At 33.8% G+C, this 576,716-nt stretch overlaps 44 protein-coding genes and 1 long non-coding RNA gene across 78 annotated transcripts; 19 read left to right on the top strand and 26 right to left on the bottom strand.

The window, feature by feature from the left end:
* Window positions 1-4,153: 4,153 nt before the first annotated feature.
* LOC103569292 (transcription factor Sox-2) lies at window positions 4,154-8,389 on the bottom strand. Of its 2 annotated transcripts, none has more exons than XM_008546519.2 (2): window positions 6,268-8,389; window positions 4,154-4,724 (listed from the first exon to the last, which is right to left on the bottom strand). In XM_008546519.2, exons 1-2 carry the CDS (start codon window positions 7,590-7,592, stop codon window positions 4,661-4,663), a joined length of 1,389 nt encoding a protein of 462 aa, XP_008544741.1. In that variant the 5' UTR covers window positions 7,593-8,389; the 3' UTR covers window positions 4,154-4,660. The 2 variants fall into 2 exon arrangements, with proteins under 2 accessions (XP_008544741.1, XP_014297123.1); XM_014441637.2 differs by having other exon boundaries at window positions 4,632-5,832.
* Window positions 8,390-99,550: 91,161 nt separating this feature from the next.
* LOC103569293 (uncharacterized) lies at window positions 99,551-100,856 on the top strand. Its single transcript, XM_008546520.3, has 2 exons — window positions 99,551-100,535; window positions 100,629-100,856. Exons 1-2 carry the CDS (start codon window positions 99,867-99,869, stop codon window positions 100,689-100,691), a joined length of 732 nt encoding a protein of 243 aa, XP_008544742.1. The 5' UTR covers window positions 99,551-99,866; the 3' UTR covers window positions 100,692-100,856.
* Window positions 100,857-127,358: 26,502 nt separating this feature from the next.
* LOC103569290 (tetratricopeptide repeat protein 14 homolog) lies at window positions 127,359-136,723 on the bottom strand. Of its 11 annotated transcripts, none has more exons than XR_008403707.1 (15): window positions 136,518-136,723; window positions 135,797-136,433; window positions 135,567-135,691; window positions 135,414-135,490; window positions 135,211-135,333; window positions 134,803-135,017; window positions 132,730-132,870; window positions 132,405-132,596; window positions 131,622-132,336; window positions 131,232-131,539; window positions 130,804-130,982; window positions 129,155-130,611; window positions 128,274-129,005; window positions 127,780-128,133; window positions 127,359-127,720 (listed from the first exon to the last, which is right to left on the bottom strand). XR_008403707.1 is itself a non-coding variant. In XM_008546518.3 (13 exons), the coding sequence occupies exons 2-13, from the start codon at window positions 135,955-135,957 to the stop codon at window positions 128,853-128,855; spliced, it is 3,846 nt and encodes a 1,281-aa protein (XP_008544740.1). In that variant the 5' UTR covers window positions 135,958-135,991; window positions 136,518-136,723; the 3' UTR covers window positions 128,157-128,852. The 11 variants fall into 11 exon arrangements, 1 of the variants encoding a protein (XP_008544740.1); XR_008403704.1 differs by having other exon boundaries at window positions 135,797-135,991; XR_008403705.1 differs by having other exon boundaries at window positions 127,780-128,068; window positions 135,797-135,991.
* A 504-nt stretch (window positions 136,724-137,227) lies between these two features.
* On the top strand, window positions 137,228-139,776 carry LOC103569288 (proline-, glutamic acid- and leucine-rich protein 1). The gene is made up of 7 exons (XM_008546516.2): window positions 137,228-137,547; window positions 137,619-138,011; window positions 138,071-138,411; window positions 138,590-138,769; window positions 138,853-139,111; window positions 139,183-139,383; window positions 139,455-139,776. Exons 1-7 carry the CDS (start codon window positions 137,437-137,439, stop codon window positions 139,752-139,754), a joined length of 1,785 nt encoding a protein of 594 aa, XP_008544738.1. The 5' UTR covers window positions 137,228-137,436; the 3' UTR covers window positions 139,755-139,776.
* A 397-nt stretch (window positions 139,777-140,173) lies between these two features.
* LOC103569287 (mannose-P-dolichol utilization defect 1 protein homolog) lies at window positions 140,174-141,633 on the bottom strand. The gene is made up of 5 exons (XM_008546515.3): window positions 141,397-141,633; window positions 141,218-141,283; window positions 141,012-141,144; window positions 140,725-140,929; window positions 140,174-140,621 (listed from the first exon to the last, which is right to left on the bottom strand). The coding sequence occupies exons 1-5, from the start codon at window positions 141,479-141,481 to the stop codon at window positions 140,367-140,369; spliced, it is 744 nt and encodes a 247-aa protein (XP_008544737.1). The 5' UTR covers window positions 141,482-141,633; the 3' UTR covers window positions 140,174-140,366.
* Window positions 141,634-141,733: 100 nt separating this feature from the next.
* LOC103569286 (splicing factor 3B subunit 6) lies at window positions 141,734-142,692 on the top strand. Its single transcript, XM_008546514.3, has 3 exons — window positions 141,734-141,899; window positions 142,011-142,129; window positions 142,215-142,692. The coding sequence occupies exons 1-3, from the start codon at window positions 141,867-141,869 to the stop codon at window positions 142,438-142,440; spliced, it is 378 nt and encodes a 125-aa protein (XP_008544736.1). The 5' UTR covers window positions 141,734-141,866; the 3' UTR covers window positions 142,441-142,692.
* Window positions 142,693-143,121: 429 nt separating this feature from the next.
* LOC103569285 (solute carrier organic anion transporter family member 74D) lies at window positions 143,122-170,481 on the top strand. Its single transcript, XM_008546513.3, has 11 exons — window positions 143,122-144,128; window positions 144,289-144,325; window positions 160,663-161,042; window positions 161,195-161,565; window positions 161,813-162,042; window positions 162,183-162,323; window positions 162,401-162,523; window positions 164,478-164,989; window positions 165,057-165,318; window positions 165,433-165,561; window positions 165,810-170,481. Exons 3-11 carry the CDS (start codon window positions 160,719-160,721, stop codon window positions 165,977-165,979), a joined length of 2,262 nt encoding a protein of 753 aa, XP_008544735.1. The 5' UTR covers window positions 143,122-144,128; window positions 144,289-144,325; window positions 160,663-160,718; the 3' UTR covers window positions 165,980-170,481.
* A 22,530-nt stretch (window positions 170,482-193,011) lies between these two features.
* On the bottom strand, window positions 193,012-194,461 carry LOC106693540 (calaxin). Its single transcript, XM_014441582.2, has 3 exons — window positions 194,162-194,461; window positions 193,832-194,085; window positions 193,012-193,297 (listed from the first exon to the last, which is right to left on the bottom strand). Exons 1-3 carry the CDS (start codon window positions 194,450-194,452, stop codon window positions 193,075-193,077), a joined length of 768 nt encoding a protein of 255 aa, XP_014297068.2. The 5' UTR covers window positions 194,453-194,461; the 3' UTR covers window positions 193,012-193,074.
* A 1,625-nt stretch (window positions 194,462-196,086) lies between these two features.
* Window positions 196,087-196,649, bottom strand: LOC103569284 (paired box pox-meso protein-like). The gene is made up of 3 exons (XM_008546512.1): window positions 196,520-196,649; window positions 196,214-196,451; window positions 196,087-196,140 (listed from the first exon to the last, which is right to left on the bottom strand). Exons 1-3 carry the CDS (start codon window positions 196,596-196,598, stop codon window positions 196,110-196,112), a joined length of 348 nt encoding a protein of 115 aa, XP_008544734.1. The 5' UTR covers window positions 196,599-196,649; the 3' UTR covers window positions 196,087-196,109.
* Window positions 196,650-197,214: 565 nt separating this feature from the next.
* Window positions 197,215-198,534, bottom strand: LOC103569379 (general transcription factor IIF subunit 1-like). Its single transcript, XM_014441578.1, has 4 exons — window positions 198,404-198,534; window positions 197,945-198,324; window positions 197,459-197,856; window positions 197,215-197,388 (listed from the first exon to the last, which is right to left on the bottom strand). Exons 1-4 carry the CDS (start codon window positions 198,483-198,485, stop codon window positions 197,355-197,357), a joined length of 894 nt encoding a protein of 297 aa, XP_014297064.1. The 5' UTR covers window positions 198,486-198,534; the 3' UTR covers window positions 197,215-197,354.
* A 2,862-nt stretch (window positions 198,535-201,396) lies between these two features.
* On the bottom strand, window positions 201,397-202,647 carry LOC103569283 (uncharacterized). The gene is made up of 4 exons (XM_008546510.3): window positions 202,405-202,647; window positions 201,936-202,067; window positions 201,641-201,863; window positions 201,397-201,574 (listed from the first exon to the last, which is right to left on the bottom strand). The coding sequence occupies exons 2-4, from the start codon at window positions 202,018-202,020 to the stop codon at window positions 201,538-201,540; spliced, it is 345 nt and encodes a 114-aa protein (XP_008544732.1). The 5' UTR covers window positions 202,021-202,067; window positions 202,405-202,647; the 3' UTR covers window positions 201,397-201,537.
* A 758-nt stretch (window positions 202,648-203,405) lies between these two features.
* On the bottom strand, window positions 203,406-205,638 carry LOC103569282 (uncharacterized). The gene is made up of 4 exons (XM_008546509.2): window positions 205,497-205,638; window positions 205,312-205,429; window positions 204,899-205,093; window positions 203,406-203,610 (listed from the first exon to the last, which is right to left on the bottom strand). The coding sequence occupies exons 1-4, from the start codon at window positions 205,606-205,608 to the stop codon at window positions 203,598-203,600; spliced, it is 438 nt and encodes a 145-aa protein (XP_008544731.1). The 5' UTR covers window positions 205,609-205,638; the 3' UTR covers window positions 203,406-203,597.
* A 934-nt stretch (window positions 205,639-206,572) lies between these two features.
* LOC103569281 (uncharacterized protein DDB_G0283357) lies at window positions 206,573-212,198 on the bottom strand. The gene is made up of 4 exons (XM_053738972.1): window positions 212,069-212,198; window positions 211,410-211,994; window positions 209,696-211,336; window positions 206,573-209,367 (listed from the first exon to the last, which is right to left on the bottom strand). The coding sequence occupies exons 1-4, from the start codon at window positions 212,130-212,132 to the stop codon at window positions 207,197-207,199; spliced, it is 4,461 nt and encodes a 1,486-aa protein (XP_053594947.1). The 5' UTR covers window positions 212,133-212,198; the 3' UTR covers window positions 206,573-207,196.
* A 1,781-nt stretch (window positions 212,199-213,979) lies between these two features.
* LOC103569279 (glutaminase kidney isoform, mitochondrial) lies at window positions 213,980-220,702 on the bottom strand. 3 transcript variants are annotated; one of them, XM_053739482.1, is made up of 10 exons: window positions 220,391-220,701; window positions 219,063-219,160; window positions 218,713-218,748; window positions 218,137-218,236; window positions 217,727-217,869; window positions 217,190-217,563; window positions 216,664-217,121; window positions 216,303-216,589; window positions 215,748-215,888; window positions 213,980-215,669 (listed from the first exon to the last, which is right to left on the bottom strand). In XM_053739482.1, exons 1-10 carry the CDS (start codon window positions 220,481-220,483, stop codon window positions 215,441-215,443), a joined length of 1,959 nt encoding a protein of 652 aa, XP_053595457.1. In that variant the 5' UTR covers window positions 220,484-220,701; the 3' UTR covers window positions 213,980-215,440. The 3 variants fall into 3 exon arrangements, with proteins under 3 accessions (XP_053595457.1, XP_053595458.1, XP_014297081.2); XM_053739483.1 differs by lacking the exon at window positions 218,713-218,748 and having other exon boundaries at window positions 220,391-220,702; XM_014441595.2 differs by lacking the exons at window positions 218,713-218,748; window positions 219,063-219,160; window positions 220,391-220,701 and adding an exon at window positions 218,468-218,706.
* A 357-nt stretch (window positions 220,703-221,059) lies between these two features.
* LOC103569277 (uncharacterized protein DDB_G0289357) lies at window positions 221,060-228,508 on the bottom strand. 2 transcript variants are annotated; one of them, XM_008546503.3, is made up of 8 exons: window positions 228,381-228,508; window positions 227,563-228,308; window positions 226,699-226,836; window positions 225,511-225,591; window positions 225,180-225,371; window positions 224,999-225,059; window positions 223,403-224,149; window positions 221,060-222,411 (listed from the first exon to the last, which is right to left on the bottom strand). In XM_008546503.3, the coding sequence occupies exons 2-8, from the start codon at window positions 227,614-227,616 to the stop codon at window positions 221,633-221,635; spliced, it is 2,052 nt and encodes a 683-aa protein (XP_008544725.1). In that variant the 5' UTR covers window positions 227,617-228,308; window positions 228,381-228,508; the 3' UTR covers window positions 221,060-221,632. The 2 variants fall into 2 exon arrangements, with proteins under 2 accessions (XP_008544725.1, XP_014297079.1); XM_014441593.2 differs by lacking the exon at window positions 223,403-224,149 and having other exon boundaries at window positions 221,068-222,411; window positions 228,381-228,504.
* Window positions 228,509-228,639: 131 nt separating this feature from the next.
* LOC128667812 (uncharacterized) lies at window positions 228,640-230,227 on the top strand. 2 transcript variants are annotated; one of them, XR_008403770.1, is made up of 4 exons: window positions 228,640-228,793; window positions 228,938-229,235; window positions 229,571-230,075; window positions 230,145-230,227. It is a non-coding gene; the product is annotated as an uncharacterized LOC128667812 (long non-coding RNA). The 2 variants fall into 2 exon arrangements; XR_008403769.1 differs by having other exon boundaries at window positions 228,938-230,075.
* Window positions 230,228-230,610: 383 nt separating this feature from the next.
* Window positions 230,611-241,550, bottom strand: LOC103569274 (retinol dehydrogenase 10-B). Of its 3 annotated transcripts, none has more exons than XM_008546499.3 (7): window positions 241,506-241,550; window positions 233,558-233,757; window positions 231,573-231,938; window positions 231,382-231,496; window positions 231,217-231,301; window positions 231,007-231,117; window positions 230,611-230,916 (listed from the first exon to the last, which is right to left on the bottom strand). In XM_008546499.3, exons 2-7 carry the CDS (start codon window positions 233,741-233,743, stop codon window positions 230,847-230,849), a joined length of 933 nt encoding a protein of 310 aa, XP_008544721.1. In that variant the 5' UTR covers window positions 233,744-233,757; window positions 241,506-241,550; the 3' UTR covers window positions 230,611-230,846. The 3 variants fall into 3 exon arrangements, with proteins under 3 accessions (XP_008544721.1, XP_008544719.1, XP_008544720.1); XM_008546497.2 differs by lacking the exon at window positions 241,506-241,550 and adding an exon at window positions 235,952-236,340; XM_008546498.3 differs by lacking the exon at window positions 241,506-241,550 and adding an exon at window positions 234,057-234,208.
* Window positions 240,614-247,595, top strand: LOC103569275 (ATP-binding cassette sub-family A member 2). Its single transcript, XM_008546501.2, has 21 exons — window positions 240,614-240,697; window positions 240,981-241,056; window positions 241,113-241,213; window positions 241,268-241,432; window positions 241,541-241,754; window positions 241,889-242,062; window positions 242,121-242,419; window positions 242,492-242,645; window positions 242,704-242,867; window positions 243,230-243,843; window positions 243,925-244,138; window positions 244,212-244,288; window positions 244,348-244,546; window positions 244,612-244,803; window positions 244,870-245,152; window positions 245,558-245,683; window positions 245,762-245,974; window positions 246,043-246,404; window positions 246,477-246,768; window positions 246,833-247,260; window positions 247,350-247,595. The coding sequence occupies exons 1-21, from the start codon at window positions 240,632-240,634 to the stop codon at window positions 247,593-247,595; spliced, it is 4,659 nt and encodes a 1,552-aa protein (XP_008544723.1). The 5' UTR covers window positions 240,614-240,631.
* A 70-nt stretch (window positions 247,596-247,665) lies between these two features.
* Window positions 247,666-249,264, top strand: LOC103569276 (rRNA-processing protein UTP23 homolog). The gene is made up of 3 exons (XM_008546502.3): window positions 247,666-247,865; window positions 247,942-248,165; window positions 248,411-249,264. The coding sequence occupies exons 1-3, from the start codon at window positions 247,746-247,748 to the stop codon at window positions 248,823-248,825; spliced, it is 759 nt and encodes a 252-aa protein (XP_008544724.1). The 5' UTR covers window positions 247,666-247,745; the 3' UTR covers window positions 248,826-249,264.
* Window positions 249,265-249,367: 103 nt separating this feature from the next.
* LOC103569272 (enhancer of mRNA-decapping protein 4) lies at window positions 249,368-253,177 on the bottom strand. Of its 3 annotated transcripts, none has more exons than XM_008546496.3 (3): window positions 253,119-253,177; window positions 252,760-252,827; window positions 249,368-252,691 (listed from the first exon to the last, which is right to left on the bottom strand). In XM_008546496.3, the coding sequence occupies exons 2-3, from the start codon at window positions 252,804-252,806 to the stop codon at window positions 249,583-249,585; spliced, it is 3,156 nt and encodes a 1,051-aa protein (XP_008544718.1). In that variant the 5' UTR covers window positions 252,807-252,827; window positions 253,119-253,177; the 3' UTR covers window positions 249,368-249,582. The 3 variants fall into 3 exon arrangements, with proteins under 3 accessions (XP_008544718.1, XP_008544716.1, XP_008544717.1); XM_008546494.3 differs by having other exon boundaries at window positions 252,958-253,167; XM_008546495.3 differs by having other exon boundaries at window positions 252,760-252,824; window positions 252,958-253,167.
* A 1,040-nt stretch (window positions 253,178-254,217) lies between these two features.
* Window positions 254,218-256,175, top strand: LOC103569271 (FUN14 domain-containing protein 2). The gene is made up of 4 exons (XM_008546492.3): window positions 254,218-254,307; window positions 254,413-254,702; window positions 254,887-255,082; window positions 255,812-256,175. Exons 2-4 carry the CDS (start codon window positions 254,530-254,532, stop codon window positions 256,007-256,009), a joined length of 567 nt encoding a protein of 188 aa, XP_008544714.1. The 5' UTR covers window positions 254,218-254,307; window positions 254,413-254,529; the 3' UTR covers window positions 256,010-256,175.
* A 145-nt stretch (window positions 256,176-256,320) lies between these two features.
* On the bottom strand, window positions 256,321-259,334 carry LOC103569269 (integrator complex subunit 9). 2 transcript variants are annotated; one of them, XM_008546490.2, is made up of 6 exons: window positions 259,246-259,334; window positions 258,832-258,862; window positions 258,110-258,754; window positions 257,160-258,038; window positions 256,660-257,079; window positions 256,321-256,525 (listed from the first exon to the last, which is right to left on the bottom strand). In XM_008546490.2, the coding sequence occupies exons 2-6, from the start codon at window positions 258,838-258,840 to the stop codon at window positions 256,406-256,408; spliced, it is 2,073 nt and encodes a 690-aa protein (XP_008544712.1). In that variant the 5' UTR covers window positions 258,841-258,862; window positions 259,246-259,334; the 3' UTR covers window positions 256,321-256,405. The 2 variants fall into 2 exon arrangements, with proteins under 2 accessions (XP_008544712.1, XP_053594964.1); XM_053738989.1 differs by lacking the exon at window positions 259,246-259,334 and adding an exon at window positions 258,953-259,041.
* Window positions 259,237-260,638, top strand: LOC103569270 (metallo-beta-lactamase domain-containing protein 1). Its single transcript, XM_008546491.2, has 3 exons — window positions 259,237-259,393; window positions 259,458-259,628; window positions 260,191-260,638. The coding sequence occupies exons 1-3, from the start codon at window positions 259,237-259,239 to the stop codon at window positions 260,541-260,543; spliced, it is 681 nt and encodes a 226-aa protein (XP_008544713.1). The 3' UTR covers window positions 260,544-260,638.
* Window positions 260,639-260,725: 87 nt separating this feature from the next.
* LOC103569268 (sodium/hydrogen exchanger 7) lies at window positions 260,726-266,877 on the bottom strand. Of its 3 annotated transcripts, XM_008546489.3 has the most exons (11): window positions 265,990-266,869; window positions 265,497-265,735; window positions 265,351-265,428; window positions 265,204-265,280; window positions 264,624-264,833; window positions 263,828-264,547; window positions 263,682-263,751; window positions 263,241-263,315; window positions 262,787-263,044; window positions 262,563-262,682; window positions 260,726-260,923 (listed from the first exon to the last, which is right to left on the bottom strand). In XM_008546489.3, exons 1-11 carry the CDS (start codon window positions 266,234-266,236, stop codon window positions 260,879-260,881), a joined length of 2,139 nt encoding a protein of 712 aa, XP_008544711.1. In that variant the 5' UTR covers window positions 266,237-266,869; the 3' UTR covers window positions 260,726-260,878. The 3 variants fall into 3 exon arrangements, with proteins under 3 accessions (XP_008544711.1, XP_008544708.1, XP_008544710.1); XM_008546486.3 differs by lacking the exon at window positions 260,726-260,923 and having other exon boundaries at window positions 260,937-262,682; window positions 265,990-266,877; XM_008546488.3 differs by lacking the exons at window positions 260,726-260,923; window positions 263,241-263,315 and having other exon boundaries at window positions 260,937-262,682; window positions 265,990-266,870.
* A 348-nt stretch (window positions 266,878-267,225) lies between these two features.
* On the bottom strand, window positions 267,226-269,685 carry LOC103569267 (regulator of nonsense transcripts 3A). The gene is made up of 5 exons (XM_008546485.3): window positions 269,311-269,685; window positions 268,810-269,224; window positions 268,579-268,733; window positions 267,655-268,506; window positions 267,226-267,570 (listed from the first exon to the last, which is right to left on the bottom strand). Exons 1-5 carry the CDS (start codon window positions 269,461-269,463, stop codon window positions 267,361-267,363), a joined length of 1,785 nt encoding a protein of 594 aa, XP_008544707.1. The 5' UTR covers window positions 269,464-269,685; the 3' UTR covers window positions 267,226-267,360.
* Window positions 269,686-269,899: 214 nt separating this feature from the next.
* On the bottom strand, window positions 269,900-272,220 carry LOC103569266 (transmembrane protein 43 homolog). The gene is made up of 4 exons (XM_008546484.2): window positions 272,071-272,220; window positions 271,184-271,372; window positions 270,381-271,120; window positions 269,900-270,322 (listed from the first exon to the last, which is right to left on the bottom strand). The coding sequence occupies exons 1-4, from the start codon at window positions 272,083-272,085 to the stop codon at window positions 270,049-270,051; spliced, it is 1,218 nt and encodes a 405-aa protein (XP_008544706.1). The 5' UTR covers window positions 272,086-272,220; the 3' UTR covers window positions 269,900-270,048.
* Window positions 272,221-272,301: 81 nt separating this feature from the next.
* Window positions 272,302-282,571, top strand: LOC103569265 (ribosomal oxygenase 1). 2 transcript variants are annotated; one of them, XM_008546482.3, is made up of 4 exons: window positions 272,302-272,408; window positions 272,558-274,252; window positions 274,326-274,393; window positions 282,207-282,571. In XM_008546482.3, the coding sequence occupies exons 2-4, from the start codon at window positions 272,558-272,560 to the stop codon at window positions 282,289-282,291; spliced, it is 1,848 nt and encodes a 615-aa protein (XP_008544704.1). In that variant the 5' UTR covers window positions 272,302-272,408; the 3' UTR covers window positions 282,292-282,571. The 2 variants fall into 2 exon arrangements, with proteins under 2 accessions (XP_008544704.1, XP_008544705.1); XM_008546483.3 differs by lacking the exon at window positions 282,207-282,571 and adding an exon at window positions 276,833-276,851.
* Window positions 282,572-285,194: 2,623 nt separating this feature from the next.
* LOC103569264 (homeobox protein unc-42) lies at window positions 285,195-292,860 on the top strand. Its single transcript, XM_008546481.1, has 6 exons — window positions 285,195-285,497; window positions 287,042-287,169; window positions 287,429-287,536; window positions 291,445-291,627; window positions 292,193-292,292; window positions 292,754-292,860. The coding sequence occupies exons 1-6, from the start codon at window positions 285,278-285,280 to the stop codon at window positions 292,858-292,860; spliced, it is 846 nt and encodes a 281-aa protein (XP_008544703.1). The 5' UTR covers window positions 285,195-285,277.
* A 2,804-nt stretch (window positions 292,861-295,664) lies between these two features.
* LOC103569263 (breast cancer metastasis-suppressor 1-like protein) lies at window positions 295,665-296,919 on the bottom strand. 2 transcript variants are annotated; one of them, XM_008546480.3, is made up of 3 exons: window positions 296,771-296,919; window positions 296,378-296,628; window positions 295,665-296,281 (listed from the first exon to the last, which is right to left on the bottom strand). In XM_008546480.3, exons 2-3 carry the CDS (start codon window positions 296,593-296,595, stop codon window positions 295,807-295,809), a joined length of 693 nt encoding a protein of 230 aa, XP_008544702.1. In that variant the 5' UTR covers window positions 296,596-296,628; window positions 296,771-296,919; the 3' UTR covers window positions 295,665-295,806. The 2 variants fall into 2 exon arrangements, with proteins under 2 accessions (XP_008544702.1, XP_053595178.1); XM_053739203.1 differs by having other exon boundaries at window positions 296,378-296,619.
* An 846-nt stretch (window positions 296,920-297,765) lies between these two features.
* On the top strand, window positions 297,766-310,664 carry LOC103569262 (adenylyl cyclase-associated protein 1). Of its 2 annotated transcripts, XM_008546477.3 has the most exons (9): window positions 300,004-301,795; window positions 301,939-302,199; window positions 303,402-303,807; window positions 303,897-304,181; window positions 304,251-304,507; window positions 304,763-304,944; window positions 305,023-305,229; window positions 309,324-309,467; window positions 309,817-310,664. In XM_008546477.3, exons 1-9 carry the CDS (start codon window positions 300,019-300,021, stop codon window positions 309,898-309,900), a joined length of 3,603 nt encoding a protein of 1,200 aa, XP_008544699.2. In that variant the 5' UTR covers window positions 300,004-300,018; the 3' UTR covers window positions 309,901-310,664. The 2 variants fall into 2 exon arrangements, with proteins under 2 accessions (XP_008544700.1, XP_008544699.2); XM_008546478.2 differs by lacking the exons at window positions 300,004-301,795; window positions 301,939-302,199 and adding an exon at window positions 297,766-297,859 and having other exon boundaries at window positions 309,817-310,660.
* Window positions 310,665-310,805: 141 nt separating this feature from the next.
* Window positions 310,806-325,655, bottom strand: LOC103569261 (uncharacterized). Its single transcript, XM_008546476.2, has 10 exons — window positions 324,769-325,655; window positions 317,216-317,384; window positions 317,117-317,140; window positions 316,925-317,040; window positions 316,487-316,724; window positions 313,117-316,393; window positions 312,600-312,800; window positions 312,326-312,460; window positions 311,955-312,232; window positions 310,806-311,879 (listed from the first exon to the last, which is right to left on the bottom strand). Exons 1-10 carry the CDS (start codon window positions 324,850-324,852, stop codon window positions 311,437-311,439), a joined length of 4,965 nt encoding a protein of 1,654 aa, XP_008544698.1. The 5' UTR covers window positions 324,853-325,655; the 3' UTR covers window positions 310,806-311,436.
* Window positions 325,656-330,429: 4,774 nt separating this feature from the next.
* Window positions 330,430-331,774, bottom strand: LOC103569378 (uncharacterized). Its single transcript, XM_008546662.1, has 3 exons — window positions 331,731-331,774; window positions 330,995-331,193; window positions 330,430-330,621 (listed from the first exon to the last, which is right to left on the bottom strand). The coding sequence occupies exons 1-3, from the start codon at window positions 331,772-331,774 to the stop codon at window positions 330,430-330,432; spliced, it is 435 nt and encodes a 144-aa protein (XP_008544884.1).
* Window positions 331,775-332,004: 230 nt separating this feature from the next.
* On the bottom strand, window positions 332,005-334,616 carry LOC103569377 (uncharacterized). The gene is made up of 5 exons (XM_008546660.1): window positions 334,399-334,616; window positions 334,028-334,300; window positions 333,883-333,952; window positions 332,720-333,207; window positions 332,005-332,161 (listed from the first exon to the last, which is right to left on the bottom strand). Exons 1-5 carry the CDS (start codon window positions 334,614-334,616, stop codon window positions 332,005-332,007), a joined length of 1,206 nt encoding a protein of 401 aa, XP_008544882.1.
* A 314-nt stretch (window positions 334,617-334,930) lies between these two features.
* Window positions 334,931-341,224, bottom strand: LOC103569260 (uncharacterized). Its single transcript, XM_008546475.3, has 10 exons — window positions 340,478-341,224; window positions 340,198-340,352; window positions 339,528-339,899; window positions 338,576-338,797; window positions 338,146-338,497; window positions 337,503-337,683; window positions 337,208-337,371; window positions 336,550-336,753; window positions 336,237-336,404; window positions 334,931-335,992 (listed from the first exon to the last, which is right to left on the bottom strand). The coding sequence occupies exons 1-10, from the start codon at window positions 340,572-340,574 to the stop codon at window positions 335,427-335,429; spliced, it is 2,481 nt and encodes an 826-aa protein (XP_008544697.1). The 5' UTR covers window positions 340,575-341,224; the 3' UTR covers window positions 334,931-335,426.
* A 545-nt stretch (window positions 341,225-341,769) lies between these two features.
* Window positions 341,770-345,017, bottom strand: LOC103569259 (nucleoside diphosphate kinase 7). Its single transcript, XM_008546474.3, has 9 exons — window positions 344,665-345,017; window positions 344,416-344,582; window positions 343,451-343,600; window positions 343,159-343,363; window positions 342,730-342,850; window positions 342,545-342,669; window positions 342,188-342,301; window positions 341,999-342,106; window positions 341,770-341,915 (listed from the first exon to the last, which is right to left on the bottom strand). Exons 1-9 carry the CDS (start codon window positions 344,776-344,778, stop codon window positions 341,883-341,885), a joined length of 1,137 nt encoding a protein of 378 aa, XP_008544696.1. The 5' UTR covers window positions 344,779-345,017; the 3' UTR covers window positions 341,770-341,882.
* A 1,043-nt stretch (window positions 345,018-346,060) lies between these two features.
* Window positions 346,061-349,546, top strand: LOC103569258 (dynein assembly factor with WDR repeat domains 1). Its single transcript, XM_014441583.1, has 8 exons — window positions 346,061-346,100; window positions 346,212-346,284; window positions 346,361-346,564; window positions 347,908-348,030; window positions 348,130-348,314; window positions 348,767-348,896; window positions 348,971-349,269; window positions 349,350-349,546. The coding sequence occupies exons 1-8, from the start codon at window positions 346,061-346,063 to the stop codon at window positions 349,544-349,546; spliced, it is 1,251 nt and encodes a 416-aa protein (XP_014297069.1).
* A 4,357-nt stretch (window positions 349,547-353,903) lies between these two features.
* LOC103569257 (purine nucleoside phosphorylase) lies at window positions 353,904-361,174 on the top strand. 2 transcript variants are annotated; one of them, XM_008546471.3, is made up of 6 exons: window positions 353,904-354,426; window positions 357,145-357,239; window positions 357,393-357,601; window positions 357,745-357,920; window positions 358,721-358,911; window positions 359,386-361,174. In XM_008546471.3, exons 1-6 carry the CDS (start codon window positions 354,329-354,331, stop codon window positions 359,601-359,603), a joined length of 987 nt encoding a protein of 328 aa, XP_008544693.1. In that variant the 5' UTR covers window positions 353,904-354,328; the 3' UTR covers window positions 359,604-361,174. The 2 variants fall into 2 exon arrangements, with proteins under 2 accessions (XP_008544693.1, XP_008544694.1); XM_008546472.3 differs by having other exon boundaries at window positions 353,915-354,426; window positions 357,423-357,601.
* Window positions 361,175-364,201: 3,027 nt separating this feature from the next.
* On the top strand, window positions 364,202-496,005 carry LOC103569256 (beta-1-syntrophin). The gene is made up of 8 exons (XM_008546469.1): window positions 364,202-364,277; window positions 371,958-372,585; window positions 457,645-457,833; window positions 480,130-480,338; window positions 487,554-487,771; window positions 494,339-494,562; window positions 494,985-495,196; window positions 495,913-496,005. Exons 1-8 carry the CDS (start codon window positions 364,254-364,256, stop codon window positions 496,003-496,005), a joined length of 1,797 nt encoding a protein of 598 aa, XP_008544691.1. The 5' UTR covers window positions 364,202-364,253.
* An 8,459-nt stretch (window positions 496,006-504,464) lies between these two features.
* On the bottom strand, window positions 504,465-519,123 carry LOC103569255 (unconventional myosin-IXb). Of its 3 annotated transcripts, none has more exons than XM_008546467.1 (17): window positions 518,328-519,123; window positions 511,687-512,109; window positions 510,867-511,135; window positions 509,124-509,295; window positions 508,380-508,552; window positions 508,153-508,312; window positions 507,958-508,074; window positions 507,606-507,841; window positions 507,289-507,478; window positions 506,931-507,208; window positions 506,588-506,777; window positions 506,342-506,513; window positions 505,834-506,057; window positions 505,406-505,668; window positions 505,017-505,268; window positions 504,840-504,939; window positions 504,465-504,767 (listed from the first exon to the last, which is right to left on the bottom strand). In XM_008546467.1, the coding sequence occupies exons 1-17, from the start codon at window positions 518,416-518,418 to the stop codon at window positions 504,610-504,612; spliced, it is 3,468 nt and encodes a 1,155-aa protein (XP_008544689.1). In that variant the 5' UTR covers window positions 518,419-519,123; the 3' UTR covers window positions 504,465-504,609. The 3 variants fall into 3 exon arrangements, with proteins under 3 accessions (XP_008544689.1, XP_053594983.1, XP_008544690.1); XM_053739008.1 differs by having other exon boundaries at window positions 504,465-504,764; XM_008546468.3 differs by having other exon boundaries at window positions 505,834-506,045.
* Window positions 519,124-542,636: 23,513 nt separating this feature from the next.
* On the top strand, window positions 542,637-545,010 carry LOC103569253 (epidermal retinol dehydrogenase 2). The gene is made up of 7 exons (XM_008546465.2): window positions 542,637-542,744; window positions 542,950-543,120; window positions 543,476-543,652; window positions 544,041-544,190; window positions 544,252-544,508; window positions 544,571-544,696; window positions 544,843-545,010. Exons 2-7 carry the CDS (start codon window positions 542,977-542,979, stop codon window positions 544,907-544,909), a joined length of 921 nt encoding a protein of 306 aa, XP_008544687.1. The 5' UTR covers window positions 542,637-542,744; window positions 542,950-542,976; the 3' UTR covers window positions 544,910-545,010.
* On the bottom strand, window positions 544,896-548,773 carry LOC103569252 (symplekin). The gene is made up of 3 exons (XM_008546463.3): window positions 548,534-548,773; window positions 548,255-548,451; window positions 544,896-548,180 (listed from the first exon to the last, which is right to left on the bottom strand). Exons 1-3 carry the CDS (start codon window positions 548,585-548,587, stop codon window positions 545,084-545,086), a joined length of 3,348 nt encoding a protein of 1,115 aa, XP_008544685.1. The 5' UTR covers window positions 548,588-548,773; the 3' UTR covers window positions 544,896-545,083.
* A 1,298-nt stretch (window positions 548,774-550,071) lies between these two features.
* Window positions 550,072-552,440, top strand: LOC103569251 (uncharacterized protein C18orf19 homolog A). Of its 3 annotated transcripts, XM_008546460.3 has the most exons (6): window positions 550,072-550,462; window positions 550,526-550,856; window positions 550,922-551,067; window positions 551,872-551,942; window positions 552,042-552,064; window positions 552,221-552,440. In XM_008546460.3, the coding sequence occupies exons 1-6, from the start codon at window positions 550,333-550,335 to the stop codon at window positions 552,324-552,326; spliced, it is 807 nt and encodes a 268-aa protein (XP_008544682.1). In that variant the 5' UTR covers window positions 550,072-550,332; the 3' UTR covers window positions 552,327-552,440. The 3 variants fall into 3 exon arrangements, with proteins under 3 accessions (XP_008544682.1, XP_008544683.1, XP_053595351.1); XM_008546461.3 differs by lacking the exon at window positions 552,042-552,064; XM_053739376.1 differs by lacking the exon at window positions 552,042-552,064 and having other exon boundaries at window positions 551,872-551,994; window positions 552,221-552,309.
* An 89-nt stretch (window positions 552,441-552,529) lies between these two features.
* Window positions 552,530-556,504, bottom strand: LOC103569250 (Wilms tumor protein 1-interacting protein homolog). Its single transcript, XM_008546459.2, has 5 exons — window positions 555,270-556,504; window positions 553,825-555,207; window positions 553,699-553,761; window positions 553,451-553,633; window positions 552,530-553,376 (listed from the first exon to the last, which is right to left on the bottom strand). Exons 1-5 carry the CDS (start codon window positions 555,957-555,959, stop codon window positions 553,155-553,157), a joined length of 2,541 nt encoding a protein of 846 aa, XP_008544681.1. The 5' UTR covers window positions 555,960-556,504; the 3' UTR covers window positions 552,530-553,154.
* A 1,298-nt stretch (window positions 556,505-557,802) lies between these two features.
* Window positions 557,803-561,576, top strand: LOC103569249 (uncharacterized). Of its 2 annotated transcripts, XM_008546458.3 has the most exons (6): window positions 557,803-557,982; window positions 558,078-558,767; window positions 558,826-559,653; window positions 559,724-559,847; window positions 561,203-561,259; window positions 561,322-561,576. In XM_008546458.3, the coding sequence occupies exons 2-6, from the start codon at window positions 558,093-558,095 to the stop codon at window positions 561,456-561,458; spliced, it is 1,821 nt and encodes a 606-aa protein (XP_008544680.1). In that variant the 5' UTR covers window positions 557,803-557,982; window positions 558,078-558,092; the 3' UTR covers window positions 561,459-561,576. The 2 variants fall into 2 exon arrangements, with proteins under 2 accessions (XP_008544680.1, XP_008544678.1); XM_008546456.2 differs by lacking the exon at window positions 557,803-557,982 and having other exon boundaries at window positions 558,004-558,767.
* Window positions 561,577-564,038: 2,462 nt separating this feature from the next.
* Window positions 564,039-576,333, top strand: LOC103569248 (putative mediator of RNA polymerase II transcription subunit 24). Of its 3 annotated transcripts, none has more exons than XM_008546453.2 (6): window positions 564,039-564,524; window positions 564,828-565,095; window positions 573,862-574,118; window positions 574,336-574,399; window positions 574,492-574,740; window positions 574,960-576,333. In XM_008546453.2, the coding sequence occupies exons 2-6, from the start codon at window positions 564,889-564,891 to the stop codon at window positions 575,473-575,475; spliced, it is 1,293 nt and encodes a 430-aa protein (XP_008544675.1). In that variant the 5' UTR covers window positions 564,039-564,524; window positions 564,828-564,888; the 3' UTR covers window positions 575,476-576,333. The 3 variants fall into 3 exon arrangements, with proteins under 3 accessions (XP_008544675.1, XP_008544676.1, XP_008544677.1); XM_008546454.2 differs by having other exon boundaries at window positions 564,039-564,534; XM_008546455.2 differs by lacking the exon at window positions 564,039-564,524 and adding an exon at window positions 564,533-564,568.
* Window positions 576,334-576,716: the final 383 nt, after the last annotated feature.

Raw genomic sequence — 576,716 nt, 5'->3', positions numbered from 1 at the left:
AAACGAAAAAATTAAATGAGTTAACTTTTGAAGAGTTTGGTTTAATAAGAAGTAAATTTGATAATTAATGCGAGGCAGGTGTGTTAATTAGCTTACATTTGAATATTTATTTTTTAAAGAAAGTTATGAAATACGATATAAAGAGAAAACATGTTTATGAAATATCAACCAATAATGTTATGGTAAAAATTAATCAAGATCATGAACTATACGCCCATAATTTCTAGGAAAATTTCCCGAAACCATGGGATCGATTACTGCAATTATGGTAATAATTACCATATGGAAAAATTTTCCATTATAAATTCCCAATAAGTTTTCTTGAAAAGTGAGTCCTGATTTTTTTGTACGGTTAAAAATTTTTTTTTCAGTAGTATACATTTTCTAAAACGTAATCAATAATTTTCCTGCATGTCCTCACATAAACGCTTTTTTAAAAAACATTATAAATGGAAACACATTAACGCCCTCGTATTTCGCTCTTGCTTTCTATATCCACATTTAAATCCTCATCTGACCGTATTATATATATTATATACTTAAACCTCAGTTTTATTTTAATCACAGTGACTAGTTTCTCAAAAGTTTCTAATCGTCTTCATTTATTTTCAAGGAGAACATTAAAGTAACTCACACACTGACACCCACCTACACCTAACACACTCACACATCCTAATGAAATAACGAGGTACACAAACGGTAAGTCTGCTCAGCAATAGCCATCAGTAAATAAAAAAATTTATGCAACCAGTTGAATACATAGTTATCAATGATAAGCTCTATCACACAATGCGACCAATGAAAATTTTCTGCTGGTAATTTGCATAATAGAAAAACGAATATATGTGACAGAGGTGACGAAAAATAATAATAACAACAATAATAAATAAATATTAAATTAATAAATAACCAACGGTGGGAAAAATAAATTTTATGAGGGGTAAAAACAATGAGGAGATTGAGTCGCGGTTAATCGCGCAAAACGGGGGTTAACAATACGGCACTTAACGCCGGTAATGGCGCATCGAATGCCGCTGCAATCCAGTAAATCAATCCTCTATATATATTATATATATGTATGTACAACTATGGGTTAACAAAGTGAACACGTAACAAGTGGGCAAAACAGCGAGTTTAAATTTAAATGCCAAGTATGTACAAGTAGCAGATACACACGAGTAATAAATGCAAATAAATAAAAAAAAAATATATTTTCATACTTGTTAAAGTTAACCAAAAATTTTGGTTAACGCATGTGAGGAACAAACCGCGTCCGTGTGGTATAGACACAAGATAAAGAAGGTGGATGGGATTCACACCTTGAAATTGTGTATATGGTGTCTAAATATAGATGGGACCGTAATGATTCATAGGAATATTTCTCGCCCAGCTACCCGGTTTGTTCGGTGTATGTATAGTACATATGTATGATACATGTGGATGGGTGTATACATACATGTGGTACGCACAGAAACCAGGATCGTATCAGGTATAGCGAGAACGTATATAACGACCTACTCGGGCTACCTGTCGAATGACTAGCCTTTCGAGTTTGAAACCATGTAAATGTGCCCCATACTTCCACGCATTTATAACGACTTATTTTTATTATTTATTTTATTAACCAAAAAATCCCTGGCTGAGCTGAGCTCTTTTTTATTTTTCCTTATATATATATATATACATATATATGTGTTATTGATAAATAATGTAATAAATATACTAAAGTCTTAATTCTGCTTAGATAAATCCCCGATTTATTAAACGATTCGTGAAAAAACAATTATAATTTAAAGAATTAAAATTTAAAAAACGGATAAGTGGAATGGACGGCAGAAATGCAATTATACATCAGTGGATATGGATATTTAGCGTGTGTGCTGATAATAACTTACAATCAGAGTAAAAAAAGTCGGGTATAATGAGGCTAAATCCGAAATCCTCAGAGATAAATTGAAAATAATTTATCAAGTGAATTATTAGAGAAATAAAATCGCGGAGGCGACTGGGCAGATACTGGGTCTTTATTTGGGACCCCTAGTCTGTGCTGGTATGGTCGCTATACATATATGTGTGGATGTTATTATTGTCTACGCAAAAGTCTGCAGCGTGGCCATGTGCTAGCCGATCATTCTATTTTGAGAATATATATGAGAGCTGGCCGGTCCACTCGGTTTAGTTTGAGGATTATCATACTGAGGACTGAGTCCTTTTGCTCTTATTTTGGTGGGTAAAATCTCGCGCAAACTCCAGCATTCCTGGGTGGGGCACCAGAATAACCCAGCAGCTCCAACCACTAAATCATTTCTCTCTTCTTTCTCTGTCTGCTCATTGGTTATACTGAGTTTTGACAAAGCTGCTGGGTATTGCGAGTACCGGGAGCGAGAGTGAGAGAAATAGATATTTATATATATATATATATATATATATATATATATATATATGTATATATGTGTGTGCATGTATGTACACATACTTGAGTAGAAGTGGGTGTCTGGTTAGTTGCCACCATTGGGCATAACAAACTCTCTAGAGATCCTGCACTCTTCTACTCTCTCTCTTTCAGCAATATCCCTGCATGACACGCGGTTTATTGCTAATGTTGACTATATATCTAACTTTTACTTGCCATTAATATATGCCGGTGGTAAAAACTCTTTGACCAGTGTCATCATATCCTACACTGTTAATTTAAAGTTATTTATTTTACATTGTCTCTTTTCTTAATAACTCTATCTTATTTTCTATGGATTTTAAATATTTTATCTGAGAGCGATAGTTACATGCGCGGAAAAATCCTTTTCAGATAGATATTATGTATTGCAATGAGAGTTTATTACACGGCTGAGTTTTTAAAAAATTACTGGTGACTTGAGTATGCAATAGTTTAACTGAAAAATTTATTTATAGAATGGAGATTTTTTGAAATTATTTATTGCATGAGTCGATTTTTCTGTTGAAATATTATACATTTTATGGTTTAGGCAGGAAGTAATTATTGGAAAAATATTTAAGTAGACGTAAATATGCAAATGATAAATTTAGACAGTATAAATAAGATTTTTTTGTAATTTTCGGCGGAATTTGATATTTTCATGAAAATTAAAAAATTATTTTCAAACATGTAATTTGCAAAAAAATGTTTTTACAAAAAATTTAAACTGTCAAAATTTTAAATTATGATACTGAAGTTACCTGACGCCTGACAATTTTTGAATTTTTTTAAACATGATAAGTTATAGAAAAAAAAAATATGAAAAAATGCACTTGTAGCTTTTTCAATTTTTTACATGCGCAAATTTTTTTCTTTTCTTTATAATTGATTTGTTGAAAAAAAAATCCGAAAATTATTTACTGGATCATATTAAATTAATTATTCTGAAGTTATCAGACAATTAAGAATTTTTAATTTTTTTTTCGACAATTAGAATTTAAAAAAAAAAAAACTAAAAATATGCACATGTTAAAAATTCAAAAATTTACAGGTGCAATTTTTTTAGATATTTTTTTTTTGTAATTTATCAGTTTGTTAAGGATTCAAAAATCATTAGACATCGGCCAAATTCAGTATCATAGTAAATTGTCATTTAGAAAAAAAAAATTTGATTTCCAATTTTACTGACCCTCGTTTATATAATTTAAAATTGAGACAAAAAATTTACTGTCAAAAAAAAATTTTTTTCAGTTTTCCGGAAGAAAAAAAAAAAATGTGTATCAAATAAATAAAAATTGACTGAGAATTTTTGTTAAATAAATATATAATTACCTGAGTCCTTGTGTATATGTTGGTTAATAATAATAATAATAATAATAATTATAATAATAATAATAATAATAATAATAATAATAATAATAATAATAATAATAATAATAATAATAAATAATAATAATAATAATAAATAATAATAATAATAAATAATAAGGATTGTGATAACCACAGGAAGTGTAAATATGAGATATGAGTGTAGGGTATAATTAAATTGAAAACACAATATTATTTTGTTTCAAGACTTATATATTCGAATCTGTTCAGTCCAATTATTTAACATGTTTAAAAAAAACATTTATATTTCATATACACAAAATTTATTCCGTGTCTCGTAATAATTTTAAATATCTTATAATTCGTTAATTATAAGGCCTTAATTTTCGATACTTACAGAAAATTTAATAACTTTATAATTCTTTTTTATTTTTTAAAAATAATAATAATAGACGTTCAATAACTTTTAAATATTTATTTCCTTAATTGCCAACAAATAATAATTTAAAACATATATATCAGAAAGCCAGAGTGATATTAATTTTTATAATTTATAAAACAATTTTTTAAATTTAAATTTTAAAATATAGTTGAGATAAATGATTTTCATTATCTGCGAAATTATCATCGTAAACTTTATTTCAAATCATTATTTTTATACGGTAATAATTTCATAAAACGAATTACATATAGAGGCCTTATGAAATCACAGTCATGGATTTATATAGTAGAGTTAAAATACAAAGTTATGTTAAAATTTAAATTTAAATTAATATTAATATAAAATAATAATAATAATAATAATTATCTATATAATAATAGCAATAAAAATAAAAATAATAATATTGATAATGTGATTAAAAAAATATAATAACACTTTAATTAAAATGATGATAATTAGTATGAGTGGGGGAAACCAAAACTGGAATTATTTAAGATGTAGAATCTACTGCTGTTATAACTGTAACATAATATGTAAATAATGATATTGAAAAATAAAATCATATTAGTTATCATAATAATAGTGTTCATAATTATTTAAGTATATATATATATATGTTATATATATAATCGGTAAATAATAGTTAATCATACCACCTTTTTCCCATTTAGTGTAAATATTTACGTCATTTTTCCACCGAAAATCTAATTAGTCTGCCCAAGTGTTTTACTCTACACATATATATTCGTATGTATATATGTGTATAACTCGTGCTCAATCTCAAATTATTCAAAAGTTTCCTGTAGTGTTGTACAGAAAACTTAAAATATAAAAAGCTATTGCAATAATTTAGATTACGAATGCAAACACTTGCGCAAAACATTTTAATTTACCCTGACTTATATTTTTAGATATTGATAATATTGTTATCTGTCAGCTCAAATATTATTCCAATGAATTTATTCGGCAGATGGAAGTAGACTCGAATTATTCAACTTCCTAATTAGATCATTAGATCATACTAAATGCTTTATATATCTTATAATAATATCTATCACTCTCTTTCTCTCTCGCTCTTACCCTTTTTTAGATGTCGGCATTTATATTAATACATATATATATATATATATATATATATATATATATATATATATATTTATATATATATATATATATATATAACAAAATTATATGTCTGTATATAATTTTACTGTTTATTATTAGAGCAAGATAAAGGTATTTCTCTATACTATGTACAATTAAATCTTATAGAGACATTAATATATATCAATACATCTATAAATAGTATTTACAGTGATATTTTTATCATTTAATCTTATTATCGTGCAGCCCACGATTTTATGTATCGTTATCGTAATAATATTCTAAATAATTGTTATTATTAGAATTATAAATATATGTATATATATATGGATGTACATATACATGTAAATATATATATATATATATATATATATATATATATTAGCCTATAAACAATACGGCGATATTTTTAATAATATTGTTTCCCCGATAGTTGGTCACGCATAGCGCGCTTTGATTTCGTTTCTATCACAGAGTATGAAGGAAAACGTCGTTTTCGGCCTACACGTTTATGCTTCTCCATCTGTATTATTATTAAAAAATTTATTCGTTAATTTTAATTTGATAGTCATTATCATCATCATCATTATCTAGTGCCGATAAATATCTTTCGAGGCAGCAATTTTATTACAATTTAAATATTTTATTTTCGAATGTCTCTATAAACTATTTTAGCAAGTTGCTGAAATTTAAGTCAAAATAAATACAAATAAAAAAAAATTTAATCAATTAATTACTGACGAATCGGAGCACCAGAGCGCGATAAAAATGATAAAAAATCTAATTGAGTATGAGATGGTTGACTTTAATTTCTGAGAGGTAAACATGTATTTGGAATGTAGTGTTATATATTTATGCATATATATATATTGGTAGATATATATATAAATATATGTGTGCCTCTTATATACATTTATTTATATTTATCGAATGATGTTGATAGTGGATGAAAGCTTACATGTGGTGGTGGTTGAGTGACACTGGCATGCCTGGATGATGTTGAACCAGGGGATCGGGTGATGGTCCAGGTCCGGGAGAGAAGACGACGCCGGAGTTGTGCTGAGGGATCCCCTGCTCGCCGTTTTGGGGCAGATACATGTTGATCATCTGCCTGATGTCGCCCTGGGGCTGTTGACTCGGCTGCTGGCCCATGTACTCTCTCTTAACGTTGGAGGCCGACGAGGACGAGCTGACGATCGGCGTTGGAGTGTGGATTCCGCCACTCGCGGGACTCGTGGGCTCGGACTTGATACTACTGCCGCTGGGACTGTGGCTGGACATCTGGGAGCCCGGTTGGGCTGAGTGATAAGGTGAGGGTGAACCAGCAGGTATTGTGCCGGCTCCGTAGCTGCCGTATCCGTTGACGTAGCTGTTGAGCGGGCTCGAGTTTCCGCCACCCATGTGTCCCATGTCGTAGCGCGGGTATCCAGTCAAGTGTCCGCCGTACCCAGCGTGCTGTTGATAAGCGGCCGTCGGATCGTGCATCATGTACCCGTTGGTTACGTATCCGCCTGGCATTTGGTAGATATCACGAGGTAACTGGGTCTGCTGAGGTACGTTAGGCGGATTAACTTGTCTCTGATCAACACCAAGCATGCTGCCAACCGGGACACCACCACCAAGCGGGAACTTGTCCTTCTTCAGAAGGGTCTTTGTCTTCCTCCGTGGTCGGTATTTGTAATCCGGGTGCTCCTTCATATGCACGGCTCTCAATCTCTTGGCTTCGTCGATGAATGGTCGCTTGTCAGCCTCACTTAGCATCTTCCACTCGGCTCCCAATCGTTTTGATATTTCAGAGTTGTGCATTTTTGGGTTCTCCTGAGCCATCTTGCGCCGCTGACCGCGGGACCACACCATGAAAGCGTTCATCGGTCGCTTCACACGGTCAACATTGTTGTTTTTACTGTTGCTGTTGTTGTTATTCGTGGACTGATGTTGCGACTGCTGGGTGTTAGGTTGGGCTGATTGCTGCTGGGACTGCTGATGCGAGTGCTGCTGAGCAAGCGAGTGCATCGTCTGCTGCTGTTGCTGTTGTTGAATAGCTTGCATTGACGCAAAATGCTGCTGCTGATGATGATGGTGGTGCTGCAAACTCAGGGCACTTAGTCCACTGGAATTGGGAGGACTACCAGAGGAGAGGGCCGGGCTATGAACTATAGACCCGAGGGCACCATAAGGTGACACGCTGGTGTGATGGCTCATCGGTGATACTCCTTGGTGTGGATGCGGCGGCATTTGGCCGTGCAGGCTGCCGCCTTTCAAATCCGCGTCCATGGTCAACATATCCTCTTCTCTGTGTCCGTACAGTTTGCCGGATTTTTATTATTAACACACGTGTTACAAACGAATCCCGATAAAATAACTTATGCCTTCACTAAAAGGCCTCTATTCTTTATGACTATATTCAAAAATATAGTTCCTGATATTCAACACACAACAACCGTTAACTCATAAAGTATATTTTAAAAAAGTGTTATAATTATCAAAGTTAATAATTGATATCAGCAAAAACACATGTCTTCAGTACCGTCAACACGAGATCACGATCACGACTTGGTCACTTATGTACACTCCGGGTGTGTAACCGATAGACACTGTTCCCGCGAACATGACACTCGACTCTATTAATTTAAATATAATTGCAGTTTTATTGGCGTGTATTGATAATGATTGTCAATGCACTAAAGTTTTACAATTATCAAGAGTATTGATACCACGTTCACTTAAATTTTAAAACAACGACGTGTATCAGTATCTCCACAACAGTTTTAATAGATCACCGCACTTAAAAATTATCATTCACTTCTAAAAATAAAAAAACTTTTTGCAAAATTATACTGCGTTCCGCTATTCCTTGTAGCTTTTGAACAAGAACCAAAAGTAAATGTTTATTTACTTGACACGAGTACTACTGATATCTATTTATTTATGTTAAGATATACCACGCGCACGTTTCTGTCAAGCAAAAGCAACAAGCGAAAAGAAACCTCTGCTCGCCTCGGAAGAACGGAACCGTCTGAATGTTGGTTCGTTCTGTCTTTGGGATCTATTCTGGTGGTTGTGCCGGGAGTTAACTTCCTGTCGGGTTGCTGTCTCTCTTACTCTTACGGACACTCGGGATATCTCTCTCAGTCAGCAATCGAGCCGACTGTGCCCGAAGAATCCCTACCATGGATATTTTCCTCTCCCCACCCGGCTGTTGAGTAACCATACCCAAGAGCGCGGCGACTGGGTTCAAGCCTACTGCTGGGAATCGATTGGCACGCACGCCTGCCATCATTTCTCTCGGCCAATGGTCGGGCTGATGCTGCGAAATAGGCGGCGCTTGCTGTGCATGACGTAGTAGTCCACAGCCGCGACGTCTAGCGGCGTGATTGTCGTTTCTCCATTTTCCTGCACCCCCTTTTCGCTCTCTCGCTCTCTCCCGCGGAGAACTGCCCCAAGCTCTACACTGCTCCCTCAACTCCACGCTCTGTACTAGATTCGTTCAAAACTCTACCGAGGTTGCGATCATGACCCGGGAATATGACAACTAACTAAAAAACGGATGCTTTATTCCATTGATATTTTAAGAGTACAGAATATGTGCTAGATCTCATGATATTAATCATTTACTTTAATAGGGTCAATCGAAATTAGGTAAGCCTCAGAAGATTTTATTTTATGATATCCTCTGGCGAATTTAATTATCAATATTTTGGAAATAATGAATGATTATCCGGATTTGAATATATATGATTTCAATTTAATAGATATCACATCAAAGGGTCTAGTATCGGATTAATTTAACAGTTTATATTAGAGTAATCATTTGAATTCATTTTTAGATGGCGGAAAAATTTAATATTTTTAAAAAAAATTATTTTGGATGAATTAAAAAAAATTTTCCAAGAATGGCAATTTAAATTTATAATTATCGTAATGATTATTTTTTTGTGGCATAATTATTTTCAGAAATTAGAATTTTCGAAATTAGGCACTTTTTAAGTAAATATTTGTCAATAATTTAAAAAAAAAAAAATTTGCTGAAAAATGGGACTTTAAATTTTATTTAAATTTCTAGTTATCGTAATAATTTTTAATGGTGCATTTTTTTGCAAATATTTCAATATTTTAAAATTAGGTTTTTCCAAAGTAAATTATCATAAATAATTGCTTATTGGAAATTATTTCACGTAAATATTTTGTAAACGTAATGTGCTTTTGCAAATACGACCCCATTACATCTAAACTGAAACTTAAATTACTTCTAATCCCCATAACGGTAGAAAATTATAAAACTCATTATATATGCTTTAAATACTTGAATTGACATTAGGACGATGATATTTTCGTTCGTACAGATAAAATTTTCCCAAATTGATGGGATTAAAACCCCAGGGGTTTAAGTAATGACGAAAATAGTAAATTTTATTTTAGGGGATCGAAAATCCTCAAAAATCCTGGAAGGACACTTGTCATATAATTTACAATCCAGGGGTCGCTTGGGGTCACAGGTATAAGACAAAATATTTCTACTTCTGCCTACGTCTAAGGATGTTACCGTGCCAGGTAATACCCTTCAAAAATACTTGGAAAAACTATGCAGCTGTTTAACGATTCATTGCATGTATATGTATATATTTACATATACATATATATTACTAAATAAATTAGTTTAGTGTTGGCATATTTTAAGTTCGAGCTTAAGCTTAAGAGCAAATACTCAAACATGCGGGCGTACCGAGATTATCTTAGATTTACCATCTCAAGTAGCATCGTATATATTTGTATATCTATGTATACACGTTTGTAGAAGCCGTAATTACAGGACTAAATATTTTTTCCATATTTTATTATACTCTGGAATAACCCAAATTGGAAAATTACCTAGAGCATTTTATTTGCATATACGTACTTATGCACAAATCATATGATGCTTTATTCGCGCACGCGCATGCCATTGAACCTGCGTGAGAAGCGTAGCCATCGTTTTATTGTATGCATAGTACACATACTTTTTGTCCCGTTATTATTGTTGTATATAAAAAGAAGAGTAGGTTTTTAAGAAAAATATGTTTGGTACAATATATGTATATATATATAATATAGAATATTATGTGCAAATGATGCATGCAAAAATGACATAATACTGACTGATGCAGGTTTGAAATGAAATTAATAAATTGAGCATTATAAAGATTAAAAAATGCATGACATTCCAAAAATGCATCGTAATGATAAATATGAAAATCATTAAAATGAGATATATATCTGATAAATTTATTTTTCAAGCTGTTTCTGTTGTTTTATCTGATTTTTAAAGATTTATACACAGAAAAAAAATTTGTTGAGTTTCGAAATCTTATTTTTCTGTTTATATATAAAGTCTTGTGAGGCAAGTGTGCGCAAACCCATTTATTTTGAACAAATGCATGGGTTTGCGCATACTTGCCCCCATTACCCTATAAATGTAATATAAATTTCTATATATCATATATTTAATGACTAAGACTTTTGATCGTAAAATTTTCCTTACGCATATATAAATTAGGTCTGTATATAATATTAGGACCTGTTGCCTATTTTGCCGCAGATATTATTATTTTAATGTACAGATAATCAGACAATATGTAAGTTTAGGTACATTAGCCATCTGGGGTACAAAGCTCACAAGTGACTTTGTCAATTGTGACGCTAATAAAAGACAAGGGAGCATACAAGGGATAATAAAGACTGAGTAATTCAAAATTCAATTTGTACGATGATACGTGGATAAGTTATGGTGGTGAGCAATTCGTGGAGGGCAGAATGGGTCATTACAGCCACACTGTCTGCATTAGAGATTTTATTTTTCTATATATTCTTAAATTATTTTCTTCTAAATGAAAATCAAAAATTTAACCTGGGATTTTGTAGAAAACTGAAGTTGGAAAAAAAATTTTCATTGACTTTTTTTTTTTTTAGTGTGGACGAGAGTAGACCTTTCACAGAAAAAAATGATTATCACGACTTATAGATAAATTTATTTGTTACTGCCGGTAAATGAAAGCCAGTTTACTTTAATGCCATTTGGAAGGATTTAGTCGAAGTTTATCTCCGATTGTCATTTCTTGTAACAAAATATTCAGTTATTCATATATAAATATTAGAATTACTTTGATCAAAGTAAATATCAATCGGCTTAAAATAATTTTTTCGACGGGTATGAAAAATTTCACTAAATAAATAAATAATTATTTGAGCAAAATTTCAAAATTACGCGTATTCTAATTTTGCAAAGTGACATGGTCCACTTTGCTCTGGAATTTTCATTTTCCATTCGAATATAATTTTAAAAAAAATTCCAGTGACCCATTTTACCCCCCCCCCCCCACGGCCACTGTAAGTGTGAATAGTACTGACTTCAAAATATTTTATTATTATTTTTTGTACTCATGAGACCAAAAGTGACAAAATTGAAATTTTCATTTGTATCTTTCCGAAAAAAATTTGAAAAAAAAAATCTAGGTTGTATACAAACAGAATCCGTTGTTCTGACGCAGTTTTATACACAGTAGGATAGATCACAGAGATCAGTAAATTATTTCCAGGGGTTCAGTTTTCATTCATCTCGTGTTTCTTGGCAAGATATTGGAATGTCGTAAATCCCGGAACAGTGATTTTTTTATTTTTCCAAGAGCGGTCTCAGCAAACGGTGTAGGTACCAGTTTAAGGTAATTCAAAGAATGAGAGGTTAGAACGGATGAGAAACTGTGACGGGGGCGGGGAGCCAGTTGTTGGGGTTGCTGGTGTGAGGTACATGCACTGGGGAACAGCGTCTTTATGTCTACGAAAAAAACTTGCATACCTATGGACTCTACTCGTGCATGTCCACGGGTCAGCGCAGGTAATACACGACTAGGCGATCTCGTTTACGATCTCTGAATAATCGGGCAGCGGTCGCCTTTTTTGACCGGCTCTGGTACTAAATTAAAAGAAGAACTACCAGCTACAAAGAATGGAGTAGGTAGCGATAAAGACCATCAAAAAGAAGGTACGATCGTTAAAAAAAAATATATAGATGCTGAGAACAAGCTTCTGGTACACGTACACGAGACTTGGTGTCGAATTTCCGGGCTAGTTTTCGCCCTTTTTCTTCTCTCTCTATATATAATTCTAGGGCTATGTTTTTTATTTCATCTCTTCTTTTCTCGAGTGCTGACGATGTCTGTCTTTCATGTTACGAATTCTCGGGACATTCGATAGTTGAAAAATAAAAAAAAAAAAAAATAAATAAACTAAAGGATGCATCGGCCTCAAAATACAACTCGTTAAGGAGAGTATTCAAGTGATTTTCAATCAGAACAATATGAGCATTTATTTTCGGATAGTTTTTTTTATCACTGACTAGTATCAAGGTATCTGTGGGAATTTTAATTTCTTTTTTAAAAAATAAATGACAAGAAAAAAAAATAGAGAGATTAGATGACACATAAATAATAATTATTAAAAAACGTGATGAGTGTATTAATAAAAATAAATGAGTAGTAAATTAGATTAGTTGGACAATATGATTAACTTTTTAGACATGAGGGCTATTGAACACGAGCTCTGAGGACGGTCAATTATTCAGTAGCATTCAATAGCTTGCCAAGTCATATCGGGTAAAAAAGTCGTAAACAAAACCGGGTAAAAAAAAACCTACATATACATATATATATAAATATATATATGTATGCGTAAAAGCTTATGGTTGATATGAGTAGTCTGCTTGGCATCGGCGTACGTGTCGCCTCCTACGCCGATGGAGCTCTTTGAGGCGGCATCTCGTCGCGATATCATGTTCTCCAGGGACAGATGTTCTCGATGCTGGCATCAGAGCTGCCGAGAGAAGACAGAGACCGAGAGTAGAAGAAAAAGATCGCGTAGGAATGACTGACAGCTCAATGCACCGGGACTACTATACGGTGGTACGATCGCGTCTCCTTTCTTCCTCCTCCTTCTCCTCCCCCTCTACATCCACTCACCCTCGCGCGTTATGTCGACTACTCATACACGTACGGTAATACTTTTATATCCTACTGCACACCGGTCACATAAAAAAAAACTAGGCCAAATAATAAATTATTAATCTCAATAATTATTTCACTACCTCTGATTTTATTCGTTACGAAATCGTTACTTAAAAGTTTAAGATGCATACATATACATATATATATAAGTATATAAGTATAAGGATACAATGAAAAGAGCAGGATGTATTGGAAATAGACATGGGAACGCGAGCGATCTCTTATTCGGGATGGAGAGTCTTAACGCGGGAGGACATCACTGTGTGAGTGAATATAGAGAGGGAGGATTCACGACAGCGATAGCGATGTCATGGCGGCCACCGGAAATAGCCGGCACTATCGGCCGTCCCGCCGGAAGGACTGCCGTCACCGCAGAAAGAGTTCCAATCTTCTATTCAGAGTCTCCTCTGTCCCCGCTCTCGCCACCACCGTCGACTTGTCCTCCGTTACCGCGGCGGCCTTACAACCTTTAACGTTCTCTACCTCTAGATACACACACACACTCACATGTGTCAGCCATATACATACATTACAACCCACCTCTCTTCCGCTCTCATGACGATACAACGTCCGAGAAGAATAGATATATGTGTGTTGGAAAAAAGTAACGTCAAAGTATTGAGAGCAGGAAGTGAAAACACCGTAATTTTTTTTTTTTTTTTGCAGTTTTTTTTTAAACCAAACTACGAATCTTTGAATATAAAAAATATTTTTCTTTATCTTTTCTTAGTTGTTTTTTTTTTTTTTTTTTTTTTTTTTTTTGGTGACGTGATCTATTGATAAGCAAAGAAATTTTTTTTGTCACCGTCACTTAGTCGACTGTATTTAAAAGTGGGTAATGATGGGTTCGAGGGACCGCAATGAGATTCGTCAGAGTTTTTTTATATTTAACTCGATAGTATTGCGTTCAGTATGAGGAGATTATGCGCGACGAGCGATACATCATTGAACGTCAACGAGTGTCCCCGGCGCTTATAATCTACTCGCATCCATCAACCTCGCGCGCACATATATACATATAAATATATACACTGGCAACGTTGTGGTGATGACGCTGAAAAAGAGAGAGAGAGAGAGAGAGAAATTATCGGACGTACGAAGGAATCATGATCGATGTTCCGTCCTCCTGGAAAAGTCCCATACACAAACGCTTTCTTATTCGCGCACAACACTGGCGATTAGTCTCGCGCAGAACCCGTAGTCGCGGTCTCAAGTCGTTAAATTTATAATGAACGTGTTATAGCATATCCACCGTAAAAATATGACGATAGATTTTTTAGCATAAATTACTGTATGTTATTTCACTTATGAAACGCAAAATTAATTCTCATATGTGATTTTGTCTTTCATGAAAATTAAATTCCATTATTCATTACTGTTATGAGCATTCATGGGCGAGTAGCTATTTATTAATCCATTCACGTACAGCTACATATCATACACCCATTAATTTAAATAAAAATAAAATTATTAACCGGAAATAAAAATTTAAAAATTATTTTTCAAATTTTCATGTTCAGTAATTAAAGGCTGATTTTTGATATATATTAAGCAAAAGTATCTGTAATTTTTTAGACTAGTGGACGGTGTTGTTGACCGCGAGCTTCATGTCGTGATTGTAGAGAGAGCAGGAGCAGCTTTTCCGTGCGACGATAAAGGACTCAATGAAAATTTAAGCCATCGTGATTGCGCGGTCGTCGGGTGAATGGCGTCGAGAGCAGTCTTCTGTCATCATCGCCCCAATGAATTTCCTTCTCTGCTCATATTATACTCTTTTCTTCTCCATCTTCCTTTCTTCCCCTTTATAGCCGTGCATCGTAATGATCCTTGAATTTAGAACGAGTTTAAACAGGGCGAAAGACGGTACTTAATTTTCGTGTGCCTCGTAGTATGTACCAAAACACTTTTTCACATCCATGAAACATACACTTCACTTTTTTACCATGGGAGGAAAAGAGAGAGAGGGAGTTTGAAGAAACTTTAAACTCTTGCATTTTAATAATCCGGGGGTAATTTTCAGCGCAATAAAAGTTTAAAAATTAAATACACATTTAATATCATTTGAAAGTGTTATGTTACGCGTCGATTGTTTCGCACATTTCCCCGCGGGTAATTCACCATTCTTTGCCATCATCGTAGCATGGATAGATGACGTTCCCCAGGGGTTATAAAACGGCAATTTAATTTATACAGTTGATAAACGTTACGTGATATAAGCTCGAGTATATACATGCATAAAATATCAATCACAAATCTACAAGTCAATGGTATCGATATCAGCTGGGGTGGGGTAAAATTCCCAGCCCTAAATTTTTTTTCCATCAGATACAAATTTCGATTTTTTTTCTAAATTTCATGATTTTTTGTTGATTAGTATACGTTTGTATTTAAGTGGGGTAAAATGGCCACTCATAAATTTTGTAAAATTTTTTTTTCAACTAAAAAGGTTGGGAGTTAATTTTTTAGTGATAAAATATAAATTTTCGACAAACGTAAAAGAGTTTTTGAAAAAAATTAAATTCGAAAAAAAAAAAAAAAAATATTGTGATCAGTCGAAACACAAAAATCGTTTGTCAAAAGTTCTTTACGAGCTCGTAAAACATGTTTATGTAATTCGTAAATATTAATGAGAATAAAAATATTGAGGCACTGGTTGGCTCATCTTTGTGCTCGATATCTTCGTGAATTTATACGACGATCAGAGGTAAAATAAAATGCAGGTTGAGAACCGTCACATTGAGTAGTCCGGCTGGCTCGCGGGTTGTTCCAAGTTTCCAAGTGCGAAGGGGGTTTTCAACAGAGGGGAGAACTAGTAGCATTCATCGGGATGCAGATGGCTTCTCCAACCCTCGCAATAACTCACCCTCTCACTCTCGCTCCCGGTCGAATGATGCTGTTGATGATGCTGTGTCCTGCGAGTATGCTCTCTATACCCTATTGCGGCACACGTGTACGGTTCGCGAGACCCGCACATATCGACCAATCACGTTTCACCAGCCTCACAATGTGTGTTGTGTCCCGATGAATGTATATAGGTGACATGGACGATTCAGTTACGCATACCTGAATTACCGCAAACCAGTCTACTACCATTATAAATATATATCACCCAATGTTTTTACGATACACGTATACGACCTATCAATAATTTTCACTCCATTAATATTTTTTATTTCACGAATTATAAATAATAAATTATTAATATCCCAATAAATAGCTCACATTATTATTATTTATATTTTAAATATGCGCCATTAACAATTCGCTGATTATAAACTCAGTAAATGCGGAGCAAATGACTCTATTTTTATTTTATATACCTTTGGAGAAAAATTCGCTCCAGAGGGAAGTTTAGTTTAATATTAAAGCTCCGAATCAAAGTGAATTCGGACTGAAATAAAATCCAGACCACTCTGAATTCACTCCCGATTTCTGACAGTACATCAAAGCCATTATAAATGCCCTTATAATAACATTATAACAGCCAGGGTGTGAATATATATATATATATATATATATATATATATATGTATATATAAAAACCACCCAATTCAGATCTACGACGTCAGAAGAAAAGGAAACGTGTCCTTTGCGTACTTTACCTGTCATCTGATGACGATTGTGACAGGGGTAGATATAATCGTTTGCTCTCCTTTTTATATATGGTTTTGATTCACACGCTCATCAATTTTTTTTTACATTCCAAATGTTCCCTTGTATTTATATATATATATGTATATATATATATATATATGTGTGTGTAGAACATGTAACGTCTGTAGATATCTGGCAAACCCCTGACATGATCCAATAGTTTGCCAGTACCGAGTCATATATATATAATACAAATTTCTTTACCACTTAACAAACCTGACTTTAGGATTTTTCAACCAGTGATGCATCCGTTTTTGAAAATATATACAAGGGGACACAGGATGTGGAGTCGTTCTTTAACATTATTTTGTCACAATGCCATTGTGATGGAGAGAAACGTTTTACTTAAGTTATTGAGAAACAGGTGAAGCAGCCGCCATAAATACGTACGCTATTATCCAATTGTTTCGACATATCCTACAGCCTACTACACGTGTGCTCGCATCACTTACTCACCAATAGAAACATTATTTAACATGCAAAACAACCAGGAATTACGTTACGTCTTCACTACAAAAAAAACGTCTCCGTTACATAAAATTTTTAAACAAACAAATATGACCTAATTTCGAATTTTTGTATTAATAAATTTTTAGTCATATTTTGATACACCCATACTTGTATATATAAATATATGCATGAATATTAGGGTATGAATTTTTTACATATATCCAGGTATATATTTTCTATTTAAATGGTAATTATTTGAAAAGGTCGATACCGTAAAATACCCAGATCGATTACACACTACAGTTAAGAATGGGAATAATGTTATTTATACAATATGTACATGTATATATCTATAAAATATGTAACGGTTGGAGTTTGAGGAGTAAGAAATGGAGTCACTTTTCATTATGCACAAAGTTTTGGGTTTTGGAGTATGATCATTTATGCAGAAGGAACGTGAAAATGGGCATCGCATACATTAATATCGCATCTGTATATTTCCGCGCTAGCTGGCTCTGCTCTATACACTGTGCTCTATATCTAGCAGCGTTCCACTCGGGAAATATGGCTGCGTTCACTCGCATGGGTGAAACGTTATGTAGAACAAGTAATAAAATAATTTTAACGACCTACTTGAATTATGTGCGGTACAAATAATAATATCTGTGCACGCATCCCCGCAATAAATATCATCTGGATTTCGTACCGCATCTACTATATATGTATATATATATGACTATGTCTGTATTTCCCTGCATGCTACCGGTCCCCTGTCTTTTTGCAAGCAGTAGTACCCAAAAAGATTTAATTCCAATGGGCTGGACGAAAAAACGAGCTGACCCAGTGGCTCTCACTTTAAACTACAAAACTATTTTATAAATTATTGCCCATGCATGGGAAAAATTCCACCATATGATTAGGGGATGAAAAAATATCCGAGAAAAAAAGTTAAAAAAATAGTGGGTATATTTAGTATCTGGTATCGATATATAATAGGAGCCATCGTCATTGTAATCGCTCAATAAAGACTTTGTCCATGGCCTCCACGAAAGGGGATTGAAATCGCCTGTACTCTCAATCGCTTGCGCCAGGGGCCACCCTCTTTACTTTCGCTCATTATACCCGTGCCAAGAGAGATCGAGAAGTCGTCAAAGACCGAATAGTATCACCTGTTGGCAATGTTTCTACATAATACTTTCACAGAATAGTCTGTACTTTGTACTAAGCTACTGTGCACTAAACACTATTATATATATTAGGTATACACTCTTTTTCTTTCAATAAGTCATTTATTGTGCTACGCTTTTACTGAGCCTGGTTCTATTTGGCTCTTCTTGTCCTGGTCACCGCAATGTAAAGGGCTCCGGACAATGGACCTGAGTAGTTAAATAGTTGAACAAATAAACAAATTATGGCTACAAAAGTACATAAGATATGTTTTGAGAATTGTCAAGTCGATTTCAAATGAATTTATCGAGTCGAGTGTTGAGCGGGAAAGTGAAATGTATTTTTGAATGGCGAGGGTAGAATTTAAAATTAATATGTTGTTCGCGGAAAAATACCTGAGAGCGAAAGGAGGCGGAGCGTGATCTTGAGCAGAGTGAAGAGTGTGTTATGTAGGTTTGACAAGTGGAGTATTTCTCATTGAGCTGAGCTGAGAGAAGAGAAATAAGCTGAAAGGAGAGAAGTAAAGTGGGTGGTGCGAATATAAATGGATACCTCCAGTTTATCGGTAATCTGGTTCGAAAGTTGTCCCTCTCTCTTGCTCATATCACCCAAAGCTCGGCTTGAATGGCCGCCGAGGAATTTCATTCATGTCAATTCCGCGCTGCAGGCTACCGATTCTCTGCTCGGGTCCTTCTTGCACCTACACCGTCTTCTCGGGCAACCTAACAGGACCTAGGCAGCCTTTTTTTATTATTTATTTTTTCTTTTCACTGGAAGGACACACGCACCGACGATCTAGATCGAGATGAGGGTGTAATGTTTGAGAAAAATGACCCAGAGCTCCTGGAACGATCATGGGAACTAATCTACAGCCTGCCCATCGTCAAAACCGGCTTCTATACTTATTTATTTACATTCACGCATTCCCGGAAACAAATAGGTGACAAGATTTTCACTAGATTAGATTAGATTTAAATATATTTATTATTTACCCGCCATCGGGAACTTTTATCGGAAACCGAGACTTGATTTGTGTAAAAAAATATTCATTTATTTTTCCCGGAATTAAAAATAAAAAAATAAGTCGATAAATTGGTCTTGAAGTTTGGAAATAAATTTTCAAACAGGTTCACTCATCTCCGTTTTCTAGAGAAGAATTGAAAGTACATAAGCTGAGGTTTCAACCAGATGTATTACAATAAGTATAAAGCCTACACTTGTTTCTGTATTTGAATGAGAATGTGCGATGCGCAAGGAAGGACAAAGTGTATATTGAAAATAGCATTGAACTTTGAGAGGAGAAACAACACCTGAAGACCTCAGTGTATACCTGGTGAATCGTCAAAATGATTTATATCTTCGACAGGTGGATAGAACCATGGTGTTTCAAATTTCACGACGGTCGGTCTTTGTTGTTGAGGATTTTGCGATTCGCTAAGCCAATGGTTGGATCTTCGAGGCCGGAGAATAGTCTTGTCTGTCTCTGTCTGTGTCCTTAAGATTTTTCACAAACCTCGGGTTCTCTCGACTGGGTATATATGCTGGTACAGGGCAGAGGATAAAACCCCGGTACACTGCAGGAGTAAATACCCGCGGGCTACTGGCGAGTACACCGACCGAGAGCTCCAGGGCCTAGAAATATCGTGTGGCCATGGACCGAGCTTAATAGGCTTTGCTCTCACTACTCTCGACTCGTCTCTCCACGGTATACCTCATTATTTATCTCTATATATTTATATTTATGTCATATATATATATTTGTTTCTCTGCTAGTCAAATTTTCACAACACTTTCTATTATATTCTGTTGAAAAAATTTCAAAAATAAATTTGAATTAAAATTTTTAAAAATCAGCGATGGTAGATAAAAAAAAATAGAATATGTAAAATTTATATTACATTAAAAATAAATGTTACATTTAATTTGTTGATAAATTTTCAGCCGGCATCTTTTGTACGATGGCAGCAACAACTCAGGTAATTTATAATCGCCTTTAATGTTCAGAGAAATCTCTGGTTCCAAACACCTGGCGTTTCTGTGACGTTGGGTCTCGGGGGTTATCCTACCTGGATCCAAATCCCGGGCCCACACTAACGGCGAGCGATCCAGACAGCGGTGCGCCTCTTGCTGTTCTACGCTCACACATTCACACACGTGGGATACGAGGAATATTTTATTTTACTTTCTTTTATTGTATCATCGTTTCGCTTCTCTTGAATTACACGCAATAATATATATAATATGATCGGCCGCAACGTATGGGTGCACGAGATCAATATCGGAACAAAATCATCCGCCAATTTAACGTCGAATATCTCGAGCACTCAGTCGGTAAAAGAGTGAAATAGACCCGCGTAAGGGCAGAAACTGAACGCGTGTACAAAGGAATGGTTGGGCCGGGCAAATATTTAATTACCCGTCAAACTCTGTAGTTATTGTCATGATAAAAAATATACCAAAATCCTCAACCACGTGATCTACAAATATTTATTGAGGATTAGTCTCTGCCACTGAGTTATTTGTATTCTACGTGATATTTGTCTGCGCTTTCTTCTGCTCGTTTTCACTCTTTTCAAGGATAATTGTTTCAGGGATCCCAGTTTCTCTTTTAAAGTTTCAACTAACAGAAGGCCTTTCAAACCCTTCTTTTTAATTCTGTTGTAAAACAACTTTCAAAAAATATTAATCAAAAATTATATTTTAAAAATATTTTTATATTCCAGAAAAATATAATAAAAGACTAAAAATATATCAATAACAATTTATGATCATGAAGTTATCAGACAATTAAAAATTTTCAAATTTTTTTTTAACACCATAGTTTAAAAAAAATAAAAAAAATAAAACTATGCACAGTAGAAAATTTGAAAAACTATAAGTGCAATTTTTTGAAAAATTTTTTTTTTATAATTTATCGTTTTTAAAAAAATTCAAAAATTATTAGACGCTGGCTAATTTCAGAATCATAAAAATATCTACTAATCGCCGATTGATTTTCTTTTAATTATAAGTTTCAAAAGCTATACAACTGTCCAACTTCAAAACCCAGTAAAGGACAAATTTCCCAAAATCTATATTTGGAATTTTTAGTTCCAGTGGAGTCGCGTGTAAAAATATTTTTAAAAAAATTTTTTTGATGCCAAAAAAGAGAAAGAGATCAAAAAATTAATAATAATCACAATGTATAAAATAAATATACTCTATAATATATATGTGACATGTACTATATATTTTATCTTTATATGAAATAATCCCGAAAAATTGCTATTCAAAATAATATGTCCGATAACTTTTCCAGAAGTTACTTCATGCGCTATAATTATTATAATTAATTTTTCTATCGTACTCAAAAATATACAAAAGAGGAGCTGCGTGAAATATAAGCTAGTTAATATACTTGAATTAAAAAAAAAATATAATTGTGGATTCTATAGAAATTTATTCTATAATTCCCTTATTATACTCAAGCGCAGGTTCCAGCCTCAAATAATTCTAAAAAGTTTTCACCTGTCAAAATTTTCTAATGACTAAAAATTTGTTTGACCTGACTAACAAAGTACCTATTACATATTATTATATGACTATAACACAATAAAGAGACTTTATAAAGTGTGAAAATGGCACTGATGACAATAACCCAGTCGATCATCATCTTATTCCTACATCCTCTACAATAAAAAGTCATTCTATTGCATGAAGATTTTTTTGTCATATTATATGTATTATATTTATTCAAGTCTTATTTCTTTGATTTCTGTTCATTGAGTCTCATATATATTTATTTATATACATTCCGGTGAGTATCCTCACCTCGGCATTAGGCATTAGGCATTATTATATAACACAGAGATCATTGTGTGCCGTAGGTCCAATAGAATTTGCGATCAAAGGACTTTTGGGTGTACTGAGGTTTTGCTTTTTAAAAACAGGGGGTCACGCGCGAACACTGGAGCGCTCAAGTCTACAGTCTACGGTTTGCGACATCAGAGGACGCGGCAATGGTTCTGCTCATAATACCACCTTGCGTCGCGTGGAATAATACTTTCTATGGACTTTCAATTGGCCGGTCGCAGGAGGCATTAACCGTGCAAATCGGCTCTACTGGTACTACTCAATGCACGACAACAAACGCAACAGGTGAAGTACATTGTCCCCTGACATTGTGCTCAAACTTTACAATACATCTACTATTCTATTCTATATCTATATCTATATCTATACATGTATAAAGTATCAGTTTTAGTGTAGTATATTTTCACCAACAGACAATGTACATCTATCTCTTTGTCCGTCATACAAATACACGGCGTAGCGCGGTATAGAAAAAGTAATTGATAAAATCAGAACAGAAAAATTATACACTATCAACACTTTAACAGCCGGTGAATAACATGATCATCAAAATACGTTTAGCGCAACAGGTGAAAAATAAAAAATAAACAGAATGATTGCACGGATCCGTGGGCCAGATAGGGAACCACCAGAAATCAAGATAAAATAATATGTCTGGTATTTCTACCGGGGTTTCAGAGAGCCTTGAAATGAAAATAAATAAACTAAGGAAATATATAAAAATAAAATAAAGTATGTGTTAAGAGCGAGCGTGTGGTGTGAATGCGGGTGAAAAGGTCGCGGGGAGACACACACCTGCGCCCATTTCATCACGTCTTCTTGGCGTTCATCAATCCTGGTCCCCCGTCAGCGCTGATTAACGCCCCATTAATTATGTCAAACGGACCAATTATGCCCGGCAAACCCATTAATAAACTTCTCGTCCGACACACCATCGGAATTCAAGTAATCTCTCAACCGGATTCTCGACCTCACCGGACTGTTAAAAATCACCGACCAGGCGTTGGTGGTATTATAGCACAGATCACTTATATATATATGTATGTATATGTGTATATATATTTAAAACCCAGCATTTAAAATTTAAAATAAAAAATAAAAAATAAAAAATACTTTTCACTTAATTATACAACTCGACTATTTTTTATCCGAATAAACTATAGCGTGACTTAAAGTCTGGGAATATCATTTTTTATAATTATAATATAACAGAAAGATGTGTCCATCAACTGAACTCTTGGTCTGATGTTTGGTTTACGGTTTACTTTTTTTTTTTTTTTTTTTTTTTTTTTAATCCTATTCTCTTATTTTTTATTTTCCTATTCACTATTTTTCGAGGGCAATAAAAAATAATTTTAAGACTACATAAATATATATATATTTGTTTGTGCAGACATTTGAGAGCCTATACGTCACATCGATTGTGCCTCAATACATAATGGCGCTGAATACTTGGAAAACCAGCAGAGTAGGATATATTCTTAAATCTAAACTCAGGGCTCGAGGCGCAGATCCGATCTGTCGAAACGATTTACCACCGAAATTCTCTTGCTCTCTGCAATAGCAAAGAACTTAAAAAAAGAAAAGAAAAAAAGAAAGGTACTGGAGTTATAAATAGAAGTATATATATATGTGGAAAAGTATATGGAGAAGAAGCATTGAGGTGTATAGTAAGTAGAGATTTCCGGAGGCTGGATCGTCAGGAGATGGATCCCTCTAGTCACCGCGGGGGTGTCTTATTCTTACCTGGCGATGTGTCCACCGGGTGGGTAGACCCTTAGGGATAGGATACTCTTGGAAAAATCTCGGATGAACCGGTAAGGTACGAAAAATGTACGTTGCTGGGTCGACTACGCCGGATGAATGGAGGGTGGATCCGCGAGAGCGGCGGATTCTTTTGTGTTTATTCTTTTGGGTCGCCTGGCTGGCTCTCGATGCACACTGATGGTACTTTTGCTTCTACTTCTTTCTCAGCTGCATGGAGCACACACTCACACACATACATATGTACACATATATGTGTATAAATATTACAGCTACATAATTTGGGACTTGACACAGCATCGCTGCGTATTTAGGCTTTGACGGATCTCTCTGCTCATCTGGTTCTTTCAGGGCCAATGCTCTCGGCTCTGCCACGGGTTACTTTATTATTTATGCCCCTGCATAGTTTAATTATCATATTGTCTTACAATCTCATTCACGAGGAACAAGAATGAGCGCATAAAATTTTCGTTTTTTTTTTTTAAATGGACTCTACATTAAATATTTATCTACAAGAGTAGATTCTGAGATCATGAATCGCCGTAAGCGAGTAATTTTACCCGCGAGTGACAATTACCGGGTAACACGGGAATGAGGAGTAAGAAGATGGCGAGGAAGCGAGGGGAGATGAGCTCGAGGGTGTCGAGGATTCTAGGAAGTAACCCGTCGGGGACAGAAGAGGAGCTACGGCATCAGCAGAAGCCAAAGCAAACGACGACAGGCAACGTGTCAGTGGCATCCTCACTCGATTGGCCCGTTGAACTGAATAGGAGGCTAATGAACGCCGGTGTTCCTCTGCATCGTGTAGTCAGCTCTGATGCTGCCAGCCACACCGCAACCGACCACCATCATCATCAGCTACCTCATCGTAAGCCACATAGCTCAACTCTTTCGCATATACATATATACCTCCTCATACATATACATATATATACATATATATATTTCTAGCTCTTATATTCATCAAAATATCTGTATATACATGGACCCTCTCTAAACTATTTTAAACATTACTCTCTGTCAGCTTTACTACTCGCTTTTCGGTCTATATGTCGACTTAGTTTGGCGTCTTTGTTGGGTTTAAAAAAAAAAATAAAATGGAATATAAAATAAATGATCCAAGACTCGGGTCTCAGTACGAGGAATAATCCATTAGGAAAATTCAACTCACTGGACACCTCTCTACTCGTCTGTCGTAACTGGAACTATGATTTTATACTTTTGACATAATAAATTAAATTTAATAACATAGTAAATGTGTCATTACTCATATTTATATATGTATATAGGATTTTTTATGCAGGCTATATTTTTGAGAAGCATTATGAGACGGTATTTTAAAGTAGGTTCCATTTTCTCGGAGGATGATTCTAAATATTAACCGAGAAAAATAAGAGAGTAAGGTAAAGTGTAGGTGGGTAGGCGAGCAGGGGAAGGGCGCAGTCCAGGCGAAACACGATAACGATAACAATGGCGGTGAACGGACATCCGGTAAAGTCTCGCCTAGCCGTTCCTGTACCCGCTCGCTCTCTATCTTCGTTCTTTTCCTGGCCCTCATCTGCCTCGCTCCCTCTCGGGCTTTTTCCGCACCTCTACAGCCGTATCAAAACATGTATATCTATATGCAAGTATATTCACGCTCAAGTTATAGATATCTGCACTTTAGCGTGTCTAAAAATAGTCTGGAATATATCAGCAGCTTCTCAGCAAACTTTACGTCAGCTAAAATATTATAAAGTTTTTTGTCTAGATCATTCATTATCTTGATCCAGCGACGAGTGTATACAGCATATACAGTATATATATATTCAGCAGACTTTTAATTTCACTATCTACCCCAAAAGTCGCGTGCCTGTGTGTTACCCTCTGCTACTCAACGGGCTGGTGGATCGACTTGGGGATGAGAACACGATTTGGCATTAGATAGGCACGCTACTCGGTAAGATCAGGGAAAACTGCTGGCGAAGGGAGACAAGTGTTGAGTTGAGAATGTGCTAAACCCGACGTCGCCATCGCTCTCCCTGGCTGCTGATATCCCGGTCTATAGACTCGATCTCCTGCGTCCGATTTCCAAGCCCGTCCGCCTACTTTCTCACTCTTCGAGCTGTCACTCAAAATACCTCCGAAGGGAGCTGCCTACAAGCTGAGTACAAGGGTGGCCACCCTTCGCGAGTTCGGTAATTGAATTTCACGAGCTGGTTACCCGAACCAACCAACCAACCGATGCCTGGGACACCCTTCTACCTCTACCTCTATATACATAACTATTATCATATATATACAACTGCTGATGCTGGAGCTGATGGGAGCCCTACACTCTTTATTCCTCTCTTTGATATGCGCGCAAGATTGACATTAATTTATTTTATAAATTCTACCCAATTTTTCCTTATCGCTTTTCTCAAATAATTACAAATTTTTTAATTGATACCTCGACAACATCTTCATTAAAAATCTATCAGTCAATCAGCGAAATCCAAGCCGCATTATCATTTTTTATCATCGGATGCAACATAGATTACATTGACGGCTATTGAAAATTCCAGCAGTCGGAGTAGAAAAGCTCAGATGTGGAAATAATTTTTCAGAACGTTGACTTTTCGCGGTTTTTTAACGTTCATAAATATTTACCAGCGGCAGTGTATGAGGAGCACGGAGGATTGAAGGAGAGTGTGGGTGGTTATAGCATTCTCTTGGATTTAATGAACCGCACTGATTTTTCACAGGGTGTATACTAGGGAGAGTTCACTCGGAGAGCTGTTTGTACATCCATCTTCCGGCGTGGCATCCCCCGAGATGCTTCGCAGTTTAGCTCTCGTCCTCTTTCATTATATTTTATTCTCCACAGTTCCAGTACACAGTACAGCAGCATCACCAACTCCAGCTCCAGCTCCAGCTCTCATTCTATCCGCTAAAATATTGGGGTATGGTATCTACCTCGAGTTGGATTTTCCTACAGCAAATTTCCTACAATCTTTTTTAATGATGTACAAACCGAGTATCACCAACATCATATTTAATTCAAATCTCTAACCATCCGCGGTAATAGTCACAGAATATACAGCCTGCGTTTATCATACACGCAGCTGAATGACACTTGAGATCGACAAATGAACAACATCATCATCATCACATACATACATATTTATATAGATATATATATTTACATGTATATGTAGATGTAGATGGGAGATGTATGTGCATAAATTTAGGCAATATCGTGAGGCCTGTGTCTCATGACCGATGGTACTTGAGAGGCTCATCGAGTGAGTAGCCTCTAGTAGTCTACTCCGAATATAACAGCGAAGCTCTTATTTGCCGGGTCGCCAATCCAAATGAATTGGATAATTTCATCAGCTCGTTGCTGGCCCTTTGTTGCCTCCTGGGAACTCTCAATGGACCGGTAGACCATCATCTCATGTGGACCCTGGCTTCTTCATCTTTTTCTCTTCTCTCCTCTTCTCTTCTCTTCGCTATTCTCTGATCTCTCGTGTTCTCATCACTGATATATGCCCAAGATACGTCAGAAGCTCGTCGGCATCTCCTCTCTACACGATGTACAGCCTTCTATACTGATACTGTAAGATGACCATGTAGCCTTGGGCAGCTGAATGATACTTGCACACTCTGAGCATGACGTCAACTCGAAATTATTTTTTTAAAAGTCTTCTATTGTTGTTAAGCTGCTCCCAACCATTTGGGAGTGGAAAATTTTTATCACCTCGGAAATAATTCTGCATCTTATCTCCGTGAGAGCAATACAGAGCCGGATGTTGATAAAAATTCGCGTAAGCATTGAAACACTGGGTATTGTGTTTACGCGGGAACAAAAAGATTTTTGAATATTTTTGTTTTTTTAGTTTAGAGATTTTTTAATGAAAATATTTTTATTTCCATGATTGATAAAAAGTTGCGAAGAAAGAGAGTAGGTAAGGAGAAGTGAAGACTGAAGTGTAGGTTTACTACAGCCGAGGTATGAGTATTTATATAGACATGTACTACATTGAATGTTGGCCTCGCGGCCATGCTGTCTTCCGACGGACGTCTGTAAGATGGGTCGGATGACGACGCTGGGGGAGGCGGGAGGAGGTGGACGAAAACGGTACAGTGAGAGTAGAGAACGAAAGAGGGGAATGATTAATTACGAGGGAGTGACGAGAGAAGAGTAGGAAGGAGCTCTGAATGGTGCCCGGGTGCCCAGCAAGAGTGTGAGGGTGGGAGTGATGCTGCAAGACGTAAACGGCTAAAGGGGAAAAACATAAAGCATCGGACCGTTTCAAGTAAGATTGCTGGTGCTGCTGTTGCTGTTAAGCCCGAGATGAGCGCGATGGGTTGAGAATGTGGAACTCACCTTGGAACCGGGCTGATGAACCTCCACGAGAGTTTAACCACGCTGAGAATCATGCTCCTGACATTTAGCTGCCGTAAGCTTTTATCATTTTTTTTTCTCAACGTTTTCCGCTATCGCATTGTCGAGCGTCTTACTTCTACGCTGCATTTTTTCTCCAATATTCTTCCTCAGCGTCTTTATCCTCCTTAAAGCCTGACTCGTTTTTAAATTTTTAATTAGCCTGATGGACTCTTGGGGTCGGATAATAGTCTATACAGTTATAGCACAACTATTTTAGCTTCTTCTACGACCTACAATTCTTTGAAAGTTATTTATAAAAATAAAAATAAACCAGCATGCTGGATGCATCGTTGAAATGACTCTCAGCAAAATTTAAAGATTTATTTCTGTTAAAGCGAATAGTGAAACTCATGCTGTAGGATCAAAAAGTCTTTTGAGGATGAAGGAATCAGCGAGAACCAAAGAAAATAAAATAATAAGACCAGGACGTAGGTAAAGCAGAGCAGAAGTGTATTATTTCCAAGCATCACAGCAGGACGTATTATCAAGTTGGCTAACCGGTAATGTGTTTCTGATTGCCGGCACGACTATATTTCCCTGCAGTGGTTCCCATCTCTCATAATCCTGATTATATTTAACGATAAACTTTATGACCCAGACCGCAGACCAACACATCGACGTCCACAATCGACAGCCTCACAACAACTTTAATATGAGAACCTTTCTGATATATATACTCGGCGTCCATACATATATACCGGATTGGTCATCAGCGATGCAGAGGACAAGATGTGAGAGATGATGAATAAAGTGCTTAATCATCTCAGCTATCCCGCCTCATCGAGTGTCTCGAGATATTGCCGCGAATATCATCACGAATCGCTTGATCGATAGTGATTCGACCGCATCAACTTTCCGAACCGCACTCTTCTCATTACATATTATTATTATAATTTATAATTCATTATTTAAATTTAATAAACATCAAAAAATTAATTCACAGCCAATCCCTGTCTGGTCATACCGTAATCACGAGATACAACCATCTAAATCTGGCTGCTAAAAGAATTACATATCTGCCATAGGATCTAACTACCAGTGACTAGGGACACGTGTTCGCAAATGATAATACCCGATAATCGACTGGGGTGTTCCTGTCCCATGTCCTGTACAATCTAACACGCGTCCTTTTTTATCTTTGATTTTATGAATTTAAAAAATTCATCAGCTGAATGCAGAGATAACTCTCCCAGTGTCAATGTCAACTGCCAATCAACTCTTTCCTACAATGAGGGAGTTTCGCTCTGCTGAATTGAATTTTCGTCAGTCGTAACGATGCTAATTTGGGCCTGGGTGATATTGCCTGATTACAAATTGTCATCATTCTGAGGACAACATAAACTTTAAACTAATGGCTTTAACTAAACATTGTTCTTGGTCTTGGTCTTGTGCATTAGTTTTATGGTATGCAGGTAGACTTTATTAACAAATTCCTAAGGTAACTATAGAGTAAGGAATGAATAGTGAAACCTTTGATGTGTGTACGGATGAATGCTTCGCTTTATGTGGACATCAAACTTGTTACTCGACACTTATTAACACGCATTTATATATAGATGTCTGTATAATATATACATTATACTTTTTCTTTTTGTTATTACGATATTTGTTGCAGTATTATACAAAGTTGACCTTTCAGTCGAAATATTTGTTGCCAGACTGATATAAGTCTGACGGTTTAGATTGCGTGTGCAGTGACATTGTTATTGACAGTAAGATAGATAAAGTAGATATACACGTACCTCGAACTGATATTCTGGACAGTTAGAAAACGCTCTCTTTAGAACTTGACCGACTAGAGTGTCCGCAAGAGTGGGAGCTGGTGATCTGTAACACAAAAATTTATTCCGCGCTTAGTAAAAGTAAATTTGAATTTTTCGAAGTCGAGAGCAATTTCGTAATATATATTTATAATAATTCTACAGCAGTCTGTTAAAATATCAATCTCGGTTCCTTTCTTTGCAGAGGGTCCACGGGGACGAGAGCGGAAGGAAAGGGTGGAAAAAAAATAGTCCAGCCCTTGTCGTGTTCCTCCATTCCCGTCTGGGCAAGGTCATCAAAGATGCAGCAGCAATCAGCGACGCTAGTCAACACCGAGTACCAGGGCTATATTCGTCCCCGTGCCGCCAACACCCCAGGGACTGGATCCGTCTGCTCTTATTGGAATTCTTTGAATCCTTCAATCGGCTGACGATCATACAGACATTGCACGGCTGTTATATATTCTCTTGTATACAGTCATCTTGTCTTTAACGTAAAAGATTAATACAGCATTACTTTTGCAAGAGAAATAAATTTCGTCGATCATCGCAGGTCTTTTCGTTGGCTAATTGAAGTAGTGGGGGATGATGAACCAATTGCCTCACAATTGGCATTCGCGCCTCGCGACATCTAGAGGCCTTGAACTGTACTGAGTTCAAATCTCGGCAAAATTTATTTGAAACATTGCCGATAATTCTGGAGACCAATCAGGTCAGTCAGAACTAATTAAACTAATATCAAAAGAGTATTGATTTATTAGCGGGTAATAAATCATGATAGAGAAATTAGGAAATCAAAAAAAATAATTGGCCTATTTGTGATGGAGTGATAAATAATAGTAGTTATTAAAAAGGCATTGAGGTAATTTATATCAGGATGGACATATGGTGTATGGTGTTGGTGTTTAGAAGTTGATCAACATCAGAGAATAGATGAGAAGCTTATGTACGACGGGGGGTGGTGTCGCACGAACACAGAGAGCTTTCTCTCTGTAAAATATTTTTTTGTTGAGGACAAAGCTGCCTCAAAGGAGCTTTTTGCCAGTGGGGCGTTAAAAGTGTGAGTGAAGAGATCAAAGTGTCTCATTGAAATAGGCCACGGTATTGAAGCCTCCGCGGGGGGTTAAGACGAAAAATGTAATATATATTTCATAAAGAGATGAACGTTATTGGCTATAATTAGCACGCTATATATAAATGTATATAAGCTTTTATAATAAAAAAAAAATAATAATAGTATAGAGTAGTGTGGGAGTAGACGGGGGGAAGAGCTCTGTTAATACAGATACTGAAAATGAAAATCGGCTATCGGAAAATTAAATGGTATAATGCAGCGACCGGTCGGAATGGTGACGTCCATAGAAGGTGATTACTCTAGAGTGTCAATGTATTACTGCACTGGAGCGCATAATACGATATTGATGATTTTGACGAGAGGGAGAGAGAAGTTTGTGAGTTTAGTAAGAGATAAACGATAAACATTTTGTGAGAGTATGAAGCCGCTCGGCGGGGGAGAGACGTCAGTAGATCTGGATGCAACCAGGGTGGAAGCCGGATCACCGTTGACACAAAGCACCCGTAATCCGTTTATCTTCGCTCCGGGCACTCCGCGTCCACGTGTTCCACCGCGACGCGCAAAACTACTCTGAATACCCGGTCCTGGCAGATTCGAGGATTGCAGGGAGACCGCGCCTTGTCAACATCACCGGGTGTTCAAGACGTTCTCACTTATTGTTGTTATTATCACCACCACCAGTACTGTTATTATTGTTATTACATCCCTTCTCTGGTTGCTCTAGTAGTCGCCGCCGACTACAGTCAGACACACACTCACTCTCTAATCCTAATACTTTTTTTACGTCATTCAAAGCTGACTCCCGGCTCTAAATCTGTTTACGTTCAAGATAATTTGCATTTTCACTTTGATCATCATTGAGAAAAAAATTTTTTTTACGGTCATTTAAATTTTTGAAATAAATGAAAATTTATGAGGTCGCCTTAAAATTTTCTTTGACGGTTTTTTTTACTTTCCAAGTGACAAGTGAATGTATCAACAAGAATTTCAGTCAACTTTACATACTTATATATATATATAGATGTATAAAAAGACAGAGTGACATATCGGTCGCGGCAGAATGTTGTTTAGTGTCATTCACGCATACAACATTATATTGTCCGAAGAGCGCACGGGACTGGCATTTGAAAAGTAACCTCCCGAGTCCCGAATATTATCCACTAGCTCTTTCTCAGTCTCACGCGACGTCTCAAGCCGCGTAGCTGAGTCTTCGTTGAAAGACGTTCGAGGCTTAACAAAGGCCTCCCTGATATATTACGCTTATTAATGCCTCTCGCCTGGCTTTCTCTCTTTTTAAAATGCCTCTCATTCACTCGCGCTTTCTTGTCCGCCTCTCACGGTGCCCCCACCCTCTCCTCATCCTCCCCCTTCTTCTCCCCGCGAAACTCCATCGCCATCAACTACACTGAGCTGTACAACTCTTACCATCGACTCTTACTCGGCCGCCCAGAGAAATATTAGTTATGTCAATGCTAAAGAACCGTGTAAAGGGTATAAAGAGAGGGAACATTAAAATACTGAGCGGATATCAGGGTCGAAAATATTCTCAAACTAAAAGGAGTGAAAATAAAAATAAAAAATGGTCTTATACACGTACATTAGTCGCTTAAGAGGCGAGAGGTTTACAAATGAGCGCCAACAAATTTAACCCACTCAACTTGGGTGTACACACTCTTATATTTATTATTATTATTATTAAGTACACGAAATTTGTTTGCACTCCTGTTTATATATTTTCGGCACAAAGTCTTCTTTATTTCATTATTCCATTTAAATATATAATTGGCGGCTTATTGAATATCCATTGTCCTGTTCACTGCATATATAAATATATATGCCCATATTTATTTGTTTGTTAATTAACAATAGTTAATTAATAATTTTTCTCCAGCCTGTTTGAGTGATCAATTAATGGAAAATTAATAATGGAATTGTATTGAAATTGGGGCTGACTAAAGTCTACAGTCTACTATGTTCTTAGAAAATTTCACTTTTCCAAGCCCGCGCATGCATTTTCTGAAAATTATTTTTATTTCTTTGTCTGTGATCAACTTCGCGGAGGGATAATCGAATTTATTGTGCTCTCATACAATAATCCGATTTATATACCGGGAAACATGGGGTAAAATGAGACATAATTTTAGAAAAAAAATTATTTCCGGTATCTTGTCAAAAATAGGGCACGCTGACCACTTTAGACAGGATACGAAATAAAATTAGCCAATGAGAAAAATAAAATATTTGATTAAGAAATTTTTGGAAAAAAAAAAAAAAGGAAAATTGCATAAAATTTAATTAAGTAGATAGTGAATAATAATAAACAGAATTTCTCAGTCTAATTGAGTTAAATTTTCTCAGATCTCTTTTCTCCCTAAAGAGGATCAGCCGAAAGCAAAGTAGGTATGGTTAATGAGCAACAGACACTGAAGAGAAACTAAGGAGCTTTAAACTCTCTCTTTCCTCCTAGTTACTGAGCATGACCGATTAATTTATCTGTTTGACTTTCACGCACACAGACCCACTCCTTACCGAGTTCCCAAGTGTGCAGTAATGATGTTAAAAAATAATTGTAAGCCCGTTCATTGTCCATGAGTAGCCTCGGTCGTGAGTAAAGGAGGTAAACTAGTAAAAGACCTCGAGGTATGCGGTGAGTAAAGGGACACGAAAAGAAGGTATGAAAAAGAGGTGATGGGGTCAGCAGCCACAACTGAGGTGAGTTATACATACAAGAGTGTGTGTGCAGGTGTATGTGTGTGTACGAAACACGAAAGATTGGCTCTCAGTGGCTAACCAATCGGCTGCAAGGTTCTTTGTCTTGCCAGATTGGTTGAGGCATTGTTTTAAGGGAGGCACGACGCATGCGCAGCTGCGTACGTGGGAGGAACATCTATAGCAAGACTGCCCACGAGACTATCGTTCCTTAGTCTTATTTTTTACTTTTGCTTCTTCTTCATCCTCTTACTTGTTCCTTCTTCTTCTTCTTCTTCTACTCCTATATCTTCTGCTCTTTCCTTTCATTCTTATTCTTCTTTCATTACAAGTCTTTTTTTAAATCCATTTTTTCAAAAGTTGTTTTGCTCAAGAATTTCAGAGACATTTTTTAACGACTCAAGTATTTTTTATACAACTGAAATATAGATAGTGCTCGAGTACATCAAGAATACCGCTTTCAATTGATTCATTTTATCCACTCGTAATTTTATGAACCAATAATTCAAGAGCTCCAATCTCAGAATAGTTTTATATATTCCGATATTTTATTTTACTTCAATACCATCCACACACATACATATATATATTTGGATGGGTTATTCCCCTTCAGCCATCATTGACAGTTCCCTGCTCATCTTCTCGGTCGAAAATGGCCGCGCCGGAAACGAGATGACGCGTGACCCCAGACGGATGCATTAGACGCACTTCCGGCGGTGCGACGCGCGCCCGGCGCTCGACTCTCGTTCGTCCGTGAAACTCGCTCGGCCATCCCACCCATTACGAGTCATCGAGTGTAATCGCGATAATAGCGCGATCGCGTCCACTCACTCGTTTCAAGCCCAAAAAAATTCCCATTACTCCACACACATCTTCCTCTCTCTCTATCAATCCAACTGCACATTCAAAAAGCCCACCAGTTTCCAGATAAGTGTTTTTTAACTCTGACCTCCACTTCACTTTCGATATTTAAATTTAATTTTATATTTTTACCCGCATCCATAAATAATGCGAACCGACTAGAGCAGATAGAAAGTGTCTCTTCAGGATTCTTGTGGCCGGATGGTATTATACATTATCACCAGCTTAATACTATATATATATAGCTCATATATATAGCGATAGATATACACATACATTGAGACGAAACAATACGCGTCTCTTGAGCTTCTCTGTGAAACGAGACGTGGGGACACTGATGCATCGATACCGGAAACGCCTGGCACATGCTCTCGTGGTACTGCTGCCTGAGCGATACAAAAAAAATGTCAAGGAAAAGGGAGAGAAACACGAGTTTGTGGACGAGTTGGATGTACACGTGCATGCTATATATATATATATATATATATATATATATATGAGAGTAAACGATAGTATAAAATATCGGCGTCTCTTTTGCTCATTCCGCTGCGGCGCACACTAGAAACTTTATCGTGCCAATATACGTCAGTATGTGCGTTGTCGTCTCGTCATACTTTCTATATCATCACTTCCATGCCGGCGGTGAGACATCAAATAACGTCTGTACAAACGCTTTCATCATGTAACACACATGTAACCACGTTAACATAATAAAAAATATTTCATATTTAATATTTAATGTCTGACCTACTCTCGCAGTTTTATCTTTCATTAAAATGCCGAGCAAAAAATCATACACAGTATTAGCGAGCAATCGACGGCTCCTATTTATCTTGTATATATGTATATATATGTAGCATTGTTCTAAATGTGATAAGTGATAACCAAATAAATCGATCGGGAGAGAAATGTTGGGCAAGATTGGTAAATAAAATAGTAACACGGTAGTGGTAGTTGGAGATTGTCCTTTTGTCTCGAGCAGAATTGGGTGTAGAAACGTGAGCAGATAAAGATTCAGAGACCGAGAGGAGAAATAAGAGAGGCGGCGTATCCGGCTAAAGTGGATCGTGCCTGGCATAACTAGATCGCGTCAAGATACTCAAAGCATAAATAGAGTAGTAGAAGTAGTAGTTGGAGCAGATATATATGTATAGTAATATGTATTTTAGTTTTGCAGGTTGTTGGTTTCCTTGGGTCAGAAAGTCCGTTCTTGGGAGCTGCCATGTATATATATATATGTATGTGTTAGGACGGACGAGGGCGAGTACGAGGTGCCGGCATCACGGCAGAATCAGTTGCGTTTCATGGCATCAAGAGAGAAACGCTTGTAGAATGTAAAGTGATCAATATTCATGGACTGCCTGGTTTTTGGGGGTTAAAACGCCAAGTTGAGAGTATATAGACCGACGACTATGACTATGACTGCTATTGCTGCTGAGCAGACATCGAGGGGGTGAATTTATGCGAATTCTTGCTTCCGCCACTGGCCCGCCAGTCCCCTTTTTACCTCCAGCTGTCTCGAGCTCTACTCCCTGGTTTTTGGTCCGATTAAAAAGCCCGAAAGCTACTCCGATTTCTCACTGAATTTAAAACCTTACTTATTTTTTATTCAGCCTAATTCTTGCAATCGCGTGTCTCATACTCACTCCCGCGAACTATAAACCCGTATTTAATTTTACTTAAAAAAATCTCCATTTAAAGTAAAATAGTAAAAAATATTTTTTTTAGTAAATAAACTTTTTTAAGCGAATAAAAAATAAATAAAAAAATTTGAATGCATGCAAGTATTAAGTGTCGCAGGATCAACGACGAAGCAGAGCAGAAAAAAAGGTTTGAAAAAAAAAAAAAACTCAAGAGAGAATACTCTCCGAGGTGTTTAATAAAGATAATGCCCGAGATAGAGTGTTCCAGCAGAAGCACCAGCAGTGCGAGGGGTGAAGGATGAGGGTAAAGAGAGTAAGGAGAGAATTTGTGAGGTTGAGACTTGGCTCATTCAACTGCGCGCTCGTTCGTGAGTTGTTCCTCGTGAATGCTCTCAATGCTTTTCTCTGCACTTTTCCCCTTTTTTTTCTTCCCTCATCCTTCAACTCTTCTTCCTCCTCTCCCTTTTCCTCCTCATCTGCAGCCTCCACCTCATTCACCTCTACCTTAACACTTTTGCACATCATTTGCATAAGCTGCAGTTATCACTGGTAAAACTCTTAAATGAGCAGATCGCAGAGTCTGATTATTATTTTTTTTTACTTTTTTCTATCAACTTACTAACTGCACTAACTCATTTTACTATATCACTCCATATCATCCCACAGCAATAGATAAATATATATTTATATATCCTATCGCTTAATATCAAATTTTAATTCTCCATTTATCGGAAAAAAGCGCGAGCGAGATGAATGGAAATAATAAACGTAACAATAATAATACAAACTAGTAGCTTTTCAGAGTATCACAAAGGGCTTTAGGGGGTTGGAAAGAGGCACAGCCATCTCGGAAGCTCACATACATCCACACTCACACTCTTAGTCGATGGAAGCACAGTAGAAACGGCAGAAGCGGACGGGCAGGACGGGAGGCTCATCAACTAATGGCCCGCACTGGAACCAAACTACCTTCTGTATCATACTTGTGCTATACCTATCAGCTTGACTACCATGCCTCGATATTACGGCTGCAGCAGCAGCTCCAGCTCCAGCATCAGCTATTCCGCATCAGCTACATCCAACATTATACTCTAGTCTACTCTCTACTCCGGCACTCGGTTCACTCTCTTACTCTTACTGTTTACAGCTTTCTCGTGAGAGAGCGGGTGCAACGGCAAGTAGACTCTCTTATCCTTCTTTACTCTTTGCTCGCCCAAACCCTTTATATACAAACGCGTATTCCAACCGCTCACGAGCTCGTTTATACACAGTAGCAGCTTGTATTCTTTACTTTTTTTCACTCTTCGCTTGCACCATTACTCGTGAGGACAAAGTCGGAATTTTAAATGTACACTAATCTCAAATTAACCAATTTTTCTTTACTATTTATTTTCATGTACTTGGAGAGGCTCAGGCGGATGAGGTCGTTGAGAGAGAAATTAATTTTTTGACTCGTTGTTATTCAAAATTTTTATAAATATAAAAAAGCTGCTGGTAATTAACCAGGTTTGGGCCATTACTAACCGACAATACTTGGTCGATCGGCGGCAGTCGGACATCGGCCAACCGTCCGATCAGCCAACATTCCAAAAATACGCAGGATAGCTTCCTAGGACATCGAAACGCAGACATCTAATGAAAACTCGATTTTCGAAAATTGGGGTGAAAACAATAACTTCCCAAAATTTTTTAAAATCATCGATTTTCTGAACGAGAATTTAAAAAAATTTTTTTTTATATTTTTGAAATAATCAATAAATTAATCAATTTATTAATGTAATTAATTAGAGCAACAACTCAAGATGTGAACAATAGAGAAGTGGATAGTTTACTGCTCATCGTCATAAGTCTTGCAATAGTATATGTATATACCATATATGTATAGCCGTCGGCACTATTGTTTTGAAGGAAACGCTGAATCTGAGAGCCACAAACACACACCAAGATATATATATATATATATATATATATATATATATATATATATATGTGTATGCGTTATTATATCTCTGGTAGAATATTCGTCGGTTCCGCGTCCCCCTCAGCTATATCCATCGCCGTTTTCCTCCCTCAACTCGGTAGCATCCCTTAATTACTGCCGCGTGCAAATTGGAAGGAAAAATTAATCGCAGAAATGACTTAGTAGTCGGTATGGACGAGCGGGGGCTGGGGCGTGTGTCGGCGCAGAGGAAGCTCCGAGGGTAGACTATATATATGTATATATAAGAGGGCAAGGGCAAAGGAGGAAGCTGCGCACTCGGGGCTCGCACAAAGGGGATGAAAGGAAGTCCGGGGCAATTAGAATGATGCCCTTTGCTCGGCCTTATATAATGCTACTCGCTCATTCGCTCACTCGCTTTTTTAGCCCCAACTACTTCGTCACACTCCCCCTGGCCACCCCATCGCCCTCTTCTTCGCTATAAATATATATTTGAGTCGCTGAAATTTACTTAATAAATTTATGGCCAATCTTCACACCCACCGACTCCTCAGTCTAATACTGAGACAAAAATTTTAAAAATATATAAAAAGTAAAATTTTTTATTACTGTCAATGTCTAATAAAATACTTAAGCTATGACTTTCAACACCCCGAGTGTCCAAAAAAAAAAAAAAAAAAAACTCATATATATTTAGTCCTCGAAGGCGTTATATTTATATATGTGTACACGAAGCTCATAGGGGTTAATATATAAGACACAAGAGGAAGCATATCATATCGCACTGGGTGTAGGGAGCTGCCATCAGCAGGGTGATGCTGCAGTGCTGCTAATCCGGCGCATAGTTTATACGTCATTAAACCACGGCCAGGGGCTGCTCGTTGGTTGTACGCACGTCCACAAGGAATTCGTAGCCGTCATGGTTATATTGCTCACGTCTACGCGAACACAACAACTACCACAACTAGCAGAGGAAGAATCACCAGAGGAGCCCAACCACCCCATGGACGTCATGTCGAATCATCTTCGGACGATATGACAGCCTGGGGTGTCTCGTTCCCTGCTGTCCGGAGTCCGAATCCGAGGGTCCCTAAAATCGAGATTAAATGCTATGAGATCTCCCTCTAAATAAGCCAACGATAATTAATATCTCTAATAATAATCACACATTATTCTCAGTCTCCTTTATTTATTTGTTTTATTATTTTTTTATTAACTCGAGTTCACCAAAATCTCAAACTAATTTAGTGGGTGAGTGATGGTGACGGGAATGATGACAATTGTGATTGTAGTCGAGTGTGGGAATGTGATGAGCGAGACTTAGACGCACCCGTTTACGAAATCTCGCGGCTGTTAACCAACAAAACGAATAATTAAACCAACAATGAGTATCAAAGTATGATATGTGTGATGTGTGTGTGTGTCTGTCTGAGGATAAAAAATAAAAACGGAGCATAATAGTGTTTCCTGGCGTCTTGTTCGCTCGACAACAAAGTCAAGTGGGGTACAATGAGACACGCCAGCGAGTATTATATATTGAATGGCATGAACGTATATATAGACGGTATATAAGAGACGTGTCTTGTCTGTGCTCACGAGGACAGAGGAGGAGAGTAGACGTTGGCTCGCACGGAATCCGTGGCCAACAATGCAATGACCTGGAGTCTCTGTCACCGATATATATTGAATTACGCGCGAGCCAAACCCTCAGGGCATGTCCTCGTCAATCATTCGCTCACTCGCTCTCTCTCTTTCTCTCTCTTTTGCTCAATCCATCCAAACTATTACCGAGTTATTAATGATGATTTGTCGGTACCTTTAGTGGTTTTACTATTTTTTAGATTATTTTATAAGCATAACTCCAGTGTCACGTCATACCCGCGACGTATTTACGTGGAGACGGTGAGTGATGAGGATGATTAACATTAAGTACTGATGCCACGAAAGACGCATATAAATGATGGTAGTATTAGGCAAATAGTGGAGTCGACTTTGAGACAAGTGGCCGAGTCCGATTTCGATTCTGATCCCGATCCCGATCCGAGACCCGAGAAATCCTGATAAATGAACCAACCCATCCGCTGCTGTATTGTGGGCTCGGAATAATCGATTAAAGGGTGTGAGGGTCCATGAGAGCTCGAAGCCAGTGACCATCAAGAGAAAAGAGTGAGAAGGAAAATAAATGTAGACAGTCAACCAACAAAAGAATAAAAAAAAGACTCGGAGAGAGTTGACATCCGAGAATGGACTTGCCGACGTTTTATTTCCAAAAACGCATATTCCCCACTTCCGGACTATCATTCATGGATCCTGGCTTTTTTTATTCTTGTTCTCGATCGTTCTCTTCCTCGTCCTCGGTCTTGTAGTTCTTGCTCGCAATATATACTGATCTGTCAGTGTATAGAATATAATATAAGGGCCGGTGTATATAATATGAGCCAGTTGGGATGTAATCAATAAGACATTGGTGACGCGACAGTTATGGCTGATACAGGGGAGCCAGAAGACAGCTACCCGAGTGATACTGGTGCTCTCTGATGCGGGAACCGCCAACACCATGCCCAGTCCCATGAATATCTTTCGATAGATTGCACATACATTCGACCCCAGCGGCGATCTGCGAGGGCTGAGGGCTGAGGGTGAAAAAACCCCAGCATGCGCTATGCCTCCATCGCGGTTTAATAAATTCATCTTTATTTATTATTTATTTATATATTTATTTAGCTGTCAAAATAATAATTTAAAACTCCGTCTCTCTGTAAATTAAATTATTCATTTTTCCAATAATGAACGATGAATATTTAATTTACAAAATTAATAATGCATCGACTAAATTTATGCATTATTCATATCGAGCTGCTCCGATCGAGTGAGTCCTGGGTATTTTTATATTTTTAAATAATATTTTAAGTGGGTATACATTATGTGGGAAATATTAAATTAGATTAAGTGTGAAATGGAAAGGACACCTCTGTATGTCGCGGCAGCTTAAATAGTTCGGTCTCGTCGAGTCTCGATGCTTAAAAATTAAACTTGCTGTGGCCGTCACAGTTTGAATTATTCTCGGTGCCCCAGCGACCGTGCGCCGGATCATTTTCCGAAATGATTAGCATTTTTTTAGGCTTCTTCGAAACAAGTGGGATAGGAAAGGTGAGCGGTGACACACACACCAAGTTTTCGAATGACGTTTCACCTCACGCACCATCTCGCTTCTCTATACTTGTCATCCTATTTATGTATGTAGAGGTAGAGGTTTCTGTGTGGGTATATATGTGTACAAGACACACAATGATGCCCCTTATTTATTTAAATACCCCGAGAGCGTCTCGAGTTCCTTTCATGGCAAGATTTATGCACGCCACGCCGTTAATTGTCGAGCTATTATCCAGCTAATAGTATTCCACGACGTGTACACATCGTCATTCTATATGCATCGTGACAAAAATATCATTTCTCATTTAACTTTTTTTTATTTAAGTATTTTTGTCTTTATCCTTGACTCTTTTTAACAAAATAATAATAAGAGTTGTCATTAAAAATAAAAATAAAAATTACTAGACAAAAAAATAATTAAAAAAAAAAAAAAAAAAAAAAAAAAGGAATGGCCTTTAAATAAAATCAAAGTTCCAGCTCTTGCGTTCTTTCCCAGGAATTTTACTGGCTACATCGATTTCCTCGTGATATCACCAGGACTGCAAACGAGTTGATGAGAGTGAAAATGTGTGGGCATCGAACCGCGGAACAGCTACTGGGTAGTGTAGCAGGGGTCACTGCTATCGTACTTTTCATTCCCGTTTTTTATGCCGTGTCCAGAATCTCCCGGCGACGATGCCGTGCAAGAGGTGTGCAGGGTGATAGTGATATAATGGCATTACTGGAATATAGCCAACGTAAAACTACCAAGCAACATAATAACCAGGTACTCTAGCTACTGGACTACTGGCACTGCGATAGACTAGATCAGAAACGGACAGACAGACGAACCGTGGAGAACCGAATGACAAACGAATATGACGGTGTGACCATAACACAGCTCTTGCGACCCCCCAAATGGATAAATTATTGATACGACAAATTAACGATCCAACACATTCCCGCGTTAGCCAACCGTGGGCCAGATCGCGGATTAAATATGCGACGTATTTATTTCAGCTGCATGGCGGGAATTTGAATTTAAACTTTACTTTAACATTTAATAATTTCTTTTTATTTTTTTTTTCTGCGACTCGGCTTTTTATATTTTTTTAATTCACCCGACATAAAATATTCACCAGCGACTGGATAAGGTGTTAATATTCAGTGATTAGCATTTCAGCATTAAAAAAGGTGGCTCGAGGCATCACTTGGCTGGATTTTTCCTCGAGCTTCATCTTTCCCAGGGTGATGATGAGGGCCAGCGACTGATGGTCGCCTTTTATGCGTTCGCGGACCGTTGGGAAAAACCCATTTAAAAGTTTGATTAAGAAAGCGACCGGCATTATTCTCATGCTAATTATGCGGCCTCGGTCCGCTTTAAATTACGTCAAAATATGGATTCCAGAGAATGAACTCCGCTCGATGAACGCCGTTTTCCATCAGGTGTTTGGCTTATTTATTTTATTTTTTTACCTTTTACGTTTTAAATTTTCCACATTCATCGTCTTATACCTAACACCGGCTCACAAATTCTTTCCTCTTTAATTTCTTTTTGTCCAACACAAAACCTATGTAAGTTAATATTTATGTTTGTATTATAATTTTGAATAATCAGGTGTATTCATACCATAATTACCATCTCTTGACTTTTATTGAACAAAAAAAAACTCGTAATCTCTTTTTCTCAAAAGAAAAAAAATAAATTTATCATAAAAGCTGACTTTTTGTTTATTTAATACCCAAAACATAATTTTCGTTTCGCGTGGATTCACTTCATCTCTTACCCTCGTGAGCAAGGGGGTGAATATTTTTTCTTCTGTCCTCCACTCACCGAAATTCTCGAGGGTGTGTAGAATCATATGCACCACTTGGCCATACCGCCATCCACATTTCCTGTTCAGCTCGTGTACCGAGTCAAACGCACCGGAAACAGCTCTCGCCTTTTCTTCTTCACGGTCACACCCATCCCGCGATTTTTTGAGAAACCCAAAACTCACATCACACATACACTCTTCTATGTTTCGTGTGTGCTCAAATATTTCTCTGCTACACTCCTTCGTGGGCAAGGGTGTGCGCTCTTAATAGCCGAGAACACATATCGTAAAAGTACGCAATGGCTCGACATTAGGAGGGGAAATCCCGTCTATCTGTCATCGCCCCAACGCAAAAACGTTAAAAAAATATATGAAAAAATTACTGAGACATAAAACAGATGAGAATGTGTGTCATCAGTTCGAATTCATTTTTATCAACAAAATTTGAGTACCCGAATTTTATTTACATTTAATTATTTTCGAAAATCCTGTAAACGTCTGCTAAAAAAATTAGCCCAAAAAGTTTTTGATTTTTATACTAGCCGGCAAAAAAAAAATCTAATTTTCAATGGAAAATTTTCATTTACCAGAAACTAAAATTTTTCCGCCGACTATGCACTGAAAAAATTATGATACTGAAGTTGGCGTCTAATAATTTTGGGTTCTTAAAAAAACGATAAATTAACAAAAAAAAAAAATATTTCAAAAATTGCACCGATAGCTTTTTTAATTTTCTACATGTGCATATTTTTAGTTTTTTTGTTTTATAAATTAAATTGTTGAAAACTTAATCAGAAAATTATTAACTGTCTGCTTATTTATGATACTGAAGTCAGCAGACAATTTAAAATTTTTGAATTTTTTTTTCACCTAATCAGAGACAAAAAAAAAAAACTAAAAATATGCACTTGTAGAGAATTTAAAAAGCTACAAGTGCAATTTTTTGAAATATTTTTATTTTAATTATTCATCATTTTTTTTTAAATTCAAAAACTATTAGACGTCTAACTATTCACTTGAGAAAATAAAATAAAAGAATTTTTAATTTCCATGGCAATATAAAAATTTTTCAAGTAAAAAATTAAAGTGTTAATAAGAAATTTTAACCAAAGACTGAGTAATTTTTAGAATCACATGAGAAATTTTCCTCAAGAAAAAAAAGAGATCTCTATATTTTTTGACCTCTTCTCGACTAGTTATTCCTGCTCACTATCAAAGTGATAAAATATTTGTCAGCATATACAAAACGACAAGGTCAAGGGCATAAATTCCCACGAGCATATGCTCCAAGTCGCGTGTCCACAAATGTAATTCTAAATTTCCCAATGAAGACTCGACAATTCTCACGCAGGGTCGCTTCTGCCCCCTCGCTGCACCGACACCCCTGAGCTCAATTAATTGCTTTACTCTCAGTATAATACAATTTAGTCGAATGATGTGTACACATAGACATGGATATTGATATAGATTGTCCTAGCTCTATCGCGCATTCACGGGTCGTTTACGTAACGATCGATTAATACCGAGTATCATGATCATAGCTGATGAGTACTGATGATCTTGCTCTGTTGATGGGTCCCAAGTCTTTTCATGAATGAGGTGATCCCACGGCAAGACAATGGACTCGATATACATATACAGATAGATATATATTTATATACAATATACAATAATGATAATAACGTGTATTTAGGATTAGGGGGAGTTGAATAACGAACGTAAGCTCATGAGTTGTTGTACGGGAATGCGGGAAGATTGTACGTACTTTGTGTTACAATCACGTTTGCTCATTGCTTAAGCTTATTGCCGGGTTTTAACATTGAAAATGCATTTTATTGTGCTTACTTCGCTTTGAATACAATGTGGAAACAAAAAATAGTATTAAAGTCAGTTAAACGACCCAATGGCTATTGTTACACATGTATTGTAATCTAATATGTAACATAATCTATATATATGTGTATATATTATGGTGCAGACATGTCACTTGAAATGATTATATATTGGTATAGCAGCAGTGGAAGCTGGATCCGGATCGATTGTTCACGACTCTCTTCTCTCGTTAACCCAAAGCTTGTTCGCCGATTAATCGACGTAATCGGTGGGGTTGTCCATTGTCGAGGACGTGGTTTCAATTGGATTACTTCTATTCCTTAGGACGCACGGCAGTCGTGTGTTTTCTATATCGTTTTCTCAGGGCTTGAGAAAAATGGCTTTGAACTTCACGGCGGGGACCACTCGATGATTCTCGACGAGATCCTCGAGGACTTTATTTTTCATCCCTCTGTGTTTTTTTTTTTTTATTTTTGAATCTCTGGAAAAGAATATGAGCTAGAATATCTCTTGCAGTATAACGCAGACTAGTCGCGATCAGCAGAATAAGGGTGAGGGTGAGAGTAAGGGTCTTATCCCTGTCTTTCCTTTTCGGGATAAAAAGAATAAAAGACAAGAATATTTTTAAAATTCGATCTGGACTTTCTGCGGGTTAAATTTTATCTCGGGTCTTCAAGATACGAAAAAATATTTCAATCTAACAATAGACGGTTACAATTTTCCATGCTCTGTTTAAAACCTGGCTATTTTTTTACCTGCTTAAATTCTCATAAATTACAATAAAACTTTATATAAATCTTGAATAAAAAAAATATGGCTCGTAAATGGGAAGATTAATTATTTTACAGCAGTTTAGATAATAAAGGCGGGCTTAACTACGGATTTAAAATTAATTCCGCGATTTAGGAATCAATATTGCGAGAGTATTAAAAAAATATACGTGTTGGATGAAGAGGGAATATATGAGAAGGCAAGTAACGAAGCGAGACACAGACAGAGAAGCTTGGGCAGTGCGTATCGATCTGGCAGCGTTATGTGCGTGCCGGAGGTTGGGGTCCTGGCATGGACCAATCGGAGGGCAACTCCTCTTATCCTCTCCGCTACTCTCCTCTTGGCTCACCCTCGTTCATCCGTGTACTCTCTTCACCCTCCTCACTCTATTCACAAGCTCTATATATATGTACACCTATACCTATACCTTTACCTAGTACAACACTGAGTATATATATATGTATATGTATATGTATATATAGTTAGGTTTTGGTACGTATGTAGGTGCAGAGACTCCCTCTCATTCTCCTCTCTGCCTCTCCTCGTATCTTCGGCTTCCACTTTACGTGCTCTCTTGCTCCTTTTCTCTGTCTCTCTCATTACTCTCATCACCACATGCTCCGTAGTGATTTAGGTATGTACATTGTACATAGATTCTCTTTGAAGTTACACTATATATAGTTGCCTGTCTACCTGCAGGCTGATTACGACGGCTGATAACGCAATGCAAGTGCCAGACCGTCATGGTCCGAGCGGTGCAATGGCGGATATATTGCGTACTGTATATTCTATGCGCACTGATAGGAAAACTCTTTCTGTTATTTCAAAGCAATTTTGAAATTTTATTTGATTACTACTGTTGCAAAAAAATATGAATATTTGTATAAAGATGAATTTCAAAACATTAAAAAAAAAATTAGAATAATGACTTTCGTTAAAAAAAAGTAATTTTTGTCGGCAAAACAAATTTTACTTTTTTTTTTTTTTCAATTTGGGATTTTTAAATTTGCTTTGAAAATATAATCCCATTGGTCTATATAATAGTAACAAGTATACAATATCGATAGTGTCCTAGTCTGGTGATCGCGCATATTTTGGCTCCGGTAAAAAAAAAAAAAGAATCCAATTACAAATAGTTTAATTGCGGTGGTGGTTTTTTTATTTTATATTTTTATCTCCGTCACAGACAATTTTTTTGATTGAACGCAGATGGCTGGATACGGATGAAGAGATTTTTAAATTTAAAGAGATCGTATTTGCAATAGTATTTGCAAATGTTTTGTGGGGCTCGATCGGACGCGAGCCGGAAACTCGTACCAACGATTAACGAGGAAATTCGATGAAATCGTAAATTCGTCAGTTCGTACCAACCGCTATATACCCGCCAGAGGGATAAAAGAGACACACGGTGAGTGTACATACGTATGTATGCACATAGCTGATGCGATTTCTGCATGTGGAAATGTGTATATAGATGCAGATGCACACAAACATATCACTTGGGAGCACGTTGAAACTTGATTGCTATTATCCCTGACGCATGTGCGCGAACGTCCGTCGGACATTGCTCTGTACTCATCATCAGAGAGAGAAACTAGAGTGAGAGGGAGAGAGTGAGAGAGAGGTGTAGAGAAACCAACTGGACACACTGGCCAGCAATAAAATTCCCTAAACGATCTAAATAATAGATGGGGTTGAGTTTCCACCGTTTTTCAGTTATTTTACATCCAAATCGAGTGAGACATAATTTAAGATTAATTTATTGCCATTGCTCAATTACGCGAAATATTGTCTGACAAATAATAAAAAAAAAAGTCTGACAAAAGCTTTAAAAAATAGTCAATTTTTATTTTATTTGCAGTTTATCAAAAATACCCTGGATTTATTCTCATATTTTTTTTATTTTAAATTTATTTTAAATTTCCCGCTAAAAGAATTGAAAATTTTCAAAACAAATTAAATTACTGACTACAGTTCAATTTTCGAAAATCGAATTTTGGAAAAACTTGTTTGTATTAAATGCCTGGGCGCAAAGACTGAAAAATTTTGGGGTTGGCCAGAAATTTTTTAATTTTTTGTTCAGTAGATAATTAAATTTCTGTAGATAAAATGATTGATTATGCATACATATATATATATATATATATATATATATATATATATATATATATATATAAAATAATCAATTGAAAGTTGTTATATAGAAACTATCCGCTTTCCTGTCATACGACAATTTCCTCCATCTTAACTTCCACCATAATTGTTTCAAGGTGGGCTAAAGTTAGCAAGATAGGGAGTTGAAGCGAGAGAGAATCGCGCTGAAATCTCTCTAACTCAGTGTCGAATACAGGAGTACTAGTGCCACTACCTTTAGTATCAGTAGTAGTAGTAGTAGTAGTAGTAGTCTATGGATGTGTACATATAGATATAGCTGAGGAACAGAAGTCTGGATTCGTCCCCTTCTAATCTGGTCTCCTTGGTTTCGCCCTCAGGTTTATCGGGTGGAGCGGGTGGTTCTGGCGAAGCACGCGGTAAAGAGACTGGCTCAGTGCTCCAAGTATTTGTAAGTGTGGGAGAGTAAAAGATGTCGAGTTTAAGAGAAAGCTGGAGGGAAGCAGTCGACAGAGAAGGAAACAAAACATGAGAGGCCAAAGAGTTTGGACCGGGAGTAGGTATTTTAAAGGGTAGCGATGAACGGCGCCTCGACAAAGCCAAACACCCTCCCAAGATCTGCTTGTGACGAACCAATATGGCTTCTTCATCAGTTATTTCTATTCAAATTCCTAATGCTTCTTCGCCGCTGATACGATGATAGAAAACTCCCAGATCTCCATCTCTCAATATCATAGATTACATTATATATCCGTGGACTTTTTCATCTCCGCCTCAGGAATTATTTCCGTATAATATTTCGCGAAATAAATAATCTGACCTCCGGATGTGCCGGCCAGATGGTATAACCACTGGCACATTTATAGCTACAGCTATATATAGATCTGGAGTACGCTAAGAGGACGACTCCGACTACGACGAGTGTCACTGGGTCTAATCTGGGGCGCGGCAAGAGAGTGAGCCTAATCCAGCTTATCCAGAAAGTAATTTTGAGTCTTTTGAAATAGTCCCCCTTGCATCACCCACTCACCACCACCACCTTCATTCATTTCTCTTGGTTTATTCCGTCCCTCGCGACTTGTTCGTCTAGGGAAAAAGTTATCTCGTCCACCAGTCCGCTATCTTGCCTAACCAGTTGTTTTTTTATTTAAAAAAAAAAAAAAAAAAAAAGAAAGTTAATAACCTTTTTTACTATTTCCGTTAATGCTATTAGAAGATGAGTTTTGTCGATCTAAATTAGCAGCACAGAGGATGTTTAAATGACCGGCACTGGTTGTTGTATTTAAAAAAACGGCGGGAAAGGTAAAAATAGGAGGGTAAATAAAAAAAGCTATTAGCAGTGGCATATCAAGGTTCACCAACTGGTACCATCAGAATCCATTACGTTTGTTAGAAGTTACTGGTGGAAAGCCGGCCGTAGAAACACATCGAGCTGTATACCAGAGTATACATCGTATCGCAAAACTGAAGAGCTCTCACAGACGCAACATTACGCTGATTGCCTGAATTATCCGCAACCAGTCTGGTAACTTCAGTGCTCATGTATGTGTGCACACTTAGCTATGTGTATTTCCGTCTCTGTGTGCTCTCTATGTACCCTATGTACTGAATATATAATATACAATACATATATACTGCCAGACTGTGCGTAGATTCAGCTTCCAGCTATTGGACTCCCGGTGATACGCGTTTGCGCATTCCCCGGTTGCCAATTCTACATAACATGCTCTGGGTCTCTCTCAGAGTATGTCGAGTATGTGCAATTCGCATTTATGCACTCTGGGATAAAACGTGCTGGTATGATTCCGATAGAAACCTCTCTGCCGATGCTGATGCTGTGAACTCACAGTGCATATATATGATGCACTGAAAATTCAAAACAGAGGCACGTTTTCAATTCATGTCAGAGCTATGATAAATAATAATATTATTATTATTTAATATTTAGTGCAGATTTTCGTCATATACTCTGTTTAAATAATTTATCAAGTATTTCAAGAACTGAGCAAACGAAAAAATTAATTTTCATATTTTTAAAAAATATAAAACTATTTTTAACCTTGAATAGTTCGGGTAAGTAAATTAACATATCCATGCACTGGGTACAGTATCAAAATTGGTGACCCTCATTCTCGGTAAACATTTTTGATCATATATTTATATGTACTTTAGAATTCATAGTCGTCGAGAAGGCAACCCGCGGCAGCAGCTACGTAATAAATGGTATGCTTGTTCTTCGGGAGTAGTGGTTTAGCAACATACACACACATATATGTATATATATGACCTCAAGTACATTTATCAACTGTTATGATATGCGTCCTCAAACCCTTCCACCTTCGTCTAAATTTATGAGCCGTACTACCGCCTTTGTTGAGTCACGTCACTTGTGCATTGTTTGAATGATGAGCGTTCAATATTTCCAGCAGTATTTTTTTCTTAAAGATGAGCCCTGTAAGTACACATTTTTTACAACCACATAAACTGATCGCTGACAGTGGTAGGAAGTGCTCGTCATCAGGGAAGTGCAAGTTATCATCATAGATATCGGGCGATAATAAATGGAAGTATGATGATGAGAATCACATAAATGACAATGGAGATTGAAGGAAATGAACTGGGGGTCGGTTTAATTTCCTCTTAAGCAACTGACAAGCTTCTGAACTTGAGAGACTAATAAATTAAATTACGGCAACTTTTTGAGGAAAATTCTAATACATTATCTTGGCGCTTGTAGGTACGAATACGAGCAAGTTGTTGTCTCGCTTGTTCGCTCTGGTCTTGGGAGCTGTTTCGGAGGAGTATGCTCTAGTATTGTAGAATGAGATCTGACGAGAGTGAGGGAAGAGGTGCAGGCAGGTACCGGGCAATTATTTAGCTTCGCAGCGAGAGCACCAGAGAACCCGTTGTGTTATATATAGTTCCGAGTCCTTACTCACTTTGCTCGTCGACGTTTCATTCAGGCAAAGTCTAATTAAAGTGCAGCGGCAAGTTAAATTAAAACACGATAATGTTTCAAAGTCTCTTTTACTTGTATTTTATCAAATTTTCTCTCTTCCTCCCGTAGGATTTTCTTCATCCTCTTGGTCCGTGCCTCCGAAGACTTGGATATGTCTTTGAGCCTCATACACAGACTCTTCGCGCCTCACCGGGTATAAATTGATTTTGCGCCGTTCGGAAATTCAAAAAGGCTTTGAATAAAAATATGAGGTAAATAAATGTATATGGATTTTTGACAAATATGCCAGTGGTTTTTAACCCACTTCCCACTTGCCAACTCGTTAAGCTCAAAATAATAAATTTCTTGTAGTTTAAAGTTTCATAATAAAAATAAGAGGTTTAAGTATATATTAGTAATAAGTAGAGACTGTATGAAACGGCATAAAATTTTTTTTCAGACGATCGAGAGCACTTACTTGGGTCATAACACAGCCTCTCTTTCTCTTTCCCTCTCTGTTTCTCTCGCTCCTGCCTCATACTCAGTTTTCCTCCATTTCTCATTCCTACGAAGCTCTGAACCCTCTTCTGAGTCCTATACCTACAAAACCCGGTCATAAATACACGCCAAAAGCGAGTCTAGTTTCTCTTTAGCCAGGAGTTACCAAGGAGGAAGATTTTCGAGACATCGAGTGGAAAAAAAAAAACCAGGGACTTTAAAACAAATATATCTCGCGTAAATCCAGCAGTAAGTGGAGACTTTAGGGAGTAGTGGCTCGTAGTCATTGTATAATATGATGAGGATAAGTTGTGTAACATTGGGGGAATAAAACTGCAAATCGTTCTGCTTAGCTCTACATATTTTTACTCGGCTACGTCACGTAATATTGTCGTCAACAAGTTGCCGAGTAAATCGTTAAATAAAATGAAAATAAACCAGGCAGTTTAAATTTTATTATTATCATCATCTATCGCTCTATATATTTATTTTCAGTCGGTGCATTAACATACGATTAAGCTGACGAGTTCTATACCGCGGCATCAGCGACCCGGAGATTATGGAGTCGTCAAGAGTCTGCGATCAACTCGAGTCTCAACTTAAAACTGCGCACTCGGTGTTTCTTTCAATTTCACATCTTTCATCTCGCTCAACCGTAACTTTTGCTTCTACTGTATACTCATCTCTACTCTACTCACTATACACTACTATTTCACTACTATATTCACCGGCTCGTCGCATCATCGCTTTTCTCAGGGACTACTTTAGTCCCGCTCCAGCTCCTTCCATACCCACTGCTACCAACTTTGTCTGCAACAGCTCCGTTCCTAGTATCTGCTCCTCGTCCCCATAAACTTAACCCTCTTTTCCACCCTCTATTTAATTCACTGGAAATTATTCATTTACCTAATTACCACCCATCGACCTGCTCTCCCTTACATTTTCTTAAACTTTATTTTTAAATTACTCAACTCCTTTATCATCATCATTACTTTTATTTTGGACTTTTTCAATTCCCGAGTCGCGAAAACAAATCTTTTCAATAAGCAATCAAGAGTTGAGCAGTCGAAATTTTTACTCATTTATTTTTTACACTCGATATTGATTCGAAAAATAAATTATGCACTGGAACTAAAACCGATCATCGCCAACAATAATAATACAGGACACGGAACTTTAACATTTTACCTGAGTAAAAAAAAAAAATAAAATAAATAATATGAAGCCCGAGAGATTGCGAAAGCAGGAGTAAAAAAACTAATGGCTCTAGGAAAAATGTATATAGCAGAGGGTTAACAACAAGGGACAGGGTTTCCTGATAACCCAGCTTTGGGCACACACCCCGTGGGTTTCATGAATACCTGAGTATTTGCACAGTGGTCCGCCCTGATACGGACTCACGTCGGTCAACTAACGCCATCGCTGTGCTCTAGCTGCTGGTAATGTTGGTGCTGGTGCTAGTGCTGGTGTAGCACGAGCTCAGTTTGTACAGGAGGGCAAGCGGAAACACGATGATGTGGCGCACACTCAACAAGACACTAAAGTCCCCGGGGGCTTAATACAGTATGCACGTCGGTCGCTCTACTCGCCGTCCAATGTGTAGGCTCGAATCAGCTACCGGCTAATATTCCGCGAGAGACTCAACTCTATACGTGTCTAGATTGCGAAATCACGATGCCAATCGACGACTCGGTTCCTTCTCTGCTCCCTTCTATCTACAGTATACACCCACACATACATATAAATATATATATAACTGCTGCCGAGTAGAAGTTGAGTGAATTGCTTATACAAGTAATTTCTTGCTTTACTGTTGAATATAAATATTTTTTTGAATATTTCTTTTTATTGTCTGAAATATATACATGTATATATATATTTTTTAGATTGTGTCATTAATATTAATCAACAATGAAAAGTATGAGGACGGATGTGCCTATATATGTTGTAATGAATGGAAGAAAGTGACAAACGGCCCTTAATTCCAACTCGATAGTGGGTATCGTTGGTGAGTGAATGAAACAATGGCCGCGAAAGCCAACGGTCAGCTAATGAATATTCATCGAATGGTTGATGGTGTGTGAGCGGTGGTGACCGGTGAGAAACCGCCGGTGGACCACCATGAGTTTATTCACTCATTCTTCTCTATACTATATTTAGTATCCACATAACAGTATAGAGCAAAACATATAACAGCCTATATATCATATTAACGAACCGACCATATATAACTCGGGTATATTTTTCGTCTTCGCCTCCAGTTCGTACCAAATAAATAATTATTGTTTGCTGTATTCTAGACACGCAACGCCGATGGGAGAAGTATGTAGGTCTGATATGAGGAATGGGAAAGTAGAGGTTCAAAAATATATATATATATAAATAAAATTAGGAGGGTGGAAGTGTCTGGAATAGGTTTCTACTTGTTGTAAGTGAATGTGTGTTGATGAAGGCCTCGAGTTGCCGCTGTTTCGATAGATATATATATAAGAGGGCGTGAGGAACTCGTGGATGAGATAGTGGGAGTGCCCAAGATGGCGACATACGTGCATCAGGCTTAAAAATCGTGAGTAGGAATGGAGGATACCGAGGGAAGGGTAAAAGATAAATGACTTGTCCAAGCGACTTGGTACCAACACTTGTACACGTTCTGTAGATCGTTAACTGGCAGAGGTGAGTGAGCTGTTTATCAGAGGGAATATTTATAATACAATGAAACAATGGGACAGTCGTTGTTCAATAGATTGAAAATTCTTTATAAGAAAATCCAAGGATTATTTGGATTCGCTAAGCCGTGAAAAGCTCGGGAGTGAGTTCAGAGAAAGGAGACGCCACGGGAGCTCATCCGTCATCCAACGGCTAAGAGATGAGCTGAAAGTATGTATGTGTATAATAGATATTAGCATGATCGGTTCGGTGATGATGAAGCGTCGATGGTTTATGAGCTGCTCATGGATCTGTGAATTGTGAACGACGGCGTTTATCAACTATCGGAAGAGACATTAGCGCAAATCTGGGAGGCCAATAACTTGGGGACTAGAGTGTAGTATCGTTACAAGGGCTAATGTAACCCGAAAGCGAGAGGGAGTGAAGGAGAGCAGAACAACAGCAAGGATCGAGCGACTGGCGTCAAATTATTCCGCGATTAATAATCCCCGCGTTACACGCGTGATCGGCTTTTATCCATACCGGAGAGAATCCTTCCTGGTGATTGCCATGCACACGCCACGTTGGACATCACCGCCGATCAAGAGAATTTGCTAAAGAGCCCCGGAGAGAGAAAGAGAGGAAGCACGTGCCGGATTATTCGCCGACGTGTATCACTTTATTCACCTCACTCGTCCCATTCATTCCCTATATATCAATTTTTGTACTCGTCTACTTGTGCTCTGATTAATAGACTTGATGGATCTCCATGCTGCTGAAGATTATTTCTTATAAAGCTTCGGTGTCGGTCGTAGTCGCAGTGTCGTAGTATAGGAGCTGTACCGGAATATTACTCCCGTTGTCGAGGAACTTCAAAGTTTATTTCATCATCAGAAAGCTATTGGAGATTCGTCTGAGGAATCTTAAATGAGAAGCGACTTATTTGAGTACCGAGGCATTGTACACTCGCGTGCATGACTTGTTGAATGACGTGTGAAGAATAAAAGAGAAAAGGCTGTGTTAGATTTCCATAATGCAATGCAGACGCGATGATCCGGGAGCAATATAAGCCGGAAGAAATCTGTGAGTGTGTGAGGGTGGGATATGTGCGCGACCCTCTTTCTTCTTATTCTTATACTCCGTCTTCCTCTACGTCTTCATCTTCTTTGGCTTCTTTTGGCCTCGGGACACGGCGATATTGCTTGTTTTATTGGTGCGTGACACCCATTTGTGCCATACACTACTTTGCTGAGATTCTAAGAGAAATTTTTACCATTTTCTCATGCAGACACGTAACGCTTTCAATAAAACATTCTATATATTTTTATTTTAATAATAAGAGTATATATATTTACTAATAAACGAGAGTTGGTAATATTTTTCATTTTCTCCCAATCGATCTGTGAAAAGTATACTGACGGCTTTAATACAGCGAAAATATTATTTTTCAGCGAATATCGCATCGATGGAAAAGTTTTGGCAATCGGCCGATCCGCGAGAAGAGTCGGAAGCTGCGATGGAAGAGTCCCAGTAAATTTATCAGCGGTCATCCGAGTACTATAGGGCGGGACCGGTAGCCGGGACAAATTCCATTGCGAACGTCGCCCTTTTGGCGTCGACGAGCGCCCGGGCTACCAACCGAATACTCCATATATATGTGTAGATATATATATATATATATAACGGCATACTTTTTTCTCAGTCGCTCTCCTCTAGAATCTCTGGCTTACTCTTTCCCATATCTACATGTATATCTGCGTACACAGAGCCAGTCTCTTACAGAGAGCCAGAGAGAGAGAGTGCAAGTGCGACCCCTCAGAGAGAGCATTCGCCCGGACGGCGTAAGTCATTGCGGCTGACCGGAAGTCACGGGATCACCGGAACCCAGGATATTTATGCGAGCTCTCACACACCCAGAATATCATCCCCCAAGCATCGGCCAGCTACGGATCCCGCTCTGCATCTCCAGCACACATTCTCTTTATCCACAAATATCTATATATACTCGCACACATACTCGTCCAGCCTCCATGGATGTACTCGTAGATACTCCTGTTGAGATACTGATAGTCTCCGCAGCAATGGAAATGGACGACTCCCGCCTCCCAACCGGAGCATTACCCGTAATAAGGAAATTGCGAATTTATTACCCGGCCGATATTGTCCACCAGCACACATATAATATCCTACTATATATTAGAGAGAAATTGCCCAGTGGTTCTACCAGCAACCAGCGACCAGCGACCACTACTACCGCTACCGCTACCTCTTCTTGATGCTACTGTTGTTCCTCGACGGTGACCAAGAGTTATTTGACTTTTTATAGCATTACGATCTGGTCTTTTGCCCCGGTACGTATATAATAACCGTCGGATGAAGCCAAAAAAGATGGGCAAAGTAAGAGGTCAGCTGAGAGGAAAATAAACGTAAGATTTTATTCAACAGCCGTGTTTTCTCCTTGGTATTTATTTTCTTCCCTACACTATGTGTATTATAAGCTGAATGCTACGACGGTGATCCGGTGATGGTGATGAGCTCAATGGGTTTTATTCGTATTTTTTTACGTTCACGCCGTCCTCGGAATCATAAACAGTAATCTCTCTGGAGTAACAACTCTGGATGATCTGAGGGATTAACTTTTATTGGCCAAGGTTACGTTCCCAAATGCTCGACGTGCTGTCTGCCAGGAGAATAAAAAATACCAAATCCGGTGACTGGGCTCGTTCGCATTAAAAGTTATACTTTAATGGATTATTGTTTCAAGAGACGGCTGGTGATCCAAAGATTTCGTGAATTGGCACGCATTCAGTCTTGCCGTAACTGCCCGGAAGTCGACTATAAATTATTTCAACGAGTCTCATTATGTCAAGAATTTAGTCTTTATATATTTATATATATATATTAGTATATATACTAATTCTTTCTCTGTCTCTTTCTCGTTTTCTTCTTTTATTTTTTTCGATACCATTACGTACCCTATCACAAGTTAAAGTGTGCGTCGTGTAAAAGTACACAGACAAGACAAGTTGTGGGTAGAAATCGTGAGACTATTAGCACACATCAACGACAGTCGGAAAGCTGTTCTTGATGCGGTGGCTTTTGTCGTGAGACTTTCGGAGGCGGAGTTTTGACCGAGCGGTGATTCATTTTTGATTGCGTGTCTGATACATTCGATCGCGTAATTGTTTCTCTTATTTTTGTATTATTTTTTTTGAGGCAGTCCAACAATCGCTGCAGATTAATAATTTATTATTTATATTCAAAATATCTTTGTCATTTTTTATAATTTACTAATAAATTATTACTCTTAAAAATAATTTTTCTATTTGTAAGAGTTACGGCTTCTATATCAATGCACAGTTTACAAATTTGTCCCCATTATATCCTAATAAATTTAAAAGGTGATTAGACACGTTGCTCTGACAAGTAAAAAAGCTAAAATGCACCGTAACAGATAAAACGTCGGCACTTAAATATATATATATATATATATATATGTATATGTATTACAGTGTATAGCTGGCACATTAGATTCATCTGTACCTCATTCTTAACTTTTTATTTAATCTTTTTTTCTTCTTCACATCCTCAGAGCTCTCAAGAAAAAAAAAATAAAAAGAAACGAGGAGAATAAAGACTGGATGAGTCGGAGTAGATGAAGCAAAGCGCACGAGACTCTCCAGCACCTGAAGTTATTGATGATGTGCGCGAGAGAGTGAGGATGATGATCTACTCTGTATCACGGCCCTCTTGCTTTCTTCACACCATCCATCAACCCGAGGATTTCGTCTGTCTTTTCTTCTTGTCCTCACTACCACCAACATCTAGACATACTCACACTCTTATCAAACCTCACAGCTACACATTTAGTTACGACACCAACATCGCCACGAGTATCACTTTCTGTGTAATATCGTTGGACTTGATCGTGTGAAAAGCATAAAAGTACAAAAAGAACGAGTGCAGTAGTTCGGAGTAGGCAAAAGTGCTTTCTAACTCGTCGTTGAAAAGTTCTCAACCTGAATTCAGTGAGGTCATATGTGTGCATACATATATGTATATATATACATATATTTAAAAGCAGACTAATATAGCAGCACTTTGAGCAGACATGGCAATCTGTTGAAAAGGGCGACAAGCTCCCCGACTTTTATTTACGCCCTATAAACTCGAAATCTAATCTACTCCGCTGGCGATTCAAACAAACATGGATTCAATGCACTAGCTCACACACGTCTCAGCAAAACATTGTTGAAGCCTCGGGGCTGTTGTTTCAACTAATTTACTGGCAGCAACTTTTGCGCGAAACAGCAACTATTTTAAATGGAGAGAGAGGAGAGATTTCGGAGCTGAGACGGCTAGATTGAGCTCCGTGTGTTTCCATGTGTGCTGGTTGCTGCTGACGTCTACATGCATAGGGATGTAATCATGACCCTCGGCGACCTCATGACTATCGAATGTGCGCACACCAACGGTTATTCTGCCAGCGAGTGTGTGTAAGAGCTGTCCCTATATATGGGTGCTGCATATTCAAGATACACATGGCGAGCTGTATAGAATCCCTGTGGGCTATTTGCTTCCATTGCACCGAAACATTATGTCGGGTTGATTAGCGATGGTAAATGTTTGTCGCGTGTGCTTATACGGCATCTCTGAGACCTACTGCTTCAGCACCCACTGCTGGCGCCCATGTTTATTTTAAAAATAAAAATATACTTTAACAGTTTATCAATAGCTAATACGATATTAAAAATTCAGCATACAATCCGAGTGAGTCAACACAGCGATTCAATTTTTTGATACTGTGCGTTGATTTTGTTGCTGATAAATATTTGCTCTGAGGATTTTTTATTGATTTTTTTTATCGTGGAACCGAATGGGCAGATGGATCTCAAGTATTTAAAGATAATTATTACTGCTGCTGTCTCAATGGCTCGCAAAACTATCGTCACATGTGTTCAAACTACTTGAGAGCTTTCCAGAGGGGCGAGCGCACATTACAAGAGTCCGCACACACTCGGCAACTTGTTTCGTCAAGATGAAGGGCCCGATACTGCAGCTACCTTCAAACGGTTCCATTAATTTTAATCGCGACTCGCTACTTGGTCTCGCTTTGCCCCAACATCAAAAGCTGATTGATTTTTTTTTTTTATTAAATAAATAATCGCAATAAATGTTGATGGCAATCGCGTGAAAGTCGAGGAACTTTAGCTCCTTTGAAAGTAAACCGAGGAGAAATGGTATAACTTGTTGCGCGGGGGTAAACCGCAAGAGCGCGGTTAAAATATCGGGAATTTAAGCAGAAGGTTCTCTCCCGGTCATCCGCAAATTTACATATCCACTCTTACTTTTCCACTTGCCCCCGGGCGATTTCACTCTTGCTTTCATCACTCAGCCTAATCCATTAAAATAAATGAACGGTGGTACTCTTGAAAAGAGTAAAAAAGTTTTATTTATAAAAAGGAGGAAAAAATAATAAGGATGAGGAGGAGATTGGCAATCGTGCAGAGTTAATTTACCCTTACTTGGAGCATTACTCCCGCTTGTTGAACGGTCTCGGGGGATACGTGAGTATGTACGTTGGTACGTGAGGAATCAGAAGTGAGGAATGAGGAGCAAAGAGTGAAGAGAAAAAGAGCGGTCCTCAGAATCAAGTGAACCGAGTTTAAAGATCCAGGCGCATTGTGCATGCGCGTCAACTCGATTGATTGTTTCGCACCATTCTTATATATTTCTGTATTACTATTCACATGTTTACAAATAAACCTCAAGTATTACGTGTGGATGTGAATATCTATTATGTATTTTACGGTAGTATCGAGATGTGTATGAGTAGCAATCTTTATATTACCTATACTGGCAGGCTCTTAAATTTCTCGTGGGACCTGTTCGTTCGCTTGTTTACCCATATACTCGATATGGTTAATTTTTTCAAGCTTGAGTAATGAGCGGGTTGAAAGCGACTTCTATAGAGGATAAATACGCGGAGGTAAAAATAGCTGGCATTCATGATTATTCTTATTCCCCATAGGAGCCACTCGTCCCGACATGACATCATCCATACAAGCTGTTATGTTGCGATGCTCGTCCTCTACTCGATACATTAATCCGCACTGGGAGTAACACTAAAACCGCAGCTCGTTATCCCAGTACCTTCCCTCTTTTTTATATTTATTCATTTACTTATTATTATTGATCATCCATTTGTCTTTGTTTCATATTTTTACTTTTTTTTATCCCACTGGAGAGTTCAGTAATTTAGTCGCTAAACTAATTGACAAGTAAACGCTTGGGAATCCAAGTGGTTGATGAATCAATTGGATTAATTTTCATTCAATGTGTACTCTTTTCAACTTTTTTTTTTTATTCTATTTTATTTATTACTTTTCGAAGCGAGTTTTAAAGCTGGGAAATTGAAACTACAACAAGGTTTGTATATATATATATATATAGATATTTAGATATATAGAGTAGAGGTATGAATTGGAATTCCTGAGGGTTGGATATCGAGAAGTGATTTTCTCACAAACCTCTCCTGGGGGTCATAGTGCACGTGAGACATATTCTACCTGCCGCGTTGCACGGTCCTCAAGTAGTCGCGCTCTAGTTGGCAAAAAGGTTCCCACGATCTGGGTCTGACTCTGGCACAGGGCTCACTGCAGCACATCGCCGCCATTTTACCCAGTCTTACAGGGGGCTCGCCCCATAAACAAAAAACCCAGAGGCTGAGTACCCACCAGCTTCGAGTGTTACACACATATCTGCTGATAATCTCAATAAATAAAAATAATAATCGGAGCCATTGAAATAAGAATCGCTGATAATTGTCAAAACCTCATGTCAAGCATTAAATTAAATTTATCCTTCCGATAGATTTTATCGGGATGGGATCCTCCGTATCTGACTTTAAAACTCAATCCATAATATTATCAGCCTTTGTGGAGACTGAGCATAACAAATGAAAATATTATTTTAATGCTGGAATAATAAGTCCGAGGAGTAAGATGTGTCGTTTGTCAGCTGTACATTACACCGGTTGTGTCCTATCAGTGAGAAGATCCTTAAGATATCGATAGCCAAGGAGCTGGTAGCCCATCTCCCACAGCGCTGGGAAAGAAATCGCGCGAGATTTGTATAGATATATATTTGTATATATATATATATATATATATATATATATTTGGGCATAATGTGTTATGAGGTAACTCTGGTCGTTAATCAACTGAGAATCACTGGTGGCCGTTTATTGTAGGTGGGTTATTAATCAAATGAGAACTACTGGAGGCCATTGTCGGTTGCTAGTAGGGGTTCCTCAAGAGGGATCTTGCCACGGCACTGAATTTCTCACTCTACTCTCTGCTGGCATCCTCTCTGCTAGCGCTGTTGTATAGTCCTCAAGTTTCTCTCTTGGTTGGCATATCGACCAACTTGTGAGCCAGCAGAGGCCACAGTCCAGGGACATACTCAACAATCTCTACACTACGGTACAGCAAACCGTAAAAGCTTGTGTATTATTTCACCAGAACCAGAAGCATGAGCACGAGCACAAGCACAAGCTGTAGAAGCAGAAGCAGAAACAGAAGTTCAAGTTGAAGTTGAAGCTGTAGATTTGCCTGATGAGTAGCAAACGAGACTGACAAACTTGCTCAGCAAGTTGCTGCCAATTACCAGAGTGACAGTATACAGCTGAAATGTGGAGCGACGTAGCTCTCTATAGCAACAAATAGTATGGGACTTGGTCTGCTTTTTGCTCGACGCGGCACACAGCAAATACCATTACGAATTCGGGCGCACAATAAACTCGAGAAAGAGAGAGAAATAACGAGGGTCCAAGTACAAAGGAGTCCTGTCTTATCTCTTTGGTCATCTTCTAATATGATCTAGATTTTAGATTCCGTTGAATATATTTATAAACGCGGGAACAAGGCGAGATAAGACGCTGGTGGATAAGTAGCTGGGGTAGTCTTGTTCTCAGATGCAACCTGGATAGTGGTGTGTAAAAAAATTTCGAGATGTTAGTGAAGAATTAAGACCGAGATGAGAGAATTACCAGCCAACCAGTCTGCTGGTTTTATTTTCTCTCTCAATATCCTCGCCCGCAAATATTCTCGGTCTGAGTCGACGATGCTGCTGAGGATCTGAGCACTCACGATTATTCCATGTAATTAAGTCGAAGGAACTTTTACAGGGCGTTGATGATAACCACCCACCTCTGCTCTCGCACCATAATCTTTTAGAATCAGCTTCTCGGGTCGACATATACCCGTCAGACGAGACAGAGTAGTTGAGAGAGGCGGAGACAGACACCGAGTCTGTGATGGAAGGAGTCATCCTCTCTGTCCTCTCTAGAAAGGTAGCGGAGGCGGTAATTAAGAGAGTTAGTCACCAGTCTCCCAATTAGGAGTCGACCCTGCTCAGCTACGACAGACTCTAAAGACCGGCCCCGGACACCCTTCCTAACTTCCTTATGTACGCTTCTTCCTTTCTTAGCTGATGCTTGTGTTTTATGAATACCGAGTGTTTTTAATTTCTCACTCAAAAATATCACCGTTATTATTATTATTATTATTTTTAGTCGCTAAATTGGGTTGAATTGCAGCTTCTCGAGCTGAAAAGTATCCAAGGATTGGCCCAGCTCTGCGTCAGAAAAACTATGCACACAATATTTACCCACTACATGAGGTTTCATTCTATTTAATATAGCCCGTGTAGACCCACACCAATAATTACGCTGTCGTCAGCAAAAATATATAGCTGATGAGAATTTCTTAGCTCGGCCCCTTTTTACCAGCCAGGAATTCTTTTATTTCTCGACATCAGCCAGGAGCTTTTATTGTGACAAATTGAACGAAAAAGGGCTCGACTGTTCTCGTCCTTTTGCTCTTGGCCACTTTCTTCTTATTCTCCTTATTCTTCTTCTTCTTCTTTAGCAACTTCCTCTGGTTCTTTCTTCAGCATCCTCTCTCCACGCCGACTCTTTTCAATGAAAGGGTGAATAATTGTAACGAGCTAAAATTTAACGCCCACATAAACCTTTTCCTTATCGATTAGTGTAAGAAAAATTTACTACCAGGCTTCATCTACTATTAATTTAAATAAACTATAATCATTATTAATAATCTGACAGTCTCCGAAATTTATATGACTCGACAGAATTAAATTGTCGCTGAATCATCATATAAATAATTTATTATTTTTATGAATAATTTTGAAAATACCGAGTTCAAAAATAGATACACATACACATAAATATTTATGGCCTCAGAAAATGTAAACGGAGAATTATAAATTAGTGCAAGATGCTAATGAGACGCGCAAGATGTGGAATTAATTTAATGTCGCGCATGATTTAATAGGAGCCGACATACCGCGAGCTTTGTCTCAAACGGTTGGGGCACAAACGGGAGTGTCACACACGGATCACGTTAAAAATATAAGTATAGGAGAAACACGTCGGGTAAAAAATTTTAGCCTCCCCTAGATCGAATGACAGGACCCAACTCGGTTATTCGTTCTCGCCGCGATGAGTGAGCTGCTTCTGGGTCCCATCGTCGGCGCACCTGGTCGGACTCGCGACGCGGGACGAGAAGAGTAAAACGAGGGGGACGTACAAGGGAATCACCATAACAAAGAGAGTTAGGCCCCACGAGATCTCAGTGTCGGGCAGCATGGACCCCAGGTGCGTGGGACAACATTTTTAACCAGTCTCGTACCGTTTTGTTCTCTGCCAGTTCTCTCAGTAGCAGTTACAACAGGGATAAATTTCTACACACCCTCGCTCCAATTTATATAACATTTAAATATATGGTTTACTATCAAGTATTTCAGATTAAATTCGTTGTCAAATCACGAAATTATGCTGATGCACAGCCACAGCCTAAAAAAATCAAACAATTTCCGGGCGCGCCAAGACACTAATTTTCTCAATCCTCACGCATTGCTCGTAAAGTCTCACCAGATTAAAACACAACGAGTGTGCCCACGTCCTTGTCGGTATTTAAAATATGTTTATTTCTTCCTCCTGGTCCATGAGTGATTCTTAAGTCATTCGTGACACGATTCTTGCGAGGCTGCATATATATAAGACTTAAAACTAAGCAGGTGTGACGATGCGTGGACACGCGTCTACCAAGAAAAATTTAGCCTCACACGACGCCCAGGTGTTGTTTATTACTTTATTTTCTGTCAACCGCGACGTAAACTAATGCCATTACTCATTAGTTTGCATAAAACTTGGCCCATTGTTTCCCGCAGAAACTCGTTTAGAAACAGCTTATACTCAACACAATATACCATTGTACAATCTTGCTTATTAATATTACTTGCCTCCGTCCTGGGGTTTTCATTTCTCCGATAATATTCCCATAAACAATAAAATATCCATTGGTCGCTTTTTTTGTAATCTACACGGAATTTTTTTTTCTCATATTTGTGCACAAGAAAAAAATTTCGTTGAAATCTACACTTATTACGTCTACAAAAATTTATACCTTTTCTAGAAAAATTTAATTTGCATAAATAAGGAAAAAATTCCTGTTAAAAATAATGTAAATGTTATCGGTAGTGAAATTTTCAGTTTAATACAATGGCATTGTTTTAAATTTAAACACAAAAATGTCAGATATGTAATTCATAAATTTTTTAAGACAATTATGAAAAATTTTCAACTGTTTGAATTTGCCGCGAAAAGTTAATCGGTTATGACAAGGAAAAGTTTAAATGTCTTGTCTTTTGTTGTTATGACAAAACTCTTTTTTTCGGTGGATCAGTAAATAAATTTTTGAAAGATATGACGATAGCCGGAGGTATTTAAACGGCATATAACAGGTATAAGTGTCGATGAAAAGAAAAATATAAAAAGCTTGTGTTTGAGCAGATGAATAGATTTCTGCACTGTCTGCGCATATATATATATATATATATTTACCAAACTAAATGTATTTAAAGTAAAATATACCCCTGAAGTATTGTTAGTATATATTTTCAATAATATATACAACACTATAGTAGTCTAGCCACGGTGTGACCCTCGAAAAAAAGCTCGTTATCGACTTTACTTGCTCATATTCACTCAAAAAAAAAAAAAAAAACCAGTTTCGGATTTGCATGACTAGTTTAGACTGTCTTGTACAACTTTTTTCTCGGTTAAAAAAATATTCGACTGCAAATTATATTAATCTGACATTTTGAAAGATTGAAACTGAAACCTGGTATTTTGGGAAATTTGTGTGAATAAGAAAATGCTAAGACGTGTTATCGTACTATCGGTAAAATTGTCAGAGGATACTGATACGAAACGATTAATCTTAGTTGGTCCAGACATCAAGTTGCTGCCTATATCTCTTGGGTAATGATCCGTAGTACGTACGATAACCTAAACGACCCTTGGCCTTTCCTGTGGCTTTCCTTCTTACATGTCCGTCGCACTTTTTTTTTCATGACCGAAATTGAATAAAGTATCGACAAAAAACGAGTCATTTTAAATAAGTGACATGCCATAGAAAATTATTGAGCTCAAATTATTTTATTAGGGAATTTTAGTTGTAGTAAACAGAATTTTTTTTCCTCTGAATGCCATCTAATTGTATTATGCACATTTAATTCCAATTGTGACAGATATTTGTCCCTATTTTGTCTTATCTCTCATAAAATATATATTTATAAATTTTTGGCAACACAAATTTGAAGAATTAACGTTTAGAAATTTGAATTTTGTATGAATGAATCCTCGAAAAATTGGATCATTGAAAATTTAGACTTCAGAAAATTTTAATTTCATGAATTAGAAGTTTGTAGAATTTGAAACTTGAAAAATTAGATCTTTAAAAATCCGAATTTTGGAAAAATAAATACACGACCTGGTCCTTCATTCAATTTTCACTACTTCTATTAAAAATTTTATTTCATTTCTATACCAAGTATTTAAAATTTTCAAATTTATTTCCCTGCTTAAGTACCCGATACGAATTCTGTTACTGAGAACAAGGGTTAAAAAAATTGTAAGCAGTACATTAGTGAATTTAAACGAGACAACAAACAGTGTAAAATTTATTAGTAAGCAAGTCCTCGCCAACACAAAAATTCCAGACGTTTAGTCGTCAGTATATTTATTAGCCACCCTTTTGTGGCTGCTGCTGCAGAATAAAATCTGGTTCGCTGAGCGAGTTTGCTGCGTGAAATCAATGTTTCGTAAGAATGGATAAACGACATAGTACCACCATGACTAATGTACATCTTGATTTAGTAGTCCAGACAGAGAGCTAACTCGCTTATTGCGTCTCGTTAGCGGACAAGACGAGATCTACGAGAATATATTTATAAATATATGAGTGAGTATTGGTAGCAGGGGGTCGTGTGTGTGCATGTACGTTGTACCAAACGAGTGCGACCAACTTGAGGTTATATACTGCTGGTTTGGCCTAATAAAGCGATTCCGTTGTGCTACCACAAGGGCGTAACATGAGAAGCTGTAAGCCTTCTCTCTCTCACTAAATTTTTTTTATTATATTTTTTTCCTCTCCACTCTTTTTCACGAACAATAGATGACATTTTTACGCAGCTACGCCGCCTACTGGACCACCGTCTCCCTCTTTAAAATCCCATCGCTGCTTATGTCACTCGAGAACTCTAATTTGCCGATTAATGAGGGAAAAAAGAGACAACTTTACCGGTTTTTTTTCATCCCGCTGACAGTTAATGGTCCACATCGTGGTGAAAAATATTTTTTATTACTGTATATACCGGTCATTAATTTTAATTATTCCCGAATAGTTTTGGCTTTTAATGAAGACGTAAATGTCTGGTAAATTTTTTAAAAATTCACTCCAATTATCCATTCGCTGAAATATTGTATAATTTATTCAAATTAAAACTGCTCACTCAACGAAAATATGGTATTTTATTTTCGATGACAGCGAAAATATTAAAAATTAATGACATATTGTTGAGTATTGCTGAATGATTAAACCACTCTGAAGTCTGATGTGTGCAATGGAGCGGTTCATTTTTTTAATTTCTCACTTTTGTTTCAGGCTCGGCATCAGGACTCTATTTCAGTGCTAACAAAACTCGACACACGGTCCCACGGTTTAATCCACGGGGGGCCGGCTCGCTGTGAGCTCTGCAGAATAATAATGATAAATATATAGATATATAAATCTATGAGTACACAGACACATCTACGGCTTCGTTATTACGCTCACACCAGACTGGCACATAGGCTTTGAGGTATAAATCATTAGCAGGACGAGCGATTAGCAGTAGGATGGGTTGAGGGTAGTCGAGGGTACGGAATGATTATTGCCGGCACGAGCGTCTGCCTGCACGTTCGTCCGAATTATTAGCAGCCTCTGATTGGAGCTACTTCTCTCTGACCCCGAGCCATCCTGGTGTTGCTGTTCCGAGTTCCGAGCTACACGATCTGATGAACGACCGTCGAGTTATGAAAGAAATAAACTTTCACAAGGGGTTTATGTATCTGGCTGTGGAATAAATCCAGCGTCCATTGTGTCCGTTTACTCGATCGAGTGTAGTCATATACACAAAGCTATTGATATTTTTTTTTTCAGTCTCCAATGACGGAAAGCTGATTCCTCGACTGGATTTCCCTGCCCCCATTGCTAAATAATTGTGTCCGTATTGAGGATTCCGGGTTTAGGTAAGCAGGCAATGAATGATGACAGTGCAATGATTCGTTGGCAGATACGGGTAAAAGTGTGGATCTGAACCTGTTCTTAGTGGTAAGTAACGAGAAGAGGTTGGAGGTTAGCGAGCTACTCCAAGGGAAGATAAATTGTCGGTTGAGATTTATAAAATGACAGGGCGTTTCCGGTGTGTATGCGTTACAAATGCGGGCGGAGTGGTGCTCTTCGATCCGTAGATGGGTGAGTATATATTAAATTTGATAGTGATGCTGTGGTATATAATATAGTAGAGCAGATAGGTAGGTCGACTAGCTTTCTCTTGCGAGAGCTGTTTTCAGGGGTGGAAATTATCCCGAGCTCATCCCTGGATAGACAACGACGGATACTACCCCAAGTATCCCACAGCGGTTGAGAGGCATTATAGACCGAGGATAACGTGTGGGCACCCTTAAATCTACTGCTGTACTGTGTATTTCAATATGCTACTTTTACCCTTCAGGCATATGCCACCTTCTCGCCTGCCAGGCTACACAGCACCCCCTTCATGTCTGCGTCTAATCCGATTTATTTATATATACGTTCATAGTTGAGTTGTTGGTTCACTGGATCGTGATTTTATCGTGCGGCTATCGATGCGGCTTGAGGGTGAATTAGTGATTGATCCTAGTTTAGCTGAAATTAACAAGGTATCCTGACATCAACTGGACTTGCGAAGTCGTTCCTTTGTGGCTCACCAAATAGATACCTTGATACTTTTCTTGATAATCTTTAAAAAGAAATCTACTCTGTTTATAAATAGTATTTCTCAGCGTCTTTGTGTGCACAAATATCCAAATATATATTTGTAGTTGTATATTTTTTTTCCGAATCGCTGAAAGCTGGAGTGTGGAGTATGGAGTGTATGGAGTGAAGGGGCCATAGGGTTTGGTCGTGATCGCGGTCGTTGGTACTTACGCCTCACCCTCAACGAAAATAGTGGCGTGTGTCTGGGCATGTAAGGCGTCAATCACACGCCACGCATATATTTACGAGCACTTGATTCGACCAGCACCCTCGGCCACACTAGTATAACGCTGGGTTGCGTCACAACTGCAGGAGGACGATGTGACCGTAGAACGGGAGCCAGTTCATTCGTCCACCCACCTCCGGTTTTAGGTATATGGACGTCGTCAGGGTACCCCGTGAACACACACCCCCTTTTCCCGTGTACCCGCGGCTTGTGTTGGCTAAATAATGGCCCAAGGGGAGTGGTACCGCTGCTACGACCGTGCCAGTAGCTCACCGCACCACATTACCCAGTCAACGCGTCAACTGCTTTGACAGTACGACATATAGACTATGTTCTCTAGCTCTCCCTCTCACATATATATACATACATACATATATAGATATATAGATATATTCTAACGTTTGAATGTATATCCATCGCTAGTTGCTGCTGCTGCTGCTGCTGCAGGCTGCAAGGACAAAGGACTCTGTGAAAAGCATTTACAAAATACATAGGTGGAGTTTGAGAACGATCAAATAGTCAACGTCATAGTTGTCAAAATATAAATGACGTATCTTTATTTACTGAACAATATAATAGTAATCATAATCACAATCAATGCTCCGGATAAATTTATTTTAAACTGATGATTTTTCTCCCGTTTAAATTCAAGCCTGTTGTGTATAAAAAATACTTTGCTATGAATTTTAAAAACATTTGAAAATATATATGCTGGATTATCAAGTCCGTGGGATCTTATCATTAATCTGGACGAAGGTGGTGTTGGTGGGTGATGGCGAAAGTTTTAGAGTGTAAATAGCCTCGCAAACGTCTCCACAGGGAGTCATGTCTCAAGCTTAGTTTAAAGTATTCCCCAGTTATTGATAGCCGTTCATCTCGGTGTTATCGTCACCATTATTGACCCCTCTGTCATCCCTTTTCTAACGCGAAACGATGAATAGAAAAAGGGGGATATTATGTTTGGTTGTATATTTTTTTACTTGATGATATTATTATTCCTCATATATTCATTGGGGATAGAAATATTCAGCATCATCGCTGTCATTGATAGTCACGAGACATCGGCGTCATCGCGGCGTCATTATCATCAGCGTAAAATGCCGAGATATGTGCGTCGAAATAATAATCATGGAACGTTGGCAACCGGGGAAAGAGACTCGGGGAAAATGTCGCGGACGAGGAGGCAGAGAGGAAGAGAGGATTGAAATCAGGAATTCCGTTCGAGTCTCGTTTTGCGACGCGCCAGGCGCCAATCATCCCAACATTCAGTCATCTACTACGGCTATACTGTCTATGTGTGTGTATATATATACATATATATGTGCTCTGAGCTCAGGACTGTGAGACGATGAAGGCGAGGACGAGAGAGGGTGAGAGGTGACAGGGTCGAGAGCCACCAATCTGATTCACGAAACTCACCAATTATTTAGCCATTCGTTGGCAACGTGCACCAAATCTACAAGTGTTTACTTTTCCTCACTTTTTATTGCTATCAATTATTTTTTTTTTTACTAATAAAAGAAGAGCTAGTCATAGTAACAAATGATTTTAAAACGAAAATAAACTCTTTGATCGAAACAAAATTAACTTTTATCCAGAATGTATAGATGTCACTGAACTCTATGTTCCAAGGATAGGAGTCTTGTAATTGGCTCATTTTTGTCCTATAATCAGTTAATCACAGATCAGCTGACGGTAGGTCCAGAAATTTTGTACCTAACCCTGAAACGTTGATGGAAATAAATGAAGTATGGCTTGAAAATCTTTTTATTTGAAATCGGAATTAGTTTGAAATATGACTAAAATACCAGCTAATATGTAATTAAGTAAAAAAATAATGATAATTAGAGGAGAATAGCATGGATGATAAAGTTAGTTGATGAATAAATCGATCGGCAATTAATAGCAGCGGTGCAGTGTCAAACACTAATTACGTCGAGCCACTAATTAGAGTGAATAGGATCGGTGGTGTACACGGGACGTTCCTCAGGTTAGCTAGGTGTTAATTAATTAGAGCCACTCGCGTACGTGAGCACATCAGAGTGCAGTGAGATGATGGTATATGCAGACGAAGCGGAGAGCGACGGAAGTTGATAAGAGAGTCGGCATAAAGAAAGCATCAAGCTCGTACTTGTCCTCGAAGTGAAACGAACTGCGGGGTAGAGCCAGATATGGGGTTATTTTAATTGCTGATTGGTAAATAAGTAAATTGCCGTAAGAAAAGAGGCCCAAAGGGGTTACTCGTGCACTACTCTCTGCTCACTCGTCTTTGGGCTGACGGATTCGAGTCTCGCGGCTGGTTGGTCAAAAAAGCTCGCAAGCACACCCGCTATCAAAGAACCTGAGGGAACTAAGCTCTGGGGCTTTGACGGAGACTGAGAGCACACACAACTGAGTGAGTTAGTGCCTGTGTAAAAGCTGGCTTCTCAGTTGCTTGAAGGTGACGAGAGACGGCGTCGACTCACGACCAATACGGATGCGGCCCTCGTCCGGACGGTTCTTTCTGGCTTTTATCCTCCCTTAACGAGGTTCCTCAAACTCGTCCTCACACTCTCACATGTTTACAGACTTTATAACACCGTACACCTACTGTAGGTACAAAGTGTCACACACGGTGCCGTATACGCGTCAACAAACGCATGAGTACTTGCTACGTTGCATTTTATACACTTTCAAAGTAGTTGTAGATTTTTAGACATCCACAAGGGTATAAAAGAAACTCATTCGCTTTTTCACTTTCTGCTGATATATATATATATCACTCTTTTCTTCTTTCAGTCTTGTCTACCTTTTACGACATTATCTACTACGAATTTTCCCAGTAATTCAATACGACATGCTCAATGCGCACATTACAATGCGACATCCCTCGTTACATAAAAATATTCTCAGCCACACTCATTCTGAATTCAAATTCAAAAAAAAAAAAAGTAAGCAAACACTCACTCATAATTTTGTTCGATATTAATTAATTGTCGTGTCGATGATATGTACGGCAGAAACAAAATAATTGATAATTAGTAAATGATATTTATTATGTTCGATGAATAGGTTTATTAAGCTAATTTAATTTCGAAAGGATCCCATGTCTGGATTGGCTCTGCAGACAGCAAGTTCCTCACTCACATATCTCTTGGCAACCCCTCGAGCGATATCCTTATTAACCGCACCCGGTGATTTCGCGGTGTGCGCGATTATTTTGCGGCTCACTGACCGCGCACCCCGAATATAACTTGGCTGTCGAATTAGGTACATCACTCGACACTCGCCCGACGGGGATAATTGATCAACCGTTCATCATCCTGGGCCCTTTCTCTGTGCATCCAATTAGCCGCCAACACAATACCACGTGTTTTTCATTTTTTTCGCCCATCAGTTCGTTTTTTACCGCGAAAAAAATATATACGAGTGCCTATATCAACCCGGGTATGTAAGCTACCGAGAATATGGGCGTACGTACATCTGTCAAGGTCAGAACCATACGCGAGCACAAGTACGGTAAATCGTGGGCGTTTTTTCGACTATTTCATCCGACGATTCTTTCCTACTCTATAGGTATATTATTAACATGCCAGCCGAGTCTTCCGCGACAACATCGAGCTGACATACTGGGCTATTGTACTCCTAAATAATCAGGTTTTTTATTTTTTGGGATTCTCGAATTACATTAATTACGTAATTTTCATTTTTACCTACACGTGTTCTGTTTACTTTCTAAATAAATAAATTATTATGATTTCTAGTAAAAACTTTTCGGATTGCGTAATTGATGCAATTATTGATCTACATTTTTATTATTTGAATTATAAAAAAAAGGCGGCTTTTAAATTTGAAACTAAAACTAGCAGACCAATCGATACTTGAAATACTAGGTCATCGGAAGAGTAACTCGAAACATTAAATGTTTGAACGACTAAAAGTATTTAAAGATGCTTTTAAGTCTTCCGTCGAAGTTGAGTAACACATTTGACGAAACAAACTCGGTAGTTTAAACAGAACTCCCTTCGTACCACGAGGAGTCGACTTATGCACTATACTCAATATGTATTTGCTTCTCAAGGGGTAGCGCAGAAAAAATAAATAAACAATCGCTTATCACTTGCAAGTTTGTTTTTATCATTTTTTTTTGGCTGACACGAAAAATGCATTAGAATTCAGACATTTGAATCAACAACCACTGGAGATTTATTGAAGAATTACTGTAAGAAAAAAAAATATCAAAGCCCATGTTTATGTAAAATTTCTCGTATTAACTGACGTCAGTCGTCTGAGAAGTGGGAGTGAAACTCCGTCATGTTTGTTTTGTTTCTTTCAGTCAACAGTTTCGATAAAAATTTTAAGCAGCCCATTTTACCCCAAGGAATTTTTACTTCCCTTTTCTTTGTCCAACATATATATGTATAAATGTGAGTATATGTACAACAATATTTCCCAGGTCTCGTATCCGGGCGTCCGGTTTCGCGCTCGAATTTTAATACAAGAAAAATAAAATAAGCTGGTGCGGTAGAAAGAGCTCGTAAATAGAGTTTATCCGGTGGCGCGCCCATCTACGCTCATTATTCCGAAATATCTCATTCTAGCGCCATCTCGAGTCTTCCATTATGACCCGCGAGGTCGTTCCGCGTTACGAGATTAAAAAAATATATTCAGAATGATGAAAAAAAATGAAATAGAATAAATAAAAAGAAGTACGGGTCTGCAGACGTCCCACGAGCTTATTCGATGACGTTCAGCAATAACTGCGAGGGAGTATCGTACCGAGAAACGTTAATTGCTCAGTTTAAAAAATTTATTATTTTTATTATCAAATCTGGCTTAATGACGCTCCCAGGAAATTATGATGCTATCTAGAAATTTCATGTCTCTTTATACTTTTTTTAATGCCCTGCCCTGGCTGGCAGATAAAATTTCAGTGGAGTATGCCGGTTGATAATATTTATTTTGATGTATCTATTAACAAATCAAGTGCCCGTTACTAATACAAATAGACGTACCCAGTGGGTTCATTTATCGATAGCACAATGATAACAATGGGAACGAGAAAAATAGGCGTTAATAAGATTATACGTACCCGAGTACCCGAGTGCTATTCGAGTAAAGGGTGCCCTCTATTCACACATTAAGCCCGGCTAAGTAAAAGAGCATACAGATTTGGTCAGGGGTACGGGTTTTTTTTTAAAATCGTATTAGTTTGATCAAATTATGCCCCGAGGCGCGCTATTCAAAAATCTTATCACAATTTCATATATTAATTTACCCAGATACCGAACAAATTCATTCTGATTCTTGTCAAAATTTATTTTTTTTAATTTTAAAAGAAAAAAAAAAATTTTGCACTAAAATTTCACGTTAAGTATCGATTGAAAAAAATTAAACTGAATTTTAAAAATAATTTCAGTAAAATTTTAAAGTTTCTGAGACAAAATTAATATTTTTTGATAAACAATTTTTTATTTGAATTCAGTGAAATTTTCAAAGTCAGCTTATTGTTTTTTGGAGGTATAAATTTAGTGGTGATATTCTGTTGGTTGAATTCAGTGGACTAAGTAGTTACTTATTTTGTTTGTTTGTTTTTTATCTGAAATTGGGTATGTATAATGGGAAATGAATGAGAGACACGTCGGGTATAAAAAAACGGAGGCAAGAACGTGGGCGCGTGGTACACGAGTGGGTGAATGGACGAGCTGGTTTTTCTCTGCAGAACATAAATATGTAGGGTATTATTCTCTCGGTCGGCGCTTCGGACACACATTTTAAATCCAACGCGCACCCAGTCGGGCCACGGGCTGATTTATAGCCACGGGTTGTGAACACGGCTGCCGGTATTTTGTTTTTATTTAATACACTTTGAATCTATGAACGAAATTATCGTGCCTGCGTGGGTTCTGAGAGCTAATAGCCACCCATGAAAGTGATGAAAACTGTATAAATAATAATATTTTTTTACTCATTTACCGGCGCAGTGGTCGCAGTCTGGTTCAGTGGAAAATTTATTCCTCAATTAATGACTAGCTCTATATATATATAAATGTATATATATAATATCATTGACAATAAAATTGATTACTTAGCACAGTAGCTCTTGGGGAATTTAATCATGCGTAATCTATCATTCTTATATAATCCCTCTGAAAGTGACAGTTAAATTCGCCAAGAGCGACGCGGAGTTTTGCCGACGGGGACGAGACCAAGGGGTTTCAACTCCTCGTATATTTTATAAGTACCACAGTAGAGTAACCACTACCACCCAACATCTCAGTTTAAGATCTTTCCAACTAACAGCGAAGTCCTCGCAACTCGGGGTGGATGGAGTTAATGTAGCGCAGACCGCGGTCCGTAACAAACCTGCTAAGTAATTCTGATGGGCTTTCACCCTGTCGTTATACTCTGGGAAGTGTAAAAAATTTTTCAATGACAGTGATCGCAGAGACGTGGAACTAAGCCAAGTTAACGATATTTTTATTAATAAATTCATTTAAATGCATATTTTATAATTTATTTTTTGTGTCGCGATATAAAGGGGTCGAAAAATGGAGAAATTGAGATTTTCGAATTTTTTCTGTTTAAATTTTCGGGTGATGAATTTTTGCCCTTTAGGTAGTTTATAAACTTGATTAGAAAAATTTTTAAAATTTTTTAGATAATAAAAAAAGTTAACCGGTGAAAAAAAAAAAAAAAAAAAAAAACATTTATATATGAGTAATATAATTTATGAAATATTCATTGTTGTGATTCCATTAGATAGACGGATTTGCTCATCGAGGCATGACGGTAGTTGGGGTGAACGTGGGCGGGGAGAAGAAAGTTTCAAGAGTAAGCATCAGGACTGGGTGAACGGATAATGTACAGTAGCTACTCCGCAAATTCGACAACAATATGTTTTATCGTGTAGCCAAGCGAGAAGGGTCGCCCGGGGTGTAGGAGTAGGGTGCTCGGCTCGGCTGTAACTCTGTTAAACCGGCACGGATATTTCATTAGTCCCAGCCGACATATCGAGTATGCATCCATGTCTGCCATTCCCCTCGATTCTTTCTCTACACCCAATCATAATGTTTAAATGTACATCAGAGCACCACACGTTTCAGAGCCGAGTTGGGAATGTATGCTCGGATCCTCGTCCTCGTCCTCGATCTGACTTGAAACTGAGAGAAAAACTTGGACCCTTTTGCTCTGCGATGAACCAACGCACGCTCGATCCACTTGACGGGGGTGAGATCGCTGAAGGCTAAATTGTTGACACGACAAATAAATCGTATTTGGTTTGTTCAGGGTGACAAGAATTTTTCTTTTTACAATTAAGTACTCTTCAACGACCTGAGCTAAAAACGTCGCGTCTACAGAAATTCGAGTCCATACACTTTTATTATTATTATTTTTATTTTAATAAGAGTAAGTTTTTTTTATTCAGGTGTCTTTTGAAATGATTCGGGACTATTCGAACAGAGACGTGTTTTTTGTGTGTTTCAATTGGGTTAAACGAATAGAATAGCTGTAAAAAGGGGGGAGGGGGTGGCGAAAGGCGGTAGGAGCTGGTCAATCGGAGAGCCGGCGGGCAGCCTGTTATCGCGGGCATTAGCTTTCAGCGTGGCTCGTAGGATATAAAAGTAGCCCGAGGCAGCCATTACCCGGACATTGTCCGTGCAAGATTCTCTTTTTAGCGCAACCCGGTACACCCTTTTACCTTTTACACCCCTGATGTCTCTTGTGCTCGGTCTTCAGTGTGCCGGCGCCTTTATCTCGGCTTGATACTGCTACTCTCTTTTTAGTTTTTATTTCTTGCGAGAGTTTCGGATAAGACCTTATCAGAAATTCCCAGCTCGATCCACACCGACACCTCTGCTCGTTGGAAATCCATTTCGCAGTCGGTAGATTTAACTCTACACTCTTTCAAACGCCCGGTACAAAAGGATCCCGACGAGAGCTGCCTTCGAAATTACCTACGGTCTATTATTCCTCAATTAACTAAACAATGTCGTCAATTTATGCAATTATGATGTAAATAATGAGTGGATAGATTTATAGATAACAAAGCAACAGCAGTAATCGAGATCATAACGAGTGAAATTGCAGTTATTTATGAGAGATCGGAGGTACAATCGAGTGGAAAAAAGCTGGGAAATAAACTCAGTCTGGTGTATAAAGTGTAGCCCACATTATAATTCACGGTGAGTGAGAGTCAAAAATAAAAGTCGGAATAAAAAATAGAGGGCGAGGTAGAAGCTCTAGAGCTCGTGGTATGCATCGGGACCGTGATGTTGCCAAGGCAATTATCCGCATCGAAATTACGTTCCCGCGGGAGCTACACCGGTCTTTACCCCACCCCGAAAATAAATAACGAAACGAAAATGAAAAAAAAGAAGATTGAAATATTGGCAAGCGGTATCTCAACAAATTAGCCCGATGAAATGCAGATGGAAGTTGAGGCGGACGTTGGGAAATGCACGAACGAGATCGAGGGAGAGCGATTGAGGGTGCAGGGGGTGGGTTTCGCTCGAAAGAGTGAGAGTTTCAGGAGCTGGAATGGAGAAGGTGGAAAGAAGAAGAAGGAGGAGCAGGAGCAGGAGCAGGAGAAAGAGTAGTCGTAGTCGAAGTAAAGTCGTTGAGACCCATCGGGTTGGAAATAACCGACAAAGTGCCTTCCACGCCGCGCTACTAATCTTATGCAATTACTTGACAATTCACTTTACCAACTGGCACTCACTGCCAATATATATAGAACAATCTTGAGAATTGAGTTAACTCCTCGGGATGTTTTATAAAAGGACAATTTTAAAGGAGTAGTATAAAGGAGAATGAAAATAATAATGAAAGAAAGACAAGATGAAGAGAAAAATAACCTTCACTTTCATATCCGTGTTCATCTCTACACTAAATATACATTTTTAAAATATAAGGGATGTAATAATTGAAGAGACCATCCCCAGTCAATTTAGTAATAAAGCTTCTGTCTACAATAAAAACGACGAGCAACAACACCACTATATAATGCACATATACAGACATGTATATTTGTCGTGAGCGCATTGAGAGTCTTGGCCCGCCCTGAGCAATCTCAGTTATTGAAAAAAAGTCACGAATAAAGAAGTTGTCGGATAAAAAGAGGTACAGGCGGTATATATTGCATGTACATGTTTATATAAAGAGAGAGCTAGATAAAGAATAAAAAAAAAATAAATAATAAAAGTGAGGAAAAGATTCTAAACAATCGGGGTCTCTGGAGAAACTCATCGCGCGCGCCATTTCATTACCAAGTGTTGTAGTTCTTTCGTCGCGATGATTCGCGGCCTCTTTGTCTCATCTCGTCGTGAAATTTATCCAAACGAAAAAAAAAATAAAGAAGGAAAATAAAATATAAATAAAAGCAAACAGATTTTAAAACACGTAACAGCAAGACGCGGAGAGGATTGGCGACGCGCCAATAAACCAGTCACCGTCCCCTAGACAAAGTTATTCTATGCTCGTTTTGTTTCTTTGTACATTTTATTATTGTGATAATCGTTCGGTAACAGCTCGGCAGTACAAACAGTGGCATATGGCATCAGGACGTTTAAGAGCCAGAACACGGAGTGAGTGGAGTAAGTAGAGAGAGTTGAGTTTCAGTCGACGATCAAGAGCCAGACATCCCTTGCTCCTGATCTATGCACCCCGATCCTCCCCTTTTTTTACAATCTGCGATGATTTTCCTTTCAGTGCATTACGCGAACGTGACCAACGCACGCCCATCTAATCAACGAGACCCGAACTTCGTCCCCCTATTTATTAGTGCTGGGAGTATATGAAATGCGTGTGCTGCATGTCTATTATACATATAGATATATAGATATATGTGAATGTCTTTTTACTATTTCTATCCCTCTTGAGCGCAATCCGTGGCCGCCGACATGGCAAACCGTGATTAACTTTTCGCCATTGCACCCCGACAGTGCGTCCCCGTCCCATCCGCCTACTGCTACTCTGGCGTGCCATTCATTTGCTATTCATTCGCGTCCACACGGATTACGCTTATAGATGAGTAGTTGGAAGCATCAGCCGACTGGCAACCGATCCCACCATTTTTCCCTCGATAGATTGCTTTTTTTATTTCATTTTATTTTTTTACACGGAAATCCATTTTCATTATTCGCCTAAATCCGAAAAATTACGTCATCTGCGCCCAGATTTGCGAACGATGTAGGAATAAATTTTTTTTTTTCTTTTTTATTAAGGGCATTAAGGGTTGAATCGAGTCGTTTATTATTAATTTAATGAAAGTTGGTGTTAATAGAATGTTGAGAAGCACGCAGAGAAATGTCGGGACCTTGGGGAGATCGTGCCCTCGTGAGATTGATGTGCGGTATTGTCCCGTGACGAGAGAGATGATCGGGGAATAGTGACAGGCGTTATACACAACTACCCCTCGTCTATCGGACATTAGACTACCAAATAAGTAGGTACGTGTGCCATGTAGAAACCGTTGTAGAGTTTGGAATATACATGGGAGCCAGTGGTATGGGAGTAGATGAGATGAGAAGAGAAGAGAAGAGAAGAGAAGAGAAGGATGGAGAGAGAATGACGATAAGGGTATAGAGAACAAGGGGGGTCGTCTGTTGATGCCCGCATGCCGGCACCACCCCCAAGGGGATGCAATCAGAACGTTTCAATCAACAGTCACTGGGTTCCTTGGTCGTGCGGTGGCAATACATGGGGTCGTGCAAGATGCTAAACCGAGAGTTAGGGTGAGCTACAAGGAGAGATGCCTCCTGATTACTCTGCTGATAACCAACGGGCATTAAATCTTGGACCAAAGAGGGCGGAAACCCTTCTATACAAAATCACTTTTTTTTATATTCTCTCTATCATCAGCTACTACTCTCTTACGCAATCTCAAGTGCTCACAGCAAATCGAGAGGTGAGTCATGACGGTGCGTGAGTGATTTTAAAGTGGCCTACTCCTTTATGCCAGAGTATTAGCAGATCAAGGGAAGAACCTCGAGCTTGATCGAGTAGGCCTAAGACACCCGACGACACTAAAATTTTGAATTTACCGCCCGATCTACTCAAATTTCCCGATAAACTGACGAAAATCCTCCCGGGATTTTTCGTTACGCTCAAGGCAGCTCGAAACGATAAAGACGACAATGACAGCATCATCGACTTTATACCTCATTCGCATCTAAGTGCTTCTGTGCCGAAGAGAGAATGAGAGAGTACTCTAGCACGCCGGCAAGTGAAAGGATGGTGTCTATCAGCATATTTCAAAGATAAGCCCCCTCTGAGTACCAGCAGTTTCCAGCCGGGCCATCAACCATAATAACAATCCGATATGATTACACCATAATCGCAATGTGCGCGAGCGAGCAGTGTCACGGGTCTATAGCAAAGCTGGGAAAATATTTTTCCACGCGCAAATAAAATTACGCTTAGGGAATTGAGATACCGTGTTTATGTCTTCTCCAAGTGCGTTCTGATATAAAATAAATTAAATTATACTCCAGAGGCATAAATATATTTACTTTTTTTATTTTGTAGATATATATGTCACCAACTACTCTATATACTCTATATCTATACGTTAAACTCAATATTGCTCGTTAACGAGAAGCTTTCGTACGTGTTAAATTATTACCCAGGGGAACAATCTGGATATTGTTATACATATACAACCATGACATACACACCGGGATCGTTACGATTATTCTCCGATAATAATCTCATATCTGTTATTGTTAGTTTATATAGTATAGCGAGACCGCGATGATGACAATTGGTAATTGGAATCAAAAAATGTACGGTATGATGGCTGCAAACAAATGAGACGTGGGCACAAATACAGATAGACGTGATGCTGCTGCTGATATTTTACAGTGACAATGATACAATGTGGCTTTTGACAGTTGCGTCGAATTATCGATGAATCAAAAGAGCATAAGAATCACTGGCGTAATAATTGCTACCGCTGATGCTCATGGAATCAATGATTAACTCTGAAAATAACCCGCCACATATGCACCTCACATATTTCCCTTGTCTTTCTTCAATTTTATTTTTTTTTTTTTTTTAATTACTATCCCACTGTTAATGTGACTGCGTATTTATTTATCATTGATTATTGGGTATTATTGGTTCCTTTGATTGGACGAGGAGAGAAAAAATGATGATGATATTGGTCGGAGTATGAACAATAGAATGAAAATAATCGTAAGTAGATGAAGAAAGTGATATGTAGTGACAGAGAGGAATAGGCTGTCGAAGTAGAGCCGAATGGATATTGCTCTGAAGGTGGGCGACGGAACTGTATTCTCAACTGCTGCTTGGAAGCCCTGACAATGCGCCCTCGACGTCACTCTCAATGCCTCGACAACGGAAGGGAGAACGAGGGACTTAGAATCGTCGCCGGATAGACCAAGCTATAGAGCAAGTAGGTATAGCTCCTATACCGTGGGACGACGGTGAAGGAAGAGACGGTGAGAGCCCCTGAGAAGGAGCTAGTGATCATCGATATCGTCGTGCGGAGCTGGGACAAAAAAGAGGTGAAAGCCAGAGAAGAGATGAGAGCTATATAGAATAAGCTGTCTTTACTCTATTCATTTTATTTTTATTTTTTTTTTTACTTTTTTTTTATGCGTTTTCCTCGACAGAAGCATAGGCAAACCGATCAACAGTATGCTGAAAAGCTCACTCAGCTATTTTACTAAAAATAAATCAGATGTACCGAAATTAGGATGTGATGCACACCCACGAGATTTATTTTGTTCAGTCAGTGAGAAATGTATAGTGTTAAAGTTGTAATTGGATTGGATTGTATTGAAGGAAGGACAAGTCCAAAGTCTATATCGAGGGCGGAATGACCCGAGCAGCACCTAGTTCTAAACCCGGTGAGGACGGTAATCACTAAAGTATCATCCCTTATAACGACCGTCTCAACTAAACTGTGGTACTATATATATATATACACGACCGACGGTTAGTGTGCGACGAAGGTAGTACCATAGTAGTATTATCCGGGGCGCACTATCTGATGACCCGCCTAAGGCTGCATCTGACAGCAGCCGCGAAATGAGGACTCAGGAGTCTTCGTGGGGTGGTTGTGCTGCGCGGTACTGAGCAGAGCTCCATGACGCCATAACTGAGTAAAGGCGATGGCGATGGATTTTGTTGAAGAAGCTTCTAAAAGCAAGTGAGACTGAACGGAAACAGAGAAAGAGAAATCTGAAAATATGGAAGCCGGGGTTACTTTTCAGAGGGTAGTTGTAGGCTAAAGGATATGGCCGCCAAGTCTTGTGTTCACGTCTGCACTTATATATATATATATATATATATATATATATATATATATATATATATATATATCAAGATAATGCTGCTGAGAGGACCAGGGTCTTTCTCCAACCAAATGGAATGTTCCCGAGTGTTTCAGACAGTTTGTTTACTGGCTATGAGTACGATTATATATATATAAATATATAAGGACGCATGGATGTGATGTGTAAATTTCGTGTATTTGTATTTTATAATTCTCTATTATATGAGCTCTGTCATTAAGATGTATGAGCGGTCAAATGAAAATCGATAAGGTTGGAAACTCGGTTATATAAGACATAAATATCTGTGTAAATAACGGCTGTTAATTTATTTGTTTTATGCTGGCAATTGGTGATGAGAGTATGTCAAACATTCGTATGCTAATATAATATATAAATAAATGGTTGGTATTGTGTATGTAAGAAGAGCCAACAAACACCCCATTGGATGAGCACATCAGTGATTTGAATGCATAAATACACTCATCCTCGAATGACTAGGATGGTACTCTGGTGGTGGCTGTTGGCAAAGGACTTGCTATCAACCTAAAAAGGGGTTGACATTAGAGTGCGATTTTAAATCTTATGTCAGTTTTAATGGAGGAAAAGACTCACGAGACTTGTGGGTGTTTTAAACGTTCGTAAAAGTGTTCGTCATTTTTTCAAAATGATGGCAATTTGGGAAAAAATATTCATGAATTTATTTTACGACAAAAATTAGCATTCATAGGGGTGACAAGAGTCCTCTAAAAAAATTTCATATCAGGGGTAAACTAGGCCCTTTAAAAATTAATTAAAATTAAAAAATTGATGATAAATAAATCACGAAAAAATATTTTACTTCCTTGTTCTGAAGATATAAATTTCTTGTTTAAAAAATATGTAATTATTTAAAAATGATCCCAGTTAAATTTAGATGTTGAACTTTTCATGTAAGTTTTGTTAGCATGTGCACATAAGTCCGCCTTCTTAGCCAAATTGTATACGCTGGCTACATATATACTCTTGTGAGCGTCACTCGACTCGACCCTGGGGTTTCTGGGACACTCTGGTTTAGGAGAGAGCAGAAATTCTGGACGACAGACTCTTAGTAGAGCAAGTTGCTGGGATGAGGCGACAGAGGGGTTGTTCTTAGCCTAGCCAAGCCCGGCGGGGTTTTGCCAGCACAATAGTTTGAAATATTCGAGCGAAGAGCAAGAAGTTGCCCTAGCACTGGTAATTAACGAGTTCAAGTTTGGCGAAGTTGTCGTTTTCTCGCGCGCGACCACCACGACGAGGTTCTCTCCTGGCGTGTAAGGCTCCCGCGGTATCCATTAACCAAGTACCATAGTTGCCAGGTAAGGGGGATAGAAACAACTCCTTTCTCCGACGCCACTAGTGTTACAACGTTATATTTTATTCTCGTCCTACTTCTTACGGCTGTTATTATTAATCTCAACTTCAACCGGTGGACCCGCAGGTCTCTCTGCCTCTCGTAACTCCAAAATTATTATCATAGCATTAGTTATTTACTTTATCTTACACCCGAATATAATTTCAAACTTGCGCGGTAATTTAAAGTCATGAAATTTCTTGAGTTGGTCTAAGATTAATTCTTCTTGAAATTTTTGTTAAAAAATATAGGAGAGACTTGGGCACTGCAGGACACCCAAAATATTTTCTTTTATAATTTTTTTATGCCCGAAAGGAAAAATTTATTTTCCTTACTTTTAAATGCCAGAAGCTTTGTCTAGGATTTCTCTGAATTAATTAAAAAAATTCCCATAAAAAAAATTTTCCAAATTTTGGAGTGATCCGGGCTCCGCAAATAAACTAATTTTGAAAAAAATAATATTTTGAATTAAAGTATTGATTTATCATAGAAATTTTTTCGCAAAAAAAAAAAAAAAAAAAAAAAAAGAAAAAACACACAAGGCTAAACAGGATGAGAGTAACAAAACTAGAGAGTAGACAGTGAATGCAGAGACAGAAAAAAAAAAGAGGAAAAGTCATGTTGATGCATCAGCTACGACACAAGCGAAAGAATTGAACGTATGACAATGAATAATAAGGGACTGAGTCGATGTATATAGAGACATGTGTATATGTGTGTGATGTGCATCATTGTTTCATCTGTAGTAAAAACGCAAATCCTTTACCGTCACCGCCATTTTCTTGTTCGCATCAGTTGTCGTATTTTCTGGAGCGCGCGCTCACCCGAGCAGGCTACCCCAGCTAATAATAAGCCTCCTGATGCACACTGCTCGTGCAAGTAACGCGTGTTCTACGTACCCGGTGATGCTCTGCACGATGGAAGAGCGAGCCGGGTGAAAGAGAGCATCCCAGAGCGGATGATGAGCCAGGAAAAAGGCGCCAAGGGGAACATGATGAGGACGCTGAAGCCTATAACTGGAAATGGAAGCGAACAGCTTGGACTGAACCTCAGAAAAAGAATCACCTCAGTCATGAAGTGTAAAAGTAACGAAAATAAAAGACAAATAACGGAAGAATGGGTTGTTGTGAGGCATTGAAACACTGGCTTATGCTTTTATGCTGCCAAGGGACACACTCTCTTGTCACTTGCTCGCACTCGTCTAATATCCGTCTCTGCGACGAGGCAGTGCAATAAACTTCACACCGCCGTACTCCTGTTATCTTAAATTTTCGAACCAGGTGACTCTAGTCGTTATTTCTTTAGATTTTCCCGCGTACCCGGAAGACTCCAGCGCATTCTGATAATGGAGTGATACTCATTGTAATCCATGGTGAATTTTTATCTCCCAAGTGCGAATTTTTATTGTTCTACCCAAAGAAAAAAAATACTGTGCGCACCACTTCACCCCTCGTTTACTTGACACCCGTTTGAAATTCACTTTGATTAATTTTTTTATTTTTCATACAAATAGTAAAACACTTTTAATTATCATAAGCGTCAGTATTTTTCTAAAAGACTTTGATGAAATAATGAAATGATGTTGTTGGTTAAAAAAATATATTTACTCGTGACCGCGGCATTAGAACACTTTGAGCTAGAGACCAGACGGCTTACGATGACTTGACGGTTCTTTTATACAACCAACATATACAACGACGCGCCCAAACAAATTGCAATTTTTCATTAATTCACACGCACAGTGTTTGAGCTTTGGGATTTTTTATTTCACCTTTTTCTGCATCACACACTGCTCCGTAAAAAATTTTTTACTCTTTCTTTTATACTCTATAACTTTCTCTGTAGTAAAAGTACCAGCAGCAGCGGCAGCAGTTTCCCGGGAGAGAAGGTAACATAAAAATGCGGAATATGTGAAATTTACATGGGAAAACGTCAAAGCAAAACGTGAAAGCTCGTCAGTAAAAAGAGCAGGAATAACATCAGACTGCGCTTGGGAATATCCTGTACAGTGTTTCTCTCGACACTATACCCTGGAATAAAGAGCTTTGCGATTAAAAAAAGTCCATCTTGTTTTTACTTTTTACACCTAACACGTTTGATGTACAACACACACTCCCACACACACATGTGTGCTCATAATTATTTTTATGCTACGAAAACACAAGAAAAAAACTAACAAATTAAGGAAAATATCCGTCAACCCAACGTCTGCAATAATATGTTATTATATAAAAAGTATATCTTTGTTGATGACAACTCCCGCTTCTTTCGCGATTGCAGAACCATAAGGAAATTTACTTATTTTTTCAGTAAAATAAAAAAAATATATGTGTGTGTGTACAGTATGTGTAAAAATAATGTATAAGTGCGAATTGCGACACCCCTTTTTGGCTCTTGATATTCTACAGCTCCCTTGAGGTGGTAACGCGTCGTAACACCGAGACGACGGTGAGTGCCGTTGCGTGCATAACGTGTGGACACGCATACTAATTACACGATGCTTCCATATTGCGGAAATGTAAGGCGCCCTCGCCCCAGCTTTGCTCGAAAAATATAAAAGTGAGAGGAATCACACTACGACTGTACATAACGAGCTCACAGCATTTCAACCATGTGAAAAAAAAAAATAAAATAAAAAAGAAAAGGGACAGAAAGGGAAGAAGAAGAAGGGAAAATAGGGGTGTGATATGCCGTTTAATTTTGGAGACAGAGATTCTGGTCGCAGGGAGGAAATTTAATATTTTATGTTGAGTAATTTTAATTTTGGATAAGATCTCGGTTGTAACCTCGCCGGACGTGTGTGGAGACTCCTCAGAGATGGAGATAAAGTTTAAGAAAAAAAGTGTGGATGTGGTACGTCGACATACCCGGATCATCCGAATTTCATCCGCTTGATGCTTATGGAATATAAAGAAATCTTTTTTGCGCTCGAAGAACCAACGAGATATAGAAACTGATGTACACACACAGCCTGTGCCAGCTCGGGGGTGAAGAAATCTCAGCAGGCCAAAGTATATTATATCTCGACAACATTATAAGCTTCATTATGGACTGGTTGGTTGATCCATGGATCTGCCGGCTGAATAATACAAGACGCTGAGGATAGACATCTCACAAAAGAAAGGAAAAAAGGACAATTGTCTGTCAATCATCCAACATTGTAAATCCTTTTCTTTTTTATCTTCAATATGTCACTGGAAATTGATCAGTCAAATAATAAAAAAACCACCAATATCTTTTCTCGGTAAAATATACTGAAAGCCTATTAAAAATTTATGTACAAGTTATTTGATAGACATTATACTTCCATTTTGCGGTGACTTTTTTTCCTGCTCTGTTCAAAATTATCTAGGACGTCAAAAATAAATATTGATTCAAAGCCCTAATAGAAGTTATACATTTTCCATTTCCAGTAAGTTTGAAGACAATTAACAATTTTTTAATTTTTTTTTTAAACGTCAATTACAAAAAAAAACACAAAACTAAAAAATGCACTCATAGAAAATTTAAAAATCCTTTGGTGCAATTTTTAAAAATATTTTTTTTTTTTACAATTCAACGTTTTAAAAAAAATCAAAAAATTATCAGACATCAGCTCATGTAATTTTGACTACGCGGAAAAAATTATCTAATTAATTTTACTCGTTAATTGTGAGTAAAACTGGACCTGTTAAATAATCATCCGTTTCTAGTATTTAATTATGGGGCAGAAAAACCCAATTTTGAGTCATTTTTAAATAAAAAATAAAAGAAAAGGAATAAGTTTGTACTCTAAATTGTGGGGTAAATTTTAAAAAAATTCTCTCCGTATAGAAATAGCGGTTTTTCACTACGAATTTTTTTTGTCTGTGGCCATAAGCTGGCTACGTCATATAGGAAATCCGCGTGGTTTTATGGATATGCTGCGTTAAAAGTTTAGTTACAATAAATAACTAAAATAATGAGTTTAAAAATAAAGATTATTTAATTAGGAATTAGTGTGAGGCTGTCTGATGAAGAATCTCTTGCAGACAAGTTAGCCACACATCGAGAGTAGATTTGCCTTACAATGGCATCGTTAGAGTGAACCCGCCGAGTTTATGGCACACCAAGAAGAAGGATCATTCATTTATATATTTATATATATATATATGTGTGTGGATGTATATATTCATACAGTGGAAACAAGAAAGAAAGCATTGGCCAAGTGTCATTCAATTGCATATCCCAATTAAATAACAGGCAAAAGGGCGACGTAGCGTCGCGAAGCGTCCCGACGCCCCTAATTGCAAATAAAAAGGAAGTGAAATAAACACTCGTCGCGCGTGCTCTCCCGACCCTACGGCAGTCACCACGACGACGCGACCACCCTGGAGTCTTCCTACTCGAACGAAAACTTTTTATGAATAATCAACCAGACTCTCTCTCTCCCTCTCTCTTTTTCCCGCTCGCGCTCTCTCCCGATTACCGGCTCGATTCCGCGCATGTCCAAAAAGTCCCAACAATACTTATCTTAATCATAAATTAAAAAAAAAAAAAACAACAATTAAATTTACATTTGTTCAATTGAATCGCGACGTCTTGATAATTGTGAAAAATTTACAAATATAATTATGAGCAAATAATGAATAAATCTTTATAATGATGATAATTATTAATTATAATGAGATAGCGACTGTATATGAGCAATTATATTTGAATATATATATATATATCTATATATATGTGTATAAGTATAGGAGATGAAGGAGACGGAGAGAATAAGTTGTATAGATTCAGAATCTTGTGGAAACTGCAATTGAGACACTCAAGCATCCGCTTGCGTATACACCCGCCCCTTTTTCCCCGGTGAATGCCCAATTATCATCGTAAAATTGGATAATGCGAGCACGGAGATAAGGAGCCCAGTCTACAGAATGAAATCAAGACTTGCGCCCTTAACTTACAAACTCACAGACAGCATCACCACCACCAGGTTACCGCCAAATATATACACATAAATATATTTTGAAAAGTGATGGTGATGACGATAATAATAATGATAATGATGATAATAATGAGAGTGCAGACAAATAAATATAGAGCGAGTGAAATGCCGGAGCATCGTTGCACTGCAATAAATAAATGTGTATACAGATAGATAATATATAATATATATGCATATACTTTTAAGCTTACAATTGCGGTATTCTCAGAGCGACTAAGCCTGCCGTGGTTTTATATATTTTATATATCTATGTTGGTACGATAACGCCGGTGTGGCTGTGGAGGTCACACGAAGGGAAAGGGGTCGAGGCCCTAGTAAAGGTGGTGGGTTTAATGCGGAAAGCTTCAGTCACACGCGATTGCAGAAACCGCGCGGCGAGATGACACTCGTGCTGGCGCTAATTGGGCCCTCGAGGTGACATTTCTGGATAAGGATGCGCCGAGGGTGTGAGGCCGCGGAAAGTGGGGTGAGATGGGAGTGAAAAGGAAACCACGGATGAAAAGGGGGTTGGCTTTTTGGGTACCCGGCGGAAAGGAGTAAAGACGAGGGGCCGGAGGAGAGAAGAGACTTTCTCTTGGTGGCATATCACCAAAGTAGTAGTAGTTTATAGGAATGAGTAGGAAGGGGGCATGAGAGATCGCATTAAATCTTACCGGGTGCACGCCTCCACGGTGGCATCTCTTTTGCCATCCCTTCCAGGCTTCGTTACGTTTCAATATGAGCTGTGTTTGTGCACTTGCGGGCCTTGCACACCGAGCTACACCCTGATATACCAACGCGTCTATGCCTGCAGGGGTTATTATGCACCGTTGCATGAATTAGATGCATTTAAATTCACTCATTCCCGTTGCGCGGGTACTGGCACAGTCAATTTTTTTAATTAAAAAAAGCAACAATTAATTTTTCAAGTACTCACCGTCGCTGGATGATATATTTTAGCTTCATTCTACAGCCATATCCCCGCTGGTTATCTGCAACATAAATAAAAAACATTATTTATGATAATGTCATTAATAAGTGTGTCAGCTGATGACGGAATAAAATGAGAAGCTCTAAAACTGGACGTTAACGGAAAGCATTTGCGTTACGTAACGACCGCATTGCCCGCGGATTTTATGACGTGCGAGAGAATGTCAACTCGCGTTACCGCACACTGGGCGAAATAGTCGCTGCTCTATCCCCCGAGGGGATGCGACGAATTTATATATGCGGCACTTACAGACGCATATATTTTATTGCGATATTCATTCCATTTACAAAGACGTTGGAGGAATAGCCTCGTTAAAATGTTTTACTGCTTCACGTGGTGGTTCCGTGTGTAGAATAAAAAATAATCTATGTCTGTATTCTTTTACAATATTTCCTATCGACTTTTGATGCCTTTTATTTGCTGGCATAACAAAATACGAAAAAATTTGGGTCTCCTGTGTCCTGATCGGAAAACTGGTGAGTATGCCGAAGTCGGAGACGTCACGACTTCATAACAAAGTAATAAAAGTTGTTTTTTACACACCAGAAATGCCCGAACTTTATTCTTACACTTAGCGAAAGTGTGAACTTGGTAACTTTTTTTTTAGACATCAAGTTATTCCAACAAATCTTAAGATTAATTATTTTCCGGAGAGTTTTATTTACTCGGAAATTTTTTCCCACAATTCGGCCTCTTTAATATGTATTATGGTCCCTAAAAATTCATCTACTTTGTATTCAGTTCATTTATAAAAAAAAAAAATGAAAATAAATAAATACAAATGTATGTAAATAAAAATAAACTACTTGGTTGATATTTATTTTTGTAGCTCATAAATAAAAATGGATCGATCAAATTTCCCAATTTAGTGTGGATGAAAAAATAAGAAGAGGGTCCATGAATGAAACGAAACCCAAAAGACATTCCACGGTAAATATATAATAAGGAGGAATTTTTTTTACGAGCCAAAAGCGTCATGTTTCGATACTTTTAAAGGATGTTTTAAAATAAATTGAAAGTAGAGGGCTTTTAAGAATTGATGGGTGACTTCTGCAGTGAGTTAGAGTCGGTGGTACTCATTCTCACGATGAGCGCCATGTATTATGAAAAAAATTTCTTTCATGTGTCACACTAGGCCGGAGATGAACGATTGAGCACAAGAGTTTTCAGGTGAATAAGGCGATACACATTGTGTGTAACTAAACAACCACACTCTGCACAAAAAGACTTATTTTATTGGCAAGTCTGACTGTTCTTATTTACTTATTTCATTTTAATACGGGGGTGCTAAGAAAAAAATTTTGACTTTTATCTAAATTGGATTTTTAAAAATTTCTGTTGTTGATAAATTTTTTTTTTATATTTATTAAAAAAATTATTTAAATAAAATATTGGTCGATTAGACCTGGAGTCTTGGTGATAATTGATTTGCTATTTTAAGGATAAGTCAAAACACGAACAGTACAAGCCAGTGCTGGGGATAGAATAATATAGAGCAAGTTTACTCAAAGTTCTGAGTAAAGGATGAGGTTGTAAGCTCTTGAATAGTTTGAAGGAGTAGGATATCGATTTGAGTCGCGTGTCATCCTTTGACAGCCCTATCCGGTCCGAAAATTCAAAAGTTTTAGCGAGTGGCGCAGGATACGTGTGAGTAAGTCTTAGAGGAGGTAAAATACGCTGCTATGTGTGAGAGACCAGCAACCAGTCCTTGACAGTGTCTTGTTTATTGAGAGACTTGTCGAATCTCTCTTGAGAGAAACCTCCACCTGCGTCTTGCCACCGCCCGCCCCCCGGCATCCTTTACCGTTTTCTGTCCATTGATGTCCAGTTGAAATATGAAGGTCTCCAAGGAATAACACTAGACACCTGGATGTTTCAGTCACAGTCAATGGACATTGAGGATACCGTGCTCTTTTAACAAACTGCCATCCGTACTTGACTTTTTTTTTCTTCCCTGCCAATAGCGATTAGAAACCTCTGTTCATTCTACACCACCATCAATTCCCTCATACCTCGAGTAAAAAAATTTATTTTGCTTAGAAAAAAATAAAAATATTTGTCAATACTGCGTTGTACTGATATTTGAAACTGAATAATATTAAATTTATATATCTCTCAGGTGAAAAAAAAATGATAGCAGCAGTAGACGAAGACCAAGAACTTGGTGTTGCAATAAGCGCTCGGGAAAATAGATAAGGGGCCTGTGTCACCGAGAATCGATCACCCTTTTTTTGCAAGTATACACATATACTTTTTGTGTATAGAAAGCAAAGATGCGCTCTTGACACGACACGGGCGACTAACCAGCCTCGAAAGACGACACGTCACCTCTTGACTGGCTCAGCACAATGACGAGGTGACTCTTTTGATGCCAGCGGGCAAAAGGAAAACGCATCGTGTCATCCGGCTCAGCCACAATGTCGACAATTCACCAGCACCCAACTCAACGTATGTGTGCATCTACACACCACACATTCATGGACATATATAGATATATATATATATACTATCTCTGATGCATGGTGATATTTTAATACGCGTTGTGGTTGCGGCAGGCGAGCGGAAAATGTGTCTGTTAATACCCGATCCCTCTGGTACTGGTCGCAGAAACTCTTCTCTATTCATCCCAATGATTTTTTAACCCAACTACCAATATCAACATGGATACAAATATCAATACGAATATGAATATACATAAAAATTTTATTCAATAAATATTGCGATGTAACGTTCGAAAATCGATTGGGGAATTGGGCATTTAAATTTGTCACACAAAGCGCTGGTGATATTCAAAAATTTTCTGATCATTCTCGGGTTTTTTCGTTACACTGGTCTCGGTAAAATGATGAATGAAAACAGGGATAGTTATGGGGAAAAATAAAAAAGAAAGTGATTGTTGGTGGTGTATTATTTTTTTTTAATGGCAACCGGAATGACAAAGCAACGAGACTGCTCTCTCTGTCTCTTCTCTTGCTAACCTGAGCTCCACGGCAATCACCGAAGGGTACAAAAATAACTGGTAGAAGTAGCAATAGGTAGTTCCGGGTAATCGGAGGGCGGAGGCGAGGGAGTACAAAGTATATCCAGGTGTCACTTGGTCCAGAAGCCCAGGGGACAAAGGAGTGATGGATGTTCGGCTGGCAACATATATTCCCGGATCCAAAACTACCAGCTCTATCACCTACTCCAGTTCCAGAGCAGACTCTCGCTTGTTTTATATTTATATAAATTATCTTTGATACCTTTTGCTCGTAAGTTACTGCTACTTATAGTAGGCCACTACAAATACCTCGGCGCTTACATAATCAGTCGTTACTTTTGTCCAACGCATTTTTATTTTATTTTTTTTTTTTTTTATTTTTTTTTTCATAAGAATGCACAAAAGTGTGGTCGTTAAAAAAAAGTCTTTGTCATGAACCAGTACTTGTATTTTGTGGGGACCGGATGCCGCCGACAGTCAATCCCTCAGCAGGAGGTCAATGGTGCAAAGTTTCCGAGAAGCTTTTTTCTCGTTCTATTCCTCATTGCAGCCTCACCTTCTACTATAACTTCTCCATATCTACACTATGTACCTCTACGTATACTATCTACGTAACGACGAGGTTCTTCAAGAAACCACCTGAATGCTACGATAATTGCAGTAGTCTCACCTACAGCCTGCAGATTTATATTTCCGGCCCCATCACGTGCCTCTGCTCTATTATTCTCAGTCACTAAAATTTTATTTATCTGAATCATTGTCCGTTTTATCGGAGCTCAATTTATGATTTCTGATAGTTAATTTTATAAAAAAAAAAAATAAATGATAAATTTTAAAAATCAACATCAGTTGTAATAAATCAACAAAACGTCATCGGATGAAAAAATCTTTTAATAAGCCTGTCTAGATGTACAAACATTTTCATGATTATGATCACTGATTGTGTCTTGTGAGATGGGGATATGTATCTACACGTAATGACATCGGTGCGTAGTCGAGTACGCGTGTCTAGCACCTGGAGAATCCAGCGTTGTTCTATTCTAAGCCTAGGCTACTCTAGGCTACTTTCCTCGCCCTACTGAATCTTACTCCATTGTTGTCGACTTCTTTCTTATCCTCAAGCAGCCTTTGTCCCATCAACAGCGTCGCATCCGTGGTATATAAATATACAGCCGACGCGGGTAAAAAGGCCACGCGACTGAAGATTTTAAAACCGAGGCGACACACATCAGTAAATTTATCGACCTCCTCCCTATGATTGTTATTCACGCTGTTCTTTGTTGCTTATCCGACTCGAGCAGTTTATAAAAACGATTGTCAGATATTCTTAATAAAAAGACCGAGGCACACGAGTCGCTTCGATTCGCCGTTCACCGAGTCCCGAGCGAACAATTTCACTAGACTCGACTTTCTTCCATTCAATCCATAACGTCTATTCAGGTAGATATTTACTACTATCTTTTTATTGCTTTATTTAGTCGTCATCTCACTGCTGACATTAATATTCACATTTGTCTATTTTATTATGATTATCATCAATGAGATGGCCGTGGACGATCTTACGATTTATCGTACCCTATAAACCCGGGGACATGAATAAGGATAAAAAAAATATAAAAATGTTGTGAATGAATGACCTTGACAAAACATCGCGGTCATGAGCAAAGCCGTTGAGTCGCGAGAACAAAGAAGTTCTGTCGCTCTTTGTCCGAGAGGGTACCAACCCCCTGCACACCTACAACTCCTCAGAGCTTCTCTCTTTCGTCTCATTCTCTTTGAACAAAGTTGATCATTTTCCCTTTTCTTGTTACTCTTTCTGTTCAAATACTCGATTATACATATATACATACATCCATCCATACATATATATATATATATATATATATATATAAATATATATATTCATAGTCGTAGACATAAATATTTATGTATTGTCTAATACTCGATTTACATTTCAACTGGATGAGACTGCTATAAATGCAAATATACTGGAGGAAAGTTTACCTTGACGCAAGTTGCTAAACATTTTCAATGAAAGTAAATATGGTTATATATAAAGTATAATTTTTTTTCATTTAAATGCTCGGGTGGTTCGAATAACGAGAGTAAGCGAGCGAAAAAAATAAAATAAATATAATAAAAGTTGAGAAAACATTTTAGGCAGGAGACTAATGCCTTTTGGTGTATACACAGACTACTCTTGATTCACCCTATGCTATATTCAACATGCTTGCCCGCAAATCAAGACATTTGTCCTAGAGAACTAACAAAATAAATTTGCCACCCCGTGGTCCGTAAAATAATGGAGAAACCCATGTGTGGGCACTGTAGGATTTGGTTTATTCTGAATACAGGCTCATTGTTCGCGTTTCGCGGGTAACTGTCGCAAGGATTCGCTTCTTGATTCCTTTCCAATTTCCCAAGTAATGTGTATTAGTTGGTTTTAGTTCTGGTTGATTAATAAAATAAAAGATTGCTGCAGTCATCAACCCAGATTACGATGAGATGCAGGGAAATTATTGAGTATAAAGCACAGCACTACGGTGGCAGCACTTGCCGTTGAGGCGAAAGCATAAATTAACCGTAGGATCTCTTAAAGTTTCTTTAAAAATAATTTAAGGGAAAACAAATTCATAACAAGAATTTGAATGATTAATTTCTCATCAGCGAAGGCGAAAAGTAAAATAGCATTTCTTTTAGCAGTTTCCTGGATGTAAAAAAGATAAAAATAAAGTTAAAAAAGTATGAAAAATATAACAAGTTGAAGTATAAGAACAGAGAAGAAAGTTGGGTGTTACAGAAGCGGGAGTACTCTCCATCGCAGTCCGTCGCCTCACCATCGGAGGTGGAATCCACGGGCAGTGAGTCCGCATGCGCTGAAACAGCCCACCCCCGCGACTCTTCTCGCGCGCCACCCCTCTATTGATTTTGTTACATCCAATGCCAACCCCCATTTCGTCCTCCTCTCGGCGGTTCTCTCTCACTCTATCACAAGTCCCCTCTCGCTGGAACGCAGTCGAAGCGATACCAACCTGTGTGTGTGTGTGTGTGTGTGTACCGCTTATGTATCTACATCCCCTTCATGGGTACATAATCTGAGCGCACATATATGTATATATGTACATATAGAGATATATGTATGGTATATACCTGGGCAGCATGTGCAGATTGTACATAATCCACGAGGCAAATGTACATACGCTCTAGTGTACACGCTTGCGTAGCTCCAGCGCGCTTCCACATATGTACTATGGAATTCTGTCCACCTCACGGTTATGGCCGGGCATTTTATCCAGCATTCCCGTTATCGAGGTTATATAGAAAGGTACAAAAACAAATGCTACTATATGCTATTGCTTCTGCTGCTGCTGCTGCTGCAAATGCGAGAGATTCAAAAATGAAAATTCAATCGGCGAAAATAAAGTAAAAAAAAAAAAAGTAAGCTGATTGAATTTCTTGGCAGTGTGGATGTGGATATAAAAAACTCTAACAAGAAACGTAAGAGCTCGTACAGCACTGTCTACTTTTCATTATTTTTATTTTATTTTTTCATCGTATCGTATTTTTAGTTTTTATTTTCAAGCATCTCCTCTCGTTGGGTTGCACTTTAGTAACGTCTGGTAGTAGTGTGTGGTACATACGCTGAGAGCGAGAGAGCGAGAGAGAAAGATGGAGTAGTAGCAGTAGCAGAAACCAACCAACCGAGCCACTCGGTGGTCCCCAACTAGTTCAAGTACCACGTGCTCTCGTTGCGCCCTTGCGCTCACGTCCAACCAAGAAGTACTCAAGAGCATTTGCGGTGGATTTGGCGGTACTCTACACCCTAGGAGCCCCACTTGGCCGGTAACCATGGACCTACTCTCTTCGCCCCCTCGTTCACTCTTTTCCGATCTCGAGAGGTCCCATATGATACCCCGTGATAATCCTGCTACCCATTGCTGGGCTCGCCATCCACTATTCCGTCGTTACTGCTGCTGGATTACAGTCTGCTACTTCACTTTTATTTTACTCTTATAGTTTTTTGCTTCCTCATTCCACTCGAACCTTTTTTCACTCCGGCATTGTGGACCCATACAAAGATCCATCGCAATTAAATAAATTAAACAGTTTACACATCAGCCGAACGAAAGTTCGTGTCTACATGAAGACTGAAAATTCCCCCATGGATAAAAATCCATCTTATTTAGTGTCTCTATTACATTTAATTCAAAATTTCAGCAACGTCAAAATAATTTCTCTGTTTTTCTGTTTCGTTGATCTTTCGACGAGTAAAATATTCAGATCGACATCTGGTAGGTTGGTTTGTGCAAACGCTCTCGTCCGTTGAGCCGGCTACGGATCAAGTCGAGCGTGAGCGCATTCAAGAGCCTTGTTTCGTGGGATTGCGGGATCCAACTCGCCTTGCTACTCACATAAGAGGAGTACAGCTCTCCCCATAATACTACTCTGCGCAAGGACAGCAGACGTCTAATTTGCGCTTCACTTGAACATCCATTTCTACATCCGCACACATATATATATATATAAATACACATACATACATACCCCAACATACATAATACATCATATATCTAACATATCATACAACAATGTATACTGTAAAACAAGTAGTACAACGTCCCGGTGATTTACATGTGTTTTATTCGAGAAAACAGTACAGCAGCTCACCTGACGAGCACGTGAGAGATGAAACATATCCGAAAGTAGGGCCTAATAAAGCAATATTAGATCAACGGGGGGTCGCTGAATGTGATATCCCCCCAGCGGCGTGTCCACTTTAGATATAGGATTTGGTTCATCGTGAAATTATTACGTCCTGTGCTTTTCCTTTATTCACTTCTCATCCTCATCCTGGTTCTCATCCTCGTCCTTGTTCTCTTCCAAGTCCTCATGGTTGTCGTTCTTATTCATCCCTGCTGGTTTTCTCCTCCCTCTTTCCCTCCTCGTCTTGTTCGCTATCCCTTTTGAAACCCCCAGTGATTCGCAAGCGTTTCATTATTATCCGCCGATGTATAATACGTGCGACACCATATATATGTATATATTGCACAGACACATTTCAGCTCAGTCCCATAATCTTAGTAATCCCAGTGTTTTACATGTTATTAAAATCATATACGTACACAGGACACAGGATATACAGTTCTTTGTGCTTTATAGCGTATAATCTTGCCCAAAGTCAGCAAACGAATGAAATTCAATACATCACACACTCGCCACACATATATATATATATATATATCTAGTATAATAAATAAAAGATAATGAGAATTAGATGAAATAAACAGAATTTCATGTTTAAATGTTATTTATCTAGGGTAAATTAATTGAATGTTTTCCTGCACTCGGGAAAAGGTTGCGTGAGTAGTTTTTATCTTTGTTTTGACGTTAAACTCCTCCTATCTGAGTTGATGATGCCAGTGGTAATTCTAGGTCTACTGCGATGAGGGAAATAAATATACACACCATTAAGAGCATTAACGTTAGTTATCGAGTCACCCTTTTACAAGTGTCTTCTCGGTCTTGTTTTTTTCCTCGCGCCCTCCGATGAGTGGGGTCAATTAATAGGGTACCATTTATAAGGACAAACCGGGAATCTGGGAATCCGCAATCCGCTCGAGAGCAATAAATCTTCAGTCGCCCGACGGGATGGAAGCGGAACCCCTCTTGTAAGCTGGTTGTATTGTAGCTATTACCGAGCCATGCATCACTACCTAACAGCTAACCTACTATTTCTTCTTATTCTTCCTCTGGCTCTGCTTATCCCTCTTCCTTTTCCTCTTCCTCTTTCTCTCGCTGGTTCTATTCCCAGTTTGCTCTGGCCAACTCAACGCAGTCCGAACAGTTGTAAGGGTCCACTGCTGAGAAAAAGATGGGAGAATTTATTCTGCTGGCGAGTGTTGCAGCTGATGTGGGATAGCGTGCTTGACCACCCAGGTGTTGGAGCCAAAAATCTAACACCAAATATTATCTGTACGCCTCGAATGTCTATAAATTATTTGGGGCGTTGATGTTGTTACAGATGATGCCTAATGATCAGCTATTAGGCTTTATATTATTAATCTTCGTAGATCGGAAGCTATTAATAATACTGATGAATCTAATGGATATTTGGATGTGTGTTTAATAAATAGATAAAAAATAGAGGAACAGAAAGAGAAAGGAAAAGAGAAAAGTAGAGCTCGGAGTATTAAAGGAGGAAGAGGAGAGCTTAGGGTAGACAGTGAACGGATACTTAGTCCTCGTGTACTGTAGTGTGCTCCTCGTCGCGCCCTCACCGGGCGCTATAGTAACAACACGGGGAAACATAGGGAAATCAATATGGCTTCCGTAGCCCTCTGACGTCTCATCCCTCTGCCGCCCTCTCTTCCTCCAGCCTGCTCTTACTCTCTTACTCTTTGTCGCGGTATCTGTCTCACTCGCTCGCTCGCTCGCTCGCTCGGCCTTGCTCGGACGGGTGAACCCATTATGAGGGGGTGTTACTCTGGGGCCAATCCCCAACCACCCGCAAGAGCCAGAGGAGAGGATATTGCCAAGATAAGGGCGCATGTGCGTTGCTAAGGCCACCGGATGGGTCGACAAGAGGACGCGAAAATAACTTTTCTCTTTCCTTTCTCTCTCAAACAATTTGCTTTTTTTTACTCCCTAAAACAACACGACAGCTCATTTATATTTATTTACTAAATTTTATTTGCTCTTTAATAATTTCACTGCTTCTGCAAGTTTCCGATGAGCAATTCGGCTTGTCACGGACATTATATTCATATTTATGTATCAAGAATAGAATTAAATGTAAATAAAATATATCTAGTAGATAAATTAGAGATAAGACAGGCTAAAATTAATTCTCTGGAATTCGGTGATGACTAATCGACTTGTCTATTTTCACATTTCTAGTTTTAGTTGCAACTATGGCAGTATAGAATGTAATTACAGTAAGACCATTGGCTGAAAAAAATAGACAACAGTTAAATACATTTTCGTGGTCTTACAATAATGACCAGTAATTATCACCAAGTCGGCCATTGATCAGTTTTCAAATCAAACCCAGCAAGAACGGGTCGCTTTGTACAGTTGTCTAGTCTTTTGTACATTTTATCAAAATTTTACTGCTAATTTTTGCGGCTAATTGAGTGTGATATTGACCAAGTAAAATAATTGATAATTTTTATGATAAAATATAATTATAAGATTTGGAAAAGCAGTGAACTAAAAAGTTACTATTAAGGTGATTTGATAGCTGAAAAATTATAAGAAACATTATTGAAAAAAATGGCGCTATCTATGGCAATGACACTTAGCGGCTTAGAATCGGAAGATTTCAACGATCTCACGTCTTTGCTGATGAGAAAAGAAATAAATGATAAAACAAGAAGTGATTCAAGATTATCATCCGAAAGTGATTCCGGTTGCAGCAGCATGGAACCATTGTCATCACGCGAGTTCTTATCATCACGGGAGTCCTTATCATCACGCGAGTCTTTATCAACGGGTGAATCATTATTCTCTCCTGCAGAATGTGAACACATAACGGCAACTATACTACAATCGTTCACAGCGGCAGTGAAGAAATCTAAGCCAAGGGAAGAATCTAGAAATCGTATTCGCCGACGCCGCTTCATAAATAAAGCTCCGAAGGATTCTAACTTACCAATGGACTTTTTCGAGCTCAATCATTTTTACCGACAGCTGCTCCCTTTACCTCAGCCAGAACAGTCGCAAAACCTCTCGCGCGATTACATCAGTCGGTTACGCAGATCCCGAGAAGAGTCGGTAAAAAAATCCACTGCCGCAGCTCGATCGCAGCCGATGGTAATGTACAGGAAGAGAGATATTTTGAATCTTGAGGCAAGTCTCCGAGGTTTCGGTTGGCCCAACAAATCGGAAAGTAGTTGCGACATTGATAATCAGACAGACAAAAACGTCAGCTATTATTTATCCGTAAGTATTTCATTCACTTCAAATTATCACTAAGCTCAATCTAGTGGAATTGATTATACAGTTGTGAATTAACGAATTAAATTTTTTATTCAGGAACAGTGCAGCGATTGCGACTTCAAGAAACCTTATCACTATGAATGCCAAACTGATAGATAACGAATTACCTCACCGACAACTGACTAAATACTCAATTTTCATAACAATTACAAGTGTTTTATAAATTTGTACATATAACGCGTATTACAAAAAATGTGATATTAATTTTTAAATATTTTTTCCATTGATAAGATTATGCACAGATCAATAATATTTGAAAATTTTTAAATGTATAAATAAATAATTTAATTGTCAATTAATAATAATTGTTATTATAAATTATTGGCTTAGCAGCAATGCGCGTATAATTAATCTGTAATGTCAGATATAGACAAATATCGGAGAGAGAGAAGGGTCGATTTAACATTTAATCCCGAAAAGGAATACAAATCAATCCGCCCGTTTACCTCTTGATCATCGTCATCACACTTCTCGGAATTCTATCATATCGTGCGTCACGTATACATTGTGACAATAAACACTCGCACATTTATGCAGGTACACTGTCCCTCTCAACGATTCCTTTTACCCATGTGTCCTACCTCTTCTCCTATACATATTGTATTCTACATGTAACATATATATACATATATTAAAGCATATTCACCTGTAGAAGTGTATAACAGACCGGTGTGCTCGATTATACACACAGTTGTGTGTCTCTCGGGCAAGTGCGTGCGAGATGTGCACGACTATTCAGATATTGTTGTTATTGTTGAGGGAACAATCGCCCGTCAATAGGCCGCCTCGGTACAATGTATCTATTCAGGTACAGACAGGGGTGCTCACTCGAGCATTTGCATTTGTGCAAAATTCAATTTTTTAAAATAAATTTTAATAGTGACTTGACTGATAAAAAAAAATTTTTTTTTGACAATCTCTTGATTGTAGGACTTTGATACTGCAGTCGCAGTGGCATTGGGAGTCGTGCTAAATAAAGCCAGGACAAAGATACAAAGATCCAGGTGACAGAGTTTGAAACGCTTGGAAAAAGGAAGTATAGAATAAAATAAGTTCGAAAGGCAAACAAATACGTCATGACTCATGAGACGGGTATAAAAGGAGAGGAATGAATGTGAGAACCTCTGGATCAGTGTACACGAAAAGCTTGGTGTGTGCCCATAGCAATGATTACGTATGCGGGAATGATTGCCGGGAAACGCGCGCGATGCACATGCAAAGCCCAAAAATCGTCGAAATCAGTCGAGTTCAACATCAGCATTGTACCTGGGCTTTGTCTCTGGCTCATTGTTATCGGTACTCGGTGTACAACACCGTATAGTACTGGGGCATCACATAGGCATATATAGATAATATATACATACACTTGGCGCTGGATGAGAGAGTGAACTACGTATACATATAATATAGCAGTAGGGATTCTGTATGCACTCAGCTCTTCAGCTGCTGCTGCTGCACCCGATGGCCCATATATATAGAGACGGATAACTGTACATATACTCTGCGCTATTTATCTCACCGAGAGATCCCCGAAATCAAAGCATTGTTCTATATACTCCCGGACCCATTTCTCAACAGTAGGCAATATAAATAAATCATACTTGTCAATAGAATTTAAAGTTAAAAATATAAAAATTTTTGAATAACAAAAACAAAAAAAAAATATTCATACAATTGTCATCGTTTTTTTACTGAAAAATACCATTATTGTCAGACGATGACAATATTTTTGGTCGCTTTCATTCAATAGATAAAATAATATAATATGTAGAATGTATAATACAGATGGAATACTTTGTAACTATATAGAGTAATGGAATATGAGATGTATATATATATTTTGAATTGACAGATAAAAACTGTTGGCGAAAATTTTTATCGATACCAAACAAGACGTCGGCAAAGGAATGAAGGGGGAGGGAGCGCGAGGCCGAGCGGGAGAGGTGAGGGCATAGAGCTGGTGAATAGGAAGCGACACAATGGACCTGGGTGGCTGTGGAGGCGTGTTATCAAATGGGTTCCTCATTCACATACTGTGGCCTGAGCTACCTGTGTCTGTCTATACCGGTGTCTGTCTGTTATACTTATTCATACCATCTATTGTGTCTCCACTGTTGAGTCGAGTTCAGTTGAGTTGAGAACGCGATGGAACGTGCCACAATGCACGAATATGGACTACTGTAGCTCGCGCGAATCATCCACTCCCTCATCTCCCTGGTGAACCCACATCCATACAACTCTGTCTGTATCTGAATGTCTGTGCATAACACTCTGGCTCCTAGGGCCCGAACCCCGCTTTCAAAATATTCCCGGCTAGCCCTTTTAATTTTTCGTCCAGTCGCTGGACAATAATCTCGCGGATTTTTTTAATCATCAGCTCCAACTATTGCAGCTCGGTGATGAAATCGATCGGCTTCAAATAAATAGAATAGAGAGGATGAGATCTTGATAAATTTTGACGGTGTACGGATGAATGGATTAAAGAAGTCGCGGAGTAAAAAGCAGGGAGCAGAGAAAGAGCTGATGAAAAGCTGAAGAGGGAAGAGGATAAAAAATACTTAGAGGAACACATCGTAAGAGAAATAACAAAACAGAGTGAAAAGAGAATAAAAGTAAATGATAAAGACAGAAAGAAAGAAGTATAACTAAACGAACAGAGTATAGATGAGCATGAAAGTACAAGAAGGCGCGCCACGAGCTGCCGGCGTTCTATATGCCATACAAAACTCGCTCAATACGTCATTCAGCAGAATAATACCGCTCGTTCCCAGCAGAATGAGAGTTTCAAAGGGAATTAAGGATTCAAAGGCATCTTTGCGCATCGTGCAGCACAAAACGACCGGCCTACACCGCTACACTTCTCCAAGTAACGGCACTGCTGTGTAACTTGCTTAGTTTCTGAGAGATTATTATTATCAGCGGAGGTCTACTTTGACAGTCGTCTATCAAGCCCATTGATAGATAGCAGACCAGTACCAGTGTACATCAATACCACAATTACGCAGCGCCGGGAAACTAAATAAACGCGACACTTAGATATATATTTTCTCATACACAGTCCCTCCTGTACTACCTGTTATCTGGGCACAAAAGCTGATGGATGATCATAAACACCCGAGCGTGTCTACCCGTGATTACGCTTATTATTGCAGTTGGTTATGGTTTTTTATTGTTATTCATACCGCCCGGAGTGCAGAGAGGGTCAAAGATAAATAGAAATATATATGTATAATATTAAATTTATGTATTGTTAATACAATAGAACGGGGAGATGTACACTAACTCGATAATCAACCGTGGCCGTATCTCCCTCCATTATTTTGCCAACTCTTTTGTTATAAAAAATTTTCGTTAACCATTTAAATGAAATGTTGTGAAAAAGTTTAATTATTAATCCCACGGGCTGCGATGTTACATTTTAAAAAGATGTAATTATTGCGACTGGGAATGAGAAATAATGTATTTTTTTGTTTTAATTAGAAATCGATTTGTGGAGCGGAAGGGTTAAATTGCGAGGTATAAAAGAAATATGGTTCTTGAAGCAGCATTTGTGATCACAGGACACAATAGCATACAGAATAGAACAGAAGAGAATTACAGTGTAGATATATATATATTATATAGCAGTATGTCATTCTTTTATATCAGCACACACGCGGGTACACTGACGTAGCTTTGGTCGCGGCCTTATCGGCAGTTATCGGGCCGTGATGTCACACAATGGGGCAGACAATGCGCGGGACAATACACCCCTGCTCGGTAACCCTCGACCCAACCACCTCTTCTCCAGCGGCAGCCCCCGTCCCTTTTCATCCGTCGGTACAAGCGCGGGTACAGCACACAGGCTCTCTTCTCTCTCTTTAGCAGGCTCTCAACCCCCACACCCCTTTGCGCCCGGCCAACTTAATAAACATAATAGCTGACTTGGCCGCCCCGCGATCACAATGAGATCCATACTGCGCGATAGTCGAGATATGACGACGCCAGTCTATTGTACTCGCGATCCGAGTTTTAGTTTCCACTGGATTATTTCGAACCCTCCAACTATTCCCCCCCCCCTCCCCTCCGTAGGTCTTTTGTCAATTGTAAAACATTTTTTTCGCTTCTTACAGTCCTCGAAAATTTATATTCAAAAATTTATATCGATTCTCTATAGACAGACACATGCCACTATTTTTCTCCAATTCATCCGTGGGATCTTTGATAAAGAAAAAAATTTTATTTTCATTTATTATTTATTTTACGACAAAGCATGGAAAATAAATAGACAGTCTCGACAATACGATTTTAAATCTAAGAGCGGACGTGTGTGGATGTGCTCTGGTATGGTTGGGGTGAACCAGCGAAAACGTTGGCAACTCAAATGATACAAAATCGCATGAAAGTCAATCAGGACACGAGCGTGCCCGAACTATCTGGGTATTGTGGTAGAGCCGCGAAGCGTGCATCCCTTATATATCAAGGGGTGGTAACAGAATGAGACGGAAAGGAGACCGAGAAGGTGGAGAAGGAGAATGGGCGAAGAAGGAGACAGAGGTATGGATGAGTACCAAAGCCCGCAAGTTGTCGATCGGTCCCTTTAGCTTATACATTCTGCATGTACTGCCGGGAGACGACACACAAGTCGCATATTCTATAGACTACAGGATAGTAGTCGGGAGCTTCACGCATCATTGGATCAGCTCCACGCCCTCTCGTTTCTCCTCTCCCTCATCGGTCGCTCTCAGTGTGAGACACGTACACACGCTATCCCACAGTAACCGTCAGAGATCAACTCTCACCCTTCTGTGTTATGTGCTTTTAACAATATGCTATCCTCGTATAATCACCCTAATCCACGTGCCATCACACCATTACTGCCAGCCTACATCCTACTCATCAGCTGCATTAATTTATCAATAACATTTAACATACTTTCACCCTACAAAAATTATCAATTAAATTTTTAAACCATCAACTCGCTAAAATATCATCTCAAGTGCCGTCGCATGGTGACGGACAGATGACAGACAATCGAGGATTCAATAAAGAATATAAAACATTTAGTTATACATCAGAGCCAAGTTTATCTGAATGATTATGAGTCATTGAGCCCTCGAGAACCGGATGGGGAGAACGGTAACTACCGAGTTGAATGAATCAAGGGGTTCATGATTTCATAACACGGTATGGGTGGCTTCAGATTCTCCCTATCGATAAACGTTTGACTACAAGGGGTTGACTATTTTATTATGGTTCGCCCGCAACCCGACGAGTTGGTTTTATAAGCCAAACGTAATAATCAACTTTTATTTCATAAATGCCCCGCTCGTGGCATTGGGGAACAACAGGGAGCGTAAGGTAAAATAATCTTGACGGTGATCCGAGATGCCGAGGAAGTATACAATAAAACCAACCCTTCCGTGGCTGGAAATCGAGGCAGGAACGGTTGTATTTATTTTATTTCATTATCTTTTTACTCCTACGTTATTTACTCAATGCTCGGTAATTATTTTCGAGCATGATATTTATTAAATTTTTCGCGTCAACGAATGCCTAGTGTTTGAATATAAATAAAATTATTTTTAAAAACCAGCGGATGAATAAACCCATGATAAAAACAGTGTCCCTGAAGAATTAAACAGTTGCTAATGTTGGGTGACGACTACCTCGAATGACAAGGTCTGTCCTTTTTCCCCATTTATCTATCGTCGGAGTAGTATCTATACATCGGGATCAGGTTCCTCTATTCGACATCCTCCATTATATATCTTTTATCAATCTGTACGCTTTCAGAGCTTTGAGCAAGCTGAAAGCTGCGTGATAAATCAAGAAATGTAAGAACCCATACAACGACGATATGCATGCATACACATATATTTATATTTATATATATATAAATTCTCCCCCAATATCTCCCACTCTTTTATCCAGAAAAATATATATATTTATATACAGATATAGATATATAATAAAGTGGCCACATAAATACAACTTACACAAGTGTATTTCTATATCTGCCTCCAAGGATATGTCTACACACGAGAGCCGCGTCGTGAGTGTATTTATGTATAGCTTTTGTACATCATCAAAAATATAGATATATATAAGCAAGCAGTGGTTCAATAGGCAGCATTGCCGGAGTGAACAGCATCCATAGAGCGACCAGATGAGGTCTTCTAGCTTCCGCCGAGTCCGCGTGAAAGGATGCCCCAATAATATTCCATTCACCAAACCATCGACTCTTTCCCTCAGTTGCCTCCTCCCTGGACCAGCAGTGTCCAAACTACCCTGCACCATTGATTTTTCATTCGTCGGCTCTTGAATAGTTTGTTATGAGCTTTCCTTCTTCGAGCAGCTCGTTTCCCCTCCCTGTCCCCGTCCCCATCCCCGTTCCCTCCAATGCTTGTATACACTTGTCAATGATGTTGAAGCGAAAATGAGCAGACGAAAGGACAGGAGGCAAAGAGACCAAGATAGAGAGGATTTGCCGTGCACTATTATAACATATGAGACACCGGATCGTAATACATAACCTATAACTTTAATCAGGGGTGAATAAAGCCACAGAACCCCTTTTCGGTAGCGGCACTGCGTCAAGGCGAAGAATAGAGATGAGGATGTAGCCGAGTATCGGCATTGTTTCCAAACAAAGCGCGCCTTTCATATCCCCCTGAGCACACCCCTGTGGTCTCTCCTACCCTCGTCTTTTCCACTACTACTTCTACAACTAGTGCTGCTGGTGCTGCTGATGGTAACCTCCGCCGGCACCGCGAACGCCCGCACCACCTTCGCCATTCCCTCGCTCCCGATCCAGCTCCCGACTGCTCCTCATACACTCCCCCGGCTTTTCACTCATTTGACACGCAAAGAAAAGTCAGGCGAACCAGCATTGTGGCGACTGCCACCCCACGCGACCCATTGTTGCCAGCGCACCAATACTACTCTCATCCAACTCTACCGTCTCTTACACGTCTTTTCTCCTTACCACTCTGACTTTGACTCTCTCCTTTCTCTGTTCCTCTTCATTACCACTACATTCTTGCCACCACCAGCCCTCTCTCTCTCTCTCTCTCTTCTTTTCTCAATAGAGACCACGGACATCAGTTGCTAACTCCATCCCAACAGCATTGGCACTCGTTTGTCAATGATGACTAGTATACAACCCTAAAAAGTCCGCAATCTATTAAAGACTCTCGCTCAAAACACTTCTATTCCAGCTCCAATCAATTACTCACTCAAATAAAAACTTTTATCTCTTTGTATGTATATTAAAAGAGGAGAAAAATAAATTTTTTGTCGTTTGTCATCGGCCCCCGATGGTTGGTAAATTTGAAAGCCCCGAAATACAAAAAACCTTATGTATGAGAAGTTCATTAGAGGCTTCGAATGAAAAAAATTCAATGGGGAAGCCTGTGATGTGGATGTGAGGGATTTAGTTCAAGGACGCGGTGACACGAGGGGCTGCAGAGCAAACTCTCGGATATCACACAAATAGTTAGGACGCGGAGACAGCGCCCACTGGGGGTGGGAACCTGTTAAAACTTTTCAAACTAGTGGCAAAATGGAATGATGGCTTAGAGCACACTGCCCGCACACACCGATTCTATATACTTATATATATATTGGGTCGTATAATAGTGTATACTATTAAAGAGAGTAGAATTGTGCTCTGAGAGGATATACATGATGAAAAATGAATAGACAGTAAAAGCTAGATAACATCGTCGAGTGTGATGACCACAATACCCCAAGTAAAAGTAGTGCTTTTGTCGTCCGTTCTATAGAGTTGTTAAAGTTTCTATTGAACAATTGAAAGCACGAAAATTTATAACTACAATACTGGAGCTGCTGCTGCTGCTGCTGCTGCTGCTACTGCTTTAGTCCATCATATTAATTTACTCAGTTTAATTGGAATCCAAAAGCGATTAAAAAATTTTTTCACCATCTCCATTAAGTCTTTGTACCGTTAAGCGATTCTAGATTTATCGCCAGAGAATAAAAGCACTTGCATCGGCTGTACCTGGACATATTAAATATCGCCGGCATGTAAAATTCCCGAAGAAACTAAACGAGTAGTAAAATACAGAGTAATGAAAGAAAATAAATAAAATAGTGAGAACAGCAGCGGATCACGTATAGAAAGTGCTCAATCCTCAATGGTACTAGTATCGGCGGTCCCGGTAGGTGGGCGTATCGGTTAAGTGGGGGAAATTGCAAAACAATGAGACGACGAGGAAGGGGTAACAATGTGAGGGACAATAGGCCTGATAATGTGCCAGAGAATGGACGCCTAGACAAAAGAGTCGAATAAGGGCGCGCGCGCTTGATGCTGCTATTTCATATACATACACTGATCTATATCCATATACACATACATATATATGAACACCGTACATACAACAACGCTTTTGCGCTCGACTACCTCTTTAGCTATCTATCGCTTGCATTATCCCGCCGGTTTCATCCGCAGAATGTGTTTCACTGTCAGAAAGCATACTTCCGCGGATACATTAATTCTACACTCTTAAATCATATCTCTAATAGCTTTCTCATCGACAATCGAGAATATATATATTTTTCATATTCAAGTACATTTACAATAGAATAGAATTGTCTCGACGCAGACGGAGCCATTAATAATAATAATGTCAATGGATATTTCCTTATTGCCGATTCCCATGTGGGTTACCGATGTTTATGTACAAATATATACGTAAGAGCGGTTATATATGACGTACGTATATATGTATATATAAGATTGGCCCCACAGGAATCGGAGGCTCAAAAGCGGTTTGGGTAAACCGCAGTACACTCGATATCACGACCCCTGACATAACCGCGGGTTCTGGTGCCCGGGATGAGGGTGGAAACGAGAGTCAAAAGGGCGGCAAAGGCTCCCTCCGTTATCGCCCGGTTCGCCGTACACCTGTTGTTTTAACCCGCCCACGATATCGCTTCTCCCTGACTGTTGCTCGCTCTACATATACATATATCCAGTGCACTTTACTGGCACTTGGGAATGCACGAGTTAACTTTTACCTGCACATGCCATGCGTTCTTGCCGTAGCAGTGGTGCGGCTGACTTATATAGCTCGTAACTACTAGCTCTTTAAATATTGTCTTGAAAATCAATGTTCTCTGACTTGAGGGATATAATTTAGCGATAAATTATCCTCCTGAAGACAGAGTTGCTCAGAAAGAGAAAAAATGAAAGAGAATCTAAGGAAAAACGGGGAGTGACTAAAATAAAAAAATAAATGTGAGAAAGTCTTGTGTGATATTTTCCAAGGCAGTGAATAATTAGCATTCTGTAGGATTTAAAAGAGTGCACAAGAAAAACTGTAGTTTATTTTTTGATAGCAAGAGCGCTCTTGCACAACACCCGGCTCTGCGCTGAGAGGAGCAAAACGGGCTACGACGATGTCCTCTCGTAAAATAAAAGGGAGGTAGCGCTGAAGAGATTCCGGCGGGCGAGGAGAGTATAAATGTTCTTGGACTTGTTATATACAAGAAAGAAGAACAAAAAAGGAGGAGAGAAGTAGCTCTATACAAGACCTCTGGCTTACGCCACAAACAGTCCATAGAAATTCTCCTCGTAGATTGAGACGTGGTAGAGAGAGACAGAGAGACGCAAGTGTATTTGTGTAACTACTCTTGGTGTGTGTACGTTGGGTACTTGGTTCGCTGTTATTTAAGCTTCGCATAATGGCAACTCTTTTATGCTTCTTGTGTCTTACATCTGAGACTGTGTCGTATCGCTCCAGAGGGCGCATTCATTCCGGTGAATGCCTCTCTTACACCGCGCGCCGGCAATACAATGCTTTCTATGGCGCCTTCAGGTCTTTCTACACAGCAAAACGTATCACAAAATACAATAACCTACCAAGGATACAAAGCCTCAATTTTTTACTTTATGCCTTTTACTCCACTCCACTCCACTCCTTCTCCTTCTTCTTCTTCTCCCCCCACTGCCAACCTCTGTTGTACTAAAAAACCTCACTCCCGACTCTCCACTAAACTTTTTATTATTTTCGCAATATCTGGGCTACTCGGTGGCCGATTTGAATGATGACCCAAGAGGATTTGGAGTAGAGAAAATGGATGATAAACATAAGAATATTGAATGACGAAATAATGAACGGTAGCAGTGGTAAAAAATAGTATGAATAGATGGTGGGACAGTAGACAGGTTAACCAATCAAGCAGATCCATAAGCTGGCAGTGATGTCGTCGCTGGTGATGTCGTTGTGAGTCATGGTCCGGCGATCGGGTCACAAAACATGATCGTGGACACAATAACCACGCCGCAACAATACTGTTGTCGACGACAATAATACAAGAGAGCACCATCACCATCATCGTATACAGTCGTCCGGGAGTCCCTGAATCTCTATTGTCTGCTGGCTCTTGTGTGTTGTTCTCTCCTCTTCCTTTCATCCCCTCTGCATTTCATTAGAGCATTAGAATCTACTACTACCAACATCACCATCACTACTGTCCTATCTCTCCTATCCTATACACTGCTGCTTCCCCAGTCTTCTCTTTTCTAACCGCAATATCTCTGTTTAATTGCACTGACCAATGCCAGACAACTTGATGAATGAGGAATATTCAATCATTACCAATCCATACAATAGGACAATAATCACAATAACAACTTTTATATACTTCCTTTTAAATTCAAATATCTTTTAAACCAATAAACCTGCGTAAAATTTCATCACATATTTTTTATAGGGAAATAAATTTCCTATAGAAAAAACCCCATCCATTTTTACATAAAGTCAATATTTTTAAAATTATCTTCATTTGAACTTCAACAGAAATTTCGGTCTTAAAACTTTTTAAAAATAATGACAATAATATACTGGAGTGAATTTAATGTTCTACGATATGTGAAACGAATTGTGACTCAAGGTGGTACTGTTAAGTAAAAGAATACAAAGATATATAATACAAATATATATTTAAATGAAATGAAACCAAAAGGAGCAGTAGAGTCTTAGCATAGAAAGCACATAGTCGACTTACATATACATAAATATATATTCTGTCAAGTATGTACAGAACAAGTATAGTGGTTCCATATATATACATATATGTATAGTTGAAATACCCATAAACGAGTGTATACGCGCGTTCACACACGAACGAGGAAAGCGAATCGGCCGTTCCACTCATCCTCTCTACCGTCCGTCTCATTGTGTCGGACGATTGTCTTAGAATAATGGCGCAGACTCACAATAGTGACTACAATGCTTGCTCGTCTAACAATGCCATGACGTCACACGCGACGGACGATGTACGTGAATGTGCCACCACCGACAACTCTGAGTAGTCGTGTGCGTCGCCTCTCTTCAGGACGATCCTTCTATATTCCTATTCTCTTCCTCGCCACCGGCACCCGACCCCCTTCCTCCCCCTGGCCCCAACCTCCCACTCGGCTCTTTGCGCTGGCTGGCACTCGTGCGCGCTTTAGCTCGCGATGCGTTTCCGTACGTACTTATATTATTGCCACGATTTGGTTGCTACATACTCCCAACACTTTTCATACATTACTCATCTCAAGGCCGGGTTATGTGTAATACAAATATTATCAACATAAGCGATGACTCGGCTCGAATTGACCGCTAAATTTGCTTTTCATGCTTACAATGCGGTCTTCTGGGTGCCCATTCAACAAACTGTTTTTAATGCTCGAGGTATTGAAAGAAATCAAGTGAAATTATTTTTTTCTTATTCAGAGTCTGATGAATAGCGAGGCTGGTTGCTGGTTCCTGGTCCTGCTCGTCACGTGTTGTGCATATTTATTGCGGTGGGCAGATAAAAAATCGAAGCAAAAGATGAGCGAGAAAAAAAGACAGGAATAAATGATAAATACAAATCAGGAAGGGGTACTGGCTTCGAAGAAGGTGCTACCGGATAAGAATAACCGAGGAGGGCTCGGTTGGTTGAATGCCGGTTGTTAATTAATGCCGCCATTCAGTGTGCACATTAAATTAGTACCGAATTGTCCGCTCCCGTCCCGTATTCAAAGGCCAGATATTCTGAAAAGAGTCTTATTAGCAAACAGAGAAGAAGCTTTCGTTGCTGCTGCCGCTGGTGCTTTGCTGATGATTCTTTTGGTCCAGCAGTCGACGACAGCTTGAAAATTCCACGTTCGCGGATTCTACAACTTCAAAGTTATTTCCTGATCCATTCAATACTCGAGTCGAGAGAAAAAACAATACGTAAAACTTTTTCTCCAGCTCGTCGAAATACATAATTCGTTACGAGTGCGATATAAAAAATTGTAGAAAAAAAAAAGAAAACAATAGCCGGAGGAAAAGTTGCTGGGGAGATATATATATTTTGAATAAAACGGGAATTATTAATTAACTCGACGGTTAATCGCGATCAACCTATCACCAACTGGAATACCATTTGCTGATGAAATTTATGACAAAGGAACAAAATAATAATGACGACGATAAATATAATAAAAAAATATTTTTTGCTAAAATATTGTGTGAAATTAGTTGGGGAAAAAGAAAGGAACAAAAAGTAAGAGGAGAGAAATGAATGAAGGAGCGTTGGGAAATATTCGAAGCGTGAAAGAGGTTGTTGGTAGAGAAAAACTCTCAGAGAGATCGAACGATCGTAGATTGAATAGGAGCGTGGACTCGGAGAGGTGCCGGGGGATCCCATCGCCGCACACAAGTGTATCCAGGGGGTGGGTGAATTGGAAAGAGTATAAAAACGAAAGATTCGCGAATAGAAAAGCGACTGATGGGGCCGGGGGTGAAAGGGAGACTCGTACACACACACACAGCACCCGGATGAGGAAAAGAGAGAGAGAAATCAGTAACGCGATGGCGGGGTACATTGTGTCGGGCCGCTTGATACTTTATTCTGTATAAAGGAACGGGCGGAACAATAGCGAGAATGCGGAAGAATGGGACTATATAAGGGAGACAGAGAGTGAGGTGGAGAGATGAATGAGAGAGGAGAAACGCACTCGCCAGTGTGAAGACTCATCACTCTGTAAACAATGCAACCTGACGAGAGAGTGACTCAGAGTGCTGGTTCTATTGCTGCTGCTGCTGTTGCTACTGCTCTCTGCTACTGGGATTTCAACTTCACTTTAAGTACACCAAAAAATAATAATAGTAATAATAATAACAAATAATTCAAAAGACACATCCTCACACAGCAGAGTCCACAGAAGATATGATTCATCTGCAATAATACACTTGTCACAATGTGTACATGCATGTAATATTATAAATAAATATTGACCTCGTGCAGCTCTGTGGGCTTTACATCGACGTTAACATCTTGAGCCGGAGTCTGTAGCGCACCGAAGAAAGGGATGAGGTACAAAGCTATCATCGAGCTGGCTTTCAAGCTTCTCGCGGTATTGTTGCCGAAGATAGAATTCTTTTGATTGTATAAAATACGAAAAAAAGTAAAAAAAGCTAGGGATGATAGAGGAATGTCGCCAGTCAACTAGTCAAGGTTCGATCAGCCAGCATCACAAGAGGGATTTGAGTGTAGAGGGAAGCCCATGGAAAATCGTGAAAAAGGAAGATGTCAATGAAAAAATTTCTTGCTTAACATAATACGTTATTCGGTGACATTGCCACTGAGAAAATTTCATTTTATGTCTCATCGAATAACCCGGGGCATCGGTAACCTAACACCGGAAATTATCCAAAGGACTGTTTTTTCAATTTTTTGAAATTACATATAAACTTGTGGATAAAACGACGAAAGCCGATGGTGTTTTTTAAAATGAAAAGCAAATGTCCGGAGAATAAAAATTTGCTTGGACCGACAATGGCTGGGGGTGGTCGGGAGGGAGATGAAAAGAGTTCGGTATTAAAAAAGACTGAGGTTAAAAATATTTAGACGTCCAACGTCGAGATGAATAAGACTAAATTGTATCCACAATGCTGTCTCAGAGGCGCGCCATGAATAGCCTTAATAAACTCGCTAGATCCTTGGAAATATTTCAAACTCCTGCGAAGAGTAGTATGAGAGCTGCCGGGTCTATGGTATACTCAGAGACAGATATAGTTCAGTGAAAAGAGGAAAAAGGAAACTCTCATCGGTCTCTCCCTCTCCTTATTCATTTCTCTTTTATTTCTGTGCTGTCGCATGAAGACTTTCCCAAACATACATTGCAAGATTTTGATGAGTAACAGCAGCAGGACACTCCGCAATCGGGTTCTAAATCGTTCCCAAGTATTGACTGATGATAAAACCAACAGACTACAATTGTACGGGCAAAGTACAATACATATAGTATTACATATACAGGAGTGAGGGGAGTGTTGAAAGCGCAATGGGGTACATTTCACTACTCAAACTCGCATTATCACCCAGGAACATGTACAAAAGAGTATATATGAGTACAGTAATATATAGCCGAGTCTAAACACGAGGAAGAGAGACAGAGGGAGTATGGTTTTGTCCCGCGGGACAATTTGTTCCCGGAAAGCGTGCAAGAGCCACCCTTGAACGAGCTCAGCGAGTGGAGAACAAGGTGGGGGTGTAGCTCCAAGCTTTCACCAGCCTCGCTCTTTCTACCCTCTTCCTCTTGTTCTTTTGACGTCTCTCACTCCACACAATGTGTTAAGGGCTGGTGGAACAACTCGTGCACCTTGCCTTACTACCAACGAATCGCGGTTTTGGGTGAATCGGTAGTTACCGAATAAACTCTTGGATAAATGGGCTGGGAGATAACTCGGGGATAACTTACTTTATTATCTACATCTATATATATATATTTATATATATAGTATAGTGTATGAGTATAGATATAGATGTATTAACTCTTTCTCGCTCCATATAAATATATGTGTATATGTATCTATATCTATGTATGTATATGTGGACGAGTGAATGAGTGTATGGATAGGGAGGAGGCGCGATTCAAACGCGTATTTCAAATACGAAATCAAAAGCCTCATTGTCACTATAGAAATGGCTCTATTTGGAAACGATGTATTCAGCATGAAGCACGTGGAATTAACGCTGTTTGTTCAATACTACTTTTGACGCAATGTTTATTTTAAAAAATAAAAAAAACTAAATAAAAAGGTAAATGATAAAGATAAAAAAAGAAACAAGGACAGAGTTGGAGTCGGAGTCGGAGTCAGAGTCGGAGTGAAGATAAAGGAGACTGAGAATATAAGCAAGAGAGAAAGGATGGTGGCAGAAAAGCGCACCCAAAAGAAAATAAATAAAAGTATGCCTGGCCGAAACAATTGGAACCTGCGTAGAATGGAGATCTGCTGGCTTTTTATCTTTCTTTCCCCACCGGCCCCTGGCTTATTTTTTTACTCGCTTTCATATTTGTTTCCTCCTCTTTCGTCATTTTAAACCCGTATATAGATTAACTATTCTTAACTTCTTTATCCGCACATACTTACATATTCTATTGGTAAAATCTCCCATTGACTGACAGCATTTTTAAAAATTTAAATTTTCGACCCATTCCTCAATTATTATTATTTTTAACGCCTCAGGTTGATATGACAATAAATATGAATAATAAAAATATTAAAAATGCACTCACCGATTGATGATTTGTCTGGCGGTCTCTTCAGGGAATTATGTAAATACTGGACTGGTACTGGACCGGTAATACTCTTCATGATACTCTTCATCTCGGCAACTCCGCACTACAAGTCACGTCCACTCTGTCAACTGCCGAACGTCGCTGGAACCTGGTAATCACAGGGTCCACTTTACACTGCATATATATATATATAAATATATCACATGACACATCACACACACACATACACACAAGCACACACATCCAACCAACCAGAGTACTCTCTGATAGTAAGCATCATGAGATCGCGATAGCAAAATTAAAAGAGATGTATATTATATTTTAGCATTGCACATAACGCACTAGATTCAAAACCAAAAATTCAATTTCATTGTCCGCGTGTCAGTGCACGTCACGTGCAACCGCGGATCCCTGTACTGTAAATACTATATGTCAACTCGCGCTAAATCATTGCCATTGGCAATCACACTCACACACACGAGTTGACAACTAACAGCCACTCGTATATATATTTCTACATACATATATATATAAATAATAATTATTTATATATTCCATCAATCGCGAACAAGAACAAAAATAAAATCTTCAGTCCAATAAAAACAATCAATTTTTTTTTTCCATTCAACTGTCGGACACGTCAGTAATTATGCATGATTCATATCAGTAACGTTATTGCACACACGTGTTTGTATAGAACTGGAAAAAAAAAATTGCACTTAATTGGAGCACAAAAATTTTTCACCAAAAATGGACTTTTGTAAAAAATAAAATCACAGAAAAATTAAAAAAAAATATATTTATGTAGGAGTGATGATAAGAATGAATTAACATAAATATAGAGAATGTAAGTCTGCGAGTACAGAGTCGAACAGCGCGCGGCGAGAGACTGATCGGCGCATCACGTTCCCCAGCTACACGCCATCTTTCCGGCTGCGCGGTTCCCCACCCCTAGGGTTCAGTTATATATTCTCTCCCTCTTATCAGAGCTAAATTTTAAACATCCCACACGTAACTATTGTTTTATTTTTTATGCAACAACATTTAAATAACAACAACAATAATATATAATAATAATAATGTTATTATTATTCTTTAGTCATTGCTGTACATTAATTCCAATAAATCACATCAGGACAATAAAGCAATAAATATAAATTTATTAATGATAATAGATTTATACAATTACGCTATCCGCATTGTCGACGGCGAAACCCGAGACAATAATCGTATAAATTTTATTGAATCAAGTGGCGAAGATGTTTGATGCAAAAAGGGTACAGGCGTCGCCGGAAGCTGCGATTAACAACTTGACCGGCCGATGTCGTCTCAAAAGGAAGTCCCGTTTAATTATTCGCCTTAAATTTTATACAAGCGTCTGCTGTAATTGCGAGTCGCTGAGCAGATAAGAGTTTAATATAAATAATTATGACGGGACAGTTGAGACAGTAAATACTTGGATCAATTAACCCGAATCTGCCCACATGTGAAGATCGAGTTCCCACAGCCATATGCTCTTTTACCTTGACGAGTGGAAAAAGAGCAGCTTGTTTCCCAAAGTGACTATGGGAAAAATTTCTACACCCCAATAAAATATTGAGGATTTTTAAATTTAATATATATTGGATTTTTAAAGGTCCATACCTTAATGGGGTGAGGTGTTGAGGGTGAGGATGAGCTCTAGAGCATGACTCGAGTTTACATGAGGAGTAAAGACTCCTTTAGAGGGTTAATATACGTGTGGAGATGGAGGGCATGAAGAGACGGTGAGGGTCGTTAAGACACCACCGTCTTAATATCGCGCGGGACTAAGGCTTATAATCCTAAGACCTAAGAGAGAATAGCGAGAGGATCAACCTGGGATTCTAATTAAACGGAAAACAACTTTATTAAGTTGGCAACTGCCCTAGGGCCCGGGAACTCTGTTGTACTTGTGTTCTATTACCGATTTCCATACTCCCAGACTACCTGCTACTTTACTTGGCATCCCACTATTTAATCTAAATTTATATGAATATATATCTTGATATTATAAGTTTTTTTTTATGCACACAGTGCTGGGACAAGAAAATTAAATTAATAAATTACAATATCGATTTAACTGAATGAAGAAAAAGTTTATGAGAGATTTATTTAGATTGACAGAGAGAATGATGTAAAAAATCTATATAAAAACACAGAGTATTGACAGGTTCGTTATACATATTTGTATATCTGATGTAGGATGAAAGACACCAATTTATAATTATTATTGCATTGAATATTCCATTCATTGAACTCGTCGCGACATCACAACTCTCTTATTCAACATTCAATATTATCAGCTATTGTGTAGTTTAGATTCTGTCCTTCCTACAGGTACCGTTTCTTTCCAACCCCTTTCCAACGTCCAGTTTTATTTTATTATTTATATTTTCATTACGGAAAAAATTACTGATCATTTTGAAATTAGCGCAAAAGCGCGCGCTCTAATTTTAAATTAATACCCGACTGCATTGATAGCGCGATGACCTCTGAGATGGAAAATGAAGTAATTAAATATATAGATATATAAATAAATATTAAGGTAGGACAGTAACTTGAGAGCGGAAAGACGGAGCAGCAGAATGCGACGAATTTGAAAGAGCCATACCTGCATACGTAATGGAAAGCCGGCATTGTCATCGAGGCGTCGGCAGCCTCTTTTGTCTACCGGTTCTACTCGTTCTGTGGCACGGAAATTCTGATCGCACGCGCGCCGCATCGATCTTCGGCCGATCATTTGCATCCTCATTGTTCCGCGCATCCGACGAAATTCCGCGGGCACAATATTCCTCCGCGCCCCCTACACCCGTCAGCTATAACACCTTTCCCAGCTTTTAAATAATATTTTTATTTTCTATCCGTCTCTGCTCCAATCTCATCCTGTTGTCTATCTGCCCGCGAATTGCTCGGCACCCGCCACTGAGCTCATCAATTAATTAATACTCTGTTTTCATTTTTTGACATACGTCAAATATTCAAATAATCCGCGTCCATAGACGTATGGGTGCATATGTATTTCAATGAAAGAGAAAAGAAAGTGTTGTCGAGGGAGAAGAATACGTAAAGAACAAAAAAAAAAAAAGAAATGACAGCAACCGCACATTTTTACGTCATCATAACAGTGCCAGTGCATTGTTGTCGCGAGACAAAGGCAAATGTGGCGACGAAATTGCGAAGGAAAGGCTTTGCTAGATGTAAGTAAGCTGCAAGAGTATGTAGGATATGTAGATATTTTACATATATATATATATATATATATATATATATATATATATATATATATATATATATATATAAATATGTAATGTACTCTCGAAATGAATCAGTGAAATTTTTTTAAATTTTTTCAGTGATTTATTTTTCCAGTTTCAATCTACTGGTTTTTAAAAATAAATTACCGCAATTCCACTAGATTAATCAGTGATTTTTTTACCACTGTTCAGCATTTTTTGTTAGCGTCTACAGATTGAAAAAAAAAAAATTTTTAACTGTCGAAATTAGTAGCTCATGTTTTTTTTGGAGTAAAGTTTTTAAAATTAAACTTCAATAACATGTGTACTGAAAGCTGGATCCAATATTCAAAAGTACGGTATTATTTAAATAAAATAATTGGTATTCAAACCAATGAACAAAGTATCGGCATCGGCCACAATAGTAATTGTAATAAAAGGAAATTTAAAAAAAAAATGATTGTTTGTATTGTATGGCAAGCGGGTGTATGTGTATCAATTAAAATAGAAGAATCCGTATGGATGAGTAGTAGTTGGACGGTGATTCCATAGGAATCGTCGAATCAGAAGTAAAGAAAAGAATATAAAATAAAAATAAAATAAAAAGTTGTTGCGAGAGAGAGTACAGTAGTAGCGGCGCAAGGAACTACAATTAAGCTGGTTGGAACGTGGCTGAGTTGTTCCATTGAGAGAATTGGTCCGCGCGCAGGGAGCCAACTATCGAGCAGAATTGAGAGGCTGTGGGGTGTAGCGGGGGTTTCGCAGATTATCAAGCATCAGTTGTCGGGAAGAATAACCAGCCGGCAACCGTCATTTAACTTTAACGCTCCAACTGCCCCCTTTTCCCTCGTTTCGATCGTCCCCCGCACTGCTCGCCCTGAGTTACATCCCTCGAGGGCTACCATCAGTCCATGCTAATTAAATCTGCTTACGTATACTACTCTGTTTTACCTTCTTCCCTCCCTCCCACTCTAGCTCCCAAAGCAAGTTGCTTTTCTGACCTTTCCTTCGGTTATTAAATCCTCCCCTCCGCCACTCAACCCTCAGCCCTGGCTCTGAGCACTCGAAATTCCTGACCAAACGCTTGGTAATTTTTTTTCAATGCTCATTAATAGCGCGTATTGATGGACTCCATCAGCACTTGACAACTTGATAACGACGTTTTATTTTTTAAAACTTGTACATATTCGATAGGTTATCGATAGAAGATGCGATGCGGCTGTAAACTTTTTCATCATAAATGTATGAACGTAGATTTTTATTGGTAAAAGAAAAATATCTGAGAGGAAGGGGGTGGGCAAGGGAGAGTCGGGTCAATGCGTTATATTCGTCTCGACAATGCCGTCATTTCAACGTATTGTGTCAGGTCTTCGTACCGAGAATTTGCGGCGAATGTATGTACTTTCTTATTCACTCAATAAAAAAAATTTTACTACCAAGCTTTTACTCGTTCTCTGCTGGTTCAATAAAATATCTATACACATAAATGTATAGGGAATCTAGGGCAAAATGAGGAGCTTTTAAAGGAAAAATTTTTTTTTTCGTCTGGAATTTTATATTTCAGCCTTAAACAGGAATGGAGCGATTTGAACAGCCCGAGAAATTCAACCAAAAAACTTATTTTAATTATTTATTGTTATTTTATTGCATTAGGGAGAGCTGAAACATAACAGACTGTGGGATGAATTAAACAACTAACGAAAAAATTTTTGGAAAAAAAATGACAAAAAGTCAAAATTAAAATTTTTCTTAGAAGTTTTCGGGGTTTCTCCATCTAGAGAAGACTATAATCATTAAAAAACGTTAATATTGTATGGAGTTATTCCTAACAGGAAGTAAGTTACGGGCTACTCTTCATAGACCGTCATCCTAATTTATCTTCATTCACAATTTATAGAGAATCATCTCCATCCATGTCCACCAACCCTCGTATGGGTCTTAGCTCCAAAAATAAATTTTTCTCGGGACTTTTTTGGGCTTTCCCTACTGGAGGACATCATAATAAACAAAAAACGTTTATATTGTGATGGATAATTCCCAACAGGAGCAAAGTTACGGGCTACTCTTCATGAAGAATCATCTACACCGATGTCCACCCATGTCCACCAACCCTCATATGGGCCTCACCTCCAAAAATAAATTTTTCTCGGGACTTTTTTGGGCTTTCCCTACTGGAGGACATCATAATAAACAAAAAACGTTTATATTGTGATGGGTAATTCCCAATAGGAGCAAAGTTACGGGCTACACTTCATGAAGAATCATCTACACCGATGTCCACCCATGTCCACCAACCCTCATATGGGTTTCACCTCCAAAAATAAATTTTTCTCGGGACTTTTTTGGGCTTTCACTACTGGAGGACATCATAATAAACAAAAAACGTTTATATTATGATGGGTAATTCCCAACAGGAGCAAAGTTACGGCTCACTCTTCGAAAAACACATAGAAAGTGTCATCTGCCCGTATCCGCCCGACGTCGGTTACTCAAAAAATATATTTTTTTCTGGAGGTTTTGCATTTTCTCCTAGGAGAGGGCATGATAATAATCAAGAAACGTTCATATTATGTGGATTTATTCACAAAATCAAAAAATTTACAGGCCACGGTTAAAAAAAACACATAGACGTCATCCTTCCCGTCCGGGCCTGGCAATACAACAAAAAAAAATTTTCCTCAAGGACTAGACACAAATTTCATCGGTGCTTAAAAACGGTTTATTCACTGATCTACAATTTTCAAATCATCAATTTAAGGGCCCGATTCAATTTTTCATGAGCGAGGTTTAGCAGTAAGGACCTAAGAATGTTGAGTTGCTAAAGCTTGTGTATTACGTAAGAGCTTATTCTTATTTGAGCTGTTATTCTTGTAGTTGCCAGCACTATAGAGACCTAGTTTCTTAGGGGAATCAGAAACTCAGCACAGCAACAATGAGAAAACAATGCGTTGATGTTACGACGATGAGGCAGAGCTAGAAGCACACGAGCGCGATTAAAACAATGAACGGGTAGTAACAAAGCGTCGAAGAAGGACATAGACGTTGTCGTAACTGTCGGACAATGGGCTGTTGGATGTTGGTATGGAGATACTATAAAAGTTTTGTTAGAGAGTAACTTTTAGTACATCAAGATATCCTCGATTGTGTCCGTACTAACAAATATCAGTTAAATTTATTGGCATTGTTATTGATAATTATTGTAATTCAGCTGCTCGGGCGCGGCGATTTCAAAAAATGAATTGACCTTTTGTTGAAAAAGTAATCCGTAAACCGTTGGATTAAAAATAAAATAAAATAAACGTAGCATTTTTAAGAAGTATATTATACTCTCGAGTCTGGATGTATGTTAAGTCTCTTGAGACGTTAAGAATAAGATAAAAGGTCAGTTATTAAGATGCAAAAAGAAGAGTAAGAGTAGGAGCAGAATAGAAACAAGAGTAGGGATAGGAGCAGAAGTAGAAGAGATATGAAAAGTGAGTTGACAAAGTCGTGTAGGTATACCCAGTCTACGATGAGCTTTATGATTGAAAGACCGAGCTGAGGATAGAGTTAACAATGCGTGGAACAAAGAAAGAGAATGTCAAGTGGACATTGTTGACGGTGACAATGCCGCTGAAATTGTCGGGGAACAAAGAGGTCTTATAATGACGCTGCTGGCGAACGAGCGAGCTAGCGAATTGAGCGAGTTGCGCCCGTGGACAGCCCATCGTTCCCTCTTCCCTCTCACTCACTCTCTTTCTCTCTGTCCCTTCCTTTGCTTCCTATTACACCCTCCGGATATCCCTCCCGGTGCATCAGATTTGCGTTACTGTCTCTAATTCTCTCACGACTACCCCCCGCGTTCAAAGTATATTAACCCATTCAGACTTCGCGGATACACATTTGCTTTCTGCGTCCTACCACAGAATTTTCGCCACCAATCCCCGATAGCTATTTGCCAATCCTAGAGCTGGTATCATTGACAATGTCGTGACTCCAAAAATGATTGTCAGGCAGCTCAAATAATAAGTTAAGTATGACTGGATTATGAACGAAATCACTTGGAAGCTGTGGTTAGAGGAAATAAATTTAAGTTTAAGGAAAGGCTGCAGAGCAAGCGGAATTGCGCTCAACTGTGCAAGAACTTTCAAAGCAAATCTTTCAATGGATATAAGTTGTATAATATAGAGCACAGTAGCGTCTCTGTATAGCCTCTTGTGGCAGAGATGATGACGATGGAGATGAAGGCGAAGTGCTACTACTAGCGCATACAACTATATGTATAGATAATGTATATATGGAGGAAGGTAAGGGGCTAAAATACCGTGCCGGCGAATCTACTCGAAAGCCTTACTCACCAACGTATGCAGATAATCGGTACAAAGCCTCGTCAGATTACAAAGGAAACCAACTCCGGCCTGATTCTCTTTCTATACCAAAACTTGCTATTGTTGCACCGACTCACGACGGTTTACATTCATAAGGTTTCGATATCGAAAGTAAAATAAATAAAAAATAGAATTAAATATGTACGGCGACACAGATCTATTAGAAAGAGATTGAAAATCGGTCGAGAGGAGCGAGTCCTTAACCTTCTGCTGGGCTCTCGACATCTTACTTTGATAATAAAAGTCGTCGGAAGTCCATTAATCACCGGGTGGGTGTATTGTCGTATTGAGAAGTCACCCGGCATTCAGGACTCTTCAATATTATCAATATCCACCGTCAACTACCATCGGCTCAAAGCACTGATCGTATATAAAGAGAGTTTATCAATAGAAACTCAGAGGACATGCTCATCGCCCTCCTCCTACTGCTCATCACCATTGATCTGTCCCCCTCCCATTTCTATCATCGTGAAAATCACTTTGATTTGTTCGCCGTGTGTCTTTCATGACCTTTCAAAAGTTTACTCCCATTCACCGGTTAAACCAAAACTCGGCTCTTTCTATTTACTTTTACTGGTATTCAGAATATTTTATAATGAAAACAGGAAAATAAAAAAAAAATGGGTAAAACCAGCTAACCCCCTGGGCAACATTAAAAATCCCTGATGTCTACAAGCTCTTTGAGCACCAAGATATTATTAAAAATATCTTCTTCAGTTCTTTTTCCATTGACAAGGTCAATAACCGTGACACGAGTTTGTCTTTTGACAACCGAGTACACCCGGAAACTACTATTTCATTTTCAATATTAAATTTTTAACTTCAATGCTAGTCGATACTCCAGATAGAAATTTTTTCTAAAAAAATTATTTTATTCTTGCGCCGAATCAATGAAATCTAACTCCCATGTGAAATTACCCGATTCGAAATCTAAGGTATACTTTCAACCTAAATAACCATTGAAGACCTACAATAGACTTAGTAGGGCATAATCATCGTAAAAGATTGCAATTAACCAACTTAGACTAGCAAAAGCATGAATTAGACCTACAAAGACATTTATCATGAAATGAACGAACTCTGAATTTTTTAAATGGACCCTCGGTTAGTCCCAGGCTGCTTGTTGGACTCAATCCATCCTTGGGTGTCATTAGCTTACTGGAAGGATGACCGCGAATTTTTAAATTTTTTCATTTTGTAGTATTCCGTACACTTCCTTCCTTTTATCAAGCCTAGGTACGTTCGTTTCACGATTTATGGCCATGTAGGTCTAGTTCATGCTTCCAAAAGTCTAAGTAGGTTCAATTCAAGCCTTTATAAGTCTAAGTAGGTCCATTTCAAGCTTTTTCAATGACCAGAAAGTTAGTAGACATTTAACAATATTTGGATTTTTTTTAACAAAAAAATGAATATTAAAAAATTATTTTGAAAAAATGCACATATAGTTTATAAAATTTTTGACATGTGCTGTTTTTTTTTAAATATTTTTTTTTTTTTTTCATAAATTATCTGTTAAAAAAATTTTTTTTAATTTTAAATGTCTGCTAACTTTATTATCTAGGACTCACTACACCCGTGTAGAGTGGAATCAAAAATATTTTGACAATCCATCTTGCCCAGCCCTAGTACAGCCTATACTTACAATAAAGAATAAAATAAATAGAAACCCAACTAGTGGACTACAAACACCAACAAAAAAACGTGATAGAACAGATGAGAGTGGGCGAAGTCGAGTGCTCAATACCACAAAAAAGGATTGTTCGGTTCTGTTCCTTTGGTCTGCTCATCATGTAGCAGACCGCGCACCCCCTGGAGCTTCTGTGGTCTCATATCTCATACATCCATACAATTACAGCTTCGCAAGCACCGGGTTTTCGCCTTACCAGCTTTCCTAGACACGCATCTGAGAAACATTGCCCGGGAGTTGTGCAAAAGAAGTGAAACAATAGCGAGCTTTGTGGCGTAGACGTGAAAAAAGCACCGGCAAAGAGAGACTATGAGCGATTGAAATGCTCCGGGAGCCGTGTGTTGATCTTTTTCAACAGCAGAGACGTTTTTTTTAGATTTCAATGACCAAATGTGAATTCAAACAAAAATCTTTTGATGGATCCTTCATTTTTTCTCTCTTTTTCATAAAGATTAAAATGACACAGATGAATAAATACCAACAACAGGCAGCATCATCATCTCGGTATATTAAAAATTTTTTCATTTAAAATATATAACGCACAGCTCATTAATCAGTATTCAAAAAATAATTATTTTGAATATTTATAAAGGATATTCAAATAAAATGGAACCAAGTTCCGAGTACTCACCTTGCCAGCAGACCAGCATTCTCGTGACTGCACATTTATATTTAAATTACTCGAGTTTATCGCGACAAATAATTTAAGTTTCTATGGAAAATTAACACTACGATATTAACAACTGACTGTAACTGTTGTCTCTGCATATAATTAGCGCAATTACGATTCACAAAATCAATTATTGAGAGAACTATTGGACTTAACACAACCGAGATACGAATTGAAGTAAACTGATGAAGACAAACCGCCAACAGACTGCGCGCGCATCACTATTTTTAAAATTGACTAGTTGGTATTTTTAACACGCGGCGCCCCCGGCGGCGTCGGTTACGGCGCGGAATTTGAAAATTGAAATTAAAAATTTGTTTGCTCGTCATAGAATTAATCATCAATTGCTACCTCGACTAAATAATTACTGATTATCAAGAGTAATTTATTACAATTTTATAAAAAAATTAATATTATAGCGAATAAAGATTAATAATTCAAATTTTAAATTTCAATTTTCGAACAAGAGTCAATATTTTTTTTTTTCACCAGTCAGCGAAAAACGTCGCGAAAATAATAAAATTACTAGTTATTAACTTAAGGCACTGACAAATATAAATTATTTAATTGATATTCAAATAAAACGGAACTAAATTCAGAGTACTGACTTTGCACGCAGACCAGTGTCCTCTCAACTGCACATTTATATTGAAATTACTCGAATTTATCGCGACAAATAATTTAAGTTTTTATGGTCAATTAAGACTACGATATTAACACTTGACTGTAACTGCTGTCACTGCATTTAATTTTCGTAATTACGATCAACAAAATGAATTATTTAGAGAGCTATTGGACTACACACAACCGAAACCGACGCAACGAACTTTACACAACCGACATACGAATTGAAGTACACTGATGAAGACAAACCGCCGATAGGCTGCGCGTGCATTACTGTTTGTAAAATTGACTAGTTGGTATTTTTACCACGAAGCGCGCATGGCGGCAAGAACGGCGCGAAATTTGAAAACTGAAATTCAAATTTTTTTGCTCGTCATAGAATTAATCAATTGCTACCTCTATTATTAAGTACTCATTAACGCAAGTAATTTATTATTTTATAAAACATTAATATTAAAGTGAATATTAATTAATTATTTAACTTTTAAATTAATGTCTGAACAAAAGTGAATAATTTTTTCATGGTCAGCAACGGAAATTGAATGCAGTGAACTTAGAATATTGGCGCGTAAATAATAAAATTAAACATTATTAACCCAAGGTACAAATATAAAATATTTAATTGATTAATAAACTGACATTTATTGTAAAATCAATATCAATATATAATGATATATAAATTGTTTTGTTAGTCGGCGTAATGCAGAAATAAAAAAAAAGAAAACAAATTAGTGTCTAACACGAGGACATCTGGTATAATGGACACAGGGCCCATGCAATTCAAATCTGACGTAGTCCTTTTTGCAGACGCAGCCCCGTATGCATGATCTAGAACGTGGACAGGGGAGTGGAAAAGCGTCTAGATCCTCAGTGTGATTTTCGCACGTTCTCTGACAATATGGATTAGCATTACAAGGACTAACTTCCTCAAACGCATGCTCATTACACTCGACAGATGAATCTCCAGACGAGTTCGCTTCTACAATCATCAGTTATTTAACAATAGATAATTATTTTAAGTAAATAAAAATATTGTACCTTGAGAGCTCGCGTCGACAGAGACATCGTTGTCCTGATCGCACTGACATTTTATCTCTAACAGTTGCAAAAATACCACCAAAACGAGCAACTTCATCGTAGCAAGTTTATTTTTTAAGTGAAACAATCGCTGCACTTGCTGGCATTTATATTACAGATAATAAGTACAATTAAAATAACTGGAGTCGTACAGAAATGAACTCGAAAGATACAAAACTGGTTAGCGATTAACTCAAAGGATTTATTTTTTCCTGCAATAACTCTCTGATAATCTCTGAGACTTAAAGTTCTGAAGAATGAAATTAAATAAAATAATTATAATTATCAGTCACTTAAATTTAAATATGTATTAATCTACAACAAAAAAAAACAATAGATAAATTATAATTTCATTGAGGAATTTGTATATTTTCCATTTCAAGATTTACATGTTTTTTTTTTTTCTTTATTTTTTTTTATTAATATATATATATATTTATATAAGTTTTATTTACCATTGGAAATGAAGAAATTACACAGTTACTAATTTAAAGAACATTTTACAGAGACGTCGGTTTTTTCAATACGTCACGATTGTTACGGAAACGTCTATTTTATCGCTTTAAATAAAAGGAAATTATAACGATTAATAAATTAGGCCAAACTATTACAAATATAATGGCATGAAAAATTTAAATATCCAATTTTTTAAATTAAGAATGTGATGATCGCATTTGAAAAAAAAGAAAACGAAAACAAATTTGATTAAGATACAGAACCATCATGATCATCAAAAGTTATCAAACTATTTTTCCACTAAGAAAATCTAATAAAAAACAAGAAAAAAGATATATATGAGTATATATATATACTTATTTAATTAATTAATAATATATATACATGTGTATGTATATATATAAATGTATAATGATTTGAATAACTCCGACTGTAATATATTAATTAAAACTACCGGTGACAATAGCAGCAGTTGATCGAAAGGTAATGAAGAGAGTAAGAAGAATTAAAAATAGGCGTAGTTGTAAGAGTCAGTGAGCTTGTACTTGCACTTGAATGAATTTTAAACGATTAAATTTCTACCAAACTCGAGCAGCGGCTTCGCGTTTGATCAAAACATTCTTACTGCGTTGCTTCATACGCTCAATAAAGTGATCCTTTCCCTCGAGTGGCGAGTCCTCTTTCCGTATCTCCTGATACTCTAGCTTCTCCTCCTTTTTCACCTTCACCTTCTAACAACAAACGAGATTAAGTTGGATTCTCTCTTCTCTCTTCATCACGATCAATTGCCGGTAATCATCATCGCGATCATCATCAAGAGTAAGCGCTTTGTGAAGAAGAATAAATATTACGCAGAGAGATTATAGTTGAACTAACCAACCTTATTGGCGTTGTCCCCAGCATCAGCAGTGTCCCAACGCTCGTAATCATCGTCGTCCCGTTCTTCTCCTTCACTCAAAGGTCCGTCGTGTCTCTTGCTGGATGGGGGTGGAGGTGGTGGAGGCGCATTGCCCTGATCTTCGTGGTTATCCTCGTGGTTCTCCAGCATTTTGTTTATTTTTTCCTTTGCTTCGTCGACTTTTCTCATCGGGTCGGGCGAGTAGCTGCGGTCGCTATATCTGTCTCGCGAGCTTCCTCTACGATCGCGGAAGTCCCGTCTGTCTCTGAAGTCGCGGTATCCAGGTTTGTTGTGGAAGAATCTGCCGCGATTGTTGTTGTTGCCGTTGCCACGTCCTCGGTTATTCAGACGATTATTGTAACCGCGATTCCTGTTGTTGAATCTGTTGTGCTGATTGTTGTTGTAAAATCGGTTTCGATTTTGGAAATTACCCGGTCCTCCGCGGTGATTTTGATTGTTAAAGTTTTGGAAACGAGGCTTGTAATAAGTGCCCCGGTTGTTATTGTACGGCCGGAACTGACGTTTTCTGTAGTACCCGCGGTCATTGGACCTGCTGCGACTACGGCTTCGCGAGTAAGACCTTGATCTTGACCTCGATCGCGATCTACTGTAGGTTCCTGATGGGGAGCGACTGTACTTCCTCTCGTAGCTTCCAGAACGACGGTTAGAGTAAGACCTCGAGCGTGACCGACGAGGTGATCTGGAGCGCGACCCGCTGGAGCTGCTTCGTGACCTTGAGCGACTGTGCGAGCGTCTCATCGGACGTTCACGGCTCAATCGTTTAGCCATCGGTCCACGTGAGCCCGCACGCCTTCTTGGTTGTCTGTTGTGATGGTCATCCTCACTCTCTGAATCTGTCCGCGGACCTTTTTGAAGTTTTGTCGAGGGCGGATGCGGTGGCTCTGGCGGATGGCTTTGACCAATAGGTTGAAATTTCCCGCCCAAATTTGAACTGAACTTACTGTTAGATGACTGCTGGGATACCATCGAATTGTCCTTGTAGGACTGGAATTTATTTTGAGGCTGAGGCGTGGGATATTTGACAGGGGCTTGTTTCTGTATAGGATCTTTTGACGCAGACATCGGCGGAGAAATAATCGACTGGCTTGAACGTTTGTCTTGCAACTCGCGTTGCATCTGTTTCCGTACATTGAATGACTTGTCGACAGCAGAACGCTGGAGTTTTTCATCTAAATCCCGGTCATCATTCTCGATGTGTGTCGAGTTCTTTTTGTCCATGGGATGGAGATCCTGCCACTTACCAACCGAATGTGATGACTCTTTTTGACGCGCAGCCTGGGCCGCTTTCCATTTAGCATTGAGTGCTGCGGTATCTAAGGTCGGAAGCTTCGGTTCTGAGTGCATCATCTGGGAGTCTTGATCAAACAGATCTGGTAGAGGCTTCCGTTGAACCTCTGCAAGGTAATCGTTGTATGTACCTATTTATTGTAAATTTATTATGGATTTTAATTGGTGATATTTATGTGTTTGGACAGACAACGAGAAAAAAATAAAGGCATACGTTAAAATAAAAAAAAAAAAAAAAACAATGAAAATAAAAGTAAAAATGAACTGAAAATAAAATGAGTAATAAATAATAAATAAATGAAATATTATATTATGTTATTAACCTTTGCGCTGCTGAGAAGTCATCGGAACCCTTGGGTCACGTTCGTGGTATGCTTTGGCACCATCTTCACGGTCCCGGTCTTTTTCTCTACGGAGTTCTTCCTCTCGGCGTGAGCTCTCGGCAAGTTTATCCGCATTACTAAGAGGGGAAGGAGGCATTTCATTATACTGTGCGTAATACCTAGAGTAGGATGATAAGAGAAAAAAATACAAGAAAAAAATTTACGTATTTTCTAAACAATTTACAACTTTCTTTTTTTTTTTTTCAACACAAAGCAGCAAACAATCTATAAAAATAGTTACGGTAAAACTCATCACGGTGCGAGATTAATAAAAAAAATGCAAGAAATCATTTAAGATGTGTTAAGAGAAAGAGTAGGGAGAATAGTGTGACAGTTGCGTAAGTCGGTGTTGGTTTTAAAATACTCACTTTTTCAAAACGGCTGTTTCTTTTTCGACTTTAGCGTAATAAGCGCTCAGTTTCGACTCAAGTTGTTCCAAATCGGGCAACGATGATTTTTTTAACGCTTCTAAATCACGCTCAAGCTTATCCTTATTCCTACGTTTCTTTCTCTCCTCCTTCTTTTTCTTCTTGCGTGTTTTTTTATCCTCCTTGTCTTTATCCTTTCCCTTCTTTTCTTTCTTTTTTTTCTTCTTCAATTTATCTGTCTCGGAATGTTTCTTTTCCTTTTCTTTCTCGCGCTTCCAACGAGCTGTTTCTTCCAAAAACTTTCTTACCTGTCAATAAAAAAATAAAAACCAGTTAAAATTTAAGATAATTTTTAAAAAATATCAATTATTTAATTAAAAATAAACTTACTTTATCTTCATAGTCACTGTCATCTTTAGTCTGTTCAAGAAATTTACGTACTTTGACTTCGTAATCATCCATTTTATCGCGGGAATTTCCCGTGTAATTTTGCGCGCTCAGAGGATCATGAGAGCCACTGCCAGTTGAAGCAGCCGGTGGATTATTGTACTGAGCCATACGTTTGCTCAGCGGTGACAAAGACCCGCGATGATCTTTCTTGTGTTTCCTTTTTCTGCCTGGCGACCGCGATGCTGATCTACCAGAGCTACCGGAAGACGAGGAACTGCTCGAGTCCGAGCTCGAGGAACTCGAGGACCCACTGGATGAAGAACTTGAACTCGAGCTCCATCTCGCCCGTTTTTTCGACCGCGACTTTCGCTCTTTCTTACGTTTCTTTTTGTCCTTTTTACCATCCGGCTGCTCAGCTTCACCCTCAAAAGTTTTAAACGGCTCCAAAGCGTTAAATGTTGACCCAGTGGTACTAGCAGTTTTAGTTTTTATATACTCAATAGAATTTCTCGCCTCTTCGTGCATCGGAGCGATGGCCAGACAATTTTCATAGGCTTTCTGCGCGTCCTCATACTTCTTCTCATCCTCATAACTTCGTCCCAGCGCAACCAAAGTCTCTGCCATATATTTACGGGCATTAGCGTGGGTGTGATTAAGCTTGAGAGCTGTTTCGAAATCTTCGATAGCTTTTTTGAAGCTTCCGCTGTTAGCATACCTGTGAAATAAACAAAATTAATTTCATGTCCTAAATCTTTTTAATAAAAAAAAAAAAAAAATACTTACAAGGCGCCTCGAGCAACAAGACCCTCGACATTTTTGGGATCGACAGTAAGTGCTTTGTTGAGACACTGAAAGGCTTCAGTATGTCGTCCAGCTTTAAAATGATCAATTCCCTCGGCAACGCTCTTGAATGCCCACTTGCTAGCTTGGGTCTGTCTCAACTCATTGGCATACTCATTTGGCGGAAATCGTTCTCTGTAACCACAAGACAGAAATAAAAATCAGACAAGTCACTATCGATGAGCTTGAAATGGTATCTCTTTTGTATATTTTTTTTTCTTTTTTTTTTTTTTTTAACCATTGATTGGTTTTTGATATTGATATTCACCTCAAGCCCACCATTAAAGAATAGTGTTCCCGTCCAAGACCCATCAAGTCGCAAAGATATTTAATGTTGTTGGGATTGTTGAAGCCAGTACTTTTCTCCAAGATTGTTTCATAACTCTGTCCTTTGTTGTCCATCGCTTTCCTACGTGACAAAGCCAGATGTAAATAAAGTTAAAGGTGGCTTGCTATGGGCCGCTGTACCACGACTCATTATTAAATGCACTGGGTCCCCGGACGACGAACCGACAGGCTCGCGTCAAAAATAAACAACACAAGACAAACCTCTGCCTTAGCCTTGACTTAACTTTCAAAAAATATCTTAGCTTCCATTTAATTGAATCAAATAAAACATTATAATAATTTCCTTAGCCTACGTTAGATAAACAACCTCATTATTTATTGAACTCGTCTCTCACCTTTAGTTTATAAGACGAAATATATTTTTTAAAATATATATAGAGTTTTTTTATGTTATTCTACAATTCACTTGTCAATACAACGCACACAGCCTATCGATGTGGTCTATTATTAATTATATTACTTTTTTTATATATGATAATTTACTATTTTATATAATAAATATATACACCAACATAAATATGTATACACAGACATAAATTATTTTTTTGGTGCAATAAAATAAATTGCCTGAGCTTTACATCCCCAAGTTGATCAACAAAAATAGCTCATTATTGGTATTGTCAACATCATTTATAATATTTTATATTTTTGTCAATGCTGTAAGTTTAAATGAGACATTAATTATTGCAAAAGCGGTTAAATCTCTATCAATTAACAATTGAAATTAAAAAAAAAAATATATTATATAAAATAACCCTTAAGGTGTTGAAACTTTTCGTTGATTGGTCTCTCGAACAAAAATAATTCTTAAATATTACACTGAGCCAAAAAATGCTTTTACCAAAAATAATATCGCTTAGAAAATTTATTCAAAAATTTTTAATTATCAATAAAAAAAAAATTCTACTCAACACAAAAAATAATAAAAATAAAAAATTTTCTATCAAGAATTTAATAAAACAAATTCTTGTCTATGAATTTTTTTGCTCAGTATTTAAAAATAAATAAATATTTAAATTTATTACACTGTAAAAAATTTTCGGAGTGAATGTGGACCGGAATACTATTTATTTATTTTTAATTCCAAGGGGAGTTTATTTTAATATCAAAACTCCGAATCAAAGTGAATGCGAATTCAAATAAAATCCAGACTCGATTTTTTAAAAAACGAGCGCGGGAATAAATTCAAATTTAAATAAAATTCAAATTCACCCTCGATTTTTCACAGTGTAATTAAAAATAAAAAAAAAACACTAATTATGTGCAGAGACCAAACAACTGTGCAAGTATTTTATACCTACCGTGTTGACAATTGAATCATAGTAACGCCAAACAGGCGCGACGTCATATCATAATCTATGTATATATATATATTTTTAAATATATATATTAGTTTATACTGGAAATAAAATCTCATAGGATTGTTCAACTCAAGTCTGTGGTTTTAAACAAGTATTCGGCTGGTGCTTTGGCAATATTTAAGTCACAAACGTTGATAACAACAATGTGTTGCGTGTAGTAGAGGTGTGTGCATAACACAGCCGTGATTATCAACAAACTTTCAATCGAAAAATTCAATTCATTGTCTTAACGTTTTTTTTTTTGTATATATATTTATATATATGAATAAATCATAAACTCATCATCGTAATCAACTATTTAACATATTTTTTGTCTATGTTATACCGATTGCCTGCCACCTGGATTCATAAAAACATCAGAGACATCAAACAATCTGATTTACTGACAAATCGTTAGTATCACATGATCCCTTGATTATTTATTATCTTATTTATTGTCTAATCCTTGATTAATAGTAACTTCATTTATAGCAAACAATTCAAACTCAAATAAAATTGGTCATTTTTTTTACTTTGGTGATAAATTTAGCACATAAAAATATTTAAACGACGTGATGGTTACAGTAATTTAAAAACTGGACATGGTGTCAAAACAGTCGTCAGTCTGTGTAGATAAAATTTATTAAACTTACTTGTATGCTTCGGGTAAATCTTCTGAATGTATAAGACCCATTGGTGGGTGCGGAGCTTGACCTTCGCGAGGGGCAACATTCATAACAGCAACGATACGCTCAGCATCAACGTTAACCTCGCTCACAACCACGCAGACCAGGTCATTGGCCATGTAACCCCTTGTTACACCTTTCTTGTCAACGGCCGGTACTGTTGCCGTATTTAATATCAGCGCCTGTAATTATTTTTTCAATCAATTACCCGCCATGAAGACAATAAATTAAGTGGCGATCAAAATTCCCGATGGGAAAATTTCTGATTATTTTTGGTCTCTAATAATTAGGAATTATTCTCTACAAAATGACCGAAACTAATCTGAAATTTAAAAGTTGAACGCCATCTTGGAATAATGTTCTTATTGACAATACCTTTATGCCTAAATCAGTAACAACTCTTGGGCAATCGCTGCAATTACACAGAACTTTTAATAACAATCCGGTAGAACTCTTGCCCATAACTTGTGCAAAAATAACGTCCCCTGTTACTAAACTCTGCAAAGAAACAAAAATAACAAATTAGATTGCGAAACTACTGATAATCTTTTGTGCTAAATTTTAAAATGCGGTCGTACTTCTAGAAAATTCTTGATGCGTTGAGATTTTTCCATGGTGACAAACGAATCAAGTCCCGGCATCGTTGCATAAAATTCTGCAACACAATTGTCGGTTTGTTTATAAATTTATTTAAAATTATGAAATGATGAAAATTTAAAGTCGAGCTGTACCTTCATCACCGAGTTCTTGCTTTACCGGTTCAACACTTCTTTCTAAATTAGATTTGTCATAAAGAGTATCAGCTTTTTTAGCAATAAATTGTTGAAGTTTAAGTCTCTTTCCTCTGTCCCCAAAGCTGCAGCGTAAAAAAATTAAATGAAAAATACAGATTATAAAATTTTAGTTCCCTGATCGGGTACTGAGTCTTATCTTAAAAATTATGATAAAAATTTAAAAATACTTGAGAGTTTTTTGTCGCTGCTGATAAATTTCAAAGCTCGGGTCTTTAAGATTGAGCATAGCAAGTTCATTTTCATTGCGTTCGCCTTCCCAAACTTTTTGCAATTGCTGACCGTGGTAATTCAGGGCCTGGCCCACCAGACGTGGATCCATCGAATCCATGGCCAAGTCTCCAGCAACAACCTAATCTGTAATGCTGCACAAATCCAAATATCGTATTTTTCCTTTTTATAAATCCTCTCGGGCCTCACAACAAATACAATACAACCGGTACCGGTTAACAAGCTCAAGTATCTGCTCTCAGTAGATATGTCTACATCTATATATATCTACATTTCGTTTATTATTTAAATCCAAATAATAATTCAACTAAAAAGTATCAAAGATTCCTTGACATCAACCATATAATTACAAATAAATATCCAGGAAATCAACAAATATATATCATAACGCCCACTTATTGCGATATTAATTATAAACTTATATATTTGTTAACAAAAAAAAACGTCGACGCGTTATCGATCAAACCGTCCCAACAAAATGGTCGACTGGGAATAAAAGACGGCGATGCTGCTGCTGCAGTTTCGATACTATTCTGTTTTTTTCTCCTTACTTCGATTCTCGCAACTAAACTCAATCTCCATTACATATACAATTAATATTTATTTATTTAATATATTATTATTATTATCCTTTAAATCCAATGCAACTTCACTACTCACCTCGTAATAAACTTAGTCTTGAACAAAAGTTATATAAACTGATGATGCTACCAAATATATTGTCGTATTTATTGAATATCGAGGAAATATTATTTATATATTTATTATCAGTTGATCATGGCCACCATGGCCAACTGTTAATGTGGCAACGGAAAGACGTAGTAGTTGAGTAGTTAAGCAACGACCACACGACTCACGACACCATCAACTATCACCTATCGTCCAATCATTTACCAGAGTCTAGCGACAGAAAGTAGTCCCTGCGCAAACACACTGCGCATCATCAGCACCAGCTACGACTCAATCAACAATTCTCTGATATCATATACATATTTTTTGAATTTTGCTTTGCTCCCAGCGAACTCTACCTCTAGGTCTAGATCTAACTCTAGGTCTAGCTCTAGCTCTAGGTCTAATTATCCAGGAACTACTTTTATTTAACATTTAGCTTTACTTGTTTATTACAACAGCCTAGATATCTAATACATGTATATAAATATCATGATAAATCAATGACATGATTCATCAAATTTGATTAACAATAAATGATGATTTTGAGTTAGCAGACAATTAATAATTTTTGAATTTTTTTTTTCACCAAATCAATTAAAAAAAAAAAATGCACGTGTAGAAAATTTAAAAAACTACAGGTGCAATTTTTCTCAAATATTTTTTTTTTTATAATTTATTGTGTAAAAAAAAATCAAAAATTACTAGACGGCTAACCTGTCATAAAAATAAATGTATATAAAAATAATTTTATTAGATCATTAAACAAATAATCAATAAATTTTTTATAATTTCAAATAACATTTACTGTATCAATATATCGATTTTGAATAATCGATATTTAATTTTGAATTTAAACACCAAACACGTGAGCCTGTACACGTGTTTTTTAATAAAAGTAAATAAAAAAATGGCTAAAGTATTGGATTTAATTAATTCCATTGACTCTGTCAATCAGTATAAAGATTTTACTACTGACTTATTGACATTCAGCTCCGATTTACCATTTTTGAGCGACGAGGTAAGAGAAATTAATAATTATTTATCATAACCCTACTTATTTTTATATTCAAATTTTTTAAATTTTTTCAGGTAAACGAGTTTGATAATTTGATAATAAGTAAAATAAATAGTTATCTAAGTAAACCTGACACGAGAGTTAGTGGACTGGTGATAATTTCAAAATTTATTCCGCGATGTTCAAAAGCTGTACTACAGAAATACGGAACGCTTTGGATTTCCAAGGCGGTCCAGGTGCTGGAGAGCAAGTGCGAACCCAGCGAATTCTCTTTGGCATGCAGAGTCTTGGGGGAGTTATTGATCGAAGCCAAGCAGATACCCGAGCTGCAGAAAGAGGTTTCGATACATAACGTGAAGCCGCTGGTGATGCTCATCACCAGCTTTGATTTTAACAAGGGGACAGCGGTCCTCTACCCGCTGGCTGTTTTGCTTTTTTATTACAAAGAGTCTACGGAAAAATTTCAGGTACTTTATTAATTACTCCGTAATTTAATTAAAAATTAAATAATTAATTTTTTCCACAGACAGCGATAAGAGAGTTCATTCTTCCAACTGTTGACTCCAAGAATAAAGAAACAGTCAAAGCAGGAGCGAATATCTACAGTCTGCTAACTCGTGCTACTGAACGTTCCTTCAAATCCATCGAAGCTAAACCTGCGTACACTAATTGGACTTATAATTTGTTGCTGATCTGCAATAGTCTTAATGAAATATTGGACACATTGTTTGCTGATTCGGATACCAGCGGTTCTGATGAAATGAAACTCGAATTGCCGAGTGTGTCTCAAGAAAATGTCCTGGAGTATTATTTCAAACTGGAAAAACGATTTGAAAATCTCTGCATTTACTTATCTACAATGTTGCGGTAAAAATTCATCTTCCTTATCAATAATAATAGAGTTGAAGTACCATTAAAAAATTAAAATTAATTTTGTCATTGTCTTTTACAAATTGATGTATTTTAATTTTTCAATGGTCCAAAAGTGGCCAAAGCGGTACTTCTACCCGGTGTTTATATATTTACAATTAATTAAATATTTTAGCGGATGTGGAGAAATTAATAGCGTGATTCCCAATGATATACTAACACTAGTATGTCGCGGTTTAGACATTTCACCCTCAACTTTACTCAAAGATGATTCTGTAAAAAACCAAATCCTCTATATCATCCTCCCAAAGCTACACATCAATTTATTTCAAGTCCTTAACGCTTTCATTGAAGGGTAAGTTTCAATTCTTCCATAAATAATGAACATAATAAATAGATTATCCATTATTATTATTATTATTATAATTATTATTATAGATTCAAAGACAACTTGGTACCATTTGCTAGCACGATACTTAAACTATACAAGCACACATTAAACTGGACAGATAGTTCAGAGAACAAAACGATCAGCGGAAGGAAACCGTTTACGAATGTCAGAATGTCAGTTTACAAAAGTCTGACAGTTTGGTTGAACAACCTGAGCACTCTGTCAGGAATAGAAATTATCTCTGATGAATTGATACCTTATCTTTTGAAAGATATCACTCCTGAGCAGTCTCAAGTCTTGCTTACCGTAAGTTTATTAATTAATTAATTTATTTATTTACAATTAAATAATAAATATTTTTAAAAAATTACTTGCAGATTCAAAAAACGACAGCTACCTCAAGGAAAGCATTCAAACGCACGAGAGATAATCAAATAAAAAATGATCTGTCGCTAGACAATTCTATTGGAATTAATAAAGATCTGTTAATTAACACGGATCTGTGCAAAGAGGCTCTGCACACATTGCAGTATATTTTTAAATACTCGGGAACTTTGATAAAAATTCCGCTTTACAAAGTAAGATACCAGTATCTTTATTTACAACAATCCCAATGTTCAGCTTATCAATTAATTTATTGACTTTACAGATAACTGAAGAGCTAATAATAGCACTGCTGTACAACGTGTACATGGACAACAACAATTTTTACAAATTGAATCCCGAATGTCATTTGCAGTTGATAAGGACATTAAAAACAATGCAAATGAACCCTCATCCATTACGCCCATCATCAATGCATTACTGCATTGAATTATTCAGCTCAGCGTCCCGTGAAAATAATCTGCAAGTCGCTGAAGAAGCAAAAGACGCTTTAATCCAGCTAGAAAAAATTTCACATCCAAGTGCTCCGACTCTTAGTCTTCCTGTTGTAAATGCTGCAGAATAAATTAATACCTTCAAAAAAAGTATTCTACTTGTAATGTATTGTATAAACTAGTTACCAAAAGTCTATCGATTTAACATTTAGCATAACATCTACATTTACATCTACCTTTCGCCGCTGGAAAGTTTGATCGCGCATTCACCCGCGCATACCCGCCAAGAGTCTATACATTCCTGACGACGGATCTACTCACCCTTAGCATTCATATATATTATTTACATCATTTATACAAATCAATGATCTATACATTTAGTTAAATAATAAATAAATATCATCAACAGCGACAGAATACTGATAAAAAAAAAATTTTCTCCATAAGCAAGACAAGAATGCAATTTTTCTGTCATATTTTTACAGATACATCAAGATATGACGATGTAAAAAGTGGTCACCAAATAATTTATCAGCACAAGAATTTAATGTCTTGTCGGCGAATAGTAACGATAATTATTTAATGTTACAACTAATAGCATTTATTATATATTAACATACGTATAAAATTTAAAAAGTAACTTTAAGTCTAACTCGATGTCTTTAGCCTTTCATTTAACTGTAATTAACATATGTAAGTGTAAATACTATTTACTGTATATTTTATTTATAAGATAATTATCATTACGATGACTTTTTATTGCTTTTAATATTTTTTTTCTGCTTCTTATCACCAGCATTCCAATAATATATCAATTGCCCTGCAATAACAGCGTTCGCTGTCGTTGAACATATATACATAATAACCATACTGGTATCTCCGGTTTCTTGGATTGACGTAAATATTCGAGCGAGTGATCCGAAAAATAGCATAAAGCATGTCACCGCTGATAGCTGTCCAGTACTTGAATTTTTATAATTGGTACGAGCTTGGAAGAACTGAAAATTAAAAGATCATCGTATCATTATGTCGTTACCTAAATTTAGCAAGTGGATTTTTATTTTATCGAGGTAATTAATTTCCTGGTTTATGATTATTTACCTTACTGAGGAGAATTATTGGAATATTTATATTCTGACAAGCCCAGAGGACGTCAACTGGCGCCATTCCAGTGATCACACCCAGGATTATTGACATGTAGCCGAAAAAAAACGCGGTTGCTTTCATTGTCTCGCCGCTGTAGTGAAGACAGAGGAGAGCTATCGCTAAAGTTTGCAAGCCCAAGAATACGCTGTCACCCCAGGCGCTAAAATTTATTATGAAAATTAAACCTTTGATATTTAACTGACATTTAAAATAATAAATAAATAAATAAATAATTTATTTACCTAAAAGGAAATCCATTAGAAAAACTGTATGATCCCATTGCAGTTATTGCAAACAAATCCAATAAAACACTTATGAAATTAATTCCCTCGCTACTTTTATTGGCATAAATTTTAAAAACTTGTGGTAATTTAACTGGAATATTAATTAAATATTATTTACTATTTACTTTAATTAAATATATATTTATTTTTAAATTAATAATTACCTGTCAAAGATCCTGCGATGATTCCAGTGCCAAGTACTTTGCTAAGAGTCGCTTTGAAACATTCAACTGAAAGTAAAAACATTTTAAATTCGTATTTTGATTTTACGCGCTTTTATTTTCGCTGAACGAAAACTTTTATTTTTTAAAAAAAATTATTTAAAGTAAGTGTGAATACGTACCATGTAAAAAATTAAAATTTGTAAAATATTCTTTCATACATTGTTTGGTGAAAAAAAACTCCGAAATTTTCATAACATACTCCATTTTTACAGGCAATTATTTACAACAATAAGGTACAAAATAAATAAAAAATAATCGTGTATTTTAAAAAAAAATACGTGTCAGTTTACAAAAAATTTGTGGAATTGGATAATAATAATGCCAGTGAACTTAAAATCACTTCGTCACATTCACCACATCACGAATTATCACGAACTTGACATCGACAGTAAGCTAGTGTCATCTGAAGTCCAAACTCATCATTTATTTTATTATTTTAGTTTATTAGTTTGGCAGAACTGGATCTGGACATCACAGACACAATTCATATGCAAGTGCAAATAGACAATTTATTTGTTAAACATCAGTTTTTAAACAAATAAAACATCAAATTTCTTTTCATTTATAGTTATTTGAATTTGAAATCAAGATGACTATGGCCATGTTACAACGACGTGCTAATGTAAGTTTTTTTACAATGATTTAAATAAAGAATTTTATTTATTCTAACCTCTACTTTTATTAAAAACAACTCAGTGTTTGATAATTTTAATTAATAAATTAAATTATTCAGGTAAGACTTCCACCGGAAGTTAATCGTGTTTTATATATCAGGAACCTCCCGTATAAAATTACAGCGGAGGAAATGTATGATATTTTTGGGAAATATGGGGCCATAAGACAAATACGAGTGTAAGTTGAGAAGTATTTAAATAAATTAGTGATCAATAGACATTTACAAAGTATAAATGTTTTGATATTTAATTATTTTTGCTAGTGGAAATACTGCGGAAACCCGAGGCACCGCTTTCGTAGTCTACGAGGATATTTTTGATGCCAAAAACGCTTGCGATCATCTCAGTGGGTTCAATGTTTGTAACCGGTACCTGGTAGTCCTGTACTATCAGAGCAACAAGGCTTTCAAACGGGTGGATGTTGATAAGAAGATGGAAGAAATTGACAAATTAAAAACTAAATACAATCTTAATGACGATAAAAAATAAATATTTATTTATGAGCATCAAGTTAGCAGACAATCAGCAATTTTCGAATTTTTCGACAGTTTAATTTAAAAAAAAAGCACATGTAGAAAATTTTAAAAACTACAGATGCAGTTCTTTTAAATGTCGTTTTTAAAAAATCGAAAAATTAGAGGTCAGCTAATTTCATATTTATTTTTAATTATGTATTTGTAAGAACTTAATAATTATTTGTAAGAATAAGAAGACTGTAAATAAATTATAATTTTTAATTGATGAGTACTTGTCATAACTCTAATTAAAAGTCATTTTAATTGAATTTAATCTATAATCATATTTTTATTTATACTTTTTTTTTTAATAAATCAATTTTTTAAACATGATCCTGAAGTTAGTAGACAACTATTTTTGAATTTATTTTTCGATGTTATAATTTTAAAAAAATGAAAACCTAAAAAAATGCACATGTAGGAAATTTAAAAAACCAAAAGTGTAATTTTTCAAAATATTTTTTTATTCAAATTCATCGTTTAAAAAAAAAAAAATTAGACGTCGGCTGACTATAAATGTGAATGTAGCAGACATCAAATTTAAAATTATTAATAAACAGAGTTAATAATAAATAAAATAAAATTAAAAAAAATGCACATTTAAAAAATTTTAAAATTAATAAGCGCATTTTATACAAATATTATTTTTTAAATTATTTACTCTACTTATTTATAATTTTAAATTTGTCTGTCTGCTACATTCACACTCCTGGCTAACTTCAGTATTATTTTAAAAATTTTACTTTTTACGCGCGTTTAATATCAAAAACAATAGTTCAATTGCTAAATAGAGCAAATAAACATTACAAGTGCATACTAAGTTAAGTGTGATAGTATTGGCAGCCCTGACTCTAAACAAAATATTTGTATTTGGCTCCATTTCATTATTATCATTATCCGGAGTGAAGGATATCGATAACAGACGCGCAATTTTTATTTATCACGGTTAGTCATCGGAACAGTAAATAATAACGCGGTTGAATGAAAAAGTAAATTTCTGTTTAATGTTAAATATTTAATTAAATCGTAAATTCAAATGTCTTACGAGTGCTGCGGGAACGGGGGTACCGGAGGGGCATTTTTAAACTCCATTAAAAATTTTATTAAAAATTTAAATTACGTCTACCGGAATTTGAATAAAGATAACAGTGGTTTGAGTGTTGAGACAGACAGTGTGTTAATTACTGTATTTGTTGTTGTCTGCACAATAATATTAGGAATATGCTGGCGGTCGCGCCGTCGCGGTGAATCAAAACGCGCCGGTGATACCCGACGTAGTGCGAACCTGACGGTACCGGCGCGTGACGGCAACCTCGAGATGAAGGCTCAAGACGACGACGACACCCTGGTCACTTAAACTCCTCTAGTCTGGCTTTTAAATCTCAATGGCTGACCACTTGGACACTGGCCATTGCGGTTATCAATATTGATAATGATCAGTACTGTGGTCGCAGCTGCAATAACAAACACGAGTATGAGTATTTCAATAATAATAATAATAACAGTAACGAAATGAAGTAAAGTAATTTATATAAATGTGGATAACACAAGCAAAGTGAATGAACGGTCTCGATGGAAGTGAGTACTTTGGAGTGGGAGCAGTTGTAAGACAACTGATGTCTCGTTGCGACAAACAGCTGCTCGCCGAACAAGACCAACAAGGTAAATATGCGCGTGAAAGTTCGCATGTATTGGTGTGTAAGCATCTATGGATTTACGTACGTACGTACGTACTGTCTGTAATTACTGTTGCGTCAGTGATAATTGTCATTTAGTGGCTCTGTTACTCATTATTTATTAATTGTCATGTGTTTTATTGCAGATATTGACACACATCCTAATCCTACTCGACAAATGGGGTACGTATTTATTGTCATTTAAATACATACTTGTTACGCGCCTATTTACTACACGGAATAAAAAACATTTTTTATAATAATCACGGGTAATAGAAAAAATATTTTTTATTTTAAATTTACTAGCCACGATAATAAGTTGGTAGTAATTAATGATTTTTTCAATGAAAAATACCATTTTTGAATGATACTGAAATTAGTGACGTCTGAGAATTTTTTGATTTTTTCTAAAAAAAAAATATTTCAAAAAATTGCACCTGTAGTTTTTTTAATGTTCTACATGTGCATTTTTTTTTTTTTTTTTTTTTTTTTTGTAATTTATTATTTGAAAAAAAGTTCAAAAATTATTAATTGTCTGCTACCTTTAGGATCATATTTTAAATTAGTATTCAAAAATTTTTATTCATAAAAAAAAAAAATATTAATTTAGCCATCAGTAAAAGTAGTAAAATAATTATTTCATTTAACTACAGTAATTGAAATAATAAATCCCTCTAATTTAGCAGAACAAATGTGAGTAAGATGTTACCCATGACTAGAAATTTTGACTAATCACGAGTGGTTTTTTACTCGACAAAAAAAAAGGGATCAGGCATTTGGAGCGTTTATAGTTTGCTCATCCGTAGTCATTTTAACTGGCGTTTTTTTCCTTGACACGAGCAAAAAAAATCTCCACTGGAGCAAATGATATTTCGAGCATCATCCACTTTCTAACTGGCATATTAACTTCATAAATAATTTATAATTGCGTCAGTACGAAAAATACGCGACATTATCGTACGCGTCGACCGGCGTATATATATGTACACATATCTTATTGAATTAATCTTGAGAAATACAAATCGAATACACGATCACCGATACATATCTACAAGTCTATCAATTTCAATTTTATGCTGAATATTTTCTTTATCAACAACTCGACCGAGTTATGTCGATGAATTTATTTAGCATTCGTCTCTGGTAACGTAATAAATAAGAGCGAAAAAAAATATATACAATAAATAATAATAATAATAATAATAATAATAATAATAGCGATAGTTGATAGTGATAGAAGAAATAGAGTAGCTTAACTAATAACGATTGTATATCATGGCTCGAGTGGGGAATTAAGTGGATAGAAATGGAGGTGATAATGAAGATTGATGATGATATATCAAGAATATGACACATTGGTGAGATCTTAAATTAAAGGTAATTTCGCGATTAAAAAAAATAAGGGTCATTAATAAAAATGACGAGAAATTGCAACATATATATATGAATTTATTAACAAGTCAACTGGCCGATACATAAAAATATTAAACTTTTGTTCTCGTGACACTGCTCGAGATCATTTGTATCTATTACTCTATTTTATTCGCCTCTAGCCAGATGCTCTAGTCCATCTCGACTTGATTCCTTGTGAGAAAAAATTATCATAACAACAATAGTAATAAGAGTAATAACTACTTAAGCATCAGGATTGTGAGTAATGTTTCGTTTCCTTAGATGATTAATTATAAATGCTGATTTTTCAGAAAATTATGTAATGCTACTCATGCCAAATATATTCTTAGAAATATAAAACAAACATGGTGTGAGATCGATTGGGGTCTGAGCCGGTTAACTTGGGTATTAAATCCAGGAAACATCCTACAATTCCATAGTGTAGTACACGCATGCCCACTTCATCCTACACAGAAATAGCTTGATCTAATGGTCCTGGGAACAAGCTAACGTCTCATCTCGGCTATGACTGTACACCAGCAGCATCCCGAAACACAGAGATTAGCAACAGCGTAAGCTGTTCGCCATTATTACATTTTTCTGCGGCTATGGTGGTGGTAAGTTGGGCACATGGACGCATCTATTCAGCGAAAATGAAATGCCATGAAAATAGATCAAGTATGTGGATGTTGTGTTGCTGTGCAGCATCACATCACAGGCACACTGACGATGGCTGGTAGCAAGTGTACGCATGAAAACGGTGATGATGATGCAGTTGGCCTGAATAAAGGTCACTGGCCGACCTAGCTCCCTAGCTATCGTCGTGCGAGCTAGTCCAGCCTCTCGCCACCCACCGGGTATTGATTTTGTTAACCTTCTGTGCGGACACTACCCTTTCCAATCTCCAAAGGTACTTATATAGATGTAGCTGTATATCTATGTAGAATATCTATAATATCCACCATGCACGCCATACTTGTCGGAAAAAGAAAAAGAAAAAAAAATAGCTGAATCGTTACGCAACTAACCTCTACTCCATCACTCTCGCATTCTGCAGTACAGCTCTTTACTGCTAAATTATTTATATTGCGATTAGATCGCGTGAAAATGTTGGTTACGCGATATGCAATGACAGCTCAACAGAAAAAAGGGGTAGATTCGTATGCTGAATTTTAAATTGTCTACAAGAATAGTTGTACGCAACTAGGCGCATGAATTGCAATTCATTTATTCACCGCATGAAATCATGGATAAAAAAATATTCTATGAAAATTTATTACCCATTAAAATTCATTTAGAAAGGCTCTATTTGGATAAAAACGACCTCTATATTTAATTAATCGGCTGTCGATTGTGTTATGTACATATATATACACACATATACAAATATATATTCATATGTTAAATAATATATTGATGGGTGGACTGGCTGTATCTCAGGAGACTCATCACTGTGTTGGTGCAACGTATCTGTCTAAGTATGTACGTTGAGTTTTGCTCTTACGCGCTAAAGGCGTATCGGGCGCGAGGCCACCAGTGCATTGTCACCATCCCACACTTGACAACGAGGATACAACTCTGTGTGCTGATATACCAACACGCTCTACATATTACGTACATGATAGACACTCTGCGCATCTCTTCTCAATTGTCGACTTTTTTTCCCTGCTTTTCATTTTTACTCCAGCTTTCAAAGCCTTTTATTATCAAGCGAAAGCCTCATTTTCTCTAATCCCTTTTTATCAACCATGTGTCCATTGTTTTATGGCAACAATGATAATGCGGTATAATATTTCGGATTGAGATGACGATTAAATTATGATCGAGTCCGATGAGCCGATTGGCAAATGATGAGGATCAACAAGGAAAGAGCTTTACAATAGCTTAAACTCTGGAGGAATGAGGAAGTCTCGTGCATGCGACGACGACGACGACGACCACTGAATACTAAAAGTCTGGGTTACCAGTGAAGTGAATTAGCTGCACATCTTCATATTCACTTAACATTACATTCTCGCCCTGTTTATTTCCTTTACTTTTTTTTCGTAATAAATTTAAAATTCATGGAAAACATCTAAATTACACATAATGTCCATCTTATTCTATTTTAACTCTTGAGTTTGTCTTAAATAATTTTCCTACAAATGCAGATAATGATAGGCCTTTTTATCCATAATGATGTTTATAAATTTTTATTATTTTTTGGTCTTCCGGTAATCAGGACATAAATTGCTATTCAGGTTCTCGACAACGGATTACCATAAAAAATAACCGAGACTGAAATCACTAAAAGCGACTTTCTTTAAATAAAATATACAATTCATTTATTTATTTATTTATTTAATGTCAAATTTTAGTGGTTTATTTTTCCCAATCATATCATGCTTATGTTGCATGCTGATGATGATCTAAAAATAAAGTAAATGGAGATGGGACGGGAACAAGAGCAAAATCAAGATCTTAATCATGAAAAAGAGAAGGAGAAAAAAGAAGTGGATGTGATTTGCGGGTTCAATCGTAAAGACATGACATTGTAACTTTGACCCAACACTCGTACAATCACTCTGGGGCCAAGCAGGTGAATCAGAGAGTTAAGAGATCCGCCCTTGGCCCTCGACGGTCGTGATTTGCTTCGTTAAATCGATTGTGCTTCAATTTGGACCGCTGGCACGGTCTGCTCACCAATCAAAATCCAGTCCGCCAGCATTCGGGCCTTTTTATTTTTTATTCCACGTACTTATTTTATTTATTTTATATTTTTTTACTCTATTTTCACTATCGATGCCGATACTCGTGTTTTATTTTTTTTTCTACACCGTTTTTATTGTCAAATTTAATTAAATAGACTCAGTAGTAAGTGTTGCGAGAGCATCACATTAAAACTCACTGGATCACGTCTAGACAGATTAATGACGTCACGATACAAGGTCGACTGTCACTGCAGTTTATGAAAGAGCCTGATCATCACATCATCCAAATATATATACATATATATTAATAAATATCCTACTTACATCAGATTACTTCTGCTTCGTACAGAAAATATAAGCCAGTGTGTCTTCTCCATATCAGAAGTTAAAAGAAAGTAAAAACGTCATCGACATGCTCAAGAAAATTATTTTACACAGAAGAGCAAGTCGCCGCGGGATACCTGGATAAATTTATTTTATTAATTTTAATTACCATACAGAATTTATTTACAATTATTTTGAAATAATCTGTAATAATTTTTAATAAAAAAAAAAAAATATCCTGGGACTTTTTATTGCTGAATAAATAAATAAGATTTAAAATAAAATTTTTCCAGGTGCTTCGCTGTGCTCTGGACACTGAAATTCTTAATATGCAAAATTAATGAGGACGATAATGTTTAAAAAAAAAATTTTGAGGTACTCGTGCCCGGTTTTTGGAATTTCAACTCGCGATAAACATGAAAATGAATTGATTGTAAAAAAAAATATAAAAAGCTAAAGATAAATGGATAATTTAAGTGCCTGAAACGGTGAAATTTAAGACTTGTGAGAATAACATTTATAAATTCCGGATACGGGTCAGACTGGTGGCTGTACACACCATTGGTATCATAAATAATTCAATTGATTTGCAAGCAGAGCAACAGAACCCAACTGACAGTCATACAGCACGAACCGAGAAAAATAGAAGAAAAAATGGTGACAAAAGAGCCAGCGTTCCTGCACACACACAACAGCTGAATTGAATTTTTTAATATGAAGAGTATTCCCATACAATTTATTCTTTACAATCCACATTTTTTTTTATTTTGTTCAATAAATTATTTTTATTGTAATAAATGGTACGCAGTCGCACCATTGGGAAATTCGAAACTTATTACTGCCAGCGGTCAAGGCTGATTTACGTCTAGACTCGCAAGAGCTTAAAGTCTTATCAGTTTCAACAAAAATCCGCGCCAGAAAAATTTGAAAAATTTTTTCTCTGAAAAAATCCAGAAGATTTAGAAACAAGAAGAGGGGGAGGAAAATTAATCCCCTGGTGTGGTGATCCTCTTAAAATTTTTTAAAATGCCATCCGGAGCAACAGTCAAGACGTCACTGGGTAAATTGGGTCACCAAAAAAAATCTATATCTTCGTCGCCATAGTTTTAATTATGAAAAATTTTTTTTTCTGCAGGAATTTTTTTCCCTTTCCTCGAATGCATATCAGCAGCAAATAAAGTAACGATTATGCATCTATGGTGGTTTTATTAACCGCAATGTTTATCTCGAGCAAACGAATAAATTAGCGTAGAGTCAAACAAATTAGTTTTTATTATCTGTCGCGGTGGTCTGCTAGATTTCAATTGACATTTTTATAATAATTTTATAGGATAAATTACTCGCAAATTAATAAAAATTCAATGCACACAATAACTGTCTCTCTTAATTTGCGTTTTAAAAAAATTTAATAAACAACAATTTACTGGACAATTATTTTTCATCCCAAGTAAATAATTTTCTATTTCTCGAGTGAAAAAAAAGTAATATTGACATTCTTGGGTCTCCCCAGATAAATTGGCCGTTCAAGAAAGATTAAGTGCCCAAGCAGGTATAAGATTCTCATGTCTGAGTGTACACATACTTATACATATCTACAAAAGCATAGACAGCGGACACTTCATCTCTCAATCTCTCAACTCAGCTGACACTAAATTATTTTGAGTATGAATATAATTAATTTTATCAATATTTAAGTCTCATGAGCTTTTAGTTGCACATAAATCTATTGTCCGATCCGACAATATGAGTCTGTTTGACAGCCCACATATATATAACATATGTACATATTAAATAAAAGTGATGAGAGCAATAATATCTGCGAGTACACAGAGCAAGTGGACGTACATGAACTGATTACGATACCAAGACTTGCAAAGGGGAGAGAGAAAGAGATTAAAATGTAGGGTCGAAGTCAGTACAATGTGGGCCAGACGATAATAATAATTGTTAACCATTTCCTGGTATGTTACACTGCATTTAATTGATACAGAGAGACCGACACATTGTGCGTTGCTGCATCCAGGATCGACACTTGCTCCAGAGGCTCATTCGCACTGATTAAGTTCAATGATTATTTTTAAAACGTTTTATTTATAAACCCACTCAAAACATAATAGTGTCCAAGATTAGTCACTTACTGTCATTATTCTCAGCATCATCATCAGCAAGACTAAACTTAAACTACTGGAACCCAGCTAAGCACCATCACCATCACCAGCAAAAATTAAGTGTTGGTCTGCCGACGTTCCGTTTATCGTCAGTCAATAGATTCTGACGATGCCAGTAAGTATAACGGTAATCCAACTCACACATGACGGCTAAACCATACGAGCTAGCAAACCCATCAGCATTTCACCTCACCGTCACTCGCTGGTATATCAACGGGCCATCATATCTCAAACAGCCACGCACTGTATGGGCCCTGGCAGCTGAAGGCAACTACCGCTGAATCCTAACCAACATAGCAAATCATTATTGGTCATGGTCACTCTTCCTGCCGTGTCAAACAAATTTAATAGCTTGTGTGTTGTCCGTTTGCGGTAACATGGAATCGATTATTGAGACAAGATTGTGGTGAATAAAAAATAAAAACACGTGCCAAGTCACCACTGACAGTAGATATCTCGATAACATCAACTACCCTCATTATTCTGTTAATTTTACTGCCATTTGCTCAGCTGCTTCGTCACTTCCTGCTCCTGCTGGTATATGAGCTGGGAAAGTACTAATTTTACTTTTAATAACTTAAATCGCGCACTGACAATAAGTACGCACTTGGACTTTATGTACCTGGAAGTTATACGGGAGGAAAATAATCCATTTAGTAAATCATTCATCTAGCAATCCCATTATTCGACTGTCCATCGGGGGATATTTTATGGGACGAGGATGACTCGATGTTAGACAGATGGTTTTTAAAGAAACTATTTAAAAACCAGTCCCTGTGTCATATACGCTCTATTTTATACCCAACAGAACTCACCGGGGGTAAAAGGGAGAATAAAAAGTATAAATAAATGAATGAAAAAAAAAAAAAAAAAAAAAAAAAAAAAGAAGATGAAGGTGGGACATGGGAAAAAAAATATCAAGTGATGATAAAAAACGAGTTTTTGGGGGAGCTGAGAGTTTTCTCGGGATCGAAGGAGTCGTGGAGGGAAAATGGATGACGGGAATGCTGAGGAGTGGTGGCGATGGTGCATCAACGACTCGGTGCGCCGAGGATGCCGAATTCAGTAGGGCAGGAGGTGCGTATCGGAGTTAGGTGCTCGGTCCCGAGTTCAACGAGAACTTTATTCCCAGTTCGGGCTCGGGTTTGCTCAACGAGTTTATATATATATTTATATATACACGAGTGTGAGTCCTCGGGTAGTATCTCTGGCGATTCGGTTTCGTTTGACGTACACACCGCGGGTACACCAGACTCACCAGTATGACTCTCGCTTCAGTTGCGCGTGGAACGCGAAACCGTGAGCATCGATAGTGTGGCGGGGGGTATATTTATTCTGCGGTTGCTCATCCACTCCCGCATGCTTTCTCGTATCTATTTATTACATTCATTGCTGTATTTTTATTATTATTACTTTTTCTCTTGCATTTAAATCTATTAATAATTCTCGCTGAAAAATATTTATGGATAAACTTTGTAGCTCTTTTAAATTTTATGTCGTCACAGAATATTACTCAGTGAAAAAATTTGCCTTTCGTATTCTGTGATAATTTTATGACTTTTGCCATTTTATTATTATTTTTTTTTTTAATTAATTAATTAATTAACTAACTAATTAATTAATTATTATTACAAGAATAATTATTGAAAGCGATGCGGTCGATTGAAAAATAAAGTGATAAACTTTTAGCCGCAATAAAAAATATAAAATTTAGTAACCGGCAGTTGCTGGCTCACTAGCCTGCGAAAGACAAAACGGAAAAGAAGTGTTATCACTCTTGTGGTGTGTATGTGCTCCAAAAAGAGGAGATAACACAATCTGGGTAGTGTCGACTCAAGTCTACATTTGGCGCATCCAACAGTCGGGAGATACATGCATGTGCCTGTGCTCCAGACCGCGAGAACCGGCAGTCCCGCGACCCGAGGACGCAGCAATAAATCGCGGTAGCACCGGTCCCAATTTAAGCTCTTTCGCAAATTAAACTCGACTACTCCAATCACTGCCTATTAGTTGCGACTCTCTAGCAACAAAAATAAAAAAATTTTAAAACCCGCGTTAAATTAACTCGTGTAAATAAATATATGGAACAGTTGACAGAAACCGCCAAGTGACAGGTAATGTATACATTAATGTCAATCATTATTTATTGCCACAGTATGTTAAATCCACTGGTTCCGATACTCTTTATTTTTATTAATCATAAAAAAAAAAAAAAAAACAAAATTATTACATAAAATAATAATTATTAATTCACGATTACTTAATACCTTAATTTACAAATCCATACTCAGCCTTGTGTCAAATAATTTTGTTATTTATTTTGATCACTGCTGGTTATTTTAAATATTTTTTCACGGCTTTCTCTTGCTATTATTATTATTTATTATTTATTATATATTTTTTTCCTCTTCATTTGGGGAATCTTTTATTTTAAAAGTAAATCTTTATTTTTGACGGAATGATAATACACGCGATAAAATTTAACCGTTATAAGTATGTCCGAGAGCCGATTTTTTTTATGGTAATGACAAATTTAAATGAACCAATGAATATTCCTATTGGAGAAAGACACTTTCCAAGTTAAAATCTGCATCCACTGACAAATTTTTATTAATATATATGAGTATGTATATACGTTCGTATGTATATAGATTTTTTTTATAACTTTCCACTAAAATTAAAAGCGAAATCATGTCATAACATAAATTTATACATTTTCCTTCGCAGTATAAAAATATTCGTTAGCTAAAAAAAACAAACCAAATAAATAAATAAATAAGAGGATAAGTAGTCCAAAACAAAGTCCATGCTCGGTATAAATAATTGAATTAAATATTTATTTAATGCGTATATATGAATCGTCAATAATGTATAGACTGTACGTAACAAGTATATGTTTATTTATTTATTTTTTTATTTGAGATTACGATGCTTTTATTGCCTGAAATATATTTCAATAAAACATGTCCCCAATAAATTGGTGTGACAGCAAGCGAATATTAGTAAGTGATAAAATGGGTTATTGAGCTGCGAATATATTTTCGACCCCGAAATTAGAGTTCAAGGTCTCGCCGGGTACCCTGACCTTGCGACCCTCCAAGACGTCCGCTCATTGTAACCTTCACCACGTTCACATATCCCGCCTTAAATATATAATTGCCAAATTTAAGTCTCTATTCACCACTGATCCAATCCCTGTTGATAGATAAACGACCAATAAACTCTTCAAATAAATAAATAAATAAACTGCAAATAACTTTTGCTGGCGACTCAGATGAAAGTGATACAGTTCATAAAACGTAATTACAGGCTGTAAAAAAAACGGCAATTAAGAGAAAGAAAATAATGGAAAAGCAATCAAATGATATATAATGGCGTTTCATTTGATAGAAAGTAAATTCGACAGAATAATAATGGGAATCGTGAGAAATGAAGCTTTTTATTACATATGTATGTATATAAAGTAGGCGTGTGGTGCAAAAGATATATATCTCAAGGTATGTAGAACGTTGGATCATCGCGACCGAGAAACGCGGTGCGCGCGCGCGCGACCAAGCCAGTCCTCGTTGAAGGCGAAGGCTTAAAAAGCGAACACGATACACTTTTCCACTTTCTCTACGGCCGAGATGTTAAGCCCTGGAGACTTTACTTATATATACATATATATGTATACATATATATAGTCAGCGAATGGCAATCCCCGGGACACGAGCGATGCCGATTCGCAACTCTCAGTTTCATGTATACCGGGTGAACGTCAAAAGTTTCACTCTCAATAATAATAACTCATGATTAAGCGGTAACTCCTTTCTTATCCTTTTCATTAATGGCTCCTTATCATCCAGCTCATTATCATTATTACACACATAATTATAAATAAATATAATAACTTCCTATTAACGGAGTTAATTGACCAAAACGAGTGATGAATAACGCGATTAGTCCCAGCCAGCATGAATAATAAATTAAGCTGCCGATGATGATAATTACGACCATCATCATCATTAATAATAAATACACTTATATATAAATGTAACAATAAAATTGAGCACCACTGCGTATGTTCCCATTTCTCCTTAGCTTTTAGTGGTTGCTCGGTGAATCTGTGCGGTTGTATAACAGCAATGAAAGTACTTCTCGGTGAGTGCATACGTAGCGACTCATCTATGATCGACCGGCTCTATCTGGACTATATTACGCGGGAATTACGGCTCGTCTGCATACATTCTCTCTTGCAACTAGCCACTTATCCACCACTTTTGCTCGAGTTATCATTCCCTCTGGCCTACAATGCATTCTTCTTTCGTTCCCGTAGCTGACTTCCTCTACTCTTCCCACCAGCATTTGTACCATAGATCTAGTCCAGTGGCATGGGTCGTTATAAATTTTACCACCTAAACAATTGAATTAAATCCCGGGCACCAGGCAGCCTGCTCTGTACCAGGGATCCGGGGGTGTAGGGCATTACATTCTAGAGTACTTTATTCCTCCTCAAGTTATTTCTTCTATCCATTACCTTATCGATCCGTTCGAGCTTACGGGACGATGACTCCAAGCCGAGTCAGGTCGAGTGCTATTTACACTCACGGATTCGCGCATGAGCCCGCGAACTCTCGCACGTTGTCCTGGAACTCGGAGTTCAACTCCCGCAAATTATTAAACTTCTGGTTTAAAAAAAAAAAAAAAAAAAAAAAAAAAAAAAAAAACATTTTTCCCAGAAGCCGTCGATAATCATTTGGTGTTTGTTCAAAATTTTTCATCATCGCCATCAGGGTTCATTGTGCCCATCTATCTTACACACACACATGTATTTATACACACACCCATACATTATTACATATTTTGGCAGGAATATTTCCGAGACGAGTCGATGATCGATCCACCTTGAAAATCGTCCGACAGTTACATATGCCAAGGAACCTTTTACGTATGCTGCACGCATGATCCTAAATTTTTTTTTGTTCTTACTCACTCGGTCTTGGTACGGACGGAACACGCGGGTACGTATCTTACCAGCACATACGTCCCGTATATATTTTCTCAGTCCAAGCACCTTAGCAAGTTAGCATCTCCGCCTTATATTAAGAAAGACGAAGAATCGGACGGTGTATTAGTGATACAACCAGAGGATAGGAGATAGGATGGATGGACGTACACGTGTGTATAAGTAGATGTGTATAAAACAAGACGACGTCTGGCTGGTCCTCACTCGTTCCCTCTCTCTCAATCACCCCTTTGCTCGGTCATTCGTACACCTATACATGTGTGATTATCTTACTAAAGTGTGGACAAAAAGGAGGGGGGCCAAATAACTTTGAAAGGTAAACGACTTCCACGATGTGCGTGGCAGAGTCATGACGAAGCCACGTCCAAGAAATCCAGACTCCGTATTATAGTACCATACTCGTATATGTCTTCCTCCTTATCCTCTTTTTTAATTATATTAATATATATACATACATATACATATATTTTTTTTTCCTTTTTTTTATCACTGCCATTATAATTATAATTATTATTACTATTCAATACATACATATTTTAACACTTGTTGCGTCAAACAAGTGTTTTTTAATTGTCATATTTACCTACTTAAATTAGATGATTTATCGATTATGGCTGGATCAATTAACGATTATGAATTTTAAATAAATATTTATATATATTTTTTCATTTATAAACGCATGTACGCAATCGATTTAAATGTAAACTCAATATATATATTTATTTATTGATATGTCTCTTTCTACATAAATATGTTGCATATTCCGGTTTTCGGACAACATAATAATAAGACCCCGCATATGTGTTTATATATATATACATATATCTGTATATATTTATGAGAATAGTTGTAGCAATTTTAACAGGTGGATGGATAGCCCGGTATCTAAATAAATATTAGACGGCTTAAAACATTTACCATCATCATATTTAATGTCTTAAGTTTGCCCAAGTCGAAAGCTGCAGACACAACTGTACGGATAATTCATCAATGTCTTTATATTTATTTTTTATTTAAATAGCGTGTACGTATCGTTACACATAACCGATAAGTTTCGGTACACAATTCCTCACGATATATATATATATCTGGCTCCGAATTGTATAACTTATAAGTATACAAACACTCTGCTACATTGTTACCGAATTTATAACTATTCGGTTATATTATATCGAGGAAAAATTTATTAAGACGACAAACGACAGAAGGTCTGATCCTTATCGGGTAAATTTATCTAGCCTGTGTTAGTTTTTATTTTTCTTATCTATTTTATTTTGGAAACACTGAGCTGGAGTTTCTGCCGGTTATCGTATTGATAAATAAGTGATGAGTTTTTTTTTTTTTTAATTATTATTATTATTAAAAAAAAAAAACCTTGGCTGGGAAGTTGTTTGTCGCTTAAAAATTCGAGTAGTATAGAATTGTTTTAGACTGATTGAGACTCGTTCCGCGGTTCTGTTGCTCAATCACCGATATTTTTAGACCATTATGCGAATCCGTTAAAAAAGATTTGTTTTTTTATATATTTGCTGGTTAACATAAGCAAAAACACAAACAGCTGTTACGCAGGTAATACATAATACAATTTATAATTTATTTAAATAATTATTTGAAATTCCAGTCTAAGAAAAAAAGATGTCCTTTTGCCAGAGCAGAGGCTCGAAAATTTCCTCTACTCAGGTCTGTGTCACAGAAAGCAATAGGAAGCGTAGAGAGTAAGAATAATAAGAGAAAGAAAAGAAAGAACTGGCACCCGTTTCAAGGTGAATTTATAGAAGCCTCCAACTGAGTTAAATTATTTCTGGATAGGAGTCGAAACATCTTGCCATGTGCCCGTGGGCAAGTCGCTGAGCTAAGCGCTATAACGTCAGCTCAAAAAGGGCGTGCGTATTAAATTTATTTAAAAAATAAATTAACCAGTGAACTTTTGCTCTGAGACCGAGTCGTCTTTTATCGTCTTAGTCTGTCAGGATTAAAAAAAAAAAAAGTATAAATAAAATAAATGTTAGAATGCCGGTACGCGAGAATCGGGAGTCGGCCGCGGATTAAATGAGGATAGTTCGATAGGAATAGAGGGTAAAAGTACAGATAAAAATAAACATTAGCAACAGTAGCATGAGCAGTTGTAACAAATAAAGAAGTCAGAGTCAGAGTCAGAGTCAGAGGGATCTGAGGGACCAGGGGATAGAAATGGAAGGGCGGAACGAAGCAAGCGTGCGCGCCTTGAAGTAGGTCAGGTCTCAATGGTGGCCTACGACCACATATGCGGTACGTGTGTGTTTAAAGACACTACTGTATAATATGCACGAGCGCGCATTCACTCTCTTGTAATTTGTATATACATACTACTTTATATATATTTACATTAACATGTATATATATTATATTATATCAGTACACAGAGTTTACTTGTACAGTAATTTTCTATAAATGTACCGGCAAATACATCGACAATGGACAGATAGTTGGATGTAATAGTTGCGAGGTTGTTATTATCTTGTCTATAATGGGGACTGGACATCATTCAACTGCCTATTATACTATTTCACTTTAACGGTTTCGCTATTATTGCACACATACCTACATGTCCTGAGATAAAGTGACTCTGTCGTATGACGTGGATAAAACTTTTGCGGACGTGGGCAAAAAACACATCAGTCAGATGTCGGCTCTAGGTATGAAAAATAAATTAGCTCGTTGGACACCGGGAATAAAAATATATATATTTATTATTTTTAAGTAGTGGACTTTACATTTTAGTTGTCGGTTGCGCAAACTTGTGCAGAACGTATATTATTACGGAGGTCAGGGGGTCAGAGTTGGGTTAGATGGGGTCGCGTATAAACTATCGCTACATTGTCAAGCTATATAAGGAGTAGGCGAAATTAATAATAAAACAATTTAAACATATTTGTTTTAAATTGTTGCCGTAAATAAAATAAACTCGACATTTTTTTTTCCTCATACTTTCATTGATTTATATTATCGGATTATTTATATAAATAATAGGTCAACGGACCTGAATAAAATGACAACGTTGGAAAATTTATAATTACAGTTATCTAGCAACCGGTAATTATCCTTTGTCTATAACTATATTTAATTGCTATACTTATTACTTTTTAATTACACTATTTTATGTTCTTGTTTTTTAAAATTTTTATTTTTAAAAATGTGGATTCCCCATTTTTTGGGTCGTTGAAATTTAAAGTAATCTTATTTTTTTAATAAATATATGGAATACTACTTTATTATTTGTTTTTAAAAATGGAGAATGTAAATAGTTTTATATGTCCAGTGAATGCAATCCGGTTTTCGACCTCTATCAAGTGTCTCAATTATTAGTTTATATACTACTTTGGTATTAAACTTTATATTATTACTTTTGTGGGGTAACTATCATGTCAATATCTTAAAAAACTTGGTAATAACAATGATAATAAATATACTGATAGAGATAGGGTAGAAAATTGTCTAAGAAAATGTGAATTTCCGGTTGGTATTTAATATTTTATTGCTGTCGGTCAGGTCATATTTATACATAATCCTGTTGATATCGATAATAATAAATCGGAGCTTATATATATGTATATATATGTATGTATATATTTTCTATAAAACGTGGCGTGTTATTTGGCCAAAAAGATAAAATGCCGATTAAGGGAAAATGATTGTCGATAATTTGCGGTGGAAGCTCAAAATAATCTATTATTACATAGAATATGTATATGTTTATATATGTATGTATGTATTAAAGACTGGATACAAGCATTTATTTATAAAATTCAACGCAGTTGATAAAACGAGTACATCGTCCTTTACCTGAAAAAAAAAAAAAAATAATAATCTTGTGGTATAAAAGTATTTTTTAATATTTTTTTTTATTGGCCTACGATTGGAGGCTGATTATATAATAATAATAATAATAATAATAATAATAATAATAATAATAATAATAATAATAATAATAATAATAAAGTATGATCAATCGTTATCGAATTAAATGGGCTGTAAAATAAAAAAATAACTATTTTTTATTGGGTCAAAAAGAAGCTGTTAATCACCGGGTAATAAAGTTTGGCGAGGAAGGGGGTGAGAGAAAGACGAAAAATAAGAAAAAAGTTAAGTAAATACCCTGAGGAGAATTACATATTGTCCTTGATGTTACAATAACCTGGGACAGAGTGTATATAAATAGCGGTATCATTAATCGTCGATGTCGTTAGTTAATGCTTTGAACTGATATCGAGCATGTCCACGCGCTGACGTTCACTAAAATTTAAAAAAATACCTAGTGAGTATACGATAAAATAATGGTTGTAATTACTTACATTAAAACTTTTAAATGAAAATAAATGACAATGGTGACAATGAATCGCTGGTTTTTTATTTAAATTTGTTGCGATGATCGTGAAAGTGAAACGGGATTACTTTCTACTCTATTCGCGTGCATATCTGCATTCAGTGGGTGAGAAGGGAATTAGACGTCGAAGGAGAGACGAGTTAATAAGATAAAGAGCTGATGGGTGACGGATAATAATATGAGTAGGCTGTTGCACGTTTAGTTCGTCTGGTGGCTGGCATTGAGAAGCATTGCCAGGACAGGGTACAACAACAACTGACACTATAAACGTCCCAGTGGGACAGTGAAAGGCGACCTAGACCAAGTCCACGCCACCTGAACTAAACGCAACAACCTGATGTTACTCTACTCTTACATTTATATAAATATCTTGCTCTACTACTCGCCAGTTTCCAGTCTCTGTATATTTTCCCTCTCAGGACTAGGTAAGAGATCTCCATTGTCCTCGATCACTCGGTGGAGGTGGATGGGATTTCACTCTCAATTTACTTTCGATTTCTACTATAATTGCTTACTATCACTATCACTATTATTATTGCTATGGCTATTAATTTGTATGATTTTTTCTTTTGCTGCAGACTCAACGACTCAGGCAGACGATTAATCGAGTCCGAGGTACCTTCCAGGAGGAACAATGGCAGGCGAAGACACCCAAATAATTGCCAATGGGACCGTTAATGTCCTGACGATAATACCCAGTGAAAAAATGGCAAACGGCAACGTCGAGATGCACAATAAGTTGAACAACAACGGGACGATAAAAAACGGTAACGGCAAGGTCTTGGAAATAGCGATGGAAAATGGAAAACTTATCGCCGTCGGGGATGAAAAGTCAAACAGTCTCCACACTGAGTTCGATGACGCAGACGTCTCTTGCGGATGGGGACTTTTTAGGCCACGTTGGCTCCAGTATTTCGCCACGAAACAGGCCTTCTTGGTCGTCTTCTGTCTTACTTGGGTATGTTATCTTCTGGTAGACCAGTTTATTTGATTATAATTAGACGCCCGAAGCGGCGGATGAGGAAAAAAATTTTTATATAAATATGTAGGTGATTGACATAATTGGTTGCACAACGATTTAATTATTTTGTTATTCGTTTTTGTGCACAGGTGCTGCAAGGCATGTATTACACGTACTTTGTGTCAGTGATAACGACGATTGAGAAATTATTTCAAATCCAGTCTAAAACAACGGGTATAATTATGTCGGCGACGGAAATCGGGCAAATAGGATCCTCGCTCTTGCTAACTTACTACGGAGGTCAAGGACACAGACCCAAGTGGATCGCCTGGGGCATGATACTCTTCGCCGTGAGCTCTTTTACCTGCTCGATGCCCCATTTCATCTTCGGCGAACAGCTGATCGAGCAGAAAAAAACTCTATTCAGGATCAACACTGACTCCTCCGGCGACTCGGATCATGTTTCTTCTAGTCTTTGCAAACTACAGCCGTTTATTAATTCATCAATGGATCTCGACGGGTATGCCCGAGTCCTTTTCCTTTCATTCTTCTAAAATTTATATTTTTTTTATTTTTACAAAAATAACTTAAATCTGGCAAGGTCAGACATGATACGGGGTCCCGCATCCAATAGATTAATGCCTCAACTCACACATTTATTTCCGATATCTCCCGCGATGAAGATTTATTTATTTTTTTTCCACTCTCAGCGGCTTATCGCAGTTTAATTATTCAAAAGTTCTTACAGAAAAATATGTTTATTGTAGACTGAGTTCAACCACGAGTTTGCCGAACTTTGGCGCATCCTCAGACACTGAGTACTGCGAGGGCACTTTTCTCGATGAACAAAGGATCCAAACTAAAATAACGTCAATAGTCTTGGCGATTTTTTTCGTCTCTCTACTGGGAGTCGGAATGGGCCAAACAGCTGTCTACACACTTGGCATCCCCTACATAGACGACAATGTCGCCTCTCGAGAAAGTCCTTTGTACTTCGGTAAGTAACCAGTATCAACATCCCCCCAGGGCTTGTATAAATAAATAAATAAATAAATAAATAACTCATATAAATTTATCCCCCATTACCGAAATAGACACAAACGCCTGACCCTCATGAGTTTTCTATTTTTATTACAGCCATAACAATAGGAGTAAGAATTCTTGGTCCAGCGCTCGGATTTATTCTTGGCTCGCTCTGCACCATGCTCTACGCAGATCTGTCAGATAACCCGCAAATCACGCCTACCGATCCACGATGGGTTGGCGCTTGGTGGCTTGGTAAATGATTGAACTTACCAATAAATTTACAAACATGACTACTTAAGATTTTCTTTAATTATTAAAAATAATTCCAGGTCTCGTGCTGATATCCGCAATGCTGATGCTCGTCAGCGTCGCTATGTTCGCTTTCCCCTCGCGGCTGCCCTCCGGCAAATCCTCGCCCAAGACAGAAGACTCAACGAAGCCCAGTCTGAAAGGTACGTCGACATCCACACGTCCCCTCTATTTTTTAAACTCCATTAGATTTCCATTGTCATGTAAATCACAAAGTCTAGTGTCAAGGACAGGACACTAGCTCAGCCGATTAGATGTCTTACTCTTACCGCGTTTACACGGCACGCATACTCATCAGCTTATCGGTCCCAAGCCGGCTACTCTAGTACTGAGCCATGCCGAGAGATCTCCGATTCCAGCTACTCCATGTAGCATACGACATACAACATAATATACAATAAATGTTAATGTATACGTGTGCCCATTTCGTTCCAGTGTGAGTAAATAATAATGACTGACCGACTCGCGAACGGTAGAGCAAGTTCATGGTCACCGTGAGCCGAGAGTCGAGTAGAGCTGGAACTCAGGACCCTGATGAGGACACGTGTGTTCTCCAACGAAGGGGGACACACCAACTCTACTACCACGGCTACTAAATATTACACATTACGTTCCTCGTTAATGCTGTCAACTGTCTCACGCACGCCTTCAATACTTTGCACACCCACAAGACTCCTCCTCAATGTGGCTTTCGTTTGTTGCTAAAACAATATTTTTTTCTTTTTTACTAAACATCATACCATAAAATAAAATACGCTAAATCATTTTCATTGAGCCAATCGGCATTATTATTATTTAAATACTTAATGTTTGCCTAATTTGTGTGTCTACGATGATGTAATTTTTATATTCGCTATCTCAACTGAAATTACTACAACTATTACTACAACTGACAGCAAATACATCCGTCTCATTTTACACCGCAATTTTAAGCTCTCTCTTACACTACACACGATAATAATAATAATAACAATATATGTTCCTCTTATATTACTTATACTATCTTTCGTACTCTTCTTTTTCTTTCACCTTGTGGAGTCTATGGATCTATGCGGGGTTGCCAGCTTACGTTGACGAGTACGAGCATCACCACCACCATTACCATCACCACAAAACTAACATATTATACGACACGACACGACAGGAATTCTCCTTTGGACTTTGTCTATTACAATACTTGAGTCTAAACATATTGGAGTTAATAAAAAAAATTTTTAAAAATAAAATACTTGCGTAGGATTAACGTCCGTAGTACAATATAATTTATCTACCAAATTAATTCACTAAAAAAATTTTTATTGCCCATACGAGATTATAAAAAATGTTTATGTAACAGTATCTTGGAGCGCGACCCTGAGTCCGTTATCATTTATCATGCTAGTATATATATATGTATATATGTACATAATATTTACAATATTGATTGGGGTGTTTTGTAATAACAACTTTGACGATACTTAATTTTATTTAGAGGCAATAATTACGATATGATATGACAGTGTAGAGAGTGGGGCGAGATTGTGTGTGGGAGCTGACGGCACCGGTGACATGAACAAAACATTTTAAGTAATTTTAAACATAACAAATAATATTGTGATCTGGCAACTGTGTAAATAGCGACATTAAATCTATGAGCATGTAATGTACTGTAAGGATATTATATATGTTGCTTTTTAACCATACGAGTAAAGTACGGTCGGTGTTAGCATGTGTGCATACATCCACTCGAGCCAATTATTCTATAAATATAACTTATATGTTACTATACTAAGATTATCATACTTTACATATTACACTTGTAGTAATTAATAATTACTCAAATAATGACATTCCAGAGTAATTAATGTTTAGTTTTTAATTAACGACACCAGCTAACTACCAGCAGTTAACGGTAGCTGAGTAAAAAATTTATTGTTTTTAATTCTTATTCTCGGTGGAAAATTTTTATATTTTCAAGTTACACACTAATAAAATTTTCGGGTTTTTTTATTTATTTAATTTACTCGGAGTAAATTTTCGACAAAGTTTAAAAAAAATCTGGAACTGATCTGTAGTTTACTGGAGTTGCGAAAATTAACATCAATTTTTTCTGTCTAGATTTTCCGAAAGCAGTAAAAAGACTCCTGAAAAATGACATCCTGATGTTCAGAACAGCCAGCAGCGTTCTCCACATCCTCCCAATCGCCGGACTGTACACATTCTTGCCAAAATACCTGGAGACGCAATTCCGTCTCCCAGCGCACCATGCCAACATGATATCAGGAGTCGGCGGTATCCTGGTGATGGGTCTAGGAATAATAATAAGCGGGGTCTTCATCCTGCGAGTGAAGCCCAACGCCAGGTTCGTCGCCGCCTGGATAGCGTTCACCGCAGTGGTCTACGCCGTGGGCATGGGCACTCTGATGTTCATCGGGTGTCCCATGGACGACTTCGCCGGGTTGACGACCAACTCCGAGGGTGTCACCAGCTTCGAGTCCACGTGCGATGCCGACTGCGACTGTGCCCGCAGTAAATTCAGTCCCATCTGCGGCGCCGACAAAAAGACCTACTTCTCTGCTTGTCATGCCGCCTGTTCGAACTTCACTGAAGTCGACGGGAAAATATCCTCAGTGAGTCATTAATATTCTCGTAAAACTAATATCCCCAGCACCAGCAATAATTTTCCCAATTATTTAGTTCTACAACTGCCAATGTCTCGGACAAAACGAAACAGTAAACGCCGAGTTTGGTTTGTCCTCCGAAGAAATGAGCAAAGCAACGATGGGTTACTGTGATCTAGAGTGCAGTAACTTCTGGGTTTACATGATCCTGTTTTCATTGTTCGTCTTCATTCACTCGACAAGTGAAGTGGGGTCGATGCTTCTCATACTGCGGTGTGTTGATCCCCAGGACAAAGCAATGGCTCTGGGTCTCATACAGTTCGCGATAGGCTTATTTGGTGAGTATAATTAATTACTTATGTTAATTGTGTGTTAATAATTTTTATAACGACAACAACAGCAGCAACAACAACAATAATAATAATAATAATAATAATGATAATATCCCACAGGAAACGTTCCCTGTCCCATAGTGTACGGGGCCGTAGTGGATTCCGCATGCCTGGTTTGGGATAACTCCTGCGGTGAACGTGGCGCCTGTTGGCTCTACGACTCAAACATATTCAGGATGTTCTTTCACGGTACGTTCACCGGGTAAATTAGTCAGCGTAATGTCTGGCGGTTTTACGTTTACTTACACAATAACTTCGTTGATTTGTTCGAATCCCGTAGCTCGTTATTTATATACGGCCTAAGCAAAGTTTAACTGATGCTCTTTACAGTAAATCGTTTTTTTAAAACCGACTCCAGTACCTCAAACTATGTGGCGTACTAGGGGAATATCATCCGAGTCAGTCGGTAATTAATTAGATTTTTTGCTGTCTTGCAGGTACTACGGGTGGAATACTCATACTGGCATTTATTGTTGATCTCGTTGTGTGGTACAAAGCCGGAAGCATAAACTTTGTTGACGAGCAGACGGGTCAGGAAGGTTCTGCCGAAGAAATGACGACTCTTAAACCTCAGGATGGGCAAACTGTTGACAACGATTACCTTTAAAAGGTTTTTTACATTTTATCTGCTCAACCGGAATCGAATTAGAGGATGGGAATGACAGTTGAGGTAAAGAAGAAAATTAACAACAAGATTAACTATTTTTTTTTAGGCATAATAGCTAACAGGATGCCTAATATACATATATCTATATATATTTTCCGAGAACATGCTCGTAATATATAAGGAAATATAAATATATATAAAAGTGCGTGCGAACTTAATCTTCAAGGAAATATATTAATTATTTTCGTAGACGCTACATCGATTATAAGCTAATACAATACTGATGAGTCTTGTTTATCATTAATTATAGGCTAAGTATTTTGCCATAACTAAGGCGTAGATGAAGGAAATTGCATAATATATGTATTAGATATAATTTTTCATAAGTGACAATGAAAACGAAAAGGGAGTAAGCTCGTGAATAGGCAATATTTTATATATACATGGAGAAATTTACGGTAACAGTTACAATATATCATGGGAATGGTCCCCATATCATGTGATAACATTCCTATCTATGTGGGTTTCATTTCTGTGTGATATAGGAATAGTTTCTATTAAATTATGGTAATAATTCCTGTCATAATGGTAATAATTTCCATGTACTATGATAATAATTACCATGCTATTAAGGTAATTTATATTAGAATTTTATGGTAAAAATTACCGCGAAATTTAGAAATTCTTCATACTACGGTAATAATTATCATAATGTAATAATAATAATAATTACCATAACTTTACAGTAATAATTACCGTGATATAATAGTAATTGTAAGCAAATATTATGGTACCGATTACTATGACATTGAGAAATTCATCATATTACAGTAATAATTACCATGATAATATAGTAATTTTTACCGTAGTGCAACAATTACCTTGACATTTATAAATTGATATTACGGTAATAGTTACCATGATATTATAGTAATGGTTACCATAATATTATGAGAACAAGTACTATAAGTATGGTAATCATTACCATAATTTAATTACCATACGACATAAGAACTTTTACTACAATAATAGGAACTGTTCCCGTAGTTATGGAAACTTTTCTAAAAATGATGGATGCCTATCCCATATTTCCAAGTAATTATTACCATAACATAATGGAATGATACTTCATAAATGTACTAGTAACAGTTACCATTATTTTCTCTCTGTGTATATATATCTAATATATAAATATTTTATTTTCCTGCCTAATGTAACGGTGCTACCTACGAAGAATACGATAATCGGTAGCAATTATGTATGGTTGGATGGTTTAAAATCGAATTATCTTTGCTAAATTTATTCAAAATTTTGGTATCGCCGTCCAATTAACTTACGTATGATTAACCATCACAGTGTTGACACGGATGATGAATGGTCGACAATAGTGTTGACAAATGTCGTGAGAATGAAGAGTTGAATTATTGATGAATTCAATAATTAATAAATTAGATAACAGATTCGTGTGATTAAATAACCTGACAGTTTAAATATTTTTAGATAAATTTGACCGGTGATTAATAAGCTGACAACCAGGTGAGAAATCAAGAAAGTTTGAGCAAAGTTATTAATAATAATTAGTGTGACAATAATGAGCCCAGTACAGTTTATTATTTTGACGGCCCGGACTAAGATAGTTTAATTGATGGCGGAAATTTTGAATTATTAGTTTGCTCTCTGTTCAAACAATCCAGCAGATTTTTACTTTAAAAATTAATGTCGAAATTTACATTTTTATCATTTTCAGGGTTTTGTTATTAAATTACATAAGAATTATTAAACAGTAAGACATTTTCATACTTATCAATTGTCTTCGTTGAGTCTTATCAAAATAAATAATTAAAAAATTTGGATTCAAATTTAAATTTAATTTTAATACGTTTCGATAAAATTCTGTGATTTTCTTTGAGTTCTACGAATTTTTTCCCGGGGAAATTTTTATAAAAATTCAAAAATTAGGAATCAGCAACTTGGATATTTTAAACAGAAATATATGAGCCCAGTAAATTATTTCGGGTCAGCTCTGCATACAAGGAATAAATAAAAAAATAAATAATAACGATAAGTAGTAATACGAAAAATAAAAGAGTCGTATTTTAATATGATATACTTTACAAATGACTTGAGTCAATGTCTTTTAAATAACTAATTAAATTAATTTACGTACATACATTAAACGTGTATATTTATAGCTGAAAATCAGCGAACCTTCGAAATAAGCTAAGCTCTCGATAAAATATATACTTATATTTACACATATATTTCCAGTTAAATAAGTAGACACATAATCGTTGACATGAAACTATAGCAATTACGCTCATGTAAAATTTTTATTTTTATAATTGTAATTAAAATTACCCAGTTAGAGCTCTCGAGCCTTACGTAGAATAGGATCTCTGGTTAAATAAATCTTCTCGATACGCAGGCATAAATAATAAATAAATAAATAAATAAGGAAACTTTAGATTCCAAGTACCGGAAATAACAAACCGTTGTTATGTTTTACTTTGAAGAGATTAAGCTCACGCCGAGACTGAAAGTGTTTATGGCTCGAAAAATATCAACATATAACTAACTATTTTCTATGCTCATTACAAATAATAATAAATAATATAAGTAATAATAAATAATAATAAATAATGATATAGTAATAATAAGACGTACAAATCCCCGAGTATTTTCTCACAGAGTATAACGGGAATAAAAGAGCAATTGAGTTAAATTACTTGTACAATGTATGAAATAAAAAATTTTTAAAAATATAAAAAAAAGCATAAACACATCACGAGCGGTCTAAAAGTGACTTTCTCTTCCTTTAATTGTTGTTAATGTTGTTGTTGTTCATTAAAAGCCAATGACGATTATTTTTAAAAGTATAAATCCACTTGTGATTAATAAAAAGGTGATTGGTGGTTAAATTACACAGCAGGCTGCTCATCATGCATACAGTATATGAAATTTTAAATAATAATAATTATTAATATAATGAAAAAATAAATAAATAAATCGGGTGACCGGTCCAGTTAATGAACACGGTTAGTAAATTAACATTATTTCACTTTTACCTTAAGTATAAGATCTAGTACTAGACTAGAGACCTAATACCCAATCAGGGAACTAGTACTCGGTCGGGTATTGAGTCAAATTTCGAAGTTCACAGTAACAAACCTCTGAAATATTTTTATAACGATTTTTTTTCATGGGTAATTACAAAAAAAAAATTACTCGATTGCTATTTAATTGTAAACTTCTAATACTACTTTAATTTGGTTACATTCTTATATATTTAAATGTTCAAAAATATGAGGCTTCATTTACTGGCTCGGTCACCCCATAAAAAAAAAACACACAAATATAAATAAAAATATCTCTTTCCGCACTTGTAAATAAAAGAGTACAATACTATTACCAAATTAAAACCCCGATATCATGTGAGATTGACTTGCGGAACCGAACTTTGATCATATTTACAATAAAATTTTTTATCTTTTTAATTAATTAAACTCAAGACTAATTACCACTGCCAGTTTTATAATTTTTTTACTTATACATCTTGCATTTCAAACAACACTGTTAATTATGAAAGAGACTTTAAAAGGAAATTAAATTTTGAAAAGGTTCCGCGGAAAGGTTTCGCAGATATTTCAATTTTTACGTAGAGACAAAACAATCTATTAAATTTACTTACAAAGAGATCAATTATATTAAAAATATATATATATATATATAATATCACGATCATACTATTTTATATACTTTATAAGATTAATTGAGGAAAAAATATAAAATGCGACCTTAAACGCTGATTTCACGTAATTAATTTTAAAAAACTAATTATCTAGTTAATTATAACTGCTAGTCTCTAAATAATATATAAATATATATTACTTATGAAATTTTTAAGCTAAACGAGTGTATGGAGGGAAAAAAAATGAGAGAAAGTTAGAGAATGCAATATATGGTGATAAGCAAAGTACATATATATGTCTATATAAATATATATGAGGGTGAATCAAAAATAATGAATTTTTAAATTTCCCGGTAACCCAATAATTTTCTCTGGATTTTTTGGTCCAGGATCGAAAAAAATAATTTTTTTAAAAACTGCACGCATATTTTTGAAAAAAATTCAATGCGCGCCAAAAAAAGTCCGAGACATTAAAGCGCAATCTTTGATAATTCAAAAATTCCCGGGCTTAGAATTCAAATTTATTTGAAATTTCTTACGCGCGTGACTGTGAAGTGAAAAAAATACAAAATTTTCGTACAAAAATTTGCAGACTCTGCAAGAATTTTTTTGGCAATTAATTTCCGTTAAACAAAGTCGATTATTTTGGCACACTCTCATATATATAAATACTATTATATTAATTTTTTTTAACGATAAAAGATGAATTATTTCTATTTGTTTTATAAAGCAATTATTGATTCCTGTACATATATTATTATATTATATTAATTTTATTACAATGTAATAGTTATGATTTTAGTAAAAAAAAAAAAAAAAAAAAAATGTACTAGTACGACAAACATCACGATTTGACATAATGTAAAATTAAAAAAGTGTATAATTATTTTAATTAATTACTATTATTATTAGTAACAATTATTTGTTGTCAAAAAGAAGCTGTAATATTTTAACAAACTATTTTTATGATGTAATCTATGTCAGATTTATTATTATATATATGTAACAATGCATATGCGTGATAATGGTGGTAAATTTTGTTGATTTATTTTGTTGACTATATAGAGTAGGAGTATCATTTTTGGCCACTGCTCCATTTTTGGACATTTTATTAATAAAAAAGTATAAAAAAAAATTTCCATCTTATATTAGTGTGATAAAAGTATCTTTGCACACATTTTAAATATCAATTATGTCACTGCGTCTTATATAATAGTATATTACACACCAAAGGAAGAAAGAAGGACATCCCAATCTGCGTATTTGCCACTCACGACTTAGCTTCTAGTAGGCAATTACACGCGCGGATTTGAATGTCCTATTTTCCTTCCTAGGTGTGTAATATACTAATTATTTAGATTTTTTCAAGTGTCCATATCTGCCCCTCAGTAGCCAAAAACGATACCTCTACCCTGTTATTACTGACTTTTAAGACGTACCAATAGTCCCGGAATAATAATAGTTATAATTTTTTTTTTATTTTTTTTTTTTTTTTGTTAAATGTCAATGTGTGGTAAAAGTCTTGCATCACTAATGTACCTTTCGAATAAACACACTCTGATATTTTTCGTTAGCTTGTGGATTGTTGGTTAGCCAAGACTCGTTTTGGTCCGAAGGCTAAGACTGATAGCAGAATTATACGCAATTGCAAATAACCAATAACGTATTTTGTAATTATTATATATATATCATATATTATCATTATTATTATTATGATTATTGTCATTAAATTTGTTTATTAATAGAAAGGCAAGTGCCATAACTAGAAATAGATTATTTTATGTTTTATCTAAAAGTAACCTTCCTCATTATTATTATTTTTATTTTTTTTTTTTATAAGAATCCCGAATTCCTTTTGAAGTCAATATTTTGAATTCCTCATCACAGTTTGATAATTATTCTTTTTTTGAATTATTTGGAAGCACGAAAACTTTATTTTTAATTCAAAACTGTTTAAGTTTTACTTATCCTAAACAAATCCTAGAGAAAACTTAGAAAAATTTATTTCTCTGAAAATCCTAGACAAATCCTAGACAAATCCGAGAGAAAACTTAGGAAAATTGATTTCTCTGAAAATCCTAGACGTATCCTAGACATATCCTAGACATATCCTAGACAAATCCTAGATAAATCCTAGAGAAAACTTAGAAAACTTTATTTCTCTGAAAATCCTAGACAAATCCTAGACAAATCCTAGAGAAATCCTAGAGAAAACTGAGAAAAATTTATTTCTCTGAAAATCCTAGACAAATCCTAGATAAATCCTAGATAAATCCTAGAGAAAACTTAGAAAAATTCATTTCTCTGACAATCCTAGACATATCCTAGACAAATCCTAGATAAATCCTAGAGAAAACTTAGAAAAATTTATTTCTCTGAAAATCCTAGACAAATCCTAGATAAATCCTAGATAAATCCTAGAGAAAACTTAGAAAAATTCATTTCTCTGACAATCCCAGACATATCCTAGACAAATCCTAGACAAATCCTAGAGAAATCCTAGAGAAAACTTAGAAAAATTTATTTCTCTGAAAATCCTAGACAAATCCTAGACAAATCCTAGAGAAATCCTAGAGAAAACTTAAAAAAATTTATTTCTCTGGAGACCCTAGACAAATCCTAGACAAATCCTAGAGAAATCCTAGAGAAAACTTAGAAAAATTCATTTCTCTGACAATCCTAGACATATCCTAGACAAATCCTAGATAAATCCTAGAGAAAACTTAGAAAAATTTATTTCTCTGAAAATCCTAGACAAATCCTAGACAAATCCTAGAGAAATCCTGGAGAAAACTTAGAAAAATTCATTTCTCTGACAATCCTAGACATATCCTAGACAAATCCTAGATAAATCCTAGAGAAAACTTAGAAAAATTTATTTCTCTGAAAATCCTAGACAAATCCTAGACAAATCCTAGAGAAATCCTGGAGAAAACTTAGAAAAATTCATTTCTCTGACAATCCTAGACATATCCTAGACAAATCCTAGATAAATCCTAGAGAAAACTTAGAAAAATTGATTTCTCTGAAAATCCTAGACAAATCCTAGACAAATCCTAGAGAAATCCTAGAGAAAACTTAGAAAAATTTATTTCTCTGAAAATCCTAGACAAATCCTAGATAAATCCTAGATAAATCCTAGAGAAAACTTAGAAAAATTCATTTCTCTGACAATCCCAGACATATCCTAGACAAATCCTAGACAAATCCTAGAGAAATCCTAGAGAAAACTTAGAAAAATTCATTTCTCTGACAATCCTAGACATATCCTAGACAAATCCTAGACAAATCCTAGAGAAATCCTAGAGAAAACTTAGAAAAATTTATTTCTCTGAAAATCCTAGACAAATCCTAGACAAATCCTAGAGAAATCCTAGAGAAAACTTAGAAAAATTCATTTCTCTGACAATCCTAGACATATCCTAGACAAATCCTAGACAAATCCTAGAGAAATCCTAGAGAAAACTTAGAAAAATTCATTTCTCTGACAATCCCAGACATATCCTAGACAAATCCTAGACAAATCCTAGAGAAATCCTAGAGAAAACTTAGAAAAATTTATTTCTCTGAAAATCCTAGACAAATCCTAGACAAATCCTAGAGAAATCCTAGAGAAAACTTAGAAAAATTCATTTCTCTGACAATCCTAGACATATCCTAGACAAATCCTAGACAAATCCTAGAGAAATCCTAGAGAAAACTTAAAAAAATTTATTTCTCTGGAGACCCTAGACAAATCCTAGACAAATCCTAGAGAAATCCTAGAGAAAACTTAGAAAAATTCATTTCTCTGACAATCCTAGACATATCCTAGACAAATCCTAGATAAATCCTAGAGAAAACTTAGAAAAATTTATTTCTCTGAAAATCCTAGACAAATCCTAGACAAATCCTAGAGAAATCCTGGAGAAAACTTAGAAAAATTCATTTCTCTGACAATCCTAGACATATCCTAGACAAATCCTAGATAAATCCTAGAGAAAACTTAGAAAAATTGATTTCTCTGAAAATCCTAGACAAATCCTAGACAAATCCTAGAGAAATCCTAGAGAAAACTTAGAAAAATTTATTTCTCTGAAAATCCTAGACAAATCCTAGATAAATCCTAGATAAATCCTAGAGAAAACTTAGAAAAATTCATTTCTCTGACAATCCCAGACATATCCTAGACAAATCCTAGACAAATCCTAGAGAAATCCTAGAGAAAACTTAGAAAAATTCATTTCTCTGACAATCCTAGACATATCCTAGACAAATCCTAGACAAATCCTAGAGAAATCCTAGAGAAAACTTAAAAAAATTTATTTCTCTGGAGACCCTAGACAAATCCTAGACAAATCCTAGAGAAATCCTAGAGAAAACTTAGAAAAATTCATTTCTCTGACAATCCCAGACATATCCTAGACAAATCCTAGACAAATCCTAGAGAAATCCTAGAGAAAACTTAGAAAAATTCATTTCTCTGACAATCCTAGACATATCCTAGACAAATCCTAGACAAATCCTAGATAAATCCTAGAGAAAACTTAGCAAAATTTATTTCTCTGAAAATCCTAGACAAATCCTAGACAAATCCTAGAGAAATCCTAGAGAAAACTTAGAAAAATTTATTTCTCTGAAAATCCTAGACAAATCCTAGATAAATCCTAGATAAATCCTAGAGAAAACTTAGAAAAATTCATTTCTCTGACAATCCCAGACATATCCTAGACAAATCCTAGACAAATCCTAGAGAAATCCTAGAGAAAACTTAGAAAAATTCATTTCTCTGACAATCCTAGACATATCCTAGACAAATCCTAGACAAATCCTAGAGAAATCCTAGAGAAAACTTAAAAAAATTTATTTCTCTGAAGACCCTAGACAAATCCTAGACAAATCCTAGAGAAATCCTAGAGAAAACTTAGAAAAATTCATTTCTCTGACAATCCCAGACATATCCTAGACAAATCCTAGACAAATCCTAGAGAAATCCTAGAGAAAACTTAGAAAAATTCATTTCTCTGACAATCCTAGACATATCCTAGACAAATCCTAGATAAATCCTAGAGAAAACTTAGAAAAATTTATTTCTCTGAAAATCCTAGACAAATCCTAGACAAATCCTAGAGAAATCCTAGAGAAAACTTAGAAAACTTTATTTCTCTGAAAATCCTAGACAAATCCTAGACATATCCTAGATAAATCCTAGAGAAAACTTAGAAAAATTCATTTCTCTGACAATCCCAGACATATCCTAGACAAATCCTAGACAAATCCTAGAGAAATCCTAGAGAAAACTTAGAAAAATTCATTTCTCTGACAATCCTAGACATATCCTAGACAAATCCTAGATAAATCCTAGAGAAAACTTAGAAAAATTTATTTCTCTGAAAATCCTAGACAAATCCTAGACAAATCCTAGAGAAATCCTAGAGAAAACTTAGAAAAATTCATTTCTCTGACAATCCTAGACATATCCTAGACAAATCCTAGACAAATCCTAGAGAAATCCTAGAGAAAACTTAGAAAAATTCATTTCTCTGACAATCCTAGACATATCCTAGACAAATCCTAGATAAATCCTAGAGAAAACTTAGAAAAATTCATTTCTCTGACAATCCCAGACATATCCTAGACAAATCCTAGACAAATCCTAGAGAAAACTTAGAAAAATTCATTTCTCTGACAATCCTAGACATATCCTAGACAAATCCTAGATAAATCCTAGAGAAAACTTAGAAAAATTTATTTCTCTGAAAATCCTAGACAAATCCTAGACAAATCCTAGAGAAATCCTAGAGAAAACTTAGAAAAATTCATTTCTCTGACAATCCTAGACATATCCTAGACAAATCCTAGATAAATCCTAGAGAAAACTTAGAAAAATTCATTTCTCTGACAATCCCAGACATATCCTAGACAAATCCTAGACAAATCCTAGAGAAATCCTAGAGAAAACTTAGAAAAATTCATTTCTCTGACAATCCTAGACATATCCTAGACAAATCCTAGAGAAATCCTAGAGAAAACTTAGAAAAATTCATTTCTCTGACAATCCTAGACATATCCTAGACAAATCCTAGATAAATCCTAGAGAAAACTTAGAAAAATTCATTTCTCTGACAATCCCAGACATATCCTAGACAAATCCTAGACAAATCCTAGAGAAAACTTAGAAAAATTCATTTCTCTGACAATCCTAGACATATCCTAGACAAATCCTAGATAAATCCTAGAGAAAACTTAGAAAAATTTATTTCTCTGAAAATCCTAGACAAATCCTAGACAAATCCTAGAGAAATCCTAGAGAAAACTTAGAAAAATTCATTTCTCTGACAATCCTAGACATATCCTAGACAAATCCTAGATAAATCCTAGAGAAAACTTAGAAAAATTCATTTCTCTGACAATCCCAGACATATCCTAGACAAATCCTAGACAAATCCTAGAGAAATCCTAGAGAAAACTTAGAAAAATTCATTTCTCTGACAATCCTAGACATATCCTAGACAAATCCTAGACAAATCCTAGAGAAAACTTAGAAAAATTTATTTCTCTGAAAATCCTAGACAAATCCTAGACAAATCCTAGAGAAATCCTAGAGAAAACTTAGAAAAATTCATTTCTCTGACAATCCTAGACATATCCTAGACAAATCCTAGACAAATCCTAGAGAAATCCTAGAGAAAACTTAGAAAAATTGATTTCTCTGAAAATCCTAGACAAATCCTAGACAAATCCTAGAGAAATCCTAGAGAAAACTTAGAAAACTTTATTTCTCTGAAAATCCTAGACAAATCCTAGACATATCCTAGAGAAATCCTAGAGAAAACGTAGAAAAATTTATTTCTCTGAAAATCCTAGACAAATCCTAGACAAATCCTAGAGAAATCCTGGAGAAATCTTAGAAAAATTCATTTCTCTGACAATCCTAGACATATCCTAGACAAATCCTAGAGAAATCCTAGAGAAAACTTAAAAAAATTTATTTCTCTGGAGATCCTAGACAAATCCTAGACAAATCCTAGAGAAATCCTAGAGAAAACTTAGAAAAATTTATTTCTCTGAAAATCCTAGACAAATCCTAGACAAATCCTAGAGAAATCCTGGAGAAAACTTAGAAAAATTCATTTCTCTGACAATCCTAGACATATCCTAGACAAATCCTAGAGAAATCCTAGAGAAAACTTAAAAAAATTTATTTCTCTGGAGATCCTAGACAAATCCTAGACAAATCCTAGAGAAATCCTAGAGAAAACTTAGAAAAATTTATTTCTCTGAAAATCCTAGACAAATCCTAGATAAATCCTAGATAAATCTTAGAGAAAACTTAGAAAAATTCATTTTTCTGACAATCCTAGACATATCCTAGACAAATCCTAGACAAATCCTAGAGAAAACTTAAAAAAATTTATTTCTCTGACAATCCTAGACATATCCTAGACAAATCCTAGATAAATCCTAAAGAAAACTTAGAAAAATTTATTTCTCTGAAAATCCTAGACAAATCCTAGATAAATCCTAGATAAATCTTAGAGAAAACTTAGAAAAATTCATTTTTCTGACAATCCTAGACATATCCTAGACAAATCCTAGACAAATCCTAGAGAAAACTTAAAAAAATTTATTTCTCTGACAATCCTAGACATATCCTAGACAAATCCTAGATAAATCCTAGAGAAAACTTAGAAAAATTTATTTCTCTGAAAATCCTAGACAAATCCTAGACAAATCCTAGAGAAATCCTGGAGAAAACTTAGAAAAATTCATTTCTCTGACAATCCTAGACATATCCTAGACAAATCCTAGATAAATCCTAGAGAAAACTTAAAAAAATTTATTTCTTTAGAGATCCTAGACAAATCCTAGACAAATCCTAGAGAAATCCTAGAGAAAACTTAGAAAAATTCATTTCTCTGACAATCTTAGACAAATCCTAGATAAATCCTAGATAAATCCTAGAGAAAACTTATAAAAATTCATTTCTCTGACAATCCTAGACATATCCTAGACAAATCCTAGACAAATCCTAGAGAAATCCTAGAGAAAACTTAAAAAAATTTATTTCTCTGGAGATCCTAGACAAATCCTAGACAAATCCTAGAGAAATCCTAGAGAAAACTTAGAAAAATTTATTTCTCTGAAAATCCTAGACAAATCCTAGATAAATCCTAGATAAATCCTAGATAAATCCTAGAGAAAACTTAGAAAAATTCATTTTTCTGACAATCCTAGACATATCCTAGACAAATCCTAGACAAATCCTAGAGAAATCCTAGAGAAAACTTAGAAAAATTCATTTCTCTGGAGATCCTAGACAAATCCTAGACAAATCCTAGAGAAATCCTAGAGAAAACTTAGAAAAATTCATTTCTCTGACAATCCTAGACATATCCTAGACAAATCCTAGATAAATCCTAGAGAAAACTTAGAAAAATTTATTTCTCTGAAAATCCTAGACAAATCCTAGAGAAATCCTGGAGAAAACTTAGAAAATTTGATTTCTCTGAAAATCATAGACAAATCCTAGACAAATCCTAGAGAAATCCTAGAGAAAACTTAGAAAAATTTATTTCTCTGAAAATCCTAGACAAATCCTAGACAAATCCTAGAGAAATCCTGGAGAAAACTTAGAAAAATTCATTTCTCTGACAATCCTAGACATATCCTAGACAAATCCTAGATAAATCCTAGAGAAAACTTAAAAAAATTTATTTCTTTGGAGATCCTAGACAAATCCTAGACAAATCCTAGAGAAATCCTAGAGAAAACTTAGAAAAATTCATTTCTCTGACAATCTTAGACAAATCCTAGATAAATCCTAGATAAATCCTAGAGAAAACTTATAAAAATTCATTTCTCTGACAATCCTAGACATATCCTAGACAAATCCTAGACAAATCCTAGAGAAATCCTAGAGAAAACTTAAAAAAATTTATTTCTCTGGAGATCCTAGACAAATCCTAGACAAATCCTAGAGAAATCCTAGAGAAAACTTAGAAAAATTTATTTCTCTGAAAATCCTAGACAAATCCTAGATAAATCCTAGATAAATCCTAGATAAATCCTAGAGAAAACTTAGAAAAATTCATTTTTCTGACAATCCTAGACATATCCTAGACAAATCCTAGACAAATCCTAGAGAAATCCTAGAGAAAACTTAGAAAAATTCATTTCTCTGGAGATCCTAGACAAATCCTAGACAAATCCTAGAGAAATCCTAGAGAAAACTTAGAAAAATTCATTTCTCTGACAATCCTAGACATATCCTAGACAAATCCTAGATAAATCCTAGAGAAAACTTAGAAAAATTTATTTCTCTGAAAATCCTAGACAAATCCTAGAGAAATCCTGGAGAAAACTTAGAAAATTTGATTTCTCTGAAAATCATAGACAAATCCTAGACAAATCCTAGAGAAATCCTAGAGAAAACTTAGAAAAATTTATTTCTCTGAAAATCCTAGACAAATCCTAGATAAATCCTAGATAAATCCAAGAGAAAACTTAGAAAAATTCATTTCTCTGACAATCCTAGACATATCCTAGACAAATCCTAGATAAATCCTAGAGAAAACTTAGAAAAATTCATTTCTCTGACAATCCTAGACATATCCTAGACAAATCCTAGATAAATCCTAGAGAAATCCTAGAGAAAACTTAAAAAAATTTATTTCTTTGGAGATCCTAGACAAATCCTAGACAAATCCTAGAGAAATCCTAGAGAAAACTTAGAAAAATTCATTTCTCTGACAATCCTAGACATATCCTAGACAAATCCTAGATAAATCCTAGAGAAATCCTAGAGAAAACTTAGAAAAATTCATTTCTCTGACAATCCTAGACATATCCTAGACAAATCCTAGATAAATCCTAGAGAAATCCTAGAGGAAACTTAAAAAAATTTATTTCTTTGGAGATCCTAGACAAATCCTAGACAAATCCTAGAGAAATCCTAGAGAAAACTTAGAAAAATTCATTTCTCTGACAATCCTAGACAAATCCTAGATAAATCCTAGATAAATCCTAGAGAAAACTTAGAAAAATTCATTTTTCTGACAATCCTAGACATATCCTAGACAAATCCTAGACAAATCCTAGAGAAAACTTGAAAAAATTTATTTCTCTGGAGATCCTAGACAAATCCTAGACAAATCCTAGAGAAATCCTAGAGAAAACTTAGAAAAATTGATTTCTCTGAAAATCCTAGACAAATCCTAGACAAATCCTAGAGAAATCCTAGAGAAAACTTAGAAAAATTCATTTTTCTGACAATCCTAGACATATCCTAGACAAATCCTAGACAAATCCTAGAGAAATCCTAGAGAAAACTTAGAAAAATTCATTTCTCTGACAATCCTAGACATATCCTAGACAAATCCTAGATAAATCCTAGAGAAAACTTAGAAAAATTCATTTTTCTGACAATCCTAGACATATCCTAGACAAATCCTAGAGAAAACTTAGAAAAATTCATTTCTCTGACAATCCTAGACAAATCCTAGACAAATCCTAGAGAAATCCTAGAGAAAACTTAGAAAAATTCATTTTTCTGACAATCCTAGACATATCCTAGACAAATCCTAGACAAATCCTAGAGAAAACTTAAAAAAATTTATTTCTCTGGAGATCCTAGACAAATCCTAGACAAATCCTAGAGAAATCCTAGAGAAAACTTAGAAAAATTCATTTTTCTGACAATCCTAGACAAATCCTAGATAAATCCTAGAGAAAACTTAGAAAACTTTATTTCTCTGACAATCCTAGACATATCCTAGATAAATCCTAGAGAAATCCTAGAGAAAACTTAGAAAAATTTATTTCTCTGAAAATCCTAGACAAATCCTAGACAAATCCTAGAGAAATCCTAGAGAAAACTTAGAAAAATTCATTTCTCTGACAATCCTAGACATATCCTAGACAAATCCTAGATAAATCCTAGAGAAAACTTAGAAAAATTCATTTTTCTGACAATCCTAGACATATCCTAGACAAATCCTAGACAAATCCTAGAGAAAACTTGAAAAAATTTATTTCTTTGGAGATCCTAGACAAATCCTAGACAAATCCTAGAGAAATCCTAGAGAAAACTTAGAAAAATTCATTTCTCTGACAATCCTAGACAAATCCTAGATAAATCCTAGATAAATCCTAGAGAAAACTTAGAAAAATTCATTTTTCTGACAATCCTAGACATATCCTAGACAAATCCTAGACAAATCCTAGAGAAAACTTGAAAAAATTTATTTCTCTGGAGATCCTAGACAAATCCTAGACAAATCCTAGAGAAATCCTAGAGAAAACTTAGAAAAATTGATTTCTCTGAAAATCCTAGACAAATCCTAGACAAATCCTAGAGAAATCCTAGAGAAAACTTAGAAAAATTCATTTCTCTGACAATCCTAGACATATCCTAGACAAATCCTAGATAAATCCTAGAGAAAACTTAGAAAAATTCATTTTTCTGACAATCCTAGACATATCCTAGACAAATCCTAGACAAATCCTAGAGAAATCCTAGAGAAAACTTAGAAAAATTCATTTCTCTGACAATCCTAGACATATCCTAGACAAATCCTAGATAAATCCTAGAGAAAACTTAGAAAAATTCATTTTTCTGACAATCCTAGACATATCCTAGACAAATCCTAGACAAATCCTAGATAAATCCTAGAGAAAACTTAGAAAAATTCATTTTTCTGACAATCCTAGACATATCCTAGACAAATCCTAGACAAATCCTAGAGAAAACTTGAAAAAATTTATTTCTCTGGAGATCCTAGACAAATCCTAGACAAATCCTAGATAAATCCTAGATAAATCCTAGAGAAAACTTAGAAAAATTCATTTTTCTGACAATCCTAGACATATCCTAGACAAATCCTAGATAAATCCTAGAGAAAACTTAGAAAAATTCATTTTTCTGACAATCCTAGACAAATCCTAGACAAATCCTAGATAAATCCTAGAGAAAACTTAGAAAAATTCATTTTTCTGACAATCCTAGACATATCCTAGACAAATCCTAGACAAATCCTAGAGAAAACTTAAAAAAATTTATTTCTCTGGAGATCCTAGACAAATCCTAGACAAATCCTAGATAAATCCTAGAGAAAACTTAGAAAAATTCATTTCTCTGACAATCCTAGACATATTCTAGACAAATCCTAGATAAATCCTAGAGAAAACTTAGAAAAATTCATTTTTCTGACAATCCTAGACATATCCTAGACAAATCCTAGACAAATCCTAGAGAAATCCTAGAGAAAACTTAGAAAATTCATTTCTCTGACAATCCTAGACATATCCTAGACAAATCCTAGACAAATCCTAGAGAAATCCTAGAGAAAACTTAGAAAAATTCATTTCTCTGACAATCCTAGACATATCCTAGACAAATCCTAGATAAATCCTAGAGAAAACTTAGAAAAATTCATTTTTCTGACAATCCTAGACATATCCTAGACAAATCCTAGATAAATCCTAGAGAAAACTTAGAAAAATTCATTTCTCTGACAATCCTAGACATATTCTAGACAAATCCTAGATAAATCCTAGAGAAAACTTAGAAAAATTCATTTTTCTGACAATCCTAGACATATCCTAGACAAATCCTAGACAAATCCTAGAGAAATCCTAGAGAAAACTTAGAAAATTCATTTCTCTGACAATCCTAGACATATCCTAGACAAATCCTAGACAAATCCTAGAGAAATCCTAGAGAAAACTTAGAAAAATTCATTTCTCTGACAATCCTAGACATATCCTAGACAAATCCTAGATAAATCCTAGAGAAAACTTAGAAAAATTCATTTTTCTGACAATCCTAGACATATCCTAGACAAATCCTAGATAAATCCTAGAGAAAACTTAGAAAAATTCATTTCTCTGACAATCCTAGACATATCCTAGACAAATCCTAGATAAATCCTAGAGAAAACTTAGAAAAATTCATTTTTCTGACAATCCTAGACAAATCCTAGATAAATCCTAGAGAAAACTTAGAAAACTTTATTTCTCTGACAATCCTAGACATATCCTAGACAAATCCTAGAGAAATCCTAGAGAAAACTTAGAAAAATTTATTTCTCTGAAAATCCTAGACAAATCCTAGACAAATCCTAGAGAAATCCTAGAGAAAACTTAGAAAAATTCATTTCTCTGACAATCCTAGACATATCCTAGACAAATCCTAGATAAATCCTAGAGAAAACTTAGAAAAATTCATTTTTCTGACAATCCTAGACATATCCTAGACAAATCCTAGACAAATCCTAGAGAAATCCTAGAGAAAACTTAGAAAAATTCATTTCTCTGACAATCCTAGACATATCCTAGACAAATCCTAGATAAATCCTAGAGAAAACTTAGAAAAATTCATTTTTCTGACAATCCTAGACATATCCTAGACAAATCCTAGACAAATCCTAGAGAAATCCTAGAGAAAACTTAGAAAAATTCATTTCTCTGACAATCCTAGACATATCCTAGACAAATCCTAGATAAATCCTAGAGAAAACTTAGAAAAATTCATTTTTCTGACAATCCTAGACATATCCTAGACAAATCCTAGACAAATCCTAGAGAAATCCTAGAGAAAACTTAGAAAAATTCATTTCTCTGACAATCCTAGACATATCCTAGACAAATCCTAGATAAATCCTAGAGAAAACTTAGAAAAATTCATTTTTCTGACAATCCTAGACATATCCTAGACAAATCCTAGACAAATCCTAGAGAAAACTTAAAAAAATTTATTTCTCTGGAGATCCTAGACAAATCCTAGACAAATCCTAGAGAAATCCTAGAGAAAACTTAGAAAACTTTACTTCTCTGAAAATCCTAGACAAATCCTAGACAAATCCAAGATAAATCCTAGAGAAAACTTAGAAAACTTTATTTCTCTGACAATCCTAGACATATCCTAAACAAATCCTAAAGAAAACTTAGAAAAATTCGTTTCTCTGACAATCCTAGACAAATCCTAGAGAAATCCTAGAGAAAACTTAGAAAACTTTATTTCTCTGAAAATCCTAGACAAATCCTAGACAAATCATAGATAAATCCTAGAGAAAACTTAGAAAACTTTATTTCTCTGACAATCCTAGACATATCCTAGACAAATCCTAGAGAAATCCTAGAGAAAACTTAGAAAAATTTATTTCTCTGAAAATCCTAGACAAATCCTAGACAAATCCTAGAGAAATCCTAGAGAAAACTTAGAAAAATTCATTTCTCTGACAATCCTAGACATATCCTAGACAAATCCTAGATAAATCCTAGAGAAAACTTAGAAAAATTCATTTTTCTGACAATCCTAGACATATCCTAGACAAATCCTAGACAAATCCTAGAGAAATCCTAGAGAAAACTTAGAAAACTTTATTTCTCTGAAAATCCTAGACAAATCCTAGACAAATCATAGATAAATCCTAGAGAAAACTTAGAAAACTTTATTTCTCTGACAATCCTAGACATATCCTAGACAAATCCTAGAGAAATCCTAGAGAAAACTTAGAAAAATTTATTTCTCTGAAAATCCTAGACAAATCCTAGACAAATCCTAGAGAAATCCTAGAGAAAACTTAGAAAAATTCATTTTTCTGACAATCCTAGACATATCCTAGACAAATCCTAGACAAATCCTAGAGAAATCCTAGAGAAAACTTAGAAAAATTCATTTCTCTGACAATCCTAGACATATCCTAGACAAATCCTAGATAAATCCTAGAGAAAACTTAGAAAAATTCATTTTTCTGACAATCCTAGACATATCCTAGACAAATCCTAGACAAATCCTAGAGAAAACTTAAAAAAATTTATTTCTCTGGAGATCCTAGACAAATCCTAGACAAATCCTAGAGAAATCCTAGAGAAAACTTAGAAAACTTTACTTCTCTGAAAATCCTAGACAAATCCTAGACAAATCCAAGATAAATCCTAGAGAAAACTTAGAAAACTTTATTTCTCTGACAATCCTAGACATATCCTAAACAAATCCTAAAGAAAACTTAGAAAAATTCGTTTCTCTGACAATCCTAGACAAATCCTAGAGAAATCCTAGAGAAAACTTAGAAAACTTTATTTCTCTGAAAATCCTAGACAAATCCTAGACAAATCATAGATAAATCCTAGAGAAAACTTAGAAAACTTTATTTCTCTGACAATCCTAGACATATCCTAGACAAATCCTAGAGAAATCCTAGAGAAAACTTAGAAAAATTTATTTCTCTGAAAATCCTAGACAAATCCTAGACAAATCCTAGAGAAATCCTAGAGAAAACTTAGAAAAATTCATTTCTCTGACAATCCTAGACATATCCTAGACAAATCCTAGATAAATCCTAGAGAAAACTTAGAAAAATTCATTTTTCTGACAATCCTAGACATATCCTAGACAAATCCTAGACAAATCCTAGAGAAATCCTAGAGAAAACTTAGAAAAATTCATTTCTCTGACAATCCTAGACATATCCTAGACAAATCCTAGATAAATCCTAGAGAAAACTTAGAAAAATTCATTTTTCTGACAATCCTAGACATATCCTAGACAAATCCTAGACAAATCCTAGAGAAATCCTAGAGAAAACTTAGAAAAATTCATTTCTCTGACAATCCTAGACATATCCTAGACAAATCCTAGATAAATCCTAGAGAAAACTTAGAAAAATTCATTTTTCTGACAATCCTAGACATATCCTAGACAAATCCTAGACAAATCCTAGAGAAATCCTAGAGAAAACTTAGAAAAATTCATTTCTCTGACAATCCTAGACATATCCTAGACAAATCCTAGATAAATCCTAGAGAAAACTTAGAAAAATTCATTTTTCTGACAATCCTAGACATATCCTAGACAAATCCTAGACAAATCCTAGAGAAAACTTAAAAAAATTTATTTCTCTGGAGATCCTAGACAAATCCTAGACAAATCCTAGAGAAATCCTAGAGAAAACTTAGAAAACTTTACTTCTCTGAAAATCCTAGACAAATCCTAGACAAATCCTAGATAAATCCTAGAGAAAACTTAGAAAACTTTATTTCTCTGACAATCCTAGACATATCCTAAACAAATCCTAAAGAAAACTTAGAAAAATTCGTTTCTCTGACAATCCTAGACAAATCCTAGAGAAATCCTAGAGAAAACTTAGAAAACTTTATTTCTCTGAAAATCCTAGACAAATCCTAGACAAATCATAGATAAATCCTAGAGAAAACTTAGAAAACTTTATTTCTCTGACAATCCTAGACATATCCTAGACAAATCCTAGAGAAATCCTAGAGAAAACTTAGAAAAATTTGTTTCTCTGAAAATCTTAGACAAATCCTAGTCAAATCCTAGAGAAAACTTAGAAAAATTTATTTCTCTGAAATTCTTAGACAAATCCTAGAGAAAACTTAGAAAAATTTATTCCTCTGAAAATCCTAGACAAATTAAATTTTTTTAAAAGATGTCATTAAAAATTTTCCAACTCTTACGATTGAAAAAAAAAAATATTTAAATTAAATTATAACTGTTTATTAATTTCATTACATCAAAATTAAAAGATAATTAAATTCTTATTAATTAATATTAATAAAATCTTGATTCAGGAATATCCATTGAATCTAGCATCGATCTTCGATAATCGTATCTACTTTCCCAAGGAAGTCCATAGTTATAATATCTACTATTCAAAGGCTTATCTGATGTGTCATCATCGTCAGAGTCGGAATTTTCATCTTTCTTTTCACTGTCATTAAGTCTTGATTTTCCTGCATTTCCTGAATCCGACGAGATTGGCGTTGAATTGTCTGTAAAATATTTTAAAAAACTCATCGTTATATTTTTCCAAAAGTATCACGTATCATAAATATGAAACCAACCAGAAGATGGAGTCGTTCCATCAAGTCGATTCGCCATCACATTGGTATTAGTGTTGGTATCAGAATCTTTTCGTTGAGCAGCAGCAATTGCTGCTCTAGTAGCAACTTTCGCAACATTCTGCACCGGCTCACTGGCATTTTCCGTAAGCACTCGGACAACAGCATCCGCGACAGCGCTGGCAGTACTCTCGGACAATTTCTGGGCCAACATTCTCGTGACCGTTTTCGCAGCGTCCGCGGCAGCTGTCGCGACGGCCGCTGTTTCTATTATTTTGTCAGCATTTTCTTTCTGACGAATCTCATGAAATTGTTTTATAAGTTTTACTAGAAATAAATAAATTTCGATAATAAATTATTCAATTAATTCTTACTTCATCGTCAGCAGCTTGCGCTCGCCGATACTTGCGTTGCGATGGATTTACTTGGGCGTTGATATTTAAATTTGTGTTGGTATTGGTATTGCGTTGACCAGAATAGAGACTGGGTCTTGCGTCTGTCACATCGAAAACCTAATTTTCAAAATTAACTATCGTTAATACATCATCCAATCAAATAAATTATCAAAAGAATATTTTTATTAAACCGCGGGAAAATATTAAATTTCAAATTATTTTATTCCCCGCGATAATTTAAAAAAATAATTAACCGATTTTTAACTTTTTTTATTAAAACTAGAGAAATATCGCGGGAAATTTTCAAAAAAGTAATTTCCAAAAATTTCATATCGGTAATTATTACTGTTATTAAATATAAAGACGATCAAAAATATAAAATAAATGAATTTACTTGATTAAAAATCGCCGCGATCGCTAAAAGTTTCCAAACAAACAATCCAAACATCGTATCAGTATATTTCAAAAACGAAATACTTACCACCTTGATCCCGCACTTAGTTATATAGGCAACCAAAATCCCAATAAATATAAAAAATGAAAATGTCAATTAATTTTATTCGAAAATTATAATTTCCAATAGTAAGCCTGCCACTCAGTCGCGACAGCGTTTAATTTACAATTCAGAGGATTAAAAATTATAATATCGCTTATTAATTTTCAAACTTTATTTATTTTTACCATACACTTTATGCAGTTAACAATCACCATCATTATTATTATCAACAACAATAATAATAATATTGTAACAATTATACCAAATTTTTCAATTCAAATCGTCATTGAGATAATCGCCACGATATGGTCTCTGTTTACGGATATTTGCATTGGTGTTTATGTTCGTATTCAAATTTGTATTAGCATTGCTGTCAAAACTGTTTTCCAATTGATGAAGTCGTGATAATAATGATTTCCGTGATGTATCAAGAGCCGAGGAAGTTTTTGGTTCATCCTGCCCATTATTAATATTCATGTCAGATTTTGGAATCGAATTTGCCGCCATTTGTTTTGACAGCAGTTGGATCTTTTAAGGAAACAAATTGATGTTTATTCAAATATACACAAAAAAGAACTTTTTGGCGCGAAATTTTTCTGGCCTCAAAAAATTTTTTTTTCAATTCATGATTCAAAAAATTTCTTGAGACGAGTGATCAAAATTTTTCGCGCTAAGAAGTGCTTGGTTTCTGTGTAAAAAGTATGAATTGATCATTAAATAATTAACTTACATGATGTCCATGATAAGGAACCGCTTTGGAAACAATGTCCAGTAATTCGGCCAGTAAATGTTCAATTCTCAGCAACGCTTTCGACGAAACATCAAGAACGCTGAAGTCAACGAGCTTTGACTGCTGGACTGACGGATGAACCAGCAACAAAAATGTCAAAGCGACAGTAAAAATTATTTTTGAGTAACCCATTGTACTGATTTACCAAAAAGTAGTTATATATTTATATATATATTTTTTACTCGTATTCGCTGAACAATAAATTACTAAATCGTACTCGTTTTCAGACATGACGGCAACGAGCTGATATACTCTTTGCAAAGTAAACAAAATATTTATTTACATCACGGTAAAATTGGGAATAATGATTGTTGATATTGGACATTAAGTCTACAGCTTATCCATTTAATTTTAATATGCGAACAGGCTATTACATTTAGGTACGCTGCTAATGGTACGATCCGAGAAATTGTTAAACGGAAATGTAATTATCAAAATAGTAATTAAGATTATTTAAATTGTTTTTATTATTTTTTTTTAATTTAATTATATTTTTTGCCTGCTTTGGACTGAATCAAAATATTATATTTCAAAGACCGTCATTGTAAATGCGTTGATTAAATTTTTTAATTTTCAAAAGAAAAGTCAAAAATTTGGGAAAAGTGACAATTTGGATTTTTGTTATTTTACTGTCAATTTTTTATTCTTTGGATTTAAAATAATTCAAATTATTTTTTGTAACTTTGCTTAATTCCTCATTTCAAATTTCCAGTATTTCAAATTTGGAAATAATTGTAAAAAAAAATTTTAAATAAACAAATAACAATTTGAAACCAAGTGCAAATTTTATTGAAAACCATTTTCTGGCACTTATGCCAATTTTCCAAAAAAATATATTTCCCTACATAAAATAATATCTACAGAATAAAAATAATTGATTAATAAGTAAGTAAATATTCAATTAAATATATATTGTAAGCTATTTGTTTTCAGGAGCATGCCTTTCCGAACTTTGAATAATAGTTTAATATAATCGTCATCCTCACCAACACTTTCATTAGAATTGGAATTAGAATTAGAATTAGAATCGTTGTCAACTTTCAAACTTTTCCTAGTCTGGCCATACTTGAGAATACTCTCAGATGGCCGCATGTATCTCGACTCGATTGTCTGGACCTCGTGCAAAGTTTTCATCATGTTCGCGACAATACTACGCGTCAGGATTTCATCTTCCATCGAGCTTCTTTCCTTAGATCCATCTTTTAGTGCCTTTCTAGTGACGTGATCCAGCGCATCCGCGATTTCAAATGCCGACGGTTCATTTTTCCGTCTGCTGGGAATGACAATTGGCGTCACAATATTTTCCAGTTCCTTGACGACTTCGTGCGACAATTGAGATCTTCTTGATGGCGGATTGTCCATTCGTTTTTCAATTATTTTCCACAATTCTTTAGCGACGTCTTTTGGGTCAACATTCACCACAATATTTACATTTTTATTTTCTATCACTGTTTCACTCTAAAAAAATAATTTCCACATAAATAAATAAATAAATAAATAAATCAAAAACTTTTTTATTTTTTTTTTTACCTCCAAATTGTGCGCTCGGTTTCCACTTTTACCGCTATCTTTCTGATAACTCTACAAACAAATTATTCTTTTTAAATATTTAAATTTAAAAAAAAAATATAAATATAATTATTCAAAAAAACCTTACGGGCTGAACTTGACACGTGATAATTAAAAAAAAAATATTTAAAATAATCATGGCAGTGGGAAGAGAAAAAAAAATGTACGACAATGTAACGTTCAAACGAAGCGGCAAAAATCGTGTGTCCTATAAAAATGCATTAAATACAAATGTTCTTTATATAGTTTAATCAATACGATGGTCGTAACAAGTGCTATCGTATTAAAAGAAAATTTTAATACCGCGGGCAGTAAGATCGTTTCATCAAATGATTCGCAGTTCATTTTATTAATAAGTTTTTTGCAATTAAACAGACATTCACTCACAACATTTTTTCTCTAACAATAAATAAAAAAAAAAATAACAAATTACTTTTTATTTTATAAATTTATTTTCTATTATTATATTTTATTGCTCATATATAATACATATATATAATAATTGTTAAATATATTTATTGATACTAAATTTATATTATAATTTAAATGGATTATTTATATTTATTGTCTCGATGTCATTTCCTACAACTTTTCGCAATTCCGGACTTCTTTTCATTTCATTTTGAAGAGCGCGAGACAGCGCGAGATAAAAGTCTTTATTCCAAGTCTTCTTGTTGCTTCTACGATAGGGCAGATTCGACTTGATAAAGTCCTCGGACTCCTCATTAGGAAAACTACGAACTTTCTGAACAGGATAATAATTTACCAGACTATTTTTGAAAGCGAGATCAGTCGGGTTCAAATAGTATTTGAGATGGTCGCGAATTTTTCTGGCGCCGAACGCAGCTATCGCCTGCTGTATCGTCAACTCCAAGCCGTAACCTGGTTCGTTGATAAAACGTGATTGATCCCGGTCCAATAAAGAGCAAGGCTTGTGTAAAATCCGTCGTATTAAATCATCAATTGTTTTTTCCTGGTTACTCAGTCGCGTTATAAGATCTTGCCTGCAAATGCGCCCGACCTGCATGGAAATTTAAATTTCAAAAATTTATAATCACTTCCTTATATTTTGTAATCATAAATTAAAATTTTAATTTTTTATTAATTAAATATACTCACAGAGCTCGAAATAAATAAAGTCTGGAGTAGAATTGTTACGTACAGAACCTCCATGTCTATATCGTTATATAAAACGAATTGTTTTGATTTTTTTTTCCTACCTACCAACACCTTCTTTATAAGGAGGAAATAAAAATTATTCCTGCTTGTTAACTATACAGTATTTTATTTTATTTTTTAATAACAGTTTTTTTTTTTTATTTAATTTCGCTATAGTAAAACACTTTCGCTATGGTTCATTTATATTATTTTTAACGCTACTTGACATTGAGATTTGTCGCTTTCAATTTATGCCATTAAATTTTAATTATTATTATTATTGCAGACTCTGATAAGCTATTTATTGTTATTGTTATCAATAACAATTACTATTATTATTTTTTTTCTTATTAAAAAAATTATTATTATTTTTTATTTAATTTTTTATAAATCCGCATAATTTGTAATTAAAAAAAGGAATTAAATAAAACAAAAATAATCATTAACTTAATTGATATTTTTATGGCAACTAAAAAAAAAATTCTATAAATAAAAACAAATAAATTTATAAAACTAATAATTATATAAGAATGCCAGAAATTTGATCAACGATTTCGCTGAGTTTCAAATTCGAAATCAAAGGCTCCAGGTCTTGGGAATTGTCTTCGTTGAACTCAAAAAGTTCATTGCTTTGAATAAACGAGGATGATCTTGGATCTCTGAGCTGTTTTATCCAAAAAGATTCTTCGCTATCGGCAAAATTTCCCCTGTCGGCTCCAGTTGGATCTGTAACGTTAGAGCTCGGAAAGTTTTCACTAGTATTATCATTACGGGTTTTATTGAAAGACTGTACCGATGCTTCTCTTTTGGTGATGTCCGAAGCGGTCGTAGATTCCGACTTGGGCTCAACTGTGGAAATTTCCAAAGCTCCGTTCCTCTGTTCTATTTTATCAGCGTCATTGGTCGGGTTGCTGTCAGAACTTACACTCGAACTGGAATTGTTATTTTCCATGTCACTCAAAAATCTCAAAGACGGAGCCGAGCTGTTGTTGGAGTCACCGAGTGGAATTTCCTCGGCTATTCTATTGAGAACTTCTGTCGTGTTTTGCAAACTCGTGGCATTAAGAAGAGAATTTTGATCAGAAATAATTCTAACTGATGTGTTCATGCTGTCAAGAGCCTTGTTACCAAGATCGACCAAAGTCTGACCTAAATTTGGTGTAAATTCTTTAGGGTTATTAACTAAATTGCTTGCACTCCGAGACAAAACACTAATTGGATTTATTTTATCAAACAAAGCTCTAGATTCTGTTGGGAAAAAAGATCTGCTTTGAATATCGACTGGTTTTTCTGAATCATTTGTCTCTTGGGTTTTCAGTATTTCACTGATCGTGATATTTTGCAGTTCAGTGTCAATCCGCTGATCCACTTTACTCTTTTCTAAATTTTTCAAAGTCATCCATCGGTTCGCTGTCTGATAAGCAAGTCTCAAAAAGAGCATCATTAGTTTTTTATTCATCTCCATTGAATTCGGATCGTACTTTTGCGTCGGCTCATTTTTATCAGAATCTTCTTGAGAGTTAACACTCTATAATTAATTTAAATAATTAAATAAACAAATTAACAAGCAGCCAATAAATTAATACAACAGTAAAACAATAAAGTAATTAATTACTCACCCAAAGAGCAAAGACGAGGAGGAAACCGATGAGAACTAGCGGTCGCATTTTGTCGAATAATCCAGTCTGTGAAATAACTTGTTTTAAATATGTTGGCAAGGTTACTGATAATTACAACAAACAATTATTTTAGAGAAGTATGTTCCATGTTTAAATTATTATTCCCCAGCACGGAATAGATCCAAGCACTTAACGACAATTAAATATTAACTGTTATACCAAGAACCGATTGGCTGACGTATGTCCAATCGGCAGATGAATTTTTAATATTAAAAGTGTGTCGACTATTGAGTTATAGGTGATGACTAACATTCGAATAAACCGACAACTTAAATATACTTCTAGCTTATCGCAACTTAAAATTAATTGTCCTTCGTATGAAAACATGACACTCTAATATCACTCTTACGGAATTTAATTGCCGAGATAAAGTTCTCTGTGTCGGTGGATGAAGAAATTTAATTGGTAAATATTTTTGTCACGTGATATTAATTAATTTTGTAATAACAAATCCATGTAATAATTATTTATATTTTTTTTATGGCTGCAGCGTCGTTAGAAAAGCCGAGCAACTTTCCTCTGTAGGTAAGCACTGGCCGAATGCTTCTAATAACAATGGCTCTTCTTTGATCACAGTCTCGTAGTCGCTGAAAGAGACTTTTCCGTCATGATCCACGTCGAGTTTCTTGAGAATCAGTTCTGATAAATCTCTCACTCCTTCGTCTGGATCTTCTTCGCCCGGCTGCTTTATCAGGCAGTTCCTTTTAATTTTGAATATTTATTATTTTAAGTATCAACTTTTACTTTATTAATTATTTATTATTTGTTGAAAGGATGACTCTGAATGGGTCCAAGATTTGAAGCCTGGTCAGAATTTGGTGGCTTGGCGTCAGCTGACTCGTGATTAGTTAACCAAAATGGCGGAGGAATGGACCAATCGAGAGACAGCTGATGCAAGACTTGACTTTTAAGGCAAGCATGTGCACCAGAGGTTTGACATGATCAAGATTTGTCGGTCTAGATTTGTTGGAAAGTTTTTTAACGAAGCACAGGTAAATACTGAGAGTTTTTTTTATTTAAAAACAGAAATTCGTACATGCGATGTACTAATATACGAAGTAAATTTTATAAAAAGTTTCTCTAAATCTCTATTTATTTTTTTTTTTATTTAAAAAATCCATAAAAATGAAGCCTGTGTCTGTATATTTATTTTTTCTACTCAGAAAAAAAGATCTCTTGTTCTATCAGTGCTGAATATTATCTGGGAAAAAAATTTAAAAAATAAATAAACTTACTTGAGTAATAGAAACATTTCATCCTTAGTAATAAAACCATCGCCATTCAAATCATAGACTCGGAAACAAAACTCCATTTTATCTCTCAAAGTTCCTCGAACAAAAACATCCAAACCCATGATCCAGGATTCGAGTCTGATTGCGCCTTCGCTGTCACGATCCCAACAGCAGAACATTCGCTCAATCAATGCATCCTCGGTGATAATATCGAAAGTGTTGTGCAACAGTTCGCGAAAAATCGTTCTATCGATGCCCTATTGATTAAGAAAAATTAAAAATTATAATTATCCTCAACCTAAGGGTATTTAAAACAAAACAATTCTTATTTACCTCGACTGTCTGGATGGTCTGCGGCGCGCCTTTGGTAAATAAAGTTGTCCCGATTTTGGTCGCTGGCATGGTCGTGATTTTCCGGTAAATTTTGCAAAGCGCCTCGAGCTCGGGGCGAGAAAATCGCGTCTTCTTCTTCAGAGCCTCGACAACTTTTGCATGGTAAGCTTTCATGCTCGCCTCGTCGGTCAACTTTCTGCGCCTACGCTTCTGAACCTGTTCACCGGCGGGCTTTTTCGAGTTTACTGAAACCTTGCGTCCGCTCGACAAGAAGATGGAAACGCTTTTCATTACCAAAGCCCCCGCCCGGGCGCTCATTGGCATTCGGCTCAAAAGGGCGCCGACGTCGCTTCCACCCCCACTTACATGGCCAACATGCAGCCCTTTCTTCGGGGTTGTGCTCAATCTCTCGGACATTTTTTCTCCTACTACCCATTGAATAAATTCAATAAAAAAAAAAAACAACAATACTTTTAGGCGACTCTGACATTATGTCTAATCAATTGCCTCATAAAATTTGAATTTTTATTCAATTTTGTTTACTGTTTGTAGCTCTGCATGCTGCTAATACCGGCCGTTATCATAAAATATTTTTTAAAATTCAAACATTTATTCTAAATCCAACTTTCAATGCATGTTTAACTTACATTAAGCATTGTTAATTTAAATAACTTTTGCTTTCTCAGGTGATAGTAAATAATAATGATAATAATAAACAGTATTAAAGTTAAATCGTGCAAATATTTTATTAAAGAAATTCAAATTAAACGATGCAATTCTAGATAACAAAATTACTCATTTTCTACGAGTTTAAAATTCCAATTTAACTTTTAAGCCATACATATATTTATGTATATTTACTAGGTGACCTAAAAAACCAATTTTTGCTTGTATATAAAATTTTTTAAATCTTATAAATATTAAAAAATCAAATTGTTATATCTTGGGTTTAAAATAATCTACATCCTGTTGAGTGACGGTATTATCTGCCGTAGTAGAGAAATTTATTATGGCATGCGTGTTCCTATAGGACTAATGTGTTCTGCTATAATATATAATAGCATTGGTATATATATTTAGCAATAAAAAAACTTACCTATTTCCACGCACCGAGTTAATCCTAGTTATCCTTCAGTGAAACACTCGGTCGTCGGTAGCAACCAGATACCATCGATCAAACAGATACTTTTATATATATATATACCTATATATCTATATCTATGTATATACTATAACTACGCTAATAATATATCCTAATCTTACAATATTATATATATGCCTTATTATATTTTTGCGTTATTATATAATTTGGCGCGACATTTAAACAATAATTACGTCTACATTTATTTTATACATATAAGTGGTAGTTTTTAATTTTTATATTTTTTCAAACGAGGGACTAAGTAGTGAATTGCGTGATCTTGGGTTCGTGCTTCAGTAGGCAGGTAAAATAATTAAAGAATTATTAAAGAAATTTAACGGAATCGGTGATCGTTAGAGGAAATGCACAATGTCTGCTGGCTAATTACTCTATGCACGGGTAATTAATTATAAATTTCAAAGTTATTGATGGGCAAAAATTAACTTTGCTTTATTAAAATTTAATTAATCTACGTAATTAATGATGATCAATTCTTTTACGCCTCATATCTTTTTAACTATCGAATTTAGACAAAAAATTAATCAGACATTTTTTTTAGAAAATTTAATTTCCTAAAAAAAATGTCCTTATATATTTTAACATACATTAAATATTTAAAAAGTTATGATAAAAACCTTGAAAATTTATATTTCAGTAAATTTTTAGTCAAAATCTATTAATTAAAATAATAATAATTAATACAGAATCAGATTTAAGCATAAAATTTTTGTTTATTAACAACAGAATTACAAAATTTCAATATATATTTATATAAGTAAACAATTATTTTATAAAGAATAATATAATTTATCTCAAAAATCCAAATCCGGTTCCCGATCTGCAAACAACCAAATAGTTAATTTTATTTGAATCGTTAAGAATGCGGTAATTGCAGTGAGAAAAATAATTACCCAGCTCCAGCGGATGCTTGAGAATATGCACCAGACCCAAATGGTGTATTAATTGAGGCAGCTTGAGCATTAGAGTGTGCTTGTGCATTGGAGTGTCCGTAATTTTGACGAGGATAACTTTGGTGGTAGTCGTGGCCGCCGTAGTAGTCACTCTCGTAGCCTCCGTGATGGTGGCTATGGTGATGATGATGAGGATCCGGTAACGCAGCAGCTGCTCTTACCACTCTCATATTGCGGTCTTTAATTAGGCCCAACAATTAATTAATCAGAAAGTTAAAATATTTCGTGTATGATAAATTTACTTACCGCTGGAAATCGCTGATGGGTAAGCGGAAATGCAGCAAACGAGTCCGAAGACGAACAGGAAAACTCCAACGGTATTCATTTTGTAAAAATGATATTAAATTTTATATTTAATAAAAGATACTTGACTTCGTCAAAGTGCTGACTGATTTTTGGATGTTGCTACAAATCGTCCGTCTTATATATACGAGCATCGGCCATCTCTCAACCTGTCTGGCACTGGGATATCCCGGTGACCTTCCAAAGTTTGTCCATATTTAGCGTCTGTTATTTTTTTAAAACTAATCAAGTATTTTTGAATATAATTAGCGTTAAATTGTTGCGTCTCGCGTTTATTCAAATTAAAATTTAAAAAATAAAAATGATTGTTTCCGCATAATGATTTTTGACTTTTAGCAAGCTTTCAAGGACTGAAGCAGTTTTGCTTCACATTAAATACTCGTCAGTAAATATCAACAATAATATAATCAATAGCTTTTTTTTTAAACAGCTACAGGCGGGATTCCCTCGAATTTATTAACATCCGATGATGCGTCATAGGAACTTTTGATAAAAATAATGAAATTAAAAAACTTCATTGCCGTCGCATATACTGACCACTCTCTTTACTTGACCCTCAACTCTTTCTCAGCATATTAAATATTTATAAATAAAAACAAGAGTCTGACAATAATAATGAATAAACAAATTTTCTGGGTTTTTCAGAATTTATTTCGATATTTTTTTTTATTATACATTAACATTGAAAATTTATACTTAGAAATACATCGTATACTTTATTGATTTCATTTCTGATAAATATTTCACAGAATATCTATATATAAATGTTCAAACTTTTTTATTTTTGACTCGGCTGGTTGCGTTTTTTCTTCCTAAAAAAAAATTTTTTTAATTTTTTAAAATTTTAACAAGAAAGTAAATTTTTCATGGTGTAATTCTTACCCATTGGGAGACCCGCCGTAGGCAGTGGCAACAGAACTAGCAATTCCACTTTTCCCAGTGGAAAAACTGTTTGCGATGGCAGTAATCGTTCCCGGGCTACTTCCGCCCCGAGCTCCCGATTTCGGGAAACTGAAGATCATCGGGAAGAAATTGTTCAAATTATTCGGCATCTCGCCTCGTTTGTTTGATTTAAAAGGCACAAAGGGCTTGGAGTCTTCCTCGTCATCGTCTTCACTCTCAACAGAATCCTCGTCATCGTCACTTTCAACATGAACAGAAGTTTTTTTCGTCTTCGAACCTTGAGGTTTTTTCACCAAAGTTTTCCCAGGTTTCGCTGTCTCTTCTTCTTCCTCTTCTTCTTGCAGCGGAACTTCCGGTGATCGTTCCGACTCATTGTTCTGTTAAATAATTCATTCATCAATTAATTAATTAATTAACTACTTACTTACTTTGATTTAAAAAAAAGTGATCAAATAACAAACTGACCAATTGGGTATCAGGTTGGTCATTTTCCTGCTGCTCTGGTTCATCCTGGCTCAGTGGATAATCGGCTTCTGCATTACCATAAACCGGCGCGTCCTGTGGCTCCAGCGCAGCTTCAGCCTCAGCACTGGATACTCGTGTCTGATCAAGAGGTTCTAGATCACGCCGTTGATAATTTGGGTTCTGAGTGCCTGCAAGATAAGCTCCGCCACTGACCGCATTACCCTGTGCAAATACGCCAGTGGCTTGACCACCAGTCGAGTATCGTACCGGTCGATAGAAACCGGTCAGCATCATCGCTCTCGGAGGACTGTAGACACCAACGGGGTTCCTTCTGTCCCTCATCAGGAGCAAACGACCGTGAGGACTGACGACCCTCGGTCCTAATATTTAAATAAAATATTTTTATCTCCATTGAGACTTTTCTCTCTGACGCGACTTAGCTTAGATTTTTCCACTTACCAGATCGGGATCGAGTTATCTCACGAGCTTCGATTGAAATAACTGAAGCAATCAGCAAGCAAGCGGTTATCCACCAGGTCATTTTAACGAATTTAATTAAACTTTTGAAGATAACACAAGATATCAAGAGAGTACAGCTCAATGAACGTTACTTGGTATTGTTATAAAATTTGCAATTGCTTTTATACCTCCTGGCGAGTAGTCTGAAGATAGGACAGGGCGGGATCGCGGTATCTTTTGCATATTCTCCCACCGTTCCATCATAATCTTTTTACTCTTTATCTTTAGCTTTACTGTTTCTGTTTATGTCTCTGTCTCTTTCTATATCTTATTTTCATTAGTTGAGTAGACAGTTGGACGCACAAGACTAGTCGTCACGGTAACGAACACAAACGCACGTGCATTGGTCACCGGGTACGTGATCAGATTCCAGATCAAACCAAGCTGAATATTGTTAATTTATCGCGGATGGGCTTCTCAGACCCAATGTCGGTGAACTTTCCCGACCATCATTTATCTTTATACGTATTTCATATATATTTCATTTGTATACGTTCAAGTTGATTTATTATTTACCTAAATATAAATATAATAGACAGCGCATCACTATCATCACCGAGTTTCACTGCTACCTAATAAATTTTTTATTTAAATTACCGAGTTTGTTTGAAAAAATTTGAATTTTAAAGTTATTAATTTTTTTTTTTTTTTTTTTTTGCTTGCCGTTGAGGAATTCCGGCCTAATCTTATTCACTGACGACCCTTTGATGCGTCAATGCCTTCATCTATTGAATTTAAATGGTTACTATTGACGCACTTGGTTATTTTGCCATTTTAAATTTTACGTACGCGGGCGTCAACATTTTGATGTCAATTGTAAAAATTATTCAATAATTTTATAAATTTTCAAAGATTCATCATAAGGAGAGACTTGAAAGAAAATTTCCATACATTTACTTTTAAAAAATAAGAATTGGGGCAAGATGGGTATTTCAAAATTTTTTTCGATAATTTGAATTACTGTCAACATTTTTATAATGAGCTTCCAACAATTTAAATAAAAAAAACTTTTTTATTGTAAGACGGCTGGAAAATTTTTTCCCGCCCAGCATTCAAAATTTTCAAAAAAATATTTTCTCATCGCCCCATTGTGCCCCGGTTTCCTCTATAATTTAAATAATTTACAAGTTTAAATAAACATTTTGAATTCAAGACGCACAAATTCATTGAACTTGGCCAGTCTATATATGTAGATATATCTCATATTAATATTTATAGCAGCATCTTTCTTTTGGGCAATTATGTTACGTCAAAACTCGTATGACAAACCAATAAAATAACAATTTTATTAAAGGTAAGGGTTGAATTATCACCGGCAAGTGTATTGGGCCTAGATGGGTGCGGTTTAAATATTCATCGGCATGGGAATAAATTTAAAGTGAATACAGATGCACGAAAATGAGCCTGACAAATAGTAATTTATGCGACAAATTTGCCTCGATCTCCACTAACGATGATGATGATGAAGATCAAAATGATGATGATGCAATTCCCATAATAATGGAATTCCACGCTCGTCCGTTGGGCCATTCGTCTTTAAACTTGAATATGAATCTCCTTTGTCTGATGATTGCACGGTTTACTCGACTCGGCATATTTCCATCGCGTGTAGAGACTGAGCTCTCCGGTTGTTGTAGAAACCCTCGGAGAATTCAAACAAGCCCATAAAATTACGCGGATAAAATTTTTAGTTTACCTCAACAATATCTATGTTATGTATGCGCATCAATGTTATCACAATAAATAAATAAATAATCATTTTTTTATGAGATGATATAGAAAAATAAAAAATATACATATATATGTATATATATGCTGGAGTAATATTATGAATGATTGCATGATACCGATCGTTAATATCGATTCCTCCAGGAATATACGTGAGTATAACCGACGCAGACGTCTGTCATCCCAAGACATCGGAGATTTATCGTTTAGATACAAAACCTAAAAGCATGTCAGAGTCTCACTCGGAAATAATACTGATGGATATTATAATCCCAGAGGCACGCAATGTGAGATACTGTAATCACGAGTTACGTACATCAGAATATCCTATACATTGTATACAGGTATATATTTTAGTATTGTATAAGATAATAATAATAATGATATAAATATTAAGGTGGCAGTCAACGACCTCTGGATCGGTAGACAATTCAACTGAGTCGCCAATAAAATTGGCCAATTTATATTTATATATATGGTTATTTTGAAAACTACTTTTGAACGGACTAAAATAGGCGATCGACAACTGATCAGTAGTCGAAAGTGTTTATCGATAAATATTTTAATGATACAAAACAGCTACAGGTGTAGCACTGATGAGACATGTTTGCATGCAATACGCTGTGAATATCCAATTTATTAAATTGGTAATACTTTAATAATACTTTTGAGTTTTACGAATTATCCTATTTAACTATTAATAATCATTATTTTTTATTTTAAATTTAAATATATTTTCAACTAATGGATTTACGTCAAAAAAATATAAATTACTTATTTTTTTAATTTTATTTTTGATAAAAAAAATCTAGCCTTTTACGTAAATTCATTATTTTCATTATAATCTAATAGAAAATTTAATTCTAATTAAAAAATCTTGTAAAATTTTTTGGCAATCTAATGACTTTTAAATTTTCCATATTTGAATTTTTATTTTGATCAATAATAATTTTATTTACATCAACAATCGTCGACATACTTTTTAATTTTATATTAACAAATTTAAACTGTCAAAAAAGTCATAAAATTACCAAAATTTCTACAAAAATGAAAAAATTTTTGTTTCTAAAAGAAAAATATCAAACTACTGAACTTTTCTTACAAGTTATTTTTATCTAAACCTTAGCGATAATTTAAATGTATGAGGAAATGAGGATCAGTGGTGAGGAAAAAATAAATAAATAAATAAACAATGAAAATTTGTTGTGTGACTGCTAATTTTATTATCTTTTTGTTACAGCCAAAGTCCGAAAGCAGGCCGAAACGTGTGATCACAGATGGGTCGGTGAAATATCGTGCGGTTGTTGTCCTCAACGAAGCGTGCTAATTTTTCTTTAATCAAGTTTTCAATTTCTAGATTCCAGTATCCAGTGTTCCAGTGCCCTAGAGACATCAGTCATACATAAGTCCACCGTATTCATAAAAAAAAAATAAAAAAAAAAAACTTACCATTGATTAGATGTCCGTCGTTGCCGTTTGTTCGGTGTGTCTTTAATCCGACTACCGTCACTGGACACGAGCCTAAACGCAATTTCAGTGGGTTTTCCAGGTCCTGTGGTACCTGATGGCACGTTCATCAGTATTTTTTTGTCTTGGCGATTTTCTTTTGATTTACGTCTCACATTTAAATCCGATGATACCACAATCTCATCGAATGCTTGACCAATTACCACTACAACATTATTTTGCAAATTACTTAAAATAATCTACAGTAAAAAACATATTAATTAAAAAAATTACTTACATTTTTTGTCTGTCGGTAGCTGACCTTGAACATTGACAATTACGCATACCGATATAATTATAAAAGAAGCCAAAAGTTGCGCCATGTTCGGGATAAATGTCGGATGGCCTAAAGGTTTTTTTTATTTTTTTTCTAAACAAAAAAAAAATAAATTATATTTCAGATTAACGCTCGCGAAATAGACTCTACTCCAATAAAATAATAGACAGACTGATCAAAACTCTATACGTCAGCAATAGTTACATATATATTTATCACAATATATGACAATCAAGCAAAGTAAGAGTTTGCGACGAGGTCACTTGTGGTGAACGTCGATCGCGTAACAAAGGCTCGAAATAAAAAAATAAATGTATGAAGTTACATAAAAGTGAGTGGAAAAAAAAATTTTAATTTAAAAATTTTGAAAATTTATTTTAAATTTATAAAATAATTTTATCTGGATAGGAGTCTGGACTTGTTCACTTACCGACACTACCCCGAGATAACTTTACGAGACGACAACCGCACGAGAAATGCGAGCAGGATCGGAACGAAGCCCGCGGGATCACTCTCTTCCTCCCTGCAGCGACTATACCAGCAGCATTTTGCTCACCAGAACAGGAACAACACCAACGACAGTACCACTCGTATCGGGAGTTGTGTTTTTTAAAAGATTACATACACAGACTGTAGGTTGTTGCACCGGACGAACCACTTTCTATTTCATTTTTTTAATTCCCTTGCCGTCTTTCCTCCGTCTCTTCCTCTGCTCTCTGCTCTCCCGTCTTGCAGCCGAGCACTGCTACATCTCCGATGCTGGAGCGTGATCGAACAACGACGGGTTTACCGGCTGACAGGGCCGTAACCCTTTGCTTAAGAGAATATCATCCTAAATTATCCCTAACGAATTTACAGAGCTCACATGTCACTCAGCAACATATCGCCTGCATGGCTTTTAATATTTTTATTACCCCATTATTTTCATAAATTTATTACCCACTGTTCCAACTCGTCACATGTCAGTCGACGAGTCAATCTCATGTGGACTTGGGACTAAATTATTTTTTGAAATCTCATAAATCGGTAGCAAGTACTCCAGTTATTTTGTACTCTGCTGCATTTTAAAAAGATTATAATGCATTTTAAAAAGATTATAAAAGTACCATTACTTAGTAATGGTACTTTTTATAAAACGGCCCCAATATTTTTAGTAAAAAATCTAAAGCGAGTTTCCGAGTGTGCGCGTTCTTCAGCCCTTTGTGTGTTCGTCCCTCCCTCGCCCTTCTGTCTTTTTAATATTTTTTATTCCTCAGACTTTCTCTTTGATTTTTACTCCTCATCCTCTCCCACTTTTGCCAGCAAAACTCTTGCCGATTTTATTTTAAAGAACATCTGGTGCTGGTGGCTGTGGCCGGACAAAGAACTCCAATCTACTCTCTTGAGAAATCTTAAGATTCGTTTGGTTAAAGAAAAATTTAAGTTTTTAAATCCATGCAACTGCATATATTTTTTATTTATAAATACTCTATTATATTTTTTTAGATAAATTTATTTTTTTTAGCTGGTGAGCTTACACTTATTTATAGATTTGTTAATAAATAGGACGCACATGGATTCGTAATGGACGGAGCGATTGATTTGATGATGGATGAGTAGTTTCGGCTAGTCGCTGTCAGACGGCTAGTAGTCGTAGCTGTAAAGAAAAAAAAATATCAAGTAAACAATTTATATGGATTCTGTTCTTTAAATTTAGATGGTAATTTTATGTATAAACAAAAAATAGTAATTGGATTTATGGGATAATGGGTGTCAAAACAAGTTTTCAGTTATGATGTGCAGGAAACTGAAAGCAACTTTTAATCCCGGCTGGCAGAGCAAACCTGGATGACTAAAAAGTACGCTTCGATGGATCAGTGCATAAAAATTTATGTTTATAAAGAACTGGGGTAAAATGGACCTGGGAATAATTTACATTGATTTTGACTGAAGATTATTCTCAATTACTCGGTAGTTACTTTTTTTTTTTTTTTTTTTTTTTTTTTAGGTACCGTCGGTTCTTTTTTTGATGATTTTAATTACTGTGTAATTTCATTTCACATTTTAACCAGATCTGTAATCAATAATTTTTAGCGAAAAAATTTTTTAAACATGAGAGCTTCCGTTTTACTTAGAGCCTTGTTGTTATTAAAAAATTTATAAAAATAACCACATTTATGATACGGACGTCCGTGGAAAATTTCTCGGATTTGAAGTTTTGGGAAAACCAGTTCCAAAAATAGAATCAAACCCAAGCAATTTTCCTATTTTTTTACAAATTGAAATTTTTTTCTTCCCATGAAGGTTTAAATTTCTAAGAAATCTGTCGAGCTCCAATCATATACATATATGATATTTTATGAGTGAATTGGCAAGTCGTGAAGAGCGTAACCGATGATATTAAAAAGCGAGTGTCTCTCACCCTCTCCAGCTCTCTTAGCATCCCTTTAAAACAAGTTTAGCTGTCTGGCCGCGGCTGGTTGTAGTCGAGTATGGAGCAGGTCTTAAGACTCAACCAGGACGCTGGTGCCTGAGAACCAGCGAGATATTTAGTCCCTCTCCTTTTCACACGTCCAGACGAAAAAGCATTCACCCCGTCCCCAGTCCCTAGTCCCCAGTCTGGGTTCTTACGGGCCGTACACCAGAACAATACAATCCCAGAGACCAAGACCATCAAACAACTCTCGCACACCAACTCTTACAACCTTTCCAACTTAAAAGGGCACATAAATAAATACACTTAGTGTGTATTTACATAGAGAGAGAGAGAGGAGAGACTATTACATGTGCGCCAGTTCAAGTCGCTCTTATGATGATAAGATTTATCGTCTCTGCTTCGTCCTTTTCTTTTTATTCAAATTATATATTTTTTTTTAGTTCATTGTCCCTTTGCTCCTGTCTTATGATATATTTTTTAAAAATTTTATTTTGATAAAATTAGTTACTTCAGAAAAGGTGAGCCATTTTGACGGCCAGAAGAAGCCTGGGCAGAGCTGAAAGATGCCGAGAAAGGTCCGAAGTTAAAAGTTGCGCTCTGGGCATTCGCTTGACTGTTGGATGCTCCCAAAGATCCTGCGGATGCTGTGGCGAAGGAGCCACCTTGATTGTTCGGGTAATAACCCCCGTAGTCCGGTCTCAAGCTAAAAAAAAAAAAATAAAATAAATAAATAAAAGGTAAAAATAAGACAAAACTGTGTAGCGTGAATAGCAGGGGAGAAAAATATACCGGGGATTAGTGTGTAAGAATTTTTTTTTACGAGTGTGTCAGTATGTGTGAGTGTGTCTGAGCGAAAGGGAGACGAGGGAACGAAAAACAAGAAGAAAAAGAGAGTTCATTAGCATTGTACGTTCAACGAACCCAAAGCCTCCGCCACAGCCGTGACCTCGACAGCCGTGACCTCCTGAAAATCGATGGTGTTTTCGTTTGTTGCCAAATAAATTTCGCCCTTGAGGACCATCGTCATACGAGTCGGAATCTAGTTAATAATTATTTATTATTGATTGAAAGTAATGAATTTTAAAATTATTTAAAAAAAAGCTTACAGTCGTCTGATGAGGGTCCAGGAAAAACAAATGGCGCCGGTGCTGCCGATGATTCACTGACAAGTTCACAAATTATAAAAAAAATTATCAACAGTATCACTCTGCCCTTCATTATTTTTTGGCGGGTACACCAACGCGTTTAAAGTCAAATCCACATCTGACTAAAAATCAACGCGTACATTTTATATATCGCATTCAAGTGCTGCTGACTCTTCCTATTCTGAAGAAGACTTTTGAGAGTTGATGGCCTTCTGATTCAGGGCCGACAGCATCCAAGAGCACACTTACAATGCACGATTTATATATTATTTCCATAGCAAAGCTGATAATTTTCAAAATCCATCATTACTTTTCAAAAATTTCTTTATTAAACTTTAAATTGCAGTAACTCCCAAAATATTGAGTTTACGGAAAAATTTAAAGAATCATTTTTTGTGGGAAATTTAATTTCCTATAAATTTGTTTCAGTACAATTTCATCGTATCTTTGATAAATAACTCATAATTTCGATTTGAAGTACTCAGTTCTTTAGTAAGTGAGAAGATTAATTCCATAAATATTTCAGCGGCTTAAAATTTAAATTCCGGCTAAACTATTGAAAATATGACAAATATATAAGAATGCAATTTTATAGGAAATTAAATTTTCTACAAAAAAGTATTGATTAAATTTATCCGTAAAATTGATCGTTCAGGCGAAATTTAAATTCAAAGTCAAAAATAGGTTTTCTTAATTTTTCCAAATTTTTGGAAAAAATCAAATTTTTGTCGTAATTAATTTCTGTCATTAATTTTATGAGTTTTGATCATCGATTAAATTTGAATGACAACAGAAAACTATAATACTGAAGTTAAAAAATTCAGGTCATGTCCGTATTAATTTAAAATAACTTTTTATAATATTTATTGTCTGACAGCTCAAGATCAATCGATGAAAAATTCTGCCAGCTAATTTTAGTTTTAAATTGTCAATTTATTACCGCATCACTAAAAGACAATAGCAATAATAAAAGTAATAATAATGGTTACATAAACAGGAAAATAAAATAATTGACAGCAATTTGCTATTTAATAGTCTTATATTTATCAAAAACATCACAAAAATACTAACAAGTAACTAGTAATAATAAAAATGCAATAATTATTTATAAATAAAATAAAAATCACGTCGTAATACTCTAAAAATATAAAAACATTGCATAATAATTATTATTACAAGACAAAATCGGAATGAGTCTTGGGATTTCCGAAGGGCACTGAAAAATAACGATTACTTATATTAATACGTACTGGTATATTAATATATATAAAATAAAAATAATATTTAAATGTATCTATACATATATGTACGAGTATTTATGATCGAGGTATCGGCTTTAAGCCCTGACACGGCGTTTATTCTCGTCAAAACAGGTTTTACAAGATTTTAACACCATCATTATTTGAATGACGCTGTGAGTTCTTTGTGTCTTAAATAAAACATGAAAGTGATAAAATTATCTCTAAGTATTTGATTTACAAAAAAAAATTTTAAATTGTCATGGAACAACTTTCTACACTAAACATTCGCTCTTCAATCTAGAATCTAAAATTTAGAATCAGGAATCTAAAGTCTAGACTCTGGATTCTGGATTCTAAATTCTGGAAAACATTTCATACATTTAATTATAGTCTTATGATATGATAGTTATTTAATTAAGATTAGTCCGTGAAGATAAGCATTTTTGAAGTGTCGACGGCGGCTCTGGCGTCAGCGATGGCTGAGCTTTTGGATCCAAACCCTGGACCAGCGACTGCACTTGCTTGGGCATTGGCTGTTGCTTTTGCGTTTCCGTATGCTCCGGCATTGGAATTAGCAGTCGCACTTGCGTTGGCATTTGCATTTGCAGTCGCACTTGCATTGGCGTTGGCGTTGGCACTGGAAGTGGGACTATTTTTACCGTATCCAGTTCCAGTTGGTGTATTGTAGTTTCCGTAGCCTCCTGATGGGCTTTTGGCGCCGGAATTGGCATTGGCATTGGCTACGGCATTGGCGTTTGCATTTGCATTGGCATTGGCGACAGCTGCGGCATTGGCAACAGCGTTGGCACTGGGATCAGCATTTACAGCTCCAGAGTTGTACGGAATACCTGCTTGATTGCCGTAGGAATCAACGGCTCCTTGGCTACCGGCATTGGCAGTTGCAACTGCGTTGGCGTTTGCGTTGGCAGAGGCATCAGACCCGTCGTTTACAGTCGGAAGCTGGTTGTTGTTGAAGCCGCCATAATATCCCGAGTCGCCTTTTACGTTGGCGTAACCACTGTTGTCGTACCCACTGTTTTCAGTTTGGTATCCTCCATCTTGAGGTGCAGCGACGTTGTAATAGTTTTTATCAGGTTGGCCGCTACCATTTGCGTTTGCGGAAGCAGAAGCAGAAGCATCAGCTTTGGCATTGGCATCTCCGTAAGAACCAGAGTCTCCATAACTGGGTCCAACATTACCAGAATTGTAGTTTGTTGATTGAGATGGTTGAGTTAAGAAGGGATTTCCTGCGCCGGTATTGGGACTTCCTGAACCAGCGTTGGCATTTGCTGAGGCTGATGCGTCTGCTGCAGCTTGGGCTGCGCTACCTGAAGATCCTCCGTAAGTACCAGAGTTGTCGTAAGTGGGAGCTGATGACCCTCCATAAGTACCAGAGTAGTCATAAGTGGGAGCTGAAGTTCCTCCATAAGTACCAGAGTCTCCGTAATTAGTTCCACTAAAGTCTCCATAATTTGTAGGCTGCGATGCTTGAGTCAAAAAGGGATTTCCTGCCCCGGTATTGGAACTTCCTGAACCAGCGTTGGCATTTGCTGAGGCTGATGCGTCTGCTGCAGCTTGGGCTCCGCTACCTGATGATCCTCCATAAATACCAGAGTTGTCATAAGTGGGAGCTGATGACCCTCCGTAGGTACCAGAATTTCCGTAATTGTTTCCTGTAGGCTGTCCATAGTTCGTGGGTTGAGATGGTTGAGGTATAAATGGAGCTCCTGCACCAGTATTAGAATTTCCTGATCCAGCATTAGCATTCGCTGTTGCGGAAGCGTCTGCAGTTGCTGTAGCTTGACCAGTACCAGTCAGTGCTCCATAACTGGGAGATGAACTTCCATAATGCCCAGAATTATCATAATTAGAACCTGATGATCCTCCATAGGTACCCGAGTTACCATAATTATTTCCCGTCGATCCACCGTACGATGGTTGAGTCAAGAACGGATTGGTTGAACCAGCATTAGAGTTAGCATTAGCTGCTGCAGAGGCATCAGCATTAGCTGCAGCTTGGCCACCAGTAGATCCACCATAGGTACCAGGACTTCCGTAACTGGGACCTGGTGCATATGTTCCTGAGTTACCGTAATTGTTTCCAGTAGCAGAGCTACCATAAGTTGGACCCTGGGACGGCTGGTTCAAGAATGGATTACCAGAACCAACTGCCGTTGGTCTAGATCCAGCATTAGCATTAGAGTTAGCAGCAGCAGTAGCAGAAGCTCCAGCGTTTGCTTGAGAATTTCCACCAGAACCTCCATACGCTGGCCCTTGATTCCCTGTATAGTAACCACTGTTACCTTTTCCATAGTCACTGTTACCAGCTCCACTGTTTCCATAATAGCCGGGATTTACTGAACCGACTTGTCCTTGATTATAGGCTTGACCACCGTAAGTGCCTTTTGTCGGTTTGCTTCCATAAGTTCCTGCGTTTGATCCGGCTTGAGCATTAGCATTAGCATTAGCACTGGCACCAGCATTAGCACCAGCACCACCAATGAAAGGATTACTGGTATATTTAGGAGCACCATAAGTTCCAGGATTTAATGACTGGCCGTCGTAGGCTCCGCTGTTGTAGTTATTCTTGGCTAAAAAAAAAAAAATTCAAATTATCATCCATGACATCACTACTATTTAAGTATCAACGTGAACACAAATAATGATCATGGAAAAAACATGTTGTGATGTTTACGACTGGAGATAAAAATATAAAAATAAATGAAAGCCGGATTTGGAAGGCAGCTCAGTAAAGTATCGATTAAAAGCCAGTGGGAAAGATAATAAGCGAGAGAACGAATAAACGAAAGTATAAAGTCCAGAAATAAAAATGCGATGGAGAAAAAAAACTATCGTCATCGACGTGACTTTACATCCAGTGATAAATGGCCAATGATTAAAAAGTAACCTGGTGCTCACCTGGAGCCTCATCTGCTACTGGCTTCCCGTAGACGATTATATCTCTTTGCTCACCTTGCGGTAGGTAAGAATCGAAATCAGGCTGGGGGGGAGGATGACGGTGGTTATGCTTATGAGGATGACGAGGGCGTTCTGGTGGCAAGTTTGAGGAATCCGTCAGCATGATGGGTATTAGTACTGTGTTAGCTGACCCGTAAGATTGAGATGTTACGCGCGAGCCGTCACTTGGCACTATTTTAATAAGACCACTTTGTCCATAAGACGGGCGGTTATTTGAAGGCTGGACTGATCCCGTAGAGAAAGAATCAGCCAGCGCAGCCGCTTGGGCGTTAGATTCACACCGAGAACATCCCGGTTTTGTTGGGTTTTCTTCAACGAAGGTTATTGTGACTCTCTGTCTACCAGAATTCGTTGGAGTTAATTGACTAGTTGGTCCCACTATTCTTATTACGTTTCTATTATTATTAGTGATTGGATTAGAATTAACACCTGAGTTAAGTTGATTATTGGAAACTGGTCGAAGTATAGAATACGTATTAGAATTAGCATCAGCAGCAGCATTGGATGTTGCTGATGATCCAGAATTAGTTGATCCCCTCTGTTGGCCACCATAATTATTTGGATTATTAGTATTAGAATTTACGGCCGGTTGAAATTGGTTATTAGAATTTGGTCGAGGTACAGAATACGTGCTAGCATTAGCATCTGCAGCAGCGTTCGCTGTTGCTGATGATCCAGAATTAGTTGATCCCCTCTGTTGGCCACCATAATTATTTGGATTATTAGTATTAGAATTTACACCCGATTGAAATTGGTTATTAGAATTTGGTCGAAGTACGGAATACGTATTAGCATTAGCATCTGCAGCAGCGTTTGCTGTTGCTGATGATCCAGAATTACTAGATCCTCTTTGTTGCCCTCCATAATTATTCATTGGATTGTTAGTGTTTAGATTTGTATTAGAATTTACGGCCGGTTGAAATTGATTATTAGAATTTGGTCGAAGTACAGAATACGTGTTAGCATTGGCATCTGCAGCAGCGTTCGCTGTTGCTGATGATCCAGAATTACTAGATCCTCTTTGTTGCCCTCCATAATTATTCATTAGATTGTTAGTGTTTAGATTTGTATTAGAATTTACGGCCGGTTGAAATTGATTATTAGAATTTGGTCGAAGTACAGAATACGTATTAGCATTGGCATCTGCAGCAGCATTCGCTGTTGCTGATGATCCAGAATTACTAGATCCTCTTTGTTGCTCTCCATAATTATTCATTGGATTGTTAGTGTTTAAATTTGTATTAGAATTTACGGCCGGTTGAAATTGATTATTAGGAATCGGTCGAAGTACAGAATACGTGTTAGCATTAGCATCAGCAGCAGCGTTTGCTGTTGCTGATGATCCAGAATTGCTAGATCCTCTTTGTTGCCTTCCATAATTATTAATTGGATTATTAGCATTAGAATTAACACCTGAGTTAAATTGATTATTAGAATTTGGTTGAGGTACTAAATACATATTATAATTATCATCTGCAGAATTACTTGATCCCCTTTGCTGGCCACCATAATTATTAATTGGATTGTTAGTATTTTGCGCATTAATATATCTTTCATTATTACCACGTATTTCATTAGATCCTGTTAATTTAATTAATTGATAAAAAATCTAAAAAAATCTAGTATCATTTGAATTAAAAATATAGATAATTACCTCCATAGTGTCCAGATCCTTGAGCATTGGCTCCAGCTCCGGCGTTGGCATTTCCCTGAGTAAAAGTACCGGTATTGGTGTTACTGTGTCCCATGTTATCAGCAAATGCATTTGAGTTTGCATTGGCACTGTTGTAGCCATTTCCATCATAGAAGCCATTATTTCCAGTGTATCCAGAGTTTCCCTTGTAAGAACCGTCGTCACTATTTCCATTGTATGCATTTCCATTATAAGGGACACTATTTCCATTGTATCCACCGTTGCCATAATTTATGCCTCCAATACCATTGGCATTAGAATTGGCATTGGCATTTGCCGTAGCCTGAGCATTTCCATAACCAGTAGCTTTGGCATTGGCATCAGCATTTGCCACAGCAGAGCCTCCAGGACCAGCATTTGCTTTTGCAGAAGCTGAACTTACAGCCGAAGAAAAGCTCAGGGGACCAAGATTTAAATTATTTGTCACAGATTGGCTGTTAGCTTCTGCTGTAGCGCCTGCATCATTTTTCCCGCCAAATAGACCCAGAGGATCTAGAACTGAACCCACTCGGTTGATATGCTTTTGTGCAAGATCTCGCAAAATACCTGGAAAATATTCAACCAAATAATTATTAATATTGTCTACAATAATAGGAAGGTATAAAAACAAAATACTTTACCTGCTTGCGAGCTGCTGACTAGAAGCAGCACCAAAAATGGCACAAAACACTCAACTAATTTCATCTTTACTCAAATAAATAGTTTGTAAATGTGATATCTGTTGTTTGTTTATAAACTATTCGGATGACTTGCGAGACAAGACTGAAGATCGCAGAGGCCAGTCAACATCTTATATACGATACGCGAGCGAACCGTCCAAGATGAACAATTATTGACCCATCGATATTTCCCGCTTCTCGTGTAGTAGTGGGATTATTATTTTTCGCGTCCAGTCACGGATTTCCCATCTGATCACGGAATTTAATTGCAATATCGATACTAATCTTTGGTACTGATAGTCTACTAAAAAGTGTTATTACGTTATTTTTAAAAACAACTTTTCATGTCTACTGGACAATATAATAACTCTGAGCACACAGAGCTACTAGTTCATGGTCACGGTCCGCTCACCTCGGCTACTTATAAATATATATGTATATACATATATATTGATGCCTTTTTATTTTGGGTTATCCCCAAAGGGGATTAATTATTTGCCACTGGGTAGTGCGATCTGTCAATCTATTTTTTAAATTTAAATAATGCCCGCCATTTTTATTGTCAGTAAAAATTGCGGGAGCCAGCATTCAAACAATAAATGTTTTTTTTGTTTATTAATTAAAGTGATAAAAATCTGGCAGACAATAGATTAAGAGTTAATGATATTCATTATAGCGAATAAATTAGCATTTAATATTTTTTCATTCATTATTTTCTGAGAAGTTGATGAGATGATTTTACTTGTTCGTCTTATCTCTAAAAAGAAGAAAAAAATGGTAATAAAATATAATTTATTGGTAAATAAAAATTTATTTAATGATGATTCCTAATAATTGCTGTGTAAATCATCAAATTGATGATAATTTTTTAGAAAAATAAAGTAACGAGCCTTAGCCTTAATGTGAATTTTTCGCTACCTTGAATTTGATCCTTGTGGTAAAACGCCTCGGGTCATTAAGGGGAATACCCGAAATCCCTTCGCGCACTTGAGAAATAACATGGCGGCATACTTTAGTTATATAAATTTAAAATATTTATGATTGATGGGAAAATAGATCATGGAATTGCGATTTATAAAAATATGTTGGTATGAATAAAAGAGATATTAAGTAATGTGTTGTTGTCATAATGTAATCTGTTCATGCGTCCGTTGATTGGCGTCATCATTTTAAAAACGGATTCGCATTAGTCACGTGACAATGAGACACTGGGAAATTACAACCGGAGATTCCGTACATTCGCAGTGTCGATTAATTAATTCATTTTAAAATTTGCCAATCTACTACGGCATCAACTAATAGTTGATGCTATAGTAGTAATAGTAATTATATTTACTACTACACAGAATTTTAGGTGAGGGAAAATTATTTTTAGCGAAATGATTCATTGAAATTTGAAACTAGGGAGACTGGAAAACTGACGGAAAAATTTTAATCTGTCATAAATTTTTGGCAAACTCCAAAAGAAATGAAGAACTTGGAAAATTTTTAGAAAAACTTTAAGACCTAAAATATTTTTAAAAAATTTTATAAACTTTTGAATTATTAGGAAATTTTAAAACTGAGTGTAATATTTGAAAAATTACTGAAAAACTTTTGAAAACAGCTTGAAAAATTCAAAATTTGTCAAAAACACTGAAAAAATTTTTGAATGTTTGAAAAAATTCGAAAATTGTCAAGAAAAATTTCAAAAATTTTTTAAAACGTCAGGAAAATTTCTGAAAAAAAAAAAAATGTCTGAAATTTTATAATCTTCTAGATTAAAATAAAAGAATTGAAAAAAAAATGAAATCCGGCAATCAGTAGGTAGTAAAAGAACCAGGGGCACAAGAATAAAAAATTAAAAAAAAAAACGAAAAAATATGAAAAACAAATTTTTATTTAACTTTATTGTCTTGTATTTTGATTTAGGATTTTTAAAAAATACTTGTCGTTAAAACGAGCATTGAATACATTGACAATAATTTAATAATATTTATATTTTAACTGCTAACGGTCTTAAGTACTTAAATTTATCAAGTGTATGTAACATTAGGTAATCAAAGCACAAGATACTAATTACAACTTACAAATAAAAAGATAAAATAAAATAAAAATGAAAAAGAAGAGTTAACTTTTCTAGGATATTTATGCATCACTGAAAAGATAAATCGCGTGCGATAATTGCTATTGGACTTGACATATGCATAATAAAAACTAAAGCGGGGTCATTGGTTACTAACGATTAAATTGATTACTTAATCGCAATCAATCTATGGGTATTCCAGTGATAAATCGTCAACAGCTGAAGCTTGAGTGGGAATTCAATTGATAAGAAAATTAACACGCAATGGCAACTCACAATATTTATATTTATGTAATATCGACAATTCTATTTAGAGATGGATGGAATCTCAGGTAATGCCTGCATTATTCTCCTCTTTCATGGCAATATATATATATAATAATTATTGTCTTTTTTAATTAATATCTTTATCATCATAAAACTCTAGTTACTGCTTATCAATCATCCGCGTAACTGCGGGCATTTTGTACATTTCAACTGATAATGCAATAGCATTCTTATATATTTTATTATTATTATTATTTTTCATTTTTTTTCTGGGTACTTTGTAACCAACGAATGTTTTACATTCCAGACATCATTTAATTGCATTCTAACTGGCTTAATATTTTTAATTAGTAAATAATACTTCAAAAGATATGTCATTTTTCTAATTAATTTTTTAAGTAATTCTTTGGACGATAATTAATAACAATAGTAATTATAATTTTTATTTTTTTGACAGTTTTTTTTAGATAAATTTAAAATTTTTAATTGTGACAATAAATAAAAATTAATGAATTTTTTAATAAAAATTTTACTTGGTATAATTTTTAAATTATTTGTAGATTTTTGATTATTTTCAAAATTTTGCTCAAAAATTTAATATTTTAAACTAAATACGAAATTCAAATTCTCAAATTTTCTTATAATTCAAAGTTTGAATCCAGTCGCAATGTTCAAAAAAATTTTCTAAATATTTACAGAATGTCAAAAATAAAATAAAAATTTTTTTTCTAAAAAACTTAAAGCCAAAAAAATAAAATTTACAATTCTATTCCAACTGTTAAAAATTACTTTTAAATACAAAAAAAAACCAATAATAGTAATAGACAATAAAATAAAAGAAAATAAAGTAAAATTAATAATAAAATATAAGGAAGCTTAAATAAATCACAGATTTAGTAAGAATCTATATAGCGTATTGACATGTTCCATTGACTAAGTCTAAGGCTTTAACGTACAGTCTCATTTTCAATTAGTTTAAAATTAATTTAATACAACATAAATTAAGGAAGTGGTGATTTCCCATTGGCATTATCAGTCTCCGTTGGATTAGTACTATTGTTATTATTGTTAGAACTATTATTATTATCATTATTATTATTGTTGTTGTTGTTGTTTTCAGAATCTTCTGGCGGTTGCTCTGACTTAGAAATAACGGCGTAGTTTTTCAGGTACTCGACGACCTGGGTGTGACCGAAGGTCTCAGCTTCATCTACTGGCCGGTTGCCCCATCTTCAACAATACATTTTTTTCAAATATCAGTACTAATGCTGGTTGAAATGAAAATAAATAAAGATGATTTATTGGTACCTGTCCTTGGGATCGTGAGGGACTCCGCACTGCTCGATGAGAAACTCAACGCAGTCAAGATGGCCTTCGCTCGCCGCCAAATGTAAAGCTGTACGTCCATCATAATCTGATAGTGTCATATCCATCCCGCTTAGACGATGCCTAGAGATAATTTTTTTTTTTTAGTTTAATTATTCATTCAAAATATTCTAGCAGCAAATAAATATCTAATAAGAAAACTAATGCCCTCATGTATATTTGTTTTCAAATAAATAAATAATATATATTAAAATAAATTTTTTTTCTTAATCATTAATAATTAATTAATCTAAAAAATAATAACAGCTAGTCTTAATGTTTTGTGTTCCGCGCAAACTTACCGCTTGAGGCATTCTTGTAAGTCGATGTCGTGTCTGTTTGCATGCATTGAGTACTGTATTTATTAACAATTATAATATTTTAACTGTATTATTGTGATGTATGATTGTGCAGTTGAGTTTTATTAAAATCGATGGCAGTGACTGATAATTAATTATTAATTATTAAACACTAATTACAAGAGTTACTCCGTCTTACCTCCGCATGGCAGTGACGTCTCCATTGGCTGCGCTGAACAGCAGATTAACTATCGACAGGCCTTTGGTCTCGTACTTGTGCCTCCTGGGGTCTTTTTTGTTGGTGGCATGCTTGAGATTATCGTATCTGTGGAAATTAAATTCGTTTACAAGTTCCTCGCAGAACTGGACTCCTCTGCAAGAGTTTCCAAGTGAGTCTAGAGGCGGCGACCAAGTGCAGATCCCCATTACGTTGGGAATAACTACTAGCAGGCTGCCAGATACTCCTGACTTAGCAGGTATACCTACCTAATTATTTAATCAATAAATAAATTAACTAATCAGCAAATTTTAATTAAATTTTTAAAATAAATTGAACTTACTCTGAAAGCAAACTGCCCACTGTAGTCATACATTCCGCAACTGTGCATCAGACTAAGAACATCGCGAACACTTTCAGGTTTGAGGACCTTCTCCTCGGTGATGGGGCAGATCCCTCCGTTGGCGAGGGTGGCAGCCATCACGGACATCGCGTCGCAGTTCGACTCCATAGCGCAGCATTGGAAGTAAAAGTCCATGATGTCCCTGAGGTTGCTCTTGTCCGGGTAGCAATTGTGCTCCCGCATGTAAAATCCAAGCGCGTAATTTCTATCAGCGGCCTCGCGCTCGGACAGAAAAACAGCGTTATTGAACCCCAGGTTCTCTCCACCTGCCATCTTCTTGAAGCAGTTCATCGTGAAGTCAAATTTCTCCGCCAACGTCATCTCGGGTTTTATTAAACTTTTCAGAAGACTGCAGATTAAAATAGCACCGGCATTTATCATCGGGTTGTGCGGCTTCTCTGCAATAGCAATGAAAGGTTAAGGGAGAGTGAAAAGATTTAAAAGATTTAAATCAAGGATGACTTACTATTGTGATCGAGAACAAGTTCGTTGAAATTTCTACCCGAGGGCTCTTGACCAACGTACTGATGGACTACTTGAGGACCCAAACTCTCCAGTGCAATGGCATAGGTCAGGGGTTTACTACAACTTTGTAAAGTGAAAGGTACAGTGGTGTCCCCGATGCTGAATCGCTGACCGTCAATGGTGCAAACCGAGACACCCCAGTATTCTGGATTCATCCGAGCTAGTTGAGGTATGTAAGAAGCTACTTTCCCCTCGGTGTTGGTCTTGCACTTCCAATAGAAGTCCTCTATATGCTTTGTCAAACCGGCCCAGTCGGGGATCACAAACTGGTGTCTGAATGCTCGTGAAATTAATGCAATATTTGGTGTCACTATTCTACAACACATTGACAATTCGAATTCATTGTTAATAAAACTATTCAGTTTTTCGTTCAAGCTGCAGTTCTTTTAAAACTGTAGCACCTGTTCATCTTTTATTGCCTCGCGGTCGCTTAAAAATTCAATTTTTATTTAAAAAAAAAAATTAGTAAATAATTTACCTTTTAAATTGCTCACGATTAAGTTTCTGTGTCTCGTGAGACACACCTTCAGCTCCACCAGTTTTTAAATGCTCGGCTTTTAAATTGTCCGTCAACTCTTGGAGTCTTGGATCATTTTTTCTTAATCCAGTTATTCGTAACGCCTGATTAAATATTATAAATAAATAATTATTATATTGTATATATTTATTAAGGGAATTCTTATACAATACTCCCCTTATTTAAATTTTATTGATTAATTAAAAAATATCGGCGGGAATTAAAACTGCGGTGTCTTTTTTTTTAATGATTCCTTCAACTTTTTTTTAATTAATTAATAAAATTTTCATACACTTGTGACAGCTTAGGTAAAAAGTGAGGGGGAAGGGGCACTGCCTGAAAATACTCTTAATATTAAAACTTAAACTTACAGCCAAAAATTTTCCAACAGACAACAAATCGGTCTCCTCATTTTTAAACATATCAAAGAGAACATCCTCTGCATTAGCGCCATGATCTTGATTCTTAGTGCTGTAAATAAACATCAAATATAAATTCACAAAGATAATATTATGCATATGATAACTAAATACATGATGAAAAATTAAATATATTCATAAATATAAATAAATCTATAAGCGACGATGAAAGTAATGAGATGTCCAAAGATACCCTGAGGATGAAATGCAGTCGTGCAAATTAAATACCCAGATGTAGCTGATATGCAAATAATAGTAATTGTAAATAATAGTTATAGATTACCGACACCGACAATAATTCATCATACTCCACTTTTTATTCAATAAATATATATATGTATATAATATATATTTATTAAACCATAATATAAATAGTTGCTACAACCTGAAGAGCCAGCGCCATTTATTTAAAATAAATAAACTACATTCAAAAATAAAAATCGATATTCATTTTTTAAAATGCAGTAAAAAAAAAGTCATATCTATTTCTGACTTTAATTCCATGCAATTATTGTGCATGGTACTCACTACATATAGTGGCTGTCATGGATGAAACTGTAATTGCTGTAAAAAACCAAAAATATATATTTTGACTATTTAAAGAACAATAATTATTTTTAATAATAATAATAATAATAATAAATAAATAAATGGTAACGTTGTTTTAATTTTTTCTATTAAAATAAATATTTAATGGAACTGTGCCAATTTAAATAAAAGTATAATTGTTTTCATGTTTGACATATTTGGAACTTTTCCCAAAAATCCAACTCGACTTTACACGATAACTGTTACTTTACCTATTCATGATAAATTTATATCAGATTTATTTTGTTATTTATTAATATATTAAGTGTAATATGTAAGCAATAAATTACCGCGTCTGTTGGCTCTCAAGATCTGAAAGAATGGCTAGAGGCTCGTCAAGGTGCCGAGCTGATCCAAGTTTATTTGACCGCGGGACGATAGCTCGTTTCTGAAATTCAAAATATTTTAATTAATGATAAATTTTTTTTTAATGCAGCCCTTTTTTACGTCGATATTTAGTCATGACGATAGTGCATGCAAAAATTTATTTATCGCAATAACGTTTCGTTAACCTTTGGTTAACATCATCAGATTGCAATACATTTGATACGTATGTATATGTATTTATTTATTTATTTATTTATAAAGATCTGTGGTCATATTTATTAATGCTGTGATAAATTGTCTGATATTTTTATAAACTATATCTGAGATATTTAATGACAGTGACTTACTTTAAATTTATTACAGATCGATATACTTGAATAATTTAATTTTAATTGTTACAATTATCTAATTTTATCAGACAGAATTAATGGAATAATTAAAATTTTATTTTTAAACCCGACCTATTAATTACTAATAAGATTTTTTTTTGACGTAATTAAATTTTTTATATTACTCCGATTTACATTTTTAGTATAAAAAAAATTATTAGACTGAGAAAAAATAAAAATTCAAAATTTAATTAATAATAAAATAAGTGAACTTAATTAAAATTTTATTTTTCATTTTTTTCTGTTAAAAAAAAAATTTTTTTATGAAAATTAATTTTTTTTATTAGCGGAGTTAATAATAGATCAGTATTTTTAAATAAATTATTAACAATTCATCATAGAAAATACTGAGAAAATATATATATATATATAAATATATGACGTAAAACCGGAATATTAAAGTTTTATAGAACCAGTTGTCTATCGATCGAATTTTAAATAATTAATAAGGGGGGATACCACGTGTTTTTTGAATTTAAATACTAGGGAGCAGGGTGGGGTGCGCCCGTAACTTCTGGAAGGGTGGCCAAGGTTATTGATCGTTCGGATATTTCCAGGTCTATCGTCACATTTCCTCAGGAAATTTCCTCAAAATTTTTTTTCATCAAAAAAAAAAAAAAAAAAAAAAAAAAAAATCTGCTCCAAATCCTCTAATTAAAATCGCGCCTTATCAAAAACTATAAGTAACTAAAAAAAGTGGGTAAATTATTTCGGAGCACAGATTGTTATCTATCTAGTCTAGTGCTCATTAGTCACATTAGTATTTTAGTCTTAATAATTACGGTCAAAGTCACTAACCACGTGGCTCGCAGACAATTTAAATCTCGAGTCTAATGCAGTGATACATAAATATAACTGATTCACAAATTGATATATAAATATAGATAAAATAATATCCTCACCTTGTGACTGGAATGAAGTCTGCGGAAAATATTAGCACCCATTTTAGGAAGCTGACTCATTTTCATGCTGTATATAACGACTTCCCTAAGCATTTTCCGTAAATATATAGATGTATATTTATTATTATAACAGTAAAATAATTTTCAAACTATCTAACTATCGTATACTTTCAGAATCTCAGGAATAATTTTAAATAAAAATTTATTTTTATAATTTAAAATAAATTCAAAGTAATTTCAATTTACACTCGCGCGTCTCTAATGCCTGAGACGAAAAACGGAAAACGGCTAGACCCTCATAGACCCTAGATCTAGACACTACTACACCAATACTTATAAATCGTTGCATTTACGCATTCTCGCGGACGAGTGTTGGGGAAGGCGGCTAATTCAAGACATGCGCAAACTAAAATCATTCGTCATATCAATCGCCGAAATAACAATCAAATGTAACTTATCAGTAAACAATTAACTTACATAAACTACAGCTAAATAATATATTAAGTTCTAATTATCATCATTTACTTTACTATTAATTTATTGTCGCAAAATATTGCCGATTACATATCAAAATATTTTAATTTATTTTACTCACATGTCAAGTATAAAAAAAAAACATCAGTTATATATAATTACATATTTCTAATAATAATAATATTGATAAAAAAACACTACTTATCATTTGCGAGATCGTTATAAAATAGCCATGGAATTTATCGGTATTTTTATTTAAAATACCTCAGGAGATTCTTAGAAATTATATGTATATGTATATATACTTTGTGTCATATTACTTACATGATTAAATAATACTTAGATACAAATGTTAGTGTGGGTGTGAATGTATATGTGAGTGTATTATCTACTTAACAATAAAAAATAATCGATGTGTTGTTAATACTTTGGTTATCATTCTCGATTTACCAACGCAATCAAATTCTTAATAATAATAATGATAATTGTTTAAGTTGTAAAATGTTAAAAAATGAAAAATAATATTACAGGTACATTTTACCGAATGTACGAGCCGCTTTTGATTTATGCTTACACTCTAACGTCAAGTATTAAATAAAACTATTTAAAATAAAGCTCAGTAAATCAGTCAAAATATCAATTACATTCTTATTAATTACGATTACTAATACACTGTAAAAAATCGGGAGTGATTATAAATTTTATTTAAATCTGGATTCACTCCGGATTAATCCGCTAATTTTTTACAGTGTATCAATAATTATTTTTTTAAATAACGGTGTCTTGATAAGCGGGCGGGCCACTTAAGACGAATTGCCGCTGGCTCTGTCTCACGATGTCAGTCCTATTTGGTACTTGGGGGGTGGTTCTGATTCCGTGATAATTGCTGTAGCTGGACCTGGCACTGGCAGGTCTGTTGCTGTACAAATCTTCATGATCCTCGTGATGGTTGAGACTCTGGATGCTGGTTTGCTGGAAAGTGGGATTGCTTTGGCCCTGCCACTGCATGGCAGAGCTGCAACTGGGCTCGTTTCCTTGCCAAGTGTTGTCTGTCAGATGCCGCATGGAACTCGCAGCGTTGTCCCAGCAGCTTTGAGCAGAACTGGAGGCGAGGTTCGTGATGTTCGAGTAATTGGGGTCTGGGGTCCAGAGCGAGGGCGAGGAGACGGCCATGTTTACGGCCTCGGGCTGCCACTGTCTCTCCCTGTCCCAGCTGCTGGCGATTCGGTCGTAATTGAGCGTACCCTGGGACAGAGAGTTGACATTCTGGTTGGTCAGCGGACTAGGCATCGTGTTGGCGTACAAGCTCTCCTGTTGCTCCATTATCCGGTTAACTGGATTCTTACGTCGGGTGGTTGACTGTCGGACTGAGCTCCGACGGTTGCTAGACCTACGGGTACCGTCGCGGGAAATAACTGATCGGCGTTTAACTCGCCTAGGTGTCATCGGCTTCGGGGACACGCTGTCATCCTGAGCTGGCGGCTCCGGTTGGGAATATTCTATACTGTACAGTGGCCGAGTCTGCTTTTTCCTTTTGTTAATTCGTGCTGTTTAAAAACAAACATCCTTTTAAATAATATTTAGATTTATTTACTATTAAAAATACTCTATTTTTAAAATAAATTCAAGTCACAGCCCACGAAAAAACACCAAGTTAGATAAATAAATAAATAAATAAGAGGGTTTAGAAATAAAAAGCCAAGCGAGTGTACTGTTTGCAATTGGATTGTTTATTTTCGTTATAAATCTATTGCACAATCTAACATTTACCAAAAATATTACGATAAAAGTTATATATATATTATATATTTAATCACTTAATTACCATTTAATGCTCTAATTATTTTAAAAAATGACTCTAAGTAAATGCAGTACGAAAAAATAGTCTTACAAAATATATATAGACATATATCTCTGATAAATAGTGATGTCATTCAGCGAAACAATAATCTAGTGTACAAAAACAATACTATTGCAACAAGTTTATTTATTTAAATTAACTTATAAATTTAATAACTAGCAAGTCAGTATAAAAAATCATTCAGCACCATCCAGTTTGACATATCACAGTACATACAGTAAGTCTATTAGTCATAGAAAATAAAAATAAAAAAACACCAGCCACACTTGCTATCAAGCAACACTAGGAAACAATAATAATAATTATTATAATAATTATAGTCGTAATAATAATTGTATTAAAATTAATAGTGACAAAAAACACAAGTCTAACTACAAAAAAATAATTATAAATAATACTTGATACAATAAAGACAAAACGAAGCGGTGGCTACCAAATTCTTTGGGTAAAATTTATAAACAATAATTCCGGTACTCGATGAGCTAAAGTGCGGGCTGATGAGCAAAAGTTCGAGGAAGGACTACTTTGTTCTGGGGTTAAACAATTAAATTAATTTGGCAAATAAAAAATTACGTTTAATATAATAGGCGTATAAATAATAATAATAATAATAATAATAAATATAAATTACAGTAAATAATAATAGTAATAATAATAATAATAAATTCACAGCTTGCTAGCGTACAGAGACAGTGGTCTGCTGTCTCTGGCGTTATTTGAAGAAGAATTATTGTCAGATGGCAAAGTTTGCTCCATTGCGAGCCGCGGGTCAGAGTAAAAAGACCTCAAGGGCTGCTCGCGCACGTAGTCGGTAAAAATTCTAGGTCTAAATGAGTTTCTATTGTTCGTATTATTGTTATTATTATTATTATTATTGTTGGGAGCTTGAGAAGCGCGGGCTCTCCTGAGAACGGGCGACACCACGGGACTGTAGGCAGGCTTGTAAGGGCGGTTGTTTTTTTCGAATCTTAATTTAACCGAATTTTCAAGCGAGTCGTAATCGCCAACGGGCGGTGAAATCGGACGATGCAAGTGATCGAGTGGATTTGAGTAGTCGTTGTAGCAGTCCACGTTGTCAATGATCCGCGCTGAGGCACCGCTACTCTTGCTACTGCGGGTGGTGTCCCCGTGCATCATCATCATCATCATCATCGAGGAGGACTTAAGACCGGCGCGCTGCTGGTGAGGTTTATAGTCGGTTACTAGACTGGGTGATTTGTCCACCGCGTACTTGGGTAGCGTCGTGTCACGGTATACCGAGGATGAATTGTTAGAGCCGGTGGTGCCTCGTGGGTAGCTTTGGTAGTTTGGATTCGACTGAGAGTAAGTAGTACTAGCTGGTGGCAAAGCCGAGTAGCTAACGTACATCGGGTGCAACGGCGTATGGCCCGCCAACCCAAAGTCACCACCTCCCACAAAGTCAACTGAAAATTTTAGCCAACGTACCAACGGCATTAGAGTTTGTTTTTACTTATTACTTATTGCTCGCGATTTTTATTATTTATTTATTAACTGTATTGGATCTGTCTGTCATCTACTCATGCTACGCATAATGCATGTATTCAAATCTACATGTTACCAAAGTTAAGTAAATTTTATTTTATCTCTTTAGTTAATTAAATATATACGAGAATTTCCACGACAAATATGACGATTTGTAAAATTTTTTTTTGACACCAGTTTAAATGACTTTTTAAAAAAGTTTTAATAAAAATTAGAAGAATTAATTTTTCGTCACTGCCAAAAAATTTGATAATTTATTTTATTTAGTAGATAAAAATAAATAAATAAAAATTTTCCAAGCCGTCATATCTGACGTACAATCCCGAATATTTAACTAAAGTATTCAATAGCCATTACCGTCATGCCACATTTACGACAGATGATTTAATTATACGTTTAGTAAACTTACCAAAAAGGAGGATCAAATCCACCGATAAAATCGACTGCAATGATTTTAAGATACATGATAGTGGCATGTAGGAATGGTAGTTACCAATTTTGCGTGTGAGAAAAAAAATAAGTGATAAGCAGTGAAAATATTACAGATACCAACTATAAGTAATAATATATATATAAATATATATGTAGATATTAATATGAATAATGAAATGTTGCCCATTATCACTACCACCTTCCAGACTTAGATTTAGACAAAGATTTAAATAAAAATGTTGTAATTGACGTAAGATTAAATCTAATGTATAAAATATTGGTAAGTGGCATTGATCCAAGATATCATAATAATTCTGCCAGAGAATCGAGATACTTACAACTGTCATCCTCTTCGAGGAACGCACGACTCAGACATATTCCGCCGACGATGGCCATAAGCTAAAATAGATATTCATTACTTTATTATTATAGCGATGACACCAGAGTCGTAATTTAACGATATTATGTTATATCATTTAATATTAGAGTAAAGGAGACACTTTTAGTGTTGGGACTTACGGCCAGCAGACACTGCGTTGACGCGTGCAAGACTTCGATGACCTCATAACTTAATAGGCAGTCGGTAACGTTTTTAGGCCGCGTCGGTCTTAATAACTCCGGCTCAATTATGTCGTAGTTGGGTTTGCAGCCTGGGCCGTTGACCTGCCACCAGGAGAAACTCCCCGTCTTCAGGTTCAAAATGTCACTATGCTATTTTATAAAAACCAGTTTTACGAGTTAATAGTTGATATTTATTTTTACCCGACACATATGTTAATACACCTGTCTTATTTAATTAGTCACAATAATGATAATGATAATGATAAATGTAATTGTTAACCATAGTTACCTTATCTAATGTACCGACTTCCAGGTAAAAACATATGCAAAATATATTCCATCCTAGCCAAAGTGTATCCCATATACAGTACTGAAAATATTTCAAAAATAAATATAATTAATTATGTATTTATGAAAATACTTATGCTGATAATTATTCACACGTGGGTTTAAATTATTTTTAAAAAATATTCAAGTATAAATACAAATACTGCGTATTAATTTAAAATATTTTTTTACTGATAATTCAACAAGTTGATTGAATAAATGAAAATATTTATCGATAATTTCTCAACAAATATTATGAGTACTTGATTGCATGTATACTTTGAATAAATACTTTTAAATAATTATTTAAATACAAATACAAATACTTTATTTTTAATTCAAGTATTTTTTTACAAATAAAGCTGAGAAATAAATTTGCCAAAAGAAAACTTTTGTAATTTATTAAGTAAAAGTGCGAGATACTTTATGAGATTTCTCACATATCAGAGATAGATATTAGATATCTTACTAAGACCAAAGTAACTCTAAAAGTATTTGGCATTTAAAATAAAATACAGTCAACATACAAAAGTTGGGCTTCATCTATTTTGCCCCGTAAACACTTTTGTGGCTTCAGAGATTTTTTTTCCTTCAATAGCTCATTTTACAGCGGAATGAAAAATAAAAAAAATACCGCGAAATCTAAATTTTCTAGTGAATCATATGGGTTTGAAAACTGGAAACTCTCGGCGGCCTTACTGCGACAGTTGGTTTATTATTTTTTCTTACTTTTCAAGCCGCGTAAACTCAAAAATTCAAATTTTCAATTTTTTATTTCCCATTCGCTTGAATCAAACAACCGATCGAGATCGAAAATTTTATTTTAAAAACCTCAACATATTTTTATAACCACCGAAAAATGGATCCCAATTCTCAAAAAAAAAGTATTTAAAAACAAATATCAAATAAAAAAAGCAGTATTTGAAATTCTTAAAATACTTTTACTCGAATACTCTACGTCTGCTTATAATTATGCATCTTACTCATGACTCACAGCAAAATATTAATGCGTTTATAATTACTTAAAAAAAAAAAAACCTATTTTCCCTAGTCAGTTCCATTTTTTCCCAAAGAACTTCAAAGACTTTTCAAAATTATTCAAATACTTTTCACGTCTAAAGTTATTCAAAAATAAACATAATATACTTACAGATATAATATACTTTGGTCTATACTGGAAGGCTCCAAAAAAGCCAAGAATAACAAAAATAATATTAAAAAAGTTGAACAGTATCGGGGCCCACATAAACCCCAGAAAGTCGAACACCTGGCGTTCTATCGTTGTTAGCTGTAAAAATATAAATAAAAATAAATATAAATACACACTCGCGTACAAGAATATTAAATTTGACACAGTTATAAAACCACCATCCTCTACATACATTATTTTGAATACTCTAACATTAACATTAATACTAATAATAATGAAGATGTTTCGGATAATCACAACTATCCCGCGCTTAATAACAATAATACTCATCAGACTTTCTCAATTTGCTTCAATTATGCTCTAAATACTCAGTTAATATTTTAAATGTCGACGGTCATAGGCGACTATTTATTTCGTCCACTTTACAATTTATTTTATCGGTGTCGTTGTAATTAAGCCGTTACGTAATTTAGTTCATTACACAACTCGATCATTTTTTAGTAAACAAATTACTTTAAAACGCGGATACTCATAATAATCTCTCATATTATTCACATAAAAACATATATATACCTACATATACATGTATTATTTAAAATAAAACGGATGTAAGCAATAACGGACATATTAAATATTTTACATACTAGACTTAGCAATTGATGATAAGCTATCATGACATTTAATTTTTTTTACACCCATATTCTGGGAAATTGCCAGTATTGTGACCATGAAATGATATCACTTTATACAAATGACTCAATGACTTTAATAATAATAATAATAATAACAGTAATAGCTGGTGTTACAGGTAAGGAAACCTGTCTGTAATAAGTAACTTTTTTATATAGATCTTGTTACACTTACGAGTTGCAGAGTACATATCGTCAGTAAAAAATGTCTTCTGCTGCAAATTCCCATGTCATTATTTGGACGCACGTAAGCGAGGGTAAGGCAATAATAGATAGCCCACGTGTATGTGTAAGTGACCAACGTAAATCACTTGTTGGTTCGATGAATAGACAGAACTGATGATTGTTGCTTTACTTTGTTATCAATTTCTTGGGCAATCGTTTATCATGACGATGAACCGTGAACGTAAACACTCGATGACCCCAAGCTGGACATATCACTAGTGATAAATTATTTAACCAGTGACGCCATTTTCAACGCACTCAGTACTCCAACTCCTGCTCCTGCTTGATTCTACTCTCATGAGTAACTGAGAGAAATATCCGTGATATCCGCTCACTGAGCCACATTATACATACACAGGTCACGAGATAGCTATGTGCGATGTGTGATGCATACCAAGTCAATGAGTCCTGTATATTATGCTCTACAGTATCTACACTCTACTCTACACTTGTATTGTACAGTCTAGTGATATGATGATGATGCTGATGAGAATACGAAAGCACCCGAGTGGAGGTGGAGCTACAAGAGAGATGGAGATGGACATACAGGAAAACCAACCAGTTTGTTTTTCTTCTTCTTCTTTTTACTTCACACTTTAACTTTACATTTGTAGCTGGTGATGTTGCTTTTGACGCCGCTTTGCACATCCACGGCTGTGCTGATCCTGACTGATGCTACTGGTCTAGATCTAAAATCTACAAGTTTTAAATTTAAAATATTAGCAACTAGTATTACTGATACTTTACCTGGTTGTCTAATTATTGTACCTGGTTGTCTAGTTGTAGGTGTAGAAATGTCTATTGAACCTGTTTTCAGGTTAGCCATTCATTTTTACCCAGTGCTCAGTCATGCCAACTGTAGACTGTACACCCACACAAGTTTACTGACGAGGAACCAGAACCAGTCTGTGTACCTGTCAGACTCGCGAATGTCAGAGAGAGAAGGAAAGCGCAACAAGTGTCGGTGGTCTGCGCATGCGTACCTTTATGATGCGAAATAAGAAAAATTGCAAATGCAAGTTGTAAGCTGATTACTTTAAGCTTAACCTCCATCTTCAATGGAATTCAGAGTCAGTTCACGCACAATGTCTGCGGCTGTGTTACAGGGATTTATTTTTGATAGTTTTGTTATTAGGAAAATATTAAAATGGACTGGCCTGTATTTGCAGCAAATTCGCAGGGTAAAATTTTTGTAAATTATTTTTTTGGCGGGGAAAATATATTTTTAAATAAACAAATTAAATATTTTATGAAAAACAGTTAAAACTTTTTTTGATTTTGAAATTCGGTCGCATAATTTTATAATTTATGATAAATTTTTTTAGATGACTGGTGTCTAAATACTCTGGCTGATTATCGGTGAACAAGTTGTCAATACCATGACTGAATTATCTCCAGGATTTTATTGTCACGGTGTTTGATTTCCTGATGTCAATTCTCTGAGGTAATTTTAGTTTTCAGTTTTAATATTAAACTGATGATCAATGACAAATTTAAAGAGTAAATCAATTATTTAAAAAATAATTAGAATTTTTAATTACTACTGACAAAGTTCAAATATTTGTTTATAAATAATTTCAAAGTCAATACCATAATTGATATGACGTCAAACCATCAAACCAGGTAATTATTTTATTAATAAATCGCGTTACATACGTATACAATTTTCAACTTCCGGTGACTGATGTATTGATTACTCTAAATCTGAAACAATAAAAATTTCTATCAAAATAAGGAGACGTGTAATTAAAATTGAACACCTTTCGGTATCTTCTACACCAAAAAATCTTATGGTGTCATGGTAACGCCAGACCACGTGTCCACCTAACGGAAATTCAAATAAAAATTTAAAAAATTACTATGGCCATAGCAAATTTTCTATTAGTTATTACAGTAATTTTTGATAAAATAAATAACCAGGATATGCAGGATAATTCATTAACATGACCTACTTTTAGCTGCTGGAGACGCTGACCCTTGCAAAAATTAATTAAATGTTTCTAGTACTCATGTGTCGGCACTCACTAGCCAAATATTTGAAGCACACATGCATTCAGTGCGCAGCTGCGAAAAATTGTTGAATTATATTTAGCGATCGACGATCGATTAAACGACAAACGTCAGACTAGTATACTTCATAACTCTTTTGTATTTTTTAGTTGTGACCTTATTTTGTTAACCGAGTTTATGTAAGTCTGAAAATTTTAATTTCGCTCTCAATGAACGTCTGTGGTAATAAATAAAAAAAGAAAGTTAATTAGTTAATTAATTAATATAAGAGAATGATAAATTTGAGTGACATGACAGTGACATTTATAAATAAAATAATTGATTACTTCCCATAGGAATGAAACTGGTGGGTTTAGATTTAATATGAAAATTCTCAGCACGTTGATGAGGATATTTATAAACCCGATCATCAAAGTAGAGGGAGAGGATAAAACAAAGGGAATTTATAAAGAGGTATAATATATATATGTAATATGTAGTATTATACATTATGAGAAAAATAAGAGGTATTTTATTTAACAGTAACAGTGGTGATAATAATAATAATCGTAGGTACGGATCGTCTAAGGTCACCGGAAGGCACGTTCACCGTCCATAAAATATACGGGGATGGGAACTGCATGTTCCGCGCAATAAGTTTAATCCTTTGGGAAACCGAGGAAGAGCATCGCTCACTGAGGACTCTAGTCGTCCACCACATCATGGATCACTGGCGAGATTACGCCCCGTATGTTTTGGCCGAGTGGGGAATAAGCCGCGCCGAGGACTATCTTGATTACATGAAACACGAGGGTGTTTTTGCCAGCGAGCTGGAGTGCATCGTCGCCACGAAAATCTACGGCCTCGACTTGTCTATTTATCGTCGGGTTAACGAAGTCGACGTCAAGCGGGTTTTTTACAACCGGGTCTACCCCAGTCGTGGGACCGCCCGCCTCCTATTCATCGGACGCTCCGACAGCGGGCACTATGACGTTCTGTTCCTCGATCCTTGACAAAAAAAATATTAAATAAATTTTATTTATATTTCTACTCGTCCGTTATTTTTATTATATAAATTTATATAAATTTATCAATGTCTATTATTTATAAAAAAATATTTTAATTATTTCTCTTACAATTCACATTTTATCTAAATTATTTATTATACAAAAATAATGTTATATTATATTTACATAAATTAAAATATCTATATACTTTATTTAAATAATTATTATATTTATTATTTTAAAGGTCGTCACATCCGTGCGTATAAATCCATCGCGTGACAATTGTTATTATTTTATGAATTGCACAACTGGAAAAATAATAAAATTTCAAATCAGACGAGTGAATACTTTTTATTTATATATCTACATATATATTTATATATTTGTGTGTACTTTACCTAACACGGTAAAGCATCGTTGACCACCACGAAGCAGATAGACAGCATTGATCTCGACGCACTGCCTGGACCACGTCATAGGCAACCTTCTCCTCGCTCTGCCTCATTAACCTGTCACGATAATAAATATAATTAAGTAAAACAAAAAACCTAGACATTTGATTACATTATATAAAAATATCAAAAATAATTCATTGTCATTACACGTACCTTGGATCGGCCTTTGGAGCGACGGTCATGAAATTTAAATTACCGCATCTACTCCCGAATTCGTGGCCCAAACTTTCCATTAGACCTATTAATCAATCAATCAATCAATCAATTTTTAATTATTCTACTGTAATGAAATTTAAATAAATTATAAATAATATTTACCAGCAATTGCAGCTCTGGTGCCTAAATATGCGTCGTCGGTTGAAGCAGTAGGCGTCACTCCGACTATGTGAGCTTTTTGTTGCCGGTACATCATCGGGAGGAAGGCAAGAACGGTCTATTAATAAAAAAAAAATTATGTATATTTAAAAATTTGAATTTAAAAGTATGGAGGATAAAAAAATAAAACGGACCCAGTAATGGCTCATGAGTGTGTTGCTGACAGTGTCGAGGATGTTTTGATTAGACTCGCCCGCGCACGTGACAAGTATGTCAAGTGGTCCTATTTCGTCTTTAACTTTCTGAGCGACTTTTCGAATAGACTTGCGGTCCCACAGATCGCACTGATATGCAAAGACCCTGGCCTTAAACTCCGAGTCATCCTGTTTCCTGTGATCCGGACTGAGACTTTGTATCGCCGAATCAGAATAATTATCCGCCAACTCGCACGCGGTCTTTCTCACCAGCTCGAGGTCATGGTCGACGCAGACAATTGTACAGCCGACGCGGATAAATTCCGTGGCTAAACATCTGCCCAATGGTGAGCTCGCACCTGTTACCTAGACTCGGTGGTTATTTCAAAAAAATAATAATAATTATATTGTTTGGCCTTAACGTGCGTTGAAAAAGTTACGCTGATGATCTAAGAAAGAGCTAAGCTGATTTTAATTACAATAGTACTTGAAAGGAATGATGTAAATCGGCAAGTGATTTTCTGCTGGTTTTTAATTCACGTCTTTTGTTGATGGTTTTGCTTTGCTTTGCTTTGGTTTTGTTTCAATATTTCATGATACTCAAGGACACAAATGACGAATTTATTTACAAATACTTAACTCGTATTTCGAGAATAATCTAGCACAATATAATTTAAAACTGAGCGTTTGTGAAATAAAATATTTTGAAAAAAATATTTTTACCTGTTTTGGATTGAGAAATTTACTTGATCGACAAAATTAATGGGAGGGCGCATAGGAATTTGTGGACGAACAAGTTTTAGTGGTTGTTAGATTGGAATTAAAAAAAAACAATTTGATGTAAATGAGCAGAGAATTATTGAAAAAAATTTTTGGTTGGGTGTTGATTTTATTTTTTTAAACTGTCTAAATCGCTTACAGAAATCAGTTTAGACATAATGGTAGTTTGAAAATGAGAATATATATTATGTATAGGAAAAAAACAGTATTGACTAGTGGAAATAAATTTTTTTTTGTAAGTAATTATAAACGTATTAATATTTTGCTGTGAGTCATGAGTGAGATGCATAATTATAAGCAGACGTAGAGTATTCGAGTAAAAGTATTTTAAGAATTTCAAATACTGCTTTTTTTTTTTGATATTTGTTTTTAAATACTTTTTTTTAGAATTAGGATCCATTTTTCGGTGGTTATAAAAATATGTTGAGGTTTTTAAAATAAAATTTTCGATCTCGATCGGTTGTTTGATTCAAGCGAATGGAAAATAAAAATTTGAAAATTTGAATTTTTGAGTTTACGCGGCTTGAAAAGTAAGAAAAAATAAAAAACTAACTGTCGCAGTAAGGCCGCCGAGAGTTTCCAGTTTTCAAACCCATATGATTCACTAGAAAATTTAGATTTCGCGGTATTTTTTTTTATTTTTCATTCCGCTGTAAAATGAGCTATTGAAGGAAAAAAAATCTCTGAAGCCACAAAAGTGTTTACGGGGCAAAATAGATGAAGCCCAACTTTTGTATGTTGACTGTATTTTATTTTAAATGCCAAATACTTTTAGAGTTACTTTGGTCTTAGTAAGATATCTAATATCTATCTCTGATATGTGAGAAATCACATAAAGTATCTCGCACTTTTACTTAATAAATTACAAAAGTTTTCTTTTGGCAAATTTATTTCTCAGCTTTATTTGTAAAAAAATACTTGAATTAAAAATAAAGTATTTGTATTTGTATTTAAATAATTATTTAAAAGTATTTATTCAAAGTATACATGCAATCAAGTACTCATAATATTTGTTGAGAAATTATCGATAAATATTTTCATTTATTCAATCAAATTGTTGAATTATCAGTAAAAAAATATTTTAAATTAATACGCAGTATTTGTATCCATACTTAAATACTTTTTTAAAATAATTTAAACCCACGTCCGAATAACTTCTACTATAAGTTCGCTCAAGTTTTTATAAACAAATAAAATATTCATACCAAAACAACGTTCCCCGTCAAGTCCCTCGGTGGCTTTGGTAAAATGGATTTAATAACTCCTAAAAAAGTCAACATCGTCGACAGCAGCACCCCGATAAAAAATTCAGCTAGTAAGTAAAGCCAAGCGATCGATGACGGGCTGCCGATCCTCGAGTTCGTAAAAACTTCCTCCTTCATCGGTACCATAGTGCAGCGTCCCTCTATAAATAAATAATATATGTCCCATTATTTACTACATATTATTAATCATACATACAACTCTATTCACATATAATTTATCCAACAAATACTCAGTAATTAATGACACTACTCATGATTAATCGACTTGAAACAAAACAAAACCTCGCAATACTGGATTGTCATCGTCAGGGTAGTTTACTCATACACTTTGTAGCAAAACTATAATTATCAGTTCGCTGAATAACCAGCCTTCAGTATTATTAAATAAATCTATAATAAACAAGCTGTTGTATAATACCAACAAATAAAAATTTATTACCCCGATCGTGCTGTGATATAATATATAAACTCGATTTAAAGATCAACCTCTACACTGGGCTCAAGTGGCCGATGGGAGGATCAAGACTTTGATGCAGTTAATCATCGAGGAAAATAATAAAATTAGCATATAAATCTTAGGAAAGATACGGTGGCAGGTTTAGACTGCCCAGGCTGAGCGTCGCGGTCTAATGGCTATCCGCGGAAACGTGCACACCTTTTACTCCCAGCAACTTTGTGTGCTCATTATTATACAATAACTCTTACACATAACTATTAATATGCCCATTTCTCTTCTGCCTAATGCGATATGCGGTTACATCACCGTATCTGCTAACAGAGATAACAGACATTAAAATTTAAAGGGGCAAAAAACTTTGTTTATTGTCTGGTTGCAATGTAATGCCAAAAATATATTGGTGACATATATATGTATATATATATATGAGACACTTTAAAAGTTGCTTGGACTTCAAATGTCCAAGTTGGTGACAGATCTAGACATAAGGGAATAACTGGTGATTTCAACGTCACTAGGACTCCGAATAGAACCCGTTGGTGTGACAAATAGTCTAGGACTTGTGAAATCCGTGTGAATGCGGAAGAAAATAAAAATCTTATTATCAAAATTCTTTTAGATTTCAACTAAGGAATTTTTATTTAATTTTTATTACTACTGTTATTTTTTTAAATGTTTTATTGCAATAACTTGTAAAAAATTGAATTTACGTAAAAACTCATAAGGATATTTTTTGTAGATAATTAAATTTCCTAAAAAATATATATGATTTATTTTTTACATAAAGTAATTACTTTAAGAGATATTTTAATTTTAAATAATTTATCAGAATTTTTTTTACTTTAATCAAATAAATTTATTTAAATGATTATTTCTGTTAAGGATTAAATTTATATCACTTGTAAAATATTTAACTTACGTAAAAAATTAAATTTCATTAAAAAAATAAATTATTAATTCTTTATGTATGAATTAATTTAACAGATATTTAAATTTTAAATCAGGTATCAAAAATGTTTTTTTAACATCAATATCATTATTATCGTAATTAAATTCATTCATGCTTTATTATGACAGCCGTCTTATTTTTTTTCTCATATTTATTTAGGCACAATGGAGCTAAAAAAATAGGATCAAAAACTGGAATGACCCGTTTTAAAGTCAGTCATCCAACTGACCACTGTGGTAACAAACTGCGTAAATAGAAGATGTTACGAAGAGAAATCATCTTATCCAAAAATTAATATCATAAACATAAAAGCCAAACGGGTAAATGTGTACTTTGACTTTCTCTCTACACCGGATGATGTTATCTTCCTCAATATTTATTTTTACATTGTCATAAGTCGTTATACAATGAATAATAACAATTAAATAATTCCCTATACATATACATTTATATATATTCGTTACTACGATTAAATTTGATGTAACCATTTATTAAATAAATTCACAATAAAGACTTATTAACATGATCAATAATCATTCGTAATATATTGACGCATTAATTGGTCAATTATACTAATAATTTCCACGTGTTTTTGTTATAATTATTTTCTTCGAACACCGACGTCAAAGTGTCATAAGTCCATTTAAATAAAAAATTAACACTTTTAATTATTTAAATACACGTGGGCTCTCGGTAACGCGTTTTCAAAAAATAATTAAAATCAAACACGGAAGTTTAAACTGTGACTAGATACCGACTCAATATTCATTACAAATATCACTTATTGACAAGTTTCAGATAAATTATCTTTCATTTTACGCATGACTGTTTTTATGTCTCACTAATTAATTCGACAGTAATGGAATAAAATTATAACAATCAAAATAAAAATAACACATGTGTGACTGACAGTTGGTTTTATATTTACCTTGAGTAGACAATTTTATCCACGTAATTCACTATCAGGACCAAGACCAGGACCAAGACCAATAGCAGAACCAGGAGTTCCTATTGCACGATAGTCTGACAATGACAAGTCACTTAAATTTTAAAAACCCACTGTCAATTAATTACTCAGGTAATGAGAGCAGTGCAGTTTACTGCGGAAACTAATGAAGTATTAGATAAAGTTATAAATGAGTGTTTATGTAATTAAGCTGTTGAGTGATCGAGGGAACCCCGGGTTGAGGCTGAGTACTGACACAATCTTCGAGCAACTTTTTACTTGAGAGATCGTACCGGAGTTGAGGCTTGTCAGGAGCCTACTACGATACCGCGGATAATATACTACGCACGCGACTCGAGAACTAAACGTGTAGTGTCTAAGTAAGAGATGAGGAGAAGGCGACCAGGCTTAGCTTGAACTTGACTGTATGAATAGAAGCGTAACCACAAGCCCTCCTATTCGCGTCCCATTCCCAGTCAATCAAGGTTATTTATCACTATGTATACTCATATATATGTATATTTATCAAATCAATGTCCTGCTGAGTATTGAGTAGACATCAGTACTCAGAACTCAGTAGCCAGTTCCCAGTATCCAGTATCCAGTCGATTGGCTCCAAGTTTATGCACTCGTGTGATAATAAATATATAATATAGGTATTTATAAATTATATAGATTAGGATATTGCGTCAGAGAGGGAGGGATATTAAAAATTAACGATACTTTAGTAGTCTTAAGAAATTATCTGTAATATAAAATCCACATATTATGTGAATACGAAATTATAGTTTTTCATTCATATTATTTTTTATAGTTTTTTTTTTTTAGATGTGTAGACATGGGAGGAATACTAGATACTAGAGAGAACGTTGATCTTAAAAAATGACTCAACGGGTTCGTTGTCCAGCAGAAGGTCAGCGGGAATTTTAAACTCACCCTGATGAGTTGCTCGCGAATATAAACACCGAATTTCTGTCTCTATTCATTTTTACCTGTTTATTTATTCCGGAAATTGGTGTGATTAATCCTGAGATGAGATTAGAGCTTATAGATTTGAAGCGTCTATTTTTAATCATTAGTGATTTGGGATTTTTAAAATAAAAATTATAATACTCGACTCTTAATTTCTGTTAATTTTTCAATGAAAACTCATTGTAGAAAATTTTATAAGAATTTATCAATCATGGCTTTGACCCATGTAATTTTGAAATTTTTTTTTTTATTTTAAATTTAAAAAAAAAGCAATCCGGATTTAATCCGCGTTCACTTTGAAAATTTTTTACAGTAATAAGTGAAGAACTGTCATTGAATATCGGTATAAATGCAGTGTATTTAGTAAATTATGTTTTATTTACAGAGAACTTGATTTACTGGACAATAATTTTCGCATGCGACACCAATCCACTAATAACAATGTAAATATATTTTTATTTTTAACACAAAGTGGTATCATTTGCACACCAAGTTAAGACTACTCCCGCCATTACTATTTAGCATAAAAAGTATTTAATGAATTGGCAAGGTTTTTGCTCACGTCCTCGACTGAATTAACTGCCGTAAGTAAAAACCGATTTCTCCGGTTGAATATGAATAATAATAAATATAAAAAATACAATTTACTAGTTAAGTTAAGTTAGCAACATAGAAATAGGATAATATTATTCCTTGAACAAAAAAAATTACCATTAATAGTTTTGAGCACGTATTGTTTTGAATTATTGCTATAAAATGTCATACCCAATCATGTAAAAATATATGCGGTGATTTATTTATTTGAAATTTTTATAGAACTTAATAGTTAAAATTGTTAATAAAAATCAAACATCATCAAAGTAATTAAAAAATTTAGTTAGATCATCGCGGAATTTCATAATTCAAGAGAAAGGTTTTATTATTTTTTAAAAATAAAAGTCGTAATTTTTGTTTTACAGCTGAGTTGCTACATCTGTCAGTGCACACCACGATTTTATAATAATAGTGTACTTGGTGATTGTAAAAGCTAGAATACTTTTGTTCAGCTGAGTCAGGTACACCACATAAATAAATAATAATAATGTATAAATTAAAGTAAACTGTGTGTCGGCTGTAGTTGAGGCTGGACATAAGAACAAGAGCAGAAAAAATCTCCTGCATCAAAACTGTACTCATTCACTTGCTCGGAAGTCTCTAATAGATTCTTTTAATTTTTTGCTGCAATCTATTTATAATAATTAGTAACTCAGTTTACTTAATCCATTATTATTCAGCATGCAAACCGTATATTTAATATTGTGTGTTGTTGTTATTATTATTATATAACTACTAGCAGTTAAAAAGCGTTTTAAAACTTGTCTATTTATGACGGCTAATTCATTATAATCTTTATCACTGCGTATTCAATTTAAGATTATATCTTTGGTTACTTATAGACTCGCTGGTACTTAAATTCATTATAAAACTTGAATTTATTTATAATACTTGGGTTATTGAATAGAACCCATTAATTTGCAGATCGGCTAGCTGACGATTAAAAAATCATTAGGCTTTGAAAGTATTTTTGAAATTTATTTCACGCTGTAGAAATTTGCGAAATTGAATCTAGAGTGAATGTGAAGCGGATGACTGTGGATTTATTTGATCCCATTGAAGAAAATTTACACCGAAGTGGAGTTTATTTTAATATTAAAACGCCAGTTCGTAGTAAATGCGGTTTTAAATAGAATTCAGATCACTCCGAAATTTTGAAAGTGATAAAAAAATTCAAAATTCTGTTCATTGATCACTGGACAAACAATCAAGTGGGTTTGGGTTCCACCCGAAATTCAAAATTTCAATACATTTCGTGGGAAATTTTTTTTTTTTAATTTAAATGCATGGAATGGATGAGAATTTCACTCTGAGTAAACAAATAGAATCGGTAAAACTTCAGAGAAAATCTGTACCGTTCTTAAATATCTGAGATATCAAAATTATGATTATGAGCACTCATATATAAAATTACTTAAACTACTAATGGGCGCTAATGCTACACCATATCAATATATTGAGGCAAGAACAGAATTTTAACTGAATATGTTAATAAGCTGAGTTACTTTTGAGCTCCACATTTTAAACTGACAATTAAAAATTTCCTAATGAGTTTTTTTTATAAAATATCTTGGAAACAAAATCTAAATAAATTAGAAAGTACACGGGGAAAAAATTAAAGCCACTAGGTTCGAAATCAGAAAACTTATAAAATCAATGCAACATGTAATTTACTAGCAAATTTTAAAAAATTAAATTGTACTGAACTGTGTAATTGTTTTTCTCTATACCGTCCTTCGTAACGGTAAAAAATATATTTATTTAGATTTTAATTACTAACACTCATGACCCTGTGAAATCGGAGGCGTGAAGCTCCGTAATTACTTTATCAAATTTTTTACAAATTAATTAGCTGACCTATGAATTATTCGAATTTTTTTTCCGTACATTTCATACGGAATCAAATCAGCGAATACTAAAAATTAATTTTTTCTTGCATTTGAAATTTTTCAGCTTCATTAAAAAAAAAAATATGAAAATTTAATGAATAATCGACAAATAATTATTCTATCAAATGACTACTGGAATAACATTTAGAAGTAATTTGTATAGATAAATTACAAAATTTTTCCACTTAAATTAATTATTACAACGCCCAAACACATAAGCTAAGTGTCTATAAATTATGTACGAGAACTCTATGTGATTAAATTGTCGCAAAATCAATTTTCATAGCTACAAGTAAATTAACTGTAGAAATTTATCTACCGCACAGAGTGTAAATTTCATTGCGATATGTGACGATAGAACTCGTTCCTCAGACTAATTTAATATTAATCTCAGGCCTTAATTAAACTTTCACTTAATTCATATATTTTAGACTCAAACCAACTGGACATTAAAAATAATATGATAAATATACAACAAGTTCAATTTTTTCTTGTTTACCTCTCTCGAGCATCACAATAAATTTATCTTATTGACATCTTACTAATTACCCCATTAACTATTCGAACGAACCAACTAGTCTCTCCTCAGATTATTTTATCCATTAAGATGTCATTTGTCTTGAAGTTGAATTTTTATACCGAAAAATTGATATAATTATTCAAAAGCAACCAACTTCGGTTTGTTATTAAATACCAAGCACACTTTATTAGCAGATAAATTAGATATGAAGTGGATTAGGAAATTTCCATCATTAATACACGCCTGGTCCCGATGGAAAGTATTATTTTTGAAAGCATTGCTAATGCGGAAATGCAGCATTACGATATCAATATTGGAAATATTAATACCTATAATATTTTCTTTGCAAATTCGTCTTATTTTTGAACCTTTGGCTCTTCACATTCAGGTATTTTTTTTTACTGACTCAAATACCTAAAATTCTAAGCAATAAATAATTTTTTACAGAAGTTGAATGGAAATACAAGACATGAAGTTTTAACGAGCATTCCATCGGATACAGAATATCGTTATGCTCCAAGCGCGGAATTCTCTGATAAATTAATGCAACAAGTGTCCGTACTTCTAAACATAACAAGTATAAATACACCTACTACTTTATTTATTACCCAGATATATATATGAGTAATTTGTATATCAAATATATATTTGATAGTTATACCTGCAGCCAATGAATTAGAATTACTGATGTCTTATTATCAGCAACAAAATCAAACAACGGAAATAGAAGATGTCATGTGGGTTATTTTTTTGGTAACGTTATATATTTATTTTTTCAAAAGTAATTAAGGTAAATTTGTAGAATCAAAGCTCTATATATTTTTACATGTCAATTTTATCAGGGGGAGGGTACAAAACAACGATTAATTGACCCTATTTTTCCAATTTAAAAAAAAAAACATAATTTCGCGGTAGTTGTAATTTCGGCAGATTAATTTATAAATTAATTTATTTATGATGGTTATAAAAATTTATGGAACTCTTGAACTGCAAATTTACCGTAATTATTAGCTAATTAACTGACTGTATTTTATAGTCAAATGTTGAGTCAGCGCCAACAGTTTTAGATTATGAAATCCGCAGTGAATTATTCGAGGAACATGAAGATACAGGTTTGACTAAACAAAATAATAAATATTGTAATTTATTATAATTTATAAAATTTTAGATCCTTATTTAAGTAGCGGTTTTTTGGCGATGCAAGTTGCTATTGAATCGACATTCAACCAAATCACTACGTCAAATAATTTACCGTTTACTGGAGAAGACGTAAGAGATTATAATATTTTAAATCTTCAAAATTTAAATAATTTATAATTTCAGCTGGTGATCGGACAATTTCCTTACTACCGCATCGAGTTTCCGATAATACCCTCGGCAGTGAGACCGAACATAAGTCTAATTTTTTACATGACTGTGATTGGATTTATCCTGATTCCCATGTCGGCTTTGACCAAAGCCATTCACGACAAGTTCACGGGTTTTAAAGTTAATTAATAGCTAATAACTAATAACTAATTGCTAATAATAGATTAATATCGCAACTTGTGTAACTAGTCACCTGTGTCTGAGTTTATTACTATGGTTTAATTTTAGGCTTCAATGAGACTATTGAAAATAAACTCCGCCTTTCTCTATCTCGGCTGGGTCGACTACATTATGATAACTGGCGTTCCGGCTGTTATTTTTTCCACCTGGATTTTAGATGCTATTTATTCGCAGTCAAGTATCGTGCTCGCTATTTTTCTACTTATGTACATAACGATGTCAACATTTTTCATACTCGCTGTTGGAACTTTTTTCACTCAATGTTAGTATTACAGCTTTTATTTCTTACGGAAGTTCCTTTTTTCGCGCTCGACTCAAAAAGTCGATGACCAGAAATTAATTAACTGTCAAAAAAATATTTCCTTTTAACTAATTAGACATAATTCTTATATTAAGCCATAAAAGCAGTACTTGCCTGTATTCTTCTCTGGCTGACGATGGCACACGTCACAATTATTCTTGACGAATCGCTAATTAATGCCAAGTTGTACATCAAAACCTTTTCCTTACTTCTGCCCCACAGCGGGTTACTTTACGGCTTGGCTGCATTCACCTACAAAGAGGATATCGGTAAAAATTTATTCTCTCTCATAAACAAATAAATAAATAAAATAAAATAAAATTACAGGTCAAAAAGTCCACACAATAAAATCACGTCTATTCGATAATTTACACGATTTAGAAAAACCTGGTCAAGTTTCAAATAAAATTTCTATAACAGCCGTATTGATAGCATGGACTTTCCATTTAATTTTATGGGGTTTTATAGCCGTTTATTTAGATAATATTCATCCGGGTAAATTTGGAACAAAGTTACCATGGTATTATTTGTGTAAACAAAAAAACGGCTCTCCAGATGACATTAATTTTGCCGTCCGTGGTAGCACTAATTGGTCTTCTGTTGAAAGACCTCCACAATTTGTCAAAGTATTTAATTGTCATTCATTTTACCCTCAAAATTTATCATTTACTAATCCAGCAAAAATTTTTCACCAACAGCCTAAAGTCCGAGTGAGAAAAATAACCATAGAGTTCGGGTTTGAGCGGCTGCAAGTTTTGAAAGATTTGTCTATTGACTTTTACCCGAATGAATTCAGTGTAATCCTCGGTCACAATGGATCAGGAAAAAGCAGTTTATTGAAAATAATAGCAGGTGAAATAAAATAATATTCTACTTTTATTATTATTACTAAATAATTAAACTGTAACAGGAATGTATCAAGCGACTTATGGATCCGTGTACATAGAAGGCCGCGATTACAGTGACTCCAAATCCCAGGAGAGAAATTACAAACCTATTATTGGTTACTGCCCTCAAGAAAACATGTTAGTGAAATACCTGAGTACTCAAGAACACTTATATTTATTCGGCATGGTATGTTTTTATTTTTATTGCTCATACTATCGGTATATAATATAGCCTTTGACATCACCGTGACTAATGTTAACAGATAATATAATATTTGTTAAATGTATTATTTTTATTGCTGTATACTATACTTCCATTAGAAAGTAAAGTATTAAAGATAAAGAATTTAATTGGTAGTAATTTATAATAAGGGAAATTAACGGATCATTTTTGTTACTCTGGTAGTGTAGGAAAAAAAATATTTAAATCGTTTTATAGTTTTATGTCGGGTTGTTTTAGTGGATAAGTGCGAAATGTAAATAAATTTATACGAGTCGGGATTATGGGTTTTATATTGTATGAATGGTGTTTTATTATTTCTCTTGTAGATGAAAGGCATGAGTTTTAGCGGATCTAAAGAAGAGTCACGCAGAATGATCAAACTTTTTGGGTTAGAAGCGGAGAAAACATTGAAAGTTAAGGAAATAAGTTTTGGGGCAAAAAGGCGGCTTTGTTTGGCGATCGCGCTTATCGGGCATTCGGAAATCCTAATTTTGGACGAACCGACTTATGGAGTGGACCCGCAGCATAGGAAACGGCTGTGGGAACTTCTGGGTACTTTCAAAGGTAGGAAGACGATTATTGTGGCGACCAATTCTATGGAGGCTGCGGACACGCTGGCAGACAGGATCGCGATTATCGCGAACGGGCGGATTGAGTGCTACGGATCAAAAGCTTACTTGAATAAGCGTTATAACATAGGATATGATCTTAGCATGGTCATAAAACCGGATTGCGATCTTAAGAGTCTGCAGAAGTTGATACAAGAGCATTCGCCTGAGCCGGTAAGTCTTATGGGTAAAATGGGGATGATGGTTAATTTTAACGTCTCGAGGAACACGAGGTTCGCGCACTTGTTGAGCTTCTTGGAGAGCTACAAAGATGATTTGAGGATCAATGCCGTTTCGATGCAGCCCGCTACCATCGAAGGACAATTTCGCAGGTTGTTTTTTTATGAATTATTTATTTAAATAAATTTCAAGTGTTTGGATTTGAATTTTGAATTATGGTTCGCGGTTTGTAGAATTGGGCTCGTGAGTCACTTCAGAGAACGCGGCGCCTGGTTTCCAAGTGACAAATTTGAATGGATAGTCCAGCAAAGACGAAGAAAATTAATCCAAGCTAAAAAAAAATGGACGAGAATAACCGACGGTGCTCTACGTCGACAGCAACTTTTTGCAATGGTTTACAAAAAAACATTACACGTCATTGCATCATGGAACCCATATTTATTTTCAGTATAATTATATTATATTAAACCATTAAATAATTTATATTTCCCGCTAATACTAATTATTTTTATTTTCAAAGATTATATTTTCAACAATAGCTCTAATTTTGACTATGGTTGTTTCTGGTTTGTCGAAATTTCCTCACATCCATTCACCGTAAGTAAATTTACTGTAATTAAATTTGTTCAAAGTATTAATTTATTTTTTTTCTTCAGAGAAATAAAATTAAATACCGAGAATTATACGCTGCAGAATTTTTACCCGCTTGTTTACGTAGACGATGACGAAAGCGCTCAAAATTTTTTCAAAAGTTTCGATAGCACGTGTCAAAAATTTAATATGAACCCGATCCACGTCACCAAAAATATGACAGCGCTAGATTTGATGATTCATCCAGAACTTCACTCAATAAGTGTAACTCGTAAAATTACACAAACAAAATAATATATATGTCATTAAATGAATATTTATCTATACAGTTCAGAGAAAGATATTTTATGGCCATGGACATACTGAAAGATAATAAAATAGAATTATTGTATTCGCCAGTCCTAGTCCACAGCGGACCAATATCATTAAATTTATTACACAACGCACTTTTATTACACAACTCAGAATCTCAGGATACTCAAATAAATTTAACGAGTCGACCGATCATGGATCCTGACAACGTATTATTTATTTACTTTATTAAATTTTTAAAATAAATATACTTTATTATTTTAATAATAAACTAGTGGCAATACCGGATATCACATGGAAAAGGCGTAAAAAATTGGGAAAACGCCGTAATCATAACGACTCTATTCATTCTTCTGCCAACAATCGATCTGGGCGTAAGAGAATCAAGAACAATTGCTAAATTATTACAATTAAATACAAATAGAGTCAGTACATTTGTATACTGGTTACCGACATACTTTATAGACATTTCTATTTATTTGATATCGCTGCTCATCACTTCACTCGTCAGTTTCTCAGCCTATCGGCATGCTATTGTCGTATCGCCAACTGTTATGGGTTAGTTAAAATCAAATACCCATTCATTATTATTATTATTGTACCCAGGTAAAAATATTTGCCTAAAAATTCCCCGAAAATTCCTCAAAAAGACTAAAATTGGCTGAAATCATAGAATTTTATTCAAAAAGGCCTAAATTTGGCTGAAATTTCGTTGAAGCCGTAAAATTTTATTGGAAAAGGACGAAAATTGGCCTAAAACACACCGAAATTTTATTATTCTCAATAAACAGGCCGAAAAGTGGCCAATAAACTGAGTCGGCCTATTTTCGGTTTTTTTAGGCCTATCGGCCATTTTTCGGCTGAAAAAAAATTTTTTTTATTATTTTGGCTTGAAATTTTTTTCTGGGTTATTATTATTAATTTGTACAGATAATTATTAAATTAGTTGTCTTTTGACTGTAGCTCAAGTATTTTTAATTTTTTTGTGCTATGGCGCGGCAGCAATTTCAATGGTATACTGTATTCAACTTTGGACAAATCAAACCGGAAGAGTTTATTTTTTTATTTTGATGATTAATCTACTGACGGGTTTGTCTTTAAAATTTCATTCCACTGATTTATTATTCAAAATTAATATCATTACTAAAGTTATATATATATTTTTAGCAATTGTTATTAATCCGGAAATGTTATTTCCGTTAATAATGCACAATATAAATCGAAACGTTCAAAAATATGCTGAAATAATATTTCATATATTTCCGCCGTACGTTTTCTCTTGTGCGATTGGAAACTTTATTGCGATTAAATTGTACAATAACGAGTGCGCTGAAGATAATGACTGCGAGAATGAATTTGCAATGGAGGATCCCTGTTGCTGTGAGCCAAAAACTATAGATAAATACTATGGACATTGAAACTATTAACTTGAAAAATTAATTTTTTAGACAATTGTGGAAGTCAATTGTGCTATAAGCCATTAAATGAATGGCTGGAATCCCGAACAGATCCTTTGTTTCAGCACTCGGTAGTTAATGATGTTATTATATTAATTTCACAAGCTGCTTGCTTTTACTTGATACTAATTATCTGCGAGCCAACCAACCGTAGAAAATGGTATACAAATAATTATTGTAGAAAAAATACTATTTCAAAGGATGAAGATCTAATTAAAGAGCAAAAAATAATTGATGATATGATTGAAGAGTACGAAAGAAATGGTTTTGTTATTCCAGAAAATGCCGTTATTGTCAAAGGACTTGCGGCTAAATATGGAAAAACAGAAACTGTTCATGATATCAATTTTCGAGTAATAAATAAATAAATAAAAGCCGTAGGGTTGAATAAATAAAGAAATAAATTAATTTTCATATTTAATTAGATAAATAAACGGGAGTGTTTTGGTATATTGGGAATGAATGGAGCAGGAAAAACTACAATATTTCGAGCTCTCGTTGGTGAAACAGTGGCTAACATTGAAAAAGCTGTGATCTACGGTGTAGATTCTGCGCTAGATGATGATCAATTTTACGGAATGGTTGGATACTGTCCTCAAAAAGGCGGCTTAATTGATTTCCTAACTGGCCGACAAAGTCTGTACTTTTTCGCGGCTCTAAGAGGAGTCCCCTGGAAAAATATCCGCGAGGAAGTCGACAAATGGCTCGATGTTTTTGGTAATTACGTTACTAAATCTAATAAATTAGCTCCTGTGACTAATAAATTTGTGTTTACTCAAAGATATGTTGGAATTTGAAAATATTCCGCTGAAAAATTGCGCTTGGGGTGTTAGAAGAAAAATATGCGTATTGCAGAGTATTATTGGCGACTTACCGGTTCTGTTTCTTGATGAACCTTCTTCGGGAATGGATATCATAGGACGTAGTGCACTGGATGAGACTCTGTACCAACTTCGCGAAATGGGCAGATGCATATTCATGACGACCCACAGTATTGACGAAGCAGAAGCTCTTTGCGACCGCGTAGGCATTTTGTCTGACGGTTACTTAGTCACCGTGGGATCTTGTGAACGTCTTGTACAGAGACAAGGCAACAAATTTATCATGAGAGTTATACTGGATCCACAAACATCTTTATATACCGTTGACTTTATCATAAAATCCATCGAAGACGCACTTTCTTCTTCAGTATTTCTAGGCAGACATCTTGTGAGTTTAATTTTTTCTATAACTGATAAATAATTACTAATAAATATTACCAATAATTTCTACTGTACCGTATTAATTACAATTGACAGGATGTGCTGTCATATGAATTTGAAAAAACAGACGAACTTGAGGATGTCTACAGTGTTCTCAATGCAGTTAAATTAAAACATCCAGAAATAACCGAATATTTTATAAACCAGCAGAGTCTCGAGCAAGTTTATCATCATCTTAGTAAAATAATTGAACATGAAGAAACTGAACCACTGACTCGGGTACAGAAATTTTTCGATGCAATTCGTCGAATTGAACGTCGCAGTACTGTAACTTCTATTTGAATGTGACAAGTAATTTAAAATAAGGTCATGCGCAAGAAATTTTTAAATTACTCAGCCGATAATCGGTCAGCTGTTGGGTCTGCTTGACCAACGCAGGCGCACGTGGTCTTTTTTTTTGTAGCTGGTCTGTGTAATAATAAATAAATAAATATGAAAGTCAAAAGAGTGAGAAAAGCAAAAAAAAATTTATCGTTTTATATTAATTTTTACAAATTTCGAAAACCTTTTCAAGTACTAATTGACGGGACATTCTGTCATGCGGCATTGCAGGTAAATTTTGAAACTAAAAAATTTGTTACTTAACCTGTTTATGAAAATTTTTGATGATTTATTTATTTACTTGTAGAATAAAACAAATATCAATGAACAATTGCCGAAATATTTTCAAGCGGAAGTTAAATTGTTGACGACGACATGCGTTATCACGGAAATCGAGAAACTGGGGCATGAAGTTTACGGAGCTTTGATGGTCCTGAAAAAATTCGGGTTACACAAGTGCCCTCATGGAAAGACACCAACTTCTGGAGCTAAATGTCTGCTGTCTATGGTCAAAGACAATAATCCTTCAAGGTAATTTTTATTTACACCTTTTTCACAAAGTAAATAAATTAAAAAAAAAAAAAAACTAAAAATATGCACATGTAGAAAATTTAAAAAACTACATGTGCAATTTTTTAAAATAATTTTTTTTTTTATAATTTATCATTTTTAAAACATTTTAAAAATTATTAGTCGTCGGCTAATTTCAGTATTATATACATTATCCAGTTTTTTGATTTTAAAAAAAAATATATGACATAAATATATTTTTATAGATATATAGTAGCGACACAAGACATGAGACTACAAACAAAATTAAAAAATCTTCCTGGAGTTCCTGTAATGTATTTGCATGGCCCGGCGCCGATTCTAGCACCGCCGTCGGAGGCAGACAAAGAAAGAGCTAAGGCCACAGTGAAAGTCAGCACAAGTGTTCAGGAAGAAACGCTGAAAGAACTCAAAGAATCTTTGGAAAAGAAAGGAGAGCTGCCGCCGACAGTTACTAAACCAACTGGAGAATTCGTTAAAGTCAAGCGGAAAAAAGGCCCAAATCCTCTGAGCTGCAAGAAGAAGCAGAAGAAACCAGCTCTTACTCAGCCTACGCAAAATTCTGGAAAAGTCAGAAAACGCAAACGAGTCAAAATATCCGCACACATTAAAGAAGCCCTCAAACAAACAATGCAAAAATAATTATAATATTAATTAAGTACTAAAATAAATTCGATAAAATTTATAAGAAACTGGATTATTATTTATTAATATAATACATAATAATACATGTCTTTATTTAAATTTCTTATGATAAAAAGAAAAAATATTAACTTCTTATCTTACTCTTAATTAGTCATAAAGTATCAATATCTTAATTAAATAATTATATAGTTTATCTCTGAAGGAGTTGGAAATTCTAAACTGTCAACAAAAAAAAAAGGAAAAGTCTAGACGATATGGGAGAAAAAAACAAAATAATTTCAAGTGAAAGTAATAATTAATAATTATTAAATATAACGTATGATTGCAATGAGTTGGGTCACTTGAATTATTGCGCTGTCTAAAAGCTTAAAAAAGTTCAAAATAAAGTACTTTACAGCGGGACTCAAATAAAAAATAATCTTGAAAAAAAAAAAAACTATACAAACTGAGTACAAGGTGTGATAGAAAAATTAGATTTTAAGACTAGCACGAATGATCCGAGCACGCGTTTTTTTTTTTTAATTACAGCTATTGCTAAAAAAAGAAACAATTAGTCATACGAATCACTTTTATTAAAACTACAAAAAGTCAGCCGGTGGTTTGGCGGAAGGTTTTAGTGTTCCGGAGGCTGTAAAGCACAGCTCTGTTGCCAGTCTTAAATATTTTTTTTGATTCTTATTGGATAGTATTTAAATTAATAATAAATTTTTTATTACTTAACTTATTGTTTATTTTTATAATTATTAATTATTACTTAAGAGTGCTGCTGGTTGAGAAGAGCTTGCGCAGCCATAGATAACATTTTCATGCGTCTTATCAAGCGGTGGAGTGGGTTCCCGTTCATGAAAGTCGTCAGTTGTGTTTGAAGAGTCATCAGGACAGCGCCCATGTGCTCCCGGGTCACGGGATCGTTGGGGTCTAGGTTCCAAATAGCTTCTTCGAGCCACTTGTGCTTGAGTTCTGTGCGGTGTCCAAGATCGGCGGCGAGCTGCTGCACCAGTGACAGAATCACTGGCTGAGGAAGGATGCTGCCGGTTCCTGTTTGGTTGCTGCCGGTTAGAGTCGCCGCGAAGACTTGGCTAGGCTCGACTTTGTCGCAAACGAGAACCACGAGTCCGAGATCGCTGGCACTGAGAGCGTACTGGAATGCGTGGGTGAGCTGACCCTTTCGTAGATACGCGAGCACTCTCATTTGCGCGTCCGCGGGACTTGAAGCCGTGATGCCGGGAGTCGTCGCTCTGGATCTCGCCTGGATGTCCATCATATGCTGGCCCATGTTCTCTCGAATAGAATCTCTGACGGATCTCAATATTCCTTCTTGAAGACTGTTGAGTCCACGGGAGATCTCGCTCTCAAGTTGCTCGCGAACGAGGCGCGACAAGGCTTCACTCTGCTGCTCGTTTTTCTTCTGATGAACTCGCTCGAGAATGGCCCCAGTTTTTTCGAGATACTCTTTAGTTCCTATTGCGAATGACTCTTGAATCTGTCTGAACATCGTCTGGCAAGCTTTTTCGAATCCCGGGAGCAAGCCTGACTCGAAGGACTTCTTAAATGCCTCATCAAGAGCCGATTTGGCCGCGTTGACAACGATATCTCGCATTTGGTTGCTACCAACCAGCTGAGTTAAATTATCTCTCATTAGATCGTCAATTCGTTCAACGTCACATTTAAATTGATTCTTCATTGGCTCAATGACTTCATTTACTACTCGTGGCAAAGTGGACTGAATATTTTCTTTCACCGTTGTTTCGACGGTCGTCAAAAATTCATTTTGTCTTGCAAGTCGCCCATATATACTTTGTTCGATCGTCGCGAGCTGCTGCTGGGACACACGAGTAAACGCGTTTTCGACTCTCGCAAGCACGGGAGTATCTTGTCGTAGTCGAGATACTTCAACCCTCATCTCCCGTAATTCTTGACGTTGGTCCTGAATTATTTCAAGAATTCCGTCCAACTTGGTGCTCAATGATGTGACAGCTTTGCTGGTAGCCAGCCAGGCTTCCTGAGACACTAATTTTGAATCTTTTGGCACTTTTTCATCTTTAGAAATATCATCAGACTCCAAATGAACGTCCTTTAGCATAACCATCGGAATATTCGACCAGTTTTCCTCGTCTTTGTTGACTGACTCGATGTCTTTAAAGTCTTCTTCCTCTTCATCGTCCTCGGGCTCAGCGAGAGACAAAATTTCTCTAACTTCTCGCGATGGGCTGCTACCACCACTCTGTGGTGCGCGTTCCATGTCACTCGTCGCCAGCGGCACGTCCGAAGTATTTAAAGCGTGGACTGCTTGAGCCAATGAGGGACTTGCTGACAGCACATTGCCAAGCTCAGGACTAGTTGATCCGGATAAATTGTTTTCTTTTTTCGCGGGAGAGCTGAAAGCGTCAGGTGTCATTAGATTCAAACTCGTGTGATTGGCTTCCAGTGACCCGGAGACTGTTTCGTCGCCGTTTTCCTCGACTACACCATTCTGTTCGTGTCTTATGTGCTGCAAGTCTTCCGAGTAATCTAGCGAGTCGTGAGTAAGTGTGTCCATCATACAGGCACTTGACAGCTGCCGAGCTGGCTGGAAGGCAATGTGACACTCTTGGAGTGACTTTGGCTGAACTAAATACATGCGAATCACCAATTGTTCGTCACTCTCGTCCTCAAGTGGACAAAGATCCTCGAGAGATTCACCAGTAGGTCGTACTTTGCGCATACCCGCATCAACGATACCGAAACTCAGAATAGGATACGGCAACCGGAACTCGGATATCGTTGATATGCAAGCCACCCCATCTCCAGTGTCTTTTGCGATACTGAGTATGTAAAGACCTTTGTTGCTGATATCAGACAATAAAAGAAACCCTGCTGACAGATCAAGTCCCGCTTTTAGTTTCGGCATCTTTCCACCGGATGGTGAAGGCTGGAATCTGATCGTCTGAAGACATTTCCATTTTTCACATGACCAAACCTTCAGTTCCGTGTTATTTTCACAGCCAGTAATAGCGAATCTCCAGAACTGAGCCTCGGAATTGTAATTTTTGTGATCGTCGAGGAAGAAAAGTGAAGACACCGGTCTGCCGTCATGAGGCTTCCATTGATGAAGACAACAAGCTTGCTGAAGAGTATTATTATAAACTACCTGGAAGAATTTAACTTCACCATCAAGACTGGCAGTAGCTATTGCGGTGCCATCCGGACTGAGTATTGCCTCGACGATGTCCGCTTCATGCTGACAAATTTCCGCAAATCCACCACAGCCTTTGACAGCCGGGTCGCTCAACGCCAGAGGTCCTGAGCCGAGCTGCGCGTAGACGTTGTCTATAGACCAGAGCTCCGCTGAAGGTCCTCGAGTGACCATCAGCAGCTTCGAGACATCATCCGCTTCGCCTGAGTCATCGTCGGGTATAAACGGGCACCAGATCACCCGGTGGCTGGTCGGCGAAGTGTCCTCGGAATTGACCAGCAGCAAAAGATTGCACACCAATTGCGCCGCCGTGGAGACTATTGTGTGCACGAAGAAGCTTCCCGTGTGGTCAATGCAGGCCAGGATCGCGTTCTGTACATGCGCGAACGCAAGATCTTGAATTGCCCCTCGCATTCCTCGTAGTAGAGCTCGTTGCTCGGAATCTTTGTATACAACTCGTACGACACCAGCACCGCTGCTAGCTTTTATTCCATAAGCCAAATACTTTCCTGACATATGAACAGCCAGCAACTGTCCGGTGTAAAATTGCAACTCCCACGTAAAGTCGACAATGTTTTTTAACTTAACCTTTGAACTCCCATGATCATGTCCTCCCGGTGATAGCACTACTGTAACATCTGTGCTGTAAATGTCCGCGGAATGATGATCTTCTTGGCTGCTAAATTCTCTGCAAATTAAAAAAAAATTACGTCAGCTAACACCAGATCAAGATAATGGATATTATTAATTACTTACACAGACTGCTTATGAGACCTCAGTCCGTCTTCTTCGACTTTAAACATGATACGGTAACCCAACAACTACTGAAACAATAATTACATATTTTTATTATCAGAAGGAATAAAATATTGGCCTGTAAATTCTAACCTAAACCGGTGACACGTTTGTATTTGCATGCGGTAATTTGCAAAAAAATAAATTATGTATAATTACCTGGTAATAATATCAAAACAAAAAAGTTTTATAAATTATTTTTATTGATTTGAGCTACAGCGGCATACTAGCTTAGTTTAAAATAATATTTCGGCAAACGTGCTTTTTTTTACAGGACAAAAAAAAAATTAATACCAGCCAAATTGAGCCAAATGCTATACCTATAAATGTCAGACCATGTCCAATCATGGCCTGCTGCGGCACTTGTGTTTAAAATTTACGATAAACAAGTACTTTGAATGTTTCCCGCCAGAGCGCGGAACTGTCATCAAAATGGCGGCTGCTGTACCGCCGACAATTTAAATATTAAAAATAAATATAAAATGAATATTTTTTAATTAATAAAATAGTTTATTAATTAATATTATCACTTGCGCGGTAAATTTAAAGATTGGAAAAATAAATCATTAAAAATTGGAGACAAATTAAAAATTGTCAAAATAAAATGGCGGCAGAATATGATAGAAAAATATTTAAAATATTAAAAAAAAAAACACTTTAGTGTTTGAACAAACCTTGGCGGGGAAATAATATGCAGAAGGGTGTCCTAATACACTGGGAGATTTGATTTAAATTGCTCCAAGCGTATTGCAGCTAAAAAACGTCACTTAACTGCTATTTCCCCACCAGACGATGCCAGATGAGTTTGCTCAGGACCTAGGAAGGTATCAGCATCAGCCATCAGCAACACTTTACACTAGCACTGAACACTTAACGACACCACAGACACTTTGCACAATTTAAATTTTACAAACACCGCACAATTTAATTAATCAATTACTATAAGCAATAAATTTTATGGATAATTACACGACGCCACTGCAATACTGTTTCAATTCAAACGTAAAGAAGGATCTGGATGACTACTGCCATTGTAGATGATACTGACTGCCGCTATTGGACCGCCAGTTGATACTAAGCAATCGACTTTGCGATTCTCTCGCCCCCACTCTAGTCAATGAACGCTGAATACAGTGGCGCTAACGACGCCAAATTTCAAAATTGAAATTCAATAATTTTATTAAAATTTGTGGGTGCATTTGAAAATGCCCTAGGTCTAGCTCTAGCTATATAGCGAGAGATAGAGCTAGAACATTTTCAAATGTACCCAAAAATAAGACACTGGTACACTTGTTTTTTTTTTTACCAATGCCGCGAAATTTGAATGTTCGCAAAAACATGGCGGTTTAATTTGAATCTCGGTCTAGACTCACGAAGAAAATAAATGACGTGACTTTAGATATTGTTGGAAATTGTAGAAATAAAGGGATCACTTTTGCTCAACTTCAGTTATTCTGCAACTCGTGACTGGTGATGGTGATTCATTTTCTAAATTTATTGTGAGCAATTGTAAGATTTTTATTGATTATTAATTATTACTACTGTTGACATTAATGCTAGTACTTAATTACCATTTAATTTATTTTCCATGACATTTATGTTGATTTTCTATAGCTGTCAGGTTTTGATCGGGTCGCAGTAAATAATTGCGTAGATTCTTAGAATACTTTGTGTATTTAGACAGTTGGTGAAGACATTGACGACTAATTCGAATAAAAATTAAACGTAACGATGGGATTGCCTACGGTTAAAAAGAATCGAGAAAATTTGAGTAACGAATTACGAGAGGCTGCTGGTACCTCCTCGTCCGCTGACGAGGCTAAGAGTTACCTCGACAAAGTTTTTGGAGATATATCAAAAACATCAGCTACCAAACAAATCGTTATCGGAACCACATCAGGATGGTAAGTTTTCAATCATTGTCATCTAAATATAATAAATATCACGTCATTTTATTCACGGGCTAAATATAATGATGATTTGTTTTGGAGATTACGTTTGAAATATTGATTTTATTTATTTTCATATGTACGTACGAATTTACAAGTATTTTTAACTCAAAAATTTATGTAATAAAAAATAAAATAGGATGACGGGGTTCCTAGCAATGAAAGTTGGTAAAATCGCAGCGTTTTCTGTTGGCGGTGGTATTATTATTCTTCAGATAGCTGTGCATCAAGGCTACATCAAAGTTAATTGGGATAAAATACAGAAGAAAGCTGAGAAAGTATCAGACACTCTTGAAGAAAAGATTACGGGCGAAGGCCCGAAATTTTTAGACAAGGTACAGATATTTGGACGTTTTTTGCTGATGCACTCCACCTATTTGATCAAGTCTTTATTCCAAGATGAGACTTCATCAGCAAATCGTAATATTACTGTCTGATTCATATTTATGATCCTGTTAACTGACAATTCAAAATTTTCCGATATTTTTTTCAAAAAACTCAATTACCAATAGTATGCACATGTAGAAAATTTAAAAAACTGTAGGCGCAATTTTTTAAAATATTTTTTTTTATAATCTGAGTTTAAAAATAGGTGGAGTACTTGGGCACAATTATTGTTCTTTATATTTATTTTATATATTTATTATAATTACAGGTAGGCCAGTGGTGTCGTCAAAATACGTTTATAACAACAAGTTTCGTTGGTGGTTTTTTAATTGGCTTAGCGATGTAGTCGCTCGCGTAAACTGAAGTCTTCGGAAAAATTATTTTTAAAATAAATTATTATTTAAACTTGCCATTACTCTCATTTGCATTTCGAGGCTTTTGTTAATAATAATTAATTACTATTTTCATTATTTTTATCTCCATTGTTAAGCAATCGATCCAAATAATAAAAATAAAATCAAATTGTATTCCAGTAAAAGTATAAAGTATCTATAAATATTTATTTAAAAAAAAAAAAGATTGTACTTGAGTGGTAAAATAAAAATTTTGATAGTATTTATAATTTAAAAAATTATAGTTAGGATTGAATAATATTTTTATGCAAGTGTTCATTACAGGTAGAAAGATTTGTGGATAAGAAATTGGATAAAGCTGAAGACTTTTTGAATGCTAAGAAAGTACAAGGCCATCGCTGGTACGAAAAAATCCTCGGCACCAACAACGCCAAAGGAGAATTTAAACCCAAAGAGATGCATTTCTTTGTCGTTTCTTTTGTCGCTGGTGTCCTAATTGGATGTGCAACCGCTAGTAATTAAATCACTAACATTAACAGTAACCAAACTTGTGAAAAAATGAGAAGAACAAAAAACAATTATAATAATAATCCAGAACTAAGTATCCGCGCACACGTCACACTAATTACTCGTGTGATCCCGACTCATTTAAATCTGTACCAATTACATAAACACACACGCGTACAACTACAAATGATATTAAACATTTTTTTTTTATTTTTTTTTTTATCAGTATTTACAATAGTGTTTTTGAAAATTATTTTTTTTATTTATTTGTATTTAGTGTATATTACATATTTATTATATATATTCATAAGTTATATTATGAGTCCGTATGTGTGTGTGTGTGTAAAAAAAAACTTATAAAGTTATGATGAAATAAATAAAAAAATAAAGTAATAATTTTTTTGTTGTCACTCAGAAATGTTTCAAACACTGCATCACTATTAATCGTAATTTTTTTCGTAGACTCTGGTTACCGTTACAAAATATATGAGTTGAATTTTCAGATATTTGAATGAGTGTATCTTCATCCTGCTGTAATTAACATTAAAAATTAATTAATTTAAGGACATTTTCAAACAATACTCCCCACTTTTTGAAAATATTAAATGACCAGGCAATTTCTAGAACCAAGGTCAGGAATAGGCGAGTAAAATAAAAATACTTACTAAATGTATACTCGTGGAAGTTGGAGTATTGTTTTGTACTTTGAAACCATGGATTCCTTCTTGATGGAATTTATGCAAGAGTTCTTGTATGTCAATATTTCCATACTCGTGTTTCAGATCTTTTTCTTTGAGATTTTCACTGTCTTTGTTGTCTTTAATGTCAACCGCAGACGATGAAGGCTCTTGCATCTTTCGTTTTCCTCTTCCGATCAACTGCTGCAGAGGCTCAATACTTTTGATCGTATATACATTGTCTTTTATCTCAAGTTCGCCAGTAATTGATGCTAAGCTCAATCCCGGGCGTATTTGACTTGGAATAATACTGCTGGCTAACTTGGGTTCTATGAAAATACGGCTTTTACTTCGTTTCAGCGGTAATTTTGTTACCTCGCCTCTTCTGAAGGTGATCAGTGGTTTGTCCTACAAAATAAAACCATCATAGAATTTTTATTTTTTATAGTCAAGGATATAAAAGTTTTCCAAGAGGGTTTAATAATTACCGGAGCTACTGGTTCAATGATAAGATCAATGCGATGAGGCGCCGAGTAAGGCGGTTGAGTGTAACACTCAGGTATCACAAGATTGTCCGGTTTCAAATCACGAATAAGTTTGTTTGCTTGAGTAAAATTCAAAGAAGTATCAATAGGACAGTGGACTGCCTTCATGGCAAGCGGCTGATAGGGAGCGAGAGCGTCCAAGTACGGAAAATCTGGCTCCGTAAAAATAATAGTGTGCTGAGGATTGTTGCCCCACAGCTGAACAAAATGAACCGCGTCGCCAAAACGCAGACTCGGATGTCCACAAAAAACGACACAAGGCTGTCGGTACTCGGTGCTGAAGCCTCCCTGCCATATCGATGTAAAGTGTTTCAATCGTGCGTTCTTCACCAGAAACCCATGTGGAAATGGTTCTTCTGGCAAATAAACTTTGTTCTGTTTATTCGTCGATAACCATTCCGCCAAAATGTTTGAGTACGCCAACGAAGACTCAGCAACCGGAGAGACAAAGAACAGGGGGATTTGCGTGAGTCCTATTTTGTCTAAATGTGTGCTCAAGCATTCAAACAGGTCGTAAACTACTCCTGAAGGATAGCAAGGAATCAGAACGCATCCGCTGCTCCTCAGTGTCATTGCCACCGCCATGCAGAGTTCGCCCAACATCGTGTCGGGATTCGCTGTGGGTGTCTGAGTCAGCCCAGTTAAAATCAACACGTCAGAATGTTTGAGAGTCGTCTGCTCCATCGGCCTCGGATGAGTCGTCAGTGTCGACGAGCCACTCACATAAGCGACTTTCTCATGCTCGCAGGATATCAGCCAATTACTGCTCCCTAGACAGTAACCAGAACTTATTGGTGTCACTGTCAGTGCTCCATAAATGTCCTGCAAGTAAAATAAATAAACTCATTAACATCAACACAATCTTGCACAACCAAAGATGCTGAAGTACTCACTAATTTTTGGTCATATCCCACCAGCTGAATATGAGACAGCGCGGAATTGACAGCATTCATTGAGTACAACTGTTTCCAGGACTTTGGTTTGACAGCGTCAGCTAGAGGTGATGGCAAAATGTGCAGCATTTCCTTCCAGTACTTGGCCAAAGTAGTCCTGGGTGTCTGCTCAATATACTGAACCAACTCTTCCATAAAAAATCTTCCAATCTGCAGCGTTGGCTCTGTCGCGTAGACGATTCCCTTGAACCCGGTGGCTTCCGTTATGAAAGGCAACGCCATCATGCACGTGTAGTTCGACACCAGAATCACGTCGATCTCCGAAAAGTCAACGATTTTCTCCAGCGGGGGTGAAAACTCGGGTATCGAGTCTACGAACACGCGGCCGCAGCAGTCTTTCAGCTCCCCTTCAATCTTCCACTCTTGGTTGTGGTACTGCTGGTACGGGTGTTGGTTATGATAGGGATTGTGATGGTTGTCTCGAGGAAGCCAGTTTGGTAGCGCATTAAATTTACCACTCGGTACCATGGGTATCGGCATGAAATTTAATATCGACTGCATATTTAAGCTGCAGTCCAACATCAGAGTTATTCCTTTGAATGTCAGTACCAGACATGGTTTCGTTGGTTCACTGGATAAGCAATACTGCAATTTACAAATTAATTTATTAATTAAAAATAATTATATGTCACAAATATAATTATATATATTTTCTTACTTACCAACTTCATTTTTCGTTATTTTAAATTTTATCTAAATCATTTTTTAAAAATAAAAAAATTAAATTTTTTAAGGTTAATCAGCGCCGCCAATTTATTTATAAATATATAAATTATTAATAACCTGGTCCATAAATTTATACGCGTCAAATATATGAAGATATAAATATATAGTGTATTATTGTTTGATATATTTAAATAATTAAAAAATTTTTTAAAGTGCGCGCAATTTGAATTTGTAAAATAAAAATACTGCGACTGGATTCTAATTTAAAATTGTCTTGTTAACCTTAAAAATAACTGAGTTTGTGTACGTAAACAAACCGGTTGACTTGCATGTGTAAATAAATAAATACTTGTCAGTAGTTAATAATTATTTTAAAAATAGTTTTTGTAATTTAAAAAAAAATGATGTACCAAATTATAGTTTTATTTGACGGCTACTCAAAACAGCTGGAGGATGAAAAAACGGAAGCAAATTGCTCGTGTACGTTGATAAAAAGTCCGACAATAAATATAATTGTTGACACCATGACTGCTTGGGATCGTGATAAAATAGTGACAGGTGAATTTTTAAATGGTTTGGATATTTTTCATTTTTTATGGTTGATAATTATTTGAATTTTTAGCTCTGAGAGGTCATAACATTAAACCAGAGGACATTAATTATGTCATCTGTACTCATGGTCATGCTGACCATATTGGTAACAACAATTTATTTACCCATGCAAGACAACATATTGTAGGCCATTGCATACAAAGAGAGACGATATTTGATGAATCTCAGATTAGTACCAAAGGTAAGAAATGGAAGCAAGTTGAAAAAATAATTGACTTGTTAATTATATTTATTTATAACGAAAATACCTGATAAAAAAAATTTATGAGAGATTGCATGGGAACCCATAAGAATCCATTTAGAAAAGTATGGATTTATATAAGAATCTATATATTACTATATATAAGAATCCATATAGGAAACTGGGTACCTAGATTTTCATATAAGAACTTGGATTTATGGATTTTTTTTATGGGAAATTTATAAAGGAGTCTGGGTTTCTATGTAAGTAATTTCTATAAAATTCGTGGTATCTAGATTTCTAGGTCCATCGTCTATTGATACGCATTTATGAACAAAAGAACAGATAAATATTCCTATAGGAAACCATCCATATGAAAATCCATCCGAAAATGTCATGCTGGAACCCATATAGTAATATAGTCTGGATTCCCATAGAGATTTTTTTTATAGGGCACTAAATTTAAAATGAAGGATTTGAATTTCTATTTAATATTCTTGATTATAAATTAAATACTTAATTACTTGTAAATGATAAAATTTTAAATTTTGGATTTATCTAGGAGAGTATCAGTTGAATGAAGACATAAAAATTATAGCAACTCCTGGACACACTGCTGAGGACATCACGCTCTTAATCAAAAACTGCCGAATAATAAACAATGATGCGAATGACGTTGATGGATCTCAGGCTCTGCAGACCCACCGCGTGGCAATAACTGGGGATTTGTTTGAAAAAGAAGCCGACATCGCGAACCCTGAGCTGTGGAAAGCGGTGGGCTCCAAAGAACTCCAGCAAATCCAAGCAAAAAATCGGCTGATGATTATCAAGACCGCTGACTATATTGTACCAGGACACGGGGCTCTGTTTAAAGTTACTGAAGACATGATTAAATTATTAGAGTCGCAATTGTAATTAAAAAAAAAGTACTTGGGGTTACCTTTGCAACACAATATTTTATTTAAACAATTAATTAATTAATTAATATATTTATGATATTATAAAAGTAAGAGATGTGAACCTGCGTAGCATTTACCTGCAATGCTTATATATTATTTAAATAATTATAATTATGATAATAATTAATATAATACTGATCAAAATTAATTCTTATAATTATATCGTACTCCCATAATATAACAATAAAAATAATTATTATAAATGTACATAAAAATTAATAGTGTAAGATAACTATTGATAAAAAAAAAGTATATTGGATTTAATGAAACTGATGCCGTGCAGAATTTAAATTAGATGTTGGAGTGCGGCAGTGTATGACGGATGGCGCCAATTGACTGTAAATAAAAAAAAAGACAACAAAAAAACAAAATAAATGGGAATAAATAACAAATTTATAATAATAATATATATAAATATATTTTTTAAAATTAAAATTTTAGGTATTAACTAATTTATTAGAGTTAATTAGTAATTTAATAAAAATTTAATCAATAAAATTTTACCATACACCAAAAATTGTGAGTACATGCAATATTTAATAATTATTTTTATTATTATTTATTAGTAATTAGTAATTGTTAATTTTTTAAAATACTAATAGTATGAGAAATAATATATACTAGATAGATAATTAATTACCATGAAATTGTTGCATTAAAATTTTAAATATTTTCAGTACAAGTGAAATTTAAATAACAAATTTTTAAGTTTTTTTTTAATATAAATAATAAAATATCATAAACAATTAAAAATATTTTAATTATCATTGGCATCATTGATAGAATTTGTATATTTTTATTTGTTTTTGTTATTTATATATTTTATAAGCACGCACACACACAGTAAATAAAGTTTATCTATGCGCACATGGACATACAGCAGTTTTTTTTTTATATATTATATTATATTAATATATTAAATTCACATTTTTTTACACTATTCGTTTTTATAATAAATATATATATATATATTAATATTATTGTCGTCAAAAAAACAATAATTTTTATTAATACTCATCGCAGAAAGTACTTTCAACCGCTGTCATTACATCGTAGTCATTAAATAATTAATTATAATTTATAATTGTTTTATATATTCATCTAAATAAATAACTGAGGTAAAACTGCCACATACTTTTCTTAACCTGCGGAGTTTATATTTACTCAGACGCACCAATGGCAATAAATACTTAATTACTAAGTAATTAATACAAGTGTACGCGTGTAAATACAATTCATTTTTTTTTTAAACATTCTGCAAAATATTTTTTATCTTGTATATGAGATAAAAGACCCAATTATTGACAGGACACTAAATATGAACTCATTTTATTTAAATTATTTATTATTAGAATTAATATGGCGCGAAAATTTGAAAATTTAAATTCAAAATTCGTATTTCATTAATTTTTCTTTCATATGTACAATAAAAAATTATGAAATATTTTCATAATTTTTCAAGTAGTAGATTTGTATAACTATTTAAAAATTTTATTTATCAACAATAAATACGATCGATTAATTCAGAAGCATCGACTAAGTAAATGTTTAAAAAAACTCAATACTCAACAAACTTTAGTGTCAACAATCGGGACTCTTACCCGACACAAGAACTTACACCAGAGATCTTGATTATTATAATAAAGAAATATCGGTATTAATATTCAAATTAATTTACAATGATTTTTTCTCACACGCATACACAAAATTATCATAACACAGAACTGTCTATATGGTCACGGTGAATTCATATTTACTATAAATAAATAAATACTATTGAAAATTAGTTGATTTATAATAGTAATAAAAATAAATAGCAACAATAACAATGGTATATCTATCTTCTGTGCAAGTTAAGAATAACATAAGGTTCGTCAGTTGTTGTTGTTGTTGTTGAGTTAGGAATTTCGGAGTTGTTATTTGGTTGATAGCACGGATTAACAGTGTAATTTAAATTTGACTGGTGAAAACTTACCGGTTCGAGACTTCCGGTATTCCAATCACCTGCCCCCCCTCCTACCTGATCCCGGTGCTGTGAATGCGCTAAACATAAATCGGAATCTGAATCGGTTCTTCTTTCGCCATTCAAATCCTCCTGAAGTTTAAATTCAATAAAATAATTAATTTTTTTTTTTTCAACAAATCAATTCTAAAAAAAAAAAAACTAACTTCAGTATCATTTACTAATTTATTAATTACCTGAGATAATTGTTGCGCTGTTGTAAGAATTCTTGCAAGTGGTGTACAGCAGACCGGCAAAGTTTCAAGTAAAGTCGGCCGCGAGTGTGTAAGAAGCGGCTTCATGTAACGTGTGTCAAAGTCACCCCAAATTCTCGCGAGAAAAGCTTTCTCATTTGGCGGCGACCACGAGGAAGATGATTTGTGTGCCAAGTTGGGACCACTGCCTCCTGTACTACCGGCGTCACCCTGCGAGCAATTATCCTGCATCGAATTGTACTGCAATAAATAATAATATTAATACGCAGCCGCTACTTAATAAGCTACCAGATGATTCCCGCTTCTAAAAGTTTAAATTTTTTGCTTACGCATTATTTTTATAGCAGTTTAAAAAAAATGTAATTGTTGCTGTAGCTTTGAAGCTGTGAAATAATAAAACTAAATGTGTGAGTGTGGAAATTAAAATAAAACCTACCGGAGGACTTTGGTCTCGGTGTAGCTGCAGATTCCCACTGCAACCGAATCCACATGCACTGTCGACGCCACTAGACTATTTAAACAATTTTTCCATTTATTTATTTTTGTTTAAACAAAATTTACAATCGTATTGTTAGGTGCCGATGTGTGCCGCCGGTAGATTATTAATAAAATAAATAAACCATTTATTCAAACTAATAAATAAAAGATCACCCCAGTACTTTTTTAAAAATATTTTTGTAAATTTTTATAAGACAAGAAAAAAAATTGAACTTTTGACGCTCGTTTTCGGAGCACGCACTGGGATGAACTTTTAATAAAAAATAAAATTGATGATGTTAATGCTGTTAATGCAAAATGTATTTCAAATAAGCGCCCATTACTATAATTGATAATAATGACAAGCGAAAAAAATATGAAATAAGAAAAAAATACTCACGTGTCTTACTTGACCATGAGTTGCAGACGCTGATGAAGTAAGTCCTTCAATTTCCTCATCTACTCCAATTCTACATCAACAAATTAATTAATTGCGGCTGGATAATTAATTATAATATTTATTTATCAATAGAATTAACTACTTACGGAATTTTGAACCAACTGAGAAACTGTGTGGTCATACCGCCTTGAAATATGACAGTAAGTATGACAATAAGACTGGTAGTAGTCAGCATTGATTGTCGTGCATCAGACACCGTGTTCCTGATTGCCAGAGCAAAACTCATGGCACCTCTCAGACCAGAGCAGAACAGCATGTGCTGAAAGTTCATTGAAATCTTTGGCTTACGCGCCAAATTCAAAATAAACGCCAGCGGGTAGACGTTTGCCGCGCGGCCTATCAGTGCGCAAGTGAACCCGACGAAAATGAAACCCGGGTCAAAGCGATGTTTGGGGAAAGTGAACATGGACACCCCGATGTAGCTGAATATAAAGTTCTCGGCGAGGAAAGTTAGCAGTTCAAAAAGCTGCTTTGTACGCTGCCGCGACTCGGTGCTCAGATTGTTGTAGGTATAGTGAGCCTGGCATATGCCGCAGAACAGCACCGCTACGATACCGGTCAGATCGGCAGCTTCGGCGATTAAAAATGTGCTGTAAGACATCAAAACAAATAGCGCTGATTCCAGCAGCGGAAAATCACGTACCCGCGTGAATTTTGTTAGAAGCGCAGTGATACAGCCCATTGTTGCGCCAATCAATAATGATAAACCGAATATACGTATAAAGTCACTGAGCGCTTGGAAGAATGCTAGGGTTTCAAAACCACCAGTTCCTGTTTGATATCTTGCTCCGTAGTTTTGAATTGATCTGAAATAATTATTACACAAAATTATTATTTTTTTGGTTTTTTATTTAATAATTTTGAATAATGAATGATACTAACCCACTGAGTACGATAGCAACCGCGTCATTTAAAACACTCTCACCAAAAACTAACGCGTATAAATTAACATCGACATGTAAATCGTTGAATATTGATATTATTGTCAATGGATCTGTCGGCGATATCAATGCTCCGAAATAAAGTGTATCGAGAAATACAAATGACTCGGATAAATTTGGTACTAGTTGGAAAAATCCATACATTAAAAGTCTGCAATAAAAAGAAAATAAATAATGAGAGGTAATTTTATTATTCTCTGTAATGGAAGACTTATAAGATTGATCGGGTCTCCGTCTCTCGACTTCCATTAAAGTTAAATCATTTAAAATATTTTAGACTGTAAAATTATCAAAGCCAGAAGCTCCGATTTCATACAGAATTTTTATAATTTATATCGGGATACATTTAGAATTCTTTTTTATAAAATTACATGTTGGGTATGACATTAAGTCTTATGTAATATTTTGTTTCAAGGATTTTCAATGATTGCTGATTAAAAATTTAAATATCAGAAGTAGATCTTGGAAAGTAGAGATTTTGAAAATTTCTAGTTTTTTTTTTAAATATAAAATAAATTTACCCAATAACAAATGATGATATTGTTGTGCCTATGAGAGCAAACATCAAAATGGCACCTAAATTACGGAAAAAATATCTCTGAAAAAAAAATCAAAATATTATTTATAATAAAATAAAATCAGCGCATGATTCAATTCTCAAAACTTACTCTCTTCAAACTGTAGCCAGCATGAAATATTATCGGAGGTAATATAATATTGAAAAAAATCTCCGGATCAAATGTAGCCTAAACAATATATGAATAAGCAACCAGACAAAATAAACAAAATAAATAACTGTGATATATTAAATTACCATATAATAAATCTCTTCTTCTTCTTTGTATATTTCACCGCGAAAAGAGTACGAAAATGTTTTATTTTTAATATTACCACCTCCTTTGTCTTCAGGAAAATGAAGCCACAGAGAATCTGGTGGTACTGATTGATTGTACTTGCTGTGTTCGACATCTGGCACAACTGGCATATGATTAATTGTGTTCTTTCCATCCGTTGTTCTCAATCCATACCGAATAATTGCTCCAACAATTAAACCTGTATTCAATTATTTATTGAAAAATTATTATATTTAATTTAAAACCATCTCCAGATCAGCTTAACAAAATAACAAATTAATATGGAGGTGGACAGTAAATTTAAATTTCTAATTTCGTCCCTTTATTGGGACTTTTTCAGGAGCTAGTCCAGTAAAGGAACAAAATGTCTAATTTCTGGTCAAAATTAAATTGAAAATTTCAATTTACTATCCACCCTGGGAATTTATCATTTTAATTTACGATCATAATTACCATAGATTACAGCTAGACCAGTTTCATGAAGGAATCTTAATCTGCGATGTTTAAATGTCCAAATAGTTAGGACAGTGAGTGTTAATAAAAATGTATAGAACAGTAGATTTAGACTGTCAAGTCGATGAAGAAATTGTGCTTTGGCATCGAGCTCAATGTCTGTCGATGCTCCATTGCAGGTCCTGGTTGTTATTATCAGGACAATTGAAATAATTAAACTAACAATTGAATTGTTTGTTACAATCATCTTTGTACGCAATCACTTATGACAGTGCACTAATAATAATTATAATAATAATAACAATAATCAGGTAGATATATATGATATATTTAAATATATTGAGCTGATTTTGTAGGTGCTCAAGCACATATTGAGTTTATTTTAATTAGATAAATTTATAAACTGGCCAAGACGACGACGGAATAACCACTTGATTAATACGACGTAAACGAGATAACAAAAGTGACCTCTGATTATTTATATTTAAATTTACTACATTTAAATTTAGCACCTAATTTTATAAACACGATAACACTGTGGCCAATACATTTTATTCTTCTTTATGTTGTTTTTTACTTCTTGGATAAATCACTGTTGCGTAAATTAAATTTAAGGAACAGCTGAGGAGGTTAAATTGTTGCGGAGAATTGTTGGGGATTGGAGACCAAGAACCAAGTCCACCAACACCAAGACCTAGTGCTGCTTTTATTGCATTTTATAATTGCACACACATATGTCTTGTAACGTATACATATACAGTTCGTGCGTACGTGTCATATATTTGAGTATCTCTTGCTCTTTCTGTCATACTGTCGCTATATTTTTGTTCTTTTCCTACGATAGCGCTACTATGCCATTGAAAGTGGGGAAAGTTTATTGGCTGTCAATAATGAAGAAAGTTTACTATTTTTTTTACTTTTTAAAAATATTTTTAATTCGTAAAAGTTTATAAATATAAAAAATAAAATTAATTACTTAGTCCCAGCTCGTTGACAGCTTGTCTGTAAAAAATTCTAAACTGATATTCAAAAGTTATGAAATCCATGTAGATAACAGTAAACTGATTAAAACAATCAGTAAATTTCATTCTATTTCATCATTCTGAGAAATCAGAATAAAAAAAACAAATATTTATTTTTAAAATTTTAGTTACATTCAAACTCAAGTCGGAATTCTTCTGAGACCTGGAAAATCTGCAATAATTTGAATGGACAAAAATAAAAATGGGTTTATTATTTTCATATTTATTATATTTTTATTAACATACATTTCTAAAGAGTGACAGAAATCTTGTCAGAAGTGGTGAAAATAAACGACTCTTATTAAAACCATTTAAATAAAAAGGAAGAAAGATAAATTTAGCAGCGCAATCAAGGATTATCACGACTCACACTCCGTTTAAATGTCATTGAGCGCACCTCGGACGAGGTAGATGTCAAATCATTTTTACTAGATCCTTTACTAGGTGTAGGACTTTCAGACGACGAAGCTCGATCGTCGTGATTTGATTTCTCGCGCTCTAAACGCTGTTTACTAAATTTACCCATTCCTGGGCGATAGATTTCCATTGCAGGTCGATCCTTTTAAATAAATAAAAATAATAACAAATTTCAGGCACACATTCAGAACAACTTATATAAAAAAATAATTAATTTAATAATTACTTTGTTTCTAATTCGTCGTTCTAAGCGCGGATCCTTTTTGTCTTTGTCTTTATACTCATGTTCGTTTTTTCTCAAGTTGTCCTCTTCTCCACCGTCCAGTGACTTGTGTCGACGAAGAAACGCGCCGTCTCCACCACCTCCGTCGCCACCACTCTCCAAGGAACTTCTTCGTTTCGGAACCTTTACGTTCCGTACTTTAATCTCACTTTTATTCGTCTCCTCAGTTTTAATGGACCCAACAAATTTACAATCGACAACTTTTTCATCTTTTGGATTGTCTGGCAATTCATTGAGACTCTTGCAATCATTACTCTTGTCATCACATTCACCAGCTGTGCTCGGCAGTAAATCAACAGTGACATCTTTTTTGGTTTCACATTTATTCAGATCAACTTCCCGTACTTTGTCTTTGGGTAAATCAACTTCATCTTTCTTGGCATCAGCAAGTCGTCGCTTTTCTTGTCTCATTTTCTCATAGCTTTTGCCTTTTCTTTCGTCAGCCAATTTTTCCTTATGATAATTACCACCACCACCACCAGTTCCAGCGCCAGCATCTTCTCTTGAACCTTTGGATTCTCGTCTCTCTTCTTTTCCATAATCATCTCTCCTGTATGACTTTTTATCCTCATACTTTTTATTAACCTGTTTATTATCTCGCTCATGTTTTTTATCTTCGCGATCTCTGTAACTTTTACCCAAAGTTTTAGTGTCCCGATCACGAGCCGGTAATACTTTGTCACGCCTAGTCTCCTCTCTCTTACGGTTTTTTGAATCTTTTGGTAATATTTTTTCTTTGTCATTTTCTTTATTGTCACGATTACTATCTCGCTCAACTTCCGGGTTTTTTAATACCTAGAGAAACAAATCAAACATTAATTCTACTATCCACATTATCAACTTATAAATTTAATCTATAAAAAGTACCTTTGATACCATAGGGAGTTCATCTTTAGACCGACGTCTTTCAATATCCCGTCGTCGTCTCTCCTCACGTTTTTCGTCTCGGACACGCTGTTTTTCAGCTTTCCGCTGTTTCAAGTACTCCAGCAATGGCGTAGTCGTTACTCTTTTCTGAGTATCTGTTAAAAATAAAATTATTATTAAATAAAATAAATTTTACTGATTTGCTAGAATGGAAGTCTAGAAATGACTTACTATCAAATGGCTGATAAGAGTACTCAGTCTTAGGCTGAGGAACAGCTGCGTCAGCCTCCTGATTCTTCAAGCTTTCAAGAAAATTAATGTAATAAGTATCAGCCTCAATGGTACCGCATTTAGGATCTTTTTTACGGCCGACACGTTTTTTTGGCAGTCTTTGAAAGGGCGCGAACTCCACAACTGCTGGATATTCGACACCTTTAGCATCAACGAACACATAATTATCAAATTTTTCACGAAATACAAATATGTCTTGCTGGTCAATAAAATTTATGTACGCTCGTGAAAATGCATTTTGTCCCAATGACATGTCAGCTTTTACAAAATGAAGATAATCATTGTCAGGAAGTGGAGATACTTGATCAATAAATTGTGCTTGTGACATAGACGGTGGCAATCTTCTAATTACGACCTACCAATTAATAATTAATTAATAAATAAATAAAATTAAAATACTAGAACATAACCTAAAAAATTAAATTTACTGATTTAAATTACCTTAGTCATTGGTTTGCATTTTTCTTTTTTATTGTCCGGTTTATTTTTCGACACCTCGACATCCTGGTGATGGTTCTCAGCTGGCAAAGGGTTCGCATTATTTGTTGATGAATTATCAGGGTTGCTATCAAGTTTTTTAACTTCCTCAGTCATTTTAAATATCAATACATAAAAATATATGTGTATAATTTATTTATATTCTTATTTCACATCTGTCAGTTGAATTATTATGACTAGATTTAAAATATTTAATTAACTAACTTTTTGTTAATTGATTCAACAAAATTTTTATCAACTTATCGGAGTAAAAGTAAACATGTTGTTTTTTTTTATTTTGGTTAACTTTTGAAAATTTACTTTGGTACTAAAACTAGATTCTAGTTGTTGCCGTTGGTTACTTGTTCTAATGAATGCGCAGCTCACTTCATAGTACAAATATTCAAATGTATAAGCGGGTACTAGTACAAGTATATTATAATAGACTCAATTATGTATTGATTTGATTATTTTATTCAATTTTTTCAATCAGATTCAATCGGAAAATATTTATTTTGTTTCATTATATTCAAATTTACTTAAACCCATGATTGCCCTATTTTATTTCCAATTTAAAAAGTATTTAATTTAATTGTATTAAAAAGTTTATTTATTTACAAATTTTTAGATTAATTAAAATTAAATAAATAAATAAAAATAATTAGTACTAGAGTTAAAAAAAAAAAAAATTGACTAGATTTTTCAAATTCTTCTGTAATCTTCACGCTGTTGAGTAGGAAAAAAATACGAGTACAAAAATGGAAGTACTGCCGCAAATGCAAGGCACAAAGCTACAATCGGACGATACCACATCCAAGCAAATCCGATGATCAGAAGACTTATCGACATTGACACAGATATCGTCAACGAGTCAACGGCAATTATTCCACATAGAAATGATGAATTTTGTATCAATATACGGAGAATATTTGCTAGACATGTAGCTGATGCGAATAAAATCAACCACCCGAGAGCTCTGAAACGGTTTATAAAAATAAGCTATGATGTAAAAAAATATAAAGTTCATTAAGTACCTAATCATCCACGTGCGCCAATAATTATGAACATGCTCCAGATGAAACATTCTGTCGACAGTAATCTGGTGTTTCCTCTGCAGTAAAATTTCATCACCTTGTGATGTAACAAAAGGAACAATAGTCCCATCAATCAATTTACCAACGACCGTATAAACTTCTCCAGCTTTTCCGGCGTAGGACAGCAATATCCTGATGTCCCCGACCCGGGGATTCCATAAATCCGCGCTGTGATAATAAAGACCCGCGTGCATTTTTATATCACTCCTTTCAGGTCGCTGGTCGCTGGTTACCTCAATGAAGTCTGTAAACTTTTTCTTCAACTCCAGACCCAGCAAAACGGACCCGATTTTCACTTGGTTCGCAATCTGCACTTGGCTTTTTATCGGGACCTGCTTAGGATTCTCGTGGCCAGTTCGGATGTAAAACTGATCCGAGTCAACAAGTTTATCTTTCCACTCAGTGGTATAGTAATAGTTCTTGTCCTCTTGAATTTCTCCAGCGTACACTCGGTCTTCTTCAATCTCGATCCACTGATAAACTTGTACTCGTCTTTTTAATTTAACGCTTTCAATAATCACTCCATAGTCTGGTTCAGTCAGAGGTTCGTCGATCCAAAGTGGTCCTGAGATGTGGACAAGTCGGCCTTCGTATTCCGTTGGGATTGTCCATAAATCATCAATTATTCCTACTTGTTCCAGTGCTTCATTCAAAGATTGTGCTACTGATGCTGCTCTCCCCTAAATAATTTATTTAATATCACTAATTGATGATGACAATAAATAAATAAAAAAATTTATTACCTCATTCCAAAATAGCAAAGAAGTACCAACTGCACATAAAATGCAACCAATAATAGCAGTCAACCATGATTTCTTTAATTGTTCAATTATTGTTGGAGATAAATGTCTCAAATTATTATTTATTTGAGGATTCGCATTATTTTCAACAGCAACTGGATCCCTCTGGATTCTCCGCTCAGTAACATTTGCCTTAAATAAAAAAAATAATTATTTAAATGATAGGAAAATAAAAGTCACAATCTGACATGATGCTGAAAGCAGCATGTGAATGTAGCAAATACGAGACAAATTTTAAATTACATATAAATGAATTAAACAATTAAAAATATAAAAAATGCGCATACTGATTTTCAAATTCTATACATGCGAATTTTTTTAAATTTCATTCCTTTAATTAATTCAATTATTTATTTAATATTTATAAGTCGTCTCATGTCTGCTACATTCACATTCATATAAATTATTATGATACTGAAATTAGCTGACGTCTAATAATTAATAGATTTTTATGAGTGTGAATGTAACTGACAAGTGGGAATTTTTTAAATTTTTAAATAAATAAATAAAATGTCCGTAGAATAAAAATTAATAAATGAGTATTTAGATCAATGAAGAATCAGTACGTGCATTTTTTCGTTTCATTATTTCGATTCACTTATTTATTTATTAGAATTTATAAAATGTCTCATGTCTGCTACATTCACTTATAAATTTTTTTAAAACCAATAAATTATAAAAAAAAAAAATTGCAGCTATGGTTTTTTTAATTTTCTACATGTGCATATTTTTATTTTTTTTTTTATTTGAGTCATCGACAAAAAAAACCCGAAAATTGCTAATTGTCTAACTTCAGGATCATTAAATTATTAAATAACAATTTTACTTACATTATTTCTATGCATTTTGTAAATAATAATAAACTATTTCAAAAACATTTTAATTTATTTATTTAATTTTTTTTATACATAATGCATAATAATTAAGTATAAATATCTAAAAATATCTAAAGAATTAGAAATGACAATGACCGACCATAAGAGAGCAGCATCAGTCTTTTGTTTACACTTTTAGCCGGTTTCCAAGTGTACACAACATCATCATCCAATAGAATCCCTGTATTTTTATTTGAAAATTACAGCCGAGTCTGAGTTCAGGGACTTGATAGAAATCGTGCCAGTTCTTTTAGTTTTGTGTTTTTATTTATCCAGTTTGTTAAGCACGTCAGGTAATTTGTTTATTTATCACTGAAATGTCCAATCAAATACTTTATTTATCACAATTATTACTAATACTGAGACTAATTTGTCGAAATTGATAACACTTATTTTTATCACCAGTCTAACCTGCAATAAATATATAACCTCTGTATTTCAGATGTCGAGTCCTGGAGAACGTGTTTCGGCTTTTGCGATGTACTCGCAGTCGCAGAAGCGCAAAAGTTTAGAAGCTGAAGGGTCAAAGAAATTTAAAAAAATGTCCAAGTTACCCGATCAGCTGGACAAAATAAATGGGGAGTCTTTTTGTTCATCTGCATCGGATGATGAGGTTGATGTTGAGCCGGTTGATGCTGGTGCTAAAATAAAAGTCAGCAAGAAGACATTGAAGACTGATAAGTCTGCTAGTAAACGAGTCACTGCATTGTCCAAGAAAGTAAAAACGAAAAAGTTGCTGATCAAGGGAAAAAAATTGTTGAAAAATGACAAGCAGAGTGTGAAAAGTTTCAAGGGTGAACCTGCAGCAAGTGCTGAAGCTGATGAAGAACAGGAACAGAATACGAATTCAATAAATCCTATAAAAGAAACTCAAACGTTATTTGAATGGTTGATTCATCCGCTGTCACTTGATGAGTTTTTTAAAATAAACTGGGAGAAAGCTCCGCTGCATATTCAGAGAGGCAAAAAAAATTACTACAAGATTTTGCTGTCGACTCCGTTGATTGATGAGGTCTTGCGTAAATTCAATGTCCTGTTTACTAAAAATCTTGACATAACTTCGTACTCCAGCGGACAGAGAGAGACTCACAATCCTCCGGGTCGTGCATTACCCAGTGTTGTATGGGATTATTATTCAAATGGGTGTTCAATAAGAATGTTGAACCCCCAGACATTCATTCCAAAGATCCATACGTTGAACTCAACGTTACAGGAATTTTTCGGATGCTTCGTCGGCGCTAATTTTTATTTAACTCCACCAGGAAGTCAAGGGTTCGCGCCGCATTATGACGACATTGAGGCTTTCATTCTGCAAATTGAGGGGAAGAAACGCTGGCGCCTGTACAAGCCCCGCAATGAAGAAGAACATCTTCCTAGATACTCGTCGGAAAATTTCAACCAGGAAGAGATCGGCAGGCCGATACTTGATGTGATATTGAATGCTGGTGATATTTTGTATTTTCCGCGCGGTACGATTCATCAAGGCGAAACTCTTGATGAGAGCCATAGTCTCCATTTGACTCTGAGTGTTTATCAGAAGAACTGCTGGGCTGATTTTATTGAAAAACTTGTTCCCGCGGCGCTAAACAGCGCGATTTCACAAAACTCGCAGCTCAGAGAAGGACTACCACTAGGTTATTTAAATAACATTGGGTTGGTTCATAAAGTAAACGGTAGCAAGTCCAAGGATAATGAGTTCCGCAGAAAATTTGTTGAGACTACCAAAGATCTGCTGCACAAAGTTATAGACATGATCGACGTCGACGCCGCCGCGGACCAAATGGCTAAGGGACACATCCACGACTGCTTGCCTCCGGTTCTGGCGCCTGTAGAACAAGAGTGCTCGGCTTTGAAGGACGGCGAAGTGATGGTCGAGGAGGGAAGGATTGAAAATAGGGTTGAAATCGAACCTGACACGATGATCAGACTCACCAGAGCTCACTGCGCAAGATTAGTCGAGGAAGACAACTCTTTCAAGCTGTATTACTCCTCCGAAAACTCAAAAGAGTATCACGAGTACGAGCCGCAGTTTCTGGAAGTAGAGGAAAATTTAGTACCGGCCATTAAAAAAATTATTTTGATGTACCCTGAGTTTATTAAAGTCGATGACCTGCCTATAGACGGCGAAGACAACAAGGTATTGTATTAATTTTTTAAACATTTTTTGCTGTAACTGAAAATAAATATTTTTTATCGTGATTTCTTTGCAGGTTCAAGTTGCTAGAGACCTTTGGGAAAAATGTATTGTTTTAACTGACCGACCACTTCCGATAATTGAGTAAGATTACAATAAAATATTATATGTATATATATCAAGAAGCAATAGGAGTTATAAAAAATATAATATTACATTTTAAAAAATTTTTGATTATTTAAATTAAGGGAGTCATTTTTTCCCCAGAAAATCTCCTCCAGTTCTTATACTCGGTCATTTTTTTCTTCTGTCCTCACTTCAAATGTTTTCCTGTCCAGGTTCGAATTCCAGACCCTAAAGTAAATTTTCCCGCTTAACGACTTCACCGAGCGCAGGATTGAAACTCAGTTTAAAAATATAATATAATTTATTTAAAATTTTATAAATTATTAACAAAATAACTTTATTTCGAGTTCAAAGCATCCAGTGTAGTTATTTTTTCGGTATTATTTTTTTTTTCTTTCGCTAAAACGTATTCAATGTAACCGATGTACCCGTCGTTGTCTAAATCGTCTTCTTCCAACACTCGGTCTACCATTTTAATAATCATAGGGATTTGGTCCTCCAGGCTGTAATCATCAACTTCATTATCGTCTTCGTCGTTGTGATACGTGTGCTGAAGAGCGTGAAGTATCTCCAGTCCATCGAGTTTCGTGTTATTGTCTTTGTCATGCATCCTAATAAAAAAAAAACCAAATAAATGAATGAATGAATAGAAAATATATTTATTAATTATCAATAAAAATTAACTCACTTGAAGAAGTAAAACTCAATTTCTTCATCGGTCATCGTGTCCAAAGACAAGCCCGCATAGTCCGTACCCATGTCTTCGACTAAATGCCTGGTAATTAAATAAAAAAAAATAATTATCCGTCAAACTGCCAATGCAAGAGATAAAAAAAATAATTACGATGTGTCGTGGAGCAACTGGGAGTCTTGAGTCAACTTAACATCAGCCTGCGGGGTGTAATGATGATGGGAGACAGAGCTTTTCGGATGATGAGGGCCCCGGAAACCCGCAGACGATTGCAAATACATTGCGACAATTAATATCGGTATCATTTCAAGGCTGAAAATAAATAATTATTCTATTAAAAGTACAAATATAAATAATAACAATGAGATAAAATTTAACCTGCTGGTACGCTCGACACGGGAGCACTCGAAATAAAGGGGGTTAGAGGAAATACTGTAGACATGTAGATGTATAACATCAAAACGCCCCCCTGGCCATCGACAGATGGGACTTTGGGGGGCCTACGGTAATTATTATGCGATTACCCACAAGCCCATTGATTTAGATTGGTGACAGCCGGGGGTCTGATATACGCCATATATATATATATATAAGTATATGTGTAATTGGTACAAGTTTTTTCATACTTATTGCAGATATTTTACACCTGCGATTTTATAAATTTCAAAGAAAATAGAATATCGGGTAATAAATAAATAAATAAATAAATAAAAATGATAAATAAAGTAGGTGTCGGAGTAAAGTAGTGTAGGTGATGACAGGATTGGGATAGGGTACTTAGGAATCAATTTTACAAGCTTAGCGAGCGTCAGTGGACCGGGAATGCATATGTTGAGTATGTTCCCCAAGGACCTGTCTTCTCTTTCTGGTTCACTTTCTCTTTCTCTTGCTGTTGCTGTTGCTCCCAGTGAGCGGTGGTGCTATCACACATATATCCACACTGATGCACTGCAAGTGGACCCCTGTGGTACAACTAGCACCCCGTAGTACAGGCGAACTCGCGAAATACGAGTGAGATCTATCCACCCTTATTCAACAACTTGGGAGTGTCGAAATCCATAAATAATTTATATCATTTGGTTCATTCAACTTACAGGGAGATTGACAGAGTAAGTACAAGAGAATAGAAAAAAACGCTACATGTTCGTGTTCGAGGGGACCGAGTCCGAGTGTTCTCTTACAGAGTTTTCAACCTGCCAGACAAAGAGTTGCTTGATAGTCTATCAAATGACCAGGCTGCAGACCAGACCGACTACTGAAGGCTGCTCAGTACCTAATTTGACTTTTTACTCAAAAAAAAAAAAATATTTAAACATGTGAACTTGTGCGGAGATTTTTTGTAGCTCGGGTCAGTCATCAAACGGATTATTTAAAAGCCATTCCAGCGATATTGTATTTTTAAATAATTTTTTCAGTAGATAAACAGATTCAGCTTGTTGGATATAGTAGCGGTAATACGATACTATGATTGTAGATGCATTTTAAATAACCCGGCGGCGCTTGATCTCATCCCCGTGACTATCGTCCTTCCATCGGCGCTCTTTTACTCTTCTGCTCGGGACGTTTTTAAATTTTTTTATCCCTTCATTCCATCTAGCTCCATCCAAACCACACTCGCCATGTATATATATATATATATATATATATATATATATGCCCAACTTATTTAGCTCTTTGCTTCGCATCATACATATTTTATTAACTATTTTTAAACATTTAGCATCAATATTCTATTACAAAGATTTACAGTTTTTTATTTTTTCCAGATAAAATTTAAAATTTTAAAGAAAATTGATAATTACCTGATGTTAAATAGCTTTTGAAATTTTTTCTCTGGTCATCTGATGATACTGATACTGATGCTGGTCCTGGAACTGCTACTGGCGCTAGCGCTGATGCTGATGTTGATGTTGATAAAAAAAAATTTGTTATATATACTGGTGTGTATTTTTTTGACACAATATCGTCCCCGGGGTTACCTATGTGGATATGTTTACCCGGCTATTTTCTACAATACTCGTTGACTCGCACGCGCGAGCGATTATCGACGTTTTTACTTCTGGGACCTGCGTGAATGTGATCCTGCGCGCAAAATCCAACTAGCGCGGGTGTTTGTTTCATTTTTTGGATTTGAGATTTTTACTTTGCACTCTATCACTAAATATCCTCTATAATTTTTTTAAAAAATCTATTAGGCAGATTAAAATTAAATTTTTTTTTTAGAAACCAATCGCTCAAAAAAAAAATTCTTGCAGAAAAAAATTTAAAGAGCTTGCAACTTTTGTCTTTTAAAAAATTCATGACCGTTAGAGTAAAAAAAAAATTGTAATTATTAGATTGAGTAGTTGATACCTCTTCAGGCTTGATAGATCGATAGATCGATTGTAAAGGAAGAAAAGCTCAAGGGATGGATTTGAGGAAATAAAAAAAGTTACAAGTTGAGAATATGGTGGGTAACTTTTGAGTGGTAATCGAGAGCAAGGGTAGATGAGATAGATGATGATATATATAAGTATACTGATAGCAAGTAGAAAAGAGGAGACCGAGAGAGGATGAGGAGCAAGAGGGAGTATATAACTCTCCGGTTGTCATGGAAACCAGCGTAGCCTAAAGCTATGCTTTTATTGATTCCAAGCCGCAAACAATGTACAGGAGTGTGGATGTTTCGCCCTGTTCTCTTGACATCTATATTTGTATTTACTCCGTTTCATCTTCTGTCTTGTTGCCATATTTTTATTATATTTAGCTATTATTATTTCGCGTTACTCTTTATTTATTTCCACCGCGGCGCTCTCATTGCAGCACAAATGTTCGCCAAACAACGTTATTATTATTATTTTTATATATAATTTATAAAAAGTTTTGCGGAGAAGGGACGGTTTAATTACAAAGGCAGTACAATGGATGGTATCGAGTATTTCGGAGTCATCGAGCCGAGTACCTGAATCAATCATTAAATTTTCCATGTGACTGATACGTGTAAGAACACCCACTGCGTTTCTCGTTTAGATTTTTGCCACCCACTGACAGTTCTACCACATTGACTTTATATATTTTTATTATTAAGACTGCTAATAATTTTTTGATTATTTTCCGAATAATAAAATATAAAAAAAAAAATATTTGAAAAAATTGCACCTATAGTTTTTTTAATTTTCTAAATGTGCATATTTTTAGTTTTTTTTTTTTCAGTTGATTTGTTTAAAAAAAAATTTTTTTTTTAAATTCTCATTTACTTTAACTGAGGAATTTTTAAATTGGAGTAAATTTATAGTTAATTAAATATTTATAATTTTTACTCCATTTTTTTTTTTAATATAAAGAAGTTTTACTCTGAGGAATTAATTTTTTTTATGAAGAAAAAAAAATGCGTATTGAAAATTTTGACGCATGAAAATTGCCCAGAGGGATGCGCCACCCAGTGATCGATGTTTTGTCCGATCGGACTTTATCAAACTTGTTCAATATATTCATAACTTGTGTGATAGTTTTATTTGTCATGCATGCCCACATCTATATAAATCTATAATATAATTTTTATTTATTAAAAAAATAATAAACTCGGGTCGAGAAAATTGAGGAAATGAAAAAGTTCTCCGGATGATTAGCTCCAATATCCTGAAAGAATTTTTATTTTCATTTTATTTGATATTTTTTTAGAAAAAGATCTTATCAATTTTGCTGATATATTCTTTAAGGAGTTTTGCTGAAGGCATCGGACCATATATTTATTTTTCCGCGTTGGTGAACGCGATATCCCCGGACAGTAGACAGCAGAGATACCTGAGACCTGAGACACTAAAATCTTTCTTTCCTTTTATTTATCCTCCTCACTGATCGAATGGGAATTTATTTATCGGTACAAAATGGCAGTAGGCAGGAATAAAATAAAAAATATATAACTTAATATTTTTTTTCATCGATCGAATTTTTTTGCAGCAAGATCGGCAAAGATTAAAAAAACCTCGGCTTCTCTTCCGGTATTTTTTTTTTACAACCGACTAAGTGCTAAATTATTTTTAAAATATTTTACTAACCGCGTTATCGTTCAAAGCTGAAACCAGTGCAGTCTATACTAGACTCTTATCACGACGTATCCCAAAACAAGGGGAGAGATTTTTTAAGGGAGGTAGTAATTAAAAAAAAATTAGGGACTAAAGTCACCCGATGGTTTGTCAAGAATAAAATATACCACTGGTGGTTTTTCCCAAAGTCGTCGCGCTCCCAGCGGTTTTTATCCCTTTCATTACCCTCTTTATTAGCTTATTTTCGAGGTCAATTTTCGGCTGATTAATATTTAATCAATGTGACAGTAAACGTAAGTATTCATTTCGGATAAAAATAAATAATTTTTCATCTATTTTTTTTTCTCTCATATTTATTTACATTATATATGCACATACACGGTTAGGGGCTGTACTCGTGGTACCTGCGAGCTTGCGAACGAGACTTATGATGAGGTTTCAATTTGCCGGGGGGCGCCGTCAGGCTGCGTTTAACAACTTTTTAATGGGCGGAGGGAGAAAACTAGAAGAGAGTAATAGACGGAGATGGAAATAAAAGAGAGTAAGGAAGAAGAAGCTGCTAGACAGGAGTCATGTCTCCGTGAGTTTAATCTTTAACTAGACGCCATAAAAAATCATTAAATTATTTATAAACTTTTTTTTTCAATTTTTTTATAAATAAAATATCAGCGATAATTAAAAGCATTTCTACATCTGGATGAAATGTAAAAATTCATATCTGAGGTAAAAAAAAATAATTAAAAATTTATTAACTAGAAACATCGAGTTAATATCCATGTACATGTTGTGTGCGACTTGCTTCTCTATTCACAGTATTTTCGCAAAATTTTACTGGTGTCTCTCTTATCGTGCTTCGCACCAGCAAGCCCACTATCAACACAACTATATTCCAACTACACAACACACCCACACATACATGACATCATCATAGTCTAGGTTCGTACCTCGGCTTGATATATATCTATATATCTATATATCTATATATATATATATATATAGGATCCTCAACTCCTCGTTCGCTCAACCGGGTGGTTCGCCCTCTCCACCTTCCTCTGGTTCCCCTGGCCCCCATCTAACCTAGCGAGCATCCGCGTTCTAGAGCTCTCGCAGCTCTCGTAATTGCATTTGACGTCGCTACGTTTTTGTTTCAGAGCAGTACGTGACGCTTCCGCCCCGTGAGTAGTGTAGTACTTTCGTACTTTCTCTTATACTCTCTTTATCTCTCTTTCCCAGCATCCTGGTCCTTCTTTTCTTCCGAGAGCTTTTACCAAGCTCTCTTAGTTTTACGGCTACGAGAGTCTCTCCTCGAGATAAGAGAAATAAAACAACTTGCTTGACAAAATACAACACCGTCCGTTATAACAATTCTGACTTTTTTTAAAATCATTTACTGCATTTTCTCCAGGAGATATTTTTTATGTCAATAGATGCCCGTTTTTTCCTAATTACCATCGCTGTTAATTTTGCAAAAATTTGTTATGGTTTTTTTTTTTTTTTCTAAATAATAGGCTAAATGTTGTAGATAAAATGATAAAGTAGACGTTATTATATCGAATTATTGTGACAATAATAATCTACTGTCGACACGTGTTGGCCAATTGATTTTACGGCACGTGTCTTCAATAAAACCGCACTTGTCGAAACATCAACTCTATCATCAATTTTTATATATAATTTCTAATATAAAAATTTATTTATTTATTTTTAACTTCATCTTACCAACAATTATTATTATTTTAATTTTTTCGTTGATTCAAAATATATATATTTGTTTTTATCGATATTTGATGATTGTTATTGTAATTAAAGGCATTTGAAAATTAGTTTATTGGTAATTTTTCACTATTTACATGTACAGAATTTTCAGACCAATTTTTTAAAGTATGAACAATTTAAATTCAAATTAAATTTTTTAATTAACATAATTATTTTTTCACTTATTACTTTTAACATTTAATTAGTAATCTAATTTATTATCATTATAATTTTTTTAATTGCAAGTAAAAAAAAACCTCAAATTTTGGTATCCGAAAGTAATTCAAAAATAAAAGTATTATTTGATGATTTAAAAAAAATTTGTAAAAATACATTTGCCTTTTTATTTGTTAATTTATTTAACCCTAATCCGGTGTCGCTGTTTTAAGCACTGGTGAACGTTGAACATAGGTCATTAACGGCCGCCGCTTATTCAACTATGTTACTCTAAGGAAAAATCTCAATAAATTCGTAGGTTTTCTTTGGACCTATGCGATAGAGTTGTTGCCAGCCCGGAAAATCCCTTTGTCAATAAACATTTTTATCAAAATTCGGAGGCATGTAGGCTGTACAGTAGAATATTTGGACACAAACGACTTATGTTCAACCAATTAGGGTTAATAATCAGTATCCAATTAAATCATTATCTAAATTTATATAAATTTCTAAAGCAAATTATAGATGGTTTATTTATAAAATATTTGTACTAGATACAAAATTTTGAGAAAAAATTGACCAATTTTAAATAAAATTTAGGTCTAGCCATTTGAATTTTTCAATAAAATCTACACTTATTATCATCAATAGCATTGCTGGCGATCTCAATTTAAATTAACGCGGTTACTGAGCACATTATATATATTCGAATGAACATGCCACTGAGTAAAAATAAAAAACGATTATTATTTATATTGTAAAAAACCCAAAATCGATTACAGATAAAGATCAATAAAGCAATATAGAAGTAGATGATAAAAGTTGGATTGGTTTTGCATCCTTGGATAGTCGTACGCAGATCAAAGCTGCTCGTAAATTTCGACGAACTCTACATCGATACATATGTATACATATACATGTATATACATTTCCATATATATAGAACCCAGGGGTTTATTTGGGAACATGTGTGTCGGAGAGAGACATTAGCAGAGTACAGAGGTATAGAGTTCACCCAATGGACTCGGTATTTTCGACGGCGGGGGTGCCATATCGGTGGGGCGTGGTCCAAATCTGTCACATTCGCCACACGAGTTTATGCTTTTCACATATTCAACAGAGATACTTATTCAATCCATTGTGTTTTTCACTTTTTTTTACTTTATGTTTAACACACTTTACAAATAAATTTATTGTATTTTAGGTTCAAGTCGACGGTTTCATCAACAAGTCAAGACAGACAGGACCACTCATGTCATTACTGTATACATATATGTATAAAGGATTGAGCTGCAATATGTACACTGGTTTATCCCGATACTTTCATCTAATCTACTAATCTACCCTCCTTCCATATCTTTTACAATCTTGATTCTATACATTAATAAACCTACACGGGTATTTATTTATTGATATTTTTATACTTTTACGTCATCAAGTCACGGAAGATGACGATGACGATAAAGATTCAAGATTATAGATTTCACTTTTTGAAGTATTGCTACTACGGTGATAGAATTGTACGTGTGTGTTTATTATAAATAAAATCAAGTGTACGGAATGAGATATCACGTCTCGTTATAAAGTCAAACTGTAAGTCAATGTTTTAAATTGACTTTGCAACCACTATTTCCTAGATACCATAACATCTTTGAAATAATGTTTCACAAATTGTTACACTGATTTCATATATGTAATATATTAGGATATATATTTTTTTCATTAGACTAAAAGTTGCAAAATTTCAATTAAAATATAGGAAAATTTAATTTAAGGATATTTTTGAGATCGTTTGAAAATACAAATATATAATACGCGGGAAATTTGAAAATTTTTGAACGACAGAAATTCGTATTTTAAAATTAAATTTTCAAATAATTTATTTTTCTGTGATAAAATTTGAAAAAATTTTATTTTTTGAATTTTTCAAAATTATTAATTACTTTGAGAAATTTTTTAATTTTGCTGATATTTAAATTCTTATAATAAGTAAAAATAAAAAATTATGAGATTTAAAAAAAAAATTGTTTTTTTTGGGTCACCTTCATAAATAATAATAATAATAATGGTTGGAAATTTTATAAAAAAAAGTATACAATAAAACCTCAATCGTACACTTTTGGTTTTACAATTGGCCCGGTTTTTATTCTATCCAGTACATTGTCCAGCAAATTACAGTCAGAGAAATACGCGTGTCAGTGGGCGTTCTGTTTTTACTAAATTTCAATGGAGACAAATTACTCTTATTGCTTATTTAATACAATTGACACGAGGCTTGTTTTTATTCATCAACACTATTTTTTTATTTTTATTTTATATAAGAACAAGAATTTTATTTTGACTTTTTATAGTCGCAGTTATAGTCGTAGGGGAGTAAGTGACAAAGTTTACCAAGAACAAAGAGTATGCAGAAGTGCGGTCTGATCTATAGTAGTCTTTTACTACTAGTTACTTTCAAAAGTTAGAATTTACACGGTTACTACCACTAGCACATAATAACGAGTGACCTGGGATGACAACTAGCGTCTCGGTTTTTTTACACGACAGAAAATTAACAAAAAAAAAAAAAAAAAAAAAAAAAAAACATCTGAGTCTATCGAATGCATGATAAAGAAAATAAGAAAAGTGAGTGAAAAAAATATACTTAATTTTTTTTTCTATTGAGCTTTTTCTTGTTGGTCGTTGAAAAAACTGGTAGATCATTCTGAGAGAGTACGATGAAGAAAAAAAAGAAAGTGGGCAAAAAAAGGCATAAGAGTACCTAAAGCAGAAAAAGTAAATAAATAAAAAAAAATAAAAAACAAAAAAAAAAAAAAATAAAAAAAAATAATAAAAATAAAAATAAAATAAAAAAATAGTTGGAAAAAAAAAGGAATGAAATGGCAAGACAAAAAAATGAGACAGGGCCAGAGAGAGGGTGGGCAAGAGAAGAAAATCGCTCGCAGGCTATTTTCCAGAGGAATTTTCATTGGACGACCGCCATATTGAATGCTGGGATAAAGCAGTGGTTGTTCGCGACGTTCTATTGGACATTACCATGACAACGGTTGGCACAGAGCAACCAGTGAGGCTGAGCAACCGTACTCGGCACTTGTACTAGAGGGTGGATTGACGCTCGCTCGTACACGTCCAGGGGTCGGTACGCCGCTCCCACCCCCGTGCTCTGGACGCGCATCCCCCGAATCTTGTGCTGGGATAACTACATTTCGCGGACAGAATCCCACAAGAACTCACGGCGAACGGTGCCCCCATCAACCATCGGCTAAAATTATTTTTCGTGTCTCGAAACTCGCGCTCCGGTTCCCCGATCCGACGCATCCGCTACCGAATATATAAACATATATATTTACATTTAACTCACACGCAATGCTTTGTTCTGCGACCCGCTGTCCGTGCCGCGCTCTATCAACACGATCATCCTAGTACAGTGCAACTCATAAATTAAAATTCAATTGATTAATAACGTAACATCCCTTAAACTCCCGCCAATTATTTTGGCAATATTTGAATTTTCAAGGACGGCAATTCCTTCCCCTCTTTCGCTCCTTACCCTCTGACCGACTGAGGCGCCGTCTAAATTAAATAATAGTTTGTAATAAAATTTGAATTTACAATTTAATCAGACCTTCCTGGTCACAAGAGCACTCTGAAGACGAGACTCGGTGAGATACGCCGCTGTTTAACCCAAGGGATTACGTATAACGTCGCTCTTAAATTGTTTATCATATTTGTGGAGACTGATACCTCTGTATGTTGTAACAAATGGATAATAGTAACGACAATTATTGTAAAGTGAATTTTATTGTGTGATGAACATTTAAGTGCAGACAATATTTGTGAGGATTTATTTTGTGAGAATTGACATGCACGGAGGCGATTAAATTTTTATTTCATGACCGGATTGCTGTTTAATGCAAGTGGAGACCAGAGACTGCAGTACTAGAGTACTAGTTTTAGTTGTGTGGATTTATTTAACTACAAGCATGTCCTGGTAATAAAAAGTCGTAGCCAACCGAGTGTTTGAAAAGGTAGTAAAGATTACCTGAGACCTCTCAGCAAGGTCACCCCGGCATCATCCTGGCTAACGACTTATCTGGTGGGAACGGTGGCCCAGGCGGCGGTGTTGGTTCCGTCGGTGGTACCTCCGTAGGCGGCGGATCTCTGCCGACCACCGCGCTGAGTCTGGATCACCAGCAATTCAACATATTCCCGGCAATATTCAGTCGCCAGCTAAACTTTTCAGCTGCCGCGGCGAACTGCAGTCAAAACAAACTTATGGACGAGCTGAGGCCGAACCTCGGGTTGCTTGGAGTCGGGCTCGTTGAAAACGACGCCTTCCATTTGAACCACAACCAGGAGAAACGTAAGTGCAGCAGTGCGAGCTCGAACGAACAAGACTTTGGACTTTACGGGGTCCACCAGGGTTTGGAAGCCAGTCCGCCAACGCCAGCAGCAACTCCCGGGAGGAATAGCGTCGGCAATGCCACTAGTGTTGGTGAGACAATACATTTATTGATGCTATTACTAGTCTTAGTACTGCTAACTGCTACTACTACTACTATTATTGTTAATGATAATAATTAGTTTTTGTAGTAACATCAAAGGGTAGTTTCACATATATATTAGTTTGGTATTATATTTATTAAAATGCACAACGCCTACTCGAGATGATGGGTAAATTTTCCGGTTGTTGAGTTGCCAAGTGACGGAAGTCTTGTTGCGGCAACACGGGGGGTGTCAACTCTCGTGTGGACAATAGGCTCGCGAGACCGACATATGGTTCTACCTGTTGTCGGGCTATTATTGTTCGCTGATGGCTCTCTCTTAAAACTAGGGCTGGTGAGCATGGGGGACTTTTTTTTTGCTAATACGCACTCACAGTACATCATTATTATATACTGTTACCATCCGTCTATTATTGTCATCAATCTCATTGTCACACTTACAAGTCATTTCAAAAGTACATACTATTCAGAGCAAGTAAACTTTTTATCAATCAGTCAAATCAAATATTTATGTTTCTCTAGCATCCAAGTGCTTACAAATAGATGAAATCCTTGGACACTATTGCGGTTTTATTAGCTGCTTTTCTATCTGCTGTCTAGATTCTTCTGATGATTTAGGATCCAGGCGACTCCAGATGTCGGGAATAGTCATTAGAAATAAGTGATTATTAGTAGGATTAAGTAGTTGGTGGAATTATTATGGATTTATGTCGATAGTTGTGATGACGGATGTTATAAAGATGACAGATGGTCTTGTTGGCAGCCCGAGGCGAGCTACGGTGTCGAGTATCATTCACCCCATCGAGTAAAATCGCACTTAACATACCATCTACATACATTTATATACAGAATACTGTTATTATTATCATCATTATCATCATCATCAGCATAGTTATCATTGTCATTAGCACGTAAGCCCGTAAAGTAGTCCCCGAGCGGACAAGTCAGGATATAAAATCAGGTGGCGAAATAAGATTGATGGGGTTAAAATGTATGCAGGTGAACTTGACCGAGTTTCTGCTGGAGAATGTTTGAATGGGGTAAACGGGGGCAAGGCGCGTAAAGTGGACAGCATTCATCCTCGAACATTGAATCAGCATGTAACATGATTAGGTCATTAACGCCCTAACCAAGTTAGAGTACAGTGCGAGGGACTTGCTTGGCTGCTGGCTCGGCACCTCTATCCCTCTCACTCACTCTTTATCGCCTCTTCCTCTTACTCTGCGCCATCAACCTGATGTCATGCAGATTTCCCAGTCTGTGTAGTTTCGTTCCTTCCAAGTGTCTGATGGTCAGCCATCCAAACACTTTATTAATAATGCGTTTAAAAACTTTTTCATTTGCGATCCAGCTTCTGCTTGCCGACGCGCGTCCTTGATATTTATTCAATTAAATATATATTTATATTTATATTTAACAGAGTCGCGGGCGAGTTTGCTAAAGATAGAGATAAATAAAATAGTAAACATGATGATGATAATATTAATAATAATATTAATAAAATGTGGTTGTTGAGGTTACGCGGTGTTTGCAGGTGCTGAGGGTGCTTTCAAAAAATTGAAACCCGAGCCCTGTGCCTCGAGTCCGCACATCGGCCACACACCGACCACAGCAAGCTGTCCTACGCCCGCTAGAAGACGACACAGGACAACATTCACCCAGGTATCATTATTGTTCATTATCATTATGATAGTAATACCAACCTCTATTTTTTTTTTTTTTTTATTGAAATGGTAATGAGCATGTAAATGAGACTACGTAATAAATTAACAGTAAATTTTATTGTACATTGCTTGTTCCTGATTACACGATTAACATGTACGTGATGCAGACAGAGTTAGATCTATGTGTGTACCTATATGAATATATATATATGGTTAAAGCGACGTGCCTTCAAATACGGTTTCCAATTGTTTCGCAGGAGCAGCTGGCGGAATTGGAATCGGCGTTCGCGAAATCCCATTATCCGGACATATACTGCAGAGAGGAATTAGCGAGGAGCACGAAATTGAACGAGGCTAGAATTCAGGTGAGTAGAGTATCCAACTATCATATAACATTCCATTTATCCCTCATCATTTCTCATATATATATATATATGTATATTTTATTTCAATTTATTATGGAATTAAATTATTATTTTTAATTCAAACAAACCATGAAAATTATTATTATTATTTCTGATACTATTGTTATTATTATTGTAATTAATAGTTTAAATAAAATTGTTTTGTGAATAAAAAAAAAATAGAGTGACACGCATTAAAGTCACTAGGGAAGTCTTTGAAGTAATCGATAGACATAAAAATTTTTAGTTTGAATTCTAAACTCCGTTGACACTGACTGCAATGTGCTCTTTGTCCCTCTGTCTTGCTCTGTCTCGCGAGCGCACATTGTGACTCATTCCGCGTAATTGAATCAAAGACGCGAGCGTGCAGGGGCGCTTGAATTGAATTACCAGCGCAAATGTCGATTCAAGATATATCTCGGCTTTATTCCGCTGCAACCGACCCTCTTTCTTTATCCAAAAATAAAACATCTGATGACTGACGAGACACTTTTTTATCAGACTCTCTTTTCCTCCGTTTTTCTAATGCACCGCAAATGTAATGTTGATGTTTTTGGATTTTAAAAAATATGTAACGCGCTTGGGAAAGCCTATGAAATAATTGAGTTGGGTAAAGAGTAGAATGAGTTTAAGGGCAAGAGATAAAATATTTAACAAAAAAGTGAATGGGAAATGTGAAGTGTGTTCTCAAAGAGAAATGGGTATTCAAAATAATTTAATGGTCGGTGCAGGTTGTAGAGCATGCCGCGTTACTCGGCTATAGCCTCTGATGCTGGTAGTAGTAATACGCGGATGAGAAATTGACAAAACTCCGTCGACGAGGCGGTTGGAGGTACATATTAAAACAGTTGACGCAACGTTCCCGCTTTTGATATATAATGCACGGGTGTTGTTTGCGTTAAAAGCCCGAGAACCGCCGTGACTTAACCCTGTTAAACTGCGATGCCAAGTAAAACGCGGTTTGCTTTTACTGATGCACCCACTACTGCCTATATAAGTTATGCACAAAGCATCACTTCCGCACTTCGTCGAGCTATTTCCTATATATTATCATTATTATTATTATTATTATATTGTTATTATCCATCCGCCATCCTTTTCACATTCGTGTGTTGACATTTTTTAATTTTTTCCCTTTAAAACTTTTCGCTAATTGATGGGCAGGCGTGTGAACTATAAGTTTTTTAAACTGGAAAAAGTTACCGCGCATTTTGCTTGAGTAAAATTTTTCAATTTAGTTTTATAGCTCAATTTTATCGATTGTATGCTGGTTATTGAATTATCAGTGATTTTATTTTTTTAAAATTCTATTTTGAATTTTATCAGATTTGCAAAGTACTTACATGTGTATTTAATGTAGCTTAAGAATTTTGGAAGCAATATTTGATTATTTTCAAATAAAGGCAATTACACAGACAAAAAAAATCTGAAGAGTTAAAGATGGGAAAAGTTCAGAGTTTATTTCAAATCTGAGGTCGCTCAATTATTTTGAGTTTTTTAATTTAAAGAAAAAATGAGTTCTTTTTTAGCAGAGTAATTTTATTTTGATAAAAACTCCGACCTGGCGTCTAGTTTATTAAATTTTACTATTCTTCAGTCATTAAAACTGCGAATTTTTTACTCGTAATTTATTCCGCGCACTTTTATTTTATAAAGAAAAGCTTCTCGGAGTAAAGTGCAGTTCAATGGGAGTATAAATATAAAATAATCTCCGCATTTACTCTGAGTATGATCCTCGCTTACTCCAAAAATTTCCTGCAGTCTATGAGAAAAAAATAAAAACGTTGACAAATTTGAAATAAAAAAAAAAAAAAATGATTTTCAATAAAAACATTTATTCGATCCTCGAGTATGATCCGAACACGTATCCGTTGGTAAATTAACTTCATTGTTTCATATTTCCGTTGAACGTAGCGATAAAAAAAAATTAAACACGACGAAAAAAATAGATATTGTAAAAAAAAGTTTCCGGTCGTGCCCTAAAAGGTGAAAGTAAAGCACAGAAATAATATCGCGAATATATTATTGAGATTAATTGAATAATGTCTGAATTGTGTCATTGAATCAAAGGTATAAAAATAAAAGGTAAGAGAAAATCGAGATTGAGAGCGCGAAAGATTGGCAAGTTCAAATGATAACTCGACTAATTTGATATCATTGCGGGGACTACCGGATCTCTACTTTTTTTTTTTTCTTCAAACTTTTTTACCTCGTCATAATGAGATTTCTTGTGCGGTGATTCTAAAATTATTCACTCACCGTAGCCAAGTATTTTTTATTTTTTTTTTTAATTTAAATATTTTTGTTTAGTTAAAGCTGCACTTAACAACATTATTCTCATAAATTATTGAATTATTCTCTTTCATAAAATAAATTTATTATTATAATTTATATATTAAACATGTTATTCTCTAAAGCTGGTAATCGATACTCGACAATGGTTAGATTGTACTGTGATCGATGTCGATACATGAACATCACAGTAAAAATCTTGATTTTTACTCTCAGCAGCAGTACATTTATTCTCGATTGGATTATTCTCCGAGGGTGGGATATCTCCGCGATAAATGTGTGCGAGTCGAGGATTTAAAAAGAAGCCGAGGGAAACTGGAAAAGAATCTTGAGACTTGAGACAGAGATCTCCCGCTTATTTCGCTCTCGAGGCCGAGACATTTCAGAGATCTATCTAGGGTGGATAAAATTTGATTTAAAATGGCGGCTCAGATATAATGGCAGCCTCCGGTACATCATCGCCTACCCTTGACTCTCATCTCAATTTTACCATCCACTCCACTCTTATACACAGCCGGCCTAAGGCTATTTTATTTATTATTATCCACCATTTTCTCTCGTTTTTCTTTTACAATTCTCTCTACACATATATTCTACAACTCACCGCCTAAATAGTAAATAAAAAATAAACTCCAAGGGGTTTTTAAATAAAAATTGTGAGAAAAATTTTTTTAAATAAAACAAAAGGTCCAAAAGCACTTTCGCGAGCTCTCGTCTAACGAAAAAAAAGAAAATAAGGAAAAGAAGTACAAGTAGTATCTTTATATATTTTATCTACTTTTTCCCTCATACTGACGAAACTCACCCTCTATCTTAAGAAGTAGTAGCAGCAGACTAGCAAGAGAGTAAAGAGAAAGAGAGTGGATACGGTTATTGAATTACCAACTCTTCTTAGCTTTTCAGTTCTTGCAGGATACGCGTCTTTCTAGAAACAGACTAACAAAAAAAGTCCCAAGTCTTAAGACATAAATTTTTTTAAAAATAAACTGATGGAAATTTTATTTATAATTTTACAAAAAAACTATCTAGTGTTTTTTTTATTTATAAATAATAGTAAAAATTTTTTGTTCAACTATTGCGCCATGTTAATAGTCGCGGGTTCGTGGAGTCGCGATTTATTCGGGGGCGCGTTTACAGTCCAGAAATGTCGATAAAACGTATCCGCCAATGGGATCTCACGGTATGACGTCACGCGTTTACTATCGTCCAATAAGCGCAGGGCAAGTAGAGCTTTTCTCTCTCACTCTCGAAACTCACCACCCGCTTGTACCCGCGGGCTTTCTTATCCGTCTCTCGTATTATATACATGTGATGGGGATGATGCTGGTGATAGTGATGGTGATGGTGATGCAGCCCGCTTTTACTGGTCCTCATTCCGCGGTGATGTTTCCCCTGGCAACCAACCTACTCTCGCCGGTCACGCTGTTTCGGATCTCCCTTGTGCCTCCGCTGTTATCTCCTCTCTATAATCCCGCGGAATTATACCATCGTAATTTTTGTGCTTCCATTAAATGCCCATTAAATAATTCCCGGTTACATGGATCACTGTTATGAAAATTTCAATTTGTTACTTGCAGGTATGGTTCCAAAATAGAAGAGCCAAGTATCGGAAACAGGAAAAACAGTTACAAAAAGCATTGGCACCTATTCCTACTTGTCAAGGCGCTATGATGAGAAATATTTATCCAGGTGCCGGCAGAGGGTATCAGCCCTATGCTCATCCGCACAATAGCATCAATGGAATAAATCGTTATCCACAGGTGAATTTAAATTAATTATTAATAATATTTCAGATTGGCGGGAAATGAGAACTTCTCAGTTGTAGAAAAAGTTTTAATTTATTGCCAACGTTTCGTCAAATATTTTCAACTTCTTCAGGGCTCAAATTAACGGCTACTCCACTCCGAACTGTCAATAATAAATATTTTTTATTTATTATTAATTATTCAATAAAGATAACAAAGAATTTAAATTCCCGTCGGCAGCTCTCTACTGCCGATAAAAATAAAAATAAAAATATTAAAATTCTTTATAGAATTATTAATCTTGAACCCGCATGGATTAAATATAATTGACGTGGTGTGGCATACACGCGGTCCATCAGTATACTCATGTAACTAAATTGCATTTGCAGGTAATTAGTAGAGCCCGCTTCGGATTACCGAAAGCCTGTCGCTTTAATTGAGCCAATAATTTGTACGACCGATACGGATGCCCGCAAAAAATTATTATTCTTTTTATCAATGTCTTTCATTTCATTTTATTTTACAAAAATAAATACTAATTATTTTAAATAATAAATAAATAAATAATGATTTATTGCAGATGGGAGCCTCATCATATCCAAGTATGCCTCAGCCTTTCTCGATGTCGCACTCAGCGTCGAATATGTCTGCGGTAACGGGAATGCGACAAGACGCGATGGGTAAAAATTTTTGAATTATTTATTTATTTAATCCCAGGTCAAAAGCAAGAGTTTAATTATTTTTTATCGGAACAAAAAATGTCGATAATCCCAGAGCGATATACTGTGAAATATTTACCGGAAATAACAGTAGAATTTTACACAACAAATCGTAGAAACAGCTTTAGAATGACATAAGATTCACTCACTCGAAGACGCTCCATTTCCTTCAGAGCGACGTCTTACATCATTTCCTGTACAAGATGGCATATCGCTTTTAAATCAAATCAAGAGTATTCGAGAATTGCTTATCGACTTGCCCTTCCTCCCGCCTCCACTTCCTCTACCCTTCTGTCTCTTTATCTTCATCTTTTTCATTATTCGCTATCCTATAAAATTAAATTATTTATTTTAATTTACATGGATTGTGGGTGTTAATTAAATATGGTAAAAATAATTGTTATTAATATTGATATTAACAGGAATGTCCGCAGAGGATGAATGGTACAACAAAAGTATCTCAGCGTTGAGAATGAATACGGCACACCATCCAAATCTGGCTGCGCCTATGCTTCAATACCAAACATAATTTACAGCGTTGGATACTCTTAATAATTAAATAATATAAATATATATATTTAAAAATAAAATAAATAAAAACCCAATTTTAAAATTTAAATACACCAATTTGTTCATCATGCTCATACTTTTCATTCATTTATTTTACTAAAATAGGTAAGAGCTTCAATTATTTACATCAAAAGAACTACAGTCATATTAAAATCAATCACTTCCACTAATTAAATAAATTATTTTTCTTAACAATTTGACGCCTAGAATTTTAGAGACTAGAAAAAATTAAAAATTGGGAGTTAATTGGGATTTCATTTAAAGAGAGTCGGTAGTTATTTTCGTCGGGCTTTTCTCTCAAATAAAAACTCCAAACGTAAAATTTAGAACGAGGCTCGATATTTTGCACAATAATCTAGCAATCTACGTTTTTGCTTTGAAAAAATGTTTATTTGTTTAAGAGAAAAAGGTGGACAAAGGTTCTATTTAGTGCGCAAGTGCAACAAGGATAATATCGTTCGTCCACGAAAGTGATAGAGAAAAAAAATCTGACCCTTCTTAAATCCGAATTGATTCCGCGTTTATTTCAAATTTTCGAGTCATGAATAAATAAAAATTAAAATCCCAATACTTGAAATTTTATACCAAGACTTTAATTAACTTATAATTATCTAAAACTAATTAAATTTTTGTAAAAAAAAAGTTTGTACTGTATTTTTACAATTTTTCGAGCACATAGATTTTCAATTAGTTACATTGTAATTGAATTTAAATGACAAAATTAAGCAAAAAATTGAATAAAAAAGTCAACAATTGGCGGCTAGTAAATAATCGAAGCTCTTATCTCAAATTAAATATTTATTTCTGAATTGCAATAAAAAAAAACAAACATAAAATAAAATAAAGTATTTAGACCGTATTGAAGGTAGAAATTTCTACATGTCCAAGAAAGTATACTATTAAAAATATAAATTAGTAATAAAATGTATATTTGTCCTACAGCCCTCTCTTTTTTTCTTCATAAAACAATTTAATTATTTTTAAGGTGCAATTATTTTCGGGATTTGTTTTTCGCGGGAATTTATTTGAATAACAAGACAAATACTAAGAGAAAGAGAGAGGCAAGGACTAAAGACTGTTTCGTTATTTATTAAAACAACGAAGCAAGTTTTAAAAAAAAACTCATTGAGTTTAAAAAATTTAAAAATAAATCGATAAATACTTTACCTGTACATATAAACATTAATATACACTACACTTATATACATATACAGCATTAGCGTATTTGGCGGGTAATTTTAAAATAAAATAAATTTAATAAAATAAAATAAAAATAGCGTATGCAATTTTTCAATGTCTTTTTAAAAATATAAGACAGTTACAATAAAAATAATAATAATCTGGTTGACGCTTTAGTTCCATGTAAGTGCAAAATTATAATAATTATTATTAATCCGATCGGGTGTTAATTAATTAATTAATTATTTTGTTTAATTTCATTTTGAATACTCGACTATTTGGGTATCAAATATAATGTGGAGTAAATAAATATATAAATAAATATATGTATATTTATTATTTGTCTTTCTGGTCAGATAGAGTACTTGCCAAATAATTATCACAATAAAATATCAATCAGCATTCTCATATTATTGTCTAAGCAATACAACAAATAACTGGTACACAAATCAATAGTAATTGCAGGGAAATTTATTCAAAATAAATTAAAAGAGCGCCAAGTTATTTTCTGTTGTTACGTTAATTAAATTTGAATACCAAGTTCCTGGATTTCGATTAATTAATTGATTAATAAATAAGTTTGTAACATATCAGACACTTGGAAAACTTAAATAAATGAAAAAATTAAACAAATGCTCTATTGTTCTAATTGTCGTTGTAAGTACGTTAAAGATTCCCTAATAAATTAAGTGTAAGGATTTTAAATTGTATGAAACTATTAAATATGCAAGAGTGTGTTGTGAAAATACTAATTGGTACATTGACACTGACACGTATATTAATATGTAATAATAATAACAACACCTTGGGCGAGTAGATTACTTTAGAGTTAAGTAAGGATCACGTATTGTATGTATGTGTTGTAAATAGCATAAATAAAATACGTTTAATGGTAAAATTATTTAAGTACCTTTGTCCGTAATTGTTAATTAATAACCATTGGCTTTAATTTAAATCGGGATTTAATGAAAGTGAATAAGGAAAAGTGGGGATTTTATTTTGGCCTTAGAAACATTTTTTCAAGTTCTGGTAAATTTGTGAAAGTAAGAATATATTTTTTTTTATTATTGTAACTCAAAAATTTAGATTTTGAGTTTTTTTTTTTTAGTTAATTAAATTCGCTACAAAAATTTTTGGAGGCAAAAATAGGCGGATCTAATTTTTAAATTCTACATATTATTTTAAATTTCAAAATCTTTTTAAAAATGGAATTTTAGAATTTTTTTAATAGATTTTCTGTAGGGTAAAAGACAGCATCCGATCAGGGAACTAGTATCCAATTTCTCCATGTATTTGTATATCTATATTTAGACAAATTTAGTAAATATAGATATATGAATGCATAAGTAATTGGGTACTGGGTTTTTTACCTTACATAGATCTAGATAATTTAAAATTTGGATGTGGATCTAAGTAAAGTGATTAGGTCTCCGTACATTTAAATTAATTCTTCTGTTATTTAGTAAAATTTTCGTCAACAAAAAAATAAATAAAATTTTCTCATCCATATTAATCGGAAAAACGAAATCTCACTTTCACTAGGAATAGAACGAAGATGATAAAGAAATAAAATAACTCAATGAATTAAATTTAATTCTTAATATCTATCTGTATATATTTATATCAATATTAATAATGTAACATTATCTTAATCGAAATGTTTTTAAAAATATTCTTATGCACAATCCAAAAATTTCGATGAAAAAAAAAAAAATTAATATTTACTTCAAAGGATCTCGGTTTTCCGACTACTCAAACTTTTCTTGATCAGAGCCCAGTCTTCTAGAATGTCTGCGTCATTGAGCATGTACACAATGTACGGCCCAGTGACGGACACGGCTCTGCGTCTGTCCGTGTGATTTCTCCTCCTTCTGCTGCTTGAGTTGAACATCAAGTCTGCGTTGATGTCCACGTTATTGCGATCCTCTTCTAGCCTCCGTATTTTGTCTTGCAGGTCATTGTAAATCGCGTCCCAGACAAGTCTCTTTTCGCTTTCGTAATTCTGTCTGGCCGCCTGCTCCTCAGCGTGGAACTGGTTCTCGATATTTTGTAATCTCAACTGTTTCAAGATTCCCGCAACTTCCGTCCGTGTTTTCATGTTTTGGTTGAGGATTTCCAGGGGTATAAGATATTCCTCGGACTTTCCTACTTTTACTTCGCTTAATTTAGTGTCTACCTGAGTAATTCTTTCACGATACAACCTAGAGAAATAATTTCTCCATTAATAATAATAAAAATAAAGAAGTAAATAATTTTCTTCCAGGACTAGAGTCCAGATGATGATGAAAAATACTGACTGCTCCTTGAGGAGGGTAAATTGTCGCTCCAAGTCTACCAAATTTTCCATACATTCACTTCGTCTTCTTTCGCATTCATCCTCATCCATCTCCGAGGAGTCATCGCTGTCACTGTGGTCCGCACTGCTATCACAGGAGGCTGAACTCTGGTCACTGTTGTTGCTATCGTGCGACATTTCTTCGCCTTCGGGCTCAGATTCATCTTTGACGCTGGGCATCGACAATCAGGAGTACTTTGGCTCCTGAATAAACTGTGATTTTATTAATTAATAAATATTAAAAAATATAAATATGAGTAATTCGTGTTGGAGGTTAACCTCAAAGACTTGAGACGGTTTAATTTTGAATATATAGAGAAAATATGAATTATAAAAAATGTAAATGAGAATTTACCTGGAAATAAAAAGAGACTAAATAAAAAAAAATAAAAACACTGTGCTCTGGAAATATTTATTTAATTTGAAGTTGTTGATTTCTCTTAGCATTTGTTGTACACAAAACACAACTATCGAAATAGTATTGCTACCTGTTGGGAGTAGATGTAATTAAAGTTGCCGCGCACAGAAATGTTATAAACGTGGATGGAGAATAGAGATTATCTCTATTCTCTATTGCTAAAGATGAGATATTTTTTACCGACGAGGTAAAACAGATATTAGTTTAAAAATTGCGTAGAGCGCAAACGGAGTGGACATCAGTGACTCAAAAATGTAAAAATGTAAGGATCAATCTGAAAGTCGGTAGGGCCGGAGAAAATATGGGAAAAAAAATTTTTAGATTCCTAGACTCTCGACAGACCATGTCGATGTCATCTCGATGTCATGTCGAGGTCATCTCGATGAAATCAGCTCTGTGTGTTCATTTGAAAATTTTTTTTCATTTGACCTTCTGATTCTAATCCAACATTATTTCTGGGACTCATTCAATGTAAAATAACAGAAAATACTGGAGGGAAAAAATATTAGAGACCTGAAACAGCTCTGGCCCATGTGTATGGGCATTTGCTCCGTGTGTCCATCGGATCTTTATTTTTCCACATTTCCTTCTGATTATCATCATGAAAACCCGTTATGGAAATCTGGATATCCGGGATCGAAATCATTAATTATTTTCTGTCATTGGAATCTGTGTGATTGACATCAGTCCTCGCGTTTAAATCCTTACCTGCGCACATCACTTTCATACGTTGCGCACTCTCCCGATTTCGAATTCCGCGCATGCGCGCTTACAAGTTTCCAATCCGTGTCTGAAAACCAGCCTTAATGATTGTGTACATAGATATATCAGTATGTACTTCCGGTATCCGGCAGACGCCCTGATGATTGTCAGTCTGTTGGTAAATGTCTAGTGTCACATACTAACTATTGTCACTTTAAATATATATTTAAAACCCAGTTTTTGTGTCTCACAACAAATTTTACAAGTACTCTCATATTGTTACAACAATCAGTCAACTGTCAACACTTGTTTTTTTATCAACCGGTGAGTAACTTCACTTATTTTATCAAATCAATTTCCGATAGCCGCTGGCTCTCCAGTTGTCATTTTTTTTTTATTATTTTCATCCAAATTTCCATTGATATTTTTTATCATCACCTACAATTTATTGAACCCACTAATTAATGACGCCCATTTTTCTTTTTATAATTCCAAGTCTACTAAAAAAAATAAATAATTTATCAAAGCATCTGATGGTTATGTTCCAATGTCTCCTGCTGAGTTCGTATGAGTCATAATTCACATATGACACTTGACATTTCATTTCATTGTTTAATTTAACAATTCGTTTTTTATCATTTTCATTAATTTTTTTTCTCCTTTTTACTCATTAACTTCCCACCCACCAAACTCTCTATTGCCTACTGATTACCTAACAGCCTACAAAAAATAATCTATCAATTTTATCTCATAAAAATGAATTTAAAATTTATGTATTACTCATACGCGCAATTACTATTGTTTTAGTCCGGCTTCAATAAGTATTAGGTCAAGTCTTTATTTGGCATTGATTCTAAACAGCTTTTACAACATTATTATTATTATTTATTTATTTATTTTTTTTTGTATAAAATCTATTAAATTACATCCAAGATATTTATTTATATATTTTCTTACTTAATTTCATTAGAGATTTAATTTTCAATGTCATACTTTCTAATATATTTAATTATATGTTTTTTTTCTAATGTCTAATTAATTTGTAACGGTACAAGTTTCATTAATTAGTGAAATTTTATTTTATTTTTTATAATTAATATTATTTTTTATTTTTTTAATATTTATAGTCATCATTAATTACAAAAGTTATGAGTGTGAATATAGCAGACATCAGACAAATTTAAAATAATTAATAAATCGAGTAAGTAATTAATAAAATAAAATTTTAAAAAAATGGGCATTTACCAAATTAAAAAATCAACAAGTGCATTTTTTCAAAATATTTTTTAAAAAATTATTTACTCTATTTATTTATAATTTTAAATATGGGTGTGAATATAGCTGATATTAGACAAATTTAAAACTATTCATAAATAGAGTAAATTATTAATAAAATTAATTTTTAAAAAAATGGGCATTTAAAAAATTTTGAAATTAATAAGTGCATTTTTTATAAATTTTTTTTTTCAATTATTTACCCTATTTAATTATAATTTAAAATTTGATGTCTTCTGAATTCACACTCATCAAAAACTACAGAATTTTTAAACAATTAATTTACTATTAATTAAACCAATTATCAAGAAAAATTAAAAAAAATTTATTTACTATTTATTATAATTGAATTATAAATAATTAGTTAATGAATAAATTACAAAATACTAATTACTGAAATAAGAAGTAGCAGGTAAATGTGTAGAATAATTAACATAATTATTTACTAAACCGGAAGCAAGTGTTAAATAAATTCGGGTCTCGTCCACAATGTTTCTGATGGCAGCACCTACCGCAGATGCTGCTCCAAATCGAAACTCCAGAGCAGCAGTATCCTGCGACTACGTATTCCGGATGACCCGGCCTAGACACTTTTCCACCCCCCGTGGCTTCCCTCAGTGCCAAAACGAGCATTAACCCCCGGGATTCATTTAAATTCCATCTCCGTCCCTCCGCGTTGACATCCGTCTGGTTCATCTCGCGGGTTTCCGAGCATCAACGCACCCGCCAATATTACGTCTCATATTTTTTACGCGGTCCAAATCCGTGCTCGGAAAAAACGCAGTACCAGTTATAATATTTTTCAACCCCGTCATGGTCTCCAGTGCTCCACCCATCCGAGGGCAAGTCAAGTAGACACTTGTAAAGTCGAAAAAAATTCAAAATGTGCCGAGTATTTTTCTCTTATTACATTTATTTTTACTCGTAATTAACGAAAGAGTTTAAAATTTTATTGATCTGTGTCCGAGTCGCGGAAATTACCCGTGATTTGTAACAAGGGTGCGACTGTTTATTTATAAAACCATCGAGTTTATTAATCAAAGGCTGATATTTTTAAAATTCAGAGTTTATAAAGTTTTTTATTTAAATTATAAATTTATTTATAAAATTGTTGACAAAGGTTTCTATATTTATTTATCGATAATCAAAATTATTATTGATTGATAATTAAATAGTTTATTTATAAATGTTTATATAAATAAATAAATATGTTTTCCTGTTGTGCATGCAAGTCAAAAAAAACTAAAAGTAGCAACGGTGATAGTAGTGAAGAAAGTGCTGACGGTTCTGAAGAAGTCGACTCTATAAAAATAGAATTGCCAGTAGATATTAAAAATTCAAATTCAAATTTAAATGAACAAAGCTCAAATATCGTTAACGAAAATATTGAACAAATTAACGGTAATCACGTCAGCAATGATGAATTAGAAGAAGAAGAAAGTATCGACGTTATTTACGAAGTTATTAAGCCTAAAGTTAGACCTGTAAGTGATGAAAAGCCAAAACCGGAAGCTGATAAGAAAAGTTCTCCTGTTAATGAGCCTACTGATGCTCCAGTAACTGACGATAATCACGAAGCAGAACTCGAACCGGATGATATTGATGTTAATTCAGAGGAGTTTATAATTGAAGTTAAAGAAATTTCCCGTGAAATAATCCGCGATGTCGAGGAACGGTCACTGATTATAGTCAATGAGGCTCATCGTGTTTTAGTCAATACCCGAGATATTGATGATAATTTAGAACAAGGAGTTGAAAATATTTCTATAGATAATGAAATTAATTTAATAGATAAAAAAGATATTGATATTGATGTAGATGTTATTGATAAAGATTATTTAGAAGATAAAGTTATTGATATTAAAGATGATTTAGTTGAAGTAATAAAAGATGTAGATGACAATTTAGCTGTAGAATTAAGTGGGGAAGTTGAGGAAAATCAGTCTGATATTAGCAATCATGAGGATAATTCAATAACGACTGTTAAAGAAATCGAAGTTAATTTAACTGATATTGTTAATGAAGATAATATATTAGAAGTTAAGAGTATTAGTAAAGAGGTGGGTGATGATACATTTAAAAGTTATGAAAACTCGGATGGAAATAATTTTAACGAAACAACGAATGCCAAAGAAAGTTTTCCTGTAGTTGATAGTAATGATATTGATATTAATAATGATAATGGTAAAGTAGCTGATAAAGTGAGCATACATACGCCGGAAATAATAGATCATGTTAGAAAAATTTCAAACGAATTGATAAACGAAGTCGAAGTTGAAGTAATCGATGAAGTGAAAAAAATATCATCGGAAATAATTGATCAAGTGGAGGAAAATATTACGGATATGATTACTGTTGTTGAGGAAAATTTAATGGAAATTAGCAAGGAGATTGAGGAAAATTTGTCGAAAATTAGAAAACATTCTAAGGACAAACCTATTGAAGATATTTCCGGTCTGTCTTTGATAAAAAGTGAAGAAGAATATTTAGATTTTTCTTTGATTAAAAGTGACCAAGTTGAAAGTTCTGGTTTGCCGACTGAAAGTGAGGAAGTTGAAAAGTTGGATTTCTCTTTGATGACAAGTGAAGCGGAAAATTTTGGTCCTTCGATTAAAAGTCAAGAAGAAAAATTGGATTTTTCTTTGATGAAAAGTGAGCAAGTTGAGAGTTCAATTGAAATAAGTAATGAAATGAGAGCTGATGCTGAAGATGCCCGACAAGAAGGCGATGGAGGAGAAGAAGGGGAGAAAGAAGAAGGAAATGAGCAAGAAGATAACGATGAAAGTGATTCAACAAGTACTACTGTATCAATTAAAACAATAGACGATATCAAAACATGTAAATTGACATTAGATAATATAGTAATGGGGCCACCAGCTGTTTGTTTGTATCAAGCCCCAGGTTACATTGAAAGAACGATTGCCGATGGACCTGACGACGAAGGGGACGATTCTGTCTTTGAGAATTCAATAACCACTGAACCAGGTATTTTAATAGCTACCTATTATTTTAGCAGAGTAGCAAACTTTCAATTAGTATTTTATTTTGTGATAAATTAATTAATTGATAAATTCGTGGTAAATATTTGAGGAAGGAGTGAAATTGTGTAAAAAAAAATTATTGTACAGTTAGTCCGGCGGTTATGACTAAACCACCATCGGTAGCAGTAGTACCAGTAGATAAACCAATGCCACGTTGGCTTTCTGAAGAAGACGACACAGATAATCCCGAGGTTTGCGGTGGTATGCAAGAACCACCAGCTACGCCAGTTGCCAAGGATGAACTCGCTTTAAGACGACACAGGTTTTTCTCAGATTTAATGCACGCAACCAACAATAACAGCGAGCATAAAGTCAGATTTGATCCGATGGGACCTATGATTCATCCTGGTTAGGATTATCCATATAATAATAATAATAATAATAATAATAATAATAATAATAATTTATTTGTTTTACTATACTGCTGTAATCTAATAATTTTCCGTTTCTAATTATAACTATAATCTAAATTCAAGTTTATTAATTTTAGTCGCCCTCTTTGTACTTTGATTAATTTATTTTAATTAGTGTGGACAAAGTAGAATAAGATAAAGATATTAATATAAATTTAAGTGAGTATTACGTTATTTAAACGCCTACATTATATTTAACTCTTGGATTCATCAACAATATTCGCGGTTTTCTAATTATAAATACGTATTTATATAGTTATTTTCATCGTGTTTAATACTCGTGACAGTTGTGTGTCTCTCAGTTAACTGCCGCTTTCTGGAAGTACCGGATTATTATTTTATTATTTAACATTTTATCTGCTGTGAAAAAAACTTTTTTTTTTATTTACTCTGTTTATTTAATTGATAAGGTTTATCTATTTATTTATTTTTCTATTGTAATTGTAAAATTTATTCAACTAACAAATAATTATTATATTTATTATGTAATTTTATTATAAAAAATATTGATTTCGTAAAAATAAGGTTTCAGTTTCGTTAAAACTTTAGTAACTCGGAAACTATTGAGTTTATGTAAAAAAGTATAGAGTACTTTTTTGTAGGAAATTTAATTCTGTACAAATTTGTCCTTATACATTTTTATCGTATCTCTGATAGTTTAGCCAGAATTTATTTTCAAAGCTCTTGATTTATAGTTGAATAGAAAAATTTATTTTTTTTAAATTAATAGTATCTTTGAACGGAAATTCTGGTTTAATTATTGGAGATACGGTAAAAATGTATAGGAACTAAATTGTAGAGAATTAAATTTCCTACAAAAAAGTATTTTATAATTTTTTATGTAAACTTGATAGTTAAGGAGGAATTTGAATTGAAAGAAATAAAAATAATAAAATCTGGTTAAATCAATGAAATAAAATAAAATAAATTAAAACTATTTTTAAATATCAAGCGACGAGAAATTTTGATACCAACGTAGATGTTTTAGTCATCATATTTATGTAACAATACCATCGAAAAATATGATATATTTCGTAAAAATTATTGCGACAATGACACTATTTATAAAAATATTTTAAGAAGTTAAAAATTAATTTTACAATAAATGGGTTAATAAATATAAAAATATTTTTCCAGGTTACGAAAACGACCGAGAAGAGCATTTAGAGCAGCTGGTAACTCGTTTAGAGAAGGTGACAAAAAGGCTCGAGAACGTGCCGTCGAAATTTTTTACCGAAACCCAGGAGGTCGCTATCCAGACTCACATTTCATTGCCAAAGCGCGTTGAGAGCGTCGACGTATCGACAGGCCAAGAGTTTGACGAAGAACAAGACCAAGAATTTCCAGATCCTCCCGACTTTGGAGACGTGGAGGCAGAACTAGAAGTTGTCGATCAGGAATCACTTGACTACACACTTAACATCATGTCCGTTTCCGGGTTCGAAGATCTCGTCGCCGGTCCGTTCGCCGAGTACTTGGCCATAAGTCAAAAGATCGGCGGTGACGTTGCTGCTCACAGCAAACTCGTCGATGAAGCCTTCCGGTATGCATTTAAATTTTAAATCTTCATTTCGTATTTTAATTGATACTTTATTTTATCAATAAAAAATAATTGGGGTTTTAAAATTACAGAATTCAAAAAGAATTTATAAAAACAGCGGCCAGTCGTCCAGCGCCATCGAGTCAGTCCGAACAAGTGTCACTTCTCGGTCCTACATCATCACAAATTCAATTGATTCAGCAGTTCCGTGAGAACAATCGGGGCTCCCAGTACTTCAATCATTTATCAGCAATCAGCGAGAGCATTCCCGCACTAGGATGGGTCGCCGTTACACCAACACCCGCTCCGTATGTCAAAGAAATGAATGACGCCGGCCAATTTTACACCAATCGTGTTTTGAAAGACTGGAAAGAAAAGTTAGTTTTAAACTTTTACTTCCCTACTTATGTTTATTTTTATCTAAACTCGTGTATTCGTTGAAACAGAGATAAGAATCACGTCGAATGGTGCAAAGCCTGGGTACAGACATTATCGGAATTACAAAAGTACATACGTCAGCATCATACAACTGGTTTGGTCTGGTCTAAAACAGGCAGTGTATCAGCTCCAGTACCACCACCACCTGGTGGTATGCCACCACCACCACCTTGCATGCCTGTCGGTGATATTTCAGCGTCTGCTGGTGGTGATGACAGAAGTGCACTTTTTGCACAAATTAATCAAGGGGAAAATATTACTAAGTGTAATTATTATTCATTGCTTATCAATTATTCAATTATTCAAGAGAACTGTCATTTATAAATTGTGTTAAAACTCATTTTTGTACAGTTAATTCATTTTTTAAAATATATTTAGTTACTAGTATTAATTTTTTTTAAATTTAAAGAGCAAAAATTAATATTTTGGTGATTTTAAGTTAAATTGCTGATGGCAGTTCCCTTGAAATAAATAAATATTTATAATTTGAAGTGAATTTATTTTTAAATAATTTATTTAGCGCTGAAAAAAGTAACATCGGATATGCAAACGCATAAAAATTCATCACTTCGAACTGGTCCAGCTCCATTCAAAGCACCGGTCGTTAATAATTCCGGCTCGCCAATGAAATCTGTTCCTCCAGCAAACGCGCCTATTGATAAACCACCAGTATTTAGTCGCGATGGTAAAAAATGGCTGGTCGTAAGTATTTTTTAATTTATTTTTATTCTAAAATAATATCCTATTAAATTGAATTAAATTTCTTTTTTTTTTTTAAAGGAATACCACAAGGGCAACAAAGACCTGGTGATAGAGAACCCCGAGATGAACAACGTCGTCTACATGTACCGTTGTCAAGACAGTACTCTAATAATAAAAGGAAAGTTGAATTCAATCGTGATGGACTCATGCCGCAAGTCTTCAATCGTCTTCGACTCACTGGTCTCCAGCATCGAGTTCGTAAACTGCCAGAGCGTCCAGATGCAGGTGAGTTTTTAAAAATAAATATTCAAATAAATTAAATCACTATAAAAATATATTTAAAATTTTAAAGTGCAGTACAAATTAAAATACTTTTACAAAACATCATCATTAAAACACAATCACTGTCATTTAGATTTATTGTTTTTCCGTTTAAATATATTTTCAATACCCGCGACATTTGAATTTGACGTCCGGTCAGGAGCACGCTTGTGGTCAATTGGCAATTTAAGTTTTGAAATTCCTGATAAATCTGATATCGATGTGCTCGTGTGTGCTATTGAAGGTTTTGCTAACACTTCCTTCTCTTTTAATTTATTGCACACTAAATTATTATTATTACTATTACTACTATTACTATTACTATTATTATTATTGTTACTATTAATTGCTGACGACACGACAGTTATTATTTTAGAATTTTTATTTTTATCTTCACAATTAACTGAATTATTTTCACCGACACTTTTGTCAATAACTTCGTGAACATTTAATTCCCGGTCTTTTATAAACTCCAAAAATGTTTTGGGATCAATAACTTTGGTCACACAGTTATCGCTGTCAGTGACGACATTCACATAAATAATTGTCTGGTCCTTCATAATTAACTCCTTATTTTTGTCACCCATTACTTCAAAATGTCTTTTACCTCTAGCTTCTGAATCAACAGTAGAGTTACCGCGTTTTATTACCGGTCTACAAAAAGCGCCTTCAGTGATGACCGGGATATTTTGCTTAGAATTTTCCAGACTGACAGAAACAGTCAGCGGCCCGCGAGCTGGACTTTTAGGTCTGCAATCGTCTTTCTTACTCTCCAAACGGGTCTTCAAAACCGGAATACAGGATTTAGATAATTTATTCATCGACTCACGTGATCTTGAATTAAATTTATATAATTTATTAGCATTCCCGGTATTAATCCTTGGACTTGCTTCGACTTTTCTAGGGGTCACGTACGATTTGCTGCGCCTCTGTAAATTAATTACACGTCTCTCGCCTTTCTCATGCTCATTATCATGTGTCAAATTTAAATTACTACGCGTTTTTTGTGAATAATTATTTATTTTAGTGTTTAAAATTTTTTCTCCATTCTTTTCCCCATCCCCAGAGGTTTTAAAAGACTTTATTCCCGTTAGCTGTTGCAGCGAATTAGCCCGTGATTTTTTATTCATTTTATCACTCGAATTGTTTATCAGGCCATTAGATTTATCGCGAGATAAATTTAATTCGCTGTTATAAATATTTTGCTCGAAAACTTTGTCAGATAACGAACTTGTCAATTCATTACTTTTATTTATCACAGCCGGTGTCCGAGTGTCGCTTAAATCTTCGGCCAATTTTTCAAAATTATTTTCATTCATCTCCAAGCTGTCGGGCTCAAGTGAATTCATTTTATCACCAGACTCCAGACTTTTGTCGACAGATAAATCCGAAATAGAGTCGACCGTCAAATAAACGCTGCTCTCTTTAGACAAAACATTCAGGGATTTTATTTCGCTGGTATTGAGCTTTAAATCCTCGTCCAGCGAATCCAAATTAATCATCGATGCTTCAGATATTGTTTTAGTTATCTCAGTGTCCCATGAACTTTCAACCCGCGTCAGAGCTTCGAATGTCAGCTGCTCTAGTTCTATTAAATTTTTAATATCGCCCGAATTTTCAGATTTATTTTCATTAATTATCGTCCTTGCCGTCAGAGGTTCGTCACTCAGATTAAAATCATCTAATTTCTCACTATCAATTAAATTAAATTTATCAAAATCATTTATTTTTTCGTTATCTATTTTTATTTCTACGTCGTCATTCAAATCTATCAGATCTTCGTTACTTTTAACGAATTCCATATTTATTTTCTCTTCTAATAATTTTTTATCTCTACTTCCTTCATTTTTTATTTCCAATAAATCATAAATATTCAATTCATTTTCATATTCATTTTTATTCATCACTAAATCGTCTAATTTTTCATCCCCTCCATTAACTTCCGTAATCTCTAATTTATTTATCAGCTCACTAGACTCGCGTCCTATCGACAGCTCATCAAAATTTTCCCATTGTTTTGCTAAATCAATCTCACAATTTTTATCAACAAATTCTACTCCCTCATCTAAATCAGTCTCATTAAATCGCAACTCCTGAATCAGTTCCAGTGATTCATCTTGAATTAAATTCTTTCCTTCAACAGCGTCTAGAATCTCCGCTTCTTGGCTTATTTTTTTAAAACAAATCATCGTCTTGCTTATTTTTTCCGTGCAGCTGCTACCAGACTGCTCTTCATTAATAATGTCCAGTAAATTCGACTGCGCAAAATTTAATTGCGAGCTAAACTCAAGATTATCTTCACTCACTAAATTATTTTCTAAATAAAATTCATTTATCAAAGTCCGTTTCAATGCTTCAGCCTCCGTGTCATTGAAACCTTCAACTAAATCCTTTTTTAAATTCAAACTGTCATTTAATTCATCAGTTAATTCTTCATTGGATTTAAATCCATATTTATTTAAATTTTCTTCCCCATTTAAATCAATTTTATTTTCGTTACCAATAATTTTATCTTTTCCGTCACTCGTGTCATCATTATTATCAACATCAACACCAGCATCAACATCAGCATCTAATTTATTGTCGTCACTCTCAGTATCAGTGCGCAAGTCACTCAATTCTTTCAAAAAATCTCTAAATTCTTTCTTATCATCATCATCATCATCATCATCATTGTCCTTAGACTTGATAATTAATAAATTATCTTGACTGTAAGTTTTCAAAACATTTTGCAATTTTTCCAATCGCTGCTGAACATCCGCGAGACTTTCTTTGGTCGTGGCTGGTTTTTGTGAGGACTTTAAAATTTTATCCACGGGATAAATCGAATTATTATTCAAACTTTTTTTCAAAAAACCGTCTAAAGATTCATTAGATGACGTCAGACTAAAATTATTCACCGACTCTCTGCTACTCTTGGACTTTGCACTAGAGGATTTAAGTCGTGAATCATTTTTATCTCTCGTTGGAAGACTCTTATCACTTTTGCGGCGATGTAATTTGTCATTTGCATCGTGCCCGTAATTAATTCTCTTGGTCTCAGCGGTTTTCGGCTTACGGACTCGCATACTGAAGCTATCTCGGGTATTTTTGATACATTTGTTTAACAAAGAACGATTGTCTGATAAAGTTAATCGTATATTCTGTTTATGTCCTTCGACACTCGTTCCTTTTATCTGCTCGGGCAGCGGCCAGGTCCCGTACTGCATTTTGTAGGTCAATATATTGACGCGTAATTCAAGATCTTGTAGTTTATATCCTACGTCATTTAATGTGTCTTTTGTAAGGACACTTTCGTTTAATGATTTTAGTCGTGACCAAATTGTGTGAACGAGAATCGTTGACACGAGTAATAAAATTATTATCTGTATAAAAAAAAATACGTCGAATTAGTAAACACGTGGAATTTAAAAATATAAAAAAAAAAATTTTTATTAAAAATTAGGCCGAGATAATTTAATTATTAATGAAGGGTATTATCCTTACTCGTAATAGTATTGATTCATTAGCAACACAATCAACAACATCAGTTACTATTTCAGACCACATATAATTTAAAACAGCATACGGACACTCCTTCCAATTAAGCTCACAAACTAAACGCACTGGTCTAATATTTCCTCCTATTAATTAATTTATTAATTAGCTCACATGTCGCTCTAACTTTAAAACACATTAACAAAATTATTTCAAATATTTACCAATTTGCCAGCGCATTTTTCGTGACTACTAAAAAAATCCGGATAAAAAAACCTGAACTGTAAATAGTTAATTAATATAAATATTAATTAACTTTGAGTATAAAAAAATGTACTTATTTGTTACACATTGCTGACTTTTGACAGATTGAAATGACAATCGCACTATTTTTTTTTTGTTCGTTTTGACTCAAGAAACTTTTATTCAAAAATTTAACTCAAGACTTGACGATAAGTTTACTTTTTTATTTTTTTACTGTTTATACTTTTTTTTTTTATGCACGTCACTTTTTATTTGGAGTTTTATTTTATCGTTTGTGTAAGGAATTGAATAATAGTTTATTTATTTTTAAAAATTAGGTACTAGGAAAAGTGCCAACAATTTCAATTGACAAGACTGATGGCTGTCAAATGTATTTGAATCAAGAATCACTTAATGTTGAATTGATCACCAGTAAATCTAGTGAAATGAATGTTATGGTACCTAAGGGTAATGGTGATTATGTAAGTTAATTATTTTATTTTTAATAACAAAATTTAATTTATAATTTTATAAAATTTATTTAAGAAATAATTCTTCTATTTAATTTTTTTCTTAATTTTTATTGAAGTGTAAAAAATAAGTAATCAATTTAATACTTTTTTTTATAGTAATTAATTAAAATTTAATTAATAAAAATTACTAGTAATTAAAATAAATTTTTTGAATTTACAAAAATTTTAAGGGAAATTATTTCTTAAAAAAAAAATTAATTATTACGTGAAATGAATTAAAAATTTCTAGCTCATTCACGTAATTTTTAACAAATTATTTTATATTAATAATAAATAAATAACTGATAAATATTTTTAGACGGAGTATCCAGTGCCAGAACAATTTAAAACGACTATTAATTCCAAAGGATTGTCAACGATAGCCGTTGACTCACTTGGATAAATTTATAATCCATTTAAAATTAAAATTCGTCTCCTAATCATTAGACTCATAATTAATTAAAAAAATAAAATTATACGACTATAATCATTAGGAAATAAATTTATTTCGTTGAAGTCTTGAAACATTTACCACTGAATTAAATTTAAAAAAAAAATTTTTAATTCAGATCAATTGAAATTAAAATTTAAAAAAACGTTTGTGTTTTTAATTAAACGACTGGCTTGGATAAAAGTTGAACTTACTATCGCTTTTATACATTTACACGTTTCTTAAGACTTAAACTTTTATTCAAGCCTTAAAAATTCTTTTAATAAAAAAACAATCAATGATCGATTCGATGATTTTAAATAATCGTTCTCGACTATTAAGCAAAATTAATTAAAAAGAAAGAAATTAAAATTGGAATGCGTACTGCATGCATAAGTAATTAATTTATTAATTACTAATTATCATATGAGTCCTCTGCTAAACACTCAGCTGATTAATAATTAAAAAATTAATTTATGTGATGATTTATTATTATTAATATTAAAACGTATGTTTTTTCTCAATCCTTATAACCATTAAATAATAAAACAATAACTGAGTTATTAATAAATAATCAATTAATCAATTACCATAAACCGAGTGGAGTTTGCATCAATAATTAATTACTGATTAAAAAAAAAATTAAATAATCGGTTGATTACTTTTAAAATCCGTTTTTATGTAATTTATCCGTCTAATAAAAACTCATTACAGTAATCGATTAATTATTATTTAAATTAAAAAAAAAAAAAAAAAACAAATTGTACTTTGAAAGTTTTTTATTTATTTGCTAATTAACAGTAATATATATACAATGAAATAAAAACAATGATCAAAATATATTTTAATTTTTAAAATATAATCATTTTTTCCTGCTTATAAATTTTTGTTTTTTTATTATATATATTTAAAGTATCACATACATTTACATTACACTCGTTTATATTAATACAGTTAGACACATTCTTTTATAAATTTGAGGGCAAATTTTACTTGGGCGGTCAAAAAATTGAATACTTTCATTATCTAATTATAAATAAAATAAATAAAGAATTTTAATTTCCGAAATTATTTTCTTTCGGCATTTAAGTGTTCATTTAATTTATTAAATTTAATTTTCATATTTTAAAACACAATTCAATTTTTTCCCGCCATTAGCCCTCAGAAAAATATTTAAAAATAAAACAATTACAATTTCTATACTACAATCATCGTTGTTAATTACACAATGACGATCAATTGAACACGTATACCTTCAGTATTAATTATTATAATAATCCAGTCTTATACAAAATATAAATTATAAATTTATTGCACAATTGAGCGAGACTTATCACGTCAATTAGTCATTTAAACAATCAATAAAACATCTCGACATTTATACATTCAATGTTAACACGCGGTGGCATGAGCAATTTGCATTGATTTAACAATAAATTTACCGTCGGAATAATTAAAACCGACTTTAGTAAAATAAAATAAACCAATCAGTGCAGTTGAGTAATTAAATCATGAACTAGAAGGGCAGTCGCGCTCGTCGCTCCCGTCTGAGCACTCGAGGAATCCATTGCAGACACGTGACCGCGGCAAACACTCGCCCAAAGGACACCTGTGTCCTTTGCATGCGGGTATCAATGGCCGCGCGTCCTTCTGTTTCATTGACCTCTCGATCCACGGCAAGTAATGATGGACTTTTGTGTAAACACCCGGTCGCCCCGGTCTCGCACATCCGTAACCGTTCGATGTAATACCGTGTAACGTGTACTTATCATTTGTTTTATCGCGACAAACAAGTGGACCACCACTGTCACCCATACACGCGTCCCTGCCCCCATCTTTTAATCCCGCGCACAGCATTCCTGATGTTATTCGATACAACGGCAGGAATAACGTTTTCCTTCTGCATTCTTCCGTTGATATCAGAGGTAACTCCACCTCCTGAAGTGTATCAGCTGCAAAAGACAATTAATTAATTATTTATTTATTTATTATTCATCTTAATTGCTGATGCTGGTGCTGATGCTTACGGAATATGCGGCCAATTTCAAATAATTGTCCCCATCCGGTTACTGTACAAGTGGTACCGCTTTTTGGTTCACTGTCTGGTAAACAAACGGGTCGTACGTAATCACTAAAAATTACGGGCCTTTCGAGACGCAAAAGTGCGACGTCATTTATAAACCCGCTGTCGATATACTCTGGATGCAAATTTATATAATCGAGTGTCAATATTTGCTCGTGAGGACTAGGAAAATTTCCGCGACGGGTCGCTCCTATTCTTGCTACCCAGTACTCATTTTGAGCGCTATTAAATTAATTAACAGAGTAAAATAATTATTTACAATGTAAAAAACTAATGACTAAATGACTTATTTGCTAATTAGTAAAAAAAACTTACTGATAAAAACAATGTGCCGCTGATAAAACCCATTTGTCACTAATTAAAGCGCCTCCGCATTGATAATCGCCTTCTTTGTAGAGCGCGACTTGCCAAGGCCAACTTCCTGCTTGAGAACTACCCCCTCCGACGATTCTGGAATGTCGAAAAGTCCGTCTAATTTATTTATTTATTACTTCCTATATATTCGCATACCAATAAACGTTTATTATCTTATCTCTTAAATCACACTCAACATCTCAAACAATTATTTACCGTCTAATTTAAAAATTACCTAGCCTGCGAAGTTGTTTGCGTCCTTATTCCGCACTCCAAACTCTTGCATTTTACTTTTAAAACTTCCCCGCTCGGACAATCGGATGTCTTGAATGTCAGGCTCGTTTTATCCGGCAATTTATCATTGAAAAAAAGGCTGTAATAAATTTGATTACGTCCTTTTCTGTCGTCTATCACTTTTTCAACGTTCTCGTAGTCTCTGAAAAAAGCGGGAAAAAAAATTAATTGTAACTTTGCGCGAATTAACTCCTAGGGTAAATAAACCCGATCCCAGGTTCTCCTGTTGAGTTTTCAGCAAAAGACCGGTAGCCAGTCCCCTTTGATTTTCCATAAAAATTACAATTCAATCGATATAAAAGAACCGGTTCGACAAGAAATCAGTCTAGAGAAAGAAAATTAGTAATTATCTGTTTTAAAATAATCTCGTTTTAAAATTTATCAAGAGGCTTGCAATCGGGTCCTTTACCCCACAATTTTTTTTATTAATAATCATCGTATTGTGATTTGTTACTTACTGATAAGTGATGGCTTTACAAACGGCCCGCCCGAGGTCTTCGATAGTCCAAATCGTTCTTTTGTCAACCAGCAGACTGTCTGTGCTATTTAGACACAACTTACCCCATTTCCCATTTTTTCTGACGTTAAGATACCCCCTGTCGCTGTAACTATTTATTTCCGTCACCAAATTGTTGCTAATGAAGCCGTAATTATTATTTTTATAATTAATATCAGGTTTTGTGTTAATCGGAATGTTAACTTTTGTGCTAAAGACTTTTTGATCATTATTAATTATATTTTTAGTATTGACGGCTATTTCGCGGCCAAAAACTTTAGTGTTTTCTCCAACGCGTGTTTGTCTGCCGTCGTAATTAATCCCTGTGTTAAAACCAAATTTGCTTGCGTCAAAAACACTTTTTGAATCAACGTCCTCGTTTTTTGTAGTGTCTATTCTGAAGGTGGTTGCCAAAACAGTTTCCACGGCTTCTTGATCATCGAAGTTAGCTTCGGTGTCTGAAGTATTAATTTTTTGTCTTCCCCAGTTGGGAATTTTCCTGAAATTTTCCTTATTGTCAATAAATTCCTCGTCGTCGATTAGAGCTGCGCATTTTTTCTCATCCTCTCCTCCTGGGCAGTCTCGAAACCCGTCGCAAACTTTTATCAGGTCGATGCAGAATCTAGAACTGCCGCAAACAAATTGCCCGACCGAGCACCAATCGCACTGCGACTCGTCTGAATAATCCCAGCAATCGGCAACTCCGTCGCATATTTTCTGGTGGAACAATTTGGCGCGCAGAAAATCAGCACACGTACAATTAGCCTCGTCTTCAGAGTTCGAACACTCCCCCAACATGTTGCACCTTCCCGCAGACGGAAGACATTTTCCATCAGCGCATTTGAATCCTTCGCAGGTTTCAGCTGCAGCTTCTTTTGGAAAATCGTCATTATTAATTTTGTTGAGAATTTTCGTAGGAATTTCAACTCCGTCACGACTAAGTGTCACTCCGTTAGTAAAATTAGTTGCGATTGTTTTGTTACTAGTTGCAACGGCCGCTAATTTTTTTAATTCTTCAATATTCACTAAATTTTTTTCGCTATTTTCATTAACAACCGGAACGTTATTCGACCTAGTGCTATTTTTTATTTTAAACCCATTGTCAGAGTCGGTTCGAACCTCCGCTAATTTTTTGAGCTTTTCCAAAATCGCTTCTTTTTCCTGTGAAGAAATCTTACGATCAAACGATTTCAGTGTCTCTGAATTAAAAAATTTCAAATTACTAGGACTAATTTGATCATCAAACGAACGGTTTTCCGAATTTTCCCCAACGGAACTTTCAGAATTTTTTTTATTTTCATCTCCTCTAATATCTTTATCATTTATTGCAGGCATTGAAGTAGAATTAGTGATGTCGAAACTCAGAACTACATTATTTGTGCGCAAATTTGTAGAAACTCTGGTGCTAACCGAAGTAACAACTTCTACGATACTTTGAATCGGCCCTTGAGTATTTTCATCATCAACAAAACTTTCTCTGATATTCGAAGGTTTGCTTTCAAGATCAGTGCTGAATAACTTTTCCAACAGTTCAGTATTTTTACTGTCATCATTTTTAAAAGACTTTCGATTATTTTCCGTCGAGTTTCTTGCGCTTTCAACATGCGCGTTGACATTGTCATTTCGGACAATGTTCGCTTTTAAAGTCTCATTGTAAGTTTTTTTCTGTTCAACTTCCGGACGCGTTTCGTTGTTCCAGCTCCAAATAAACAACTCTGGCTGTTTAGTTTGGGTCGCTGGAGTTGTTTCATCCGGAGCTTGATCAATAATTTGAGAAACGTTATCTGTAGATAAAGTGGTTTGTTGGAGCTCGCTAATTTTCTCTTTATCGAAATTGGTGTGCAGTAACTCGGAATCAATTTCCGTTGTGCTCAGAGTCATAACTTTGTCATCGTCAATTTTATCTGTTGATTCCGGCAAGTTAATTACTTCCGTCGTGACATCAAAATCTTCATACTTAGCGTTAGTTTGATTACTGCCTACGGTGACTTGTTCTTGATCTATATTAATTTTATCAACCGGGATAGTGTGTCTAAAGGGTTTCAGTGTTCCTGTGTGCTCGACTAAACTCGGATTGCTTTCGCCGTTCAAATTAGGCGTTTTGTAGCTCGTGTAAATAGGCTTAGATTTATCTTCTATTTTATCTGGAATTATTTCAGGCACGGCCGCGATGTCCGTAAACTTATTCCGGGATTCCAAGTCCAGCTCCAAGTCCAAGTCCGAAACAGGTTCCGCTACACCGACTCCAGATATTTTTACCGGAAGTTCAATAGGATTCAGCAAAATTGGCTCCTCCGAAGTTTCTATCGGTACAAAAGGATTCTCATTCGTAGGTTTCGAAATTCCTTTGAGTGGCTGGAAATTCTGATGGGGACCAGAGGCTCCTAGGTGCAGATCAAACGTTTCCGGAGGCAGCTGTCCAGAAACTTCGATTTCTGGTTTACTTTCCAGCTCAACTCCTGGAATTTTGTTTTTAAACTTCCCATTCGGTCTGGAATTCGGCATTTCCTGCGGCACAATTCGATCATGTGGGAAATCTGTGTCTTGCATATCCACCGGCGACAATGCTACCGCAGGAAGATTAAATTTTATCACAGGCGGTGGTTCCGTCAGTGATATTTTGTCTATTTCTATCGCCGAACCTTCAGTCTTTTTATTTTCCACTTCTGATAGTATTCCAGTAGGGCGTGATTTAAGTTCTGGACTATAATTAGGAATAATTGGCCGCCAGGGTGATTCTTCAAAATCCGGTTCAGGAAAACTATTGAAAGGTTTCTTAGTCGTAGAGCTCGTCGGTTCATTTTCAATCAACTGAACATCTTTTTCGGTGCTACTTAACATTCCTTGACTGTTTTCGAGCTTATAAGTACTATTTTTAACCTTTTCTACTTTTGATTCATCATCTTTCTTAATTTCTATGACTCCCGACTCGATTTTAGTTTCTAATTTCGGAATTTCTATAACCGGAGCATCAGTGCTTGTAGTTTTCACTGTCAATGTAGTCGAGGACGGAGAGGAAAAATTTAATTTAGTCGCTTGATACGTCCCCTGGATGGTGGGAATGTTGCTGAAGTCGATGTCAGCCTCAGTGGGCTCCATTTTCGCGGGCTTAGACTTAGATTTAGTGTTTATCAGCAACGTGTTATTCCTACTCGGTCGCAGCAGACCATTTTTGGTGATCATTGCGTTACGCTGGGACACTGGGGGTTTTTGCGTCCTCGTAGGAACATCAGATAGTCCTGGAAAAACAAAAGTAATGAGGATAAATAAACAGATTTTAATTGACGACCGGACGGTAAATAATTTTTTAATTGATCTTTAAGATTAATTACTGCGGACGATAATGTTGGTAAGATCTAGTTCCATGTCGTTGAAGAGTGATGAAGATGAGTAGGTTTCTTGAGCAATTATATCTTGGACAGTGTCTTCGATGTTAGTTATGCTACGGGGAATCTTTCTTCTGTCCAGGTATAACCTGAAAAAGACCTTGAGCGTTCCATTCTCGAATCTGTCTATGATAGTCTGCTTGAACGAGGGTCCAAGGACACTTCTTTTGAACAGAGCATCAAACTAAAAAGCATAAGAGAATTTTTATTTATTTATTTATTTTATATTTAACTTTTTTGTTACTTTTATAATTTATTATTATTTTATAGTCTGTAAAAAGCAATATATTTTATTTAATGGCTGTGTGCTTTGAAATATTGTTTTTGTTGCTATGTCATAAGAAATATTACGTTTCCACCAAGACAACACACAATTTGACTCACTATGTTTTTGTACTTGCGTTCCTTCTCGCGGAATACCATGCTTGTATTTAATTTTAACATTGGGTTATATTTTTCTCCTCTGTTTATTCGTATGCTACATGCGAATACAATCGCCGCTGTAAACAAATTCAAAATTAAATTTTTGTCTCATTTTTTAAAAATATGTCAGGATAAAGTCAAATGTTAGCTTACAATTTTTCGAGTCGGATCTCATGGCTGCAAAAAAAGATTTTTTTATTCTAATTTGAGTTCATTTTTATGAGAGAGTTACTGGTGATTTTTTGAACTTACCTCCCATCCATAAAGCAAGACCGGCAATTGCTACTACGACGATAATAACTAAAAAAGCGGCTACTATCAGCACAGCGCTACCAACTTTCCATCTGGTATTTCCCCGTGTTTTTGAAGGATGCGGTGGCACACGTGACCAAGCTGATCTTGGTGGTAGATAATAATCATTCTAAAAAAAATAAATTTGCAATTTTTAATTTTTACGAAAATCACTTTCTTATAAAATTTAAATTCAACTTGAAAATTTATCAAATTTTGAAAACCTCAAAATTTGAAATTGCAAAATTTTAATAAAAAATAATTTTTGTCATTTATTTCCTGCCTTGAAAGTGAAAAATAGAAATTTATTAAAGTCGGTAATTTTTTTTTAAATTTTGCACAGAAATTAAAATCAAAATTTTGTATAATTTTCCAAAAATAATTAAGTATCCCAACTAATTCCAAGAGTTTTTACTTTCAATGACTTGAAGTAAAATGACGACGTATTTTTTTTTCGATACCTTTACAAAAGTATCGCGATTCAAAATTTAGGAAAATAAACAAAATTAAAATTTTTTAAAAAGTGTAGATATGTGCGAATTTGATCGCGACCGTTCCGTAAGAAGACGCAAATGTACTGTAGCGAATAAGTTTTATTATAATTTATTAATATTAAAAATCCGTACTAAATTTACGATATTGTCTGTAGCGGTATTTTGTAAGGACATTCATCGTGCGGAACACAAATGGTCTGTGCCGTTATAAACGTCATCATGGTCATCGGGAATGTGTTTAGAATTTTAAAAATGTTACCATAACAATCATGACAATGACTATTAAACTATCCTGCCAATGACGCCATTGCTACAATAAACAATTCTATAGATATTAATTGCATAATTAAGCGTAAATTAGCTTCGTTATTAATATTATAAAATATTGCAATAAATAGTGGTTTTAATTAATGTACATTGCGAAATATTCCCTTAAAAAATATAAGGAAGCATTAAAATAATGCTCAACATAATAATACTGTTACGTCTCGGTCACGCTTTGAGTAATCTCTATTCACATCTGCCGTTTAATCCTAAACAAAAGTTTTTATCTAAAAAAAAAAAATAAAAAATGAATTTATTTACTTTATCTCGTACTTTAGTTCAAATATATTTTTTTTCCGGGTGATATTTTTTATCTAAAATCTCAGCCTCCGTCCATTAACATCAGGAATGCCGGTAAAGAAAGAAAACTCGAGTTAAGTATCAAATAAAGAGCAAAGCCGGTATAAAATTGTGGCTCGAAGGAGACCGATTACTTCCAACAGCCGGCGATCCCTTCAAGCTGATCGCTATTATTTTTTAGTTACGACTAAATAAAATTAAAAAATTACAAGACCGAGGAATTAAATAAATAAATAAATAAGGACACAATACAATAGAAGGACGAACCTTTTAGAGCAACACTATGCTCTGAATAGCAATTAGAATCTTTACTTGGAAGAAAATAAAATAAAAAGACCCTGAAGTTACATCAAAGTGCACTTGGATCTCCAAGCCCATTGTGGGAAATCAATTAAATTACGTGTCTAATATGATCAACGCGTCTTTAGATGACGAGTTTATCTATTATGCATGCGCTTTTCCATTTAACTAGGTCAATAGCTAATCTAGATCTTGGATATGCCAGCTCATTTGCCAATGTCTTTTAAATGACCATGTTTTTTAAATATTTATCGACTACAGACTGCGGACCGCAGGCTCGATCCTTGAGACTGCGGACAATGTTTATTAGCAAGTATGAACTCAACCCGGAGAAAATGGGCCTCGAGGCTCACTAATAATAATAAAGAGAAAAATAATAATAAAATACTCTGTTGCATTGGAGATTGATGCATCTTCTTGGTACTCAACAACTCACTTATGCTGTGATCCCAAGCATGACAAACTACGCGGATCACAGAGCGTGGTAACAGCTACATGGGACTCATAAAACATCATTAGCCCTTAGTAAATTACAAGATAATAACTTGCGGAAGTGACACCCTCATACTCGACTTTAATTTGGATTTTGATTTTTTCTTAATTGCCAGCGTAATTACTGTGATTTGTTTTAGCCATAGGAAACAACGACATTATATTTATTATGTGTAGTATTAAATCGTGAAAACGCGGGTTTAAATGGAGACTGTCGGCTTAGTTATTGTTGTGGAGTCGTGATACAAATGGATATAAATTTAAAATATAAATACGAGTGTATAGGGCTGAGATCATGACCTAGACGTTAAGTGTACGTCCTTCGACGGGTTGGAAGATGCGACGAGTGCAAAGATCCTTCAAGGTCGCTCTTGATATGTATTTAATGTCCTTGTCTTGCTAATGAAGCCTTAGACTTCGCCTCTAGACTCTTATTTTACCCTCCTTACATCTTCACAACTCGCTCTTTACACTTAACTTATATATATATATATATATAAATTGTCTGGACTATTTTTATCGAATGTTAATATAATCCATAAAACATACGAGTATTGGACGTAAATTGAAACTTAAATCGGCGGCTTATCTCAGTAACTATGGGCTGCATTTAATTTTAATGGGAAATGAAAAATTTTTTTGGCTGTGGGATAGGGTATAAAATAATCATAATTAATAGTAATGGTAGTTTAGTTAAATATATATATATGAATTCCTGCAAGTGCAGTAGCCACGAGTACTAAACATGATCACGATAGACCGGAAATCATTGAGTCACGCCGTTGAGTTCATTTGCATCTACGTGCTCTTTTTAACGTTTTATTTATTCATTATTTATTTATTTGAATTATAAATATACTGAGGAATATTCATATTTATTTTTTTTTATTTCTAAGGAGAGGCTGAGATTTTTTTTAAATTATCTATTTTATCAGACTGGTTATTTTTCCACGGGTATTCTCTGCTGTCCTTAATCCGAATAATATTTTATGCTGGTGGAAAATAGTAGTGATGGAAAATATGATACGCGGATTAGTAAAGCAACTTGTCATGTAGACGTAATTAGTTTTTTTTTTTTTTAATAAATAGAATAAAATATTTATTTATTAGTGGAATTCGTCCAACGCTGAGGGTTTAAAGCAAAAAAATTGGAAAATCTTAATTTTTTTTTTTAACTCTATTTTTGTGACAAAAAAATCAAAATTAAATATTTCTGTAAAAATTCCCGCCAAAAATTTAAAAATCATTTAATAATTTTTTGATTTTTTTTTAACATATCAATTAAAAAAAAAAAAAAAAAAAAAAATGCACATGTAGAAAATTAAAAAAGCTACAAGTGTAATTTTTTAAAATATTTTTTTTTTATGGCTAAACGTTTTTAAATAAATTCAAAAATTTTTCTTAAAATTCTTCTTTTAAATAAATCGCGTAAAAATATATAATTACCATAATTCCCCAGTTTTTTCACTTAAACAGCTGCAACTTAGCAGTAAAATTTTTTTATTTAATTAAAACTGTTTTTATAAATTTCTGTAATCATCTTGAAGCTAAAAAAATTTTAATAGCCACCGAGATTCTCAGGGTCAATGGGTTTATATTCCAATAAAAGTACTAACCGTATAATTATTAATTGCTGTTGTTATTTATAGAATTATTAAGCCGGCGAACAAAAGGGTATTAAACTCACATAGATAATAAAATAATAGCAGATAGGAATAATTATATAACCGATTGAATAAATTCAATGTAGACGGGCAATCTGTTTAATATTGGGCCAATGAACCTAACTGTTAATCATTGTAACTATAACCGCTCCAAGACGTGAAGGATAACCCCATCGCGCACGTGCCTATTCATCTCCTTAGGTCAGTTCGCTAATTAAATTTCAAAAATCTCATTTTCGCCTCCATCAATTATACCTTATATTTGTTGCGTGCCATAAATTCAAATGCCAGCGATCACGGAATAGAATCTCGTGTTTCGTGTCAGTGAATTTTAATAGAACGCGGTTTTGAAAACGAGATTGAAAATTCAGTCAAGTGGATTTATGAGCAAGAGCGACTCTTAGCATTGGAATCTATTGATGACTGCATTGCTAACCTTGATTTGCGTTATGCAATTTTAACTCGTACTTTTTATAGTAAATAATAAATCAACGTAACGAATTATAAATAAATAATATAAAAAACAAGTGAGAATCCAACTGGGCGTGATCTATTCCCACACCTTGTACTTGGAGTTGAGCTTCAGATGATTAAATATTGTGAAGAAATAAAATGATGAAAAAAAACTTCAAAGTTACTTTTTAAATGACTAGTTCGCGTCTCCACTCCAAGAATTCAACACTCCAAGGCTCGTTTTTATTATTATAATTATAATAATAAATAAATAAACAGTCTCGTTGTGTACTTTGAGATGTTCTGTTTCTAGCAAACTAATCATGCGTTTCTAACCACCGGTGGGATTTAAATTATGTAGACATTGCCGTAATGAGATTACTTATGCTCAACTAAATAACTGTTGTGTTTACTAACTAGATACTCATCTACTTCATTGTTTCCATTATTTATATTAATAAATTATTTATTAAAGACAAATAACTGGAGAAAAATATGAGTATGTGAATGTAGCAGACATCCGACAAATTTGAAATTATAAATAAATAGGCTAAATATTTAAAAAAAAATATTTTAAAAAAATGCACTTATTAATTTTTTAATTTTTTAAATGCCCATTTTTTTCAAATTTTACTTTTTTAATTATTTACTCTATTTAATAATAATTAAAAATTTTTCCAATACCTGTTATATTCACACTCATATTTAAAATTATAAATAAATAGAGTAAATAATTTTTAATAAAATATTTTGAAAAAATGCACTTGTTAATTTTTAAATTTTGTAAATGCCCATTTTTTTTAAATTTTATTTTATTAATTATTTACTCTACTTATTAATAATTTAAAATTTGTCCGATGTCTGCTACATTCATACTCATAAAAAATTTAATTATAGTACACAGTTTAAAAATTTGTGTTACATTTAACACAAATTACATATCCCAAGCGGTCTACTAAATTTTTGGTGTTAATTTAACACATTGTACTTGTGTCAAACAATAATACAGACTTAAAACTTGTTGAGATCAGATAACACATCAAACTTTAGTTAAGTTTACACTTGATGGTGTCAAATAATTGACATAAAATTTTAAACTGTGTAATTTTTTCTTTTTAAACTTCATGAGATCCAGATGATAAAAATTCAAAATTACCGTACGGTCGTGGGTAAATTAGTTTATTTATTAATTTATCGTTTGAATAAATTTCTGGTGTTGGAATAGAAAAAAAAAATTAGCAAATGTTGATTGAACTTTATGTAGGCTAAGTGTGACGTATGATAATGGTAATAAGGATAAATATTTGATGTGTTTCTTCTCATTTCACATGATGATCGGTTAGTAAGAGCATTCTCTCTCCATTACACGCTCTTTGACTCTCAATGCTCGTTTGGTATTCCAGCCAAAGTATGCCAGTAAAATAACTGTATTCAGGAGTAGTGTCGAAGACCGGGTCTTGCTGGTCCTACTCGTCAGGTTCTCAGCTCCTCAGGATCACGTTAGGTCAGTTTATTTTTAGGCTTAGTGCTTATAAATTAATCATTTGTGTTTCAAAACTTCTTCATCTATCCTCATAAAATCCAACATCTAAATTTTCATCAGATTTTTCAAACTTTTTACAGTCGTAATTTAATGTGAGATAAAATAAAACGACACAAAAACGCGTGTGCTCAATTTTGAGACCCAGATATTTCGCTGCGACTTCTGTCGATAAATTTTATCCCGCTAGTTTCTGAAATACGAAATTTAAAAGATGGATTGATATTTTTTACTGAAAAAAAAACTTTAGCACTTTTTTAAATATAAAAAATTCAAAAGATTTAAAAACGCGCGTTTGCTTTGAAGTCAATACAAGCCCGGTAATATTTAAACCTTATAAACGATCTATTTTCGAGCCTCCGTTTCCGCGGTATTAAATTACAAAGCCGGCCCTTCCGAGCAATTTCAAATGTAAATAAATTAACATGTGAAAAAAATAAATTTAAAGCCAAAGGTAAAAATAATAAAGTTTTAACGTGTATTACATAAAATAAAAAAAAACTTTATTTTTAAAGTGTATACAAATTTTATGGGAATATTTTCTGATGAATGGGCTAATGTCTTGAGGCTTCAGACTCATTAACTCAAAACTTAAATTCCGTCAAGTACTTTTTCCCGCGCCCGAATTCACCGACATCAGTACCAGAACCAGCATCAACAGTTGCTCTCAGCTCTTATTCCTTCTTTTTCATCTGTCTCTCCTTCTCTCTCTTTCTCTCAGTAGTACGATTAGCATAAAAGATAATCGCACTCTACAACTCTGACTTGCTAACGGCGTTCAAAACGACGCTCCCTTTATTTTTTTTTATCCTTTTTTTTATATTTCTATCTCACTTCTGGGTCGACTACGGGGCCTGAGAAAGACGAGTTCAAACAACTATATATATATAATATAATAGTATAGAGTTTATAATATAGCAGGGCAACTTGAGTCGTACTCTTCTCTCGCGATTGTGAATCTCATCCGCAGGATTTGTATATGCACATTACAGGGTATCTCTAGTGTAGACCATAGAGCATCCTTACTACTACATACTAAAAAAAGGTAAATGTAAAGAGATACATAATATAATGGTTAAGAGCAGCGACCGAGTGCAAGTAAAGAGAGCAAGCGAGACAGGAAGGATTTAAAAGTGTGCAAGTGCGCAAGTGTTGGCTAATGTAAGCGTGAACTTGAAAACCTCCGCGGGGCCTTATGCAATTCTTTCTCTTACGGGAGAGTCAAGGTTGAGGTTCCCGTGTGTGTTCTATTATATCTGCATCGTGTTGCGTTTAAGCTCTATTGTTCTAACTGTTTTTCCTTTTAATTGTCCATGGGAAAAGTCATCACTTTGATTTTTTTATCTTACTTACGATTTATTCACATGCCAAGCTTATTTATTTATAGTCCCTGTTTTTATTTTTATAGGTCATGTTAGGGCACTTTTTTATTACTCAACCGTTTTTACGCTCCTGTAACACGTGCCATTGACATTCTTACCAATATTTTATTTTTTTTTTCCAAGGATACTTTTTTATGTTTGTTTACTTATTTTTTAAATAATTCTATTCCTGACTGCATTAATTAATTAACTTATTAATTATTCATTGATAATTAAATTATCATCGGTTCAAATATTTAATGAATTTGAAAAAAATGCGGGGTTTAATTATAACTTTTTTTTTCTTATTAATTGATGTAAAAAATTATATCCGGCCAAATATTTGAAATTTTTTAAGTAAAAAATTTGAATATTTAAAAAAAAAGGCGGGAAAATTTGAATTTATTTTAAATTGTAAATTAAATTTAATTTTTTTTTATAAATAATTAAAAAATATTCAAAATTAGGAGTCTTCAATAATAACCTAATTTCGATAATTAACTAAAATTTATTTAAATGCTGTACTCCTCAATTTTTTAATTACCTTAATTAAATAGATTGATAATTAATAAATGAAAAAACTTACCTGATAAGGATAAATACCAGGACGATAATAATTCGGAGTAGTCAAAGCCGGATGGCTTTTACTACTGCCGCACATCGATGCCATTTTAGTATATTTAATATATATTTAAAAATATATAAATTTTAAGTTTGCTTAAAAAATAATAATTATATTTATTTAACTTTATCGTCTTTGTTTACTTAGGATAATTTTATTCACGCTTTGAATATATTTGTTTATCATTTTTATATCGCGTCATGCTGGTTTTATCACTTTTAAATGAAATACGCTTTGTTTATAGAAGACTCAGCGGGCTTTTTAAAATTATTATTTAAATCCCGAGTACTGTGAGAAATTGTTGTGATGAAACAATATTTATTTATGGGTGGATCTTTAGTTTTAATTTATTCACTCGGGATTTACACTCGCGAAGGTCAGACGAGAGGCGAAATTTTTTTTTTTATTAATTTTAATATTAATAATAATAATTATTTTTATTAGTGGGGGTAATAACTACAGGGTATTCAAGTTCAATCGATTAGTAAGCACAGTTGCATAAAATTCCACTTAAATAAATAGGAGTAAGTTCATTGATCTGACATTTAACACTGGGTATTAATTATTTCCTCATCTACCAGTTAAATAATTTATCGAATGCAATCTCTGGGTCATTAGCCCCGTGAGAATATTCATACCGAAATTTCAAATTTTTTAAATTTCGCGGTTTTTAAATTTTTCATTTGATTAGATTTCAAACTCGCGTAATTTTTGATCTGTGAGAACTGACCGAGTCATGTGTGAATTTGTGTGTGGGAGTATGTTTATGTGTGGATGTATTTATGTGTGTGTGTGTGATAACAGCGACGTCTTTATTTCAAGACGGTTGACCACCGACTGACGACTGGACGATCTTCACCGCCATTCTTCATCTTCATTCTTTTACTAAAGCCGTACACCGGCAACTCCCCTGCTACACTATCTCACCTTCCCATTCCTACCTCTGCACTCGACTCAACTACTTGCTTCAAGTGTATGGGTATAGGTGTATATAAATGTATATATATAAATATCTTCTACCAGCAACTAACCAACAACCACGTCCTGCAACCATGCTAAGACCTACCTGTAAGATTTAAAATCATTTTTTTTTAACTTTTTTTTATTCATAAAATTCTTGAGTCATTTTTTTTATAAATAACATCAATAATAATTATTATTAAAATTTTTCACACGTTCATTTAAATTTTAAATCACAACTTAAATATTAAAAATATCAAAAAATTCACAGGAATAACTTTTGTAGCTCTTTAAATTCTCTAAAAAAAAGATCTGATCAAATTTTTTCCAAAATTAATACTGTGAGATTTATAAATTTTCAAAGTTCATCTATATTTTCGTTTGTTCTAAAAAATTAAAAATTACGGCTTAAATATTCAAAATATCAAAAATTTTATTAAGACCTTTTTTTTAGCTCTCAAAATTTCCTACAAAAAATATTCAGAGCAATTTCTCTCTAAAATTAATATTTGAGGCTTTAGAACTAAAAGTAACCAAAAAATTCATCAGATAATTTTCCCAAGGTAAAAAAAATGTGTAATTTAATTAAATTATCCGCCAGCTTGTTAGAAAAATTAACAAGTTTGTTTATTGAGGGCCTGAAACATTTAAAAAAGTTTTAAAATGATAATAAATTAAAAATAAACGGTAAAAAAGTAGGCGTAGACGACCCATGGACGTTGAGGTTACGGAATTCCATTTGTAATTTCTTCCCTCGGTATCAAAGTACAGCCCAAGCCAGCCGGAAATGGATGGGTTTCGTTATAAGCCGTCGATCGAGATTAGAAGCAAGCCGGTGCATGGAAAACCTGTTCCCGGCTCGCGCCAGGAGGTAGCACACACATTTTATTTGTTTCAGTGTCAACTCCTCACTCGGGGTCATGACTCGACGGCATTAGGTGGCACTTGATCGGCCATATAATATTAAATTACCTTCTATTCAAATAAACTCTAGCTAACGACCCCCACTTCGACTCACTCTTGATTTTCCTGACCTCACCCACTTCCAAAGTATCGTAATCTCTAGATAAAAAAAATTTAAGCCTCTATTACTGTTCATAAAAAAGTGTTTACATGAACTCAATCACGTATTAGTTCAAGTTCACTCTTCACTTTGTATCTGTATTGTTAAGTCATTAGAAAATTTTTTTAAATTTCATCTTGAATTAAACTTTTGTTGAATTTTAGTCTGACCTTCGCGGACTATTTAACTTGGACGAGGACACCAAGATACTTAGGCTTGAAGTAGCTCTTTATTTAAAAATTTTTTTCATATTTAATATATTATTCATTTAAATGGGAGACGTAAATATATAACAATAGTAATAATAAAAATATATAAAATAAATAGCGCGGATTAATTGTGAGAAAAAATATTTTTTTAGTGGAAAAATATGATTTATTTAAAACAACGTGACATAGAGCGAATAAAGAACTCCGTTAGCTTTTATTACACGAGTTATTATTTTGTCTGCAGCATAACATCCAACTATAATATAACGATGAGATAATTCAAAGGATTAATTTTCATTGTAACCTGAATTCACTACTGTAATAATGGGGAATTAGGATGACGAGTAAGAGACACTTGGCTTATATATATGTATATATATTGTATACATGGCTAAGAAAGGTCGGAGTGATTGAGAATTTATGGGAAGTAAACCTTGCTGTTCTTCCCTCAATCCGTTACTAATCATAATAAAATCTCTTGTTTTTTTTTTTTTTTTAATTCTATTGATTGTTGCGTCATCAATTTTTTGGATTTAATTACAGAATGACCGACGCTTTGTTAATTTCTGCAGGATCATATCTTTATAATTTTTTTTTTTACGGTACATCAATAGGCAAAACAAAATGGCGGGTAATTCAAGTGAAAAAATTTGTAATTTCTTTGAGGTTATCAAGAGATGGTTTAGAAAAAAAAAAAAAATTTTTTGGCGACTTGCAAATTATTTGGATGTTAAAAAAAAATTTGACATCTGACATGAGTATTTTAAAAATTTGAATCTTGATTGCCCGATTGACTTTGTCAGAATGCATCCGGTTTCCGACTTTGGTGGTCGATGAATTTGATTCTACGGGCCAATTATACGCTGACCTTAGTCTTCACATGAAAGCGTCTTCAATGATTAATGGCAACTTTTTTTTTTCGATTTTTATACAAATCAAGGCTCAGACCATACATCAAATAATTTTTACAATAAAAAGTTAATATAGTTTTTTCAAAAAAATTATATTTTAAAAACTGTCTTCTAAAGTTTTCGGCTCAAAATTTTGCCATTAGTAGGAAATTATTACTTTTATCAATTAAAACTCGTTAAAAAAAAGTAATCCCTAATTTCTATGATCAATTTAACGTGGGCCAAAATTTAAAAAAAGGAAGCTATTATATTTATTAAAACTCTCATTAAATAAAAGTTATCCCATGTATTTAAATGCAGTCGAATTATTTTCTTATCGCGTTGATCCTCGTAATAAATAAATAAAAATAACGACTAGGAAAAAAGTTAAAAGCTATAAAATTCTTTAAAAGATGTAATAGACTTTTTTAAAACAAGTAAAAAAAAAAAGTATAAATTCTTTTTAGCCCATCTCCTTTCCTTTTCATTATAACTCTGACATGAATGTCGTCTTTCCCGCAATTCTTCAATGTCCATCGCAATTCCCGTTGGCATTACATCCCGCCTCGTATTTCTTGTATGTGTAACTTACAATACTCAACTGATGCATCACACAAAAGACACAAGTCTCGGTTTTATTCTGATCGAGTTTCCATCTCCCTCGCAAGAATACCCAGCTAAATTTTTCTTCTCATCTTCCTCCAGGTTCCAGGTCCCAGATCCTCATCTTCTTTTTCCCCATCTAGGGTTTTTACTCTTCTTGCATTGCGTTCGCCTTCGCCTTTACACACATTTAACTAAGTTCTAAGCTTACCGACTTACACTGTACACTCGACGGAATTCCACATGAAATTCCATTGTTTTTGTCATCATAAAATCCCCAACCACTTTTGCTCTCGTTTTATATTATTTAAAACCAGTATTACACACTCTACTCATCCAATCCTCGATATTTTCTTGCACATTACCCATTACACGTTACATTGCTCGGTCATTTTTTCACTCCTCATCCTCATCATCTCTGTCATCGTCCTCCGCTCGCTCGATCCAATCAAATCTAACTATCACCAGATAATCGAAATAATTATAAACTTCTTTGATGAGTTAATAAAATTTATGAAAATTAAATTTATTATTTTTATAAATTTTATTACAACTCGCTGTTGGTAATATTTGAGAATCAAGAACGTTCGTTTGCGAGCATCCTTTCGCCAGGGTCTGTGCATCTCATCTTGATTTATCGCTCGACATTTTTTCCTTCAAGACTTTTATTACGTTTTAATCCGACGCATATTTAGCAGCTGGAGAGATTGAACTTATATAGTATAATATACAATCTTATATGTATATATATTTATATACTATAGTGTATATATAAGACGAACAGTTTGATCATGATAACCCTTTTCGAATGGCCACTTCTTTTACTTTAAGAGTCGCAAGTAGTGTATATACATATATATATAAATATAAATATATATGCGTAGTTGGTATGGTGCACAATACAAAACAAATAATTCAACATTCTTACGTCGATTCAATCAGTATTATTTTTTACAATAATAATTTATTCATATTATATATATTTTTATTTACTCTCAGACTCTTTGAGTTTGTCTGTACATTATCTTATGGATTTATACGATAAATCAAATTTTCATTGTATATATATTTATATATATATAAATATAAAATTATTGTTAAATTTTTTTGGTAGTGACGTCGCGGCGTTGCGGATGATGATGAGGGCCGTCGATCTTTTTGAACGCTCATAATTGAGGGAATTAAATTTTTTATCAATAAGCTGTTGGGGTTTTCGTAAGTCCCGCTGTGTTGATAAATATTTTTATTCATTAGATTCACATTGGGTTTTGCGATACTAATGATTTTATTAAGCTTTTTTGGGTGTCGGTAATGGAACATAAAATCGTAGGATCTCTTATTTTATATAGCAGCCAATTATTAATGGATTTTAAATTTTGACATAAGAAAATTTTTTCCACCGCTGAAAATTACAATTTGGAAAAAGTTTTATCATTACTTTTATTTCGGTTTTTCATTTTAATTAAATTTTGGGTTTCAAATTAAATTTCATTTAACAGCTAATTAACAAATTTAATTAAAATTCAATTGTGCCATTTTGAAAACTAAAGACTTAAATTTAAATAAAAAAAAATTTTAGAATTACGTTGTTTAAATTTTTATAAATTAATTACAATAAAAATTTTAATTAAAACACTTAATAAAAATAATTAATCTCCACTTTTACGACTTTTTTTTTATTCATAACAGACTGGAGTGCAGACAAATGTCTTTGAATTCCATAAAAATGAAATAAAATAAAATTAATAAAAAGGTGTAGAACAAAAATAAATCTTATTAGCATAGCAAATTAGCTGAGTAATTAAATGAAACGAAAATTGGACAAAAACTTTTTATTTTAAAAATAAATAAATTATCAGATGAAAATTAAATTACTATATAACATAATATTATGTAAGAGTTAATGAATATTTTCCAATGCGTCGATAATCCTCTGGAATGTCGGTCCGTCGATGTAAAAAAGCGTGTCGCTAATATGACGCTTTCTTCTGCGGAGAAAATAATCCTCGTAGTCATCAGTGGTCGATGGATTAACCTTGGCGTAGTAAAGAGCCGCGAAACCGCTGTATATGAGGAGCGCAGCGGTGGCAAGCTGTCGACAAAATACATTAACGTCCGTTATGCCATTTTAGACTCATAAACGAAACCTTTCTTTCTCTCTTTCTTTCTTCCTCGACTCTTTTTTATTTTAAATACTTATTTCTTTCTTTCATCATTTACATCCCACTATTACTCTTTTACACTCTATTGTTTATTATTATCGTTTACGCTCTCATGTAAGGGCCACGGCGAGAGAATTTTCATCTCTACCGCCGCTTAAACCCTCGGGTCCCACACCAGTCGTAAAATATTTAAATGGAAATAACTAATAATGATAATAATAATAATGAACAAAATAAAGAGAAAAAATGAGTAATATTTTAAATTGCATATCGTGCTCGACTGATTGCATACCCGGGACTTACTTGAAATACAGCCCAAAATTTGTAGCTCCCTTCGTTTATGAGGAAGTCGTAATAGCCGCCCCAATATTCCCCTTTGGACTCTGCTAGGGATTTTGAATCCATGTCGTCGTTTACGTCCATGTGATCCATATCTTCTTGATTATCGTGATCATCATCGTCGTGATCATGATCGTACCCACGTCTATATACTCGTGATTGTCTAATTTATATTCCAAAAATATAGTTTAGGTAAAAAATTATTGAATTAATAATCAGAATTTGAAAAAAAAATTTTTATAATGCCCATATATGAAATCTTAATAATCATAATGATCAAAATTCGGATATTTCAACTGCCCAATTTCAAAATAGAGTAAGGGTCAAATTTTTCAAAATTGATATTTTAGTATTTTTAGTTCCAGTGGTCTTGTGAACATGATTCAATTCATATTTCAAAAATACTATTTTTGTTACTGTGTTTTGAAATTGGGCAGCCGACCTAATTTTGAAAAAAAATTTTTGAATCGATGTAAAGTTTTTTACAATCATTTCTTTTTCAAATTTAACTTAATGCTCAAAAATATTAACAAAAGTTAAATTTTAATTCAAAATGATCAAATTATTTATTATAATTTTTTTTTGAATTTCAGAATGTTCGAAATTAATAAATAATTTTTATGTTCAATTTATGGCAAAAATTTTGATAAATATTTATCACATATATATTTCTTATTGAATAAAAAAAAGTTTACCGTACCTATAAGATTCTGTCGTAGCTATATCTGTGTTTTGAGTTGTCATAATTGAATTATTAACTCTATCAGTCTTAACTCTTAATAAATTTACGTAAATTAAAAATAAAGTTATTTTGAATATTTTTATTTCCATTTTAATTTGCTAAAAATATTTATCAGTCAAAAAAATTTTTTTAATAAGTCGATGCTCAAAAATTCACTTTTGTCTATTGAATTTCAAGTTGAATTCAAAATTAATAAAAAACTGTCACAAGTTCACATCGCGGCTTTTTTTTATTATTCTAAACCGATATAAAAGTAAAGTTTAACAGATGGCTTGTCTGTTGTAGCTGTCAGAAAATTACGAGATGATTTTCGGTGAAGACCGATAGCCAAACTGGTTACTGCTAGTGAACTAACTTTCAAAGTAATGTTACATTTTGTGTAACTGTAACTGTAATAAGAACGTTAAGCAAATGATGATGTGCTAATCAGTAATAATTGTTACAGATTGCAAAATACTTATGCGATTACCGATATGACAAGTATTGATACTTAACATATTGAGATTCTTCGGAAACAATTTTTACCAACTCGTCAAACAACTTTACGCGCGGTACATTTTTTTAAATATTTTTTTTTGTCTTACATTAAATATCATCTTCCTCTGAATTATGGCTTTTACTATATTATATATTATTTTATAAATTCTATATATTTATACCGCGTTAAATTTTTCGGTAAAAAATTTGTTAAAGTTAATATTTTAAATTTTGGTTTTAAATAAAAAATAAAAAAAATTAATTTTTATAAAAAAATTTATTAACTAAAAATTATTAAAAATCATTCTAGTAATTAAAAAAAAATTGAGGATTATGAGTCAAATAATTTATCAATTAAATATTTTAAATAAAACTTTTATTTTTCATTTTTTACAATTGTATTATTTAAATTTTTATTATGAAGAGAAAATTTTTCAATCGATTCCAAAACTCGGTGAGTAAGATCTGACCAGGCGTAATTATTATTAGCATTAAGTTGCCTAGCGCCCGCAGCTTCTGCTAAATTCGCTGGAAAATTAATCTTGTGTCTGGCGACACTCTTTAACACTAAGGCGGCAATATAAATAATGAAATAAATACTGAAGTACAGTGGCAGGTACCAGAGTTTTTTGCCGATGTAGTAGTAAGAGTAGGGACGTTTATTGAGACGTTGGTCGTTCATTGGCTCCTCGGTGGTTGTGCTAGTGAAGTGGTGATAGAAATCGTCCGGTGGGTGATCGAAGATATACTCATGTGGGTATGTCAGGTCGTGAATATGACCGTGATCATGACCGTGATCAGCATCAGCATTATCATTATCATTATCATTAGGTAAGTATGGATCATCAGGATCTATGTATCCTGGCACTGGTTTGTATTTCGGTTTAGATGGCAATTTATCAAGATAACTTGTCAGTTTTTTATCTTTGTAATTTTTTAATCCATATGTATCTGGTAGCTGTGATTAAATAATAATTATTATTAGTAATGTTGAATTAAAAATTTATTATTTTATTTTTTTTTAGATTTTGAATTTAAAAAAAAACCGCCAACACAAAAAAAGACACCTGTTTTTTTTAAGTTTTACTCAAGACGAGTGGAAGTGAGGTAATTTGGACACCGTAAACTTTTTATTCAACTTTATAATTTTTTTCAATTTCGTGAAGCGAATTGGTCACTTCAAAATTTAGTGTATTTGCTTGTGATTAAAAATAAAACCTCGTTATTGAAGTAAAGTCTAAAAATTGAAAAAAAAATTCTTGATAAGTGACCACTTTGCCCCATTTACTTGTATACATTTTTTAATAAAAATAAATTATTTTTTTCGAGTGTCTGATTTTTCAGTCTATGATTAATTAAAAACTGAATAATTAAATTTTTTATTTACAAATTAATTTCACTTGGCTCGGAATTTTTTTAACGAATATATAATTTTACGACCACTAAAATGTTTAATTACATTAAGTAAAAAAATGCTCAATTTTCATAGCGGGAAGTAAAAAATTAAAATTAAGAAATAAAAAATAATGAATTCATTGCAATAAAAAACAAACAAAAAAAAAGAACATACATAACAGTGTAATAAATATGAGATTCAGCAAGCATATCTATATAATTATAAAATCTATATTACCTTGGAATAAGAATCATCAGACACATAGTATCCATCAACAGTAATAGAAGGCAAATTATCATGGTTATTACTATTATTTATGTTTAATTTATTGTTATTATTATTATTGTCATTATTTTTTGATAATTTAGACTCGTCGGGGTACTGATAAGTATTTGAAGAGTAAACTTGTTGCGGCAGCGTGGCGTAACCACCGGAAGAAATAGAGGATGATGAACTTGAGGATTGAGAGGCCAAAGAGCTCGACGACCCTGGCAAGTCTGACGGTCTCTGCAGTCTAAGAGCACCAGAACCGCCGGCATTTGAGTGCGCTAAAACATGCTCGAAGCTCGCTGGTGGATGGAACCTGTCTTGCGCCTGTTGGCGACTCGCTTTCCCATCCAATTTTGCCACCATTTCTTCGTCCAAGGTCGAGTACCTGTCCCAATTAAGCAAGCAAATAAATAAATTTACAAAGATTCAAGTATTAAATTAAATATTTATTAGTCAACACCCAGTAATTGCAATAAGTCTCACTTTTGTGTCGGAGGATAATCAATGACCTCGCCGTTGTAAACTTTTAAGCTATTTCCCGGCTTGTAGACCGGCGACAGGTTCAAACTACGCGCGTCACTGCCCACCACTGCGCCACTAGCGCCGTTTTTAGAAACCCTCGAGTAGCCCGTGATTTCGGGAATCACCGAGGCATATGCTGACGCAAGAGTTGCCAAACTGAACAGCAGCGAGCCCACCATCGTTATGGACAATCTGTGACTCCTTTAACGACTTTATGCTTTCCTATATAGACTCGCCGCTGATAACTGTACTAAATTTTATGTGTGTTCTATTAAATGCGCTAAATACTCGTAATCATGAACAAAGACTGTCTAATTACGTTGGCAAACTTGGACCGTTATGGTGACTACGATTGTGACTTGAAAATAAAAATAAAATTGAAAGATTTTTTTTTCGGGACATTATTTTAAATTTTTTATTAAGGCCATCTTGAAATTCGATAAAAATTTTTATTTAAATAATCCTCAAAAAATAAAGTAAAATTGATTTTTCTACGGCACTGGCTTTCATATAATGACCCAAATAAATAATTATAATCATTTATTCAAATAAAACAATTTTAATATTTCTATATATACAATCAATTAAAATTTAATAACAACATTGAATTATTATTATAATTATTATCATTATTGATTAGTAACATTTCTGATTTACAATACTGAGCTTCAAGAACTTGACTAACTTATCACTTTATCACATATATAACATCTGGTTGCATGTCGCGTATACTGAGTATCCGGAAGTACCAATATCATTCACAACGATGAGAAAATTGTAACGTAATAGTCTCATCAGCGTTTGCAAGACGCCTTTAACAAGTCCAGCGTCTGTGTGACAATTTCACAACACTCCCACTCACACACATACACACACACACACACACGCATAAACATACAAACACACACTAACACGCATTCGTCATTTATATCTAAGGTATAGCAAAGGACTTCGCAATCAGCAATCGTGTATCCAGCAACAAGAATCTATCACTTGTTGTCTTCCGGTACTTTTTCCACAGTAACATTGCACTGCCTGTTGTCATTAGAATCATCCTGAAACCCCAGATTCGTAGCCCCGTCCCTGGTATCGATCTTATTTAAATTCATCTCATTGCTATTCTTAAGCTTCTTATTCTTGTTCTTCTTAATCTTGGGATTCTCTTCCGGCATGCGTTTGATAACGTCGACGTCCTGAGCCTCAGCCTCGGCGGCTTTGCTCCCGTTGGCGGCTGCCTCAATGGCCTTTAAATTTATTTCAATATTCTTCTTCAGTCCGCCGTTTTCGTTTCCCTTCTTGCTCCTGCTGTATTTAATATTCAGCTCATTTTTATTATTTTTTTCCCCCAAGTTTACTCCGTTCTCCACCGACTTCTTCGGCTCCTTCTTCACAATATCGTTCCCCTCGACTTGCGGGCGCTTTTGCAGATAGCACATGTTGAAGAAGAAATATATAAGACCGCTTACTAATGATACCACTGAAAATATTTGATAAGTCGGACGTGTCCCGACTGCTTTCATTATAAAACCTCCCATTAAACTTCCTGCCCCTTTGCCTGAAACATTATTATATTTATTGTTATTGTTATTGACAACTACAGTACCATTTAATTTTTTATTGACAAATTTATTGTAACTCATAAAAATTTAATTGTGCCGAAGTCTAAGAAGACAGTAACATTAAATATTAAATAAGCGGAGACTTTATTAGCCAGAGCAGAGCGAGGATGATCTTATTAAAATGGACATAAATTATCGGATGTACTTAGACAGTAAGTGTAAGTACGTTGGTTTACTTACCGACGCCGTAATAAAGACCGCCTAGAAGACCTTGAATAGATGAGTCGGTTGTTGTGGTAGATAATTTAGCAGCATACGTAACAACTGCAGTAAAACTCAGAGATGTTGTTACAGATTCCAATGCCTCGAATATCAAACTGTGCCATGGATTGTAAATTAGCGAGTAACCTGGAAATTTTAACTTTTACTTATGGAAATTTATTTTACGGAAGAAATTGTTACGTCTTGTGATACTGGGAGGCTGGGAGGTAAAATTTAACTTTTCTGAGTTGAGTTATAAATTTCATGGCAGTAGATAATGATAATAAATTACCAAGTAAACGAATTGCATGGAAAACAAAACCGATGAATAATACATTTGCGTGACCAATCTTTTTGATAATCGGGCCAGATAACACTAGAAGAGGAATCCCGGCTATTCCACCGACGGTTATTGTGATACCCATCAGTGACCTTGAACCTCCTAGATCTTGGAGAAACCAGAAGAGGAAGGACTCGACGTAACCCCATGCCGTACCTACGTAATAAAAAATTTTTATTTTATTTTTCTTGGAATTTATTTCACGTGTTATCATTTTTTAAGCTCGCCCGTAAATCTGATGATTTTTAAAATCGTAAAAAAAAAAATAACATTTATATATTTGTGTGAATTAAAACTGTTCAAATATTTAGAAAAAAAGTAAAAATATTTGCACATAAAAAAATCAAGTTTTTATGACAAGTAATTAAAGAGCAATGATAATAAGTGTTTATTTGATATAATAAAATTTTTTAGAGGTCATTAGACGAGACCTTGAAGACGAAATTGTAATTTTGCACGGATGTTACGGCGTTTAAACGCCGGTGTTATTGACACATCCGTTTACGTCACCTTTCAATGATAGATGATCAATGATATTTTAAAATATGAGACAAGACTATTAAGCGCAAACGTAAATAAGGTTTTTTAAATAAATATAAATAATAATAACCCAGCATAAAGCAAGCCAGCAACAGCGCGACTATTTCGACGTTCTTCAGCACGCTGATAACGTCACTTAAGACATTGTGGGCCGGCGATTTAAATTCGAGATTAATTGCGAGCATCAACCCACCAGATACCACTTTGAGTCCCGCGTACAAATAAAACGCTGGCCTGTAATAAAGTTTATATTTAAATCCATTTATTTACGAGTTCAAACTCACGTTTCAATGCTTCACTTTTAAAGCCAAATATATTTCCTCAATTAAAGTTGAGCGATTTGTTGTTGCTGTTTTTTTTATTACCTGAAATCGGTGTATTCTTTACCGGTACTGGCATAATCAATTAGCATTCCTGATAATGGTGATGATATCATACCACCAATACTACCATAAATTCTTTGTAACCCATAATCAGCATTTTGTTCACGTAATATTGCAATAACTGCACCTTCGAACATCGCAAATGCTGTGCCGCCAATAATACCTGAAATTCAATTCATTAAAATGTGCTTGGATGAGGAAAAAAATTGTCGGCTACAAAAACGTGCAATGAAGATTCAATTTTTAATTTTCAACCTGATTATTATTTCAAAAAATTAAATAGAAACTAGAGGCTTCAAATCATGGAAAAATTTATTTTTTAAAATAATTACTATCAAAATATCGACTGGTGATTGTGCAACGGGCGTTTAAAAAAAAATTTTTAAATCCACGAATAAAAAGTCCACGAAAAAAATTATTTAAATTTGAATATCCATCACCAATTTCGGGTGTTCAAAAGCTAGCGGTCTTCTTAATTATGAATCAAAAAATAAATCCGCTACTTTATTACAATAAAATAATAAATTAAATAATTTAAAAACATCAATTATTTGTCGGTCGAAAATAAAATTGGTCAGTTTACAGTTCAATTTAAAATAATGATAATAAAAATAATAAAAATTACTTATAAAAACGCGGATTGCCAAGTAAAGCCAAAAAGTCAACTGGATATTGTATTCTATGACAGTATCTTTGTTGGTACAAATATCATTTCTCGGCGCGGTGATAATGCAGCGTTCACTGCACCCTTTGAAATTCAAATTATTATCAAAATTAGGATCTTCCACATCATCAACTGACACCTGAGCCGAAACCCTGTACGGCCGGTTCAAAGATTCGCATTTTCCCAAATTCCAGTTCGCGTTTTCTTCAGTACGTAATTTCTCCACAATAAATCTTTTCCTTTTTTCCAAAAGGTCCAGATCCGAGTCGACCAGAGCCCTTACTTTGGCTGCGAATCTCCGGTCATTTGGATCCTAAATAAATTACTTCACTAATTAATTTTGTATTTCATGTTTTGTATTCCGTCGATAAAATATATATTTATCACTTACTGGAGTTATTTCAGTGGGAGATTGCTTGAAATTACAGACTGTTTTGTTGGTTGTTGAGTTGCTCTCTGTTTCTAAGTGATTTGAGGTGAGGCAAGTAAATTCCAAATGATTATCAGTAGGAAAAAATACTGTGCTACGTGATAATTGACGTATGCATGAATTATAATATTCATTGTTCTTAAATATACGGTGTTCCAATACCTCATCACGTGTCATTGTTGTCTTTAAAAAAAATTATTTATACATTACTTAATTTATTTTTATTATTTGACTTAATTAATTATAAATAACAGACCAAAACTTCCGGAGTAAAATGAGCTGTCAAAAAAATTTCATAATTATTTTTACAATTATTAATTTCCTTTTTAATTTTTGTTGTTGTTATTAACAACACACTGATTGTCATAATAATAATTATAATATTGAGATCAGCAAGTGAACATTTAAATTTAATGTGGGAACAAAAGCAAATAAAGTTAAAATTACTGAAATTTCTTTATTTGTTAACTGAAAACAGAAAATATTTTTTCAGATCCAACTTTATTATGATTTAGATAATAAAGTGTAATTTATAAAATTGGATACCAAGAACATCAATAATGTATAATTTTTATGTTTGCTTAAAAAAAAAATTCAACGACTTTATAATTACATTTAAACTTTTTTTTTTTTTAATGTAATTATAATTCGAATGAAAAAAATTTTAAGATCTCATTGTATTTTTATAAAATCAGAAAATCTCAAAATAATAAAATTAAAACCAAAAATGTTATCTTGCTTTCGATAAAACTTAACCCTGAAAAAAAAAACTTTAATCAGATTAATTTATTCAACAAAGCTTGAACCAACAAGTTTTGCAGCAAACTCACGAAGCTAAATATTTTATCAGGCAGCTCATCTTACCCCAGTTGTCTTAATAACCAAGCAAACAAATGTGTTTTGAATTTTGTACCTGATTATAATCAGCGTAAGGTCGATTATACTTAACGCGTTGTTTTTTACTCTCGTTAAAATAATTATCATATGAAAACTCAACGGAATAAGATTTCGACGTCAAAATATAGTCGAGATGAGTATGATTGTGCAAATCAACGTGGCAAATATAACCGCAGCTTTGTACACCGGCTATTATATCAAGATTAACACGATTATCACAATGATGATTCATTTGATTAATCGTTATTATTATATTACTGTCATTTCTAGAGCAGCCTAAATCCATAACAATTTGTTCTGGATACTTAACAGTCACTCTACCGACTGGAACTAACAGTAAAAGAAGTGCTGCTGCGCCTCCCAGTGATGAAAAGAATGACAGCATTATCTAAATAAAATAAACCCTCATTTTTATTTCATTTCCGTCTAAAATTTATCACATTTGGCCATATGTAGATCAAAAGCTGTGAAAAGTCGGGGGTGAATTCGGGTTTTACTTCGATCCAAATTCATTCTGTCGCTCGAAATTCCGCATATGGGGTAAATAGGGAGTTTTTTCTCCAGCGAATTCTGGAGGAGATTAAATAAAATTTTTTTACAGTGCATATATGGCCATATATGATTCATTTTTCACGCATAGATAACCCAGTTGTTTTACTTCATATTAAGAATATTTTGAATATTACCTTGAAATTTCCTATACGATCGGCGACGACTCCAGCAACCGGTGGCATTACAATTGCTATGAACGGAGTTACCGCGCTCATAATTGCCGTTTCTTCGACATTTATTCCAAGTTCTCTCATGTGTATCGTGAGATAAGGATAGAGGACGTATAGTGCTGATTATTAAATCATTTATTTATTTCTTATTCAATTGTCTTATATTTTAATAACTAATTTACGTAATTTTTTTCTCTACATGCATGTGAATTTAAATTATAATAAATAATAAATAATAACTTACTTGAGGCTTGGACAAAAAATATCAATTTCAATGGCAGCAGCTCTTTTTGACGCAAGTCCTTAAATATTCTTCGGAAAAAGCTTCCAATCAGTAACATTTTTCTTTTTTTTTTCTTTTTTCGGTTTTATCAAAAATTAAAAAGAAAAAAACAATTTTTTTTTCCGTATTTATTTACTCAGAAATTTGATTACCAATCAAGTCATTTTGCTGATAAATTATTATTGAATTTAAAAAAACATACTAGGGATTATAATATTAATTAAAATTCTATTTATTTTCATTAATTACAATAATTAAATTTTTTAACAAAGGTCGCGTCAAAAAAATGAGATCAAAAGGATGCGATATATATAAATAATCATCAACACTTCACGTCCTTGATGAAACTAGCACTTTTGTGTCGTTAACTGAAATATATCTGATGCACTATTACATAATTTGTACCTTTGCTAAATAAAAATGTAAATAAAATCGACTGAGGTAATAATAAATAACGTAATAATATTCTGTATCACGAACCCGCATAATACTGTCAACAATAACAAAAAAAAAAAAAATCGTAAATTAGCGAAAATTAATCGGCGGGCGATTAATAAAAAAATAGTTAAAAAAAAAAATAAACAATACAGTAAATTAAAAAGTGTGATTTAAAAAGAGCGAAGTACGTCAGTCGATGTCATACTCCGGACTGGCTCTTAATATTGCCGATCCACCGTGTCGACGACAAGAACGGAAGTTAATTTCCTAATAAGCCAATGAGAACTCACTGATGTTACTTTGCCTTCATCTTTATTATTATTTTTATTTATCATTGTTATCATTATTTTATGCTGTAAACTGATTACTCTTTTGTAATAACGATTGTTCGATTTTTCATCAGATGACCATGTAATTGAATAAAACATTGGGACTCGTGGCGAAAAAAAATATTCATTAAGCACGTTCGTTCCCAAGGACAAATCAAACTTAATACTAATGTCCATTTATTTATAATAAATTATATACATATATATATTTACCCGAACATGCAATTATTTGGATTTTTATTATGCGTGTTTATTGTTTTGTCAACTGAAGAATGTGCTAAATACTACAAGTATCATTCTTTTCATATTCTTATGCAATAATATTAAACATATGTTTTTTTTTTTTTTTTTTTTTTCTTAAGAACAATTGTTACGATACATTTTTTTTTAATTACTCCAACTACTCTTGATTATTGACTGTGACTTATGACTGCCAGCGTTATCGGTCATAAACATTTTTTTATTACGCCATTAAATCAAATATGAAATTAATAATGCACATATTTATATTTTTCATTTAAATATTTATTTATATTTATAAGATTAAAAAAATAACAATTATTTGTCGGTACAAAAAGTTTGGATGTCTTAATTTTCATTCAACTGTCGAGAATGCGGAAGAAATATTCCACCTGTAAATTAATTAATTAATTGATTAATTGATTGATAGCTCAGTTGATTAAGTAGTTAGTTAATTAATTGGAAGGATAATTACTTCAAGCAAACCGTCTTCGGGTAAATCCGAACAATGAACAGCATTTTGGATTTTTGTGTTTCCGTATTTCGCGCGTAAAGTATTCGGTCGTAATTGTTTACCAATTTCCTGTAACGAAAGACGGATTTTGAAATATTGTTGACCTAAATGAGGAAAGAGGTGAATTGTTTTTAAGAAAAAGTAAATTACTGGATCCATTGGACCACAAAGTTTTCTAAACTCGAGCGGAACATTTATGGATTCATCTTTGTGAGTTATTTCCATGGCGACGCAAGGTCCCGACTGTAATTCAGCGACCATAGCCTAGACCAAAATTTAATTTTTTTGAATATTAAGTTGGTAAAAACGTCTTTTTCTACACGAATAAACTTAGTTTTTTTTTTTTTTAATTAAATAAGTGGATTGAAGATGGGCCTTGGATTTTATTAAATAATTATTTCAATTGTCTTATTACTATATTACTGTTAATAAAAAAAATTATTTTTAAATATTCAGTAAGCGGGTTTTGTATTTTTAAGGTTAATTTTTGAGGTAAAAGAAAATTACCCCGTGATCGGCTAAAACTCCTTTGTAGACTTCGAGAAATTCTTCGGCGTTTATTGGGTCGATATTGAATTGCTGAAGCGCAGATATTGTGTAACCGGATTTTTGAATGTCTTCAACAATATTTCCTTGGAAAAACGATAGTTGTTATTGTTTGAATTGTTTTTTTTTAAACATTGAAAACTTACCGATCAAGTCCGCTTGGACAGCATGAGGTTTTATTATGCAACAAGTGCAATTTTTGAGTGTTGCCGTATTTCGAAATTTGTGTTTTTTTAATTTTGAGGTTGGGAAGAAATAATCTAGTTCCTAATTTGATAGTCAAATAAGTAATTAATTCATTTTTTTTTAATTAACAAGTTATTTGGGTTTTGCACTTGAAAATTTTTAATGTTTGAGACAATTGTAAAAATTTCATTTCAAAAAATGCGTTTTTGAATTTGATTCTAAAAAATAGTGTCACTAGTTTCTGATTCCAAAAAATTACAGGATGATAGAAAATCTATTCACTGAATATTTCAAAACATATATTTATTTGAAAAGTCGAAAAAATTAATTTTTCAAATGGAAAACCAGAATAACTTGTTAGTAAATGAATAATTAAAACTGAAAATTACTTGTTCAGCAGCGTCAACATTCGGCGAGCCATAAAACAAATTATCTCTAGCATCTTTAGCGAATCGCTCATGTAAAGACACTTTTGACTTTTCCCCACCAGAAATATCATTAAAATTAATTAATTCATTCCAACGATTTACTGCATTGTCACCTATCAACATCAACATCACGACTGGCTTCGAAGTTAAGATATATTTCATGTGACTAAAAACCATTTTTTAAAATAAATAAAATAATTTCATTGTCTGTTGACTTTTATCTGCAGTCTACAAACTGTTAGAAAAATCTTACGAGATATTATCGTGTTTGTGAATTTTTTCGACATCAGACTCCTCCAGCATACACATTTTCACGTTTGCGATGTGGAGATTATGCGCCGCTATTATTTTAAATATTTCTCCCATATTGTTTATCAATTCCGGTGTCAATAGAGCAAATGTCCTTAAATATTGAAAAAATATTTGAATAGGGTTAGAGAATTCAAATTTTCTTCACTGCATTTAGAAAACAAAACATTTTCTTCGCGTAAGAGGTTAAAAATCTCTGACGGAAGACTGAAAAATTAGCACGTTCAGAAAATTTTATTTTTTGTTCGTTAAAGTAAAAAAAAAAATGAAGTTTTTTCTGAATATTTTGAAATGATCCTTGAATTATAAAAAAATATTGCAACCATTTTTTTATTCCATATTTATCAGTTTTCAAAGGAGTTTTTTAAAATCGCGCCGGAAAAAAAGGAATGTATTTTTTTCTTCACGCACCAGCCAAAAAAATGAAACAACTAATTATTTATTACTATGATACGTTAATTATAGTTTGATCGGACAAGTTTTTCATTACTTTTTTTATAAATAAATTTATCTCAAGTTAAAAAAATTCTTTTAACCAAAATTGGAATTAAAGCCAAATAATTAACTAGAAAAAAATTTGCTAAATAGCTAATAATTACATGACTTAACATAAATTTGATATATTTAATTTTTTTAGTTTCTCTGAAAAAAACCATCACGCAAACGATGACCTCATTCGAGGTCATTCAAAGAACCTCATCGAAAAGTCATTAAAATAAAATAAAAAAATAATTTGAAAATTTTTTGTAGTGCTTCTAAGATCAGTTGACAATATCCTAGAGAAAAATTTTATTATTTCAAAGAGTAACCAAAAAAAACTACTAAGGTAATTTTTCGGGCCGCTGAAGACGTAACCTTTAAATCATGAATAAAAAACAATAATGACAATGATAAGTGTTGAAAATTTACTTTTGCATCGTTTTACTTAATCGACTTCTTGTTGCACCATCAGCTATATCGATTATTTTCATCGGCCTAGAAAATATCGTGACAACTGAGCCGATGAATAAATTTTTCAAATTAACTCCTTCGCATTTCGTTCGACGGAGAAATACTTTCTTGTTTTTTATGTCAAACTGAAATTCAAAAATAAACAGACAATTAAAAATAAACAACTGACTATTGTTCAAGTATGAATTTAAAAAAAATTTAATTTACCAGTTCAATAGTGTTGTCAGCAGGAAAATAGTATAAATAAAATTTTTTGAAAATTCCAGACGCATTGTCAAACCATTCCGCTTCGAAAATATATTTTTCCGTATGATCTGACATTTCTGAACATATATTTGCTTACTACAATTGAAAATTACAATTTAAGTCACTATTATTTAGTTGCCATAGAAACGTCAGAAAAAAATCAATGACATTTGTAGTTGGCAGTTTGTTGTTGGAATTCGTTTGATGGTTACTGTTTACTATGCTCACTAGTGCGTTACTATGATTATTATCTCAAAGTTTGTGCATGCAACTGCACAGCTGACAGTCAATGAAAATAGTTACATCACACAGTAGGACATGTGCCGCCATCTGTAGTATTTATTATATGCGCTTTAATATATACTCCATTGATAAATTCCTTTTATGAGAAATTTATTTAATCATTTGTTGTCAAACCATATCTTTAATTAATTATTATGATTATTAAAGACATGGTTTTACTCAAGAGTCACCAAAACGCTAATTTTTTATTATTTTTTTCAAATTACGCAACTGGGTTCAAAAGAAATTTTTGAACTAATTTTGATTTCAGTAAAAAAAGAAAAAATGTATGAATTTATTCATATTTATTTTTTTGAATATTTATTATTTATGAATTTTTATATCTCATCTAGACAAAAATTATAATTTTCATGAATAAAAAATGGCGGAAAAAATCGGAACTAGAAAAAAAATTCACTTTGATCTTAAATACGCAAAATAAAAATATTTTTTCTAACGAATAGATCAAAAATTGGTAAATACTCTTGTTTTTGCGATTTTTGAACTCAATCCTTAGCCAAAAAATTCTTTATCGAAATTTTTCATCAAGTAAATGCTCATTGCCAATAAAAGATAAAAGTATTTTTTTAAATAATAAAAATTTCAATTGAAAATGATGTAAACATATATTTATGAGCATAACTCCTTGACAATATTTTGAAATTTCCAAATATTGATCAAACACCATCATGGCAACGTAACACATAAAGCAGAAATTTTTACCGAAATTAGTATCAAGTCAAGTGATTACTCGAAGCACTACTACCACAATCTATTAAACGTTTAAACAAAAAAATCTCAATAATTATTTGAAACAGGTTCGAATAAAATGATTGTCTTCTCATGCGTTAAATAAAAATTCATTATCGCTCAGTGATTTGTAAAAGAAAATGCACATTCAACTATAAAATAAAATCCGTGTAATCAATTTAAAAGCTTACGTACATTTATCTATATCTATATATATATATACATCTACATATATATGTCTATAGATATAAAAAATTTATCTACACAAAGAAAACTCCTTTTACTCGGTTTCGTGTTTCGCATTTTTTCGTGAATTGAATTAATAATGAGACTTCTCAAGTTTTTGCTGCGTTATTTTCCGCCAGGTAAGAATTAATTTTATTTTTTGCCATTATTCGTTAAATAAAAATGCTGTTAAATTTTTTATTATTATTTAAAAAGTCTTTTGCACTTAAATTTTATTCATTATTTAACAGGAATAGCTTTGGAATACATACAAAGTGGAGAAGTTAAAACTAAAATGATTGATTTGCTTGATCTTGATGCGAAGTAATTATTTTTTAATAATGACTTAACTAACTGACTTATTTATTTAATTAATTTGATGAATTGATCCAATATTTAGGACAGACATAAAAGCTTTGGCGTTGACTATAAAAAATAACGAGCCGATAATAACTGACAGTGTGATGGAACAATTAGAGGAGACGTTGTTGAAACTGCAGTCTAAAGTATGCGATGACAGTATAAAACATTATTACAAGTACAAGACACTCAAGACACATTTGTTGCCGCTGACTAACATTGCGTTTGATAAATTAGGTAAAAGGTACTCTTTTTTATTGTGGAACTATGATAAAATGTAATAGTGAAGGAGGAGATGAAAATTTTCCGAAAAGGTTTATAGGAGTGAACTTGGGAATTTCAGACGGAAATGAGCTTCGGTTTGATCATTTTGGAAATCGAAGAAAAATTTTTAACTGAGTACTTCTTTGATCCTTATTGAGTTCTCTAACCGAAGAGGAACGTAACTTTGCTCCTGGTGGGAATAGCTCAGCACAATATAAACGTTTTTTGTTCATTATGATGTCCTCTAATAGGAAAACCTCTAGAAAGTCCTAAGAAAAATTTATTTTTTTAGTTATCGTAGTCGGGCAGATACGGGCCGATGTGGGCAGATGACACTGTCTATGCTATATTATAAGAAGTGGCCCGTAACTTTGCTCCTGTTAGGAATAACCCATCACAACATAAACGTTTTTTGTTCATTATAATGTCCTCTAATAGGAAAAACCCTAGAAAGTCCTAAGAAAAATTTATTTTTTTAGTAATCGAGGTCGGGCAGATGCGGGCAGATGACACTATCTCTGGCTTTTCATAGATAGTAGCCTGTAACTTTGCTCCTGTTGGGAATAACCCATCACAATATAAACGTTTTTTGTTCATTATGATGTCCTCTAATAGGAAAACCCCTAGAAAGTCCTAAGAAAAATTTATTTTTTTAGTAATCGAGGTCGGGCAGATGCGGGCAGATGACACTATCTCTGGCTTTTCATAGATAGTAGCCTGTAACTTTGCTCCTGTTGGGAATAACCCATCACAATATAAACGTTTTTTGTTCATTATGATGTCCTCTAATAGGAAAACCCCTAGAAAGTCCTAAGAAAAATTTATTTTTTTAGTAATCGAGGTCGGGCAGATACGGGCAAATGCGGGCAGATCACACTCTCTATGCCTTTTTATGAAGAGTAGCCCGTAACTTTGCTCCTGTTGGGAATAACCCATCATAACATAAACGTTTTTTGTTCATTATAATGTCCTCTAATAGGAAAAACCCTAGAAAGTCCTAAGAAAAATTTATTTTTTTAATTATCGTAGTCGGGCAGATACGGGCCGATGTGGGCAGATGACACTGTCTATAACTTTTTATGATTAGTGGCCCGCAACTTTGTCCCTGTTAGGAATAAACCATCACAATATTAACGTTTTCTGTTCATTGTGGTGTTAGCTAGTAGCAAAAGCTCGAATTACTCAAAGTTCACAATTGTCACATATTTTGAAGCTCTGTTATACTTTTTTGGAAAATTTTCAGAACAAATCGTTTTTGCACGCGTAGGGAGGCTGGTAAAGAGATAAAATAAATATGCGATTTATTGTTGACATCCAAACTAGATGCCTGACGGGCAGCTATGACCGAACTTGTAAAGTTTGGGACATTGACAGTGGAAAGGAGCTTCTTACTCTCGAAGGCCATAAGAATGTAGTCTATGCCGTGTCCTTCAACAACCCGACTTCGTGAGTTAATAAATCATGCCGATAAATAATTATCGATGATGACGATAAATACTAAATATTAAATATCAAAAGTATATGAGATGATTTCGATCACGACAGCGATAAAATACTGACCGGATCTTTTGATAAAACTGCGAACCTCTGGTGCTCACGCACCGGTCACTGTTATCACCAGTTTTGGGGTCATGACGCTGAAGTTGTTGCCGTTGAGTTTTCTCCAAGTCAATTGAGAATAGCCACTGGCTCAATGGACACTACTTCGAAAATTTTTCAAATTGATACCGGTACTGATATTTTATTTTTAACCTTCTAATAAAACCCTAGCAGAAATTCAAATAACTCATTAATTATTGAGTCTACGAAAAAATTTATAGAATCATTTTTTGTAGTAAATTTTATTCTCTACAACTTTGATCTCTTAACATTTTTCCGTATCTTTGCTCAAAATCTCATAATTTAGATTTTAATGTCCCCAGTTTATGATCAGATACAAATCTGTTTCCATTAATTTTCCATCGACTTTAAGCTTAAATTCTAACTAAGCCATTGAAAATATGACAAATATATATAAAAACAATTTTGTAGAAAATTAAATTTCCCACAAAAAAGTATTCTATGATTTTTCTTGTAAATTTAGTTGTTCAGCCACAATTTCACTTTAAAGTCAAGTAAATCAAATTTATTTATTTTCATTTGAAAAAATAGTAATAATAATTATTTAAAAATTTTTTTTAAGGGCAAGAAGTCGGAACATTGAAGGGCCATTACGGTGAAATAATTTCGCTTCATTACAATAACGATGGAAATCAAATAATAACTGGTTCATTTGATAATACCATAAATATCTGGGACACTAGAATTTTAAAGTGAGTTCCAATCAATTAAAAAATTTAAAATTTATTATTTTTCCGTGAATGAAAATAAAAATTTTCTGTCAAAGAAAAATCACAAGTTTAGTTGGACACTCTGGAAAAATATCAAACTGCCTCTACAGTTTTGACTGCACACTAATAGCGTCATCCTCGTTGGACAACACGGCCAAGATCTGGGACGTCCGAATGTGCGAATGTCTCGGTACTCTGTCCGGTCACGAGGACGAGGTTCTAGATTTAGCGTTAAATAACCAGGCCAGTAAATTAGCGACAGCGAGTAGCGATGCGACAGCGAGTCTTTGGGACATCACCGGAGATTTTAAAAAAGTGTTTACCCTTGAAGGCCATCGTGAAGAAGTTTCTAAAGGTCTCAATGATAATTAATAAATTAAAATTATTGTTATATCTTAAAGGAACAGGTTTATTAATTATAATTTAATTATACAGTTTGCTTTAGTCCAAATGGCAGCAGTATATTGACTTCATCACTAGACAAAACAGCCAGATTATGGTCAACAGATACTGGCCGGTGTATACAAAGTTTAGTTGGACATACAGATGATGTCTTCAGCTGTGCATTCTCGTATAATGGTGACACGATAGTTACTGCTAGTAAAGATAACACATGCACCATATGGAGATGACTCGATTGGTTTCAAGTATTATAATTAATTATTTATAATTATCATTAAAATTAGTCATTTTTAAATATTATTATTAATTGTAAACATACACTCACTAATTATGTCCGACATTAATTAATATGATGACCCGCTGACTTAATTATTCCGCTCAAAATGAGTTTTGATGCCGGGCATGTTTTAATATTTATCAATTAATATGAATTTAAAGTATTTCCAATCATAAACTGACTGCGAGGATATAAAATAATTATCGGTTTTTTTTTAATTACTTTAAGTTTTGTTAATTAAATTTGATTGCAATCGATAATTGGATTTACTTTCGCTTCACTAAAATAACCAGAAATTTCTGTGGGTTTTTAAAATTTATTTAAATATTTAGCGCGGGAAATTTAAATATTTTTTCAAAAATTTTAATTAATTAATAAATTAAAAAAAATTTATTTTCATAATTTGATAAAATGGAAAAAAACAAAAATTTGAATTAACTTAAAAAAAAAATACTTGAACTTTGGTAATTTAATAAGCAAAATTTTGATCGGTTATAACAGAGTTCAAATCTATATAGGGAATGACCAAGATTGATTTTATGCAATTGATTATCTCTAAGTGAAGTTAATTTATTCGATACCGTAAGATAGCCGTGTGGAGATTCCATCAGTTCAATAAACCTTATTTTTAAATATCACTTAGTTTATAATCGGACAAAGTTTTCTGGTCACGAATATTGATTTTTAAGTTCACTTTTAATTAATAAGCTCAATTAATTATTTAAAATCTTTCAGAAAATTTATATCTGCATATTTCGGACCATTTCACTGACTGATAGTAAATCAATAAATTTTTTTAAAGATTCAAATAAATATGACATAAGATAGCTTATAAATTTACAAACCGATCAAATTTTCGATGCATTTTTATTTTCACCTAAAATTTATATAAGTTTGAGCTTTAAAAATTTTAGATTCATGTATTTCTGTCGTTTAATTTTAAATTTACGATTTTTTTTAGTAAAAAAAAAATCCAATTGTCGATTGTCTGTTAACTTCCAGATTACCAGTCTCCTCAAAAATTAAAGTCCTCTTGGAAAATTTCTTAAACAAATCGATAGATTGTAAAAATTATCTTGACTTAGAAATAAAATTCAGTCTTCTGAACATTTTAAAAAATGATAATGAACTAAAAGTAGTTAGTAAGTAAATAAAATGCGTAATAATTATGATGTAGTTGATAAATAACAACAGCAGAGTGGAAATAACAGTATTCAGATTATTATTGCGAAATAATTGCGATATAGATGTAATACTAACAATAATAATAATAATGTTGTTTTGCTGCTGGTATTGCTGATTATTAACGTAAATAATCGGCTAAATATTAATGTCATAAGTGTTTTAATCGGCTGTACATAAGCTGATTATTAGTTTTGGGGTCAATCTTTTTATACGATTATAGATATAAATCATATATGACGACGATTATGACGACGATGATGATAATGATGATGATGATGATGATCCCGCTCAATAATATTATGCTATATTATATTACATTACAAATATATGTGTATGTACATAAACATAATTGTTATTCGAATAGTTGTGATAATAATAACGATAAATTTGATATATTTATGTGCGGATAATTGAATTTAAAATTTTTTTTCAGCACTCGTGAGAGGTCAACGTTTAATTAATGATAACCGTGATAACGGTGTTAATTAATATATATGTGTATATATATATTTATTGGGTTCGGTGATAAAATTTATTGAATTGGCGATTTAATGATGACGGAACGGTAGCGGTTACTCAAGTGCTGATGATTATTGTACGAAAGTGTGAGAATGATGGCGTTATTGCTTGCAATCAATGTCGAGAACCTTCACAATTGTATAGAGTATTATGTTAAGAGTGTTTGCTTGCGACTGATACCGAGTGATCTGAGAGGTCAAGTGATACTTGTGAATAGTCCCTGGGGGGCTATGGAATTTTATTATTTATATTTTCAATGGAAATATTTTATGTCAGCCAATGCAGTTTTTAGATCTTATTCATTTCTTGAAAATAATATTCATTTATTATTATTATTTTCGATAAAATCCATTTTGAAGTTTGAAATGAAATAACTCATTAAATATGCAGTCTACAGAAAAATTTAATAAATAACTTTTTGTAGCAAATTTAATTCTCTATAAATTTGTTTCTGTACAATTTTGTCGTATCTTTGGTAGGAATCTAGTAATTTCGATTTTAAAATACCTCACGTATGGAGGAGTTAAAAAAACAGTCCTGAAATATTTTAGCGGCTTTAAACTTAAATTCTGACGAAACTATTGAAAATATGACAAATATGCATCAGTACAATTTTACAGGAAATTAAATTTCCTACAAAAAAGTATTGGGTGACTTTTTTCTTAAATTCAATTATTTCGACACAATTTCAATTCTAAGTACAAAAATTTTTTTGTGATGTCAGATATAAATTATTATTATTTTATTTTCTAATTCAAAATTAATGGATTCAAAGAAAGCGTTTCACAATTTTTTATCTTTTAACCTTTTAAATAATTTTTTCTGATGAAATCAAAATTAAAATTACAAAAAGTAATTTGGTTCATAATTTCATCATTTTTTTAAATTTTCACGTACAATTAATTAGAAAACGATAATTAAAGTAACAGTTTAGGTAATTAGTAAACGTATAACAATGACGTAAACGAATAAAAAAAAAGTAATTATTAGTAGAGATATTTAATAGGTTATTTAAATTAATGAATGTATCAAATAATTAATAATAATTATACACAGATGAATAGTCATGAATTAAATGGGATAAATATATTTTGAAGTTGAATGTATATGAATAAATAATAAATGGTGATAATAATAGAGCGATGTGTGGATATCACAAAGTGATTGATCGAATTTTCATCAGAATGTATTTATTATATATATACATATATAGTGGAAAGTAAACGTAGAGTTAGGTAATATATATATTCATATATATTGGGCTTATAGTTGATATATGTGTGAGGCGTGGGCGCGTTGTGAAGAGAGTGGAAAAAAGAGATATCACACCATGAAACTAATGTATACAAAATACAGTATATTAATCATTTCAGTTGGCAGCTCAAGTGTGATGTAACTTTCAATGTGTATCATCTGTAATCTTTGCTGTATAAGCGTGTCTATGTTTTGCCATACCAATGCCATAGACATACATGTATACTAGAGATTATAAATTAATCAATTCAACGTTTTACTCTCTTATCGATTTCATTAACTATGATAATTATTTATTTAATAATTTTGACACTCGCGATTTTATTTCGCTTTGTTAATTAATTATAAAAAAGTTATCCTATAATTTTTATTTAAGGTTAATAAATAAAATTGTTTAATTATGATACGTTTACTTATTTTTATATTTAAATAATATTTTTGTAAATTTATTTTTTCATTTTTTTATACTGAAGCCAACCATGAGTGAATGTAGCAGACACATCAATTTAAAATTATAAATAAATAGAGTAAATAATTTTAAAAAAAATTTTTGTAAAAAATGCACTTATTAATTTTTTAATTTTCTAAATGCCCATTTTTTTCAAATTTTATTTTATTAATTATTTTCTCTATTTCTTTATAATTTTAAATTTGTGTCTGCTACATTCTCACTTATAGTCAGCCGACATCTAATTTTTTGAATTTTTTCAAAACGACAAATTATAGAAAAAATAGAATTTTAAAAAATTGCACTTATAGTTTTTTTAATTTTCAATACGTGCATATTTTTAGTTTTTTTTTTTTTTTAAATTAATTTGTTGAGAAAAAAAAATTCAAAAATTGTTAATTGTCAGCGATTCGTAAAAATTTAAATAAAAAAGGCTGCGATCCGAATAATTTTTCTTCATTGTAAATTTATATTATTTTCAGCAGTAAGCATAAAAAATAATTGAACACAATCATCTTAAAAAATGAAAAAAAAAAAAAAAAACTAGATATCATCAGTGTTCTTTTTATTGTCAACAATTTATTTAAATTAATTATTAACAGATACGAAAAAAAAAAAAAAAAAAAAAACGTGAAAGAACATTTTCAACACCTAAAAGTAAACAGATTACAAAGTGGTAATAATTAAAATATACGAGTGTTTAAACTGTTAAATAAAATACATACTAATGAAATAAACATCGATCGAGGACCTTTCTAAATTCCAGGTGAAAAATTAACGTGCGTATAAATGGATCAACCGGTTGGATGAGGACAGGGAGTTGTAGTGAATATAAAAGAGGGAGAAATGGCCTCGTCGAGCAATTAGAGCATTTAAACGCGCTGGGTTATCGCCGTAATACCCTTTTGTGAGTGTCTTACTATTATTATTATCATTATAAACTGTTTTTTATTTTATCATAAAAACGACCTTACTATTGGTCATCATTTCAAGCCTCACGTTTCATTGGCTCTCTGTTTAGTCAGTCATTACTTTGATCATTTTCTTACTTCTTATTACACTTATAAAGCAGCTCCTCTCGGCTTACTGTCACATTCCTTCGCGACCACTCGCATCGTTCACACACTTGTAATTATTATTATTTTTATTTACATTTTTTTTACTGTTTGTTATCTTTGTTTTGGTTTCCTCAGTTAAGAAATCACTCTATTGACAGTTAATATTTATCTAACTTCGCTAATACACTTGTTTATACGTCACAGCGACTTTGCTAGACCGGAAATAATAAGTGAGTAAATTTATAAAAAAGTGATTTTGTATAAATAAGTAATGCCTTTCCTGGAGACTATGAATGGGCATGGACGTGTCGATAAACCCAACGAAAACGAGTTTCTCAAGACTGTTGTTAAACATGTTCCTCATTCAACGTAAGTTTATTATTAAACTTTTTAATTTTTTTTTTTTTTCATTCACCATTTCCTCTCTATAATTCATACTTTTATTTATTAATAAGTGACTAATTTACCTGTTTTATAAAAATAAGTTATTCCAACTATATTCTCAAGTAAAAATTCAAATTTTTTTATTGCCATAATTTGAGAAAAAAAATTTTCTCAAACTCACTATTTTTTTTTTTTTAATATTCATAAGTTCGTATCAAAATTCAAATATAAACATCATAATTTTAAATTAGCTATCCATTAATAAAAATTTTCCATTTTTAAATGTCAGTAAAATTGTGAAAAAAAAAAATTAACTCATTTTGCCTCAGATTTTCTAATTAAATATTGACCATTCATAAATTAATATAAATATTAATTAAAAAAAAAATATTTAATTGATTAATACTAGTAGCGATATTTGATTTGAAATATTTAAAATTCATGAAAGAAATGAGAAATGAAACTTTACAGTCAGTGAGTTAATATGGTTAATTTATTAGCCTACAGGGAGATAAAATAATCGATGTGGAAATACAATAACCTACATGTATCTGTATGTACATATATAATATAGACCTATTGTGTGTGCAGAATAAAGAGCCATTAATTATTTTCCATCAGTACAAAAGCACAATAGTAAAAGTCGTTAATTCGATGAGGGACGTGTGTACTCTTGTATGTACTCTAGACATCGTCAGCAGAGTTAAGGGGGGAAATACTTTCAAAGTGTTCTGTAAAATCTAAACAGCTTGCCGTGTTACATACATCTATTGTGTACAGATATACATAAGAGATCGGGCTTGAAAGGTGAAGGTACAAATTGCACCGAGGATTTTGATGATGTGAGGGTGGGTCTAGTTGCGGTTAAAACTTTTTGTTGAGAGGGTTAATATTTATCATCTAATACATTCGAGGATTCAAGCACAGTGAACATGTTCAAAGTTTCAAAACAGTATATAACTAATTTTCTGTCTATATACATATATATATTATTGTATATGTCTGGAGTATGAGTAGTTTTCATTAGCTATAACAAACTCGCAGTCTATGATGTGAATATATAGTTGAGTATCGATATAATTTTCTCTCTTCATTATAAAATACACTTGTACATTTACGTATATAAATATATATATATATATATATATATATATATATATATATATATATATATTTATGTATATGCGGTTGTATCTGAACAACAATGCTAGAGTGTCATATAACCATAGTCCGTGCAATAATTATTCGGGTTAATAGTTTATCACCAAATTATCTCGCGGATGAGAGTTTATTTCATGTGGGCTAGTATTTAACGCATCAGTTAACAGCATCTGTAATTAACCACATGAAAAAACTTTTGTTTTATTCTTCCTTTGTATTTTTATTTACCCATTTAACAATTAATATATCACTCTCAACTATCTGTTTGATTTCAGCGCTTTTATTTTATCTATAGTTTGTTTTTTTTTTTTTTTTTTTTTTTTTTTCGGACCCGAAACAGGTCAAATTCATTTAATTTTTATTTCATGATTTTTCTCACAACTTTTATTTTATTTTTCCCAATAAATTCAATTGAAAAATTTATTTTTATTCAATTTATTATTGAGCAGTTTGATCTGGTAGTTGTTAAATTACGGACACACTTGGAGAAAATAATGTAAAGTTTTAACGTGATAGTTAAGTCGCGACTGTAAAGAGCAATATAACAAGAACCTTCGATGTGTATTTATGCTGGAGTCGTAACTCCTATTTCCTATTTCCCTGGATCCTGTGTCAGTAGATGCTCCCATTTACTTATGCTTCAAATACCAGTTAAGATCCCCGGAGTAACTTGTGACGAGTGATATATGTAATGCCTGGATGCATTCTCTCATCTCTCCTCCTATATCCTGTGTGTCTTGCATATATAGTTGTATAGGTGAAGCTGAAGGTGAAGCTGATGCCGATGCTGGTGCTTATATTTCGATGTCTCTCTAACTTAATACTGAGGCATTAACCCAGCGATATTTGATTGTCATATATATTTAATATGTCAACCCAGAGTTGTACGCTTGACAAAATTTATTACCAGTTAGATATTCATTATATATATATATAATGTATATCTGAGAAATAATTAATATAACCGGCTCACTCTTTTCGTCTCTCTCTTAATCTCTATCTCCATCTCTCTCTTCCTTCTTATTAACAAACAACTTGGATTCATTAATTATTGATAAAATTATTTCGTAATAACTGTTATCAGTTATTTAAATTAACCAACAGTGTAGATTATATATTATTTAATAGTGGAATTGTACAGTTTTTTTTTTTTATACAATGTCAATATTTTGTTGTACATTTAAAGTATATTTATTAAATTACTGATGACGGTAGAAATATACTGGAAAAATGGGGGATTTTATTTAAATCCGAATTTTTTCCGTCACTCAAAGTTACGGATTTTAGAAAAAGACGCATGCGGAGTAAATAGAGATTTTTTCCGCGTTTTTTACAATAAATATTTTTCAGAACTCTCCTTTTCTGTAAAATTTATTCTAAGGAGATTGAATAAATGGAAAATCATCCAGTCTACGAAAATTTCCTGTCGGAATGAATTTTACTCTAAAGGAAAGTGAATAAATGAAAAATCATCCACTTTGCGTTCACTCCGAAAATTTTTTACGCTGTATAATTTATTTTTTATTTTATTTATTGTTCTAGATATACATTTGAAGCATTACAAGAAACAGCTCAATTTTTCCTTGATCGTACATCGATAAGGCCTAAAATCGGGATTATTTGTGGTTCTGGAATGAGTATGTATTTATTTTTTTTTATTTATTTATTAAAATCTTGGAACTTCCAATTTTAAATTAAATTATATCGGGACTCACGATCTGTGAATTAAAAAAAATTGGAAGTTGGTTGGAAATTATTAGAAAAAATTCGGTACTTTTTCTGACGCGCAGGAGAGTCTGAACATAGTGAGTTGTGTCCAGGTTCGATCGCCGAATCACTGACCCACCAGCAAATCTTTCCCTACGAGGAGATTCCACACTTTCCCAAGTCCACGGTCAAGGGTCACGTAGGCCAGATGGTCTTTGGATATCTCCAAGATGTTCCGGTAATGTGCATGCAAGGAAGGTTTCATTACTACGAGGGTTATCCTCTATGGAAGGTAATCACCAGTAATAATAATCCTTTACCTCTCAATTTTCAATTAAGACTTTTTCTTATTAAAAATAAAAAGTTTACCGCTGGAAATTATTGAAAAAAAGATTATCACAAAATAAATGTCAATATTAAATTTTTTTTTTTAAGTGCGCGATGCCAGTTCGAGTAATGAAACTTATTGGTGTAACTCATCTGATCGCAACGAATGCCGCCGGAGGGTTGAATCCAAATTTCAAAGTCGGTGACATAATGCTCGTGCAAGATCATCTCAATATAATGGGATTCGCTGGTAATAACCCCCTCCAAGGACCCAATGACGACAGGTAATCTATTTATTACTTAAAAAAAAAATTATTAATATTTTTTTTTATTTACATAAATCAGTATATTTAATGTATGTATAAAAACGAAAATATAGAATAATTCAAAGTGAAATAAATTTATCAGAGCAATAACATTATAGAATTTGATGAAGTATTTACTTAGCGAGTTTTAAAAAAACTGATTGAGATATTTACACAAGGAAACTCGTCACCATCGCCGGGTTTAGATCTTCTTATTCTTTTGGAACTCCTTGTAGACTTTAAGACTCTTCCTTTCCCTCTACTCGATTTTATTTATTTTATCTTCCTCATACTCTATCACTACATACTCGTGTCCCCATTCTTTTTCGTTATCACCGAGTTGTTCTTTTGTCCCACTCGTCCCGATATTAATGGACTTTAGTTTCCTTCAGAATCCGTCTTACCTCTGTGTCTTACACCCACACAACTGGTCACTCGAATCCTCTCTTATCCTCTACCCTATAACCTTTATCATTTATATCTATAACTATTTCTGTATCTGTATCTATCTCTGTGTCTATAACAGCCGCACCCGCTCACCGGGAATTACTTTGCGGACTACCGGAAATTCGATTTATCCCTCACTCATTCCTCTTTTCTTCCGACTTTTACTGTACATTCCCAGTTAAAATCATTCGATAAAATTTTTTACGACCCATTTTATTTTCATACGTTAATTTATTCATCAAAGTTTAAAAAAATTTATTCATAATTATTTTAAAAAAGTATGAATATAAAATCAATAAAGTTGACGAGTAAACTTGTTTTTTTTTTTTAAGGTTTGGCCCGCGATTCCCACCGATGAATAAAGCTTATGATCGAGAGCTTCTTAAAGTTGGGAGAGAAGTTGCTGAAGAAATGGGGATATCAGATATCGTACATAAAGGAGTTTATACTTGTCTTGGCGGACCTAGTTTTGAAACAGTTGCTGAACTTAAAATGTTGAGAATGATCGGAGTTGATGCTGTTGGTACGTTTATTTATTTATTTATATATTTATTGATAACAATAAAAGTTTAAAAATCAATAAAATTTTTTACTTGGCTTCTAATTTAAATTGCGGCTGAACAATCAAGTTTATGAAAAAAATCATTCTATACTTTTTTCGAGGAAATTATATTTTCTATAAAATTGTATTCTTATAAATTTGTCATATTTTCAATAGTTTAGTCAGAAATGAAGTTTAAAGACACTAAAGTCAGACTTTTGACTTATTCATTAATTGGGTAGTTTAAAATCAAAATTCTGAGTTTTCTATCAAAGATACGATAAAATTGCATAGAAATGAATCTACAGAGAATTGAATTTCCTACAAAAAATTATTCTTTCATTTTTTTCCTAGACTTGATAATTAACGAGTTATTTTAATTTAAACTTCCGCGACAATTTTATCAAATGTTTTTTTTAAATATCAATGATAATTTATGAAAAAAATTTTTTGCAGGCATGTCAACGGCACACGAAGTGATAGCCGCACGTCACTGCAATCTGACTGTCTTTGCATTTAGTTTAATAACAAATCTCTGTGTCTACGATTATGACTGTCACGACGAAGCCAATCACGAGGAAGTCATGGACGTCGGAAAATCTCGGCAGCCAGTACTTGAAGAATTCGTTCGTCGTATGGTTCAAAGAATCAAGCCCTTCGTCACTCAAAATTAAATTTTATTTATTAAACATTTTCCATAACTTTTTCGTTATTCACGCAAAAAAAAATTTTTTCACGGTAAAAAATTAAATGAAAGCATTTGATTATAAATAATTCCGTATTTTTTATGACTGCCGATTTACTAAAGAATAAAATTTTATTTTTTTATTATTGACTATTCTATAAAACTAATACAAACAAAAGACCATTAATATAAATTTATTTTACTACATATGGCCATTTTGCCCTTGGTGACTTGAAAATACTGTATATTTGAATGTAGATGTAGAATGGGTATAGTATTTTATATCGAATCGGATTCTACCTGGTGGCATCCCAGCGGGTTCGAGGAAAATAAAAAACAAATAAAACAAAAGAAGGACCCTCGTAAATGGTATTTAATTTAACGCATGAGCAGGTGGTAGCTGGGGAAAAAGGCGTAGATAGTACGACTTTAAACCAGGAGTAGAGTACCAACCAGACGACATATAAAGTAAGTGATGGGGAAGATAGAAAAGACGCGAGAGAAGTGACGGTAACAAAGAAACGGAAAGCGCCGTTAAAAAAAAAGGAAACACGAGAAGGAGACTCGAAAATTATCGCACGTTATTTCTTTACTATTTTGCTTCTTTTTTTTTTTTTTTTTTTTTCATTTTTTATTTCCCCGAAGACAAGAGCGATGGGGTGGTTTCCGTGCGACGAGCTTACGATCCGTAAAGTCTCACCTTATCTCAATTCAGTCTCACTGCACCCTGTTCATCTCTATACTCTCTTTCGTACTATTCGATCCTATCCTCACTGATTCGCTCCACGTACAGTTGACTTGATAAGAAGAATAAGATAACTACGTAACACTGATTACTTCCAATCGGTTTTTATTTAAATTTCTTTATGCCAAACAGAATTATCATTATTTTATCTTGTAATATTTTTATTACGACTTTAAATTTTAATCGTCTTTTTTTTAAGCTGCGCCTTTTCCGGGTCTGTAAATCTATCGACAGTCGTGAACGATAAATTCATATACTTTTTAATCCTACCCTATATTTCTCTATATACTTTATGATATATGACTATATCTTTGTCTTAAAACTGGTATTTGATCATTCTGAGACTACGCCTTCAACTCAAACTTGTTCCGGTTGCCGTGAATTAAATTACTATTTGACAAGTACGAAAACTTACTGCCATTACTTTTATATTCTATTATAAGCTTAGAAATTATTATTTTTATAATTAATTTTCAAAAATATTATAAACAAAATTTCCATTAAAGATAAAATTGAAATAACTCATAAATTATCAAATCTACGAAAAAAATTATCGAGTACTTTTTTGTAGGAAATTTAAATCTCTACAAATTCATTTCTATACAATTTTATCGTATCTTTGATAGAAAACCCCGAATTTTGATTTTTAAGTACGTAATTTATGAAAGAGTTCAAAATCCGACTCTCTTAAAATTCTCGTGTCTTTAAACTTAATTTCTGACTAAAATATTAAAAATATGACAAATTTATATCAATACAATTTTGTAGAAAATTAAATTTCCTACAAAAAAGTATTGATTGACTTTTTTCGTAAATTCAATTGTTAAGACACAATATTAATTTAAAGTAAAGAATACAAGTTTTAGAAATATTTTATTATTTATATCTTATTTTAAAAATCTTTTATTATTATTATTATTGTTATTACTTCTGACGCATGTTAATGATAAAAAAATGTATATAAATCACATTGAATTATTAAAAAAAAGCAATAAAAAATAAGATTTATAATTACAAATTTTTTCTCTCCTTAAATATAAAAAATATGATTTATGTTAATAATTTTTTTTCCGATAAATAAAAAGTAATGTAATAAATCAAGTAAAATTGATTGGAATGTCGATTTACTACTTTTTATTTCTCTCTTATTATTACGTTTTTTATTTAAAAAATAATATGATATTAAAATAAAAAACAAGAACATGGACTACGAAACAACAGAAAATATTTATCGGCTTATTGACTTCCATTGAATTTACACGGAAGTCGACGATGAAAATCCGTTGTAAATAATTTTCATCTCCATTATATTATGTAGCATTATTTGTCCGTTGTATATAACACACATTAATATAAATATAAATATTAATATTAATACATTTGTTACTTTTTTTAAATTTTATTTGCTTAATTGTATTTATATTACTTTTGGACAAATTTTAAATTAACGTTATTTACAAATTTATATTTATTATTCATATTATAAAGGCGTACGAAATTTATTTAATTACCATACCTGAGTAAATTAACAAACAAATTTAAAATTATTAATAAATAGAGTAAATAATTAATAAAATAAAATTTTTAAAAATGCGCATTTTAAAAATTCGGGGATTAATAAGTGAATTTTTTCTAAATATTATTTTTTTAATTATTTATAATTTTAAATTTGTCTGATGTCTGCTGCATTCACATTCGTGCACGAAACAACGCGAGAATTACGTCGGCACTGATTTTAATTTATTATTCACTTCACGATTACTGACACACATAGTTTGATACCTTTAAATATTTATTATCAAACAAAAAAAAAATTAAAAATATTTAAATGTTCATAATCATGCCGCACAATAATTAAATAAATTAATTTACCAAATTTTAATGACAAAAACAATGAGAGCAGCCTTCACGCGGGAGCCTCACTGGTTTTTGCGCATGCGCGTGTCAATTTTGTCTACTGCGCAGGCCGTGCCAACCGTCTCTACAACTGCGCAAGTGTTCTGCGCCAAACTTCACTGTAACGCCATCGCGTTAACTCGGGGACTCGTGCAGTATCTAGTCGTGATTAAATAAATAAATTCAGTGTTTTTTTGTTTAAATAAATTATAACTCGAGTCTTCAAATATTCCCTACCACCCAACGAACATTTCGTGATAATAATTTTATCGGTACTTGGAATATAAATAACAAAAAATAACAACTATTAAATCGTCCCATCTTTTTTATTGTTCAGTTACCGGGCGTTCGTCGTCATTCGTTTCATTAATTTAAAATCCCTGATACTGAAGTTAGCCAGCGTCTAATAATTTTTTAATTTTTTTTTAAAACGACAAATTAAAAAAAAAAAATTAGAAAATTGCACCTATAGTTTTTTTTTATTGTCTATATGTGCATATTTTTAGTTTTTTTTTCTTTTTTATATTTTACTTGTTGAAAAAAAATTTCAAAAATTATTAATTGTCTGTTAACGTCAATATCAGTAAAATCTATATAAAATTTTTTTATTAATATATCAGTGTTTGAAAAGTGCTAGTGAGTGTTTGTGTTTAAGTGCGTTTTTTTTATCGGGTCATTTGAGTGAAAGTGTTTTTTTAAACTTTTCAAGCCGCCATTGTGAAAAAATTTAAAAATAGAATTTAGTTTTTTTTTTTTTTAATTAAAAATTGCGGTTTGTAAATAATTGAGTGATTAGTGTCAGTGTTTGTGTAAATAAATTTAATTAGTATTTTTTATACATGAATAATTATTGAATTATTCAAATTTCATTTCCGGTATGAGTAAAATAAATTTATCGCAAGTGTCCAAAATGTAAGTTTTTATTTTTTCATTTTTATCTTTTACTAAAATTATGAAAAACTTATTTTTCAATTTTTTTTTGTTTAAATTTGTTCATTTTAATTTTTTGTAATTGACATTCAATCCTATTAAATATCAATATAATGTTAAATAAAATTTAAAATTAAAAAATTCAAATTTCCCGCGTGAACTGAATCAGCGATCCCAGCGCCACTTCGAAGTTCGCGCGCGCCTCCGTTCAAATAAACGTAACCCGAACGCAGCCGAAGCGGAGTCGCGCTGGCTCGGGAGTTCGAGATTCCGCTCAGTCGCTCACCCAGCAGTCAGTACACACGTGACGCTCGAATCAGTAGCTCGGTTTTGTTTTTTCTCCGAGTCCCAAGTAATTCGCGCAGTGAAGTGTTTGTTATTTATTTACTCAATATTAAAAAATATAATTTAAACAAATTACGCAAAATAAAATTAAACTCATCGTCGCCTTTCAATAAAGTGTCAATTTAATTATTTAATTTAAAAGTGTTAGTGCAGTGCGGGAATTTTAAAAACAAAAATGTCGACATTTTATTCAAATTTCTTTTATTAAAAAAAAAAAAAATAGATTGACAATTAACTAATTAAATTAAATTTCAAATAGTAATTTCAAAAATATACTAGCCACAGTAATTGTCAATTAATCTAATTAATAATTAATTAAAAATGGATAATAAATAATCTGCTCAATAATTTATTTAAAAATGGCGGGAATGGCGTTCGAGTGAAGTGTCAGTTTTAAAATTTTTTTTTTTTAGTGTTGTGTTCTAAATGTGTAATAATAAAAAGTAACGTTACTTGTACGTAATTAATCTAGAATAATTAATAAATCGAGTTTTTTTTTGGTAAGAAATAAAATGTCTAAACTAAAGAGCAAACTTTTGGCCGATTATGTCACGAATCGTGACATCAAACGTTAATTGACGTTAAAAAGTTCTTACAAGACATATGTTTATCCGTATGTATATATGTACATGGATACTTTTGGTATTTAAATATTTTGGGTAAAACGTAATTGTGGAGTACTTGAAAGAAAAACGTTTTACTTCCTGTTCTAACGGAAGTCTTATGCCCATACACGCTCGAAAATCGGTAAATATTTTTTTTTTTACTTATTTTTGGTAATAATTACTGTATGGTATGTGCAGATAAATTATTTTATATCGTGGGTTAATTAATAAGTCAATAGGGCATTGGCTGTAAAGTTCAAATTTTTATTTGTAATTCAAAAAATTTTAATTAAAATTTTTTTGTGCGAATCAATTAAATCGAATATTTATTTCTATAAAAAATTTATTTTAAAGCTGTGGCATTTCAAAAATTTTGGGTTAAAAATTCAAATTTATTTGAAATTTTTATTGCAATAATTATTTTTATGTGTAAGCTAATTAATTACTGATATTAAAAGTAGTGATGATTATTTTCATGATCCTGAAATTAGTAGAAACTTAACAATTTTTGAATTTTCATTTCACAAATCAATTACAAAAAAAAAAATGCACGTGTAGAAAATTGAGAAAAGTATAAGTGCAATTTTTTGAAATATTTTTTTTTTTTTTATAATTTATCGTTTTTAAAAAAAATAACTCAATTGTTAGACGTCGACTGACTTGAGTATCAAACATTTCCTCTGAATTTTTAGTAATTTTTTTCGTTAATATTTAATTTCTTCATTAAAAATAAAAAAAAAATCATCAGTTGTGTTACATTAAGTGTCGAGATAATTTAGTTAAGTCATTGACATGACAGTCCAATTTTTGATTTCTTCTATTTTATATGAGCTTTAAATAATTGCAGTTGATATCGCTTGTATTAATCAATTAAATATTTAAATTTCATTCAACCTGTGACATTTCATTCATTTTATGAAAATTATTAATTCATGACAGTGGATCTATTTGAAATCGTTTTATGGACACGTAAAAAAGTTTTGAAAAAGTTAAACGCCGAGTAAACGAAAGTCAAGAAATCTAGATCCTCTTTTAGTTATTTTTTCAATTTCACTCCATTAATAAGAGAGTTATTTAGAATATCAATTATTCCAATTGATATATTAATTTTTATACACATATCGGTTATATTTTTTCAAATGACCTAGATTCGTTAAATAAATTTCCGGACCGTTCGGTTTGCATAAAAATAAAGGAAAATAAATATAGATTTTAGTATTTATTTAATCGGGTATCAAGAGTACCTGAGATAGTTTTTAATATTTTATGATTTATTTATCGGCATTTTTTTTTTTTTATTGAACTGACGAGTTCGGTGGTTTATTTGCCACACTCAAGATTCGCTGAATAAATTTTAGAATTTTATGAGTGGGTGTAGCAGATATGAGACAATTTATAAATTTTAAATAAATTAGTTAATTAAAATTATCAAGTGGCAAAAATGTCCATACGGGTTTTAAATTATTTTTTTTTTTTTTTAGATCGAAACGCGAAAAAATTTTTTTTCTTATGATGTCAATGTCATCTGCGCAGCACTTGTACAATGTAAATTTACTAGTGTTACTTGTAGTGTCCTTGGGTCGTAGGGTAATGTAAAGATGAAAAACAGCGAGATTTAAATTTAAGTAGAAACGGAATTTAATACTCAGACGTACTAGTCTGGTGTTGAGAGACGACTTTTAAATAAATTAAAGAGTAACTTTTTTAAAATTAATCTTTAATTTATTTGAAGTCTGATACAGAAATGTTAATTAGTAAAATTTGTTAACTGAAATTTAATTAATGATCCTGGAAGCAAATTCTTGTGACTTATTTTTGAAAAAAAAATCCAGATCATTTTTTCAAATTAAAATAAAATGACTACTCATCTTTCAAAAAAAGGTATAATTTTTTTTTCGCGAAACTAAAAGCTTCATTTCCGTTACAAAATTAATTTTTTGCGGCTTCTCTCCGGCTCTTCAAGGAATTCTTTTTTGTCAGGATCTTTCTCGACTGCGATAACATCACTAGCTTTCAAACTTAATCAAGATACGTCACTTGAGTTTGCAAATTTCTTTATCTTACAAAAAAATTTATTTAACGGTAATTAGACCCAAGGAAAATTTTCCAGCCAAAAAACATCACTCCAATCCATCTTAAATTCACTTCAATTGACTATAATTTTTTTGCATTGAAATAAACTTTATCTCTATTCAAATTTCAGTGCGCAAATTATAGCGCGAATTTTTTTTTAAAAATGAAATCGTGTTTCAAATAAATAAATCTGAGCACACAATTTATCCTCGCTAATAAATTTTTGTGTCTAAATAATCAAATTAATCACCAGAACAATAAAAAAAAAATATAATATAATTTCTACATGAAATATTTAAATGAGAAATTTAAATAATCTCATTATCGCATAATTTTTATTCCACAATACAATGAATTATTCGCAACAAAATGTAGAATAAAATAATTGCTCACGAATGTTAAAAAAATTGAATTACATTTTTTTGTTAGATTGTATATTAAATTTTTTTTTTTCATTGCATCTCTAAAATATACATTATTTTGTTCCATTGAAAATCGAATTCTCCAACATACATTTATATATACATATATATCAACCGTATAGAAAATTCAAATGAAATCAAAAAATGCATTCGGTCGTGTTTCAATGATAAAAGTTACAAGTGGATTTGCGTTTCACTCTCGCGCTTAGCTCTTTCCATTTCCTATTTTTTAGTTTTTTCATTTTTTCTATTTTACATTGTCTACATCTCACTCCTACTCATATTCTTTTTTTCTACACCCACCCACACATACATAAATATATACGACAGAATATGAGCCCCTAGATCTCCATATACTTCAATGTTCATTCCCATTCCTCCCTGGGGTCATAAACAAGCCGGTTCCAACGCACAAGGTTATTGGTTTTTTTTTTTTTCGCGAATCAGACGACATTTTTCGCGTTTTAAACAAACGACCACGTTTTGTTAAACGGCAAGTCAATTCATTTCATTCAATCATATGCGTCTATTAATTTTAATAAAATAATATTTTATAAATTCATTAATAAAAGTAACCACCCAAATAGACTATATAAATAAATATGAGTTTTATTGCGGAAAATATTTTTATATCATACGACTAAAAATATTAATTGATTCAATAAAAAAAATAAAAAAAAAAAAAAAAAAAAAAAAAAAAAAAAAAACATACATATAAATTTCGTAAGTTACAAATTTAAATATTTACAAAATTCAATTATTCATTTAATTAACTCAAGTTAAAAAGTAATTAATTCTTAAAATATCTTTGAATTAACACATGTGACAATTAAAATCCAATATCGTGGAAATTTAAATTTCCATCAAATTTTTTAGTCTCAAAAGCTGTCACAAGCACACAATGTATGGTAATTTTTTTTTTTTTTCATCGAAAAATGTCCGGATAATTTGACGATGGGAACACTTGGATTATTATATTTTTTGATTTTTTTTTAATGTTTATTTTTATTGCCCCTCTTCTCGTATGGCGTACAGATAAAGGCGGGGTCCAGTGACGAGCTCGTCGCCTACTCACGCGATCGATGCTTTCATTAAGCTCGTGGTATTAATTACTCGGCGGTTTTGCTTCATAACGCTGGCGGTTTTCTCTTGTCGACAGCTTGATGCCCCTTTGCTAGTCATCAATGCTCACACTATTCACTTCTGTACATCTCTATACATTTCTCAATCATAAATATATATATATATATATATATAAGTGATGAGGAATGAGACCATATGAGAGAAGAAGAGGATATCAATAGATTAGAGTAAAAGATAGTCTATTTTGGTTTAATATCAGAGCTTAAAAGCGATTACTTTAGATCTAAATACAATCATTGTTCTATTAAACACGATATCTTTCATCTACATTTATGTATATAAAATATATACATATATATTGATCAAATTCCAATGTGAATATCAATTGAATTTCATTTTTGGGCAATTGTATGCGTGTGGTTTTGCGTTTCGGTTATGTTATGACCATATTTCAACATATGAAGAGAGTATGAATATTATTTTCAATTCAGTATTATTGAATTACAAATACTCATTCATTATATATGATGATAATAATTGTAACTTGATTTATTTGATGTAACATTGTTTGTTGCGCTGAAATATAATTTCCCGTGATTTAATTTAATTAATTATGTTTTATTCGATATTATTTATTGGAAGTTTATGAATAATTGTAAAAATATAACAATCAATAATTATTTATCGAGTGATTTTTATTTTATTTTTGTTTGTGGATTTTTTTTTTGGAATTTAAATTTTTATTGGTTGGACTAGAAAAAGTTATGAATTTTTTATCAGCTGAGGGTTATTGAATAATTTTTGTGTTTTAATACTGGACTTTGGCTTTTGAGATTCGATTAAATTTATTTCATTTATGGAGTCATTTTGCAGAGGACTTTACAATAACCATGTGTATGAAATTTAATTAATTATTAATTACTGTTATTAATTTCATTTAGTAAAATTTATATTTAAAGTAAATTCACTTGCTTAATTTTAATTATTGGCAGTATTTAATAAAAATTTCGACGGATAACTCACAGGAATCTTAGAAAAAAATATAATCAACTTTTTTGGCCAAATTCATTAGGAGGGAATTATTTTTTGTTGGAAAAAATTTATGAATTCGCGTTGAAATAAATAGAATATGACTTTTTTTTAACGATGAAAGAAAATTTTTATGAAATGTCTGGTTATAGTTAATTACTAAAATTCTTTAATTTTCTACAATATATTTTTTTGAGCTTTCGTTATTTTATTTGTAATTTAAATTTTTATTGCGTCGATTTTTTTATAAAAAAAAAATCATGAATTTTTTTTTTATTAAAATATGATTTATTAAAATTTTCAAATTTTATTAATAATTTATTATCAAACAAGTTTTCGTGTAATTTGCAAGAACAATTGACAGATAATTAAATTTATTGAATGGAATTAATATTTTACGTATGAAAATTTAATTATAGTTTTAATCAATGGAATTTTATATGAACATACAAATTTTCATATATCATGGCCTGGGAAATGGGCACATACTCTTGCGAAAAAAAAATTTCTACTGGAATCGATGTCAATTTAAGAATTTTAATTAAAAAAAAATTAATCTCCTTAGTCAGTCGTAAAAAGATCGCGGTGCATAGAAATGGTAATTAAGTTTTTTTTTACCCCATTAATTTTGTGTAAATTATTTTTAAGGTGTTTAAAAATAAATTTATGACAGTGCATAAGAACACTCAGATAATCTTTATTACATATGCCATTTTTTTTTATACATATTGTATTATATTATGCATAGCAAAATTCGTATATCCGGATGATAGTGTTTGAGATAGTGTATGGGTTTTTTTTTCACTGATGGCGAAAAATTTGAACGAAACGTCTGCACAACATGCGAGCCTCGAATATAGGATAAAAAACATTTACCTAGATATATATATATATATATTGTTGCTTATATTTAGTAAATGCAGAGAATCGTGTGTGCTAGTCAAAAAAAAATATGAAAAATAAAAATACTGAATAAAACTGTTTGTATACGAATGTAAAAAAAACTATAACGTGAAAAGCAATATAGATACGTAATTTTGCTTCAACTCAATTTTATCCATTTTCACTTTTTTTAATATTTACTCAAAAAAAATTTATATATATATACATATATATCCAATATTAGACAGCCATTTTAAAGCGTTTTTTCAACTTTGTTCAAAATTATAAAATTTACACTAAAAATTTTTAAAAAGTCACTTAGAATTTTCAAAAATTTGTTAATTTAAATTTTCTGACCCAAAAAAAGGTTACAGGCAACAAACTGATGAATTCAAAAATCAAAGTTACCACCATTTGAAAAAAAATATTTAAATTTGATGATCTAGAAATATAACAGCGTATGATCGTTAACGTCGGAAAAATGTTTTTATATAGTTAAAATAACAATAAATATAATGAAATTATTCTTTGGGTACTTTTATGACCAATGGCATGGTTTGGGGAAATTTTTTTTTAATTTTAATTAACGGCGGTAACAAGAGGTGAATTTTTTTCCGTAAAAGATACTAAATGATTCCAAATAGTGAGCGTGTAACAAAAGCGTTGATGAAAAATTACATATACATGTAATTTATATATTTTTCATATTTATTAACTTTTATTAAGGTAAAAAAAAAAATTGAATAGAATAAATTCACTGGCGTTGCAGTCTTGATAAATTTCTATTTCATAAAACAAATATCTCTTTTAATCAGAAATTATAATTAGTATAATTATTTTTCCTCATCAACTTGGCTTTGTTTGTTTCCATACTTCTTTACGCTATTTCATTATTATTGTTATTATTATTATAACTATTTTTTAATTCTTCTTATTTATAAATATTATTTATTATTTCAAATTAATATTATCACTGTAGAATGTTCATCTTCTCGGAAATGAAATGGATTTTCCTCATTGCATGTTTCGTTCGTATATTAAATTCAGGATTTATTTAAGCCGGCTTGTATAAGCCAATGGTTTATGAGATATTTTATATTTTTATATTTATTTTATTATTACTCTTCCTATTAATAATAAATGTTAGATCTCAGATTCAATATATATATCAAATATTTGTTGTAATTTAATTAATTTACTTTCATCTTCTCTGTTTTTACTCAACAATCCAATCGTGTTGTACTTTTTAATTAAATATTCATCCGACTCTTCGTTACTCATGCATTTAATTTACAATTTTTTTTTTTTTTTCAAATATCTATGATATATTGTGAAAACCTCAGTCCATATATACGACCGTAGAGTAAATAAATTTGAAAACTAATGCAGGCATTCGAAAAAATGTATAATTTTTCGGCTTTACATTTAAAACAAAAATCGGGCGTGCGGAAAAATTTTCAGGACAATAGAGAAAATAAAAAAATTTTTATTCAATGTATCAAATATTATTCAACGGAGCCACATTGTCGGCAGTGAAATGTGCTATTATTGATATGCGATTTTATTCAATAAGAATTTTATTATCGGTTGGCCAGCGCTATTGAGAAATTCTATTGTGAGAAAATGTATTATATATGTGTATAGATATGAGTATGCATGAATATAACCTACATATGTATATATATACCTTTACATGTTAAACATACATATGTAGAGCACAAGTCAGATTGAATTTCTTCCTCAGCCGAGCAGTTTCCACACCCGATGCAAAATTGCATAACGCAGGTCAAATCCAAACGACACTAATGTCGCACCGGGCTAGTGTGTTGAGCCTCCGACTACTCGACTCGACTCTAGTTCTCTATCGATTTTCATCTCTCGTGACTTTCATTGTACGTGCATCTATGATAGTCCGAAATTCTAGTAGTCATGCATGCCAAATTTTTTTACCTCTTCTATTATTATTATTATTATTATTATTATTATTATTATTATCATTTATTTATTTATTTTTTTCCATTACCCTTTTTGTCGTATTGAGCTTATTTATTTTTTATACGTCCATTAAAAACGCAATATCATGAATTATCTCTGTCAATATATATTTGTTCAATAAAAAACCGCCCACCAATACGAAAGTTATGAGAATAAGTAGATTTTAATCCGAGAATTTTTTTTTTTATCATGAGCTTTTGCTTGGAAATTTTTTTTTATAAAATTGAAAACTTGAAAAATTTTTTTCTTTAGTTTTTTATACTTTTAAGTAACTTAAGTTTTTTTTTTTTTTTTCTAAGGACTGAGAAAAAAAATGAGTAATTAATAAAATTTTTCAGCGGACAGTCTGCGAAGAAATCGAGATGGTTGAGCTGAGTGGCAGCAGTCAGCCAACAGTGATGCTGGGACAATTAAATACCGGTGGATTGCCAAGTCTAGGTACATCAGTACCCGGATCGTCTTCATCCTCGTCAACGACAACAACCGCGGCGTCCTCGTCAACAACAACGACAACAAGTCGGGCGGGTATCCTGGAGACCCAAGTACGAAGTCAGTGGTACCGCGTGTTTGTTTCTCTGGAGGAGGACTATCTGAGCATATCCCTCGACGAGAGTTACGAGCACATATTCGCGGGCAATGGCGGTCCGCTAAACGGCAACATAAATAACAATAATATTGACAGTCTGAATGATCCGGACGTACCGGACTCGGTGGCAAATCAGAAGCGCATTGTTCGCGTTGTCAAGGGCGACAACAATGGTCTCGGTATTTCAATAAAGGGCGGGAAAGAAAATAAAATGCCCATTCTCATATCCAAGATCTTCAAAGGTATGGCTGCTGATCTTACAGAACAGCTTTATGTCGGTGACGCTATTCTCGCGGTGAATGGCGAAGATCTACGTGAAGCCACTCATGATGAAGCTGTCAAGGCTCTTAAACGCGCTGGCAAGGTTGTGGAACTCGAGGGTAAGTAAACTTATTACTTTACTTTACTTACTTTACTCATTCTTATACTTTACTTACTTATACTACTTACGTACTTCATCAACATTTTTATTGACTTTACGATTTTTAATGCCCATGAACTTATTTTTATGCAGTACTCCTTTTTATCTTTATATTCATGATAATAAACAAGATTATTCCCTGCAAAAGCCCAAGTTGAAACTAAAATCCCCATTTTCCGAAAATTTTATCGCCAGTTGGTTCTTCATTATTTTGAGATTAGCTACGGGAATTAGGTAAAAATTTATTGAAATATTTTTTGTAGAGAATTTAATACTCTACTAAATTGTATTGATATATTTTTTTCGTATCTTCAATCATTTAGTCAAAATTTAAAATCAAAGCCATACAGAAAAATACTGAGTTTTGATAAAAATTCAGCGTTTGGTTTCAAAAATTTCTAACATGTAAACTATTGAAGTTACGAAAAAATTTAATGAGTCCTTTTTTGTAGAGAATTATATTTCCTACAAAATTGATCTCGGGTATTTTTGCCGTATGTTCAATATTTTAGTCAGAATATTAACTCGAAGTACAAAAATACTCAAAACCTATGGTAATGAAAATTTTGATCACAAAAAATAGTAAATTTTTTTTTATCTTGATGCTACTAGACAGCGGAAAATTTCATAATAATTTTCCATTGAATTTCAAAGTAAAAGAAATGGATATTTAAATTTTTTCGTAGTTAATCGCCAAGTCGAACAAGAGTTTGTTCAACTCGGACTAATAATTTCCTGTAATAATTTCCCAACCGGACATTTATTCTACATTCTTTTCAGCAGTTAATCGATTTGCACTTAGTAAAATACCATTTGCACTAGAAAAAGGGCAAAAAAAAAAAAAACTAAACTAAACTAAATAAACAACTTAAGAGAAATAAAAATAGTATATTACACAGTAGGAAAGAATGGATAAATACATTGTTGAAAAAAAAAAAAATAAATCGCGTGACTAAGAGAATCTTTTATAAACTTCAGTACCAAACTTGATGCACTACCCTCTGTACATATTTTGTGTAAAAATATATAGAGCGATCATCACTCTTGTACCCTCTTTGTAGTGCAGCTTAGCCCTGGAAATATTAACGAGACTTTTATTCCAATTAGCGTTGAGTACGCGGTGCATTAAGCGCAACGGATTCTCCGCGTTCGTTTTAATATCGAATTTAGTGTCTCTTAACTATTCACTAAGACTTGAGATCCACTTTTCAATTCCCTGAATAATTTTCCTGAATTTTCGTCCACTAACTTTTTACCCACTTTTCCTCTTATTCGTCTTTTCCTTTTCTTTTTCTTTTCCTTCTCTGTCTTTCGTTTTACTCTTTACTCTGATGTACATTGTACCTTCTTTACGTTTTACGTCACATTACACACACTACCACTACATACCGCGGCACTTGCGTGATGAGCTTTTAGCTAAATTAATTTTTTTTTTTATTCTTCAATGGGCTTTGACACTTGGCCTTTTTACAGATATAATTTTGTTGGTTGAAAAAAAATTTCATGTCATTAGTAATATTTATTTTTATTTATTATTATAATTATTTCATTTTATTTTTGTGCAATTGCTTGATAAAAAAATATACGCAGTCAATTTTTTATCAAAATTTCAAAATAAATTATAAAAAATTTTCTATCAAAATTAAGATCCTCAGGTTTCAAAAAAAAAAAAAAATTGGCTATAGTAGATCTACTCATTCAAAAATGATTCAATTTTCCCGCTAAATGTTTGAATTTTCATTAACATTTAAAGAAAATTAAATAAATTTTAATATCATTAAAGATTTTTTTTTCTTTTTAAGACGAAATGGCGCAGTCTCGAAAAGTAGTTTACAAGTGCTCTATTACGTACACTTATTATTTTTTACTAAACTAAAAAAAAATATTAAAAATTGCTAGTGATTAACTTGTTGAAAGTATTTCTATACCAACCAGCCTCAATTCCAATTGCACGAGTATTTAAAAAAAACTAAATAAACCTTTAGAGAAAAAAAGCTTTCTTACATAAGCTTTCATCGGGTATTATATTTTTTTGTCGACTTTTTCCTTAAATTTTTAGTCATCACTCTACAATTTCTCAGTACTCTCTCATTTTTTTAATGCTCAGTCCTTTATTCGAATTCAACCCTCTATGCTAGTCTTTACCCAGTCGCACACACTTGCTTCTCAAACTTCTTTTGTCACCTTACAACCATTTGTTTCACATCCCACCCTTTACTTTTTTCTCTCCCCCTCTTTTACTTATCCTTTTCTTATTCCTCACACACCATACACCAGACCAAGTTCCTCTATTATCATCCATGTATTTTTACATGTGCGCTTTGTCTCTCTGTCTACACGTGACTAGTAAATGTGTGTTGCTTGTGCGAAACTACGAGGGTTATAGACTATTTTGAGATGACTACGACAATTGTATTCGACGGCTGAATCATCGTTACATTAGAAACAGGAAAATAAAAACAATAATAATGATGGTAACTGGAAATTTATATATATTTATATAGAACATAGAGATAGAGTGATAAAAATGTAACTGATGAAAGGAGTCGATTACTCTAGTTGACCCCGGATATACTTCAACTTGCCCTGAGTGCGGTAAAGTAATGGATGGTCTCAAAAAAATAACTGTAAAGAATTGCCGGATTGTACAACACAAAGCTGGTCAAAATTATATTTAATGGTCATATATTTGTTATCGACACGGGTTTTCTTGAAAAAAATATCATAGTCACTATTTAATTAAAGAATGACTCGTATATATTTTTTTTTAGATAAAAAAATGTCTATTTCAGATAAAAAAATTTTTTTTTCAATTTTGCTATTCATTATTATTTTATTAATAAGAAAAATTTTTAAATTTTCACATTCATGAAAAATGATTTATTGGTATCGATCTAGATCTTGAATTTTAAAAAATTGGCTTTTGCTAAACTAAGATTATTTTTTTTGTAGGAATTTTTTTTAAGGGTTCGTTTAACTTCACATCGTTTTTTTTTAAATTACTAGGTCATATTGATTTTAAATAATTACTTGGTAGTAAAGAGTAGAAATAGGGGGGCGTTTTTTCCGGCTGCTTCCTTATATCTAATAATCTATATATATATATATATATATATGTAGATACATTTTTATTATTATTCTTGAGTTTATTTTGTAACAAAATAAATGAGTATGTCAGTAATTGGGACAGCAATAAGAAGATAGACTCATGCATTAATTAAAAAACATTTTTATAATAAAGTAAAACAATTATCTGTCACAATTATATTCATAGACTCATTTGAACTGTCATCCTTTTAAAGTTTCGCGATTAGTAATAACAATAACAATGACAATAATAATAATAGTAATAAGTTTAATCGATGTTTAGTTGACATGAGGAGAAGAAGACACGAAAATATCACAAACAAGCTTTAACACAAACACAGGCTAACTTAAATATGAATATCATTGGGCTTTTATCCTCTTATCTTTTTCCATCTTACATGTTTTCAAGTAGCAAACTCTTGTACTTGTTCTTCTTGTTCTCGTTGTTCGTCTCCTACACATTCTATATCTTTTACGAGCTTTATCTGAGCAGTAAAAACCTAGCAAGCGTTTCACATCCTCAACTTATTTTGTTCATTCTTTATTTTATTTTTTTTTTTTTATTTTTTAGATTATATAGGTCTTATTTATTTTTTTTTTTGTTATACAATATTCTTGCAGTTTACTTGCTGTCAGTTGCAAAAGTCTTACCGGCAATTTTTTATTCTCTTTAGTCTTGACAATTTTTAAAGGTAAATAAGCTTTAAAACTTTTCACGTATACTTAAAACTTATATTATTAAACTAAAAACTTGATGTGTGTCTTTAGATTTTTTATATTTATAAACTAAACATTAATGATAAAAATTATTGTTTGGAAAAAAAAAAACGGCGGGCAAAATAGACAAGCGCAGAAATTTTTTAAAAATTCAAAAGAAAAATTTCATTTGATTTAAAAAAAAAATTTGAACTGAATTTAGGTGGCCCATTTTACCCGACCCGGTTAAGTAAAGATCATAAAAAAAAAAAAATAGACCGGAAGTACATATAAATGCATATAAGTTTGTAAAGTAGAAACGATTTTCAAACAACTTGGCGTGTCTCCTTTACTCGGTCTCTTCTTATCCTTCCTGGCGATCTTTCCGCCGGATCCAGACGAATCCTCATGAAATATCGTCTCCTTGTGATTATTAATCACCGTAGGTGATATTACTACGCTATACACACCGAAATATTGCCTTCTTATAACTCAGACTCAAGTTTTGTTTATCTGAAATTTTACGACACTTTAATAAGTCAACAATTATTTGTATAAATTTTCATAAAAATTATGCTCAGACTCAGGCAGTTTGACGGTTTTTCCACTTGAACCTCGACAGAATTTTCATTATAATTTCTGATAAGGTAAATTCAGTCTTGAGTACTTTGGATACCACCCAAATGGCAGCCCCTAAAAATCAATAGACTGTTACTATAAAACCTCTAGCCAGCGAATCGTAAATTAAAATCGAAAAAAATCTATTCCGGAATTTTCCGACGATCAATCATAGCACAAAAGCAGCCGAAGTTTTCTTTTAAAATTTTACAGTGGAACGGTACCTGTTGTTATTTATTCTAACGTATATTTAATCTTTTTCCCTCCACCTTCGGTGGCGTGTGGACATTTATTGGTAGCAGGAATAACATATGCCGCTGAAGGATTGTGGATTCCCGTTAGTGTCCTTCGAAATTGGAATGCGTAATTTTAACTGTGCATTGTAGCTCCGTACATTCAGATCTGCGCTATGCCCAGCTCGAGTTTGTTGCTGTTCTTGCGGCTCCCCTACCTGAGGGATGACGTATGACATACCTTACCACTGCTAGTAGTACTAACAGTAACGATGTCAGACAGAAATTGCATCTTAAATTCTACGAAATTCAAACTATTTCCGACATTCTTATGCACACAGTCCTACAAATCTTTTCAGCATTTTCTTATTTCTTCTCTCTCACATTCCATGAATTTTTTTAACAATTTTAAATAATTATTTGTATACTTGAGTGGGCTGGACAAAATTTTTTATTTTTCTCTTATATAAAAAAAATTTTTTAAATTTTAAATTACCATAAAAATTTTATTTTTTATTTTGAGATAAAATGGAGTAGCGTCAAAAATTTTATAAAACTTGATAAATTTTGAATTTATCGGTTTGTTACTAAAACATTTTTTGTAGGGCAATAAATTCTCTAAAAAATTGTCCTCGAACTTTTCTATGTAACTTGAAAGTTTCAGCTGCAAAAGTATGCAGTCCAGTATTTTAAATGACGAATATAAAATTCTGAGCGAAATTTTCCATCGCAATCGAAATATTTTCGAACCGTGAACCAGAAACAAATGTCGCTGCAAAATTACAGGCTGTATATATAAATATATCAAAGTAAATATTTTAAAAAATGAATTGTTGTACTTGCAGAGGATCCAAACATCCCGTGATTGTAAAATTTTATTGAAACGTAAATTTTCAAAAGGATACTACACAATAGGGTCTAATTGTTGAATTAATTCCGGCAATTTGAAGCAACTTCTAGGGTCTCCAGCCCGATTATTCCAGTTAAGCGCTCACCATCGAATTCCGGTTATTCTGGAATATCTGGAGAACGTAACGTAATTGTTATTCGGTTGCCGACTGGCGCAGAGAAGAAGACCGACCCGACTCGACTCGACTGCCGCTACCGGCCTGTGCTTTTACTTGGGGTTCCTAAAGTAAAATCCTCTCTCTTTCTCTTTGTCTTTCTCCAGTCGTTCTTCTTCTCCATGCCAGTTTGCCATTCCACCCACCTCTATCTTATTTCACTTGTGTCCTACATTTCAACGAGGATTTTCATGCTTCATATACTTATGCAAATAAAATTGACTATAACAAGCCTCTTCTTGATCTCTATCCCCGTCCTGGCTCTTCACTCTTCACTCCCAATGACATCATTTTGATAAATTTTATCTTTACATTTATTTCCATACATTATTTTATCATTTCCTTGTCTACGTCATCCGCTACTCATCTTTTATTATTCAATTACTCTAAATAACATAATATTTTATATTTCTCCCAAGTATTTTCAATTAGACTTTATATTATTCCGCCCAATTAGCTTGATATCGATTATTAATTAGCGTTTTATTTTATTCAAATAATTCTAAACTCCTAAAGTACAACAAATTATTTTTTAGCTGCTTGATAATTTCATCAAATATTAAAAATTTTAATTTTTCATACCCAACGTTTTCTATTTATTAATATATTTTTTTTTTAACGCCTATATTTACCGTGAATTTAATTTACCTTTGAGTTAAACTTTCTCGTTAACTTTAGCTCTTCATATAAATTTAAAAAAAAGTTTTTCTTTTTTTTTCACGTATATTTTATTTTTTTTTCTCTCTACTTCATTGGGTAGACCGAGTGTGTACATTATTATTATGCATGTGTGCAGCTTTGTACACAAGCAACATTCTCGGTGGTGGAACACACACCCACACTGGATCCTTTCAGTGACAAGCTTTGCGCTGGTCGGCTATTGTTACGCAGCCACGTTATTAGCATTCATTGTCACAGCAAACTCCAACCAACTTGTCTTTCTTTCGGGCGCACTGTGCCCATACCAACACTACACTGCTCTTATTTCGCGGTATAAACTAAAGTTACATATTTCATTCTGATTTGTCCACTGTAATATAATAATAATAATAATAATAATAATAATAATAATAATAATAATAATAATAATAATAATAATAATAATAATAATAATAATAATAATAATAATAATAATAATAATAATAATAATAGTGTATATAGATATTTTAATATGAAACTATTATTATAATTATATTTAAAAAAACTTTTTTCTTTATCTTCATTATACTAAAGCTCGTTATAACTACTCGTTGTGAATTTAAAAAAAAATTTTTTACAAACAATTACGAGTTTTAAAACTTTTACTTTGTTTACTAATGGATAGAATATTTTAATTTAATTTTAGTTCAGCAAAACAAAGATAACATATTAACTATTGAATTTATGGTTAAATTTATAAGGACCTTTTTTATTCAGCATTCAATCCTCTATAAATTTGTTAGCATATATTTTTATCGTATCTCTTATATTTGAGCTGTTATATCAATTTAAAGAACTAAGTGTAAAAAATTAAAAGCATAAAAATCTTTTTGACTTTAAATTATAATTGCGGGTAAACTATCAGAGATATGATAAAAATATATCAATACATTTTTGTAGGAAATTTAATTTCCTACAGAAAAGATGTGATTAATTTTTCATGTAAATACAATAGTTTCCGAGATATCGTAGTTTAAAGTGAAACCTAAAAAAATTTATGGTAAATATGACTGATGTTATTTAGAGGTGAATAAAATTACGAGTTTTCATCAAAATAGATCCATAGTAATGAAAAATGAAGAGCTTATAAATATAAAAATGTAATAAGGATTGATCGTCTCTCGGTTTGCTGAGCACATGAGATTGACATTAACGACAACCTCGATACAATCATGACAATTCCAATATAGCATTTATCGGTTCAACAATAGCGTGGCTCAATAGGTGTATAGGTGTATAGGCGTGTGGGTGTGTAGGTATAAGCTTTTCCAGTTTGGACAAAATTGACCAGGCTATTTATTGGGTATTCCGTGTCAAAGGATCTCTCTCTTTGGGGTTGACGTTTAGATGCATCTCCTGTGGCGAGCCAATGTGAACCACAGCACGTTGATGTTGGACATGAGGGAATGAACGTGACTCAATTTACTGGGGGGTTTTAGAACCAAGACCTGCGCAGGGAAAGTTGGGGAGCTGAGAGCTGACGGGTATGAGGTTTAGATATCGTCAGGTTCTCTGACACGTCTATCATGTATCCATGCAAATTTGCTGGTCTTTCAATATGTTAAGCAGATGTTTACAATTAACACGTTCACCATTATAACATATACATATATATGTATGTATAATAGACTTTTTCCTGTCTGCCATCCAAAGTTATTTAGTTTGCTCTCCAATAAATTATTTTTATTTCGGTCTTTAATTAAAATTTAAAAAGTCGCGGTAATTAATTTTTTTGCTGATGAAATTTTGATACTACGTAAAAAAGCTTTTAATTTTGTAGAAAATTTAATGGCCTACAAAAAAGGTCTGAAGCAACAAATAGATAAATTCAAAATTTATTGAGTTACGAGAATTTTTTAAATAAAATCATTAGAAAATAATTCAAAAATTTTGAACAGAGTTAAAAAAAAAAAGCTGTAAAGTGACGTTGCATACATGAATATATGTATGTTAAGTTGTTACTTATATTTTTTTTTTTTTTTTTTTTTTTTTTTTCGGTTTAATTATTTTTATTTGGGTAACGTACTCGAGTTTTGGTGCTTGTAATCAAGTAAAAGTGATACAAAGAAACTCATTACCAACTTTTAAGTATTTACTGAGTTATAAGATTTTAGTTTTAAGTAAGTTTAAGCAACTTTAATTTTATTGAATGAAATAAATTTCACGAAAAGATTTTAAAGTTTACTTAGTACTTATCTTATGGATATAAATGTAAAATTTTTTTTTTTTTGTTACCCTAAGTATTTTTTAAAATAAAACTATTCACAGTTAATTTATTTTATTATGAAAATAATTATCGGATAACTTTTTTCCTGAGCATTAAACTTTTTTTTTTTTTTCCGAAAGTTTATTATCGAGTCAATAATTTTATTAAATTAATCTGAGTGTTGGATAATTATTTTTTGTAAGTTAACTTTAATGACTCGTAAAATAGTAAGACAGAAAAGTTAACAAAAATAAATCACTAGTCCAATTACTTTCATTGCGACGGAATAATTTTTTTTTTTATACAAACGTATGATTAAAAAATAAAATGATGTTTAGAAATTGAAGAAAGTGAAATAAAAAATTAGCAGTCGGTTGTAATTAAAGTGAATGTATCCAGTAAAACTTATCTTCGTTAAATAGTTTGATTTTACTTAACTTTTAAAAGTTGTAATTTAACTCGTGATTGAAATTTACATTTTGAGAAGCTATTAAATTATTAGCCTTTTGTGGAAATAGTTATCAGAATCATTTAAAACTTTGGATACTCGTTTTTAAGCTTTTAGAAATATATTCAAATTTTTTTTCTACCTTAGCGTTGAATTTTTTCGACAGAGAAAGTGAACGCGGATTAAATCCGGAGTGGATGACTGTTTATTTATTTAATTCTCTCAGATTTAAATTCACTCCAAAGGGAGTTTGTTTTAATACTAAAATTCCGCATCAGTGAATGCGGGTTTAAATAAAAATCGAATCACTCCGAAATCACTCCACTAAAAAGACAAATTCCCTATTTATTTTTAAACTCCGGAACGTCCCTGGGTTAGAAAACAAATTCGGATTTAAGTCTCCATCATTCCAAATTCACTCCCAATTTTTTACAGAGTGAAATCAACCTATCGATTCAAATTTAATTCAAAAATTGTCTATAGCATTTGACAGTGTTAGTAAAAATTTCTTTATTTTCTATTTCTTAATACTCTGGCGCCCAAGATTTTTATTCCTTATTTATAAAACCTTGAAATACTGATCCTCTGATCCCTAGTGCACTTGTGACACTTATTAGTACTACAGTGTCTACTATTCTGAAGCTTTTTTATCATTTTACTTTTATTTATTTCATTCTTATTGCATTTTACTGCTTACACTTTGAGGACGAACCCACCCCGACCCTGTTCCTTGAAAATTAATTTAGTTTCCTTTTAAAGTCGACACTATAATTGAATTTCTTTGCTATCAGATCTATATATATATACATATATATATATATATATATATACAATATATATAAAGTTAAAATTGTACAATATTTTTTATATTTTAATCGTGTTTATTTAAGTATGAGTGCTTTTTGTGAAATGAAATGAAATACAAATGTTCAATAAATTCAATTTTAAAAATAAAAAAGTACATTTACAAATACTACATTCGTTCAATTCATTATTATAATACAATTTTAATTAAAAATCTATAAAAAAAAATTCAAATAAACATTCGCGAAAACACTCAATTGAATAATTACAATTTAATAACAACATTCACCGATGTAATTAAATAAAATATCAAAAACATCGAATATATGTATTTTAAATAAATATCCAGGTCTCTTTTATAAATAATATGAATTTATTTAATTGAGATGTATAATTGATAGCAAACATTAATTTTTTTTTTTTAAATAATTCGTGTCTGCTCTATAAAAAAAAAAAAAAAAATTATTTATTATATCTAAGTAGCATCTAAAAAAAATACTTAGTGCAAATATTAGCCGTATCTTTTTTACCCCACTGTAATTATAACTTTCACGCATATACATTTATATTTAACTTACAAACTTGCAGACTATCGATTTAACCATCGTTGAGTTGATATTTTAATTTTTAAAGTCTATAAAAGAAGCCTGGATATATTAAATTGTATATGGTTTCAACGTAAACTCATTGAAATTTCGGTGACTTTAAATAGTTGAGAGTAAAGATAAAACTGATAGATGCGATAATTGTCGATCGTGCAAAGTTAAATCGGAAGTTCTCCTTGTACCCGGAAGAGAAATTCTAAGACTATCTCATCCTTCAATACATATATATTTATATACATATACATGTAGAATTCATGTAGGCTTGTAACTTCCGGTTTACGTATCCGTTAGTAACCAACCTATCAGGTAGAATCATGCCCGAGTAAACACACAAACTCATCGTAAATCCAGAGTTAGTTGAGAGGGAGGGAAAAGGGAGGGGGAAGGGACAGGGGGGGGGAGGACATGCTGTTTTACGGATAAGTGCAGATGGTTTTCCAATTCGAATCGACGCGCTGGTGAACGTGCGAGTGATAGGAAGCTAAACGAAATAGGAGGGCAATGTGAGGGATCTAAGGGACGAGGAGGAGGATTGGGAGGATTGGGAGGCATATATATAACAACTGTATACTATACAATATGTAGTACTGTACAGTAGTCGGGTGGTAACGCAAATACGGGCTCGTGCAGATAGCCCTTATCGGCTGTTTAATATCACCCTCTCTTACCCTCGTTTACCTATATATCTATATCTATACCTATGTATATATGTGTGTGTGGGAGTGTGTGTTGTATATATAACCTAAAAAGCTTTCCCTGACGTCTCCCGTCGGTTTAGCCTCACTGGAATCCCCAGCTCCCACCATACCAGTCGCACTCCAACACACGCTCCACATTTTCGACGCTGCTTGTGCTGCAATTGCACAAGATTGACCGATAACGGTCACGAGAACGCGCTACTGAATTTTGCGGCAAGTTATCGCCCACACGGAGCTCTGTGCTTAGTACGACTAGACGTGCAATACGTGAGCAGGTTTGCTGCCCATGTTACGTGTGTGTTTTATAATATCTCAAGTTGGTTAATATTATATATTGTATGCCAAGGGAGGCGCAGAGACCCGTCATTCCGAGTATTGATGCCTCGGATGCTAAAATATCCCTGATTTATAGCCAGAGGTTGATGAAACGTTGCCAAAGTTATTCTGTTTTTTAAATCATTTTTCCTTCATGCCTGAAGTCTTGTTAAAAATATTCATATCGAGGAAATTCATTTTTTTAATCGATGGAATTTTCCCAGTCATCTTAGAAAAATTCCGTTATTTCTTGCGACGTTTATTTTTTTGTATTTATCCGTGCTGCGAGGAATTACAACGAGGTCTGTATATATTTGTAAAAATAGATCCAGTCTCAATAAATATCACTGTAGATTAATTTAATAAATTTTAAGATTTTTTTTTTATAATTCTCAGACATATTATTATCATCATCATCTTTTTTCCCGTAATAATTTTTTTTTCATTCGTTATTATATACGAGCTGCTGAAGTAGTTACAGGTTAGACATGCATTAGGATGGTAGCATCGCGTGCTTACCGGCATTCATAGAGGGTACAGTAGTTGATGCCGTCGACGATCTTTCTCTCCCAACACTGGAACTTACCTTCTATGCAATCTATATACATATAAATGTATATATATATATATTGAGTTCGGTTCGTGATCGTCACAATTCGACAACAATTCTTTTATTTTATCTTTCTTAAAGTTTAAGTAGATCGTCACGTACTTTTAAAACTTTGGATACATCACCAGAATATTGTGCGAAGTGATAGATAACTTTTGAAAAGTCGTTTGAATTTTATATTATTATCTTTTGTGCGGACCTATACATATAAATATATACATATATATGTATAGATCCAGTCTTGACGTTTTATTGAAAGCTCGAGGAGTCTCCGGGCTCCGGCAGTAAGCGAAAGTAACCGGGGAGAGAATGCAATAAAGTATAAATTGGAACTGTCTTTACCGAGTTGTCAGGCCATCTATTGTCATTTGCCCGATAACGATTCGCTGCTCGGAGAGATTTCGTCGATTGTAGCTTCTTGATGTATTTCGGATACTCGATACTTTGATCAAAGCCCTGTCTCCTTTGCTATTTTATTTCCGTGGTGAATTTACCAATTTCCCTTTCATTTTTTATCCCGCTCGACTTTTTTTCCTGCTGCCGAATCGACTGGCCAATAAAAATACCCTAGTCAAATTTCAGTTATTACCTGCTCTGTAACTTTTTTCTACACTAAATAAATAGCTTTTCAAGTTTTCAAATATTTGCTATTAAATAGTATTTAATTTCATTCAATGAAATAAGAGTAGAGACATTTTTAGGTCGATGAACGCGTTAATTGAGTGTGTGCTTTGCCGACATTTTTTTTCTCCGAAAATTTTTTACTTCAACTTTTTTTTTTTGTGTTCGTAATGGAGCACTTGTAAACCCGCTCGAGGTTGTCTTTCTTTTTCAGTTAAGAAATCTTTTTGAATATTCAACTGACTCTTTTTTTATTTTTCTCATCCTGAGTTTGCTAAATCTTTTGGACTCTATTTATTTCCAAAAAAATAAGACAAGTTTTAAAATTTCATGGAAAATTTTTTTTTTAATTTCTGGTAAAATCAGTGGCCTTAAAAAATTTAATCGTTGGTTATCGACAGATATATGATCAGAAAATTAGTTTGATATGTCTTAATAATTTTTGAATAATTAAACTGGTTTAAAAATTCAGTAAAAAATTTAAAAGTATGTCGCTACTCGGAAGTCTAATTTTAAAAAATTTATCAACGTATTGTCTAGACATTTCGCGAAAATTATTAAAAGTCATATATTCCAGTTTTCATGAATTATCTTGGAATTCGCGAATGTGTCAGTTAATTACAGAACTTGAGAATTAAAAAAAAAAATTTTAATTCAATTTAAAATATATTTTGTGTTTAAAATAATTATGAGGTAAAGCATAAATTCAAAAATTAATACAGAAACACTTGAATGGTATTCTGCGATTTTATGACTTTTTTCCCTTTTTTTGTGACATATATAACTTCTTTTCTCCGATCAAGACCATCTGTTGGTCGACCTTTACATCTTGCTTTTCCACCTCGAAAAATATTAAAAGGCTTCTTTATATTTTCATAACAATGAATAATTTACTTTTTATTTGCAACAATAACTGTTACATAAATTTAATAATTTTATTTTCACTAAAAAATTTTAAATATTTTTCTACCCTGCAAAAAAAAACATAAAATATTTAACACAGCCAACAAGTTAACTTTAAATATTTAAAATTGCCCGACATCTAACTCACTTTCAGCCCCCGTCAGTCTTGACAGATTAAATCTCCTCTCTCGATTTGTCCTTCGGCACATCCGTCATCGCTCACCGGCATCGATCGCCGATTTTTTTTCTCTCGCGTGCGCCAGAAATAAAATTTCTTTTTCTCTTCTATTTAAATAAAAAAAAAATCACATCAAAAATATTAAAAAATCCCATTCGACCCATCCTCAATTTCCGCCAAATAATTTTCCATCTCCAAATACATTCACATCGACATTGCGTAACTCCCTCGAGAATTGCGTGCATCCTGAATTTTTTTCCGCAAAAAAAAATCTATAATGGCAATTTTATTAATTACTTATTAATAAAAGCCAATTACAAATTTAAAAAATTCAAAATTGCCTCCATAAATCCTGATTCAAGTTAACATTCAATTAAATTTTTTAAAAATTCGCGTTTTAAAAGCCCGTTAAAAACAAAAATTGACGTACTCTGCAGATTAAATTAAACAACATGATGGACTGAAAGCTATAAAATAAAAAATTAAAAGCTACTGTAGCACTTAATCAATCAGTTCAATTTTACAAGTATCACGGATGTAAATCTCTCTTTTTATAGATTTACACGACAAAACACGCGTATATATTGAATGAATGTTATTTAGTGTGTGTGCATGTGTACATACAGAGGGCTCGGGTCGCGTAGTGTGCAGTTAACGATCCAGTTACTGCGTACGATTAACGAAGTAATGGACCATTACTAGGGTGAGTTGATAGTAGTTGTAATGCCAATGCAAACACCCTCAATGATGTCTCTCTAGGCATTTGACCCTCATACTCGTCGTTATGACTGGAATCCATTGATCAAATTCTTCGATATCGACTTACAGATGCTGGTTCGATTACCCCTTTATGTATTTTCAAGACAACAAAAGTGTATTGAGGTTGTTATTGCTGGGTAACGGTGATGGCGGGTGTTAATGAATATTTATGAATTTAAGTTACTAAATAATAATGATATAAATGTAAATGCAAATTTGCTGAGTGGATATGATTGACAGTGATAGAGGCGAAGACAAACTACAGCGACAACAACAACAATAACAATAATAATGACAACAACAAGCAAATAGAAGCTGGTGGGAAAGGTGTGTTTTGAAAGGCATGAATTAACCAAAAGCATAACCGTGAAAGCAACAAATATACTGCAATTCCAAGGACGAAGTCTGACGCCAATGTCGTCATTTCCGCCCAGTCAGATGAACCCTTTGAGTTAATATTCAAAAGCAAATCACAGTCGTCATCTGAACTAAATTATGCATGGATATATTATGCTCAAGCTAAAGCTTTGCTGTGTGTAGTTGGAAATTCTTTGGGGATGTAGGTCACATGCTGATTTCATTTCTTTAGTATTTTGTCGTCTTTAATTACATATTCATTTTTTTTATTTGATATTTAAATATAAATTTTATTTTGTTTCAACTATCGATTTATCAACAAGTGTTCTGACCCGAAAGACGATTTTGACGGTGAAAAAAAATTTTTTTTTTTTTAATGTTATGATAAAATAAAAAAAATAATTAAGCAGTTTGAAAAAAAAAAAAAAAATGAATATTTATCATCTGAGTAGTTGAGAATATTAAAAACACGTTGAAAAGGTTAAATGTAAAGGAAATAAAAATTAAAGGAATGGGGTGAATGTATAGAATTGAATTGAGAAATACGAAGACATATAAATGTTAAAGGAATTTATAGTACTTATACATAGAGACAGGAGGTACAGAGGTGAAAGACGTTGGCCGGCATATAAGAGGTCTCAGAGGTCTTAGAGGTCTCGTCGATCGAGCGGAACGATTGGAAGAGGACAGAAACCCGGTCTAGGGAATACCGTCCTCGCAACTCGCTCATTCATAAACATTCCAACCGGCCTTCTATTTTATCATGGAATGTAAGCGCCGAGAAAAGATATAGATGGGACGCTGAATGAGGATGAGGATGAGGATGAGGATCCTGGAGCGACGGAGACAGTCTCGGCAGTTTGCTCTCGACATCAAAGAACCCCAAGAAGTAAAAAGCTACGGAAATACCACAGCGTCAAACAGTCTGTGACAATTTATGCACCTACTTATTTTGCTTTGCCAATCGTTACCTTTTGAGTGTCGCGTAAAAAGATGTAACGAAACAGAAATTCAATATCGCCGAGCAGCCAGCGCACAAAAACTCTCTCTGCTCTGTCCACCCCCGTTTATTTGTTCCCGACAACTCGCTAATTACTTTTCTATAAAAATATTCAATTAACAAACACAAAAACTTATAATAGACCTCATAAAATATTTCATCTCTTACATAAATCATAAACAAATATTTTTTTTGCTGCCACCAAGTGACATTCAATATTGTCAAGAAACATATAGCTCAACCTTTGGTATATTTATCTAGTTGAAACGGGTACATGACCACGTCCTCTGTACATATATATATATATATATATATATATATATATATATATACACCTACACCCACACCTTTACTCGCTCATACAATACATAGACAAATATATACATATATATATAGCGCACTACGGATGGCGGTTCCTGTTCTGTGCAGAATCCGTACAACGAACACAACGGCATTGTGCTGGCAACGGTATGAGTTATTACCTAGAACCCGAGTCTTCAAAATCCCCTGCTACCTCAGTACCCCCAGTCTTCCACGCCTACACCCACACTACTCACCCCTTTAGTACTCTCTCAACAGAGCATCCTGCTGCCCCCACATCCCATAAGCTACCTTCATCGATGGACATAATTCAACACTCCATACACTAAAGTTGTCTCTCCCCCTCCCCCTCCTCCTCATCCTCGTCCTCGTTCTCTTCTACTGTTACCACTAGGTCCATCGCCGATCGTACATCGTACATCGTCTTTTTATCGTCGCTCGATATCGTTTCGCTATGATCCTCCGTGATACCTTCAGGGAGTCTGTGCTTGTATGTATTAAAACTCGACTAGAGCTCAAAACAAGAGCAACAGCAGCAACAGCTAAAAAACTTTTGTAACGAGAAAAGTCATTTTTATTTTTTATACCAGTATATTTTATATATTTTTTTTCACTCACGTAGAAAACAGTGTTATTTATTAATAGAGAATGTTAATGAAAAATTAAAGGGGATTTTAAATATGACATCGATATAAATGCGAGTATGGATGTGGATGTGGATATGGATGTGGATGAGATTGTAGGGGATGGAAATGATTCCACAAAGTACAAGGTATAACGATAAGTGGTGAGTTTTTAATTTTAAACCAGTCGTGCTAGTAATTACCGCTCAAGAGAGCCAATTTCACGGTGTACATGCATATTTAATGCTATCGATCTACCTCATACTGTGCGCCACCACGTACTCCTGTAACTAGTTATATCCTTTAATCGGCTGGCCGCTTGTTAGATGTTTATTCCTCTCTGATAATAATAATGTTATTATTATTAGTTTATATCTGAAAATAAATATTAAATATTACATAACTGAAAGTATATCATTGCGTGATATTCGTGTCACTGCGTCGTGTCTTTTTTGTTTGTCCTGTAAATAATTAAAATTTTACTCTTTCGTATTTATCGATTTTAGCGCTACGAGTTCACGAATAATATTATTTAATATTGATATGTCTGTTAATATTTTCGAGGATTTCAAATTTATCATCTTTGGGTTTCTTGTCAGACAGTTGTCATTTCACGCTCTACTGTAACTAAAATCCAATACGATATTAAATTTTAATACTTAGCCTAGATTTTATCTCAGAATTTTGTATATTTTATTCATTGATTAATTCAAAATATTCACATTTTTTAAATTTCATATCTTAATAATTTCTTGACGTTCTCGATAATTAATTAGTTATTAATGTTGATTAAATATTAAAACTCCTTAATTGAAAATTGTCGAATATTTTATTTAAAAATCAGCGATAGTTAATTATTAAAATTATCATGCATTTTTTTTTGTAGTCATAAAAAATTAAATGAAGTAAAAATTTTTCAATATTTACTTGAATCATAACATTCAATTTAAAAAAAAAATAAAATAAAAACCCGTGAGAGTATTTGACGCATTATTTGCTAAAGCGAAGCTTTTTCCGCGAATATAGCAACCGCGATATACAAGTTTGTTCTGAACGGACTTTAGCTTCTACGAGCCCCGGAGCTCGAGTAGAGAGTAAAGAGTGTGTTGGCTCACTTTGCCCTCTAACGACTTGCCAAGAGTACGCTGACCGTACGTTAAAACATCCCCTCGGGATGCTGGACATCTCTTTCTGTCTTTTACCCCTTCTCTCGTTCTCTCAGCCTCCGACTTTGAAACCCCTTGTTACAAAGATTTCTTACACGGCTATCGACATAGCAAAAGTTACACCATTATGTGATAGGGTGCGAGAGTTTGTGAGAAAGTACAACTGTACTCCCTTATATTTTTCTTTCAATCTTTCTTAGCAAACTTATTTTTATTATCTTTGTTTTATTTATTTACAAACTCACTTAAACAAATGTATATCTAACAATACTTTATTATCAACCAGAAAATGATAATAAAATTATGAAATTTAAATTAATAGGGTCGTTTATTGGTGGACTCATATTCAACTCGTGCTCATGCTCTCACTCCCATTTATGCTGGTTGGGGTAAATGAAATGTAGTTTGAAGACGAATGTACAAAGTTTACTTTTTGCAAAGTGAATTTTCCGATTGAGTCAGTTTAAATGGATGTAGCACTGCAGTGAGGCATTTGTAGAGAAGGAACAGAGAAGTTGAATTGGGGTTAAGAGGGCCCGAGTAGTAACAGTAATAGTACTATGGTGTCTGCTACCTCTGCCTCAACCTCTGCCTCTACCTCTGCCTCTGGTTCTGATTCTGTCTCTGTTAGGATAAAAGCACCCAGAGAGAAGGGATGGGAACAAGGGGAGATACGAGCGGATGCAGCACGTATCCGATCGGTTGGCCGAAGTTTCCCGGTAACTACCAGAATTTTCGCCGCAGGACGCTACCGCGTTATCCGACCGGAAACTATTTCCCGAATCCCGAATCTCTTGGCTCTCCTCTCCCTCACTAACTGCTGGTGTGATGGTTAATGTGTGAGACTGGTTATTAATAAGAAGCTCGATCTTCGGCTAAACTTATAACCGATTAATACTCAGTCTCTCAAAAGTTATACGTGTTAAGTTGAGGGAAATGGTTTGTCTTTGTACTTACTTACGACATGGAATTTTAGTTTCTACAAGTTATTTTAACAATTGTTGTTCTGAGCACTTGAATTGTTTCAATTACATTGTAAACTTTTGTTATAATTTATTGCCAACTTACTTCCCAGTAAATAGACTTTAAAATATTCAAAGGATTAACTTTATGAAACTAATGGGTTTAGAGTTGCCCACACTCAGATAAAAAGTAACAACCTTTAGAAATATTATATTTTCTTCTTACAAGCAATTATGCTATTTGAAATTTCAATCTCATATATTTTTGGCGCGAAAATTTGAAGATTACATTCAAAATCAATTTTTTAATCGGAGAAATCTGAGCTCCGCTCAAAATATACTGATCTTAGTTTTTTTGGACTTAAGTATCAAATTAATAGTAATTTTGATTAATTCGAGTTCTGTTAAATAAATAATTTATCGAATTCCACTAACTCTCAATATATAGGCTTCTCAAAAATTAAGTGCATTGATAAAAAATTAATTTGTCCGAAAAGTTTAAAAATTTTTTTTCTGACATTTTAATTATGCAGCTATGTATTCCCACCTGTGACCTCACAATGAATTAACATATTTTAAAATTACAAAATCTATTTAATATTCGTCTGAAAAGCCACCAAAAAGTTTACACCTCGAAACTAAATATAATAAATTCATTTTTATTCAGAAAATTATTGTAAAATTTGATTTGATATTAAAAAATTAAATATAAACCATCGCGCGACCGGATTCATGTAACCCGCTCGTATAAACGTAAAACAGTTATGAAACAGCATAAAATAAAACCCAGAAGCGTCTTATAATACCTTTTTATCAGACATCAGACTCGTTTGGTATTCCCATGATGTTTATAGGAATGGAACGGAACGGAACGAACGTAATTCCAATTTACGACAATTCCGTTATATCTTCATGTATACTGCATGCACAATAATTCATGAATTTAACAGGCATCTCTCAAGAGACACTGTTTGAATCCTGCAGAGGATCTAAGAAAGTGTCGTGAAAGATTCACAAGTGACCTGGTTACTGATCTGCGCCAAGAGGATTTTCTTGAATGTACACGAACCTACACAACAATAAACAGTAGTCTACCCCACGAGTACCCTTATATCGTAAAGCCCAATGCTAACGTCAACAAATCACCGTCTTTAAAGTTACCACAGTCAGCAGTACTGCTATTAACACCACTAAATATCTATATACTCATATTAATATTTATACTCACAATAATCATAATGAATAACGAGTATGAATTAAAAATGTAATTTATCATGAGTTGACATTTCTTACCCTTAAATTCAGTCTCTTTAACGATTCAATATACCTTATGCCGCTTCTTAGGAAGAAGTAACGAGCGTGCATTAAGACTGGAATCGCTCGAGCGCTCGTTAAGATTCCCGGCCTATTATGGCTCAGTCCACAGGCCCCTTTAGAAAATTTACCTCGACTCGTTCCCATTTTCATTCTCATGCCAGCCTCCGATGTCTCTCCTCACCCTCCCTAGTTACGTTTCTACCTTGTTGTTATAGAGAGAAGAGATAGTCGTGGTAGGTTTCTCGGTGGGTATAAAGCTAGTAGCTTTTCTTCCTCACCCACCCTCCGACCCTTTAAAACATTCCCGGCATTGTATACCGTAAACAATGATTAACCGTTCGGGGAATCCTTCCGCGTCAGCGGACCGTAATTGTCCATTAATTCGCCTGGGACTTTCTCTTCTCTGCAGAGTTATATATATATATACCATCACCACCAGCTAAGTGATTGCCAGAGACGTTAAAACTACCGTCAATTTTATTAAACCAAAGTTCACCTTTTCATTATACCAGACATTATCCATCGCGCTATTTTATCATCTCAATTACATGGATAGATCCTTTTCGTCTTTCTCATCAACACCTTCCATTATTCCATTGACATTTCACTTCTGGTTACAACAATATTCCTTTATAAGCACTAATTACATACAATATCATTTTATTTTCCCCGAGCGCCGATAGGTGTCGCATGAAAATTTCGGTTCGCAGCCTACATAATTCCGGGAAATTTATCGGGCTAATAAAGCAGATGTAGCATTTGATAAACAAAAAAAAAGTTTTCCGAGGTAATATATCCGACGAGATACGATCGTATATAATAATATCAAGTGATTAATTTTTCCATTTTTTTTTTTTATTTTTCGGAATAATGCCGGTACGTGAGATCGATGGGGTGGCAGGACTTGAAGTGGCATATTGAAAAGTTACGAGCCAGGTAAAATAATCGTTTGGACGTAGTTGAAAAAAGGCCCGGGTTGCTCGTTGGTGAGGGGGTGGACGGACGGTTGGGAGGGAAAAAGAGAAGAATTTCCAGCCGTTAGTCTGGTGGCACGATTAGTCAGCGTTGACGTGGCTCGTAATGGCTACTGGTGTCGGGGTTGTTCATACTCGTATTTCATAGTTCCCGGTCTCTTGCCCAGATATTCTCGGCATTAGTGGCTGCCAAAATACTCGAGGGCGCTCTGTACTACGGTGTACTGGGTGCTGGAGTGGTGATGGTGTCTCGTCCCCGATGGTTTCGTGCCCAGACATGGGGCACGTCTCGTTAGGAACTTGAGTATCTTTCTACGTCAGGCTGCCACACGGGACTAGACGGGTCTTGACTTGATTCAGGATCTTAGCAGTGTCTAGCCGCCCTTAGCCAGCGTTAAACTTGTTCATATATATATCAGGGAAAAGTTTCCTCCATGACAAGTAATTATCCACTTTGTGTCCTCTAGGTCTTAATCGTTCCTTGACCTTACTCTAACAATATAACCAACGAGCAAAAGCCGACGTCTCGACGTCGAGGACCTTGACGATAGCAACTCGGTAATTCTACCCTGTCAGTATCACATTCTTCCGATGCTTCGAAGCAACTCTCAAAAGTCCGTTGCTCGTTTACCGCTCTCGTATCATAAACTTTTATCTTTCGTTTGTTATTTATTTTTAGATACTAGCTGCTACTTAAACTTGTGCTTCTTTCCCGATTATTTTTTATTTCAACTAAACTCCTGGTGGTCTTCTTCTTGCGAGCCCCATGCACAAGACGACGACAACCAGGACGTGTACTGAATGATGAACTACTCTTTCGCAAAGTCTTGATTAACTCTGAAGCTTTTTGTCATCTCGCCGACTCTCTTGTCGTTGGAAAACTAGACTCGGGTTTTGTTTTATTTTTACATTTTTTTTTTTTATGCTTTCTTCCACTTCTTTATCCATCTCTTGAGGCTGCCGCTAATTGTCTTCTACCAGCCAACTTTCCTTTATAAATACACACACAACACTCCCATACTCTTTCTTAGCTCACAGTGGTATGTTTTTTTTTCCTTTCCTAATATTTCATCAAGTATCCTTGATTAGCAGCTTTAGGTGCTAGCCGCTTTCTCAATAATTGGGGTCAACTGGGCGCAGCGACACGATTCTGAAAAAATAAAAAAAAAAATAAAACTGCGACATTTCCGTCTTTCCTTTTTTCTCGGTACACATTCAGCGTAGCCATCTACAGATATAGTAATTGCACACGACATAGTTGATTCAATTACTTGAACGTCTTGCAGTTTGCAGAGCATGCTCCAGGGCGTCTCTATGTCGGGGTTGAATAGCCAAAGATCCTGCTCGTTAGACAAATGCAGTATCCGAGCTTACAACTCTTAACCGTCTTTTCGTTCCTCCTTTCGGTGAAAAAAGTCAGTTGTAGCATTAAATCTCTACGAGCTTCCCAATTTAGTAAAAAGACATCTCCATCTTAAACATCCGGGCTTGCCGATCAGCTCTGATTGGATGGATCATACAGACTCTTTAAGCCATGTCATAACTTAAACTCTCCTCCTCCCCAATAGCAGTCTCAGCCCCTCGGAATAAACTTTTACGATGAATTTCTTATCAGCATGTGGCTTTGATACCCAATCCAAACTGCAACCTACACTCGGATCAATTCTTACCTCAGAATACCTAGCAATCGTTTATCTTACTTACAAACTTTATCCCACCAACAAACTTTTTTATCAACATAAAAACATTTTCCATGATTTATTACTTTTGCTAATTAAATATAATTAATAAACTTTTATAATGAATTATTATACTTTAAAGTTTGTTTTTATTCTGACAGATTTAATTGCTGGTGAATTTCGGTGAAAAGTGATCGTGTAATTAAAATAGATATGTTATATATCGATGCTTAGTAGCCCACACCACGTTGGCAATCAACTCGTGAGATGTATATATTTACGTCATCTCTCGTAGCATCGAGCTAGAGATAATTATTTAGTGTATCCAGTATCCCGGCAGGTTCTCTTGCCATCTCTGGTTTGCCTCCGAGAATTATTGAGCGAACGAACGCTGCCATGAGCTTAACTTTTGAGCATCTCCCCGTGTATTTAAACATGCTAGACTGCTTGCTCTAAATTAAGCTTCTGCTCAACAAATTCCTGTTATTATTATTATCATTATTTTATTATTATTCTCCTTACCATTGCTCTGGAGTCCGCGATTGTCATCAATGATTAATCAGTAATCAGTAATCACTAATAGTCGGCCATATCCAAGATCTCTTGGGTCAATGTCGGGCAAGAGTATTAAAGTTTGTCGATAATACTGCTGATGGTGTATTTTTGTTATCGTGTTCCATTATTCTCCAACAACTCTCGAGGATAATAAAGACAAGAGGGTGAGAAGTTAAACTATCAACAGCGACATGGGATGTATAGTCAACTGAAATGAGGGTTGGATATTCTCGGTGTAATCTCGCAAGAGTTTCATGCAGTTTTGCGCAGCATCCAGGCTAAGGTTCTCGGAATTTAATAGATATTTCAGTGTAAAACTTATTTAGTTTATTGTTTATTATTTTTTCGTTTATTCTTCTCCACTCTGCCAGTTTTTTTTTATATTTTCGGTGCCTTGGTTCGCATTAAAGCGAGAGCCATCGAGAAAAGCTAAACGTTGGAGCTTTAAGCTACCATAGGATCGTTTAAAAGTCTACATATAGTTAAGTGTTGTAGTTTTAGCTGGTAGTTGTCGTAGTAGGCAAGTTGAGTGGATGAGTTGAGCTGATGTCGATCAGGGGACTCAAAATGCCGATAGTGAGAAAAAAGGGATCGACGAAATGGCAAACTGGTTACTTTAGAAGATTGCCAACTCAAAAGTTTACGTCGACGTCCAAATCTTACGAGCATCCACCCTAGTCGGTACACAACGTTTGTTATTTATTTATTTACTTTTTTTTCAGTCAATGCACCCAGAGTTCAAACATTCAGATCGAATTTGGTTACCGGGTATTGCAATTTTTTAGAGTAAACGAAAAAGTTTAATCGGTTTATCGCTAAAATGTTTAATCTTGGTAAATATTTTATTTTTAAACTCAAAACACTTTTGCTAAACTATCGGAAGGTCCAAGTGACAACTGATTACAGAGTTTATCGACCTCAAATAAAATCAAACTAGTTTTCGATCATTTGCTAACGAATTATTTATTTGTAAAGTTCAATTAAATAAATTATCCACTGAGGTTTCAAGCTAATGGTTTAATGAGTTTTAAATATTTCATGCTCGATATTGATTATGATAATCAAATTCATACAGCACCCGGTTATTTTAGTCTTCAATAATTAGCTTACTAACTTTTGATAGCTACTCGATTATTTATAAATTTATATTCATTGATTTGATATCACGTCATTCATCGCGTACTTTAAACCTATCTTTGGATACCCGAAAATTTCGTTAGCAGATTCTGGTGATTTTTAGAAGTTTACACTTTAACGCCTCAACTATGATAGGATACTTGAATAGAATATGAAACATACGGTATTGAAATGACTATTTTGACTGAAAACCGTGGGATAGATAAAATTTTTATAAAAACTCTGAAATTCAACAGTATCAGAAAATTGTTCGAAGTCATAATACTGTTGAAGATGTTTTCGACAGCATTATAGTTACTTTTATTTATCTAAGCTGTGTGGTGGTAAAGTATTTTGAGCAACATCTGAAGATGAAGTTTTTAAGTAAAATTGTACATTTCATCTTGAAGGAATGAGTTATATAACCGCGGTAGGGATGCGGCAGGAATATGTGGTGGGTGTAATAGCTCCAAGGTTCTCAAGAAGTACTCCAAGTCGTTTCCGCCCTCGGTCCTACGTCTTCCTGGGTTCCGGGATGTATTTAAGCTCCACTCTTCACACACTCCTCACTCCTTTCGCATCTTGTGTGTGTATCTTTGCCGAAAATTCAACACAGTATCTTTCCAAGATGATTAATCGTCTTCATACCGACTATCATAAAACATTACGACTTAATTACTATTTTCTGTCCCGCCCGAGTTTCCTCAACTTCCACTCACTCGGGAAATTTTTATCAGCAGCCGGCTTTCGGAACTCGCTATAGTTTTATTCCAAGGAAATTAAACCCGAGCCTTTTTGTAATTTCGGTTAATGAATTTTGGTGACACGCCTCCCCAAATGGTACCGCCGAGTTTCCCGTGTTAATATCCAAAACGTATAGGTGAGTATTATCTTTCGGGAGTTTAAATCTTATGTATAATGTATTGTGCAGCAAATGCTGCAGCGTCTGGTTGTAGTATTCATCTAACTTGAACTTCTATCTTATCCCTAAAACTATATATACTTATAACTACATATATCTGAGAAGTGAAACTGCTGGCATAATTGCAGAATCTTGTCATTTGGGAACAGCCTCAATGGGCTAGACTATGTCGTCTCTTTCTCCTTCTCCTCTTTATTCTCGTTTCCTTCCTTATAGTAGTACTCCCGCGTCTTACACCAATGTCTTCCGGTTGCCAATTTCATGCCCTACTATTTCACACTCACTTCATAAATATTCTATTAAGGCTGTCGGAATTTTTCATCACGCTTAATTAAAATCCATTATATCCGAGCATAATATCGATATCAGAACCACATTTTTACAACCACCACCAGAGAGCTCTTCAATTTACATTTGTCGAAATTTATCGATTTCCGGAAGTAGAAACGCCAGCGAAATGAACTTCTTTAAATATTTTATGTAAATTTTCTTTCACAAACATTAAATACCAAAACAGATGTCACGAAAAAGACCTCAAATTTTTCAAATTAGAAAAAAATTTATCAGTTTTTTGAAAAACCCGTTTCGCCCTACATTGAAATTTTTAAAAGTTAATCACCATTACTCATTTCTTATAAGAAATTCTATAGTTGAATTAATCAATTAATTGGCATTTCTTTCATTAACAAAAATTAGGAGCTGTGTTTAAAGAAGTATCAAGCTAAATATCTCACCTACAAAAGATTGAATTTAATCTTTTAGAGCGAATTATTGCAAAGAAATGTGAATTAATGAGGAATCTGAAAAAGCTTTAAAAGTACAGTGTAGTAGTGGAAGTAGTAGTGGTAGTAGTAGTAGTTGTAGGCCAGATAACTTTGTTGTGAACGTTTCAACGTTTCTGGTTTCTACTAATGATGTTTGACTTAGTTTGTCTTTTACAAACCCACCCAGCCTCCAGATCTCCTCGACCACCTTCTCCGCTGGCTTTACCCTCTTCCCTATAGTCGGATTACTTTTAATGAAATACGTGCCAACTTTTACTGGTACAATTAACCTTTCAGTTACTTTTCTCACTTTTCAAATTTAAGTTTCACTTGTTAATTTTATTTTTCTTTCAAATTTTACTATAAAATACATAAAACTTTCATCTGTCTGCGTTCATCTATCACTCTTTCGCTTATCCGACGTCTCGATTTCTGCTGCGGACTTACGGAAAAATATATGTATATATATTTTCACAGCCAAACTGATTTTATGTTGTTTAAGTTTAACTTGGTGACGTCGGACGAGAGAAAACGTAAAAGCTAAATCTAAACCAAAAGGTTTAATCCCATAAGTTTTAGCCAGTTGTCGCTTTGTGGAGCCGAGAGGGTGTCAGAGAAGGCTGGAAACCGATAGGTAACCACATCTCGCCCTCGTTCACTCTCTAATGAACCCAAGTACAGCAAGCGGCAGGTTGTGCACCAGCTTTTTGCGTTTCTTGCTTTATTCCTACGGAAACTTGGTTATTAGACTTTAAACTGCAACCAACTTACCCTACTCTATACCCTACTTTACTCTATTCCTCATCTCGCTTCTCTTCCCGTCTCTCCTCACTTTTTTATCCTTTATTATTATTATTAGTTTTTTTTTATCTCCGTCGATCTCCATCTTGGGCTCTTTTGCTCCTGGTCCGGCTCGGCACCTTGTGCCAATGCTTCTTCTCATCAGAAACTCCCCCCCCTCCCCTTGTTTGCCTGGCGTTTCATCGAGAGCCTTTCTGAGATCTTTTCTCTTCTACTCAGACGGTTTTCTTTGACGTTACTTTAGTTTTATCTCGATGGTAAAATGGAAATAATGAACGCCAGTAGCTGAGAAACAACTTGATGTCTTTAAATGATAAACTAGTTATGTTGCGCACGGTTTAATAAAAAAGTTTTCACCTGGAAATGAACGCATACAAACTATTTAAATATTAAATTTCTTATAAAGTTTCAGTCTTTTAATAATCTTGAAGAAATTCATTGTTTCATTTTTTCTTTATTTTATAAATTTATGCTCTTAATGTTTTTAACAAAAAAATTTTAAATGGGGTCACAGTGATGAGTAATGAACAGTTAAAATTTTTTATTTTCATAAAAGGTAATTAATCATGAATATTAATTACATAATTACTTACATAAAAACTGCATGATTTAAAAACTTACATAATCAATGTTTGAATTTAAATAACTCGTAAGCTTCTGAGTTTACGTAAAATTTTGAAGATACATTTTTTTTAGGAAATTTTATTCTCTACAAATTAGTATTCATATATTTTTATCGTATCTTTGATACTTTAGCCAGAATTTTTAGTTATTAAAGTTGAGTTATGAAAAAAATTCATCCCTTATTAATTTTGTGTTTTTAAAATTTTAATTACAAATAAACTATCAGAGATACGAGAAAAATTTACTGGAATAATTTTTTAGAAAATTAAATCCTCTACAAATAAGTATTGAGTATATTTTACCGTAAACTCAATAGTTTACGAGAATTTTTCGGATGAAATTTTTTACTCATTTACTTTGAATGCACTGGCCGCTGTTTGATCCTTAAAAAAAAAAAACCAAATGAAATAAAAAAAAAAAATGATGTAAATAGCTTTCGAAATATTCAGAAACCTTTTAACAAAATTTTACAAAGCCCTGTAATATACGTTAAAATATTTTATCCATTAAAAGGGGTTAATTAATCGCTCATGACCTGGATAAAACATTAAAAACCATAGGTTACGTACAATAAAAACCCCGCGAATTAAAAATAAATAAAAAAATATAAAAAATGTGGCGAAAGGTTTATTTACTTGAGTAAGCACTCGAGAGTTTCGGTCAGTGTGGTTTTGACCCGACGAAATTTAATTCGGTTTCAAAATATAACGCCAACTGCCTCGTAATCCACCCATCCACCCCCGCTGTCGTTTTAACACCGATGTATACGACGACCTCGGCAATGCCGAGTTCCACTTCCCCCTATCCCCTTTATTCGCCTCCACCCGCGCTTTCTGCCCCTACCATGACCCTTATGAGACTCAGCATCGCCACTGCGACGGTATATTAACCGTTAGGAATTTATGACCACTTACGGTTTCTCGGGTTCACCACAATTTTGCTAACACGGCGACGATGCTGGTGACTCCTACCCGGCAAAGAAATTCTAACGGGAATCCAGTAACCAACGTGACAACTTCTGGCTCCGGAGCTCTGCAATATTCCAATGAATTTTTTCCATTTCATTTATTTTATTTTATTTTTTATTTTTTTCCTTGGAGCACCTTCATATCGATGCAGACGTTGCTGAGAAAAATAAATAAATGTAAAACCGAGCGAAAACAAAATATCAGATAACAAAAATAGTCCGCAAATAAGGGAGGAAAATGAATAAAGGTTGTAGTGCAGAAAAGCAATAAGCTGAGAGACAAAAGTAGAGGAGAGGATTCAAGCCATTGGTTCTTACCTTTACCTTTTGCTCGACTTTTTAGTCATCCGTCGCCGTACTTTTCTCGGTTAATGAACGGAAAAGTCTCCCGAGGGTGAGATTCGTTGACTTGAGACTCAACGTCGTCGAGATTATTCACTTGCTTGTTTTTTTTTTCTTCTTTTTAAACCACTGGCATCATAAGGGATTTCGTTATATTATTTATCGATTTTATGCTTCAGTTTGTTGGCTGCTTGTTCAATCCATTTAAGAGTAATTTGTCTTCATTTTTCACCAACTATCACCAATTTATAAATCAAAACTGATTATTTTTAATGCGAGCTCACTTTTATGCGGCATTTAATAAATTTTTTTAGCCACTCGTCGGATATTGAAAGTGAGTATTTTATACATTTTGTATCGTAATATTTCTCAAGCTCTACTTATTGAAATTCTTCGAGTGCTTAAAAGTAATATCGATAAGAAGTTTATTCCAAGCAATCCACTATTGAAAAATTGAAAATAATCTTACAGTAAAATACAGATACAAGTGAAATGTAATAAAATAGTAAAATTCATTTACTTTCTTACCATCAAGAGTTGATAAATATTTGAATCAATGAGAGATGAGACGAGCTGTCAATTTTTATTAAAATTTATTTTTTAAGTTTCCCGTTTTTATAAAATTTTTAAATATTTTATAGAAAAAAAAAAGAAAAAAAAAATAACCGCAAATTCTTTGTCTACATACAAATGTCTAGTTGACTCCAGCAATGAGATTCCCTTGTGGTTTTTAAAGAATCTCGATTCTCGATACTGGTTTATCGGATGACTGAACACAATCTCCGACTTCCTCTCTGAAATAGTCCAATACAAAATCCGACGAAAACTGCTTATTCCAATAGATTGCTATTGTTTCCGCTGGCAATATTCATTTTTAAAAAAAGTATTAAGATAAAAATACTTTTTCGAATCTATATCCACTTATAAATTAAAAAAATTCCACTCCTCAGCTACTTCCGGTACACGTAATAAAATATTGGGCTTTGATTTTAGTAGCCAACTTATTTGTCGTCAGCCGATTGTAGCTCGGATGAATTTTTTTTATTCTCAGGCGTTTTGTAAAAAACCTCGATATGTTTTCGTACTCTGCCGCCATATTGGCTTTCAAAAGACCATCGGCGTATCTCGATCTCACGGCACACGGCACCAGCGGATGTCCTAAGACGAGAGGGCGACATCCTGAGCCCTTTTCGAAATGCATTGGGAGGGTGTGTAAGCTGCTTGCTGGAATGAAAGTAATGTCAGTAAAAAAGGGATCGAAAAAACATTTTCTAGATATGTTCCTTTTAGCTTTTACAATTTTTTATTTTTTTATACCCATAAAATAACTAAGAATATCTTATATACATTTTCTTTTTTTTTTTTTTTTTACCATAAAAATGATATATTCAAAAAAAATTATTATATTTGTCATATTGAATTGAGGCATCAACTTTATTCTCGAATAATATTACAATATTTGTTATTTATTTTATTTTATGGCTCAGAAAAAAATAAAATTTTTTATCGGAATAAAAAATTACTTGAATTCAAAAAAAATTTTTAAATTTCAAATCGATTATTTTTTTACACGAATGTCTGGAAAATTAATTTAATGCGTATTAAAACTCACACTATCTATAAAATAAAATCATTTTCATTTTAATACGAAAATTAAGACCCAAATTACGGTCTTTGAAATTCCAGTGCCCGTTTCAGGGATTAAAAATCCTGATTAAATTTCTCGTGTCTTACACAATCGTGTTACCGCTTATATTTTAAATTAGCAATTATTTTCAGTGGTGTCTGACAAATTATAGAATAACAATATTTGATTGAGTTGTGAGAAAGTGTAAAAAAAATATTTGAGAAGCCGAGTCTTAATTTACGGTTCTGTCGGTTGTTCCATCAAAGCGTAAAGCAAAGTTGGTAGGAATTAATTTGGGCTTCAACGCCAGCATCAGCCATCGCACTACCATCCGTCTGATCTTGTTCGATGGGGCAACGGTTTTCGGTGTTGACTGTTCAGTGTGCGGTGAAAGCACCAGAGCGAAATGGGAGCATTCAGAGCTCCTTACTTAGCAAACTTTCGGGTCAAGGGAGAGTGCCAGTGAACAAGATTCCGTAGCCCAGGGCTACGTTGTGATTTCCCTTGCTCTCTAACGCGCCACGTCGAGTTTAATCGCTACCACCCAACTCGACCTTCGATCACTACTCGTTTCTCTATACTCTGGTCCAATCATTTCCTTCCTCCTCCTCCTGCTACTCCACCCCCTCCTCTTTCTAGACTTCCTCTTCTGTAGCAACTACACCAACCGACAGATCACCCTCTGCACTATCACCTCTTTTCATTCAGCGCCCCTTTAAATCCCTCGTCTCATCCTCCCAATATCTTCACCCTACTTCCGTTCATCCTCTTCAGATCTCCACACAGGTTTCTCCATTTCGGTCCCTCATCCCTCAGTTACATTTATGCCTTTCTCTCAATCCTTCTGGGGATTTACTTCACCAACTGTGCGGAGTCTCATCCTCACCATTGAGCTTTTCATTTGAATAACCAAAGAGAGTGTATGCGTTTCTGGATCCTCTATATTATTATCATTATTATTGTTATCATGGGTATACCAGATAAATAAAGTTGCTCTCTCTCAATGAAAATCCTTTTCTAATTTTTTTATCTCCTGTTTATTTATTTTTATCATTATATTATACTATTATTTTTATTCGTAACACTAGTAATTTGCTCCGTTTTTTTTTTTTAATTCGAGTTAAAAAATAAAATTACTTTGATAATTATTGCCATTCATTTTTTTGAGATTCAAGTTCAGTTAACTTTTAAACATTGATAACTCGGAAACTATTAAGGCTACAGAAAAATCTATAGAAACCTTTTTTATAGAATATTTTATTTCCTATAACTTTATTCTTATACATTTTTATCGTATATCTAATAGTTTAGCTAGAATCCTTATTTTTCGAGCTTGATGTATCGGCAGTGATAAAAATTTCATCAAAATTTTCAAATCTTTGAATCAAAATTCTGATCAAACTACTGGAGATACAAAAAAAAGTTATGAGTTCAATTTTTTAGAAAATCAAATTTCCTATAAATAATTTCTTATACTTTTTTGTCTCAGCGCAATAGTTTGACCACAGTATTAATTTTAGAGAACGAAAATATTCCTGTGAAGAAATGAAGTAATTTTCAAAAAATTATACTATAATATAAAAATAACGAATCGCATGTAATTTTTTCGGGTCAAGAGTTTTTTTTTACGTATCTTGATCGACAATAATTAAGGCCGTTGGGTTTTTGATAAGTTGAAACTCGTGGGCATTTCCTAATCGACGATTTCGCTCGAGGGCGGATGTCGAGGAATGGGTAAATCCTGCTGACTCTGCGTCCGGATTTCCCAGCTCAGTGTGTGCGGCCACCCCTCCGAGGGTGGCTGCCAGAGAAAGACCAAACCAGTGAGCCTCCACAGGAGCGCTAGAGAAAGAGGGAGGATGAAGCAAGAACGGGAAAGATCAAGTGGATTCGTCCTTTCACACTGTCTGCAATTCCACCCCACAAATTTTTCATTTTTTTTTCTTTTTTTTACTTTTTACCCCATCCTTTACTTTCTTTTCTCTTATATCCGAAAATTTTTGCGAAGCGTACTTACATCAAAAGCATCAGTTGATATACTACTGACTCAACATTTTTTTTTATCCTTTTCCTTTTAATAATTCCCCTAAAGTTATTTTTGTGCCACCAAAATAAGGTTCACATTTTTTATCTCCCGAATCCTTGAGTGCAGTCTAACGTGAACAAATTCAAACTTTTTTTCTCCATTCGCTAGTTTATTACAATCTGTACTCCTTATTTAACTTCCACATAAACTTATATATTATATCATGATAGATATAAGACACATGCACACCCCTAAGAGTTTCCCACTATACCAAAAGTTTCAACTTATAATTTAACGTATTGCCGTCACTATTTCATACAGACTCCGCTCTCACGTCTCTCCCTCTCTCTTTGCTCTCCTGAGACCAATCAAAATTTTAAAAAAGTTATAATCAAAGAAATGCGGACGCCAAAGTGAGAGGACGTAGTTGAAAATATTTTCTTATATAAATGAGCACGCGAACGAAAAAGATGAAGAAGCTGAAAAATATATATGTATATATTCTCAGCTTTTAATAATTTACCATTTATATAAGTATGTCTATGTCTATGTATATATATGTAATTGAGTGTCTGACCAAGCGTGCCATTTATCATTGGGTAGATTGCTAACTAATTGGATTCTCCTTTACTTTTGCCAATTCAAAATGGCGAAACTTTGGAAACTTTGAATTGCTGAACCGTACAGTCTACGAACAATTATAGTTTAACTCATACGTACCAATAATTTATACTTTTATTCATTTTTTTCATTATTATCATAATTATTTATTAGTGTTTTGACCGACTATAAGTCGCTTTTATTTTTTTTTTCTTAAATTTTTTAAATATTTCAGTGAAAAAAATTTCTAGGTTTAAAATTCAAATTACAGTGGCGGGTTGACTTGAAAAAAAAAATTTTGAGTTCTTCACTATGTAGTTAAATTATTATTTTATTTATGAAAGTTAACGAAATAATTAAAATTAAAGAAGTATCTCGTAATTTTGATGAAAAAGTTTTTAAATTGGTGGCTTTTCCGAGTAATTAAAAAAAAATATTTAAAGACTTAAGTACAAGGGTTTGAATTGAAGCCTAGAAAATTACCTCGTAAGAACTTAACTCTCGGTGCACGTTAAAGCTCCCCCAGCGTCTCGAGACTCGGATGCTGGAAATATATCTATATATATATGTATGGTGGTCGTGTCGCATGTTAGGTAATTTTCCGCTGTCGCTCGCCACCGCGAGAGCTAGTTGCGCGCGAAAAACTCTCCTTACATTATTCCGTCCCTTTTTTCTCGTCACTTGTCGTTGTTTGTTTTTTGCAACCCTTCATCCCCCGTGAACAAGCACATATATATATATATATATGTGTCTACATTTTTCTTTGTGTCTAAGGTGCGCCCGTTTGCATGGGTTGTAAACTCCATGCATAGGTTAGTAGCGAAGGGTGTGAACAAAATGACGTATATACAGCTTGCAATCAACTTTTTATTAAAAAAATATAATCACAGTTTATAAAAATTCAAAATTAATATTGATGATAATTTTTGAAAATAAATTCAATATTTGTCTCGTCAAAATAATTTCGAAGCTGTCGATAAATTAATTTATTTATATTTTATTATTGGATGCATTGAAAACGATCGTGCAGATGTGCCTCGCGCTTACAACCGACGAGATTCTTTAGCTCGTTCATTCCCCTGGAGTATCGCCAGACACCTGCGAGCAACTGGGAGAGTGAGCGAACGAGCGAGTGAGAAAACCACCGAGTGCAGAATAAGGGGCTGCTCCAAAGGGGTTTAAAGAGAGTGGGACAGATCCAAGTACGAGTGAACAAAACTAAAACTGAAGAAAGACCGCGAGAGCGTCAGTCGCGAATAAAACATCCCCGTGTTTCTTCACCCTCAACTCACTTTAACTCCCACACTGCGACGACGTTATTTCACATACGTTCCTCTTGGCTCTCGTCGTACTCATCGTCCTCCTTTTTTTATCCTCCCTTACGTTTTATCCCACCACCTTCTTTTTATTTTACTCGTTTATTTCTTTTTTTTTTTTCTCACCCCAGACACAAACTCATTCCCCGTTTTCTCTCCTCTCTCGTTCTCATCGCGCAGCGCATCGTTCAAGTCTCGAGGTATTTTCTCTCTTCCCCCCATTGTTACTTGCTGAATTTTATGCCGACGCGTTTTTTTTTTTTTTATTTTTTTTTTTTACTATTATTATTTTCAACTTCTCGATTTAATGTCAGACACTAATGAGATATTTTGCGATAAAAATATTTTAAAAACGGTCTTTTTACTTTTAAATAACAATTATTTTTTATTTTATTTCATTCCATGAATTTTTTTAATCAACTATTTAAATTTATTTTTTTTTTATTAGACGTCAAAAAATGAGCAAAGAGTTTTATGGGAGTTTGTATATAAAATTCGAGCAATTGATTCGATTTATGGATTTTTTTTATTATATTACATTATTTGGGGTAAATAGGGGTGTAGTGGTAACTCGGTAAATCGAATCAAAAGATTAGTGTGCTTTGAAATGCCACTTATTCTTTGCTTTTATGTCTCTTGGGATCGGTACGCTCCATTACTCGCGACATTCTCGACGGGGATAAATATTATGAAGACAAAAGATTTTGGTGTGGTTACGAGTGATGTATACGTTGCTGCAATGCAGCCAATGTGAAACCTTGCTCGGATTATACGCCGTTATGAGATAAAAATATATCTATGTGCAGTTAACTTATGCTAGTACTAAAAATACTAACAGCTAAAAATATAAATACATTTTTTTTAAATTTATTATAAAAATCAACATTTATTTTTTTCGCATAAAAAAACTCTATAATTAATGATTAATGACTGTCATTAATTTTTTAAAAATCAAAATCTTATTATTTCAAAATTTACAAAAATTTTCCCTTTCGCCCAAAAATGAAAAATAAATTTGGCATCAATTGAAATTAAAAACTTTTCCCATTTTTTGCAATTTTAAGTAAAAAATTAAAGACTTTTTTTTCGTGACAGCATTATAAATTTCTGTAGAGATTAATTCTAACATCGAACTAATTACTGATTATTAATTATGAATTCAATTTAATGACCCATTAAAGACTATCAATATTTGATACCCTTACGCGATTTTAAAATTATGATTTTTAAATTTAAAATAAGATTTAAGTCTTCTGATACTCTGACAAAGTTTTAAGTAGCATTAAAACAATTTCCTAAGTAGCTTCTAACTATTAACATTATAATCATTACTATTATTATTATTATTTATATATTATAATTAGCAACAGAGAAAAACGTAAATTTAAAATCGCTAAGCTAAAAAATTCAATTGAACAAAAATAGTTGATAAACTCCCCTTAATTGGTTTTTATAAATGTTTTTGTCTATTTGAGTATTTAACTAACAGCGAAAATAATGAAAATAAAATATAAGAAGCTAGAGAAAACATCGCGAACGCATAAAAGTTTTAGTGACCAGAGTAAATGTATAAAACAGTTTTAAACAAAAATAAAACAGATAAAGTTTTAAAAAAGTTTAATAAAATAAAATAAAACAAAGTATATAAAATAAAAAGGAGTTGGACCAGAGCCCGTGGAATTACTTGTTTTAAGCTATTAGCAAACTTTACAAAGTCGCAAGCGATTACACAATTATTATTCGATTCTGGTTTACGCGTTATGCTCCGCAGAGCTGCCTTGCTCTCGCTCACTTTTTTCAAAAGAAACTCCTTCAACAACTCCTCCGAGACCTCCAATTAAAAATTTTACAGAGTGCCTCGCCTGCTGGCCACTTGAAAACAAAAAGAATTTTTTTTAGATTCATTTTTAAAATAAACTTAACCCATGCACTCAATCACCGAATTTCATAATTTATTCCTACGTTTTTTAATATTTTATGTTAACTTTCTTCTATTTCTTTCTCTATGGTTCTACTTAAACATAATTTGTTTTTTAAATGTTCATTTTTTTTTAATTATTAGTTTATTAATAATTTTTAATTTCCCGGTAAGAAAATCGATGATTTTGAAAAATTTCGGGAACTAATTGTTTTCCTCTTTAATTTTTTTACAATTTACAAAAATGTTCATCTCAGAGTTTAGAATTGCCTCAAATTTGGAAGTTCAGTTTAAAATTTTTAGAAAATGTTTAGAAATAATTTTATTTACGCGGGTAATGCTGAGGAATAAATTATTTTTGAATTATATGGAAGATCGTTGAAATCTTAAGCCTTGAGGTATTATTTTCACCCTTTCTCAAGTCTCAAGTTGAAGGGATTTGATACAATGAATGTATATCTATATATAGCTGTTAACCCCTTTTTAATTTATCTCTTACCTCGTAACCTTACTGACTATTAATAATTATTAATTATGTTTACTTAACAAAGAAATGTTTTTTATTAAATTTATTTTGGGTGGGTTGAAAAATAGCAAAATAAATGAAATAAAAAAAATTTTATTATAATTTTATCAGGTTTTATCATCAAGATGTTTTATCGAGGCTGTGAAATTTCTCGGACCATTTGAAGCGATTTCTGAACGACTATCTTGCGTCCGTCGTTCGATATCCGCTCGCCTGGTTTTTATTTTATTTTTATTTCTGGTCTGGGTATGTAGAAGCACATTTATAGCTTATAAAGCTCTGAGAACCCTAGCTCGGATTACACCTTGCTTGGAGCGACCTTAGGCTAAGCAACCGAAAGTATTCCCAGTTGGTCATATCTTAAACTTTGCCAGACACTAAAAACAGTTTGAATTTTAGCACTTTTGCGTTGTCATCACTAAATATTTATGGGGCTGCTGGCCCAGAAATTACCCAAATAATTCGCCGTGAATATAAATAGACTTAAATTCTCCATTTTAATTTTCATAAAAATATAAAGTTGTATTTTTAAAATTTTTCAAAATTTTCATCTCGTAATTTTGTCCAGCGACGGATTTTTCCTTTCTTACTATAATACAACCAAGAAAAGTTAGATTAACTTTGTCGAGTGTCAAAGTTGCATTTTTTAGAATCCATCAACTTTTTTCTGCACTAAATTAAAATCCTTCCTCAGCCTTGACATTCAATACTAAGTTAAAAAAATTTCTACAATATAATTTACAAATTCACGTTATTCATAAAATTTTCTCAGCGCTAAAGAACCATGACAGCGTGAAAAGTTAGATGAAATAACACACTTTCCGTTTGTCGCAGTTGTAAATTATGAAGAACATTCTACTCCTTTTACTCCTTCTCAATTTTGTATTCAACTCTTTTATTTTTTTTCCCTTTTCATTCACAGCAAAAAACCATTTATATCCTACAAAGAATCCCTTTGACCTCAAACAAAGTGCATTAAAAATAAACCTGGCATTTAATTCCACGCCCTAGATTCCGCAATAACACAATCGCGGAGCTTCTCACTCGAGATAACGCACAATAATCATCAAAAACTCATAATAAATATATATAGCACTCAAAAGTTAGTGGAATTAAATTTTACATATTTTTTATTTTTTGTTACCCTCCATCTTGTTTTTTTTTACTTTTTGCTTTTCCCCTTTTTTTTAAACTTTTATTTTAAACGACAGGAGAACGCTTGGCCATGCATTTCCCATGAATTTCCATTCGCGAGGCTTTTTTCTCCTCGTAATCAGAGGGAAGGTCAGAGTTAAAGTTAGAGTTGCAGTAGTAGTTGTTACAATAGCTAGTAGCTGTAAAGTGGTGGTTGTAATGTGAAAATTCCTGCTATGCTCTGTCCGTAACATTAATTTTTATTTCATTCTTTTTCATTCACTTCCCAAATACTTTTTTCTCTTTGCCATTCTCTTGTCATTTTGATCAGGTAATCATTTTTTATTTTTTTACTACTTCTACTATTACTATTATTATTCCTATTAACTTTTTTTTTAGTGCATTAGTTATAATCACGATTCATAAAAAAAAAAAAAATGTCGACCGACTTTCAGCTTTTGATTTGGTTTCTAAAAAAATTCGAGTTAAAATTACGAAAAAAAATTTTCAAAGCTAAAAATAAATTATTATTTTACATTTCAGACATTTTTTAGTTACACGGCTTCAAAGCATTTTTTTTTAAGTTTTATCGCTTGAGTATCGCGTCACATTTTTCCCTTGCGTTTCCGCTTTCGTATGAGCGATGCCGCTGGATTTGAAATTAAAGCAGAGGTAAAGTTAAAGTTAAAGTTAAAGTGAAGGAAAAAACTGAAGGACGAAGACTAAGGCGGGTCAAGAGGGCCATTTTCAGCGACAAAGTACCCAGTTGAGAGCAACCGGCACTCGAATATCTGAATTTTTTTTTAAAACCGGAATAAAGCTGAATCGTGTCTAAAATTTATAATGCACAAGTTTTACCCCGCGATACGGTTTGCTTAATATTAATACGCGCCAATGGATATGATAAAGAGAATTTAAATAAAATCCGTAAAATCGAGGGCGAATTTTACAATAGTTCACTGTTATAAAAATTTTTTCTACATCGGGAAAGTTAATGCTGATCAAGATATTTATATTCGCGTCATTGTTCGAAAATAAAATACAGTACAGAAAAGTTTTTATCGTTAAGATATTAAAAAAAAAATTTTTAATGTCAGCTAATATTTCCAACTTTTGTAATTCTCAGTTTTTCTAATTATCTACTATTGTAATAATTTTTAAAATGAAAACTAAAGCGAGCAAAATAATTTTCGCGTGATTGAAAAATAAAAATTTCAATTTAATAATCGGTTAAATATCTAGAAAATATTTATGACATTGATGGAGATTTAAGAGAGATCTTGCTAGCGGTCCATTATGGGCACGCTAAAAATTAAAAGTGTTTTTAAAAAGTTAATAAACCGTCGGTGTTTTTCCATAAATTTTCCCACGTGAACTAGTTCAGACAAGAAAAGAATTACCTGTCTATGTGTCTCGAAGTTTATCTCAAAGTCCATTATTCAACACAAATAACAAGTAAAGCCAGAGAAACGATAAATATATAGGTATATATATGTATTTATTTTAGTTGTTGTTGTTGTTTTTTGTTGTTGGTCTCTTAAAGGTTCGAGCGAGCTCTGGGCATGTCCAGAAAAATAAAAAACTGTCCATCATCATGTCACGAGTGCTTTCTCATCCATTGTTTCATCTTTCATTTACCGCTACCACTGATGCTTATTACTCCTATTTACTTTAACCACTACGACTACTGTAGTTTCGGGTAATGGATGTATTTTTGGTTACACGTGTGTGTAAGTCGGTATGTGCAGGTGAATGTATATGTTTCATTTTCTACTGGTGCTTTTTATCTCCCATTTTCTGAGTCACTTGTTACGGTATAGTGAGCTATGGAGAGAGTCTTTCAGGCCCTTGGCAGAGATCGAAAGTCCACAGGAATGAACTAGACTACCAGGCAATCAGTCAGGGTAAATAACGACCCCTAGCACTACACTCTCAGACACACTCCTGCACTACTAGATACATTTACTTATACATTGTTTCATGCTAACTATCTAAGTTTACACATTTAATTGAGTTATTAAACTAATTTACTTTTTGAAAAATTTTATGCACTTAAAGAAAAATTTTTTAGATATGCAATTATGTTTTTTAATGGGTTTAATAATTTAAGTAGGAGTAGAAAAAGTAATTTGTTACTTTCTGAAAATTATTGGAAATTTTTTTTATTCGTCAAATGTGAGTTAAAATTGAATATTGAAAATTCTAGTTGGAAGTTTTCGTAATTTAAAAATTTACGAATCATCCGAATTTTTTATTAATTAAATCGGATATTAATAATTGCATATTCCTTATTTTCAATTGAAACAAGTATAAGTTGGATGGGAAAAGCTGACATTGTCCATGTATTTTCATAGAAAGTGGCCAGTAACTTTTTTTCTGTAGGAGATAACTTCGGATAACATAAACGAATATTGTTCATTATGATGCCCTTTAGTAGAAAAAAATACAAAACCTCCAGGAAAAAATTTAATGTTTGAGTGATCGACCTCAGGAAGATACGGGCAGATCACACTCTCCATGCCTTTTTATGAAGAGTAGCCCGTAACTTTGCTCCTGTTGGGAATAACCCATCATAACATAAACGTTTTTTGTTCATTATAATGTCCTCTAATAGGAAAATCCCTAGAAAGTCCTAAGAAAAATTTATTTTTTTAGTAATCGACGTCGGGGAGATACGGGCAGATCACACTCTCTATGCCTTTTTATGAAGAGTAGCCCGTAACTTTGCTCCTGTTGGGAATAACCCATCATACCATAAAGGTTTTTTGTTCATTATTATGTCTTCTTGTAGGAAATGCTATAAAAAGTCCTAAGAATAATTTATTTTTTGAGCAATCGACGTCGGGCAGATACGGGCAGATGCGGGCAGATGACACTATCTCTGGCTTTTCATAGATAGTAGCCTGTAACTTTGCTCCTGTTAGGAATAACCCATCATACCATAAACGTTTTTTATTCATCATAATGTCGTCTAATAGGAAAACCCCTAGAAAATCCTAAGAAAAATTTATTTTTTCAGTAATCGACGTCGGGCAGATACGGGCAGATGCGGACAGATGACACTATCTCTGGCTTTTCATAGATAGTAGCCTGTAACTTTGCTTCTGTTGGGAATAACCTATTACAATATAAACGTTTTTTGTTTATTATGATGTCCTCCAGTAGGGAAAGCCGAAAAAAGTCCCGAGAAAAATTTATTTTTGGAGCTAAGACCCATTTGAGGGATGGTGGAGATTATTCTTGATGAAGATTCGCTTATAATTTTGCCCTTGTTAGGAATAATCTATCACAATAGTAATGTGTTTTGTTCATTATAATGTCTTCTAGAAAGAAAAACTCTAAAATGCCTCGAAAAAAATATTTCTTTGAACCCGAGGAATAATGCCGATTTCTCTGGCCCATTTCTTATGTTTGACTCTGCATGTTGTAATCACTCGATTATGAGTAGTAAAGGTCACCGCCCATCAGCCATCACCTCGTAAATGAAGTCAACTCTCAAAAGCTCTGAATAAATATATAGTAACAAAATAAAATGATAATAAATAGTTAAAAATAGTCTATTATCTCATTTCTACAAATCAGACGTTTCTAAATCGTGACTTATCTTCCTTATCGTCCTTGAGACTGGAGAAAATAGTAGTGGAAAAAGCTTTAGAGGAAACCGTACCCCGAGTAGAGTGGAGTAGAGTGAAGTAGAGTTTCAAGTCATGGGTGAAAATAAAGGCAAGAGTGAGAGGCCGGGGTGAATGAGGAGAAAAAAGTAGCAGAAAAAAGAAGGGGTGGTAAGGGAAGGGGAAAGTGGGAATAAGAATAGTCGAGTAGGATGGCACAAATGGCGCAGGGAGTTTGCCGGTGGTGGCGGAATGTACCTGCCTAAGAAGCAATCACTCAGGATAACTAGCTAGCCGATAACTTTAAACAAGATATATCGGTTCAGTGGGTTCGGGATAGTAAGAAAAAGAAATATGGTGACAAAGCGAAAGAAACTTAAAATGAATAAAAAAAATAAATAGCACTAAAAAAATATATTTTAACAAAAACGTTCTTCCCTTACATTTATCCCTTTCTTTTCATTCGTATTTACGGTTCATGTTCTAGCTTCTTTATTTGTTTAGTTACTTTAGGTTTTTTATCTTAAAAATATTTATTAAATTTCAAAATTCAAATTCCTCTGCTTTAAATAAAATCGACTGACTATTTTTACAAGTTATCATTTTAATAAAAATTATAATCGAAATTTAATAAAAAATAAGCACCGGTTTTTGCAAATGTCATGTAATGTTGAAGTTTATGCTAAAAATATAATCATAAAAAACTTATTGCAGTTGACGAGATTGATATCACTAATATCTACCGATATTAATATCGAAAATCGATAATGCTTCTGCTTACAACAACTTGCTCTACAAAATAATGAATCAAAGCATCGACGCGGTGTAATTACGCTATTCCACATTATTATTATTATTTTTCTGTTGTTATTTATTTTATTAAAAATATAACTACATTCAAAGTGTAGGCATTGAAATGTTTTAATTTATATATATTTTTTTCGCTCTCATTAAATAACTTAATTCCGTTACAAGCGTAATTAGTTTTGACGTGTATTTAATAATCATGTAGCATCTAGATAGTCCGTTGATTTCAATTTTATCATTGACATTACATTGATAATGATAAATTTTAATGTGGGAATATAGTATCTGAGCAATTGAAGTTCAATTATAGAAATTTGCTTCAAGAATCAGGACAAATTGAACTCGAGCGATATTAAATATTAATACTGGGTTTGAGACATTGTCCATTGTTAATTTTACACCAAGTCAAATTTAAATAAATTATTGAGGATTGTGGATATAAATTTATGTTAGAAATATTCTGGCGTACAAATGTTAGAACTATATATTAATAGTACAGTATTTGACGTTTCATACAAAATTTTGATAATCTATTTTTGTGATTATTTGGAAATGTCTGAATGCATTTGTCAAATTTAGCGCGAGATTGACATCCTAAATTAATTGAATCTTCTAATTGAATTTCCATGGGAAATATCTACGAGCGAAATTTGTCATAAGTAAATTTTAAATAATCTATTATTAATATTGAGTAATATATAATTAGTCATACATTTAAGTATAGCTCCAAATCACTGAGGTCATGACACCCAGTGATTTTGATCTATTTAATTCTAGTAAGTTTCAAAAATTATTTTGCAAAATTCGAGTAAAGCAAAAAAAAAATTACTCACTTATTTGAGCAAAAAATTTTCGTGTCACTTTCAGTTTTCCAAAAAGATTTTGAAAATATTATTGCTGACTTTCCTTTCGTCATTTTTAAATAAAAAAATATCAATTAGAGTAAGGATACCGTTTTTGTCTATTTTTGGACATTTGAAAAATTAAAATAAAATAATTTTTGAAAGACGTTATCACAATTTATTTTTCAAAAGTCTACAAAAATATACTTTCAAATAAATTAAAATAAAGTAGCAAATGTCGAAACATAGAGCAATGTCCACAAATGGTACGAGCCCATGTTCTCGACAATTCAAATGAAATCAATAGTTTTAATTGATAAAATAAATAAAATGATTGAAGCGGTAATGAAACGAGGATTTTAGAGCAGAATAGTAATTTGAAAGTCGCATAAATTAAAATAAATTAAGTGTTTATCGGCATTAGCCAAAAGTGAACAGCCAACAGGGAAACAAGTAGAATAGAATAGCCGTAGCGCCCTTGCTAATTAACTTGAAATGTACTTACGGAAAACAACGAGTTAATGGAGTCACGTGGCAGCCAGTGACTTAACAGTTGCATCGGGACAATGTATATACAGACAGCAGAGTCTAGTGCAGAGTCGTGCTTTCGTCATCATTGCCGCTTGCCACGAAACTCACTCTAATTGGTTAACTCGAGTACACTCGTTTGAAAAGTGACACGAAACTACTGACTGGTTAAATACAGGGCACGGGTCTTTCGAAGCTTCAACTATTAAACAGACATACCCAGCTCTACCAAATGTTTGGATTTTATTTCATTCGCTGATACTTTTATGGCTCCTCTTTTATCCCGTGTGTCATGAAGGCATTTATTTTTTATTATTATTATTATTATTTTTTTTTAAATTTTTTTATTACGCTTTTTGACATCGACATTCATGGGTACCGCAGTTTCTTGTGTCGGTGTCAAAACCGGGTGTGCTGTGTTCTAATTCCTGCGAATAGAGTGAATGGAGAGCTGAAGCTCTGCATTATAAATGGGGATGAATTATGTCGCGCACGAGAAGTACCAACGGTTGAATTATTACCGCGGCAGTGAGCGTGCGCTCTCGGTATAAGGATCAAAGTCCTCACTTTTCGTATACTAATTTTGAGCTTCTTAACTTTTCTTTACGCAATAAATTTTTTACTGACAAATTAATTATTTTTTTTTATACTCAAATTATCAATAGCCGTAAAAAAGTTATGTACTTTAATTTGAATTAAAATTGTGTCTTCACAATTGAATTACGGACAGTCATCTGATACTTTTTTATAGAGAATTTAATTCTTCACAAAATTGTATTCATGCAAATTTTTCGTTACAATATTCGAGTTCAAAGACTTATTTATGAACTGGGTAATAATAATGATAATAAAATGACATAATTAATCTGGTCATTAAATGCTGCTTTGTCATTATTTAGAGCTTAAATAATTTTATTGTTAAAAAATATTTGCCTTTAAAAAGTTAAACCTGAAGTAAAATAAATTTTTATTAAAAAAAAAAAGTAAATGAGAATTGTCCTATTTATATTGTATTATAAATTTTTCTCAGAACTTGAATACGTATCTTTATAAAAACAAAGTTTGTGAAAAGTTTCGCGAGATCCATCATCGCGGTGGTGTTTCTTGTGGGTTTTGTGTTTCTGAAACGAGAATAATATGAATAGAAGCCAGGTACAACGACGACAGCATACCTTCTCTCCATTGTAAATTCGTTCTCCATTGTCTTATTGTTGAGTCTGTCCGAGGCAGTACACCGCAGCTTCTTGCCCCAATGGTGTCTTGCGTGTCGACACTCGGGGAAATTTTAGTTTCGTGCGTCCGCTCTTACCCAAGGATCTTTTATCTCTTCTTTCAAAATATAAATTTTCATTAAATCAACTTTACTGTTTGCTTAGAAAATTGTGTCACAACTTTTGACTTCTTAACCTTTGACGCTGATTAAAACTCTTTTGCATACGAGACATTTCCGTTTTCTCGGCAAGAAAACGAGCATTTTTTTTTATAAAAATTATATCTATATCTGGTCAATTTATCACATGAATGATTTAAAATATCAAACGGTATTTAGCCATGAAATAGCTTATCACGTTATCATAATTTCCTTGGTCCTTGATCCGTAAACTCATCTTCTAATCTATCCACTTGATCTCCGCATTAACAATCTCCTATGCTTGACCACTTTGCCCCCAGGGAATGTAATCAGATATCAGGTATTCCGGTTTAATATACTCAACTTTGTCATTAGTGTTTTAATCGATTAGTCAAACTAGTCAATTAAAACTTTATCTATTATTATTGTAATTTTTCAAAAAATAATTTGGAAAAATTTTGGCCAAAGTTTAAATTAAAATAACTCATAAACTATTGCGTCTACAAAAAAATTTATAGAGCTCTTTCTTATGGGAAATTTAATTTTCTATAAATTTGTTCTTATACAATTTTATGGTATCTTTGATAGAAAACTCGTAATTTTGATTTTGAACCAGCCAATCTATAAATCAGTTCAAAATTTGATTCCATGAATATTCTAGAGGCTTTAAATTTAATTTCTGGCTAAACTTTATAAAATATGACAAATATATATCAGTACAACTTTGTAGGAAATTAAATTTTCTATAAAAAAGTATTGGGTGACTTAGTACGTAAGCTTAATGGCTTAGACGCAATTTTAATTCAAAGTATGAAAAATTTAATTATTTATTCAGTTTTACCAAAATAAATTGAATGAAATTTTTAATTATTTTGTCAAAGCGGTTGAAAGTAAAAAGTTTCATGAAAAAAATAAAAAAAATTAGTGGTTAGATTGTTGAATGGAAACTGTGGGTGGCATTCAATTGGTTAAAGATGAGAGAGAAAGGGAGAGGGACAGAGAGAGAGAGAGAGAGGATGGGAGTGGATGAAAACTGAGGGATTTTGTTGGAACGTGCTCACTATGGGGTTAATACCACAGGTTATAGGCTGATGGTGGTAGTCTGCGGGTGTCGGTGGTGAAGCTGGTGGGAGCTAGTGAGGGTGATTTGGTTTTATTAAAACTGTCAGCGTGACACTGGTTGAAGCCTGAGTGCGTGCAGTTGTCGGTAAATTCATTGCCATTATATAGATTTAATTTATATGAATAAAATATAAATTACTAATAATATATATTTTCATTTTTTCATCATACCTAATTTAAATATGTGATGAACAAATAAAATTAATAATTATAATTTATTTCACTTTTCATTTTGATGAATAAAATATTTAAAAAATTACAAAAACCTTTGATCTGCGAATGAAAGAATAAAATATTATTCAAAGTTCCTCAAATTAAAAGAAAAAAATTACAATAATCCCAGCCGAAAATCTCATTACTCGGTTGTCAGAAAATCAATTACTTATTTTAATTCGTTAAAAATTGTAATACAGCTAAACTCAGTAATTCGTAACTTTTTGTTGAATAACTCTCGTTATCTACACTCGCAACTATTTTTATCACTCAGTAATTTTTTTATTTTATAGAAATAGAAATTCTCCCTGTTCATCTCTTTATTATTTTACCCTCTCTTTCCCACTCGCTGGCACTGAACCCACCCAACAAAATCCCGGACAATTTATCGTTTTATTGTCGACAAATTACTGTTAGTAATTCTGTTCATTTCAACATTTTACTCCCATTCCTTTTTTCATCCTTTACATATTTATTTCCTCTTCATTGCTATTAAATTCACAAGAATATCTCTGCCAACTCTGCCGTAAATTAAATCACTCAGAAAATTCTATTCTCTTAGTGTTTAAAATATTTTTTAAAATTTCATTTATTAATAATAAATAATAATTATAATAATAAATTTCTATGGAGATGAAACTGTAAATTACTTTAATGACAACAATTCAATTAGCTTTCAGAAAGTCTCTTAGCTATATACACATGTATATATATATAGGTAGAAGTTAAATGGTAGGAAAAGAGCGAGTACCAGAATAGAAAGCAAGGACTGAACTTGTGACGATCCTTTTTGGCTGAGTTTTCTTCGACCTTCGTTGGCTGATAATCCACTTTTGTCCTAATTCTATTCGATTTCGTTGACGAGCGAGAAAAGAGGTACTTGCTCATCCTTTAAGTTAGCTGACGATGTATAAGAGTGAATATACAGAGACGTCTAGAATATAATTCCAAGGAGAAATTTAAAGATCCAAGAATAACAAGAAGAAGAAGAAGATGAAGAAGAGCAAGCCGTTACATTTAAGTACACAAGGATGACGCAGACTCGCTGGAAAAGAGTTAAATTACCAGATGATTCAGGTCAATTGGATTATACCAACTTCATTACCTCCAGACACTGGACAATATTTTTTCATTATATTTTGTTTGTTAATTCATTAATTATTGTCACAGCTTTTAATTAATACCCTTAGACTTTATTATCCTAAATAATAAAGACGCATAATTTATTTATTTTTTGTTTGGATTTCGAGAAGGAAAAATTATAGACCTGGCTTTTGTTTGGAAAAACTTTTCAGAAAGAAAATTCGTCTGAAAGGATAAAAATTATGATTTAATGAAATATCAAGGACGACGTAGAAGAGGAAATTGAAACTTTGAATAAATTCATCGAAATAGAGTTTTAATTTTTGATGACAGAAGCTCTGAAAAGTGCAGATCAAGCTTAATTATTATTTTTGACGTAGATAATTTTTGACGAAACTGGTTGAGTCGCGTGAGGAAAAATTAGCTGATGAAAATCCGGTGACGGAATGCTAATGATGACAAATAGAATATATTAAAAATAAAATAATCTAAAATGAACATGCGTGTCATAAATATATGAGATCCACATATCGTAGAGTAATTAATTTAATTTTGTGGATTAAATTTGAATGGATGCAAGCGCTTTTAGACAGCAAAGTCACAGAGATTCATGTGACAAGTGACAGCTCGGCTGAAATTGTTTAATTCAAGAGCTACTGCTTGCGGTTAAAATTATTATCATCATATACTTCTAATGTAATTTAATTGATTAATTTGTCATGTAATTCAAACATACTACTGATGATGTATATTCATGTTATACATTATCATTCATATATATATTACAATATAATAAGTAATAAGGCTATAAATATATGTACAGATAATATATACAAGGCAGTAATAATGTATACAATATCAGCAATAAGTAATCAGTGATGATTAATTCAAATTAATTACAAACAGTCGAAGCTCAATGTCGGCTGATAGTTTTGCTAGAGATCGTATGGGCTTTAGAATTCGGGGTATGCCAGTGAAGCCTTATGAGAAAGAGCCTTCTCATTAAAGATCTAAGACACACAGAAGCTTCTATGGTTCTCTACTTCAAGGCATATCGAGGAGGTATTGCAGTCGGCTTGGAATTGCCTTGAATTCCTGGGGTAGCTCACCAGCTTCCGCTTCCTCTGTCTCTCTCTCTTTCTCACGTTCCACTGGCAAACTCTATTCCATGTTACTCATGTTATGTGTTTATTATGCGATACCGTTTCCGTTTTATCCTTTTCCAACGATTGGATTTCCTCCATGGATTTCTATGAATAACAATTTTTTTTTGTACATAATGTACACATTTATCTATTGTAATTTAATGTATAGAATTTTTATCTCGAGATAATGATATTAAAATTTTTTTTTTAAATGTCGTAATTAATATATCAAAATGATCGATTTTAGGATACAAATCTGTGAGCTAAATTTCGATAGCATAAAAATATCGAAATTTGTACTTTTTTAAAAAAAATTTAAAACGAGGGTGTGGAAAAAAAATGTAATTAAAGTTTCAGCGAGTTTAGTGTCTTCAGGCTGTTGTTATGTAGAAACAGTCAGTACTTAATAAAATATAGAGCACTAGTGAGTGGAATTGTCCATTCTGGTAACCAAGGGAAGAAGATTTACACGAGCCAGCTGAAGACAAGCAAACTACTTTGAGACAACGCTTACCCTTTCTCTGTTTACACGAAACGTTAATTTAGCTCAGCTTTGCTGGCACCTCCACACCGAATCCCAGCATAGGGTGTACTAGTAGTTTAGCTACTGATACTGAAACTGCAACTGCAACTGTTACTGCTACTCTACGGTAGTTTGTACGCGAGCGGCAACTAAGAATTTACGAACCTTGATGAAAGTTCCTTAGTTTAATTATTATTTCCCTACGAAACATTTAATACAATTCTGATTCCGTCTTACAAATTTGTACCTCATAATCCTCTTGTTGGTTGAAAAAAAATTTATAGAATTTCAGTCGACAGAAAAATAAAATAAAATAAATAGACATTAAAGTATCAGCGATGCCGTTTTGTATTCTCAATTGATACAAAAGCCGGGGAAAAATAGAATCGATTGCATCGTGCAAAACCTGCGCAGCTCCACTCAGTTTACGTGGAAAGCTTGCAAAGGGGGTGAACTCTGGGGGTTGCTAGGACATGCTTGTACAACAATAATTCACTTCCTATCTATTTCACTTGCAATAGAATGCCACTTGACAATCTACACTAATATTGTTTTATTTTTTTTTTTTTTTTTTTTTTTTTTATTATTATTTTTTATTCTTTTTTTTTTCACTAATTAGTCACATTCGAATTGAACGATATATTTATTTTCACAGTAAAAAATCAATTAGCATAAATAATCAAGCGATCCGCGCAATGTTTTTTAAAAAATAATAATCATCCCGATGCCAGATAATTATGAAAACTTAATTAAAATTAATTATTAACTGATTTATAACCATTTGATAAACTGTTTTTATTTTATTAATTGACCCGTATTAACTGTCGGATTTATATGTTAAATAATTGAACGATTTTATATATTAATTATCGGAAGTTCAATTGGATGATAAAATTATAATCAATACTTATAATTATTAATATTTTCTAAAAAAATTTTATTCAAACTTTTAATTAGAATAACTTACTAATTATTGAGTTTATGGAAAAATCTATAGAGTAACTTTTTATAGCAAATTTAATTCTCTACAAATTTGGTATTCAATGATTTTATCGTATCTTTGATAAATAACTCATAATTTTAATTTAAAGCATCCGGTTCATAAATCAGTTATGAATTTAGTTCCATTAATATTTAAAATGTTTCAAACTCAAATTCTGGCGAAAGTATCGAAAATATGACAAATATATAAGAACACAATTTTATAGGAAATTAAATTCTCTACAAAAAAGTATCAGGTGACTTTGTCCGTAAACGCAACTGTTTGGACGCAATTTAAATTCAAATTCAAATGCACAACAATTATACTTTCTTTCAAATTAAAACCGAAATAAAACAAGAAAATATGAAATAAAAAAAAGGTTTAATTAAATCGACGATTGAAAACTAGTTAGACATGACCATTAAACTCTAACGTAAATTGTTAAGACAATAGGATAGGGAACAAGAGGGAAAGAGATGGAGGGCAAGAGGCGTTATTTCTCTCGGGCGATTTAATTAAAGCGTCGATTAAACGGTCAATCACAGTTTAACCCGCAGGCCGGGCCTGTCACGTCCTCCTAGTCGTAGTTGTAGTAATTCTCTTATCCACTCTCTCGGTCTGCAACTCTCTTGTCAGCCTACCGGAATAAACTTCCGATATTCTATTTGACAGTTTGTCTACTCGCGTCTGACAGAAACAAACCGCAAAAAGTTTTCACCGTTTTTTGCCCAACCAGACGCATGCAAAAGACTAGACCGTAAATAATTTATCTTTACAATATTATACCGCGTCATTAAAAATTAACCTGTCAGTTTTTAACCCCGTGTTTCATGCACGCATCAATGTATCCAGTGTATTAGTGGAGGATGTATGACAGTGATAGGTGTAGGTGATATGTATATGGTGGTATGTATAGTGTTACCAACCTATTGCATTAACGACCCAGCAGCATCATTCCAGGCAGGTCCAGGGGTGTCGGCATTAACGTACGAACCGACGCGTCTCCCGTCAATGGTAAAATGCTCCGGGCTGTCGGAAAGAGGGTCTGCATTATACCCCAGTAAATTTTCTCTCTCTATATTCCTTTGCGTCAAAACACCGTGTCAGTAACTTTACTCTATACATATATACGTATATATATATATGTATATATACATTAGAACAGCAATGATGTGTGCATAACACCGCATCCTCTATGTTCATCCATCTTTGCTCAAGATAATAAACCGTATTCATGAATAGTCAACACGAAAAGCATCTAAATATATTTTATTTTCTAACCTCGTGGTTTTATATATTTATTCAGAAATTTTTTTTCATATTTAAAATTTATAAATAATTAATTGTGATTTGAAGCTTCAGTAACTTTTTGTTGTCATGAAAAAAATTCTCTAATTTTTTTTTTTCTATTAGAGCTGTACAGTAAATTAATGAAAAAATTATTTGTAATTAAAAGTGGATTTGTAGAACTGTACACTAATTTTTTTTTTGTTTTATTCGATGAAAGTATAAATAATTAGACCCTTTGAATAAATTGAACTGAATTTTTATTTTTAAAATATTAAAAAATACAAGAGCATTTACATTTACGTTCAAAATCGAGGGAAAAAAATTTTCATGTAATAAATAAAGCCCGAATACTAAATAACTAAACCACTCTCCGATATATTAAAATTATTTTTAACTCAAATTGTAAATTGAAAACACTCGAAAAAATTAACTCACCATCAATCACATTTAAAATCCATTAACTTTAATCATTTAATTACACATTCCATCTTCATTAACGAATCCATAAATCCAAAAAACCAACTGATTAAAAATAATTTCATTCAACGATAATTACACTCATTCTGAATTTCGTATCACCTGGTAATCCAACGGAAAATTACATTTTACAATTAGTCCTAATTATCTTCTTGATAATTTGGTTCGCGAACACGGTCAGCAATCCCAAATATAAAAATCAAATTCCAGCTCGTCAGCATGTGTTCCGTAAACTTGTACAATAGGGTCCGGGTGATGATATTCAAAGACATCAGGAGCCGACCCCTGGGAAATATGACGAAACTATAACCATAGAGCCAACAACTGTCCAGAAACCCAGGAAGCTGTTGAACCCTTTGATGTAGGCCACCTGAAACGCCGGATACGGTAGCCGAGCGGCCCCCAGCACCCTCTTTACCATGATGCCGGGGTGAATCAGAAACTATAGCTCTATGACAATGTCGGAGCTTTGTCTTTGGAACAGAGATTAGTTTCCATGTTCCCTGACATTCGATCGCCCTGACACTATCTCCCAAACTACTAGATAACTATGCTTGTCTCGTCTTGTCTTGTCCTTAAATCTCATCACTCGATTGAATATAATTTTCATCAGAATAACACCCGCCAAAACAAGAATAATAATAACAGTAACCACAACAATAATAATAATAATAATAATAATAATAACGGTAATAGAATAAGTGCAAGTATGTTCCGAGTTAACAAAGTACTTATACTTTGGACGAACTCAGTGAATGTATGCACAAATTAAACACAGCATAAGCCAAGTGTTAGTATTCACTGTTGCCCGGCTTTTGGTTTACCTGTTTGTTCAGATCGGGTCTGCTGGTGAACTCATTCACTTGCGGCTCAAAACTAACTCTCCGACGATGAGTACGATTCTGAAGAAGAGAAACTGTTACTGCTACTGGGTAATGCGGCTACAAATGCTGATGCTATGCTATGCTTTTAACAAAAGACACCTTGGTTTCAATGCTGCCTCTGCCTGTCTGATGAATTCCCTCACGCTGATGCAACCTTTATACTTTCATCCTTTTGAATTCTCTTTGGATTAAACCACTCCTAGATAGATACCACATTTTGAAGGTAAAAAGTGGAAATCAAAAAAATCTAGAGGTTTTATTTTTAAAAATGATTTCAATAATTTATTCGGGCTCTTTGGTGAAGGTGGAACTTATTTATTTTCGGTGGATAAAATAAAAAAGGGGGGCATTAAGGTCTTAAGAGCAAGTGATGGGACGAAAAAAGAATAAATAAGAAAAGCATTAAATACATTAAATGTGGGATTTTTGTGTCTCCATTTTACGTGGCTTCTTGCGGCTTTTAAAGTATCAACAAGAAGAATTTAACCCAAAACCTGGTTTATTTATGGCGCACCATTCAATTAACATGGCGGTTGAGAGCCCAGCTGAAGAAATAAGAAAAATACAAGTAGAAGGTGAAGGCAGCACTGATTCGCCATCTCGAGTACCACCGTCGGATGATAGGAGGCTAAAGATATTTACTACTCTCCTGGACACGAACAACCCACCGAAACTTAAATACATGGCTTAGTTCACCCGTTCCGATAAATCGATTTTTATTCCGCTCTTTTATTAATTTTTTTACTTTTTATTCAACCTTCGATTCTCATTTCGCTTTCACTATTATCGAGATTGTGTTACCTAATATTTATCACTTTATTTAAAAGTCTTTGTGTCCGTTTTTAGACTGTTCACTATTGTTAGAAACTTTCTTACTCTTGAATGGCTTCGGAAACATTTTTAACCCGATAACAACCCCAATTAATTTTAATGATCCTAAGTCTTCATTAATTTAAAAATAAATCCCTGCTGACAATCATTAATTCCCGAGTAATTACATCAATCGATTACCAAAATTTACTAATCGATGACTTGTAATTATTCAATCAATTGACACTCAGGCATTCAGATTCAAAATTTGAACCCTAAACTAGATTCTCATTTATTAGTAGTCATCTACTGGGTCGTACTTTAACTCCACTATCAGTAAATAATTTTTTTAGTCTGCCCACAAACTCTTCAAAATAACAAAATTTTTTTTTTCAAAAGCAATTGAAATTTATTTCGCTCGGCAGAAGAGTATTCTGCTGATACTCTAATTTCGTTATTTATTTTTAAACAAAATTTTTTTTAGTTTTCAATAAAAAAATTTAGATTGAAAGATAGTACGTTTCCTATTTCACGTATGAAAGGTAATCTGCGTGCAGAAATGATGGAAGAAACTATATAAATATATAGATATGTGTATGTGAGAGCGTATGTGTGGAGAAAGAGAAAAAGATATCGCATTGAAGGCTATAAAAGTTATCGGGTCTATATGTACGTGACGAATTTACCAAAGTGCGCTGATGTCACCACCCCCTTTCTTGGGTTCTTTCACTAAAGCAAACGGGGTCGTTGCTCGGGATGGAGAGGATCCAGTACGATTCACCCGACCGCGGGCTCGTTAAAACTTGAATTACCCAATCCGACCGTTATCAAGAATTTGTAACTATCCTCGTCTTCCAATTAGCGATATTTGAAACTTTTTATATTATTTTTTTTTCTTTTAAATATTTTTTATCCTCTGTCAGTTTCCTTTAGAAAAATAATTATTCGGTTAGTATTTTTTCTGAAAAATAAATTAAAATTCTCGAAAAATCCTCACTAAAATTTTTCATTTTTTCTAACTCGTCTTTTTTTATTTTTTTCGATTATTATTATTAAAGTGTATGACAATGATGAGAGTGAATGAAGTGAAAAACGTCGGTAGGTTGGAACGAAAAATAAAAATATAAAAATCTAGGTCGAATAACAAAAGAATGCCATGGTGGAATTCGGTCAGACTAACAGACTGAAAATTCACAATTCGTGAAGCAATTTAAAATACTATTCAACATTTCTACGGATTTTTTATTTTACTTTTTTTTTTTTTTTGCTCTGGCACTTGAAAAATAAAGTATTCATTTTGTCCGCTAGCAAATTATTAATTTCTTTTTTTTTATGTTAATAATAAGTCGATAAAAGTTGGTGTTGGAATTCGGACCACCGTTTTTTTTTTTTTTTAGAAATTTTTAAAAATATTTTAAAAATTTATAGAGAATTATTTCAAATTAAAATTTTTTTCCAAAAATTAGTCAGAAGTGGAAATTTGAATTTTTCTTAAAAAAAATTATTTAGCTGTCAGCTAAGTAAAAATTTGTGAAAAATGAAATTTAAACTGACAAATTAATTATTGCGCCAGTGGAAGTGAATAATTAAAAAATAAAAAGTAAATAACGATAAATAAAAGTAAGAAACACAGGTGCATTTTCGAGATAATGAAGCTCACCTGGCAGCAATTCACATCAATAATAACATAGACTACATAATTCACGAGGTCAGGAACATATAGTACCGGAGGAAAGCAAAGCTGAGTTTAAGTGTAAGCTTCAAGGTAGACAAGAGATAAAAAACCCCCGACTGAAGAATATTGCATTAAACGAGTGAATTAGAGTGAGTAAGCACATGTGTGGGTATAGTCATCGACGAAGGGTAGCAACCATAAAGCGAGAGGTTCACAAGGGGATGATGGAGGTCGTACCACCCTTAATAGCAGGCGCTATGTGGGCCAGTGGAAACCAGGCTGGAAATAACTGCGAGCACCGATAAAGGCACCTGGCGCTTACCGTTCATCGACCACTCGCCTCTATACACTTAGCTTGCACATAAACTTTTTTATTAACTTTTCACTTTAATATTTCATGCATCCAATCTATTTGTCAATTCAATTTTTTCTCTATCAATAATAAATAAAATAAAAAAAGCAAGCTAAGACATGCCAACGATTAATGAAAAAGATGAAGAAGAACAGGAACCCAAGTGGATGCAGATATGTGTGATATAGATTTACCAATATGTGTATCACCATCTGGTGCTTTTGGTACACGTGCAACCCGTAATGTACTATTTATGCTTATGTGCACCCACTCAATCTATATATAGCGCTTAGTGGTTTAGATTCGTGCTGGTAAAAGTCGTCAAATGTTGTTGTTGTTGTTGTTGTTAGTACTGTTGTTATTGTTCTTATCGCTCTACTCTACTCTATCGCGACCTTATACCCACACTTATGTCGCAGAACTTGATAGTAGAAGGTTACAAGGTAGGCTTCACTCGAGACTTTAACTACAAGCGCCGTGCTTAACTTATTTACGAATTGCTATCCAAGTATAGACCTAAGTAGAACGGATTTATTTTTTATTACTCCAGATATATAGTTACTGGTTTTATTCCCACTCGTCCATGTCTATTATTTACAACAATGTATTGCTATTCAACCGCTCAATTATTTACCGGACGTCTTTTTTAATATATTTATGTGTACTTTAACATCTAACGGGAAAAAAAGCATTTGATCTACCACTTTAACCTGAATTTCGCAGTACTTAAATCTACAGACCTAATTTATATTGTTTAGATCTACGCCGATCTGAGCTAGAAAAGAGATCAAATTTCGGTTGTATTCAAATTCTTAAAAATTTTGAGCAATAACATACGGAGGGATCTAAAGTATTGTTCTATTACTTCAGTATACGATTGAGACGTCAAGAAGATGACAAAATATTTTACAAGGGAATTTAAAATTCAAAACAATTCTAAGCATATGTAGTACGATTTAACTTGTGTTAATAACTACTAAATTATGCAAACACTCCAACGACTGAGTTAACATTATATATATTTAATAACTGTCGCCTATTATACAGAGCATTAACACCACTCACCAGTTGTTTAATGAATAATTACACCTTCAATCTATATATATGGATAAATATGTATATATATGCAGAGCTGAAAATAGCCAATACAGAATTATAAATACGAGTTAATTTAATCACTCGGTATTTAATCTCATAATTCCACGTAAATGCGATTAAATCAAGGGACGCAAGTTTGCGGAAGCCTAGCAAAAATAATTAAAATCTAATCGGCAGGGATTGTAGAGTAAATAAATAATTTGCGGAAAGTAAACAGTGCGAGTGACCTGAGATTTGAGTGATGTAAGCTGACAGAGCGAAGCTCGATGAGTCTCGACTCGATAGGGGTTTGATAACAGGCTCGCTGTCGGACACTGTGGTTTGAACAAACAGTGGTATAGTATCTAGTATCTGGTTGCTCGGAAGAGGCTTACATGCCTGTCTGCATTCATAATCACTGTTTCAGATCTGACGTCTTGTGTACCTAGCATCTAGAACCCAGTGCCTTGAACGAGGACTAGGGTTCTAGTCGTGACTATGACTATACTCAGCTCGGGGATGAAAGAGCCCTCTGGCCTCGTGCTTTTGTGGTAGGTCTGATGGCAGCCTCTCTAGGCCAGACAGTTTACGCTACTAGCTGTGCTAGTAGTTGTAGTTGTAGCAGTAGAACCAGTGGTAGTAGAGAGTTTTCGGTGCAACCAAGTGAACCCTCCAACTGGTGATGGTAATGGTAATCACAGAGAACTTGCTGCTAGATCGTTTAAGTGCCCGTCGATAAGATAACGCAGCTATGTCGACCAAGAAGAGGAAGGGGCAGAGGCAAGCCAATTAATTCGCCGACAGGAGAGTGAGCTCGGTAAACAGGCTCACAGAAATTAAAAGCTATTTGTCACGCTGAGCCTACAGTAGGTGGATGAGGTCTAAGAGGACGAGAAGACAGAGCTGGAGAATACTGAGATCTGGCGAGCGTTGAATTAAGATTAGGATGATATACTCTCTTATGGCATCCTTCTGAAATTGAGTTTAAGTTTAGCACCGGGTGGAATTATTCCTTGGGGTATTTTACGCTTCTCTTGCTTCCTACCTACATACATACTGATAAATAACTAACTAACTTGTGCATGAGTTATAATATCAATCAGCTAATACGTTCTCCTAATTACTTAATCGATCGTAGCTTTAATTTTTGATTTCATAATTTAAAATAATGTAACTCGTTTTGGTGAAATTTAAAAATGACAATTATTGCTTGGATTAAAAAACTCTATAGCGAAGTATAATTTGATGAGCAGCATTGTTATTACGATTTAATTAGTGGATAATATGTCGAGTGTCATCATAAGCCGTAGGTTCTTTCAAGTAAACGAGAATAGGGTTTTTACGAGTAGTCATTAAATTTACAGGGAGTAGAAAACTCGGAGGTGTCTGGATACATGCGCATAGACAGACTGACTGGTGTATATTTGTGCTCTAGCTTTTTACGACGCATTGTCGCAATAAAAGGAAAAAAGAACTGCGGAGACGGTGGAAATTAACCTTGTCACCCTTTTATCAGGTGGTAATGTCACGTAAGACATCAACTACGTGTAAACTCGAGTCATTGGTGCAACTATTACTACCACTGCTAGCGTAGTTTACAGACTGGTGAAAAGTTTAAGAGAAAACCGATGTGAGATCGTTGATTCTCCTTTTACGACTTTAGTTTTGGCTCTTATCCCATTCCTACGACTCAGACTAATCTCCGAGACCTCAAAAATTCAACAAATGCTATAATTTGTCACTTTTTTATTTAATTATGTCTCGTAGATTACTTTTAACCATTTACTGCTTTATTTGCCGAGTTTTGAACAAAGTAAACACCAAATTACAAATAAAGTATAAATTCAAATCGGGTGGATGTATTTTTTTATGAAGCTATGAATATTCAAAAATCTAACTATTTTGCCGTAATTGCTTTATTTATTATTATTTATTTTTTTTTTTTATATATCCAATAACCAATTTCAATTTGAACATCGATATTTTTTATATTTTTATTCCTATCAAAGGATAAGTCTAGGAAAAAAAAAATAAACCAGGTGCATATCACAACAGAGTTAAAGCAAATATTGAAAAGTCAATTTTGACATGCAGTTGCAATACAGTAACATTTACCATGTATGATCTTTGTCAGAAGTTGTGCATTCGATTACAAAATTCACCCCAGAGCGAATGACAAAAAAAGAAAATTGCTAAAAAAAAAAAAAAATCCATCAAATGACAATGTATTGACTAATGCCATGTTATTGCATACGGATGCCAATTTTTCTATCCATTTTTTTCTTCATTTATTTTTTTGTTCATATCTTGGTGAAGATATTCAAGTTGTTGGAATTCCCCTTATATTTGCTCTACATCGTCCAACATTGTTTTATTTCGACAGCACATATCCCACCTGTATGCCAACAAAACAATCATCTCTCTATGTATTTATCTCCCCTACTGCTCTCTTTCAGTTTTCGTACCTTTTTCGCTTTACCTTCCGGACCAATGACTCGTGTTTGTGGACAAATATTCATTGTTTATATCCTGTTTACGTTATTTTGCTTTCTTGCATACAGAATATTTTATTTTTTCCATCGCCACTATATACAATCGATAAAGGACTCGATAATATTTGTCTCTATTTTTAAACTCCAAACAAATATAAACAAGTTAACAAAAAACAATAAATAAGAGCACGGTCATATTTTCTCATTCGACGAAAAAAAATTAATTAAAATTTTTAATGAACTAAAATGCATTTTTTATCAATTAAAAATTTTTTAATCAGGAGTAAGATAAACTAAAAGTACATCAAATTTACGATATTATTTAAATTACTGTCTCATTCTTGAAAGTTATCGATACTATCAGTTCTACAGTCGACTAAAGACTGCTGACAACCTCCTAATCCATCGCGGCTATATACTTCCCCCTCTCTGACTTCCCCCACCAGCTCGCTCGTCTCTAATTGGCCAGCATTAGCTGTCACGACCTTGAAAGTGTCCAGTGGAGGGAGAGACCGTATATAGGCTCACTCGGATTAAGAAAGCATTAGTTTTCAGTCAACTGCGAACAAATACTGAGCTCCCAGCAGATGGTCAGCTCTGAACCTCCGTTAAATCTACTAGAGAGTTAATCTGATCGAAATTGGATTTACTGGATTTAAATAAATATTTTGATGCCTGCAGATTAAGTATCTAACTATTGAAGAGATTGTAAATAAATTAACACGACATAGTGTAAAAATTTTCTCCGTAAAACTGTTAGCAAACACGCTAGCTCCTTAACAAAGCTTTCAATTAGTAAGGAGCAAAACTGTCAATTAAAAGTTTACCATCACGTTCCATAAATATAATATCAAATCTTCAAGACAGTATTTAATGATACTCAGTAATTAAATCGGGAAACTTTTATGTGTACAAGCCCTCGATAGTTACTTGGTCTTTATTTTTATTTATTTCGCTGTTTCCTACTTGAGTATCGCTGAACGGTGACCTATATGAGTAAAAGTTTGAATAGAAGGTAAGCGAGTTAGCGGGTTAAGCAGTTGCTCGTTGAACCTTGAGGAGATTGAAGAACGGAGGCTGTTGGAAGTATAGTAGGGAAAACAACATAGGCGACTAAAGCACGTCAAGGAGTTTCGTGGTCTAGCTCTCGACCTCGACTTAATGAATTAAGTTAGAATTGTTAATTGTTCCAGGCTGTTTCACCGGTTGAAACGACCCTCTTAAGTATCTCAGCCCACACCCAATTGCTTTGTCATTCAATCTTCACAACTGTAAATGTTTCTTTTTTTTTTTTTTATCCATTTTACAAATATACATTCTGCTAAATTCTCATATTTACTTTCTTCCATGAATTATTTATATTTTTACCTCACAAGTTACTATTTGAATTCTCCATAAAGTTTTCTCATATTTTAAATCTTTACATTACTAAATAAATAATTACAAACAATTTGTTACAAATTTTCATCACACAAAAAAGTATAAAAATCTTTCGAGTAAATATTTAACCTGGTCTATTTGCTCAATTATTTGAAGCATTATTACTCGCATGTTACTGTCGGGTTCGAAAGCGAACGAGCGGAAGTGAGACCGAGATGGAGATGAACAGAGACAAGAGAGAGTTAGTCAAAGCTCGTGTGCTTTTAGGGATGCTCGTATCCACCCCATGTCTTCTGTGAACAGTTTCGTGAATATCCTTCTCATCCCCTCTCCAGAATTTGGGATCATCTCCTCTCTAGTAGCGTGTTTCGGTTAAACGAAACCACTTCGCCAGTGTGGAAACTAGAATATGAGGGTGTTGCGGTCCATTACTAGTTTCATACCAAGTCCTTTCATATAATACTGATGCAATTCTCCCAAGTTTATTATAGATGATCTTGTGGTCTATACACTGGCCGTTGCCGCGTCTATACAATATCTACCTCATCATGTCTATGTATTTATACGTATGTATAACAGCGATTACATTCAATTCAACGATTCAGTGGCTTACTAACACACCAAATGAGTGATAATATCGGGCAGCCTGTGTTACTGCTGGTTTCTGTCTATCTGAAATGACTCTGGTTTAGATTTGCTCTGGCTTTCTATCGAAGTTTACGTCCGACAGGATACGATTCAGGATATTACAGGCCGCCAGGTCGTTTCCGGAGTTGGGTTTGCTCTGTTATACACGGGCTGTTACGTTACGAATGATGGTGTCATGAAATCTGAAGAGTGAAGATGAGCGAGATTGGTTTAGGAGCTAGATGGGTTTAAGCTGTTTCAAAATGTGTCCTGGAGCCCGTGAAGCCTCTGATGCTTGATGGGATTGGATCCTGCTTCGGATGATAATTTATTCCAAACGCATCGCTTACCCTCGAGCTATAACTCACAATATTCCTGGCTAATCGACCGAATGTGAATTAAATGACAGAAATGCGCTCGAGACAACTAACCGATATCTGTAATGTTGCTTCCTATGAGTTTTAATATTTCGAGCGGCATTTAGCAATAAATAGATACCGTTCATTCAGAATTTAAATCTTTATGTCTTTTTTTAAATTTTAATTAAAAACTTGTCAAAATTATATTCATCTCGAAAATTAATCAGTAGTTTAATCAAAAAGCCTTTTCTTATAAAGCAAAAAAACGTAAATTAGCGAAAATTATTTCGGGATTACTCTAACATCACAAAAAAACATTTTAATTTAATAAAATCCTCTATTCATGTAAAAAAAAAAAAAAAAAAAAAAAAACCATATCCAATCACTAGACACTTTTAATCCAGCAAAAGGAGTACCAAAAAATCATAATTTTGATCTCGTTAGTCAGATTTAATTTACGATGACAATAAACGCTAGCGAGCTTCGCGTCTCCACATTCAACAGTCATCCACACTATTCTTCTGTTCATTACATCATTCCAATTTCCAATGTCTTTCTCATCTCCGTACTCTGTACTCTGTACTCTGTACTCCACACTTCATATCTGCGCCCACAACCCCCACACTTGATCCAGTACCCACATCCTCTAAATCCGTCTTTTGTTCTACTCTGTGAGCTCCATTCAGACACTTTATCTCTATATAAACCAACCACATGCGCAAATACACACGCTCGCACACATATCCATACTCTCCCATTATCTAGAACTTGTTAAGCTAATTGACGTTCGGTAATGGATGGTTTATCCAGTTCACGCAACCCGTCGGTATATTCTCCGAGATAATAACAAGAAACCACCTTAGCAATCATCCACGTGGTCATTCTTCGTCAAGACGTCACTTGACCTCATTTAAAATTTAAATTCTCCATTTAAAAGTACGTCCGCAGTCCACACACGAACAAAAGCAAAATATTTTCCGCGGCGGAGCTTCGGAATTGGTAACGAAAAAATTTCTTAGCTTGATACTTGTGTCACATACGACTTGACTGCATGAATAGATGATTGCTCGTGAGTTACCGCTCCGTTCATTCGTTCGTGATTCATTTAACTGGATCCCTGCCAAATCCAGGGCCAGGGTAGACGGTGGTCGTTGTTTCATTACCACGAACCCGGAAGGGAATCCCTGTCCTTTACTCTCATCCTTTTTCGATTCTGTCTCTTGTCTCTTTTCCTCTCGACTCTTCACTCTTTCCTTCCTCTTTCCTCTCCAGGTTGCCTTCACTTCCAATCCCATCACCACAGACGCTCTTTCCTTCTTTTACTCGCGATCCTTACCCGAGTCTCCATTGTCTATCCATTTTTCACAACTTCAATTCCCATTTACTATCACGAACAACGAGAATATAATTTGGTTTCTACGATTTGTTCTATCACAAGCAGATGCTTTCGACAATTCTTTTTTTTTTTTTTTTTTTTTTTTTTCAAATATAGCCTTCTCAAATAAATTGAAATATTTATTTTGAAAAAAAATTTTTGGACAGACTTAAAAAAAATCAAAAATTTTTTTTCGGATTTCTAACGAAATTCCATAAAGACGGTTATCCAGGTATAAATTTATGTTGTTAAATTCTTTTCGTGTGATATATTTATTAAAAAGTGTCTGATGTAATGTAACATTATTTTTTATCATTATTTCTACTTGACATACTCTGTATCCTTTATGCTCGATTTATTTCGAATTTATTTATTGCATTGAAAAAAAAAAAATATTTTTTTTTTCGTTTTCTCAAAGATAAAAACGTCAATAAACAGCGCAATATTATTAATGTGTATTTTATTTTTCCGATGAAAATATACAGCTATAAAGTAACTTTTGAAATAAAAATAAAGTTAAAAATAATAACGAGGAGAAAAGTTTGCCAATTAAAGAGTTTAAATGTTAAATTTGCTATTGAACAATCAAGCGCTCCGTCAACTTTCTTTTATTTTATTCGTTCGTTCCTCTATCTCGTTAATTCATTATTAATTATTTAAACTTATGGATTTACAAAATGACATCGACGGTATCATTCAGTTATTTTTAATTATCGAGTATCCAATTATATTTCATATGATTTGCTTGCGTATTCATATATTGAGGGAGGGTGCGTGGGCTGTTGTTATTGTCGGGATTTAATTAATTATTTTAGAAAAATTCTACTTGTAGTTTAGTGACGTAATCACTGTGACAAGTTTGCGCCTTTGATGGTCCATATTCGAGTGTAATAATTGGCAGGGTAAACCTGCCGAAGCGTGTCCGCAAACGTAACCATAACGACGCCGTAGAGGGAACTCGCACTGGGTGTAAGGGGTCGAAAAGACCGAGTAGTGCAGTTGGTGTCATGATAATTAGCCATTGCAGAATTGACCAACGACCTTTACAGGATATTGACCTGCCATTATTTTAATTAACATTTACTATTTCCATTCATTTTTTTTTTTTTTTTTTCAATTTTATTTCTCTGGACTTCAAGATTCTTTCCTAATGAAAACTTGGTTCTTCAAAAATTTATGAAAAATCGCAGTTCTAATTTTGATAAAATATTTTTATGACTTGACATCAGTAAATAGTTAAATTTTGAAAAAAGTCGAATTTATATTCAATTGAAAAATATCTCAAGATTAAAAAAATAAATTTTTTCTTCAGATACTTGAAATTTTTTTGTTTGCCATAAGAATTTTTCTTGAAAAATTCTTAAAATCGCATTTTTTATCTTTCCTTCTTACCAGATTATCCAGTAACCAATAACCTCTGAAACTTTGGTAAATCCAATGTTTCTTTGTGGTTAAGAATCTTCTGGATATCAAAAATTCTCAACATTTTCATAGGCATGTATCGATTTATTCGTATATAAAATATAAAAAATAAATTTCTGTAGGAAGAATTCATGTCAAACATCAAGCGAGTGTTTGCTGTTATTATTTTCGTTGGAAAAATTTTCTCTAAACCCCATCGATAAAAGGAAATTTAATGTGATACAAATAGACGGCTGTCGTCAAGAATTTTAATATATTGTTTTGATGAAATATTATTGGGTTTCTTGAGGAAATATATACGAATATCCATAAGAACATGAACCCTTGGCTTTGAAACCCTTTGAAAGTTGGGTTAGTGTATTCAGTGTGCGCGCGGTGGTGAGCCTTTGGAGCAAGGAAAGGAAGTATCGTTTTATTAGAAGCTAGTGGCATGTAGGCGGTTCGTCGTGGTCGTGGACCTCTTGTGTTAGTCTCGGAAGTGGGTGCCACAGAGAAACTCATACTAAGAGTCTCTCCATATATTTGCATGTGTGCAAAAGAGAACTAGCAATAGAGAGCAAGAGAATGGATAGAACAAGGCCGTGAGCTAAAGCGGGTGCTCGGGGTGGGTTTGTGTTGTGCAGAATAGGATGAACGTATATATGCAAAGTCCACCGAGCCGACCGCCCAGGCAAGCTGTGCACAAAGCTAACGTCCATTTAATGGATCCGGAATGCCCTCAAACCGATGGAATAAATCGAATCACTTACATTGCCAACGCGTTACCATAATATTACAGTTTATATTGAGGTATCTGATAAATTTGTCTACAAATAATGTCAACTTGTATATCTTTACTTTAATATTATAATAATTTTCACATAATAATAATATCCTTTTATTCCTTAGTCTGTTTTTTAGTATTCTAATGAGTTTTATTTTTGTTTTTCACGAAAAGTAATCAATTACTGGTAAATTACGCCATTTAATTGCTAATATATATTTATATATTTTTTTTAACAAAACATTGCAAGGTTTTCACATAAATATATCGGATATAAAGTTTAATATATGCAAGCTATTTTAATTTAAATTGTTCTATAAATCTTTTTATTTGTTTAATTTTTTTTTAGCCATTTGATTTGACCATTAATTGGTTCAAAGCGAGCGATAAAAAATATAAATTTAAATCGGAAAAATTTATTAGAATTAAATAAAATATTTTATGTTAATTTTGATGAATCTTTGGCTCTTTGCATAAAAAATGGGATAAATTGGAAAATTTTATTACCGAATTTGCTTTAAAAATTTCTAACTTGCCCATTTTGCCCGCCTTCATTTGCTTATTGAATATAAAAGTAAAAATTTGTTGGATTGTTCTATCGAATTGGAATAAATAAATCAAATATATGAAGACACTCGAAGACGCGTTGACATTTTTTAGATTTAAAAAAAAGGTTAAATATTAGAGCTTATACATATTTTTAATTTTATTATTCATAGAGTGAAAAAAGTGTAGATATATATTTAAATGTGTTATGCATTGCAGGCTGGGTATAGCCACGTAATATACTTTCTCTGTGACACTTTAAAATTATTTCTGTCGGAGTTTAAGCGATAAATTCGCATTTGCTCGACGCAATGTCGCAGCAGCGTCGGTCGCTCTACACCCTCGTGTACGAGTCCTAGACGTATCATATATACATATATTACCTACATGTACCTTTGTACATACATTTTATTTATATATATATATATACGTATACATTTCACGTGTGTACATACATTTATACATATACGTATAAATGTCAGCACCTTTACAGTCGCACCCTATTTTGGCATCAGCGTATAACGGGAACGCATCGCGGAAATCCTGATGTCGAGTATTCCGGGGTTACAAAACGAATTCAGGAAGGAATTGGTGGTAAAAAGATAAGTATAAAAGTGGTAAATTTTTACTCATTTTTCAAAATTATATTATCCTTATATTTTATTATATTTCTTCTGCTGACAATGAGAAAAAAAATTACCCCACGTTTTCCTTGTATATTCTTGGAATAATAAAGTCACATAAAAATAAATATGATTTATTTTTACGAATTATTTAATTCTCTACCGGAAAGTTATGTGACTTAATAGCTGAAATTTTTTTTTTTCAACAACCTACACTGTTTTCAAATTAATATCCCGGCTTTTTTTTAGAAAAAAAATCTTTCTATCGGTTGACCTTGCCGACCAGCCCTGAAACTTCCCACCTCCTTGAACTCGAAAACATTGTTGTGATACAAAAAATTCTCCTAAGTTTTTGTCTAGGCTGAGTCTAGAATTTCTCTAGGATCCAGAGAAAACTTCTATAATATCACTTGCACATGAAAGTGAAGGAATTTTTTTTTTTCCCAACACCGAGCCCTGAGTATAGATTGTTTACGTGCTGAGTGTGTATTTTCTGTGGAAGCTTCAGACAAATCTTCTTAAATATCGCTGGCATATAAAAGTAAAGTACAAAAATTTTTCTAAGTTTTCTCTCCGGTGACTCGAACAGAATGGCTTCCTAGGACCTCGAAACGTCAGCGTCTGATGAAAACTCGATTTTCAAAAATCGGGATGAAAAGAATAACTTTCCGAAATTTTTGAAAATCATCGATTTTCTGAGCGGGAAGTTAAAAAGTACTAGAATTTTTTTAGGAAATTTTGTTGGTTACAAAAAATGTCCCATGAAAAATAGCCATAAAATGATAAATTAACAAGTTATGGACATTTTAATTTTTGATCATTATAAGTATCAATTTTTGATCATTATTAATCTTTAAATGCTCGTAACTTTTTAATTAATTAAATTAGAGTTATTTGACACTGAAGCTTTCTTGTAGCCAATCAAATTTTCTACAAAATCTTTCCTGAACTTTATTTTCTATGATCAATAGATTAGTCATTACAGGCGTTTGAAAAAGTATATTATACAAAATAAAATTTGAGTCTTAATTTTGAAATTCTTCATTAATCCACAGTAAATTGTGCTTAAATAATTGAATTTTCTTGAAAAAACATCACTAATATCAATCAGACTTCCCTGGGTAATTTTTACTTGTTTCGTTTCGAAGACACATGTATAAAAAAGTATTGATTCTATTAGAAGTACTCTGTACATATATATGCAGATTAGGATCTACTGAATTCAATAAACGTATGTATCTACATACGAGCTATATATGTATATATATATATATATATATATATATATATATATATATATATATATATATATATATATATAGGCAAATTTAAACATGTATACCTAGTGATTCTCGTCTGGCGGAATTTCCAGAGGCCAAAGTGTTACAGAAGTAGTAGTGTATGGTAACATCCAAAGTTACCGTCGTCAGCCGTGAAACGAGTCTCTGCGAAACTTTAGGACGGCCAATTCGATTTGACTTGCCGCCGCGTTTACGGACTATAGCTCACTTGCTATCCCAAAGTCTCTTTATCCTACTCCACCTCTTCTTCCTCTTCCTCGACTTCCAATTTCTCTATACACACAGACCAACTACTTTTACTTTGCTCCTCTCCACACAAATTCATCCCCCATCACCAAAAAATATCCACACCACCAAATGTTTGCCCAAACATTCTCAGAGTTTCTTGGAACTCATTGCAAGTTACTTAGATTAATACACAAATATGTGCGACCTATTCTTGATAAAAATAATCGACCAACAAAATTCAGTTTATTGCATAACTTTGTTTTCTATGGATAAGTTTGAAAAACTTTTTTTTCTACTAGGTCATTTTAGCATGAAATTATTTTTTTTCTGTAGTGAAATAAATGACTTCCCCTCTTTTCATAAAAATAAATCACGCAATTTTTTTCACCGACCCATTTTGCCCCAGCCCAATAATTATACACATAAAAATGAAAAAATTAAATTTTTTATGTCTCAATACAGAGTAAAGTAACGTACAATTATTTTTAATAACAAAAATATATCCGTAACAATTTATCAATTAACAAGAAATTAAATAAACCGTACAATTATTTTTTATCACTTTTCAAATAATAAAAAGTATACCCTTCGTATAAATACTTACAGTTACAACTCGTATGTTATTAAATTACCTTGTTCGTAATTAACCCACTAAGCCTAACAATCGGGTCTAAGAAAGTGCGTGCCGGTAATTAGACCGAGATATTCCGGAACAATAAAATGAAGACAGCAGTGAATAAAAAAAAAAAAAAAAAAAATTATATATCAAGTTCTGTCTTTCCTTTGTTCAGAAAAATATTATAAAAGTCCAAACTGTCAGTAGTAATAATTACGAGGCTTAAAATAGAGGGGGTTTATTAGATGCACGTATGGTGTACATAAATAATAATAATATAGTTGTATATATATATCGCATGTCGTAGAGCAGTTAGGGTTTGAAAGAGAGAAAGTTTAATCTGCATAACTCTGGGTTCAAAAATACCTTTGTCTGGTTTTAGTAGCAAGGGTGGAAGGGGTTGGGGTTGAAATTAAAGTAGGAGTAAGTAGTAATGCGATTGTTCGAGTTTATGAAATAAACCGACAGGATTCTTAGAATGTCTTTAGAGTAAAGGATGATGATAATGGCAGCTGTAGAGGCGTCGGGACAGTGGTTGGAAATGGCGGTGGTGGTGGGTCGCATGTGGTGCGTATTAACGACGTCACGTAGGTAACCATCGGCTGGACTGCGATGTAAACGTGACCTCAGGAGCGTGACCATCGCACTAGTCCTTTCCACGTTCCATGCTGGCACATAACAGTGGCTGTGATTCTTTTACAGTTGTGTTTAAATCCACTCGTGAAAGATAAAAGTCCGCACAAGAGTAATGCATTTTTCATTCAACCTTTCGTATCTATAGCTCTTACATTTTATATTTCATATTTTAAACTTTTTTTGTCAACGCGGAAACCTGCTAAGAACTTTTTAAAGTTGCTTAACTTGTATCGAACTTTGATCTCAAGGCTTTTTTTTTTTAGATGAGATAATAAAAGTTGGATTGTAAATTTATTTTTAAGTAGAATATAAAATTTATGTTCGGACATTAAGTTTTTTTTTTTATAGATTGAATAAGTTATTTATTTTTATTAAAGTTATAGTGTAAGTAGAGAAGGTCTTTATGTAGTCGGACAATACATTTTTTGAAAATAATTTTTTTAACGCAGTTCAATAATTTTTTCTACCCGGGGCGAAATGGGACTACTTAACAAAAAAAAAAAATTTTTTTTATTGTGATTTATTTTATCCCGTAAACTCGATTTCTTTTGATTTCCCAAAAGGCACGATAATAATTCCACAAAATGAAAAAAAAATTTTCTATTGAAAAAAAAAAAAAAATGTCCTTCGATGTAGTGTCTCATTTTCCCCGGATTACTTTATTTTTAAATCAACTATTTGTAGCTACAGTTGTCACTATTGGAGATTTGAAAATTATTTTCATTTGTTGGTAATTGAAGGCAATTAATTAATTATTAATCACTGTAGCTTTAGTTAAATAATTATTTGAATAATCACCGGGAAAAACTGCGGATGACAGAATTTATCTCATATCACTTGTCAGGTGTCTACCAGGTTTTAAATATAATCACAAATTATTGTTATCTGAAAATGTCAAAGCTTTTATAAATTAATTTTATAATATTTTCAGAGTGACACAAAAAATAGTTTATTAAATTAATTAACGAGATAAAATTTTACGGAATAATATTTGAGTAGCCTGTAGAAAAATACTAAAAATATTAACTGTGAAATAAAAATATATCTTTATATTTATATTTATATATAGAAATGGTTACAATGGGTTTGGTCTATTCAAAGGTAGTCCCTATACATCTGGCATTGTTAATCCTTCCGCTTTGTTATTCAGGTCTACTCTAAAACACAAGTAAAGCGAACATAAAAAGTGTAGTGGAGTGAGGAAAAAAATGTGTCCACTAGGGTGAGATAGGAACAATGCAGATGGATCAACGTCAAAAGAAATATTTCAAACATCTTATGTACGACAAAAAGTATAACAATGATAATCATAACAGTAATAGCAACACAAGACAAAAAAAAAAAAAAAAGGAAAAAAAAGTAAATATGAAAAAGGAAGATAGTGTAAAGTAAACCTGCTATTAATAATTTTTTGTTATCACATCCATTGTAAATTTGTCACTTTAATCCCAGCATTTTTTCATCACAAATGTTCTTTTGCAAAATGATCAGACGACATGGACGGATGATGTTTTCAAGTTTATAGAGATGAGGGTTATTTTCACTCTTATGTATCACAATTACTTTTTATATGAGGCATTTTAAATTATTTTTCGCATTTTTCAAAAAAAAATTAATGATTGATATCAATCAAATTTATTTCCAGTATAATATTCATTGCAATAAGAAACAACTGAAAATATATGTCTTGTAGTATGATTATGAAAGAAATTTGAATCTTTAGTTGGTCAATTTTTGATTATTGGTGATAGAAGCTTAATTATTTATTTTACAAAAAAATTTTGTGATTATATTTTGTAGGAAATTTTATGGAATACAAAAAAGGTCTCTTGTAAAATTACCGTAGGAGAAGTAGTTTAAGAGTTACAGACGATCAAAATTTTGATATATATGAATAACAATTTTTGATCATTATTAATCTTTAAATGCCTGTAACTTCTTAACTGATTACTCTAGAGTAATTTTATTTCAGACATTTTTTGTAGGTAACTGAATTTCCTAAAAAATATCCTTATGAAAATTTTTGATAAAATAAAGTTTACAGTGGAATTTAATCGATTCCAAAAATAGTTATAGCCGATTTTTTTTCAATTCTGTACTTTCATTTTTTCAGTGAGTTAATAACGTAATTTAGGTTGAAATTATTCGAATTTGTAGTTAGTAAATTTAGTAAATAGTATTGTAAAAGTTTTATTACGCTTTTACAGTAGTTCCATAAAGTGCATTGTTTCAATACACATTTCGTAATAAAATAAAATTAAAACCGCTGTTGAAAATTGTTAAAATACTCTACTCTCTAGCCAACAAAACAATGTCGAACTTCAAACAATAATTCTATGAGCTCACTCCAGTATTCCACTAGTAAAATATATTTTTTGAATAATTTCAGTAAATGTTTAATTCCTTCGCTCGTGAAGTATTCCTTCATTTTTGCAATGATTTTTCTGAAAGAAAATTTTCACAACACGGAATGTCTAAAGAAAATTCTATAAGTAAATAACAAATGTTAAGTTCCCTTTTCTCTTTTTTTGTTTAAGTAGAAAAATAGTGAACCGTCAGTTGGCATTAGAATTTTATTTTTCGTCGTCTTGATAAGTATAAAAGGAAATCATTCGTGCGTATATATCGACTCATTGAACACTACGCAGTTGAATATACTAGTAAAACTACTGGTTCAGCCTCTGGTGATGTTGCTTCTGCTTCTGGCTGATGTGATGCTGTTGAATTTTCTCCGTATGCCATTTTACGTTTTATATTTTTCAATTCCTACGTCCGACTGATTTTTCTCGACATTTCCGTTTATTTCGATATACTCTTGTATGTCGCTGTCATTTCCCAGCAATATATTTTTTTTTTATTTATTTATTTTTTATTTCATTTGAATCTCAGTATATATTATATATATTATGTATAATCTAGACTAGGACACGAAACTCCTAAGAGAATTATTTATTTATATATATTTTAATTACCGCATAAATTTTTTTAAATTTATTTTCAACAAATCTCCAATAACTTGTGATTAAAAAATTTTTTAAAGCATGACCAGGCAAATTATTATTATTTTTTTTTCTTAATTAACTCTATATTTAATTTCACTTCTATTGAATTAATCCAAAACGAAATTTTAATATTAATAACAAAAAAAATTTCAAAACTATTAAAAATAAATAAAAAAAGACATTGAATTTTATTGTGACAAAAAGTAACGAAACAAGAGATTAATTTGAGTTAGCATAATGTTTATGTTACTTTTTATTATCATTTCTTTATATTAAAGTTTAAAGTACTTTTGATGGAGGTGAGTTATCTAAAGTTAACCACGACAAGCTGATACGTGATTTTTCTTCCACTTGACTGTTGGCAGTTTTGTCTTTGCGCCTCAGGTTATACTCTGCAAAAAAGCTCGCTCTTATATCTATATACATATATACATATATACGTAGACTATGTAGTAAAAAAGAGCACCGTGGCAGCGGTAGCGAACAGCAAAAAGAAAAAATGTAAACGTGCTCGGAGAAAACTTGATATAGGAAAAAGTCGCGGTGAAACCGTTAATTCCGTCGTAAGACCGGGACACGGATATTACGTAAATGTAGGAAACTTTTTTCACTCCGGAACAAATAATGAAAAAAAAAGGAACAAAATGCTGTATAGAGATTGAGACAAACGTAATATACTTAGACTATTAATTTATTTTTATTTAAATACCTTTTTTTTTATTAAAAAATTTAATCCAAAAAAAATTAACTCAAATTTAAGATAAACAAAAATGTCCATTTAATTTATTTAAATTCACATTAAAAATAATTTTATATTATAACTTGATAACAAACTCTAATTAATTGCCACACTGTAAATAGTTTGTGGCAAACTGAAGTAAATGCGAAGCGTATGACTGTTTATTTATTTAATCCCTTCGCAGTGAAATTGACTTCTTAAAGAAGTTTATTTTGATATTAAAACAAATTGAAGTGAATGTGGATTGAAATAAAAATCAGATCGCTTCGAAATCACTTCCGGAGAAGAACTCTCTATTTATTCCATATATGAAGTGATTTTTTTTTAAACTCAGAAACTTCAAGTGACGAAATGAATTTGGATTTGAAAAAAATCCGTAATCATTTGAAATTTCTACAGTATAGGGGAAGGGGGCGGCAAAATGGGCCCTTTAAGAAATGAGGGCTTATATGTAATATAAATGTCAGCCCATTTTTCCCCCCTTCCCCTACAATTTTCTCACGAAATAATTATAGATTTCGGCAGCAAATGAATTTTCAAACTCCCGACTCTCTTTAATATACTTGTGATACTTCTGACTAATTAAATAATTATCCAAGATTACAAAAATTAAATTAAATAAATATAAATTAATTAATTTTAATGAAAATAAATTAATAATATATTTAATTAATAAATTTAAATTTGAAAGCTACTAAGCCCATTGTGAAAATATACACATATACAACTCGCGGAAAATTCCCACAATTACCAGTGATTAATGATTTATAAATAATCTATATGAATAAATAATCTATAGACGCTCTCGTACTCCACAAAGCCACTCGATAAATTATAAAACAATATAAATTAAAACTTTTTTTTATTAATTTACAGCCATTGAAATTCTGGAAACATAAATTCTCATTAAAGTTACTTTAAATATAAAAATTAAGTAAATTTATTCCGCTGCATGAGTTTTATTATTTATCATAAATAAGTTGACGTACGTGGGCTGAGCAATTGAGAAAATTTCTAATGAGTTGTGTGGGTAACGTCGCCCTCTCAGCCGTCATATACTTAAAATTATTTTTATTTCGCGTTAGTTTTTTACAAGCTGTAGCTATAAGTCCTCGTGATTCTCGTCGACGCAGTGCCCTTGGACATAAATATGTTCAAAGACTGCCACTCAGACGTACAAACTCTCGAGAGCTAAAATTCACACCAGAATGACGTCAATTTAATGAATCAGCTCTACCTCATGCATTTGAAATAATAAATTAAATTAACGAAATAATTAATCAGGAGTTAACGTCAATTTATAATGTCCCTCTAAAGTACTTTATTATGAATTATTGACGCATGAATGACAGCCGTTTAAATTAACGACAAGACAATGGGATCTAATAAAGAAATCTCCAGCCGTCAAACAGTTTAAGCGCCAGGAATTAAATTTTTTACAACGTGTGCAAGAAATAATGACGTTTATTCGTGTGTGAATTATTTCCCACCCGCATCCAGAGCTAAAACTGCTTATTGCACTCGGGCAGCTGGAAATATTTAATATTCAATTTATCGTTTGATTTTATTGAGAATTTACAAAAAATAATTCAATATTTCGAGTCCATAGTAGCTCAGACACATGCGCGATTCAAAATTCTGCCTCAGGAGACGTCTGAGTACTTGAGGAAACGGCAGTGCGCACATTTCGCACTAAAAACTCAGACTGAGTGAAGATGTCTTTTAAGTAGTGCGTGATTTATTTATAAACTAGTTTCATTTCATCTGTAGCAAAAAATAGTTTATTTTTATTTTTCATTTTATGTAGATATATGTATATATATATTTAATATCTGTACATACTGGTGGTTTTATCTGTATATTTTCACCACATAGCTGATGCCACTTAGCATTCGTTTTATTTTCTTCCATCACTCTCCGCGCTCTTTATAGTTGTATACAACGAGAGAATATTTTACTACTCTGTATTTCTCTCGAGTATCGCTACATGCTTTTACTTTACTGATACTTTTTATTTTACATCTCGAGCATAATGCACATGGAATATAAATTATTAAAAATAAATAATAAATTATTTTTCTCTTGTTTTTCATTATTTAATAGCATTATTTTTCAAATGAAACTGACATTAAGCAAAAGTTTATAAATAAGCGCCTTGAGGCCGGTACTAAATAACAAACTGACAGACACGGAAAAAAAAAATAAATGTCTCAGATTGCTGGTTTTGTTCTGCTAATATATATATATATATATATATATATATACATGTATGTATATTGTAATTAAATGGAAGTAATTAGAGTAAAGATACTTTATAGGGTTCTCTAGTATGTATTTCCGAAGCAAATGAAAAAAAAATCGAGTATATTAATTCATTTTTTTGAGAGATATCGTGTCTACATACAATTGACCCGGACGCCACCGAAATTTGATTATTTTTTTATGGATATTAAATTAAATCGAGCCGAAATATCCTTAGAGGCATTTATTGGACTGTTTTCTGTGCAAAGGCTTAGTGCGAATGGGAGAGTGAAAAATTTTGAGGCGAGGGTAAACACGCAAAGCTCTCCGACTAAGGTGACAGTAAAGTTATTTCCCGGATATCTTGTGTTTTCTCTTAATATTAATATGCAAAGACGCGAAATCAATGTTAATCTAAAGCAATTCAGGATCAATTAACTTACACGCCAGGTGTATCTGTAAAATGATTCAGCTATTGTCTTGGAAGTTACGTTGCAAGAAATTTAATAGAGAAACGCACTTGGATAGTAGTAGATTGCTTGAAAACACTAGTAGCTGCAGTACTATCCGAGTGAGAGGTATTCGCGACGGGGGTGGAATTCTGATTGTATCGTATCCAGGCATGATGATCCAATATGTCTGCCATAACGCTTTCTACCCAGAGGTATTACGTGCTCGTTCCTATCCTGCTTTTACCATCATATACATATCTCTATGTAGATGTAGTTCAGATCCTTCCTGGTGTAGCCGTAGCCCGTGCGGACTTTCTTGTTCCCTGACACCCTAGTACCCAGTGCAGGCGCCTCGCTAGCTCACCATTTCACTAGATTACGCCTTACGCCATCAGACTTTCTTGATTGAATACATCAGCATTATTCATCGGAATAAAACCGACATCCGTATTATTATGCTGGTTTTACCTTTCATTTAAACCCATTCCTATTATTGGACACCATCCCAGCGACGATTAAAAAAAAGATCAATTTTACTTCTTTTGTAGCTCTACCATAAAATTACGATCCCTTTTATAACTTCCCTTCTTTTGTTGAAATACTTTTACATATTTTTTGCTCAATTTTTAACTCAGCCCAACTTTATAATCTCGCATCTTTCGAGCTTTAAAATTTAACAACTGAGTTAAAAAATCAGAGTAAATGCTTTTGGATCCATATCAATATCTTGGTTTGGTTCTACCGCGTCAGGATCTAGGAAAGGCGATAAAATATGAACTGATACCGGAGGCTGATAGCTGGGGAGCTGGGGGTTACGGACTGCTGCAAGCTAAAGTTAACTCTAGTCACGTACGCGTGCATCATTTGCCAGAGGTTTCATACTGGCCATAACTCTATCGCCCCTCCTGCATATCCACAGCCTCCAGACAGTCTTACAGCTCTAAATGTAGCCCCTTTCACTTAACATTTCTTCCATATCATAAATTCAATACCTGCCTGTATTTTTACCCGAATGACACTTAACTATTAATCTTCTTTCCAATCCCACGTTATAAACCGTCCGAGCAAACTGTTAAATACAGTGACCGTAAGCGCTTTGCACAGTCGCTCAATTTGTTCTGAATAGAAATTAAAGTCTGCCCGGGTGATCTTCAATAGTCCGAAAGACAGAAAGAAACAAGCCTGCAAATTGGATCCCGTCGACTGATTCGCGCACAATAGAGTTGAATGAAAAAAATAAAACTAGAAATTACAGAAAGTGATGAAGTCTCTGAATAGAATCAGAGCAAATAACAAAAATTCAGGCAAGTAGATCAAGTGTAGGATAAAGTCAATTGATATATCGCCCAACCTGTGGTGAATCCTAGACCCCTCCACAAATATACACATACATACATGCATATATACATACCACAAGCATATCAGAGAGATTCAACTAGAAAAGACCAGCATTAATTCGTAGCGAGAGATATAAATGATCCGGTGGATATGGTCTAGTTGGTAATAAAGCTTTCAGGCTCATTCTCATGTGACATGGATAATGGGAAAAGGATCAGTTGGATCAGCTAAACATACACATATATATATATATTATATCCATCAACATGTATATGTATGCATCATATATTGGTTGCGATACACAGACGTCGTTCGCGCACGAAAAGCTCGACGTCAAAATGTACGCCCGTCGAATATCAACGTCCACTCATTCTCTCTGTATACTGTAGGGTGAGCTCGTTCTCGTTGGTAGTAGAACACAGGAGAGGAAGGGAAAGGCCTTTAAAAGTCCGAGCACGTTGCGCGTAATAGATACTCGCTGGTGTGGCAGCCGCTTCTCATCCACGTTTTCACTCCTATACCGTTAAAGGGATTATCCTGGTTCGCATATATCCCAATGTAGTCTGTTACTGTTACTGCTGGTAGTGGTACTGCTGCTGGTATTTCTGCAGCATCCTGCGTGTGCAATACTCGCGATGGTATTCCGAACTCATCGGGTTCACAAGTGGGCGTAGGATACGCGACCGGATACTACAAAGCAGCCATTGATCGTTTAACTGCGGCAGTGTACGCTCTTTATCTCACGTGTGGGTGAGAAGGAGATATATCTCACTGTCGAACTAGTTGACTAACTAACTGTCATTGTAATACTTTTTTTAATTGCCAGATGGATCGGAGATTTATCTTCGCTGGATTTCATTTCGTTGAGGATTAATCTGTTTTTGGATTAAGATGCGCCATTTGTTTCTCTCGCTCAAATAAGTAATTAAAAAATTCCTAGTAATTTTTATTTTAATTTTTGAAACTCCGCTTACTCAAAAAAAAAAAGAAATTATTTTAATTGTCTATTCAAATTTCGAAGTTTTCCAACGTGAAAATTTCGGCTTGCAGTCGGTAAATTTAATAAATCGTTACATTTACATCGAGGAAATTTTTTTAACGAATATTATTTACCATAACAATGTAAATTATTCAAGTACTCAACAATCCAATCAAACGAAAAACTGCAAACTCTTTTGGCCTTTACCAAAAATAATTAAAAACCAATTTGAATATTTAGTTTTAAATTAAGAATATTTAAAAACCCATTTATTCAAAACTCCGCATAACTTTACAAATTGATGTATACTCAAAACTTTTCTATTGATACCTTTTTTTTTGTCCAAATAACAAAGAAAAGTTTGAAAAAAAAAAAAAAAAATTCTGAAAACTTTATTTTTAACTTTTTACGTTGGTTTTATTTTCGTCTGCAGACGAGGGTTGTTTGTCACGACCTGTTTCCTGTTTCGTTGGGCATCCTAACTTGGTTTATATCCACCGACGCTTCTACACAAGCTTCTTTCTTTCCATGTCTATATACATACACATACTTTTTTATCCACATCTCGTTATTTGACTTCTCTCTCGCTTGCTCACTTTATATTTGGTTCGAGCTCCCAGTAATTCTCATATAACATGCACCCTTTTTTTTATTGAAGCTCGGAAAATTTATCAAAGTTATACTCGAGTATAAATATACACTTGTGAAAAAAAAAATTTTCTAATTTTTCCGCGCGAATTTTTTTTTTTAATTTTATTTTACAGGTAAATATTTTTAAATATTCATGACTTTTTAATTTTACTTTGAATATTTTATTTACTCCCGTAATTATTATTTATGTATGAAAAAAAAAAATATATAACAAACAGAAAAAAAAATGGTGGAATTGGAGGTAGATTTGAAGCTGAAGACATTGGAAAAGGCAGAATAAGATGATGGAAGTATGTGGAGTAGATATGAGTAATATAAAAAAAGCCGATGGTGAATGGATGAGGATAGCGAGCAAGTAAGCAACCGAAAAGAGAAAATACTATATATATCAGAGGGAGGGCAGGGGGGGGGGGAGGGAGAGACTCGAGTATAAGAGGGGAAATGGGTTTTCTCAGAAAAGGAAAAGGGCTTAACGCGGTGGATGTGGTTTTCTTACTATTATATATACTACTCAGATAGTTCGACTAGTACGGCGAGCTCGGGCTGAAACTGAAGAGAAAACGAAGGATATTGGTCCCATGACGACCGACGAAAGCGTTCTTGGAATATCATTCTCTTTTATCTAAACTACCCACGTTGAATCTCGGATAACCACTACGGTCACTTCGTGCACGCCGGAAAAATACTGCAACCCGTACTATTTTTATAATCATTTTACCAACCTGCAAATACACTAAGTTTATTTTTAATTTTTTTCTTAAAAATGGTTTATGGCCATAGAACAAGTCTTCTGCAATTATCAAAGTAGACCACGAGAAGCGAATTTTTAAGTAAAAATTACCCATAAAATTTCGTACTATAAAAACATTCAGCCAGTAACTAAATTTTTACGATGTTGTTAGCAGAGATTGCACTTCATTTACATGCTATCGAGTTGTGGATTTTACAATGTGCATGGCAAAAATTTACATATTTTTCCCATATCCTCACAATATCATTTTTCGGGTAATTTTTACTAAAAATTCATCTGGGGTTTAAAATTTATGCTTTGGGTTCGTTTTCAATTTTATTTTAAACATAAAACTAATCGAGGTGATGAAACATTTGCAAAAGCGCCCGGATATCCCATTTTTTAAAAAAGCTTTAGTTTTTACGAAAAGTGTTTCTGAAATTTATTTCAAATAAATTAAATTTTTTTTTACTGAAATTTATGCTGAACATCAAGTAAAAGCTACTAAAGACAAATTTTCGAGCTATTTTTTCCGGACTTAGTTCGAAACCCGGAATTATGCCTTCTTTGAAAATTGAGGATGAAAAAATTCTTGAAAAAATTTCGGGCAAATAAAAATCCTCGAAAGCACTATTTCATTTTCGTCGAGACGCATCATTTAAAAAAAATAAATCTGGCGGTTTATTAAAAAATAAACGATTCAAAAAAAAATAATAATTTAAATTGAAGACATAAAAATTTTTTTGATCTGTTATAAATAATTTTCAAGAGGAATAAATTTAACAAATAATAGGGACACACTTGGATTGTAGGTATTAACTCAATTTTACGAGTTTTTTTATCGTAGTAGTAATGGATGGTCGTAGAGTAGAATTATTAAAGATAAAACAGTTAAAAATAAAATTTAAAATATATAATTTGAAGTAACCGGTGGTAATGTTAGTGTGGGCAAGAAACTCTTTAAAAAAGACTGAGCGTTTAATTAAACAATTAAAATGTAAATTAAAAGAACCAATTTGTTTATTATTGTGTAATTACGACAGGGTAAAAAAAGGAGGTTGGAAAACAAATGGCATTACGAGAGACATTATTCACCGGTTAAAAAGTCTTAACAGCCTTCAACAATCTCGAACGAGTGTGTGCCAGTGGTGTCGGGGGATTCTCGAGGGCGTAGTCTCGCTCTCGGTGCCGAGGGAATCGATACCGCAATTTATCGTTCACCGAGACGCAACCGACAGCAGACCACCGTTGGCTGTTTGTCTCACGAAGGTCCGTATCGTTTGTTTACGCAAAGAACCGAGTAGACCAGATAGAACTATAGATATGCAGTTCCATCGCATCGGTCCTCTCCCGAAAATAAAAGTACAAATCCGCATGGGAACAAAAGGCAGGCAGGCGGGCGGACAAACAGCCCGCAATCACGTTTCATTTTTTTTATTTTTTACGGAGATGAAAAAAGTTTTATCCATTGAAAGCATTGAGCAGCAGAAATAAATTTATAAACCGTAACATTTTATTGCATTGTTAATTTATTGTGGAAGCAACAGGGGAAATATCCGGTAAATAATAATATTGTTAGACAAAAAGAGGAGTAAGGAGCTTTGGGTTATTGGATTGACAGTGTTGATGGTGGTTTTAATGTAAGAATGGAGTATTAGTGGCACGGTAACGGCACAGAGGGAAGTGGGTCCTCGAAAGCTTTTGAATTGGAATTGTGGACAGGAATCGCGGTGGTAATCGCCGGTAATTTCTCTCGAGAGCTCAAGAAGGAAGAGATGAAGAGAGATAGAAAGCCGGTTCGAGGAAGAGAGCGGGCAGAATAATGGGCATTAGACATCAGGGTTTCGAGGGGATGAAAAAAGGTCCGCTAAGCACCCTCTCGTTTACCAAAAATAAAGAATAACAGGCTGAAGAAGTGGCTCGGAGTCGAGTATATGGAGCCGGCGATGCTTTGAGCGAGAGAGAAATACCATTTTCGATTGGCTTTTAATTTTATTTTTTTGCTTTCCTGTTCATTTTACTTCCTCTGCAGACATCAGGGCTGAGATAAGACGCTCCCGCCCGATTAAATGCCTCAGTCCTTCCTTTCTCTCTATATACAGGGATAAGCTCTACGTACTTTGGCAAAACGATTTCACCCAAGATTTCGTATCAGGGCTTTTTTTTCTTCTTCCTCTGGAGGGAACACCCTCGCTGGATTAACTTCACCCCAGGGTATTTGTTGAGTGTTTTGATTAAAATTTTCATTTTTTTGTCTTACGCCAGAATTAGGCTCTATGCTGTAACTTTATTTGATACTAAGCTTATTATGTCTGTTATTTATCATCTGTTATTTCATTTTTAATCTTCAAGCTCTAACTGAATTTCATTTTTCCTCAAACTTACACTTTTTCAGTAACATCTGCTCCGACTATTTTATTTATTTATACAACAAATTTTAAATTAACCGATACTTTAATTTTAAAATTTCTCACCAATTTTCCGGCAAAAAAAAAAAAAAAAAAATAAAATAAACGGTTCTATTTGTGTAATGGTCTTAGTATACCGGATTCGACTTCCGTTCGCTCGAATTTCGTAAAATTAAATAAAGATATGCAGAAGCCATTGAATTTAATGGTTACATTAGTGGGATCAGGGTAACGTTGATCGCACGTCATCAGAAAATTCACGTGTGTACAGACTTCTGGCAATTTTCCAGTGAAATTGTTATCAACCCCGAAATCAACGAATTATCCGCCGCCTCTACCTATATAATATATGTATATAAATATACATTACATATATGTTAAACCATATTACCAATCTAGTATATCATCCGACGCACCACTCTCTGAATTTTCTCCTAACCCAAAAGTAATTCTTGTATATAGAAATATCCAGTACACATATATGTATATATATGTAAAAGGGGAAGAGGATGTTGAAATATTCGGTTGCACATCGAATTCATTTCGCGTGCTCGCTTGGATTATCCGGCATCGGAAATTTCGTTATCGCTCGCGCCGATCGAATCGACAAATTGCCGGTGTGGGACGACGCCAGCGACGCTCATTTCGATCGCGAAATTATCGAAATTCACAGTACTCGTCCCTATTTTTTATTTCCACGAATTATTTATTTATTTTTTCCCCCGTCGATTTTATCAACATTTTCATTCTTCAGTTACTTTGGATACGCGACGTTATTTGCGAATGTCATCCGCAGGCATTAATTTAACGACACGTTCGTCGATTTTCGCGCTACAAAAAAAAATTGGCTCCAAAAATCATCAGTTAATTTCCAGTCTGTAAATAATTTAAACAAAAATTTCATTCCTTTTCTTGGGTAAGATGGGACACTTTTTTTAATAGAAACAAATTTGTAACTGATCCATTAGTCAGTTGCCATAGGCTTCAATTAACTGACACATTTAATAATCAAAGTAAATAAAATATCAAACTGAAATTCAAATTGAGGAAGGGATTAATAATATCGATTTCTAATTCCCTATAATTATTTAAATAGAATGTTAATTACACAGAATTTCCATTAACACTCGCTTTTATCCAGTTTAATTACTTAAGCAAATAATAAATTCAAAAATCGCGCTCAATTCATACCAATACGATTTGATAGATTTCTGTAAACAAAGCAAAATAATTAGACAAAATAACCCCGACTGATATATAAATTAAACACTAATAGATTACAAAGTGATAAACATTGAAAATGGTGTATACACGCGGGCAATCGGAGAAAGTGCTATGAGAATATTTGGTCATTTGGGTGAATTAGTCCGACAGAAATACGCGTTCCACAGTACGAATGATGGGTAATCTACAGCCAATTCACAAAATTACATGTAGCCCGCGGTCAATTCAATATAATACCATACCAGAGCTAAATCAGAAAATAAATATATTAAACAGCTCGAACATTCGACTATACATTTTCAGATAATACCAATGCGCAAAACCAATAGAAAGTTATTGATGCTACGCGGTATCGCTAAAATTTATATCAAAGTGCATAAATACCCAGGGTACTTAATATACTTCATATATTATTTCTTCATCTGCCTGATAATATATATCTAGCAATGACACTCGCAATAGATTGAAACAGTCACTGCCTAAGTCGCCAAGTACCAGAGAGAAAACTGATAATGAGAAGAGAGGAGAGGGAAAAATAAATTTGTCAAGTGCGAAGCGTTTTGTCTGAGCATACGTAAAACACCATGGTGGAATTGATATTTAAATAGGCAGAGGAACGAGTCACTGTGAGTGCCGCAATCTGCACATCGCCATCTCGCGGAGTAAAGTCAAACCACCACACATACATATGCATGTGTGTTTTATAACCAGTGGTAAATTTTGGAATTTAATGGTGACATATACATACACTTGGGCGGCTCTTCATAAAGACCGGCGGAATGTTAAGTAATAAATAATCCCGGTCATAAAAGCTTATCAGCTTATCTTATATAGATATATGTATGTATGTGGATGTATATGTATGAAAGCCAAGCCAACGTGTCTCCAACACCCTTAGGAGAGTTCTTTGTCCGAATTTCCTGGCAAAGCAAGCAATGCGCACTTGCTCTCGGTACTCTGTACTCTGGCGCCCAATGTCTAGTCGGAAATACACAACCAGAGGTGAGTTTAATGTACGAGAGTTTTGGTAAATGTTATTTCTACAAGTATGTTTTATATAAATATATATACAAGGGAGCAACGATAAGACCGAATTAAATGTTATTACTAACGGTCATATTATTTTTAATAATTATTTCAATTAAAGTGTTTTCCTAGTTCATTATAAATCTGCATAAAGTGTTGTTGCTGTTAAAGCTGGCTATTGATTTTTTTTTGTCGATTTATTTTTAAAAAATAACCAGTATTTATAAATTTAAAATTATTTAAATAAATATCCATAAAATTCGCGGCAATAAAAAATTCATGACACCATAGTTTATGTATCTAATTTAAATTCAAGTGTCCTATAATGTTTTTACTCCAGCATGTTTATATTTATTTATACAATTAATGCGCGCGTTCAAATATTTTATACATCCATACATCTGTAGATAAAAAACTAACGACTAAACTCGGTTATATCGCTCACAAACGTCCAGTAAAAATATCCATTTTATGCTCGCGTTTTACGGTTCGAGAACAATACACGCCAATTTATTTTTAAATTATCGTAAATACTTTCTTAGATGCGTCTCTACTCGACACTTTCTTTGTCCTCCTTCTTTCTTCCTCCATTGATTGAACACTTAAATTATAACTGCTTCGTCAATATACATCTATATATATCCCAGCTGCCCACCCTGTCGTAAAATAGATCATAAATTCAAAACAATTTTCAAACTAATGCTCTCGTTTAATCGGTAGTATTAAAGTCCGATTGCTGTTTGGTCAATGCCATTAACTATTTTAATCTTTGTTACAAAATATATTAACACATTTTATCATCCATCATTTAGTATTTTACTACCAGCCTCAAAAATCGTCTATTTGAAATTTAAAAAATTCAAATCTTCCCGCCAATTTTTAAAACCACTTTAATTTTTTGTTTCAGTGAAATATCTACGAGAGGTGACGCCGTACTTTAGAAAAGCTTCAATAATTCAAGAAGTCGGCTGGGAACTTCAACGGGGATTTTTAAGTGCGACTCCACCACCGCCGAAATCGCCACCGCGAGCGGACACGCGTTATCTTCCTCTGCAGCTCTGCAGACTTACCCGAGCTCATCCATCCTCTGATCCCGGTGAGTTTTAATTCTCTTTCTCTTACACTAACTCATTTAACCTCCACCTTTACATAACATCTCCAAACTCACCCACCCGTAGCTAAAACAAACGCGCGAGTTAGCGATTTTGAACATTTTGCCAGTCACCCAAATGATTAACCGCTGAAACAAAATTTAATAATGTCCATATTTTTTCTAAATTAGACAATTTAAGGTCCCTAAATCTACCCCAGGTTATATTTAACTTAGACCCCCTATCCTTATCCCTATTTATGCAGTACAGCCTAATGAACCAAAAAAAAAAAAAATAACTAATTCGTAACTTAAGTAAATTAATCGATTCTGAAATAATCCAAGTTTTATTGTAGTGCTCTTAATTCTTCCGGGCTTAACCTTCTTGTACTTTATTGTATATTGACTTTTCTAGTCCTTGTAGTTAGTATCTAGTGCAGAGTGTACTGTAGTGGGGTCTAGTGTACGCGAACAAAGAAAAACGTGAGTAGGTAGAAATGAGTCTACAGAAGACTAAGGGACGATGAAGAAGAGGTAGAAGCAGAGGTAGAGGGTTAAGAAAAGCAATCAAAGACGTGCTGTATCTTGTAGTTGTATCTTTAAAACCACCTTTTTAAAAGTCCTCCTACTATACTGGGTGGTTACTTTCTAGCTCGAATCTCTACTGCTGGTACAGTAAATCGACAGCACGTTTACATAGTGATATTTTTAAAGTAAACATATCCTGGGAGACTTAGTGGAGACTCGGTGTAGTGGCGCCCACATGCATTCTGTCTCTTTACTGGTATGAGGTGGGAGTTATCTTACGATCTTCGAACCGAGATCGGCTGGTTTATATATATACACATATATGTATAAGTATGTGGACAGGCATGAGTATACATTGCATAGATAGGTGAAGATAATATATATGTTTGTATATGAAAACTTATATCGAGTTTTGTGTGCACAAGCAAAAAAACTTATTCTCACCTTCGGTCGAAATTTATCGGAAACCGATTTGCTGAGGACATATTCCAGCAGTTTGATAGTCATAGCCGTATATTCTCCCGCTGGTAATGCCGCTCGATACAAGGGTTAAATTGCTTTTTTTTTTTTTTTATTTTACGTTCTGATGCCGCTGAGAGTTACCGTGTGTTTTATCTCCGCTCTTGGAAATTCTCCAGGACAATATGTCCATGTTGTTATTTTACAAGTGGTAACGATCAACTTTTTGCATACTTGGCTTATGAAAGTGCCGAGAATATTTTCGACTTTTGACTTTTATTATTATTTTTTTTTCTACTGAATTCTATTCGGGCATTAGAAGACTGAAATGGTTTTTGTTTTAAAAAACTTTTTATGAAAAAGTTAAATGTCGAATAACGAACTACCATTCTATTGATTTCTGACTACTGATACTAGAAAGCAACTTTTGAATTTTAGCGGGGCATTAATCGTCGCGTTATCACTTTCAGAGAAACAAAAAGGGTCAATAAAATTTATTAGTTAAATAATTGCTGTAATAACTAAAAAAGAATCTTGAGATCTTAATTGGAACAGAAAATCTATTAAAGGGAAACTAGGATTGCAATAGCTGACAAAAAATATGACCCCATAAAATATGAGAATCAAAATTAGCATCTAGGAATAACTGACAAAACATATAATCCGTCCGAAAGTAATATAAGGTTAACTAGGTCGTTATCGTTTCTACATGGCTGCAGATCTCTCCCTTTCATCGGGTTCCCTTCCAGCCACCCACACATGATTAACGTACGTAGATAATTACATTTAGCAGTGTGGTTGAATTCACAGTAGTAGCATTTCTATTGTAATTGACATTAGCTCGAGAGCTCCAGAGATGAATCCAATGAACTTTAACCATATGCTTTCATTTGCACCCTAGCCCCCAGAGTTTGATCTGCTTAAACAATTACATTATTGACCGTTGCTATTCCATACATCACTTAATTTACATTTAACATTCGCACTCATTAATTATTCACCCAAAAACCCCACACTTTTTTTACACCATATATATGTCCGTCCGCTGTTACAAGATTCAATTCAATTACTTCTCTTCATATTCACCCGCACACATATGTATAAATATATATAAACCCCGTCACATGTTAAATACCTACACTCCCTTATACCACTCGGAAATCATAAGGGCGTAAAAAAATTTTTTTCACTCATGTAATTTTTTTCTAAATGCATAAAAAAAATTTTTACCAGTCTGATTATTTCAATTTATTTTTTTTTATGCCCTTGTGATTCCCACGTGTCGTAAGGGCGTGAAAAAAATTAGAATTAATAAAAAAAAAAAAATGTTTCATATTTTTTAATACTTTCCCGCGAAAAAAACATCGATCTCGGGTGTCAGAAGGGCGCAGTTTTAATATACGCTCTTATCCCACTTGATGCCTTTCACCAGAACAGCCCTTATGGCATCTGCAACGTGAAATATATAAAAAATAAATAACAAACCTCATCTCGTTGATTAAAAAAATAACATCGTCCGACTGAGTACATAAAAAAAATAAACTGGCCAATCAAGTTTTCTGCGTTAATAAAAAAAAAAAAAAAATCCAATAGCAATTACTGCAATTATTGGTAGCATTATAACGGTTTATTATTTTAGTTATACCGATAATTGCTGTTCGTTAAGAATTCAAACTTAATACTTATCTGTACAGCCTGCAATATAGAGATAGTGCAGCTGGTTGCTAGTTACGGGTAATTGCACTGACGGTCTTTTTCAGAACAATTTAAACCATCGGATCAATGGCTCAGTCTTGTACTTATTACTTTCTTCGTGTACTTATTGAATTTTTTAATTATAGCAAGTACCAGATAAAAAGACTTTCCAAGTTTTTTTTTTATCTAGATGAAAAAGTAAAAAAGAAAGTTTAAATTTTCTTATTTCAGTCTTTATAAATCAACTAATATCCAAAGTATTATATATCATCCTTTGTGTATCTAGGTAAAATAAATTATAAATTAATATTTGCGGAGGTTGTAGAGAAAATGTTGAGCACGGGCCGTGCATTTAAAACTTAGCTCTTTAGTTTCTATTACAAACTACGCTTAACTTTATCCAATAGCTCTTTACCTGCTGGATCCTACTCTACTCACCCTGTAGGCCTTTGTTATTTTATACTTTCCCTCAAGGCTCTCCTTTAAATCACTATTACTATATTGTTTGCCGTTTATTATTATTTATTGCATTAATTAGGGGAGACCGGGGTACGCTGGGTACCTGAGAAGAAAATAATTTATTGCCATTAATTTTATTTATCTAGATAATTTTATTTTTCGGAGCAAGATGAAGACCAGATTTTTTGGCCTTTTTAAAGTGCGGAATTTTACCCTGAGTAAAATGAATGAAAATTTTTTTTTGGTGTCCCATTATACCCCATTCAGTAGCACCCCGTCCTCTGATGTATTGATTGCAGTAAATCTTTTATGAAAACTAAATTATCTTTTTTAGGGTTTATAATTTTATCAGATTGAGTTTAGGGTCAAATTCTTATTCGGAGCTCGAATATTTTTTATTGTGAAAAAATAAAATTTATATATATATATATAAATGTATTATATAAATATTATCGAATAAAGTAAATAAGTCACGTAAAATCTTGGAGATACAAACATGACAGTAGAAAATATATTTTCGTCTCTGTCTCTGGTATAAAGATTTATATAAAGTCGAAAGCCTTGTTACGTTTGGGACGTGTGGCGCACTCTGAGACGACGTTTCGTCTCAGACAAGTACTTTCAGACAGATGCTATACTTCCAAATACCTAGCAATCAAAATAATAAAAAGCAACAACAGTAGAGTACCCAGTTACCTGGGCAAAAATAAATTACTTAAAAAAATAAACTCCATGTTTTGTAAATCGTGAGTCGAAATTCAAAAATATTTTTTTTCCCGCCCAAAAAAATCTTTCACAACAAATTAAATTTTTTAACAAACAATCAGACCCTTACTGAACTTCCGTTTTGTTCTGACAATTAGACTTGTCTAGAATATTTGAAATAATACTATTTAGACTCCATTAAATAAAAAAAATTTAATACCAAATCTAACAATAGATACTTTCGGAAATTGAAAATGTATAAAAAAAAGCATATTAAAAACTATATATATATATATGATATAAATACAATAATAGCTTACTGGTGATAGAGAGCGATTTAGTAGCAATTTCCCGTCGTCCTAGTTCTCGATTTTGAATTGAATTGACAACCACCAGCATCTCTACCTCCAGCTGCTCCACCTACGCCTCCCCCAACACTGCATTCATACATTAATACATTCATACATCCAACTATCAGCGTCTATCCGGCAAAGCGATACCAACACACTTACACACACACACATAAATAGACGCAGAGTAGATATGTAACGCATGTACGCGGATATGAAATGTGGCGAGGAGGATTGGTTATAGCTTATATTATAGTTGGATAGAGAGCTTCAATTAGATTTCAATCGGTTGCCATTGAACATACCGCGTTATGTGTAACATAACAACCTTTGCCGGACTGCCGCGGGCGCTGAAATTATAACAAGATTTAACCGATAAAGCTACGTCATTTCAACGTCGAATAACTCGGGCTCTACATGCGCATACAAATGCTGACTAGACATTTACACTTCATCAGCATACGTTACACATCTATTATATATATTAATAAATACACCCATCTCACATTATCATTATCATTGTAATCATAATTGTAATTTCAGTACGGCATTAGCATTCCCCCGATCGCGAGCAGTGAAACCTTTCACGGCAATCGAGACTTTTTCGGTTCTTGGATTTTATTTTTTCGGATCCGGGAATTCAAGTTTTCCCGGCTCTTAGCTCTTAGTGCCATAGTTACTTTGTTATTATTATTTTTTAACTTTTTCCTCCATTCTCTTTTCGGGCAATGGATTTTTGCTCCCCAGTTGGCTGGCCTTCCACTTACCAGTTTATACTTACTCTGGTCATTTTCACCCGACGGTAACTTTCGATCTTATGAAACTCGCCGAAACTTTTTTTATTATCCCCAAACTAATCATACTCCACATGCTGTTTAGAGCTCTATTTACTTTCATTATCCCCATGTGCCGTTTTAACGCTCGGGTTATAGTCTTTTGTGTTTTTTTTCGCTCGGTTAAAGCTTCTGATAGTAATGACATTACTACATATATATATAAATATATATAGACTTGATAACTTTTTATCAAATAACCGAGACACTGCCGAACTACTAATTCAATACAGAAAAAAAAATATTATTAATGATAACCTTCGCTGGAAAAATTTCTAAATTTACGCCATCTTAGATAATCGATTTAAGATTCATAAGGCAAAAGTTTTACTGAGAATGGGCGCCATCTTGTGAGTGTTCCATTACGAACACACAAAAAATGAAGACATAAAAGAGTAATCTAAATTAACAATGTTGAAATAATTATGGAGTTTGAAAGTTTTAAAAAGTTGAGGAGCAACAAAGTAAAACCTGAAAGTAAAAATGGGGTTTGCTTGCATCGTCTAGCAGGAAATGATTTTTCCTTCCTGGGTCTTACAATCCGTAATTCTGACGCAAAGATCGTTTGTAAGCGTCGACACGCCGGAGAAAGAGTACCACCGAACAAGAGTACAATCTACGAATGGCCTGGGTGACAGCTCGGAAGAAATGGTTCCCGGCAACCTCAAGGACTACCACCAGCAGTTCCTTCAGCACTAAGAGTGCTTGTGTAAGGAACAAAAATGGCACGTCTCGAAGAAAAAGCCTCGTAGAAAAATAAAGCTTAAGATAAAGCAAGAAAGGCATACACTATCCGGTCTGTTGTATGCTTGAGCTAACGTTGACTCGTGTCTGATGCACTGTGCTCTTTACTACTGTTTCCACTGTTCTCTATACACCATATGATGAAGTGTATACAGCTGTAGGAGGTAGAGGGTAGAAGCTGGAGGTGGAGGTAATGCACATGAGAAGAGTATGAAAGTCGGGTAGAGATGTAAGAGAAAAGAATGACAGTGACGAGGTATGGTGTTGAAATGTACACAATTGCCAATTCCCGTAGCACATCGCTGAATCAACGTGGCGTTGATTTCTTTGATATCTCGAGTTATTGTTGGATGTTATTGCCTGTGGAAATATTGCAGAATATAGTTTAAAATATATACTACTCTACAGACGGCATTCGATATGTGTACTAGTCTACTAGCTGTTAGTTGTAGCTGTAGTTGAACTTGTACTCGCAGAGTATCCGTCAGAGTTTGTATCGAACGGAAAACGGATTACTCGGTCGGCGTCCACGTACTGACGGAAAAAATGTGCCCGACAAAATCACATAAATCACGATTCAATATTTTGAAATTTTTAGCTTTTTTCCCCTGGCTGTATTTGGGCTCTTCTAAGCACGAATATTTATTCGTAATTTTTCATTTTAATAATTTATAAAAGCCAAAAAAATTTATTTCCATGTGTAAATTTACGTGACAAGTGTGACTTGCGCTATAATTTGAAAATAAAATCTTGGAAAAGAAAAAATAAAAATTTTGTCGGTACATCGTTTTGCTCAGGTCTTTTTTATTTTATTGGGTTCTTCTAACTTGTTTGTTGCTGATAGTTTGTATGAACAATAACGGAGTAGACGGATATGAAGAGGGAGAAGACGAGAAGAGTACCCGAATTTACTTATGACGCTCTATTTTGGGATGCGTGATATATGAATATTGTTATTAAAAAAGCCTTTGAAGATTTAGTGGACGGTGAATAATAAATGACGAGACAATAGCGGCGGGATATGATGCTGAAAGACGGCACACACGAGACGACATACACGTAATTTGATGCCGTTGGAAAAGGATGATGACCCATTGTTTGACGTCACTGGAGAGAATTTCTTTGCTGCTGTGTACATCTTGTCTGTGAGAAAACACGTACAAGATTCAACAGCAGCTGTGTGCTGTAGCTGCTGCTACGGCGGGTGTATCAAGTTTAATAACCATTCAAGTTTCTGCTTTACGCCCGTTGAGTAGTCCTTTTGTTAGCTAACCAACGCTTGTGTTTTTTTTTATTTTTCCTCGACAAAAGAGTTTGTGTGTCGCTGGAAATTTATATAATCCTAATTTTCTCTTGGATTCTTCCCTCAGGTTTTTTACAGAAAATTATATTTTTCAAAGAGTTGTTTGGTCGGAATTTATGAGTTTATTGGCTTCCAATGGTCTCTTGATAAGAGCTTCAATAAAATCGACACCCATTGGAACCCAACCGTGTTTATTTTTTTCTCAAATGGTTGGTTAGTTTCCAATAGAAACTTCAATTGATCTTCAAAAAATTTTTTTTCCAAATTCTAGTCAAAAGTCTGACTTAAATTCTAAGCGTAGATAGTTCTCTACAACATTTTTTAATATTTCAATTTTTTAATGGAACAAAATCTTATTTTTAGTGAAAACTGAGTATTTTTTTTTTCTCAACAAAATCCTTCTCTACAGTCTAGTGATTTAGTTGAAACATAACATCTGATGTAATACTAAAAGCAAATGATACAAAAGCCCAGAAAACAAGTGAGATAAATTTACGTGGTTTCAGAGTTGGACTGATTTTAATTTCCCTACATCCGTATAAGTCCTCAGCACCATAATTCGAATTGTCCGTCCAACAGCTAACTAGTTGGAGTATAAGGTCGTACTGAATTTTAGTGGGTATATACTATATGTGTATAGGTGAATGTATGTTGGTTGTTATATATTTTAGCTCGACAAAAGAACAAGTGGGATAACGTAACGCGTGTAAGAGCGAAATAACGAAATGCCGTAGAACGACAGAGGCTTCCGCAAATTTCCAGAATCATCAAAAGGAATTAGCGTATAACAAGGGATGTACCAGTGTGCTTCCGGAGATATTAAAGCAGCTCTCAACGCATTTTACTCGAGCCACTCGCACCATTCGCTCTCTCACCGACTCAAGGCTCCCTTCAACTCTATTTCTGTTTTACCTCCTTCTATCTCCACTCTCAGCCACTACATAATAACGAGGTTAAAAACAAAATCTGTCGTATGTACCCGACGTAGTTACTACTATTTGAGGTTTGATAATTGAAGACTCTCAGTTTATACGTCACTCTAAAACTCCCATTATCTAAACTTAACTTTTGATATACAGACAATAATTATACTCTCTGACATTTGAAATTACACAAATACGTTTTCTCTTTGTCTTCTCTTCCACCGCATAAGGATTATAACTCATATAAAACTTTGATAATTATATTTTGTTACTAATTTTATGCCACTTTTCATTTATTTCATTTTAGACTCATTTTATTAATTTCCTCACAAGTCCATGGAATTTGTTACCCAAATTTGTCTATTTAAAATAATTAACATAATTTTGAATCATCTTTTAAAAAATCGATACTTTGAGTATGTCCATAATAGAATACTTTTAAAATATCTCCCGATTATTGTCCAAAAATTTGTTATGTAATTTCAAGTCAAAATTTTGAAATTATAAATTCTTGCTAAATTTTTTATCATGAATTCTTTTTTGCGAACAATAGCTTACACACAACCATTCGTAATCTATTGATAACAAATTTGAACAATATATAAATGTAGTTCACTAATTACACATAATATTAAAAGAGACATTTCTGTTAATCAGACAAATGGAATCATTGATCCAATAATTCAATTAATAAATTCCTAAAACCATGGTTTTCCAAATCAACCTTACCACAAAACTCAAAAAAAAATTTTTTACCATCAGCGATTTGTAATTTTCTATTGAATTAATCGTGCAAAGTGTCGTAATATTGAGTTCCTAATAGATGCTGCGTGACGTTGTAGATTTAAACCGCAAAGTATTCCACAAACGGGAAACAGGCATTATTATAGTAGGTTGCAACTAGGACACAATCGTACGCTCCAATAGGTTTCGCATTCATCCACATGCATTCCATTGGTTTTGCGTTTCACGGAAAATTCACTCGTACCATTATATTCAGCATCCATATTCCTCTCCTCCGTCACCACCGGCCCTCCCACTTCAACCCTCACTCCACAGATTCCTCTTGTATTCGTGACGCAAGTGTACACCTACTTTCCGCAGGATTCACTCGCATTTATGTGACGCTTGCAAGCGTAAATATACAATTGTCCAGGGGATGTGTATGAGCTATAGCACAAGTATATACTTGGTTAGGCAGTTGAGGGTTGATGCATACAAATATATATATACATATACATATATAGAAAGAAGGAGAGAGGAAGAGAGATAAAGGGACTGGGTCGAAGCAGAGGAAAGTTTAAAGGGTAGACAAAGTGAGAAAGAGATAAAACGAGAGAGAGAAAATGAATTTATAGGTGAATACGGAGTCAATTCAATCAATTGGCCTCCACTGTACCTGCTGTACTGCAAACCTATTTGCATTTACTGTCCGCTGGGCTACGGCCCTGCTCATCGCAATCCGCCCAACCAAACGGAAATTAATGTGTTAGACTTGTAATTGCTAATTAAAAACGTTTTATGTCTATAGACTACATTTTATCTGCCAGCTATCTTTTTTTTCCTATGTATTTATATATATGTATATTTCCATTCATTGTTACTATTGTTATTATTACTTTCACGCTTTATAAAGGGTATTATGTCAAAGCATTTGTAACCGTGAAATTTTTCATTCCACGACTAAATTTAATGAAAAATTGTACTGCTTCTTTTTATGATCCGTTGAGCTCTCATGAATGGAAACGTAAATTTTGAATTGTGATTTAAATGTTATTATTATTTTATAATTATTTCATTGAAGTGATAATTCGATAAAACGATAAAAAGAGGGTAAATTAAAAATTATAAATGAGTATGAGAAACAATAGTCTAGACTTTCTGGTAGGTTTCTTATTGAGATTTATTTCGAAAATCGTAATTTCAGATAGATATAGATTTTCTGTAGTTCAGTATTGTCTGAGTGTAGGTGTATCGGGAAATTGATGTCTCCCTGGAATTTTTCTCTATACTTTGTCTCTTTTGTTCGACAAGATACATTCATATATATATATGTATATAGCAGAGGAATATATATAGTGACGTAAGTACGGCCGACGCGGATATTCTCTCTGCGATTCACTTCCGGTATTTCGAAACAGGAACGACGATGAGGAAGACCACGTAATCGGATCGGAAAGTAGTTTCAAGTTGTATATATCTATACATACATATATATAGAAAAAGAAAATACAAAAACCAATAACTTGTGGCGGTCGAAAACGATCTCGAAGTCGATTGCGTCTTAGCGATTTGATCCGATGACTCTTCTCATCACTTTTAAAATGACTCGGTCGCGGAATTTTTCATCAGTTCATTTTCTCTGAGCTCAAAATAATTTTTTTTCTCCACTGAATCGGCAACGAATTGCAAAAGTCTCCATAAAATATTATTAAAATATGTATTACAAGGATTCTGGCGGTTTTATTGTTTAGGGGATATGTTTTGTTCTATATGATCGGTTGTTCCGGAAAAGTGAATCGCAAACCCAGCCGACATGCTCAGCCTATTTCGAAACGATCTTTCGCCCCAGGCTCTGGCTTCATCACGAAACGGATTGAAATCATCGAGGCGTGCGCTACTCGAACAAACGCACACGTACCTACAAATAACTTGAAACTGGATGAATTCATTCTCTACACCTCTATCTATGCTTTCACACAGATCTGCATTTACCTACACCTACACCAGCACTTGTATATCCATATAGATATATATATTTCTATGTGTGCGACTGTATACAACTCAATAAAGAGGTGTGAGCGGGTAAAAGCACGGAAGAGAGAGAAAAGAGAATGAGATTGGTGGTGTGAATGAAAATATGAAGCGGGTTTGGACCCGTGGCCCGGAGAAAATTGCGCTTGTTCTCTTTCTCTCTTGTACTCCCGTCGGCTCTCGAAATCACTCGAAAATGCAAAACACTCGACCAAGAGGAAATCGAGACTCCACAAAGCGAGAAAGAGAATTTACCAAAAAATAAAAAATAACAAAAAATAAAAAAGATTTTTTTTTTTTTTTAAACTTTCGGTGGGACCACACGCGAGTCTCAGCCGAATAGTCAAAGCTTTAGTTACTTTTAAAATTCATCAACTCTTCCTCCCCCTCTCAACCCCTCTCTACATTTTTATAACTAAACTCTGAAAAAAATTAATAAAACAAAAAAATAATCAACAACTTCGTTATAAAAATATTGAAGGTATAGAGAGAAAGTTTCATAAAGCTTTTGGGATTTGATGGATGCGGGTACATATGAAAAATTAAATGTGCTTTGAAAATATAATTTTTATTTTTATTTAGTCCTTACAACATGGTTTTATTGCTTTCATTTTTATTGTTATTATTTTAATTCACTTTTCACTTGGTCATAAAAGTAAAGCCGGACATGTGCATGATGAAAGGGCCGTTCAATACGGGGGAGTCTCGTGCTACAGCTCGTTCAATTCTCGACCGAGTTAATTTGTCCCGGGCAAGAGGCCGAATGCCGAGATACGTCCGACGTAGCCGTTCTTCTCTGTACACCCGGGAAAACTTGTGCTCCATCACTTGGCCGTTCGACTCTGTCAGCGTCACCTTCTGTCTCTTCAACTTGACGATAAACTTTTAATCTCCCCTAAATCGCTTGTATTCGTTAATCAATGGTCAATCATTACCTTCTTCAATCAATGCTTTCTCTTCCATTCTGTCCTCATTCATTTACTATTTTTTTCTACCAAACATCTCCCCACCTCTTCTCTTGTATCTCTTTTCCCATAAACAACTTCCCGACTTTTTATATTTTTTTCTCTAAACTAATTCGCGATTTCAGTCCTTGATAATCTCACTGTCACACTCCTGTGCTGTCAAAAAAAAAAAAAAAAAAATAAAATAAAACTAATTAATAAATAAAAAATAGTGGAATTACTGTAGACAAGCAAGATGTTGTTGATACCCGAGTTACAATCAACAATTAATAGGATAGACATGAAAGACATAAGGACTATAGATCCCTCGTACAATATATATGTATATAAAAGACATAACAGTAGGGCCTAGTAGTCGTGTCGTGGCGTGTTTATGCAAATGTCTATGCGGCATCGTGGGACACCCAGTGGCAGTATCCAAATGTCTCGTAGGTCATGTTTGGGCCGCGATAACGCTTGCAAATCGCATTACATTTAGGTCCTCAGGGGCCTTGAGGCTGCCGAGCTGAGCCATCAGCAAAGAGCGTACCAGCGTGCTGAGGTACACCAGCGCGAGACATCACGGTCCGACAGAACAGATCCATACATGCATGGGATGTATAATAGTTATATATTAAAGCTACAGTGGTATATATAATAGATGGGGATAAGGGATCAAGCGTTGCAAAGCTGCCAGCATCCACACACTAAAGTGCTTACCGCAAACTTAATGTGACATGGATAGAAGCTCGGGAGATCATCACGGGGTTCCATAGTCACTCATCATGTCACGCTCTCGAAAACTTGAATCTTTATTCTGACACCTGATATATCCTCTTACATCTGGGTCTCCCCTGCCCCTGCATTCCTCGTCATCCTTCTTTCCCGTTCCTCCGTCTTCTGTAACCTCATCATCCTTTTCTAAACATAAACCCAAAAGCCTTTCGTTGATGTCTCAAATAATCACCTCTGATGTTAACACGGATTTGTAGTTGTTGACGTGACGTTCGCAAAGATACATCAAGAATAAATCCACCAAAGTAGATTAGACTTGGTTGCTACAGTCTGCACTCCGCATGGTCTGAAAGAATTTAAATTTACTCAAAAATAAGCTTCGTCATGTATTTTTGCTATACAAACATTTTTTATTTTTAGCTGCTTTGATAATAAAAATGTTTTGATGTTCGGGTACATATTCACGAGAGTGCATAAAGCAAATGACTTGGCGGTAGATTTTTTTTCTTTTATTTTTTCAAACCCGGTTAAATAGCGAAGAGTGTGGGAACGTAACACTAACGAGCGACGAACGGACGTGTGCAGTCGCAGATGATTTGCTCGTTGGAAAGACTGGAAAGATGGAATGAGAAAAGATAGCAGTTCATTCTCTCTTCTTCATCAGCTTCTTCTGCTCCTGATCCTGCTTGTTTTAGTCGGGTTTCCCGTGTGCCAGAGGATTACTTTTATACGTCCATTAGTCGTGAGAAACCGCAAAAACTTGTCTGACTTAATGGGCTATTCTACTTATTACTATTTAATTTTACTTGTTTGCTAACATTTATAATCTATTGTCATTTTGTCCTTTGCCTTCGCTTACCAAAACTTTCTCTTATTTTTTATTCAAATGCTCATTATGCTCACCACGGCTTTTATTTTTCGATTAAATCGATCGATATTTGGTCTTAAAATTCGTCTTATTCATTATCAACACGACAAAGAGAAGTTCTCAAAAAAACGTTCAGTATTTTTTACTTACTTTTTTTTTCAAAACTGGGTCGAGCCGAAAATTTTTAAGTTTCATTGAAAAAAAAGATCCAGTTGTGGTACAGAAATTTTGATTACTTTGCTCTACTTTTTTTTTCCTAAAACCGGGGGCAAAAAAGAGGATGGTAAAAAATTAATATATATTTGAAAAATTTAAACATTCAAAAATGAATTTCTATTCTTCTGCAGTTACTAAATTTTTTATTAACCAATCACGAATATAACTCGTTTCTTAGTCGAATTTATGGCTAATAATTTATTTCATTCTGCTCGCGTGAGCTATTAAGATTCTACTAGCCTCTACCTCTAGCAAATTATTAATTTGAAAATTTCCAAAAATAAAATATACCTTCAATAGAATCGATCACTACCAATTATTAAGACGCTCCTATGTTCTTTTATACTAAAAGTCAATATTTCATACCGAAAATTATTTCCGGACCGTGAAATAATCCGTCAGTTAAAAATTAAAAAAAAAATGTACTTTTATACTCAGTAATTATTAAAAAAAAATATCAAATTAAATGCTCTCATTATTAAAATACTTATAGTAGCTCTTGAAGCGAAATTAAAATCTCCTTGAAAATTTTAAAACAAATCTCCATGCAAGGGATTATATTTTCTAAAATAACTAAATTAATGAAATATGTTTTTCCGTATGTCAAACATTTTTCCATACAAAAATAGGACACGGAATAAATATATATTTTAATCGTCGTTACATCTGCCAGATTATAAGATTTATCCATAATTTTTTTTTATCCAACAAAAAGCTAAACCGGTGAGATTTCACTGAATCTCTTTCTGAAATAAAAATCTCTCAGATTCGCTCATGATTTTACCAACATAGTTTACGTTTTATATTTTTGAAAAAGTCTTCAACTAAAAGATTAGCGGAACGGCAAAGTGAGCTGCCGGCAAATAATAAAACAAAAACCAGAATAAAATAAAGTAGCGCAGATACCGAGACAGGATGAAGGGTGGGGAGATCAGGGGGAAAAGTGGGAGTATTTTTTGGTTTTCATATAAAAGTTGGTAAAAGGGTCACGTCGTAACTTCTTAAGAAGTAAAAAGATTTGTGGTACAGAACCTCCGCAGCTTTTCAGTCTGTCTCTGCTGTATAGAAAGCTGCTTATACGGTTTCTAAGTTTGCTTCTCGTCTATTGGATAGCTATCGTTAGCTCCTTTGCTCGTACGCTCCCTACTTATACCTCTGCGACGACGTTTCCGTTGGTTACCTTCAATTGTCCCGAGGTAAGCCCACGATATTTCCAATTCAAACAAGATTTCTACCCATGTTTCGGAAATATCCTGTATCAATGGGTGTTTCGACAACCCTCGGACATGATCGTAAATCCCTGGAAGCTTATTATGCCATAGCTGTTATACCATTTGAATAAAAAAATTATTTTATATTTATTATTTTCCGAGAAATTATTTTTCTATTACTACTTCCATGTTTTACATTTTCAAAAATAATAAAAAAAAAATACTTGGTAATTTTATTAAGGCATAAAAATGTGCTCACATGTGATATTTAATTTAAATGGTAATTTTTTGAAGCTAAGTGTAGGTTATATTGTTTTGTTTGAGCAGCGTAGAGAGCGAGCAAATATGAGGTGAAATAAAATTTTATATTTGCGGAATTTATTATTTGTTTTGGCTGGATAAATATATTTTAGTGGTTAATTAAATATTTTGTTGCTGTAAATAAATATGAGCGATTTCATTATATTTTATTGTTTCATTATTTTATGTGGGAATTACTTAATTAATAATAGTAAAATATGAAAACGATAACGCGATTTTTAATTATTACATTGACTTTAATAAATTATCTGGATGAATTTATAAATTTATTAATCAAGTAATAAAGAGGGTAAATTAGTTTGGAATAGAAATTAAAAAAATTGAGAGGATACGCATATTTATTTACAGGACATAAAATTCTGTTAAAAATAATTTCCGTCATTGAGTGCTTTCAGTCTTTACAAAAATAAAATTTATGTCTATACCTTCTACACAATTGGTTTCATGTTTCAAAAAATCTGGTTTATTGAAAATAAGCTACTGAGCTCTTTATGTATTTTATTTAATTTCGTCAAAAGATATACGTCCGAAGTACTAAAATAAAATATTCTTTTACTACAAATAAAGTATAAACAAAACTGGTGCTCTTCTACAAGAAGATTTTGAGATTCTTATAGCAAATAATTTTAAAAAAATTTCAAATCCGATTTACTTATTATCAAACCATTTTTTTTCAGTCCATTGCCCATTAAAAATATGAATATTAATATTTCCTAATGGTAAAATAAATATTCCTCTCGTATGACCGAATCAATAGGGGTGAAAATAATTCGCGGAAAAATTTCTTTCCATATCAAACAGGTCAGAATTTAGACGAAAATTAAATCGGCCTAATTTCGAGCATAGTATTTTTTTAAAATAAAATTATGGAAAAAAAATTTCATGCAACTCAAAATATAACTAAAAAAATTTTCAAATTGTGGAACAAAATTTTTTTTTTTAAGTTTCTATTAAATTAATAATAACTGAAGACAACAAAGTCCCGAAACTGCGATAATTAATAATTATTCACAAATAAATAATTGATTTAGTTTAATAATTGATGTATATAGGGCTTTGATTCTCCGGAGAATATCCAAGTGCTCGTCAAAAGGGCGCCTCCCATCATCTTCACTCAGGGGATGAGCAGCATGTCCCTAGGCCATAATCCTCTTCTCTTCCCTCCCTCTCCTCCGCCTCTTTCAGGATGGGATAGAAACTTTGTATTAGGTTAGCGTACGTGCCGGAACAGTGTGGCTAGAATAGACCGATGGTGCTTGTTCCGAACACGTGTTATACCCGCATATTACAAAGACTGAAAAATAACCGAGTGAACACGACTTAAAAGCCACTTACAATATTTTAAAACTCCCGCCACAACTTAATTTTTGTTTTTTACAAAAAAATCGTAGACTCGCATGTCAAAAATAATGAAAACCAATCGACATTAATCGATTAATTCATTTCAACTAAAGACCAACTTATATAAATCTTCGCACCTCCATTTCCAGATAACAAAATCCAGATACAAAAAAACCGACGCGTGCCAGGATGGTACGTGATTTGCGTGTCTCTGGTCTGTAAATCGAGTTCCATTGTCGACAGAGACATTAATGTCACTGCTACATGTCTAAAAGACCAGAACGAAAAAAATGTATACATAAATTGCTGGATAACGGAGGTGTCGGCTTGTATTTACGTTACGTTATTTAATTTCAGTCTATTTTATTATCAATTCCACGTGATTTAGATCCTAATGTAATATTTACTGAAGATTATTTTCCTATGCTTGGAGTAATTGTTTTTCTTTTTTCTTTTTTTTTTTTTTTCTACATCATCTGGTGATTATGGAGATTTTTATCGGTGTTGTTGGTAGGGTCGGCTGATCTGTTTGCAATATGTCGGAAAATAAAATTTATTACAGCTTTCAAGACAAATCGTTAAATCACTTGTTGGTGACTATTGTTAGGAACACACCGATAGTGGTATATATTTTTTAATGCCCCTATTGCGTGATGTTTTTTTTGTCCTTAGTGTGTTATTTTATTGGATTAAATTTTTATTGAGCTGTAATGGTAGACATTATGGATTTGAGATTACGCTCACTTGCCCTTTTTAATGACTTTTTATTCCTGAATTATAAGTCATTTACTTTTTATTTTTTATATTTTCTCTGTAATGGATTGAACTGGCGTCAACTTTTTTTAATATTACGTACGGAATTTTTTATATACTTTTATTTATTGTGCACTTTAGAAGCAAAGTGTTGGCTTTTATTCTCACATGAAAATTTTTCATGGATTCGCTTACACTAAATCGTTATTATAGAAGATGTAATGTGCGTTATTACAGTTGAGACTCTAAAAAACAAGTTCTGTACTAATTAATGCTGATTAACTTTGATGTTAATCTCAAAAACTGTTGGCTTCTATGTAAATTTTTGTTTTTTTACAAGAAAAATCACGAATTCTTGCTAAAATAACTGAAAAATTTTTATTATTCTGTGAGCATTCAATGTGCGCTCTTGAGAATTTTCTAATTTGAAAACTTCGTTCTGTAGAAAAGAAAATAAAATTGAAGATTTCCAGGTTATAAATCGTGAGTACGGAGCAAGATGACAGTAGTAATTATTTTTTATTTATTGCGGCATTTAATTGGCTCAAGTTACGCAGACTTCAATTATTAAATAGAATTCTGAAGTAAATTTTTCTTTACGCGTCAATGGAAGAAAAACTTCTACCTCACTCTGATATTTTTTATCATTTACGTCGATTTCAATTAATGAAGTTGTATTTCCAGAGTGGAAATTGTAGTTGGCAATTATTTTCCCCAGTAAACTGGTCATTTTTTTCAAATTTTTATGTCAATTAAAATCATAAAACAATAATTAGTTTATTGGTGTAAATAGAAGTCAATATTTATTGGAAAGCGGAAATTGACTGATATTTTTTTTTTAATCAGATAATTGTGAAAATTGATTTACAATTTTAGGCCTTGAATTCCTCCCCCCTCATCTGCGATCAATTTGAAAAAATGTAAATAATTTTTTTGTGTAAAATTTTCTAAAAATATTTAAATTCAGTGCGGATATGCAGGAAAAAAAAAGTTTTAAAAAATTGACATGTATGAAATGCACATAAAATACATGATAATAAAAAATAATGAGTGTCATACAAAATGAAATGACAATGAGTAACGATAGTTGAGAACGTCGCTCTGAACCCTGTACATCGAAATTTTTTTTTTCTTCTTTTAAAATTTTTTCTAGCGGACAGGGAGTAGAGACAAAACGAAAAGTGAATGAGAATAATAATAATAATAATAATAATCTATGGGTCATGACAATAAAATAGGGATGAATCGTAGAAAAGGTGAATGAGAAATGAGTAAAAGCCCAAGTTCAAGAGATGTGTTTTGAAAACTTTTGCGGAATAAAAATAAAAGAAAGATGATAATAATAAAAAATTTGCATTACAATCGCGGATAGAAATAATTACGTGAAAAATGTGAAAGGGGTAGAGAAAATGTACAGATGCATAAAAAAAATAAAACTGAAAATTTAAAAGAGAGTGAGAGTATTCCGGAAGCAACATGCAGAAATGGTATTGTATATATATTTATGTAGATATAAATATATATGAAAGGGCTTTAGTAGAAGGGATTGAGGTTGAGGTGGGTCGAGAAAGATACAAAGGAGTGAGGTTTCGTAGCAGAATAAAAAAACGAAACTAAAAGTAGTATAGTATCGCTAGTGTCTAAAAGAACGATAAAGACAGAAAAATTTCCTGTTTACACAAGAGGCAAATGGCCAACACACAAAAAAAAAAGTATAAAGTTTAAAAATCGTTGCCTACTCTTTATGTACTCGGACAAAAATAGAAAAAAAAGCTGCGGAAGTTGGGTTGCATTGAAATAAATAAAGATGTAGCCGCAAGTGCGTTTTGTGGTACTGTTTTTCCAAACAATATAAACTATCGCGACTTTCATTAGGAAAATGAAACACAAGAGCTGGTTTGTATTTTTTTTTTTTGGATAAAGGGAAGGGAAAATAGAAATTAAAGGGCGAGACAAAAGTCTGGGATATATAGGGATTTTAGGAGAATTACTTTCGGCTTTTCGTTCAGATGTAGTTGAGTGTCATCTTTATTCGTGTCTAAAGATATTGAAAAGTCGAGTTATCACGATGTGAAGTGTATAAGCCTGGAGCGTCAAAATGTTCACATGAGTTGGTATATTGGTGGCAAACATCTCGCGTGATGTCGAGGATATGAGACAATCACATTCAATTCCGCGTTCTCGGATATATGGATCTTGACGAGTGTACACTTGAATCTTTCTTTGATCAATTTCGCGACGTGATATTATATCTTGAGGATCATTCTTTAGGCATTATCACTGATATTATTAAATCATTTCGCACCCTTTTACTCTCATTTTTACTCAAAAAATCTTTTGATTCTTTCGATTTGCTACAAATAATGTAACTTTAAATTGAAACAATAAATTTTTTTGATCATTATAAGCAATTATAAAAATATTTCATAAATTTGGTCAAACAGAAATAAAAAAAATATATTTCCTGAGATCGTAATTATTGTTCAGTTGATTTCAACTTTCAAACTTTTGGCAACTGAAAAATAAAAGATATTTCCTTCACTTCGATGTGCTAGCGCTATTTCAGAAGCCTTCGTCTGAAGATTCCATAGAAAATATATACTCAATATATAAACAATACATACTCGGGGCTCGGTGTTGGGAAAAAAATCTGACTGCAACCAATAATTTCCCGAATTTTTGAAAATTTTCAATTTTTTTAGCGGGAAGTTAAAAAATTATCAAACCACCAATAAAAATAATTAAAGAACTCCAAACTTTTTTTTTTTCAAAATAAAATTGAAAGAGCCAAAAAAAAATCAAAATTTTTTTACCGTAATTCCAACGGTAAAGAGTGTATCAAATCTACTTAACAACTCAACTGAGCAAGAGGTTGACGTTAAGAGGCCAGGTCAGAAACTGAAAAGATTGACAAGGAACACTCTAGTAGCATACGAAGCAAAGAAGAAGAAGAAGAAGAAGAAGAAGAAGAAGACAAAGTAGGCGAGTACAACATTAAAGTATGTATGTACTTAGATTTGGTAGTGAAGGGTGTGTAACAGTCTCCAATACATAAGCAAGGGCTGGTATATGTGCATCATTACTTAGTTAATTAAACGAACTTTGGTATCTACTTCCTAGGAGCTGACGCAATTAAACGAACCCTTTGAAATGTAATACCGCCTTTACTTTAAACTACGATCACTACGACATTAACTTGGCATAAGTACGACATTCGTACCCACTTCTCTTGCTTCCTCACCTGCACTCACTATCGTCTCGACTGCGTCAAAATTTTCTTGGATCGCTTCCTCGAGCTCCGTTTATTTCTTCCTGTCCAAACGATAAATAAACAATAAGTGCTTCGAAGGTTTCAATGCTTTCCGCTATAAATAATAATAATTATTATTATCGTAGTAAAACCTTGAAGTGAATATCAATTAAAATGTAATTATCAAACTATAAATTACTGTTTGGCAAATTATTCCAAGATTTTACCTTTGATACTTTGATAGCAGACGTCAATTGATATTGAGGACTTAAGCAACCATGGCAAGTATTCCCCGAAGGAAACTTATGTGTTACAACTTGAAACATGAACCGCTCACGGTCTTTGATAATATATATATATATAGAGAGAGAGAGAGATATGTTTTCGCGTATTAAAGTGTGCAACAGACATTTTAATATATTTATGTGGGAGTAGATGATTCAAAGATAAGCAGAAATGAACTGTGAAATGTTAACGTTGACTTGCTCAATCCCTTTTACAACTCTGACACCTTCAGAGAAGCCGCTCGACAAGTTTGAAGTGCACGCGAGCACGTCAGCTTCAACTTGAAATTGAGTTGTCATCCACTCGGCAAAGTTATAGTGCTTTTATAATGCACTGTATATATATCCTTTAATTCATATACATATATATGTAGTGTATATTTGTGTCGGCAAATAAAATGAAAACTAATCAATTTTATATTTAAATGCTGCATTAATTAATTGTGGAATTTAATTAAACTTTCAATGTCTTTTCAGTCTTCCTCGAGCGCGAACCAGAGAATACATTTCTAACCTCACAAATGTTGTCACCGGTTGCTGTTTTTTTTAATTCGTTCGGTTGAGTTATTTAGTAAAAGGGATTTTATCATCAGTTCGCGGGCGCTCATTTTCATTATTACCTTTTTCCAGTCATTTTATGAATATTTTGCTTGTGAGACCTTTGCTAAAATTTCAAGTGAGTCTCCCAGATGCGGAAAAAATTTAGTTTTATTTTTTTGGAATTAATTCATGTACATAAATTATATCATTAATAATTTATTTATCAGATTATTATTAATTCCATTTAAAATTATTGATTTGAATTTTTTATCAAGACTCAAATTGACCCAATTTCAAAATTAACCTCAGAAATTCAATGAATTTATTTCATACTAATTTTAGTAATTAAACAATTTAATTTAATAGTAACTTAATAATTTTTCATTGAGTTCGTAATTATTGATTCGAACTAAAATTATAAATGTTTCGAACTTTTATTAAATTCAATAATGTTAAAATTTACCCGACATCAAAAATTCAGGAAGTATTGATTTCATTTATTTATATTCAACTTTTAACTTTACTTATTTTTTGTCATTAATTTAAATAAAATCTCCATCAAAATTATTCAAGCCCTGAAATATTGATGACAATTTCATATGAAAAATTCAAAAGTTAATTTAAAAAATGTAAAATTAAATTAAGCAATTTCAAAAAATATCATTTCTATGGATCTATAATTATATTAACGAATACGTGCAATGAATTTCCGGTCAATCGATAGCAATTTTCGGTGAGATTTATTAACCACAAGATGCGCCAGCAGTCCGTCTATTAACTGACACCCTGAGGTTGCCCTGCATACCATTCGTGACTAATTTCCCTCAATTTATGTCGGAAGCATTAAAGTTGGATGATAAAACGTGCCACAGTAGCCGTGCGCGGTTATATGTCAAGTCAATAACTCGAAAGCTACTCACTCAAAGTTAATAATAACTCACTGGTACAAGTACCAATACATCTATCCCCAGGTTCCCCCGTCCTCGACTCAACTCCACACTCTTTCACGTAATACATGTACGTCCATGTAAAAGCATTTCAAAGTAACCGTAACCTTTGCGGGTCTAACAAAATATATGATTGCAGAAGGTCGGATTTTGGAACTCCATTCGCCTGACGGAGTCCATGAGTGCTGGCTGAGGGCAGCCGACACAACTGAGGCGAATGTTTGGTTCAATGCACTCCATTCAGCGTTGGCTTCGCTAACATTGAGAGCTTTGAGGCTCGCATCAGTGCTTCCGGATCCTCCACATCTCCAACACATCGGCTGGCTGGCCAGACGTCACTGTGTTCAGGTAAAAGATCTATCAAAAACTTTGCCAATTAATTAATAATACATTTTGTTTCGAATTACAAATAATCAATCACATTCTTCGGAATTACGTGCTAATACTTTTTTTTTTTACGGATGTTTAACATCTGCCAAAAGTTATAAAGGAATCGGTCATTGACAAATTGATCGGGCAGCTAAAAACCGACTGAAAAAAAATTTCCAAGGGAGCGAAATAAATCAGAGAACATGAAAACTGATCAGAGAAGTTAAAAAGTAATTTATGAATGAAATGGCTGATGGAAATAAGAAAAATGCTGGGGAATCAAAGGGAGCTTTAAGAAAAGATTAGATTGGGATGAATGAAAAATAATTTTGATTAATGGGCAAGTGGATTGGAAAGGGCTGAGATATGGTAGGAAATGGGAAATGGGCTCGGAATGGCTCTGAAAAGGGCCAGAAGATAGTTATAGGGAATTGTCAGGTGCAAAGCACCGCTCATGAACGTGGTCGAGCGTGCGAGTGAATCGATAACTGATATATCAAGTGCCACCCAACTCTGGTTATCATCGTCGTCGTCCTACTCGGCGTATTGATAAAGGGGCAAGGTGGTACGTGGGCCGGAAGGGGCGCAAGGTTCATGTCGTTCACACATAATTGATTGGCATTTGCCCACCTGATTGCTGCCCTCTGACTCAACCCATTTGCACGTCTTACTAAGCGATAGTTAGCTCCACGTTCCACAGTCTATAGACCCCACACTTGTCAATAAATTATTGGAAATTTCACGCCGTTATTGTTTCACTAATCACAATAATAATAACAATATTTTTATAATAAACAATTTAAATATTAATTGCGGATTTTAGCTGCGCAAAATTTTTCGACTTTCAAAATTTCGATAACAATAAAAATTTTTTTTCCGCCTTAAATTAAATTAATAAATGAAATAAAAAAATAATACCCGTTTAAAAAAATATAATAAACTTTTTAACAAAAAGCTTTTTATAAGTAAAAAATCAGCTTAACACCAAAGTACACACAAGCGAACATTTTTATTATCGCTGTGCTCTGAAAGAAATTATTTTTTTACAGTGTCGCATAAAAGTTCTCAGTGAAAACTAAAATAAAAATATATAACTAAGAACATTATGTATCAGCGCGAATCACAACTTGTATAAAACTCCTGTTCTGTCGAGTTTAAACTTATGCTTTTCCTTCTCCAACAAAGCAAACCTCTTCAATTCTCGCTTATAAATAAATAAATAAATAATAATTTCCCCCCTTTTACATTTTTTCAACTTCGAATCTACATTTACCCCTTAGATCTCTTGTAGAGTAAAAATTTTCTATATCAGTGCCAATTTCGCCTTTTAGCTTTGGACCGTAAATTTTCATCGGTAAATAGATCTATAGATCTAGTTAATGAAAAATAGGATCTAATTAAAACGCGGAATTGAGCGGGAAACAAAAATAATAATTTCGCATAAATAAATTTGAAATAATAGTCGAGAGGAGCTATCGATACTAATATCATTATCCTAACACAATTTATTAAACGCAATAAATTAAAAGCGCATAAAAAAACTAGTAGTATATATTCATACACAAACAAACAGGAATATCAAAAACGATAGATAGTAAAAGGCATTCGATAGATATAATACGGTTGTGTGTCCATTAATCATGCTCGACTATATCGGTACATAGACAGGGATAGTATGTTCCGTCTAGTGTGAAATTGAATGGAGATAGAAGTGTGTTAGTCGCTGTAGTCATTGGCAAACGTTCATTGCCATAACCAATACACACACATATATACACACTCACACAGTCGATTGAAACCGGAGCCTGTCACCTCTACTGCTCCTCTGCACACGCTCACTTTATGTTGGTAGCACTGGTCAGGTGCCATTTTCATTTCATTAGTTCGCCACTCCGCCGTAGTACGTGCTCCTGATAAAAGCTATTGACTGATTCAATTCTTTTTAAAAGCATGACCTATCTTTACAATTCACTTCTACTTGCAACCACTACCACTTCCTCTTCCTCCTCAGCCTCAGACTCCTCCTATAATTTTTAATTTATTTTTGTTATTAAAAATTTCCCTCGCTGTTCTTATAATAAAAAAGCTTTCGAGGTTGTTTAACTAAGAAAAACCTCAAGCTCTCCCATTGATGATGATCATGCCAATGAAAAGCATTAAGTTTGCTGCAAATAAATTGCTTTTAACTAATGGTTAAACTCAATTCAGTGGCCCTCTGGTAGACTGATGAGATGGCAAAGTGTATGCTTGCAATCAGGACAAACTGCTCGTATCAATAATCAACTAATTAGTGCACCTCTAGATTGATATATATATATATATATATAAATATATATGTGGGCGTGTGTGTGTGATATATATGTGGTGTATATATATGAAGTATCATCAAATATTTGCTTTCACCATCGGAATCTTTGTGTGGTAGAGTCTGGACGTTTGTAAGCCGTAATGTGGCCGATGGTTTTGGATTCTGGGCTCAACTGCTGCTAGATTTATCTATCTCTCTCTTGAGTTACTCTCTTTCTGTTTAGTCCACAAAGTGGATAGTGCATCAGCAATGCTAAGTAAACCTCATACTACCGGGCACTGCTGATGGATTGACGAGTTGGAGGATAGTCGAGAGGATCCCGGATAGTTTGAGGAGTGAGCAAAAGGAGTAAAAGGTGGGTCGAGGGGAGAATGGAATACGAGTGCGAGTAAACTTGAAAGAGGGTTACGAAGGTATATAAGAGTTTAGTTTGGCTTTTTGAAATGCTTCAACTTGAATATCTCTTATCGCTTATATTACTACTGGCTGGTACCTGCCAGCGTAGGGCTTGGCTCCCAGTGCTTGGCTATTTCTATTCTGCTATTCTTGTTCCATTGAGAATATGAATTGAGGATGATCGCAGACTGCTGTATGAACAGTCAACAGCCAGCACGTGTATATATATTTCTGCAGAATAAATGATCAAGGATATGTGTTTTTATACTGGGTAAATATACTTTTATCATCGATTTCTTATTGGCTATTGCTAACGGTGAATTTAATACTTTATTGCTCTTTTAATAACCCGTTCGATTCTGCATTGTTGGTCTTTTTCTACCCTCTGGGAGTTTGTAGTGATTACTTTTTATAATAATATTTTTTTTAGTCCGTTTACTTGAAATATGGAGATGAGATAGGATTTTTAACTTCTTTTTAATAAAATATAAAACAATAGCGATGAAAAATTAATCATTTTTTTTCTGGGGCAAAATAAGCAGCTTTAATGGAGATTGGAAAAAATAATCAAGATAATTTAAATAATTTATTATCCGCCAATGAAATTTATTTTATTTTCAATACTAAAAAAAAATTATCCCCATTTTTAAAAAATATTTTTCTATTTTCTTTGAATTCGATAAAACAACTTAAAGATCCTTCGTATTGGTGAAAAAAAACTGAATTGTTTTTCCAGCATCCCTTATTTTGGCGAACCACTGGAAAATATTTATTTGTAATTTTCTACGCGACTCCTTAAATTTTTTTTTTTTATAAGAAATATCTAAATGGTATATTTTCGATAAAAGTTAAAATAAATTGTAAAAATCTATAGTAGAATTTAGCTCACGAGCATCTCGATTACCGGCTCCCTATTTTTATTATCATCATTATGTACATATTTATTTAAAAATATAATGATACTCACTCATGTATTATTTTTAGGTAAAGTAGCAATTTAACAACTTTTTAATACCAAAAAAGTTTTATACCAGCATCATTGAACGATATAATTTAACGATAGCTTCCCAAGATATATTTACCGGTTAAATTTTACAACTCTTACCGTATGTGCACGAACATTATTAGGAGTATAACCGTTTATGATAAACATATTAAAACAATATTTAACGTTTTATAAATATAATATACGACAAATGTAACATTGTTATCATTCTTATTATTTTTTTTTCTCTTCAACAAAAAAAATTAAACAAACATTTATTTCCGTATTTTATGAAACGAGGTATTGAATAAATGGACTAAGAAAATAAATAACATATTATAAATATATTTCATAAAAATAAATACTGAAGTGCGCGAGCTCTAAATGTTTTAAAAAACTACGGTAACGTTTTTTTGTTAAAAAATAATTGCATTTGCTCCACTTTTCTCTCATATTCTTTGTGCACTTTAATTACTCCTACAGCAGTGTTTGTATTTTACTGAGAATAAATTGCTAATGAATTATTTTTAATATAAAATGTATGCAAAGAAAACCGGGACCGGTGAGTGATCTATAGAAATAATTATTTAATATTTATTTTAACGCGCATTCATTTTTATTATTTATTTCAAATGAATCGTCGTTTTTCAAAAAATCTCAAAGGCATAATGGCCAGAAGAAATTTTATTGATTTTAATTACGTACATAATTTAATTTCACTTTAAATAAAAGAGTTTATCCTGAAATTTTAAAAATTCGGGTCAAATGGTGTCGGGAAATTTTTTTTGTCAAATTTTTAAATTTTTTATTTGAGAAAATTTTCTGAAAATCCCGTCATGCCTCGTTGTCTTCAAAGCGTACGCAATATTAAGAAATTTGTTTTTTGAATTGATAATTAGTTGCAACCAATAGCAGGAGAGATCGGTGGCAATAAACCTCTGGCGCACTATTAAATCTCTGAAAAATTTTTTACTTTCGAGATAATTCGAAAAAACGAACCACTTGCTCAAAAGTTACAAAACATAATTAGTGGTTCAAAGGGACTGTCATGACCAGTTCTACCCTTTGAAATTTATTTTACACATATGAATATCCATAGAATATTAAATATCATATTGTATTGGAAAATTGTAGTGCACAGGGAGAAACAAGGTATAGAATGTATAGTTCGGAGAGATTGAAACAGCTCAAACACGGTTTATCCAGCTTTCGTAACTTGAGTAAATACACTTGCATTAATAATTACACGATTATTAAAGTAAATAATCGATTTAATTTAATATTTAATCACTTTATACCACTATTCCAAGCCAACTTTAATAATACGTAAGCTCATTATTATTTGGCAAGAAAAGTACTCCAAGTTTTTGAAAGCCCTTGAGTATTGATAAATAATTCCTAAAAATTAACACACGTCCAAAGTTTAGAGTCGCGTCGAATAAACACAAGAAGTTTTCAATTATTATATATACATATATAAAATATGAAGTCGCTTTTAAACATACTCAGATTTCTTTTAAAAATTTCTTAAATACATTCGACTTTTTATTTTTTAATTTAAATTAAAAAAACGAACTTGTTCTTACTAAGATTTAAATTTTGACATCCATGCAATAGAGTAATTTTTTTTTCTATAAACCAGAGCTTGAAACTATCAAATTTCGTGACGCTCTAATTATTTTTGCTGCCCGCCAAATTCAAAATTTTCCCCTATCACTAGACTCCGTATAATGAAAACTGATTTTTAAAATTCTTAGCTATCAATTATTGAGATTTTTTAAAAAAAAATTTTTATTCACTAATAGGGTTTTCAAAAAAAAAAAAAATAAAATGAATGATAAATTAAAAATGTTAATTAATGCCCAACACAAGTAAACAGATTTAACGACACTTATTATGAATAAATAAATGACATAATTATTTAATTCCTTTAATTCAAAGTTTTCTCTGAAAAAGCTCATTTAACTAAAGCTGAAAAAGCTTCTCTATTCTATTCTATTCATTCAAGTTGAATAAAACCAACGCACACTGCCGAGTTCTATCCAAGGGTCGAGGTCGACAAAGCTCACCTCCATTTAACTTGGATCGATGTTCGTCCGCGTTTTCTCTCGTGCTTTTAATTTCCCAATCTACCTTCGGAAATTCACCTCCACCCCCCTCCCCCCTCCCATCCGCTGACTTCTACCTGCCAATAAACCGCTAAAACAATATTATAATTTAAAATAACAATTCTTTTAATTGACATTCAAAATATAATTTTGTCACTCAATAAAAATAAAAAAATTTTCTCTGCAAATAAAATTTCAGTTTTATGCACAAGGTAAATAAATTTTTAACACTGATTGCCGAGTTAATTAAAGCCAAACAGTGAAAACGGTGATAAAAAAATATTAACAAAAAAAAGAATAATAAAAAAAAAAAGAAAAAAATGACAAAACGTATGTGGCAATCATATATCTGGAATTGTTGATTACAAACAATGGATGAAGTCAATACAGTAAAATAATCAAGGCATTTACGGGCGAATTGAGTTACTCATCACATTTATGCACATGGAAATATATATAAATATATATGTACATGCATGTAGACATTTATCTGTAGACATATTTCAAATAATATTATCAATCGTATTTTATATACATACATATATTTATATTTATGTATTAACCCACTGGGTGACGCACACATAGATGCAGATGAACTCAACACAACCAACAGAGGGAGTACATCTGCGTGTGCCATTTTATTCTCGTTTCAATAAATACTTGGATTGCGATTCGGTCGAATTGTCCGCAATCTGCAGCAGCGTACATACGCATCGATGTTACATGAAAATAGATCTCGAAATCGACGGCACACCGAAATACGATAAAATATGGTATTGTGTTGCGATGCATAAAAAGCCTGAACGCGGTACAAACAACTCGACCGCGGTAAATCGAAACTGAAATTTTTTTAACCTTGTCTCTTCTTTCTTCTCTCTCGTCTCTCGTACCTCCTGACACTCAATACTAAATATATATAAAAAATATAAAAACCATCATTTTTACAAACTCGAAATATGAAATATTTGTTTACAACGGAAGTATACAGCACCGGCAGGGTTTTGTTGAATTTTTTCACGCCCTGAAAAAATGTGTAATGGAAAATAAAATTTTCACAGAACGTTAAGTGAATATTTCAATTAAAATAAATATATAAAATACTGGAAATGTTAATAATAATAATAATAATAATAATAACGAGACAAAGTAATGACTGGTTACGTTTAAACTCCCGGGGAAATTTAAATTCACCAGATGAAAATATTTGTTGTGACTAACAAATAATTGTTATTTTTTTTGAATGTGCATGAGGTAAAAAAAGTGAAGGAAACTATTGTGGTAAAAATGATAATGGCTGTTTAATGGCATCCGGTGGTGTTTATTTAATAAACCGGCTGGTGTCTAGACAGTTCGGGCGAACTAATTGAATAATCTTGAAATAATGACTTTAATTGCAGAACGGACGAGCATCGAGTGAAAGCAGCGAAGACGGGGCCGGCAGTAGTACGAGCATGTCTCGAGTCGCCGGGAGTTACATCGGTGTCAGTTGCGCCGGGGGATGGCGGAGCGTCTTCGGGGCAGTATCAAGCCGGGAGCTGAGGCTCTATGAATGCGCGCCCTGGAGCCCGGAGGCTTGGGCGTCACCGAGCATCACGTGTCCACTTATAGCCACCAGGTGAGACTAAAAAATCCTAACAAAAAGTCAAAATGTCGGGTATTATTAGACTTTGTTTCCTTTGTCAGTGACGTGGACTGAGTCGGGACCGAGCGAGAGCTTTTCCAAAGTGTCCCGAGGCTCGATTGCCGTGGTCGGTATTCGGTACAGTGCCAACTTACTTTTCAGGTCGCTTTTGTGTTACTATATACGTCGTGGGGCGTTATCGTGACATACACGTAAAACGTATTTTGCACGTGCGACAGATTGTCTCTAGGACAAAATCCTCTCACTCTGCTCTGTACCTATTTTTAGTCTCATCCTCTTTCTCACCCTCATCCTCATCCTCTAGCTCTTGCTTTTGCTCTTGCTCTTGCTCTTACTCATTTTCATTCTCATCCTCTGGCTTCAGCTCAAGCCCCGACTCTACATGCAGATACGAGTACACCAGTGTGTAGAGTTGAGTTGGTACACTAGCGAGACACGAGTACCGGATTACCAATGAGGCGCAATGGTATGCTACCACCTCATTCTCTCTTACGTTCCTTCCCACTTATAAAATCCGATCTCGCTCACTCTCATGGATGTGCATTACATGTGGCTGCTCCTGGGCGCCCTTCCCGGATTACGCCAGTTAGCGAGATGTTCGTTAGACCGCCATTTTAATTAAGACCATTACATCCCCGTCGACATTAGCAGGTACAAGGCTTGCCGACGATTACGTGCACGGACCACGTAATCCTCACGCTAACATATTGAGCTTATGAAAATTTTTATGAGGATACGAGTTGCTGCTGCACTGAGGAAGGTCCGAGGACAACTCAATAATGAGTTACCGATTTGTGATAATACTAATAGCCGCTAGGATGCTATTAATGGGCTAATTAACCGGCCATTTAATCCCTCCTGCAGACTTGTCACTGGGAAAAATATTTATTTTTAAGATTCTGTTGATATTTTCTCATTATCTCCTAAACTATTGACTCTACGTATTTTTTGAATCGGACCTTTTTTGTAGCAAATTTGATAAGCTACAAAATTGCTCTTATTTATTTTTACCGTAACTCAGATAGTTTTCGAGTAATATTAATTTTAGTGATAATAAAAAAAAATATTTGTGTAAAAACAAGTCATTAATATCGCTTTATATATTTTTATCTCTAACTCGTAAAGTATCAGCTCTACATATTTTTTTGTAATAACCTTTTTTGTAGAAAATTTAACGAGCTACAAAATCATATTAATACATTTTTATTGTATCTCTCTTAGTTTTTGAAAAAGATTAATTTTAATGAGCATTAAAAAAAAAATTGAGTAAAAATAAGTCGTCAACATTTCCTCTCATGTATTTTTATCTCTATCTACTAAACTATAAACTATACGGACTTATTTGTTGAAACCTTTTTTGTAGTAAATTTAATAAGCTACAAATTCATTTCTATACTTTTTTATCGTATCTCTCACAGTTTTTCAGCTATAAAAATTTAAAGAATAAAAACAGTAAAAAATTTATTCCATCGACAAAAAACTCGTTAATTTTATCACCCGATCATTATTATGATAGGAAAAAAAATTTTTTAAACCCGAGTGTGTAAATGAGTGTATTTGCTGATGATTATCTATCCGATGTGTACGATAAAACGTGTACGCTGACGTATAATTAACGAGCGTAGATTGTAAAACGCAAGGACCGTGACTGGGCGAGCTTCTCGGCGCTTAACCCGCGGACCCGCGCCGGACCGTCGCCGATAGACCCAAGTCCGTGGATGAGCTGGGCAACGCGCCACGGATAGGAGACAGACGTGCAAGTCGCCGGGCTGCACGCCGAGGGCGCAGAGCTAGCACTTGGGGAGAGTGGGCCGAGGACCCGATTCTCGGTTAATTAATAGCAAGTGATTAATCGTCAGCCGGTCTACCCTCGTCAAACAAACCGAGCACTGCTCCAAGCTTGTACGTGATCTGCAAATACAATGCTTATACACCATACGCTATACTCTTTACACAACTATATTGAGGACACAGTCTAAGTGCACCTTCGTCATCCCCATCTTTTATTTATTTACTCATTACCTCTTTTTACGAGCCTTTTAAATAAATATCATTTTTATTTTATCAACTTTATTTTTATATTTTTAAAGTAAATATTTTTCTTTTTAACAGCCGCAAAATAATTGGGGGCTAAAGTCTCGTTTTCCACCTGAATTTTTTTTTTTTTGTTGCTACCTAAATTATTTTATTAAAAACTCGAAAAAACTAACCTGGGGCAAAATGGGCTACGATTGTAGAAAACAAAATTCTTTATTGAAAAGTTTTATCAACTTGCCCCATTTTTTTTTTTTACAATCTGTAACTGCTATTTTCTGAACAAAAAAAAATGAGTTGCAGAACATAAATTTTAGAATTTTTTTTGAAAAATTATTTTGCCAAATTTATGATCCTGTAGTTAACGGACAATTATCAATTTTTTGATTTTTTTTTTCAACAAATTTATTACAAATCAAAAAAATTAAAAATATGCACATGTAGAAAATTAAAAAAACTATAAGTGCAATTTTTAAAAATATTTTTTTTTTATAATTTATCGTTTTTAAAAATGATCCAAAAATTTCTAGACGTCGGCTAACTTGTATAATAAAATAAGTAGTTGAATAATTGAAAAAAAGTTTGATGATAATAAATTTAAAATTTAAAATTAAACTCTGGTGTTTATTGGAAATAAATATATATAGGAAATAGATAAACGAAGAGTATGGATGAGAAAACGATAGGAATAAAAATCGGTCGCGTATCGCACGTAGTTGCAATATAGCCAAGTGTGCTGTCGATTTCCCCGGTGTACCGGCGCCCAATAAACTTTCGGCTGGCTGTCCGAGGCGCATCCCCACGGGGTTATCTTGGGCTCTCGAATGCTCGCTCGCGAAAACCGGGTCGAGGAACGCGCGATGCGGACTCATTTACATGCGGATGATGTCACGTATCAGCCCGCTCTCGTTTGCTGGGAAAACAGACGGAAAACTCGGAGAACAAAAAAGAGATGAGCTGAGCCAAAGACAAAAAACAGAATTAAAGAAAAGAACAAAGTAACGTAAACTCAAACAAGAGTTCGGATAAAAAATAAAATTGATCAACAAAAAATACCTCGATTCGGGTAATATAACTTTTTTATTTTATAACGATGTTCAATTCGAGATAAACTTGTCTTTATTTACTTAAACTTTGACTTTTTTCTGCCTCATTTCCCGATATTTAAAACTTTTTAAATTTAATTGTTTTATATTCAAGTGAACGAAAATTTAATTTGCAGTTTCTAGAGACATGAGTTTATTATGGATCTAGAACAATAAAAAATTTTCCTTTATTTTTCTTTTCATAATTTCATCCTGGCACAACCTTCGGAACGAAAATTGATTACTAAAAATTTTAAAATCAAATAATTTAAACTCCAAAATTCAGCCAAAAATTTTTCATCATTAATAACTTTTCAATAAAAAAGAAAAAAAAATTCTCTCGAACCCTCGGCAATATTTTAAAAACATACAAAATGATTTACTATCATAATTTTTCATTTATTTACCCGGAAAAATAAAATTACATAACGAAAAGTAAAGAAAATTTCGAGCTACAGAATTATGAAGAATTTCGGTTGAAAAGTATTTTTATCATCATTAATATCATCTTTATTTCCCCTCTATAAACAAAATAATTTATTTATCACGAGAATTATTATTATTATATTTTTTGCATCGGTAGTGCAGAGCTAATTTCAGCGGGACATAAATAACACTCAATTCCATTACGAAAATAAATAATTAATTTTTTTATTCACACCCAGCGCAAAGGAGAGAGGGTGAATGAATGAGCGAGTAAGTGGGCGAGGGTGGGAAGAAGAGTATCGCTGCATATGATCGTTGAAATGAGGTTGTTATGAATAAATAAACAGTATATGGTTTTGTATCAGGTGTCACAATATATGTACACGGGACCGGAGCTGGTGTGAGAAAACTCCTGGGGGTAATTCGCGATAACGATACATTTTTGTCAGACCATATATTTAAACCAAACCTACTCCCCTCTTCGGCCTCAACAATTTCGCGTCCCTGCTGGCTCCCCTGGCCCTCGGCTGCTGGCACCTGTACCGCCTATTGTACGTAACAAAATAACCCAACAAATTGATGCTAAAACGACGTTAACCCAGTGCGGCCAATTCATAACACGCCGTGGTACAATTGCTGATTGGTACCTCGGCAGCACCGCTCCCGTACATTACACCAAATGCTTTTTCGGTAAACTCTTCTCTCTTCGCTTATATTCTATTCCATTTTATTCTGCTTCTGCTCTGCTGCTGATCTAAATGATAAATAAATACTCACTTTATAAAATATCATTTTTTTATTGCACTTTTATAGGCGAACTATATTTTTATTTTTATTTTCCAATCAATAATTAGAGAGCTAAATAAATTTACTGCACCAATTCTCGATATGAAAATCAACAATTTTCCAGAAGTTCAAGAAATCATTTTTACTCCGATTTTTGAATATCGAGTTTCGTCGCTCGAAAGCTGAAAAATGTACTAATAATGACATTTTCGAGACCAAGTAGTTCGAAAACAGCAGGAAGTCTATATCCTGGCTAATCAGAACCGCATTCTCGACTGAATATTTTGTCGTTGATTGCAGACAAGGTTTAGAAGAATTCTGCCATACAAAAGTATAAAAAAAAAATTTTTTCAAGTGTAAGTCAGAGAGTCTCGATTTTCTAAAGGATTTCTATAGATTTTTTTAGACGGCGATCCCGGCTCAGGTCGAAGGTCGGTTATTAGCCTTTAGGGATACTAATTAACATTTCACTTAATTTTATGCGTTGAAATTATTCAGGAACGTCTAATTAAACAATATTTTTTATTTTTTAATAAACAAAAATTAACGATCTTCATAAATATCGAAAGCCATCTGCACGTATAATTCTAGATTGATTTACGAAACTACATATAATATATATATATATATAATGTACAGATGCACAAGTCGTTAAACACTCGGCGACGGTGAAAATCTGCTGTACGATTATTAAAAAATTTTCCGCACTCGTACCCGTTATTGCGCCATTAAGTCCAACTAAAATTTATTTTTATTTAGCTTTCAATCTCCATTCAATGCCAGCCTCACCCTCTCCTCTTGCAGCTCTCACTTCCCGTGCCTTCAACTCCTCGCAATATTCTATACACGAATAATTCAACGGCCGTATAACTGTATAACTATCCACAATCTCCGTACCCCCTCCCCCTTTGTTATGGAACTCTCGGTCATAACAAAGAGAATTGAAAATAAATTCAAATTTAAAATATAAAATAAAATTTTTATTATGCTTTTTATATATTTATATATTTTAAAGCCAATAATTTTTTATCATCCTGCAGGGAGTTTATTTTCCAAATAGCAAGTCGGCCCTAGCAAAATTAAACCTCCATTTTCATTAGATCGTCAGTCGAACCGGAAGTGATTTGCGGCTGGAATTTTTTCCGCTGATAATTTTATTTCTTAACTTTTTTTTTCTCAATTCCTACCAGTAGCTAGTGAATCACTTGCAGAGAACAATCGATAACCATTTACTTGACCTCCTTTCCCAAGACTTTAAATTTTTACTTTTTATTTTCACGTGACTCAGATAAATTTCCAATTCTCCATTTTATTTATGGCCTCAGTGAGTACAATTGCAGTGTGTATTCTCTTGATTTATTCCCTCAAATAATCAAATTTATGGTAACAAAAAGAAATATAATAATTAAAGAAATCGAGAAAAAAGTTTTTTAGTTGGAGATTATTTCGTCATTACTACAGATTATGTCCACTGATGCAATTAGGGCGATAAAAAATACTCAGTGTCCATAAGATATACATTATTATTATTATTATTATTATTATTATTATTATTATTATTATTATTATTATTATTATTATTATTATTATTATTATTATTATTATTATTATTATTATTATTATTATTATTATTATTATTATTATTATTATTATAATGTGCCATCGGTGACCGTAGATTAACTTTAATGATAATTTACCCAATCATTTTGCTTAGCTACAAGTTTTATCTGTACGGTACAGAAACAGGGGGTGGAAGGGTAGAGGGGGAGTGTGTGCTAGTGGCTGGTGTGCTCATACAAATACGGGCAGGAATAACAAGTTTATTGGCCAGGCTCCAGAGGGACTACTCAAGCTCGATGGTTCTCTGTGGACCTCATACCTTCAGCTCTCCTTGCTTGCGCACATACCGGGTGATTTCACCCCCGAAACCCCTCGGCTCTATATAACATCGATTTTATTTCCTCTTAAAAATACTTCATTTATATCTACATCGCGGAAATAAAAATTAAACAATAACTGACCAAAAAAAAAACCTAATTTCGAATTCCAGAGCTTAGACATTCAGAAGTGATCCATTAATTTCTAGAATTTTTTCAGGACATCTGTAGTCTGATGATTTTTAAAAATATCAGATTGAGCGTCCTCTGTACATATATAAATAAAATTAAAAATCAAAGAAATAAAAAAAAAATGATAAAATATGTCTCAGACTTGTTTCATCGTCAACGCGAAATAATGAAGCCGGGTCCAGCAGCGGCAGCAGTAATAGCGGAACAATGAACGGAGCAACATTTGCAGTACGTGTTGGCACCATAGACGGGGTTATTACACATCACCTGAGGGCTGAAACGCGAAGAGATTTAGCTACCTGGGCGAGGGCAATAGTTCAAGGATGTCACACAGCAGCTCTCTCGTTACGTGAATACACTGTCCGTAAGTACTTTGTTTATATTCATTATTTATTGTACATAAGTGTTAATTTCAAAAACTTTAAATCAATCAAAGTCAGTGAGAAAATTTTTAATAACTAAAAACAATATTGCCGTTGAATTTGCATGCGCAAATATTGACACTTGTGATTAATGATAGTTTCCGATACGTTGCCAAGGGTAATAATAAAAATATATATATATAAAAATATTTTCACTGGTCAATCAGTTATGTTCACTGTCTGCTAATACAACTGTCTAGAAGTGGTGATTTATTGTTTATTATTATTTTAATTTATTATTTCAATGGAGTGAAGGCTCGATACCCAGTTGCTTATTAATTATAACTTATAAGATTAAAATTTAATTAATTATTAATAATAAATAATGTCAGCGGATGAATGACATTAATGTTTAAATAAACAGGCTGTTTATGGCAAGGTAGACCGTGTAAACTGGTCGTCAACACCGAAGAAGGTTTTATGCTCTACGCAGCAGGTGCAAGACCCGTCAACGGAGCCAGTCCGGGATCCCCACCGGCCCCGCTCTGGAAACGCTCTTTCGACAAACTGAGACTGTCTGCTGATGATGGCTCCAGATTGTTATGGCTCGACTTTATCGACGACGACAATGAGCTTGTAAGTCTATTTACTTTTCTCATTAACCTATTAAGTAATTTAATTATCATTTGCTTTTAATCAAACGTACTATTGACAACTAATTCTCTACTTACCCACTTCCTGATTAGTCATAAATTTTTTTTTTCATTATTAAACGAAATTTGGTCAAAAAGTGACAAATTTTTTTTTGACGTTAAATTCAAAATTTTTTTCCACCGTAACCTGAATAAAAAATTTTCTTTAATCGAAATTTTAATAATTAATGACAATAATTTATTTTCTTTACTTATAAATTTATAATAAAACAAAAAAAATTGATAATTAATCAATCAAGTGCATGGACAATAAAATCACAAGAATTAGCAGTAAAATTTGTCAAGTATTTATTTGTCGTGACAGTAAACAATGTTTGTACACTTGGTACATTCATTCCAAACACCCTTTATCCATAGATATATACATATATATACATATAGGACGTAAGAGCCATCGTCGAAACGTAAATATTGACGGTCCACAGTCCAGTTGAGTCCAGAGAGTCCACTAAAGCCCAGAGCAGCTCTCAGTTCTCTGTCCTCGAGCGTTCACATCCGCGGGAAATTTTTCTCAAAAGAAACACACACACTCCTCGAGCTCTTGCCCTCTAGTCCTTTCACCTTCCGCCTTATAGACTCCCAGTACCGTAAAATCTAAATTTGTCGAGCAGTTGAGTTAAAATTATATTTTTTTTCCAGGAGCTGGACCTCGAGAGCTGCCCCAAGCCGATAGTTTTCGTTCTTCACAATTTTTTGTCTGCTAAAATCCATCGCCTCGGATTGAGCGCATAGGGATACGAGGGGACTTCTGAAGAAGTCCCCGAGCTTCCTCCGCACACAACGAGGTCTGTAACCAGCGTCTTTCTTCACTAGAAATAATTATCATTATTTGGCAATTTTATTTTATTTTAATTCAATCACCATTTTTTATAAAATTTTAAAAATTAAATTAAATTCTTCCTTACTCAGGACTCGTTGAAAAAAATAATAATTAAAATATAAAATAATTGATTGATACTTGGTGCACGAGAGCAATCAATCAAAGCCAACAGAGTCAACGACTTATAACTTAAGAAAGTATGAAAAAAAAAAAAAAATATATAAATTTAACTTATCGTTAAATTGTCGATATTTATTAATTTATAAATATTTATTTAATTTAATTGATAATTAATAATTATCGACTTGAAGCCATCCACGATATTGTTGCCACGAGAACTTTGATAATTAAATTAATTAATTAGGTAATAAGTCAATTGATGGTAAATATTATTATTATTATTGTTATTATTATTATTAATTAATTAATAAATTGGTAACGAAGATGTTTTGCTAATTAAATTGCGCCTGGATGGCATAAGTAAATAATTGTCATTTCATTAATAAATAAATACAAATAATATGATAATAATAATAATAATGATGATAATAATTATATTGAAGGTTTCAATGAGAGATGTTGAGTAATTAACGAATTAATGGTAATTAATAATATAAATATTATCTGATTAATTAGATGTAAGATAAATATTTGTGTGGAAGACAAATGGGGTTTAATTAATAAATTATTTATGACCAATTATTTTATAAAGTTGGCTATTTGTTTAATTATTGTCGGATTGTTTTAATGAAATTTATTAATTAAACCTTCTTACAATAATTAAGTAAATTTAACGACACTCAATTAAGCTAAACTATCAGTTATTGTAATTGTTCAGCAGGTTACTCGCTGGTCTCGAATTAATCAATTTTTTAAAATATATATGACATTTTTTTTTTTGCTAGATAATTTGATTATGCAGTGGCGCAATTTTATAAAATTTATTGCCTGGAATTTTTAAATAATTCAGATATGAAAAACTGTTTAAAAAATTGATACGAATTTAAAGGATCAATTATTTAAAATTTTTTTATATTTCGAGTCTCTATAAATAGAAAAAAATTTTTTTTTTATTTGTTTAATGACAATTTGAATTTATTATTGCAATAAAAATTTGAATATTTAAAAAACAAATTAAATTTCCAGTCTTTAAATATTCTAACCTGTCGGCAAAAAAAAACCATTTTTTTGCGCCAAAAAAATAATTGGAGTCACTGCATAGTTAAAAAAATAAATTAATTAAAAAAAATGTAGTTTAGAGTGAAAATAAAATTGGGTATAAAGAGTAAAGGCTGAAAAATAAAAAAAAGTTAATAAATAAATAAAAAAAGGCGAGAATAAAATAAAAATCACATGATAACATACCTTATAGCCCTATTTACTTGGTAAACTCCCTGCTGCAGTACGTCCAGGTCTCTCCCATCCCCATCCTCATCCTCATCCTCATTCTCTCGTTCTCTTCCTCGGTATCTGTATTTGTCTGTACTCCGCTTTCGCGTAACATTCCACCAGTCAGAGAAACATTCCTAAGCTGAGGGTACCTGAGTTAGAGGGCGGGACTGCAGCATCTCCTCTTTCTTTCCCCCTCTCTCTCCCCCTTTAGTAGTTATTTTATACGGTTCGTATCCTTAACGCAATTAAATTTACGGACGCAGGATAAAATGTGTTGCCAGGTGCGCAACACATCAAGTGTTATAGCCGTTGTGTGGCGGCGGTGGTATTACTGTCGTGAATTTTCCACTTGCGTAACTGATGTAATTTAAATTGTACCCGAGAACGAGCGCAGCGATTTTAAATTGACTATCTCTTTTATTTTATTATTATTATTACTATTTTTATTATTATTGTTGTTATTATATCCCCTTTTTACTTTATTCGGCTTGCATTATATTATCTCTTTAAATTTATCTCGCGAGAAAAGCAACCGGCAGACGCGAGTTACATCTTTGCTAATAAATTTATTTTATAGACCGACCATCGGGACAATTATTATTTTAAACTCTCGTAAAATATAAATCTACAAATTTTAATCAAAATATCTTTTTATTGCATGATAACTATAATGAGGGTTAATCAAAAGTTATTATCTTTTTTTTTGCAAAAAAAAAATAGCGAAAAAAATTTTATTTTTTGACATAAAATAATTTTTCTTAGCAAAATTCTTTTATGAAAAATATGCATTTAAAATTTTCCTCAAATTGAAAAAAAAAAAAAAAAAAAAATTTTAGCATTTAAATTTCGTCTAAAAAATTCCCGCATTCCCAGAACTTTTTTATTAATCCCCCAAAATTCTATAATCTTTTTCAAAAACACAATAAATATTTCATTAAACTATCTGCCTTGAATTTATTTCCTCAAATTTAATTAAAAAAAAAAAAAATGTATCAATCAAATTAAAAGACTTGACATTTATCTCAATTAAAAAAAATTAAATAATAAGTTTTTTAAATTAAAAAAACTAAATACTAGATAAATTATGTTACCTTGTACTTAGCTAAATAATAATAAAATATAAAAAATATGTAAATGTAATTGTATAAAAAATAAAAAAAATATTTGGAGCTGATGGCCTAGCTCGTTCCCAGTACGATAAATGGGCTAGCGAGTCTTAACCAATTATCGAGATAATAGCTAGGGCTCACCACTGAAGCAACCCCACGAGTACTTGTACCTCGCACTAACTACTGCCGACTGCAAGTAGAGGTATACTCGTTAACAATATAATAAATATCCGCAAGAGTGAATTTGGTACATAAATTTTGGTTACAGCGAATCTGTGAGTTTAACTTACAAAACTTTACTATACTATATATACATATATTTATATACAGGGTGTCTCAAAAGTATCGCGCGTACATTAAGGGGTAGATAAGGGCTGCGATTCTGAGACAAAAATCAAAAGCGCGCTTTAGCGGATGTAAAGTAAAGAGTAACAGATACCAATCGCAAGCGTCCTGTTCTTCATCTTTTACTCAAGTGAGTTTTTGAATGGCTGTTTTTTTTCAATTAATAACTACTCCGGTAAAAAAAATGGTGAAAGTTCTTATCGGCTGAAAAGAAGCCGAAAATAAGTCTAGGTAGTGATAACGAGGCTAAAAAATGGTTAAAAATAGACTGACTCAAATTATTTGCCAGATTTCATTCAAATTTCGGCATATTTTTGGCCAATTTTCAGTCTGTTCTAATGAAATTCTACAGTCTGTGTGATTTCGGCCAATTTCCGGTCTGTTCAGTAGAAATAATAAAATTTCGACGTATTTTTGGTGAACTTTCGGTTCGTTCTAATGAAATTCCACGTTTCCGGGGTGATTTCGACCAAATTTCAGACAATTTTCGGCCTATTTATTAGAAATAATAAAATTTCGACGTATTTTCGATAAACTTTCGGCCTGTTCGAATAAAATTCTACAGTTTCGGAATGATTTCAGCCAAATATTCTTACCCGAGTAAGATTTACTTATTGGTAAAAAAAGCATATATGCTTCAAATTGAAAAACATGAGAACTTTTCGTCTCAGAACTACGTCCCTTGTCTATCCCTCAATTTATGTGCACCACTTTTAGGACACTTTGTATATACATATATTGCAAGATTATTCGCAAAACTATATATATGTATAATGTAATAATGTAAAATGTGTAATGTATAATGTACATGTATGTGTATGTTTATTGTCTATATATATATAATATGTATGTGGTGCTCGAAAGCAAGAGATAGTGTACTATTTAGAATGTGAGAGATAATTAGTAAGTGAAAATGTAAGAGAGCAGGTCCGTGATGTTGCGGCTGCATTACTACACTGTGAAAAAATCTCATTAAATTTTACTATGGGTGTATTGTAACCCCGGACCATAAGAAAACTGGTACAAAATTTACAAGTGTCCCATAGTAAACGGTATGCGCAGATAGCACGATTGGGACTTATGCGCATACGTTTACTATGGGACACTTGTAAATTTTGTACCAGTTTCCTTATGGTCCGGGGTTACAATACACCCATAGTAAAATTTAATGAGATTTTTTCACAGTGTAGTCAGCTCGCAGATCCACCCATGGATCTGCTCTCAAACTCGTACAATAAATAAATTATTATTTATTATTATAATTATTATTATGTAGAGTTTACATATCAACGAAGCGCGTATCATTAATTTATTTTAATTATTTATTTTAAAACCCACTTGTGTCACGTGTAAATAATATTAATAATAAATAAATAAATAAATGAATTTGTTTATTAATTGAAATAATGAATTCGAATAAAATAAAAGATAAATGTAAAATAAAACAAATTCATTGTAGTGGAATTTTTGAAATCAAATGACGATTTGGGAGACGGGAATTTGGTAAAAAATAATTGTTAGTAATTTTAATTATTATATATATATATTTTATGTTGGGTAAGATTAAATTTTTTAGAAGTTAAGAGAGAGTTTTAATGTACGTATGCGTTATAGAATAAAGAAAACAAGTGGTTAGAATTGAAATACTTTTTTTATTACCTGCCTCTGAAAATTTAATCCTATGGTTTTTCAGAATTTATATTTAGTACCAAGACGGAGGTAATTGCTAAAAAATTTATCAGACAAAATGTTTATTATTTAAGAGCTTGTGGAAATTTTCTAACCTCTGATTGCTGGAAAATTTTTATTTGAATTTTGGAAAATTACTGGGTGACCAAATTAGACAACTTATTGGCGGGATATTTAAATTCAATTTTATTTTAGGCGGGAAAAATTAAATTAAAAAAATTCGTGTTATATTTTGAGTTTAATTAGTTTTCAAAATCATCAGATGACAGAAATTTTTAGCTAACCTTAAATTATTCTAAAAATTTCTTGAACTCAATTAAAATTAATATCCACAATTACTATAAATTACTAGACTATAGATTACTTTAAGAAAATATAAAATTAATAAAAATATTATAATTTTTTTTTTTTTAACCCACGGTTGAAAAATTTTTGTTTGAAATTCAAAAAAGTAAATGTTAACTTTAGACGTCTGTTTTAGTTTGAATTTTGTCGCGTAATAATTAATAAGTAAAAATAATTTTATAGATTCTTCGTTTGAAAAAAAAAAAAAAAAAAAAAAAAAAAAAAAAAAAAAAATCCAATAAAAGTTTGTTATAAAAAATAGAAAAAAATATAAAAGTATAAGAAGAAAAGTAATTCACAGGGGATAAGTAAGTAAAGATTGCAAGTATGAATTGTATGGATGACGTTTTCTTATATAAAAGTATCGATAGTATAGACGAGGAGTTGACAAAGATTTCCCGGCGTTTGCAAACGCAATCAGAATCTCCGCAAGATATAGAAGGCGTGGGTACGCCGGCAACTTCCTCCCGGTTACTATCACATTTGATTCCAAGAGTTTTTAAGTTGGACAAACGGATGTCTCGCGAGAAAGCAAAAGAAAGGGTGGAAAAAAAGTAGAACGAGGATGAGAATGAGGTACCCCTGGCATGGATTTCAGAGCGAGGCGGGACAAAGAGCATCGATTGGAGAATGAGAGTTCGGAATGATGGGGAATAGAGGGAAGGGGCTGGACCGAAGGAGAAAAAGAGAAGGAACAGGTGATTTACGTATAGAAAGCTGGGCAGCCTCGAGCTGAGGTGAGATCTTTAAGTTTTATAAGAGAAGCAAAAGACGGATCAGAAAAGTTCCATGGGCCAATCATGGGCGAGGGATATCGAGCTGCCGATAAAAATGACGAAGTCCCCAAGTTTTCTTTACGCCTAGAAGGCATCTGCTTTTCTTTATACTTTTCTCTCTATTAAACCAGTTTCTTTTCTGATTTAAACTTTACACGCGACCACATTCTTTTCACTTATTTTTTATTGTTCCATGTACAGGTATCGTGACAAGTTTGTTTTCCTTTTGAATCAACTGAAAAGTGGGTCGTAATTTTTTTCAATTTCCCAAAATTTCAAAAACTTTAATTTTGCTTACGGTCAGTAATTTTTTTTTTTTTTCCATGCAAGGAAATTAATCGGTCTGCTAATAATTAAAACAAATACTTGTGATCAACTCCCACAGTTGAAAATCCGACCCCTTATTTTCTGAGATTTTCCATTGCTCTGTTGGTCGCAATCAACCGCAGCCAACTTAACAATTAAAATTTCGATAAATCTAAATCGAAATTTCTAAACATGAAAACTCTAAATGTACCAAGTATACGAAATAGTTAAAGATTGTATTTAAAATGCAAACACAACCGTCGAAGTAGTAAGTTTTAACCTCGTAAATTTTACCTTGCTCGTATTACAGTCGACTGGTTTCTTCGATTTGAATTCGATCGACTAGACTCCCTTAGGAATCAGGGTTATGCAAACATCCCTGCCAGTTGATTCGTTTTCCGCGCCCTCTACGACACTATACTTCTTTTTGGTCTTATGTATACACACATAAGACTCGTTTGAATCTTGTGAAAGCGTCTTTACTTTTCTGACTTCCCAGAGCTTGCTATCATTTTTTTTTTTTTTTGCTCATGTACCTTTTTGGATAAGCTGTGTTTTCAATTGCATTAAAGCCTCAGTGAAAAGCTGAAAACGACGTCGGATTTTTTTCCGACACTTTGCACAAAGTATCTTTCTGTTCTGATGTTATCGAAACGTAAAAAAATATATTAAAAAATTCCAGAGCCTTTACTTCTCTGGATAAAAGTATAAGCAGCCGATTGCTCGCAATAAAAAATCCCTATTAGTTTAAGTTATTGACGTGATGACTGACGACAATAAGAAGATATTTAATTTTTTTTATTACCCTTGATATATATGTACATATTCTATTGTGATACTTTTTACTGGCTATATAAAACCAATGATATTTTTTACGAGATTAATAAACCGGATTGACGTCATGGGTCAGATACGACAATTGGGAACGAGATAAAAATATATGTGTATATATATAGTCGTATGACTGACAGATAAAAATTATGGAGTCTAAACCTTGAAATATGGTCACGTTACTGACAATTAAAATAAATATATATTTACGTTAATAGCAAAAGTTATTGCGCGCTTGGCAAATTTTAATCTCAGGAAACTTCCTTCAATGGAAAGTAGTAAAATATTTTTATTTTAAGTTCTTTAATAAAAAAATTAATTCCTGTCTGATCTAAAACGCGAGTTATCACTAGCGTTAAAAAAAAATTATTTAATTTTTTTAAAATCAAGTTTTAGTCCGAAAGTAAAAATGGTTTTTATGTCTGACTAAAGAGAGACATTTCTACTTTTTTTAATCGTCTGCCTTAAACTAAGACTGACTACTCGTGTTCAAAAATTTATTTTTTGTGAATTCCTCAATTTTTCGAAATAGAAAAAATAAATTTTCCAGAATTTACAAACGGGCGTACAAAAGATTCGCTTCTAATAATCCTGATGACATAAAGAATTATTTAAGAAGCGTAATAACTTATTTTTATATATATGTAGGACTACTTTAAGTTGACAAGCAACATATATATTAAATAAATACTAAAGCTTGAAGAAATTTAATGGACCAGCTGCAGCGGCAGTAAAAATACAAGCTGATATCTTGCATTTAATATAAAATATATTTTTCAGAGCGTAATTTTCCAGATTTGTCGTCGCACTTTTATTTACACCCACTCAATAAAAATGATAAAATTTTAAATGAACGAGTTTAATTTTATTCGATTGAATTTATTTATTTTCTATCAGTTTGCTCCGGCCAGAACTCGCTGTCGTCTTTTATTCGACATCAAAGTTCCTTCGAAATGTGTTCGCAGACTGTGAAACAACTTGAGTGAGATTGCCGAGGAAGGTTAGCTAATATAAAAAGAAAGTCCAGGGAAAACTAAAGATCGTACAAGAAAAGCGGAAATATAAAAAACAAAAAAATACAAAATATATGTATACATATTTTTACTGTAAAAAGATGATATTTTCACGCTTATATATACATATATATAGACGACACGTCAAGGCAAGGCGTCAAAAGAATTTATCGAAGCGTATTTCCTACCGAGTCTCAACTTATTTGTCGATGAATTTTCTCCCGTTTCTTTGTATCCATTGAAAAATTTTTCCACATCCTCTTTTATTTATTCCTTCTCCCCCCATCCCTTTACATTCAGCTTCTTCCAGTTTTATTTCTCTCAAGATTAAAAAGTAAATATAAAAAAAATTTTAATCCGTCAAAAATGGAAACATTCGAGCGCCAAACCAACAATTCAAATAAAAATTATTTTATTGATTTAAAAATATATAATAATAATAATTATAAATTTATATTTTGTACGTTTATATTTCTACATTCTCATAATTATTATTATTTTAATATAAAAATTTTATTTATCTTAACTATGGAAGACAATAATAGCAGTTCTGTTAATTATTTTCTTTAAATTACTACATGTAAAAATTCCTATGGCAATTTATTGGCAATTACACTCGAATGTAACGTATATATTTTTTTTAATAGTAATAATAATTAATAGTAAGAGTCTTGTGATTTAATATAAGTAATAAATGTTTAAATAAATAATTAAATGTTAATATTACACGGCTTCAATTCCATGAACTGATAGGGCACGTGGAGGGTCACGTTGTTGTGCTCAACAAGAAGATGGCCGCGTCGAGGCGATGCGCCGATAACTAAAACTGTCTCGCCTTTCAACAAAACAACTTCTCCTTCGCCTTCTTCTGGACAAAAATTCACATATTTATATACACATCCAAATTTAACATCTAATTGTTTATACAAAATTTATTTACCAGGAAATGGCATTTTCATGACACGCGTTTGAGGATAACCGAGTTTTGTATTTCCCGTTACTGTGTAGGATCTACTCGGTGGCACTGGAGGCGGTCTCTCCTGTTGAATAATTAATTATTTGTAAATTAGTGCGCTGGTGAGTTGAATTGAAGATCAGAGTACGGAGAAGAACTTACGAGGTCAAGTCCAAAGAGAGTGCAGGTTTGCTGTATCATTTTTTGATCTGCGCACTTTTCGGTAGGATCTGGAGGCGGAGTGCCGGCGATCGGTTGCGGCCGGGGTCGGGTTCCAGTTGTCGTACTGGTGACATTGCGGTGGGTTCCGTTGTTTGACTGCTGAGTGTGTTTGGAAATAATTCCAGTTGGTAATGAAAGAGGGATGCGTCTCACTGGCCATCTTCTTCTGACTCTCCATCCGCGCCATGTCGTCTGTGATAAATAATTATTATTATGATCTCTTTTAAAACCAGACAGCATGAATTTTAAAAATTTTACCTGAGGATCTAAATTATTTTTTTTTCTCAAAATTAAAACTCAAAATTTGATAAAATTAAAAAAAAAATAACCTGTATGACAGTGGCAGCCTTCCGACGTGTCTCAGATCTCAAATTTTCCAGCTGCTGTCTTATCCCCTCGCTCAAAAAAATGTGACGTTTGCCGAGCGCCCAACTGGTACTCGCGCCAAACTTGCTCTTAACTTGCTGTGCATTTTGCAAAATAAGTTTAGTGTCCTCGACAGCCTGCTCCTCGGATCGTCGCAGCTGTTTGAACGGCGCAATCAGTCTGTACCGCGCATTGAACGCCTTAAAACGCATTCGATGTGGATATCCTGTTAATATATATAAGTATATATAAATTATCTCAAAACTAAACTTTCATTGCTCTCCTTCCCAAAACTCGCTCGCTTAAATTAAAATAGCCAACAAGAGCAAGTGCCAGTACAACTACAAATAAAATTAATAATAATAATAATAATAATAAAGTAATTGTCTACCTCCAGCCATTAAATTAACAGTCTCAAGTACTTGAAGAGAACGTATTTGTCGCATTGCAACTCTCCTATCTAAATGTAAAGGCGTTTCGGTAGCGTTGCTACGAATACAACGTACGAAATGTGGACGTGCGTGTACTAACGTACGTAGTAAATTATCAAGACGTGTATGGAAGTCCTGAGTGAGTGTAGATATTGGCTCGTCACCATTTAATCTACAATAAAGTCTATTATTTATTTTTTTTATTATTAAATTTACTTCTTATTCTTTCACTATCTCACTTAATTAATTAATTATTCATTTAATTACACTGTCAAAAAATTGCGGAGTGAAATCGGAGAAAAACTCGAGTAGTAAATTACTGATACTCAAATTAATGAAAACTTTTACGCTTATGAAGTTGAAGAAATTAATTTTTCCGCATGCGGATTTTGTTTCCCGGAATTCCAGGTATTTAAGTAGAATCCGAATTCACTTTGGATTTTTTTACAGTGCAATACTAATACTAACAAATCAGTGTGTGAAGTCGGTGATATTCTAAAGCTGACACCACGTGGCACAGTATCGCTGGCATAAAGTGCCTTCAGTTCACTGCCAAATAAGTGGGTGGCGAACCCAAAGTTACATGTGTGCTTGTAGAAAACAGCAACTAGGTCATCTGGGACAATGTCTTTGTTTGTGTCTTTACAAAAAAATAAAATAGTAAATTAATTATTCAGTAAATAAGCAGATAAATAAATAAGCGAGTAAAGGTACCGAGAAAATCCGAGGCATCGTAAATTATTTTCCCAGCAAAATGCTGAATGCCAAAGGACCGACAGTCGAGACTTCTTGGATCAAATAATCTTGGATTCTGCTTATGCTGCACTTTAACTTTGGCAACGTAACTCTCAGCAGTTCCACGCATCGAGGATTCGACGTCTAACATGCTCAGTAAACCAGTGCGCTGAAAATTTAGTGACATAGATTTATAATGAGCGAGGCGGGAGTAGAGGAAGTAGAGGGGCTGAATGTATTTATTATCGAGATCAAACAGTGGGTGGGGAAAATATATATGTAGGTGTGCATAATATTAATTTGAGATTGGAGGAGCTCTTACCAGAGAGGATATCAAATCGATACAAGGCACATTGTCAACATAATCGACCTCGACGTCGCAGCGTATGCCCTCGTCTCGACAGCTCTCGATCGAGCTCTTGAATATGTGGGTGTTGTAAAAGTGCTGCATCGTCTCCGCGCACAAATTTATGCACAGATGCTCAAGTTGACTCGGCTTCGGGTCCTCGAATCCAAACATATCGAGGATCCCGATGAACCCATCGGTCGCGTGACGTACTGCGTTGTTCAGCGCCGCCATGCTGCGGGATCCTGTTCCTCCTTTTATTAAACACACAATTTTTCTCTTTAATTTTTATTTTTATTCTTTCGTAGTTCTGTCTATTGATTTAAAAAATTACCTGCAGAACTACCGATGGTTGACGCATGCTGGCTAGTGACCTCAGCTTGATTATGAACCGATTCATTTGAGTCCGAAGAAAGTGTACCAAGAGTTGAGCCAAGTCTCTTCAAACTGTTGGCTCGTCTTACTATCGTCGCTACCGTGCGACAGTAAAGTGCTTTCGCTAAAGAGTCTCTCGTCATATTTGACTACAATCATAATTACTTCTCATTACTACCATTAAAATATTATTATTAATAATAATAATAATAATAATAACATTAACTATGTCAACTGTTATCATCGATAAAATAAATTGGAGACGTAGCAGCTCACCATGTTGGCGTCGCACACAGACTTGACCAATTGACCGCGCGCATTGTGAGTCCTCGAGGTAAGACCGCGCAATAAAGACGAGGGTGGAACCCCCAAAAGTGCCGCGACTGATGCCAACTCATTTTCCCCAATTACGCTGACCTCGACGCCAGGGCCGTCCGTAAATCCCACGTTACCGAGGATCAGAACTGCCGCGAGAACTCTGACTACGTCCAAAAATGGTATCCCCAACACACCTAGAATATTAATTTAATTACCAACACTTACTTATTTTTATTGTCTGCCTGATTTGTATTCAGTAAACGGCTTTTTATTTTAGCAGATAAATATACAAATTAAGATTATATAATACCTAGACACGCTTTCCATGCCTGGAATCTAATAGCGTCTTCAGCTTCGTCTTGTCTCGTGTCCCCGTGCTGCAAGTACCGGAGATTTTTTAAATTGTATCCCTCTAGATGTAATTTAACTGGAAAATTTAAATAATTATTTTTATTGTTTTGCAAAAATTTGTTTTGTTAAGAAGAAAAAAAAAGTTTAAAAATACCGCGCTCGTCATGAGACAGCCCAGCCAACATCTGATAGAATATATGATAGTTTTTCTCGTCAGGCAACGGTCGAATGACGCGGGTTTGATCCAGAAAGTAGCAGTGGATCTTTGTCCTGTACAGAGCGCCGTCAGTCACTTGGACTTCGATGAAGTGACCCTAGAAAATTTTTTATATTTTAGGGTGGAAATTTTTTTCAAGATAAAGTGGTGAGTAAAATGGTTACAATTCTGGAGCTTTCGGAGTTGGTCGCAGTCTTAGCGGAGCCGAGGGAGCGTAAAACAGTAAAAGCCGCGGCGAGATGTTTAAAAGCATCGGTCTCGGGGCCACCACCAGCTACGTCAAAGAGTTGTCTGAGCAGGAGCATCGATGCATAAGTCTTGCCCGATCCACTGGTCCCTATACAAATAAATTGCTTTAAGAATCTTTTCATCCCTCTTTTTACAAAAAAAAAAAAAAAAAAAAAAAAAAAAAATTATTTAAGTTCCTCAAAGCGTTAATTCATTTTGAGAATTTTAATTATATCCCGTTGCCTCATTTACAAAAAACAGTGACCCATAAATTTATTAAAATATTTTTTACAAAAATGAGATCTGATTATTTTTCAAAATTACAATTTTTTTTTTTTATCAAATCTTAAAAAAAAGAAATTAAAGAATTTCAGAAATTCCATGGCAGCTGTCAAATTTTTGACATAAATAAAAAATAAAAAAATTCCAATTTTAAAAAATTAGAAATTTAAAAATCCCGCGCAAAAATTTTGAAAAAAATTTGCAAGTTTCTCATCCTCCCTTTATATTTTCTTTTAAAAAACTTTTTTAATTATTTACAACCATAAAGTGAATCGCAAAGTTGCCATCGAGGAAGCTCTCCAATAAATATATTATCAATGTAAATATCTATACATATATATAAATATTAATTGTAAGTAAACGTAATATAAATTTCGTAATGATAAATCTCATCTCACCCGAGAGGATGATGGCCTGTGGGTAACCAGTCTCGGACTGTTGTCTCACGGCTTCCTGGACGACCTTGTTCAACTGCGGTGCCAATGGCACGGTCCGTGTGCTCGTCAACGTCAGTGGGTTTCCCACATCTGTATAGGGGTTGATACTCACTAGTATGGGTCCGACATTCGTCTAAAATTTAAATATTCACTTTTTAATTATTTTCTCTTAAAAAAAAAAAAAAATGAAATAATAACAATTATTCTTATCTTTTCTAAGCCGAGAGAACGTTAAGTAAAATAAGGAAGCGTCTGGATGCATAAAATGTTTTGCGTAAAACGATTACGCACCTGCGGGCACGTACCAGACTATCAAGTATCGAGACGACGTTTTTAAATGAAATAATAAAAATAAAGTAAAAACCGATATCTGCGGTTGATGGCAGACTATAATATTGTGTGTGTGGCTGTTGCTGTTGCTGTTGTTGTTGATGGGTAGGTATATATATCTATATATGTATATATGTGCATATAGTATGTTCGAGCACGTGAATGCGACGCAGATGTTAAGGAGATGGAAATGGAGACCGAGAAGCCGAAGAGAAACCCGCGCGATTCCACGTGAGCTTCACCGCAGAGGCTGGAGATAACCGTGAGGCACTTTGCATGCTAGCAACATAACCACCTCTTGTCAGGATCTTTAGTTGCTTGGAAAAGTAAACCGTCAACTTTGACATGAGCTAGCAGTTGTAGTGCTGCAATTACTTTTTTTTTCTTTGTAAGTTTTATAGCTTTTTTACAGCCGAATAGAGTTCAACTCGGGTAAATTGTATGTGAAACGAGGATGTGAACAGACATAAGTAGAATCGATTCTATGCGCATTTTTTTTTAATTTATTTGCTAACATATTGAACAAATGGCTCGACAATAGAAATTCAAATAAATTCTAACCTCAATATTATTCGAACATAATTTTTCTAAATTTTATTACGATCAAATTATTTATTTTCAAAATTTATAAGTGATTTTTCTAAATTCATATTCATTTAAATAAACAAAAATCTAATAATTAATATTAGATTTATATTCAAGATTTTATCAAGTGACAAAAATTCCAAGTGGTAAAAAAATGGCGCCATAATATTTTTAAATTCAAATTCCTCCGAATGTAGTAGATTGATCCAGTAGATTTAAAAATGAAAGTAACGAATAAAATAAATGATTTTTTCTGTAAGCTTTGAAAATTATGAGAAAATTTTTTAATTGACACTGAAATCAGATAAGGCCGTTCGGTTATATCTCGACATGTGTAACAATAATAAGACTCCATTTTCTTGACAGGTTGTATCTTTTTGAAAGGAATGCGAGCACAGCACCTGCGCATGCTATATAACACGTATAGGAGCACGATCTTTACTTTGATGGTGATCCCAAGGAAGGAAACGATCTTTTCTTGTTTAGTCTTTCTCACTCAGTCTCGACTTGTGTACCCACATGTACACACATATATATACATGTGTGATAGACGTATGTAAGTGGAGAAAAGGCGGTACCCTGGGGCTCGCGTTGCTCCGTTTGCATTCTTCAGAGTCCCAAGAGTGAACACAGCCCGAGGCTCAACCCAACTCGAACAAAACTTGCCAGCAGGCCTCATTATACCTCGTGTTCCCGAATTAACAGTCAGCTCATGGATATGCCATACATGCGTAACTTAACAATTAAGTTAATTATTATAATTATAATTTTTGACTTTCGTTTACTCACATGATACTGTTTGGCACAGAATCGCGCCTGGAGACACTTGAGCACCGCGTCCTCGGTCAGAGGTCCCGGCAAGTGAATCAAATCCTCCAGAGTCGTCGAATTCTGGCTGACAGACTGACCACTCTTGGTGATACATCGTTGGGTCAAGTGTCCTTTTCCGCTTCCTTTAACGTCGGCAATTATTCGCGAAATCGGGGGTGACCGCAAGCTGCTTAATGCCGTCACACATGACACCAATCCGTCGTCTGAACGTTTCGATCTTTCCAAATCTGTAGTTTATAAATAATTATTTATTTATTTATTTTTTTTTTTAATTGAAATTAAAAGTAATTATTTATGAATATTATTGTTAAGAAAAATGAATTTAAATAACAATAATAAACCAAGTGTTTGAATTATAAATTTAAATAGAATGAGGTTGTGTTAATAGAACGAAATAAATATTTAATTATAAGAGTTACAATTAAAATACTCATTGCACTTTAATGATAAAAAAAAAAAAAAAAAAGAGAAAAAAAAAACAGCATTTTACCATTGCATTAAAATGTAATTAAAAATAAAAGCGACAATTATACCGAGGGAAAAAAATGAAATAAATTTGTCTGGGTAAAATTAAAAGGGTGCCGGTCTAGTCTGCAGCTGATGACGGGATAGAAAGTATCGCGTGGACGATGACACATCGAAAATAGAGTTACAGACGCGGAAATAAATCGGGGATGAAGCTTTAATGAGACCGGAATGGGGTGGAATGAAAGGATAGTGTGCTGGGGTCCTCGGAGTCTGGGCTGTTATATATATATGTATATATGTATATACGGACCAGATATTAAATTGTTTGCGGTGGAGTTGTGGCCGAGATCGTTGGCAGTAGAATGATTGGCGTGCGGGTGGATAATAGCGGAAGCGGTAACACTGTGCCCGGATGAGTGTCCAATTGGATGGGGCACGGCGTTATTGTGAGACTGAGTATTGCGTGGCGGCACCGCGGGTGCTGCTGTCGGCGCACCCTTATCACAACTTGCTGTCGCTAGTGTTGCTACTGATCCAGCTCCCGCGGGTCCTGCTCCGACGCCCCCGGAGCCTGATCCTGGCGCAGGCGAGGCTATGGTACTATTCACGGCGTTCGCTGCTCCGTTGCTTCCGGGCTGGCTCACGTGCAACCGGTTCCGAAGAGTCACTAGTTCGGTGCTTAGGGTTTTCAAACGCTGCTGCAAGTGTGAAGCTTCGTTTGACGAGGATGCATCTGCAATTTTACATTTTTTGTGCTTAGTTAAAATTTTTTCAAAATTTTTCTTATCAATTTATTTATTTAAATTTTCCATACGTCATATAAATAAAAAATTATTCCTTTTTTTTTACCGTAACAATAAAAATTTTCATCACGACCCATCTTCCCCACATTAAATTTTTTTTCTATTCATAAGTTATTTTTAAAAAATTTATATATTCCCCCCTTTCCTCTCCTATTCATTGAAAATAAAAAAAAAAAAAATTAAAATTAAATAACACAAATTGTTATATATTGTATTATCCCCAGATTAAAATCAATAAATTTTTCAATGACGTTTAAATGAATTTCCGACATAAACGGGTTAATTAACACCCGGAAGCAACTATTTTTATACGCGACTACGCTCGCGAAGCTTTGACACTTTTCGCATTGTTCCAATAAAAAAATGCAAGCATACAAAAAAAAAAAGAACTAATCCCCCATTTATATATTTATTAAGTGAAAGTTAACATTCGCTATTATATTATTTACAATTAATACCAAAGATTTAAATGTCATTACGAAATCCGTATTATATTGAAATTGATGAACATTTATTTATATATATATATATATATATATATATATATGTATATATATATATATATTGTGCAGTATGTACTTGTATTTTTCTCTTTGCAGTTAACTTGTATCTCAACAACTAGTGTCCATATATATATACAAAGTATATAACCACTGCATATACATTTATATGTATCTTACATTTTACCATTGGGATTAACGGGACTCAGAAGGGGCTAGAGTTTAATGCGTTTACTTGCAGTACAAAATAGAAATTCCTCTCGTTACTTAAATCGCCTCTACTCTAAACTCTCGAGGTTTTAGTTGTGTTGGTTTACTATACGTCGGAAAATGCGCACAATCTTCAACAAAATGGCTTTATATATATATTTAAGCTATTATGGAGTAAATGTTCTGACCAATTAAATAAATGATATTAAAATAATATTTTATTTGTAAATAATAAAGACGTAAATGTTTACTTTTATGCTGACGTAATTAACAATCGCAATAGACGGATTGTAATTGTAATTAAAAATATATTAGCCCGAGCGGCGAGCGCCGTCGATTAACGAGTGCACCTGAGATAATATTCGTAGAAAATATGGAGATTGAAAAACATAAAAGAATACTGGAGTGAAAAAAATGGGGAGCGAGATCTTTGGGCCAAGTGGGACGCGCTGGCAAGTGAAAAGAGGAGGGGGAGAAGAAGATGAATAAAACGCTGATGGAAGAGGATCGTGAACAGGTATTCAAGGACCGGGTACTACCCAGAAATTAAAGTTACCAGGTATTTCGAGCTGAGAAAAGACCGAGAGCTGAGAGGGCCGACGTGAGTTGTTGGTCCTAAAGAAACAGGTTTGTTTTTTTAGTTTTTTTTCTTTTTTTTTACCACAGTCGAGAGACGTGTGCATGTATATTCTGGGTACTTATATATGCTTCACACGACTTAAACTTGTCTGCATGATCGCGTACATACTGGCTCAGAGTATAGGAAACTTATGAATTGACTGAACGACTAAATCTACTCAAAATATTTTCATTGATAAAATATTTTATTTTTTATCAATTGTTTAATATTTTACAAGTTCATAATCACAGATTTATTTTTGTAACGGTTAAATCGATCAGCTAATTAAAATTTTTAGTTTTTTTGTCGCTAAATAATTATTTGATATTTATATGAGTCAGTAAAAAATTGAATTAATTTTGCATTTTTAAATTGGCCCGCTTTGCCCGATCAGTTTAACCTATCGATAATTGAAAAAAAAAACTATAAAAGGGCGAATTTTTCCCCGGGTGGCCTATTTCCCACTTTTTCATGATGAAAAAATTTTATGATTAATAAAATTTAAAAAGCCGTATCTTTAATTGAGATTTTCGTCTGGGCATAAAAAAATTCACTCAAAAGCTTAAATTCTCTGTAATCTGTTTTTATGAATATCAATGTCAGCCGACATCCGCAGCCTTTTTAAGTCACAGAGAGATAAACACAAAAAGTGCGTGATTTTTTTAAATTTGATCCATTTTCAAAAAATACTGCGGCTTATATCAATTAGTCGCATTCGGGAGCTCAAAGCTTAAGCTTCTAACAAGCGATCATGAACTCAATTTTTTTCAACATGACAAATTCAAACCAAACTGTCTATACCCTTCACTGAATCCCAATCTTAAAAAAATGCAGCAAGTTTAAAAAAATTCAAATCAGTCAAATAATGCCGCCAATAACATTAACAAAATTAATAAATCCACTGCATAATTAAATTTAATTCTCACTTTAATAAATGAAATGAATATATCTGTTACAAGTGTTATCAAATATCAAATAATATACAAATATACATACAAATATATATAGTACACAAAGTTAGTAGAAGTTTCCTAGTGTGTCATTGATACTCACAAACCGCGGCGGATGTCAACATATGTCTACAAATAGCTATGGAATTTTATTTCCTCAAATACCTGTACATATATAATATATGTTCTCGACAAAAGTTATTCACACATATAAAAAGGTATAATAAATATAAAATGAGAGTTTGAGAGTAGTAAAGAGTGGACTTGGTTGGCTGGTGGTATTCATAAGATCTGAGCATGCGAGAATTACGAAAATTCAGATATGACGGCTGAGTAACAGGGTGTTGAAATACCTAGACTCGTGAGACGAAAATCCTAAAGAAATTCACGGACATGTATTATATTCTGTGCGTGTGTGTGTACTACAAACACACACCAATGCACACCTATGCACACCCACACTATGCACACCGCGCTATGGATATTCATAAAATAGAGTATGGAGTTTTAAGGGATGGGATATTATATATGTACAGTGTACACATCATGTATATACAGTTACATATATCTATATATATACATATATACAAATGGTGTGCATGATATGTACAGTACGTGCCGATGTTCTGGTCGCTTTTATATGTGTTTACTTTTGACATACGGGTGTGTGTATTCGGATCATAAAATGTACATGCATGCTAACATGTGTGTTAATGTGAATACACATATGAGCTGATGTGTGCGTGTGTGCATGTGCAGATATCTAATCTGAAATGTCAGTATGCGTGGCAGGGCAACTAGGGGTAGTATTCTAAGTAAGGACTGCACTGTGTTTTGTGTGTCTGTAGTTTATTGCGATTAGCGATTAGATGTGTTGAGGCATTTGTTAACTTAGACGTTTCACATTAAGACTATTCAGCCGGTAAGTATGTTTACCCTCATATTTACTTGGGATTAATTTCTCAGCCGGAGTTGTAACTTAAAATTAACATAATGCTGATGGAAATTCAAAGATTTATTTTTAATTAGTGCTCAGAAAAAAAGAATTTTTTCGCGCTAAAAAATTTTTTACTCACCCCAAGAATATTTTACGTGCCTGAAAAAATTTTAGCACTATGACTTGGAAGCAAGTTTTTTGAGTTTTAATAAATTTTTAAAAATAAATCGGATAATTTTCAGCGCGTAAAAGTAACAAATTTCAATTTAATATTTCTAATCATTACAATTTTGACTGAAAAATAATTTCTATTGAATAATTTAATAGAGCCCAAAAAGACAGGTGATTCTCTCAAATAATTAAAATTAATTTATTTTAACATCTTATACAAAATTATATTTCCAGTCTTTTAAAAATTTCGATTAATCTTCAAATAGATTAAATTAAAAAAATATTCCATTTAAATTTTTAAAAATAGCGCCCCGACTCGAACTAAATCACGGAGTTATAGAAACTAAAATTTATAGAATAAAGTTCAGCATATGATTTTATTTACAGAGAATATTATATTTCCATACATTAATAACAGTCTTACACGTACTTGTATAACTTTTTGTCGAATAATTAAATTTCTAAATAAAATAATAAATAGATTTATTTTTAATGAGAGCTTTGATGGCTTTAATTGACATATATTTAAAATCTAATAATAATTGTTAGAATTGAAGTACGAAAGTAACTTGGTAATTAAATAAATTAATAATTACAAAGCAATAATGATAATAATAATAGTATATTATATAATCAGTGGATATATTTAAATAAAATTCCATATGCAGGAGTATCAACGTTATGACGTGTCTGACAATACAGTTGAGAGAAGGAGAGAGAGAAAAAGAGACAGAGAGTGACCGGTGGGAAAATAACGTGTACAATGGCGAAAGTAATTATTACAAGTTGGTTTCGTGACCGCGTACTCCTGGTTATTTTCTGTGATCGCATGCTGCTGTACTCAGTATATCTTTTGCCAGACTATTAGTATTTGTGTTAGTGTGTATATATGTATATATAAATATAATTTGAAACCAGGCAGCGCTAGAAAGGGGCGAGGGCAAAGGGACGAGGGGGAGCTGGCGAGAAGCATAACGCGATCGCGAACGATGGAATGTGATATCAAAACTGGATGATCGAGATTAACCACCGGTTTTAAATACTTCCGACATTGCCGCAGTAGAACATTCGTTCATGATCAGCCAGAGTTTACACTCGCGTGGATTAATCTGATAAAATCATCCTATCATTCGGTTAGTACACATATAATACTCTGTCATTATTTTATGACTATGGTATTATTTTATGCGATCTGCTGGATTTAGCTAACTGTTCAACTCAATACTCCATATATACTTCATTACATTTATAATAATAATAATAATATTTCATCGCTTATTCGGTTGCGAAATTTAATTACCTATTTATTTATTGGATATTGATAATTGTGCTGGGTAATTTACTTTTCTCGGATTTAAATATTTTTGCACATCACAAATTATCTTTCAAATTTTTATATATTTCTTTATATAAATAAGAACGTTATTAGAATTCTACAATTTTTTTTTAATTTTTAAAAATTAAAATTTGTGTGATAAATTAAATTTTTTTTTTCTTACAAATTTGAATTAAAATTATTTTCAAAAAATTTCCTGGCCCGTTTTCGGACTTTAAAAAAAATATTCTAAGCTACTCGAGACTTTTATTTAAAAAATTATGTTTTTTATCAATTTAATGTTTTATTAAACCTAGGTCAATAAAAAATTTGAAAACTAAAAATAAATCAGTCAAAAAAAAAAATTAATTTTTTAATTACACAAGGATTTTTTTTTAATTAATTAATTAAAGCTTCGAGAACCTCGAGTTTTTTACACAACAAAGTAAATAATTTTCACCAACCAATATCTAATATATATATATATTTATAAATATATATATAAACTTTAAATTATAAGCAATAATTTGTAAACATAATAAAATTAAAATAATAATCAAATTACACGTCAATAAGTCATGCCGGTCAGAATATAATGAAGGGTAACTTTGTAAACTCAATTTACAAAGTCTCAATAACGTCCCAGTTTAATATATATATCCACCCATGCAACCACTGCATTATATAACTATATTTTGGACTGTAAAGCATAACCAAGGGATAGGTCTGAGGATTAGTTGCTATATCATACTGCCATCAAAAGTGCTCTATTGAATTCTCTATCGTGAATACGGTCCCGCTAATTCAATAGCGCCGCACCAGCCCATGGTAACAAAAAAACGTCAAAAAATAAAAACAACATGTAATTTTTATTTAAATTTTAAATTGAGTAACCTCCCGGGAAACGGCTCTCAGGTATACAGAGAAGCTGCGCTTAGAGAGAACGAGTCTTCTTACAGTATACCGATACCCTCTGTACCTTCACCTACAGGACCTACAGCATCTAGACCTACAGCATCTACCGTAGCCGCTCAGATCTTCTCTATAGTCACTGTTATGTAGACTTGCCAGTACTTGTACACTCAGGTAGCCAACAATCTCAGTTCGCCTGTATGAGTGTGCCCAGCACCGCCAGTCTGCGAGCTGAGATAAGGAAGTATATATATATACAAATATACATTTACGTATATATGTATATGTATATAGACACATAATATACAGAAATGGCGATGGGTAAAACAAAGTGAAGCAAAAATAATAATAAAAAGTAAAGGTCGAGAAATATTCTACTGATCTCACTCTCTGAGGTGCTCTCAGGTTCCACACTCCAGGCAGTTATGTATTATACCTGAGCTAAGCCAGTACCGTATTGTTGTTTCTTTTCTTTTATTATTATATATTTTTAAAAAAATATGAAAAAAAAAAAAATTTCAGTTAAAAAGTTACCTTGGAGTTTTTTTTCAGTTTCCCAAAATTTTTGCAACTCGGTAAAATATTTGTCCAGTATAAAAACCTTCGAGAGACCTAGAGTGGCCATCTCACTATTAATTTTTTTACAATATTATAAATTATTGTTACTAGTATTACTCTAGTCATTTAGTTGGCGGGTTGCACTCGACACCGTCACACTCGTCATCGCACTCGCACATTTTTTATTATTTGTTTATGTGCAGGTCAGATGTCTAACGGAGCATTTGATGAATATGTAATTACAGCAACTGTACAAAACACTTTTTTACTCATTTTTCCGGGGCATTGATTACCAGCAGGAAAAAATAAATCCTTGGATTTCACTTGGCCCGAAATATACACAAGTTAATATATATTTTAATGGAACAAAACACCTGCAAGCCTTTGGTAACTTCGCAGCCGGATGGATGTGTTGTGACCCTTCGACATATGACTCAACTTTTCATTTAAACCGTCTAACTTGGGTCCTCGCAATTGAAACTTTCAGTAGAGTGTGGAGTCTGCACCGCTCTCGAGAGCTTTTCAACAATATAACGAGCGAAACAACAAAAAACAACAAACTGTTTTTCAATCAGTCCTTTCATCCGTAACTTTCACCTTCCTCTTTTCATTAAACCCCACTCGATTTATTTATTTTAAAACTTTTTATGTCAAATAAATCCATAATTAACTGTCAGTTTGTTAAAAAAAAAAAAACATTTCTAATTTAGCTCACTAACGGACAAAAACAAACAACGAAAAAATAAAGAAACTGATACCGACAAATCGACTAGTGGAGTACGAAAGACCGTTTATAACTGGGCGTCATTGCTGCCCAGAGCCCGGACTCGGGCCCAGCCGACGATCTCTTCTATGTCCGGTTCGAGCAAACTCGTCGGTGGAGAGACCGTCAGGTGTCGCGAGCACGTGGGCTCGAATCGAACGAGTTAGCAATAGCCGGGTCTAAGGCCCACCGATCGCCGAGTCGGGACTGGCTCCCAGGAGTGGGGAGATACTGGGTCTCAAGACCGGACGGCAAACCACCGAGCTGGAGATGAGATGCTGCGTACATTTATATTTTTTATTTCAACTAAACAATATTTTTATGACAACCAACAATAGCTCGAGATAATATTCTAGGCAGTAAAGTGATTACGACAATTGTCAATTGTACTTTTTAATTTTTTAGGACAATGAGTAGATTCTATTTAGTCGCTCGTGGTTTCGACCTAGAAGAGAGTTTTGTTTTCTGAATAAGATCCCACTTATGTACCCAGTGGCTGGGGAGATAAAGAGAGATGCTGAGAGCATAAAATCTGTATTATATTGTGAGGTGGCCCTAAGTGAGGCAACTGAGGCCGTCGACCACAGAATGACCGTCTCCATACTCTCAGTACACTCACCAGTACTCCACTCTCGTCCTCTTGTCCCTCGCAACAAAACTATCTTTGTCCTGGTTTAATGTATACACTTGCTCGGTTGTTTTCAACGGGTTTCTCGCTACTTGACTGCAAGGATTATCCTTTCTCATATTAATTTACATAGATTTACCGTAGGTATTTTCACCCAAAATTAGGAAAAAAAGAATACTAATTTTCCAAGGGTTAAATTTGAATAGCGGTATTTTAGTTTTTTTTAATGTTAGATTCCTTGCCCAGGTAAATAAAGTGGAATTTAGTGGGTGTTGCTATTGTGCTGGTGAATTTATTGAGTGAGATACAAAGAGAATCGTTGTTACGAGAGACCTAGCATTCAAATCCTCGAGATGGGAACTCTTGAGATCGAGAAACCGGTTTCATGGACCGACGGAATAGCTCCAGGGACGGGCTTTAGTTTCTTGAGGCCCCAATCAGGCCCTCGCCCTCGAGCTAAAATTTTTTATCTTCCGTCTTTTCATGCCCATGCTTTCTCCTACTTCTTGAAAAACTTGAAGCCGCAGATCGGTAAAGTAGATTTTGGGCCCCATAAAAAAGTATTTACCGTTCGATGGTCTCCTTGGGCCTTATTTTAACCTCGGGGCATAAAATTTACATGGTAATGTATCGATTATCGATTTTTTTTTTTCACTTATCGACTTAACGATCGGCAATAATTTTCATATTTTTTTTTTTTACTTTAAATTCAAAGTAAAATTTTTTAATTCAAGTGAAGCTGAAAAAAAAATAACCCAAATTTCGAGATTAATTTTTTTTTAAATGAAATTTTCTATAAGTAGTTTGTTCAGTGAGGCAGTAAGTTGTAAAAAAAAATTATGGAAGATAAAAAGAGTAGAGTAGGCGAGAGCGGGAGGAGGAAGACAAAAAGGATTGGAGGAACGTCAAGGAGTGACGGATGGCCACGACGAAAAGCATCCGAGGAGCGAGTTGTTGACTTTTGTGAATTTTGTTGCGAGGTTTATCTTTAACGCAGAAAAGTTAACTCTCTGTCGGCGAGCGACAATAATCGGTACGTGCGTTTCGCATTAAATCCTGGATAAACGACGCCCTGGTGACATGCGGACTGGATCAATCCACCGGTACTTTATTCCACTTTTGTATACGCAATTGTTTTTTTTTTTTATTGCCATCGGCGTCGCTATGCTCCAAGTGGCATAAAGATAAAATAAAGTGATAAATATCAAGTAAAAAATATAAATACCCAAACAAAGAATATATTTATGAAAAAATATTGAGTATTTTCACCCATTTAATTTTATTCTCGCTTTCAATTTATTATTAAAAATACTCAGAGGACAAATAGTTTTTTAAATTCTTTAAAAAACAAGTTTTTTGTTTCAAGAAATAATTTTAATTAATTTTATATTATTTATATTAAATCAACGGAAGTTTTAATTTAATTATGGCTACTAGGAGCTTAATTAATTTTATTTTACAGATTTAATTCAACGCTGTATTAATAATCGCAGCGTCTAATTAAATTATTGCCAAGATATTTATAAACTTGTAAATTTAATTTTACAAACTTTTGTTTTCGAAATTATAAAGCTCCGAAACCCTTAGAGATATTGCCCGATCTCTGATATAATTTTATTTAAATAACGCTGTTACATAATTTGCATTAAAAAATATGTTGTATATATTTGTTGGTGTCTGCAAATTTACATACTTTGCTACATGATGACCTTTCCATATATTACAAACACGTTTTATGGCTTTTAGTAATTAAAATTTTTGATTAATTCGCTATCTAATCAAAACTCTTTATTAATACCGCGAGTAATTAAAAAAAAAAATTACTTGCAATCAAAGTCTAAATTTTTTTAGATTTTTTGTCCATTTGATTCCCTTGGAGTGAAATTCTCTCGCAAGGATGTTTATTTTGACATGAAAACTCCGAATCGGAGAAGATGCGGATTGAAAAAAAATTCACGTGACTCCGAAATCACTCCGCAGAAAAAAAACTCCTATTTACTCCATATGCGAAGTGATTTCTTTTAACTCCAAAGCTCTGAATGAGAGTAAATTTGGATTTTACTAAAACCATACTCTGAATTCACTCCTAATTTTTTACAAAATAAAAAGAACGTGCGTCAAAATTTGATTTTTCGTCAAATTTTGAATTTTCAAAATTAACAAAAATTTTTTCAAGATCCATTTTGCCCCAAAACTTTGAACTCAGTAAAAAATTTTTATTTAAACTCTATTCCAAATCTGTGCTCCCATATGTACATATATATCTGTATATCTATATAAATATTTTTTTTTATCATTTTTTTTTAGCTTGGAAGAGAAAAGGATCGAATACCTACGACGTGATCCTGCACGTGATGAATTCCTTTATCTGGTTTCACCCGAATTCCCTCATCCACATGTCTTTCCCATTTTTAAAAATCTTTCTTCTTTGGTTCTTAAAATATATCAACAACATCAGTAGCAGCAGCAGCAGCAGTAGCATCAACAACTGTACTCTTTTACCTATACCGTGTATAGATCGATCCAAGTCGGCAGCTTCTCTTACTCTGTAGCTTTTATATTCTCGAGATCCAGCAGAGAGGTTCATCGTTCCTCGGTTGTCGGTTGTCGCCAGTTCGCTTGGTTCACAAATATTTAAGTCCGGTTTCCTTTATGCTCCAGTTAAAGGAAAAAATTGCTTTTTAATTCAAATATTTTTATGTCGTATTTTTACTTTTTTTATTCCGCGTCTTTAATATATTTGCTGAATAATTTTACGGTCTGGTAATGAAAAAAAAAATAAACTAAATAGAAAGACATGTTCTAGACAAGGCAAATAATGAAAAAAAAAGTGCAGGTTAGATAGAGAAAAATAAATAGAAAATATTTTTTAACTCCCGTACCGGTATACAATGATCGATATTTGTGATAAGGGTACGTCACATCTCGTCATATCTTCCATTAGTTTAACACGGGTTTTTCGCGTCTCATTTATTATATACCCGTTGGTTTTATATATTAATATTTTATTTCGATTATTTTTTTGTTTATTTGTTATTTTTATCTCGTGTCTACATACATTACATCGGGGATGATAAATATATGTGCTGCGTATGTCTCACGGTCGTGATATTTCTCCCAACGAGAAGAGATCGAGCTCTGGCCCAGTAGAGCTCTTGGTACTACAGATGCCTTTACTTCTCTCAACTCAGATAACATTCGAAACCTTTCATGTCGTGCTCTAATCGACCGAGAAAATTATATCGGCACATGTGCTTAAGTGAATTTTTCTAGGTCTTCAATAATACAAATATATGACGAATCGATTTACCTTCGATCCAATTTTCCGGCTTCAAACTATTCATTTTTTTTTTGTTTTATAGAAATAAATTCATTTTGTTTCGGAGAGAAGATTTAAAAAAAAAAACTTATGGACAATTTGAATTATTTTTTAAATAATTAATCAATCAATTAGGGGTAGAAAATTTTTTTTTTTATCCCGCGATATTAATTAAATAATTAAGGATGTGATGAAAAAAAAAAAAAAACATTACAAAAAATATTCTTAATAAAAAATTTTAATTATTTAAATAAAAAATTAATTAATTAATTTTTAAAAATATTTACCGCGAAAATATGCCTGTAACTTTAAACAAAGAAAAAATATAAAATGGAGTTTTAATAATTTTAATTAAATTGCGAGCCCATTAAATAAGTAGCTAATTAAAATAAAAAAGTACTTAAATAATTAAAAATTAATAACAAAAGTAAAAAAAAGCGACAAGACTGACCTACTCATATTATCTCGTCTGAACATTTCTCGTGTTCAAAGGGAATGGCCAACGCAACTCGCCAGAGATTTAAACGAGAAGAGAATTGCGTGTTCGCGAGCTCTTTAACGGCCTGTTAGTGAAACCTTAACATACTCTGATCACCCGAAATCAATTAAAAAAAAATAAAATTGTTTAAGGTGTGGACATATCTGATCCACCCTAAAAACATCTCGAGCATAAATAAAATATTGTAATTTCGTAAGAAAAAAAATAAAGAAAAACGTAACTAATTTGGTGGCGGTGTCATGATAGCTGAGTTTTTTTAGCCTCAACTTAAAAGATAAAAAAAAGTTTAGCTTACTTGCTCGGTTGCTTACGCGGCTTACACTACATTTTTTTCCGGGCTCTAAACAATTTTAATTGCAAATATAACTCATAACGGGGATATGCTTGTCTGAGATAATGCTAAGAATTAACTAGGTTGTACTAAGGTATTTACTTTAAAGCTATTTTTATGCATTTTTCATTTTAATGGAAATTTTAAATGATTCAATTAAAATTTCTTATTTTTATTTTTTCACTTTAAATTAAAAACAATTATTATTATTTTTTTTTTTTTATATATATATGCCCAAGTGTTGGATAAAATAATTGTAACGACTAACGCGATTTGCTAATTGACGTACAAATTAATTAGCGCAAGTGATCGATAGTGACGCGGACTTTACTCCCCTGCCTTGAGTTCTTTCGCATCGCGCCTCTATACCTCTGGGTCTGGATCTGGGTCTGCCTCTTCCTTCAGCCTTTGGTATCTTCATTTCTCCGTCCCACTGCTTCACCGCCGCCGACGCCAACTTCTTCAGGCCATTTATCCAACAAGAATTTAGTGTCGTAAGAAAAGAGAATTGACACTGACACGTTCATTCAATCGTCTTAAAAGCTCTCTAATCATCTCTCTATAAATTTCCAGACGCAAAACTTAGTTTTTTATTCTTATTTATACACTTTTTGTCAGCGATAAATTTATACAAGTACTTTTTAACGCTGTAACTATCACTAGTCTATTGAGCTTCTTATTATTTTCATAAATAAAACGCTGGAAAAATAATAAATTATTTCGCGCCTTTTTTTTAAATTTCAAAATTTTTGTCAACTTCTAACTCGCGCAATATTTAATTTTTTCTCTGAATTTTTAAAACCCATGTTACCCCACCCGTATTTTGCTCATAAGTCGAGAGGTAAATCTTATAAGTAATAAAATTATCATATATTTAATAAATTTGTTAATTAATCAGAAAATTATCTACGATTTTAAACAAAACTCGAAAAACAACATGGAATATTTTTAACTGTCAAAAATACCCGCCACAGAAATCCAATTCCACGTATTTTCGCTCATAAATAATCTTACAACTCTTTATCCTTTTAACTTTCATCGAAACACCTGCCGATAGATGAAAAAATTACCATAACTCCTAATGTAACTTTAAATTTCACCACTGAATATATAACTCTCCATACAATATATCACCAGATCCTCAACTCATAAAAATTCGTTATTTTTAATCACCAAAATTATTTGATTCTCAATACCCGAAATATTAATAACCACCTCGAAATTTAGCCCGCGAAAATAAAATTTAAAATGAGCGGGAAATTTAAAAATTAAATTAATCGTGATTGCACTTAATCAAACAGTAAATTTTGCATAATTTCACAAAGCATATTCGACCTAATTTTTAGTTAACGTCATGAGAAATATTCCATACATACATATAAATACAATATATGCATCATACATGTAATATGAATGTACACATAACAAATTTAATATTTTTTATTTTATCGTCCTTTTAAAAAGGGGGTTTGCATAAAAAATTCAGTCGGTTCGATGCAAATTTATGTAAACCACAGTGCTAGATATCTGCGTATATATTTACTACTTTATATACATATATACATACACACATCCATATATATGGTAAAGTGATGCTGGTAGTGTAGGGCAATGGAATGCAAAAGCAGGTCTGGCGTACGTGCTATGCGTAAATAGATATAGAGGGCTGTTGTCGCCATTTCACAATCATACTTGTTCATTTTTATTATTATTATTATTTATAAAAATATATAAAATTTTCATTGTCTTTAGAGCCTGCGCACAAACTGAACGCAGTACCCCGAGCTCTATTTATCTCATTCCATCTTCTTTAATCTCTTCGGCATGTGCGTGAACGCATACATGATACAATATAAACAACAATAACAATAATAATAAAGGAGGAGGAAGAGGAGGATCAACATTTGTGCCTTATAAGCGCGAATGCATTCGAGCGATGAATGTCCACCCCTTCCGGATGCTGGCAAACAAACGCACTGCGTAGGGATATAGAAATATATATATATATATGTATGGGGGTGGAAGGGACTGGTGTTGTTGTTATTATTGGTGTTGAAGTATAGGATAGAGCTAGCGCTAACTACGACGGACAATAACTCAGCGGTGAGCTATAATTATCAAACTACGTAATTGTTAATTATTGCGCCATTGTTAGCGCGACGGTAATTAACCCCCTTCTACTGCACGTTCGCGATGCAACCGATAGTGGATCACGTTATTCCGAAATGCCGGGATTAGGTTGTTTCCACTGTTATTTGTTTGTATATAAATCAAATTTATTCGGTTTTATATTTTTTTTACGTTTGTCTGTCATGAATTATTCAATTGCTCGGTTTCATTTTGTTATACTTACTATTATTATTGTTATTATTTAAATTTATAATTATGGATCGACTGAAAGCAGTTTAATTATTAATTTTAAATGCTAAATGAAAATAAATTAATTCAAAAATTATAATCAATTTTTTTTTGACATTTTTCGAGTCGGAATTTAAAAAATAATTTTTTTTTTTCATTGGAAAATAAAAATTTCAAAATTTGTATTTTTTTAAATTTAATTTTACAAAGTACCCAATTTACCCCATAGTATTGATTTATCTCCTTTGTAAATTAAAAAAAAAAATTTAACAAATATCCTGTCTCTTTTGTAAAAAAATTTTTGATAAAATACCAGAATTTCAAAACGTCAGTTCCATAACTCAAAAAAATATTTTCCAGTATCTTGGAATTTCTAATACTTGATCAAAGTTTGTCAACCCAAAAATCATCTCCATCTTATTAGATTATTTTAACCAAAAAAAAAAAAAAAAAAAAAAAAATAAGATTAATCTAAAACGTCAAAAAAAATACATAAAGCAAAAAAAATTTATGACTTTTAATAATGCCGACATTTACGTCAGACAACATAACTCGTGATTTAGGTAAATGATTGATTAATTTTAGGACTACTCATCCGTTTATACAGGTTATTGCGAGTTATTGTTACAGCATGACAGGAACGATCAGCCGGGAATAATATATATAAAAAGGATATATAGTAAGCGTAAAAAAAATTAAAGACGGAATTACCGGAAAGAGGAAGTAATATAGAAAATTTTCTCAAGCGACTTTTTTATTCGTCAGCATAAGGTGCCTCATCATGTTTTATTTATCAATTTGGTACGCTCGCCGTTCTCCAAGGGGTCGAATACATATACGGAGTTGAGAGAGTAAAGTAAGAGAGTGCATACTCTCGTCCTGGGAGAGTACCGAGAGCTAGACGCGGGAGAGAGAGAACGAGAAAGAGCTAGCGGACACGTCGTGCGACACACTAGTATATAAGAGAAAGATCGCGAGCGGAATGGTGATTTATGGCGGCAACATGTGACGCTGTTTTGTGCGTATTTCTATATAACAACACACACACACACACACGATAAACTTGATATACAGTTTCGAATTCCTTATGTTTTTTAATGCTATTATTATTACTACATTGTACTATAAATCTACTCAGTATCTTGATAATTAAATCGTTAAATTATAAATTCATATTTAATTTATATAGCTGACCCCCATAGGCCATTGATAATTATTTTCTTTAACTAACGCAGAAGTATTTGCATTTAGAAAGAGTTTTTAAGCGATTTTCGAGTTTACATAAATATTCTACTTCAAATAAATATGAAATTATTATTTTTTTGAAAGCTAATGGCTGCAGGACTAAATTTCCACAACGAAATTCTCCACGAATCTTAATATCCATGAGATAGACATCCATGTCAAATTTAATATTCGACGTGTTTTTGGCCTTTTTTCAGACGCATCATGACAAATATATAGAAATATGAAGTGAAATTAGACACCGTCTTACTCTGGGTTCTACTAAATACTTTAATCGATCGGTTTTTGGAAACTGAAGTTCAAAATTAGTGAAGAGAAAAATTTATTTTAGACCCACACGGAAAAAGATATATCCGAAAATATATGCCGGGAAAAAAAAGCATACATATGACAATACTAAAGATATAAGCCGGATATATACTATTTTGTCGGTATATATATTTTTTCGTGCGGGAAATTTGTTGTCCAGAAGTCAGTTATTTGGAACAGTTTTGAAACTAGGTCATACAAAATCAGACTTTTTGTAAAAGAAGAGGTCAAATTTGAAAAACCTGAATTTTTTTATATGTTTCACTTAAAATTTTATAAAAAATGAAATTTTTTTTGGTGAAAAAAAAAAATTTCCGTGAATAAATAAAATTATGATTTTGAACTACAATTTTTTTTACAATCAATCTGTTTTTGAATGACACACATCTTCGTCTCTAATTTTGAACCCCTTCTGACAGCCGAAGAAAAGAACACGCATGAAATCGACAAAAATAACAATCAAAAACCGAGACCCTGTCTCTCAAAAATCCATGTTTGAGTTTCTACGCCACCCTCTTTCTATATAAAATAACACTCTCCCATATATTTGTACATATATTTTTAAATTAATATAATTTAGTTATTTACTCGTGTAGCGTAAAAAGTAGCGGCATTGATTAAATTATTCATTTTCAATCAGTTGAAAATTAGTTGTTAATTAATCCTTTATTGTTGCACGCACTTGTGAGCCCGCGCACACTACAGAGTACGTATAAAGTATCGAATGCTGTAGTAGAGTGTGTAGAGTGTAGGTATAGACGAACGTTAATGAGATCGCAGCTTGATTTATTACAATGCGCGATGAAATATTGACTATTACGATACACATATGCCCGTTTGATTCATCCCTCCCATGTAATAATCTCTGCTAATACCCTCAACTTTTTTTTTTATCGTATAAATTTCATATTAATATTAATAATAATAATTATTATTATTAATGGAAATCAATATTGTAAAAATGCGCGGAGAATTTTTATTTCGATTAAATTTTTTTTAATAAACAAAAAAATTTAAAAATTCCTCTCATTTATTTTTACAAAAATTTTTTGAATAAATGGAAAAATTATTTGATTTGATTTAAAATATTAAACAAAGTGGTTTTTTATATTGAAAAATAAATGAAATGCAATTTAAAAAATTATTGACCGGTATGATGGATAATAAAAAAAAAATAAAATGTATATAGGTATAAAGTACTGAGGCGAATAGATCTATCGATAAGACACACTCTCAATGATTGCTCTAGAGCTGTATCCGGTATCAAGAGAATTGACTTGGGGATCTAATAGTTTTGTTCATATATGGAAGTTTCATGTTACGTTTATTTTTTTTACTTATATATATTTGCTTGTATATATATATATATAATTTTGTTTATATATATATAGATTGGAATAGTATGAAAAAAAAATATTCTCAAGTTTATTGACTAGCAGAGGCGCTGACAAAGAAAGGCAATCGTGCGTAGTGAGAACAAAAGAGTAAAAAAAGCTCTCAGCTGTGCGATAAAAGCACAAAGTTGCATCCCTTTCGACGGAGTTTTAGTGTTTTATTCTTCTGTGTAAAAGCTTTTTATTTCCATTACTTTTTTTTCTATTATTCCCAAAGATTAAAGCTTTTCATATTTTTTTTTAATACGAACTATATACAAGGTCTTTGACACATTTCGCGCATGAAATTGTTTATACATACACACATAAATAAATTTTTTTAAAGAAAAACTCACCGGAGTTGAGCTTCGACCTCTGACGGAGCCAGGTCTGGAGAGCGAGTCGCTCGCGATGCCGGCAAAAAAACTCCGGCCTGATGTTGTAGCGCTGAAGAAATTCGTCGCACTTCTGCAAGACTGCGAGGGCTTTGGCAGCTTCAACTTCGTCCATATCACCCAAAACGAGCTTGTTTGTGTACGAATAAGAACCGGAGCCCGAGGAGCCCGGGGAGGAAGAGGCAGAGGTGGTACGAGTTGAGGATGCCGCGGATTCGCGCTCCTCGTAAGTCTCGTCGGGCAAAAGCATCCCCATTTTCACAAAGACACTTGAATACTCGTCAATCGTGTACTTATGTTGGTTACTTTGCTTCAACTCCTGTTCTTCCTCTTGCTCCTGCTCCAGCTGCTTCAGCTCCTGCTTTCCGACCTTATTATTGTAGATTGCTGTACAACTCAAAGTCGTCTCACGTCCTCGTGACTTCACTACAAGTCCTCCAAAACACATATTACAAATAGTTTCTGTTTTATTTTTTACTGTTCACTTATTTTTTTTTTTTTTTACTCGCACTATTTAAATAAATTTCTAGTTAATTAAAAATAAAAATCTAAATTATTTTTCATGAATTATTTTTGAATAAAATTCTATAGTAAATATTTCCATTTAAATAAAAGCTCGACTAAAAGTGATAAAAATTCGTTAACTCGATATATTTAAGATTCAAAAGCTCGTCCTCGATGGGACGTAATTTTATTTTATTTAGTTCCATTTTATATTCTCCTTCCTTGTCCGAGTCCTTTTTTTATTTTTTTATTTTCAAATCGGAATGTACAGGGTTAACGAGATGCATATGAATGGAGCAGGGACGGTCGAATGTTTCCGGCGCCGGTTGGTCGTGCATTTGAAATCGATCCTCTTGATCGAACTCGACGGCAGGAGCTCCAGTGCCACTTGCTCGATCTGCTCATCCTACTCGACTCGAGTCTCGACTTCGGGCCGTGGCCCTTTGTACTCGACATATTTAAATCACCTCAGGAATAAACCGCCCGGCAAGTAGTCCCTCATCCTCATCCTCATCCTCGTCCTTTGTCCAGGATTTAAAACCTCCTTACAAGAGTTTGTTTACCAACCTTGTCACTTTTCCTTCACTGCCATTCTCTCCCTCCTGTCCTCGCATCTCCTCAGAGTTTTAATGCCCTCGCTTATTAACTTTTTTCTTCTTGTTTTTAATAACCGCTAGTGTTTCCTTGACTCCATAGTGTCAATTACGTATGAAATTTTCTATAAAACCGCTCGACTTTAACCGTAACCGCAGCTCCTGGAAAACAATTTTTAAAAATTTAATAAAACATTTTTTCTTTTTTTATTTTTACTGCAGAGTATGAAGGCATAAAAAAGTGAGGGTGTCCAGACATGATATAAAGTAACTCTAGGACATTAATTAACAAGAACACGCTGAGCGGCGATTTCGTTGAGCAAAAATAACCCCAACGAGCTCGGTTAGTTTGTATCTTATACATACACGTATTGACGATCTAACTGCACGCGATCTGCCCTGATTAATGGGACCTTATCGACGATAAAAAGCCTCATTGTCCACGACACTTGAAAAAATATATTATCGAAAATACTCATTTAATTATCATTCATTTTTTACCGGTTCCCGAGCCCCGAGCCCCGATCCCCGACCCCCGGCCCCGATCCCGATGAATAAAATAAATAAATAAAAGCGCTTTGATTTTTTTTGAATTTTTTTTTCGGTAAAACAAAAACGAAGATAAATAATAACTATTGAAAAAATGGTAACGAATATAAAATTGAATAAAAACGTCGAGCAATTTATTATTTTAGCATAGGTCGAGTTCATTCGTTTTCTGTTCACCCAAAAATATTAAAACTATTTTATTTTATTATTTTTTCATACGTCTACGTTGACATTTAAATCAATGAATGATAATATTTCAGGTCAATTCGTTATCAACTAAATTTTTATAAATAAATATTTAATTTTTTATTTTTACAACTGTACCACCCACGACGTACAAGCCATCGGAAATTCATTGGACACGATCAGCAAGTAGCCGACATAAACCAAGTAATTTTAAAAAATATCATAAACATGCTCGATAAAATTTTTTTTAAATTAACGTTATTCAAAAAAAAAAAAAAAAAAAAAAAAAAAAAAAAAAATTAAAAAATCCAAGAGGAAGTAAAAGTTGAAAAGGGTTTTGATCGGAGTTAAATGAGAGAACAAGAGGGAAAAGTAGCGTCGAACCTGTGATTAGGGAATTTTGCACATGCCCTAGGCTTTTCATTTACTTTTTTTTTTTTTTTAATATTATTATATATATTATTTTATCTTTATTTAACTGATGGCCCAGACGAACGCCCACCATCTCAATACCGCGGTACAAATATGTGGTCGAATGTGTGGCGTGTATTAGTATAAATATAAGGAGTAAAGTCCAGAGTCAGACTTGTCCGAGACGTATATGAATGCGCGTGGGAACGTATCGGATCGTCCATCATACCCTCTCGCTCTCTTTAATGCAGGTACTCTTAACTCTCAGGCAAGCAGGTAAAGTACCTGGCTCGAGGCACGGGCCAAGCGCACATGCAAACCGAGATGTTCCTTTTAAGATAGATTGTTCGGTATACATACATATATATGCGAGTATATTTACATATAAACGCACATTTTCTCAAAATAAAAAATAAAAAAAAAACATAAATAGTAATTTTTATTTATAATTAAAAAATTTTTAACTAACGACCGATTGTCGCGGCTTAACGCGGTGTGACGCAGATGGGAAAAAAGTTTAATGGATAAAAATATTTTATATAGATGTGAGATGGCAGTGTTTGGATTGATGGAATATCCGTTAGCGAGAGTACATTATGATGCCTTTCACCGCAATATTCCTTCATATAATAAACTGGCGGTACGTGTGCGGACGTTAAAGTTATGAAGAATGTATAGAATATGAACAAGACGTAAAAGAATCAGAGAGGGATAGAAGAATAAGGAGGAGGGGAAGGAAAAGAAGAAGCATCTTACTAACATATCTTTACCCTTATTTTTTTATTATCTCTATCCTAGTTTATTATCGCAATACTACTGATCGCTAGATGACGTCGATGTTATGAGGGCTATCAGTTATCCTTGAACGTCACCGTAAAAAATAAATTAAATGTTATTAAAGTTTGTGTTGGGTGTGTAGAGTAAATAAATAAATTTATGGGGCGATAAAAATAATACGTGATTTAAAAAAAAAATTTTAAATAATTTTTTTTCGGGAGAGGGGATAAAAATTTAGTATTGATTGGATCAAGTGCTTGGAAGTTGACGTGTGTTGATGTTTATGTTTTTGTGGGTGTAGAAAAATGAGTTTTAGTTTTAGTCTTAGTCGAGTATAATTTAATTTTATTTATTATTATGAGGATAAGGAGAAGAGAGAGAGATAATTATAAGATGAAATTTAGTTGAACGAAAATAACATACTCGATAGATCTCGATGGCGTGTGTTTCACGCCATAATTCTGCAGCCCTGACCCTCGACCCTCTTTCGCAGAGCGTCCAGTGCACCGTATAATTAGGGGGTCAAACCAACCAGAGGGAACCGCCTCGTGACTCGGATGTTCCCACAGAGAGCGCAACGTTTAAAAACATGCTCTTTGTAAATTACTTGTGTGTATGAAGATAAAACTTGTCTGCTCTGTACTGAGAAGAGCCTCTTTGTACATACGGAGCTTGAATTTTTTTTTATTGTGATATTAAATAATTATTTTTTAAAATTTTTAATGAGGAAATGAATGAAAAAATATACGATTTGAGTGAAAACGAGATAATCTGAGAGGAGATTATTGAATCAAGTGTTGGTAAAGTTTGAGATTTGGCAGAGAGTAAGTAAAGGGTGAGATCGAGGGTGAGGGTGAGGGAGTGGAGCAGGAGCTGAGCAGGTGTAGTGGGAGCATGAAAATCATTCGTGCTTGAATACTAAAACGTTTACATTCAATTAACCACGCCTTAATGACACCACATCTCTCGCAGTGAAGATCCCTCATAACGATGTTACGGCTAAGAGCCGTAAGGCGAAGCTTTGACGAATGCGTGACTGAGGACGAATAAATTACAGTCAAGTTTACGACGCTGTCTCATTTAGTTACTTACAGATCCCGACTGGGGTTCCGGACTATATATGAACGCAGACCTTCTTTATCAACATCAAGCGATAACCATCTGCTAATTTTATCTATTTATACTTGCTTGCAATTAACTGTTTAACTAACATATATCTTTACGGCCTTATTCATCAGCGCTTTAGACTTTTTTTTTTAAACCGCCGAAAAAAATTCGCTCTCTAAATATTTTTTTTTCATGATTTTAGAAATAATTTAAAAAATTTTCAAATTTAAATTTGTAATAAAAAATTTGAATTTAACTTTTGAAAGAGGTCTCAATAAAATTATTCTACCAAGTCGAATAAAATTTTTCATCAAAATTTTAGGTCTGTAATTAAAGGGCCAAGTATTTGTATCTGTAGCAGAACAAATACACTACTAGAGAAAATTAAAGGATCAATAAAAAACCCCAAATTTTTGGATGATTTTCAACAAGCCGTAACTTCGACATGGTGTGGTGTCCATAAAAATTGAAGAAAATAATAATTTTTTTCAATATCGAGCACCGAGTCTGTACTGAGTCTGGGTTGAGTCTGTATTTTCTATGGGAGCTGAAGACAAGTCTTCTAAAATAAATTGAAGAAAATAATAATTTTTTTCAATATCAAGCACCGAGTCTGTACTGAGTCTGGGTTGAGTCTGTATTTTCTATGGAAGCTTAAGTGTCATTATTCGCCATAGTATAAATAACATACCGCACATAGTAATACCATAAAATCGACAAAAGTCGCTGGTTTTTTTAAGATTATTTAAAAACCGCTGACGCTAAAAATCTTTGAAGTTCTAATCCAAAAAGTAGACACTTGGAGTTACAATTTCCTTTTTTTTCTACCTTATACGACTATTTCTCTCGAAGTTACGGCCTGTTGAATATCACCCGAATATTTGGAATTTTTTTTTGATCCTTTAATTTTTTCTAGTTGTGTATAAGGAATTAGGATTAAAAGGGTACGATAAAATTTTATAAAATATTCAGTAGTAGTAAACTACCTTATCTAGCCATACATAGAAATGTTAAATTTTTATATTTTTTTCATTCCATCTAAGGCATATACCGGAGCGCAATTTATATGTATGGATATATCCCACCCACTTCCACTTAGGGGCTGAATCACGGATCTCTGTTGAGGATGTGAGGTTAAGATAGTTTGTAGCAGGGTACACAACACTGTTATAGACCCAGCGAAGTGTAGTGCAGTGCATCGCAGTGTGCACCGAGTGGCATAGAGGGTATAGAGTACAGAGTCGAGTTATAGAGCGTTTGGAGTACCCAGCGCATAGCTACCAAGTAAAGAGAAGCTCAACACACGCGCTGGGGGGTAAGGAGCAAAGCCTTACGAGCCTCTCCTTACCTGCTAATCTCTCATCTTAGATCTTCTCTGTACTATATACGAACCTACATTTGCATTCATGCTCCGCTCGGCCACGATGCCGACGATTACAAGCACGGGGTTTATACATAATGCACTCGCGGAAGCTTGTGAGGGAGTCACCTACGCCAAAACAGCCTACTTTGGTCTATCTTTCTTTACACTTAATTAATATTTTATTTATCAACTCAAATTTTACTCCGAATTTTTAAAAACCCACTTATCATTTCAGTTAAAATTTTTTCATCTTTACATTTAAATTACTCGTTAAATATTAAGGTAACAAAAAAATTTATCGAAACTTTTTTTATAGGAAATTTAATTCTCTACAAATTTGTGTCTTTGCATTTTTATCGTATCTTTAATACTTTTCGTACAATTTCAATTTTAAAATCTCCACTCCAAAAACTAAATCCTGTAAAAATTTCCTTATCTGTAACTCCAGAATTTCGACTGAATTAACGCAGATGAACTAAAAATGAGTCAATACAATTTTACAGAGCACTGAATTCTCTACAAAAAATATCTCAATAACTTTTCACGTAATCCCACAAGTCGATAAATAATTCAAATTGAAAACATGAAAAATCGGAGCAAACTCTATACCCACATAAGTAAATAAAAATCTATATAAAATGTTATAAAATTTATGAATTCATATTTTAAAAGTATCAACAAGTATACCTCAGTGATGATACATTATTATTGTTATTATTATAATTTTTATATTAAATATATAAACACAAGGTTATGGTACAAAGGCAACTCCTTACCCTATTGTATTGTAATACAGTTGAAACGAGATGAGAGAGCCAGTAATAGGATATGCTTACATGTATACTGCGCAACTCGTGTTTTATGTGTCCAAATGATGAAATATGTATCACACATTTACAACAAAACAAATCATTAAATATTAAATTACATTCATTAAATTATTTTTATTTCTCTTTCCATTTAATTCGCCCGAAAAAAAAAAAAAAAAAAATATTGAATTCACTAGTTGATTAAGTTGTCGGCATTAAGTGTCGATGTTTTTTGTACTAAACACAATTAAGAGTGACAAATGGATAATAATTATCATTAAGCGAACCACGATGTAAATATAATCGAGAGAAGAAAAGTGTTGACTTGCTCTAATGAGATTATTCATCTCCTTAATTCATATAATGGAAAAAATGCAAGTTAAAATTAACTTACACCGTCGTAATCCAAGTAGTGATAAAACGGTGTAGATGTGGAGTAAATTATTTCTAATCAGAGTGTGAGGGTGTGAGTACAAGTGATTTTGAAATTGCGCGCGCGAGCTCTATCGAAATTTTTAGAAAAATCTAGCCCATTATTCGTCTTTTTTTTTAATAGGTACGGGAGCCCTCAAAAGTCTACAACTACTGATGATATTTCTACACCAATAACTTTAACATCGGGATAGTATGGACTTACACCTTTTTTTCCAGCGTATGACTAGCGAATATATATAACGTGACCGATGAATACGAAATAAAATACTAATTATCGACCTCATAAGTGTATGCGCGCACTTGAAAGAAGAAAATAAGGGGACCAAGCTTAGTTGTAGGAGATAAAAAATGAAAGTGCAATACGAGTGCAATAAATTAATTGGAGGTACGCTTGTCGAAGGTGCTCGATTCCGGCTAATTGAGCGCGACCCTCGCTTTGATTAATCGCTCAATCGATCTGTTTTCAACAGCATCAGTGCTAACAGTTTTATTTTATTTTATTTTTATTTTTTGTTAACAGAATTTCAAAAACCATTTATTAATTTTAGAATAATTTTATCAATACAAATATTGTTGGGGAGTTGTAAATTTATATTGGGAATCGCTCGATAAATTCATTCATCGGGAACTTGCTACAGATTTTAATCGTTTCAATGGGTTTTGTATTAAATTTTTAAAATTGTTAATTGACTTTTGGATAAAGAATGTGTTTAAATTAAATTATGTACTTTGAGGTTTTGATAAAATAAAGGAACTAAATTTTGAATTTATTTCAAAAAATTAATATTTTTTAAAAAATGAGATTTGTAAAATTGAAAATTCAAATTTTGGAGAGGAAACTCACACCTGTAAAAAAATTTTCAGAACCATAGAAAATTTTTTTTTTTTAATTTCTTACACTTCAATGACAGGTATTATTTTTTTAATTTTTCGAAAAAATAAAAATAAGAGCAAAAAAAAAATTAAATGTCTTTAAAATTCTAATGTACTAAACAGGAAAGTTTATATAAATTTTAATGATTTTATCCAAAAGCTTGTTTGCAGCTTAAACTTTTTTTTAACTGCGCTAATTAATTCTCATTTAAGTGAATGATGAAGCAGAAAAGGCAGCACGGGCTAAATTATCATATCAAAAAAAATTCAGGAGCTCAGTCAGCTTTTTATCGCTAAAACTATCGCCTATCTATCAAACTCATCTTTTTTTCGCGCCAAAAAATTCAAATTTTTTTTTATTTTTCAAGACCCGGACAAATTTTGCCACCAAAGCAACTCAAAAATTTTCAAATAGATTTGGAGCTCAAAAAAAAAATAATTTTACTTAAACCAAAGTACAGGCCATGTAATTAAAGTAATTAATGCTACAGATAGAATCGAAATTTTGATACTTTGAAATTGAATTGAATTTCATTATTGAGAGTAAAAATTTGAATAAGAAACGATTGACAGCGTATTTTTATTAAGGGATTTTTTTAGAGGAGTAAAAAAGGTGAGCAAAGTATCAGTGAAAATTAAATAGGATTAGTTGATATAAAAGCCAGGAGACTTTGAAGGAAGGAAGGAAGGACGAAATGAAACGGCGGGAATCGATATTGGGTTGGGTAGTCGACTTGACTGGTAGATATCCTTTCCTATCTAACTCTAGTGTGCACAGTAGCTCTGGGTATTTGACCTAAACGAGAAAGGAGTCTTGGAGGAACTGCAAATGATATGACGTTGATTGTGATATGCAAATGAGACGAGTAAAAGGCACAAGGGGATGGTGGCGAAAAGGAAGAAGCGCTAATGAATATTTACTCGACCTCTACTCTCGCGTATACATTTATCTATATCTATACATCCTACGCTATATACACACTAACCACACGATGAATAAAGAAAGAATAAGTAGCTCGGGGTGACGACGAGCGAGACACAATCTATTGATATAAGACGTCGATTAAATGTATAATTCTCTAATTAAATTCCACCATCAAATCGTTTAATTGTCTGACGATGCTAATTTACTAAATAATATGCCTATTTAAATATAAATATATATAATACTCAGTGTAAATTCATTTTTCTTCATGTTTTTTCTGAATTATTAACAAATTTAATTTTAGATTCATTTTTAATTAAAGTTTATTTTTATAATTAATTTTTTTACTTCTCTAAATTAATTTTTATCCCAAAAATCTCATTCATAATTTTTTAATCAAAATTTTTTTTATTTATTTCCAGTACAAAAAAAATTTTACAAAACATCGAATCCAATATTTTTTCTATGAATTCTATATCAAAATTTTTCCTAGATAGTGTAAACCGTAAAGTTTACTCCGAAATTTAAAAAAAAATATTTCCCTCTAAATCTAAAAATTACTAGCAAATCTAACCGGAGTAAAAAATCTAGAAAAATGTAATTACACTTACTCTGACTATCTCAGTAATTTATATAATCGGGAACCGTGATGTAAAAATAAATCTTAGATCCCAAGTAGTCTTACACTCTCAGCGAGTTAAAAAGCATTTATCTGTCTCGCTCGTCACGTTATCACATCAAGTCTCAAGTTCCAATGCCACAACTTCCTACCTACCGTCAATCCTTTAATCCTCGCTATATACCCACAATTGTCTTTCTTTCTGTCTCCCGTTCGTGGAATGTCTTTCAGATTACATCTTTCTCAGAATCTTTGTTCAAAACTATTTAAATCATCTACCCTTTCCCGCTCTCCAGAGACCCTCCCCCACACCCGCAGTTGCAGCACCAACTCATGCTTCCCTCCATAATTAATAGTTCATCAATCATATTTAAAAAATAAAAAATAATTAATTAACAAACCACAATGTACATTATTTAACAAAATAAAAAAGCCTAAAGAAAAATTACATAACGCCCCAGCAGAAAACTTTTCGTTTCATCAACTTTTTATCCTTCTTCCTACAGTCTCCTGCTCAAGACCTTCTTAATTTACTCCTTACAAAAAAAAAAAGGAAAAAGGAGAAAGAAAACCCAGCACCTTCTAGACCTACAAGACAAAAAAAATGTTTCCACTTACTCATGAACAAAATAAGCTTCTATTCACCAAAAATTAAGCTTCGCAAGTAAGAAACAAAACTAAAGACCCCCAGGCCTCGTGTTGTTGTATCCTCTCACATAAAACAAACACGAACCATTGATCACTTGCGAAACTTTTCAAACCTGCCGCGTATCAAATTCACCTCACGTTACTACTCTGTACAGTATTTTTTTTTTTAACAACCGCACAACACAGCCACTGCAACAAAGAAATAAAAATAAAAAAATAAAATGGTGTAACCGTGTTCACACATAAACCGAACCGTTTGATCAAAAAACATTTATCGGTACAAGTTAACAAACTTACAAAGCAGCTAATTACTGTAAATTTTATTTAATGTTTTGTTATTTTTTTTTATTAATTCGAGCGCTAACTAATAAGTAATAAAACTAACTCACACGTACTAAACTAACACGGTCATGTGATTACGCGATAATCTTTGCTATAACTTTCCACAAGTTGATAATCCCTGGGTGTAGTCGCTCGGGATAACTGAGACCGAGATCCAAAACTTGACACTTTTTTAAAGAAAATAATTTTAAAAGTCGACACTGGCAACTGGCTCTTGGATTTTAATTGTTTGAGTTATGGGGAATAATATTTGAGATGGAGATGAGTAAATGTTTCCGGTGGAACTCTTGCGGCCTTCTTGGCCTTAGCACGAGTGAAGGCCGATTCAAATACGTATACTATCGGTGGAGGAGCTTCAAATGCAAGAGAAGGGGATTACTCACTGTTTTACTTGATGCACATACTCCTGCTGTACCACAACCGGCAAAGACCCCCAAAGAATTGTCTTATTTCGAGTTTTTCAAAATTTTGCTTTTTTATATTCGCATTTTTTTCGCGGGAAAAATATTTTTTTGAGATTTCTTTTTTCCGAGGGGCACCTAGACATCGAAAGGTTGATGAAAAAAAATAATAGAACCTAATAATTTTAGGAATTAATTGAGAAAAATCAAGAAAATTATTAATAATGAGATATCAATTTTTGGAATTTATATTTTTTGTGTCGATTTTTTATTTTTTAAATTTGGATACTGAACTATTTTTACCTCCTACAATAAATCTAATCCGCAGAAAAATAATATGGCTAAAAAAAAAGAAATTCAAAATTTGATTCAAAAAAAAAATCCCGCGCTAGTTTGAATGTTAAGTAACGTAAAAATGGGAAAATTCATGTGAATAAAATAATTTTTTTCACATACTTGGATGTCCGTATATGCGATTCTAAAAGAAAACGTCAAAAAATAGCTTGGAGATAATTTTTCATGGGGAAAAAACCATAAGCCTTTTGTATAATGACCAAAATCTTAGTAGTAAATTTTGGGATTTACTTTGAATTTTATTTAAAATAATAAATAAGAAAAACTGTCGGCTTTGTCGGCTTCAAAGTCACCTGCTGTCTAATAAAATACAGAAAACGAAAAAAAAAGTAAAAAGTATTTGAGAAAATTGGTTTGAAGGCAAACGAGACATCGGAGATAAGAGGACTCAAGTCTGACAGAAATGACACTAAGCCCCAAGTATCTTTTCTTTCTTCTCTCACATGCATCCCACCCCGTTTATTTTCACTACAGCCACTTGTACTTTTTTAATGCAATTTAATTAAGACTAAAAATCAAACAAAGATCTCTCACTTTTATTTCACGTCAAGATCCAAACGCCAGATATATTTAATACAGTATATTAAATTAATATATGTGATGTTGATTTAATTGACATGCACAAGTTCATTTGATGTCAGATCAAAGGTTGCTCCTCATGTGTGCAGACAAGCAAGAAAGTCCTGGCTTACAAATTTAACAGATACTGATTCGGCAAACTCAACTCCACTTCACTCATCGTCTACCCAACTAGTAACCGCTAAAATTTTCTATTATAAATTCTCTCCATTATACTCTAAATTACTCTAAGATCCCTATTAGGGGAATTACATACTATTATTATTATTGGCTCATTAGTATTGTCCGTAAAAAACAAGCCGAGAAGTATAACCAAGTAGCCGATTTTGAAAAATAATCTAAAGACGATTCAAATAGAATTATATGTTTACTATGATGATAAATTCAATTTAATATGGACCAATTACTTTAATTATTTATAATTACGGTCGATCTATGGTCTGTGTTCTCCATGTTTATGACCGGTTTCCACTTACGACTCGTATGAACTACACATACGTACTTTGTAGGATTTTTCCGAATTTTGTAAAAAATAAATGAATTTTTGAAATTAATTACTCTACTTTGAATCTTTCCACGAAAATAGAAGCTGGAGTCGTTTACTTTCGTATATCGGTTAATTACGAAACTCAAAAATTTGAAGAAAAATAAAAATTTTAATTTGAAAAATGGCGGCAAAAATATTTACGTCAATTAAATTTGAAAAAATACTAACGCATAATTATGTCGAAATTTGATCAAAAAAATAAAAAAAAAAACTGAGATATTTTTATGATATGTTAATTATCCTTTAAAAATTTATATTGATAAATATTAATAAATACGTAATCACGAAAATTTACGGACTACATAAATTTAATTATTTTTAATAATAAAATAATTAAAGCGAAAAATTTTAAATAAATTTAATTAAATACTTAAAAATATATGACTGCTCGGCATTATCCATAAATTAAATGATATTTTTAATACCCAATAATCAATATGCATTAATATATATATATATATATTTTAAATTATAATTAATATACAACGGATTTATTATACGCAAATGTCAAAAGCTGGATGTCAATATCTATACATACACTCTCAATCATATATGTATATATATATATATATATTTGTATATATTTGCAAACGATATTAATAAGTAGATTAACTAAAATTTACTTGAACTTCATGTAATATAATTACGATTAAATATATCACATCTACATATTATACTGTATCAATATATATATATATAGTCATATGTATTTATGAGCTCTTTGATCTTCTGTAACAAAGTTACTAATTTAAATAAATAAATAAACAACAACAACGCGATAAAAGTTCAGTATATACAAACAATGACGTTTTGTTAGCTAATTAATTTCACAGTCTATTAATTAATTTTTAATTAATTAATAGAGAATTTTTAAGTGAAATCAAACTCAAATAATTACCATGGCACAACAAAGCTGCAACGCGGACTTTGTGTATCTTCCGATGGAAATTTATCGGCGATTTTTATTTCATCTTAATTAAATAACTTTAATATCAATGCGCGATAATTATTATTATTATTATCATAATTTGCCAATTTTTTTTTCTCCGATCAAAGATCACTTTTATTTTTACACTAAAAATTTATGAAAATAAAATTTCATAACTTATTTAAGCTGGACTTATAATTAATCAAATTAATTAACAATAAAGGTATGAAATTTTTTTACTCGATTAATTTATCAATTACTCTATTAATTAACCATTAAATTTTTTTTGTTTTTTTTTTTTTTTTATTAATAATTCATTAATGGATTAAGATGGTAAGTAAATTGAAAAAAAATTCTAATAAATTTTTTTTTGATTTAAAAAAAAAAAAATTTGAATAATTAGTAATAACAATTTTTTTTTTTTTTAGGAAAATCAACAAATAAATAATAAAAATATGCTGCTAAAAGTATATTCACTCATGATATTAATGTTAGATTTGATAACATTGTTATTCGGAGTAATAATATCAATTATTGTAACATTTTACCGGACATTGAGACCACCGGCAATGAAAAACATCAATGGGGAAGTAGCCATGGTAATTTTGGATTTTTTTTTTTTTTATAGATCTTATATAGATCTATATATTTCAAATTAATTAAAATGGTAATCCGGGTGCTATAATTTAATTAATAAAATATAGATCGAGATTTTGTAATTTATTGTAATTAATATGAGCGAGTTATGAAGTCTGTAAGTATATAAGTACTGTAATATATAATTACGGTATAGTAATAATGTTATTTATAATTTATTAATTGGCGGAATTTTAACATGTGAGGTAATGTCGCGGACGGTTGTGATTTGAATATAAATATGGTATTAATTAAGAGTTTATGGTGTTTATTTTTTTTGAGCGGTGATTATTAAAAATTGATTGATGCTGATTGCAGGTAATAGGAGCCGGCAGAGGCGTTGGACGCGAAATAGCGCTGCAATTATGTCAGCTGGGTGTCAAAGTCGCTTGTGTTGATAAAAATGATAAAATGTGTAGAGCTACTGTCCAACTGGCCGCACGTGATTCCGTTATAGCCAGACCTTATATTTGTGATATTACTGATAAGGAACAAGTATGTGCTTTTTTTTATGGGACATTTAAAAAAAACGTATTGAATATTTGAAATATTATTTGTCATTTTAAAAAAATTTTTTTATGGCCAGAATTTAAAAATTTAGTTCAGAGATAAAGTGAAGAAATTTAGCAGACATCAGACAAATTCAAAATTATAAATAAATAGAGTAAATAATTAATAAAATAATATTTGAAAAAATGGGCATTTAAAAAATTTTCAAATTAATAAGTACATTTTTTCTAAATATTTTTTTTCTTAATTATTTATAATTTTAAATTTGTCTGATGTCTGCTACATTCACACTCATAGAAATTTTTGAATTTTAAATTTAAAAAAAAATTGATCTGAAAGCTTAAATATTAAAATTAAAAAATAAAAATTCCAGGTAGCAAATACCGTAGAATTAATACGTAAAGACTTAGGAGAAGTAACGATGCTGTTACATTGTTGCGGAGTCCCAAGTTCGCGATCGCTAATACAAAAACCCCCAGATATAAAAGAGGCAATTGACGTCGCCGTAGTCAGTCACTTCTGGGTAAGTCAGATCACCTATAAATACATTACTTATGTAAAAATGAATACTACTACACCTGCAGCTTTTGGAGTCAGTACTCCCAGGAATGCAACGTCTAGGCAAAGGGCACATCGTCGCATTGTCCTCACTGGCCGGTTTCTCAGGAGCAGCGAGTCGCAGTGCCCGTATTCCTTTTTCCACTGCCCAGTTCGCCATCCAAGGGTTCACCGAGTCTCTTCAAGCCGAACTCAGACAATCAAACAGCAACATTATAATAACTCTCATACATATTTACCCATTTATTATTGACAGTGAAGCCGCTAATGACATTCGTCTACGGTAAGTTAATAAATACTACAACAGTAATGATAAGTAATTTTAAAAAACTATTTTTTTATCAGGATACCAAGTTATTTTGGTACAATGCCAGCGTCTGAAACGGCACGAAAAATTTTAGACGGCGTCAGAAGAAATTATTCGGAGTTTAGTGTTCCTGGATATTTACTATACCTCGGACATTTACTGAGGTACAGTTTTAAATAAATAATTAATTAATTAATTAATTAAACTGTAAAACATTTTGGAGTGAATCCGAACATGCGTAGTCAAAATTAATTCCTGCTTTTTTACAATATACTAACTATTCAAATTTGTTTTTTTTTTTTTGTTGAAGAATCCTTCCAAAGAAAGCCTCGTTCATGTTACGAGATTTATTGGACACAGGAGTTGATTTTGGATAAAATTTATTCACCATTACGTCATTACACTTAAATAAAAAATTATAATATAATATTTAAATAATTAATATTCGTGCTGATAAGCAAGACTGATTAATTAATAAAAATATTTTTTATAATTAATATTAATACATTAAAAATAAAAAAATAATATATTTACAATAAATTAAAAAATTATTAATCTAAGCCCGGAGGCGCTGGTTCTGAGGGATCAGCGATACCGTCGAGTTCCGTTTTTATTTCGACAGGAAGAAAATCTCCTGGTGGCGCGATGTCGAAGTCGTCGTGCAAGTCAACGATTTGTTTGCCGTGAATTACGTCCATGACGGCAGCAGATATGTGGGCCTTCTGATTGTCAGCAAACTGGTCAATGTGACTGACAAGAGGCTCCCTGAGACCCGGAGCCATCTTGAAAGCGTCTGAGAGCTGCTGGGGCGGAAGCTGAAGAATTACCGCGAAACTTTGAGGCTGAGTGCGCTCGCAGCACTTGACGAATCCTTCCCAGACTTTCGGCTGCTTCCAGACCTGCTTGAGGATCAGTCTCTGTAAGATATTCATGACGAATCCACTGAGTCTCGGGTAGAGAGCGAGACTCTGTATGACAGTTCGCATCAGCAACGTGGGTAACGGGTTTATCTCCATCAGATGCTGGATCACGACCGCCAGTGTCTCCTGGGTAAAGACCTGCTTCTCGGCGAAGCACAGAGACGTAGTTTTTATTACTGTCTTCAACTCGGCTTTGCTGGAGTCGATATTGTGCAAGGCGATTAGTAGCTCGGCTGGAGTCAGCGGCGACGTGTGCGGTATCCCGGTGTCATTATTGTGAGTACCCAGGAGCCGGTTGAAGACTTCCTTGACGACGATCGGGTTCAGCTTGATGAGCTTAGGCAGCGCAGCAATTACTTCCTTCTTTGTAAGTCCATTCAAAACGGGGATCAAAAACCGGACGTCTGAGACTCGGGTCTGGTAGAGCTCACGTACTCGCGAGACCAATTCAGCACTTGGTGCAGACTTTTCAGTCAAGATGTGAATGATACGAGTGATCAGAGTCTCTGCGCCCTTAGGACAGTTTTCAACAAGTGCGAGCAGCTGGGGACTCGCCATTCCCAGTGAGCGCACGGGATTCTCTACAAGTCTTAAGACTATTCGTTTGACATCAGCAGCCATCGAGGTGTAGACCCGAGCCAGTTCATGGATCAAGTCTTGATGTTTTTCTAGCAGCGATAAATAAAGTCCCAAACAGGCGCGAGTAGTCGACTCAGTCCAGTGCTGCTCAATTTTCTCGCGACCGCGGTCCTGTCCGAAAACGATCTCCGGTGGGTTCGGCAGCCTGAGGAATCCCAGATAGAGAACTGCGTACTCTTCTATTAGTTTACTTAGGTCAGGACGGCTGTAGAGTTCGACGACCAGATTTATAGATGTATCGCGTATCACCGATTTCTCGTGACCAGTATGACAAAGCAGGACATTCAGAAAGACCAGTTGCTTGGTAGGTCTTCGGATCACCATCTCTTTGAGGAGATTAAGCGGAGCGAGACCACGTGATTCGTCGCATGAAATGCTCTTGAGCGCTTCGACGGCGTCCTCTGTAATCAAAGGGGCTTCAAAATAAAGCCTTGCAAGCAGCGGGTCGCGATCCTTGCCTTGAATTATCTCGATAGCTGATACCAAAGTGCAGAGGACGAAATTATAAGCTTGTCGTGGTGCTTCATGGGGATTTGTGCTGAGTGTAATACGTCTTTGAAAGCCTTGAAGCAACGCGTACTCCTCGTACAACCAACTTAACGCGAGATCCAGCCGCGTTCTTATATCATCCGAAATATAATGCAAGACGGCTTCTCTGATGTGCGGTTTGAAAGTCGCAGCAAGAGTTGTCAGAATTTTCGAACGCACTGTAGCAACTCCACCAAAGATTGCACTCTTCTCGGCACGTAGGATCCGATTGACAGCCATCAGAAGCATTTTTTCCTTGGTGTCTCTCGACAACGGCTTGGTAACCTCCGCAAGCTTCAGTACTTTAATCCGTGCCCGCTTTGCGAGAGTCTTCTCAGCTTCCAGCACCGCCTTGGCTTCCTTCTCCTTTTCACGATCCTTCTCTCGCTTCCGTTCGCGCTTGGCTTCAGCCACAGAAATAGTGGGATTCTTGATCAAGTCTTCCATCACCGCGTCATCGTCCTTGTCCTTCTTTATTTTCTTAGCCTTCGCCTGTTTTATTTGGGCCGCCAGTAGCTTAGCGATCGCTTGTCGCTGATCCAACAAGTCCGGAGACACACTCGGCTGATACTCCCGTGCAAATATCGCAGTCATCGTGTCTGGGACCCAGGTCATGCTGTCCAAAACTAGATCAGTTGCTATCTCGACGCTCAGCCGTTCAGTGATGAAGCTCTCGGACAATTCAATCAACTCAGGCTTAGTTATCACCGGGAGAGGTTCAGGTTCCGACTCCTCGACGGCGATTGTCGGTATTATCGTCTCCAATTTCGCGCGCTTGGCAGCACTGGCAGCAGCTGCGGCTTCCTGCTGACGCTTTTTCATTCTACGGATCTCTTCTGGCTTCGGGTAAGCCTTCATGATGTCTTGTTCCTTGGCTCCCAACTGCGTCAACTGCTTGACAATAGTCTGCACATGCTCAATACTGGCTGGGTGCTTCATCAAAGCCAGCAGAGTTGTCTTGAGCTGCTTCTGTACACTAGTAAGCTGAGAGTCCGACAGAGTCGGTGGCAAATCTCCTTGGAGACGCTGCAGCGCTTCAATAACTTTTGTCATAAACTGCGGGCGCATTTTCGCTATCTGCGCGAGACTTCCCATGCATGTCATCAAATTAACGCTACTTACGTGCGGCGACCCGTGGAACTTTATCAGCAAATCCATCACATGATTAGCCTCCTCCTCAAGTTTACGTCGACGCGCTATTTTCAGAGTCAACGGCACGTCTTCCAGAGAAAAATCACCCGGTTTCTTTGGCATATCAGGATCAATGTGGGTCTGGAGCAGAACCACGCCTTCGAGGAACTTAACAGCCTGCGTGCGAATTCCATCATTGTCACTATCAATCATATTTATTATTTGAACCTTCAGAGTGCTCAGCTGATTCCATGCGGTCTCCATTTCCGGAGTAACTACTGCCGAGCTGCTGCTGACGATCCACTTTAATGCGGCTCTCAGAATACGACCACTGGCCCGGACAGCGCGTTTTGATACCGCAGGCACTTCGTCGTTTATCAATCGCAGCAGGGGTGTAAGCATCTGAGGAATTTTCTCTGGTGTCTTATCACTAGTAATTGAAAGATAAATAAATAAATTTTTGATTCTGGCCTGGACAGATTTAATTTAAAATGAGATAATTACCCGGCTTGTTCAATGAACCCAGCGATTGTCTTTCTAACTTCAGCATTACGGTCTGAACAAAATTGCAGTACCTCATTGAGGTAAATGTTCATCAGCTGAGGGTCTTTGTTTATCAGATACTCTTGTATTTTGTTAAGATTTCCAACCTTTATCTGATCATTTTGACTTACTGCCGCTTCATTCAGCCACTCTACGATCTACAAATAATAATAATTATTTATTAATATAATTAAACATAGTAGTAATAATAAACATTAATATTAAAAGCGCATTTGTTACCATTTCACCAGAACTCTTCTCAGGTTCAGGTCTGCGATGTAACCTCGGATCCATTTCATAAATATTTATAAATCAATCACTTTTCTAAATATCTTCATAAATATCAACGATAAAACTATTGAGTTTTTATTTATTATTTATACCAGTATACATATATATAAATTTATTATATATTTATTAAATTTATATGAATATATAAATATGTAAACGTTGTTTTCGACAAAAAAACACAAAGCTCGGCCAAAAACTTGTAGGTTATGAAATTCAAACTAGTAATTAAATATTTGAAAAATTTAACATGGTAGCGCTGCGCGCACATTATCGCGGGAATTTTTGAATTTAGGAATAATCATAGCCTACGAAGCTAGAACTGGACCATTCCCGAATGAACCCAGATTAAAAAATATACTCGAAATGTTTGTTTTTTATTAATTATTATTATTAGTTGCGCGGTAAATTTAAATATTTAAAACACAAATTAATAAAAATTGGAGACGAATTAAAATTCGTACGTTGAAATAAAATGGCGGCAGAATATGATAGAAAATATTTGAAATATTAAAAAAAAAACACTAGAGTGTTTGAACAAACCTTGGTGGAGAAATAATATGCAGAAGGGTGTCCTAATACACTTGGAGATTTCATTTAAATTGCTCCAAGTGTATTGCAGCTAAAAAACGTCACTTAACTGCTATTTCCCACCAGACGATGCCAGATGAGATTGCTCAGGAACTAGGAAGGTATCAGCATCAGCCATCAGCAACTCTTTGCACTAGCACTGAACACTTAACACTTAACGACACCACAGACACTGTACACAATTTGAATTTTACAATCACTGCACAATTTAATTAAACAATAACTTTTATGGATAATTACACGACGCCACTGCAATACTGTTTCTATTCGAACGTAAAGAATGATCTAGACTACTAATGCCACTGTCTATGATACTGACTGCCGCTTTTGGACCGTCAGTTGGCACTAAGCAATCAATTTTGCAATTCTCTCGTCCCCTGCTCTAGCAAAATGAAGGTTGAATACAGTGACACGCGGCAGCGCCATCTTGGCGCGAAATTTTAAAATTGAAATTTAATAATTTTATTAAAATTTATTTGTGACAATAATTATATTAATGAGACTAAAAAGTATACTTTAAATTTTTATTTTCATAAATAATTTAGAAATTATTATTATTACCTGCGCGGTAAATTTAAATATTCGAAAAATAACTTCTTAGAAATTGGAAAAAAATTGAGAATCGTACTGGGGTATTATAGAGCTTTGGTTATATTTTCTCCATAAAATAATATATCTTTAGATTCTAATTACTCATTAATAAGTTTATCAAACAAGAATGATTAAAGTTATGTCTAATTATCCAAATAATTAAATGTATGTAAAATATATCGAGATACTTATTTTGTATATTATATATTTAATGTTTAAATTTTTTTTAAGTAAATTCTAAAAAAAAATTTAAATTTTGCGCGCGTTTTTTTAAAAACTTAGCTGTTCCCGCACATGCGTTCGATAAAGAAAAAAACTAACCTGCAAAGTGTTAAATTACCTGTGTCTTGCAATAAACTCCTATATTTAAACAATTAAAATACCTCAGTAAATATAAGAAAAAATATAAGAAAAATATGAGCAATAATTAGTTTTTAAATTAATAATTTATTAATTAATTAAATGACTGATTCCCATAAATATTCAAACCAGCGCGCTTTAATTAAATATACAAACATCTGGGTGATGTAATAAATGAAAAATAAAATAATATAAATAATTTTTTAACAATGGAAATAATAATTAGGCGGACTTCAATAATAAATAGTATTTTATTTAAGTCATTTAGTAATCTACGGACTTTGTCAAGTAATTCAGTGTGTCCATGTGACCCCACGAAGTGGAATTTTTTAAATTACAGTAAGTTCATTTGTTTATTAATAAAATCTTTATTTATTTAAATAATTATTTCTTCTTTTTCAGATAGTAAAATACACTATAGGACTTTTACAAAAGATTTTTTACCAATTTCATCATTAGATTTATTAACGAACGTAAAATCTGTAAATTCAAATAACAATGAATTGTTTAAAAAGTTTAGTAATAATGTTGATAAAAAAAAAGACGAAGTGCCAGGAACTGATGTAAACAAAGGGACGAGTCAGGACGAGCCGGCAATAGGAGTAGGATTAGAGAAAAAAAATGTGTTTCAAAAAATGAAACAGTTGTTTAAAGACTACTGGTACATTATGGCACCAGTACACATTGCGACATCCACATGTTGGGTTATTATTTTTTATATTGCAGCTAAAAAGTTTGTACCAGTAATTTTTTGATTCATTTATTTACATGAACTTTAAATTTTATTTTTTATTCCAGCGGCGTTGATGTGATTCCTATTATGGAGTATTTAATGATACCTGAAAAATACATTAATTTAATTGAAAATTCCGGTGCTGGTCATTGGGCTGTTGTTTATGCGCTATATAAATTGGCGACACCGATAAGATATACTGTCACCGTAGGTGAGTTGATTAATAAATAATTATTGTGAACAAAATTAACACCAGGAGGTTAATTAATTTTAATTGGTGGGCGTTTTTATTTATTTTGTTAATGATGACAGTAAAAAATTACTCGATAGGTTCTGAAAATTTTAAGTAAGATTTTAAATTATAATTATTGTGTTGAGGAGTAAATTTGATAAACTGTAACTTCAACGAAATAATTCGGAAACTGAAAAATATATTTAGACTTCTTATTAAATTGAGTATTTATAGATTGTAGGCATCTGTATGCGTTAAAAAAAATATTTATTATTTTTAAAGATTAAAATGTACTTTTACAAAAAAAAATTAAGTTTTAAAAATGAATACTGCCGTAAGATGGACGGTAGAGATGGAAGCCATTTATTTTTGATATTTAATACTCAAAATTTTAATTTTTCGTTGTAAGATGGGCCGCGGGCACGATTTTTTGAATGAAGATATTTAATAATCGCCAAAAAAAAAAATTACTGCCGTAAGATGTCCAGTAAAAATAAAAAAAAACTGTTAACAGTCAACAAGTCTAATTTGTTGCTGTAAGATGGACTGCAATCATGTAATTTTTTAAGCAAATACATTTGAAAATCGCGAAAATTACTGCCGTAAGATGGATATTAAAAATAGAAAAAATATTTAGTAATAGCAAATATTATATTTAAAATTTATTTACTGCTGTATGATGGAAAGTAAAAAATTTTCAAAATCTTGATAAATACATTTAATATTAATTGTTAAAAACGTAAATAATTATTAGTATTAATTGAAAAATAAAATTTTTTCTAGGAGGAACAACGATGGCCATTAGATATTTAGACAAAATGGGATATTTAAAATTCAAACGACCGTCATCAGAGGTACTTATTATTAAAAAATCAATGATAAAATCATCAAATTAAAAGGAAAAATGTAATTAATCATGTATTATTATTTTTTTTTCCATGCAATCGACGCAGAATATTCGTAAGCCATCTAATAGGTCAATGAAAAATTAGCTATTATGTATTTTTGTTGTAACATTTATTCATTAATTTGTTTTAAATATTTTTCATGCGTTTAGTTTGACAATTAATCTCATTAGTACATAGTTAGTAATATCGTTTAATTTATAATCTAATTGTTAAATGTTTTTCAGGCAACGTCATCAAGCAAGTGCAGCAACGCGCTCAAAAAAAATTCTGACGCAATCAATTCCAAAGTTGGCGCAAAACGATAAAGAGAAAGTCATTAATAAAATTTAATTATTAATGTTATATTTATTTATGTGTAAATTTAAGTATAAAGTAAATAAGTGAAAACGTATAAATGTAAAAAAAATAATTATTAATTAATAAAATATGTGAATATGTTTAATATCAGTCTTATTATTTATTTTAATTACTTTATTTAAAGCCACTATTATGCGCTAAGTCATTATTATCATCAATATTTATTCAGTTACTAAATTACTAATTATATATTTAAGTATTTAACTAGTTAATGGTATATCGTGTTTGTACACAATTATAAATAATGTCATTAATGGTGCTAATAATTATGTCATTTGTTCTTAATTTCAGTTATTGCAATTATCATATTTGCATAAAGATATCAAATATTTTACTTTAAATTTATTAATTAACTAATTAGTAAGGTCATTAACTTTTTTTTCACATAAAATTTTCATAATTATAAAGACAAGTTTTTATCAATTTGAATTGTTTTCAGGTCTGGGACCTGGCCAACTAAAAAGACTTCGAAAAATTTCTTCCTTAAAAAAAAAAAATAATAGAGCAAATTTTTCGGCCCTACAAATTAGTTATTTTATAAAAACAAAATTAATTAATTAATTATGCTAAACAATTAATAAAAAAAAATATATCACAGCTGTCTCCGCAACAAGCTCTCGATAGATAAAAAAAATAAACAGCAAATCAATAAATAAATTTAAAATAAATATTTAACATTAATGTAGAAAAAAAAAATTGCTCTTTGAGTTTTGTTCTTACCATTAATTATCTGAGTAATTAATAATTAATTATCGTAAGTAGTGTAACTAAATATTTAAAGAAACTAAAGTGTATTTGTTTTTAACCCATATATTGATAACTTGCAGAAACAGGTTGCGGAGCACGTGGTTGAGTGAGTGATATACGTTCGATATGACACGCTCGGCACATTAGCCGTCCGTCTAATGGATAACAGCGTTTGTCCGGTTCATCGGTCAATTGCATGCCACAGTCTTCGCATATGTAGCAATCGACATGAAAATCTCGATCCATGGACACCACTCGTACCGTTTCTTCCGTTCCCTGATAAATTTAATTAACTAGTATTAGAATTTGCAGCCAAAAGATACCGGGGATAGTAAAAGTTGAATAGTTACTTCGACAGGAGTTATCCCTTTGCCACAGGACGCGCACTTGGGTGCGAACATCCGGTGATAATCATTGACGCAGTATATTTTGTTGTCAACGTCGACGGTGAAGGGAACGCCGTCGAGGCATTCGTTGCAGACGCAGCATCTGAAGCATCCTGGGTGGTAGGACTTGCCCATTGCTTGTAATATCTGGTAAAAAGTTAACAGAAATTAATTATTAAATGATAATTAGTGGCAGAAAAATTACTAATTACCATTTCCATTATCAAGTGACCGCAGATCGCGCATTTCTCGGCCGTTTGTTGGAATCCCGAGTACTAAAAACAGAAAATTGTATTTATATTTATATTTATTTAAAATTTTAAGTATAATTTAATTACCAAGTAATCTTCTTCACAGTACACTTTTCCGTGGACGTTATAAAAAGCTTTGCCTCTTAAAGCTCTTCCACAGGAGCAACAAATGAAACAATTGGTATGGTAAAGATTTCCCATGGCTTGACAAGCCTGTCCGGCGCCAGTAACTTTTTCTCCGCAGGTATGACAGATTCCGAAGTACTCTCCCTCCTCTTCCTGCTTCTCCATTTCCTCTTCTAGCTGCCGCGTGAGTTCCTCTATTTTTCTCTCGGCTTCAGTGGGTCCCGAAGGTCTCGCAGGAGTGACGCTGTACGGCAGCAAACCCTTTCCTTGAATGGTTTTGGTTGTTGGGCTCGGAGAAGGTACTGGACGCTTGTCAATTGCCGGTGTGTTCAACTCAGCGGGTGGCTTTTGGAGAACGGGAACTCCTGCGTTGAGGAAAACCGGTCCGGCGACTCCACTGGTGACTCCAGGAGGCAAACTTGTGATGCGAGGTACAGCTGATGCCAAATCATCGATTGGAACAGTAGCGCTGGTGACTGGAGGCTGGACTTGGCCACGCACTGGACTAGGCGGGTAATGAGCAGCAGGTCTGGATGTCACTGGAGCACTTGGGGGAAGCGAAACTGGTTGATGTGAAGCCTGAAGTCCTTTGGGACTTGGGGGAGGATGAACTGGACTACTCGGGTGCTTCAAACCTGGACCAGAGCTCACAATAGAACCACTAGTAGCTTGTCCAGGTTGGCTGGAGGCTGGTCCAACAACTGGGTCTCTTGTTCTCGCCTGGTCACGTCCAGCATGAGGAATCGCGTACAAGGGCGAGCTGCGATTAGACGACGGTGACTCATGTCCTTCATTTGTCTTATCTATTGAGCGATTCGGTGAATAAACTGGCGTCCGCGATGGATACTCGCGACTAGGCGAACTATTGTACCTCTCACCAGTATTCCAAGTCGTCGGCATGATATTACGTGGGTTTGCTGGAGTGTAACCTGACTGACGCGCGTCCGTGGATCTCGTCCCGTAAACAGGTGAGTGTCTGGGTTCACTAGGATACTTAAACTGTCCATTCTCACTACGATATTGTCCTGGATCAGTAACTTGGCTCAACGACCTGTAAGATCCTGCAGCTCCTACTCCAGATCCTACCCCACTTCCTCCTCCTATATGCTCATTACTCATACGCGTGTAATGAGTCTCAGCATGACGCGGCGATGAATCATTGTACGGATTCATACGTGAGTTTTGTGGCTGCTGAAGCTGCTGCTGAGGTTGCGGTTGCAGCTCCGAGGGTGGGACGTACGCACTTCCTCTCGCCTGCAAGTCGCCAGATGAAGACGATGATGTTGAGTACCGCGGATTCAGAGAGGACACTTCGTAAGACGGCGCACGCGTCTGACGTTGTACCTGAAAAATAAATAAAATAATTAAAATAAAGTCATCAATTTATATATCAATAAACTAATTACTTTGCCAGTCATTACGACGTAATCCCCGCCGTTAATACTAGCCGGGTAAAAATTAGGAACCTGGGGTCCTGGTTTATTTTGTCCGTCATCATGATAATTTATTTCCTGTATGTTTTCATAAACCGGTGGCGCTTCGTAAGGGGGCAGTTCCTTAGCCGGCGATATCGTGTATTTGTTACCCGTGGGTACCTGGGGCTGAGCTTTTCTGAATGAAGCCTCCAGGTAGCAGTCGCCAGCCAACGAAGTCCTCGGACTTCCTTTCGGACTTTTCTTCTCCAAGGAATGATAGTACGGAGGATGGGTTGGTCCAGGATAGTACTCGATGTTCTCATACACTGGGTTCCTGTCCTCGTCTACTGACTTGGACCCCGGGTATCTCCCATCGCGTTCGTAAGACTGCGTGTGCTCATCAATGTAATTATCAATCGCACTCAGCGATCTGTTGGACCTCGAATACTGCTGGTACTGCTGCTGATGATGGAGTTGTTGCTGCTGCTGCTGGTAGTGCTGCTGCAAATAGTGATGATGCTTCACCTGATCACCAGACACCGGGACTTGAGCTTCGGGCTTAGAGCCCCCAATATGTCCAGGTACTCCAATAGCTCCTCCGCCGGCAGGAACTCGGTCTCCATCGTCATTCAGATGGAGATAATTGAGCTTTTGCACATAAGAGTCTGCTGAGTCACACATTGGCTACGTAATTTAATATATTTTATTTATCTATACAAGTTTATATATTTTTTAACGACTTGTCGCTACAACTTACGACCATGTAACCCACTCACTTATTTTTTATTTCATTATTATCATTATCATTATTAATAAATTTAATTATATGCATTTTATTGAATTATTGCTCAACCCTTTGTTTAAATTTTTTTTCACTCACTTTTTATTATTTTACCTCTTTCACGAGTGTTAATTTTTTTACCACACTTTTGATTTGAATGAAGCGTAAATTTAAAACTTGTAAGATAATATTTTAATTATATATAAGAAAAAATCTTTAAAATAATTGGGATCGAAAATCGATTAAGAAATTCGGGATACGCCCCGGCTGTTTATTGTTTAATATAAATATGAAGTTTATTATTATTATTATTAAATAAATGAATTGTTATATAATTATTGAGGAATGTTATTTTTAAATATTAATACTTATAGTTACTGGTTATTTTAAATAAAATAATAAAATAGAGGAACGTTACGACAGACGAGTTTACGAGATGCGAGACATTTTTTTTTCAGCTTTGGCAAGTAGCATTTTATTGTTTTTCTCTAGCACTTTCCTTCACTGTCCGCTGTCGGTAATTCAATTGCTGGATGGTAAATAAAATAAATTAGACATTTAATGGAACGATAGATAAAACACTGAGGTTATATTTATTATAATCACATTATTGCATAGATATATATATATATATTTGTACTTACTGGTTAAATTAAATTGAGGTCAATTAGATTAATTTTGAACGGGTAATTTAAACATTTGTGTCATATTCAAATAATTAGTTAGGAAAAAATTTTAATTTGATAATAGACAATGATATGAATAAATTTCAAACGGAAATAGAACCTCTTGTTGTATAGAAAAAAAATGGATTTAAGTCATTTGAATTATTGTTCATTATTATTGTTATAAGTAACGAACAAAGGGAAACAATAAGCCGTACAATGAACTGTCATACTAGGAACAAATTTATTTAGAATTAAGTAGTCTGTGTATTTATTATTATTATTATTATTTATTATTTATTATTATTTTTTTATAATAATTAAGTCAAATCCCGAAATCAATTTTTTATTTACACACTTTTTTAATTTCATTATTGTCAGGTAAATTATTTTTAAATTTTGCCGCCAATTTTTAAAAAAATTTTAAAACATTATTATTATTTTTATAACAATTAAGTCAAGCTCTGAAATCAATTTTTTACTTCAATTACTGTCAGATAAATTATTTTCAAAATTTAGCGGCAATCTCTCAAAAAATATAAATATATTATTATTGTATTAGTTCTTTGTTTGCTAGCAATAAACAATAATTTGAGTTTGTTTATCAAATTATAAAACAAAAATGTGAATAAAATGACTGAAGTTTGCGTCAAATTCAAACCAGAACCGCCATTTTGATTTTTCATAAAAAAGTATAAAGAAAAATATTTTTGACCTGAGAACGGACATTATTTTGAAAAACAACAGCAGACACTGAAATTTTTTTTTGTTTTTAAACGAAGTACTTGTATATATATTTATGTAAATAAAAAAAAATTAAATGAATAAATATGAAGATTTAAAATAGGTGCGCATACTTTTTAAAATAACTTTTTTTAATAACTCGTATAAATTTTGCAATTGAAATAATTTTCATAATTTCTTATTTTACATCAACGTTTCAGTTTTCTTTACCATCTTATGTCAAAAGATATCTTTTTACGTATGACAGTAAGGCTAAAAAATAAGTGTCAAACCGAAATCCATTTCAAGTAAAAACAATTTCCAGGAATTTCATTTTGAAAATTTGAGTGAAATTTCATCTGAAATTGAGATTGAGGTCAACTAGCTGAGGACAAGAGACATATTGATGATTATGCACGAGGTGCATAATGACATTGCAGTGTGTTATATTTTTCCGGTAGATGACGTCACCTGGCTGAAATACTAGACTTATATTACACTTGTGATACAAGTTACCAATAGAAAAATTGTACAGGTTATATAATTAATAATTTAATACACTGTCAGAACGTGCATAATAATATTTGTTGTACTGTAATAAGGTAATTATTTTTTTGTGTCTGTTTTTAGGGGAGTGATGTCAAGATGAATTCAAACGAGAGTGAAGAAAATAATGGTAATGACAGTGATGAGTCGTATTCAGAACAATTAGACATGATTGTTGAGGAGGTTAGTGATAATTATGACACCAGTGATGAAAATGACCATGATATAGATGAAGATGTCATTGATGAAGCTGCTGATGAACGGGCTGAGGAAAATAATGATAAAAAACCTGATAATGAGGCTGACAGCAAAGATAACGGACTAGCTAATGATGATGGAATTGATGATAAAATTTATGATGATAATGATGATGATGATGAAAGTACTGATGATGATGATGAATCTTATAACAGAAAAAGATCACCGATGAGTGTACCTGAAAATTCAAAAGTAAAATATGAGTCTGCGTATGCGCATTTTCAGGAGTGGCAGAAAAAAAAGAAAACAAATTCATTTTCGGAAAAAGTTTTGCTTGTTTACTTTTACGAAATGTCAAAAGTTAGAAAATCTTCGACGCTGTGGAATACTTACTCGATGTTGAAATGCACTTTGAGTTCTTTTCATAAAGTAGATATTGGGAAGTACAAAAAATTGCTTGGATTTTTGAGAAAAAAAGAAGTCGGGTTCAACAAAAGAAAATCGAAAGAATTCACGGCGACAGAAATCGCTGAGTTTTTGAATTCTGCGCCTGACGCTGAGTATTTGCTAGAAAAGGTAACTAGAGATATCAATTTTATTATTACAAGTACTTTTATTTTTGTTTAAATTATAGGTCATCCTGGTTTTCGGTATCTGTGGAGCTTCAAGACGCGCCGAAATTTGCGGACTGACTACTGAAGACGTTAAAGACACCGGCACTCAATTAATCGTGACGATACAGCACGTAATCAAAAATGTTCCTGACCGAAAATTTACAATCGATGACAACTTTTACAAACTCGTTAAAAAATATATTTTTCTAAGGCCGGAAAGGGGACCGTATAGAAAAATGACAAACAGATTTTTCTTGAATTATCAAAGGAGCAGATGCACACGGCAAGCCATTGGAATAAACAAAATTGGCAATACGGCGAAGAAAATCGCTCGATACTTGAAGCTGCCGGATGCTGATGCGTACACGGGTCACTGCTTCCGGCGGACTACGGAAAAACTACTCCGGGACTCGGGAGTGGATATGAGATACATGTGTCGTTATGGGCAATGGAAAACTGATGACGTCTCTGATGATGATGCTAGAAAAATATTTAGATGCATAACTTGCAAAATTAAACTAAAAGCTCCTGTTGATTGCGATCCGCCTGAGGTACCGGAGCCAAAAATATTCAAACCCATTCCTAAGCAATTGAATGTTAATCAACGAGTCACAGCATCAACTTCGAAAATCAGTTCTCCTGAGGTTATTACGAAGCCTCCAGCAGACAGTTCTGAAATAATTCCTAAACTTCCAGAAATAGATCCTCCTCAAGTAATTTCTGTCTCTCCAGCAATCGATTGTCCTGAAATTACTTCCGAACCTCCAGTAAGAAATTCCCAGGAAACAACCAACAAAACGACTCCAGTAATCAAACGTCAAGTGATTATTTCAAAAACTAAAATAAATGTAAGTTGATATTTTTATTACGGTCGAATATTTTGACTAAAGGAAATTATAAATTTTTTTTTTTTTATAGAAAGTGGATTATCACAGTTTTAAATATTCCGTCGTTGAAATTGATAACAGAAGACTAGAAATTGTTGAACGAGGGTGGGTTCCCCTGGAAGGAACATCAACAGTCACGAGTTTCGGAGGATTCAGTAAGTCATATATTTTTTTTTATCATGATACTTTATAATTTCAAAACGTGATAATAAAAAATTACCGAAAATTCAAATTACTTTTTCAAACAAATTAACTTTCCTTTTTTCTAATAATAAAAAAGTTATTTTTAAGTAAAAATCAATTTTCATACGCACACCAGTTTCCGTAACAAACCCTTGTGACATCACAATGTTATATACTCATTACCCTTTTAGCTCATTGATTATTTATCATGATTATATAATTTTATACATAAATTTTATGTCATGAGTTCTAGTCTACAGCACACGCGGTGTAAAAACTAAGTTTACACAAATTGTTATAGATCCTTACGTAATTTCAATTTTACTAATATATATACATAAATTTATCTAGAATGTCTAAATTTAAGTTATTGCTCATGTTTTACTTCAAATAATACCATTGTGTACTCACGCGTCGACAAAAACGCCGGCATCGATCACAGACCGGCATAATAATTCAAATTATTTTTCCCGCCAAAATTATTTCAATGACATCTATATCAATATTTCAATTGCATTATTATTAATATCATTATTATTATTATTAAAGTAATTAAAAAAAAATAAAAAATAATTTAATTAAACATAAATTAAAATTCCAATCTAAATTTTAAAAATAAATTTTTTCTACACGAGTTTTTAGAAAAGAATTTACAACGTAGTTCCCAAGCATCTAATCAAGTTACGCCAGATAATATTTTTTTTCGCCGGAATAAACGCCGATAAACTTTCAAATCAAGTAGTCAGTCCGGAAATTAGCGTTGAGAAATAAAAGAGAAACACACATTTATACAAACATTTATACATATATATTACGTATATATCAACGGTGTAAAATAAAATATTCGCACGCATTATTGATGCGTGCCGTCATATAAAAACCCAATACAATCCACGTAAACTTAAAAAAATTAACAAAACATCTGTAGCTATTACGGAAATTCCCGATGCTGCGTCGCAACATTTTTATTTTCTCAGGAATATTGTGGGAATTTGGGTCAAGCATCTCAACAAAGTACTTTGCCAGGTAGTAATTACAATATTAGTAACTTGTATATGACTTTTATTTACTCCTATTACACGTTGTTTTAATTTATTAATTAATAGTCAAGTGTCTTTTATATATTTATATACATCTTTGTAATTTATGCAAAAGAAAGTTGACAGTATGTAAAAAAAAATACAATGCGACATTGTGACGTCACAATAACGCGGTAGACATTAATTAGTTTTCTTTATTCCACATTGTTGATATTAATTAATATAAAAATATTAAACTTTTTTTTTTTACTATATTTTTAACACGAGGAAATGACTAATTATTTTAGATGACTATCAGAGTGCTGCTGATTGGGCGGAAATTCTTGATAGAAGAAAATCTCTAGGTAAGTTTTTTTTTTTTAATAAAAAAATTAATTAATTAATTGATAAATTAAATTTTTTAAAGACAATCGAAACTGGAAATTTTTGCAAGCGCATTTAAGTAATACGAGAGTACAAAATGTTAACGTGGATCAGATTAAAGAAGAAGTTTTAATTAAACAGGAAGTGGCTGAAGATGAGGATCCTCTACTTTGTTCCTAAATATTTTTATAAGTTTTTGTAAATTAAGTATTAATGTTTATAATTCTAATAATTAACTGAAAAACTAATTAATTTATTTATTTAATTATTTAAATAATTACTCGAAATTTTTTTACTTGCAGGAGGTAATTATTTAAATAACTGATTATTAAAATTAAAAATTGTAATAAATTATGATAATAATAAATATAAATTTGAGTATAGTCAAGTAGCAAACAAAGAAATTTATTTATATGACTTATATATAAATTAAATGGAGGGTGGAAAAGTGCGATGAACCGCGCCCGCGACTCGAGGGTGCGGCCCCGGTCTACATAAACCCAGGTGTGGCACACAATTTATAGAATCACTCGCAGTCATGCCCTCTATCAACTCAACACTCGACATCGCAACCCTGCGCCAAGGATTATTATTCTCAGCCTTTTACGCAATACAGATAATTAAAACTAATCACCCGCTCCATTAACTCCCAATTATATTAATTAAAATCAAAATGAAAATAAAAATCATTTTTCAAAAATATTTTACTCAAAATTTTAATTTATCGTCAAAGAAAGTCTATTTATTATTACCACTTTATTATTTTCAATGAAGTAAATCCACTCATAAATAATATATACATATTTTTTTCGCTTAGGGTCTACCGAAAAATATTTTCTCATCAGTTTAAATATTTTCAAGTACAAAGGTTTTATTTTTCGCATTCTAATCTAATCTCTTATTTACTGTGACGTAATAAAGATAAAAAAGAGATGAAACTTTTACCATATCCCTTATTTATATGTTTATACATAATATACACATATATATATTAAAGCGCGATGCTTAAATTAAATAGAGAGAGTCCGTAATTTTTATTATATCATAAGTTTGATACTCATGGTATCTAATAACAATAACAATAATAATAATAATAGTAATATTGCGGGCATTGCTATCGATTCAGTCGAATGGATAAGAATGTATCACCTTACAAGATGACATACTACATATTTTTATAAATATATATTAATGTGTGCGTTAATTTTTTTTTTCAAATATTAGCAGCAATAAGTACTGAGTAGTAAATGAAAACAAGTGTACAGGGCATTAACATGCGTAATAAACGGCCTTGTGTTGGTCTCTGTACAGGTGGATGTGGGCGATTTATACGCATATTATATATATATACATATACATATACATTATACATCGATGCTCAATTCCTGAATATGTATTATATATTACATACACGTATGTGGGAATTATACTGTTATGTGTATGTATGTGGGGTATATTTGGTAATGCGTATACAGGTATAGTAATTCATATACATGAAGGACTTTGGCATCCGTGAAAGTTGTACGCGGACGTACTCTTTCTATCAAGTGTTATGCTGTAGTTGTTGGTTGTTGGCTGGTCATGTTGTATTATTATACGTCGGTGTTGGCTGTTAGCCTGTGGGAAATAAAAGTAACGCAACACCATGGGACCCACAGCCGGTTCGCTGGTCGTATTGCTGGACCGCGATATTCCTCGATCCCAAACCAAACGATTTCCAAAACTCCCACGAGTACGACCGACCATACAGTAACAAACTCTGATATGGTGTTTGTTGTCATGTTTTAAACCTCTATTCATTTACCGTGTCTCCTTTATCATTTGATATTACAACTTTTTTTTTTATTCATTTGAAATTTTTATTTTTATTTTTTCGTGCTGTTAAAAATTTTCATTTGAATTTCAACTCAAGATTTTGATAAATTTTTAATTTTTTAAGATTAATTATGAATTTTATAAAAAAAAAATTAGCAATGGATATTTAAAAATTTGTCTATCCAAAAAAAATTTTGAATTTAATATAGTAATTAATGGTAAGTAAAAAATGATAATAATTTTAAATAAAATTACTATAATTATTTAAAATATGATATTTTTTATTTTACAGTTTTAAAAATTTAAAAATACATAAAACCCTTGATAAAATAGTACAAGTGGTTCATTGTTCATCAACAAGATACAATAATCCTACATATACATATATATTAATATATATACAAGATACAAGAATATACTGTAGCAAATAAAATTCAAAGGCGTCGATTCTTCGCTGAGAAATCTAAAGTAAAGCAAAGCAGAAACGGAGCAGCTAAAGTTGAACCGTAAATAATATTCATTAGTGTCTACCACGGGGTGCAATGGACACTATTATATTTATCCATGAGCCCTACAATCCATCTACCTTTGGCATCTCTCTTACAGGGCACACAGACACAAAGTGCATCACATCATCCTTCTACTGGGACAACAAAAGCTCGGCTAGAAAGGAGGGGATCCATGTATTTGTATTTGTATTGTAACAAAAAGGAGCGACACGGAACAAGGACGCCCCCGCGATTGACAATCCTGCGACTGGGACCTGGACACACCATCGAATCCACGTCCATGGGTAAGGATACGACACCATACACTAGTACGCGGTCGCGCATAACGCGGGTTCCCTTTCCCCGGCGACACCGGACGTGGGCTGGTCGCTGGTGTAAGACAGAGAGGAAGAGACCCGACAAGAAAAATTATACTCCAGAGGTAGAGGCTCGAAGAGTGGAGGCAGACACACGAGTACACAGTACACTACACACTATTCACTCAGTCTTGCTTGCGCTGGTCTACAAGTCGCTTCGTATGTCATATCATAAATATTTATCATCATAATTATAATTATTATTGTTATTGTTATTATGCATAAAAATTTTTAAATTCAATCCGCACGCTTGTGGTGTCTGTTAACGGCATAATTCAACTCCATAAATATTTTAATCGCTACTTAACACAACTAGTAGTTTTCAAAATTAAATAATCGCGGGAGTTTAAAAACATTATCCATTCACGTATAAGTCTAATTAGTGGGACATTAGTAATATCGATGACTGTACTTACATTGTGAATTGCAGTGGTGACTCGCTAGTGTGACTCGTTTCGAAATACTTCTGAATTACGCATACTGTCAATGATTTAAATAAAAAGTTAAAAAAAAAAAACCCGCGACTGCACACGGACTTAAGTTGCATTATTTCGAGCCCGAGCAAGGTGAGTGAAGGTGTGGTTTTTTTCGAGTAATTTAATCGACACACGTGCGTCGACCTTTTTTTTTTTATTAATTTTTATTCATATGCTGTCTCATTTGCATGCTGTCTGTTATTTGTTTTATTATTTTTTTTTCTTCTTAAGCTTTGTATCGAGTTTATTTTTAAAACACGAGACGATATGATTTATGCGGCGTCTAATATGCGGATATCTCTCCTCGGAGTATTTATAATATAGATAATAATAATTGTTGTTGTATGGAGATGATAATAAAATTATCGTGTGTGTGTTCTGTTATGAATGCAGATAGGAGTACTCGAGTACCGGGTATTGGAGTATAAGGATAAGAGGGAGTCAGATAAGAGGGATGCTGAAACACGTGTCGATATCACCCTGGAGAGGAAGATGCGACAGTGTCAGCCTGGCCTCCAGCAATGGGGATAACAGTAGCTGCGGAAGCGGAAGTCCAACCCCTAGTCATACTCCACCACCCTCACGTGCCTCATCTTGCGCATCTCTGATTCCACTTACGGCGCTATCAACTTTTTCACCTGCTGATAATGCCCCGCAACAAGTAAGTCCTCTTTGTTTTTATCTACACTATTTTATCAGCAACACATATTTGGTATCAGTGTCGCTGAAATTTAATCACTTGACACAATAGAGGGAAATTGCAATAGCGTATTTATTACGAAATAATCAACGTTTTTATTTATCACAATTATTTTAAAATTATTTTTTACTGACCTTTCAATTGAGTCCCATGGGCGTAATGTTTTACGCCAATTCAACGTTTTTTGTCGCCCACATTCGCCGTGGGAAGACCAACTGTTGATCTCCTTATGTACATACACTTGTACATATATTTATACATATACATATATATATATATATATATGTAGTTAATACAGACACTGTATCACCAGATCAGTAAAAAAATTAAATGAAGCCAGAACAGACTACATCGCGTTGGTGGTTTTCGTTAACTTGTATCTTAACATATGTGGTACCATAACGCAATCATTTCATTTTTACTTTCAAAAAAAATTACATGTTTTTTTTATTATTATTGACGTACAAAATTTTAATTATTGGTAATTAATAATTGGTACTCATTATTTATGATATTAGTCAGATCTATTTATTTTGCGTACGATAATAACATATTATATATTTTTGCGGCTAGATGAGTCAGTTGTGGTCTTTTGGTTGACAAGTAAGATATTTTTAAAAAATGAAATCATATATTTTAATTAATCAATGTTATTTTTAAAATTTAAAAAAAAAAAAACATTTTTTATTAATTTAAATGAATCATTTTTTTTTTAATTGGAACATTTTTTTTCCACTGGGAGAAAAATTTATTTTTTTAGAGCCTAAAACTTTTTTTTTTTTTGAGTCAAAAGATTTTCTCAGGGTGAAATATAGTATTCTTCATATATATATATATATATATAAGAATCACATTTTTTGGATTCAATATTTATTTAAAGAAAGACTTTTATCAATAAAATATACGAGTATAATCCTGAAAGCATGAAAATTAAGTTTACCTCATAAATATGATAAAATAAATTTCCTAGTCACAACAATTAAATACAATCATTTAAAAGTAAACAATAAAATTTATAAAATCGGCTTATAATTATTTTCCAACAAAACAAATATTTATATCCGTTAGTAACACAACAGTAAATGTCCATAATAATTGAAGTGTAAAAATAATTGCAAGTATACACATATATTTATAAGAATAGATTAGTAGGAAAAAAAGAAAATATTGACATTTATAAACAAAGAGATTTTCTTGTCACGTCGCTTCCTCATGCAATTACTGGGCTCGGGACTTCCGCGGGTTGTTCAGCCGTCCACTCTTGACTTCCGGTCCTGGATGGATTGGCCGTCCTCTGATCGGTGTTATGCCTCTGCCTCTGCTTCTACTTCTCTACTTGTGGCTCTATCTCTCCCTCTCTCTCTCTTTTCTGATGGACTACTACGGTCTTTAGTGTGGTATGCACCGAGAATTACTACATAATACTACGTAGTGGAGTAGTTTGATCGTTCCCAGCTGTTGGACTCAGTCCACAGTCTATAGTACTCTCGAGGCCGCACATCCTGGCTGCCGACTACTGCCTACAGACTACGGACGTTGTAATGATGGTAGTGGTGATGATGGTGATGGTGTGGCCAGATGAGTCCTATCCGTATTTGCTGGGTACTCAATATGCTATTCTATCCCATGTTCCTGCTAAACTGATGCCAACTGATGGCTGACGCGCGTGCGGGCGCCAATGTTACGTCCAATCGAGACATCACTTGATTCGAGTACCAAGATCCAGTTTCTCTTTTGTTTATTTCCTTTTCCTCCATCCCACTTATTCACATACTTGCTCTCCACATACTTTTATCATCTCACTACGCAGTCTTCAATCGGTCCCCATCCCGTACCATCAATATCCACCCCCCTTCAATGTAGTACCACATTTTTACGGTATCTCTGTCGTCGATTTTTTAATAACACTTAAATAATAAGTATGCATATTAATCGATAATTCCACGTACCGTAAATACATCTTATTTCCTTAATTAAATATTTTGCAATTACTGTAACGTAATATCGCTCAATTTATATTCACATTCTTTCGTGCATTATTATAATTTCATATTTATTATACAAATTTTATTTTATAATTATAATTTAAAATTTATTCAAATTTAAAATTCACTGTCACGCAGAAAAAAAAAAGGAAAAACTTTTTCTTTAAATCGCTTAATTTTGTGAAATAGTATTTGGTACAAAAGAGAAAAATCTACCTGCTTCCTCTGGCTGCGGCCGGAATTTATATTCAAAATCATGGATAGCCGATTTTATAACGTGGTATTAAAGTGCAAGAAATGGCAAAAAAATCAAATTATTGCAGAAATGAAATTCTAATAAACAATCTAATGCAATTGTAGGTCAATTTACCGAGTTATTTATGCTAAAAAGTCTAATTTAATCTTTAAAATAACTCTTTTCCGGTCACATATTCATACCTACGGAAACTCGATAGCTTTCCAAGTACGCGACCACCGAGTTGGTTATTTTTCATCAGTCTACTATTACTTTTGATTACAATCCCATTGAATCATCACTCAAATCATCGTTAATTTAATAGCCGCCCATTAATAACTAGTTAAAACCAAAACTCAAACGTAAACGTGATAATTATAAATGAACTTTAAGAAAATCTCAGCGGGCTGAACAAAAAACCCCGATGGAATCCTATATAATAAATAAAGTCATACTTAAACAATCAGCACTTAATTGGTTTCTCTTCCCGTGAAGCTAATCGACTCAGAAGACCCTAAGTTACATTCCAAGGAGGCCCAAGTAAAGCGTATTAAATTTTCCAAGCCTTAGATTCAATATTCTCTGAGATTTACAGCTCAAAAAATAACTTTCCAAAATTAATATTAATATAAACCAATAAATTATCTCTTTGAATTGCAAATACTCTTCCAGGAGCCGGACCCGGACCCGGACCTTCAGGGCCTAAATCTGTTTTTCGTGCAAATTTCGCGATTCGTTCCACTCGAAGGCCTCCAAAAAAATCTATAAAACAAAATTCCATGAATCACCGCAAAAAATATATATATTAAAGATTAAACAAAGGTTTCTTTAGGACGCATCCTGCCCTCACTGAGCACGTGCCTCAATCGTCACCCGGTGAAAATATGAAACCAAACCGAGCCCAAGCACAAGCCAAGACCTTTTGGCTAAAAAACCATAAGACTTTTGTCAAAAAATACTTAGCCAGTATATGTATGAAACTAAAGAGAATATGGACTTGAGTAGAGTGGAGTGGAGTGGAGTGGAGTGGAGGAGGAGACTGCAGAGGAAATGACAGCTGTTGATCAAAGAGTTTCGCCGATCTCTTTTACTTTTAATATACACTATACACCCTTACAGTGTATCTGTTTTGTACAGTGCCCATGTAGACTATTATTATGTGGGCATGGGCGTAAAACAAATAATTGTTATGTGGACAAGTATAAATATTACACGCTCTTACTCTAGATCATTTTAAACAAACGGATATGGGTTTAGCTTTTATTAATTGCTCCTTCCTCTGTCCACTTACTCTGCTCACATCAATCCATTTTGAGACGGACTTTTTAAATGTTTCATATATATATATATATATATGTATATATATATATAAATTGCTATGTAACATAAGCGTATATGATGTTGATTGTTTTAAACGAGAGAATAACCGATGGCGCGACACCGTGGCACGTTATATATATGTTACTTTCATATAATATATATATAGATATATGAGGATGTTTAATGCTAGCACGCGTATGTACGTACGAATGAATGAGCATCCGGTAAAATTCTTGACGGGCTTTGTTAGCACACGACACAACATACGGGCCCTTAAAAATATTCATTTTTTACTTTTACGGTCCTTGACTTTTTTAGAAATTTTTTATGAGAAAATCTGCCTTGCATCTGCCGATTCGGGTGATTGTTTCAGCTTTTTTTGGTCTTGGTTTTTTTGGGGAAGGTGGGCTTGATGGAAAAAAGGCTGAGGATGGGTGGGGATAAGGATGAGGATGGAGAAGTACGAGGAAAATGTGAATATGAAGATGACGACGGTCGTTTAACCTGGTTGATCTCACTTGACCAAGTGTCAATAAGTCGGGTATTAAAGTTGTGTAAAGATTGCCCTTGAATCGGGGATTGCTCTCGATCTCGGGAATTAATGTTAGAAATAAAACTAGTAATGTAATGATAATGATAAAATAAGTCAAGTATCCAGAGGTTCTCGCTGGTATTTCTACTGATTTATATATTTTTTTTTATTTTTAAATTCATTTTTTTATTTAAATATTTATTCTAAGACTTTTATCAGAAATTTCAAATAAAATTTTTTATCAAAATTCTGAAATGAAAATTTTTTTTTTTTAATTTTTAAATTACGATTTTAGTTTAAAATTTTTCTTACAAAAAAAAATAATAAATTTTAAATTGTAATTATAAATAATAATTATCTAATTTAAATTTAAAAGAATCCTATTAAAATAAGGAAATAACTTTCTATTTAAAATATATAATATCATCTTCAGTCAAGTGTAACAGGAATGAAATTGTTGAAATGAGAACCTTTAGATTGCGTGATTGGATACTGACTTTTTTTTGTTCCCTTTTTTAAAAAAATTTTTTACCTCACCTTCAGCAATTCATCTTCCTCTTGAACGAGTCAAAGACTTGGGCTTAGTTGTAAAGATATGTAAAGTCTTTTGATGAAACCGAGAAACCAGTAACCACTATTTTTGTTATTATTGTTATTGTTGTTGTTGTTGTTATTGCACAAGGTCATTATTAAATTAGATAATGAAAACCGCACAGTGCGTCTGCACTTATTGTGATGGTATGAAAATAAAGTTACCAAAAAACCATAGGAATTTACCAAAAATAAAGTTCAAACAAAGAATTAAAAATAAATAAAATAAGCAGGAATGAGGCGTGCCGTTATCATTGTGATAAGGATAATAAAGTTTGAGTTTGATGGACATGTCATTGACCGTAATTTTAAAAAGTGCCTGAGTAATGCATCTGCTCCTGCGGGTTTTTCACGCAATTGCCGGCATTGGCTACTGCTCTCTATACATGATACAGAATGTACACTGACAGGAAACCTTGAAACCAGATGGCCGTGTATCGCAATAAAAATTTAACTAACAGTCCCGGAGCTTGAGAGATGCATTGCAAAAAAATTTTGCGGAATATTATATGGAGCAAATTAAAACGGGAGACCAACAGTTCAGTCACTCTCATATGTTGTCTTTTAATGTCACAAGAATTTTTTTATTTTAATTAATCAATAATTCAAAAATTTTTAATTCGGAGTAAATTTCACTCTGAGGATTTTCTACTCCGGATTTAATTCGCGTTCACTGAAAATTTTTTACAGTGCATATATTTTAAATCGATATTTATAAATAAAAAAATAAAACTTGATAGAAAATTGTTATATTTTTCATTGATATGTTGTAAATTTATATGAAAACATGATAACTCCTAAGCTACGCATCTCATTGACTCAATTTGTCTATAATCATCTTGAGGTCACTTTAGATCAAACCTCTATCTCTAATTATTAAAAAACGATTTACTGACTGCAAGTCGATATAAAATTTCTATAAAATCCCCAGCATGAAACTCCGTCTCCAATAAAATTAAATTTCACCTAAAAATCTTGAGATTCCAGATCAAATTTGAATAATGAAGGGAAATTATGTAAACTGTGCCGTGTGACAGCTCGCAAAGTTTCATTAAAAAATAAAATTGCTGACGAAAGAAAACAAAACTCGGTTCGCACGAGCTCTTCATATCACCGGCACTCTACTAAGCCCAAAGAGAAAGACGCGACTTAATTAAAGAATTGAGAGTTGCGACCCGCGACCCGGCTGACAACTCGGATTTCTTTTTCCCTTTTCATTAATTATCAGCCGCACGGTAACCGCAAGAAAATAAAAATATAAAACTCGTCTTAATCATCAGTCACTATTTTATTCCGTGCGAAATATTTTATTATTATTACTGCTGTGCATACTTGTACTTACACTACATTACACTCAATACAATACACCATAGACTTTGTAACTTTCAGAGAGAGAAAGAGAGTGACATAAAAAAATAAATTTCCCAGTTTTAAATCTCCCAGGCTCTCTCGTGAATTTACCTCTTATTGTTCGTCTTCAATACATCTCCATATATATATATATATATACACATATATATCTATATATACATAATAATAAACATGTCGCTGTTATTATTTTTATTCTTTATATAAATAACGTGAAAGCGAGCATCTTATTTATAAAAGTCATTAAAATTTCTTTGCATTAAAAAAAAATTAAAATAATTTACTCCAAGATTTGAAAGTGATAAAAATTTATAAATTTAATCTCCGCATGGCAAATCTTATCATTGTCACTAATATATATTTTTTTCCACTGTAATTACATACAGAGATTCGTATTGTGCTTACTTGTAATGATGCTCTAGCTCGACTTGTGTGTCACTAGAATTGTTATCATCATTATTATTATTTATTATCATCACAAGACATCGGATACTTTATTTTATCTTTGACAATTGTCGTGCACAATTTGCTTTTTTTTAATGACGATAAAATTAACGCATCAGGTTGCTATTATCTAATTAAATTAAGTATTTTAGTATGTAGTTATACATACATATATATGTGGAAAATAAAAATGAGAACGTCGGCATTCACACGGACTAATTTATTTAGTAGTAATTTTTTTTTATTTTTTTTTTTTTAAATTAATTTTGTGGAGTAGAGTACGTAGTTTAGTGTCGCAAGTTGTGTCGTATCGTGTAAGATTTTTATTGTACATATGTAGGCACATATTTATGTATATATGTAACACGCAATAGAAATAAAAAACGCGGACTCGTGGAATCGAGGATACGGACGCGGACACTGACAATTTGGTATAATAAATAATTGTCTTATTTACTTAAAATATATTTTTTTATATTTTGTATTTGTCAATCCGGAAGACGTTGTTAATGTACTTTATGTTTTGTAATGTAATAATTGTTATGAAAAATAATATAAATATATATGTGGGTTTTTCAATTGTTTTAAACCCACATCCGCGTTTCAATTGATTTTAAGACAGTACTCTAACGGTTTTAAATACTTGGCTTTTTTTATTATCTTTCATCATTCCAGAATTAACTACAGACAGTGTTTATACACATTAATTATCATTATTATTATTTATTAGTCATTGTTTTTAATTAATTAATAGGAATGATAAAATTTCTTTTGAATTTTAAAATTATATGAAAACTATTAAATTTACATAAAAAGTCACTCATATATTTTTTGTAGAGAATTAAATTTCCTACAAATTCATTATGAGCCATTTTTACCGTATCTGCAATATTTCGATTGTAATTTGAGTTGTAAGAGAAAAATTTCACTTTAGAAAAAAATTTTTAACTTTAATGCAGTCATGTTAAATATATGAATTAAGTATATATTTAATTGAATCAGTGAACAGGAAATTTAATTTCCTTCAGCTTTTTAGTAAAAAATGACCTACAATTAAAAACAAAAAAATTACCGTTTGGTAAAATAGTTTTTTAGTGAAAAATAAAATTTATAAATAAATTTGTTTATTAATTTAGTAAACAAGTCCCGTAAAAATAAAACGTAAAAAATCTATTTACACAATTTGTATAAATAGAAAAAAATGAGAGCCATAAAACGTAAACGTGTTATTTTTAAAAAGCCCTGCGCTTAAGATAAACTGTAGTCTAATGGTGTAGATTAAGACTTTTTTTTTAAAACCAATAACAGAAGGTCGGGATCCAGATGAACATTTACGTCAACTCTGATGACGAAGGGTCAAAGGGAGTAGTAGTAAAGTAGAGAACTAAACAGAGAACCAGGAGCTGGATACGGCTCCAAGTTGATATCCGTCCACACGTGCTACTCTTAAGCACGTGCTACTCCTCTCTTGTTGTAGTATTATTATAACATCGCCCTCTTCATCCATTTCTTCGGTTATATTTTATTCTATATACAAATACAGTACTACTCTTGCACCGTTACCATTCGTATTCCTATTTCCATTTTTACTTGCACGTTACCCGCTAACGTTAAATAAAAGTAGGGGGAGTAGGCAAGACCGGTAAAATTTTTTTACATTTAAAATTGTCGAGGGAAGAGGGTATGGAAATTTTTTTTTAAAATTTACGTAGAGGGACATGAAGACCATGGGGCAATTTGAACCACCCAAAATTGGTTAAGAAAATTTTTTAATTTTAAATTAAGCCCGCGAATTTTTTTTCTTAGAGGGTCCCCATTTCATCCCATATTTGGAATTTTTTTTTGACAGCTCCGTTTTACTCTTCTTACATATGCACTAGTTTAAAAATTTAAGCTACTATATTATTATATAAATATATACTGTTTACCATCATACCCTCAGTGCACTCTTCTTTCTCTTTTCTTCTTCTCTTCTCCTTTAAACAAAACTCCCATATCCATATCCACATCCACATCCACATCCACATCCACATCACTCGTTTCCGTTTTTATTTTTATCCCAACACTATATATTTCAAATCTTTATGACTTTAATACTTTACTACTTTCCTTTTCCTGAACCCATATTCATATTAATTGACACAAATAATATTTCATTGAGCGGAAATAAAATATTAAATTTACTCTTAACTTTATTAGTTAAAGGAATGTGATTTAAATGAAAATTAAATTATTTATTTATTCTGTTGCAGACGACAATAAAAGTGTATGCTAATTGTCTAAGACCAGATATAGAATACAAAACACTGTCAATAACATACGAAACAACATGTCACGAAGTCGTGGAAAATTTATTAAATAAATACCGAATGAGACACCGGGACCCGAGGCTCTTTTACATGACTATGGAAGTCACTGTCAGACGGGCTAATGTAAGGACTATTTTACCCCTAGATGAAGATGCTAGACCTGCTGTACTTCAATCCTGTCATCCACGTGGTGATTCAAGGTAATTTTTTTCTTTGCTGCTACAACTCAGCTCATAATTATTTTAATTAAATAAAAATGTGTCATTGTGTTACGAAAACTTTAAACTCTCATAATAAAATGGAATATTATAATCAAGGAAAATAATTATAATTATATTTTAATACTTATAATTGAGCTTGAAAAAAAATATTTAAATTCTTTAATAATTTATGACTAAAAAATTTAATTATTTACAGATTTTCATTACAAACACGTCGTGGTGGATTAGTGAAAATATATGACAGCGCATTAATGTCCGGAGTAAGTATTTAGCCATTCAAAAAAAAAAAAAAAATGAACCAGCAATTAAAAAATTTTGAATTAAAAAATTAATTGATTTATTTTTTTCGCAGTCAAAATACAAAAGTCTACTGATATCCGAGCGGACGACAGTGGACGAGTTGATTCAAATGCTGCTGAATTGCTACAACTCAACCGAGCGAGTCGAGCAATTTTCCCTGTACGAAGTCTGCGAAGGCGAAGAGTACCAGCGCAAGTTGCATCCCGATGACTCTCCGCTCAAAGTCACCCAGAAGTGGACGAGTATCGACAGACACCTTCGTATCCGCAGGAATCCGGACTACGACCCACATAGGAGAAAGGTAAACATCGAATAAAAAATAATAATGACAATAAACATTTAATTTATTGTCTACGACCGCAATAAATTTATAAATTAACCAGACAACGACTCCATACTTCACTTGTAGACATTTAAATTGCTGATTTTATCCTGACTCATCATAATCAATTGTATCGAATTAATATTAATGTTAATATTAACTACTTATATATTCATATATTTATTTTTATGTTTTTAGAGTATGTGGGCATCTGATTCAACGATAAGTGCAGCACTATCGCGGCTACATCTTCAGAATAAAATTCATTTGTCACAACAAAATTTGTCTTCTGATAAATCCAAAACTCATGATAATTTAAATAACAATAATAATAATAATAATAATAATACTAGTAATAATAATAGTAGTAATAATAGCAGCAATAATAATAGTAATAACAATAGTAGCAATTCAAATCCAAGTTTGTCTGCGTCATCACACTGCCTGCTACTGCGTCAGCGAGCCAAATGTAAAGTAAATAACAACAATAGACATAATCATAATCATAATTACCCGAATAATGTCACTGTCAGTAAAAGTAACAGTTCCATGAGTACGAGTACGAGTACGAGTGAGGAATGTGGAAGAAATCCACTCACTCGTACTACCAAAATGTCTAATTTATTACCGCAGAGTTTGCCCTCGACACCGCTGACGTCAAAACATCTCGGGGCATCCCGGTTCTCAAATTATGAAAATTTTTTTTATATATAATTTATCAAGTTATTATTGCCTGTAAAGTATTTATTTATTTAATGATTATGATTATAGTGATTGTTGATTTTAAATTACCAGTTTATTATATTTTTTTTTTTTATTTTTTATTTTTTTTGAAGAAGAAGTTATTGGTGAATATTTTTGATAAAATATTCGTTTAATGAATGAGAGATAAATTTGTAATTATTTATATATTTTTAAATAATTATTAAAAGGTGTCCAATTTGGATAGATTATTTATTAAATTTATAATTATCAAGCTTTTATTTTTGTAGAAAATATATCTAGCCTTCAAAAAAAAAAATTTTTTTATTTTTATTGAAATTAAAAATTTATTAATTAATTATTTAATTTATTAATTAATTTACTGATAGCACAGAAGTAATTTTGATATTTTTTTAATTTAAGCAAAATGTTTAAATAATTTGATTGCCCGCGAAATTCAAATCTCAAATAAAATAAAGTGAAAATTTTTTAAGTCGTCAGTAATTATAATAATTATTACTTCTGTACTTACATTATATATTTATTAATCAGGCTAGATATATTTAAAATATAGTGAGTGTACTATTGATAAATATTTAATTGTAAACCGATACAAAGAAAAGCTATGTCGCTAGTTTGTAAGTTTTTTTTTATAAACAATATTGTACCAAAGGTAGTTTTTATATGGCATCTATATTATATTTTATTAATTAATTTATCAATTAATTAATAATATTATTTTTATGTATTTAAATATCATATGAAAAGTATATCACGCGTTTTTTAAATTTATTAATTAAATAAGCGGTAATTGCTTATTCTTGTGTAAAATTTCGCTTGTATATAAAGCACGAATGCCCGGTCAGTTTCAATTAATTCATTATTTATTAACTAAATTGTTTTTTTAAATTTATAAAATTCAAATAAAAAATTTTTTCAATCCAAATTTCGTTTTTTTTTCTTATAATTGTTAATTGTCTGTTAACTTAAGTTTTATATCCTTAATTTTCTTATATTCCTAAATTAATATATAATTTTCAAACCAAATAATATAAATAATCATTCGAAATATGTTTAAAATAACATAATTTTAAATAAAGCGCCTTTTAAAACACGCAGGAGAATTTAAAATTTAATTTTTCAATTAAACTAAATAAATATTTGTATAAATATGAAATAAATAAACGAAAACCATCATAACAATTTCGTATTTACTTAATAATTAACTAAAAAATAAGAAAAAAATTATTTTT

Source organism: Microplitis demolitor, chromosome 5, assembly GCF_026212275.2.
Source record: "Microplitis demolitor isolate Queensland-Clemson2020A chromosome 5, iyMicDemo2.1a, whole genome shotgun sequence".
Lineage (NCBI taxonomy): Eukaryota > Metazoa > Arthropoda > Insecta > Hymenoptera > Braconidae > Microplitis > Microplitis demolitor.
This window is presented reverse-complemented; position numbering and strand designations above follow the sequence as displayed.

Excerpts from the sequence above, each read along its gene's own strand:
- LOC103569286 (XM_008546514.3), top strand. The coding sequence starts at position 141,867 with ATGACTATGGCCATGTTACAACGACGTGCTAAT. Across the intron at positions 141,900-142,010 it reads TGTTACAACGACGTGCTAAT|GTAAGACTTCCACCGGAAGT; the intron begins GTAAGTTTTTTT and ends TAAATTATTCAG. Across the intron at positions 142,130-142,214 it reads GCCATAAGACAAATACGAGT|TGGAAATACTGCGGAAACCC; the intron begins GTAAGTTGAGAA and ends TATTTTTGCTAG.
- LOC103569253 (XM_008546465.2), top strand. The coding sequence starts at position 542,977 with ATGCTGCTAAAAGTATATTCACTCATGATATTAATGTTAGATTTGATA. Across the intron at positions 543,653-544,040 it reads ATATTACTGATAAGGAACAA|GTAGCAAATACCGTAGAATT; the intron begins GTATGTGCTTTT and ends TAAAAATTCCAG. Across the intron at positions 544,509-544,570 it reads GCTAATGACATTCGTCTACG|GATACCAAGTTATTTTGGTA; the intron begins GTAAGTTAATAA and ends TTTTTTTATCAG.
- LOC103569277 (XM_008546503.3), bottom strand. The coding sequence starts at position 227,616 with ATGGGAATTTGCAGCAGAAGACATTTTTTACTGACGATATGTACTCTG. Across the intron at positions 225,592-226,698 it reads GACCAAAGTATATTATATCT|TACTGTATATGGGATACACT; the intron begins GTAAGTATATTA and ends AAATATTTTCAG. Across the intron at positions 225,060-225,179 it reads CAACGCAGTGTCTGCTGGCC|CTTATGGCCATCGTCGGCGG; the intron begins GTAAGTCCCAAC and ends TATCTATTTTAG.
- LOC103569261 (XM_008546476.2), bottom strand. The coding sequence starts at position 324,852 with ATGGCATCGATGTGCGGCAGTAGTAAAAGCCATCCGGCTTTGACTACT. Across the intron at positions 316,394-316,486 it reads TACCAACATTATCGTCCGCA|GACTATCTGATGTTCCTACG; the intron begins GTAATTAATCTT and ends TTGTTTTTCCAG. Across the intron at positions 311,880-311,954 it reads TGAAATTGGCCGCATATTCC|CTGATACACTTCAGGAGGTG; the intron begins GTAAGCATCAGC and ends TGTCTTTTGCAG.
- LOC103569285 (XM_008546513.3), top strand. The coding sequence starts at position 160,719 with ATGGCAGGCGAAGACACCCAAATAATTGCCAATGGGACCGTTAATGTC. Across the intron at positions 161,043-161,194 it reads TCGTCTTCTGTCTTACTTGG|GTGCTGCAAGGCATGTATTA; the intron begins GTATGTTATCTT and ends TTTTGTGCACAG. Across the intron at positions 162,324-162,400 it reads GGTTGGCGCTTGGTGGCTTG|GTCTCGTGCTGATATCCGCA; the intron begins GTAAATGATTGA and ends AAATAATTCCAG.
- LOC103569378 (XM_008546662.1), bottom strand. The coding sequence starts at position 331,774 with ATGACAACTCAAAACACAGATATAGCTACGACAGAATCTTATAG. Across the intron at positions 331,194-331,730 it reads GCTACGACAGAATCTTATAG|ACAATCACGAGTATATAGAC; the intron begins GTACGGTAAACT and ends AATATAAATTAG. Across the intron at positions 330,622-330,994 it reads AATTTTGGGCTGTATTTCAA|CTTGCCACCGCTGCGCTCCT; the intron begins GTAAGTCCCGGG and ends TTTTGTCGACAG.
- LOC103569274 (XM_008546499.3), bottom strand. The coding sequence starts at position 233,743 with ATGGTACCGATGAAGGAGGAAGTTTTTACGAACTCGAGGATCGGCAGC. Across the intron at positions 231,939-233,557 it reads TGACGGGGAACGTTGTTTTG|GTAACAGGTGCGAGCTCACC; the intron begins GTATGAATATTT and ends CACCGAGTCTAG. Across the intron at positions 231,302-231,381 it reads CACCAGAGCTGCAATTGCTG|GTCTAATGGAAAGTTTGGGC; the intron begins GTAAATATTATT and ends ATTGATTAATAG.
- LOC103569256 (XM_008546469.1), top strand. The coding sequence starts at position 364,254 with ATGCCCATACACGCTCGAAAATCG. Across the intron at positions 372,586-457,644 it reads CAAGGTTGTGGAACTCGAGG|TGAAATATCTACGAGAGGTG; the intron begins GTAAGTAAACTT and ends TTTTTGTTTCAG. Across the intron at positions 480,339-487,553 it reads CCAGACGTCACTGTGTTCAG|AACGGACGAGCATCGAGTGA; the intron begins GTAAAAGATCTA and ends CTTTAATTGCAG.
- LOC103569265 (XM_008546482.3), top strand. The coding sequence starts at position 272,558 with ATGTCGAGTCCTGGAGAACGTGTTTCGGCTTTTGCGATGTACTCGCAG. Across the intron at positions 274,253-274,325 it reads TAGACGGCGAAGACAACAAG|GTTCAAGTTGCTAGAGACCT; the intron begins GTATTGTATTAA and ends ATTTCTTTGCAG. Across the intron at positions 274,394-282,206 it reads CGACCACTTCCGATAATTGA|GTTCAAGTCGACGGTTTCAT; the intron begins GTAAGATTACAA and ends ATTGTATTTTAG.
- LOC103569377 (XM_008546660.1), bottom strand. The coding sequence starts at position 334,616 with ATGGTGGGCTCGCTGCTGTTCAGTTTGGCAACTCTTGCGTCAGCATAT. Across the intron at positions 334,301-334,398 it reads GATTATCCTCCGACACAAAA|GTACTCGACCTTGGACGAAG; the intron begins GTGAGACTTATT and ends TAATTGGGACAG. Across the intron at positions 332,162-332,719 it reads GCTAATAATAATTACGCCTG|TTACAGTTACACAAAATGTA; the intron begins GTCAGATCTTAC and ends TTCTTATTACAG.
- LOC103569266 (XM_008546484.2), bottom strand. Across the intron at positions 271,121-271,183 it reads CTTTGCTATTTTGGAATGAG|GGGAGAGCAGCATCAGTAGC; the intron begins GTAATAAATTTT and ends TAAATTATTTAG. Across the intron at positions 270,323-270,380 it reads TGGCGCACGTGGATGATTAG|AGCTCTCGGGTGGTTGATTT; the intron begins GTACTTAATGAA and ends AAACCGTTTCAG.
- LOC103569260 (XM_008546475.3), bottom strand. The coding sequence starts at position 340,574 with ATGTTACTGATTGGAAGCTTTTTCCGAAGAATATTTAAGGACTTGCGT. Across the intron at positions 338,798-339,527 it reads CTTACGCTGATTATAATCAG|ACAACAATGACACGTGATGA; the intron begins GTACAAAATTCA and ends TTTTTTTTAAAG. Across the intron at positions 338,498-338,575 it reads CTCCCACTGAAATAACTCCA|GATCCAAATGACCGGAGATT; the intron begins GTAAGTGATAAA and ends TAATTTATTTAG.
- LOC103569251 (XM_008546460.3), top strand. The coding sequence starts at position 550,333 with ATGGAAATAATAATTAGGCGGACTTCAATAATAAATAGTATTTTATTT. Across the intron at positions 550,463-550,525 it reads GTGGAATTTTTTAAATTACA|ATAGTAAAATACACTATAGG; the intron begins GTAAGTTCATTT and ends CTTCTTTTTCAG. Across the intron at positions 551,943-552,041 it reads TCAAACGACCGTCATCAGAG|AATATTCGTAAGCCATCTAA; the intron begins GTACTTATTATT and ends CAATCGACGCAG.
- LOC103569288 (XM_008546516.2), top strand. The coding sequence starts at position 137,437 with ATGGCTAAAGTATTGGATTTAATTAATTCCATTGACTCTGTCAATCAG. Across the intron at positions 138,770-138,852 it reads CTTAACGCTTTCATTGAAGG|ATTCAAAGACAACTTGGTAC; the intron begins GTAAGTTTCAAT and ends TTATTATTATAG. Across the intron at positions 139,384-139,454 it reads TAAAAATTCCGCTTTACAAA|ATAACTGAAGAGCTAATAAT; the intron begins GTAAGATACCAG and ends TTGACTTTACAG.
- LOC103569287 (XM_008546515.3), bottom strand. The coding sequence starts at position 141,481 with ATGGAGTATGTTATGAAAATTTCGGAGTTTTTTTTCACCAAACAATGT. Across the intron at positions 141,284-141,396 it reads AAATTTTAATTTTTTACATG|TTGAATGTTTCAAAGCGACT; the intron begins GTACGTATTCAC and ends TTTTACTTTCAG. Across the intron at positions 141,145-141,217 it reads CATCGCAGGATCTTTGACAG|TTAAATTACCACAAGTTTTT; the intron begins GTAATTATTAAT and ends TTAATATTCCAG.
- LOC103569262 (XM_008546477.3), top strand. The coding sequence starts at position 300,019 with ATGTTTTCCTGTTGTGCATGCAAGTCAAAAAAAACTAAAAGTAGCAAC. Across the intron at positions 304,182-304,250 it reads TTGAAAGACTGGAAAGAAAA|AGATAAGAATCACGTCGAAT; the intron begins GTTAGTTTTAAA and ends TCGTTGAAACAG. Across the intron at positions 304,508-304,762 it reads AGGGGAAAATATTACTAAGT|CGCTGAAAAAAGTAACATCG; the intron begins GTAATTATTATT and ends TAATTTATTTAG.
- LOC103569272 (XM_008546496.3), bottom strand. The coding sequence starts at position 252,806 with ATGTTTAAAGTCGAAGAAGACGGACTGAGGTCTCATAAGCAGTCTGT. Across the intron at positions 252,692-252,759 it reads AGGTCTCATAAGCAGTCTGT|AGAATTTAGCAGCCAAGAAG; the intron begins GTAAGTAATTAA and ends TTTAATTTGCAG.
- LOC103569270 (XM_008546491.2), top strand. The coding sequence starts at position 259,237 with ATGATGTACCAAATTATAGTTTTATTTGACGGCTACTCAAAACAGCTG. Across the intron at positions 259,394-259,457 it reads TCGTGATAAAATAGTGACAG|CTCTGAGAGGTCATAACATT; the intron begins GTGAATTTTTAA and ends TTGAATTTTTAG. Across the intron at positions 259,629-260,190 it reads ATCTCAGATTAGTACCAAAG|GAGAGTATCAGTTGAATGAA; the intron begins GTAAGAAATGGA and ends GGATTTATCTAG.
- LOC103569275 (XM_008546501.2), top strand. The coding sequence starts at position 240,632 with ATGTCTTATTATCAGCAACAAAATCAAACAACGGAAATAGAAGATGTC. Across the intron at positions 240,698-240,980 it reads TCATGTGGGTTATTTTTTTG|TCAAATGTTGAGTCAGCGCC; the intron begins GTAACGTTATAT and ends TGTATTTTATAG. Across the intron at positions 241,214-241,267 it reads TACCGTTTACTGGAGAAGAC|CTGGTGATCGGACAATTTCC; the intron begins GTAAGAGATTAT and ends TTATAATTTCAG.
- LOC103569281 (XM_053738972.1), bottom strand. The coding sequence starts at position 212,132 with ATGAAATTAGTTGAGTGTTTTGTGCCATTTTTGGTGCTGCTTCTAGTC. Across the intron at positions 211,995-212,068 it reads AGTCAGCAGCTCGCAAGCAG|GTATTTTGCGAGATCTTGCA; the intron begins GTAAAGTATTTT and ends AATATTTTCCAG. Across the intron at positions 211,337-211,409 it reads AGGATCTGGACACTATGGAG|GATCTAATGAAATACGTGGT; the intron begins GTAATTATCTAT and ends TTAAATTAACAG.
- LOC103569283 (XM_008546510.3), bottom strand. The coding sequence starts at position 202,020 with ATGGCGCAACTTTTGGCTTCTTTTATAATTATATCGGTATGCGTAATT. Across the intron at positions 201,864-201,935 it reads GCTACCGACAGACAAAAAAT|TGGTAATTGGTCAAGCATTC; the intron begins GTAAGTAATTTT and ends ATAATGTTGTAG. Across the intron at positions 201,575-201,640 it reads CGACGGACATCTAATCAATG|GGCACTGGAACACTGGATAC; the intron begins GTAAGTTTTTTT and ends TGATGTCTCTAG.
- LOC103569259 (XM_008546474.3), bottom strand. The coding sequence starts at position 344,778 with ATGTCAGATCATACGGAAAAATATATTTTCGAAGCGGAATGGTTTGAC. Across the intron at positions 343,601-344,415 it reads TTAAGTAAAACGATGCAAAA|GACATTTGCTCTATTGACAC; the intron begins GTAAATTTTCAA and ends TCAATATTTAAG. Across the intron at positions 342,851-343,158 it reads ATGTTGACGCTGCTGAACAA|GAACTAGATTATTTCTTCCC; the intron begins GTAATTTTCAGT and ends CTATCAAATTAG.
- LOC103569250 (XM_008546459.2), bottom strand. The coding sequence starts at position 555,959 with ATGTGTGACTCAGCAGACTCTTATGTGCAAAAGCTCAATTATCTCCAT. Across the intron at positions 555,208-555,269 it reads ACGTCGTAATGACTGGCAAA|GTACAACGTCAGACGCGTGC; the intron begins GTAATTAGTTTA and ends TTTATTTTTCAG. Across the intron at positions 553,762-553,824 it reads ACTGTGAAGAAGATTACTTG|TACTCGGGATTCCAACAAAC; the intron begins GTAATTAAATTA and ends TTCTGTTTTTAG.
- LOC103569263 (XM_008546480.3), bottom strand. The coding sequence starts at position 296,595 with ATGCCCAGCGTCAAAGATGAATCTGAGCCCGAAGGCGAAGAAATGTCG. Across the intron at positions 296,282-296,377 it reads TTTACCCTCCTCAAGGAGCA|GTTGTATCGTGAAAGAATTA; the intron begins GTCAGTATTTTT and ends TTATTTCTCTAG.
- LOC103569279 (XM_053739482.1), bottom strand. The coding sequence starts at position 220,483 with ATGCTTAGGGAAGTCGTTATATACAGCATGAAAATGAGTCAGCTTCCT. Across the intron at positions 218,749-219,062 it reads CTTGAGAGCCAACAGACGCG|CAATTACAGTTTCATCCATG; the intron begins GTAATTTATTGC and ends GGTTTTTTACAG. Across the intron at positions 217,122-217,189 it reads ACTTGTTCTCGATCACAATA|AGAAGCCGCACAACCCGATG; the intron begins GTAAGTCATCCT and ends TTGCTATTGCAG.
- LOC103569269 (XM_008546490.2), bottom strand. Across the intron at positions 257,080-257,159 it reads TCATTGAACCAGTAGCTCCG|GACAAACCACTGATCACCTT; the intron begins GTAATTATTAAA and ends TTTATTTTGTAG. Across the intron at positions 256,526-256,659 it reads CTTCCACGAGTATACATTTA|CAGGATGAAGATACACTCAT; the intron begins GTAAGTATTTTT and ends TGTTAATTACAG.
- LOC103569258 (XM_014441583.1), top strand. The coding sequence starts at position 346,061 with ATGAGACTTCTCAAGTTTTTGCTGCGTTATTTTCCGCCAG. Across the intron at positions 346,101-346,211 it reads GCTGCGTTATTTTCCGCCAG|GAATAGCTTTGGAATACATA; the intron begins GTAAGAATTAAT and ends ATTATTTAACAG. Across the intron at positions 349,270-349,349 it reads TCGTGAAGAAGTTTCTAAAG|TTTGCTTTAGTCCAAATGGC; the intron begins GTCTCAATGATA and ends TTAATTATACAG.
- LOC103569292 (XM_008546519.2), bottom strand. The coding sequence starts at position 7,592 with ATGTTGACCATGGACGCGGATTTGAAAGGCGGCAGCCTGCACGGCCAA. Across the intron at positions 4,725-6,267 it reads TCACTCAACCACCACCACAT|TTATAACAGCAGTAGATTCT; the intron begins GTAAGCTTTCAT and ends ATTATGTTACAG.
- LOC103569248 (XM_008546453.2), top strand. The coding sequence starts at position 564,889 with ATGCTGAAACACGTGTCGATATCACCCTGGAGAGGAAGATGCGACAGT. Across the intron at positions 574,400-574,491 it reads ACAGCGCATTAATGTCCGGA|TCAAAATACAAAAGTCTACT; the intron begins GTAAGTATTTAG and ends TTTTTTTCGCAG. Across the intron at positions 574,741-574,959 it reads ACGACCCACATAGGAGAAAG|AGTATGTGGGCATCTGATTC; the intron begins GTAAACATCGAA and ends TTATGTTTTTAG.
- LOC103569379 (XM_014441578.1), bottom strand. The coding sequence starts at position 198,485 with ATGACCTGGTGGATAACCGCTTGCTTGCTGATTGCTTCAGTTATTTCA. Across the intron at positions 197,857-197,944 it reads ACCAACCTGATACCCAATTG|AACAATGAGTCGGAACGATC; the intron begins GTCAGTTTGTTA and ends ATTATTTAACAG. Across the intron at positions 197,389-197,458 it reads TACGGCGGGTCTCCCAATGG|GAAGAAAAAACGCAACCAGC; the intron begins GTAAGAATTACA and ends ATTTTTTTTTAG.
- LOC103569252 (XM_008546463.3), bottom strand. The coding sequence starts at position 548,587 with ATGGATCCGAGGTTACATCGCAGACCTGAACCTGAGAAGAGTTCTGGT. Across the intron at positions 548,452-548,533 it reads AGAAGAGTTCTGGTGAAATG|ATCGTAGAGTGGCTGAATGA; the intron begins GTAACAAATGCG and ends TATTATTTGTAG. Across the intron at positions 548,181-548,254 it reads GGGTTCATTGAACAAGCCGG|TGATAAGACACCAGAGAAAA; the intron begins GTAATTATCTCA and ends TTCAATTACTAG.
- LOC103569255 (XM_008546467.1), bottom strand. The coding sequence starts at position 518,418 with ATGGCCACTCTAGGTCTCTCGAAGGTTTTTATACTGGACAAATATTTT. Across the intron at positions 512,110-518,327 it reads AACTGAAAAAAAACTCCAAG|ATGCATCCTCGTCAAACGAA; the intron begins GTAACTTTTTAA and ends GTAAAATTGCAG. Across the intron at positions 507,209-507,288 it reads AACCATCGGTAGTTCTGCAG|GAGGAACAGGATCCCGCAGC; the intron begins GTAATTTTTTAA and ends GTTTAATAAAAG.
- LOC103569290 (XM_008546518.3), bottom strand. The coding sequence starts at position 135,957 with ATGGATTCGATGGATCCACGTCTGGTGGGCCAGGCCCTGAATTACCAC. Across the intron at positions 135,018-135,210 it reads TTACTGATTTAGGCATAAAG|GCGCTGATATTAAATACGGC; the intron begins GTATTGTCAATA and ends AAATAATTACAG. Across the intron at positions 129,006-129,154 it reads CTGGGGACAACGCCAATAAG|AAGGTGAAGGTGAAAAAGGA; the intron begins GTTGGTTAGTTC and ends GTTTGTTGTTAG.
- LOC103569282 (XM_008546509.2), bottom strand. The coding sequence starts at position 205,608 with ATGAAGGGCAGAGTGATACTGTTGATAATTTTTTTTATAATTTGTGAA. Across the intron at positions 205,430-205,496 it reads TGGACCCTCATCAGACGACT|ATTCCGACTCGTATGACGAT; the intron begins GTAAGCTTTTTT and ends ATTATTAACTAG. Across the intron at positions 205,094-205,311 it reads GGCTGTGGCGGAGGCTTTGG|CTTGAGACCGGACTACGGGG; the intron begins GTTCGTTGAACG and ends TTTTTTTTTTAG.
- LOC103569264 (XM_008546481.1), top strand. The coding sequence starts at position 285,278 with ATGGACGAGCTGAGGCCGAACCTCGGGTTGCTTGGAGTCGGGCTCGTT. Across the intron at positions 291,628-292,192 it reads GAATAAATCGTTATCCACAG|ATGGGAGCCTCATCATATCC; the intron begins GTGAATTTAAAT and ends GATTTATTGCAG. Across the intron at positions 292,293-292,753 it reads AATGCGACAAGACGCGATGG|GAATGTCCGCAGAGGATGAA; the intron begins GTAAAAATTTTT and ends TGATATTAACAG.
- LOC103569249 (XM_008546458.3), top strand. The coding sequence starts at position 558,093 with ATGAATTCAAACGAGAGTGAAGAAAATAATGGTAATGACAGTGATGAG. Across the intron at positions 558,768-558,825 it reads CTGAGTATTTGCTAGAAAAG|GTCATCCTGGTTTTCGGTAT; the intron begins GTAACTAGAGAT and ends TTTAAATTATAG. Across the intron at positions 559,654-559,723 it reads TTTCAAAAACTAAAATAAAT|AAAGTGGATTATCACAGTTT; the intron begins GTAAGTTGATAT and ends TTTTTTTTATAG.
- LOC103569257 (XM_008546471.3), top strand. The coding sequence starts at position 354,329 with ATGCCTTTCCTGGAGACTATGAATGGGCATGGACGTGTCGATAAACCC. Across the intron at positions 357,240-357,392 it reads TATTTGTGGTTCTGGAATGA|GAGAGTCTGAACATAGTGAG; the intron begins GTATGTATTTAT and ends TCTGACGCGCAG. Across the intron at positions 358,912-359,385 it reads GATCGGAGTTGATGCTGTTG|GCATGTCAACGGCACACGAA; the intron begins GTACGTTTATTT and ends AATTTTTTGCAG.
- LOC103569284 (XM_008546512.1), bottom strand. The coding sequence starts at position 196,598 with ATGAATACCGTTGGAGTTTTCCTGTTCGTCTTCGGACTCGTTTGCTGC. Across the intron at positions 196,452-196,519 it reads CCCATCAGCGATTTCCAGCG|ACCGCAATATGAGAGTGGTA; the intron begins GTAAGTAAATTT and ends GCCTAATTAAAG. Across the intron at positions 196,141-196,213 it reads CAAGCATCCGCTGGAGCTGG|ATCGGGAACCGGATTTGGAT; the intron begins GTAATTATTTTT and ends GGTTGTTTGCAG.
- LOC103569293 (XM_008546520.3), top strand. The coding sequence starts at position 99,867 with ATGGCGCTATCTATGGCAATGACACTTAGCGGCTTAGAATCGGAAGAT. Across the intron at positions 100,536-100,628 it reads ACGTCAGCTATTATTTATCC|GAACAGTGCAGCGATTGCGA; the intron begins GTAAGTATTTCA and ends TTTTTTATTCAG.
- LOC103569271 (XM_008546492.3), top strand. The coding sequence starts at position 254,530 with ATGGGATTGCCTACGGTTAAAAAGAATCGAGAAAATTTGAGTAACGAA. Across the intron at positions 254,703-254,886 it reads ATCGGAACCACATCAGGATG|GATGACGGGGTTCCTAGCAA; the intron begins GTAAGTTTTCAA and ends AAAATAAAATAG. Across the intron at positions 255,083-255,811 it reads GCCCGAAATTTTTAGACAAG|GTAGAAAGATTTGTGGATAA; the intron begins GTACAGATATTT and ends TGTTCATTACAG.
- LOC103569268 (XM_008546486.3), bottom strand. The coding sequence starts at position 266,236 with ATGATTGTAACAAACAATTCAATTGTTAGTTTAATTATTTCAATTGTC. Across the intron at positions 265,736-265,989 it reads TGGTCTAGCTGTAATCTATG|GTTTAATTGTTGGAGCAATT; the intron begins GTAATTATGATC and ends AATTGAATACAG. Across the intron at positions 265,281-265,350 it reads CTGGCTACAGTTTGAAGAGA|AGATATTTTTTCCGTAATTT; the intron begins GTAAGTTTTGAG and ends TTTTTTTTTCAG.
- LOC103569267 (XM_008546485.3), bottom strand. The coding sequence starts at position 269,463 with ATGACTGAGGAAGTTAAAAAACTTGATAGCAACCCTGATAATTCATCA. Across the intron at positions 269,225-269,310 it reads AATGCAAACCAATGACTAAG|GTCGTAATTAGAAGATTGCC; the intron begins GTAATTTAAATC and ends ATTAATTGGTAG. Across the intron at positions 267,571-267,654 it reads AACGACGAATTAGAAACAAA|GATCGACCTGCAATGGAAAT; the intron begins GTAATTATTAAA and ends TTTATTTAAAAG.
- LOC103569276 (XM_008546502.3), top strand. The coding sequence starts at position 247,746 with ATGAAAGTCAAAAGAGTGAGAAAAGCAAAAAAAAATTTATCGTTTTAT. Across the intron at positions 247,866-247,941 it reads TCTGTCATGCGGCATTGCAG|AATAAAACAAATATCAATGA; the intron begins GTAAATTTTGAA and ends ATTTACTTGTAG. Across the intron at positions 248,166-248,410 it reads AAAGACAATAATCCTTCAAG|ATATATAGTAGCGACACAAG; the intron begins GTAATTTTTATT and ends ATATTTTTATAG.
- LOC106693540 (XM_014441582.2), bottom strand. The coding sequence starts at position 194,452 with ATGAAAAGCGTTTCCATCTTCTTGTCGAGCGGACGCAAGGTTTCAGTA. Across the intron at positions 194,086-194,161 it reads AGACCATCCAGACAGTCGAG|GGCATCGATAGAACGATTTT; the intron begins GTAAATAAGAAT and ends CTTAATCAATAG. Across the intron at positions 193,298-193,831 it reads GAAATGTTTCTATTACTCAA|GAACTGCCTGATAAAGCAGC; the intron begins GTAAGTTTATTT and ends CAAAATTAAAAG.